The sequence below is a fragment of the Petromyzon marinus genome, chromosome 5 (assembly GCF_048934315.1).
Source record: "Petromyzon marinus isolate PM22_M1 ecotype Great Lakes invasive population chromosome 5, UKy_Petmar_22M1.pri1.0, whole genome shotgun sequence".
In the NCBI taxonomy this organism is placed as follows: domain Eukaryota; kingdom Metazoa; phylum Chordata; class Hyperoartia; order Petromyzontiformes; family Petromyzontidae; genus Petromyzon; species Petromyzon marinus.
The window spans coordinates 4661779-5238494 of record NC_133671.1 but is presented as its reverse complement, the minus strand read 5'-3'; the positions used below and the strand labels follow the sequence as shown (position 1 = coordinate 5238494).

Sequence of the window (576716 nt, the reverse complement as noted above, 5' to 3'; positions counted from 1 at the left end):
TTAATTTGTTCAACCTTACTATTTTACAAAGTATATTTTGTAAATAATGTCCATGTTTTTTTCGTACGTGTGTGTGTGAATATATTTGAATTTGTTCACTTGGAAACCCCAGGAAACTCTGTAGGGAGATGCAGTCTTGAGAGTGACTGATGAGGGGGTTCTTAGGAGGTATCTCTTCCACTCATTTCTTACAAGGTGAACGCAGGGGTACGGAGCTGTATGCTTGTAATTTAAGACTCTACAACCTTCACAGAGCCCTCTACCTATGCCTGGAGTCTCTGTACCTGAGTCTGGAGTCTCTGTACCTGAGTCTGGAGTCTCTGTACCTGAATCTGGAGTCTCTGTACCTGAGTCTGGAGTCTCTGTACCTGAGTCTGGAGTCTCTGTACCTGAGTCTTGAGTCTCTGTACCTGAATCTGGAGTCTCTGTACCTGAGTCTTGAGTCTCTGTACCTGAGTCTTGAGTCTCTGTACCTGGGTCTGGAGTCCCTGTACCTGAATCTGGAGTCTCTGTACCTGAGTCTGGAGTCCCTGTACCTGAGTCTTGAGTCTCTGTACCTGAATCTGGAGTCTCTGTACCTGAGTCTGGAGTCCCTGTACCTGAGTCTGGAGTCTCTGTACCTGCGTCTGGAGTCCCTGTACCTGAGTCTTGAGTCTCTGTACCTGAGTCTTGAGTCTCTATACCTGAGCCTGGAGTCTCTGTACCTGCGTCTTGAGTCTCTGTACCTGAGTCTTGAGTCCCTGTACCTGAGTCTTGAGTCTCTGTACCTGAGTCTGGAGTCTCTGTACCTGAGTCTGGAGTCCCTGTACCTGAGTCTTGAGTCTTTGTACCTGAGCCTTGAGTCTCTGTACCTGAGTCTGGAGTCTCTGTACCTGAGTCTGGAGTCTCTGTACCTGAGCCTGGAGTCTCTGTACCTGAGTCTTGAGTCTCTGTACCTGAGTCTTGAGTCCCTGTACCTGAGTCTGGAGTCTCTGTACCTGAATCTGGAGTCTCTGTACCTGAGTCTGGAGTCTCTGTACCTGAGTCTGGAGTCTCTGTACCTGAGTCTGGAGTCTCTGTACCTGAGTCTGGAGTCTCTGTACCTGAATCTGGAGTCTCTGTACCTGAGTCTGGAGTCTCTGTACCTGCGTCTGGAGTCCCTGTACCTGAGTCTTGAGTCTCTGTACCTGAGTCTTGAGTCTCTATACCTGAGCCTGGAGTCTCTGTACCTGAGTCTTGAGTCTCTGTACCTGAGTCTTGAGTCCCTGTACCTGAGTCTTGAGTCTCTGTACCTGAATCTGGAGTCTCTGTACCTGAGTCTTGAGTCTCTGTACCTGAGTCTTGAGTCTCTGTACCTGAATCTGGAGTCTCTGTACCTGAGTCTTGAGTCTCTGTACCTGAGTCTGGAATCTCTGTACCTGAGTCTGGAATCTCTGTACCTGAGTCTTGAGTCTCTGTACCTGAGTCTTGAGTCTCTGTACCTGGGTCTGGAGTCCCTGTACCTGAATCTGGAGTCTCTGTACCTGAGTCTGGAGTCCCTGTACCTGAGTCTTGAGTCTCTGTACCTGAATCTGGAGTCTCTGTACCTGAGTCTGGAGTCCCTGTACCTGAGTCTGGAGTCTCTGTACCTGCGTCTGGAGTCCCTGTACCTGAGTCTTGAGTCTCTGTACCTGAGTCTTGAGTCTCTATACCTGAGCCTTGAGTCTCTGTACCTGAGTCTTGAGTCTCTGTACCTGAGTCTTGAGTCTCTGTACCTGAGTCTTGAGTCTCTGTACCTGAGTCTGGAGTCTCTGTACCTGAGTCTGGAGTCCCTGTACCTGAGTCTTGAGTCTTTGTACCTGAGCCTTGAGTCTCTGTACCTGAGTCTGGAGTCTCTGTACCTGAGTCTGGAGTCTCTGTACCTGAGCCTGGAGTCTCTGTACCTGAGTCTTGAGTCTCTGTACCTGAGTCTTGAGTCCCTGTACCTGAGTCTTGAGTCTCTGTACCTGAGTCTGGAGTCTCTGTACCTGAGTCTGGAGTCTCTGTACCTGAGCCTGGAGTCTCTGTACCTGAGTCTTGAGTCTCTGTACCTGAATCTGGAGTCTCTGTACCTGAGTCTTGAGTCTCTGTACCTGAGTCTGGAATCTCTGTACCTGAGTCTGGAATCTCTGTACCTGAGTCTGGAGTCTCTGTACCTGAGTCTGGAGTCTCTGTACCTGAGTCTTGAGTCTCTGTACCTGAGTCTTGAGTCTCTGTACCTGAGTCTTGAGTCCCTGTACCTGAATCTGGAGTCTCTGTACCTGAGTCTGGAGTCTCTGTATCTGAGTCTGGAGTCCCTGTACCTGAGTCTTGAGTCTCTGTTCCTGAGTCTGGAGTCTCTGTACCTGAATCTGGAGTCTCTGTACCTGAATCTGGAGTCTCTGTACCTGAGTCTGGAGTCTCTGTACCTGAATCTGGAGTCTCTGTACCTGAGTCTTGAGTCTCTGTACCTGAATCTTGAGTCTCTGTACCTGAATCTGGAGTCTCTGTACCTGAATCTGGAGTCTCTGTACCTGAATCTGGAGTCTCTGTACCTGAGTCTTGAGTCTCTGTACCTGAATCTTGAGTCTCTGTACCTGAATCTGGAGTCTCTGTACCTGAATCTGGAGTCTCTGTACCTGAGTCTTGAGTCTCTGTACCTGAATCTTGAGTCTCTGTACCTGAATCTGGAGTCTCTGTACCTGAATCTGGAGTCTCTGTACCTGAATCTGGAGTCTCTGTACCTGAATCTGGAGTCTCTGTACCTGAGTCTGGAGTCTCTGTACCTGAGTCTTGAGTCTCTGTACCTGAGTCTGGAGTCTCTGTACCTGAATCTGGAGTCTCTGTACCTGAATCTGGAGTCTCTGTACCTGAGTCTGGAGTCTCTGTACCTGCGTCTGGAGTCCCTGTACCTGAGCCTGGAGTCTCTGTACCTGAGTCTTGAGTCTCTGTACCTGAGTCTTGAGTCCCTGTACCTGAGTCTTGAGTCTCTGTACCTGAGTCTGGAGTCTCTGTACCTGAGTCTGGAGTCTCTGTACCTGAGCCTGGAGTCTCTGTACCTGAGTCTTGAGTCTCTGTACCTGAATCTGGAGTCTCTGTACCTGAGTCTTGAGTCTCTGTACCTGAGTCTGGAATCTCTGTACCTGAGTCTGGAATCTCTGTACCTGAGTCTGGAGTCTCTGTACCTGAGTCTGGAGTCTCTGTACCTGAGTCTTGAGTCTCTGTACCTGAGTCTGGAGTCTCTGTACCTGAGTCTGGAGTCTCTGTACCTGAGCCTGGAGTCTCTGTACCTGAGTCTTGAGTCTCTGTACCTGAATCTGGAGTCTCTGTACCTGAGTCTTGAGTCTCTGTACCTGAGTCTGGAATCTCTGTACCTGAGTCTGGAATCTCTGTACCTGAGTCTGGAGTCTCTGTACCTGAGTCTGGAGTCTCTGTACCTGAGTCTTGAGTCTCTGTACCTGAGTCTTGAGTCTCTGTACCTGAGTCTTGAGTCCCTGTACCTGAATCTGGAGTCTCTGTACCTGAGTCTGGAGTCTCTGTATCTGAGTCTGGAGTCCCTGTACCTGAGTCTTGAGTCTCTGTTCCTGAGTCTGGAGTCTCTGTACCTGAATCTGGAGTCTCTGTACCTGAATCTGGAGTCTCTGTACCTGAGTCTGGAGTCTCTGTACCTGAATCTGGAGTCTCTGTACCTGAGTCTTGAGTCTCTGTACCTGAATCTTGAGTCTCTGTACCTGAATCTGGAGTCTCTGTACCTGAATCTGGAGTCTCTGTACCTGAATCTGGAGTCTCTGTACCTGAGTCTTGAGTCTCTGTACCTGAATCTTGAGTCTCTGTACCTGAATCTGGAGTCTCTGTACCTGAATCTGGAGTCTCTGTACCTGAGTCTTGAGTCTCTGTACCTGAATCTTGAGTCTCTGTACCTGAATCTGGAGTCTCTGTACCTGAATCTGGAGTCTCTGTACCTGAGTTTGGAGTCTCTGTACCTGAGTCTTGAGTCTCTGTACCTGAGTCTGGAGTCTCTGTACCTGAATCTGGAGTCTCTGTACCTGAATCTGGAGTCTCTGTACCTGAGTCTGGAGTCTCTGTACCTGCGTCTGGAGTCCCTGTACCTGAGTCTTGAGTCTCTGTACCTGAGTCTTGAGTCTCTATACCTGAGCCTGGAGTCTCTGTACCTGAGTCTTGAGTCTCTGTACCTGAGTCTTGAGTCCCTGTACCTGAGTCTTGAGTCTCTGTACCTGAGTCTGGAGTCTCTGTACCTGAGTCTGGAGTCCCTGTACCTGAGTCTTGAGTCTTTGTACCTGAGCCTTGAGTCTCTGTACCTGAGTCTGGAGTCTCTGTACCTGAGTCTGGAGTCTCTGTACCTGAGCCTGGAGTCTCTGTACCTGAGTCTTGAGTCTCTGTACCTGAGTCTTGAGTCCCTGTACCTGAGTCTTGAGTCTCTGTACCTGAGTCTGGAGTCTCTGTACCTGAGTCTGGAGTCTCTGTACCTGAGCCTGGAGTCTCTGTACCTGAGTCTTGAGTCTCTGTACCTGAATCTGGAGTCTCTGTACCTGAGTCTTGAGTCTCTGTACCTGAGTCTGGAATCTCTGTACCTGAGTCTTGAGTCTCTGTACCTGAGTCTTGAGTCCCTGTACCTGAATCTGGAGTCTCTGTACCTGAGTCTGGAGTCTCTGTACCTGAGTCTGGAGTCTCTGTACCTGAGTCTTGAGTCTCTGTACCTGAGTCTTGAGTCTCTGTACCTGAGTCTTGAGTCCCTGTACCTGAATCTGGAGTCTCTGTACCTGAGTCTGGAGTCTCTGTATCTGAGTCTGGAGTCCCTGTACCTGAGTCTTGAGTCTCTGTTCCTGAGTCTGGAGTCTCTGTACCTGAATCTGGAGTCTCTGTACCTGAATCTGGAGTCTCTGTACCTGAGTCTGGAGTCTCTGTACCTGAATCTGGAGTCTCTGTACCTGAGTCTTGAGTCTCTGTACCTGAATCTTGAGTCTCTGTACCTGAATCTGGAGTCTCTGTACCTGAATCTGGAGTCTCTGTACCTGAATCTGGAGTCTCTGTACCTGAATCTGGAGTCTCTGTACCTGAGTCTGGAGTCTCTGTACCTGAGTCTTGAGTCTCTGTACCTGAGTCTGGAGTCTCTGTACCTGAATCTGGAGTCTCTGTACCTGAGTCTGGAGTCTCTGTACCTGAGTCTGGAGTCTCTGTACCTGAGTCTGGAGTCTCTGTACCTGAGTCTGGAGTCTCTGTACCTGAATCTGGAGTCTCTGTACCTGAGTCTGGAGTCTCTGTACCTGCGTCTGGAGTCCCTGTACCTGAGTCTTGAGTCTCTGTACCTGAGTCTTGAGTCTCTATACCTGAGCCTGGAGTCTCTGTACCTGAGTCTTGAGTCTCTGTACCTGAGTCTTGAGTCCCTGTACCTGAGTCTTGAGTCTCTGTACCTGAGTCTGGAGTCTCTGTACCTGAGTCTGGAGTCCCTGTACCTGAGTCTTGAGTCTTTGTACCTGAGCCTTGAGTCTCTGTACCTGAGTCTGGAGTCTCTGTACCTGAGTCTGGAGTCTCTGTACCTGAGCCTGGAGTCTCTGTACCTGAGTCTTGAGTCTCTGTACCTGAGTCTTGAGTCCCTGTACCTGAGTCTTGAGTCTCTGTACCTGAGTCTGGAGTCTCTGTACCTGAGTCTGGAGTCTCTGTACCTGAGCCTGGAGTCTCTGTACCTGAGTCTTGAGTCTCTGTACCTGAATCTGGAGTCTCTGTACCTGAGTCTTGAGTCTCTGTACCTGAGTCTGGAATCTCTGTACCTGAGTCTGGAATCTCTGTACCTGAGTCTGGAGTCTCTGTACCTGAGTCTGGAGTCTCTGTACCTGAGTCTTGAGTCTCTGTACCTGAGTCTTGAGTCCCTGTACCTGAATCTGGAGTCTCTGTACCTGAGTCTGGAGTCTCTGTACCTGAGTCTGGAGTCCCTGTACCTGAGTCTTGAGTCTCTGTTCCTGAGTCTGGAGTCTCTGTACCTGAATCTGGAGTCTCTGTACCTGAATCTGGAGTCTCTGTACCTGAGTCTGGAGTCTCTGTACCTGAATCTGGAGTCTCTGTACCTGAGTCTTGAGTCTCTGTACCTGAATCTTGAGTCTCTGTACCTGAATCTGGAGTCTCTGTACCTGAATCTGGAGTCTCTGTACCTGAATCTGGAGTCTCTGTACCTGAATCTGGAGTCTCTGTACCTGAGTCTGGAGTCTCTGTACCTGAGTCTTGAGTCTCTGTACCTGAGTCTGGAGTCTCTGTACCTGAATCTGGAGTCTCTGTACCTGAGTCTGGAGTCTCTGTACCTGAGTCTGGAGTCTCTATACCTGAGTCTGGAGTCTCTGTACCTGAGTCTGGAGTCTCTGTACCTGAATCTGGAGTCTCTGTACCCGAGTCTGGAGTCTCTGTACCCGAGTCTGGAGTCTCTGTACCTGAGTCTGGAGTCTCTGTACCTGAATCTGGAGTCTCTGTACCTGAGCCTGGAGCCCTGTACCTGAGTCTTGAGTCTCTGTACCTGAGTCTGGAGTCTCTGTACCCGAGTCTGGAGTCTCTGTACCTGAGTCTGGAGTCTCTGTACCTGAATCTGGAGTCTCTGTACCTGAGCCTGGAGCCCTGTACCTGAGTCTGGAGTCTCTGTACCTGAGTCTTGAGTCTCTGTACCTGAATCTGGAGTCTCTGTACCTGAGTCTTGAGTCTCTGTACCTGAATCTTGAGTCTCTGTACCTGAATCTGGAGTCTCTGTACCTGAATCTGGAGTCTCTGTACCTGAATCTGGAGTCTCTGTACCTGAATCTGGAGTCTCTGTACCTGAGTCTGGAGTCTCTGTACCTGAGTCTTGAGTCTCTGTACCTGAGTCTGGAGTCTCTGTACCTGAATCTGGAATCTCTGTACCTGAGTCTGGAGTCTCTGTACCTGAGTCTGGAGTCTCTGTACCTGAGTCTGGAGTCTCTGTACCTGAGTCTGGAGTCTCTGTACCTGAATCTGGAGTCTCTGTACCCGAGTCTGGAGTCTCTGTACCCGAGTCTGGAGTCTCTGTACCTGAGTCTGGAGTCTCTGTACCTGAATCTGGAGTCTCTGTACCTGAGCCTGGAGCCCTGTACCTGAGTCTGGAGTCTCTGTACCTGAGTCTTGAGTCTCTGTACCTGAGTCTGGAGTCTCTGTACCCGAGTCTGGAGTCTCTGTACCTGAGTCTGGAGTCTCTGTACCTGAATCTGGAGTCTCTGTACCTGAGCCTGGAGCCCTGTACCTGAGTCTGGAGTCTCTGTACCTGAGTCTTGAGTCTCTGTACCTGAATCTGGAGTCTCTGTACCTGAGCCTGGAGCCCTGTACCTGAGTCTTGAGTCTCTGTACCTGAGTCTGGAGTCTTTGTACCTGAGTCTGGAGTCTCTGTACCTGAATCTGGAGTCTCTGTACCCGAGTCTGGAGTCTCTGTACCCGAGTCTGGAGTCTCTGTACCTGAGTCTGGAGTCTCTGTACCTGAATCTGGAGTCTCTGTACCTGAGCCTGGAGCCCTGTACCTGAGTCTGGAGTCTCTGTACCTGAGTCTTGAGTCTCTGTACCTGAGTCTGGAGTCTCTGTACCCGAGTCTGGAGTCTCTGTACCTGAGTCTGGAGTCTCTGTACCTGAATCTGGAGTCTCTGTACCTGAGCCTGGAGCCCTGTACCTGAGTCTGGATTCTCTGTATCTGAATCTTGAGTCCCTGTACCTGAGTCTGGAGTCTCTGTACCTGAATCTGGAGTCTCTGTACCTGAGCCTGGAGCCCATGTCTCTGGCCGGGGTCTCCCCTCACGTCTCCAGCGCCATGCTGCTGCGGCGGCATGGCGCTGGAGACGTGAGGGGTCAAATACTTATTTCCCTCATTAAAATGCAAATCAATTTCTAACATTTTTAACATGCGTTCTTCTGGATTTTTGTTGTTGTTATTCTGTCTCTCACTGTTAAAATAAACCTACCATTAAAATTATAGACTGATCGTTTTTTTGTCAGTGGGCAAACGTACAAAATCAGCAGGGGATGAAATACTTTTTTCCCTCACTGTACATCCTACATGCGCCTAATTAGGCCACGACAACTTCGACATCACCCCTGTGGACACTTCTATCACCGTGTGCCCCTGGACACCGCAGCACCACAGAGCAGCCACCACACACCAGACCATCCGCCTGCCAGTAGCCCTGGTGAAGATGACTGCAATCCGCAATCTTCCAGTCGTCATGTGTAGAAGTAGCCGTTGTAGGTGCTCTTCTTGTGCCGGTCCTTGACATTCACCTGCTCAAAGGGGCACTGGGACGGCAGGGGAGACGCCGCTTCAGCGTGTGCGGCCGTGTGCCAGTGTCAACGTGAGGGTAACCACATCCCTGTGTCCGCGTACATCGTACACGTACACTTAGACACGGTTGGTACTCAAACACCAGCACACATCGGCTCGGGAAATAAGAGGGAATAAGAGGGAACGGAGGGAAAAGGAGTGGAGAAATGGGAGAGACGAGGGAGACAGATGCTGCATCAGGCCATTTATGGACTCAGTCTATTGTCCTATCATCTCATAGCGTCCCTGGCACGTAGTCATATGTTACACAGTGGCAGTGGGGGTCGCAAAATGCCGATTTATTACTAATAAACCCCAATGATCAGATCTAAATCCCTAATTTCGATCGGATCATGGGGGGGGGGGCACGTGCCACCCCCCCCCCCCCCACTGGCTCCGCCAGTGCATACAGTGGTTCGTCAACTGGGGTGCGCGCACCCCCTGGGGGTGCGAGACACGGCCAGATTTGTTTAGAAGGTAAATCATCGTAAACACAAATAAAGCATGGGCACGTAAGTACCACTACTTTGTTTCATCAAGCCCCATGCATGTATTAACACTACAAAAGTTTTAACCATCGAGAACCAAAGAAGTTGAAGACTGCAGTAATGGTGAAGAACCACTGCTCGAATAGAATGGTGATGACACAGCAACTTGGTCGCCACGTGCGTTACTTTTCGCGCGCGTTCCTACTGCTGCCGTGATCATTGGATAAATCAATGGTGTGCGCGAATACAGGACAGTGTGAAAAAGAGCTTCATAGCTCATCGGATTTTTTTTCCCATGAATAAATAAACATTCTGATTCTGTGCCCAACCGGGGGTATGTGAGAGTCGCCTCTGGCCCTCGGAGAGGAGACGCATGTTGAACGTCATTCACGCACCGTACGTAGCCAACCGTGCTCATCGGAGGTGCGGGGGAAGGACAACAAACTAAACACAACAAGCAGTTTTAAAGAGCCATTAAGAGTTTTTTTTGGGGTTAGATCGTGTAAATATAAACGTGTCCTTGAACCCGCCGCCACCTGACACAGCCAATTAGTAAAGGTTTGTCACGTAAACAAAACATGCCAATTAGTTACTAGTTCAGCACACCGGTGTGTTGGAGTATAGCCACAACATCTACAATTCGAGTACTGTGACGTTTCACCGGTAATTACAACCAGCCTCACCAGGCGACAGCCAGAAATGTGGAGAAATCCTCCTGTTTCGCGGTCTTAAATAGAGGGATCAGTTTTAAAGACATGCATTTTCAATCTAGATTTGAAAGTGCATAGCTCCAGTGCCTTCCTCATATTGGAAGAGCGTTCCAGACGGTTCTCCACCCGCGCCGTGGGACCGTGTGCGTGTGCTGTGCGACTGGCCGCTGCGTGCGTACGTACGTGCCTGCAGGCCGAGCCGCAGCACTTCCCACGCAGCAAGTGAGAGCGGCTCGTGAACACGGAGTAGCCGGACACGGGGTCCACGTACGTGTCCTTGCCTGCCTGCACGCACGCACGCAGCGTTTCCATTCCACAAGGTCCCGCGCGTGTCAGTTACTGCGCTGCGATGGTATATCACAGTTCATTGAGTCATCGATGGTGGACGGCAGGATGGGGGTGGTGCAGTGGTGACACTTGTACATCACAGCAAGAAAAGGGCTGACTTCGATTCCAATTTCGGGTGCCTTTGTGTGGAGTTTGTACGCTCTCCGCCTGTTCTGAAGTTTGTGCGTATGTGGAGTTTGTATGTTCCCCCCCCCCCCCACTGTTAATTCTCCCCGCTCTGAAGAGTGTGAGGAGGAGTTTGTATGTTCTCCCTCTGTTCCACACAGGTTTCCTCTGGGCTCTCTGGTTTCCTCTTAAATCAACAAAACAAAAGGCACACGATGAAACAGGTGTCGGCCAAGACATCCCCAATGCTGAAAAATTACCTGAACAATTACTCAACTGCGCTCACATACAGCAACATCACCCCCTTACGTCGTCCCGACATCACAATCTTGAGGCCAGATGGATGGCGAAGCCTTACTGGCAAGACCTTACTGACAGAGCGCCACAGGACAGACACATAGCTCTTGTGGGTTAGGGGCCGTCCATAAATGACGTCACGCGATTTTGGACGATTTTTGACCCCCCCCCTTCGTCACACGGCGTCACAAAAAGTCAGACCACCCCCCTCAAATATGACGTCACAAAGCTCTGCCCCCCCCCCCAAAATATATAAAACATGCTTCAAATCGCTTTAAACTATTGTCATTGTAGTGCGTACTTAATGTGGCGCTGCATTTTGATGTTGTAGGAGACAACATTTATTAATAAATTTTGATTTAAAGCTTTCGTGACTGCAGTAATTCATATTCTTAGCTCTTTCGGTAGAGTCACGTTGAAGGGAAACAATAAAATAATAAAATATATATAAAACAATAAAAATTCTCACGACGTTTCGACCATAACGCAAACGGTCATCATGGCAGCATCAGGTGATGACCGTTTGTGTTATGGTCGAAACGTCGTGATAATTTTTATTGTTTTATATATATCTTATTGTTTCCCTTCAACGTGACTTTACCGAAAGAGCTAAGAATATTTATTAATAAGTCTATTTAATTAAGTAGAACGGTTTGTCTGTATTTATTTAAAGTTGCGCAATTTGATGTCACGTCACATTTCTTACACCCCCCCCCCAGGTGTGTGACGTCATTTATGGACGGGCCCCTTAGCAGGGTCGAGTGACTGCTGGCTGTGGGTGTTACCCGTGTTAAAACTACTCAAATCTACTCAGCGCTCTGCTCACTTCTCAAGGAGAAATTTCCATGCACAATACTCCCGGCACCTCTGCTCATAACGCACGTTTATGGATAAAGATGCAGCCCCTGCAATTGCACTATCACACCAATGCTGCCAGGACTTCCACTACGTATGTCGAACTTCTTTCGCACCGTACGTAGCCAACTGTGCTCATCGATAGCTCGAGAGAACCCCTTCACAGGGTGTTTGGCCTACTCTTCCACGCTGGCCAGACATCTTAGAAGAGGTGGAAGTGCCCACACTATACCCCCGCCATATCAGACGTGTTGATCGACAAACTATCGTCTACCCATTCACACTGCTGGGTGGACAGACGCAGAGCATTTAACACAAAAAAAACTTGCACAATGGTTTCAAATGCTGCGCCAGGAGTTCGAACTGACGACATCTGGATTGCAAGTGCAGCGTGCTGCTATTACACCACAGTGGCAGCATTCAATTTCTGTTCGTCTAGGAATAAAGTGTAGAGGAATGCTTCCTTAAGAGTTCCAAGGAAACGTGTAGGACCCTATTATGCCTGCAACTGCTGGGTCACAAGTCGGTGTGCAGGGCTGTGTTTTCACCAACGCAACAGGGGCGGCTGTATCATTGTGATATTATTATGCTTGTTTACCCAAGGTAAGCCTCAAGGAGTCTCTCTTTTTTAGAAGGTTCATGCTAAGTATAATTCCAATTGAGTCATTTGTGGTGCCATTTTTAGAACTTGGCACATTTGGACCGTGACAGCGGCATAAGGCTTGACCTGCTCTTGAAAATCCTGTCACAGGGTCTTTTAACATCCACTGCGAAGCAGACGCCAGGTATATTTGGTGGTTAAACACCGGGAGTAATAACCAGGGCGGCCGATTGGAATCAGACCGTGAACATCTGCAACAAGCGGTGAACGCGCTACCACGTCACAGGGTAATGGATGGTGGGGGGGAGGCGCTTAGGGTGATATGCGAGGGATCATCGAACATCTAGGGCAGTGTTCTTCATTGCGGGCCATTGGCGGCCCTGGAGTGCGGCCCATGACATGCGGCCACCCGACAATCCTAATATATAAACACCTAGGTCTGTGATTTTGTCATTGTGACTAACGTGGCACGGATTGGTTTAAGTGCCTCAAGTGACCGGGACCAAGCAGCCAACCAACGCTTGGCGGGGCTATAGAGGGGCGGGTGAAAGTCCGCATCGAACCAAACCCCCAGCAAGGCCATCTACTTAACGACGAGAGGAAATTCACACGAAATGCCGTTTTCAATTTAGTTATTCCAGATGTAAAATGATATAAGCTTTTAATGAAGAAATACAATTATCTAATTCAAAACATAATACAATTCAAAGATGTTTCATTTTAAAGCTTCAAAACGGAGCATCGGGTGCTTGCGCAAATCTGTCGTTCGTGTGCAATTTTTTTCGTGACATTCCTGGCCGAAGGCCGTAAATGGTTGTGAGGGGTGCCACAGGCACCCCCGAACAACCCCTAGGTACACAAATGTGAAAACACCCCCCTTGCAGGCAGTGCGGTGGCCCTCACACTTGTCGGCGAAAGTGCATCCCCTGACTCTGCAAATGAGTCAACACTGATCTAGGGCCTCATGACCATGGAACTGTAGCACCACTCCTGACAAACGGGCGACACCGACCGTGTCATCACCCCTCCCGTGTTTCGTGCTGAATTAGCAAAGCCAAGCACCTGCTCCAGGCCAGCGTTAAAAGCCACCCGACTGCAGCGTTCTGGCCGGATGTGAATAAACCAGGCGGCCCATTCTCACAGACTGTGACATCATCCCACTGCCTGCGCACGAGAAGGATTCTCAGACACTTGACAACGAGGTGGGGGGCGGCAGCTTAGCAACACTATTGAGGAAGTGCGTCGGCTTTGCTTCTCCACTCCACTACCGACAGTGACACGTTGTACACGTACAGTCCTTTTGTCAACACCCTGCTGGACGAGGGCCCGTGTCCACCCCTGTGTGGTTCAGTGGCGTTGTTTCACCGTGCTTCACCACGCTGCACAGTGCGGGTCGGTGACGTTGGGGAGCGCAGGCAGCGGAGTGTAGCACGGTACAATGAACTTTGTTGCACTGCCCTTTGCCAAAAATGTCGGAATCAATGGATGTATTCATACTGGAGGAATCTGATGAGCTATGGAAGCTATTTTTCACAGATGTCCAGTCGGGGTGGGTCAGAACGTTACAAAAAAATAATTCGAAAACACGATGAGAGTGAAAATGAGTGTATAGGAAAGGTAAAGAAATTACTTTAAAAAAAATATGCAGTCCTCAGCAGCCTGTAGCACCTATTGTATGCACGGTGGTCACCCATCCAAGCAATATCCATGCCCAGCCCAGCTTAGCGCCTCGCAATATTGGGGCGAATTCCTCGGTGGTTTGGTCGTACGAGTTGACGCGATGCATTGTGCTTAACCAGCTGGGACTGGGAGAGGCCCAAGCCAGGTCCAGATGCCAAATGATCAGAAGTGGTAATGTGTGTAAGGAGAATATGTAACAAGACATTGGGATATTGTAGTGCAGCAGTGCCTACATACCTACGCCAAAGATGCCCCGTATAGCCTGAACACACTGTTGGGGCAAGTGCTGTTAGTGAGCACCTATGAAGGCCCGGAACGGTACACGAGGGCGTGGGTGGTCAGCACCACGCCCGGCCACCTTTGTCTCCCCCAGTGGCGATGTTTACACACAGCCCATCGGGTCCTCATTTGAGGCTGAGTCGACCGAGGGGAGGCCCAGGACCAATTCAGATAATCATCACTGGTGTTGGCCGTGAGCGCGGATCGAACTCGGGTCGCCGGAGTCGTAGTGCAGCACGCAAACTACTACACTACCATTCCCCATGCGGAGGAGACGCACGCACACAGGATGAGACACATACACAGGGATTCCATAATAAATGTTTTTGGGTTAGATCGCGTTATTTATAAATGTGTCGTAACCCTCCACCACCCGACACGGCCGATCAGTAAAAAAGTGTCACGTTTACAAAGGACAAATAATTCACTACTTTAGCCCACCGGTGTGTTGAAAAGTGAACCAACATCATTAAAAATTTGAGTACGACGTTTCGCTGGTAATTACATGCAGCATCATCGGGCAATTTGCCAGAATGGTGAGGCCTTCCACTTGCTCCCGGTCTTAAATAGAGCAGCAGCAGGGTGACGTCATCATTTAATTCATTCAGGTGCAGTGATTTGAGGCGGAGAGGGGTATTGTAATTATATAATCGATTGGTAATCACCAAAGTTCCTGTACCTGACACCATCGCAATCATTGAAGACTTGGTTCATCAAGGACTAAACACTGAGGTACCCCCCCTGGTGAAACACTGCTTAACCAATACATACTTCACTTGGAATGGAACTTTCTACAAACAAACTGAGGGCACCCCAATGGGCTCCCCCCTATCTCTGGTTATAGCCAACATTTTCATGGATAAATTTGAGACTGACGCCATCCAGACTGCCACTCTGCGCCCAACCTTATGGAAGAGGTACGTGGATGACACTTTTGTCATCTGGCCACATGGCCGGCCTGTTCTAGACCAATTCTTCGACCACATCAATTCCATACACCCAGCCATCAGATTTACCATGGAAGTCGAAAAAGATGGCAAGCTACCTTTTTTTTTCGATGTTCTAATAAAAAAGAGACCTGATGGTTCAATGAGCCACTCTGTCTACAGGAAAGCTACCCATACGGATGCTTATCTGAAACCGGATTCCCACCACCATCCATCACAAAATAATTCTCTCATCGAGACTCTGCACCATAGAGCCCAATGCATATCCGACCAGGAACACATAGGCAGTGAACTCAAGCACGTACACCAAGCTCTTAAGGCTAATGGTTACTCTGACTATACAATCCGCAAAGCTATCACTCAAACCATGAAGAAGGACCCTCTTGAGGCGCCTTTCAAAACCATCACTTTACCCTACATTGCGGGGATCACAAAAAAGATCTCCAAAATCTTGAATAAACACAAGATCCAGGTCCGTTTCAACACATTACATAAAATCCGTGATCTGGTTCCGTCTGGAAAAGATGTGATTCCGGACTTACAGTACCCTGGTGTCTACAAACTAAGTTGCCTCTGTGGTAGTAGTTACATTGGAGAAACCAATCGACATGTCTCGGACCGCATTCGTGAACACAAAGCAGACCTTAAACACGGCAGGACCAACAGCTCGGCCGTGGCAGATCACTGTTATAATTCATTAGGCTTCCATGACATTGACTTCTCCAAGACAGAGGTTCTTTGCAAGCGATCGGGCTACCATGAGAGATTCGTTCATGAGGCTATCCACATATGCAAACACAGAAACAATTTCAACCGAGAAGATGGATTCTGGCTTAGCAATCATTGGAAGGATTTGATAAACCATTTCGGGTCTTAATTGATTGTTCACGCTTACGGTGGCTTTTAGACAGCATACATTAATTTTTCGTCTCCCCCCTCCTCTTTTCCGAACATAGATGGACTCGTCCTTCTAAACAAACTGTCAAATCGCTCTCCGTGGTGCTAACGTTTAAAAATAAATAAATACAAAACGCCACTTCTTTCAAATGTTTCTTGCCGTTGGTTTTCACACCTGATGATGACTGTTTGTGTTACAGTCGAAACGTCGTGAGAATTTTATTGATTTATATATATTTAATTGTTTCCCTTCAACGTGACTTTACCGAAAGAACCAAGAATATGTTTTAGTTGTTTGGGGGGGGGCAGAGCTTTGTGACGTCATATTTGAGGAGGGGGGGTCTGACTTTTTGTAACACCGTGTGACTTGGGGGGGGGGGTCAAAAATCAGCAAAAATCGCGCGTGACGTCATTCATGGACGGCCCCTAAGATCACTGCTACATTGTTTTTATAACTTTATATTGGTCATTTCGAATACGTTTTGGTTTCGCCATATTTATTTGTTGTAGTATAGAGTTAGACTGATCACTTTAATCTAAATTGCCAGAGATAACCGGGCTAGCAGCAGATAGAGCCCGGGTCCCTATGAAGGACCCAGTGTAAGGGGCACTTACCTCTTGTGCTGTAATTGCTCCCTTGTGTTAATAAACCGGCGGAAGCCCTTACCTGGAAACCTGCCTCCGAGTCGTCATTCACCACACAACATATTCATAATGGGCCCCAAGCGTGGTGATAGTGTTTATTTATTTAAGTTTTGTTTACTTATTCTTACGTTTATTTTTGTTTTTTATTTCTGTTTAGTTAGGTTTCGCACGTACGTGTTATATATTTACTGTCGTTATTTGCATGTGCATTTCTCGCCAGCCAAAATAAATGTGCAAGCTAAATATAAAGGCTCTCTATTTTTACATTCGTCCATGTTCTGGTCCCTCACCAGACGAAAGTGCAAGGTGTTCCTGTACCTGGTGGGCTGCGTAAACACCGCCACTAGGGGGAGACAAAGGCGGCCGGGCGTGGTGCTGACCACCCACTCCCTTCGTGTGCTGTGCCGGCCTTCATCGGCGGTGCTTGCGAGCAGCACTTGCCACAACAGCCTGTTTTGGGGATACGTGGGATCGTCGTTGTGTGCGTGTCTGTGTCTGTGTGCGTGTCTGTGTTTGTGTGCAATTGGGAGGTGGTCCCCCTTCCGACAAGCAAATCAATGTCAGGGACTTAATGTTTTATTTACTTTTCAGTATTATTAAAGTATTGAGTTTCACAATGCTTACCTTTTGGTGAACTTTGACATATTTTGTAAAACTGTCCTATATGTACATTTAAATATTGTAGGTACATGATTGCGTTACAACTTACGAACAGTTCCGAATGCGAACGGGTCTGAGGAACGGAACCAGTACATGTCGATAACCGTCCCGTGCAGTAATTTAGCACTTAATTAGCTAGTAGTCACATCACAAATTAAATGTCAAAATCAAACTAAGAATGGGGGAAAAAATGTCAAAAAGAGCAATGTAAAAATATGTTATGAGTTAACATAGCAGAATCACAAAAATAAACAATGCCAATAATTTACTATCAGATGCCTATACAGAGTGCTTCGCTACGTGAACAAAAATGGCACCCTACCATCTAAATACGTAAAGCAAGACAGCGGGCAAGCAGGGTCACAGGTAGCGATTGTGGGGCGCGAAGCCCACCCTGACGTCCACCCTGCCACTCTCGCTGGACAGGTGGGGCACGATGTCCACCCTGACGTCCACCCTGCCACCCTCGCCGGGCAGGTGGGGCACGATGTCCACTCGTTGCGCTCCTTCCTCCACCGCATCGGTCAACTCCCGCCAGGCCCCCGCTGAGCGAGTGACGGGGGCCCCCGATGCTCGCGCTGCTGGCCTCGGAGCCACACGGGGCTAAAATACACGCCCGTGCACACCACAGCTGCCACTATTAGAGGGGCCGCGGAGCGCGCTATTACCTGAAAGCGCGCTCACACCCGAGCGATTACCTCACTCGCGCAAGACATGGTGACGATCCAGCGGTCACCACCCCGCGTTCACTCTCGCCGCATGTTCCCCCACCGCCACCGAGGACTCAGCTTGCACACGCAGTCGCTCCACACAGAAATTGCAGACACCACACCATCGACGGTCTGTGCTAACTTTTATTCTCGGCGCAAACCACAATCCCTTAAAGCTGCCCAGTCGGCACTACCGGGGGGAGTATCTTGCGAGAAAAGCCTAGGCCTACTGCCGTCTGCGGTCCTGCTCACCCAAGCGTCCTACCATGTACCTCGTAGCCGTACTCGCGGCGTCACACGGACGCTGTGAGAGGCGGAGGGAAGAGGACGAGAAGGCCTTGCCTAACACGGCCTCGTAGTGGCGAATGAGTGGCGAATACACACTGCCTTTCTCGCTTTTTCCACCCCGGCTTCCCAGATGTCGTGAATGACTCATCGCGGCTGGCCCGGTAATCTTTTTGCGCCCATACACTATTAAGCCAACTCAGGGGCACCGCGATGTGACTTGTCCTGCGAGGGTCGGCCAATCCACTGGCACCGGGAAACCGTGGGACTTTCCTCATAGGAACCCTTCGGATTAAAACCCGTTGTGCCAAGCAATCCCACGCCAGGACACTACGTGTGTGCGCTGTGTGTGTGTGTATTCAGTGTGTGGTCGCGGAGTTTGCAGAGTGGTTTCGAGGCCGTGGCACCACACAATCCCTGCAAACTCCAGCATATGTGTGTGTGTGTGTGAAAGTGAGTGTGCGCGCATGTGTTTATCTGTCTTTATTTGTGAACCCGAACAGTTTGACTTTTGAACAGGCCTCAGGAATAAGGAACCCGTTCGTAAGTCGGGGGACTGCCCGCACTTTCATTTGCGTGGCCTTTCTTTCTTTGGTCCATTGCGGGATGATTTGTGCGCGCCGGCTTTTTTGGCTTGATTTTCCCGGGCAGGCTTCGTTGGATGCCCAGGCATCCTCACATTGGGGTCCTGTCGTTTCTGCTCTTCCGCAGCGTCCAATCCCTTTTCCATGTCGGGGGCAGATGTTGATTTTTTATTTCGCGTGAAGCACATTACTGAACATAAAAGGGGACAAGGGAGTAAACGGGTTAATGTGAGCCACTAAATGCACATGCATGTAAGTATCTGTAGTTATCTATTTGTGCATGTGTGGGTTTTTCTCCAGGTCAATCTCTGCCTGCATCTTTCCGCGTGTATCTTTGTACGGGTCTGACACTGTCCGTGTCTATAGCTGTCTGTGTCCTTCGTGTCTCTCAAAGTGTTTGTAAACGTGTCTCTTGTGTCTCTCTAGATCTTAAGAGATTGAAAACTAATTTCTTTAAGAAACTGCTCGTTGTTGTGTTTAGTTTGGTGTCCTTTACCCCGCCCCTCCGATTAGCACTGTTGGCTACGGAAATGTGTGAAAGAAATTCAACATATACACATCTCCTACGATGATCTGCAGAGGACTCTACTTGTTGTTAAAAACGGCTCTGCTATCTGGAGGAACAAGCTAAAGGCTCACCGATGCAGAAGACGATTAAGCATAGCATGGCTGGCACGATCACGATCAGTGCAATCACGCTGGTCTTCGTGGGCTCAAACTCAGGGTCGTAGTCTGGCTCTGGGATGACGTCGGGATCGACGTCGTCCAGAACCTCCAAAGGTGCTCGCCGTTGCTTTTCCAAAATAGTTCCTGTAACACAAAGACAAAGATAAAGGTCCCCCGTGTAGCCTTAACAGACTGTCGGGGCAAGTGCTGTTAGCGAGCACCTATGAAGGCCGGTAACGGTACACGAGGGGGTGGGTGGCCAGCACCACGCCCGACCGCCTTCGTCTCCCTAGTGGCAATGTTTACACACCGCACTAGGTACTCATTTGAGGCTGAGTCGATCTAGAGGAGGCCCGGGACCGGTTCAGATAATCGTCACAGGTTTTGGCCGTGAGCGGGAATAGAACTCGGGTCGTCGGGTTCATAGCGCAGCGCGCTAACCGCTACACTACCGCTCCCCACTTCCTGTAACACATACATGCATACACGCGCAGGTGAGTTAGTGACGTTTACAGACTTTAAAAAAAATCCTCGAACATTTTTACATCATTGCTTTTTGTAAAAACCTAGCAGAGTGAATTTAGACGTATCCCTGGCAGCAATGTGCAATGGCTGTATCTACGTTGAACTTCTTTCACACTGTAATGTAGCCACCGTGCTAATCGGAGGTGCGGCGGGCAGGGGGGGGGAAGGACAACAAACTAAACACAAACATCAGCAATGTTTAAGAAGGCAGAAGCGTCGGGTGATACGAGCTGGCAGCAGCACTCTGGACAGCCCTGCTTGAAGGGCTCCATGCAGAAGTTGTGAGCAAATCTTTTTTGGCCATTCTCACACTCGTGAGGTTACTCTGCTGTGACATTTTTGAAGGGTTTCTCTGCCTCCTGACAATAATGGCCAGAGTGCACCAGGAAAACAATTCAGAAGACAACGAAGTGCCTGTAAAGTGTATTGTCTTTTTTACTCGGCTTGATATGGAGACTTAGTAATGACATGGTGACACTTTTTTTGAATGTTACTGCGCTGACGTCACCACAGTGTGAGCGAAATTCATTGTTCCTACAATTTTGATTTGAAGCTTTCGTGACTGCAGGGATTCAGATTCTTGGTTCTTTCGGTAAAGTCACGTAGAAGGGAAACAATAAAATAAAAAATATATAACATATTTAATTATTATTTTGTTTCCCTTCTACGTGACTTTAACGAAAGAACCAAGAATATTTTTGATATATATATTTTATTATTTTATTGTTTCCCTTCAACGTGACTTTACCGAAAGAACCAAGAATATGAACCAAGAATATGTTCCTACAATGTTTCTGCTTGTTGCTCTACCCCTGCCTAGTTATGCAAATTGAGCATCTCAAGGCATTGCACATGCATGGAACGATGCATCGATGTTAATGAGTAAAATGAATACTTCGATTCATCATACTTGGATTGCAAGGACAACGCGACAGATTTTACGAGAGTCATATTTTAGGAGTGATATAAATTGCACGCAGTGAGGCATTCCTGACGTTATAACTCCAGGATGACGTACGTTCGCAATAAGACAGGCAGACTTCCTTATTCTCTTTCTGGCAGGATTCGCAGCGCAGGGCAGATACATACGTGGGTTCTGCGGACAAAAAAAACACATGGACGGAGTTAAAAGGCTGTTGATGTCTGCAGATTGCAGGGAATATTTGGGTCACGAAAGTTCACGTGATGGAACCAGATGTCACGTGCATTTTCAGTAGGGGCAAATGTAAACGCTACGAAGTTCCATTTATCACCTTTTTGATTGACTTTATTCGCTTTTTTTCTCAAATAGAGATAAAAATATGAAACCAATTTGTACGCATGTTGAACTGCTTTCGCACCGTACATAGCCAACCGTGCTAATCGGGAGGTGCAGGAAGAAGGACAACGAACTAGACACGTACATTTCCTGCAGGAATGTCGGTCACGTGGTTTGACCATTTACTCGTCACACCGTTCAATGCGAGTTGGTGACCGTGGGGAGGATTAGGTTTCGGTCGTGGCATCAGGATCGGTTTGGATGTCACCCACCGGTGACGTTACGCATGACCAGCGATCAAACTCAGACCGCCGCGACACCCACACGATAAGAATGATAAGCGTTTACTTGCCCAGTCAAGTGTGTCAAGCAATTGCATTTAGAACACGGTGAGCGAGTTTAAGGTCGAAATAAGCGACATGTGATGACTCCAAGCAGTCTGGTACGTTCAGGATAAGACTAAAAACAAAACTGTTGTTGAGCAGGGCCCTACATTTAGACGTTTGGCCAATTCCACGCAAGACCGTTTGGCAGGAAACAAGCACACTTGGAGACTGTGCCTGCACGTGAGTTGAGAACACTCAAGAGCTCAACACGAGTTGACTCCTCGATACGTTGCTGTGCTGCCGTCATGCCACGACTTCGTTAAAATTGGGCTTTACTTTCAGGTAATCCTTCATTATATTATTCAGTTAGAATATTACAGTAGATCATCGATTGTCCGGTGGCTTCGGGGGGCAGGGGGCGCCGGGTTTTCAAAAACGCCGGATAATCAAATCACTTTAAAATTGCTTATTTTTGCACGCTGTGTTTTTCGGTGTTGTGCATGTGCTTTTGCGTTTAAAATTTGTTTACTACATAACATTTGCATAAATATCCTACTCTAAAATAAAAATCCTAATAAAAAAGTGACTATTTACTGTACCGTACTTACCACTCTAATCTCGAAGACTGGAGTATACACATGAAGCATTTTCATTGTTTAAGTTGTATGTATGTAATGTATAATGTACAGTATATGATATTTCACAATGAAATCAAACATAGCTACCTTTTTTGTCACGCCAAACGGTGCCTCTGGAGGGATTTTGCCAAATCGGCCCGGGACTGCTTGATAATGTGGGAAGCTGCCGGATAATCGAGGATCAACTGTATTTGGTCAATTGTCAGCAGGTTTAGCCTGTACATGTGAAGTTGGTGCAGGTTTTCCAGATAAAAGCCGGGGGGAAAGTGTTGCATTCAAAAGTAAACATTTGTCATGACAATGTTAGAATGTTGGGCAAGCGCCATTATCAAGCGCATGGTGACGTCGTCGTTGACGTGCTTGAACGAGCGTGATGCTGAAGCCGACAGTCGGTAGCGCTCGCTCACATTTCCGGAATAACGCTCGGACCTTTTTGGCCTCATAAATTGTCCACGCACACGGGCACATGCACACATGCGCACACGCACATACACAAATACAAAGTTCGAGCACCTATGAAGGCCGGCACGGCACACAAGGGGGAGTCGACCTAGGGGAGGCCCAGGACTGGTTCAGATCATCATCACTGGTGTTGGCCGTGAGCGAGAATCGAACTCGGATCGCCAGGTTCGCAGCGCAGTGCGCTAACCACTAAGCTACCGCACCCCAGACACATACACACACGCACACACGCGCACACACGTATGCATACTGTCTCATGTGATAAGCTGATAAAGACGCAGTCATGGCACCCATACCGTCTTACAGAATCGCCAAAATATATACAGGTGTACACAATCTTACCACAGACAGGGCATGACGGTTCCTTCGAAGCTGAAAAACAAAAAGGAAAGGACAAAACGTAACGGTAAGTTAAATTATATTCGCATTAGTTGCTTAACAACACAGTCACAAATCCCATACATCACCACCACACACAGCAGGGAGTGTAACCAGGTAAGGGTGAAAGTGTCCTGCTCATGCCACTGCTGGCTAAAGGGCCTTCACTCGAGGTACAGAGATCCCGTCTACAGAGTATTTGGTCTACTCTTCCAAGGTGGCCAGAGACAGGAATATCCACACTTTGCCACACCGTATTGGACGTGCTGATCGACTGATTATGGTGTGTCCCCATGCCTACCGCTCGGTGGACAGAGGAAGAAAGATTTGACAAACTTGCATTAGGGTCACAAGGAAGCGAGCATGGATACATTAAGTTTAATATGTGGGCTTTCGCGACCAATATACATAAGAGGTTTTCTGGGTTAGATCGTGTGAATATAAATGTGTCGTTACTCCCACCACCAGCACCACCCAACACAGCTAATTAGTAAGGTTTGTCACGTAAACAAACGTGTCAGTTACTAGTTCAGCAATAACCGGTGTGTTGAAGAGTAAACCCACAACATCTACAATTCGAGTACGACGTTTCGCCGGTAATTACAACTAGCCTCATCAGGCGACAGCTAATTATACCGCTGTATTAATAATAATGATCCTATACCAAACGAAAACCTCTTATGGATGGACACATAAAGAGTTAAAGTTACAAATCTGTACCGCGCACAAGAGCAAGTGGGAGGGGACAGGTGTTAGCTTGATGCAGGTTCGTGAAGCATCAACAATGCCGTACTATGGTTAGTCTCGTCCCCACCACGGTAACGTGTTAGACACCGGTATTCTCAACACTGCTCATGTGAGCAGGAGGGAGGAGGAAGACAACGATTGATGTTTGCGTCGCGCTGGGTGTGAGGGTGCAATGGGCAGGACTTACTCTTCAAAGCTTCCTGAAAATCCTTCCATAACTTGATGAGTTCTCTCCAGTAGACTGCCATGAGAGAGAGAGAGAAAAAAACGAGTGAACAATTTGTAAATACAGTAAAACCTTGGATTGCGAGTCACTTGGTCTGCGAGTGTTTTGCAATACGAGCAAAAACTTTAAATAAATATTAATTCGATAAACGAGCGAGGTCTTGCAATACGAGTAGTGTACGTATACGCTTTGTCTGCCGAGCGTCACGTGATCACTACTGAGCCGATGGTTCTTCTCTCTCTTTCGCTGTGGGATTGTGGGTAATCGTCTCCCATGCTCGGTCTCAGTCGGCGTGCCTCACTCGTATAGTCAAAATCCGTGCGAGCGTATACTGTTTACTATAGTACTATAGTGTTTACTACACTATAGTGTTGTGACCACGTGTGTACTGATTACTACAGTACTATAGTGTTGTGACCACGTGTATACTGCTTACTATAGTACTATAATGTTGTGATCACGTGTATACTGTTTACTACAGTACTATAGTGTTGTGACCACGTGTGTACTGTTTACTACAGTACTATAGTGTTGTGACCACGTGTATACTGTTTACTATAGTACTATAGTGTTGTGATCACGTGTATACTGTTTACTATAGTACTATAGTGTTGTGACCACGTGTATACTGTTTACTACAGTACTATAGTGTTGTGACCACGTGTATACTGTTTACTACAGTACTATAGTGTTGTGACCACGTGTATACTGTTTACTACAGTACTATAGTTGTGACCACGTGTATACTGTTTACTACAGTACTATAGTGTTTACTACAGTATAGTGTTGTGACCACGTGTGTGTGCGTAAAGCATTTTTGTTATTTTTGTCCAAGTGTAGTGACTGTTCTTTAGTAACTGTACTGCAACAATGCCCCCATGAAATCCTCAAAAGGAGGCAAAAGCAAATGTCATTGGATAGGTTCCTTGTTAAAGTCGCAGAAAAATAAAAAGATTCCAGTGAGCCAACAGATGCCAGTGATTCCGTTAGTGACGGTGAAAGTCGTCCTACACAATAACCCTCCTCCTCTCCTCTCTCTCGTCTCCCTCACACCAGCCATGATTAAATTACATTAATAAATTTGATTACTTTATATGAAATTAAAATAATAAAAATAAAAAAAGGTTTTTTGCATTAATAATTTTTACTTTAATATTCTTGGGGTTGTGGAACGAATCATCTGAGTTTCCATTATTTCCTTTTTGGGAAATTCGCTTTGATATACGAGTGCTTTGGATTACGAGCACGTTTCTGGAACGAATTATGCTCGCAATCCAAGGTATTACTGTATAGTGCAAAGACTTTTAAAATATTGCTTCATGATTGCCCCTGTACATGTCTGTCCATTGTACTTGCATTAATTTTTTACAGATGACAGCTTTCAGCTCCAGGAACTGGTCACACTTCTGTGACGGTGGCCCACATTTGCATTCATCACGACAGTTTCCAAAACGTCATAAATATTGCAAGCCATTAAAAGGATGCCAGCAATGTCTTTATAGTTACATGCAACCTGTTTCATTTTGCTTATTCGTGTCTCGACGATAAATCATCAGGGCCATATTATCCAATCGGAACAGTAGGTACAGTAGGCACTGTGCCCAGTGCCTACAAATACTTAAGGGCCTACAAAAACTAAAGGGCTTACGAAGACACATTCTTACTACGTTTTTGTTTGTATGTATTATAAAAAATAAAATGTAACCAGGATATCTTCTTGAATAAATATATTTGTATAGCAAGGATAGGCACAGTGTACAAAGAGGCAACTTCACGTCAATGTTATCCGTGGCGGGCAGCACGCTCCCATCAATTTAGGGCACATCCTAAATAATACGTGTATCAGTAATGACGTCTGTACAGCACCTGGACGAAGTACCGTGCGAAACAAGCGGAGTGACAGCGGCGGTAGCAGTAACATGGGGCAGCAGCAGTAGCAACTGTAGAAAGTTGTCACTGAAGGCCTACGAAACAGAAGTGCCCAGGGCCTACAAGAACCTCAATCTGGCCCTGTAAATCATTGATTTTGTTACATCATTCAATCATCCCTTTAAAACATTTTGCAGAACACCTTCCGAACCAGGCAGGTGTGTGTTTCTGGCTCCTGATCACAGCCTGTAGAGTTCTCTGGTGTCCTCTCACATGAATCCCAAACTCTCATTAGTGAAAAAATTAACATCGCCAAAACATCCTCATGCAGCGGGACCCTCCTGAAGAGGAGTTTTGAGACTCAGTCGGGATTTCTTTGGTAAATAATGAACATTATTGTACAAGGTGGTCTAAATTAGTTTAGTGAGAAATTAATTCTGTATTTATAATTCGGGAAATTAACTATTGGGCCATCCTGTAGATCTGCCAGCAATATTTGGCTCATCATACAAATCCTGTTGCATTAATCAAAATGATTAATAATAAACGTGTTTTTTTTGGGGTTAAATCACGTAAGTATTAATCGCCCGATTAAGCTGATTGTAATTACCAGCGAAACGTCGTACTCAAATTGTAAATGTTGTGCCTTTACTCTCCAACACACCGGTGTGCTGAAGTAGTAACTAATTGGCACGTTTTGTTTACGTGACAAACCTTACTAATTGGCTGTGTCAGATGGTGATGGCTTAACAACACATGCAATGTACAGATTGAAAAGGTGGAGTCCATGTTTTTCTTGTCGCGATTTCTCCTGGCAAGCCAGGGTATAGCAGCACCTCGACGCCCACAGTCAGGGAGTTCCGTAACATCTGTGTGCGGTCCACCAACCCTTGCTGCCTCCACAGTGCTGGAATACAGCAATGTATGGCCACCATCGGCAGGCTAATTTCTTGGATTACGAGAATTTCATAACCAATTATACCACTATTGTGCTTTTTGAGGCACACACAATATTTTCGGTAGACATTTAAATGTCTACCCAAAATATTGTACCTTTATTAAGTAAAAATAACTTTAATATATATTTATTTTCCAGTTTTGCCCCAGAATGATATAATTCTGGGTTTTGGTATTGATAACAGCTGGGTGGTTAGTTTTCTTTTTGGGGGTTATCTTTTGAATAGTTTTTGTGAAAATATTACAAGAGTCTACGGCGCACTGAGAGATGAAATATTCCCAAGCATAGCAAAAAGCAACCAGTCGGATCTCTCAAAACAAATCAAAACTGAATTTCCCACAGTCAGGCTCAATGTTTGTCCCCACACTTACTGGCATAGTGTGTTTGACTCAGCTGACCGGAAACTGTGAATGACAGAACCAATACATAGTTAACAAGGCAGGAGTGATCAAGCACGTAAAAAAACGGCAGTGTTTGTGTTTATGCTGATACGGAGTTGTACGAAGCGCACATTATAAACAAACCGAGACAGCATTGAAGGTGCGACCAACAGACATCACGTGTTTAGATACCAGGGGTGGAATGGTTAACCGTTGAGTCTTAAGCTCACAATACGTGCAACGAATCACTCGTGTAAGAGCCGATGGTGTATCCCTTTTGATTTACATTGAGTCACGGGTTCACGTGACTCTTGAAACCACGACCACGAACATGACTGCCAGGAAATCCTCAACAATGTCAAGACTTTTCTGGAGAGTTATGCCATATTTTTACGGAAGAGGGTGATCTTGCTTTGAGAAATCCAAATTGTTTATTTTGCAGATAATTGCTCAGCATTCGGGTGTTTGGCCAATACCAGTAATACTGTATTGTTTTTCTGTTGCTATGGGAGGACATTAGGGATCTGGGTGGAAACCCATGCAGAACAGGCGTAGAACAAACTGCACGCTGAAAGGTGCACATGTTGGGAATCAAACTCAGGTCTTGCTGTAATGCTCAACTAAACTACTAAAACTATGTTTTATTTCACCAGGTAAAGCCCACCGAGCTATGTCGCTCTTTTTCAGAAGCGACCTGACCACAAGTGATGGCCCAATGAAGTGGCGTATCACGTGGACATTTATAGCAGCCGAATACTCTAAACGCGTGATGTTGATTCTAAATGTGAAGGGGAAAACTGGAGGACCTGGGGAAAATCCGCACGACCGCAGGACGAGACATGCAAACTCCAAATATAAAAGCATTCGGGTCGGGATCGAACTCTCGACCTCCTGTATACCCGGCGAGGTAGTTAACATCTCGCCACCAATTGTGTCATTGAATCGTTCCACATTGTCATGGAGGGTGGGGAGGTATTCAAATGTATTAATGGCATTACTGTATTTGTATTAAATCAACCGATTTTCTATCCACGATGTTCGCCGTCATTACTTTGAATGCTGCTTTAATTCGTAGCAATCTAGGCCCTGATTACTTTCATGTAGTCAAACTTTTCGTTCAAGTTAACCGTCACAACACCCACTATATGCGTGCAATTTTCAGTCTTTAGCGCGAGTAGCAACACTCACGGCTGACCGTCTCTTCTCTCACACAAATACAGTAGGCCTGTATATTTCAGAGTTCAACGTTGTCGATGTTAGGATTTGTAAAACAAATTGATGATCTTTTTGTTTACTTTCAGATCATTGATTTCAGGTAATTACGTAGTACCTTTGTGCTTACAAAAGTGACGTCACACGATGCAGGTTTCTTTTACAGGCCCGTAAATGACACAAACATTTCATTTCCACTTACGTATTTATCAACTAAAAGTGTCAAAAAAGAGTAAGATCATCCAAAATATAGCTAGGGCCGTTTTTAGATATTCAAATCAATCTGACAATGGACAACAAAGACAAAGATCCCCCGCATAGCCTTAACAGACTGTTCCGGCAAGCGCTGTTAGCGAGTAGCACCTTTGAAGGCCGGCACGGCACATCAGATGGTGTGTCGCCAGCACCACGCCCGACCACCTTTGTCTTCCCAGTGGCGATGTTTACACACCCAAGGTCGACTCATCTGAGGCTGAGTCGACCTAGGGGAGACCCAGGACCAGTTCAGATAACCGCCACTGGTGTTGGCTGTGAGCTAGAATCAAACTCTGGTCGCCGGGTTCGTAGCGCAGTGCGCTATCCGCTACGCTACCGCTCCCCACACAATGGGCAACACCGATAGCAACACCCGCCATTCGCCACTAAGTGACGGTGACATCACCAGGGCGCCTGTGCCAGGCCAGGTGCACTGAGGCCACGTGACGTGTCGAAGGCTCGCCGACAAGAGGTCTCGAGACAGACCCAGGTGCCATGGGCTGGCTGACTGAGACGACTGGTAGATGCACCAGCTGTACTCCCTGCTGTGCCAATGGTCAATACACCCACTAGCACACACACATTATACCCCTTTGTTCGGTACACTGTCTTCATATGCTCTTGCATTGCTACACGTAGATCGCTTTTTTGTCTCAATCCACTGATGGATGAGGGTTTCCCCATGCCGTACTAGTCATGGCGGTTATTTCACCATGCTAGTCGTTGTGGGTTGGAGTCAGTGGTGGGGGCTGGACATTGGAGCATAGGAGATCAGTACAACGATGGATTTTTGCGGTGCTGCGTTTGGCTAACAACAGCCTGGTTGAATTTAGATGCTCATGAATATGAAATTGCAAATTGCAAGGTATATATTTCAGAAACTTGCACGGATGTTTTAACTGCAATGACGGAGAACGATATTTTTATTTTACTATTTTTTTTACCAGGTAAGGCCCACTGAGCTAAATAGCTATTTTTCAGAAGCGACCTGGCCACAAATGATAGCTCAACGAAGCAGCTTACCAAATGGAAATGTATAGCAGCCAAATACTCTCAACGCATGTCTCTAAATATGGAGGGAAAAACCGGAGGACCCGGAGAAAAATCCATGCGACTACGGGGAGAGAGAGAGAGACATGCGAACTCCAAATATACACGTAGGCTTTCGCGACAATTATATACAGTCGTTAGGGTCAGGATCGAACCCACAACCTCCTTCATACCAGGCGAGGGAGTTAAAAGGGGACCACGAGATTGCAAGTTATATAGTGTACAAACCATTACACCGTGGCATCACGCTGCTCATTTGTTAGACAACATATTCAGGTGTTGGATTTGTTTTCTCTCCAAAAATCCTGGAAAACCGTGGAGCAAAGTATCGGTTTGTTTGCGTTCTCTTGAGCTAGGCTGCTGAAACGACTTCTGCCGAGAGCGTGCGAGGCAGCCCGCTGACATGCCCCTCGAGTCCGAACGCACGTACCATCTCCGATTCTGTTGTTCATCTCCACAAACTTGGAGCCCATGGTTTGCTCCACCTGCTCGTACAAATCTACAAGACGGTGAACAACACGCACGCACGGACACAGAGCGTTCCAGTTAACACGGCCAGCCTTTTCCAAATCCACAAGACGGTGAACAACACAGACGCACCGACAAAGAGCGCGCACTCACAGAGAGACAGTTATAGAGAAACAGAATGACGGGCTCATAGAGACACAGAGAGACACGGAGACAGAAAGACAAGAGACTCACAGAGAGACAGTTACAGAGAGACATGGAGAGACAGACACGCACAGCGACTGACAGAGAGACAGTTATGAAGACACACAAACAGATGGGCTCATAGAGACACAGAGAGAGAGAGACATGGAGATACAGACACACACACAGACACTCAAGCAGAAACAGTTATAGAGAAAGACACACAAACAGATGGGCTCATAGAGACACAGAGAGACATGGATACACACAGATAAGTGTACATACATAGAGACAGGCACAGAGATAGAAACGCATGATGTACGCAGGATGAGACAATCAAATACAAAGAGACAAAGGACGAATGCATCGTAATTATACCTCTGTGCATTTATATTGAATGCCTCTCACCTACGTCTTATATTTCTCTAATTACCGTATTTTCCCGCATATAGCCCGCAGACACATATACCCCGCAGACGCATATACCCCGCAAAAATAACGTTTCGTGTAAAACAAATTTCAGATAGCCCGCACCTCCATATACCCCGCAGGGTCTTGTTTTGTTTGTAAAAAGTGGTATACCCCGCGGGTTATATGCGGGAAAATACGGTACTGCCTCTAATTCCTATCGTTCTTTCATACCTCGCTACAAATGTAAATAATCTTATAACTCTCTTGATGACTGTATCTCTCTTCTCTTCGAAATTAACATCTCTCCAAATTTTCTCATAATATATAAATGTAATCACCCAAGCGAGTCGGCGCATGGAACATCTAAGAGACCGGGGTGTGGAGCCAGCAGAGGGCAGGAGTAGAGGCACGGTGACTGTGCATCTGTAAAAAAGAGCTTCATAGCTCATCGGATTCCTCCAGTATAAATAAATATTCCGATCCTGTATGCAGGAAATAGCAGGGGAGGGACGAGGTCACTCGAGGCCGTGAGCGGTCGAGCCGAGCTAAACGATCTCCGGCGGACAGTCGGTGGATGAGAGGGGAATGGAAAGCCCTTGGGGAGGGGGGGGAATGGCCAGAGGGGGCCGGTGGATGTGCAGACGACAGGGGGCAGCGTGATGGGTGTTAGCGCGAGGACACGGCCAGTGTAGGAATACAACAGGGGGAAGGGACGGGGGGAGTGGCGTGGAGGCGAGAGGGCGGTGCGAGGGAAGAGAAGAGGCAGGACCAACGGAGGGGGGAGAGCGAGCGGGGAGAAGGAAAGGGGCCGTCCATAAATGACGTCACGCGATTTTGGACGATTGACCCCCCCCACCACCCCCCCGTCATCACACGACGTCTCAAAAAGTCAGACCCCCCCCCTCAAATATGACGTCACAAAGCTCTGCCCCCCCCCAAAATAAAACATGCTTCAAATCGCTTTAAACTATTGCCATTGTAGTGCGTATTTAATGTGGCGCTGCACTCTGATGTTGTAGGAGAAAACATAAAAAACGTCTATTTAATTAAGTAGAACGTGTTGTCTATATTTATTTAAAGTTGCGCATTTTGATATGACGTCACATTTCTCAACCCCCCCCCCCCCCTCTTCGTCACAAATGTCTGACCCCTCCCCCCAGGTGCATGACGTCATTTATGGACGGCCCCAAATGTAAAACTATTTTTTATTTTGTCAGGCAAGGCCCAATGAGCTACGCAGCTTATCTTCAGAAGCGGACCTGGCCACAAGTGATAGCTCAACGGAGTGTACTTATCGCGTGGACACTTCTCTCAGCCAAATACTCGGAAGCACGTTTCTCAACGTGGAGGTAAAAAGAGAAAAATCCACGCGGCCACAGGGAGCGAGAGAGAGAGACGCAAACTCCAAATATACAGCAGACGTTAGAGTCGGGATCGAATCCCCGACCTCCTGCATGAGCCGCCCGGGCAGCGGGCGGCGTTTACAGGGGAGGCCTCCTGGGGCGAAGGGGGAGGGCAGGGGGACAGCCACACGGCCGAGAGGCCACGTGGACGGAGAGGAGAGTTGGTGGCAGTGACTGGGCGGTGTGTGCGGAGTTTAATGTTCAGTGTTAGGCTCCACAGTGATGGTGGTGATGCACGCCACTCATTCACGAATCGTTGTGGAGTTGTCACGAAAGCCACGCCGAGTTGAAAGATAAGTCTTTGGGTCGTCCCCGATTGTTGCGGTGGGCATTGCATATATTCTGAAACGCATCTTAATCCTCCAATGTCTTCTGAATACTTCTCGTCTCTATTCTGTTTCACTTCTGAATACATCTTACATTCCTCTTTTGTCTAACACATGCATTGCAATAAACAGATCTGGACTAAATTACATTTTTAACACATCCACTATCTCGAGCATACATTTCCATCATCTCTCAGATACGTGTCTTACAGCTCTATTGCAGACACATCTCAGACACGTGTGTATATATATACTCATAATAGAGGGTTTGGGGTATATCGCGTAAATATACATACGTCGTTCAAACCCGCCACCACCCGATACAGCCAATTAGTAAGGGGTTGTCAAGTAAACAGAACGTGGCCAATTCGTCACTAGTATAGCACACCGGTGTGTTGGAGAGTAAACCCACAACATTGACAAACCTTGATAATTGGCTGTGTCGGGTGGTGGCGGGTTTAACGACACATTTATATTCACACGATCTAACCCAAAAACCTCCACGATAGATGATATTGGTCGCAAAAGCCTCCTACGTGTTAAACTGATGAAATATTTACTCTTTGCACCGCATGCCTCTCGGCCTGTCAGTTGATGTGACGTGCCGAGACACAGGCTGCCTTCGTACTGCACCTCGGTGAGGAAACGAGCGTGTTGCGGTGGCTAGGAGATGTTAACTCCCTCGCCTGGTATGCAGGAGGTTGTCAGTTCAATCCCGAACCCTGACACCTGTATATTTGGAGCATACGTGACGCTCTCCCTGTGGTCGCGTGGATTTTTCTCCGGATCCTCCGGTTTTTCCCTCCACATTTAGAATCAACATCACGCGCTTAAAATATTTGGCTGCTATAAATTTCCCCGTGATAAGGCACTGTGTTGAGCTATCACTTGTGCTAGCCAGGTTGCTTCTGAAAAATAACTATATAGCTCAGTGGTCCTCAGTTGGTAAATATAAAGAGTAAAAAAGATGAAATGAAAGTAAAAAGGGTGACTCACAGATCAAGTGCTTGGAATGTTCTCCCAGCAGCTTGGAGATAATATTCTGCACGCCCTTGTACGTCTTCGTGCGAATGAAGGGCCTGTCGATCTCCATCCTGTTCAGCAGCGCTTTCAGGGGCACCGCGATGGCTTCCGTGCACTTGAAGCACGGCTCGCACGGGCGGGCGACGAGCAGCAGTAGCAGCAGCGTTGGCACCACTGCGGTCACGAGGCACGAGGAGCGCTGGGGAGCCATGGCCTGGGGAGCGAGAGAAGGGGTCACGTTTAGCGACTCGACCTTTACTCGTTGTGCCAGTGAAGCAGGCCATTTTGGAAATACAGGGGCTCCTTTACTTACGAACGAGTCAGAATCCAGAGGTGTGTTCGTAAGTTGAATTGTTCGTAAGTCCAACTTACTCCTGTCGGTTCCGAATATTTTGTACGACATGTACACTAAATAAGTTCTTCAAGTTCTGCAGATGTAGATGCCACCAATGCCATCTATTGCGCGGCGACTTTCGGTCCGAACAGGCAAACTGGACGCACAGACAGGTTTGTTCGTATCTCTAAGTCGAATTTTCCTCATTAGAGGAGTCCCTGTAGAACGTTATGGTCATAAAAGATGTAAAACGCTTGCGTTACGGTAAACAAGATTGCTAAATTTGGTAATCAAAGCCAAAACATCACCAAATAGGGTTACGTGGCGTGTTTACATTTTCGCGCTACGATTCCTAGTTCACGTAAAAAGACTAGAACCAATACGACCAGCTATAAATAACAGTGGAGCGTTGGCATTGGGCAAGGGACCGTGGTGGTGGTGGTATTAAACCAGTTTAGGGAAGGAGATGAATCTTAGAAAGAGGGTGGGCACTCAAAACAATAGCAGCGTGCACGCCCCCATCAAACCAAATCCGTCACTGGCAGCAAGGCGAGGAATGGAATTGTACTCTTTGGTTTTATTCGGTAAAGTCACGTAGGTAAAACAAATTAAAATAAAATAAACAATAAAAACACGACGTTTCGGAGGCAGCGCAAGCTTCATTTTATTTTAATTTGTTTTACCTACGTGACTTTACCGAATAAAACCAAAGAGTATGAATCCTTGCAGTCACGAAAGCTTCAAATCTAGAATGGAAATGTCTCAGGGAGGAGAACGACTCCCCAATGAGAGGCCTTGCAGCAGCCAAACCGTGCAGCAGCAGCAACAGCAGAAGTAGCAGCAGAAGCAGCAGCAGCAGCAACAGCAGAAGTAGCAGCAGAAGCAGCAGCAGCAGGAACAGCATCAGCATGAGCAGCAGCAGGAGCAGCAGCAGCAGCAGGGGCAGCAGCAGCATGAACAGCAGCAGGAGCAGCAGGAGCAGCAGCAGCAGCAGGTGGAGCAGCAGCAGCAGCAGAAGTAGGGGCAGCAGCAGCATGAACAGCAGCAGGAGCAGCAGCAGCAGGTGGAGCAGCAGCAACAGCAGGAGGCGGAGCAGTAGGAGTAACAGCAGCAGTAATAGCAGCAGCAGATAGAGTGCTTCCATGCTCACGGCCCTGAACTCCTCCTCTGTGCAGGCGCGAGGCGTGCCGCACATTCCACATTCCCCAGCCTCTCTGCCCGTTACCACCGCTATCGATGTCCAAATGACGAGCCACTTTGTTGAGCTATCATTTGTGCTAGCCATGGCGCTTCTGAAAAATAAGTTAATAGCTTCGTGGGCTTTGCCTGGTAGGATGGGGATGGTTTAGTTTCATTTGTATGATTTGGGTGATTGTTTGCTTTACCTGTACTTTGCCCCTGCTGGACATCTGTGGAAAAGAGCTTCATAGCTTATCGGATATCTCCAGTAAAAAGAAAGATTCTGACTTTAGTTATGAATAAGGTTACCAGGATAGCATTTTTCACGATACGATGCGAGAATTTTCACGATCTTATTGACTATCGCGATAATTTTCCCGTAACTTTGCATTTTTATTTCCCACATTCTATCATGATTGTGCTTTGCTGGACTTACACTCCGAATAAGGTGCTTTGGCAGTTGTTCAAAGGCAGCTCACCCAAGACAAAGCAGCCACGCCTCTTATAATCGTTGCACCTTCAAATTACAGTCTATCGTTGTCACAACGCGCTTGTCTCTCCAATCAGTTCGCATGTCAACCACGAACGGGACCAGAGTGAGCCCTGCCTCGAGATCGTCGTCGTAAACGCGAGGGTGGTGACGTCATGGGGCAGTGACGTAAGAGTTAGGCACCTTCTTTGGTTCTTTCGGTAAAGTCACGTAGAATGAGAATAAAATAATAAATTGATAAAATAAAATAACACAATAATGTTCTCACGACGTTTCGGCCACAACACAAGCGGCCTTCATCAGGTGAAGGCACAGAGACTCCAGCGCTGTCCTACCAGACAGTCTCGTCCCTTCACCTGATGAAGGCCGCTTGTGTGCCGAAACGTCGTGAGAATATTATTGTGTTATTTTATTTTATCAATTTATTATTTTAATCTTATTCTACGTGACTTTACCGAAAGAACCAAAGAAGATGAATCATTGCAGTCACGAAAGCTTTAAATCGAGAGTTAGGCACGCCCAGTATCGGGTCACGTGACCCCCGTTCTCTGCGCGCCACCCAACCAGCGATGATTATTCTATGTGCTATGATTATGCTATGTGCTATGAATACTCTACGTGCTATGATTATTCTACGTGTTATGATGTGCTATGATTACTTTGTGCCCTATAATGATTTAATGTGCTATGATTATTGTACGTGCTATGATTACTCTACGTGCTATTATTATTTATACACTATTATTATTCTACGTTTTGTAGATTACTCTACGTGCTATTATTAGCCTATTATGATTATTCTATGTGCTATGATTACTCTACGTGATATTATTTATACACTATGATTACGCTGCGTGCTATAGATTACTCTACATGCTATGATTACTCTACTATGATTATTCTATGTGCTATGATTACTCTAGGTGCTATGATTAGTCTATAATGATTATTCTATGTGCTATGATTACTCTACTATGATTATTCTATATGCTATGATTACTCTAGGTGCTATGATTATGTCTGTAATATCAAGGAGGCTCTTTCCCCGAGTCACTCACTACAAGCCCAGTGTAGTAGTAGTAGTACAAGTAGGGTCGCTTACCGCTTTTTCTTTCCAAAACGGGACTTCTCTCCAACAGTGGTGACGAGGTATTGTTGTTGTATCCCTCCCGTCGTGTTCTAACACCAATTAAGTTTTGCCTCTCCAATCAATTCGCACGTCAACCACGAACGGGACCAGAGTTGAGGCCTGCCTGGACACAGCCTGGAGATCCGTCGTCGTGAGCGCGCGAGTTGGTTGTCGTGACGACGGGTGACGTAACTGAGTCACGTGGCCCGTTCTCCCAGTTCCGGGTCACGTGGCTCGTTCTCCGAGTCCCGGGTCACGTGGCTCGTGTTCCGTGTGCTCGTGCGAACCATCCAACCAGCAACGCTGCCGCGTGCACCTCGTGCTCGGCTGTGATTTGAATTCGTTAGAGACCCCCACCGGTGCCCTATATAGGCGTGCGATGATGGTGCATGCGTGATGTTGGTCGTATTGGCGGTTGTTGCTGTAGTCGGTGGTAGTTGACGATGAAAGATACTGTTATCGGTTTGTGGTGGTTGTTTTATTGGTGGTGGTTGTTGGTGTTGACTGGTGGTTGTCATTGTGTTGGATGTGGTTGTTTTATTGGTGGTGGCTGAAAGTTTTGGTTGTTTTATTGGTGGTAGATGGTTGTGGTTGTTGTGTTGATGGTGGTTGTTTTATTGGTGGTTGTTGGTGTTTTGTTATTGTTCGTGGTAGTGGTTGACGTTATAGGTAGCGGTGGTTGCTATCTGTTGGTGGTGATGGTTATAGATGTAATTGTTGTTGGCGACCATTGATGGTTGTTGTGGTTAGTGGTGGTTGTTGACATTGGTAGTGGTTGTTGGTAATGATTACAGTTGTTGGTGATTAAAAGCGGCTTTGCTTTATAGCTGGTGGTTGTTAGTGCTGTTGTGGTAGTTTGTGCTGATGGTGGTTGCTGATCGCGTGCTGCTGGTGGTGGTTGCTGTTGAGGTGGTTGTTGTTGATGGTCATTGATAGTTGTTGTGTTTACTGTCGACTCAGTCTCAAACGAGTTTCTGGTGCAGTGTGTAAACATCGTCACTAGAAAGACAAAGGCGTCCGGGCGTGGTGCTTGCCACACCCGCCCCCTCGCGTGCCGTGCCGGCCTTCATAGGTGCTCGCTTGTAGCACTTGCCTCTAAAGTATGTTAAGGCTACACGGGGGAACTTTGTCTTTGACAGACCAGGTGAGTGCGGCGGAACACACGCAATGCCGCACATGAGGCCACAGGACAACTTGTCATCATCATTGTTGTTGTTGTAACAAGGCGAGAGTTTCCCAAACGTTGAACGCAGAATGTCTCATCATTCATTGGTCTTTGTGATCAATCGCACGTGCCACTCTCATGCTGACATGGCCAGCTTGTGTGATGGCTCACCTGAATTATAGGAATATACGTGAACACACACTTGGGGATCGCCTAAGAAATAATTAACTTATTGTTTTTTAAACCGAAACAAAATCGAGTTGTGTCATTTGAGTAATCCGATAGATTCCCCGGGGTCCTTCCACTGCGCTGTTGTGGCTGTCTGCCGTTAGTGATAAACAGAATACATTAGTAACGTCTGCTTTTTACAGCTGCGTAGCACACTGTAAAAGTAATGTTTAAAAAAAACTTTTTTTTAAACACGCTTTAATAAAATGTGCCGTACTAGTATTGAAAGAACTCCACGACTCCAGGAAGTGGAATTGAAGCTCGCCACAACGTAAGGGGACCGTGGTGCTTTACAGCCAACATCAGTTTAGCGTAGACAATTAGACCCAAGCAAAAAAGATAACATTGAAAATAATTTGTAAAAATATCTATACTTTTTATTTTAATGATAGAATACAGTATTGTTATCAGTATGACATAAGCATACCAAGTTTGCAGTCGATACCACATTGGGAAGTGGGTAAAAATTGAGTTGCAAGATTTGAGGATACAACAATAGGCAGAGTTAATAAAAAGCGTGTAATTATAATAAAAAAAAACTTACATTATTTATTACACAACGCAACGACGGCACCCACCGCCGCCTGGCGGTTCAAAACTGCGGCGGCACTGATTGTGTAAGCGCATTGAATGAACTCTGCTGAAAGTATGCGCTCCCCCAGAAGGTCCGTGTGGCTGATGGGATGTGTCAAACACACTTCAAACCGGTAGATGGAGGGAGCGATGTATGGACAAGGTTGGCGTATTGCCTGCTGAGTTATGTTGTAACGTTACACGCAAAGAAGACGATGCCTCTCTGACTGACAGCGGAATTTGCTTCGAAGCGATCTCTGTGCGCGCGTGAACTCCGCACCGTGTAACCACGACGCGTAAACACAACGTGGAAACAAAGATCAAATATTTTTTTTTATTTAAAGCTTTCGTGACTGCAGGGATTCATATTCTTGGTTCTTTCGGTAAAGTCACGTAGAAAGGAAACAATAAAATTATAAAAATATTTAAGAAAAATATAATTCTCATGACGTTTCGACTGCAACACAAGCAATCATCATCAGGTGTGAAAACCTTCACACGTCGTGAGAATTTTTTTTATATTTTTATTATTTTATTGTTTCCCTTCTACGTGACTTTACAGAAAGAACCAAGAATATAAAGATAAAAGATCCCCCGTGTAGCCTTAACAGATTGTAGGGGCAAGTGCTATTAGCGAGCACCTATGAAGGCCGGCACGGCACACGAGGGGAGGGGGGGGGGTGGAAAGCACCACGCCCGGCCGCCTTTGACTCCCCGGTAGCGATGTTTACACACCGCACCAGGTACTCATTTGAGGCTGCGTCGACCGAGGTGAGTCCCAGGACCGGTTCAAGTAATCGTCACTGGTGTTGGCCGTGAGCGGGAATCAAAGCGCAGCGTGCTAACCGCTACACTTACCCCTCGCCCCACGTGGAAACACACACATGTCAACGCATACACGTGTAAACACGTAAACAGGAAAAACAGCAGCCATTCGCCACTAAGTGCAGGTGAGGTCACCACGGCGCTTGTGCCAGGCTAGCTGCACTTTGAGGCCACGTGAAGTGTCGAAGGCTCACTGACAGGTCTCGGGACAGACCCAGTTGCCATGGCTTTGACTGATTGAGATCACTGGCAGATGAATCGTCACCCGTGCCTCCCCACTGCGCCAACCTAGCCGTTTTCATTTCAACAAGTTGGGGCCTCTGTGCAAACAGCACAGTATACAACGCATCACTCGGTAATGTCGGCATGAACAAACGAATCATGTTGAAGCAAGTCTGAAAGACCCGTTATGCTGTTAATTCAAAGCTATTCTATGGAGTCACAGTTGTGTCCTTCATGAGCATTCTGAAAACAACCTCCTCCCTTCCCCCAGGACAGGTGCCGGCAAACCAAAAAAGTAACAAGCAGAGCCACTTGTTTTAGAATTCGATAACAAAAAACTCAATATTTCAAGAGCCGAAATGCACTGTGTGGTGAATACGAGACGGTGGGTCCTTAATAAACAACGTCACGAAACAGCAGTCCTTAAAGGGCCACATATTTGTCAACCCATGCCCTAGGCCCTGCCCTTTAAAACAACCAGTCGCTCTGCCTCCGCCAGCCCATCGGATTCCTCCAGTCGAAATAAATATTCTGATCAAAGTGGTCTTATATCACGAAAACATTGTTTAAACTGTAATGGTACAATATTCCAAAACAAATGCTACACATTTGACAGAATACGTGATATCAGCCAACCTCTAAAAAACTCACATTTGAGATGTCCATACTTTGTTAATTTGTTCAACCTTACTATTTTACAAAGTATATTTTGTAAATAATATACATGGTTTTTTTGTACATGTGTGCGCGTGAATATATTTGAATTTGTTCACTTGGAAAGCCCAGGAAACTCTGTAGGGAGATGCAGTCTTGAGAGTGACTAATGAAGGGGTTCTTAGGAGGTATCTCTTCCACTCATTTCTTACAAGGTGAACGCAGGGATACGGAGCTGTATGCTTGTAATTTAAGACTCTACAACCTTCACAGAGCCCTCTACCTATGCCTGGAGTCTCTGTACCTGAGTCTTGAGTCTCTGTACCTGAATCTGGAGTCTCTGTACCTGAATCTTGAGTCTCTGTACCTGAATCTGGAGTCTCTGTACCTGAATCTTGAGTCTCTGTACCTGAGTCTGGAGTCTCTGTACCTGAGTCTGGAGTCTCTGTACCTGAATCTGGAGTCTCTGTATCTGAGTCTGGAGTCTCTGTACCTGAATCTGGAGTCTCTGTACCTGAGCCTGGAGTCTCTGTACCTGTACAAGGTGTTCCTGTACCTGGTGGGCTGCGTAAACACCGCCACTAGGGGGAGACAAAGGCGGCCGGGCGTGGTGCTGACCACCCACTCCCTTCGTGTGCTGTGCCGGCCTTCATCGGCGGTGCTTGCGAGCAGCACTTGCCACAACAGCCTGTTTTGGGGATACGTGGGATCGTCGTTGTGTGCGTGTCTGTGTCTGTGTGCGTGTCTGTGTTTGTGTGCAATTGGGAGGTGGTCCCCCTTCCGACAAGCAAATCAATGTCAGGGACTTAATGTTTTATTTACTTTTCAGTATTATTATTGAGTTTCACAATGCTTACCTTTTGGTGAACTTTAACATATTTTGAAAACTGTCCTATATGTGCTTTAAATATTGTAGGTACATGATTACAACTTAGGAACAGTTCCGGATGCGAACGGGTCTGACGAACGGAACCAGTACATGTCAATAACCGTCCCGTGCAGTAATTTAGCACTTAAATAGCTAGTAGTCACATCACAAATTCAATGTCAAATTCAAACTAAGACTGGGGGAAAAAAATGTCAAAAAGAGCAATGTAAAAATGTTATGAGTTAACATAGCAGAATCACAAAAATAAACAATGCCAATAATTTACTATCAGATGCCTATACAGAGTGCTTCGCTACGTGAACAAAAATGGCACCATACCATCTAAACACATAAAGCAAGACAGCGGGCAAGCAGGGTCACAGGTAGCGATTGTGGGGCCCGACGTCCACCCTGACATCCACCCTGACGTCCACCCTGAGGTCCACCCTGACGTCCACCCTGCCACCCTCGCCGGGCAGGTGGGGCACGACGTCCGCCTGTTGCGCTCCTTCCTCCACCGCGTCGGTCAACTCCCGCCAGGCCCCCGCTGAGCGAGTTACGGGGGCCCCCGATGCTCGCGCTGCTGGCCTCGGAGCCACACGGGGCTAAAATACACGCCCGTGCACACCACAGCTGCCACTATTAGAGGGGCCGTGGAGCGCGCTATTACCTGCGAGCGCGCTCACACCTGAGCGATTACCTGACTCGCGCAAGACATGGCGACGATCCCGCGGTCACCACCCCGCGTTCACTCTCGCCGCATGTTCCCCCACCGCCACCGAGGACTCGGCTTGCACACGCAGTCGCTCCACACAGAAATTGCAGACACCACACCATCGACGGTCTGTGCTAACTTTTTATTCTCGGCGCAAACCACAATCCCTTAAAGCTGCCCAGTCGGCACTACCGGGGGGCGTATCTTGTGAGAAAAGCCTAGGCCTACTGCCGTCTGCGCTCCTGCTCACCCAAGCGTCCTACCATGTACCTCGTAGCCGTACTCGCGGCGTCACACGGATGCTGTGAGAGGCGGAGGGAAGAGGACGGGAAAGCCTTGCCTAACACGGCCTCGTAGTGGTGAATGAGTGGCGAATACACACTGCCTTTCTCGCTTTTTCCACCCCGGCTTCCCAGATGTCGTGAATGACTCATCGCGGCTGGCCCGGTAATCTTTTTGCGCCCATACACTATTAAGTCAACTCAGGGGCACCGCGATGTAACTTGTCCTGCGAAGGTCGGCCAATCCCCTGGCACCGGGAAACCGTGGGACTTTCCTCATAGGAACCCTTCGGATTAAAACCCGTTGTGCCAAGCAATCCCACGCCAGGACACTACGTGTGTGCGCTGTGTGTGTGTGTATTCAGTGTGTGGTCGCGGAGTTTGCAGAGTGGCTTCGAGGCCGTGGCACCACACAATCCCTGCAAACTCAGCATATGTGTGTGTGTGTAAAAGTGTGTGTGCGCGCATGTGTGTATCTGTCTTTATTTGTGAACCCGAAAAGTTTGACTTTTGAACAGGCCTCAGGAATAAGGAACCCGTTCGTAAGTCGGGGGACTGCCCGCACTTTCATTTGCGTGGCCTTTCTTTCTTTGGTCCATTGCGGGATGATTTGTGCGCGCCGGCTTTTTTGGTTCTATTTTCCCGGGCAGGCTTCGTTGGATGCCCAGGCATCTTCACATCGGGCTCCTGTCGTTTCTGCTCTTCCGCAGCGTCCAATCCCTTTTCCATGTCGGGGGCAGTCGTTGATTTTTTATTTCGCGTGAAGCACATTACTGTACATAAAAGGGGACAAGGGAGTAAACGGGTTAGTGTGAGTCACTAAATGCACATGCATGTAAGTATCTGTAGTTATCTATTTGTGCATGTGTGGCTTTTTCTCCGGGTCAATCTCTGCCTGCATCTTTCCGCGTGTATCTTTGTACGGGTCTGACACTGTCTGTGTCTATAGCTGTCTGTATCCTTCGTGTCTCTCAAAGTGTTTGTAAACGTGTCTCTGTGTCTCTCTAGATTCTAAGAGATTGAAAACTAATTTCTTTAAGAAACTGCTCGTTGTTGTGTTTCGTTTGGTGTCCTTTACCCCGCCCCTCCGATTAGCACTGTTGGCTACGGAAATGTGTGAAAGAAATTCAACATATACACATCTCCTACGATGATCTGCAGAGGACTCTACTTGTTGTTAAAAACGGCTCTGCTATCTGGAGGAACAAGCTAAAGACTCACCGATGCAGAAGACGATTAAGCATAGCACGGCTGGCACGATCACGATCAGTGCAATCACGCTGGTCTTCGTGGGCTCAAACTCAGGGTCGTAGTCTGGCTCTGGGATGACGTCGGGATCGACGTCGTCCAAAACCTCCAAAGGTGCTCGCCGTTGCTTTTCCAAAATAGTTCCTGTAACACAAAGACAAAGATAAAGGTCCCCCGTGTAGCCTTAACAGACTGTCGGGGCAAGTGCTGTTAGCGAGCACCTATGAAGGCCGGTAACGGTACACGAGGGGGTGGGTGGCCAGCACCACGCCCGACCGCCTTCGTCTCCCTAGTGGCAATGTTTACACACCGCACCAGGTACTCATTTGAGGCTGAGTCGATCTAGAGGAGGCCCGGGACCGGTTCAGATAATCGTCACAGGTTTTGGCCGTGAGCGGGAATAGAACTCGGGTCGCCGGGTTCATAGCGCAGCGCGCTAACCGCTACACTACCGCTCCCCACTTCCTGTAACACATACATGCATACACGCGCAGGTGAGTTAGTGACGTTTACAGACTTTAAAAAAAATCCTCGAACATTTTTACATCATTGCTTTTTGTAAAAACCTAGCAGAGTGAATTTAGACGTATCCCTGGCAGCAATGTGCAATGGCTGTATCTACGTTGAACTTCTTTCACACCGTAATGTAGCCACCGTGCTAATCAGAGGTGCGGCGGGCAGGGGGGGGAAGGACAACAAACTAAACACAAACATCAGCAATGTTTAAGAAGGCAGAAGCGTCGGGTGATACGAGCCGGCAGCAGCACTCTGGACAGCGCTGCTTGAAGGGCTCCATGCAGAAGTTGTGAGCAAATCTTTTTTGGCCATTCTCACACTCGTGAGGTTACTCTGCTGTGACATTTTTGAAGGGTTTCTCTGCCTCCTGACAATAATGCCCAGAGTGCACCAGGAAAACAATTCAGAAGACAACGAAGTGCCTGTAAAGTGTATTGTCTTTTTTACTCGGCTTGATATGGAGACTTAGTAATGACATGGTGACACTTTTTTTGAATGTTACTGCGCTGACGTCACCACAGTGTGAGCGAAATTCATTGTTCCTACAATTTTGATTTGAAGCTTTCGTGACTGCAGGGATTCATATTCTTGGTTCTTTCGGTAAAGTCACGTAGAAGGGAAACAATAAAATAATAAAAATATAACATATTTAATTATTAATTTGTTTCCCTTCTACGTGACTTTAACGAAAGAACCAATCATTTTTTTGATATATATTTTATTATTTTATTGTTTCCCTTCAACGTGACTTTACCAAAAGAACCAAGAATATGAACCAAGAATATGTTCCTACAATGTTTCTGCTTGTTGCTCTACCCCTGCCTAGTTATGCAAATTGAGCATCTCAAGGCATTGCACATGCATGGAACGATGCATCGATGTTAATGAGTAAAATGAATACTTCGATTCATCGTACTTGGATTGCAAGGACAACGCGACAGATTTTACGAGAGTCATATTTTAGGAGTGATATAAATTGCACGCAGTGAGGCATTCCTGACGTTATAACTCCAGGATGACGTACGTTCGCAATAAGACAGGCAGACTTCCTTATTCTCTTTCTGGCAGGATTCGCAGCGCAGGGCAGATACATACGTGGGTTCTGCGGACAAAAAAACACATGGACGGAGTTAAAAGGCTGTTGATGTCTGCAGATTGCAGGGAATATTGGGGTCACGAAAGTTCACGTGATGGAACCAGATGTCACGTGCATTTTCAGTAGGGGCAAATGTAAACGCTACGAAGTTCCATTTATCACCTTTTTGATTGACTTTATTCGCTTTTTTTCTCAAATAGAGATAAAAATATGAAACCAATTTGTACGCATGTTGAACTGCTTTCGCACCGTACATAGCCAACCGTGCTAATCGGGAGGTGCAGGAAGAAGGACAACGAACTAGACACGTAAATTTCCTGCAGGAATGTCGGTCACGTGGTTTGACCATTTACTCGTCACACCGTTCAATGCGAGTTGGTGACCGTGGGGAGGATTAGGTTTCGGTCGTGGCATCAGGATCGGTTTGGATGTCACCCACCTGTGACGTTACGCATGACCAGCGATCAAACTCAGACCGCCGCGACACCCACACGATAAGAATGATAAGCGTTTACTTGCCCAGTCGAGTGTGTCAAGCAATTGCATTTAGAACACGGTGAGCGAGTTTAAGGTCGAAATAAGCGACATGTGATGACTCCAAGCAGTCTGGTACGTTCAGGATAAGACTAAAAACAAAACTGTTGTTGAGCAGGGCCCTACATTTAGACGTTTGGCCAATTCCACGCAAGACCGTTTGGCAGGAAACAAGCGCACTTGGAGACTGTGCCTGCACGTGAGTTGAGAACACTCAAGAGCTCAACACGAGTTGACTCCTCGATACATTGCTGTGCTGCCGTCATGCCACGACTTGGTTAAAATTGGGCTTTACTTTCAGGTAATCCTTCATTATATTATTCAGTTAGAATATTACAGTAGATGATCGATTATCCGGTGGCTTCGGGGGGCAGGGGGCGCCGGGTTTTCAAAAACGCCGGATAATCAAATCACTATTTAAAATTGCTTATTTTTGCACGCTGTGTTTTTCGGTGTTGTACATGTGCTTTTGCGTTTAAAATTTGTTTACTACATAACATTTGCATAAATATCCTACTCTAAAATAAAAATCCTAATAAAAAAGTGACTATTTACTGTACCGTACTTACCACTCTAATCTCGAAGACTGGAGTATACACATGAAGCATTTTCATTGTTTAAGTTGTATATATGTACTGTATCATGTACAGTATATGATATTTCACAATGAAATCAAGCATAGCTACCTTTTTTGTCACGCCAAACGGTGCCTCTGGAGGGATTTTGCCAAATCGGCCCGGGACTGCCGGATAATGTGGGAAGCTGCCGGATAATCGAGGATCAACTGTATTTGGTCAATTGTCAGCAGGTTTAGCCTGTACATGTGAAGTTGGTGCAGGTTTTCCGGATAAAAGCCGGGGGGGAAAGTGTTGCATTCAAAAGTAAACATTTGTCATGACAATGTTAGAATGTTGGGCAAGCGCCATTATCAAGCGCATGGTGACGTCGTCGTTGACGTGCTTGAACGAGCGTGATGCTGAAGCCGACAGTCGGTAGCGCTCGCTCACATTTCCGGAATAACGCTCGGACCTTTTTGGCCTCATAAATTGTCCACGCACACGGGCACATGCACACATGCGCACACGCACATACACAAATACAAAGTTCGAGCACCTATGAAGGCCGGCACGGCACACAAGGGGGAGTCGACCTAGGGGAGGCCCAGGACTGGTTCAGATCATCATCACTGGTGTTGGCCGTGAGCGAGAATCGAACTCGGATCGCCAGGTTCGCAGCGCAGTGCGCTAACCACTAAGCTACCACACCCCAGACACATACACACACGCACACACGCGCACACACGTATGCATACTGTCCCATGTGATAAGCTGATAAAGACGCAGTCATGGCACCCATACCGTCTTACAGAATCGCCAACATATATACAGGTGTACACAATCTTACCACAGACAGGGCATGACGGTTCCTTCGAAGCTGAAAAACAAAAAGGAAAGGACAAAACGTAACGGTAAGTTAAATTATATTCGCATTAGTTGCTTAACAACACAGTCACAAATCCCATACATCACCACCACACACAGCAGGGAGTGTAACCAGGTAAGGGTGAAAGTGTCCTGCTCATGCCACTGCTGGCTAAAGGGCCTCCACTCGAGGTACAGAGATCCCGTCTACAGAGTATTTGGCCTACTCTTCCAAGGTGGCCAGAGACAGGAATATCCACACTTTGCCACACCGTATTGGACGTGCTGATCGACTGATTATGGTGTGTCCCCATGCCTACCGCTCGGTGGACAGAGGAAGAAAGATTTGACAAACTTGCATTAGGGTCACAAGGAAGCGAGCATGGATACATTAAGTTTAATATGTGGGCTTTCGCGACCAATATACATAAGAGGTTTTCTGGGTTAGATCGTGTGAATATAAATGTGTCGTTACTCCCACCACCAGCACCACCCAACACAGCTAATTAGTAAGGTTTGTCACGTAAACAAACGTGTCAGTTACTAGTTCAGCAATAACCGGTGTGTTGAAGAGTAAACCCACAACATCTACAATTCGAGTACGACGTTTCGCCGGTAATTACAACTAGCCTCATCAGGCGACAGCTAATTATACCGCTGTATTAATAATAATGATCCTATACCAAACGAAAACCTCTTATGGATGGACGCATTAAGAGTTAAAGTTACAACAAATCTGTACCGCGCACAAGAGCAAGTGGGAGGGGACAGGTGTTAGCTTGATGCAGGTTCGTGAAGCATCAACAATGCCGTACTATGGTTAGTCTCGTCCCCACCACGGTAACGTGTTAGACACCGGTATTCTCAACACTGCTCATGTGAGCAGGAGGGAGGAGGAGGAAGACAACGATTGATGTTTGCGTCGCGCTGGGTGTGAGGGTGCAATGGGCAGGACTTACTCTTCAAAGCTTCCTGAAAATCCTTCCATAACTTGATGAGTTCTCTCCAGTAGACTGCCATGAGAGAGAGAGAGAGAAAAAAACGAGTGAACAATTTGTAAATACAGTAAAACCTTGGATTGCGAGTCACTTGGTCTGCGAGTGTTTTGCAATACGAGCAAAAACTTTAAATAAATATTAATTCGATAAACGAGCGAGGTCTTGCAATACGAGTAGTGTACGTATACGCTTTGTCTGCCGAGCGTCACGTGATCACTACTGAGCCGATGGTTCTTCTCTCTCTTTCGCTGTGGGATTGTGGGTAATCGTCTCCCATGCTCGGTCTCAAGTCGGCGTGCCTCACTCGTATAGTCAACATCCGTGCGAGCGTATACTGTTTACTATAGTACTATAGTGTTTACTACAGTATAGTGTTGTGACCACATGTGTACTGATTACTACAGTACTATAGTGTTGTGACCACGTGTATACTATTTACTACAGTACTATAGTGTTGTGACCACGTGTGTACTGTTTACTATAGTACTATAGTGTTGTGATCACGTGTATACTGTTTACTATAGTACTATAGTGTTGTGACCACGTGTATACTGTTTACTACAGTACTATAGTGTTGTGACCACGTGTATACTGTTTACTACAGTACTATAGTTGTGACCACGTGTATACTGTTTACTACAGTACTATAGTGTTTACTACAGTATAGTGTTGTGACCACGTGTGTGTGCGTAAAGCATTTTTGTTATTTTTGTCCAAGTGTAGTGACTGTTCTTTAGTAACTGTACTGCAACAATGCCCCCATGAAATCCTCAAAAGGAGGCAAAAGCAAATGTCATTGGATAGGTTCCTTGTTAAAGTCGCAGAAAAATAAAAAGATTCCAGTGAGCCAACAGATGCCAGTGATTCCGTTAGTGACGGTGAAAGTCGTCCTACACAATAACCCTCCTCCTCTCCTCTCTCTCGTCTCCCTCACACCAGCCATGATTAAATTAAATTAATAAATTTGATTACTTTATATGAAATAAAAATAAGAAAAATATAAAAAGGTTTTTTGCATTAATAATTTTTACTTGAATATTCTTGGGGTTGTGGAACGAATCATCTGAGTTTCCATTATTTCCTTTTGGGGAAATTCGCTTTGATATACGAGTGCTTTGGATTACGAGCACGTTTCTGGAACGAATTATGCTCGCAATCCAAGGTATTACTGTATAGTGCAAAGACTTTTAAAATATTGCTTCATGATTGCCCCTGTACATGTCTGTCCATTGTACTTGCATTAATTTTTTACAGATGACAGCTTTCAGCTCCAGGAACTGGTCACACTTCTGTGACGGTGGCCCACATTTGCATTCATCACGACAGTTTCCAAAACGTCATAAATATTGCAAGCCATTAAAAGGATGCCAGCAATGTCTTTATAGTTACATGCAACCTGTTTCATTTTGCTTATTCGTGTCTCGACGATAAATCATCAGGGCCATATTATCCAATCGGAACAGTAGGTACAGTAGGCACTGTGCCCAGTGCCTACAAATACTTAAGGGCCTACAAAAACTAAAGGGCTTACGAAGACACATTCTTACCACGTTTTTTGTTTGTATGTATTATAAAAAATAAAATGTAACCAGGATATCTTCTTGAATAAATATATTTGTATAGCAAGGATAGGCACAGTGTACAAAGAGGCAACGTCACGTCAATGTTATCTGTGGCACGCAGCACGCTCCCATCAATTTAGGGCACATACTAAATAATACGCGTATCAGTAATGACGTCTGTACAGCACCTGGACGAAGTACCGTGCGAAACAAGCGGAGTGACAGCGGCGGTAGCAGTAACATGGGGCAGCAGCAGTAGCAACTGTAGAAAGTTGTCACTGAAGGCCTACGAAACAGAAGTGCCCAGGGCCTACAAGAACCTTAATCTGGCCCTGTAAATCATTGATTTTGTTATATCATTCAATTATCCCTTTAAAACATTTTGCAGAACACCTTCCGAACCAGGCAGGTGTGTGTTTCTGGCTCCTGATCACAGCCTGTAGAGTTCTCTGGTGTCCTCTCACATGAATCCCAAACTCTCATTCGTGAAAAAAATAACATCGCCAAAACATCCTCATGCAGCGGGACCCTCCTGAAGAGGAGTTTTGAGACTCAGTCAGGATTTCTTTGGTAAATAATGAACATTATTGTACAAGGTGGTCTAAATTAGTTTAGTGAGAAATTAATTTCGTATTTATATTTCGGGAAATTAACTATTGGGCCATCCTGTAGATCTGCCAGCATTATTTGGCTCATCATACAAATCCTGTTGCATTAATGAAAATGATTAATAATAAACGTGTTTTTTGGGGGGGGTTAAATCACGTAAATATTAATCGCCCGATTAAGCTGGTTGTAATTACCAGCGAAACGTCGTACTCAAATTGTAAATGGTGTGCCTTTACTCTCCAATACACCGGTGTGCTGAAGTAGTAACTAATTGGCACGTTTTGTTTACGTGACAAACTTTACTAATTGTCTGTGTCAGATGGTGTTGGCTTAACAACACATGCAATGTACAGGTGGAAAAGGTGGAGAACATATTTTTCTTGCCGCGCCTTCTCCTGGCAAGCCAGGGTATAGCAGCACCTCGACGCCCACAGTCAGGGAGTTCCGTAACATGTGTGTGCGGTCCACCAACCCTCGCTGCCTCCACAGTGCTGGAATACAGCAATGTATGGCCACCATCGGCAGGCTAATTTCTTGGATTACGAGAATTTCATAACCAATTATACCACTATTGTGCTTTTTGAGGCACACACAATATTTTTTGTAGACATATTTAAATGTCTACCCAAAATAGTGTACCTTTATTAAGTAAAAATTACTTTAATATACATTTATTTTCCAGTTTTGCCCCAGAATGATATAATTCTGGGTTTTGGTATTGATAACAGCTGGGTGGTTAGTTTTCTTTTTGGGGTTATCTTTTGAATAGTTTTTGTGAAAATATTACAAGAGTCTACGGCGCACTGAGAGATGAAATATTCCCAAGCATAGCAAAAAGCAACCAGTCGGATCTCTCAAAACAAATCAAAACTGAATTTCCCACAGTCAGGCTCAATGTTTGTCCCCACACTTACTGGCATAGTGTTTTTGACTCAGCTGACCGGAAACTGTGAATGACAGAACCAATACATAGTTAACAAGGCAGGAGTGATCAAGCACATAAAAAACGGCAGTGTTTGTGTTTATGCTGATACGGAGTTGTGCGAAGCGCACATCAAAAACAAACCGAGACAGCATTGAAGGTGCGACCAACAGACATCACGTGTTTAGATACCAGGGGTGGAATGATTAACCGTTGGGTCTTAAGCTCACGATATGTGCAACGAATCACTCGTGTATGAGCCCATGGTGTATCCCTTTCGATTTACATTGAGTCACGGGTTCACGTGACTCTTGAAACCACGAGTTGCCACGAACATGACTGCAATTATCAAATAAATATTTAATAAATATTTGATAATCATTATTCTCGTTCGGCCAGGAAATCCTCAACAATGTTAAGACTTTTCCGGAGAGTTATGCCATATTTTTACGGAAGAGGGTGATCTTGCTTTGAGAAATCCAAATTGTTTATTTTGCAGATAATTGATCAGCATTCGGGTGTTTGGCCAATACCAGTAATGTTTTTTTTTGCTATGGGAGGACATTAGGGACCTGGGCAGAAACCCATGCAGAACAGGCGTAGAACAAACTGCGCGCAGAGAGGTGCACATGTTGGGAATCAAACTCAGGTCTTGCTGTAATGCTCAACTAAACTACTAAAACTATGTTTTATTTCACCAGGTAAAGCCCACCGACCTATGTCGCTCTTTTTCAGAAGCGACCTGACCACAAGTGATGGCCCAATGAAGTGGTGTATCACGTGGACATTTATAGCAGCCGAATACTCTAAACGCGTGATGTTGATTCTAAATGTGAAGGGGAAAACTGGAGGACCTGGAGAAAATCCGCACGACCGCAGGAAGAGACATGCAAACTCCAAATATAAAAGCATTAGGGTCGGGATCGAACCCTCGACCTCCTGTAAACCCGGCGAGGTAGTTAACATCTCGCCACCAATTGTGTCATTGAATCGTTCCACATTGTCATGGAGGGTGGGGAGGTATTCAAATGTATTAATGGCATTACAGTATTTGTATTAAATTAACCGATTTGCTATCCACGATGTTCGCCGTCATTACTTTGAATGCAGTTTTAATTCGTAGCGATCTAGGCCCTGGTTACTTTCATGTAGTCAAACTTTTCGTTCAAGTTAACCGTCACAACACCCACTATATGCGTGCAATTTTCAGTCTTTAGCGTGAGTAGCAACACTCACGGCTAACCGTCTCTTCTCTCACACAAATACAGTAGGCCTGTATATTTCAGAGTTCAACGTTGTCGATGTTAGGATTTGTAAAACAAATTGACGATCTTTTTTTTACTTTCAGATCATTGATTTGAGGTAATTACGTAGTACCTTTGTGCTTACAAAAGTGACGTCAAACGATGCAGGTTTCTTTTACAGGCCAGTAAATGACACAAACATTTCATTTCCACTTACGTATTTATCAACTAAAAGTGTCAAAAAAAGAGTAAGATCATCCAAAATATAGCTAGGGCCGTTTTTGGATATTCAAATCAATCTGACAATGGGCAACAAAGACAAAGATCCCCCGCATAGCCTTAACAGACTGTTCGGGCAAGCGCTGTTAGCGAGTAGCACCTATGAAGGCCGGCACGGCACATCGGATGGTGTGTTGCCAGCACCACGCCCAACCACCTTTGTCTTCCCAGTAGCGATGTTTACACACCCAAGGTCGACTCATCTGAGGCTGAGTCGACCTAGGGGAGACCCAGGACCAGTTCAGATAACCGCCACTGATGTTGGCTGTGAGCTAGAATCAAACTCTGGTCGCCGGGTTCGTAGCGCAGTGCGCTATCCGCTACGCTACCGCTCCCCACACAATGGGCAACACCGATAGCAACACCCGCCATTCGCCACTAAGTGGCGGTGACGTCACCAGGGCGCCTGTGCCAGGCCAGGTGCACTGAGGCCACGTGACGTGTCGAAGGCCCGCCGACAAGAGGTCTCGGGACAGACCCAGGTGCCATGGGCTGGCTGACTGAGACGACTGGTAGATGCACCAGCTGTACTCCCTGCTGTGCCAATGGTCAATACACCCACGAGCACACACACATTATACCCCTTTGTTGGGTACACTGTCTTCATATGCTCTTGCATTGCTACACATAGATCGCTTTTTTGTCTCAATCCACTGATGGATGAGGGTTTCCCCATGCTGTACTCGTCATGGAGGTTATTTCACCATGCTGGTCGTTGTGGGTTGGAGTCAGTGGTGGGGGCTGGACATTGGAGCATAGGAGATCAGTACAACGATGGATTTTGCGGTGCTGCGTTTGGCTAACAACAGCCTGGTTGAATTTAGATGCTCATGAATATGAAATTGCAAGGTATATATATCAGAAACTTGCACGGATGTTTCAACTGCCATGACGGAGAACGATGTTTTTTATTTTACTATTTTTTTTACCAGGTAAGGCCCACTGAGCTAAATAGCTATTTTTCAGAAGCGACCTGGCCACAAATGATAGCCCAACGAAGCAGTTTACCAAGTGGAAATGTATAGCAGCCAAATACTCTCAACGCATGTCTCTAAATATGGAGGGAAAAACCGGAGGACCCGGAGAAAAATCCATGCGACTACGGGGAGAGAGAGAGAGACATGCGAACTCCAAATATACACGTAGGCTTTCGCGACCATTATATACAGTCGTTAGGGTCAGGATCGAACCCACAACCTCCTTCATACCAGGCGAGGGAGTTAACAGGGGACCATGAGATTGCAAGTTATATAGTGTACAAACCATTACACCGTGGCATCACGCTGCTCATTCGTTAGACAACATATTCAGGTGTTGGATTTGTTTTCTCTCCAAAAATCCTGGAAAACTGTGGAGCAAAGTATCGGTTTGTTTGCGTTCTCTTGAGCTAGGCTGCTGAAACGACTTCTGCCGAGAGCGTGCGAGTCAGCCCGCTGACATGCCCCTCGAGTCCGAACGCACGTACCGTCTCCAATTCTGTTGTTCATCTCCACAAACTTGGAGCCCATGGTTTGCTCCACCTGCTCGTACAAATCTACAAGATGGTGAACAACACGCACGCACGCACGGACACAGAGCGTTCCAGTTAACACGGCCAGCCTTTTCCAAATCCACAAGACGGTGAACAACACAGACGCACCGACAAAGAGCGCGCACTCACAGAGAGACAGTTATAGAGAAACAGAATGACGGGCTCATAGAGACACAGAGAGACACGGAGACAGAAAGACAAGAGACTCACAGAGAGACTGTTACAGAGAGACATGGAGAGACAGACACGCACAGCGACTGACAGAGAGACAGTTATAAAGACACACAAACAGATGCGCTCATAGAGACACAGAGAGAGAGGGACAGACACACACAGAGACTCACTGAACGACAGTTATAGAGAGACGGGCTCATAGAGACACAGAAAGAGAGACATGGAGATACAGACACACACACAGACACTCAAGCAGAAACAGTTATAGAGAGACACACAAACAGATGGGCTCATAGAGACACAGAGAGAGACACATGGATACATTTAGATAAGTGTACATACATAGAGACAGGCACAGAGATAGAGACGCATAATGTACGCCAGATGAGACAATCAAATGCAAAGAGACAAAGGACGAATGCATCATAATTATACCTCTGTGCATTTATATTGAATGCCTCTCACCTACATCTTATATTTCTCTAATTACCGTATTTTCCCGCATATAGCCCACATACGCATATAACCCGCAGACGCGTATACCCCGCAAAAATAACTTTTTGTGTAAAACAAATTTCAGATAGCCCGCACCTCCATATACCCCGCAGGGTCTTGTTTTGTTCGTAAAAAGTGGTATACCCCGCGGGTTATATGCGGGAAAATACGGCACTGCCTCTAATTCCTATCGTTCTTTCATACCTCGCTACAAATGTAAATAATCTTATAACTCTCTTGATGACTGTATCTCTCTTCTCTTCGAAATTAACATCTCTCCTAATTTTCTCATAGTATATAAATGTAATCACCCAAGCGAGTCGGCGCATGGAACATCTAAGAGACCGGGGTGTGGAGCCAGCAGAGGGTAGGAGTAGGGGCACGGTGACTGTGCATCTGTGAAAAAGAGCTTCATAGCTCATCGGATTCCTCCAGTATAAATAAATATTCCGATCCTGTATGCAGGAAATAGCAGGGGAGGGACGAGGTCACTCGAGGCCGTGAGCGGTCGAGCCGAGCTAAACGATCTCCGGCGGACAGTCGGTGGATGAGAGGGGAATGGAAAGCCCTGGGGGGGGGGGGTGAATGGCCAGAGGGGGGCGGTGGATGTGCAGACGACAGGGGGCAGCGTGATGGGTGTTAGCGCGAGGACACGGCCAGTGTAGGAATACAACAGGGGGAAGGGACGGGGGGAGTGGTGTGGAGGCGAGAGGGCGGTGCGAGGGGAGAGAAGAGGCAGGACCAACGCAGGGGGGAGAGCGAGCAGGGAGAAGGAAAGGGGCCGTCCATAAATGACGTCACGAGATTTTGGACGATTGACCCCCCACCACCCCCCCCGTCGTCACACGACGTCTCAAAAAGTCAGACCCCCCCCCAAATATGACGTCACAAAGCTCTGCCCCCCCCCAAAATAAAACATGCTTCAAATCGCTTTGAACTATTGTCATTGTAGTGCGTATTTAATGTGGCGCTGCACTCTGATGTTGTAGGAGAAAACATTTATTAAAAAAGTCTATTTAATTAAGTAGAACGTGTTGCCTATATTTATTTAAAGTTGCGCAATTTGATGTGACGTCACATTTCTCAACCCCCCCCTCTTCGTCACAAATGTCTGACCCCCCCCCACCCCAGGTGCGTGACGTCATTTATGGATGGGCCCAAATGTAAAACTAAACTATATTTTATTTTGTCAGGCAAGGCCCAATGAGCTACGCAGCTTATCTTCAGAAGCGGACCTGGCCACAAGTGATAGCTCAACGGAGTGTACTTATCGCGTGGACACTTCTCTCAGCCAAATACTCGGAAGCACGTTTCTCAACGTGGAGGTAAAAAGAGAAAAATCCACGCGGCCACAGGGAGCGAGAGAGAGAGAGAAGAGACGCAAACTCCAAATATACAGCAGACGTTAGAGTCGGGATCGAACACCCGACCTCCTGCATGAGCCGCCCAGGCGGCAGGCGGCGTTTACAGGGGAGGCCTCCTGGGGCGAAGGGGGAGGGCAGGGGGACAGCCACACGGCCGAGAGGCCACGTGGACGGAGAGAAGAGTTGGTGGCAGTGACTGGGCGGTGTGTGCGGAGTTTAATGTTCAGTGTTAGGCTCCACAGTGATGGTGGTGATGCACGCCACTCATTCACGAATCGTTGTGGAGTTGTCACGAAAGCCGCGCCGAGTTGAAAGATAAGTCTTCGAGTCGTCCCTGATTGTTGCGGTGGGCATTGCATATATTCTGAAACGCATCTTCATCCTCCAATGTCTTCTGAATACCTCTCATCTCTATTCTGTTTCACGTCCAGCTCATCTGAATACATCTTACATTCCTGTTCTGTCTAACACATGCATTGCATACAGATCTGGACTAAATTACATTTTTAACACATCCACTATCTCGAGCATACATTTCCATCATCTCTCAGATACGTGTCTTACAGCTCTATTGCAGACACAAATGAAATGAAAGTAAAAAGGGTGACTCACAGATCAAGCGCTTGGAATGTTCTCCCAGCAGCTTGGAGATAATATTCTGCACGCCCTTGTACGTCTTCGTGCGAATGAAGGGCCTGTCGATCTCCATCCTGTTCAGCAGCGCTTTCAGGGGCACCGCGATGGCTTCCGTGCACTTGAAGCACGGCTCGCACGGGCGGGCGACGAGCAGCAGTAGCAGCAGCGTTGGCAGCACTGCGGTCACGAGGCACGAGGAGCGCTGGGGAGCCATGGCCTGGGGAGCGAGAGAAGGGGTCACGTTTAGCGACTCGACCTTTACTCGTTGTGCCAGTGAAGCAGGCACCCATTAACGTGGGCCATTTTGGAAATACAGGGGCTCCTCTACTTACGAACGAGTCAGAATCCAGAGGTGTGTCCGTAAGTTGATTTGTTCCTAAGTCCAACTTACTCCTGTCGGTTCCGAACATTTTATACATGTACACTAAATAACAGAATGGCTTTAAAAGTTGTATAATCTCCTATAAACATAGATGCCACTGGTTCTTCAATTTCTGCAGATGCCACCAATGCCATCTATTGCGCGGCGACTTTCGGTACGAACAGGCAAACTGGACGTACAGACAGGTTTGTTCGTATCTCTAAGTCGAATTTCCTCATTAGAGGAGTCCCTGTAGAACTTTATGGTCATAAAAGATGTAAAACGCTTGCGTTACGGTAAACAAGATTGCTAAATTTGGTAATCAAAGCCAAAACATCACCAAATGCAGTTACGTGGCGTGTTTACGTTTATCGCGCCACGATTCGTAGTTCACGTAAAAAGACTAGAACCGATACGACCAGTTATAAATAACAGTGGAGCGTTGGCATTGGGCAAGGGTCCGTGGTGGTGGTATTAAACCAGTATAGGGAAGGAGATGAATCTTAGAAAGAGGGTGGGCACTCAAAACAATAGCAGCGTGCACGCCCCCATCAAACCAAATCCGTCACTGGCAGCAAGGCGAGGAATGGAAATGTATTCTTTGGTTTTATTCGGTAAAGTCACGTAGGTAAAACAAATTAAAATTAAATAAAATAAACTAAACAATAAAAACACGACGTTTCGGAGGCAGCACAAGCTTCATTTTATTTTAATTTGTTTTACCTACATGACTTTACCGAATAAAACCAAAGAGTATGAATCCTTGCAGTCACGAAAGCTTCAAATCTAGAATGTAAATGTCTCAGTGAGGAGAACGACTCCCCAATGAGCGGCCTTGCAGCAGCCAAACCGTGCAGCAGGAGCAGCATCAGCAGAAGTAGCAGCAGAAGCAGCAGCAGCAGGAACAGCATCAGCATGAGCAGCAGTAGAAGCAGGGGCAGCAGCAGCACAAACAGCAGCAGTAACAGCAGCAGCATGAGCAGCAGCAGGAACAGCAGAAGCAGGGGCAGCAGCAGCATGAACAGCAGCAGGAGCAGCAGGAGCAGCAGCAGCAGGTGGAGCAGCAGCAACAGCAGGAGGCGGAGCAGCAGCAGCAGTAACAGCAGCAGCAGGTGGAGCAGCAGCAGGAGGCGGAGCAGCAGCAGTAACAGCAGTAGCAGTAACAGCAGCAGCAGGAGCAGCAGCAGGAACAGCAGCAGGAACAGCAGAAGCAGAGGCAGCAGCAGCATGAACAGCAGCAGGAGCAGCAGTAGCAGCAGGAGCAGCAGCAGGTGGAGCAGCAGCAACAGCAGGAGGCAGAGCAGCAGGAGTAACAGCAGGAGTAACAGCAGGAGTAACAGCAGCAGTAACAGCAGCAGCAGGAGCAGATAGAGTGATTCCATGCTCACGGCCCTGAACTCCTCCTCTGTGCAGGCGTGAGGCGTGCCGCACATTCCACATTCCCCAGCCTCTCTGCCCGTTACCACCGCTATCGATGTCCAAATGACGAGCCACTTTGTTGAGCTATCATTTGTGCTAGCCATGGCGCTTCTGAAAAATAAGTTAATAGCTTCGTGGGCTTTGCCTGGTAGGATGGGGATGGTTTAGTTTCATTTGTATGATTTGGGTGATTGTTTGCTTTACCCGTACTTTGCCCCTGCTGGACATCTGTGGAAAAGAGCTTCATAGCTTATCGGATTTCTCCAGTAAAAAGAAAAATTCTGACTTTAGTTATGAATAAGGTTACCAGGATCGCATTTTTCACGATACGATGCGAGAATTTTCACGATGTTATTGACTATTGCGATAATTTTCCCGTAACTTTGCATTTGTATTTCCCACATTCTATCATGATTGTGCTTGGCTGGACTTACACTCTGAATAAGGTGCTTTGGCAGTTGTTCAAAGGCAGCTCCCCCAAGACAAAGCAGCCACGCCTCTTATAATCGTTGCACCTTCAAATTACAGCAAATCGTTGTCACAACGCGCTTGTCTCTCCAATCAGTTCGCATGTCAACCACGAACGGGACCAGAGTGAGCCCTGCCTCGAGATCGTCGTCGTAAGCACGAGGGTGGTGACGTCATGGGGCCGGACGTAAGAGAGTTAGGCACCTTCTTTGGTTCTTTCGGTAAAGTCACGTAGAATGAGAATAAAATAATAAATTGATATAATAAAATAACACAATAATATTCTCACGACGTTTCGGCCACAACACAAGCGGCCTTCATCAGGTGAAGGGACGAGACTGTCTGGTAGACTGTCTGGTAGGACAGCGCTGGAGTGCTGTCCTACCAGACAGTCTCGTCCCTTCACCTGATGAAGGCCGCTTGTGTTGTGGCCGAAACGTCGTGAGAATATTGTGTTATTTTATTTTATCAATTTATTATTTTATTCTTATTCTACGTGACTTTACCGAAAGAACCAAAGAAGATGAATCATTGCAGTCACGAAAGCTTTAAATCGAGAGTTAGGCACGCCCAGTATCGGGTCACGTGACCCCCGTTCTCTGTGCGCCACCCAACCAGCGATGATTATTCTGTGCTATGATTATGCTATGTGCTATGAATACTCTACGTGCTATGATTATTCTACGTGTTATGATGTGCTATGATTACTTTGCGCCCTATAATGATTTAATGTGCTATGATTATTGTACGTGCTATGATTACTCTACGTGCTATTATTTATACACTATGATTACTCTGCGTGCTATAGATTACTCTACATGCTATGATTACTCTACTATGATTATTCTATGTGCTATGATTACTCTAGGTGCTATGATTATGTCTGTAATATCAAGGAGGCTCTTTCCCCGAGTCACTCACTACAAGCCCAGTGTAGTAGTAGTAGTACAAGTAGGGTCGCTTACCGCTTTTTCTTTCCAAAACGGGACTTCTCTCCAACAGTGGTGACGAGGTAATGTTGTTGTATCCCTCCCGTTGTGTTCTAACACCAATTAAGTTTTGCTTCTCCAATCAATTCGCACGTCAACCACGAACGGGACCAGAGTTGAGGCCTGCCTGGACACAGCCTGGAGATCCGTCGTCGTGAGCGCGCGAGTTGGTTGTCGTGACGACGCGGTGACGTAACTGAGTCACGTGGCCCGTTCTCTCAGTTCCGGGTCACGTGGCTCGTTCTCCGAGTTCCGGGTCACGTGGCTCGTGTTCCGTGCGCTCGTGCGAGCCATCCAACCAGCGACGCTACCGCGTGCACCTCGTGCTCGGCTGTGATTTGAATACGTTAGAGACCCCCACCGGTGCCCTATATAGGCGTGCGATGATGGTGCATGCGTGATGTTGGTCGTATTGGCGGTTGTTGCTGTAGTTGGTGGTAGTTGATGATGAAAGATACTGCTATCGGTTTGTGGTGGTTGTTTTATTGGTAGTGGTTGTTGGTGTTGACTGGTGGTTGTCATTGTGTTGGATGTGGTTGTTTTATTGGTGGTGGCTGAAAGTGTTGGTTGTTTTATTGGTGGTAGATGGTGGTGGTTGTGTTGATGGTGGTTGTTTTATTGGTGGTAGATGGTGGTGGTTGTTGTGTTGATAGTTTTATTGGTGGATGTTGGTGTTTTGTTATTGTTCGTGGTAGTGGTTGTTATAGGTAGCGGTGGTTGCTATCTGTTGGTGGTGATGGTTATAGATGTAATTGTTGTTGGCGACCATTGATGATTGTTGTGGTTAGTGGTGGTTGTTGACATTGGTAGTGGTTAAATTTCGATTTAAAGCTTTCGTGACTGCAATGATTCATCTTCTTTGGTTCTTTCGGTAAAGTCACGTAGAATGAGAATAAAATAATAAATTGATAAAATAAAATAACACAATAATATTCTCACGACGTTTCGGCCACAACACAAGCGGCCTTCATCAGGTGAAGGGAGCGAGACTGTCTGGTAGGACAGCGCTGGAGTGAGAGAGCCACGTTCAGATCACGGCTTTTAAGCTGTGTGAGAGGAACAAAGAGCCTTGACGAAGGAATTAGCATAAAATTTAGCATTGAAAGGCTGAATGATTAGCTTGTGACTGGTCACAGAAATAGCTATGTTAAAAGTTAAAGCATACACATCCGCAGAGGCACCCATTGTTAAAAGGACTTAGCATAGAATTTAGCATTGAAATAGCTAAATTAAGGCATTCGCTTGTAACTGCTACAGAAATAGTTACGTTGAAGTCAGAGCATACACATTCACCGAGGCACTTAGTACAAATCAAAACAGGAGAATTTAGCATTGAAATAACTAGGCGAATTTAGCATTGAAATAACTGGGTGATTTGCTAGTGACTGGTCACAGAAATGACTACACATCTGAGCTATTCACAGTACTATATAGTGAACCAATAAAAACTAAAATATAAATTACCTTCATGTTATCAATAAACTCTATATTCTCCAATCAGCTAAGCTACCAACCATAAGTCGTTATATATCACAATGCTATATGGTGAAAAAATGGGTGGATTCTTACCCTCAAATTTCCGTACCACGGATAGCTACGGGCCCCGTTCAGACGGACGAGTTCGTCCATGGTCGGAACAGAGGAGGGGGAGAGAGACAGCTGCGAAGCCCTAGTATACTCCATGTTGTAAACCATACCATTAACCGTGGTGTGAGAGGTATTAAGAGGCAATGCTGGCGAAAGAGCTGCGGTCTGAAGGTCATCGTAAAATTACAATTAATTAAGAACAGAAATGATTTAACACATCTTTCCAGTGGTTACTAAGCCTGAATCCATCTTCTCGGTTGAAATTGTCTCTGTGCTTGTATATGTGAATGGTCTCATGAACGAATCTCTCATGGTAGCCAGTTGGTTTGCAAAGAACCTCCGTCTTGGAGAAGTCAATGTCATGTGAGCCCACTGAATTGTAACAGTGATCTGCCACGGCAGAGGAGTTCGTCTTACCGTGTTTCAAGTCTGCTTTATGTTCGCGGATGCGGTCCGAGATATGTCTTTTGGTTTCTCCAATGTAGCTACTACCACAGAGGCACTTTAGTTTGTAAACGCCCGGGTACTGTATGTCTGGAAGAGCATCTTTTACAGATGGAACTAAATCACGGATTTTGTGTACTGTGTTGAATCGGACCTGGATCTTGTGTTTATTCAGGATTTTGGAGATCTTTTTAGTGACCCCTGCAATGTAGGGTAAGGTGATGGTTTTGAGTGGCTCCACAAGAGGATCCTTCATGACTGGAGTGATGGCTTTGCGGATTGTGTAGTTGGAGTAGCCATTAGCCCTGAGAGCCTGGTGTACGTGCTTGAGTTCACTGGTAATGTGTTCCTGGTCGGAAATGCATTGGGCTCTATGGTATAGAGTCTTGATGAGGCAGTTCTTCTGGGATGGATGGTGGTGGGAATCCGGTTTCAAGTAAGCATCTGTATGGGTAGCTTTCCTGTAGACAGAGTGGCTCATTGAACCATCATGTCTCCTTTTAATTAAGACATCCAGAAAGGGTAGTTTGCCATCTTTTTCGACCTCCATGGTAAATCTGATGGCTGGGTGTATGGGATTGATGTGGTCGCGGAATTGGTCTAGAGCAGGCTGGCCATGTGGCCAGATGACAAAGGTGTCATCAACGTACCTCTTCCATAAGGTCGGGCGTAGAGTGGCAGTCTGGATGGCGTCAGTTTCAAATTTTTCCATGAATACGTTGGCTACAACCGGAGATAGGGGGGAGCCCATTGGGGTGCCCTCAGTTTGTTTGTAGAAAGTTCCATTCCAGGTGAAGTATGTGTTGGTTAAGCAATGTCTGGCTACCATGAGAGATTCGTTCATGAGGCCATTCACATATACAAGCACAGAGACAATTTCAACCGAGAAGATGGATTCAGGCTTAGTAACCACTGGAAAGATGTGTTAAATCATTTCTGTTCTTAATTAATTGTAATTTTACGATGACCTTCAGACCGCAGCTCTTTCGCCAGCATTGCCTCTTAATACCTTTCAAACCACGGTTAATGGTATGGTTTACAACATGGAGTATAGTAGGGCTTCTAAGCTGTCTCTCTCCCCCTCCTCTGTTCCGACCATGGACGAACTCGTCCGTCTGAACGGGGCCCGTAGCTATCCGTGGTACGGAAATTTGAGGGTAAGAATCCACCCATTTTTTCACCATATAGCATTGTGATATATAACGACTTATGGTTGGTAGCTTAGCTGATTGGAGAATATAGAGTTTATTGATAACATGAAGGTAATTTATACTTTAGTTTTTATTGGTTCACTATATAGTACTGTGAATAGCTCAGATGTGTAGTCATTTCTGTGACCAGTCACTAGCAAATCACCCAGTTATTTCAATGCTAAATTCGCCTAGTTATTTCAATGCTAAATTCTCCTGTTTTGATTTGTACTAAGTGCCTCGGTGAATGTGTATGCTCTGACTTCAACGTAACTATTTCTGTAGCAGTTACAAGCGAATGCCTTAATTTAGCTATTTCAATGCTAAATTCTATGCTAATTCCTTTTAACAATGGGTGCCTCTGCGGATGTGTATGCTTTAACTTTTAACATAGCTATTTCTGTGACCAGTCACAAGCTAATCATTCAGCCTTTCAATGCTAAATTTTATGCTAATTCCTTCGTCAAGGCTCTTTGTTCCTCTCACACAGCTTAAAAGCCGTGATCTGAACGTGGCTCTCTCACTCCAGCGCTGTCCTACCAGACAGTCTCGCTCCCTTCACCTGATGAAGGCCGCTTGTGTTGTGGCCGAAACGTCGTGAGAATATTATTGTGTTATTTTATTTTATCAATTTATTATTTTATTCTCATTCTACGTGACTTTACCGAAAGAACCAAAGAAGATGAATCATTGCAGTCACGAAAGCTTTAAATCGAAATTTAACCGCCTCTACGGGGAGGGATTCCACACATCCTTAAGATCATTCAACAGACTTCGGGATAAGAAGGCTCAACTAATCGAGTCTCTCACCTTTCTGAAGAGATGCCGCGACTCTAAGGTAATACCAACCGCATTTACACTAACCTCTGCTGTTGCAACTTCTCTCAATGCAAAACGAATTCTAGCTAGAACTAGCTTCGCTCTTATCTCGGAAAAAATCAGACTTACACGCACCGAACTCGATCAGTTAGACAAGACACTCTACAAATCACACTTAAAATTGACAGGAACAATGTCTACATCGGATTGGGAACATGTAGACAATATGACTACCTCTTCGGCTGCCACTATGTCGAACAAATGTAGGGACAATTTGATTTCCAAATTCAATCACCTCTCCAGCAAAAAATCGGATCCACACACCGAAAAGATAGACGTCAACAAAGTCGTAATTAATCGCAGTAACAGTTCCATTTCTGATGGTCTGAAATCCGTTTTAGCTAAAGGTCTAAACTTTGCTGTCACACCGAGACACTTACCGGTTAATGATATCATTGCCCATGTCGACGTTGCACTCAAGGGCCTGAGTCACATCTCTGCAGACGTAGCAAGATCTGAAATCGCTGCAACCCTCAAAAACGCTAAGTTGCCACCTAGCAACATCAGCAAAGACGAACGAATTGAATTATCTCAATTAAAAAAGAGGGATGATATTGTCGTTCTCTCAGCCGACAAAGGCAATGCCACTGTCATCATGGACAAAACAGAATATAACAACAAAATTCAAGAACTACTTAACGATGGCAGCTATACAAAAATAAAAATAGATCCCACCAACAGCCTGGTCACCAAAACGAACAAAATTATCTCTGATTCAACAGCATTAATTGATGAGAACAAACAGTTCTTGTTGAAACCCTCTGCTGCCAGACCACCAAGATTATATGGCCTTCCAAAGATACACAAAGAAGATACACCCCTTCGTCCCATCGTCTCTACTATCAGCTCCCCCACCTACAAACTGGCACGTTTTCTGGCTGATATACTGCGACCTTTCACTGGAAAAACCACCTCTGCGGTACTAAATTCTACTTACCTGGTATCGACAATCAAAGACATTTCCCTGTCCCCAAACGACCTGCTTGTCAGTTTTGATGTGGTGTCCTTGTTCACCAAAGTCCCGGTACCTGACACCATCGCTATCATTGAAGACCTGGTTCATCAAGGACTGCATACTGATGTACCCCCCCTGGTGAGACATTGCTTAACCAACACATACTTCACCTGGAATGGAACTTTCTACAAACAAACTGAGGGCACCCCAATGGGCTCCCCCCTATCTCCGGTTGTAGCCAACGTATTCATGGAAAAATTTGAAACTGACGCCATCCAGACTGCCACTCTACGCCCGACCTTATGGAAGAGGTACGTTGATGACACCTTTGTCATCTGGCCACATGGCCAGCCTGCTCTAGACCAATTCCGCGACCACATCAATTCCATACACCCAGCCATCAGATTTACCATGGAGGTCGAAAAAGATGGCAAACTACCCTTTCTGGATGTCTTAATTAAAAGGAGACATGATGGTTCAATGAGCCACTCTGTCTACAGGAAAGCTACCCATACAGATGCTTACTTGAAACCGGATTCCCACCACCATCCATCCCAGAAGAACTGCCTCATCAAGACTCTATACCATAGAGCCCAATGCATTTCCGACCAGGAACACATTACCAGTGAACTCAAGCACGTACACCAGGCTCTCAGGGCTAATGGCTACTCCGACTACACAATCCGCAAAGCCATCACTCCAGTCATGAAGAAAGATCCTCTTGTGGAGCCACTCAAAACCATCACCTTACCCTACATTGCAGGGGTCACTAAAAAGATCTCCAAAATCCTGAATAAACACAAGATCCAGGTCCGATTCAACACAGTACACAAAATCCGTGATTTAGTTCCATCTGTAAAAGATGCTCTTCCAGACATACAGTACCCGGGCGTTTACAAACTAAAGTGCCTCTGTGGTAGTAGCTACATTGGAGAAACCAAAAGACATATCTCGGACCGCATTCGCGAACATAAAGCAGACTTGAAACACGGTAAGACGAACTCCTCTGCCGTGGCAGATCACTGTTACAATTCAGTGGGCTCACATGACATTGACTTCTCCAAGACGGAGGTTCTTTGCAAACCAACTGGCTACCATGAGAGATTCGTTCATGAGGCCATTCACATATACAAGCACAGAGACAATTTCAACCGAGAAGATGGATTCAGGCTTAGTAACCACTGGAAAGATGTGTTAAATCATTTCTGTTCTTAATTAATTGTAATTTTACGATGACCTTCAGACCGCAGCTCTTTCGCCAGCATTGCCTCTTAATACCTCTCACACCACGGTTAATGGTATGGTTTACAACATGGAGTATACTAGGGCTTCGCAGCTGTCTCTCTCCCCCTCCTCTGTTCCGACCATGGACGAACTCGTCCGTCTGAACGGGGCCCGTAGCTATCCGTGGTACGGAAATTTGAGGGTAAGAATCCACCCATTTTTTCACCATATAGCATTGTGATATATAACGACTTATGGTTGGTAGCTTAGCTGATTGGAGAATATAGAGTTTATTGATAACATGAAGGTAATTTATATTTTATTTTTTATTGGTTCACTATATAGTACTGTGAATAGCTCAGATGTGTAGTCATTTCTGTGACCAGTCACTAGCAAATCACCCAGTTATTTCAATGCTAAATTCGCCTAGTTATTTCAATGCTAAATTCTCCTGTTTTGATTTGTACTAAGTGCCTCGGTGAATGTGTATGCTCTGACTTCAACGTAACTATTTCTGTAGCAGTTACAAGCGAATGCCTTAATTTAGCTATTTCAATGCTAAATTCTATGCTAATTCCTTTTAACAATGGGTGCCTCTGCGGATGTGTATGCTTTAACTTTTAACATAGCTATTTCTGTGACCAGTCACAAGCTAATCATTCAGCCTTTCAATGCTAAATTTTATGCTAATTCCTTCGTCAAGGCTCTTTGTTCCTCTCACACAGCTTAAAAGCCGTGATCTGAACGTGGCTCTCTCACTCCAGCGCTGTCCTACCAGACAGTCTCGCTCCCTTCACCTGATGAAGGCCGCTTGTGTTGTGGCCGAAACGTCGTGAGAATATTATTGTGTTATTTTATTTTATCAATTTATTATTTTATTCTCATTCTACGTGACTTTACCGAAAGAACCAAAGAAGATTGGTAGTGGCTGTTGGTAATGATTACAGTTGTTGGTGATTAAAAGCGGCTTTGGTTTATAGCTGGTGGTTGTTAGTGCTGTTGTGGTAGTTTGTGCTGATGGTGGTTGCTGATCGCGTGCTGCTGGTGGTGGTTGCTGTTGAGGTGGTTGTTGTTCATGGTCATTGATAGTTGTTGTGTTTACTGTCGACTCAGTCTCAAACGAGTTCCTGGTGTAGTGTGTAAACATCGTCACTGGAAAGACAAAGGCGTCCGGGCGTGGTGCTTGCCACACCCACCCCCTCGTGTGCCGTGCCGGCCTTCATAGGTGCTCGCTTGTAGCACTTGCCTCTAAAGTATGTTAAGGCTACACGGGGGAACTTTGTCTTTGACAGACCAGGTGAGAGCGGCGGAACACACGCAATGCCGCACATGAGGCCACAGGACAACTTGTCATCATCATCATCGTTGTTGTTGTTGTAACAAGGCGAGAGTTTCCCAAACGTTGAACGCAGAATGTCGCATCATTCATTGGTCTTTGTGATCAATCGCACGTGCCACTCTCATGCTGACATGGCCAGCTTGTGTGATGGCTCACTTGAATTATAGGAATATACGTGAACACACACTTGGGGATCGCCTAAGAAATAATTAACTTATTGGGTTTTTTTTTTAAACCGAAACAAAATCGAGTTGTGTCATTTGAGTAATCCGATAGATTCCCCGGGGTCCTGCCACTGCGCTGTTGTGGCTGTCTGCCGTTAGTGATAAACAGAATACATTAGTAATGTCTCCTTTTTACAGCTGCGTACCACACTGTAAAAGTAATGTTTAAAAAAAAACTTTTATTTTTTAAACACGCTTTAATAAAATGTACCGTACTAGTATCGAAAGAACTCCACGACTCCAGGGAGTGGAATCGAAGCTCGCCACAACGTAAGGGGACCGTGGTGCTTTACAGCCAACGTCAGTTGAGCGTGGACAATTAGACCCAAGCAAAAAAAGAACATTAAAAAGAATTAGTAAAAATATATATACTTTTTATTTTAATGATAGAATACAGTATTGTCATCAGTATGACATAAGCATACCAAGTTTGCAGTCGATACAACATTGGAAAGTGGGTAAAAATTGAGTTACAAGATTTGAGGATACAACAATAGACACGGTTAATAAAAAGCGTGTAATAATAATAACAATAAAAAACTTAAATTATTTATTACACAACGCAACGACCGCGCAACCGCCGCCTGGCGGTTCAAAACTGCGGCGGCACTGATTGTGTACGCGCATTGAATTAACTGCTGAAAGTATGCGCTACCCTAGAAGGTCCGTGTGGCTGATGGGATGTGTCAAACACACTTCAAACCGGTATATGGAGGGAGCGATGTATGGACAAGGTTGGCGTATTGCCTGCTGAGTTATGTTGTAACGTTACACGCAAAGAAGACGATGCCTCTCTGACTGACAGCGGAATTTGCTTCGAAGCGATCTCTGTGCGCGCGTGAACTCCGCACCGTGTAACCACGACGCGTAAACACGCGCACACAACGTGGAAACAAAGATCAAATATTTTTATTTATTTAATGCTTTCGTGACTGCAGGGATTCATATTCTTGGTTATTTCGGTAAAGTCACGTAGAAGGGAAACAATAAAAAAATAAAAATATATATTTTTTAAAAATTATCACGTTTCGACTGCAACACAAGCAATCATCATCAGGTGTGAAACCTTCACACGTCGTGAGAATTTAATTTTTTATATTTGTATTATTTTATTGCTTCCCTTCTACGTGACTTTACAGAAAGAATCAAGAATATAAGGATAAAAGATCCCCCGTGTAGCCTTAACAGATTGTAGGGGCAAGTGCTAATAGCGAGCACCTATGAAGGCCGGCACGGCACACGAGGGGGTGAGTGGCCAGCACCACGCCCGGCCGCCTTTGTCTCCCCAGTGGCGATGTTTACACACCGCACCAGGTACTCATTTGAGGCTGCGTCGACCGAGGTGAGTCCCAGGACCGGTTCAAGTAATCGTCACTGGTGTTGGCCGTGAGCGGAAATCAAAGCGCAGCGTGCTAACCGCTACACTTACCCCTCGCCCCACGTGGAAACACACACACACGTCAACGCACACACGTGTAAACACGTAAACAGGAAAAACAGCAGCCATTCGCCACTAAGTGCAGGTGAGGTCACCACAGCGCTTGTGCCAGACTAGCTGCACTTTGAGGCCACGTGAAGTGTCGAAGGCTCACTGACAGGTCACGGGGCAGACCCAGGTGCCATGGCTTTGACTGATTGAGATCACTGGCAGATGAATCGTCACCCGTGCCTCCCCACTGTGCCAACCTAGCCGTTTTCATTTCAACAAGTTGGGGCCTCTGTGCAAACACCCACAGTATACAACGCATCACTCAGTAATGTCGGCATGAACAAACGAATCATGTTGAAGCAAGTCTGAAAGACCCGTTATGCTGTTAATTCAAAGCTATTCTATGGAGTCACAGTTGTTGTGTCCTTCATGAGCATACTGAAAACAACCTCCTCCCCCCAGGACAGGTGCCGGCAAACCAAAAAAGTAACAAGTAGAGCCACTTGTTTTAGAATTCGATAACAAAAAACTCAATATTTCAAGAGCCGAAATGCACTGTGTGGTGAATACGAGACGGTGGGTCCTTAATAAACAAAGTCACGAAACAGCAGTCCTTAAAGAGCCACATATTTGTCAACCCATGCCCTAGGCCCTGCCCTTTAAAACAACCAGTCGCTCTGCCTCCGCCAGCCCATCGGATTCCTCCAGTGGAAATAAATATTCTGATCAAAGTGGTCTTATATCACGAAAACATTGTTTAAACTGTAATGGTACAATATTCCAAAACAAATGCTACACATTTGACAGAATACGTGATATCAACCAACCTCTAAAAAACTCACATTTCCGATGTCCATACTTTGTTAATTTGTTCAACCTTACTATTTTACAAAGTATATTTTGTAAATAATGTCCATGTTTTTTTCGTACGTGTGTGTGTGAATATATTTGAATTTGTTCACTTGGAAACCCCAGGAAACTCTGTAGGGAGATGCAGTCTTGAGAGTGACTGATGAGGGGGTTCTTAGGAGGTATCTCTTCCACTCATTTCTTACAAGGTGAACGCAGGGGTACGGAGCTGTATGCTTGTAATTTAAGACTCTACAACCTTCACAGAGCCTTCTACCTATGCCTGGAGTCTCTGTACCTGAGTCTGGAACCCTGTACCTGAGTCTGGAACCCTGTACCTGAGCCTGGAGTCTCTGTACCTGAGTCTGGAATCTCTGTACCTGAGTCTGGAATCTCTGTACCTGAGTCTGGAGTCTCTGTACCTGAGTCTGGAGTCTCTGTACCTGAATCTGGAGTCTCTGTACCTGAGTCTGGAGTCCCTGTACCTGAGTCTTGAGTCTCTGTACCTGAGTCTGGAGTCTCTGTACCTGAATCTGGAGTCTCTGTACCTGAATCTGGAGTCTCTGTACCTGAATCTGGAGTCTCTGTACCTGAGCCTGGAGCCCATGTACCTGAGTCTGGAGTCCCTGTACCTGAGTCTGGAGTCTCTGTACCTGAATCTGGAGTCTCTGTACCTGAGTCTGGAGTCTCTGTACCTGAGTCTGGAGTCTCTGTACCTGAATCTGGAGTCTCTGTACCTGAATCTGGAGTCCCTGTACCTGAGTCTGGAGTCTCTGTACCTGAATCTGGAGTCTCTGTACCTGAGTCTGGAGTCTCTGTACCTGAGTCTGGAGTCTCTGTACCTGAGTCTTGAGTCTCTGTACCTGAGTCTGGAGTCTCTGTACCTGAATCTGGAGTCTCTGTACCTGAGCCTGGAGCTCATGTCTCTGGCCGGGGTCTCCCCTCACGTCTCCAGCGCCATGCTGCTGCGGCGGCATGGCGCTGGAGACGTGAGGGGGTCAAATACTTATTTCCCTCATTAAAATGCGAATCAATTTATAACATTTTTGACATGCGTTTTTCTGGGTTTTTGTTGTTGTTATTCTGTCTCTCACTGTTAAAATAAACCTACCATTAAAATTATAGACTGATCGTTTTTTTGTCAGTGGGCAAACGTACAAACACAGCAGGGGATGAAATACTTTTTTCCCTCACTGTACATCCTACATGCGCCTAATTAGGCCACGACAACTTCGACATCACCCCTGTGGACACTTCTATCACCGTGTGCCCCTGGACACCGCAGCACCACAGAGCAGCCGTCACACACCAGACCATCCGCCTGCCAGTAGCCCTGGTGAAGATGACTGCAATCCGCAATCTTCCAGTCGTCATGTGTAGAAGTAGCCGTTGTAGGTGCTCTTCTTGTGCCGGTCCTTGACATTCACCTGCTCAAAGGGGCACTGGGACGGCAGGGGAGACGCCGCTTCAGCGTGTGCGGCCGTGTGCCAGTGTCAACGTGAGGGTAACCACATCCCTGTGTCCACGTACATCGTACACGTACACTTAGACACGGTTGGTACTCAAACACCAGCATACATCGGCTCGGGAAATAAGAGGGAATAAGAGGGAACGGAGGGAAAAGGAGTGGAGAAATGGGAGAGACGAGAGAGACAGATGCTGCATCAGGCCATTTATGGACTCAAGTCTATTGTACTATCATCTTATAGCATCCCTGGCACGTAATCATATGTTACACAGTGGCAATGGGGGTCGCAAAATGCCGATTTATTACTAATGAACCCCAAGAATCAGATCGAAATCCCTAATTTCGATCGGATCATTGGCGGGGGGGGGGGGGCACGTGCCACCCCACCCCCCCCCCCACTGGCTCCGCCAGTGCATACAGTGGTTCGTCAACTGGGGTGCGCGCACCCCCTGGGGGTGCGAGACACGGCCAGATTTGTTTAGAAGGTGAATCATCGTAAACACAAATAAAGCATGGCCACGTAAGTACAACTACTTTGTTTCATCAAGCCCCATGCATTTATTAACACTACAAAAGTTTTAACCATCGAGAACCAAAGAAGTAGAAGACTGCAGTAATGGTGAAGAACCACTGCTCGAATAGAATGGTGATGACACAGCAACTCGGTCGCCACGTGCGTTACTTTTCGCGCGCGTTCCTACTGCTGCCGTGATCATTGGATAAATCAATGGTGTGCGCGAATACAGGACAGTGTGAAAAAGAGCTTCATAGCTCATCGGATTTTTTCCCATGAATAAATAAAGATTCTGATTCTGTGCCCAACCGGGGGTATGTGAGAGTCGCCTCTGGCCCTCGGAGAGGAGACGCATGTTGAACGTCATTCACGCACCGTACGTAGCCAACCGTGCTCATCGGCGGTGCGGGGGAAGGACAACAAACTAAACACAACAAGCAGTTCTCAAGAGCCATTCAGAGGTTTTTTTGGGTTAGATCGTGTAAATATAAACGTGTCCTTGAACCCACCGCCACCTGACACAGCCAATTAGTAAAGGTTTGTCACGGAAACAAAACGTGCCAATTAGTTACTAGTTCAGCACACCGGTGTGTTGGAGTATAGCCACAACATCTACAATTCGAGTACTGTGACGTTTCACCGGTAATTACAACCAGCCTCACCAGGCGACAGCCAGAAATGTGGAAAAATCCTCGTGTTTCGCGGTCTTAAATAGAGGGATCAGTTTTAAAGACATGCATTTTCAATCTAGATTTGAAAGTGCATAGCTCCAGTGCCTTCCTCATATTGGAAGAGCGTTCCAGACGGTTCCCCACCCGCGCCGTGGGACCGTGTGCGTGTGCTGTGCGACTGGCCGCTGCGTGCGTGCGTACGTACGTGCCTGCAGGCCGAGCCGCAGCACTTCCCACGCAGCAAGTGAGAGCGGCTCGTGAACACGGAGTAGCCGGACACGGGGTCCACGTACGTGTCCTTGCCTGCCTGCACGCACGCACGCACGCAGCGTTTCCATTCCACAAGGTCCCGCGCGTGTCAGTTACTGCGCTGCGACGGTATATCACAGTTCATTGAGTCATCGATGGTGGACGGCAGGATGGGGGTGGTGCAGTGGTGACACTTGTACATCACAGCAAGAAAAGGGCTGACTTCGATTCCAATTTCGGGTGCCTTTGTGTGGAGTTTGTATGTCCCCCCCTCCCTGTTAATTCTCCCCGCTCTGAAGAGTGTGAGTGTGAGTTTGTATGTTCTCCCTCTGTTCCACACAGGTTTCCTCCGGGCTCTCTGGTTTCCTCTTAAATCAACAAAACAAAAGGCACACGAAAAAACAGGTGTCGGCCAAGACATCCCCAATGCTAAAAAATTACCTGAACAATTACTCAACTGCGATCACATACAGCAACATCACCCCCTTACGTCGTCCCAACATCACAATCTTGAGGCCAGATGGATGGCGAAGCCTTACTGGCAAGACCTTACTGACAGAGCGCCACAGGACACATAGCTCTTGTGGGTTAGGGGCCGTCCATAAATGACGTCACGCGATTTTGGACGATTTTTGACTCCCCCCCCCCCCTTCGTCACACGGCGTCACAAAAAGTCAGACCCCCCCTCAAATATGACGTCACAAAGCTCTGCCCCCCCCCCAAAAGATATAAAACATGCTTCAAATCGCTGTAAACTATTGTCATTGTCGTGCGTATTTAATGTGGCGCTGCACTCTGATGTTGTAGGAGAAAACATTTATTAATAAATTTTGATTTAAAGCTTTCATGACTGCAGTAATTCAAATTCTTAGCTCTTTCGGTAAAGTCACGTTGAAGGGAAACAATAAAATAATAAAAATATAAAACAATAAAAATTCTCACGACGTTTCGACCATAACGCAAACGGTCATCATGGCAGCATCAGGTGATGACCGTTTGCGTTATGGTCGAAACGTCGTGAGAATTTTTATTGTTTTATATATATTTTATTATTTTATTGTTTCCCTTCAGGTGATGACCTTTTGCGTTATGGTGGAAACATCGTGAGAATTTTTATTGTTTTATATATATTTTATTGTTTCCCTTCAACGTGACTTTACCGAAAGAGCTAAGAAAATGTATTAATAAGTCTATTTACTTAAGTAGAACGTGTTGTCTATATTTATTTAAAGTTGCGCAATTTGATGTCACGTCACATTTCTTAAACCCCCCCCCCCAGGTGCGTGACGTCATTTATGGATGGGCCCCTTAGCAGGGTCGAGTGACTGCTGGCTGTGGGTGTTACCCGTGTTAAAACTACTCAAATCTACTCAGCGCTCTGCTCACTTCTCAAGGAGAAATTTCCATGCACAATACTCCCGGCACCTCTGCTCATAACGCACGTTTATGGATAAAGATGCAGCCCCTGCAATTGCACTATCACACCAATGCTGCCAGGACTTCCACTACGTATGTCGAACTTCTTTCGCACCGTACGTAGCCAACTGTGCTCATCGATAGCTCGAGAGAACCCCTTCACAGGGTGTTTGGCCTACTCTTCCACGCTGGCCAGACATCTTAGAAGAGGTGGAAGTGCCCACACTATACCCCCGCCATATCAGACGTGTTGATCGACAAACTATCGTCTACCCATTCACACTGCTGGGTGGACAGACGCAGAGCATTTAACACAAAAAAACTTGCACAATGGTTTCAAATGCCGCAACAGGAGTTCGAACTGACGACATCTGGATTGCAAGTGCAGCGTGCTGCTATTACACCACAGTGGCAGCATTCAATTTCTGTTCGTCTAGGAATAAAGTGTAGAGGAACGCTTCCTTAAGAGTTCCAAGGAAACGTGTAGGACCCTATTATGCCTGCAACTGCTGGGTCACAAGTCGGTGTGCACGGCTGTGTTTTCACCAACGCAACAGGGGCGGCTGTATTATTGTGATATTATTATGCTTGTTTACCCAAGGTAAGCCTCAAGGAGTCTCTCTTTTTTAGAAGGTTCATGCTAAGTATAATTCCAATTGAGTGATTTGTGGTGCCATTTTTAGAACTTGGCAAATTTGGACCGTGACGGCGGCATAACGCTTGACCTGCTCTTGCAAATCCTGTCACAGGGTCTTTTAACACCCACTGTGAAGCAGACGCCAGGTATTTTTGGTGGTTAAACACCGGCAGTAATAACCAGGGCGGCCGATTGGAATCAGACCGTGAACATCTGCAACAAGCGGTGAACGCGCTACCCCGTCACAGGGTAATGGATGGGGGGGGGGGGGGAGGCGCTTAGGGTGATATGCGCGGGATCATCGAACATCTAGGGCAGTGTTCTTCACTGCGAGGCCATTGCGGGCCATTGGCGGCCCTGGAGTGCGGCCCATGACATGCGGCCACCCGACAATCCTAATATATAAACACCCAGGTCTGTGATTGTCATTGTGACTAACGCGGCACGGATTGGTTTAAGTGCCTCACGTGACCGGGACCAAGCAGCCAACCAACGCTTGGCGGGTCTATAGAGGGGCGGGTGAAAGTCCGCATCGAACCAAACCCCCAGCAAGGCCATCTACTTAACGACGAGAGGAAATTCACACGAAATGCCGTTTTCAATTTAGTTATTCCAGATGTAAAATTATATAAGCTTATAATGAAGAAATCAAATTATCTAATTCAAAACATAATACAATTCAAAGATGTTTCATTTTAAAGCTTCAAAACGGAGCATCGGGTGCTTGCGCAAATCTGTCGTTCGTGTGCAATTTTTTTCGTGACATTCCTGGCCGAAGGTCGTAAATGGTTGTGAGGGGTGCCACAAGCGCCCCCGAACAACCCCTAGGTACACAAATGTGAAAACACCCCCCTTGCAGGCAGTGCGGCGGCCCTCACACTTGTCGGCGAAAGTGCATCCCCTGACTCTGAAAATGAGTCAACACTGATCTAGGGCCTTATGACCATGGAACTGTAGCACCACTCCTGACAAACGGGCGACACCGACCGTGTCATCACCCCTCCCGTGTTTCGTGCTGAATTAGCAAAGCCAAGCACCTGCTCCGGGCCAGCGTTAAAAGCCACCCGACTGCAGCGTTCTGGCCGGATGTCAATAAACCAGGCGGCCCATTCTCACAGACTGTGGCATCATCCCACTGCCTGCGCACGAGAAGGATTCTCAGACACTTGACAACGAGGTGGGGGGGGGGCAGCTTAGCAACACTATTGAGGAAGTGCGTCGGCTTTGCTTCTCCACTCCACTACCGACAGTGACACGTTGTACACGTACAGTCCTTTTGTCAACACACTGCTGGACGAGGGCCCGTGTCCACCCCTGTGTGGTTCAGTGGAGTTGTTTCACCGTGTTTCACCACGCTGCACAGTGCGGGTCGGTGACGTTGGGGAGCGCAGGCAGCGGAGTGTAGCACGGTACAATGAACTTTGTTGCACTGCCCTTTGCCAAAAATGTTGGAATCAATGAATGTATTCATACTGGAGGAATCTGATGAGCTATGGAAGCTATTTTTCACAGATGTCCAGTCGGTGTGGGTCAGAACATTACAAAAAAAAATACGAAAACACGATGAGAGTGAAAATTAGTGTATAGGAAAGGTAAAGAAATATATTTTTAAAAAATATGCAGTCCTCAGCAGCCTGTAGCACCTATTGTATGCACGGTGGTCACCCATCCAAGCAATATCCATGCCCAGCCCAGCTCAGCGCCTCGCAATATTGGGGCGAATTCCTCGGTGGTTTGGTCGTACGAGTTGACGCGATGCATTGTGCTTAACCAACTGGGACTGGGAGAGGCCCAAGCCAGGTCCAGATGCCAAATGATCAGAAGTGGTAATGTGTGTAAGGAGAATATGTAACAAGACATTAGGATATTGTAGTGCAGCAGTGCCTACATACCTACGCCAAAGACAAAGATGCCCCGTATAGCCTGAACACACTGTTGGGGCAAGTGCTGTTAGCGAGAACCTATGAAGGCCCGGAGCGGTACACGAGGGCGTGGGTGGTCAGCACCACGCCCGGCCACCTTTGTCTCCCCCAGTGGCGGTGTTTACACACATCCCATCAGGTCCTCATTTGAGGCTGAGTCGACCGAGGGGAGGCCCAGGACCAATTCAGATAATCATCACTGGTGTTGGCCGTGAGCGCGGATCGAACTCGGGTCGCCGGATTCGTAGTGCAGCACGCAAACTACTACACTACCATTCCCCATGCGGAGGAGACGCACACACACAGGATGAGACACATACACAGGGATTCCATAATAAAGGTTTTTGGGTTAGATCGCGTTATTTCTAAATGTGTCGTAACCCTCCACCACCCGACACGGCCAATCAGTAAAAAAGTGTCACGTTTACAAAGGACAAATAATTCACTATTTTAGCCCACCGGTGTGTTGAAGAGTGAATCAACATCATTTAAAATTTAAGTACGACGTTTCGCTGGTAATGACATCCAGCATCATCGGGCAATTTGCCAGAATGGTAAGGCCTTCCACTTGCTCCCGGTCTTAAATAGAGCAGCAGCAGGGTGACGTCATCATTTAATTAATTCAGGTGCAGTGATTTGAGGCGGAGAGGGGTATTGCAATTATATAATCGATTGGTAATCATTCAATTGTTATTCATTGGTATTTGTTTCCCTTAAAAAGAATTGTGATTGTATTACATGAATATTTTTCTTTATTTAATAATACGCTTCCAGGCCGCACTAAGCCTGTAGCTGTCAAACCGACAGAGATTCCACTCTGTTCCTGCACATAAACAGAATCACACGCGAGCACAACGGAGACGCACCAGACAGGCCTCTGTGTGGTTTCTCAGAATTTTCTTCTCCTCCACTGTCAGATTGTTGCCTTCCATTGCAGCCGCAATGTTTTTATCTTTGGATTTCACTTCTGTCACCTGCACACTCCACACACACGCGCGCACACACACGCACGCAACTTTCGTTCGAATGCAATTGGAAAGAATTCGGGTGAGAGCCTGCGGAGATTCACAATGCATTTTACAAGGTCATAAGCATGTTTGTCATGACGACAAAAGTGGTAAGGCCATTTATGCTTCCCCTCCAATGAATGCTGCTCACGACGAGCGGTTGATTGTGAGCGACCGGCAAGGAGGAATCAAGCACAAATCAGCAGCAATGTGGACAGTTGAAATATGAATTTCCGAAAACCATATCCCACATTGAATGCCAAAAATAATAACGAGATGCCATACATCAAACAGGCTGTGTGTATGTCATGTCTCATCAGCCACATTCCCATATCAGGGCAATGCATTGTTGTTTCGATGTAGCCGTTTCCACCCAATTGTAAACGTCGCAAAAATTCAAACCTAACTTGTTTTTCCTCCCCCAAAATATAACAAACAAAAACTAGGAGCAGTTTACCTGCTCTTCTAATGTGCAGTTGCACAAGGGTGCCACCACCTTTGATGGCAGTACGTTTCATCTCGTCGCAACATCTGGGAAAAAAAAATTCTGCACAAGCGCCAGGCTCACGCCCCATTCATTGTGCAATTTTTTCCGACTGAAATCCGACTGGGGCCTCATTATTTTAGCTGTGAAGGCCGACTGAGCAGAGCAGCTCACTTTACAAGGACAACCACAGCTGAAGACCCTCGGCAGTGGCCGCAACAGAACTTTCTGCAAACAGGGCAAACAATAAACAGTGCTTACGTACAAATCAAAAACAGTGGCAACAAATCCTGTCACAGATATATGAAAAAGAAGTGAATACCTCAGTGGGCTTTGCCTGGTAGGATGGGGATGGTTTAGTTTTATTTGTTTGTGTTTGGTTTATTTATTTGCCTTTCATGTACTATTAACTACTATCACGTGTCTTTGAACTGTTTGTTGCTGTAACGTCTTTACCCGCCCCTACTGGACATCTGTAAAAAAGAGCTTCATAGCTCATCGGATTTCTACATTATAAATGAATATTTTCATTTTTTATTAAACAGACTCAGATATAATGCAGCTGAGTGACAGCATTCAGCAATTGCCGAAGACATCCTGCAGCATGGCCAGAAAATGTTACGAAATGATCACAAGTCTCTCTACTCTTTGGTCAGAGTGCACCAAGTAATAAATCCGAGTGACGTTGAGCAGCTTGAGCTGGATCGAGGAGGAAGGCAGGTTACTGTAACAGACACTGAAGTTGTCACCCAGAGGTGAGCGATGAAGGGGGAGACCCACGCCCAGTTGGTGGCATAATATTGTAAATAAGACTTGGAGGGTCAGGCATTGACTGTGCTGCAGGATCTGGCAGAAGGAAGAATGGTGAGATACAGAATAAACAGCATTGACCGTGACAGTGGGTTTGTGAGATGTGGTGGTAGCAACGGCATTGACTGTTTGTAAAAGGTTTATGGGTTTATTTTTCTAATTATTTAAAAATACAGTAAAACCTTGGATTGCGAGCATAATTCGTTCCGGAAACGTGTTTGTAATCCAAAGCACTCGTATATCAAAGCACTCATATATCAGTTGTGATCACGTGACGCTCGGCAGTACAAAGCGTACACGTGCACTACTCGTATTGCAAGACTCGCTCGTTTATCAAATGAATATTTATTTAAATTTTTTGCTCGTCTTGCAAAACGCTCGCAGACCAATTTACTCGCAATCCAAGGTTTTTACTGTATTGCATTTCACCTATGACATTACGCACACAGCCGTATGATGATTGGACTTCATCAGTGAGATGCGGGAGATGAGGGGACCCCAAGTTTTTCTAACAGAGTACCCAAAAGGAAATGTCTCATGACTTGGTGCCGGTTGCAGAGAGATTAAGAACGTTTTTTTTCACACATTGAAACAACACCAAATGTTATATTTTAAATGATGTCACCTTTTCTGCTGGCTCCACCGCTTTGGCTGCATGCTCAATACCTATTGGGCGGCCACAGCACCTCACCCGTGACATCACCACAGCCAGGAGTCTCATGCGCCAGTCACTTGAGGGCCAGGGGCTGCAGAAGAAAATATTGTTCCTCTGCGTCGCCTCCACCCCCAAAGGAAGGCAAACGACACGGTCTGCGAAGACAAAAATAAAACCAAATTAAACTCGCACGCACGGCAACGGTAGACTTCAACTGAAGAGATGGGATATTACCAAAACAAATAGGTCGCTTTTGTAAGTTAAGATTCATCCTGGTATCTTGTTTGAGTTATAAACCTGGTGAAAGAAAATAACACTTGAAACTGGTGACACGGCTCCTTGAAACGGCACAAAGGAGGGTGAGAGGTGGCTTCGGGTCTAAAGCAATGCCCTGTGTATGAGAGATAAGCGAGCGATGGTGAGGTCCCGAATTAAAATCACAGTTCCCAGCTGGAGACCAAAAAAACCCGTGTTCTCAAGCACAGCGTTTGATAGTCACAAACTGCATACACCAAACCATGCGAACAGTCCAACCCATTTCCTTCGGCACTCACTGCTGTCACGACAAATTCTGAGGGCCCATTTGACTTTGCACAACTTTAAACTGATACGAGTTGCTTCAAGTAAGAAGCGTGACAGGCTTTATACTTGAAGACACAAACCTGCACTCTGTGTTCTGGGCTTTCTGACCTTTGCCACGCTTGAACATTTGCTAATGAGGAACACAACCAAATTATCCGTGCCATGATAGCACTATAGTTACGTTTAACACGAAGGCTTTCGTGACCAATATCCACATATTTAAGAACGAAACAGGATTTCTCCACGTATCTGGCTGTCGCCTGATGAGGCTGGTGGTAATTACTGGCGAAACGTCGTACTGCAATGGCAAATGTTGTGGGTTTACTCACCAACGAGTCGCCCGCGAGGTGAGTGGTGAGTCGCTCGCGAGGTGAGTGAGGGGTGAGTCGCTCGCGAGGTGAGTGAGGGGTGAGTCGCTCGTGAGGTGAGGGTGAGGGGTGAGTCGCTCGTGAGGTGAGGGTGAGGGGTGAGTCGCTCGCGAGGTGAGGGTGAGGGGTGAGTCGCCCGCGAGGTGAGTGAGGGGTGAGTCGCCCGCGAGGTGAGTGAGGGGTGAGTCGCCCGCGAGGTGAGTGAGGGGTGAGTTGCCCGCGAGGTGAGGGTGAGGGGTGAGTCGCTCGCGAGGTGAGTGAGGGGTGAGTCACCCGCGAGGTGAGGGTGAGGGGTGAGTCGCTCGCGAGGTGAGTGAGGGGTGAGTCGCCCGCGAGGTGAGTGAGTGGTGAGTCGCTCGCGAGGTGAGTGAGGGGTGAGTCGCCCGCGTTTCACTCACCCCGCGCCGGCCCCACTTGATAGGGAACATCTGCGCGATTACGTCATCGTTGCAGCATAACATGACGTCATTTGCCGACAGTTAAACAGGCGTGACGTCGTGGGGGTACGTGCAGTCTCTCCCATCTCGTTCGTTATAGTTTAAGTTTCTATTTACATTGTTACACGGATGGTCTCGTTTAGCCTATCGCCCGACTATTTTACGTAGGAAGATCCGTGGTGTGTGGGCGCTGGGGTGGCTAGGAGATGTTAACTACCTCGCCTGGAATGGGGCCGTCCATAAATGACGTCACGCACCTCTGGGGGGGAGGGGTGGGGGTCAGACATTTGTGACGATTCTCGATTTGAAGCTTTCGTGACTGCAATAATTCATACTCTTTGGTTTTATCGGTTAAGTCACGTAGGTAAACAAACAAATTAAATAAAAGAAACAATTAAAACACAACACAAACTTCCGTCTTCAGGTTCAGCGATTTTTTGCTGTGACTGTTTCCACCTGAAGACAGAAGCTTGTGTTGCCTCCGAAACGTCGTGTTTTAATTTTTTCTTTTATTTAATTTTAATTTGTTTTTTACCTACGTGACTTAACCGAATAAAACCAAAGACTATTTGTGACGATGTGTGACGGGGGGGGGGTGAGAAATGTGGCGTCATATAAAAATGCGCAACTTTAAATAAATATAGACAAAACGTTCTACTTAATTAAATAGACTGTTTAATAAATGTTTTCTCCTACAACAACAGAGTGCAGCGCCACATTAAATACGCACTACAATGACAATAACTCATTGTTTTTTTCGGTAAAGTCACGTATGTAGAAATACAATAAAATTTTATTTTAAAAAAATCACGACATTTTATTGTATTTCTTCATACGTGACTTTACCGAAAAAACCAATGAGTAATTTTATGCAGTCACGAAAGCTTTAATACTTTATTACAATGACAATAGTTTTAAGCGATTTTAAGCATGTTTTAGTTTTGAATTACAGCTTTCGTGACTGCAGTGATTCATATTCTTGGTTCTTTCGGTAAAGTCACGTTGAAGGGAAACAATAAAATATATATAAAACAATAAAATTCTCACGACGTTTCGACTGTAACAGAAACAGTCATCATCAGGTGTGAAAACCAATGGCAGGAACATTTGAAAGAAGTGGCGGTTTGTATTTTTTTTAAACGTTAGCACCACGGAGAGCGATTTGACAGTTTGTTTAGAAGGACGAGTCCATCTATGTTCGGAAAAGAGGAGGGGGGAGACGAAAAATTAATGTATGCTGTCTGAAAGCCACCGTAAGCGTGAACAATCAATTAAGAGTCGAAATGGTTTATCAAATTCTTCCAATGATTGCTAAACCAGAATCCATCTTCTCGGTTGAAATTGTCTCTGTGTTTGTATATGTGGATAGCCTCATGAACGAATCTCTCATGGTAGCCAGATGGCTTGCAAAGAACCTCTGTCTTGGAGAAGTCAATGTCATGTGAGCCTACTGCATTATAACATTGATCTGTCACGGCCGAGGTGTTGCTCCTACCGTGTTCAAGGTCTGCTTTGTGTCACGAATGTGGTCCGAGACATGTCGTTTGGTTTCTCCAATGTAACTACTACCACAGAGGCAACTTAGTTTGTAGACACCAGGTTACTGTATGTCCGGAATCACATCTTTTACAGACGGAACCAGATCACGGATTTTATGTAATGTGTTGAAACGGACCTGGATCTTGTGTTTATTCAAGATTTTGGAGATCTTTTTTGTGATCCCCGCAATGTAGGGTAAAGTGATGGTTTTGAAAGGCTCCTCAAGAGGGTTCTTCATGGTTTGAGTGATAGCTTTGCGGATTGTATAGTCGGAGTAACCATTAGCCCTAAGAGCTTGGTGTACGTGCTTGAGTTCACTGCGTATGTGTTCCTGGTCGGATATGCATTGGGCTCTATGATACAGAGTCTTGATGAGAGAATTCTTCTGTGATGGATGGTGGTGGGAATCCGGTTTCAGATAAGCATCCGTATGGGTAGCTTTCCTGTAGACAGAGTGGCTCATTGAACCATCAGGTCTCTTTTTAATTAGGACATCCAAAAAAGGTATCTTGCCATCTATTTCGACTTCCATGGTAAATCTGATGGCTGGGTGTATGGAATTGATGTGGTCGAAGAATTGGTCTAGAGCAGGCCGGCCATGTGGCCAGATGACAAAAGTGTCATCCACGTACCTCTTCCATAAGGTTGGGCGCAGAGTGGCAGTCTGGATGGCGTCAGTCTCAAATTTCTCCATGAAAATGTTAGCTATAACTGGAGAAAGGGGGGAGCCCATTGAGGTGCCCTCAGTTTGTTTGTAGAAAGTTCCATTCCAAGTGAAGTATGTATTGGTTAAACAGTGTCTCACCAGGGGGGTACCTCAGTGTTTAGTCCTTGATGAACCAAGTCTTCAATGATTGCAATGGTGTCAGGTACAGGAACCTTGGTGAATAAGGAAACTACATCAAAACTGACAAGCAGGTCGTCTGGGGACAGGGAAATACCCTTGATTGTCGATACCAGGTGAGTAGAATTTTGTACCGCAGAGATGGTCTTTCCAGTGAAAGGACGCAGGATTTCAGACAAAAAACGAGCTAGTTTGTAGGTGGGGGAGCTGATAGTAGAGACTATGGGACGAAGAGGTGTATCTACTTTATGTATTTTTGGTAAGCCGTATAATCTTGGTGGCCTGGCAGCAGAAGGTTTCAACGAAAACTGTTTAGATTGATCAATTAATGCGGTTGAATCAGAAATTATTTTGTTGGTTTGTGTGACGAGGCTGTTGGTGGGATCTCTTTTTATTTTTGTATAACTACCATCGTCGAGTAATTCTTTAATTTTGTTGTTGTATTCTATTTTATCCATGATGACAGTAGCATTGCCTTTGTCAGCTGAGAGGACTACAATATAATTCCTCTTTTTTAATTTATATAATTCAAAACGCTCATCTTTGCTGAGGTTGCTAGCTGGCATCTTAGCGTTTTTGAGGGTTGCAGCGATTTCAGATCTTGCTACGTCTGCAGCGATGTGACCCAGGCCCCTGAGAGCAACGTCTACTTGGGCAATTATATCATTAACTGGTATGTGTTTAGGTGTGACTGCAAAGTTTAGACCTTTAGCTAACACGGATTTCAGACCATCGGAAATAGAACTGTTACTGCGATTAATTACGACTTTATTAAAGTCTAACTTTTTGGTGTGTGGGTCCGGTCTTTTGTTGAAGAGGAGGTTAAATTTGGAAATCAGGCTTTCTTTACATTTGGTCGACATAGTAGCAGCTGAAGAGGCAGTCATATTGTCTACATGTTCCCAATCCGATGTGGACATTATTGCCGTCAATGATAAGTGTGATTTGTAGAGTGTCTTGTCTAACTGATCTAGTTCTGTGCGTATAAGTCTGATTTTTTCTGAGATAAGAGCTAAGCTAGTTTTGAAAAGAATTCGTTTCGCATTAGAAGAAGTTACAGCAGCAGAGGTCAGTGTAAATGCGATTGGTATTACCCCAGAGTCGCGGCATCTCTTCAGGAAGGTGAGAGACTCGATCAGCTGAGCTTTCTTATCCCGGAGTTTGTTGAAGGATCTTAAAGTTATGTGAAAACCCTCCCCGTAGAGGCGATTAAATTTTGATTTAAAGCTTTCGTGACTGCAGTAATTCATATTCTTAGTTTTTTCGGTAAAGTCACGTTGAAGAGAAACAACAAAATAATAAAATATATATATATAAAACAATAAAAAATTCTCACGACGTTTCGACCATAACTCAAACGGTCATCTTCAGGTGTGTTGGTTTGCATAAATTTATTTTTAAACGGCGCATTTATTTATTTATAAAAAAAACGTTAGCGCCACGCGCAGCGATTTGGCAGTTTACCCAGGACTAGTCCATCTATATTCTGAAAAGAGGAGGGGGGAGACGAAATTTTTTATAATGTATGCTGTCTGAAAGCCACTGTAAGCGTGAACAATCAATTAAGAACTGAAATGGTTTATCAAATCTTTCCAATGATTGCTAAGATAGAATCCATCTTCTCGGTTGAAATTGTCTCTGTGCTTGTATATGTGGATAGCCTCATGAACGAATCTCTCATGGAAGCCAGATGGCTTACAAAGAACCTCTGTCTTGGAAAAGTCAATGGCATGTGAGCCTACTGAATTAGAACAATGATCTGCTACGGCCGAGGTGTTGGTCCTACCGTGTTTAAGGTCTGCACTGTGTTCACGAATGCGGTCCGAGACATGGCGTTTGGTTTCTCCAATGTAACTACTACCACAGAGGCAACTTAGTTTGTAGACACCAGGGTATTGTATGTCCGGAATCACATATTTTACAGACGGAACCAGATCACGGATTTTATGTAATGTGTTGAAACGGACCTGGATCTTGTGTTTATTCAAGATTTTGGAGATCTTTTTTGTGATCCCAGCAATGTAGGGTAAAGTGATGGTTTTGAAAGGCTCCTCAAGAGGGTTCTTCTTCATGGTGTATGTGCTTGAGTTCACTGCCTATGTGTTCTTGGTCGGATATGCATTGGGCTCTATGGTGCAGAATCTTGATGAGAGAATTCTTCTGTGATGGATGGTGGTGGGAATCCGGTTTCAGATAAGCATCCGTATGGGTAGCTTTCCTGTAGACAGAGTGGCTCATTGAACCATCAGGTCTCTTTTTTATTAGGACATCCATAAAAGGTAGCTTGCCATCTTTTTCGACTTCCATGGTAAATCTGATGGCTGGGTGTATGGAATTGATGTGGTCGAAGAATTGGTCTAGAGCAGGCCGGCCATGTGGCCAGATGACAAAAGTGTCATCCACGTACCTCTTCCATAAGGTTGGGCGCAGAGTGGCAGTCTGGATGGCGTCAGTCTCAAATTTCTCCATGAAAATGTTGGCTATAACCGGAGATAGGGGGGAGCCCATTGGGGTGCCCTCAGTTTGTTTGTAGAAAGTTCCATTCCAAGTGAAGTATGTATTGGTTAAGCAGTGTCTCACCAGGGGGGATACCTCAGTGTTTAGTCCTTGATGAACCAAGTCTTCAATGATTGCCATGGTGTCAGGTACAGGAACTTTGGTGAATAATGAAAAAAGAGGGATGACATTGTAATCCTCTCAGCCGACAAGGGCAATGCTACTGTCATCATGGATAACATAGAATATAACAACAAAATTTAAGAATTACTCGACGATGGCAGCTATACAAAAATAAAAAGAGATCCCACCAACAGCCTCGTCACACAAACCAACAAAATAATGTCTGATTCAACCGCATTAATTGATCAAACTAAACAGTTTTCGTTGAAACCTTCTGCTGCCCGGCCACTAAGATTATACGGCTTACCAAAAATGCATAAAGTAGATACACCCCTCGTCCCATCGTCTCTACTATCAACTCCACTACCTACAAACTGGCTCGTTTTCTGTCTGAAATCTTGCGGCCTTTCACTGGAAAAACCACCTCTGCGGTACAAAATTCTACTCACCTGGTATCGACAATCAAGGGTATTTCCCTGTCCCCAGACGACCTGCTTGTCAGTTTTGATTAGTTTCCTTATTCACCAAGGTTCCTGTACCTGACACCATTGCAATCATTGAAGACTTGGTTCATCAAGGACTAAACACTGAGGTACCCCCCCTGGTGAGACACTGCTTAACCAATACATAGTTCCATTCCAAGTGAAGTTTCTACAAACAAACTGAGGGCACCCCAATGGGCTCCCCCCTATCTCCGGTTATAGTCAACATTTTCATGGAGAAATTTGAGATTGACGCCATCCAGACTGCCACTCTGCGCCCAACCTTATGGAAGAGGTACGTGGATGACACTTTTGTCATCTGGCCACATGGCCGGCCTGCTCTAGACCAATTCTTCGACCACATCAATTCTATACACCCAGCCATCAGATTTACCATGGAAGTCGAAATAGATGGCAAGCTACCTTTTTTTTGGATGTCCTAATAAAAAAGAGACCTGATGGTTCAATGAGCCACTCTGTCTACAGGAAAGCTACCCATACGAATGCTTATCTGAAACCGGATTCCCACCACCATCCATCACAGAAGAATTATCTCATCAAGACTCTGCACCATAGAGCCCAATGCATATCCGACCAGCAACACATAGGCAGTGAACTCAAGCACGTACACCAGAGCTCTTAAGGCTAATGGTTACTCCGACTATACAATCCGCAAAGCTATCACTCAAACCATGAAGAAGGACCCTCTTGAGGAGCCTTTCAAAACCATCACTTTACCCTACATTGCGGGGATCACAAAAAGGATCTCCAAAATCTTGAATAAACACAAGATCCAGGTCTGTTTCAACACATTACATAAAATCCGTGATCTAGTTCCGTCTGTGAAAGATGTGATTCCGGACATAGTACCCTGGTGTCTACAAACTAAGTTGCCTCTGTGGTAGTAGTTACATTGGAGAAACCAAACGACATGTCTCGGACCGCATTCGTGAACACAAAGCAGACCTTAAACACGGTAGGACCAACACCTCGGCCGTGGCAGATCACTGTTATAATTCAGTAGGCTCACATGACATTGACTTCTCCAAGACAGAGGTTCTTTGCAAGCCATCGGGCTACCATGAGAGATTCGTTCATGAGGCTATCCACATATGCAAACACAGAGACAATTTCAACCGAGAAGATGGATTTTGGCTTAGCAATCATTGGAAGGATTTGATAAACCATTTCGGGTCTTAATTGATTGTTCACGCTTACGGTGGCTTTCAGACAGCATACATTAATTTTTCGTCTCCCCCCTCCTCTTTTCCGAACATAGATGGACTCGTCCTTCTAAACAAACTGTCAAATCGCTCTCCGTGGTGCTAACGTTTAAAAATAAATAAATACAAACCGCCACTTCTTTCAAATGTTTCTTGCCGTTGGTTTTCACACCTGATGATGACTGATTGTGTTACAGTCAAAACGTCGTGAGAATTTTATTGATTTATATATATTTTATTATTGTATTGTTTCCCTTCAACGTGACTTTACCGAAAGAACCAAGAATATGTTTTAGTTGTTTGGGGGGGGGGGGGGCAGAGCTTTGTGACGTCATATTTGAGGGGGGGGGGTCTGACTTTTTGTAACACCGTGTGACTTGGGGGGGGGGGTCAAAAATCACCCAAAATCGTGTGACGTCATTCATGGACGGCCCCTAAGATCACTGCTACATTGTTTTTATAACTTTATGTTGGTGATTTCGAATACTTTTTGGTTTCGCCATATTTATTTGTTGTAGTACAGAGTTAGACTGATCACTTTAATCTAAATAGCCAGAGATAGCCGGGCTAGCAGCAGATAGAGCCCGGGGTCCCTATGAAGGACCCAGTGTAAGGGGCACTTACCTCTTGTGCTGTAATTGCTCCCTTGTGTTAATAAACCGGCGGAAGCCCTGACCTGGAAACCTGCCTCCGAGTCGTCATTCACCACACAACATATTCATAATGGGCCCCAAGCGTGGTGATAGTGTTTATTTATTTAAGTTTTGTTTACTTATTCTTACGTTTATTTTTGTTTCTTTTATTTGTTTAGTTAGGTATCGCACGTACATGTTATAGTTTTACCATCGTTATATGCATGTGCGTTTCTCGCCGGCCAAAATAAATGTGCAAGCTAAATATAAAGCTCTCTGTTTTTACATTCGTCCATGTTCTGGTCCCTCACCAGACGAAAGTGCAAGGTGTTCCTGTACCTGGTGGGCTGCGTAAACACCGCCACTAGGGGGAGACAAAGGCGGCCGGGCGTGGTGCTGACCACCCACTCCCTTCGTGTGCTTTGCCGGCCTTCATCGGCGGTGCTTGCGAGCAGCACTTGCCACAACAGCCTGTTTTGGGGATACGTGGGATCGTCGTTGTGTGCGTGTCTGTGTCTGTGTGCGTGTCTGTGTCTGTGTGTGCGTCTGTGTTTGTGTGCGTGTCTGTCTGTGTGCGTGTCTGTGTGCAATTGGGAGGTGGTCCCCCTTCCGACAAGCAAGTCAACGTCAGGACTTAATGTTTAATTTACTTTTCAGTATTATTATTGAGTTTCACATTGCTTACCTTTTGGTGAACTTTAACATATTTTGTAAAACTGTCCTATATGTACTTTAAATATTGTAGGTACATGATTACAACTTACGAACAGTTCCGGATGCGTACGGGTCTGAGGAACGGAACCAGTACATAAGTGGATAACGGTCCCGTGCAGTAATTTAGCACTTAATTAGCTAGTAGTCACATCACAAATTCAATGTCAAATTCAAACTAAGACTGGGGGAAAAAATGTCAAAAAGAGCAATGTAAAAATGTTATGAGTTAACATAGCAAAATCACAAAAATAAACAATGCCAATAATTTACTATCAGATGCCTATACAGAGTGCTTCGCTACGTGAACAAAAATGGCACCCTACCATCTAAACACATAAATCAAGACAGCGGGCAAGCAGGGTCACAGGTAGCGATTGTGGGGCGCGACGTCCACCCTGACGTCCACCCTGCCACCCTCGCTGGGCAGGTGGGGCACGACGTCCACCCTGACGTCCACCCTGCCACCCTCGCCGGGCAGGTGGGGCGCGACGTCCACCCGTTGCGCTCCTTCCTCCACCTTGTCGGTCAACTCCCGCCAGGCCCCCGCTGAGCGAGTGACGGGGGCCCCCGATGCTCGTGCTGCTGGCCTCGGAGCCACACGGGGCTAAAATACACGCCCGTGCACACCACAGCTGCCACTATTAGAGGGGCCGTGGAGCGCGCTATTACCTGCGAGCGCGCTCACACCTGAGCGATTACCTCACTCGCGCAAGACATGGTGACGATCCCGCGGTCACCACCCCGCGTTCACTCTCGCCGCATGTTCCCCCACCGCCACCGAGGACTCGGCTTGCACACGCAGTCGCTCCACACAGAAATTGCGGACACCACACCATCGACGGTCTGTGCTAACTTTTTATTCTCGGTGCAAACCACAATCCCTTAAAGCTGCCCAGTCGGCACTACCGGGGGGAGTATATTGCGAGAAAAGCCTAGGCCTACTGCCGTCTGCGCTCCTGCTCACCCAAGCGTCCTACCATGTACCTCGTAGCCGTACTCGCGGCGTCACACGGACGCTGTGAGAGGCGGAGGGAAGAGGACGAGAAAGACTTGCCTAACACGGCCTCGTAGTGGCGAATGAGTAGTGAATACACACTGCCTTTCTCGCTTTTTCCACCCCGGCTTCCCAGATGTCGTGAATGACTCATCGCGGCTGGCCCGGTAATCTTTTTGCGCCCATACACTATTAAGCCAACTCAGGGGCACCGCGATGTAACTTGTCCTGCGAGGGTCAGCCAATCCCCTGGCACCGGGAAACCGTGGGACTTTCCTCATAGGAACCCTTCGGATTAAAACCCGTTGTGCCAAGCAATCCCACGCCAGGACACTACGTGTGTGCGCTGTGTGTGTGTGTATTCAGTGTGTGGTCGCGGAGTTTGCAGAGTGGCTTCGAGGCCGTGGCACCACACAATCCCTGCAAACTCCAGCATATGTGTGTGTGTGTGAAAGTGCATGTGCGTGCATGTGTGTATCTGTCTTTCTTTGTGAACCCAAACAGTTTGACTTTTGAACAGGCCTCAGGAATAAGGAACCCGTTCGTAAGTCGGGGGACTGCCCGCTCTTTCATTTGCGTGGCCTTTCTTTCTTTGGTCCATTGCGGGATGATTTGTGTGCGCCGGCTTTTTTGGTTTGATTTTCCCGGGCAGGCTTCGTTGGATGCCCAGGCATCTTCACATCGGGCTTCTGTCGTTTCTGCTCTTCCGCAGCGTCCAATCCCTTTTCCATGTCGGGGGCAGATGTTGATTTTTTATTTCGCGTGAAGCACATTACTGAACATAAAAGGGGACAAGGGAGTAAACGGGTTAGTGTGAGCCACTAAATGCACATGCATGTAAGTATCTGTAGTTATCTATTTGTGCATGTGTGGGTTTTCTCCGGGTCAATTTCTGCCTGCATCTTTCCGCGTGTATCTTTGTACGTGTCTGACACTGTCCGTGTCTATAGCTGTCTGTATCCTTCGTGTCTCTCAAAGTGTTTGTAAACGTGTCTCTGTGTCTCTCTAGATCTTAAGAGATTGAAAACTAATTTCTTCAAGAAACTGCTCGTTGTTGTGTTTAGTTTGCTGTCCTTAACTCTGCCCCTCCGATTAGCACTGTTGGCTACGGAAATGTGTGAAAGAAATTCAACATACACACATCTCCCACGATGATCTGCAGAGGACTCTACTTGTTGTTAAAAACGGCTCTGCTATCTGAAGGAACAAGCTAAAGGCTCACCGATGCAGAAGACGATTAAGCATAGCATGGCTGGCACGATCACGATCAGTGCAATCACGCTGGTCTTCGTGGGCTCAAACTCAGGGTCGTAGTCTGGCTCTGGGATGACGTCGGGATCGACGTCGTCCAGAACCTCCAAAGGTGCTCGCCGTTGCTTTTCCAAAATAGTTCCTGTAACACAAAGACAAAGATAAAGGTCCCCCGTGTAGCCATAACAGACTGTCGGGGCAAGTGCTATTAGCGAGCACCTATGAAGGCCGGTAACGGTACACGAGGGGGTGGGTGGCCAGCACCACGCCCGACCGCCTTCGTCTCCCTAGTGGCAATGTTTACACACCGCACCAGGTACTTATTTGAGGCTGAGTCGATCTAGAGGAGGCCCGGGACCGGTTCAGATAATCGTCACAGGTTTTGGCCGTGAGCGGGAATAGAACTCGGGTCGCCGGGTTCATAGCGCAGCGCGCTAACCGCTACACTACCGCTCCCCACTTCCTGTAACACATACATGCATACACGCGCAGGTGAGTTAGTGACGTTTAGACACTTTTTAAAAAATCCTCGAACATTTTTACATCATTGCTTTTTGTAAAAACCTAGCAGAGTGAATTTAGACGTATCCCTGGCAGCAATGTGCAATGGCTGTATCTACGTTGAACTTCTTTCACACCGTAACGTAGCCACCGTGCTAATCGGAGGTGCGGCGGGCGGGGGGGGGAAGGACAACAAACTAAACACAAACATCAGCAATGTTTAAGAAGGCAGAAGCGTCGGGTGATACGAGCCGGCAGCAGCACTCTGGACAGCGCTGCTTGAAGGGCTCCATGCAGAAGTTGTGAGCAAATCTTTTTTGGCCATTCTCACACTCGTGAGGTTGCTCTGCTGTGACATTTTTGAAGGGTTTCTCTGCCTCCTGACAATAATGCCCAGAGTGCACCAGGAAAACAATTCAGAAGACAACGAAGTGCCCGTAAAGTGTATTGTCTTTTTTACTCGGCTTGATATGGAGACTTAGTAATGACATGGTGACACTTTTTTGTTTTAAATGTTACTGCGCTGACGTCACCACAGTGCGAGCGAAATTCATTGTTCCTACAATTTTGATTTGAAGCTTTCGTGACTGCAGGGATTCATATTCTTGGTTCTTTCGGTAAAGTCACGTAGAAGGGAAAAATAAAATAAATAAATATTTTTTCCCCTTCTACGTGACTTTACCGAAAGAACCAAGAAATTTTTTATTTATATATTTATTATTTTATTGTTTCCCTTCAACGTGACTTTACCGAAAGAACCAAGAATATGAACCAAGAATGTGTTCCTACAATGTTTCTGCTTGTTGCTCTACCCCTGCCTAGTTATGCAAATTGAGCATCTCAAGGCATTGCACATGCATGGAACGATGCATCGATGTTAATGAATAAAATGAATACTTCGATTCATCGTACTTGGATTGCAAAGACAACGCGACAGATTTTACGAGAGTCATATTTTAGGAGTGATATAAATTGCACGCAGTGAGGCATTCCTGACGTTATAACTCCAGGATGACGTACGTTCACAATAAGACAGGCAGACTTCCTTATTCTCTTTCTGGCAGGATTCGCAGCGCAGGGCAGATACATACGTGGGTTCTGCGGACAAAAAAAACACATGGACGGAGTTAAAAGGCTGTTGATGTCTGCAGATTGCAGGGAAGATTGGGGTCACGAAAGTTCACGTGATGGAACCAGATGTCACGTGCATTTTCAGTAGGGGCAAATGTAAACGCTACGAAGTTCCATTTATCACCTTTTTGATTGACTTCATGAGCTTTTTTTTCTCAAATAGAGATAAAAATTTGAAACCAATTTGTACGCATGTTGAACTGCTTTCGCACCGTACATAGCCAACCGTGCTAATCGGGAGGTGCAGGAAGAAGGACAACGAACTAGACTGACTCCAAGCAGTCTGTTACGTTCAGGATAAGACTAAAAACAAAACTGTTGTTGAGCAGGGCCCTACATTTAGATGTTTGGCCAATTCCACGCAAGACTGTTTGGCAGGAAACAAGCGCACTTGGAGACTGTGCCTGCACGTGAGTTGAGAACACTCAAGAGCTCAACACGAGTTGACTCCTCGATACGTTGCTGTGCTGCCGTCACGCCACGACTTCGTTAAAATTGGGCTTTACTTTCAGGTAATCCTTCATTATATTATTCAGTTAGAATATTACAGTAGATCATCGATTATCCGGTGGCTTCGGGGGGCAGGGGGCGCTGGGTTTTCAAAAACGCCGGATAATCAAATCACTATTTAAAATTGCTTATTTTTTGCACGCTGTGTTTTTCGGTGTTGTGCATGTGCTTTTGCGTTTTAAATTTGTTTACTACATAACATTTGCATAAATATCCTACTCTAAAGTAAAAATCCTAATAAAAAAAAGTGACTATTTACTGTACCGTACTTACCACTCTAATCTCGAAGACTGGAGAATACACATGAAGCATTTTCATTGTTTAAATTGTATGTATGTAGTGTATAATGTACCGTATATGATATTTCACAATGAAATCAAGCATAGCTACCTTTTTTGTCACGCCAAACGGTTCCTCTGGAGGGGTTTTGCCAAATCGGCCTGGGACTGCCGGATAATGTGGGAAGCTGCCAGATAATCGAAGATCAACTGTATTTGGTCAATTGTCAGCAGGTTTAGCCTGTACATGTGAAGTTGGTGCAGGTTTTCCGGATAAAAGCCGGGGGGAAAGTGTTGCATTCAAAGGCAAACATTTGTCATGACAATGTTAGAATGTTGGGCAAGCGCCATTATCAAGCGCATGGTGACGTCGTCGTTGACGTGCTTGAACGAGCGTGATGCTGAAGCCGACAGTCGGTAGCGCTCGCTCACATTTCCGGAATAACGCTCGGACCTTTTTGGCCTCATAAATTGTCCACGCACACGGGCACATGCACACATGCGCGCACGCACATACACAAATACAAAGTTCGAGCACCTATGAAGGCCGGCACGGCACACAAGGGGGAGTCGACCTAGAGGAGGCCAAGGACTGGTTCAGATCATCATCACTGGTGTTGGCCGTGAGCGAGAATCGAACTCGGGTCGCCAGGTTCGCAGCGCAGTGCGCTAACCGCTAAGCTACCGCTCCCCTGACACACACACACATGCGCACACACGTATGCATACTGTCTCATGTGATAAGGTGATAAAGACGCAGTCACGGCACCCATACCGTCTTACAGAATCGCCTACATATATGTAGAGTAGTAGTTAGTGACGTCATGTCACGCACGCCCTCCGGTACACGTATGGTGACGTCATGGACAGGGGGCGGGACAGTGACATGTCCCCCTGGGATATTTAGGTTGGGACCCGTGACGTGTTCGTGGTCGTTGCGGGGAGCCAGGAACGTGTGAAGTTGGAAGTTGGGACCCAGGGTAGGGGGAAATTGGCACCAGGCTAGCGTAGCCTGCGGATGCTAGGGAATCCCCAGTACCCTTCCCCTGGGGGAGCGATAAGTGAGCGTGCAGTACACGGAGTCGTGAATGAAGAAAAGTCCTTAATAAAACAACTGGCGCAAGCCCCTACATGAAGATCTGCCTCCGAGTCGTCATTTACGCCTCAACATATATACAGGTGTACACAATCTTACCACAGACAGGGCATGACGGTTCCTTCGAAGCTGAAAAACAAAAAGGAAAGGGCAAAACGTAACGGTTAGTTAAATTATATTCGCATTAGTTGCTTAACAACAGTCACAAATCCCATACATCACCACCACACACAGCAGGGAGTGTAACCAGGTAAGGGTGAAAGTGTCCTGCTCATGCCACTGCTGGCTAAAGGGACTCCACTCGAGGTACAGAGATTCCGTCTACAGAGTATTTGGCCTACTCTTCCATGGTGGCCAGAGACAGGAATATCCACACTTTGCCACACCGTATTGGACGTGCTGATCGACTGATTATGGTGTGTCCCCATGCCTACCGCTCGGTGGACAGAGGAAGAAAGATTTGACAAACTTGCATTAGGGTCACAAGGAAGCGAGCATGGATACATTAAGTTTAATATGTGGGCTTTCGCGACCAATATACATAAGAGGTTTTCTGGGTTAGATCGTGTGAATATAAATGTGTCGTTACTCCCACCACCATCACCACCCAACACAGCTAATTAGTAAGGTTTGCCACGTAAACAAACGTGTCAGTTACTAGTTCAGCAATAACCGGTGTGTTGAAGAGTAAACCCACAACATCTACAATTCGAGTACGACGTTTCGCCGGTAATTACAACTAGCCTCATCAGGCGACAGCTAATTATACTGCTGTATTAATAATAGTGATCCTATACCAAACGAAAACCTCTTATGGATGGACACATTAAGAGTTAAAGTTACAAATCTGTACCGCGCACAAGAGCAAGTGGGAGGGGACAGGTGTTAGCTTGATGCAGGTTCGTGAAGCATCAACAATGCCGTACTATGGTTAGTCTCGTCCCCACCACGGTAACGTGTTAGACACCGGTATTCTCAACATTGCTCATGTGAGCAGGAGGGAGGAGGAGGAAGACAACGATTGATGTTTGCGTCTCGCTGGGTGTGAGGGTGCAATGGGCAGGACTTACTCTTCAAAGCTTCCTGAAAATCCTTCCATAACTTGACGAGTTCTCTCCAGTAGACTGCCATGTGAGAGAGAGAGAAAAAAACGAGTGAACAATTTGTAAATACAGTAAAACCTTGGATTGAGAGTCACTTGGTCTGCGAGTGTTTTGCAAGACGAGCAAAAACTTTAAATAAATATTAATTTGATAAACGAGGTCTTGCAATACGAGTAGTGTACGTGTACGTGTACGCTTTGTCTGCCGAGCGTCACGTGATCACAACTGAGCCGATGGTTCTTCTCTCTGTCTCGCTGCGGGATTGTGGGTAATCATCTCCCATGCTCGGTCTCAGTCGGCGTGTCTCACTCGTATAGTCAACATGCGTGCGAGCGTATACTGTTTACTATAGTACTATAGTGTTGTGACCACGTGTATAATGTTTACTACAGTACTATAGAGTTGTGACCACGTGTATACTGTTTACTACAGTACTATAGTGTTGTGACCACGTGTATACTGTTTACTACAGTACTATAGTGTTGTGACCACGTGTATACTGCTTACTATAGTACTATAGTGTTGTGACCACGTGTATACTGTTTACTACAGTACTATAGTGTTGTGACCACGTGTGTAATGTTTACTACAGTACTATAGTGTTGTGATCACGTGTATAATGTTTACTACAGTACTATAGTGTTGTGACCACGTGTATACTGTTTACTACAGTACTATATATTGTTGTGACCACGTTTATACTGTTTACTACAGTACTATAGTGTTGTGACCACGTGTATACTGTTTATTACAGTACTATAGTGTTGTGACCACGTGTATACTGTTTACTACAGTACTATAGTGTTGTGACCACGTGTATACTGTTTACTACAGTACTATAGTGTTGTGACCACGTGTATACTGTTTACTACAGTACTATAGTGTTTACTACAGTATAGTGTTGTGACCACGTGTGTGTGCGTAAAGCATTTTTGTTTTGTTTGTCCAAGTGTAGTGACTGTTCTTTAGTAACTGTACTGCAACAATGTCCCCCATGAAATCCTCAAAAGGAGGCAAAAGCAAGTGTCATTGGATAGGTTTCTTGTTAAAGTCGCACAAAAATAAAAAGATTCCAGTGAGCCAACAGATGCCAGTGATTCTGTTAGTGACAGTGAAAGTCGTCCTACACAATAACCCTCCTCCTCCTCTCTCTCGTCTCCCTCACACCAGCCACGATTAAATTAAATTAATACATTTGATTACTTTATATTAAATTTAAATAAGAAAAATATAAAAAGGTATTTTGCATTAATAATTTTTACGTGGATATTTTTAGGGTTGTGGAACGAATCATCGGAGTTTCCATTATTTCCTATGGGGAAATTCGCTTTGATATACGAGTGCTTTGGATTACGAGCACGTTTCCGGAACGAATCATGCTCGCAATCCAAGGTATTACTGTATAGTGCAAAGACTTTTAAAATATTGCTTCATGATTGCCCCTGTACATGTCTGTCCATTGTACTTGCATTTATTTTTTTACAGATGACAGCTTTCAGCTCCAGGAACTGGTCACACTTCTGTGAAGGTGGCCCACATTTGCATTCATCACGACAGTTTCCAAAACGTCATAAATATTGCAAGCCATTAAAAGGATGCCAGCAATGTCTTTATAGTTACATGCAACCTGTTACAATTTGCTTATTCGTGTCTCGACGATAAATCATCAGGGCCATATTATCCAATCGGTACAGTGGGTACAGTAGGCACTGTGCCCAGTGCCTACACATACTTAAGGGCCTACAAAAACTAAAGTGCTTACGAAGACACATTTTTACCACGTTTTTTGTTTGTATGTATGATAAGAAATAAAATGTAACCAGGAAATCTTCTTGAATAGATCTATTTGTATAGCAAGGATAGGCACAGTGTACAAAGAAGCAAAGTCACGTCAATGTTATCTGTGGCGCGCAGCACGCTCCCATCAATTTAGGGCACATCCTAAATAATACGTGTATCAGTAATGACGTCTGTACAGCACCTGGACGAAGTACCGTGTGAAACAAGCGGAGTGACAGCGGCGGTAGCAGTAACATGGGGCAGCAGCAGTAGCAACTGTAGAAAGTTGTCACTGAAGGCCTACGAAACAGAAGTGCCCAGGGCCTACAAGAACCTTAATCTGGCCCTGTAAATCATTGATTTTGTTACATCATTCAATCATCCCTTCAAAATATTTTGCAGAACACCTTCCGAACCAGGCAGGTGTGTGTTTCTCGCTCCTGATCACAGGCTGTAGAGTTCCCTGGTGTCCTCTCACATGAATCCCAAACTCTCATTTGTGAAAAAATTAACATCGCCAAAACATCCTCAAGGAGTTTTGAGACTCAGTCAGGATTTCTTAGGTAAATAATGAACATTATTGTACAAGGTGGTCTAAATTAGTTAAGTGAGAAATTAATTCCGTATTTATATTTCGGGAAATTAACTATTGGGCCATCCTGTAGATCTGCCAGCATTATTTGGCTCATCATACAAATCCTGTTGCATTAATGAAAATTATTAATAATAAACGTGTTTTTTTGTGGTTAAATCACGTAAATATTAATCGCCCGATTAAGCTGGTTGTAATTACAAGCGAAACGTCGTACTCAAATTGTAAATGTTGTGCCTTTACTCTCCAACACACCGGTGTGCTGAAGTAGTAACTAATTGGCACGTTTTGTTTACGTGACAAACCTTACTAATTGTCTGTGTCAGATGGTGTTGGCTTAACAACACATGCAATGTACAGATGGAAAAGGTGGAGTCCATGTTTTTCTTGTCGCGCCTTCTCCTGGCAAGCCAGGGTATAGCAGCACCTCGACGCCCACAGTCAGGGAGTTCTGTAACATCTGTGTGCGGTCCACCAACCCTCGCTGCCTCCACAGTGCTGGAATACAGCAATGTATGGCCACCATCGGCAGGCTAATTTCTTGGATTACGAGAATTTCATAACCAATTATACCACTATTGTGCTTTTTGAGGCACACACAATATTTTGGGTAGACATATTGAAATGTCTACCCAAAATATTGTACCTTTATTAAGTAAAAATTTAATATATATTTATTTTCCAGTTTTGCTCCAGAATGATATAATTCTGAGTTTTGGTATTGATAACAGCTGGGTGGTTAGTTTTCTTTTGGGGGTTATCTTTTGAAATAGTTTTTGTGAAAATATTACAAGAGTCTACGGCGCACTGAGAGATGAAATATTCCCAAGCATAGCAAAAAGCAACCAGTCGGATCTCTCAAAACAAATCAAAACTAAATTTCCCACAGTCAGGCACATTGTTTTTCCCCACACTTACTGGCATAGTGTTTTTCACTCAGCTGACCGGAAACTGTGAATGACAAAACCAATACATAGTCAACAAGGCAGGAGTGATCAAGCACGTAAAAAAACGGCAGTGTTTGTGTTTATGCTGATACGGAGTTGTACGAAGCGCACATCATAAACAAACCGAGACAGCATTGAAGGTGCGACCAACAGACATCACGTGTTTAGATACCAGGGGTGGAATGATTAACCGTTGAGTCTTAAGCTCACGATACGTGCAACGAATCACTCGTGTATGAGCCCATGGTGTATCCCTTTTGATTTACATTGAGTCACGGGTTCACGTGACTCTTGAAACCACGAGTTGCCACAAACATTACTGCAATTATCAAATAAATATTTAATAAATATTTGATAATCATTATTCTCGTTGGGCCAGGAAACCCTCAACAATGTCAAGACTTTTTCGGAGAGTTATGCCACATCTTTGCGGAAGAGGGTGATCTTGCTTTGAGAAATCCAAATTGTTTATTTTGCAGATAACTGATCAGCATTCGGGTGTTTGGCCAATACCAGTAATACTGTATTGTTTTGTTGTTGCTATGGGAGGACATTAGGGACCTGGGCAGAAACCCATGCAGAACAGGCGTAGAACAAACTGCACGCAGAGAGGTGCACATGTTGGGAATCAAACTCAGGTCTTGCTGTAATGCTAAACTAAACTACTAAAACTATGTTTTATTTCACCAGGTAAAGCCCACCGAGCTATGTCGCTCTTTTTCAGAAGCGACCTGACCACAAGTGATGGCCCAATTAAGTGGCGTCTCACGTGGACATTTATAGCAGCCGAATACTCTAAACGCGTGATGTTGATACTAAATGTGAAGGGGAAAACTGGAGGACCTGGAGAAAATCCACACGACCGCAGGAAGAGACATGCAAACTCCAAATATAAAAGCATTCGGGTCGGGATCGAACCCTCCACCTCCTGTATACCCGGCGAGGTAGTTAACATCTCGCCACCAATTGTGTCATTGAATCGTTCCACATTGTCATGGAGGGTGGGGAGGTATTCAAATGTATTAATGGGATTACTGTATTTGTATTAAATCAACCGATTTGCTATCCACGATGTTCGGCGTCATTACTTTGAATGCTGTTTTAATTCGTAGGAATCTAGGCCCTGATTACTTTCATGTAGTCAAACTTTTCGTTCAAGTTAACTGTCACAACACCCACTACATGCGTGCAATTTTCAGTCTTTAGCGTGAGTAGCAACACTCACGGCTGACCGTCTCTTCTCTCACACAAATACAGTAGGCCTGTATATTTCAGAGTTCAACGTTGTCGATGTTAGGATTTGTAAACCAAATTGACGATCTTTCTTTTACTTTCAGATCATTGATTTGAGGTAATTACGTAGTACCTTTGTGCTTACAAAAGTGACGTCACACGATGCAGGTTTCTTTTACAGGCCCGTAAATGACACAAACATTTCATTTCCACTTACGTATTTATCAACTAAAAGTGTCAAAAAAAGAGTAAGATCATCCAACATATAGCTAGGGCCGTTTTTGGATATTCAAATCAATCTGACAATGGGCAACAAAGATCCCCCGCATAGCCTTAACAGACTGTTCGGGCAAGCGCTGTTAGCGAGTAGCACCTATGAAGACCGGCACGGCACATCAAATGGTGTGTCGCCGGCACCACGCCCGACCACCTTTGTCTTCCCAGTGGCGATGTTTACACACCCAAGGTCGACTCATCTGAGGCTGAGTCGACCTAGGGGAGACCCAGGACCAGTTCAGATAACTGCCACTGGTGTTGGCTGTGAGCTAGATCAAACTCTGGTCGCCGGGTTCGTAGCGCAGTGCGCTATCCGCTACGCTACCGCTCCCCACACAATGGGCAACACCGATAGCAACACCTGCCATTCGTCACTAAGTGACGGTGACGTCACCAGGGCGCCTGTGCCAGGCCAGGTGCACTGAGGCCACGTGAAGTGTCGAAGGCTCGCCGACAAGAGGTCTCGGGACAGACCCAGGTGCCATGGGCTGGCTGACTGAGACGACTGGTAGATGCACCAGCTGTACTCCCTGCTGTGCCAATGGTCAATACACCCACTAGCACACACACATTATACCCCTTTGTTCGGTGCACTGTCTTCATATGCTCTTGCATTGCTACACGTAGATCGCTTTTTTTGTCTCAATCCACTGATGGATGAGGGTTTCCCTATGCCGTACTCGTCATGGCGGTTATTTCACCATGCTGGTCGTTGTGGGTTGGAGTCAGTGGTGGGGGCTGGACATTGGAGCATAGGAGATCAGTACAACGATGGATTTTTGCGGTGCTGCGTTTGGCTAACAACAGCCTGGTTGAATTTAGATGCTCATGAATATGAAAATGCAAATTGCAAGGTATATATTTCAGAAACATGCACGGATGTTTCAACTGCCATGACGGAGAACGATATTTTTTATTTTACTATTTTTTACCAGGTAAGGCCCACTGAGCTAAATAACTATTTTTCAAAAGCGACCTGGCCACAAATGATAGCTCAACGAAGCAGCTTACCAAGTGGAAATGTATAGCAGCCAAATACTCTCAACGCATGTCTCTAAATATGGAGGGAAAAACCGGAGGACCCGGAGAGAGAGAGAGACATGCGAACTCCAAATATACACGTAGGCTTTCGCGACCATTATATACAGTCGTTAGGGTCAGGATCGAACCCACAACCTCCTTCATACCAAGCGAGGGAGTTAACAGGGGACCATGAGATTGCAAGTTATATAGTGTACAAACCATTACACCGTGGCATCACGCTGCTCATTTGTTAGACAACATATTCAGGTGTTGGATTTGTTTTCTCTCCAAAAATCCTGGAAAACTGTGGAGCAAAGTATCGGTTTGTTTGCGTTCTCTTGAGCTAGGCTGCTGAAACGACTTCTGCCGAGAGCGTGCGAGTCAGCCCGCTGACATGCCCCTCGAGTCCGAACGCACGTACCGTCTCCAATTCTGTTGTTCATCTCCACAAACTTGGAGCCCATGGTTTGCTCCACCTGCTCGTACAAATCTACAAGACGGTGAACAACACGCACGCACGGACACAGAGCGTTCCAGCTAACACGGCCAGCCTTTTCCAAATCCACAAGACGGTGAACAACACAGACGCGCCGACAAAGAGCGTGAACTCACAGAGAGACAGTTATAGAGAAACAGAATGACGGGCTCATAGAGACACAGAGAGACACGGAGACAGAAAGACAAGAGACTCACAGAGAGACAGTTACAGAAAGACATGGAGAGACAGACACTCACAGCGACTGACAGAGAGACAGTTATAAAGACACACAAACAGATGAGCTCATAAAGACACAGAGAGAGAGACATGGAAATACAGACACACACACACAGACACTCACAGAGAGACAGTTATAGAGAGACACACAAACAGATGGGCTCATAGAGACACAGAGAGAGAGAGTGAGACATGGAGATACAGACACACACACACAGACTCTCACAGAGAGACAGTTATAGAGAGACACACAAACAGATGGGCTCATAGAGACACAGAGAGAGAGAGACATGGATACACGCAGATAAGTGTACATACAGGCACAGAGATAGAGACGCATGATGTACGCCGGATGAGACAATCACATGCAAAGAGACAAAGGACGAATGCATCGTAATTATACCTCTGTGCATTTATATTGAATGCCTCTCACCTACGTCTTATATTTCTCTAATGATCGTATTTTCCCGCATATAGCCCACATACGCATATAACCCGCAAAAATAACGTTTTGTGTAAAACAAATTTCAGATAGCCCAAACCTCCATATACCCCGCAGGGTCTTGTTTTGTTTGTAAAAAGTGGTATACCCCGCGGGTGAGATGCGGGAAAATACGGTACTGCCTCTAATTCCTATCGTTCTTTCATACCTCGCTACAAATGTAAATAATCTTATAACTCTCTTGATGACTGTATCTCTCTTCTCTTCGAAATTAACATCTCTCCAAATTTTCTCATAATATATAAATGTAATCACCCAAGCGAGTCGGCGCATGGAACACCTAAGAGACCGGGGTGTGGAGCCAGCAGAGGGCAGGAGTAGGGGCACGGTGACTGTGCATCTGTGAAAAAGAGCTTCATAGCTCATCGGATTCCTCCAGTATAAATAAATATTCCGATTCTGTATGCAGGACATAGCAGGGGAGGGACGAGGTCACTCGACCTGGCCACAAGTGATAGCTCAACGGAGTGTACTTATCGCGTGGACACTTCTCTCAGCCAAATACTCGGAAGCACGTTTCTCAATGTGGAGGTAAAAAGAGAAAAATCCACGCGGCCACAGGGAGCGAGAGAGAGAGACGCAAACTCCAAATATACAGCAGACGTTAGAGTCGGGATCGAACCCCCGACCTCCTGCATGAGCCGCCCGAGCGGCGGGCGGCGTTTACAGGGGAGGCCTCCTGGGGCGAAGGGGGAGGGCAGGGGGACAGCCACACGGCCGAGAGGCCACGTGGACGGAGAGGAGAGTTGGTGGCAGTGACTGGGCGGTGTGTGCGGAGTTTAATGTTCAGTGTTAGGCTCCACAGTGATGGTGGTGATGCACGCCACTCATTCACGAATCGTTGTGGAGTTGTCACGAAAGCCGCGTCGAGTTGAAAGATAAGTCTTTGAGTCGTCCCTGATTGTTGCGGTGGGCATTGCATATATTCTGAAACGCATCTTCATCCTCCAATGTCTTCTGAATACCTCTCATCTCTATTCTGTTTCACGTCCAGCTCATTTGAATACATCTTACATTCCTCTTCTGTCTAACACATGCATTGCACTAAACAGATCTGGACTAAATTACATTTTTAACACATCCACTATCTCGAGCATACATTTCCATCATCTCTCAGATACGTGTCTTACAGCTCTATTGCAGACACATCTCAGACACGTGTGTGTGTATATATATACTCATAATAGAGGTTTTGGGGTATATCACGTAAATATAAATACGTCGTTCAACCCGCCACCACCCGATACAGCCAATTAGTAAAGGTTTGTCACGTAAACAGAACGTGGCCAATTCGTGACTAGTATAGCACACCGGTGTGTTGGAGAGTAAACCCACAACATTGACAAACCTTGATAATTGGCTGTCAGGTGGTGGCGAGTTTAACGACACATTTATATTCACACGATCTAACCCAATAACCTCTACTATGGATGATATTGGTCGCAAAGGCCTCCTACGTGTTAAACTGATGATATATTTACTCTTTGCACCGCATGCCTCTCGGCCTGTCAGTTGATGTGACGTGCCGAGACACAGGCTGCCCTCGTACTGCACCTCGGTGAGGAAACGAGCGCGTTGCGGGGGCTAGGAGATGTTAACTCCCTCGCCTGGTATGCAGGAGGTTGTCAGTTCAATCCCGAACCCTGACACCTGTATATTTGGAGCATACGTGACGCTCTCCCCGTGGTCGCGTGGATTTTTCTCTGGATCCTCCGGTTTTTCCCTCCACATTTAGAATCAACATCACGCGCTTAGAATATTTGGCTGCCATAAATTTCCCCGTGATAAGGCACTGTGTTGAACTATCACTTGTGCTAGCCAGGTTGCTTCTGAAAAATAACTATATAGCTCAGTGGTCCTCAGTTGGTAAATATAAAGAGTAAAAAAATGAAATGAAAGTAAAAAGGGTGACTCACAGATCAAGCGCTTGGAATGTTCTCCCAGCAGCTTGGAGATGATATTCTGCACGCCCTTGTACGTCTTCGTGCGAATGAAGGGCCTGTCGATCTCCATCCTGTTCAGCAGCGCTTTCAGGGGCACCGCGATGGCTTCCGTGCACTTGAAGCACGGCTCGCACGGGCGGGCGACGAGCAGCAGTAGCAGCAGCGTTGGCAGCACTGCGGTCACGAGGCACGAGGAGCGCTGGGGAGCCATGGCCTGGGGAGCGAGAGAAGGGGTCACGTTTAGCGACTCGACCTTTACTCGTTGTGCCAGTGAAGCAGGCACCCATTAACGTGGGCCATTTTGGAAATACAGGGGCTCCTCTACTTACGAACGAGTCAGAATCCAGAGGTGTGTTCGTAAGTTGATTTGTTCGTAAGTCCAACTTACTCCTGTCGGTTCCGAACATTTTGTATGACATGTACACTAAATAAGAGAATAGCTCTAAAAGTTGTATAATCTCCTATAAACATAGATGCCACTGGTTCTTCAAGTTCTGCCGATGCCACCAATGACATCTATTGCGCGGCGGTTTAACTTACGACTTTCGGTCCGAACAGGCAAACTGGACGCACAGACAGGTTTGTTCGTATCTCTAAGTCGAATTTTCCTCAGTAGAGGAGTGTCTGTAGAACTTTATGGTCATAAAATATGTAAAACGATTGCGTTACGGTAAACAAGATTGCTAAATTTGGTCATCAAAGCCAAAACATCACCAAATGCAGTTACGTGGCGTGTTTACGTTTTCGCGCTACGATTCGTAGTTCACGTAAAAAGACTAGAACCAATACGACCAGTTATAAATAACAGTGGAGCGTTGGCATTGGGCAACGGACCGTGGTGGTGGTGGTATTAAACCAGTATAGGGAAGGAGATGAATCTTAGAAAGCGGGTGGGCACTCAAAACAATAGCAGCGTGCACGCCCCCATTAAACCAAATCCGTCACTGGCAGCAAGGCGAGGAATGGAAATGTACTCTTTGGTTTTATTCGGTAAAGTCACGTAGGTAAAACAAATTAAAATAAAATAAACAATAAAAACACGACGTTTCGGAGGCAGCGCAAGCTTCATTTTATTTTAATTTGTTTTACCTACGTGACTTTACCGAATAAAACCAAAGAGTATGAATCCTTGCAGTCACGAAAGCTTCAAATCTAGAATGGAAATGTCTCAGTGAGGAGAACGACTCCCTAATGAGAGGCCTTGCAGCAGCCAAACCGTGCAGCAGGAGCAGCAACAGCAGAAGTAGCAGCAGAAGCAGCAGCAGGAACAGCATCAGCAGGTACAGCATCAGCAGAAGCAGCAGCAGTAACAGCAGCAGCATGAGCAGCAGCAGGAACAGCAGAAGCAGGGGCAGCAGCAGCATGAACAGCACCAGGAGCAGGAGCAGCAGCAGCAGGTGGAGCAGCAGCAAGAGCAGGAGGCGGAGCAGCAGCAGGACCAGCAGCAGGTGGAGCAGCAGCAAGAGCAGCAGGAGTAACAGCAGCAGTAACAGCAGCAGAAGCAGATAGAGTGCTTCCATGCTCATGGCCCTGAACTCCTCTGTGCAGGCGTGAGGCGTGCCGCACATTCCACATTCCCCAGCCTCTCTGCCCGTTGCCACCGCTATCGATGTCCAAATGACGAGCCACTTTGTTGAGCTATCATTTGTGCTAGCCATGGCGCTTCTGAAAAATAAGTTAATAGCTTCGTGGGCTTTGCCTGGTAGGATGGGGATGGTTTAGTTTCATTTGTATGATTTGGGTGATTGTTTGCTTTACCTGTACTTTGCCCCTGCTGAACATCTGTGGAAGAGAGCTTCATAGCTCATCGGATTCCTCCAGTAAAAAGAAAGATTCTGACTTTAGTTATGAATTATAAGGTTGCCAGGATAGCATTTTTCACGATACGATGCGATAATTTTCACGATCTTATTGACTATCGCAATAATTTTCCCTTAACTTTGCATTTGTATTTCCCACATTCTATCATGATTGTGCTTGGCTGGACTTAACACTCCGAATAAGGTGCTTTGGCAGTTGTTCAAAGGCAGCTCACCCAAGACAAAGCAGCCACGCCTCTTATAATCGTTGCACCTTCAAATTACAGTATATCGTTGTCACAACGCGCTTGTCTCTCCAATCAGTTCGCATGTCAACCACGAACGGGACCAGAGTGAGCCCTGCCTCGAGATCGTCGTCCTAAGCGCGGGTCACGTGACCCCCGTTCTCTGTGCGCCACCCAACCAGCGATGATTATTCTACGTGCTATGATTACGCTATGTGCTATGAATACTGTACGTGCTATGATTATTCTACGTGTTATGATGTGCTATGATTACTTTGCGCCCTATAATGATTTAATGTGCTATGATTATTGTACGTGCTATGATTACTCTAATTGCTATTATTCATACACTATGATTACGCTGCGTGCTATAGATTACTCTACATGCTATGATTACTCTACTATGATTATTCTATGTGCTATGATTACTCTAGGTGCTATGATTAGTCTATTATGATTATTCTATGTGCTATGATTACTCTACGTGCTATGATTATGTCTGTAATATCAAGGAGGCTCTTTCCCCGAGTCACTCACTACAAGCCCAGTGTAGTAGTAGTAGTACAAGTAGGGTCGCTTACCGCTTTTTCTTTCCAAAACGGGACTTCTCTCCAACAGTGGTGACGAGGTAATGTTGTTGTATCCCTCCCGTTGTGTTCTAACACCAATTAAGTTTTGCCTCTCCAATCAATTCGAACGTCAACCACGAACGGGACCAGAGTTGAGGCCTGCCTGGACACAGCCTGGAGATCCGTCGTCGTGAGCGCGCGAGTTGGTTGTCGTGACGACGCAGTGACGTAACAGAGTCACGTGGCCCGTTCTACTTCCGGGTCACGTGGCTCGATCTCCCAGTTCCGGGTCACGTGGCTCGTGTTCCGTGTGCTCGTGCGAGCCATCCAACCAGCGACGCTGCCGCGTGCACCTCGTGCTCGGCTGTGATTTGAATTCCTTAGAGACCCACCGGTGCCCTAAATAGGCGTGCGATGATGGTGCATGCGTGATGTTGGTCGTATTGGCGGTTGTTGCTGTAGTCGGTGGTAGTTGATGAAAGATACTGTTATCGGTTTGTGGTGGTTGTTTTATTGGTAGTGGTTGTTGGTGTTGACTGGTGGTTGTCATTGTGTTGGATGTGGTTGTTTTATTGGTGGTGGCTGAAAGTGTTGGTTGTTTTATTGGTGGTATATGGTGGTGGTTGTTGTGTTGATGGTGGTTGTTTTATTGGTGGTGGATGGTGGTGGTTGTTGTGTTGATAGTTGTTTTATTGGTGGTTGTTGGTGTTTTGTTATTGTTCGTGGTAGTGGTTGACGTTATAGGTAGCGGTGGTTGCTATCTGTTGGTGGTGATGGTTATAGATGTAATTGTTGTTGGCGACCATTGATGGTTGTGGTTAGTGGTGGTTGTTGACATTGGTAGTGGTTGTTGGTAATGATTACAGTTGTTGGTGATTAAAAGCGGCTTTGGTTTATAGCTGGTGGTTGTTAGTGCTGTTGTGGTAGTTTGTGCTGATGGTGGTTGCTGATCGCGTGCTGCTGGTGGTGGTTGCTGTTGAGGTGGTTGTTGTTGATGGTCATTGATAGTTGTTGTTGTGGTTACTGTCGACTCAGTCTCAAACGAGTTCCTGGTGCAGTGTGTAAACATCGTCGCTGGAGAGACAAAGGCGTCCGGGCGTGGTGCTTGCCACACCCACCCCCTCGTGTGCCGTGCCGGCCTTCATCGGTGCTCGCTTGTAGCACTTGCCTCTAAAGTGTGTTAAGGCTACACGGGGAACTTTGTCTTTGACAGACCAGGTGAGTGCGGCGGAACACATGCAATGCCGCACATGAGGCCACAGGACAATTTGTCATCATCATCATCGTTGTTGTTGTAACAAGGCGAGAGTTTCCCAAACGTTGAACGCAGAATGTCTCATCATTCATTCGTCTTTGTGATCAATCGCACGTGCCACTCTCATGCTGACATGGACAGCTTGTGTGATGGCTCACCTGAATTATAGGAATATACGTGAACACACACTTGGGGATCGCCTAAGAAATAATTAACTTATTGGTTTTTTTTTAACCGAAACAAAATCGAGTAATCCGATAGATTCCCCGGGGTCCTGCCACTGCGCTGTTGTGGCTGTCTGCCGTTAGTGATAAACAAAATACATTAGTAACGTCTCCTTTTTACAGATGCGTTCCACACTGTAAAAGTAATGTTTAAAAAAAAAACCTTTTTTAAAAACACGCTTTAATAAAATGTACCGTACTAGTGTTGAAAGAACTCCACGACTCCAGGGAGTGGAATCGAAGCTCGCCACAACGTAAGGGGACCGTGGTGCTTTACAGCCAACATCAGTTTAGCGTGGACAATTAGACCCAAGCAAAAAAATAACATAAAAAATAATTTGTAAAAATATATATTTTATTTTAATGATAGAATACAGTATTGTCATCAGTATGACATAAGCATACCAAGTTTGCAGTCGATACCACATTGGGAAGTGGGTAAAAATTGAGTTACAAGATTTGAGGATACAACAATAGACAGCGTTAATAAACAGCGTGTAATAATAATAAACTTAAATGATTTATTACACAACGCAACGACCGCACCCACCGCCGCCTGGCGGTTCAAAACTGCGGCGGCACTGATTGTGTACGCGCATTGAATGAACTCTGCTGAAAGTATGCGCTCCCCCAGAAGGTCCGTGTGGCTGATGGGATATGTCAAACACACTTCAAACCGGTAGATGGAGGGAGCGATGTATGGACAAGGTTGGCGTATTGCCTGCTGAGTTATGTTGTAACGTTACACGCAAAGAAGACGATGCCTCTCTGACAGCGGAATTTGCTTCGAAGCGATCTGTGCGCGCGTGAACTCCGCACCGTGTAACCACGACGCGTAAACACGCGCACACAACGTGGAAACGAAGATCAAATATATTTTTTTATTTAATGCTTTCGTGACTGCAGGGATTCATATTCTTGGTTCTTTCGGTAAAGTCACGTAGAAGGGAAACAATAAAATAATAAAAATATAAAAAAATCTCACGACGTTTCGACTGCAACACAAGCAATCATCATCAGGTGTGAAAACCTTCACACGTCGTGAGATTTTTTTTTATATTTTTATTATTTTATTGTTTCCCTTCTACGTGACTTTACAGAAAGAATCAAGAATATAAGGATAAAAGATCCCCCGTGTAGCCTTAACAGATTGTAGGGGCAAGTGCTATTAGCGAGCACCTATGAAGGCCGGCACGGCACACGAGGGGAGGGGGGGTGAGTGGAAAACACTACGCCCGGCCGCCTTTGTCTCCCCAGTGGCGATGTTTACACACCGCACCAGGTACTCATTTGAGGCTGCGTCGACCGAGGTGAGTCCCAGGACCGGTTCAAGTAATCGTCACTGGTGTTGGCCGTGAGCGGGAATCAAAGCGCAGCGTGCTAACCGCTACACTTACCCCTCGCCCCACGTGGAAACACACAAACATGTCAACGCACACACGTGTAAACACGTAAACAGGAAAAACAGCAGCCATTCGCCACTAAGTGCAGGTGAGGTCACCACGGCGCTTGCGCCAGGCTAGCTGCACTTTGAGGCCACGTGAAGCGTCGAAGGCTCACTGACAGGTCACGGGACAGACCCAGGTGCCATAGCTTTGACTGATTGAGATCACTGACAGATGAATCGTCACCCGTGCCTCCCCACTGTGCCAACCTAGCCGTTTTCATTTCAACAAGTTGGGGCCTCTGTGCAAACAGCACAGTATACAACGCATCACTCGGTAATGTCGGCATGAACAAACGAATCATGTTGAAGCAAGTCTGAAAGACCCGTTATGCTGTTAATTCAAAGCTATTCTATGGAGTCACAGTTGTTGTGTCCTTCATGAGCATTCTGAAAACAACCTCCTCCCTTCCCCCAGGTCAGGTGCCGGCAAACCAAAAAAGTAACAAGCAGAGCCACTTGTTTTAGAATTCGATAACAAAAAAATCAATATTTCAAGAGCCGAAATGCACTGTGTGGTGAATACGAGACGGTGGGTCCTTAATAAACAACGTCACGAAACAGCAGGCCTTAAAGAACCACATTTGCCAACCCATGCCCTAGGCCCTGCCCTTTAAAACAACCAGTCGCTCTGCCTCCGCCAGCCCATCGGATTCCTCCAGTCGAAATAAATATTCTGATCAAATTGGTCTTATATCACGAAAACATTGTTTAAACTGTAATGGTACAATATTCCGAAACAAATGCTACACATTTGACAGAATACGTGATATCAACCAACCTCTAAAAAACTCACATTTCAGATGTCCATACTTTGTTAATTTGTTCAACCTTACTATTTTACAAAGTATATTTTGTAAATAATGTCCCTGTTTTTTTGTACGTGTGTGCGCGTGAATATATTTGAATTTGGTTTAACACGTAGGCTTTTGCGACCAATATTATTCATAATAAAGGTTTTTGGGTTAGATCGCGTTTATTTATAAATGTGTCGTAACCCTCCACCACCCGACACGGCCAATCAGCAAAAAAAAAGTGTCACGTTGACAAAAGACATAATTCACTACTTCAGCCCACCGGTGTGTTGAAGAGTTAATCCACATTTACAGTTTGAGTACGACGTTTTGCTGATTGGCCGTGTCGGGTGGTGGAGGGTTACGACACATTTATAAATAAACGCGATCTAACCCAAAAACCTTTATTATGAATATTTGAATTTGTTCACTTGGAAAACCCAGGAAACTCTGTAGGGAGATGCAGTCTTGAGAGTGCCTGATGAGGGGGTTCTTAGGGGGTATCTCTTCCACTCATTTCTTACAAGGTGAACGCAGGGGTACGGAGCTGTATGCTTGTAATTTAAGACTCTACAGTCTACAACCTTCACAGAGCCCTCTACCTATGCCTGGAGTCTCTGTACCTGAGTCTGGAGTCTCTGTACCTGAGTCTGGAACCCTGCACCTGAGCCTGGAGTCTCTGTACCTGAGTCTGGAGTCTCTGTACCTGAGCCTGGAGTCTCTGTACCTGAGTCTTGAGTCTCTGTACCTGAGTCTGGAGTCTCTGTACCTGAGTCTGGAGTCTCTGTACCTGAATCTGGAGTCTCTGTACCTGAGTCTGGAACCCTGCACCTGAGTCTGGAGTCTCTGTACCTGAATCTTGAGTCTCTGTACCTGAGTCTGGAGTCTCTGTACCTGAGTCTGGAGTCTCTGTACCTGAATCTTGAGTCTCTGTACCTGAATCTGGAGTCTCTGTACCTGAGTCTTGAGTCTCTGTACCTGAGCCTGGAGCCCTGTACCGAAAGAGCTAAGATTATAATTTTCAATGGTACAGTATATTTTTCAAGTAATGGTACCCCAAACTTTCGCAGCTCTTAAAAAATCCCTTTTCACACCATCAATAAGTAAACTCCCCCCCCCCCCCCCCCGCGCCAAACGGCAAGTCCACCCGCACGTACACCACCTCTATGCTAAGTCGGCCAATCAAATGCTATTTTTTTATGCTAATTCCTTTGTCATGGCACCTTGTTTCCTCGCACACAGCTTAAAGGTCCGCGGTCTGAGCGTGGCTGTGTTTCACTCCAGCGCTGTCCTCGAGACAGCCTGATCCCTTCACCTGATGAAGGCCGCTTGTGTTGTGGCCGAAACGTCGTGATTTTTGTTGTTTTATTTTTTATCTACGTGACTTTACCGAATAGAACCAAAGAGTACGTTCTGCTTAATTAAATACACTTTTCATTAAAAATTGTATCCTACAACATCAGTGCAGCGCCACATTAAATACGTACTACAATGACAATAGTTTAAAGTGATTTGAAGCATATGCTTAGCTCTTTCGGTAAAGTCACGTTGAAGGAAAACAACAAAACAAAAAATATATATAGAACAATATATTTTATTGTTTTGTTGTTTCCCTTCAACGTGACTTTACCGAAAGCGCTAAGGATATGAATTACTGCAGTCACGAAAGCTTTAAATCAAATTTGAAGCAGGTTTTTTTTTGGGGGGGGGGGGGGGGGGCAGAGCTTTGTGACGTCATATTTGAGGAGGTGTCTGACTTTTTGTGACGCCGTGTGAAGAGGGGGCGGGGGGGTCAAAAATCGTCCAAAATCGCTTAACGTAATTTATGGACGGCCCCTTATACCCATCTTCTCGGTTGAAATTGTCTGTGTTTATACATTTGGATGGCTTCATGAACAAATCTTTGATGGTAGCCCGAAGGTTTGCAGAGTACCTTGGTCTCGGAAAAAAAACAATATCGTGCGAGCCCACAGCGTTATAACAATGATCAGCCACTGCAGAGGTATTGGTTCTGCCGTGTTTTAAAACTGCCTTGTGTTCGCGAACACGGTCCGAGACATGTCGTTTCGTTTCCCCAATGTAACTGCTGCCGCAGACACAACTTAGCTTGTAGACACCAGGGTATTGCATGTCTGGATGACATCCTTTACAGATGGGATAAAATCACGGATTTTGTGTACTGTATTGAATCGGACCTGGATCTTATGTTTGTTAAAGATTTTGGAAATCTTTTTGGTAACACATGCCATGTATGGCAAGGTGATGGTTTTGATTGGGTCCTCAGATGGTTGTCTCCCCGTGGTTGGGACTACAGCTTTGGGGATTGTGCGGTCTGAGTATCCATTCATCTTGAGGGCTTGGTGTACGTGCTCCAGTTCACTGGCTAGGTGGCGCTGGTCGGAGATGCAGCGGGCCCTATGGTGTGGTTTTGATGAGGGAGTCAGACTTTCAATAGGAATCCGTGTGGGTGGCTTTCCTGTAGACGGAATGTCCCAAAGAGCCATCAGGCCTCTTCTCGATCAAAACATCCAGGAATGGTAGCTTGCCATCATTTTCCACTTCCATGGTGAATTTGATAGATGGGTGTATGGAATTTATGTGGTTGAAAAACTGGTTTAGTGCTGACTGGCCATGTGGCCAGATGACGAAAGTGTCATCTACGTATCTCTTCCACAGGGAAGGACGTAGGGTGGATGTCAGGATGGCATCTGTTTCAAATTTCTCCATGAAGACATTCGCTACCACTGGTGATAAGGGAGAGCCCATATGGGTGCCTTCATTTCGTTTGTAGAATGTACCATTCCAGATGAAGTAAGTGTTGGTAAGACAGCGCCTCACCAAAGTTGGTACATCAGGATTCAGTCCCTGTTGGACCAAGTCTTCAATGATTGCTATCGTGTCAGGTACAGGTACCTTGGTGAACAGAGACTACATCGAAGCTGACAAGCAAATCATCTCAACAACTCCACAACCAACAATCACCTCAACAACTCCACAACCAACAACAATCACCTCAACGACAACTACACAACCAACAACAATTACCTCAAAAAGAACTCCACAACCAACAGCAACCACCATTTACAACCACCACCACACGAACGAAGCCACCAACAATCAACAGAAATAAACCACCGCTACTACCACAACACCAACAGACACCGCTAAAACAAACAACCAACAATACCCCCGACAACAAACTACCACCACCAGCACACGACTAGCACAAAACACCACGACAACAACAAGCCCAATTCCAGAACGAACAATAATCACCACCAGCCACCAGCTAAACCTAAGGCACTTACAATGACGACTAACAACCACTACTACCATCAACAACAACCATCACCACCAACAACTAACACCACGACCTATAACGTCAACCAAAGACAAAGATCCCCCGTATGGCTTTTACAGACTGTTTGGGCAAGTGCTGTTAGCGAGCACCAATGAAGGCCGGCACGGTACACGAAGGGGTCGGTGGCCAACAACCACGCCCGATCGCCTTTGTCTTAATTTGAGGCTGAGTCGACCTAGGGGAGGCCGGTCTAGATTATCATCACCGGTGTTGGCCGTGAACGGGAATAGAACTCGGGTCGCCGGGTTTGTAGCGCGGCACACTAACTGCTACATTACCGCTGCCCACTAACGTCAACCACCACCATGATCAATATTAAAGTATTACCACCAACAGCCACCACTAACATCAACCACAATTACCACCAACAAACCGACACCACTACAATAACAACACTAGCCACAACCAACAGCAAGCGTACACAATACAGGTTTTTGTTTGGGTTAGATCATATAATTATGTCGTCAAACCCACCCGACACAACCAATTAGTAAGGTTAGTCACGTAAACAAAACATGGCAATTCGTTACTAATTCAGCACACCGGTTGTGTGTTGGAGAGTAATCCCACACTTACAATAATAGTACAAGGCTTGGCTATGGCTCGCTCACGACACTGCCGACTTCTGGCGCATGGCGGGGTAAACCATGGATACTTCCAACTCATTCTGGCTTTATTGACCTGGTCAAGGCACTATAATACCATCAAGAGGCCTCTCGGCTCTGGGTTGTTCTTCATGCTTTCGGAGTCCCTGACACTCGGCTCACAATCATTAAGGACCTTCATGATGGTGAGCGGGCCCGGGTAAAACGACGAGGCCTGAAGTCAGAGCCATTCCCTGTTCACCTTGGGGTGCGACATTATTATCCTCTGGCCCCTACATTATTTAAACACCTTTTTCGACCACGTAGTTTAAGCTTTCCATGGATGTACCGGAGTAATTTCCATCTGGTACAGATACAAAGGGATGCTGATCGATGCTCCGGTGCGGTCGAGAGATGGTTCCCTATTGGTCAACCATATTATGTATGCTGATGATCTAGTCATTGCTTTTCACCGAGGAGTTGGAGACGCTGCCGCTGAATCTGGAACGTGCTATCCAGAGGCGAGGCCTTACCATCAGCCGCTCCAAAACTAAGCACCTGACTGGGTATTGTGTCATCAAACACTCCACCATACCTGGGCAGTGTGCAAAAACCAGCTCCAGTTTGACAGCAGAGGTGTCGCTCCGAATCAGCCGAGCGGCATTACCTTTTCATCGGCAATGTAACGCTGTATGGAAGCTACCCGGTCATGCAAAGCTTCAGGTTCTGTCGGCCACAGTCATGTCCTCCCTTCTCTATGCTTGCGAAATGTAGACCCTCTAATCTTCGCCAGTTAGAAACATTCAGGCTGCCATGCTTACGATCAACCTGGGTTTAACCAGGCTGGATTTGTGAGTTCACAAATCCTCTAAAGATCTGGACAGTCCCATCGGTGAGCTCTTCCAGGAGTCAAGGCTGCGTTGGCTGGGTCATGGAGCACACATGCCCATACAGCTTTTGTTTGGTTGGATAAAGGGGGCTAAACAGACACAGCACGGGCTCGAAAAGAGATGGAATTATGTGGTGCAAGAGGATATGGACTTTCCAATAACTGGTACCAGCAGTGTTAAGATTGGCCTCTGTGGAGGAGAATCGTGAAGGATGCTACGGGGCAGTTGGAGGCAACCGCCCTCCGGCAACAAAGGAGGGCAGAGGAGTGACGCTCACAACAATGAGTGGAGCGCCAGGCGGCTAAAACACAGCAATTTGGCATTGTAGGGGGCACAGATTGTGCATCGGCCAGTCAACCCATGGCACCTGGGTCTCTCCATGACCTGCCAGCAGGCGTTTGACACTTCACGTAGCCTTAAAGTGCATATAGGCTGGCACAGGTGCTGTGGTGACGTCACCGCCACTTCGTAGCAAATGGCAGTTGTTCTTGTTGCCTGTGTGTGGACATTCAAAGCAGACAATTTATCAAGCAAAAAGGTCCTAGCAATGTTCCGATTCAATAGGAAATGGTAGCAAGCCCGAGCTACTGGTCGGCTTCATCATTCCGCTCGTTCAAAAACGTAAATGACAGTGTCAGCATGTGCTTGATAATAGCGCTTGTCCAACACTAACATTTTAATGACAAATGTTTGCCTTTGAATGCAAAACTTTCCCCCGTCTCTTTTGCTGGAACACCTGCAGTAGTTTAGTGATGGAAACACGGCAATGTATCGAGGAGTCAATTTGGGTTGAGCTCCGAGTGTTCTTAACGCGCATGCATGCACATTCTCCAAGTGCTCTGGTTTCCTGCCAAACGGCCTTGCATGGAATTGGCCAAACATCCCAACATAGGACCCTGCTCAACAATAGTCTTGTTTTTAAGTCTCATCTTGAACGTAACGAACGTCACAGAGTTTCTCAACACGCGCGATCCACCAACCGTCGCTGCCTCCGCACTGCCGGACTAAAAACGCACGCCCCACGACCGTTCTCGGCTTGAATTTACACAAGCGGCCTAGGCAGAAGACGCATTGAGCAACACGCTCTCCCCGAACAAGCGACGGTGAAGACAGAAGGCGTGAAAGTAAAGGCAACAATGCAGTAGGAACGCTCCTGCTGAAAACTTCCAGGACCGCTGCCAGAAGCTGCGTGAACGCTCCGATTGATGTATCGGAGAGAGGGGAAACTCACTGAACGGGGGACTGCCATTGGCATCTCAACTTGGCCTTTGTGGATATTTCGCAAACGTTGACTTGCACGTCACTTAGATGTAATGCAGAGGGAAGCCAACGCATTTGGGGTGGCACCACTCCATCGGGTCACTCAAGCGAGATGCCTGCACAAGAAACACGTGGGGGTTTTTTTACCCCATAGATTTCTGTTAATTTGTGGGTTTTCATTTATTACTTTTTTACATACATACGTACACACCCCCATGTGTCTACAGGCATGCGTGCGCCAGTCTCTTAGTGCTTGTTCAGCGAACGGTTCGTGACTAATCACCTAGTAAACGGTAAGCATGTGACAATTTACCCTCCCCCTACGTGCGATTTCATCGATCGTCACGAATGAGTGTTAAGCTTTTACTGTTTGTCATGTTTAGACCATCCTACCGGTGCTCAATATCTAGGCACCCGTGTCGTCTGTACTTGCTCGACTGCACGCTATTGTTTCGCCGAGTCTTGCTTCACGAGAGACACTTGCGTGTATTGAGTGAACGTCACACACTTGCCTCACACCGATGGGCTGCTTTGCAATTATCCGACGGTTAAATTCCCTACGGGTAATTTGCAAACGATCGCGTCGAGCTGCGCTGCACGAGAAAACCACCACCGTGCGGACCGTCACGTCCTGGTCAGACTTTCGAAAGCTATCACTAACCAAATTAACAAAAACAACTCGGCATCACGCAGCCGCTGCGCGTCTTCCGCCCAGTTCCCTCGCGCACAATGATGGCATCGCAGTCTAGTCGTCTGTGATGTCATCATCGTCGTCCTCGTCGATGACGTATTCGGTCCCCGAGGACTCGCCGGGGCTGTCTGCGGTGGAGCTGCGCTGGGCCTGCTCGGCGGCGCGCTGGATCTGCAGCCAGTCGCGCTGAGCCACCTCTGTCTGCTCTTGCCGGACCTGCGTGCACACACACACACAGATAGACATACAACAAAGACACTGGCACACACGCAAACACACATACGAACACGCACACACAGAGACACAGAGACAAAGACACACACACACGCAGACACTCAGACACGCAAACACACGCACGAACACGCACGCAAACACACAAAGACACTCACACACGCAGACAGGCAGGAGTCCGTAGCTTGCACACACGCAGGCACGCACGTGTCCATGGTTTGCGTGCACACAAAGATAAAGATCCCCCATTTAGCCTTAACAGACTGTAGGGGCAAGTGCTGTTAGCGAGCACCTATGAAGGCCGGCACGGCACACGAGGGGGTGGGTGGCCAACACCACGCCCGGCCGCCTTTGTCTCCCCAGTGGCGATGTTTACACACCGCACCAGGTACTCATTTGAGGCTGAGTCGACCTAGGGGAGGCCCGGGACCGGTTCAGATAATCGTCACTGGTGTTGGCCGTGAGCGGGAATCGAACCCGGGTCGCCAGGTTCATAGCGCAGCGCGCTAACCGCTACACTATCGCTCCCCACACACACACACACAAGTTCCCTGCACCTCCAATTAGCACGGTTGGCTATGTACGGTGCGAAAGAAGTTCAACATACACACGAGTCCATGGCATGAGCACACTCAGGCACGCACAAGTCCATGGCCTGCATTGGATTAACTGACCTTGCTCAAACAATTATCATTATGCATGGTCAACTTGAAGGTCAATGCACTTGTTGCATCAATGTTCCAGGGATTATAAATCAATGTTCCAAGGATTATTTAAAAAAAAAACCTTCAAAACACGTCTGTACACAGCTCATCCAACTCATTGGCAGTCCTGAGCTGGCAGGGAAAATGTCATTCACCCAGTAAATATTAACGTTGGGCAAACATTGGCATGTGGTTGGAACTGTTGGACAAACGATCGCCAAACGTCAGCCTAATGTTCCATGTTTACCAGGTATACGGTATGGACCAGCCCGCTGGATAACAACCACCTTGAATTCTCACGAAAAAACACGAAGAATCACTGAATGTATTAACTCCCAGAGGGATGATTGGCTGAATTTACCCTCAGCTGAGATTTAAACTCATGCCGTTCTAATTGTGAATAGGGTGCCAAGACGCAACGCCACCCAGCCAGAATCGCCCAGTACCCGAGTGCAGGCTTCCCTCGCTTCATCCGGTAAATGCCTTCCAATAAAACGGCGCACAAAGCGAAACCGCACGATGACCGCTGCGTGCAGAGTAGTAGAATATGGTACACACAGTACATAGAGCACACAATGTTGTCCCACATCCAACCGCATAGCCTGCTGGGTAGCACATTCAGTCCACACAATGTTGTACCACGTCCAACCGCACAGCCTGCTGGGTAGCACATTCAGTCCACACAATGTTGTACCACGTCCAACCGCACAGCCTGCTGGGTAGCACATTCAGTCCACACAATGTTGTACCACGTCAGACCGCATAGCCTGCTGGGTAGCACATTCAGTCCACACAATGTTGTACCACGTCTGACCGCATAGCCTGCTGGGTAGCACATTCAGTCCAGACAATGTTGTACCACGTCAGACCGCATAGCCGCATATGAGTAAATTCAAACTGCATACGGCGAATTTTGAGTAGACAAATATGAGCTCCATATAAATCGCTCACACAAACCTTACCCAATTGGTTAATAATGAGAACACTCCAGCCCACGACAGGTTAACGACTGATCATTTGAATGCGGAGCATTTTCCCCATCGCCCGCTGTCACGGACAGGGGCTTGCGAAGCGCCAGGTTTACACGAGCTTGCAACGAGCGTTTGCCCGATTTGCGTAGTGCGAGGCCGCTCACCTTTTGATTTGCCAGGGAAGGTGAAGAGTACAAAACCCTGGGGAAATTAAATTGGTAAAACTGGGGTCCGCTAAAACAAAACCCCTTGGGGAGATTCAAGTGGCATTGGTCAGGAGAGAGGAATGGGTTGAGAACTCTTAGGTCCGAGGACTAAATGTGCCTTTGCGATTCTGCTTGCTCGAAGCGTCGTGGTGTGGGTTGGCTTCATAAAGAGCACGGTTCCACTTTGCCGTGTACTCCTTTACACCGTTAACGTTTGCTGTTTTGATCACAACATTCTGAAACATGAGCGTTTGCGGCTAAAGGAGAGTTCTGTGCTCCTGGTGCTGTGATAACGGCGTCAGCCGCTTGCCCATTCCGATGGCGTACAAGTACGTCATCATGTACGTAACCAGAAGAAAAACGAAGATGAAGAACTTTTATCGGTATCGAAGCTTCCACAAGGCCATGCGGGAGGGCGTGTGGCACAGTTTGGCGCCAGCGATTGTAGAGTGCGGTCGTGTCGCTACAGTTCTCTACGGTGACAATGTCTTGAAAAACAACGGCGCTACGCCGCCTCTCCAAATAAAACCAACCGCTTACGCGTTCCGAGATTTACCAGTGAACGAGACATCCCAGCCTGCAACCTGCAGTCGCCTCGGAACGGGAAAGGGTTAGCACACACACTCGTGTTGCACATGCAGCTCCATGCTAACACGACCGCATTCACGCCAACGTGAGCGCCATGACGCAGCTAATAAAACAGAGGAGGTTGCTTCTCGTTTGCTTTATTAGTGTACCTCCTCGCACAGTAGCATCACGCGCATTGTGCACGCGACCGAGTGCCACTCGGCACAACGTGCTAAATACTCGAGCGTAAACGACGGTGATGGGACTGCACGCGCGTTGCGGGGGAAAGGGTCCGGGGGGGAGGGGGTGTGGGGGGTAACAGCTCGCGCCTCGCCTGCTCAATGAGCGCCTGCTGCTGGCGCAGCAGCTCCGGCTCCGGCACGCCAAGCGCCTCGAGGCGACGGGTGGCGCGGCGGCGGCGAGACAGCGCCAGCGCACGGAACTCGGCGTGACACGCGCGCAGCTCGCCCATGCTGCCTGCCAGACCCAGGCGCTCCAGTGCTAGACGGACGCACGCGCACACGCCGCTCTCGCGTCAAGACAGAGACTCGACCCCGTGCAGCCTCAACAGACTGGTCGGGGCAAGCGCTGTTTGCGAGCAGCTATTGAGACCGGCGTGGCACCCGAGAGGTCGAGTGGACAACAACATTTCCGCCGTTTTTTTCCTCCCCAATGCCGATTTAAGGCCGAGTTGACCTAGGGAAGGATGAGGACCGGTTCAGATATCCGGGTCGGGGGATTCGTACCGGAGTGCGCTAACCACTGCACTGCCGCTCCCCAGTGTTACACACACAGTGCTCCAGTGTTACACACACACAGTGCTCCAGTGTTACACACACACACAGTGCCCAGTCAGTGTTACACACACACACTGTGCTCCAGTGTTTTACACACACACAGTGCTCCAGTGTTACACTCACACACACACAGTGCTCCAGTGTTACATACACACACACAGTGCTCCAGTGTTACACACACACACAGTGCTCCAGTGTTACACACACACAGTGCTCCAGTGTTACACACACACACAGTGCTCCAGTGTTACACACACACACAGTGCTCCAGTGTTACACACACACACACAGTGCTCCAGTGTTACACACACACAGTGTTCCAGTGTTACACACACACAGTGCTCCAGTGTTACACACACACAGTGCTCCAGTGTTACACACACACACAGTGCTCCAGTGTTACACACACACACAGTGCTCCAGTGTTACACACACACACAGTGCTCCAGTGTTACACACACACACAGTGCTCCAGTGTTACACACACACACACACAGTGCCCCAGTGTTACACTCACACACACAGTGCTCCAATGTTACACACACACAGTGCCCCAGTGTTACACTCACACACACAGTGCTCCAGTGTTACACACACACACAGTGCTCCAGTGTTACACACACACACAATGCTCCAGTGTTATACACACACACAGTGCTCCAGTGTTATACACACACACAGTGCTCCAGTGTTACACACACACACAGTGCTCCAGTGTTACACACACACACAGTGCTCCAGTGTTACACACACACACACACAGTGCTCCAGTGTTACACACACACACTGTGCTCCAGTGTTACACACACACACTGTGCTCCAGTGTTACACACACACAGTGCTCCAGTGTTACACACACACACACACAGTGCTCCAGTGTTACACTCACACACACACAGTGCTCCAGTGTCACACACACACACAGTGCTCCAGTGTTACACACACACACAGTGCTCCAGTGTTACAATCACACACACAGTGCTCCAGTGCTGGAGACGTGTGTACCCTGGATGACGTGCTCAGGGGAGATGGTCTTGCGCTGCGCATGCGCGCACGCCGTGTTCGCCTCGCTGGACACGTGGCGCACGAAGCGCGTGCACGCCATGCGCAGCAGGTCTCGTGCGCCCGCCGTCAGGCGCAGGCACGGCACCAGCTCGCCCACGAGGCGCTGCACGGATGCGTAGGGCAGCGTCACCTGGTCGGCTTCGTGCGCCGGACCCCCGACCCCCAGCGGAGACGCCATTGCCTCCTTCTCACCGATCTTACAAAAGTGCCGCAACGACGCACAGATCAGAACGCTGGGCTACGTACGGTGCGAAAGAAGTTCAACAGGCAACAACGTTCATCGCTGCCTCCCCTCCACCCCGTAGGGCCTCTTGACTAGACTGTTGGGGGCCCAGTGCTGTGCGCGGGTACCAATGAAGGCTGGCACGGCGCCCGAGGCGGGTGGGTGGGTGATTAACACCACGCCCGGTCGGCTTTGCCTCCCTAGTGCTGATGCTTACTAGCCGCACCAGGTACTCATTTAAGGTCGAGATGACCTAAGGCCCTGGGACCGGTGCAGACATTCGTCACCGGTGTTGGGCAGTAGTGGCAATCGAACTCGGGTTGCCGGGTTCGTAACGCAGCGAGCGCCAACCACTACACCACTGAGGATGCGCATCGAATTCATCGACTGAACGTATTCAACCTGCACTGGCCAGCCTGGTGAAGTATGGTCAAACTGCCTTCATCCAGCAACAATTGACAAAAGCGCCTAAAGGAAAAAAGATATACTTTATAGCATTCCTTCTCTCTCGCCTCCTCAATTAGCTCGAGTGTAAGAACTCCGCACAACTTTCACCGATTTCAAAGTCTACTGTTGAAAACCTTGAGTTCGACGCGTAATGGAAAATATAAATCCATAGATCGACGATGCATTGACAGGAGGCTAATGGCGAGCCATTAGTCAGCATTCTTCAAAAGGCCATGCAGCAAACAGCTGACGCCTTACTCATTGTTTTTTTCGGTAAAGTCTCGTATGTAGAAATACAATAAAATTATATTAAAACAAAACAATTACGACGTTTCGATCACAACACAAGCGATCTTCATCAGGTGTCAAGAACAAATCATGGAAGTAAATACAACAAGAAGATGAGAGACGAGAATTCAACAAACCAAAGAAACATTATGTGAAGCACAACCAGTCAGGCCAACAACACAGTTAGACACTTCCTGGCGGACAACGAATTTCAGAAGAGTGTTAAATTTCGTGTTCAACCTCTGGATTGCACCTACCAGCATAGAGTGAACAAATACGAGGTACAAAGTCAGCAGAAATACATATACAGGCCCACCAAGAGGCAAGGAGGGAGGAAAGACGCCTTCCCTTCCTCCGGGCATGGAGAGCGAAGCAGAGCTTTACAGAGAATCCAAACTTTTTTTTTTACCAGGTAAGGCCCACTGAACTATATGGCTCTTTTTCAGAAGCACCCTGGCCACAAATCATAGCTCAACGAAGTGGCTTATCATGTGGAAATGTATAGCAGCCAAATACTCGAAACGTGTGTTGATTCTAAACGTTTAGGGGGAAAACCAGAAGACCCGGGAGAAAACTCCACACGACCAGGGGGAGAGACGCGCACGTTCCAAATATACAACAGGCGTCAGGGTCGGCGTCTAACCCACGACCTTCTTGCATACGAGGCGAGGGAGTTCATACAAATAAAACACGTGTGGTTAATACAGACTTGATTCTTTGCAAAAGAAATGTATTTGTCGTCAACATCTTAAAACCTCCTGGTTTTTTTGCCAGAAAGGGTAAAACCCATCAATATTTTTTATAATCTATTTGTGAGGCATTTGGATGACGTGTACATCGGAAATGTTTTTGCATATTTGTTGCATACGCAATTTTTTTTTATATCTCATCTTGCCCGATTTTGTGATCGCTTTGTAATCACGAAGATGTGAAATGTCAGTGCTGCTGCCGCCGCACAGTAGGGAATAGGTTCTACCTTATAAAACTGTAAATGTGCTCGAAATGTACACCCACTAGTAAACAAGTAACGTTGGGAAAACGTTTGGCACGTGGTTTGAACTGTTGGACCAACGATGGCCGAACGTTCCACGTTTACCGGGCAGTCCCTTAGTAAAATGTCCTTTCAATTGTGATGGAGATGGCAGATTGGCTCAGCCGGCTCGTTCAAATGAATCTCTTTAGGGGGGACTTTTGTCGACACTGGAGCACGTGCTCAAATCGATGAACAAACAATATCGGCAACAATTACAGTGCAGGCTACACGGCGAGTGGACACAAGTCCCCTCCTGCCACGAGCAAGGCTCATTGCCGTACAGTACCGGTGTCAGAAGGTCACGGACGGGAAGGTCACGGACGGGAAGGCCCTGCCGATATCTCTTTCGTTGTTACAATTCTGTGATGACAACCACGGGCGGTGGTGGTGGCCGCTTGTGGGTTAAGTGAGCCCGATGGTCTTGGCCTGCTCACGCGATGGCTTACACACACACACAAAGCCGTCGAGCATCGTCATTATCACCACCACCAACCACCACGTGCTAGTTCATGCCATGGCGGTCACCGTTCACTCGTACAGTGCGTATGGTGGGTGGGTGGGGGGTCACAGATGGTTGACAAACACCACAAAAAAATATTCCACCGCGGGATGTGTGCAGCGAGTGCAGCAGCGTGGAGACTGCTGGGACCGGAAGGGCGAGAGGTTCTCATCTCAGTCTCTTTTGAACAGTGCCACATCCCACCCCACTCGTTCAACACCCGAGAACACGGATGTAATTCTCACGGTCCTTAGTGCCCCAATGATTGAGGCACATTGCTGGGCATCCGTGATAAAGAGCTTCACAGCACTTGGTCGGATTTCCCGCAATCTATCCGATTCTGACATTGCAATTCATAACCCTTGCAACATTAATGATCATTATCAGAATGCTAAACTTTCGAAACCACAATGAAAACCACCATTATCATCAAGCACAGTGTAAGCTGCCAATATACCGGATTCATATAGCGTGCATCACAATACAAATTCGCGTCATTGTAGATTACATGACGGTAACACAAAAATACACACAGTACGAGTCCCTCGCATATCTGTACACCCTCCACGTAAAAAAAAGTCCTACAACATCCCATCGGTCACACGGCCTTCCTCCTGGGAGTGGGGAACTTCAGCAGGCACGAGTTCCAACCCACAAAGCAGAAGTGGGCTGACTTGTTCGAGATATCCACTGCTGGTGGAGTGCCCAACGTGAACGCACAAACACCGTGACGGGCGTGGTGCAGGAGTGTCGTGAGTTGGAGCAGTGTAGTGTGTAGTGTGTAGGAGCAGTGTAGTGTGTAGGAGCAGTGTAGGGTGTAGGAGCAGTGTAGTGTGTAGGAGCAGTGTAGTGTGTAGGAGTGTCGCGTGTAGTGTGTAGGAGCAGTGTCGTGTGTAGGAGCAGTGTAGTGTGTAGGAGGAGTGTTGTGTGTAGGAGTGTCGTGTGCAGGAGGAGTGTTGTGTGTAGTAAGTGCACTTCACTATCGTAACGCACGGTATGCGAGTGCAGCTGTTGGACGCCGGCACGTGGCGTATCGCCCTTTAAATACAGTAGCGTCACGTGACGTCTGAGGTTGTCAGAGTTGCGGGGGAGGGATGGGGGTTGGGGGGGTGAGGGGTTGGGGGGGTGAAGGGTTGGGGGGGTGAGGGGTGGGGGGTTGTTGGAGACTCTCACTTCTCCTTGTCGTATGGCTGCTGATGTTCGATGCAGGGCAACAACTACAATTTCACATTCAGGTGGTGGTCAAGCCAGCAGACAACCGCGTCAGGAGCCAGCTGAGTGGAGTATCGCGGTGATGTATCTTTGTGGATCGGGCCATTACGTCGTTACAGGTTGTACTACGGTGTGTTCAGGATGACAACAGCCGAATTTCCATTTGTGCATCAGGGCATCCACATCTACTGCCGTGGTTTGTTAAGTGGATGCGGTTTAGGGTGGACCGTGAGCAGTTTCGTGGAAGATGAAACCCAGCGACCTTCTTCGTTGGGCTCTTTCACAACAAGCTGTGACTTCTTTTGAACTCCCATTCCGCTCTCAAAGACTCTTCACTCAAGAGGCGGAGCAGATGCTCTGTCGTTCAAGCGCGCACCCACACGGATGGTTTGCGTTGTCCTCGGATCACAATACCTCTGGGTGAGGGCCACCCCACAGTCGTCACCATGCACCACGGTCCCCCGTGATGGCAACAATCCCTCTAAGCGGCTGACCTCACCGCTCCATCTCCACGAAGGTCGCCTGCTCCGTGCGTCTTCTCTCCCTTGGGCTGCCATTCTTGTCACTCGTCTCGTCCATCGACAAAATAAATATAATCGGCGACATTTCGAGGAATGGCCCTTCAGAGCACATGGTAATACCACGGGGCTTGATGTGAAAGGTTTTTATATTTGTTAAATAGGTATATGAAGTTATCTAATAGTATGTAGTAAGTACTTTCATTTTAACACGTAGGCTTTCGCGACCAATATTCATAAGTTTTTTTGGGTTAGATCGCGTAAATATCGTTAAAACCCGCCACCACACGACAGCAAACTAGTAAGGGTTGTCACGTAAACAGAACATGCCAATTCGTCACCAGTACAGCACACCGGTGTGTTGGAGAGCCAAGCCACATTTAAAATCTGAGTATCATGTTTCGTCAGTAATTACAACTAGCTCCATCAGGCGACAGCAAAACGTCGTAGTCAGGTTGTAAATGTCGTGGCTTTACTCTCCAACACACAAACGGTGTGCTGTACTAGTGACGAATTGGCCACGTTCTGTTTACGTGACAACCCTTACTCGTTGGTTGTGTCGGGTGGTGGCGGGTTTAACGACACATTTATATATTTACGCAATCTAACCCAAAAAAACTCTATTATGGAAGGACCTTCATATAAACAAAAGGATGAATGAATAAACGCATTTATGTTAAAAGTACAATTATTAAAATGTTGCCGGCACAATGCATTATGGGAAGGTTTGTGCTTGCAGGGCGGTGTTCTTCACTGCAAGGCCCGCGGGCCACTGGCGGCCCCTAGTAGCCTTTTGTCCTGCCCCTGCCGTGCGGCCCTCCGACAATACACAAAGGGCGAAAACACCCCCCAGCATCATCATCGCGCTGCTGTCAAACCCCTAATGGTTTCAAATGTGGCGAAAATGTTTTTTTTGGTTTTGGCCATGTTTTTGTTTATTGTAGTACGGAGTTAGATGGCCTTAATTTTAGTTGTCTTGTGGTTGTTGTTGTTTGACTTGCATCCCACTGGGATTTTTGCACACAGCGTTGGTGTATGGTGCTATTTCAGGAATATTTTGATGTTTTTTCCTGGATTATCTGTTTGCACAGTCACCTAGTCACTTTAAGATGTTTTCTTGTTCATGTTTTTGTTTGTTGCAGTTGCACCCGATTCAAGAGCCGAATGGCTCACAGGGCTATACCAAATAAATGAACTATGAACTGCTGATGTCTCCTTCGGTGAAAGTGGCCTCTGAAAATTAGTGAAGGACCCACCGGTGGAGGGCAAGGTGCGGCCCCACTGGCAGGACATTCCTCATCAGCGTTGTTGAGTGCACTACTGGACAGCAGGGGAGGTCCAAACCCCACCTCGACATGGTACTTGAGATGAAGGCCCACACAGCATCACACAAACCACGTTGGTTTCCATCAGAGCCGTTTTGACATTTTTCCTTGATTATCTAAATCACAAAAACGCACGAATAGTTTAGCAATGTTTAATCACCAAAGCAGTACACGTACGTACTCAATACACACATTTTTCGATTTTATAATAATAGGCTCACACCGTCGTAATAATTCTGTTCTATATAGGATCTACATAGCACACTTTCCACGAGGTAGGGAATCACACAACTCGCACTCCTCACCACTGAGTGTGGACCTCCCACCAGCAGCCAGAGGAGAGACATCACCAACGCAAGCTTTCTTACGCACCGCTCTCAATCGCTTCTGTTACGCAGTTATCTTGGCCGTAGTTATTTACTCTAATTCATATTTGCTTGATCTTCGCCGACTTCTATTTGCTTGAGTTCGCCATGACATCGATTGGTGTCACTGTTGTCCTCTGCTCTTTAATTTGTTCTGCTTTTGCCACTTTGGCCATCCAGCTGACTCTTGCAAAATGAAAGTCGCTCCAGGCCTCGAGTTCTCACCCTGGTTAAACAAAACCATCTTGAACCTGAGTCACTCCCTTAGGACAACTTACGCAATACCAGATGGTACAGTGAAGGAAAAAAGTATTTGATCCCCTGCTGATTTTGTACGTTTGCCCACTGACAAAGAAATGATCAGTTTATAATTTTAATGGTAGGTTTATTTTAACAGTGAGAGACAGAATAACAACAACAAAATCCAGAAAAACGCATGTCAAAAATGTTATAAATTGATTTGCATTTTAATGAGGGAAATAAGTATTTGACCCCCTCTCAATCAGAAAGATTTCTGGCTCCCAGGTGTCTTTTATAAAGGTAACGAGCTGAGATTAGGAGCACACTCTTAAAGGGAGTGCTCCTAATCCCAGCTTGTTACCTGTTTAAAAGGAACCTGTCCACAGAAGCAATCAATCAATCAGATTCCAAACTCTCCACCATGGTCAAGACCAAAGACCTCTCCAAGGATGTCAGGGACAAGATTGTAGACCTACACAAGGCTGGAATGGGCTACTCGACCATTGCAAAGCAGCTTGATGAGGTGACAACAGTTGGTGTGATTATTCGCAAATGGAAGAAACACAAAAGAACTGTCAATCTCCCTCGGCCTGGGGCTCCATGCAAGATCTCACCTCGTGGAGTTGCAATGATCATGAGAACGGTGAGGAATCAGCCCAGAACCACACGGGAGGATCTTGTCAATGATCTCAAGGCAGCTGGGACCAAAGTCACCAAGAAAACAATTGGTAACACACTACGCCGTGAAGGACTGAAATCCTGCAGCGCCCGCAAGGTCCCCCTGCTCAAGAAAGCACATATATATGCCCGTCTGAAGTTTGCCAATGAACATCTTAATGATTCAGAGGACAACTGGGTGAAAGTGTTGTGGTCAGATGAGACCAAAATGGAGGTGGAAACATGCTTTGGGGGTGTTTTTCTGCTAAGGAGACAGGACAACTTCACCGCATCAAAGGGACGATGGACGGGGCCATGTACCTTCAAATCTTTGGTAAGAACATCATTCCCTCAGCCAGGGCATTGAAAATGGGTCGTGGATGGGTATTCCAGCATGACAATGACCCAAAACACACGGCCAAGGCAACAAAGGAGTGGCTCAAGAAGAAGCACATTAAGGTCCTGGAGTGGCCTAGCCAGTCTCCAGACCTTAATCCCATAGAAAATCTGTGGAGGGAGCTGAAGGTTCGAGTTGCCAAACGTCAGCCTCGAAACCTTAATGACTTGGAGAAGATCTGCAAAGAGAAGTGGGACAAAATCCCTCCTGAGATGTGTGCAAACCTGGTGGCCAACTACAAGAAACGTCTGACCTCTGTGATTGCCAACAAGGGTTTTGCCACCAAGTACTAAGTCATGTTTTGCAGAGGGGTCAAATACTTATTTCCCTCATTAAAATGCAAATCAATTTATAACATTTTTGACATGCGTTTTTCTGGATTTTTTTGTTGTTATTCTGTCTCACTGTTCAAATAAACCTACCATTAAAATTATAGACTGATCGTTTCTTTGTCAGTGGGCAAACGTACAAAATCAGCAGGGGATCAAATACTTTTTTCCCTCACTGTACATCCTACATGCGCCTAATTAGGCCACGACAACTTCGACATCACCCCTGTGGACACTTCTATCACCGTGTGCCCCTGGACACCGCAGCACCACAGAGCAGCCGCCACACACCAGACCATCCGCCTGCCAGTAGCCCTGGTGAAGATGACTGCAATCCGCAATATTCCAGTCGTCATGTGTAGAAGTAGCCGTTGTAGGTGCTCTTCTTGTGCCGGTCCTTGACATTCACCTGCTCAAAGGGGCACTGGGACGGCAGGGGAGACGCCGCTTCAGCGTGTGCGGCCGTGTGCCAGTGTCAACGTGAGGGTAACCACATCCCTGTGTCCGCGTACATCGTACAGGTTGGTACTCAAACACCAGCATACATCGGCTCGGGAAATAAGAGGGAATAAGAGGGAACGGAGGGAAAAAGGAGTGGAGAAATGGGAGAGACGAGGGAGACAGATGCTGCATCAGGCCATTTATGGACTCAGTCTATTGTCCTATCATCTCATAGCGTCACTGGCACGTAGTCATATGTTACACAGTGGCAGTGGGGGTCGCAAAATGCCGATTTATTACTAATAAACCCCAAGGATCAGATCGAAATCTCTAATTTCGATCGGATCATTGGGGAGGGGGGGGCACGTGCCACCCCCCCCGCCCCCCCCACTGGCTCCGCCAGTGCATACAGTGGTTCGTCAACTGGGGTGCGCGCACCCCCTGGGGGTGCGAGACACGGCCAGATTTGTTTAGAAGGTAAATCATCGTAAACACAAATAAAGCATGGGCACGTAAGTACCACTACTTTGTTTCATCAAGCCCCATGCATGTATTAACACTACAAAAGTTTTAACCATCGAGAACCAAAGAAGTTGAAGACTGCAGTAATGGTGAAGAACCACTGCTCGAATAGAATGGTGATGACACAGCAACTTGGTCGCCACGTGCGTTACTTTTCGCGCGCGTTCCTACTGCTGCCGTGATCATTGGATAAATCAATGGTGTGCGCGAATACAGGACAGTGTGAAAAAGAGCTTCATAGCTCATCGGATTTTTTTTCCCATGAATAAATAAACATTCTGATTCTGTGCCCAACCGGGGGTATGTGAGAGTCGCCTCTGGCCCTCGGAGAGGAGACGCATGTTGAACGTCATTCACGCACCGTACGTAGCCAACCGTGCTCATCGGAGGTGCGGGGGAAGGACAACAAACTAAACACAACAAGCAGTTTTAAAGAGCCATTAAGAGGTTTTTTTTGGGTTAGATCGTGTAAATATAAACGTGTCCTTGAACCCGCCGCCACCTGACACAGCCATTTAGTAAAGGTTTGTCACGTAAACAAAACATGCCAATTAGTTACTAGTTCAGCACACCGGTGTGTTGGAGTATAGCCACAACATCTACAATTCGAGTACTGTGACGTTTCACCGGTAATTACAACCAGCCTCACCAGGCGACAGCCAGAATTGTGGAGAAATCCTCCTGTTTCGCGGTCTTAAATAAAGGGATCAGTTTTAAAGACATGCATTTTCAATCAAGATTTGAAAGTGCATAGCTCCAGTGCCTTCCTCATATTGGAAGAGCGTTCCAGACGGTTCCCCACCCACGCCGTGGGACCGTGTGCGTGTGCTGTGCGACTGCCCGCTGCGTGCGTGCGTACGTACGTGCCTGCAGGCCGAGCCGCAGCACTTCCCGCGCAGCAAGTGAGAGCGGCTCGTGAACACGGAGTAGCCGGACACGGGGTCCACGTACGTGTCCTTGCCTGCCTGCACGCACGCACGCAGCGTTTCCATTCCACAAGGTCCCGCGCGTGTCAGTTACTGCGCTGCGATGGTATATCACAGTTCATTGAGTCATCGATGGTGGACGGCAGGATGGGGGTGGTGCAGTGGTGACACTTGTACATCACAGCAAGAAAAGGGCTGACTTCGATTCCAATTTCGGGTGCCTTTGTGTGGAGTTTGTACGCTCTCCCCCTGTTCTGAAGTTTGTGCGTATGTGGAGTTTGTATGTTCCCCCCCCCCCCCTGTTAATTCTCCCCGCTCTGAAGAGTGTGAGTGTGAGTTTGTATGTTCTCCCTCTGTTCCACACAGGTTTCCTCTGGGCTCTCTGGTTTCCTCTTAAATCAACAAAACAAAAGGCACACGATAAAACAGGTGTCGGCCAAGACATCCCCAATGCTGAAAAATTATCTGAAAAATTACTCAACTGCGATCATATACAGCAACATCACCCCCTTACGTCGTCCCAACATCACAATCTTGAGGCCAGATGGATGGCGAAGCCTTACTGGCAAGACCTTACTGACAGAGCGCCACAGGACACATAGCTCTTGTGGGTTAGGGGTCGTCCATAAATGACGTCACGCGATTTTGGACGATTTTTGACCCCCCCCCCGCTTCGTCAGACGGCGTAACAATAAGTCAGACCCCCCCCTCAAATATGATGTCACAAAGCTCTGCCCCCCCCCCCCAAATAAAACATGCTTCAAATCGCTTTAAACTATTGTCATTGTAGTGCGTATTTAATGTGGCGCTGCACCATGATGTTGTAGGAGAAAACATTTATTAATAAATTTTGATTTAAAGCTTTCGTGACTGCAGTAATTCATATTCTTAGCTCTTTCGGTAAAGTCACGTTGAAGGGAAACAATAAAATAATAAAATATATAAAACAATAAAAATTCTCACAACGTTTCGACCATAACGCAAACGGTCATCATGGCAGCATCAGGTGATGACCGTTTGCGTTATGGTCGAAACGTCGTGAGAATTTTTATTGTTTTATATATATTTTATTATTTTATTGTTTCCCTTCAACGTGACTTTACCGAAAGAGCTAAGATTATTTATTAATAAGTCTATTTAATTAAATAGAACGTGTTGTCTATATTTATTTAAAGTTGCGCAATTTGATGTGACGTCACATTTCTTAACCCCCCCCCGGTGCGTGACGTCATTTATGGACGGGCCCCTTAGCAGGGTCGAGTGACTGCTGGCTGTGGGTGTTACCCGTGTTAAAACTACTCAAATCTACTCAGCGCTCTGCTCACTTCTCAAGGAGAAATTTCCATGCACAATACTCCCGGCACCTCTGCTCAAAACGCACGTTTATGGATAAACATCTCTTAATGTTCGACGGCTTGTGCACCAGATCTTATTTATTCACGATGTACTTACAAAAAATTCCGCAGACTACCTACTGGATCTCCTCTGTTTCAAAGAACAAATTTGACCTCAGGTCTTCGCTCATTTACCAGCTTCACATTCCCTATTGCCGTACAAAAACTGGAGGAAGAGCTTTTGCTATTGATGCCCCCAGGGTCTGGAATGCTATTGCCAATAAACTGCAACTTAAATCACTACCTATGAGATCTTCACTCAAAACTGCTCTAGAGGAGTTGTACAACCCTAGCTGCCACTGCTATTCAGTGGCCTAAATTATGGCCCTAGATTTTGGTGTTATAATTTCTTTATGTAGTTTATTGTTAAAAATTCGGTCACAGTCCCTATGATCACTGTTACATTGCATTTATGCCTTTTATTTTGGTGATTTCGAAAAGTTTTTTTGTTTTGGCCATGTTTTTGTTTGTTGTAGTACGGAGTTAGACTGATGGCCTTAATGTTAGTTGTCTTGTGGTTGTTGTTGTTGTTTGACTTGCATCCCACTGGGATTTTTGCACACAGCGTTGGTGTACGGTGCTATTTCAGGAATATTTTGATGTTTTTTCCTGGATTATCTGTTTGCACAGTCACCTAGTCACTTTAAGATGTTTTCTTGTTCATGTTTTTTGTTGTTGCGGTTGCACCCGATTCAAGAGCCGAATGGCTCACAGGGCTATACCAAATAAATGAACTATGAACTATGAACTAACTAAAGATGCAGCCCCTGCAATTGCACTCACACACCAATGCTGCCAGGACTTCCACTACGTATGTCGAACTTCTTTCGCACCGTACGTAGCCAACTGTGCTCATCGATAGCTCGAGAGAACCCCTTCACAGGGTGTTTGGCCTACTCTTCCACGCTGGCCAGACATCTTAGAAGAGGTGGAAGTGCCCACACTATACCCCCGCCATATCAGACGTGTTGATCGACAAACTATCGTCTACCCATTCACACTGCTGGGTGGACAGACGCAGAGCATTTAACACAAAAAAAACTTGCACAATGGTTTCAAATGACGCGCCAGGAGTTCGAACTGACGACATCTGGATTGCAAGTGCAGCGTGCTGCTATTACACCACAGTGGCAGCATTCAATTTCGGTTCGTCTAGGAATAAAGTGTGGAGGAACGCTTCCTTAAGAGTTCCAAGGAAACGTGTAGGACCCTATTATGCCTGCAACTGCTGGGTCACAAGTCGGTGTGCAGGGCTGTGTTTTCACCAACGCAACAGGGGCGGCTGTATCATTGTGATATTATTATGCTTGTTTACCCAAGGTAAGCCTCAAGGAGTCTCTCTTTTTAGAAGGTTCATGCTAAGTATAATTCCAATTGAGTGATTTCTGGTGCCATTTTTAGAACTTGGCAAATTTGGACTGTGACGGCGGCATAACGCTTGACCTGCTCTTGCAAATCGTGTCACAGGGTCTTTTAACACCCACTGTGAAGCAGACGCCAGGTATTTTTGGTGGTTAAACACCGGCAGTAATAACCAGGGCGGCCGATTGGAATCAGACCGTGAACATCTGCAACAAGCGGCGAACGCGCTACCACGTCACAGGGTAATGGATGGTGGGGGGGAGGCGCTTAGGGTGATATGCGAGGGATCATCGAACATCTAGGGCAGTGTTCTTCATTGCGAGGCCATTGCGGGCCATTGACAGCCCTGGAGTGCGGCCCATGACATGCGGCCACCCGACAATCCTAATATATAAACACCTAGGTCTGTGATTTTGTCATTGTGACTAACGCGGCACGGATTGGTTTAAGTGCCTCACGTGACCGAGACCAAGCAGCCAACCAACGCTTGGCGGGGCTATAGAGGGGCGGGTGAAAGTCCGCATCGAACCAAACCCCCAGCAAGGCCATCTACTTAACGACGAGAGGAAATTCACACGAAATTTCGTTTTCAATTAAGTATTCCAGATGTAAAATGATATAAGCTTTTAATGAAGAAATAAAATTATCTAATTCAAAACATAATACAATTCAAAGATGTTTCATTTTAAAGCTTCAAAACGGAGCATCGGGTGCTTGCGCAAATCTGTCGTTCGTGTGCAATTTTTTTCGTGACATTCCTGGCCGAAGGCCGTAAATGGTTGTGAGGGGTGCCACAGGCGCCCCCGAACAACCCCTAGGTACACAAATGTGAAAACACCCCCCTTGCAGGCAGTGCGGCGGCCCGCACACTTGTCGGCGAAAGTGCATCCCCTGACTCTGCAAATGAGTCAACACTGATCTAGGGCCTCATGACCATGGAACTGTAGCACCACTCCTGACAAACGGGCGACACCGACCGTGTCATCACCCCCCCCCGTGTTTCGTGCTGAATTAGCAAAGCCAAGCACCTGCTCCAGGCCAGCGTTAAAAGCCACCCGACTGCAGCGTTCTGGCCGGATGTGAATAAACCAGGCGGCCCATTCTCACAGACTGTGGCATCATCCCACTGCCTGCGCACGAGAAGGATTCTCAGACACTTGACAACGAGGTGGGGGGGGGGCAGCTTAGCAACACTATTGAGGAAGTGCGTCGGCTTTGCTTCTCCACTACCGACAGTGACACGTTGTACACGTACAGTCCTTTTGTCAACACACTGCTGGACGAGGGCCCGTGTCCACCCCTGTGTGGTTCAGTGGAGTTGTTTCACCGTGCTTCACCACGCTGCACAGTGGGGGTCGGTGACGTTGGGGAGCGCAGGCAGCGGAGTGTAGCACGGTACAATGAACTTTGTTGCACTGCCCTTTGCCAAAAATGTCAGAATCAATGGATGTATTTATACTGGAGGAATCTGATGACTTATTGAAGCTATTTTTGACAGATGTTCAGTCGGGGTGGGTCAAAACGTTACAAAAAAATTACGAAAACACGATGAGAGTGAAAATGAGTGTATAGGAAAGGTAAAGAAATTACTTTTAAAAAAATATGCAGTCCTCAGCAGCCTGTAGCACCTATTGTATGCACGGTGGTCACCCATCCAAGCAATATCCATGCCCAGCCCAGCTCAGCGCCTCGCAATATTGGGGCGAATTCCTCGGTGGTTTGGTCGTACGAGTTGACGCGATGCATCGTGCTTAACCAACTGGGACTGGGAGAGGCCCAAGCCAGGTCCAGATGCCAAATGATCAGAAGTGGTAATGTGTGTAAGGAGAATAAGTAACAAGACATTAGGATATTGTAGTGCAGCAGTGCCTAAATACCTATGCCAAAGATGCCCCGTATAGTCTGAACACACTGTAGGGGCAAGTGCTGCTAGTGAACACCTATGAAGGCCCGGAACGGTACACGAGGGCGTGGGTGGTCAGCACCACGCCCGGCCACCTTTGTCTCCCCCAGTGGCGGTGTTTACACACAGCCCATCAGGTCCTCATTTGAGGCCGAGTCGACCGAGGGGAGGCCCAGGACCAATTCAGATAATCATCACTGGTGTTGGCCATGAGCGCGGATCGAACTCGGGTCGCCGGATTCGTAGTGCAGCACGCAAACTACTACACTACCATTCCCCATGCGGAGGAGACGCACGCACACAGGATGAGACACATACACAGGGATTCCATAATAAAGGTTTTTGGGTTAGATCGCGTTATTTATAAATGTGTCGTAACCCTCCACCACCCGACACGGCCAATCAGTAAAAAAGTGTCACATTTACAAAGGACAAATAATTCACTACTTTAGCCCACCGGTCTTAAATAGAGCAGCAGCAGGGTGACGTCATCATTTCATTCATTCAGGTGCAGTGATTTGAGGCGGAGAGGGGTATTGTAATTATATAATCGATTGGTAATCATTCAATTGTTATTCATTGGTATTTGTTTCCCTTATAAAGAATTGTGATTGTATTACATGAATATTTTTCTTTATTTAATAATACGCTTCCAGGCCGCACTAAGCCTGTAGCTGTCAAACTGACAGTGATTCCACTCTGTTCCTGCACATAAACAGAATCACACACGAGCACAACGGAGACGCACCAGACAGGCCTCTGTGTGGTTTCTCAGAATTTTCTTCTCCTCCACTGTCAGATTGTTGCCTTCCATTGCAGCCGCAATGTTTTTATCTTTGGATTTCACTTCCGTCACCTGCACACTCCACACACACGCGCGCACACGCACGCACGCAACTTTCGTTCGAATGCAATTTGAACGAATTCGGGTGAGAGCCTGCGGAGATTCACAATGCATTTTACAAGGTCATAAGCATGTTTGTCATGACGACAAAAGTGGTAAGGCCATTTATGCTTCCCCTCCAATGAATGCTGCTCGCGACGAGCGGTTGATTGTGAGCGACTGGCAAGGAGGAATCGAGCACACATCAGCAGCAATGTGGACAGTTGAAAAATGAATTTCCGAAAACCATATCCCACATTGAATGCCAAAAATAATAACGAGATGCCATACATCAAACAGGCTGTGTGTATGTCATGTCTTATCAGCCACATTCCCATATCAGGGCAATGTATTGTTGTTTCGATGTAGCCGTTTCCACCCAATTGTAAGCGTCGCAAAAATTCAAACGTAACTTGTTTTTCCTCCCCCCAAAAAATAACGAACAAAAACTAGTAGCAGTTTCGCTGCTCTTCTAATGTGCAGTTGCACAAGGGTGCCACCACCTTTGATCGCGGTACGTTTCATCTCGTCGCAACATCTGGGAAAAAAAAAATCTGCACCAGCGCCAGGCTCACGCCCCATTCATTGTGCAATTTTTTTCCGACTGAAATCCGACTGGGGCCTCATTATTTTAGCTGTGAAGGCCGACTGAGCAGAGCAGCTCACTTTACAAGGACAACCACAGCTGAAGACCCTCGGCAGTGGCGCCAGTTAGAGGACATTCGACAAACTAACACGGGCAACATTTTTATTTTATGTTACATGAAACCCACAACAGAACTTTCTGCAAACAGGGCAAACAATAAACAGTGCTTACGTACAAATCAAAAACAGTGTCAACAAATCCTGTCACAGATATATGAAAAATAAGTGAATACCTCAGTGGGCTTTGCCTGGTAGGATGGGGATGGTTTAGTTTTATTTGTTTGTGTTTTGGTTATTTATTTACCTTTCTTGTACTATGAACTACTATCACGTGTCTTTGTACTGTTTGTTGCTGTAACGTCTTTACCCGCCCCTACTGGACATCTGTAAAAAAAGAGCTTCATAGCTCATCGGATTTCTCCATTATAAATGAATATTTTCATTTTTTAGTAAACAGACTCAGATATAATGCAGCTGAGTGACAGCAATCAGCAATTGCCGAAGACATCCTGCAGCATGGCCAGAAAATGTTACGAAATGATCACAAGTCTCTCTACTCTTTGGTCAGAGTGCACCAAGTAATAATCCGAGTGACGTTGAGCAGCTTGAGCTGGATCGAGGAGGAAGGCAGGTTACTGTAACAGACACTGACGTTGTCACCCAGAGGTGAGCGATGAAGGGGGAGACCCACGCCCAGTTGGTGGGATAATATTATAAATAAGACTTGGAGGGTCAGGCATTGACTGTGCTGCAGGATCTGGCAGAATGAAGAATGGTGAGATACAGAATCAACAGCATTGACCGTGACAGTGGGTTTGTGAGATGTGGTGGTAGCAACGGCATTGACTGTTTGTAAAAGGTTTATGGGGTTTTTTCTTCTAATTATTTTAAAATACAGTAAAACCTTGGATTGCGAGCATAATTCGTTCTGGAAACGTGTTTGTAATCCAAAGCACTCGTATATCAGTTGTGATCACGTAACGCTCGGCAGTACAAAGCGTACACGTGCAGTACTCGCATTGCAAGACCTCGCTCATTTATCAAATTAATATTTATTTAAAAATTTTGCTCGTCTTGCAAAACGCTCGCAGACCAATTTACTCGCAATCCAAGGTTTTCACTGTATTGCATTTTACCTATGACATTACGCACACAGCCGTATGATGACTGGGCTTCATCAGTGAGATGCGGGAGATGAGGGGACCCCAAGTTTTTCTAATAGAGTACCCAAAAGAAAATGTCTCATGACTTGGTGCCGGTTGCAGAGAGATTAAGAAAAAAATGTTCAGACATTGAAACAACACCAAATGTTATATTTTAAATGATGTCACCTTTTCTGCTGGCTCCACCGCTTTGGCTGCATGCTCAATACCTATTGGGCGGCCACAGCACCTCACCCGTGACATCACCACAGCCAGGAGTCTCATGCGCCAGTCACTTGAGGGCCAGGGGCTGCAGAATAAAATATTGTTCCTCCGCGTCACCTCCACCCCCAAAGGAAGGCAAACGACACGGTCTGCGAAGACAAAAATAAAACCAAATTAAACTCGCACGCACGGCAACGGTAGACTTCAACTGAAGAGACGGGATATTACCAAAACAAATAGGTCGCTTTTGTAAGTTAAGATTCATCCTGGTATCTTGTTTGAGTTCTAAACCTGGTGAAAGAAAATAACACTTGAAACTGGTGACACGGCTCCTTGAAACGGCACAAAGGAGGGTGAGAGGTGGCTTCGGGTCTAAAGCAATGCCCTGTGTATGAGAGATAAGCGAGCGATGGTGAGGTCCCGAATTAAAATCACAGTTCCCAGCTGGAGACCAAAAAAACCCGTGTTCTCAAGCACAGCGTTTGATAGTCAAAAACTGCACACACCAAAGCATGCGTACAGTCCAACCCATTTCCTTCGGCACTCACTGCTGTCACGACAAATTCTGAGGGCCCATTTGACTTGGCACAACTTTAAACTGATACGAGTTGCTTCAAGGAAGAAGCGTGACAGGCTTTATACTTGAAGACACAAACCTGCACTCTGTGTTCTGGGCTTTCTGACCTTTGCCACGCTTGAACCTTTGCTAATGAGGAACACAACCAAATTATCCGTGCCATGATAGCACTATAGTTACGTTTAACACGAAGGCTTTCGTGACCAATATTATCCACATATTTAAGAACGAAACAGGATTTCTCCACGTATCTGGCTGTCGCCTGATGAGGCTGGTGGAAATTACTGGCGAAACGTCGTACTGCAATTGCAAATGTTGTGGGTTTACTCAGCAACGAGTCACCCGCGAGGTGAGGGTGAGGGGTGAGTCGCCCGCGAGGTGAGTGAGGGGTGAGTCGCCCGCGAGGTGAGTGAGGGGTGAGTCACCCGCGAGGTGAGGGTGAGGGGTGAGTCGCCCGCGAGGTGAGTGAGGGGTGAGTCGCCCGCGAGGTGAGTGAGGGGTGAGTCGCTCACGAGGTGAGTGTGAGGGGTGAGTCGCCCGCGAGGTGAGTGTGAGGGGTGAGTCGCTCGCGAGGTGAGGGTGAGTCGCCCGCGAGGTGAGTGAGGGGTGAGTCGCCCGCGAGGTGAGTGAGTGGTGAGTCGCCCGCGAGGTGAGTGAGTCGCCCGCGAGATGAGGGTGAGGGGTGAGTCGCCCGCGAGGTGAGGGTGAGGGGTGAGTCGCCCGCGAGGTGAGGGGTGAGTCGCTCGCGAGGTGAGTGAGGGGTGAGTCGCTCGCGAGGTGAGGGTGAGGGGTGAGTCGCTCGCGAGGTGAGTGAGTGGTGAGTCGCCCGCGAGATGAGGGTGAGGGGTGAGTCGCCCGCGAGGTGAGGGGTGAGTCGCCCGCGAGATCAGGGTGAGGGGTGAGTCGCCGGCGAGGTGAGGGTGAGGGGTGAGTCGCTCGCGAGGTGAGTGAGGGGTGAGTCGCCCGCGAGGTGAGGGTGAGTGGTGAGTCGCTCGCGAGGTGAGTGAGGGGTGAGTCGCTCGCGTTTCACTCACCCCGCGCCGGCCCAACTTAATGGATAACATCTGCGCGATGACGTCATCGTTGCAGCATAACATGATGTCATTTGCCGACAGTTAACCGCAGGCGTGACGTCAGCGGGGGTACGTGCCGTCTCTCCCATCTCGTTCGTTATAGTTTAAGTTTCTATTTAAATTGTTACACGGATGGTCCCGTTTAGCCTATCGCCCGACTATTTTACGTAGGAAGATCCGTGGTGTGTGGGCGCTGGGGTGGCTAGGAGATGTTAACTACCTCGCCTGGTATGGGGCCGTCCATAAATGACGTCACGCACCTGGGGGGGGGGGGGTCAGACATTTGTGACGATTGGGACGAGGGGGGGGGGTGAGAAATGTGACGTCACATAAAAATGCGCAACTTTAAATACATATAGACAACACGTTCTACTTTATTACATATACTTTTTAATAAATGTTTTCTCCTACAACATCAGAGTGCAGCGCCACATTAAATACGCACTACAATGACAATAGTTTAAAGCGATTTGAAGCATGTTTTAGTTGTTGGGGGGGGCGGGCAGAGCTTTGTGACGTCATATTTGAGGGGGGGGTCTGACTTTTTGTAACACCGTGGTGCTAGGGGGGGTCAAAAATCACCCAAAATCGTGTGACGTCATTCATGGACGGCCCCTAAGATCACTGCTACATTGTTTTTATAACTTTATTTGGAAACCTGCCTCCGAGTCGTCATTCACCACACAACATATTCATAATGGGCCCCAAGCGTGGTGATAGTGTTTATTTATTTAAGTTTTGTTAACGTATTCTTACGTTTATTTTTGTTTCTTTTATTTCTGTTTAGTTAGGTTTCGCACGTACGTGTTATATATTTACTGTCGTTATTTGCACGTGCGTTTCTCGCCGGCCAAAATTAAATGTGCAAGCTAGATATAAAGGCTCTCTATTTTTACAGTCGTCCATGGTTCTGGTCTCTCACCAGACGAAAGTGCAAGGTGTTCCTGTACCTGGTGGGCTGTGTAAACACCGCCACTAGGGGGAGACAAAGGCGGCCGGGCGTGGTGCTGACCACCCACTCCCTTTGTGTGCCGTGCCGGCCTTCATCGGCGGTGCTTGCGAGCAGCACTTGCCACAACAGCCTGTCTTGGGGATACGTGGGATCGTCGTTGTGTGCGTGTCTGTGTCTGTGTGCGTGTCTGTGTTTGTGTGCAATTGGGAGGTGGTCCCCCTTCCGACAAGCAAGTCAACGTCAGGACTTAATGTTTCATTTACTTTTCAGTATTATTATTGAGTTTCACAATGCTTACCTTTTGGTGAACTTTAACATATTTTGTAAAACTGTCCTATATGTACTTTCAATATTGTAGGTACCTGATTACAACTTACGAACAGTTCCGGATGCGAACGGGTCTGAGGAACGGAACCAGTACATAAGTCGATAACCGTCCCGTGCAGTAATTTAGCACTTAATTAGCTAGTAGTCACATCACAAATTCAATGTCAAATTCAAACTAAGACTGAGGGAAGAAATGTCAAAAATAGCAACGTAAAAATGTTATGAGTTAACATAGCAGAATCACAAAAATAAACAATGCCAATAATTTACTATCAGATGCCTATACAGAGTGCTTCGCTACGTGAACAAAAATGGCACCGTACCATCTAAACACATAAAGCAAGACAGCGGGCAAGCAGGGTCACAGGTAGCGATTGTGGGGCGCGACGTCCACCCTGACGTCCACCCTGCCACCCTCGCTGGGCAGGTGGGGCACGACATCCACCCTGACGTCCACCCTGACGTCCACCCTGCCACCCTCGCCGGGCAGGTGGGGCGCGAAGTCCGCCCGTGCGCTCCTTCCTCCACCGCGTCGGTCAACTCCCGCCAGGCCCCCGCTGAGCGAGTGACGGGGGCCCCCGATGCTCACGCTGCTGGCCTCAGAGCCACACGGGGTTAAAATACACGCCCGTGCACACCACAGCTGCCACTATTAGAGGGGCCGTGGAGCGCGCTATTACCTGCGAGCGCGCTCACACCTGAGCGATTACCTCACTCGCGCAAGACATGGTGACGATCCCGCGGTCACCACCCCGCGTTCACTCTCGCCGCATGTTCCCCCACCGCCACCGAGGACTCGGCTTGCACACGCAGTCGCTCCACACAGAAATTGCAGACACCACACCATCGACGGTCTGTGCTAATTTTTTATTCTCGGCGCAAACCACAATCCCTTAAAGCTGCCCAGTCGGCACTACCGGGGGGAGTATCTTGCGAGAAAAGCCTAGGCCTACTGCCATCTGCGCTCCTGCTCACCCAAGCGTCCTACCATGTACCTCGTAGCCGTACTCGCGGCATCACACGGACGCTGTGAGAGGCGGAGGGAAGAGGACGAGAAAGCCTTGCCTAACACGGCCTCGTAGTGGCGAATGAGTGGCGAATACACACTGCCTTTCTCGCTTTTTCCACCCCGGCTTCCCAGATGTCGTGTATGACTCATCGCGGCTGGCCCGGTAATCTTTTTGCACCCATACACTATTAAGCCAACTCAGGGGCACCGCGATGTGACTTGTCCTGCGAGGGTCGGCCAATCCCCTGGCACCGGGAAACCGTGGGACTTTCCTCATAGGAACCCTTCGGATTAAAACCCGTTGTGCCAAGCAATCCCACGCCAGGACACTACGTGTGTGCGCTGTGTATTCAGTGTGTGGCCGCGGAGTTTGCAGAGTGGCTTCGAGGCCGTGGCACCACACAATCCCTGCAAACTCCAGCATATGTGTGTGTGTGAAAGTGAGTGTGCGCGCATGTGTGTATCTGTCTTTATTTGTGAACCCGAACAGTTTGACTTTTGAACAGGCCTCAGGAATAAGGAACCCGTTCGTAAGTCGGGGGACTGCCCGCACTTTCATTTGCGTGGCCTTTCTTTCTTTGGTCCATCGCGGGATGCTTTGTGCGCGCTGGCTTTTTTGGTGTGATTTTCCCGGGCAGGCTTCGTTGGATGCCCAGGCATCTTCACATCGGGCTCCTGTCGGTTCTGCTCTTCCGCAGCGTCCAATCCCTTTTCCATGTCGGGGGCAGTCGTTGATTTTTTATTTCGCGTGAAGCACATTACTGAACATAAAAGGGGACAAGGGAGTAAACGGGTTAGTGTGAGCCACTAAATGCACATGCATGTAAGTATCTGTAGTTATCTATTTGTGCATGTGTGGGTTTTTCTCCGGGTCAATCTCTGCCTGCATCTTTCCACGTGTATCTTTGTACGTGTCTGACACTGTCCGTGTCTATAGCTGTCTGTGTCCTTCGTGTCTCTCAAAGTGTTTGTAAACGTGTCTCTGTGTCTCTCTAGATCTTAAGAGATTGAAAACTAATTTCTTTAAGAAACTGCTCGTTGTTGTGTTTAGTTTGGTGTCCTTTACCCCGCCCCTCCGATTAGCACTGTTGGCTACGGAAATGTGTGAAAGAAATTCAACATATACACATCTCCTACGATGATCTGCAGAGGACTCTACTTGTTGTTAAAAACGGCTCTGCTATCTGGAGGAACAAGCTAAAGGCTCACCGATGCAGAAGACGATTAAGCATAGCATGGCTGGCACGATCACGATCAGTGCAATCACGCTGGTCTTCGTGGGCTCAAACTCAGGGTCGTAGTCCGGCTCTGGGATGACGTCGGGATCGACGTCGTCCAGAACCTCCAAAGGTGCTCGCCGTTGCTTTTCCAAAATAGTTCCTGTAACACAAAGACAAAGATAAAGGTCCCCTGTGTAGCCTTAACAGACTGTCGGGGCAAGTGCTGTTAGCGAGCACCTATGAAGGCCGGTAACGGTACACGAGGGGGTGGGTGGCCAGCACCACGCCCGACCGCCTTCGTCTCCCTAGTGGCAATGTTTACACACCGCACCAGGTACTCATTTGAGGCTGAGTCGATCTAGAGGAGGCCCGGGACCGGTTCAGATAATCGTCACAGGTTTTGGCCGTGAGCGGGAATCGAACTCGGGTCGCCGGGTTCATAGCGCAGCACGCTAACCGCTACACTACCGCTCCCCACTTCCTGTAACACATACACGCATACACGCGCAGGTGAGTTAGTGACGTTTAGAGACTTTTAAAACAATCCTCGAACATTTTTACATCATTGCTTTTTGTAAAAACCTATCAGAGTGAATTTAGACGTATCCCTGGCAGCAATGTGCAATGGCTGTATCTACGTTGAACTTCTTTCACACCGTAACGTAGCCACCGTGCTAATCGGAGGTGCGGCGGGCGGGGGGGGAAGGACAACAAACTAAACACAAACATCAGCAATGTTTAAGGCAGAAGCGTCGGGTGATACGAGCCGGCAGCAGCACTCTGGACAGCGCTGCTTGAAGGGCTCCATGCAGAAGTTGTGAGCAAATCTTTTTTGGCCATTCTCACACTCGTGAGGTTGCTCTGCTGTGACATTTTTGAAGGGTTTCTCTGCCTCCTGACAATAATGCCCAGAGTGCACCAGGAAAACAATTCAGAAGACAACGAAGTGCCTGTAAAGTGTATTGTCTTTTTTACTCGGCTTGATATGGAGACTTAGTAATGACATGGTGACACTTTTTTTTTTTAAATGTTACTGCGCTGACGTCACCACAGTGCGAGCGAAATTCATTGTTCCTACAATTTTGATTTAAAGCTTTCGTGACTGCAGGGATTCATATTCTTGGTTCTTTCGGTAAAGTCACGTAAAAGGGAAAAAGAAAATAATAAAAAAATATATTATATGTTTTATTATTTTATTGTTTCCCTTCTACGTGACTTTACCGAAAGAACCAAGAATATTTTTGATTTATATATATTTTATTATTTTATTGTTTCCCTTCAACGTGACTTTACCGAAAGAACCAAGAATATTTTTATTTATATGTATTATTATTTTATTGTTTCCCTTCAACGTGACTTTACCGAAAAAACCAAGAATATGAACCAAGAATATGTTCCTACAATGTTTCTGCTTGTTGCACTACCCCTGCCTGGTTATGCAAATTGAGCATCTCAAGGCATTGCACATGCATGGAACGATGCATAGATTTTAATGAGTAAAATTAATACTTCGATTCATCGTACTTGGATTGCAAGGACAACGCGACAGATTTTACGAGAGTCATATTTTAGGAGTGATATAAATTGCACGCAGTGAGGCATTCCTGACGTTATAACTCCAGGATGACGTACGTTCACAATAAGACAGGCAGACTTCCTTATTCTCTTTCTGGCAGGATTCGCAGCGCAGGGCAGATACATACGTGGGTTCTGCGGACAAAAAAAAACACATGGACGGAGTTAAAAGGCTGTTGATGTCTGCAGATTGCAGGGAAGATTGGGGTCACGAAAGTTCACGTGATGGAACCAGATGTCACGTGCATTTTCAGTAGGGGCAAATGTAAACGCTACGAAGTTCCATTTATCACCTTTTTGATTGATTTTTTATTCGCTTTTTTTCTCAAATGGAGATAGAAATATGAAACCAATTTGTACGCATGTTGAACTGCTTTCGCACCGTACATAGCCAACCGTGCTAATCGGGAGGTGCAGGAAGAAGGACAACGAACGAGACACGTACATTTCCTGCAGGAATGTCGGTCACGTGGTTTGACCATTTACTCGTCACACCGTTCAATGCGAGTTGGTGACCGTGGGGGGGATTAGGTTTCGGTCGTGGCATCAGGATAGGTTTGGATGTCACCCACCGGTGACGTTACGCATGACCAGCGATCAAACTCAGGCAGTGGGGTTCGTGGCACTGCCCGAACCGCCGTGACACCCACACGATAAGAATGATAAACGTTTACTTGCCCAGTCGAGTGTGTCAAGCAATTGCATTTAGAACACGGTGAGCGAGTTTAAGGTCGAAATAAGCGACATGTGATGACTCCAAGCAGTCTGTTACGTTCAGGATAAGACTAAAAACAAAACTGTTGTTGAGCAGGGCCCTACATTTAGATGTTTGGCCAATTCCATGCAAGACCATTTGGCAGGAAACAAGCGCACTTGGAGACTGTGCCTGCACGTGAGTTGAGAAAACTCATGAGCTCAACACGAGGTGACTCCTCGATACGTTGCTGTACTGCCGTCACGCCACGACTTCGTTAAAATTGGGCTTTACTTTCAGGTAAGCCTTCATTATATTATTCAGTTAGAATATTACAGTAGATCATCGATTATCCGGTGGCTTCGGGGGGCAGGGGGCGCCGGGTTTTCAAAAATGCCGGATAATCAAATGACTATTTAAAATTGCTTATTTTTGCACGCCGTGTTTTTCGGTGTTGTGCATGTGCTTTTACGTTTTAAATTTGTTTACTACATAACATTTGCATAAATATCCTACTCTAGAATAAAAATCCTAATAAAAAAGTGACTATTTACTGTACCGTACTTACCACTCTAATCTCGAAGACTGGAGTATACACATGAAGCATTTTCATTGCTTAAGTTGTATGTATGTAGTGTATAATGTACCGTATATGATATTTCACAATGAAATCAAGCATAACTACCTTTTTTGTCACGCCAAACGGTGCCTCTGGAGGGGTTTTGCCAAATCGGCCCAGGACTGCCGGATAATGTGGGAAGCTGCCGGATAATCGAGGATCAACTGTATTTGGTCAATTGTCAGCAGGGAGTCGACCTAGAGAAGGCCCAGGACTGGTTCAGATCATCATCACTGGTGTTGGCCGTGAGCGAGAATCGAACTCGGGTCGCCAGGTTCGCAGCGTAGTGCGCTAACCGCTAAGCTACCGCTCCCCTGACACATACACACACACACGCACACATGCGCACACACGTATGCATACTGTCTCATGTGATAAGGTGATAACGACGCAGTCACGGCACCCATACCGTCTTACAGAATCGCCTACATATATGTATAGTAGTAGTTAGTGACGTCATGTCACGCTCGCCCTCCGGTACGATGACATCACGTACGGTGACGTCATGGACAGGGGGCGGGACGGTGACATGTCCCCCTGGGATATTTAGGTTGGGACCCGTGACGTGTTCGTGGTCGTTGCGGGGAGCCAGGAACGTGTGAAGTTGGAAGTTGGGACCCAGGGTAGGGGGAAATTGGCACCAGGCTAGCGTAGCCTGCGGATGCTAGGGAATCCCCAGTACCCTTCCCCTGGGGGAGCGATGAGTGAGCGTGCAGTACACGGAGTCGTGAATGAAGAAAAGTCCTTAATAAAACAACTGGCGCAAGCCCCTGCATGAAGATCTGCCTCCGAGTCGTCATTTACGCCGCAACATATATACAGGTGTACACAATCTTACCACAGACAGGGCATGACGGTTCCTTCGAAGCTGAAAAACAAAAAGGAAAGGACAAAACGTAACGGTTAGTTAAATTATATTCGCATTAGTTGCTTAACAACACAGTCACAAATCCCATACATCACCACCACACACAGCAGGGAGTGTAACCAGGTAAGGGTGAAAGTGTCCTGCTCATGCCACTGCTGGCTAAAGGGCCTCCACTCGAGGTACAGAGATCCCGTCTACAGAGTATTTGGCCTACTTTTCCAAGGTGGCCAGAGACAGGAATATCCACACTTTGCCACACCGTATTGGACGTGCTGATCGACTGATTATGGTGTGTCCCCATGCCTACCGCTCGGTGGACAGAGGAAGAAAGATTTGGCAAACTTGCATTAGGGTCACAAGGAAGCGAGCATGGATACATTAAGTTTAATATGTCGGCTTTCGCGACCAATATACATAAGAGGTTTTCTGGGTTAGATCGTGTGAATATAAATGTGTCGTTACTCCCACCACCAGCACCACCCAACACAGCTAATTAGTAAGGTTTGTCACGTAAACAAACGTGTCAGTTACTAGTTCAGCAATAACCGGTGTGTTGAAGAGTAAACCCACAACATCTACAATTCGAGTACGACGTTTCGCCGGTAATTACAACTAGCCTCATCAGGCGACAGCTAATTATACCGCTGTATTAATAATAATGATCCTATACCAAACGAAAACCTCTTATGGATGGACGCATTAAGAGTTAAAGTTACAAATCTGTACCGCGCACAAGAGCAAGTGGGAGGGGACAGGTGTTAGCTTGATGCAGGTTCGTGAAGCATCAACAATGCCGTACTATGGTTAGTCTCGTCCCCACCACGGTAACGTGTTAGACACCGGTATTCTCAACACTGCTCATGTGAGCAGGAGGGAGGAGGAGGAAGACAACGATTGATGTTTGCGTCGCGCTGGGTGTGAGGGTGCAATGGGCAGGACTTACTCTTCAAAGCTTCCTGAAAATCCTTCCATAACTTGACGAGTTCTCTCCAGTAGACTGCCATGAGAGAGAGAAAAAAACGAGTGAACAATTTGTAAATACAGTAAAACCTTGGATTGAGAGTCACTTGGTCTGCGAGTGTTTTGCAAGACTAGCAAAAACTTTAAATAAATATTAACTTGATAAAACGAGCGAGGTCTTGCAACACGAGTAGTGTACGTGTACGCTTTGTCTGCCGAGCGTCACGTGATCACAACTGAGCCGATGGTTCTTCTCTCTCTCTCGCTGCGGGATTGTGGGTAATCGTCTCCCATGCTCGGTCTCAGTCAGCGTGCCTCACTCGTATAGTCAACATCCATGCGAGCGTATACTGTTTACTATAGTTATATAGTGTTGTGACCACGTGTATACTGTTTACTACAGTACTATAGTGTTTACTACAGTATAGTGTTGTGACCACGTGTGTGTGCGTAAAGCATTTTTGTTATTTTTGTGCAAGTGTAGTGACTGTTCTTTAGTAACTGTACTGCAACAATGCCGCCCAATGAAATCCTCAAAAGGAGGCAAAAGCAAGTGTCATTGGATAGGTTCCTTGTTAAAGTCGCACGAAAAAAAAGATTCCAGTGAGCCAACATATGGCAGTGATTCCGTTAGTGACAGTGAAAGTCGTCCTACACAATAACCCTCCTCCTTTCCTCTCTTTCGTCTCCCTCACACCAGCCACGATTAAATTAAATTAATAAATTTGATTACTTTATATTAAATTTAAATAAAAAAAATATAAAAAGGTTTTTTGCATTAATGATTTTTACTTGAATATTTTTGGGGTTGTGGAACGAATCATCTGAGTTTCCATTATTTCCTTTTGAGGAAATTCGCTTTGATATACGAGTGCTTTGGATTACGAGCACGTTTCTGGAACGAATTATGCTCGCAATCCAAGGTATTACTGTATAGTGCAAAGACTTTTAAAATATTGCTTCATGATTGCCCCTGTACATATCTGTCCATTGTACTTGCATTGATTTTTTGACAGACGACAGCTTTCAGCTCCAGGAACTGGTCACACTTCTGTGACGGTGGCCCACATTTGCATTCATCACGACAGTTTCCAAAACGTCATAAATATTTCAAGCCATTAAAAGGATGCCAGCAATGTCTTTATAGTTACATGCAACCTGTTTCAATTTGCTTATTCGTGTCTCGACGATAAATCATCAGGGCCATATTATCCAATCGGCACATTAGGTACAGTAGGCACTGTGCCTAGTCCCTACAAATACTAAAGGGCCTACAAATACTTAAGGGCCTACAAAAACTAAAGGGCTTACGAAGACACATTTTTACCACGTTTTTTGTTTGTACGTATTATAAAAAATAAAATGTAACCAGGATATCTTCTTGAATAAATATATTTGTATAGCAAGGATAGGCACAGTGTACAAAGAGGCAAAGTCACGTCAATGTTATCTGTGGCGCGCAGCACGCTCCCATCAATTTAGGGCACATCCTAAATAATACGTGTATCAGTAATGACGTCTGTACAGCACCTGGACGAAGTACCGTGCGAAACAAGCGGAGTGACAGCGGCGGTAGCAGTAACATGGGGCAGCAGCAGTAGCAACTGTAGAAAGTTGTCACTGAAGGCCTACGAAACAGAAGTGCCCAGGACCTACAAGAACCTTAATCTGGCCCGGTAAATCATTGATTTTGTTACGTCATTCAATCATCCCTTTAAAACATTTTGCATAACACATTCCGAACCAGGCAGGTGTGTGTTTCTGGCTCCTGATCACAGCCTGTAGAGTTCCCTGGTGTCCTCTCACATGAATCCCAAACTCTCATTCGTGAAAAAATTAACATCGCCAAAACATCCTCATGCAGCGGGACCCTCCTGAAGAGGAGTTTTTAGACTCAGTCAGGATTTCTTTGGTAAATAATGAACATTATTGTACAAGGTGGTCTAAATTAGTTTAGTGAGAAATTAATTCCGTATTTATAATTCGGGAAATTAACTATTGGGCCATCCTGTAGATCTGCCAGCATTATTTGGCTCATCATACAAATCCTGTTGCATTAATAAAAGTTATTAATAATAAACGTGTTTTTTTGGGGTTAAATCACGTAAATATTAATCGCCCGATTAAGCTGGTTGTAATTACCAGCGAAACGTCGTACTCAAATTGTAAATGTTGTGCCTTTACTCTCCAACACACCGGTGTGCTGAAGTAGTAACTAATTGGCACGTTTTGTTTACGTGACAAACCTTACTAATTGTCTGTGTCAGATGGTGTTGGCTTAACAACACATGCAATGTACAGATGGAAAAGGTGGAGTCCATGTTTTTCTTGTCGCGCCTTCTCCTGGCAAGCCAGGGTATAGCAGCACCTCGACGCCCACAGTCAGGGAGTTCTGTAACATCTGTGTGCGGTCCACCAACCCTCGCTGCCTCCACAGTGCTGGAATACAGCAATGTATGGCCACCATCGGCAGGCTAATTTCTTGGATTACGAGAATTTCATAACCAATTATACCACTATTGTGCTTTTTGAGGCACACACAATATTTAGTGTAGACATATTTAAATGTCTACCCAAAATATTGTACCTTTATTAAGTAAAAATAACTTTAATATATATTTATTTTCCAGTTTTGCTCCAGAATGATATAATTCTGGGTTTTGGTATTGATAACACCTGGGTGGTTAGTTTTCTTTTGGGGGTTATCTTTTGAATATTTTTTGTGAAAATATTACAAGAGTCTACGGTGCACTGAGAGATGAAATATTCCCAAGCATAGCAAAAAGCAACCAGTCGGATCTCTCAAAACAAATCAAAACTGAATTTCCCACAGTCAGGCTCAATCTTTTTCCCCACACTTACTGGCATAGTGTTTTTCACTCAGCTGACCGGAAACTGTGAATGACAAAACCAATACATAATTAACAAGGCAGGAGTGATCAAGCACGTAAAAAACCGACAGTGTTTGTGTTTATGCTGATACGGAGTTGTACGAAGCGCACATTATAAACAAACCGAGACAGCATTGAAGGTGCGACCAACATGCATCACGTGTTTAGATACCAGGGGTGGAATGATCAACCGTTGAGTCTTAAGCTCACGATACGTGCAACGAATCACTCGTGTATGAGCCCATGGTGTATCCCTTTGGATTTACATTGAGTCACGGGTTCACGTGACTCTTGAAACCACGAGTTGCCACGAACATGACTGCAATTATCAAATACATATTTAATAAATATTTGTAAATCATTATTCTTGTTGGGCCAGGAAACCCTCAACAATGTCAAGACTTTTCCGGAGAGTTATGCCACATCTTTGCAGAAGAGGGTGATCTTGCTTTGAGAAATCCAAATTGTTTATTTTGCAGATAATTGATCAGCATTCGGGTGTTTGGCCAATACCAGTAATGCTGTATTGTTTTTTTTTTGTTGCTATGGGAGGACATTAGGGACCTGGGTGGAAACACATGCAGAACAGGCGTAGAACAAACTGCACGCAGAGAGGTGCACATGTTGGGAATCAAACTCAGGTCTTGCTGTAATGCTCAACTAAACTACTAAAACGATGTTTTATTTCACCAGGTAAAGCCCACCGAGCTATGTCGCTCTTTTTCAGAAGCGACCTGACGACAAGTGATGACCCAATGAAGTGGCGTATCACGTGGACATTTATAGCAGCCGAATACTCTAAACGCGTGATGTTGATTCTAAATGTGAAGGGGAAAACTGGAGGACCTGGGGAAAATCCGCACGACCGCAGGAAGAAACATGCAAACTCCAAATATAAATGCATTACTGACGGGATCGAACCCTCGACCTCCTGTATACCTGGCGAGGTAGTTAACATCTCGCCACCAATTGCGTCATTGAATCGTTCCACATTGTAATGGAGGGTGGGGAGGTATTCAAATGTATTATTGGCATTTCTCTATTTGTATTAAATTAACCGATTTGCTATCCACGATATTCGCCGTCATTACTTTGAATGCTGTTTTAATGCGTAGCGATCTAGGCCCTGATTACTTTCATGTAGTCAAACTTTTCGTTCAAGTTAACCGTCACAACACCCACTATATGCGTGCAATTTTCAGTCTTTAGCGTGAGTAGCAACACTCACGGCTGACCGTCTCTTCTCTCACACAAATACAGTAGGCCTGTATATTTCAGAGTTCAACGTTGTTGATGTTAGGATTTGTAAAACAAATTGACGATCTTTTTTTTACTTTCAGATCATTGATTTGAGGTAATTACGAAGTACCTTTGTGCTTACAAAAGTGACGTCACACGATGCAGGTTTCTTTTACAGGCCCGTAAATGACACAAACATTTAATTTCCACTTACGTATTTATCAACTAAAGTGTCAAAAAAAAGAGTAAGATCATTCTAAATATAGGTAGGGCCGTTTTTGGATATTCAAATCAATCTGACAATGGGCAACAAAGACAAAGATCCCCCGCATAGCCTTAACAGACTGTTCCGGCAAGCGCTGTTAGCGAGTAGCACCTATGAAGGCCGGCATGGCACATCAGATGGTGTGTCGCCAGCACCACGCCCGACCACCTTTGTCTTCCCAGTGGCGATGTTTACACACCCAAGGTCGACTCATCTGAGGCTGAGTCGACCTAGGGGAGACCCAGGACCAGTTCAGATAACCGCCACTGGTGTTGGCTGTGAGCTAGAATCAAACTCTGATCGCCGGGTTCGTAGCGCAGTGCGCTATCCGCTACGCTAACGCTCCCCACACAATGGGCAACACCGATAGCAACACCCGCCATTCGCCACTAAGTGACGGTGACGTCACCAGGGCGCCTGTGCCAGGCCAGGTGCACTGAGGCCACGTGAAGTGTCGAAGGCTCGCCGACAAGAGGTCTCGGGACAGACCCAGGTGCCATGGGCTGGCTGACTGAGACGACTGGTAGATGCACCAGTTGTACTCCCTGCTGTGCCAATGGTCAATACACCCACGAGCACACACACATTATACCCCTTTGTTCGGTACACTGTCTTCATATGCTCTTGCATTGCTACACGTAGATCGCTTTTTTGTCTCAATCCACTGATGGATGAGGGTTTCCCCATGCCGTACTCGTCATGGCGGTTATTTCACCATGCTGGTCGTTGTGGGTTGGAGTCAGTGGTGGGGGCTGGACATTGAAGCATAGGAGATCAGTACAACGATGGATTTTTGCGGTGCTGCGTTTGGCTAACAACAGCCTGGTTGAATTTAGATGCTCATGAAGATGAAAATGCAAATTGCAAGGTATATATTTCAGAAACTTGCACGGATGTTTCAACTGCCATGACGGAGAACGATATTTTTTATTTTACTATTTTTTTACCAGGTAAGGCCCACTGAGCTAAATAGCTATTTTTCAGAAGCGACCTGGCCACAAATGATAGCTCAACGAAGCAGCTTACCAAGTGGAAATGTATAGCAGCCAAAAATACTCTCAACGCATGTTTCTAAATATGGAGGGAAAAACCAGAGGACCCGGAGAAAAATCCATGCGACTACGGGGAGAGAGAGAGAGACATGCGAACTCCAAATATACACGTAGGCTTTCGCGACCATTATATACAGTCGTTAGGGTCAGGATCGAACCCACAACCTCCTTCATATCAGGCGAGGGAGTTAACAGGGGGCCACGAGATTGCAAGTTATATAGTGTACAAACCATTACACCGTGGCATCACGCTGCTCATTTGTTAGACAACATATTTAGGTGTTGGATTTGTTTTCTCTCCAAAAATACTGGAAAACGGTGGAGCAAAGTATCGGTTTGTTTGCGTTCTCTTGAGCTAGGCTGCTGAAACGACTTCTGCCGAGAGCGTGCGAGTCAGCCCGCTGACATGCCCCTCGAGTCCGAACGCACGTACCGTCTCCAATTCTGTTGTTCATCTCCACAAACTTGGAGCCCATGGTTTGCTCCACCTGCTCGTACAAATCTACAAGATGGTGAACAACACGCACGCACGCACGGACACAGAGCGTTCCAGTTAACACGGCCAGCCTTTTCCGAATCCACAAGACGGTGAACAACACAGACGCACCGACAAAGAGCGCGTACTCACAGAGAGACAGTTATAGAGAAACAGAATGACGGGCTCATAGAGACACAGAGAGACACGGAGACAGAAAGACAAGAGACTCACAGAGAGACAGTTACAGAGAGACATGGAGAGACAGACACGCACAGCGACTGACAGAGAGACAGTTATAAAGACACACAAACAGATGCGCTCATAGAGACACAGAGAGAGAGGGACAGACACACACAGAGACTCACTGAACGACAGTTATAGAGAGACGGGCTCATAGAGACACAGAAAGAGAGACATGGAGATACAGACACACACACAGACACTCAAGCAGAAACAGTTATAGAGAGACACACAAACAGATGGGCTCATAGAGACACAGAGAGAGACACATGGATACATTTAGATAAGTGTACATACATAGAGACAGGCACAGAGATAGAGACGCATAATGTACGCCAGATGAGACAATCAAATGCAAAGAGACAAAGGACGAATGCATCATAATTATACCTCTGTGCATTTATATTGAATGCCTCTCACCTACATCTTATATTTCTCTAATTACCGTATTTTCCCGCATATAGCCCGCATACGCATATACCCCGCAGACGCGTATACCCCGCAAAAATAACTTTTTGTGTAAAACAAATTTCAGATAGCCCGCACCTCCATATACCCCGCAGGGTCTTGTTTTGTTCGTAAAAAGTGGTATACCCCGCGGGTTATATGCGGGAAAATACGGCACTGCCTCTAATTCCTATCGTTCTTTCATACCTCGCTACAAATGTAAATAATCTTATAACTCTCTTGATGACTGTATCTCTCTTCTCTTCGAAATTAACATCTCTCCTAATTTTCTCATAGTATATAAATGTAATCACCCAAGCGAGTCGGCGCATGGAACATCTAAGAGACCGGGGTGTGGAGCCAGCAGAGGGTAGGAGTAGGGGCACGGTGACTGTGCATCTGTGAAAAAGAGCTTCATAGCTCATCGGATTCCTCCAGTATAAATAAATATTCCGATCCTGTATGCAGGAAATAGCAGGGGAGGGACGAGGTCACTCGAGGCCGTGAGCGGTCGAGCCGAGCTAAACGATCTCCGGCGGACAGTCGGTGGATGAGAGGGGAATGGAAAGCCCTGGGGGGGGGGGGGTGAATGGCCAGAGGGGGGCGGTGGATGTGCAGACGACAGGGGGCAGCGTGATGGGTGTTAGCGCGAGGACACGGCCAGTGTAGGAATACAACAGGGGGAAGGGACGGGGGGAGTGGTGTGGAGGCGAGAGGGCGGTGCGAGGGGAGAGAAGAGGCAGGACCAACGCAGGGGGGAGAGCGAGCGGGGAGAAGGAAAGGGGCCGTCCATAAATGACGTCACGAGATTTTGGACGATTGACCCCCCACCACCCCCCCCGTCGTCACACGACGTCTCAAAAAGTCAGACCCCCCCCCAAATATGACGTCACAAAGCTCTGCCCCCCCCCCCAAAATAAAACATGCTTCAAATCGCTTTGAACTATTGTCATTGTAGTGCGTATTTAATGTGGCGCTGCACTCTGATGTTGTAGGAGAAAACATTTATTAAAAAAGTCTATTTAATTAAGTAGAACGTGTTGCCTATATTTATTTAAAGTTGCGCAATTTGATGTGACGTCACATTTCTCAACCCCCCCCTCTTCGTCACAAATGTCTGACCCCCCCCCACCCCAGGTGCGTGACGTCATTTATGGATGGGCCCAAATGTAAAACTAAACTATATTTTATTTTGTCAGGCAAGGCCCAATGAGCTACGCAGCTTATCTTCAGAAGCGGACCTGGCCACAAGTGATAGCTCAACGGAGTGTACTTATCGCGTGGACACTTCTCTCAGCCAAATACTCGGAAGCACGTTTCTCAACGTGGAGGTAAAAAGAGAAAAATCCACGCGGCCACAGGGAGCGAGAGAGAGAGAGAAGAGACGCAAACTCCAAATATACAGCAGACGTTAGAGTCGGGATCGAACCCCCGACCTCCTGCATGAGCCGCCCAGGCGGCAGGCGGCGTTTACAGGGGAGGCCTCCTGGGGCGAAGGGGGAGGGCAGGGGGACAGCCACACGGCCGAGAGGCCACGTGGACGGAGAGAAGAGTTGGTGGCAGTGACTGGGCGGTGTGTGCGGAGTTTAATGTTCAGTGTTAGGCTCCACAGTGATGGTGGTGATGCACGCCACTCATTCACGAATCGTTGTGGAGTTGTCACGAAAGCCGCGCCGAGTTGAAAGATAAGTCTTCGAGTCGTCCCTGATTGTTGCGGTGGGCATTGCATATATTCTGAAACGCATCTTCATCCTCCAATGTCTTCTGAATACCTCTCATCTCTATTCTGTTTCACGTCCAGCTCATCTGAATACATCTTACATTCCTGTTCTGTCTAACACATGCATTGCATACAGATCTGGACTAAATTACATTTTTAACACATCCACTATCTCGAGCATACATTTCCATCATCTCTCAGATACGTGTCTTACAGCTCTATTGCAGACACAAATGAAATGAAAGTAAAAAGGGTGACTCACAGATCAAGCGCTTGGAATGTTCTCCCAGCAGCTTGGAGATAATATTCTGCACGCCCTTGTACGTCTTCGTGCGAATGAAGGGCCTGTCGATCTCCATCCTGTTCAGCAGCGCTTTCAGGGGCACCGCGATGGCTTCCGTGCACTTGAAGCACGGCTCGCACGGGCGGGCGACGAGCAGCAGTAGCAGCAGCGTTGGCAGCACTGCGGTCACGAGGCACGAGGAGCGCTGGGGAGCCATGGCCTGGGGAGCGAGAGAAGGGGTCACGTTTAGCGACTCGACCTTTACTCGTTGTGCCAGTGAAGCAGGCACCCATTAACGTGGGCCATTTTGGAAATACAGGGGCTCCTCTACTTACGAACGAGTCAGAATCCAGAGGTGTGTCCGTAAGTTGATTTGTTCCTAAGTCCAACTTACTCCTGTCGGTTCCGAACATTTTATACATGTACACTAAATAACAGAATGGCTTTAAAAGTTGTATAATCTCCTATAAACATAGATGCCACTGGTTCTTCACGTTCTGCAGATGCCACCAATGCCATCTATTGCGCGGCGACTTTCGGTACGAACAGGCAAACTGGACGTACAGACAGGTTTGTTCGTATCTCTAAGTCGAATTTCCTCATTAGAGGAGTCCCTGTAGAACTTTATGGTCATAAAAGATGTAAAACGCTTGCGTTACGGTAAACAAGATTGCTAAATTTGGTAATCAAAGCCAAAACATCACCAAATGCAGTTACGTGGCGTGTTTACGTTTATCGCGCCACGATTCGTAGTTCACGTAAAAAGACTAGAACCGATACGACCAGTTATAAATAACAGTGGAGCGTTGGCATTGGGCAAGGGTCCGTGGTGGTGGTATTAAACCAGTATAGGGAAGGAGATGAATCTTAGAAAGAGGGTGGGCACTCAAAACAATAGCAGCGTGCACGCCCCCATCAAACCAAATCCGTCACTGGCAGCAAGGCGAGGAATGGAAATGTATTCTTTGGTTTTATTCGGTAAAGTCACGTAGGTAAAACAAATTAAAATTAAATAAAATAAACTAAACAATAAAAACACGACGTTTCGGAGGCAGCACAAGCTTCATTTTATTTTAATTTGTTTTACCTACATGACTTTACCGAATAAAACCAAAGAGTATGAATCCTTGCAGTCACGAAAGCTTCAAATCTAGAATGTAAATGTCTCAGTGAGGAGAACGACTCCCCAATGAGCGGCCTTGCAGCAGCCAAACCGTGCAGCAGGAGCAGCATCAGCAGAAGTAGCAGCAGAAGCAGCAGCAGCAGGAACAGCATCAGCATGAGCAGCAGCAGAAGCAGGGGCAGCAGCAGCACAAACAGCAGCAGTAACAGCAGCAGCATGAGCAGCAGCAGGAACAGCAGAAGCAGGGGCAGCAGCAGCATGAACAGCAGCAGGAGCAGCAGGAGCAGCAGCAGCAGGTGGAGCAGCAGCAACAGCAGGAGGCGGAGCAGCAGCAGCAGTAACAGCAGCAGCAGGTGGAGCAGCAGCAGGAGGCGGAGCAGCAGCAGTAACAGCAGTAGCAGTAACAGCAGCAGCAGGAGCAGCAGCAGGAACAGCAGCAGGAACAGCAGAAGCAGAGGCAGCAGCAGCATGAACAGCAGCAGGAGCAGCAGTAGCAGCAGGAGCAGCAGCAGGTGGAGCAGCAGCAACAGCAGGAGGCAGAGCAGCAGGAGTAACAGCAGGAGTAACAGCAGGAGTAACAGCAGCAGTAACAGCAGCAGCAGGAGCAGATAGAGTGATTCCATGCTCACGGCCCTGAACTCCTCCTCTGTGCAGGCGTGAGGCGTGCCGCACATTCCACATTCCCCAGCCTCTCTGCCCGTTACCACCGCTATCGATGTCCAAATGACGAGCCACTTTGTTGAGCTATCATTTGTGCTAGCCATGGCGCTTCTGAAAAATAAGTTAATAGCTTCGTGGGCTTTGCCTGGTAGGATGGGGATGGTTTAGTTTCATTTGTATGATTTGGGTGATTGTTTGCTTTACCCGTACTTTGCCCCTGCTGGACATCTGTGGAAAAGAGCTTCATAGCTTATCGGATTTCTCCAGTAAAAATAAAAATTCTGACTTTAGTTATGAATAAGGTTACCAGGATCGCATTTTTCACGATACGATGCGAGAATTTTCACGATGTTATTGACTATTGCGATAATTTTCCCGTAACTTTGCATTTGTATTTCCCACATTCTATCATGATTGTGCTTGGCTGGACTTACACTCTGAATAAGGTGCTTTGGCAGTTGTTCAAAGGCAGCTCCCCCAAGACAAAGCAGCCACGCCTCTTATAATCGTTGCACCTTCAAATTACAGCAAATCGTTGTCACAACGCGCTTGTCTCTCCAATCAGTTCGCATGTCAACCACGAACGGGACCAGAGTGAGCCCTGCCTCGAGATCGTCGTCGTAAGCACGAGGGTGGTGACGTCATGGGGCCGGACGTAAGAGAGTTAGGCACCTTCTTTGGTTCTTTCGGTAAAGTCACGTAGAATGAGAATAAAATAATAAATTGATATAATAAAATAACACAATAATATTCTCACGACGTTTCGGCCACAACACAAGCGGCCTTCATCAGGTGAAGGGACGAGACTGTCTGGTAGACTGTCTGGTAGGACAGCGCTGGAGTGCTGTCCTACCAGACAGTCTCGTCCCTTCACCTGATGAAGGCCGCTTGTGTTGTGGCCGAAACGTCATGAGAATATTGTGTTATTTTATTTTATCAATTTATTATTTTATTCTTATTCTACGTGACTTTACCGAAAGAACCAAAGAAGATGAATCATTGCAGTCACGAAAGCTTTAAATCGAGAGTTAGGCACGCCCAGTATCGGGTCACGTGACCCCCGTTCTCTGTGCGCCACCCAACCAGCGATGATTATTCTGTGCTATGATTATGCTATGTGCTATGAATACTCTACGTGCTATGATTATTCTACGTGTTATGATGTGCTATGATTACTTTGCGCCCTATAATGATTTAATGTGCTATGATTATTGTACGTGCTATGATTACTCTACGTGCTATTATTTATACACTATGATTACTCTGCGTGCTATAGATTACTCTACATGCTATGATTACTCTACTATGATTATTCTATGTGCTATGATTACTCTAGGTGCTATGATTATGTCTGTAATATCAAGGAGGCTCTTTCCCCGAGTCACTCACTACAAGCCCAGTGTAGTAGTAGTAGTACAAGTAGGGTCGCTTACCGCTTTTTCTTTCCAAAACGGGACTTCTCTCCAACAGTGGTGACGAGGTAATGTTGTTGTATCCCTCCCGTTGTGTTCTAACACCAATTAAGTTTTGCTTCTCCAATCAATTCGCACGTCAACCACGAACGGGACCAGAGTTGAGGCCTGCCTGGACACAGCCTGGAGATCCGTCGTCGTGAGCGCGCGAGTTGGTTGTCGTGACGACGCGGTGACGTAACTGAGTCACGTGGCCCGTTCTCTCAGTTCCGGGTCACGTGGCTCGTTCTCCGAGTTCCGGGTCACGTGGCTCGTGTTCCGTGCGCTCGTGCGAGCCATCCAACCAGCGACGCTACCGCGTGCACCTCGTGCTCGGCTGTGATTTGAATACGTTAGAGACCCCCACCGGTGCCCTATATAGGCGTGCGATGATGGTGCATGCGTGATGTTGGTCGTATTGGCGGTTGTTGCTGTAGTTGGTGGTAGTTGATGATGAAAGATACTGCTATCGGTTTGTGGTGGTTGTTTTATTGGTAGTGGTTGTTGGTGTTGACTGGTGGTTGTCATTGTGTTGGATGTGGTTGTTTTATTGGTGGTGGCTGAAAGTGTTGGTTGTTTTATTGGTGGTAGATGGTGGTGGTTGTGTTGATGGTGGTTGTTTTATTGGTGGTAGATGGTGGTGGTTGTTGTGTTGATAGTTTTATTGGTGGATGTTGGTGTTTTGTTATTGTTCGTGGTAGTGGTTGTTATAGGTAGCGGTGGTTGCTATCTGTTGGTGGTGATGGTTATAGATGTAATTGTTGTTGGCGACCATTGATGATTGTTGTGGTTAGTGGTGGTTGTTGACATTGGTAGTGGTTAAATTTCGATTTAAAGCTTTCGTGACTGCAATGATTCATCTTCTTTGGTTCTTTCGGTAAAGTCACGTAGAATGAGAATAAAATAATAAATTGATAAAATAAAATAACACAATATTCTCACGACGTTTCGGCCACAACACAAGCGGCCTTCATCAGGTGAAGGGAGCGAGACTGTCTGGTAGGACAGCGCTGGAGTGAGAGAGCCACGTTCAGATCACGGCTTTTAAGCTGTGTGAGAGGAACAAAGAGCCTTGACGAAGGAATTAGCATAAAATTTAGCATTGAAAGGCTGAATGATTAGCTTGTGACTGGTCACAGAAATAGCTATGTTAAAAGTTAAAGCATACACATCCGCAGAGGCACCCATTGTTAAAAGGACTTAGCATAGAATTTAGCATTGAAATAGCTAAATTAAGGCATTCGCTTGTAACTGCTACAGAAATAGTTACGTTGAAGTCAGAGCATACACATTCACCGAGGCACTTAGTACAAATCAAAACAGGAGAATTTAGCATTGAAATAACTAGGCGAATTTAGCATTGAAATAACTGGGTGATTTGCTAGTGACTGGTCACAGAAATGACTACACATCTGAGCTATTCACAGTACTATATAGTGAACCAATAAAAACTAAAATATAAATTACCTTCATGTTATCAATAAACTCTATATTCTCCAATCAGCTAAGCTACCAACCATAAGTCGTTATATATCACAATGCTATATGGTGAAAAAATGGGTGGATTCTTACCCTCAAATTTCCGTACCACGGATAGCTACGGGCCCCGTTCAGACGGACGAGTTCGTCCATGGTCGGAACAGAGGAGGGGGAGAGAGGCAGCTGCGAAGCCCTAGTATACTCCATGTTGTAAACCATACCATTAACCGTGGTGTGAGAGGTATTAAGAGGCAATGCTGGCGAAAGAGCTGCGGTCTGAAGGTCATCGTAAAATTACAATTAATTAAGAACAGAAATGATTTAACACATCTTTCCAGTGGTTACTAAGCCTGAATCCATCTTCTCGGTTGAAATTGTCTCTGTGCTTGTATATGTGAATGGTCTCATGAACGAATCTCTCATGGTAGCCAGTTGGTTTGCAAAGAACCTCCGTCTTGGAGAAGTCAATGTCATGTGAGCCCACTGAATTGTAACAGTGATCTGCCACGGCAGAGGAGTTCGTCTTACCGTGTTTCAAGTCTGCTTTATGTTCGCGGATGCGGTCCGAGATATGTCTTTTGGTTTCTCCAATGTAGCTACTACCACAGAGGCACTTTAGTTTGTAAACGCCCGGGTACTGTATGTCTGGAAGAGCATCTTTTACAGATGGAACTAAATCACGGATTTTGTGTACTGTGTTGAATCGGACCTGGATCTTGTGTTTATTCAGGATTTTGGAGATCTTTTTAGTGACCCCTGCAATGTAGGGTAAGGTGATGGTTTTGAGTGGCTCCACAAGAGGATCCTTCATGACTGGAGTGATGGCTTTGCGGATTGTGTAGTTGGAGTAGCCATTAGCCCTGAGAGCCTGGTGTACGTGCTTGAGTTCACTGGTAATGTGTTCCTGGTCGGAAATGCATTGGGCTCTATGGTATAGGGTCTTGATGAGGCAGTTCTTCTGGGATGGATGGTGGTGGGAATCCGGTTTCAAGTAAGCATCTGTATGGGTAGCTTTCCTGTAGACAGAGTGGCTCATTGAACCATCATGTCTCCTTTTAATTAAGACATCCAGAAAGGGTAGTTTGCCATCTTTTTCGACCTCCATGGTAAATCTGATGGCTGGGTGTATGGGATTGATGTGGTCGCGGAATTGGTCTAGAGCAGGCTGGCCATGTGGCCAGATGACAAAGGTGTCATCAACGTACCTCTTCCATAAGGTCGGGCGTAGAGTGGCAGTCTGGATGGCGTCAGTTTCAAATTTTTCCATGAATACGTTGGCTACAACCGGAGATAGGGGGGAGCCCATTGGGGTGCCCTCAGTTTGTTTGTAGAAAGTTCCATTCCAGGTGAAGTATGTGTTGGTTAAGCAATGTCTCACCAGGGGGGGTACATCAGTATGCAGTCCTTGATGAACCAGGTCTTCAATGATAGCGATGGTGTCAGGTACCGGGACTTTGGTGAACAAGGACACCACATCAAAACTGACAAGCAGGTCGTTTGGGGACAGGGAAATGTCTTTGATTGTCGATACCAGGTGAGTAGAATTTAGTACCGCAGAGGTGGTTTTTCCAGTGAAAGGTCGCAGTATATCAGCCAGAAAACGTGCCAGTTTGTAGGTGGGGGAGCTGATAGTAGAGACGATGGGACGAAGGGGTGTATCTTCTTTGTGTATCTTTGGAAGGTCATATAATCTTGGTGGTCTGGCAGCAGAGGGTTTCAACAAGAACTGTTTGTTCTCATCAATTAGTGCTGTTGAATCAGAGATAATTTTGTTCGTTTTGGTGACCAGGCTGTTGGTGGGATCTCTTTTTATTTTTGTATAGCTGCCATCGTTAAGTAGTTCTTGAATTTTGTTGTTATATTCTGTTTTGTCCATGATGACAGTGGCATTGCCTTTGTCGGCTGAGAGAACGACAATATCATCCCTCTTTTTTAATTGAGATAATTCAAAACGTTCGTCTTTGCTGATGTTGCTAGGTGGCAACTTAGCGTTTTTGAGGGTTGCAGCGATTTCAGATCTTGCTACGTCTGCAGAGATGTGACTCAAGCCCTTGAGTGCAACGTCGACATGGGCAATGATATAATTAACCGGTAAGTGTCTCGGTGTGACAGCAAAGTTTAGACCTTTAGCTAAAACGGATTTCAGACCATCAGAAATGGAACTGTTACTGCGATTAATTACGACTTTGTTGACGTCTATCTTTTCGGTGTGTGGATCGGATTTTTTGCTTGGAGAGGTGATTGAATTTGGAAATCAAATTGTCCCTACATTTGTTCGACATAGTGGCAGCCGAAGAGGTACCTGACACCATCGCTATCATTGAAGACCTGGTTCATCAAGGACTGCATACTGATGTACCCCCCCTGGTGAGACATTGCTTAACCAACACATACTTCACCTGGAATGGAACTTTCTACAAACAAACTGAGGGCACCCCAATGGGCTCCCCCCTATCTCCGGTTGTAGCCAACGTATTCATGGAAAAATTTGAAACTGACGCCATCCAGACTGCCACTCTACGCCCAACCTTATGGAAGAGGTACGTTGATGACACCTTTGTCATCTGGCCACATGGCCAGCCTGCTCTAGACCAATTCCGCGACCACATCAATTCCATACACCCAGCCATCAGATTTACCATGGAGGTCGAAAAAGATGGCAAACTACCCTTTCTGGATGTCTTAATTAAAAGGAGACATGATGGTTCAATGAGCCACTCTGTCTACAGGAAAGCTACCCATACAGATGCTTACTTGAAACCGGATTCCCACCACCATCCATCCCAGAAGAACTGCCTCATCAAGACTCTATACCATAGAGCCCAATGCATTTCCGACCAGGAACACATTACCAGTGAACTCAAGCACGTACACCAGGCTCTCAGGGCTAATGGCTACTCCGACTACACAATCCGCAAAGCCATCACTCCAGTCATGAAGAAAGATCCTCTTGTGGAGCCACTCAAAACCATCACCTTACCCTACATTGCAGGGGTCACTAAAAAGATCTCCAAAATCCTGAATAAACACAAGATCCAGGTCCGATTCAACACAGTACACAAAATCCGTGATTTAGTTCCATCTGTAAAAGATGCTCTTCCAGACATACAGTACCCGGGCGTTTACAAACTAAAGTGCCTCTGTGGTAGTAGCTACATTGGAGAAACCAAAAGACATATCTCGGACCGCATCCGCGAACATAAAGCAGACTTGAAACACGGTAAGACGAACTCCTCTGCCGTGGCAGATCACTGTTACAATTCAGTGGGCTCACATGACATTGACTTCTCCAAGACGGAGGTTCTTTGCAAACCAACTGGCTACCATGAGAGATTCGTTCATGAGGCCATTCACATATACAAGCACAGAGACAATTTCAACCGAGAAGATGGATTCAGGCTTAGTAACCACTGGAAAGATGTGTTAAATCATTTCTGTTCTTAATTAATTGTAATTTTACGATGACCTTCAGACCGCAGCTCTTTCGCCAGCATTGCCTCTTAATACCTTTCAAACCACGGTTAATGGTATGGTTTACAACATGGAGTATAGTAGGGCTTCTAAGCTGTCTCTCTCCCCCTCCTCTGTTCCGACCATGGACGAACTCGTCCGTCTGAACGGGGCCCGTAGCTATCCGTGGTACGGAAATTTGAGGGTAAGAATCCACCCATTTTTTCACCATATAGCATTGTGATATATAACGACTTATGGTTGGTAGCTTAGCTGATTGGAGAATATAGAGTTTATTGATAACATGAAGGTAATTTATACTTTAGTTTTTATTGGTTCACTATATAGTACTGTGAATAGCTCAGATGTGTAGTCATTTCTGTGACCAGTCACTAGCAAATCACCCAGTTATTTCAATGCTAAATTCGCCTAGTTATTTCAATGCTAAATTCTCCTGTTTTGATTTGTACTAAGTGCCTCGGTGAATGTGTATGCTCTGACTTCAACGTAACTATTTCTGTAGCAGTTACAAGCGAATGCCTTAATTTAGCTATTTCAATGCTAAATTCTATGCTAATTCCTTTTAACAATGGGTGCCTCTGCGGATGTGTATGCTTTAACTTTTAACATAGCTATTTCTGTGACCAGTCACAAGCTAATCATTCAGCCTTTCAATGCTAAATTTTATGCTAATTCCTTCGTCAAGGCTCTTTGTTCCTCTCACACAGCTTAAAAGCCGTGATCTGAACGTGGCTCTCTCACTCCAGCGCTGTCCTACCAGACAGTCTCGCTCCCTTCACCTGATGAAGGCCGCTTGTGTTGTGGCCGAAACGTCGTGAGAATATTATTGTTATTTTATTTTATCAATTTATTATTTTATTCTCATTCTACGTGACTTTACCGAAAGAACCAAAGAAGATGAATCATTGCAGTCACGAAAGCTTTAAATCGAAATTTAACCGCCTCTACGGGGAGGGATTCCACACATCCTTAAGATCATTCAACAGACTTCGGGATAAGAAGGCTCAACTAATCGAGTCTCTCACCTTTCTGAAGAGATGCCGCGACTCTAAGGTAATACCAACCGCATTTACACTAACCTCTGCTGTTGCAACTTCTCTCAATGCAAAACGAATTCTAGCTAGAACTAGCTTCGCTCTTATCTCGGAAAAAATCAGACTTACACGCACCGAACTCGATCAGTTAGACAAGACACTCTACAAATCACACTTAAAATTGACAGCAACAATGTCTACATCGGATTGGGAACATGTAGACAATATGACTACCTCTTCGGCTGCCACTATGTCGAACAAATGTAGGGACAATTTGATTTCCAAATTCAATCACCTCTCCAGCAAAAAATCGGATCCACACACCAAAAAGATAGACGTCAACAAAGTCGTAATTAATCGCAGTAACAGTTCCATTTCTGATGGTCTGAAATCCGTTTTAGCTAAAGGTCTAAACTTTGCTGTCACACCGAGACACTTACCGGTTAATGATATCATTGCCCATGTCGACGTTGCACTCAAGGGCCTGAGTCACATCTCTGCAGACGTAGCAAGATCTGAAATCGCTGCAACCCTCAAAAACGCTAAGTTGCCACCTAGCAACATCAGCAAAGACGAACGAATTGAATTATCTCAATTAAAAAAGAGGGATGATATTGTCGTTCTCTCAGCCGACAAAGGCAATGCCACTGTCATCATGGACAAAACAGAATATAACAACAAAATTCAAGAACTACTTAACGATGGCAGCTATACAAAAATAAAAAGAGATCCCACCAACAGCCTGGTCACCAAAACGAACAAAATTATCTCTGATTCAACAGCATTAATTGATGAGAACAAACAGTTCTTGTTGAAACCCTCTGCTGCCAGACCACCAAGATTATATGGCCTTCCAAAGATACACAAAGAAGATACACCCCTTCGTCCCATCGTCTCTACTATCAGCTCCCCCACCTACAAACTGGCACGTTTTCTGGCTGATATACTGCGACCTTTCACTGGAAAAACCACCTCTGCGGTACTAAATTCTACTCACCTGGTATCGACAATCAAAGACATTTCCCTGTCCCCAAACGACCTGCTTGTCAGTTTTGATGTGGTGTCCTTGTTCACCAAAGTCCCGGTACCTGACACCATCGCTATCATTGAAGACCTGGTTCATCAAGGACTGCATACTGATGTACCCCCCCTGGTGAGACATTGCTTAACCAACACATACTTCACCTGGAATGGAACTTTCTACAAACAAACTGAGGGCACCCCAATGGGCTCCCCCCTATCTCCGGTTGTAGCCAACGTATTCATGGAAAAATTTGAAACTGACGCCATCCAGACTGCCACTCTACGCCCGACCTTATGGAAGAGGTACGTTGATGACACCTTTGTCATCTGGCCACATGGCCAGCCTGCTCTAGACCAATTCCGCGACCACATCAATTCCATACACCCAGCCATCAGATTTACCATGGAGGTCGAAAAAGATGGCAAACTACCCTTTCTGGATGTCTTAATTAAAAGGAGACATGATGGTTCAATGAGCCACTCTGTCTACAGGAAAGCTACCCATACAGATGCTTACTTGAAACCGGATTCCCACCACCATCCATCCCAGAAGAACTGCCTCATCAAGACTCTATACCATAGAGCCCAATGCATTTCCGACCAGGAACACATTACCAGTGAACTCAAGCACGTACACCAGGCTCTCAGGGCTAATGGCTACTCCGACTACACAATCCGCAAAGCCATCACTCCAGTCATGAAGAAAGATCCTCTTGTGGAGCCACTCAAAACCATCACCTTACCCTACATTGCAGGGGTCACTAAAAATATCTCCAAAATCCTGAATAAACACAAGATCCAGGTCCGATTCAACACAGTACACAAAATCCGTGATTTAGTTCCATCTGTAAAAGATGCTCTTCCAGACATACAGTACCCGGGCGTTTACAAACTAAAGTGCCTCTGTGGTAGTAGCTACATTGGAGAAACCAAAAGACATATCTCGGACCGCATTCGCGAACATAAAGCAGACTTGAAACACGGTAAGACGAACTCCTCTGCCGTGGCAGATCACTGTTACAATTCAGTGGGCTCACATGACATTGACTTCTCCAAGACGGAGGTTCTTTGCAAACCAACTGGCTACCATGAGAGATTCGTTCATGAGGCCATTCACATATACAAGCACAGAGACAATTTCAACCGAGAAGATGGATTCAGGCTTAGTAACCACTGGAAAGATGTGTTAAATCATTTCTGTTCTTAATTAATTGTAATTTTACGATGACCTTCAGACCGCAGCTCTTTCGCCAGCATTGCCTCTTAATACCTCTCACACCACGGTTAATGGTATGGTTTACAACATGGAGTATACTAGGGCTTCGCAGCTGTCTCTCTCCCCCTCCTCTGTTCCGACCATGGACGAACTCGTCCGTCTGAACGGGGCCCGTAGCTATCCGTGGTACGGAAATTTGAGGGTAAGAATCCACCCATTTTTTCACCATATAGCATTGTGATATATAACGACTTATGGTTGGTAGCTTAGCTGATTGGAGAATATAGAGTTTATTGATAACATGAAGGTAATTTATATTTTATTTTTTATTGGTTCACTATATAGTACTGTGAATAGCTCAGATGTGTAGTCATTTCTGTGACCAGTCACTAGCAAATCACCCAGTTATTTCAATGCTAAATTCGCCTAGTTATTTCAATGCTAAATTCTCCTGTTTTGATTTGTACTAAGTGCCTCGGTGAATGTGTATGCTCTGACTTCAACGTAACTATTTCTGTAGCAGTTACAAGCGAATGCCTTAATTTAGCTATTTCAATGCTAAATTCTATGCTAATTCCTTTTAACAATGGGTGCCTCTGCGGATGTGTATGCTTTAACTTTTAACATAGCTATTTCTGTGACCAGTCACAAGCTAATCATTCAGCCTTTCAATGCTAAATTTTATGCTAATTCCTTCGTCAAGGCTCTTTGTTCCTCTCACACAGCTTAAAAGCCGTGATCTGAACGTGGCTCTCTCACTCCAGCGCTGTCCTACCAGACAGTCTCGCTCCCTTCACCTGATGAAGGCCGCTTGTGTTGTGGCCGAAACGTCGTGAGAATATTATTGTGTTATTTTATTTTATCAATTTATTATTTTATTCTCATTCTACGTGACTTTACCGAAAGAACCAAAGAAGATTGGTAGTGGTTGTTGGTTATGATTACAGTTGTTGGTGATTAAAAGCGGCTTTGGTTTATAGCTGGTGGTTGTTAGTGCTGTTGTGGTAGTTTGTGCTGATGGTGGTTGCTGATCGCGTGCTGCTGGTGGTGGTTGCTGTTGAGGTGGTTGTTGTTCATGGTCATTGATAGTTGTTGTGTTTACTGTCGACTCAGTCTCAAACGAGTTCCTGGTGTAGTGTGTAAACATCGTCACTGGAAAGACAAAGGCGTCCGGGCGTGGTGCTTGCCACACCCACCCCCTCGTGTGCCGTGCCGGCCTTCATAGGTGCTCGCTTGTAGCACTTGCCTCTAAAGTATGTTAAGGCTACACGGGGGAACTTTGTCTTTGACAGACCAGGTGAGAGCGGCGGAACACACGCAATGCCGCACGAGGCCACAGGACAACTTGTCATCATCATCATCGTTGTTGTTGTTGTAACAAGGCGAGAGTTTCCCAAACGTTGAACGCAGAATGTCGCATCATTCATTGGTCTTTGTGATCAATCGCACGTGCCACTCTCATGCTGACATGGCCAGCTTGTGTGATGGCTCACTTGAATTATAGGAATATACGTGAACACACACTTGGGGATCGCCTAAGAAATAATTAACTTATTGGGTTTTTTTTTTAAACCGAAACAAAATCGAGTTGTGTCATTTGAGTAATCCGATAGATTCCCCGGGGTCCTGCCACTGCGCTGTTGTGGCTGTCTGCCGTTAGTGATAAACAGAATACATTAGTAATGTCTCCTTTTTACAGCTGCGTACCACACTGTAAAAGTAATGTTTTAAAAAAAACTTTTATTTTTTAAACACGCTTTAATAAAATGTACCGTACTAGTATCGAAAGAACTCCACGACTCCAGGGAGTGGAATCGAAGCTCGCCACAACGTAAGGGGACCGTGGTGCTTTACAGCCAACGTCAGTTGAGCGTGGACAATTAGACCCAAGCAAAAAAAGAACATTAAAAAGAATTAGTAAAAATATATATACTTTTTATTTTAATGATAGAATACAGTATTGTCATCAGTATGACATAAGCATACCAAGTTTGCAGTCGATACAACATTGGGAAGTGGGTAAAAATTGAGTTACAAGATTTGAGGATACAACAATAGACACGGTTAATAAAAAGCGTGTAATAATAATAACAATAAAAAACTTAAATTATTTATTACACAACGCAACGACCGCGCAACCGCCGCCTGGCGGTTCAAAACTGCGGCGGCACTGATTGTGTACGCGCATTGAATTAACTGCTGAAAGTATGCGCTACCCCAGAAGGTCCGTGTGGCTGATGGGATGTGTCAAACACACTTCAAACCGGTATATGGAGGGAGCGATGTATGGACAAGGTTGGCGTATTGCCTGCTGAGTTATGTTGTAACGTTACACGCAAAGAAGACGATGCCTCTCTGACTGACAGCGGAATTTGCTTCGAAGCGATCTCTGTGCGCGCGTGAACTCCGCACCGTGTAACCACGACGCGTAAACACGCGCACACAACGTGGAAACAAAGATCAAATATTTTTATTTATTTAATGCTTTCGTGACTGCAGGGATTCATATTCTTGGTTATTTCGGTAAAGTCACGTAGAAGGGAAACAATAAAAAAATAAAAATATATATTTTTTAAAAATTATCACGTTTCGACTGCAACACAAGCAATCATCATCAGGTGTGAAACCTTCACACGTCGTGAGAATTTAATTTTTTATATTTGTATTATTTTATTGCTTCCCTTCTACGTGACTTTACAGAAAGAATCAAGAATATAAGGATAAAAGATCCCCCGTGTAGCCTTAACAGATTGTAGGGGCAAGTGCTAATAGCGAGCACCTATGAAGGCCGGCACGGCACACGAGGGGGTGAGTGGCCAGCACCACGCCCGGCCGCCTTTGTCTCCCCAGTGGCGATGTTTACACACCGCACCAGGTACTCATTTGAGGCTGCGTCGACCGAGGTGAGTCCCAGGACCGGTTCAAGTAATCGTCACTGGTGTTGGCCGTGAGCGGAAATCAAAGCGCAGCGTGCTAACCGCTACACTTACCCCTCGCCCCACGTGGAAACACACACACATGTCAACGCACACACGTGTAAACACGTAAACAGGAAAAACAGCAGCCATTCGCCACTAAGTGCAGGTGAGGTCACCACAGCGCTTGTGCCAGACTAGCTGCACTTTGAGGCCACGTGAAGTGTCGAAGGCTCACTGACAGGTCACGGGGCAGACCCAGGTGCCATGGCTTTGACTGATTGAGATCACTGGCAGATGAATCGTCACCCGTGCCTCCCCACTGTGCCAACCTAGCCGTTTTCATTTCAACAAGTTGGGGCCTCTGTGCAAACACCCACAGTATACAACGCATCACTCAGTAATGTCGGCATGAACAAACGAATCATGTTGAAGCAAGTCTGAAAGACCCGTTATGCTGTTAATTCAAAGCTATTCTATGGAGTCACAGTTGTTGTGTCCTTCATGAGCATACTGAAAACAACCTCCTCCCCCCAGGACAGGTGCCGGCAAACCAAAAAAGTAACAAGTAGAGCCACTTGTTTTAGAATTCGATAACAAAAAACTCAATATTTCAAGAGCCGAAATGCACTGTGTGGTGAATACGAGACGGTGGGTCCTTAATAAACAAAGTCACGAAACAGCAGTCCTTAAAGAGCCACATATTTGTCAACCCATGCCCTAGGCCCTGCCCTTTAAAACAACCAGTCGCTCTGCCTCCGCCAGCCCATCGGATTCCTCCAGTGGAAATAAATATTCTGATCAAAGTGGTCTTATATCACGAAAACATTGTTTAAACTGTAATGGTACAATATTCCAAAACAAATGCTACACATTTGACAGAATACGTGATATCAACCAACCTCTAAAAAACTCACATTTCCGATGTCCATACTTTGTTAATTTGTTCAACTTTACTATTTTACAAAGTATATTTTGTAAATAATGTCCATGTTTTTTTCGTACGTGTGTGTGTGAATATATTTGAATTTGTTCACTTGGAAACCCCAGGAAACTCTGTAGGGAGATGCAGTCTTGAGAGTGACTGATGAGGGGGTTCTTAGGAGGTATCTCTTCCACTCATTTCTTACAAGGTGAACGCAGGGGTACGGAGCTGTATGCTTGTAATTTAAGACTCTACAACCTTCACAGAGCCTTCTACCTATGCCTGGAGTCTCTGTACCTGAGTCTGGAACCCTGTACCTGAGTCTGGAACCCTGTACCTGAGCCTGGAGTCTCTGTACCTGAGTCTGGAATCTCTGTACCTGAGTCTGGAATCTCTGTACCTGAGTCTGGAGTCTCTGTACCTGAGTCTGGAGTCTCTGTACCTGAATCTGGAGTCTCTGTACCTGAGTCTGGAGTCCCTGTACCTGAGTCTTGAGTCTCTGTACCTGAGTCTGGAGTCTCTGTACCTGAATCTGGAGTCTCTGTACCTGAATCTGGAGTCTCTGTACCTGAATCTGGAGTCTCTGTACCTGAGCCTGGAGCCCATGTACCTGAGTCTGGAGTCCCTGTACCTGAGTCTGGAGTCTCTGTACCTGAATCTGGAGTCTCTGTACCTGAGTCTGGAGTCTCTGTACCTGAGTCTGGAGTCTCTGTACCTGAATCTGGAGTCTCTGTACCTGAATCTGGAGTCCCTGTACCTGAGTCTGGAGTCTCTGTACCTGAATCTGGAGTCTCTGTACCTGAGTCTGGAGTCTCTGTACCTGAGTCTGGAGTCTCTGTACCTGAGTCTTGAGTCTCTGTACCTGAGTCTGGAGTCTCTGTACCTGAATCTGGAGTCTCTGTACCTGAGCCTGGAGCTCATGTCTCTGGCCGGGGTCTCCCCTCACGTCTCCAGCGCCATGCTGCTGCGGCGGCATGGCGGTGGAGACGTGAGGGGGTCAAATACTTATTTCCCTCATTAAAATGCGAATCAATTTATAACATTTTTGACATGCGTTTTTCTGGGTTTTTGTTGTTGTTATTCTGTCTCTCACTGTTAAAATAAACCTACCATTAAAATTATAGACTGATCGTTTTTTTGTCAGTGGGCAAACGTACAAACACAGCAGGGGATGAAATACTTTTTTCCCTCACTGTACATCCTACATGCGCCTAATTAGGCCACGACAACTTCGACATCACCCCTGTGGACACTTCTATCACCGTGTGCCCCTGGACACCGCAGCACCACAGAGCAGCCGTCACACACCAGACCATCCGCCTGCCAGTAGCCCTGGTGAAGATGACTGCAATCCGCAATCTTCCAGTCGTCATGTGTAGAAGTAGCCGTTGTAGGTGCTCTTCTTGTGCCGGTCCTTGACATTCACCTGCTCAAAGGGGCACTGGGACGGCAGGGGAGACGCCGCTTCAGCGTGTGCGGCCGTGTGCCAGTGTCAACGTGAGGGTAACCACATCCCTGTGTCCACGTACATCGTACACGTACACTTAGACACGGTTGGTACTCAAACACCAGCATACATCGGCTCGGGAAATAAGAGGGAATAAGAGGGAACGGAGGGAAAAGGAGTGGAGAAATGGGAGAGACGAGAGAGACAGATGCTGCATCAGGCCATTTATGGACTCAGTCTATTGTACTATCATCTTATAGCATCCCTGGCACGTAATCATATGTTACACAGTGGCAATGGGGGTCGCAAAATGCCGATTTATTACTAATGAACCCCAAGAATCAGATCGAAATCCCTAATTTCGATCGGATCATTGGCGGGGGGGGGGGGGGCACGTGCCACCCCACCCCCCCTCCCACTGGCTCCGCCAGTGCATACAGTGGTTCGTCAACTGGGGTGCGCGCACCCCCTGGGGGTGCGAGACACGGCCAGATTTGTTTAGGTGAATCATCGTAAACACAAATAAAGCATGGCCACGTAAGTACAACTACTTTGTTTCATCAAGCCCCATGCATTTATTAACACTACAAAAGTTTTAACCATCGAGAACCAAAGAAGTAGAAGACTGCAGTAATGGTGAAGAACCACTGCTCGAATAGAATGGTGATGACACAGCAACTCGGTCGCCACGTGCGTTACTTTTCGCGCGCGTTCCTACTGCTGCCGTGATCATTGGATAAATCAATGGTGTGCGCGAATACAGGACAGTGTGAAAAAGAGCTTCATAGCTCATCGGATTTTTTCCCATGAATAAATAAAGATTCTGATTCTGTGCCCAACCGGGGGTATGTGAGAGTCGCCTCTGGCCCTCGGAGAGGAGACGCATGTTGAACGTCATTCACGCACCGTACGTAGCCAACCGTGCTCATCGGCGGTGCGGGGGAAGGACAACAAACTAAACACAACAAGCAGTTCTCAAGAGCCATTCAGAGGTTTTTTTGGGTTAGATCGTGTAAATATAAACGTGTCCTTGAACCCGCCGCCACCTGACACAGCCAATTAGTAAAGGTTTGTCACGGAAACAAAACGTGCCAATTAGGTACTAGTTCAGCACACCGGTGTGTTGGAGTATAGCCACAACATCTACAATTCGAGTACTGTGACGTTTCACCGGTAATTACAACCAGCCTCACCAGGCGACAGCCAGAAATGTGGAGAAATCCTCGTGTTTCGCGGTCTTAAATAGAGGGATCAGTTTTAAAGACATGCATTTTCAATCTAGATTTGAAAGTGCATAGCTCCAGTGCCTTCCTCATATTGGAAGACCGTTCCAGACGGTTCTCCACCCGCGCCGTGGGACCGTGTGCGTGTGCTGTGCGACTGGCCGCTGCGTGCGTGCGTACGTGCGTGCCTGCAGGCCGAGCCGCAGCACTTCCCACGCAGCAAGTGAGAGCGGCTCGTGAACACGGAGTAGCCGGACACGGGGTCCACGTACGTGTCCTTGCCTGCCTGCACGCACGCACGCACGCAGCGTTTTCATTCCACAAGGTCCCGCGCGTGTCAGTTACTGCGCTGCGATGGTATATCACAGTTCATTGAGTCATCGATGGTGGACGGCAGGATGGGGGTGGTGCAGTGGTGACACTTGCACATCACAGCAAGAAAAGGGCTGACTTCGATTCCAATTTCGGGTGCCTTTGTGTGGAGTTTGTACGCTCTCCGCCTGTTCTGAAGTTTGTGCGTATGTGGAGTTTGTATGTTCCCCCCCCTGTTAATTCTCCCCGCTCTGAAGAGTGTGAGTGTGAGTTTGTATGTTCTCCCTCTGTTCCACACAGGTTTCCTCCGGGCTCTCTGGTTTCCTCTTAAATCTAAAAAACAAAAGGCACACGATAAAACATGTGTCGGCCAAGACATCCCCAATGCTGAAAAATTACCTGAAAAATTACTCAACTGCGATCACATACAGCAACATCACCCCCTTACGTCGTCCCAACATCACAATCTTGAGGCCAGATGGATGGCGAAGCCTTACTGGCAAGACCTTACTGACAGAGCGCCACAGGACACATAGCTCTTGTGGGTTAGGGGTCGTCCATAAATGACGTCACGCGATTTTGGACGATTTTTGACCCCCCCCCCTAGTCAAACGGCGTTACAAAAAGTCAGACCCCACCCCTCAAAAATGACGTCACAAAGCTCTGCCCCCCCCCCCCCAAAGATATAAACCATGCTTCAAATCGCTTTAAACTATTGTCATTGTAGTGCGTATTTAATGTGGCGCTGCACTCTGATGTTGTAGGAGAAAACATTTATTAATAAGTCTATTTAATTAAGTAGAACGTGTTGTCTATATTTATTTAAAGTTGCGCAATTTGATGTCACGTCACATTTCTTAAACGCCCCCCCCCTCCCAGGTGCGTGACGTCATTTATGGACGGGCCCCTTAGCAGGGTCGAGTGACTGCTGGCTGTGGGTGTTACCCGTGTTAAAACTAAATCTACTCAGCGCTCTGCTCACTTCTCAAGGAGAAATTTCCATGCACAATACTCCCGGCACCTCTGCTCATAACGCACGTTTATGGATAAAGATGCAGCCCCTGCAATTGCACTATCACACCAATGCTGCCAGGACTTCCACTACGCATGTCGAACTTCTTTCGCACCGTACGTAGCCAACTGTGCTCATCGATAGCTCGAGAGAACCCCTTCACAGGGTGTTTGGCCTACTCTTCCACGCTGGCCAGACATCTTAGAAGAGGTGGAAGTGCCCACACTATACCCCCGCCATATCAGACGTGTTGATCGACAAACTATCGTCTACACATTCACACTGCTGGGTGGACAGACGCAGAGCATTTAACACAAAAAAAACTTGCACAATGGTTTCAAATGCCGCGCCAGGAGTTCGAACTGACGACATCTGGATTGCAAGTGCAGCGTGCTGCTATTACACCACAGTGGCAGCATTCAATTTCTGTTCGTCTAGGAATAAAGTGTAGAGGAATGCTTCCTTAAGAGTTCCAAGGAAACGTGTAGGACCCTATTATGCCTGCAACTGCTGGGTCACAAGTCGGTGTGCAGGGCTGTGTTTTCTCCAACACAACAGGGGCGGCTGTATCATTGTGATATTATTATGCCTGTTTACCCAAGGTAAGCCTCAAGGAGTCTCTCTTTTTTAGAAGGTTCATGCTAAGTATAATTCCAATTGAGTGATTTGTGGTGCCATTTTTAGAACTTGGCAAATTTGGACCGTGACGGTGGCATCATCGAACATCTAGGGCAGTGTTCTTCATTGTGAGGCCATTGTGGGCCATTTGGCAGCCCTGGAGTGCGGCCCATGACATGCGGTCACCCAACAATCCTAATATATAAACACCTAGGTCTGTGATTTTGTCATTGTGACTAACGCGGCACGGATTGGTTTAAGTGCCTCACGTGACCGGGACCAAGCAGCCAACCAACGCTTGGCGGGGCTATAGAGGGGCGGGTGAAAGTCCGCATCGAACCAAACCCCCAGCAAGGTCATCTACTTAACGACGAGAGGAAATTCACACGAAATGTCGTTTTCAATTGAGTTATTCCAGATGTAAAATGATATAAGCTTTTAATGAAGAAATAAAATTATCTAATTCAAAACAGAATACAATTCAAAGATGTTTCATTTTAAAGCTTCAAAACGGAGCATCGGGTGCTTGCGCGAATCTGTCGTTCGTGTGCAATTTTTTTCGTGACATTCCTGGCCGAAGGCCGTAAATGGTTGTGAGGGGTGCCACAGGCGCCCCCGAACAACCCCTAGGTACACAAATGTGAAAACACCCCCCTTGCAGGCAGTGCGGCAGCCCTCACACTTGTCGGCGAAAGTGCATCCCCTGACTCTGAAAATGAGTCAACACTGATCTAGGGCCTCATGGCCATGGAACTGTAGCACCACTCCTGACAAACGGGCGACACCGACCGTGTCATCACCCCTCCCGTGTTTCGTGCTGAATTAGCAAAGCCAAGCACCTGCTCCAGGCCAGCGTTAAAAGCCACCCGACTGCAGCGTTCTGGCCGGATGTGAATAAACCAGGCGGCCCATTCTCACAGACTGTGGCATCATCCCACTGCCTGCCCACGAGAAGGATTCTCAGACACTTGACAACGAGGTGGGGGGGGGGGCAGCTTAGCAACACTATTGAGGAAGTGCGTCGGCTTTGCTTCTCCACTCCACTACCGACAGTGACACGTTGTACACGTACAGTCCTTTTGTCAACACACTGCTGGACGAGGGCCCGTGTACACCCCTGTGTGGTTCAGTGGAGTTGTTTCACCGTGCTTCACCACGCTGCACAGTGCGGGTCGGTGACATTGGGGAGCGCAGGCAGCGGAGTGTAGCACAGTACAATGAACTTTGTTGCACTGCCCTTTGCCAAAAATGTCGGAATCAATGGATGTATTCATACTGGAGGAATCTGATGAGCTATGGAAGCTATTTTTCACAGATGTCCAGTCGGGGTGGGTCAGAACGTTACAAAAAAAAAATACGAAAACACGATGAGAGTGAAAATGAGTGTATAGGAAAGGTAAAGAAATTACTTTTAAAAAAATATGCAGTCCTCAGCAGCCTGTAGCACCTATTGTATGCACGGTGGTCACCCATCCAAGCAATATCCATGCCCAGCCCAGCTTAGCGCCTCGCAATATTGGGGCGAATTCCTCGGTGGTTTGGTCGTACGAGTTGACGCGATGCATTGTGCTTAACCAACTGGGACTGGGAGAGGCCCAAGCCAGGTCCAGATGCCAAATGATCAGAAGTGGTAATGTGTGTAAGGAGAATATGTAACAAGACAATAGGATATTGTAGTGCAGCAGTGCCTACATACCTACGCCAAAGATGCCCCATATAGCCTCAACACACTGTTGGGGCAAGTGCTGTTAGCGAGAACCTATGAAGGCCCAGAACGGTACACGAGGGCGTGGGTGGTCAGCACCACGCCCGGCCACCTTTGTCTCCCCCAGTGGCGGTGTTTACACACATCCCATCAGGTCCTCATTTGAGGCTGAGTCGACCGAGGGGAGGCACAGGACCAATTCAGATAATCATCACCGGTGTTGGCCGTGAGCGCGGATCGAACTCGGGTCGCCGGATTCGTAGTGCAGCACGCAAACTACTACACTACCATTCCCCATGCGGAGGAGACGCACGCACACAGGATGAGACACATACACAGGGATTCCATAATAAAGGTTTTTGGGTTAGATCGCGTTATTTATAAATGTGTCGTAACCCTCCACCACCCGACACGGCCAATCAGTAAAAAAGTGTCACGTTTACAAAGGACAAATAATTCACTACTTTAGCCCACCGGTGTGTTGAAGAGTGAATCAACATCATTTAAAATTTGAGTACGACGTTTCGCTGGTAATTACATGCAGCATCATCGGGCAATTTGCCAGAATGGTGAGGCCTTCCACTTGCTCCCGGTCTTAAATAGAGCAGCAGCAGGATGACGTCATCATTTAATTCATTCAGGTGCAGTGATTTGAGGCGGAGAGGGGTATTGTAATTATATAATCGATTGGTAATCATTCAATTGTTATTCATTGGTATTTGTTTCCCTTATAAAGAATTGTGATTGTATTACATTAATATTTTTCTTTATTTAATAATACGCTTCCAGGCCGCACTAAGCCTGTAGCTGTCAAACTGACAGTGATTCCACTCTGTTCCTGCACGTAAACAGAATCACACGCGAGCACAACGGAGACGCACCAGACAGGCCTCTGTGTGGTTTCTCAGAATTTTCTTCTCCTCCACTGTCAGATTGTTGCCTTCCATTGCAGCCGCAATGTTATCTTTGGATTTCACTTCCGTCACCTGCACACTCCACACACACGCGCGCACACGCACGCACACAACTTTCGTTCGAATGCAATTGTAAAGAATTCGGGTGAGAGCCTGCGGAGATTCACAATGCATTTTACAAGGTCATAAGCATGTTTGTCATGACGACAAAAGTGGCAAGGCCATTTATGCTTCCCCTCCAATGAATGCTTCTCGCGACGAGCGGTTGATTGTGGGCGACCGGCAAGGAGGAATGAAGCACACATCAGCAGCAATGTGGACAGTTGAAATATGAATTTCCGAAAACCATATCCACACCTTGAATGCCAAAAATCATAACGAGATCCCATACATCAAACAGGCTGTGTGTATGTCATGTCTCATCAGCCACATTCCCATATCAGGGCAATGCATTGTTGTTTCGATGTAGCCGTTTCCACCCAATTGTAAACGTCGCAAAAATTCAAACCTAACTTGTTTTTCCTCCCCCAAAATATAACAAACAAAACTAGGAGCAGTTTCGCTGCTCTTCTAATGTGCATTTGCACAAGGGTGCCACCACCTTTGATCGCGGTACGTTTCATCTCGTCGCAACATCTGGGAAAAAAAAATTCTGCACAAGCGCCAGGCTCACGCCCCATTCATTGTGCAATTTTTTTCCGACTTAAATCCGACTGGGGCCTCATTATTTTAGCTGTGAAGGCCGACTGAGCAGAGCAGCTCACTTTACAAGGACAACCACAGCTGAAGACCATCGGCAGTGGCCGCAACAGAAATTTCTGCAAACAGAGCAAACAACAAACAGTGCTTACGTACAAATCAAAAACAGTGTCAACAAATCCTGTCACAGATATATGAAAAAGAAGTGAATACCTCAGTGGGCTTTGCCTGGTAGGATGGGGATGGTTTAGTTTTATTTGTTTGTATTTGGGCTATTTATTTACCTTTCTTGTACGATGAACTACTATCACGTGTCTTTGTACTGTTTGTTGCTGTAACGTCTTTACCCGCCCCTACTGGACATCTGTAAAAGAAAAGAGCTTCATAGCTCATCGGATTTCTCCATTATAAATATTTTCATTAAACAGACTCAGATATAATGCAGCTGAGTGACAGCATTCAGCAATTGCCGAAGACATCCTGCAGCATGGCCAGAAAATGTTACGAAATGATCACAAGTCTCTCTACTCTTTGGTCAGAGTGCACCAAGTAATAATCCAAGTGACGTTGAGCAGCTTGAGCTGGATCGAGGAGGAAGGCAGGTTACTGTAACAGACACTAAAGTTGTCACCCAGAGGTGAGCGATGAACGGGGAGACCCACGCCCAGTTGGTGGCATAATATTGTAAATAAGACTTGGAGGGTCAGGCATTGACTGTGTTGCAGGATCTGGCAGAATGGTGAGATACAGAATCAACAGCATTGACCGTGACAGTGGGTTTGTGAGATGTGGTGGTAGCAACGGCATTGACTGTTTGTAAAAGGTTTATGGGGGGTTTTTTTGTAATTATTTTAAAATACAGTAAAACCTTGGATTGCGAGCATAATTCGTTCCGGAAACGTGTTTGTAATCCAAAGCACTCGTATATCAAAGCACTCGTAATATCAGTTGTGATCACGTGACGCTGGGCAGTACAAAGCGTATACGTGCACTACTCGTATTGCAAGACCTCGCTCGTTTATCAAGTTAATATTCATTTAAAAAATTTTGCTCGTCTTGCAAAACACTCGCAGACCAATTTACTCGCAATCCAAGGTTTTTACTGTATTGCATTTCACCTATGACATTACGCACACAGCCGTATGATGACTGGGCTTCATCAGTGAGAAGCGGGAGATGAGGGGACCCCATGTTTTTCTAACAGAGTACCCAAAAGGAAATGTCTCATGACTTGGTGCCGGTTGCAGAGAGATTAAGAAAAAAATATTCAGACATTGAAACAACACCAAATGTTATATTTTAAATGATGTCACCTTTTCTGCTGGCTCCACCGCTTTGGCTGCATGCTCAATACCTATTGGGCGGCCACAGCACCTCACCCGTAACATCACCACAGCCAGGAGTCTCATGCGCCAGTCACTTGAGGGCCAGGGGCTGCATAAGAAAATATTGTTCCTCTGCGTCGCCTCCACCCCCAAAGGAAGGCAAACGACACGGTCTGCGAAGACAAAAATAAAACCAAATTAAACTCGCACGCACGGCAACGGTAGACTTCAACTGAAGAGACGGGATATTACCAAAACAAATAGGTCGCTTTTGTAAGTTAAGATTCATCCTGGTATCTTGTTTGAGTTCTAAACCTGGTGAAAGAAAATAACACTTGAAACTGGTGACACGGCTCCTTGAAACGGCACAAAAGAGGGTGAGAGGTGGCTTCGGGTCTAAAGCAATGTCCTGTGTATGAGAGATAAGCGAGCGATGGTGAGGTCCCGAATTAAAATCACAGTTCCCAGCTGGAGACCAAAAAAACCCGTGTTCTCAAGCACAGCGTTTGATAGTCACAAACTGCACACACCAAAGCATGCGAACAGTCCAACCCATTTCCTTCGGCACTCACTGCTGTCACGACAAATTCTGAGGGCCCATTTGACTTTGCACAACTTTAAACTGATACGAGTTGCTTCAAGGAAGAAGCGTGACAGGCTTTATACTTGAAGACACAAACCTGCACTCTGTGTTCTGGGCTTTCTGACCTTTGCCACGTTTGAACCTTTGCTAATGAGGAACACAACCAAATTATCCGTGCCATGATAGCCCTATAGTTACGTTTAACACGAAGGCTTTCGTGACCAATATTATCCACATATTTAAGAACGAAAGAGGAGGATGTCTCCACGTATCTGGCTGTCGCCTGATGAGGCTGGTGGTAATTACTGGCGAAACGTCGTACTGCAATGGCAAATGTTGTGGGTTTACTCACCAACGAGTCGCCCGCGAGGTGAGTGGTGAGTCGCTCGCGAGGTGAGTGAGGGGTGAGTCGCTCGCGAGGTGAGTGAGGGGTGAGTCGCCCGCGAGGTGAGGGTGAGGGGTGAGTCGCTCGCGAGGTGAGTGAGGGGTGAGTCGCCCGCGAGGTGAGTGAGTGGTGAGTCGCTCGCGAGGTGAGTGAGGGGTGAGTCGCCCGCGTTTCACTCACCCCGCGCCGGCCCCACTTGATAGGGAACATCTGCGCGATTACGTCATCGTTGCAGCATAACATGACGTCATTTGCCGACAGTTAAACAGGCGTGACGTCGTGGGGGTACGTGCAGTCTCTCCCATCTCGTTCGTTATAGTTTAAGTTTCTATTTACATTGTTACACGGATGGTCTCGTTTAGCCTATCGCCCGACTATTTTACGTAGGAAGATCCGTGGTGTGTGGGCGCTGGGGTGGCTAGGAGATGTTAACTACCTCGCCTGGAATGGGGCCGTCCATAAATGACGTCACGCACCTCTGGGGGGGAGGGGTGGGGGTCAGACATTTGTGACGATTCTCGATTTGAAGCTTTCGTGACTGCAATAATTCATACTCTTTGGTTTTATCGGTTAAGTCACGTAGGTAAACAAACAAATTAAATAAAAGAAACAATTAAAACACAACACAAACTTCCGTCTTCAGGTTCAGCGATTTTTTGCTGTGACTGTTTCCACCTGAAGACAGAAGCTTGTGTTGCCTCCGAAACGTCGTGTTTTAATTTTTTCTTTTATTTAATTTTAATTTGTTTTTTACCTACGTGACTTAACCGAATAAAACCAAAGACTATTTGTGACGATGTGTGACGGGGGGGGTGAGAAATGTGGCGTCATATAAAAATGCGCAACTTTAAATAAATATAGACAAAACGTTCTACTTAATTAAATAGACTGTTTAATAAATGTTTTCTCCTACAACAACAGAGTGCAGCGCCACATTAAATACGCACTACAATGACAATAACTCATTGTTTTTTTCGGTAAAGTCACGTATGTAGAAATACAATAACATTTTATTTTTAAAAAATCACGACATTTTATTGTATTTCTTCATACGTGACTTTACCGAAAAAACCAATGAGTAATTTTATGCAGTCACGAAAGCTTTAATACTTTATTACAATGACAATAGTTTTAAGCGATTTTAAGCATGTTTTAGTTTTGAATTACAGCTTTCGTGACTGCAGTGATTCATATTCTTGGTTCTTTCGGTAAAGTCACGTTGAAGGGAAACAATAAAATATATATAAAACAATAAAATTCTCACGACGTTTCGACTGTAACAGAAACAGTCATCATCAGGTGTGAAAACCAATGGCAAGAACATTTTAAAGAAGTGGCGGTTTGTATTTTTTTTAAACGTTAGCACCACGGAGAGCGATTTGACAGTTTGTTTAGAAGGACGAGTCCATCTATGTTCGGAAAAGAGGAGGGGGGAGACGAAAAATTAATGTATGCTGTCTGAAAGCCACCGTAAGCGTGAACAATCAATTAAGAGTCGAAATGGTTTATCAAATTCTTCCAATGATTGCTAAACCAGAATCCATCTTCTCGGTTGAAATTGTCTCTGTGTTTGTATATGTGGATAGCCTCATGAACGAATCTCTCACGGTAGCCCGATGGCTTGCAAAGAACCTCTGTCTTGGAGAAGTCAATGTCATGTGAGCCTACTGCATTATAACATTGATCTGTCACGGCCGAGGTGTTGCTCCTACCGTGTTTAAGGTCTGCTTTGTGTCACGAATGTGGTCCGAGACATGTCGTTTGGTTTCTCCAATGTAACTACTACCACAGAGGCAACTTAGTTTGTAGACACGAGGGTACTGTATGTCCGGAATCACATCTTTTACAGACGGAACCAGATCACGGATTTTATGTAATGTGTTGAAACGGACCTGGATCTTGTGTTTATTCAAGATTTTGGAGATCTTTTTTGTGATCCCCGCAATGTAGGGTAAAGTGATGGTTTTGAAAGGCTCCTCAAGAGGGTTCTTCTTCATGGTTTGAGTGATAGCTTTGCGGATTGTATAGTCGGAGTAACCATTAGCCCTAAGAGCTTGGTGTACGTGCTTGAGTTCACTGCGTATGTGTTCCTGGTCGGATATGCATTGGGCTCTATGATACAGAGTCTTGATGAGAGAATTCTTCTGTGATGGATGGTGGTGGGAATCCGGTTTCAGATAAGCATCCGTATGGGTAGCTTTCCTGTAGACAGAGTGGCTCATTGAACCATCAGGTCTCTTTTTAATTAGGACATCCAAAAAAGGTATCTTGCCATCTATTTCGACTTCCATGGTAAATCTGATGGCTGGGTGTATGGAATTGATGTGGTCGAAGAATTGGTCTAGAGCAGGCCGGCCATGTGGCCAGATGACAAAAGTGTCATCCACGTACCTCTTCCATAAGGTTGGGCGCAGAGTGGCAGTCTGGATGGCGTCAGTCTCAAATTTCTCCATGAAAATGTTAGCTATAACTGGAGAAAGGGGGGAGCCCATTGAGGTGCCCTCAGTTTGTTTGTAGAAAGTTCCATTCCAAGTGAAGTATGTATTGGTTAAACAGTGTCTCACCAGGGGGGTACCTCAGTGTTTAGTCCTTGATGAACCAAGTCTTCAATGATTGCAATGGTGTCAGGTACAGGAACCTTGGTGAATAAGGAAACTACATCAAAACTGGCAAGCAGGTCGTCTGGGGACAGGGAAATACCCTTGATTGTCGATACCAGGTGAGTAGAATTTTGTACCGCAGAGGTGGTCTTTCCAGTGAAAGGACGCAGGATTTCAGACAAAAAACGAGCTAGTTTTTAGGTGGGGGAGCTGATAGTAGAGACTATGGGACGAAGAGGTGTATCTACTTTATGTATTTTTGGTAAGCCGTATAATCTTGGTGGCCTGGCAGCAGAAGGTTTCAACGAAAACTGTTTAGATTGATCAATTAATGTGGTTGAATCAGAAATTATTTTGTTGGTTTGTGTGACGAGGCTGTTGGTGGGATCTCTTTATTTTTGTATAACTACCATCGTCGAGTAATTCTTTAATTTTGTTGTTGTATTCTATTTTATCCATGATGACAGTAGCATTGCCTTTGTCAGCTGAGAGGACTACAATATAATTCCTCTTTTTTAATTTATATAATTCAAAACGCTCATCTTTGCTGAGGTTGCTAGCTGGCATCTTAGCGTTTTTGAGGGTTGCAGCGATTTCAGATCTTGCTACGTCTGCAGCGATGTGACCCAGGCCCCTGAGAGCAACGTCTACTTGGGCAATTATATCATTAACTGGTATGTGTTTAGGTGTGACTGCAAAGTTTAGACCTTTAGCTAGCACGGATTTCAGACCATCGGAAATAGAACTGTTACTGCGATTAATTACGACTTTATTAAAGTCTAACTTTTTGGTGTGTGGGTCCGGTCTTTTGTTGAAGAGGAGGTTAAATTTGGAAATCAGGCTTTCCTTACATTTGGTCGACATAGTAGCAGCTGAAGAGGCAGTCATATTGTCTACATGTTCCCAATCCGATGTGGACATTATTGCCGTCAATGATAAGTGTGATTTGTAGAGTGTCTTGTCTAACTGATCTAGTTCTGTGCGTATAAGTCTGATTTTTTCTGAGATAAGAGCTAAGCTAGTTTTGAAAAGAATTCGTTTCGCATTAGAAGAAGTTACAGCAGCAGAGGTCAGTGTAAATGCGATTGGTATTACCCCAGAGTCGCGGCATCTCTTCAGGAAGGTGAGAGACTCGATCAGCTGAGCTTTCTTATCCCGGAGTTTGTTGAAGGATCTTAAAGTTATGTGAAAACCCTCCCCGTAGAGGCGATTAAATTTTGATTTAAAGCTTTCGTGACTGCAGTAATTCATATTCTTAGTTTTTTCGGTAAAGTCACGTTGAAGAGAAACAACAAAATAATAAAATATATATAAAACAATAAAAAATTCTCACGACGTTTCGACCATAACTCAAACGGTCATCTTCAGGTGTGTTGGTTTGCATAAATTTATTTTTAAACGGCGCATTTATTTATTTATAAAAAAACGTTAGCGCCACGCGCAGCGATTTGGCAGTTTACCCAGGACTAGTCCATCTATATTCTGAAAAGAGGAGGGGGGAGACGAAATTTTTTATAATGTATGCTGTCTGAAAGCCACTGTAAGCGTGAACAATCAATTAAGAACTGAAATGGTTTATCAAATCTTTCCAATGATTGCTAAGATAGAATCCATCTTCTCGGTTGAAATTGTCTCTGTGCTTGTATATGTGGATAGCCTCATGAACGAATCTCTCATGGAAGCCAGATGGCTTACAAAGAACCTCTGTCTTGGAAAAGTCAATGGCATGTGAGCCTACTGAATTAGAACAATGATCTGCTACGGCCGAGGTGTTGGTCCTACCGTGTTTAAGGTCTGCACTGTGTTCACGAATGCGGTCCGAGACATGGCGTTTGGTTTCTCCAATGTAACTACTACCACAGAGGCAACTTAGTTTGTAGACACCAGGGTATTGTATGTCCGGAATCACATCTTTTACAGACGAAACCAGACCACGGATTTTATGTAATGTGTTGAAACGGACCTGGATCTTGTGTTTATTCAAGATTTTGTAGATCTTTTTTGTGATCCCAGCAATGTAGGGTAAAGTGATGGTTTTGAAAGGCTCCTCAAGAGGGTTCTTCTTCATGGTGTATGTGCTTGAGTTCACTGCCTATGTGTTCTTGGTCGGATATGCATTGGGCTCTATGGTGCAGAATCTTGATGAGAGAATTCTTTTGTGATGGATGGTGGTGGGAATCCGGTTTCAGATAAGCATCCGTATGGGTAGCTTTCCTGTAGACAGAGTGGCTCATTGAACCATCAGGTCTCTTTTTTATTAGGACATCCATAAAAGGTAGCTTGCCATCTTTTTCGACTTCCATGGTAAATCTGATGGCTGGGTGTATGGAATTGATGTGGTCGAAGAATTGGTCTAGAGCAGGCCGGCCATGTGGCCAGATGACAAAAGTGTCATCCACGTACCTCTTCCATAAGGTTGGGCGCAGAGTGGCAGTCTGGATGGCGTCAGTCTCAAATTTCTCCATGAAAATGTTGGCTATAACCGGAGATAGGGGGGAGCCCATTGGGGTGCCCTCAGTTTGTTTGTAGAAAGTTCCATTCCAAGTGAAGTATGTATTGGTTAAGCAGTGTCTCACCAGGAGGGGGTACCTCAGTGTTTAGTCCTTGATGAACCAAGTCTTCAATGATTGCCATGGTGTCAGGTACAGGAACTTTGGTGAATAATGAAAAAAGAGGGATGACATTGTAATCCTCTCAGCCGACAAGGGCAATGCTACTGTCATCATGGATAACATAGAATATAACAACAAAATTTAAGAATTACTCGACGATGGCAGCTATACAAAAATAAAAAGAGATCCCACCAACAGCCTCGTCACACAAACCAACAAAATAATGTCTGATTCAACCGCATTAATTGATCAAACTAAACAGTTTTCGTTGAAACCTTCTGCTGCCCGGCCACTAAGATTATACGGCTTACCAAAAATGCATAAAGTAGATACACCCCTCGTCCCATCGTCTCTACTATCAACTCCACTACCTACAAACTGGCTCGTTTTCTGTCTGAAATCTTGCGGCCTTTCACTGGAAAAACCACCTCTGCGGTACAAAATTCTACTCACCTGGTATCGACAATCAAGGGTATTTCCCTGTCCCCAGACGACCTGCTTGTCAGTTTTAACGTAGTTTCCTTATTCACCAAGGTTCCTGTACCTGACACCATTGCAATCATTGAAGACTTGGTTCATCAAGGACTAAACACTGAGGTACCCCCCCTGGTGAGACACTGCTTAACCAATACATAGTTCCATTCCAAGTGAAGTTTCTACAAACAAACTGAGGGCACCCCAATGGGCTCCCCCCTATCTCCGGTTATAGTCAACATTTTCATGGAGAAATTTGAGATTGACGCCATCCAGACTGCCACTCTGCGCCCAACCTTATGGAAGAGGTACGTGGATGACACTTTTGTCATCTGGCCACATGGCCGGCCTGCTCTAGACCAATTCTTCGACCACATCAATTCTATACACCCAGCCATCAGATTTACCATGGAAGTCGAAATAGATGGCAAGCTACCTTTTTTTTGGATGTCCTAATAAAAAAGAGACCTGATGGTTCAATGAGCCACTCTGTCTACAGGAAAGCTACCCATACGAATGCTTATCTGAAACCGGATTCCCACCACCATCCATCACAGAAGAATTATCTCATCAAGACTCTGCACCATAGAGCCCAATGCATATCCGACCAGCAACACATAGGCAGTGAACTCAAGCACGTACACCAGAGCTCTTAAGGCTAATGGTTACTCCGACTATACAATCCGCTCAGCTATCACTCAAACCATGAAGAAGGACCCTCTTGAGGAGCCTTTCAAAACCATCACTTTACCCTACATTGCGGGGATCACAAAAAGGATCTCCAAAATCTTGAATAAACACAAGATCCAGGTCTGTTTCAACACATTACATAAAATCCGTGATCTAGTTCCGTCTGTGAAAGATGTGATTCCGGACATAGTACCCTGGTGTCTACAAACTAAGTTGCCTCTGTGGTAGTAGTTACATTGGAGAAACCAAACGACATGTCTCGGACCGCATTCGTGAACACAAAGCAGACCTTAAACACGGTAGGACCAACACCTCGGCCGTGGCAGATCACTGTTATAATTCAGTAGGCTCACATGACATTGACTTCTCCAAGACAGAGGTTCTTTGCAAGCCATCGGGCTACCATGAGAGATTCGTTCATGAGGCTATCCACATATGCAAACACAGAGACAATTTCAACCGAGAAGATGGATTTTGGCTTAGCAATCATTGGAGGGATTTGATAAACCATTTCGGGTCTTAATTGATTGTTCACGCTTACGGTGGCTTTCAGACAGCATACATTAATTTTTCGTCTCCCCCCTCCTCTTTTCCGAACATAGATGGACTCGTCCTTCTAAACAAACTGTCAAATCGCTCTCCGTGGTGCTAACGTTTAAAAATAAATAAATACAAACCGCCACTTCTTTCAAATGTTTCTTGCCGTTGGTTTTCACACCTGATGATGACTGATTGTGTTACAGTCCAAACGTCGTGAGAATTTTATTGATTTATATATATTTTATTATTGTATTGTTTCCCTTCAACGTGACTTTACCGAAAGAACCAAGAATATGTTTTAGTTGTTTGGGGGGGGGCAGAGCTTTGTGACGTCATATTTGAGGGGGGGGGTCTGACTTTTTGTAACACCGTGTGACTTGGGGGGGGGGGGGGTCAAAAATCACCCAAAATCGTGTGACGTCATTCATGGACGGCCCCTAAGATCACTGCTACATTGTTTTTATAACTTTATGTTGGTGATTTCGAATACTTTTTGGTTTCGCCATATTTATTTGTTGTAGTACAGAGTTAGACTGATCACTTTAATCTAAATGGCCAGAGATAGCCGGGCTAGCAGCAGATAGAGCCCGGGGTCCCTATGAAGGACCCAGTGTAAGGGGCACTTACCTCTTGTGCTGTAATTGCTCCCTTGTGTTAATAAACCAGCGGAAGCCCTGACCTGGAAACCTGCCTCCGAGTCGTCATTCACCACACAACATATTCATAATGGGCCCCAAGCGTGGTGATAGTGTTTATTTATTTAAGTTTTGTTTACTTATTCTTACGTTTATTTTTGTTTCTTTTATTTGTTTAGTTAGGTATCGCACGTACATGTTATAGTTTTACCATCGTTATATGCATGTGCGTTTCTCACCGGCCAAAATAAATGTGCAAGCTAAATATAAAGCTCTCTGTTTTTACATTCGTCCATGTTCTGGTCCCTCACCAGACGAAAGTGCAAGGTGTTCCTGTACCTGGTGGGCTGCGTAAACACCGCCACTAGGGGGAGACAAAGGCGGCCGGGCGTGGTGCTGACCACCCACTCCCTTCGTGTGCTTTGCCAGCCTTCATCGGCGGTGCTTTCGAGCAGCACTTGCCACAACAGCCTGTTTTGGGGATACGAGGGATCGTCGTTGTGTGCGTGTCTGTGTCTGTGTGCGTCTGTGTTTGTGTGTGTGTCTGTGTCTGTGTGCGTGTCTGTGTGCAATTGGGAGGTGGTCCCCCTTCCGACAAGCAAGTCAACGTCAGGACTTAATGTTTAATTTACTTTTCAGTATTATTATTGAGTTTCACATTGCTTACCTTTTGGTGAACTTTAACATATTTTGTAAAACTGTCCTATATGTACTTTAAATATTGTAGGTACATGATTACAACTTACGAACAGTTCCGGATGCGTACTGGTCTGAGGAACGGAACCAGTACATAAGTGGATAACGGTCCCGTGCAGTAATTTAGCACTTAATTAGCTAGTAGTCACATCACAAATTCAATGTCAAATTCAAACTAAGACTGGGGGAAAAAATGTCAAAAAGAGCAATGTAAAAATGTTATGAGTTAACATAGCAAAATCACAAAAATAAACAATGCCAATAATTTACTATCAGATGCCTATACAGAGTGCTTCGCTACGTGAACAAAAATGGCACCCTACCATCTAAACACATAAATCAAGACAGCGGGCAAGCAGGGTCACAGGTAGCGATTGTGGGGCGCGACGTCCACCCTGACGTCCACCCTGCCACCCTCCCTGGGCAGGTGGGGCACGACGTCCACCCTGACGTCCACCCTGCCACCCTCGCCGGGCAGGTGGGGCGCGACGTCCACCCGTTGCGCTCCTTCCTCCACCTTGTCGGTCAACTCCCGCCAGGCCCCCGCTGAGCGAGTGACGGGGGCCCCCGATGCTCGTGCTGCTGGCCTCGGAGCCACACGGGGCTAAAATACACGCCCGTGCACACCACAGCTGCCACTATTAGAGGGGCCGTGGAGCGCGCTATTACCTGCAAGCGCGCTCACACCTGAGCGATTACCTCACTCGCGCAAGACATGGTGACGATCCCGCGGTCACCACCCCGCGTTCACTCTCGCCGCATGTTCCCCCACCGCCACCGAGGACTCGGCTTGCACACGCAGTCGCTCCACACAGAAATTGCGGACACCACACCATCGACGGTCTGTGCTAACTTTTTATTCTCGGTGCAAACCACAATCCCTTAAAGCTGCCCAGTCGGCACTACCGGGGGGAGTATATTGCGAGAAAAGCCTAGGCCTACTGCCGTCTGCGCTCCTGCTCACCCAAGCGTCCTACCATGTACCTCGTAGCCGTACTCGCGGCGTCACACGGACGCTGTGAGAGGCGGAGGGAAGAGGACGAGAAAGACTTGCCTAACACGGCCTCGTAGTGGCGAATGAGTAGTGAATACACACTGCCTTTCTCGCTTTTTCCACCCCGGCTTCCCAGATGTCGTGAATGACTCATCGCGGCTGGCCCGGTAATCTTTTTGCGCCCATACACTATTAAGCCAACTCAGGGGCACCGCGATGTAACTTGTCCTGCGAGGATCAGCCAATCCCCTGGCACCGGGAAACCGTGGGACTTTCCTCATAGGAACCCTTCGGATTAAAACCCGTTGTGCCAAGCAATCCCACGCCAGGACACTACGTGTGTGCGCTGTGTGTGTGTGTATTCAGTGTGTGGTCGCGGAGTTTGCAGAGTGGCTTCGAGGCCGTGGCACCACACAATCCCTGCAAACTCCAGCATATGTGTGTGTGTGTGAAAGTGCGTGTGCGTGCATGTGTGTATCTGTCTTTCTTTGTGAACCCAAACAGTTTGACTTTTGAACAGGCCTCAGGAATAAGGAACCCGTTCGTAAGTCGGGGGACTGCCCGCTCTTTCATTTGCGTGGCCTTTCTTTCTTTGGTCCATTGCGGGATGATTTGTGTGCGCCGGCTTTTTTGGTTTGATTTTCCCGGGCAGGCTTCGTTGGATGCCCAGGCATCTTCACATCGGGCTTCTGTCGTTTCTGCTCTTCCGCAGCGTCCAATCCCTTTTCCATGTCGGGGGCAGATGTTGATTTTTTATTTCGCGTGAAGCACATTACTGAACATAAAAGGGGACAAGGGAGTAAACGGGTTAGTGTGAGCCACTAAATGCACATGCATGTAAGTATCTGTAGTTATCTATTTGTGCATGTGTGGGTTTTTCTCCGGGTCAATTTCTGCCTGCATCTTTCCGCATGTATCTTTGTACGTGTCTGACACTGTCCGTGTCTATAGCTGTCTGTATCCTTCGTGTCTCTCAAAGTGTTTGTAAACGTGTCTCTGTGTCTCTCTAGATCTTAAGAGATTGAAAACTAATTTCTTCAAGAAACTGCTCGTTGTTGTGTTTAGTTTGCTGTCCTTAACTCCGCCCCTCCGATTAGCACTGTTGGCTACGGAAATGTGTGAAAGAAATTCAACATACACACATCTCCCACGATGATCTGCAGAGGACTCTACTTGTTGTTAAAAACGGCTCTGCTATCTGAAGGAACAAGCTAAAGGCTCACCGATGCAGAAGACGATTAAGCATAGCATGGCTGGCACGATCACGATCAGTGCAATCACGCTGGTCTTCGTGGGCTCAAACTCAGGGTCGTAGTCTGGCTCTGGGATGACGTCGGGATCGACGTCGTCCAGAACCTCCAAAGGTGCTCGCCGTTGCTTTTCCAAAATAGTTCCTGTAACACAAAGACAAAGATCCCCCGTGTAGCCTTAACAGACTGTCGGGGCAAGTGCTATTAGCGAGCACCTATGAAGGCCGGTAACGGTACGCGAGGGGGTGGGTGGCCAGCACCACGCCCGACCGCCTTCGTCTCCCTAGTGGCAATGTTTACACACCGCACCAGGTACTTATTTGAGGCTGAGTCGATCTAGAGGAGGCCTGGGACCGGTTCAGATAATCGTCACAGGTTTTGGCCGTGAGCGGGAATAGAACTTGGGTCGCCGGGTTCATAGCGCAGCGCGCTAACCGCTACACTACCGCTCCCCACTTCCTGTAACACATACATGCATACACGCGCAGGTGAGTTAGTGACGTTTAGACACTTTTTAAAAAATCCTCGAACATTTTTACATCATTGCTTTTTGTAAAAACCTAGCAGAGTGAATTTAGACGTATCCCTGGCAGCAATGTGCAATGGCTGTATCTACGTTGAACTTCTTTCACACCGTAACGTAGCCACCGTGCTAATCGGAGGTGCGGCGGGCGGGGGGGGGAAGGACAACAAACTAAATACAAACATCAGCAATGTTTAAGAAGGCAGAAGCGTCGGGTGATACGAGCCGGCAGCAGCACTCTGGACAGTGCTGCTTGAAGGGCTCCATGCAGAAGTTGTGAGCAAATCTTTTTTGGCCATTCTCACACTCGTGAGGTTGCTCTGCTGTGACATTTTTGAAGGGTTTCTCTGCCTCCTGACAATAATGCCCAGAGTGCACCAGGAAAACAATTCAGAAGACAACGAAGTGCCCGTAAAGTGTATTGTCTTTTTTACTCGGCTTGATATGGAGACTTAGTAATGACATGGTGACACTTTTTTGTTTTAAATGTTACTGCGCTGACGTCACCACAGTGCGAGCGAAATTCATTGTTCCTACAATTTTGATTTGAAGCTTTCGTGACTGCAGGGATTCATATTCTTGGTTCTTTCGGTAAAGTCACGTAGAAGGGAAAAATAAAATAAATAAATATTTATTTTTTCCCCCCTTCTACGTGACTTTACTGAAAGAACCAAGAATATTTTCGATTTATATATTTATTATTTTATTGTTTCCCTTCAACGTGACTTTACCGAAAGAACCAAGAATATGAACCAAGAATGTGTTCCTACAATGTTTCTGCTTGTTGCTCTACCCCTGCCTAGTTATGCAAATTGAGCATCTCAAGGCATTGCACATGCATTGAACGATGCATCGATGTTAATGAATAAAATGAATACTTCGATTCATCGCACTTGGATTGCAAAGACAACGCGACAGATTTTACGAGAGTCATATTTTAGGAGTGATATAAATTGCACGCAGTGAGGCATTCCTGACGTTATAACTCCAGGATGACGTACGTTCACAATAAGACAGGCAGACTTCCTTATTCTCTTTCTGGCAGGATTCGCAGCGCAGGGCAGATACATACGTGGGTTCTGCGGACAAAAAAAACACATGGACGGAGTTAAAAGGCTGTTGATGTCTGCAGATTGCAGGGAAGATTGGGGTCATGAAAGTTCACGTGATGGAACCAGATGTCACGTGCATTTTCAGTAGGGGCAAATGTAAACGCTACGAAGTTCCATTTATCACCTTTTTGATTGACTTCATGAGCTTTTTTTTCTCAAATAGAGATAAAAATTTGAAACCAATTTGTACGCATGTTGAACTGCTTTCGCACCGTACATAGCCACCCGTGCTAATCGGGAGGTGCAGGAAGAAGGACAACGAACTAGACTGACTCCAAGCAGTCTGTTACGTTCAGGATAAGACTAAAAACAAAACTGTTGTTGAGCAGGGCCCTACATTTAGATGTTTGGCCAATTCCACGCAAGACCGTTTGGCAGGAAACAAGCGCACTTGGAGACTGTGCCTGCACGTGAGTTGAGAACACTCAAGAGCTCAACACGAGTTGACTCCTCGATACGTTGCTGTGCTGCCGTCACGCCACGACTTCGTTAAAATTGGGCTTTACTTTCAGGTAATCCTTCATTATATTATTCAGTTAGAATATTACAGTAGATCATCGATTATCCGGTGGCTTCGGGGGGCAGGGGGCGCTGGGTTTTCAAAAACGCCGGATAATCAAATCACTATTTAAAATTGCTTATTTTTTGCACGCTGTGTTTTTCGGTGTTGTGCATGTGCTTTTGCGTTTTAAATTTGTTTACTACATAACATTTGCATAAATATCCTACTCTAAAGTAAAAATCCTAATAAAAAAAAGTGACTATTTACTGTACCGTACTTACCACTCTAATCTCGAAGACTGGAGAATACACATGAAGCATTTTCATTGTTTAAGTTGTATGTATGTAGTGTATAATGTACCGTATATGATATTTCACAATGAAATCAAGCATAGCTACCTTTTTTGTCACGCCAAACGGTTCCTCTGGAGGGGTTTTGCCAAATCGGCCTGGGACTGCCGGATAATGTGGGAAGCTGCCAGATAATCGAAGATCAACTGTATTTGGTCAATTGTCAGCAGGTTTAGCCTGTACATGTGAAGTTGGTGCAGGTTTTCCGGATAAAAGCCGGGGGGAAAGTGTTGCATTCAAAGGCAAACATTTGTCATGACAATGTTAGAATGTTGGGCAAGCGCCATTATCAAGCGCATGGTGACGTCGTCGTTGACGTGCTTGAACGAGCGTGATGCTGAAGCCGACAGTCGGTAGCGCTCGGTCACATTTCCGGAATAACGCTCGGACCTTTTTGGCCTCATAAATTGTCCACGCACACGGGCACATGCACACATGCGCGCACGCACATACACAAATACAAAGTTCGAGCACCTATGAAGGCCGGCACGGCACACAAGGGGGAGTCGACCTAGAGGAGGCCAAGGACTGGTTCAGATCATCATCACTGGTGTTGGCCGTGAGCGAGAATCGAACTCGGGTGGCCAGGTTCGCAGCGCAGTGCGCTAACCGCTAAGCTACCGCTCCCCTGACACACACACACACATGCGCACACACGTATGCATACTGTCTCATGTGATAAGGTGATAAAGACGCAGTCACGGCACCCATACCGTCTTACAGAATCGCCTACATATATGTAGAGTAGTAGTTAGTGACGTCATGTCACGCACGCCCTCCGGTACACGTATGGTGACGTCATGGACAGGGGGCGGGACGGTGACATGTCCCCCTGGGATATTTAGGTTGGGACCCATGACGTGTTCGTGGTCGTTGCGGGGAGCCAGGAACGTGTGAAGTTGGAAGTTGGGACCCAGGGTAGGGGGAAATTGGCACCAGGCTAGCGTAGCCTGCGGATGCTAGGGAATCCCCAGTACCCTTCCCCTGGAGGAGCGATAAGTGAGCGTGCAGTACACGGAGTCGTGAATGAAGAAAAGTCCTTAATAAAACAACTGGCGCAAGCCCCTACATGAAGATCTGCCTCCGAGTCGTCATTTACGCCTCAACATATATACAGGTGTACACAATCTTACCACAGACAGGGCATGACGGTTCCTTCGAAGCTGAAAAACAAAAAGGAAAGGGCAAAACGTAACGGTTAGTTAAATTATATTCGCATTAGTTGCTTAACAACACAGTCACAAATCCCATACATCACCACCACACACAGCAGGGAGTGTAACCAGGTAAGGGTGAAAGTGTCCTGCTCATGCCACTGCTGGCTAAAGGGACTCCACTCGAGGTACAGAGATTCCGTCTACAGAGTATTTGGCCTACTCTTCCATGGTGGCCAGAGACAGGAATATCCACACTTTGCCACACCGTATTGGACGTGCTGATCGACTGATTATGGTGTGTCCCCATGCCTACCGCTCGGTGGACAGAGGAAGAAAGATTTGACAAACTTGCATTAGGGTCACAAGGAAGCGAGCATGGATACATTAAGTTTAATATGTGGGCTTTCGCGACCAATATACATAAGAGGTTTTCTGGGTTAGATCGTGTGAATATAAATGTGTCGTTACTCCCACCACCATCACCACCCAACACAGCTAATTAGTAAGGTTTGCCACGTAAACAAACGTGTCAGTTACTAGTTCAGCAATAACCGGTGTGTTGAAGAGTAAACCCACAACATCTACAATTCGAGTACGACGTTTCGCCGGTAATTACAACTAGCCTCATCAGGCGACAGCTAATTATACCGCTGTATTAATAATAGTGATCCTATACCAAACGAAAACCTCTTATGGATGGACACATTAAGAGTTAAAGTTACAAATCTGTACCGCGCACAAGAGCAAGTGGGAGGGGACAGGTGTTAGCTTGATGCAGGTTCGTGAAGCATCAACAATGCCGTACTATGGTTAGTCTCGTCCCCACCACGGTAACGTGTTAGACACCGGTATTCTCAACATTGCTCATGTGAGCAGGAGGGAGGAGGAGGAAGACAACGATTGATGTTTGCGTCTCGCTGGGTGTGAGGGTGCAATGGGCAGGACTTACTCTTCAAAGCTTCCTGAAAATCCTTCCATAACTTGACGAGTTCTCTCCAGTAGACTGCCATGTGAGAGAGAGAGAAAAAAACGAGTGAACAATTTGTAAATACAGTAAAACCTTGGATTGAGAGTCACTTGGTCTGCGAGTGTTTTGCAAGACGAGCAAAAACTTTAAATAAATATTAATTTGATAAACGAGGTCTTGCAATACGAGTAGTGTACGTGTACGTGTACGCTTTGTCTGCCGAGCGTCACGTGATCACAACTGAGCCGATGGTTCTTCTCTCTGTCTCGCTGCGGGATTGTGGGTAATCATCTCCCATGCTCGGTCTCAGTCGGCGTGTCTCACTCGTATAGTCAACATGCGTGCGAGCGTATACTGTTTACTATAGTACTATAGTGTTGTGACCACGTGTATAATGTTTACTACAGTACTATAGTGTTGTGACCACGTGTATACTGTTTACTACAGTACTATAGTGTTGTGACCACGTGTATACTGTTTACTACAGTACTATAGTGTTGTGACCACGTGTATACTGCTTACTATAGTACTATAGTGTTGTGACCACGTGTATACTGTTTACTACAGTACTATAGTGTTGTGACCACGTGTGTAATGTTTACTACAGTACTATAGTGTTGTGATCACGTGTATAATGTTTACTACAGTACTATAGTGTTGTGACCACGTGTATACTGTTTACTACAGTACTATATATTGTTGTGACCACGTTTATACTGTTTACTACAGTACTATAGTGTTGTGACCACGTGTATACTGTTTATTACAGTACTATAGTGTTGTGACCACGTGTATACTGTTTACTACAGTACTATAGTGTTGTGACCACGTGTATACTGTTTACTACAGTACTATAGTGTTGTGACCACGTGTATACTGTTTACTACAGTACTATAGTGTTGTGACCACGTGTATACTGTTTACTACAGTACTATAGTGTTTACTACAGTATAGTGTTGTGACCACGTGTGTGTGCGTAAAGCATTTTTGTTATTTTTGTCCAAGTGTAATGACTGTTCTTTAGTAACTGTACTGCAACAATGTCCCCCATGAAATCCTCAAAAGGAGGCAAAAGCAAGTGTCATTGGATAGGTTCCTTGTTAAAGTCGCACAAAAATAAAAAGATTCCAGTGAGCCAACAGATGCCAGTGATTCTGTTAGTGACAGTGAAAGTCGTCCTACACAATAACCCTCCTCCTCCTCTCTTTCGTCTCCCTCACACCAGCCACGATTAAATTAAATTAATACATTTGATTACTTTATATTAAATTTAAATAAGAAAAATATAAAAAGGTATTTTGCATTAATAATTTTTACGTGGATATTTTTAGGGTTGTGGAACGAATCATCGGAGTTTCCATTATTTCCTATGGGGAAATTCGCTTTGATATACGAGTGCTTTGGATTACGAGCACGTTTCCGGAACGAATCATGCTCGCAATCCAAGGTATTACTGTATAGTGCAAAGACTTTTAAAATATTGCTTCATGATTGCCCCTGTACATGTCTGTCCATTGTACTTGCATTTATTTTTTTACAGATGACAGCTTTCAGCTCCAGGAACTGGTCACACTTCTGTGAAGGTGGCCCACATTTGCATTCATCACGACAGTTTCCAAAACGTCATAAATATTGCAAGCCATTAAAAGGATGCCAGCAATGTCTTTATAGTTACATGCAACCTGTTACAATTTGCTTATTCGTGTCTCGACGATAAATCATCAGGGCCATATTATCCAATCGGTACAGTGGGCACAGTAGGCACTGTGCCCAGTGCCTACACATACTTAAGGGCCTACAAAAACTAAAGGGCTTACGAAGACACATTTTTACCACGTTTTTTGTTTGTATGTATGATAAGAAATAAAATGTAACCAGGAAATCTTCTTGAATAGATATATTTGTATAGCAAGGATAGGCACAGTGTACAAAGAAGCAAAGTCACGTCAATGTTATCTGTGGCGCGCAGCACGCTCCCATCAATTTAGGGCACATCCTAAATAATACGTGTATCAGTAATGACGTCTGTACAGCACCTGGACGAAGTACCGTGTGAAACAAGCGGAGTGACAGCGGCGGTAGCAGTAACATGGGGCAGCAGCAGTAGCAACTGTAGAAAGTTGTCACTGAAGGCCTACGAAACAGAAGTGCCCAGGGCCTACAAGAACCTTAATCTGGCCCTGTAAATCATTGATTTTGTTACATCATTCAATCATCCCTTCAAAATATTTTGCAGAACACCTTCCGAACCAGGCAGGTGTGTGTTTCTCGCTCCTGATCACAGGCTGTAGAGTTCCCTGGTGTCCTCTCACATGAATCCCAAACTCTCATTTGTGAAAAAATTAACATCGCCAAAACATCCTCAAGGAGTTTTGAGACTCAGTCAGGATTTCTTAGGTAAATAATGAACATTATTGTACAAGGTGGTCTAAATTAGTTAAGTGAGAAATTAATTCCGTATTTATATTTCGGGAAATTAACTATTGGGCCATCCTGTAGATCTGCCAGCATTATTTGGCTCATCATACAAATCCTGTTGCATTAATGAAAATTATTAATAATAAACGTGTTTTTTTGGGGTTAAATCACGTAAATATTAATCGCCCGATTAAGCTGGTTGTAATTACAAGCGAAACGTCGTACTCAAATTGTAAATGTTGTGCCTTTACTCTCCAACACACCGGTGTGCTGAAGTAGTAACTAATTGGCACGTTTTGTTTACGTGACAAACCTTACTAATTGTCTGTGTCAGATGGTGTTGGCTTAACAACACATGCAATGTACAGATGGAAAAGGTGGAGTCCATGTTTTTCTTGTCGCGCCTTCTCCTGGCAAGCCAGGGTATAGCAGCACCTCGACGCCCACAGTCAGGGAGTTCTGTAACATCTGTGTGCGGTCCACCAACCCTCGCTGCCTCCACAGTGCTGGAATACAGCAATGTATGGCCACCATCGGCAGGCTAATTTCTTGGATTACGAGAATTTCATAACCAATTATACCACTATTGTGCTTTTTGAGGCACACACAATATTTTGGGTAGACATATTTAAATGTCTACCCAAAATATTGTACCTTTATTAAGTAAAATTTTAATATATATTTATTTTCCAGTTTTGCTCCAGAATGATATAATTCTGAGTTTTGGTATTGATAACAGCTGGGTGGTTAGTTTTCTTTTGGGGGTTATCTTTTGAAATAGTTTTTGTGAAAATATTACAAGAGTCTACGGCGCACTGAGAGATGAAATATTCCCAAGCATAGCAAAAAGCAACCAGTCGGATCTCTCAAAACAAATCAAAACTAAATTTCCCACAGTCAGGCACATTGTTTTTCCCCACACTTACTGGCATAGTGTTTTTCACTCAGCTGACCGGAAACTGTGAATGACAAAACCAATACATAGTCAACAAGGCAGGAGTGATCAAGCACGTAAAAAAACGGCAGTGTTTGTGTTTATGCTGATACGGAGTTGTACGAAGCGCACATCATAAACAAACCGAGACAGCATTGAAGGTGCGACCAACAGACATCACGTGTTTAGATACCAGGGGTGGAATGATTAACCGTTGAGTCTTAAGCTCACGATACGTGCAACGAATCACTCGTGTATGAGCCCATGGTGTATCCCTTTTGATTTACATTGAGTCACGGGTTCACGTGACTCTTGAAACCACGAGTTGCCACAAACATTACTGCAATTATCAAATAAATATTTAATAAATATTTGATAATCATTATTCTCGTTGGGCCAGGAAACCCTCAACAATGTCAAGACTTTTTCGGAGAGTTATGCCACATCTTTGCGGAAGAGGGTGATCTTGCTTTGAGAAATCCAAATTGTTTATTTTGCAGATAACTGATCAGCATTCGGGTGTTTGGCCAATACCAGTAATACTGTATTGTTTTGTTGTTGCTATGGGAGGACATTTGGCACCTGGGCAGGAAACCATGCAGAACAGGCGTAGAACAAACTGCATGCAGAGAGGTGCACATGTTGGGAATCAAACTCAGGTCTTGCTGTAATGCTAAACTAAACTACTAAAACTATGTTTTATTTCACCAGGTAAAGCCCACCGAGCTATGTCGCTCTTTTTCAGAAGCGACCTGACCACAAGTGATGGCCCAATTAAGGGCGTCTCACGTGGACATTTATAGCAGCCGAATACTCTAAACGCGTGATGTTGATACTAAATGTGAAGGGGAAAACTGGAGGACCTGGAGAAAATCCACACGACCGCAGGAAGAGACATGCAAACTCCAAATATAAAAGCATTCGGGTCGGGATCGAACCCTCCACCTCCTGTATACCCGGCGAGGTAGTTAACATCTCGCCACCAATTGTGTCATTGAATCGTTCCACATTGTCATGGAGGGTGGGGAGGTATTCAAATGTATTAATGGGATTACTGTATTTGTATTAAATCAACCGATTTGCTATCCACGATGTTCGGCGTCATTACTTTGAATGCTGTTTTAATTCGTAGGAATCTAGGCCCTGATTACTTTCATGTAGTCAAACTTTTCGTTCAAGTTAACCGTCACAACACCCACTACATGCGTGCAATTTTCAGTCTTTAGCGTGAGTAGCAACACTCACGGCTGACCGTCTCGTCTCTCACACAAATACAGTAGGCCTGTATATTTCAGAGTTCAACGTTGTCGATGTTAGGATTTGTAAACCAAATTGACGATCTTTCTTTTACTTTCAGATCATTGATTTGAGGTAATTACGTAGTACCTTTGTGCTTACAAAAGTGACGTCACACGATGCAGGTTTCTTTTACAGGCCCGTAAATGACACAAACATTTCATTTCCACTTACGTATTTATCAACTAAAAGTGTCAAAAAAAGAGTAAGATCATCCAACATATAGCTAGGGCCGTTTTTGGATATTCAAATCAATCTGACAATGGGCAACAAAGATCCCCCGCATAGCCTTAACAGACTGTTCGGGCAAGCGCTGTTAGCGAGTAGCACCTATGAAGACCGGCACGGCACATCAAATGGTGTGTCGCCGGCACCACGCCCGACCACCTTTGTCTTCCCAGTGGCGATGTTTACACACCCAAGGTCGACTCATCTGAGGCTGAGTCGACCTAGGGGAGACCCAGGACCAGTTCAGATAACCGCCACTGGTGTTGGCTGTGAGCTAGAATCAAACTCTGGTCGCCGGGTTCGTAGCGCAGTGCGCTATCCGCTACGCTACCGCTCCCCACACAATGGGCAACACCGATAGCAACACCCGCCATTCGTCACTAAGTGACGGTGACGTCACCAGGGCGCCTGTGCCAGGCCAGGTGCACTGAGGCCACGTGAAGTGTCGAAGGCTCGCCGACAAGAGGTCTCGGGACAGACCCAGGTGCCATGGGCTGGCTGACTGAGACGACTGGTAGATGCACCAGCTGTACTCCCTGCTGTGCCAATGGTCAATACACCCACTAGCACACACACATTATACCCCTTTGTTCGGTGCACTGTCTTCATATGCTCTTGCATTGCTACACGTAGATCGCTTTTTTTGTCTCAATCCACTGATGGATGAGGGTTTCCCTATGCCGTACTCGTCATGGCGGTTATTTCACCATGCTGGTCGTTGTGGGTTGGAGTCAGTGGTGGGGGCTGGACATTGGAGCATAGGAGATCAGTACAACGATGGATTTTTGCGGTGCTGCGTTTGGCTAACAACAGCCTGGTTGAATTTAGATGCTCATGAATATGAAAATGCAAATTGCAAGGTATATATTTCAGAAACATGCACGGATGTTTCAACTGCCATGACGGAGAACGATATTTTTTATTTTACTATTTTTTACCAGGTAAGGCCCACTGAGCTAAATAACTATTTTTCAAAAGCGACCTGGCCACAAATGATAGCTCAACGAAGCAGCTTACCAAGTGGAAATGTATAGCAGCCAAATACTCTCAACGCATGTGTCTAAATATGGAGGGAAAAACCGGAGGACCCGGAGAAAAATCCATGCGACTACGGGGAGAGAGAGAGAGACATGCGAACTCCAAATATACACGTAGGCTTTCGCGACCATTATATACAGTCGTTAGGGTCAGGATCGAACCCACAACCTCCTTCATACCAGGCGAGGGAGTTAACAGGGGACCATGAGATTGCAAGTTATATAGTGTACAAACCATTACACCGTGGCATCACGCTGCTCATTTGTTAGACAACATATTCAGGTGTTGGATTTGTTTTCTCTCCAAAAATCCTGGAAAACTGTGGAGCAAAGTATCGGTTTGTTTGCGTTCTCTTGAGCTAGACTGCTGAAACGACTTCTGCCGAGAGCGTGCGAGTCAGCCCGCTGACATGCCCCTCGAGTCCGAACGCACGTACCGTCTCCAATTCTGTTGTTCATCTCCACAAACTTGGAGCCCATGGTTTGCTCCACCTGCTCGTACAAATCTACAAGACGGTGAACAACACGCACGCACGGACACAGAGCGTTCCAGTTAACACGGCCAGCCTTTTCAGAATCCACAAGACGGTGAACAACAAAGACGCGCCGACAAAGAGCGCGAACTCACAGAGAGACAGTTATAGAGAAACAGAATGACGGGCTCATAGAGACACAGAGAGACACGGAGACAGAAAGACAAGAGACTCACAGAGAGACAGTTACAGAAAGACATGGAGAGACAGACACTCACAGCGACTGACAGAGAGACAGTTATAAAGACACACAAACAGATGAGCTCATAAAGACACAGAGAGAGAGACATGGAGATACAGACACACACACACAGACACTCACAGAGAGACAGTTATAGAGAGACACACAAACAGATGGGCTCATAGAGACACAGAGAGAGAGAGTGAGACATGGAGATACAGACACACACACACAGACTCTCACAGAGAGACAGTTATAGAGAGACACACAAACAGATGGGCTCATAGAGACACAGAGAGAGAGAGACATGGATACACGCAGATAAGTGTACATACAGGCACAGAGATAGAGACGCATGATGTACGCCGGATGAGACAATCAAATGCAAAGAGACAAAGGACGAATGCATTGTAATTATACCTCTGTGCATTTATATTGAATGCCTCTCACCTACGTCTTATATTTCTCTAATGATCGTATTTTCCCGCATATAGCCCACATACGCATATAACCCGCAAAAATAACGTTTTGTGTAAAACAAATTTCAGATAGCCCAAACCTCCATATACCCCGCAGGGTCTTGTTTTGTTTGTAAAAAGTGGTATACCCTGCGGGTGAGATGCGGGAAAATACGGTACTGCCTCTAATTCCTTTCGTTCTTTCATACCTCGCTACAAATGTAAATAATCTTATAACTCTCTTGATGACTGTATCTCTCTTCTCTTCGAAATTAACATCTCTCCAAATTTTCTCATAATATATAAATGTAATCACCCAAGCGAGTCGGCGCATGGAACACCTAAGAGACCGGGGTGTGGAGCCAGCAAAGGGCAGGAGTAGGGGCACGGTGACTGTGCATCTGTGAAAAAGAGCTTCATAGCTCATCGGATTCCTCCAGTATAAATAAATATTCCGATTCTGTATGCAGGACATAGCAGGGGAGGGACGAGGTCACTCGACCTGGCCACAAGTGATAGCTCAACGGAGTGTACTTATCGCGTGGACACTTCTCTCAGCCAAATACTCGGAAGCACGTTTCTCAATGTGGAGGTAAAAAGAGAAAAATCCACGCGGCCACAGGGAGCGAGAGAGAGAGACGCAAACTCCAAATATACAGCAGACGTTAGAGTCGGGATCGAACCCCCGACCTCCTGCATGAGCCGCCCGAGCGGCGGGCGGCGTTTACAGGGGAGGCCTCCTGGGGCGAAGGGGGAGGGCAGGGGGACAGCCACACGGCCGAGAGGCCACGTGGACGGAGAGGAGAGTTGGTGGCAGTGACTGGGCGGTGTGTGCGGAGTTTAATGTTCAGTGTTAGGCTCCACAGTGATGGTGGTGATGCACGCCACTCATTCACGAATCGTTGTGGAGTTGTCACGAAAGCCGCGTCGAGTTGAAAGATAAGTCTTTGAGTCGTCCCTGATTGTTGCGGTGGGCATTGCATATATTCTGAAACGCATCTTCATCCTCCAATGTCTTCTGAATACCTCTCATCTCTATTCTGTTTAACGTCCAGCTCATTTGAATACATCTTACATTCCTCTTCTGTCTAACACATGCATTGCACTAAACAGATCTGGACTAAATTACATTTTTAACACATCCACTATCTCGAGCATACATTTCCATCATCTCTCAGATACGTGTCTTACAGCTCTATTGCAGACACATCTCAGACACGTGTGTGTGTATATATATACTCATAATAGAGGTTTTGGGGTATATCACGTAAATATAAATACGTCGTTCAACCCGCCACCACCCGATACAGCCAATTAGTAAAGGTTTGTCACGTAAACAGAACGTGGCCAATTCATGACTAGTATAGCACACCGGTGTGTTGGAGAGTAAACCCACAACATTGACAAACCTTGATAATTGGCTGTCAGGTGGTGGCGAGTTTAACGACACATTTATATTCACACGATCTAACCCAATAACCTCTACTATGGATGATATTGGTCGCAAAAGCCTCCTACGTGTTAAACTGATGATCTTTTTTACTCTTTGCACCGCATGCCTCTCGGCCTGTCAGTTGATGTGACGTGCCGAGACACAGGCTGCCCTCGTACTGCACCTCGGTGAGGAAACGAGCGCGTTGCGGGGGCTAGGAGATGTTAACTCCCTCGCCTGGTATGCAGGAGGTTGTCAGTTCAATCCCGAACCCTGACACCTGTATATTTGGAGCATACGTGACGCTCTCCCCGTGGTCGCGTGGATTTTTCTCCGGATCCTCCGGTTTTTCCCTCCACATTTAGAATCAACATCACGCGCTTAGAATATTTGGCTGCCATAAATTTCCCCGTGATAAGGCACTGTGTTGAACTATCACTTGTGCTAGCCAGGTTGCTTCTGAAAAATAACTATATAGCTCAGTGGTCCTCAGTTGGTAAATATAAAGAGTAAAAAAATGAAATGAAAGTAAAAAGGGTGACTCACAGATCAAGCGCTTGGAATGTTCTCCCAGCAGCTTGGAGATGATATTCTGCACGCCCTTGTACGTCTTCGTGCGAATGAAGGGCCTGTCGATCTCCATCCTGTTCAGCAGCGCTTTCAGGGGCACCGCGATGGCTTCCGTGCACTTGAAGCACGGCTCGCACGGGCGGGCGACGAGCAGCAGTAGCAGCAGCGTTGGCAGCACTGCGGTCACGAGGCACGAGGAGCGCTGGGGAGCCATGGCCTGGGGAGCGAGAGAAGGGGTCACGTTTAGCGACTCGACCTTTACTCGTTGTGCCAGTGAAGCAGGCACCCATTGACGTGGGCCATTTTGGAAATACAGGGGCTCCTCTACTTACGAACGAGTCAGAATCCAGAGGTGTGTTCGTAAGTTGATTTGTTCGTATGTCCAACTTACTCCTGTCGGTTCCGAACATTTTGTATGACATGTACACTAAATAAGAGAATAGCTCTAAAAGTTGTATAATCTCCTATAAACATAGATGCCACTGGTTCTTCAAGTTCTGCCGATGCCACCAATGACATCTATTGCGCGGCGGTTTAACTTACGACTTTCGGTCCGAACAGGCAAACTGGACGCACAGACAGGTTTGTTCGTATCTCTAAGTCGAATTTTCCTCAGTAGAGGAGTGTCTGTAGAACTTTATGGTCATAAAATATGTAAAACGATTGCGTTACGGTAAACAAGATTGCTAAATTTGGTCATCAAAGCCAAAACATCACCAAATGCAGTTACGTGGCGTGTTTACGTTTTCGCGCTACGATTCGTAGTTCACGTAAAAAGGCTAGAACCAATACGACCAGTTATAAATAACAGTGGAGCGTTGGCATTGGGCAACGGACCGTGGTGGTGGTGGTATTAAACCAGTATAGGGAAGGAGATGAATCTTAGAAAGCGGGTGGGCACTCAAAACAATAGCAGCGTGCACGCCCCCATTAAACCAAATCCGTCACTGGCAGCAAGGCGAGGAATGGAAATGTACTCTTTGGTTTTATTCGGTAAAGTCACGTAGGTAAAACAAATTAAAATAAAATAAACAATAAAAACACGACGTTTCGGAGGCAGCGCAAGCTTCATTTTATTTTAATTTGTTTTACCTACGTGACTTTACCGAATAAAACCAAAGAGTATGAATCCTTGCAGTCACGAAAGCTTCAAATCTAGAATGGAAATGTCTCAGTGAGGAGAACGACTCCCTAATGAGAGGCCTTGCAGCAGCCAAACCGTGCAGCAGGAGCAGCAACAGCAGAAGTAGCAGCAGAAGCAGCAGCAGGAACAGCATCAGCAGGTACAGCATCAGCAGAAGCAGCAGCAGTAACAGCAGCAGCATGAGCAGCAGCAGGAACAGCAGAAGCAGGGGCAGCAGCAGCATGAACAGCACCAGGAGCAGGAGCAGCAGCAGCAGGTGGAGCAGCAGCAAGAGCAGGAGGCGGAGCAGCAGCAGGAGCAGCAGCAGGTGGAGCAGCAGCAAGAGCAGCAGGAGTAACAGCAGCAGTAACAGCAGCAGAAGCAGATAGAGTGCTTCCATGCTCATGGCCCTGAACTCCTCTGTGCAGGCGTGAGGCGTGCCGCACATTCTACATTCCCCAGCCTCTCTGCCCGTTGCCACCGCTATCGATGTCCAAATGACGAGCCACTTTGTTGAGCTATCATTTGTGCTAGCCATGGCGCTTCTGAAAAATAAGTTAATAGCTTCGTGGGCTTTGCCTGGTAGGATGGGGATGGTTTAGTTTCATTTGTATGATTTGGGTGATTGTTTGCTTTACCTGTACTTTGCCCCTGCTGAACATCTGTGGAAAAGAGCTTCATAGCTCATCGGATTCCTCCAGTAAAAAGAAAGATTCTGACTTTAGTTATGAATTATAAGGTTGCCAGGATAGCATTTTTCACGATACGATGCGATAATTTTCACGATGTTATTGACTATCGCAATAATTTTCCCTTAACTTTGCATTTGTATTTCCCACATCCTATCATGATTGTGCTTGGCTGGACTTAACACTCCGAATAAGGTGCTTTGGCAGTTGTTCAAAGGCAGCTCACCCAAGACAAAGCAGCCACGCCTCTTATAATCGTTGCACCTTCAAATTACAGTATATCGTTGTCACAACGCGCTTGTCTCTCCAATCAGTTCGCATGTCAACCACGAACGGGACCAGAGTGAGCCCTGCCTCGAGATCGTCATCCTAAGCGCGGGTCACGTGACCCCCGTTCTCTGTGCGCCACCCAACCAGCGATGATTATTCTACGTGCTATGATTACGCTATGTGCTATGAATACTCTACGTGCTATGATTATTCTACGTGTTATGATGTGCTATGATTACTTTGCGCCCTATAATGATTTAATGTGCTATGATTATTGTACGTGCTATGATTACTCTACGTGCTATTATTCATACACTATGATTACGCTGCGTGCTATAGATTACTCTACATGCTATGATTACTCTACTATGATTATTCTATGTGCTATGATTACTCTACGTGCTATGATTAGTCTATTATGATTATTCTATGTGCTATGATTACTCTACGTGCTATGATTATGTCTGTAATATCAAGGAGGCTCTTTCCCCGAGTCACTCACTACAAGCCCAGTGTAGTAGTAGTAGTACAAGTAGGGTCGCTTACCGCTTTTTCTTTCCAAAACGGGACTTCTCTCCAACAGTGGTGACGAGGTAATGTTGTTGTATCCCTCCCGTTGTGTTCTAACACCAATTAAGTTTTGCCTCTCCAATCAATTCGAACGTCAACCACGAACGGGACCAGAGTTGAGGCCTGCCTGGACACAGCCTGGAGATCCGTCGTCGTGAGCGCGCGAGTTGGTTGTCGTGACGACGCAGTGACGTAACAGAGTCACGTGGCCCGTTCTACTTCCGGGTCACGTGGCTCGATCTCCCAGTTCCGGGTCACGTGGCTCGTGTTCCGTGTGCTCGTGCGAGCCATCCAACCAGCGACGCTGCCGCGTGCACCTCGTGCTCGGCTGTGATTTGAATTCCTTAGAGACCCCCACCGGTGCCCTAAATAGGCGTGCGATGATGGTGCATGCGTGATGTTGGTCGTATTGGCGGTTGTTGCTGTAGTCGGTGGTAGTTGACGATGAAAGATACTGTTATCGGTTTGTGGTGGTTGTTTTATTGGTAGTGGTTGTTGGTGTTGACTGGTGGTTGTTATTGTGTTGGATGTGGTTGTTTTATTGGTGGTGGCTGAAAGTGTTGGTTGTTTTATTGGTGGTATATGGTGGTGGTTGTTGTGTTGATGGTGGTTGTTTTATTGGTGGTGGATGGTGGTGGTTGTTGTGTTGATAGTTGTTTTATTGGTGGTTGTTGGTGTTTTGTTATTGTTCGTGGTAGTGGTTGACGTTATAGGTAGCGGTGGTTGCTATCTGTTGGTGGTGATGGTTATAGATGTAATTGTTGTTGGCGACCATTGATGGTTGTGGTTAGTGGTGGTTGTTGACATTGGTAGTGGTTGTTGGTAATGATTACAGTTGTTGGTGATTAAAAGCGGCTTTGGTTTATAGCTGGTGGTTGTTAGTGCTGTTGTGGTAGTTTGTGCTGATGGTGGTTGCTGATCGCGTGCTGCTGGTGGTGGTTGCTGTTGAGGTGGTTGTTGTTGATGGTCATTGATAGTTGTTGTTGTGGTTACTGTCGACTCAGTCTCAAACGAGTTCCTGGTGCAGTGTGTAAACATCGTCGCTGGAGAGACAAAGGCGTCCGGGCGTGGTGCTTGCCACACCCACCCCCTCGTGTGCCGTGCCGGCCTTCATCGGTGCTCGCTTGTAGCACTTGCCTCTAAAGTGTGTTTTAAGGCTACACGGGGAACTTTGTCTTTGACAGACCAGGTGAGTGCGGCGGAACACATGCAATGCCGCACATGAGGCCACAGGACAATTTGTCATCATCATCATCGTTGTTGTAACAAGGCGAGAGTTTCCCAAACGTTGAACGCAGAATGTCTCATCATTCATTGGTCTTTGTGATCCATCGCACGTGCCACTCTCATGCTGACATGGACAGCTTGTGTGATGGCTCACCTGAATTATAGGAATATACGTGAACACACACTTGGGGATCGCCTAAGAAATAATTAACTTATTGGTTTTTTTTTAACCGAAACAAAATCGAGTAATCCGATAGATTCCCCGGGGTCCTGCCACTGCGCTGTTGTGGCTGTCTGCCGTTAGTGATAAACAAAATACATTAGTAACGTCTCCTTTTTACAGATGCGTTCCACACTGTAAAAGTAATGTTTAAAAAAAAACCTTTTTTTAAAAACACGCTTTAATAAAATGTACCGTACTAGTGTTGAAAGAACTCCACGACTCCAGGGAGTGTAATCGAAGCTCGCCACAACGTAAGGGGACCGTGGTGCTTTACAGCCAACATCAGTTTAGCGTGGACAATTAGACCCAAGCAAAAAAATAACATAAAAAATAATTTGTAAAAATATATATTTTATTTTAATGATAGAATACAGTATTGTCATCAGTATGACATAAGCATACCAAGTTTGCAGTCGATACCACATTGGGAAGTGGGTAAAAATTGAGTTACAAGATTTGAGGATACAACAATAGACAGCGTTAATAAAAAGCGTGTAATAATAATAAAACTTAAATGATTTATTACACAACGCAACGACCGCACCCACCGCCGCCTGGCGGTTCAAAACTGCGGCGGCACTGATTGTGTACGCGCATTGAATGAACTCTGCTGAAAGTATGCGCTCCCCCAGAAGGTCCGTGTGGCTGATGGGATGTGTCAAACACACTTCAAACCGGTAGATGGAGGGAGCGATGTATGGACAAGGTTGGCGTATTGCCTGCTGAGTTATGTTGTAACGTTACACGCAAAGAAGACGATGCCTCTCTGACAGCGGAATTTGCTTCGAAGCGATCTGTGCGCGCGTGAACTCCGCACCGTGTAACCACGACGCGTAAACACGCGCACACAACGTGGAAACGAAGATCAAATATATTTTTATTTAATGCTTTCGTGACTGCAGGGATTCATATTCTTGGTTCTTTCGGTAAAGTCACGTAGAAGGGAAACAATAAAATAATAAAAATATAAAAAAAATCTCACGACGTTTCGACTGCAACACAAGCAATCATCATCAGGTGTGAAAACCTTCACACGTCGTGAGAGTTTTTTTTATATTTTTATTATTTTATTGTTTCCCTTCTACGTGACTTTACAGAAAGAATCAAGAATATAAGGATAAAAGATCCCCCGTGTAGCCTTAACAGATTGTAGGGGCAAGTGCTATTAGCGAGCACCTATGAAGGCCGGCACGGCACACGAGGGGAGGGGGGGTGAGTGGAAAACACTACGCCCGGCCGCCTTTGTCTCCCCAGTGGCGATGTTTACACACCGCACCAGGTACTCATTTGAGGCTGCGTCGACCGAGGTGAGTCCCAGGACCGGTTCAAGTAATCGTCACTGGTGTTGGCCGTGAGCGGGAATCAAAGCGCAGCGTGCTAACCGCTACACTTACCCCTCGCCCCACGTGGAAACACACACACATGTCAACGCACACACGTGTAAACACGTAAACAGGAAAAACAGCAGCCATTCGCCACTAAGTGCAGGTGAGGTCACCACGGCGCTTGTGCCAGGCTAGTTGCACTTTGAGGCCACGTGAAGTGTCGAAGGCTCACTGACAGGTCACGGGACAGACGCAGGTGCCATAGCTTTGACTGATTGAGATCACTGACAGATGAATCGTCACCCGTGCCTCCCCACTGTGCCAACCTAGCCGTTTTCATTTCAACAAGTTGGGGCCTCTGTGCAAACACAGCACAGTATACAACGCATCACTCGGTAATGTCGGCATGAACAAACGAATCATGTTGAAGCAAGTCTGAAAGACCCGTTATGCTGTTAATTCAAAGCTATTCTATGGAGTCACAGTTGTTGTGTCCTTCATGAGCATTATGAAAACAACCTCCTCCCTTCCCCCAGGTCAGGTGCCGGCAAACCAAAAAAGTAACAAGCAGAGCCACTTGTTTTAGAATTCGATAACAAAAAAATCAATATTTCAAGAGCCGAAATGCACTGTGTGGTGAATACGAGACGGTGGGTCCTTAATAAACAACGTCACGAAACAGCAGGCCTTAAAGAACCACATATTTGCCAACCCATGCCCTAGGCCCTGCCCTTTAAAACAACCAGTCGCTCTGCCTCCGCCAGCCCATCGGATTCCTCCAGTCGAAATAAATATTCTGATCAAATTGGTCTTATATCACGAAAACATTGTTTAAACTGTAATGGTACAATATTCCAAAACAAATGCTACACATTTGACAGAATACGTGATATCAACCAACCTCTAAAAAACTCACATTTCAGATGTCCATACTTTGTTAATTTGTTCAACCTTACTATTTTACAAAGTATATTTTGTAAATAATGTCCCTGTTTTTTTGTACGTGTGTGCGCGTGAATATATTTGAATTTGGTTTAACACGTAGGCTTTCGCGACCAATATTATTCATAATAAAGGTTTTTGGGTTAGATCGCGTTTATTTATAAATGTGTCGTAACCCTCCACCACCCGACACGGCCAATCAGCAAAAAAAAGTGTCACGTTGACAAAAGACATAATTTACTACTTCAGCCCACCGGTGTGTTGAAGAGTTAATCCACATTTACAGTTTGAGTACGACGTTTTGCTGATTGGCCGTGTCGGGTGGTGGAGGGTTACGACACATTTATAAATAAACGCGATCTAACCCAAAAACCTTTATTATGAATATTTGAATTTGTTCACTTGGAAAACCCAGGACACTCTGTAGGGAGATGCAGTCTTGAGAGTGCCTGATGAGGGGGTTCTTAGGAGGTATCTCTTCCACTCATTTCTTACAAGGTGAACGCAGGGGTACGGAGCTGTATGCTTGTAATTTAAGACTCTACAGTCTACAACCTTCACAGAGCCCTCTACCTATGCCTGGAGTCTCTGTACCTGAGTCTGGAGTCTCTGTACCTGAGTCTGGAACCCTGCACCTGAGCCTGGAGTCTCTGTACCTGAGTCTGGAGTCTCTGTACCTGAGCCTGGAGTCTCTGTACCTGAGTCTTGAGTCTCTGTACCTGAGTCTGGAGTCTCTGTACCTGAGTCTGGAGTCTCTGTACCTGAATCTGGAGTCTCTGTACCTGAGTCTGGAACCCTGCACCTGAGTCTGGAGTCTCTGTACCTGAATCTTGAGTCTCTGTACCTGAGTCTGGAGTCTCTGTACCTGAGTCTGGAGTCTCTGTACCTGAATCTTGAGTCTCTGTACCTGAATCTGGAGTCTCTGTACCTGAGTCTTGAGTCTCTGTACCTGAGCCTGGAGCCCTGTACCGAAAGAGCTAAGATTATAATTTTCAATGGTACAGTATATTTTTCAAGTAATGGTACCCCAAACTTTCGCAGCTCTTAAAAAATCCCTTTTCACACCATCAATAAGTAAACTCCCCCCCCCCCCCGCGCCAAACGGCAAGTCCACCCGCACGTACACCACCTCTATGCTAAGTCGGCCAATCAAATGCTATTTTTTTATGCTAATTCCTTTGTCATGGCACCTTGTTTCCTCGCACACAGCTTAAAGGTCCACGGTCTGAGCGTGGCTGTGTTTCACTCCAGCGCTGTCCTCGAGACAGCCTGATCCCTTCACCTGATGAAGGCCGCTTGTGTTGTGGCCGAAACGTCGTGATTTTTGTTTTATTTTTTATCTACGTGACTTTACCGAATAGAACCAAAGAGTACGTTCTGCTTAATTAAATACACTTTTCATTAAAAATTGTATCCTACAACATCAGTGCAGCGCCACATTAAATACGTACTACAATGACAATAGTTTAAAGTGATTTGAAGCATATGCTTAGCTCTTTCGGTAAAGTCACGTTGAAGGGAAACAACAAAACAAAAAATATATATAGAACAATATATTTTATTGTTTTGTTGTTTCCCTTCAACGTGACTTTACCGAAAGCGCTAAGGATATGAATTACTGCAGTCACGAAAGCTTTAAATCAAATTTGATTTGAAGCAGGTTTTTTTTTGGGGGGGGGGGGCAGAGCTTTGTGACGTCATATTTGAGGGGGTGTCTGACTTTTTGTGACGCCGTGTGAAGAGGGGGCGGGGGGGTCAAAAATCGTCCAAAATCGCTTAACGTAATTTATGGACGGCCCCTTATACCCATCTTCTCGGTTGAAATTGTCTGTGTTTATACATTTGGATGGCTTCATGAACAAATCTTTGATGGTAGCCCGAAGGTTTGCAGAGTACCTTGGTCTCGGAAAAAAACAATATCGTGCGAGCCCACAGCGTTATAACAATGATCAGCCACTGCAGAGGTATTGGTTCTGCCGTGTTTTAAAACTGCCTTGTGTTCGCGAACACGGTCCGAGACATGTCGTTTCGTTTCCCCAATGTAACTGCTGCCGCAGACACAACTTAGCTTGTAGACACCAGGGTATTGCATGTCTGGATGACATCCTTTACAGATGGGATAAAATCACGGATTTTGTGTACTGTATTGAATCGGACCTGGATCTTATGTTTGTTAAAGATTTTGGAAATCTTTTTGGTAACACATGCCATGTATGGCAAGGTGATGGTTTTGATTGGGTCCTCAGATGGTTGTCTCCCCGTGGTTGGGACTACAGCTTTGGGGATTGTGCGGTCTGAGTATCCATTCATCTTGAGGGCTTGGTGTATGTGCTCCAGTTCACTGGCTAGGTGGCGCTGGTCGGAGATGCAGCGGGCCCTATGGTGTGGTTTTGATGAGGGAGTCAGACTTTCAATAGGAATCCGTGTGGGTGGCTTTCCTGTAGACGGAATGTCCCAAAGAGCCATCAGGCCTCTTCTCGATCAAAACATCCAGGAATGGTAGCTTGCCATCATTTTCCACTTCCATGGTGAATTTGATAGATGGGTGTATGGAATTTATGTGGTTGAAAAACTGGTTCAGTGCTGACTGGCCATGTGGCCAGATGACGAAAGTGTCATCTATGTATCTCTTCCACAGGGAAGGACGTAGGGTGGATGTCAGGATGGCATCTGTTTCAAATTTCTCCATGAAGACATTCGCTACCACTGGTGATAAGGGAGAGCCCATAAGGGTGCCTTCATTTCGTTTGTAGAATGTACCATTCCAGATGAAGTAAGTGTTGGTAAGACAGCACCTCACCAAAGTTGGTACATCAGGATTCAGTCCCTGTTGGACCAAGTCTTCAATGATTGCTATCGTGTCAGGTACAGGTACCTTGGTGAACAGAGACTACATCGAAGCTGACAAGCAAATCATCTCAACAACTCCACAACCAACAATCACCTCAACAACTCCACAACCAACAACAATCACCTCAACGACAACTACACAACCAACAACAATTACCTCAAAAAGAACTCCACAACCAACAGCAACCACCATTTACAACCACCACCACACGAACGAAGCCACCAACAATCAACAGAAATAAACCACCGCTACTACCACAACACCAACAGACACCACTAAAACAAACAACCAACAATACCCCCGACAACAAACTACCACCACCAGCACACGACTAGCACAAAACACCACGACAACAACAAGCCCAATTCCAGAACGAACAATAATCACCACCAGCTAAACCCAAGGCACTTACAATGACGACTAACAACCACTACTACCATCAACAACAACCATCACCACCAACAACTAACACCACGACCTATAACGTCAACCAAAGACAAAGATCCCCCGTATGGCTTTTACAGACTGTTTGGGCAAGTGCTGTTAGCGAGCACCAATGAAGACCGGCACGGTACACGAAGGGGTCGGTGGCCAACAACCACGCCCGATCGCCTTTGTCTTAATTTGAGGCTGAGTCGACCTAGGGGAGGCCGGTCTAGATTATCATCACCGGTGTTGGCCGTGAACGGGAATAGAACTCGGGTCGCCGGGTTTGTAGCGCGGCACACTAACTGCTACATTACCGCTGCCCACTAACGTCAACCACCACCATGATCAATATTAAAGTATTACCACCAACAGCCACCACTAACATCAACCACAATTACCACCAACAAACCGACACCACTACAATAACAACACTAGCCACAACCAACAGCAAGCGTACACAATACAGGTTTTTGTTTGGGTTAGATCATATAATTATGTCGTCAAACCCACCCGACACAACCAATTAGTAAGGTTAGTCACGTAAACAAAACATGGCAATTCGTTACTAATTCAGCACACCGGTTGTGTGTTGGAGAGTAATCCCACACTTACAATAATAGTACAAGGCTTGGCTATGGCTCGCTCACGACACTGCCGACTTCTGGCGCATGGCGGGGTAAACCATGGATACTTCCAACTCATTCTGGCTTTATTGACCTGGTCAAGGCACTATAATACCATCAAGAGGCCTCTCGGCTCTGGGTTGTTCTTCATGCTTTCGGAGTCCCTGACACTCGGCTCACAATCATTAAGGACCTTCATGATGGTGAGCGGGCCCGGGTAAAACGACGAGGCCTGAAGTCAGAGCCATTCCCTGTTCACCTTGGGGTGCGACATTATTATCCTCTGGCCCCTACATTATTTAAACACCTTTTTCGACCACGTAGTTTAAGCTTTCCATGGATGTACCGGAGTAATTTCCATCTGGTACAGATACAAAGGGATGCTGATCGATGCTCCGGTGCGGTCGAGAGATGGTTCCCTATTGGTCAACCATATTATGTATGCTGATGATCTAGTCATTGCTTTTCACCGAGGAGTTGGAGACGCTGCCGCTGAATCTGGAACGTGCTATCCAGAGGCGAGGCCTTACCATCAGCCGCTCCAAAACTAAGCACCTGACTGGGTATTGTGTCATCAAACACTCCACCATACCTGGGCAGTGTGCAAAAACCAGCTCCAGTTTGACAGCAGAGGTGTCGCTCCGAATCAGCCGAGCGGCATTACCTTTTCATCGGCAATGTAACGCTGTATGGAAGCTACCCGGTCATGCAAAGCTTCAGGTTCTGTCGGCCACAGTCATGTCCTCCCTTCTCTATGCTTGCGAAATGTAGACCCTATAATCTTCGCCAGTTAGAAACATTCAGGCTGCCATGCTTACGATCAACCTGGGTTTAACCAGGCTGGATTTGTGAGTTCACAAATCCTCTAAAGATCTGGACAGTCCCATCGTTGAGCTCTTCCAGGAGTCAAGGCTGCGTTGGCTGGGTCATGGAGCACACATGCCCATACAGCTTTTGTTTGGTTGGATAAAGGGGGCTAAACAGACACAGCACGGGCTCGAAAAGAGATGGAATTATGTGGTGCAAGAGGATATGGACTTTCCAATAACTGGTACCAGCAGTGTTAAGATTGGCCTCTGTGGAGGAGAATCGTGAAGGATGCTACGGGGCAGTTGGAGGCAACCGCCCTCCGGCAACAAAGGAGGGCAGAGGAGTGACGCTCACAACAATGAGTGGAGCGCCAGGCGGCTAAAACACAGCAAGTTGGCATTGTAGGGGGCACAGATTGTGCATCGGCCAGTCAACCCATGGCACCTGGGTCTCTCCATGACCTGCCAGCAGGCGTTTGACACTTCACGTAGCCTTAAAGTGCATATAGGCTGGCACAGGTGCTGTGGTGACGTCACCGCCACTTCGTAGCAAATGGCAGTTGTTCTTGTTGCCTGTGTGTGGACATTCAAAGCAGACAATTTATCAAGCAAAAAGGTCCTAGCAATGTTCCGATTCAATAGGAAATGGTAGCAAGCCCGAGCTACTGGTCGGCTTCATCATTCCGCTCGTTCAAAAACGTAAATGACAGTGTCAGCATGTGCTTGATAATAGCGCTTGTCCAACACTAACATTTTAATGACAAATGTTTGCCTTTGAATGCAAAACTTTCCCCCGTCTCTTTTGCTGGAACACCTGCAGTAGTTTAGTGATGGAAACACGGCAATGTATCGAGGAGTCAATTTGGGTTGAGCTCCGAGTGTTCTCAACGCGCATGCATGCACATTCTCCAAGTGCTCTGGTTTCCTGCCAAACGGCCTTGCATGGAATTGGCCAAACATCCCAACATAGGACCCTGCTCAACAATAGTCTTGTTTTTAAGTCTCATCTTGAACGTAACGAACGTCACAGAGTTTCTCAACACGCGCGATCCACCAACCGTCGCTGCCTCCGCACTGCCGGACTAAAAACGCACGCCCCACGACCGTTCTCGGCTTGAATTTACACAAGCGGCCTAGGCAGAAGACGCATTGAGCAACACGCTCTCCCCGAACAAGCGACGGTGAAGACAGAAGGCGTGAAAGTAAAGGCAACAATGCAGTAGGAACGCTCCTGCTGAAAACTTCCAGGACCGCTGCCAGAAGCTGCGTGAACGCTCCGATTGATGTATCGGAGGGGAAACTCACTGAACGGGGGACTGCCATTGGAATCTCAACTTGGCCTTTGTGGATATTTCACAAACGTTGACTTGCACGTCACTTAGATGTAATGCAGAGGGAAGCCAACGCATTTGGGGTGGCACCACTCCATCGGGTCACTCAAGCGAGATGCCTGCACAAGAAACACGTGGGGGTTTTTTTACCCCATAGATTTCTGTTAATTTGTGGGTTTTCATTTATTACTTTTTTACATACATACGTACACACCCCCATGTGTCTACAGGCATGCGTGCGCCAGTCTCTTAGTGCTTGTTCAGCGAACGGTTCGTGACTAATCACCTAGTAAACGGTAAGCATGTGACAATTTACCCTCCCCCTACGTGCGATTTCATCGATCGTCACGAATGAGTGTTAAGCTTTTACTGTTTGTCATGTTTAGACCATCCTACCGGTGCTCAATATCTAGGCACCCGTGTCGTCTGTACTTGCTCGACTGCACGCTATTGTTTCGCCGAGTCTTGCTTCACGAGAGACACTTGCGTGTATTGAGTGAACGTCACACACTTGCCTCACACCGATGGGCTGCTTTGCAATTATCCGACGGTTAAATTCCCTACGGGTAATTTGCAAACGATCGCGTCGAGCTGCGCTGCACGAGAAAACCACCACCGTGCGGACCGTCACGTCCTGGTCAGACTTTCGAAAGCTATCACTAACCAAATTAACAAAAACGACTCGGCATCACGCAGCCGCTGCGCGTCTTCCGCCCAGTTCCCTCGCGCACAATGGTGGCATCGCAGTCTAGTCGTCTGTGATGTCATCATCGTCGTCCTCGTCGATGACGTATTCGGTCCCCGAGGACTCGCCGGGGCTGTCTGCGGTGGAGCTGCGCTGGGCCTGCTCGGCGGCGCGCTGGATCTGCAGCCAGTCGCGCTGAGCCACCTCTGTCTGCTCTTGCCGGACCTGCGTGCACACACACACACACACAGATAGACACACAACAAAGACACTGGCACACACGCAAACACACATACGAACACGCACACACAGAGACACAGAGACAAAGACACACACACACGCAGACACTCAGACACGCAAACACACGCAGGCACGCACGTGTCCGTGGTTTGCGCGCACACAAAGATAAAGATCCCCCATTTAGCCTTAACAGACTGTAGGGGCAAGTGCTGTTAGCGAGCACCTATGAAGGCCGGCACGGCACACGAGGGGGTGGGTGGCCAACACCACGCCCGGCCGCCTTTGTCTCCCCAGTGGCGATGTTTACACACCGCACCAGGTACTCATTTGAGGCTGAGTCGACCTAGGGGAGGCCCGGGACCGGTTCAGATAATCGTCACTGGTGTTGGCCGTGAGCGGGAATCGAACCCGGGTCGCCAGGTTCATAGCGCAGCGCGCTAACCGCTACACTATCGCTCCCCACACACACACACACACAAGTTCCCTGCACCTCCAATTAGCACGGTTGGCTATGTACGGTGCGAAAGAAGTTCAACATACACACGAGTCCATGGCATGAGCACACTCAGGCACGCACAAGTCCATGGCCTGCATTGGATTAACTGACCTTGCTCAAACAATTATCATTATGCATGGTCAACTTGAAGGTCAATGCACTTGTTGCATCAATGTTCCAGGGATTATAAATCAATGTTCCAAGGATTATTTTTTAAAAAAACCTTCAAAACACGTCTGTACACAGCTCATCCAACTCATTGGCAGTCCTGAGCTGGCAGGGAAAATGTCATTCACCCAGTAAATATTAACGTTGGGCAAACATTGGCATGTGGTTGGAACTGTTGGACAAACGATCGCCAAACGTCAGCCTAATGTTCCATGTTTACCAGGTATACGGTATGGACCAGCCCGCTGGATAACAACCACCTTGAATTCTCACGAAAAAACACGAAGAATCACTGAATGTATTAACTCCCAGAGGGATGATTGGCTGAATTTACCCTCAGCTGAGATTTAAACTCATGCCGTTCTAATTGTGAATAGGGTGCCAAGACGCAACGCCACCCAGCCAGAATCGCCCAGTACCCGAGTGCAGGCTTCCCTCGCTTCATCCGGTAAATGCCTTCCAATAAAACGGCGCACAAAGCGAAACCGCACGATGACCGCTGCGTGCAGAGTAGTAGAATATGGTACACACAGTACATAGAGCACACAATGTTGTCCCACATCCAACCGCATAGCCTGCTGGGTAGCACATTCAGTCCACACAATGTTGTACCACGTCCAACCGCACAGCCTGCTGGGTAGCACATTCAGTCCACACAATGTTGTACCACGTCCAACCGCACAGCCTGCTGGGTAGCACATTCAGTCCACACAATGTTGTACCACGTCAGACCGCATAGCCTGCTGGGTAGCACATTCAGTCCACACAATGTTGTACCACGTCTGACCGCATAGCCTGCTGGGTAGCACATTCAGTCCAGACAATGTTGTACCACGTCAGACCGCATAGCCGCATATGAGTAAATTCAAACTGCATACGGCGAATTTTGAGTAGACAAATATGAGCTCCATATAAATCGCTCACACAAACCTTACCCAATTGGTTAATAATGAGAACACTCCAGCCCACGACAGGTTAATGACTGATCATTTGAATGCGGAGCATTTTCCCCATCGCCCGCTGTCACGGACAGGGGCTTGCGAAGCACCAGGTTTACACGAGCTTGCAACGAGCGTTTGCCCGATTTGCGTAGTGCGAGGCCGCTCACCTTTTGATTTGCCAGGGAAGGTGAAGAGTACAAAACCCTGGGGAAATTAAATTGGTAAAACTGGGGTCCGCTAAAACAAAACCCCTTGGGGAGATTCAAGTGGCATTGGTCAGGAGAGAGGAATGGGTTGAGAACTCTTAGGTCCGAGGACTAAATGTGCCTTTGCGATTCTGCTTGCTCGAAGCGTCGTGGTGTGGGTTGGCTTCATAAAGAGCACGGTTCCACTTTGCCGTGTACTCCTTTACACCGTTAACGTTTGCTGTTTTGATCACAACATTCTGAAACATGAGCGTTTGCGGCTAAAGGAGAGTTCTGTGCTCCTGGTGCTGTGATAACGGCGTCAGCCGCTTGCCCATTCTGATGGCGTACAAGTACGTCATCATGTACGTAACCAGAAGAAAAACGAAGATGAAAGAACTTTTATCGGTATCGAAGCTTCCACAAGGCCATGCGGGAGGGCGTGTGGCACAGTTTGGCGCCAGCGATTGTAGAGTGCGGTCGTGTCGCTACAGTTCTCTACGGTGACTACAATGTCTTGAAAAACAACGGCGCTACGCCGCCTCTCCAAATAAAACCAACCGCTTACGCGTTCCGAGATTTACCAGTGAACGGGACATCCCAGCCTGCAACCTGCAGTCGCCTCGGAACGGGAAAGGGTTAGCACACACACTCGTGTTGCACATGCAGCTCCATGCTAACACGACCGCATTCACGCCAACGTGAGCGCCATGACGCTGCTAATAAAACAGAGGAGGTTGCTTCTCGTTTGCTTTATTAGTGTACCTCCTCGCACAGTAGCATCACGCGCATTGTGCACGCGACCGAGTGCCACTCGGCACAACGTGCTAAATACTCTAGCGTAAACGACGGTGATGGGACTGCACGCGCGTTGCGGGGGAAAGGGTCCGGGGGGGAGGGGGTGTGGGGGGTAACAGCTCGCGCCTCGCCTGCTCAATGAGCGCCTGCTGCTGGCGCAGCAGCTCCGGCTCCGGCACGCCAAGCGCCTCGAGGCGACGGGTGGCGCGGCGGCGGCGAGACAGCGCCAGCGCACGGAACTCGGCGTGACACGCGCGCAGCTCGCCCATGCTGCCCGCCAGACCCAGGCGCTCCAGTGCTAGACGGACGCACGTGCACACGCCGCTCTCGCGTCAAGACAGAGACTCGACCCCGTGCAGCCTCAACAGACTGCTCGGGGCAAGCGCTGTTTGCGAGCAGCTATTGAGACCGGCGTGGCACCCGAGAGGGCGAGTGGACAACAACATTTCCGCCGTTTTTTTCCTCCCCAGTGCCGATTTAAGGCTGAGTTGACCTAGGGAAGGATGAGGACCGGTTCAGATATCCGGGTCGGGGGATTCGTACCGGAGTGCGCTAACCACTGCACCGCCGCTCCCCAGTGTTACACACACACACAGTGCTCCAGTGTTAAACACACACACACAGTGCTCCAGTGTTACACACACACACAGTGCTCCAGTGTTACACACACACACACACACAGTGCTCCAGTGTTACACACACACACAGTCCTCCAGTGTTACACACACAAACAGTGCTCCAGTGTTACACACACAGTGCTCCAGTGTTACACACACAGTGCTGCAGTGTTACACACACACACAGTGCTCCAGTGTTACACACACAGTGCTCCAGTGTTACACACACACACAGTGCTCCAGTGTTACACACACACACAGTGCTCCAGTGTTACACACACACACACAGTGCTCCAGTGTTACACACACACACAGTGCTCCAGTGTTACACACACACACAGTGCTCCAGTGTTACACACACACAGTGCTCCAGTGTTACACACACACAGTGCTCCAGTGTTACACACACACACACAGTGCTCCAGTGTTACACACACACACAGTGCTCCAGTGTTACACACACACACAGTGCTCCAGTGTTACACACACACAGTGCTCCAGTGTTACACACACACAGTGCTCCAGTGTTACACACACACAGTGCTCCAGTGTTACACACACACACACAGTGCTCCAGTGTTACACACACACACAGTGCTCCAGTGTTACACACACACACAGTGCTCCAGTGTTACACACACACAGTGCTCCAGTGTTACACACACACAGTGCTCCAGTGTTACACACGCACACAGTGCTCCAGTGTTACACACACACACAGTGCTCCAGTGTTACACACACAGTGCTCCAGTGTTACACACACACACAGTGCTCCAGTGTTACACACACACACAGTGCTCCAGTGTTACACACACACACAGTGCTCCAGTGTTACACACACACACAGTGCTCCAGTGTTACACACACACAGTGCTCCAGTGTTACACACACACAGTGCTCCAGTGTTACACACACACACACAGTGCTCCAGTGTTACACACATACACAGTGCTCCAGTGTTACACACACACACACAGTGCTCCAGTGTTACACACACACAGTGCTCCAGTGTTACACACACACAGTGCTCCAGTGTTACACACGCACACAGTGCTCCAGTGTTACACACACACACAGTGCTCCAGTGTTACACACACACACAGTGCTACAGTGTTACACACACACACAGTGCTCCAGTGTTACACACACACACAGTGCTCCAGTGTTACACACACACACAGTGCTCCAGTGTTACACACACACACAGTGCTCCAGTGTTACACACACACACACACAGTGCTCCAGTGTTACACACACACAGTGCTCCAGTGTTACACACACACACAGTGCTCCAGTGTTACACACACACAGTGCTCCAGTGTTACACACACACACACACAGTGCTCCAGTGTTACACACAGTGCTCCAGTGTTACAACAACAACCGCCATTCGCCACTAATTGGCGGTGACGTCACCACGACGCTTGTGCCAGGCTATGTGCACCGTGAGGCCACGTGAAGTGTCGAACGCCCGCTGGCAGGAGGTCACTGGGCAGACCCAGGTGCCACGGGTCGACTGACTGAGATGACTGGCTGATGCACCACCTGTGCCCCCTACTGTGCCAACCTGCTGTGCTTTAGCCACCCGGCGTTCCGCTCGTTGTTGTGAGCGTCGCTCCTCCGCCCTCCGTTGTTGTTGGAGGGCGACTGCCTCCAACTGCCCAGTAGCATCCTTCACGAGCCTCCTCCACAGAGGCCGTTCTTGACACCGCTGGTACCAGTCATCGGCAAGTCCACTCAGCTCCACGTCCTCCTGTACCACATCACTCCATCTCTTCTCTAGCCCGTGCCGCGCCCGCTTAGCCCCCTCAATCCGGCCAAACAAAAGCTGTTTCGGCATGCGGTGGCTGGGCATGCGGGCTACATGACCCAGCCATCGCAGCCTTGCCTGCCGGAGGAGCTCACCGATGGGACCCTGCCCAGATCTTTCAAGGATTTGTGAGCTCCTCACACAATCCAGTCTGGTTAAACCCAGGATGGATCGTAGGCAGGCCAGCCTAAATGTTTCTAACCGGCGAAGATGTTCCACCAGGGGGGTCCACGTTTCGCAGGCGTAGAGAAGGGAGGGAATGACCGTGGCCGAGAAGACCTGAAGCTTAGTGCGGAGCGACAGACCAGGTAGCTTCCACACAGCGTTACGCAACCGATGAAAAGATATTGCCGCTCGACTGATTCGGAGTGAGACCTCTGCTGTTAAACTGGAGCCAATCATAAGCACACTGCCCAGGTATGGGAAACTCTCCACTCTCTCCACAACTGCCCCATCACCGATTGGGAGTTGTGGGGGTGGAGTGTCCGATGGTACAAAATACCCAGGCAGGTGCTTAGTTTTGGTGGGGCTGATGGTAAGGCCCCACCTCTTAGTGGCACGCTCCAGTCTCAGCAGCAGCGTCTCCAACTCCTCCTCTGACTGAGCAGCTATTACCAAATCATCAGCATACATAACGTGGTTGAGCAATAGGGAGCCATCCCTTGACCGCACCCGGGCATCGATTAGCCTCCCATTATATCTGTACCATATGGAGATTCCCCCGGTACAGCTATTGAAGGCTTCACGAACTACGTGGTCAAAATAGATGTTAAATAATGTGGGAGCCAGAGGACATCCCTGTCGCACCCCAAGGTGTACAGGGAATGGCTCTGACTCCCGGCCACGTAGTTTTACCCGGGCCCGCTCACCATCATGAAGGTCCTTAATGATCGTGAGCAGAGGGTCAGGTACTCCAAAAGCACGAAGAACGACCCAGAGCCCAGGCCTACTGATGGTATTATAGGCCTTGACCAGGTCAATAAAGCAGAGATGTAGGTCTTGTTGGAATTCCCTACACCTCTGCTGTAGCAGACGGACAGAAAATATGGCATCTGTGCAGGACCGCCCTTTCCTGAAACCGCATTGGGGCTCCGCAAGCCTCTCCTCAGCGTGCCTGGCAAGGCGATGCTGAATAATCCTTTCCAGGACCTTTCCTGGCACACTGAGGAGTGAGATGCCCCTGTAGTTGTTACAGTCTGTGCGGTCCCCCTTCTTAAAAAGGGGGACCACCAGGGCATCCTTCCAATCCTGCGGAACCCGTCCAGTGGTCCAGACTGTTGTTATGATGTCATATAGGGCAGTCTGTGCACAAACGCCACCCTCCCTCAGCATTTCGCTTGGGAGATCATCTCTGCCCGCTGCCTTTCCTGGTCTCAGACTCCGGATCGCCTTCAATACTTCCTCAGCAGATGGAACCTCAGCCAGCCACTCACAGGGGGTGACTTCATCCAATATTTGAGGCACCGCAGCCTCAGCAGGGTCATCCTCACTTTGTGCCACGATGTTTTCCTGGCTGAGGGATTTTCCCTCCCCCAGGACCTCACAGAAATGCTCAGCAAATCTGCGAACCTGTTCCTGGGGGTCGGAAATTGGATCACCGTTTTTTCCCCTAATGATGGTAATAGGTGTGGTGCTGCAGGTTACTTTTTTGATGGAGTTAAATAGAGATTTGTGATCACGGGCCACTGAGGCAGACTCCATCTCCTCAGCAACCCGCGACCACCACCCATCCTTGCAGCGCCTCACGGCTCTCCGAACCTCCGAGCGAAGGCTGCGGTAAGCCTCCTCATTCTCTGACGTGGGATTCTGTAGCCGATGACAGTGGACCTGTCGCTTTTTCTCAACCATCCTGAACAACTCCTCTGTCAGCCAGGGTGTCTGGGGAGGTCTGGACCGCGTACCCAAAGCAGCCATTGCAGCTGCATGAGTCACAGTCCTAAACCTCACCCATTTACCCTCGACATCAGGAGGAGTCGGGGACGATGCCAATCCCAGCCGCAAGCGATGATGAAATTCTCGCTTGCAACTTTCATCAGATAACTGAGACCAGGCCACTTTAGATTGGAATGGGGTCCTGGGTGTACACCCACCACCGGAGTGGAAGAATGGCAGGCGCATCTTACAGATGACTAGTCGATGGTCAGAGGGCAGATCAGCTCCACGGTAGGTCCTGGTGTCAAGGACATGGGCTCGCATTCGCTGGTCCGTCACTATGTAGTCCAGCAGATGTTCTTGCTTGGACCCGGCATGCATCCATGATGTTGTGTGGATGCGCCGATGCCGGAACAGCGTGTTGGTAATTACAAGCCCATGGGCTGCACAAAAATCTAGCAGCCTCCTACCATTGTTATTGAGCTGATCTGGCCCATGCCCTCCAATCACTCCAGACCAGGTGCCAGCATCATGACCAACTCGGGCATTGAAGTCACCCAACATGATGACTCTATCCCGAGGGGCCACTTTAGCCAGCACCTGTGACAGGAGGTCATAGAAGGCATCTGACTCATCGGCTTTGCCTGCATCCCTCCACGGATGTTCATCTTCGGTGGGGGCATAAGTAACCACGACCACCATTCCTCGCCTCCAGTTGATGGGAAGGCGAGCCCAAAGTAGCCTGGGGCTTACAGCTTCCCACACCTCACCGCCACGCTCCCACGCCCCCTTCATTCTTTTGTTCAAAAGAAGACCCGCACCCTGTTGTTTGGCAGTCTGCTGCCCCGAGTAGAGGACTGTCCACCCCTCATGGTGGCAGGAGCCAGAGCCGGTCCACCGGACCTCCTGAATGCCGCATAGATCCAGGCGGTACCGGTCCAGCTCCCGACAGAGGAGTGGCAGCCTCTCCTCTGCAGTGAGCGTTCGAACATTCCACGTGGCCACCCGTAGTGGCTTTTCGTTGTTTCTGGAGTAGCCCCGAGGGTAGGTATTCAATCTCCTGGCTCCGCCAATTGGGGTTTGGCCAGGAGACGTCATAGACGCCTGGCCCCCCGGGGCCTCCGGCACAAGCTTAGTTGTTACATATTTCAGTTTAATTCGTGGTTTCGTGGTAATTAATTGAAGGTGAAGGGGTTACCAGCCCCTCGCACCCGTTCAGAGCCCCCGTTTAGCCCCTGTGGTGGACACATATGCCATGAGGGGAGGAGCCAATCAAAATTGGATCTCCCCCCACAGCGCTGTCCACGACAGAGTTGCCCGTCCGTGTTACACACACACACAGTGCTCCAGTGTTACACACACACACACACACAGTGCTCTAGTGTTACACACACACACACAGTGCTCCAGTGTTACACACATACACACAGTGCTCCAGTGTTACACACACACACAGTGCTCCAGTGTTACACACACACAGTGCTCCAGTGTTACACACACACACACACACAGTGCTCCAGTGTTACACACACACACAGTGCTCCAGTGTTACACACACACACACAGTGCTCCAGTGTTACAATCACAGTGCTCCAGTGTTACAATCACAGTGCTCCAGTGTTACAATCACAGTGCTCCAGTGTTACACACACACACACAGTGCCCCAGTGTTACACACACACAGTGCCCCAGTGTTACACACACACAGTGCCCCAGTGTTACACACACACACAGTGCTCCAGTGTTACACACACACACACAGTGCTCCAGTGTTACACACACACACACAGTGCTCCAGTGTTACACACACACACAGTGCTCCAGTGTTACACACACACAGTGCTCCAGTGTTACACACACACAGTGCTCCAGTGTTACACACACACACACAGTGCTCCAGTGTTACACACACAGTGCTCCAGTGGTACACACACACACAGTGCCCCAGTGTTACATACACACAGTGCTCCAGTGTTACACACACACAGTGCTCCAGTGTTACACACACACAGTGCTCCAGGGTTACACACACAGTTCCCCAGTGTTACATCAACACAGTGCTCCAGTGTTACACACACACAGTGCTTCAGTGTTACACACACAGTGCTCCAGTGTTACACACACACAAACAGTGCTCCAGTGTTACACACACACACAGTGATCCATTGTGACACACACACACAGTGATCCATTGTCACACACACACACACAGTGATCCAGTGTTACACACACACAGTGCTCCAGTGTTACACACACACAGTGCTCCAGTGTTACACACACACACACAGTGCTCCAGTGTTACAAACACACACAGTGCTCCAGTGTTACACACACACACAGTGCCCCAGTGTTACACACACACACAGTGCTCCAGTGTTACACACACACAGTGCTCCAGTGTTACACACACACACAGAGTGCTCCAGTGTTACACACACACACAGTGCCCCAGTGTTACACACACAGAGTGCCCCAGTGTTACACTCACACACACACACAGAGTGCCCCAGTGTTATACTCACATACACACAGTGCTCCAGTGTTATACTCACACACACAGAGTGCTCCAGTGTTACACACACAGTGCTCCAGTGTTACACACACACACAGTGTTCCAGTGTTACACACACACAGTGCCCCAGTGTTACACACACAGTGCTCTAGTGTTACACTCACACACAGTGCCCCAGTGTTACACACACACAGTGCCCCAGTGTTACACTCACACACAGAGTGCTCCAGTGTTACACTCACACACAGAGTGCTCCAGTGTTACACACACATTGATCCAGTGTTACACACACACAGTGATCCAGTGTTACACACACAGTACTCCAGTGTTACACACACACACAGAGTGCCCCAGTGTTACACTCACACACACACAGAGTGCCCCAGTGTTATACTCACACACACACACAGTGCTCCAGTCTTACACACACAGTGCTCCAGTGTTACACACACAGTGCTCCAGTGTTACACACACACACACACAGTGCTCCAGTGTTACACACACACAGTGCCCCAGTGTTACACTCACACATACAGTGCTCCAGTGTTACACACACACACAGTGATCCAGTGTTACACACACACACACACAGTGATCCAGTGTTACACACACACAGTGCTCCAGTGTTACACACACAAACACAGTGCCCCAGTGTTACACTCACACAAACAGTGCTCCAGTGTTACACACACACACAGTGATCCAGTGTTACACACACACACAGTGATCCAGTGTTACACACATACACACAGTGCTCCAGTGTTACACACACACAGTGCTCCAGTGTTACACACACACAGTGCTCCAGTGTTACACACACACAGTGCTCCAGTGTTACACACACACAGTGCTCCAGTGTTACACACACACACAGTGCTCCAGTGTTACACACACACAGTGCTCCAGTGTTACACACACACACAGTGCCCCAGTGTTACACACACACACAGAGTGCTCCAGTGTTACACACACACACACAGTGCTCCAGTGTTACACACACAGACAGTGCTCCAGTGTTACACACACACAGTGCCCCAGTGTTACACACACAGTGCTCCAGTGTTACACACACACACACAGAGTGCCCCAGTGTTACACTCACACACACAGTGCTCCAGTGTTGCACACACACAGTGCTCCAGTGTTACACACACACACACAGTGCTCCAGTGTTACACACACACACCCAGTGCTCCAGTGTTACACACACAGTGCCCCAGTGTTACACACACACACAGTGCTCCAGTGTTACACTCACACACACACAGAGTGCCCCAGTGTTACACTCACACACACACAGAGTGCCCCAGTGTTATACTCACACACACACAGTGCTCCAGTGTTACACACACACACAGTGCTCCAGTGTTACACACACACACAGTGCTCCAGTGTTACACACACACACACAGTGCGCCAGTGTTACACACACACACACAGTGCTCCAGTGTTGCACACACACACACAGTGCCCCAGTGTTACACACACACAGTGCTCCAGTGTTACACTCACACACAGTGCCCCAGTGTTACACTCACACACACAGTGCTCCAGTGTTACACACACACAGTGCTCCAGTGTTACACACACACAGTGCTCCAGTGTTACACACACACACCCAGTGCTCCAGTGTTACACACACAGTGCCCCAGTGTTACACACACACACAGTGCCCCTGTGTTACACACACACAGTGTGCTCCAGTGTTACACTCACACAGAGTGTGCTCCAGTGTTACACACACACAGTGCCCCAGTGTTACACTCACACAGAGTGTGCTCCAGTGTTACACACACACAGTGATCCAGTGTTACACACACACAGTGCTCCAGTGTTACACACACAGTGCTCCAGTGTTACACACACAGTGCTCCAGTGTTACACTCACACACACACACAGTGCCCCAGTGTTACACTCACACACACACAGAGTGCCCCAGTGTTACACTCACACACACACAGTGCTCCAGTGTTACACACACAGTGCTCCAGTGTTACACACACACACACACAGTGCTCCAGTGTTACACACACACACAGTGCCCCAGTGTTACACTCACACACACAGTGCTCCAGTGTTACACACACACACAGTGCTCCAGTGTTACACACACAGTGCCCCAGTGTTACACACACACAGTGCCCCAGTGTTACACTCACACACACACACAGTGCTCCAGTGTTACACACACACAGTGCTCCAGTGTTACACTCACACACACATAGGGCCCCAGTGTTACACACACACAGAGTGCCCCAGTGTTACACACACACAGAGTGCCCCAGTGTTACACACACACACACACAGTGCTCCAGTGTTACACACACACACAGTGCTCCAGTGTTACACACACACACAGTGCCCCAGTGTTACACACACACACAGTGCTCCAGTGTTACACTCACACACACAGTGCTCCAGTGTTACACACACACAGTGCTCCAGTGTTACACACACACACAGTGCCCCAGTGTTAAACACACACACAGTGCCCCAGTGTTAAACACACACACAGTGCCCCAGTGTTACACACACACACACACAGTGCTCCAGTGCTGGAGCCGTGTGTACCCTGGATGACGTGCTCAGGGGAGATGGTCTTGCGCTGCGCATGGGCGCACGCCGTGTTCGCCTCGCTGGACACGTGGCGCACGAAGCGCGTGCACGCCACGCGCAGCAGGTCTCGTGCGCCCGCCGTCAGGCGCAGGCACGGCACCAGCTCGCCCACGAGGTGGCGCTGCACGGACGCGTAGGGCAGCGTCACCTGGTCGGCTTCGTGCGCCGGACCCCCGACCCCCAGCGGAGACGGCATTGCCTCCTTCTCACCGATCTTACAAAAGTACCGCAACGACGCACAGATCAGAACGCTGGGCTACGTACGGTGCGAAAGAAGTTCAACAGGCAACAACGTTCATCGCTGCCTCCCCTCCACCCCGTAGGGCCTCTTGAATAGACTGTTGGGGGCCCAGTGCTGTGCGCGGGTACCAATGAAGGCTGGCACGGCGCCCGAGGCGGGTGGGTGGGTGATTAACACCACGCCCGGTCGTCTTTGCCTCCCTAGTGCTGATGCTTACTAGCCGCACCAGGTACTCATTTAAGGTCGAGATGACCTAAGGCCCTGGGACCGGTGCAGACATTCGTCACCGGTGTTGGGCAGTAAGTGGCAATCGAACTCGGGTTGCCGGGTTCGTAACGCAGCGAGCGCCAACCACTACACCACTGAGGATGCGCTTCGAATTCATCGACTGAACGTATTCAACCTGCACTGGCCAGCCTGGTGAAGTATGGTCAAACTGCCTTCATCCAGCAACAATTGACAAAAGCGCCTAAAGGAAAAAAGATATACTTTATAGCATTCCTTCTCTCTCGCCTCCTCAATTAGCTCGAGTGTAAGAACTCCGCACAACTTTCACCGATTTCAAAGTCTACTGTTGAAAACCTTGAGTTCGACGCGTAATGGAAGATATAAATCCATAGATCGACGATGCATTGACAGGAGGCTAATGGCGAGCCATTAGTCAGCATTCTTCAAAAGGCCATGCAGCAAACAGCTGATGGCTTACTCATTGTTTTTTTCGGTAAAGTCTCGTATGTAGAAATACAATAAAATTATATTAAAACAAAACAATTACGACGTTTCGATCACAACACAAGCGATCTTCATCAGGTGTCAATAACAAATCATAGAGGTAAATACAAGAAGATGAGAGACGAGAATTCAACAAACCTAAGAAACATTATGTGAAGCACAACCAGTCAGGCCAACAACACAGTTAGACACTTCCTGGCGGACCACGAATTTCAGAAGAATGTTAAATTTCGTGTTCAACCTCTGGATTGCACCTACCAGCATAGAGTGAACAAATACGAGGTACAAAGTCAGCAGAAACACATATACAGGCCCACCAAGAGGCAAGGAGGGAGGAAAGACGCCTTCCCTTCCTCCAGGCATGGAGAGCGAAGCAGAGCTTTACAGAGAATCCAAACTTTTTTTTTTACCAGGTAAGGCCCACTGAACTATATGGCTCTTTTTCAGAAGCACCCTGGCCACAAATCATAGCTCAACGAAGTGGCTTATCATGTGGAAATGTATAGCAGCCAAATACTCGAAACGTGTGTTGATTCTAAACGTTTAGGGGGAAAACCAAAGGAGCCGGGAGAAAACTCCACACGACCAGGGGGAGAGACGCGCACGTTCCAAATATACAACAGGCGTCAGGGTCAGCATCTAACCCACGACCTTCTTGCATACGAGGCGAGGGAGTTCATACAAATAAAACACGTGTGGTTAATACAGACTTGATTCTTTGCAAAAGGAATGTATTTGTCGTCAACATCTTAACACCTCCTGTTTTTTTGCCACAAAGGGTAAAACCCATAAATATTTTTTATAATCTATTTGTGAGACATTTGGATGACGTGTACATCGGAAATGTTTTTGCATATTTGTTGCATACGTAATTTTTTTTGTATCTCATCTTGCCCGATTTTGCGATCGCTTTGTAATCACGAAGATGTTAAATGTCAGTGCTGCTGCCGCCGCACAGTAGGAAATAGATTCTACCTTATAAAACTGTAAATGTGGCCGAAATGTACACCCACTAGTAAACGATGAAGGTTGGGAAAACATTTGGCACGTGGTTTGAACTGTTGGACCAACGATGGCCGAACGTTCCACGTTTACCGGGCAGTCCCTTAGTAAAATGTCCTTTCAATTGTGATGGAGACGGCAGATTGGCTCAGCCGGCTCGTTCAAATGAATCTCTTTAGGGGGGACTTTTGTCGACACTGGAGCACGTGCTCAAATCGATGAACAAACAATATCGGCAACAATTACAGTGCAGGCTACACGGCGAGTGGACACAAGTCCCCTCCTGCCACGAGCAAGGCTCATTGCCGTACAGTACCGGTGTCAGAAGGTCACGGACGGGAAGGTCACGGACGGGAAGGCCCTGCCGATATCTCTTTCGTTGTTACAATTCTGTGATGACAACCACGGGCGGTGGTGGTGGCCGCTTGTGGGTTAAGTGAACCCGATGGTCTTGGCCTGCTCACGCGATGGCTTACACACACACACAAAGCCGTCGAGCATCGTCATTATCACCACCACCAACCACCACGTGCTAGTTCATGCCATGGCGGTCACCGTTCACTCGTGCCGTGCGTAGGGTGGGTGGGTGGGGGGGGTCACAGATGGTTGACAAACACCACAAAAAAATATTCCACTGTGGAATGTGTGCAGCGAGTACAGCAGCGTGAAGACTGGTGGGACCGGAAGGGCGAGAGGTTCTCATCTCAGTCTCTTTTGAACAGTGCCACATCCCACCCCACTCGTTCAACACCCGAGAGCACGGATGTAATTCTCACGGTCCTTAGTGCCCCAATGATTGAGGCACATTGCTGGGCATCCGTGATAAAGAGCTTCATAGCACTTGGTCGGATTTTCCGCAGTCTATACGATTCTGACATTGCAATTCATAACCCTTGCAACATTAATGATCATTATCAGAATGCTAAACTTTCGAAACCACAATGAAAACCACCATTATCATCAAGCACAGTGTAAGCTGCCAATGTACCAGATTCATATAGCGTGCATCACAATACAAATTCGCGTCATTGTAGATTACATGACGGTAACACAAAAACACACAGTACGAGTCCCTCGCATATCTGTACCCCTCCACATTAAAAAAGTCCTACAACATCCCATCGGTCACGCGGCCTTCCTCCTGGGAGTGGGGAACTTCAGCAGGCACGAGTTCCAACCCACAAAGCACAAGTGGGCTGACTTGTTCGAGATATCCACTGCTGGTGGAGTGCCCAACGTGAACGCACAAACACCGTGACGGGCGTGGTGCAGGAGTGTAGGAGTGTCGTGTGTAGGAGCGGAGCGTTGTAGTGTGTAGGAGCAGTGTAGTGTGTAGGAGTGTAGTGTGTAGGAGCAGTGTCACGTGTAGGAGCAGTGTCGTGTGTAGGAGCAGTGTCGTGTGTAGGAGCAGTGTCGCGTGTAGGAGCAGTGTAGTGTGTAGGGGGAGTGTTGTGTGTGGGAGGCGTGTTGTGTGTAGTAAGTGCACTTCACTATCGTAACGCACGGTATGCGAGTGCAGCTGTTGGACGCCGGCACGTGGCTTCACACGTGGCGTCGTATCGCCCTTTAAATACAGTAGCGTCACGTGACGTCTGCGGTTGTCGGAGTTGCGGGGGGAGGGATGGGGGTTGGGGAGGTGAGGGGTTGGGGGGGGTGAGTGGTTGGGGGGGTGAGGGGTTGGGGGGGGTGGGGGGGTGAGGGGGTGAGGGGTTGGGGGGTGAGGGGTTGGGGGGTGAGGGGGTGGAGGGTTGTTGGAGACTCTCACTTCTCCTTGTCGTATGGCTGCTGATGTTCGATGCAGGGCAACAACTACAATTTCACATTCAGGTGGTGGTCAAGCCAGCAGACAACCGCGTCAGGAGCCAGCTGAGTGGAGTATCGCAGTGATGTATTTTTGTGGATCGGGCCATTGCGTCGTTACACGTTGTACTACGGTGTGTTCAGGATGATCACAGCCGTATTTGCATTTGTGCATCAGGGCATCCGCATCTACTGCCGTGGTTTGTTAAGTGGATGCGGTTTAGGGTGGACCGTGAGCAGCTTCGTGGAAGATTAAACCCAGCGACCTTCTTCGTTGGGCTCTTTCACAACAAGCTGTGACTTCTTTTGAACTCCCATTCCGCTCTCAAAGACTCTTCACTCAAGAGGCGGAGTAGATGCTCTGTCGTTCAAGCGCGCACCCACACGGATGGTTTGCGTTGTCCTCGGATCACAATACCTCTGGGTGAGGGCCACCCCACAGTCGTCACCATGCACCACGGTCCCCCGTGATGGCAACAATCCCTCTAAGCGGCTGACCTCACCGCTCCATCTCCACGAAGGTCGCCTGCTCCGTGCGTCTTCTCTACCTTGGGCTGCCATTCTTGTCACTCGTCTCGTCCATCGACCAAATAAATATAATCGGCGACATTTCGAGGAATGGCCCTTCAGAGCACATGGTAATACCACGGGGCTTGATGTAAAAGGTTTTTATATTTGTTAAATAGGTATATGAAGTTATCTAATAGTATCTATTAAGTACTTTCATTTTAACACGTAGGCTTTCGCGACCAATATCATCCATAAGTTTTTTTTGTTAGATCGCGTAAATGTGTCGTTAAAACCCGCCACACACGACAGCAAACTAGTAAGGGTTGTCACGTAAACAGGACATGCACAAAGAAGATACACCCCTTTGTCCCATCGTCTCTACTATCAACTCCCCCACCTACAAACTGGCACGTTTTCTTGCTGATATACTGCGACCTTTCACCGGAAAAACCACCTCTGCGGTACTAAATTCTACTCACCTGGTATCGACAATCAAAGGCATTTCCCTGTCCCCAGACGACCTGCTTGTCAGTTTTGATGTGGTGTCCTTGTTCACCAAAGTCCCGGTACCTGACACCATCGCTATCATTGAAGACCTGGTTCATCAAGGACTGCATACTGATGTACCCCCCCTGGTGAGACATTGCTTAACCAACACATACTTCACCTGGAATGGAACTTCCTACAAACAAACTGAGGGCACCCCAATGGGCTCCCCCCTATCTCCGGTTGTAGCCAATGTATTCATGGAAAATTTTGAAACTGACGCCATCCAGACTGCCACTCTACGCCCGAACTTATGGAAGAGGTACGTTGATGACACCTTTGTCATCTGGCCACATGGCCAGCCTGCTCTAGACCAATTCCGCGACCACATCAATTCCATACACCCAGCCATCAGATTTACCATGGAGGTCGAAAAAGATGGCAAACTACCCTTTTTGGATGTCTTAATTAAAAGGAGACATGATGGTTCAATGAGCCACTCTGTCTACAGGAAAGCTACCCATACAGATGCTTACTTGAAACCGGATTCCCACCACCATCCATCCCAGAAGAACTCCCTCATCAAGACTCTATACCATAGAGCCCAATGCATTTCCGACCAGGAACACATTACCAGTGAACTCAAGCACGTACACCAGGCTCTCAGGGCTAATGGTTACTCCGACTACACAATCCGCAAAGCCATCACTCCAGTCATGAAGAAGGATTCTCTTGTGGAGCCACTCAAAACCATCACCTTACCCTACATTGCAGGGGTCACTAAAAAGATCTCCAAAATCCTGAATAAACAAGATCCAGGTCCGATTCAACACAGTACATAAAATCCGTGATTTAGTTCCATCTGTAAAAGATGCTGTTCCAGACATACAGTACCCGGGCGTTTACAAACTAAAGTGCCTCTGTGGGAGTAGCTACATTGGAGAAACCAAACGACATATCTCGGACCGCATCCGCGAACATAAAGCAGACTTGAAACACGGTAGGACGAACTCCTCTGCCGTGGCAGATCACTGTTATAATTCAGTGGGCTCACATGACATTGACTTCTCCAAGACGGAGGTTCTTTGCAAACCAACCGGCTACCATGAGAGATTCGTTCATGAGGCCATTCACATATACAAGCACAGAGACAATTTCAACCGAGAAGATGGATTCTGGCTTAGTAACCACTGGAAAGATGTTTAAAACCATTTCTGTTCTTAATTAATTGTATTTTTACGATGACCTTCAGACCGCAGCTCTTTCGCCAGCATTGACTCTTAATACCTCTCACACCACGGTTAATGGTATGGTTTACAACATGGAGTATAATAGCGCCTCGCAGCTGTCTCTCTCCCCCTCCTCGGTTCCGACCATGGATGAACTCGTCCGTCTCAACGGGGCCCGTAGCTATCCGTGGTGCTAAAGTTGAGGGTAAGAATCCACCCATTTTTTCGCCATATAGCATTGTGATATATAACGACTTATTGTTGGTAGCTTAGCTGATTGGAGAATATAGAGTTTATTGATAACATTAAGGTAATTTATATTTTAGTTTTTTATTGGTTCACTATATAGTACTGTGAATAGCTCAGATGTGTAGGCCTTGACTTCAACATAGTCATTTCTGTGACCAGTTACTAGCTAATCACTCAGTTATTTCAATGCTAAATTCGCCTAGTTATTTCAATGCTAAATTCTCCTGTTTGATTTGTACTAAGTGCCTCGGTGAATGTGTATGCTCTGACTTTAACGTAGCTATTTCTGTGACCAGTTACAAGCTAATCACTCAGCTATTTCAATGCTAAATTCTATGCTAATTCCTTTGTCAAGGGGTGCCTCTGCGGATGTGTATGCTTTAACTTAGCTATTTCAATGCTAAATGCTATGCTAATTCCTTTATCAAGGGGTGCCTCTGCGGATGTGTATGCTTTAACTTTTAACATAGCTATTTGTGACCAGTCACAAGCTAATCATTCAGCCATTTCAATGCTAAATTATATGCTAATTCCTTTGTCAAGGCGCTTTGTTCCTCTCACACAGCTTAAAGGCCGTGATCTGAACGTGGCTCTTTCACTCCAGCGCTGTCCTACCAGACAGTCTCGTCCCTTCACCTGATGAAGGCCGCTTGTGTTGTGGCCGAAACGTCGTGAGAATATTATTGTGTTATTTTATTTTATCAATTTATTATTTTATTCTCATTCTACGTGACTTTACCGAAAGAACCAAAGAAGAGGACATGCCAATTCGTCACTAGTACAGCACACCGGTGTGTTGGAGAGCCAAGCCACATTTAAAATCGGAGTATCATGTTTCGTCTAGCTCCACCAGGCGACAGCAAAACGTCGTACTCAGATTGTAAATGTTGTGGCTTGGCTCTCCAACAACCGGTGTTGCTGTACTAGTGACGAATTGGCCACGTTCTGTTTACGTGACAACCCTTACTCGTTGGCTGTGTCGGGTGGTGGCGGGTTTAACGACACATTTATATATTTACGCGATCTAACCAAAAAAAAAACCTCTATAATGGAAGTACCTTCATATAAACAAAAGGATGAGTGAATAAACGCATTTATGTTAAAAGTAAAATTATTAAAATGTTGCCGGCACAATGCATTATGGGAAGGTTTGTGCTTGCAGGGCGGTGTTCTTCACTGCAAGGCCCGCGGGCCACTGGCGGCCCCTAGTAGCCTTTCGTCCTGCCCCTGCCGTGCGGCCCTCCGACAATACACAAAGGGCGAAAACACCCCCCAGCATCATCATCGCGCTGCTGTCAAACCCCCAATGGTTTCAAATGTGGCGAAAACGTGTTTTGGTTTTGGCCATGTTTTTATTTATTGTAGTACGGAGTTAGACTGATGGCCTTAATCTTAGTTGTCTTGTGGTTGTTGTTGTTAGACTTGCATCCCACTGGGATTTTTGCACACAGCGTTGGTGTACGGTGCTATTTCAGGAATATTTTGATGTTTTTTTCCTGGATTTTCTGTTTGCACAGTCACATAATCACTTTAAGATGTTTTCTTGTTCATGTTTTTGTTTGTTGCGGTTGCACCCGATTCAAGAGCCGAATGGCTCACAGGGCTATACCAAATAAATGAACTATGAACTGCTGATGTCTCCTTCGGTGAAAGTGGCCTCTGAAAATTAGTGAAGGACCCACCGGTAGAGGGCAAGGCGCGGCCCCACTGGCAGGACATTCCTCATCAGCGTTGTTGAGTGCACTACTGGACAGCAGGCGAGGTCCAAACCCCACCTCGACATGGTACTTGAGATGAAGGGCCACACAGCATCACACCAACCACGTTGGTTTCCATCAGAGCCGTTTTGACATTTTTCCGGGATTATCTAAATCACAAAAACGCACGAATAGTTTAGCAATGTTTAATCACCAAAGCAGTACACGTACGTACTCAATACACACATTTTTAGATTTTATAATAATAGGCTCACACCGTCGTAATAATTCTGTTCTATATAGGATCTACATTGCACCCTTTCCACGAGGTAGGGAATCACACTACTCGCACTCCTCACCACTGTGTGTGGACCTCCCACCAGCAGCCAGAGGAGAGACATCACCAACGCATGCTTTCATACGCACCGCTCTCAATCGCTTCTGTTACGCAGTTATCTTGCCCGTAGTTATTTACTCTAATTCATATTTGCTTAATCTTCGCCGACTTCTATTTGCTTGAGTTCGCCATGACATCGATTGGTTTCACTGTTGTACTCTGCTCTTTAATTTTTTCTGCTTTTGCCACTTTGGCCACCCAGCTGACTCTTGCAAAATGAAAGTTGCTCCAGGCCTCGAGTTCTCACCCTGGTTAAACAAAACCATCTTGAACCTGAGTCACTCCCTTAGGACAACTTACGCAATACCAGATGGTACAGTGAGGGGAAAAAAGTATTTGATCCCCTGCTGATTTTGTACGTTTGCCCACTGACAAAGAAATGATCAGTCTATAATTTTAATGGTAGGTTTATTTTAACAGTGAGAGACAGAATAACAACAACAAAATCCAGAAAAACGCATGTCAAAAATGTTATAAATTGATTTGCATTTTAATGAGGGAAATAAGTATTTGACCCCCTCTCAATCAGAAAGATTTCTGGCTCCCAGGTGTCTTTTATACAGGTAAGGAGCTAAGATTAGGAGCACACTCTTAAAGGGAGTGCTCCTAATCTCAGCCTGTTACCTGTATAAAAGGCACCTGTCCACAGAAGCAATCAATCAATCAGATTCCAAACTCTCCACCATGGCCAAGACCAAAGAGCTCTCCAAGGATGTCAGGGACAAGATTGTAGACCTACACAAGGCTGGAATGGGCTACACGACCATTGCAAAGCAGCTTGGTGAGAAGGTGACAACAGTTGGTGCGATTATTCGCAAATGGAAGAAACACAAAAGAACTGTCAATCTCCCTCGGCCTGGGGCTCCATGCAAGATCTCACCTCGTGGAGTTGCAATGATCATGAGAACGGTGAGGAATCAGACCAGAACCACACGGGAGGATCTTGTCAATGATCTCAAGGCAGCTGGGACCATAGTCACCAAGAAAACAATTGGTAACACTACGCCGTGAAGGACTGAAATCCTGCAGCGCCCGCAAGGTCCCCCTGCTCAAGAAAGCACATATATATGCCCGTCTGAAGTTTACCAATGAATATCTTAATGATTCAGAGGACAACTGGGTGAAAGTGTTGTGGTCAGATGAGACCAAAATGGAGGTGGAAACATTATGCTTTGGGCTTTGGGGGGGGGTTTCTGCTAAGGGGACAGGACAACTTCACCGCATCAAAGGGATGATGGACGGGGCCATGTACCATCAAATCTTGGGTGAGAACATCATTCCCTCAGCCAGGGCATTGAAAATGGATCGTGCATGGGTATTCCAGCATGACAATGACCCAAAACACACGGCCAAGGCAACAAAGGAGTGGCTCAAGAAGAAGCACATTAAGGTCCTGGAGTGGCCTAGCCAGTCTCCAGACCTTAATCCCATAGAAAATCTGTGGAGGGAGCTGAAGGTTCGAGTTGCCAAACGTCAGCCTCGAAACCTTAATGACTTGGGAGAAGATCTGCAAAGAGGAGTGGGACAAAATCCCTCCTGAGACGTGTGCAAACCTGGTGGCCAACTACAAGAAACGTCTGACCTCTGTGATTGCCAACAAGGGTTTTGCCACCAATTACTAAGTTATGTTTTGCAGAGGGGTCAAATACTTATTTCCCTCATTAAAATGCCAATCAATTTATAACATTTTTGACATGCGTTTTTCTGGATTTTTTTTATTGTTATTCTGTCTCTCACTGTTCAAGTAAACCTACCATTAAAATTATAGACTGATCATTTCTTTGTCAGTGGGCAAACGTACAAAATCAGCAGGGGATCAAATACTTTTTTCCCTCACTGTACATCCTACATGCGCCTAATTAGGCCACGACAACTTCGACATCACCCCTGTGGACACTTCTATCACCGTGTGCCCCTGGACACCGCAGCACCACAGAGCAGCCGCCACACACCAGACCATCCACCTGCCAGTAGCCCTGGTGAAGATGACTGCAATCCACAATCTTCCAGTCGTCATGTGTAGAAGTAGCCGTTGTAGGTGCTCTTCTTGTGCCGGTCCTTGACATTCACCTGCTCAAAGGGGCACTGGGACGGCAGGGGAGACGCCGCTTCAGCGTGTGCGGCCGTGTGCCAGTGTCAACGTGAGGGTAACCACATCCCTGTGTCCGCGTACATCATACACGTACACTTAGACACGGTTGGTACTCAAACACCAGCATACATCGGCTCGAGAAATAGGAGGGAATAAGAGGGAACGGAGGGAAAAGGAGTGGAGAAATGGGAGAGACGAGGGAGACAGATGCTGCATCAGGCCATTTATGGACTCAGTCTATTGTCCTATCATCTCATAGCGTCCCTGGCACGTAATCATATGTTACACAGTGGCAGTGGGGGGTTCCAAAATGCCGATTTATTACTAATAAACCCCAAGGATCAGATCGAAATCCCTAATTTCGATCGGATCATTGGGGGGGCGGGGGCACGTGCCACCCCCCCCCCACTGGCTCCGCCAGTGCATACAGTAGAACGTCAACTGGGGTGCGCGCACCCCCTGGAGGTGCGAGACACGGCCAGATTTGTTTAGAAGGTAAATCATTGAAAACACAAATAAAGCATGGCCACGTAAGTACAACTACTTTGTTTCATCAAGCCCCATGCATTTATTAACATTACAAAAGTTGTAACCATCGAGAACCAAAGAAGTAGAAGACTGCAGTAATGGTGAAGAACCACTGCTCGAATAGAATGGTGATGAGACAGCAACTCGGTCGCCACGTGCGTTACTTTTCGCGCGCGTTCCTACTGCTGTCGTGATCATTGGATAAATCAATGGTGTGCGCGAATACAGGACAGTGTGAAAAAGAGCTTCATAGCTCATCGGATTTGTTTTCCCATGAATAAATAAAGATTCTGATTCTGTGCCCAACCGGGGGTATGTGAGAGTCGCCTCTGGCCCTCGGAGAGGAGACGCATGTTGAACGTCATTCACGCACCGTTTGTAGCCAACTGTGCTCATCGGAGGTGCGGGGGAAGGACAACAAACTAAACACAACAAGCAGTTTTAAAGAGCCATTAAGAGGTTTTTTTGGGTTAGATCGTGTAAATATAAACGTGTCCTTGAACCCGCCACCACCTGACACAGCCAATTAGTAAAGGTTTGTCACGTAAACAAAACATGCCAATTAGTTACTAGTTCCGCACACCGGTGTGTTGGAGTATAGCCACAACATCTACAATTCGAGTACTGTGACGTTTCACCGGTAATTACAACCAGCCTCACCAGGCGACAGCCAGAAATGTGGAAAAATCCTCCTGTTTCGCGGTCTTAAATAGAGGGATCAGTTTTAAAGACATGCATTTTCAATCTAGATTTGAAAGTGCATAGCTCCAGTGCCTTCCTCATATTGGAAGAGCGTTCCAGACGGTTCTCCACCCGCGCCATGGGACCGTGTGCGTGTGCTGTGCGACTGGCCGCTGCGTGCGTACGTACGTACGTCCCTGCAGGCCAAGCCGCAGCACTTCCCACGCAGCAAGTGAGAGCGGCTCGTGAACACGGAGTAGCCGGACACGGGGTCCACGTACGTGTCCTTGCCTGCCTGCACGCACGCACGCAGCGTTTCCATTCCACAAGGTCCCGCGCGTGTCAGTTACTGCGCTGCGATGGTATATCACAGTTCATCGATTCATCGATGGCGGATGGGGGTGGTGCAGTGGTGACACTTGTACATCACAGCAAGAAAAGGGCTGACTTCGATTCCAATTTCGGGTGCCTTTGTGTGGAGTTTGTACGCTCTCCCCCTGTTCTGAAGTTTGTGCGTATGTGGAGATGTTCCCCCCACTGTTAATTCTCCCCGCTCTGAAGAGTGTGAGGAGTTTGTATGTTCTCCCTCTGTTCCACACAGGTTTCCTCCGGGCTCTCTGGTTTCCTCTTAAATCAACAAAACAAAAGGCACACGATAAAACAGGTGTTGGCCAAGACATCCCCAATGCTAAAAAATTACCTGAACAATTACTCAACTGCGATCACATACAGCAACATCACCCCCTTACGTCGTCCCAACATCACAATCTTGAGGCCAGATGGATGGCGAAGCCTTACTGGCAAGACCTTACTGACAGAGCGCCACAGGACACATAGCTCTTGTGGGTTAGGGGCCGTCCATAAATGACGTCACGCGATTTTGGACGATTTCCCCCCCCCCTTCGTAACACGGCGTCACAAAAAGTCAGACCCCCCCCTCAAATATGACGTCACAAAGCTCTGCCCCCCCCCCCCAAAATAAAACATGCTTCAAATCGCTTTAAACTATTGTCATTGTAGTGCGTATTTAATGTGGCGCTGCACTCTGATGTTGTAGGAGAAAACATTTATTAATAAGTCTATTTAATTAAGTAGAACGTGTTGTCTATATTTATTTAAAGTTGCGCAATTTGATGTCACGTCACATTTCTTAAACGCCCCCCCCCCCTCCCAGATGCGTGACGTCATTTATGGACGGGCCCCTTAGCAGGGTCGAGTGACTGCTGGCTGTGGGTGTCACCTGTGTTAAAACTACTCAAATCTACTCAGCGCTCTGCTCACTTCTCAAGGAGAAATTTCCATGCACAATACTCCCGGCACCTCTGCTCATAACGCACGTTTATGGATAAAGATGCAGCCCCTGCAATTGCACTATCACACCAATGCTGCCAGGACTTCCACTACGTATGTCGAACTTCTTTCGCACCGTACGTAGCCAACTGTGCTCATCGATAGCTCGAGAGAACCCCTTCACAGAGTGTTTGGCCTACTCTTCCACGCTGGCCAGACATCTTAGAAGAGGTGGAAGTGCCCACACTATACCCCCGCCATATCACACGTGTTGATCGACAAACTATCGTCTACCCATTCACACTGCTGGGTGGACACACGCAGAGCATTTAACACAAAAAAAACTTGCACAATGGTTTCAAATGCCGCGCCAGGAGTTCGAACTGACGACATCTGGATTGCAAGTGCAGCGTGCTGCTATTACACCACAGTGGCAGCATTCAATTTCTGTTCGTCTAGGAACAAAGTGTAGAGGAACGCTTCCTTAAGAGTTCCAAGGAAACGTGTAGGACCCTATTATGCCTGCAACTGCTGGGTCACAAGTCGGTGTGCAGGGCTGTGTTTTCACCAACCCAACAGGGGCGGCTGTATTATTGTGATATTATTATGCTTGTTTACCCAAGGTAAGCCTCAAGGAGTCTCTATTTTTTAGAAGGTTCATGCTAAGTATAATTCCAATTGAGTGATTTGTGGTGCCATTTTTAGAACTTGGCAAATTTGGACCGTTACGGCAGCATAAGGCTTGACCTGCTCTTGCAAATCCTGTCACAGGGTCTTTTAACACCCACTGTGAAGCAGACGCCAGGTATTTTTGGTGGTTAAACACCGGCAGTAATAACCAGGGAGGCCGATTGGAATCCGACCGTGAACATCTGCAACAAGCGGCGAACGCGCTACCACGTCACAGGGTAATGGATGGTGGGGAGGAGGCGCTTAGGGTGATATGCGAGGGATCATCGAACATCTAGGGCAGCGTTCTTCATTACGAGGCCATTGCGGGCCATTGGCGGCCCTGGAGTGCGGCCCATGACATGCGGCCACCCGACAATCCTAATATATAAACACCTAGGTCTGTGATTGTCATTGTGACTAACGCGGCATGGATTGGTTGAAGTGCCTCACGTGACCGGGACCAAGCAGCCAACCAACGCTTGGCGGGGCTATAGAGGGGCGGGTGAAAGTCCGCATTGAACCAAACCCCCAGCAAGGCCATCTACTTAACGACGAGAGGAAATTCACAGGAAATGCCGTTTTCAATTTAGTTATTCCAGATGTAAAATGATATAAGCTTTTAATGAAGAAATAAAATTATCTAATTCAAAACATAATACAATTCAAAGATGTTTCATTTTAAAGCTTCAAAACGGAGCATCGGGTGCTTGCGCGAATCTGTTGTTCGTGTGCAATTTTTTTCGTGACATTCCTGGCCGAAGGCCGTAAATGGTTGTGAGGGGTGCCACAGGCACCCCCGAACAACCCCTAGATACACAAATGTGAAAACACCCCCCTTGCAAGCAGTGCGGCGGCCCTCACACTTGTCGGCGAAAGTGCATCCCCTGACTCTGCAAATGAGTCAACACTGATCTAGGGCCTCATGACCATGGAACTGTAGCACCACTCCTGACAAACAGGCGACACCGACCGTGTCATCACCCCTCCCATGTTTCGTGCTGAATTAGCAAAGCCAAGCACCTGCTCCAGGCCAGCGTTAAAAGCCACCCGACTGCAGTGTTCTGGCCGGATGTGAATAAACCAGGCGGCCCATTCTCACAGACTGTGGCATCATCCCACTGCCTGCGCACGAGAAGGATTCTCAGACACTTGACAACGAGGTGGGGGGGGGGGGCAGCTTAGCAACACTATTGAGGAAGTGCGTCGGCTTTGCTTCTCCACTCCACTACCGACAGTGACACGTTGTACACGTACAGTCCTTTTGTCAACACACTGCTGGACGAGGGCCCATGTCCACCCCTGTGTGGTTCAGTGGAGTTGTTTCACCGTGCTTCACCACGCTGCACAGTGCGGGTCGGTGACGTTGGGGAGCGGAGGCAGCGGAGTGTAGCACAGTACAATGAACTTTGTTGCACTGCCCTTTGCCAAAAATGTCGGAATCAATGGATGTATTCATACTGGAGGAATCTGATGAGCTATAGAAGCTATTTTTCACAGATGTCCAGTCGGGGTGGGTCAGAACGTTACAAAAAATAATACGAAAACACGATGAGAGTGAAAAGGAGTGTATAGGAAAGGTAAAGAAATAACTTTTAAAAAAATATGCAGTCCTCAGCAGCCTGTAGCACCTATTGTATGCACGGTGGTCACCCATCCAAGCAATATCCATGCCCAGCCCAGCTTAGCGCCTCGCAATATTGGGGCGAATTCCTCGGTGGTTTGGTCGTACGAGTTGACGCGATGCATTGTGCTTAACCAACTGGGACTGGGAGAAGCCCAAGCCAGGTCCAGATGCCAAATGATCAGAAGTGGTAATGTGTGTAAGGAGAATATGTAACAAGACATTAGGATATTGTAGTGCAGCAGTGCCTACATACCTACGCCAAAGATGCCCCGTATAGCCTGAATACACTGTTGGGGCAAGTGCTGTTAGCGAGCACCTATGAAGGCCCGGAACGGTACACGAGGGCGTGGGTGGTTAGCACCACGCCCGGCCACCTTTGTCTCCCCCAGTGGAGGTGTTTACACACAGCCCATTAGGTCCTCATTTGAGGCTGAGTCGACCGAGGGGAGGCCCAGGACAAATTCAGATAATCATCACTGGTGTTGGCCGTGAGCGCGGATCGAACTCGGGTCGCCGGATTCGTAGTGTAGCACGCAAACTACTACACTACCATTCCCCATGCGGAGGAGACGCATGTACACAGGATGAGACACATACACAGGGATTCCATAATAAAGGTTTTTGGGTTAGATCGCGTTATTTCTAAATGTGTCGTAACCCTCCACCACCCGACACGGCCAATCAGTAAAAAAGTGTCACGTTTACAAAGGACAAATAATTCACTACTTTAGCCCACCGGTGTGTTGAAGAGTGAATCAACATCATTTAAAATTTGAGTACGACGTTTCGCTGGTAATTACATGCAGCATCATCGGGCAATTTGCCAGAATGGTGAGGCCTTCCACTTGCTCCCGGTCTTAAATAGAGCAGCAGCAGGGTGACGTCATCATTTAATTCATTCAGGTGCAGTGATTTGAGGCGGAGAGGGGTATTGTAATTATATAATCGATTGGTAATCATTCAATTGTTATTCATTGGTATTTGTTTCCCTTATAAAGAATTGTGATTGTATTACATGAATATTTTTCTTTATTTAATAATACGCTTCCAGGCCGCACTAAGCCTGTAGCTGTCAAACCGACAGTGGTTCCACTCTGTTCCTGTACATAAACAGAATCACACGCGAGCACAACGGAGACGCACCAGACAGGCCTCTGTGTGGTTTCCCAGAATTTTCTTCTCCTCCATTGTCAGATTGTTGCCTTCTATTGCAGCCGCAATGTTTTTATCTTTGGATTTTACTTCCGTCACCTGCACACTCCACACACACGCATGCACATGCACGCACGGAACTTTCGTTCGAATGCAATTGGAAAGAATTCGGGTGAGAGCCTGCGGAGATTCACAATGCATTTTACAAGGTCATAAGCATGTTTGTCATGACGACAAAAGTGGTAAGACCATTTATGCTTCCCCTCCAATGAATGCTTCTCGTGACGATGAGTTGATTGTGAGCGACCGGCAAGGAGGAATCGAGCACACATCAGCAGCAATGTGGACAGTTGAAATATGAATTTCCGAAAACCATATCCTCACATTGAATGCCAAAAATAATAACGAGATGCCATACATCAAACAGGCTGTGTGTATTTCATGTCTCATCAGCCACATTCCCATATCAGGGCAATGCATTGTTGTTTCGATGTAGCCGTTTCCACCCAATTGTAAACGTCGCAAAAATTCAAACCTAACTTGTTTTTCCTCCCCCCAAAAAATAACGAACAAAAACTAGGAGCAGTTTCGCTGCTCTTCTAATGTGCAGTTGCACAAGGGTGCCACCACCTTTGATCGCGGCACATTTCATCTCGTCGCAACATCTGGGAAAAAAAAATTCTGCACAAGCGCCAGGCTCACGCCCCATTCATTGTGCAATTTTTTTTCCGACTGAAATCCGACTGGGGCCTCACTATTTTAGCTGTGAAGCCCGACTGAGCAGAGCAGCTCACTTTACAAGGACAACCACAGCTGAAGACCCTCGGCAGTGGCCGCAACAGAACTTTCTACAAACAGGGCAAACAATAAACAGTGCTTACGTACAAATCAAAAACAGTGTCAACAAATCCTGTCACAGATATATGAAAAAGAAGTGAATACCTCAGTGGGCTTTGCCTGGTAGGATGAGGATGGTTTAGTTTTATTTGTTTGTATTTGGGTTATTTATTTACCTTTCTTGTACTATGAACTACTATCACGTGTCTTTGTACTGTTTGTTGTTGTAACGTCTTTACCCGCCCCTACTGGACATCTGTAAAAAAAGAGCTTCAAAGCTCATCGGATTTCTCCATTATAAACGAATATTTTCATTTTTTATTAAACAGACTCATATATAATGCAGCTGAGTGACAGCATTCAGCAATTGCCGAAGACATCCTGCAGCATGGCCAGAAAATGTTACGAAATGATCACAAGTCTCTCTACTCTTTGGTCAGAGTGCACCAAGTAATAATCCGAGTGACGTTGAGCAGCTTGAGCTGGATCGAGGAGGAAGGCAGGTTACTGTAACAGACACTGAAGTTGTCACCCAGAGGTGAGCGATGAAGGGGCAGACCCACGCCCAGTTGGTGGCATAATATTGTAAATAAGACTTGGAGGGTCAGGCATTGACTGTGCTGCAGGATCTGGCAGAATGAAGAATGGTGAGATACAGAATAAACAGCATTGACCGTGACAGTGGGTTTGTGAGATGTGGTGGTAGCAACGGCATTGACTGTTTGTAAAAGGTTTATGGGGTTTTTTTCTTCTAATTATTTTAAAATACAGTAAAACCTTGGATTGCGAGCATAATTCGTTCCGGAAACGTGTTTGTAATCCAAAGCACTCGTATATCAAAGCACTCGTAATATCAGTTGTGATCACGTGACGCTCGGCAGTACAAAGCGTACACGTGCACTACTCGTATTGCAAGACCTCGCTCGTTTATCAAGTTAATATTTATTTAAAATGTTTGCTCGTCTTGCAAAACGCTCGCAGACCAATTTACTCGCAATCCAAGGTTTTTACTGTATTGCATTTTACCTATGACATCATGCACACAGCCGTATGATGACTGGGCTTCATCAGTGAGATGTGGGAGATGAGGGGACCCCAAGTTTTTCTAACCGAGTACCCAAAAGGAAATGTCTCATGACTTGGTGCCGGTTGCAGAGAGATTAAGAACGTTTTTTTTCACACATTGAAACAACACCAAATGTTATATTTTAAATGATGTCACCTTTTCTGCTGGCTCCACCCCTTTGGCTGCATGCTCAATACCTATTGGGCGGCCACAGCACCTCACCCGTGACATCACCACAGCCAGGAGTCTCATGCGCCAGTCACCTGAGGGCCAGGGGCTGCAGAAGAAAATATTGTTCCTCTGCGTCGCCTCCACCCCCAAAGGAAGGCAAACGACACGGTCTGCGAAGACAAAAATAAAACCAAAACCAAAACAAATAAGTCGCTTTTGTAAGTTAAGATTCATCCTGGTATCTTGTTTGAGTTCTAAACCTGGTGAAAGAAAATAACACTTGAAACTGGTGACACGGCTCCTTGAAACGGCACAAAGGAGGGTGAGAGGTGGCTTCGGGTCTAAAGCAATGCCCTGTGTATGAGAGATAAGCGAGCGATGGTGAGGTCCCGAATTAAAATCACAGTTCCCAGCTGGAGACCAAAAAAGCCCGTGTTCTCAAGCACAGCGTTTGATAGTCACAAACTGCATACACCAAAGCATGCGTACAGTCCAACCCATTTCCTTCGGCACTCACTGCTGTCACGACAAATTCTGAGGGCCCATTTGACTTTGCACAACTTTAAACTGATACGAGTTGCTTCAAGGAAGAAGCGCGACAGGCTTTATACTTGAAGACACAAACCTGCACTCTGTGTTCTGGGCTTTCTGACCGTTGCCACGTTTGAACCTTTGCTAATGAGGAACACAACCAAATTATCCGTGCCATGATAGCACTATAGTTAGGTTTAACACGAAGGCTTTCGTGACCAATATTATCCACATATTTAAGAACGAAACAGGAGGATTTATCCACATATTTGGCTGTCGCCTGATGAGGCTGGTGGTAATTACTGGGAGCTGGTAGGAACGTTGGGTTGCTTGGTCAATGGCCAGGGTTAACGGCGGCACCACGTGGTGTATTCCGCAAATATGCTCCGACTGTGAGGGCGGGCACAAGCCGGCGTGAGTAGGTTAAACGTTGAGTTTTATAAGGGCACCACGGGGTGACCAGCCCCTTCCCCCCCACCCAGCCCCTTCCCACCCTCCCCACCCAGCCCCTCCCCACCCAGCCCCACCCCTCCCATGTTTGGATGCACGACGGACGGACACAATAATCCCCCGTGGGCTGGTGTAACCAGGAGGTTCCTACCAGTACCACGCCTACTTGTGAACATGCAAACAAGAAGGCTGTCTCTTCAAACAAGAAGGCTGTCGTCTCTGGTGTAGGCCAATCAGTTTCAAAGACGACGCCACATTTTTTCAGAGCATATTTGTTTGCATGTCCACCACAAGTACCGTGTCGTTAATGCTGACTTGATGTTTCTACTTGGTGTTTGAACATCTTAACACCTCCTGCCAAAAAGGGTAACAGCTATTCTTGTTTTTCATCAGAGTTATCGTGGCACAATTGTAACACAACACAACAACGTGAAAAAACGAAATGTTTCAGTCGTGAATATGATCGAGACGGAATCCGTCACTCCACGTGAGCAGAAGTCGGTAGTCCATCGCCGTCATCGCCTACAGGAGACACAGCGTGGTCACCGTGCCGCTCGTGTGAGGAGCGAGTGAGGAGTCGCCCTCGTGGTGAGGGTGAGGGGTGAGTTCACCCTCGTGGTGTGTGGGGAGTGAGTCGCTCGCGAGGTGAGTGAGGGGTGAGTCGCTCGCGAGGTGAGTGAGGGGTGAGTCGCTCGCGAGGTGAGTGAGGGGTGAGTCGCTCGCGAGGTGAGGGGTGAGTCGCTCGCGAGGTGAGGGTGAGGGGTGAGTCGCTGTCGAGGTGAGTGAGGGGTGAGTCGCTGGCGAGGTGAGTGAGGGGTGAGTCGCTGGCGAGGTGAGTGAGGGGTGAGTCGCTCGCGAGGTGAGGGTGAGTCGCTCGCGAGGTGAGCGTGAGTCGCTCGCGAGGTGAGGGTGAGTCGCTTGCGAGGTGAGTGAGGGGTGAGTCGCTCGCGAGGTGAGTGAGGGGTGAGTCACTCGCGAGGTGAGGGTGAGGGGTGAGTCGCTCGTGAGGTGAGTGAGGGGTGAGTCGCTCGCGAGGTGAGTGAGGGGTGAGTCGCTCGTGAGGTGAGTGAGGGGTGAGTCGCCCGCGTTTCACTCACCCCGCGCCGGCCCCACTTGATGGGAAACATCTGCGCAATGACGTCATCGTTTCAGCATAACATGACGTCATTTGCCGACAGTTAACCGCGGGCGTGACGTCAGCGGGGGTACGTGCAGTCTCTCCCATCTCGTTCGTTATAGTTTAAGTGTCTATTAAAATTGTTACACGGATGGTCTCGTTTAGCCTATCGCCCGACTATTTTACGTAGGAAGATCCGTGGTGTGTGGGCGCTGGGGTGGCTAGGAGATGTTAACTACATCGCCGGGTATGGGGCCGTCCATAAATGACGTCACGCACCTGGGGGGGGGGTCAGACATTTGTGACGATGTGTGACGAGGGGGGGTGACAAATGTGACGTCACGTAAAAATGCGCAACTTTAAATAAATACAGACAACACGTTCTACTTAATTACATATACTTTTTAATAAATGTTTTCTCCTACAACATCAGAGTGCAGCGCCACATTAAATACGCACTACAATGACAATAGTTTAAAGCGATTTGAAGCATGTTTTAGTTGTTGGGGGGGGGGGGGCAGAGATATGTGACGTCATATTTGAGGGTGGGGGTCAAAAAGCACCCAAAATCGCGTGACGTCATTCATGGACGGCCCCTAAGATCACTGCTACATTGTTTTTATAACTTTATTTGGAAACCTGCCTCCGAGTCGTCATTCACCACAACATATTCATAATGGGCCCCAAGCGTGGTGATAGTGTTTATTTATTTAAGTTTTGTTTACGTATTCTTACGTTTATTTTTGTTTATTTTATTTCTGTTTAGTTAGGTTTTGCACGTACGTGTTATAGTTTTACCGTCGTTATTTGCATGTGCGTTTCTCGCCGGCCAAAATTAAATGTGCAAGCTAAATATAAAGGCTCTCTGTTTTTACATTCGTCCATGTTCTGGTCCCTCACCAGACGAAAGTGCAAGGTGTTCCTGTACCTGGTGGGCTGTGTAAACACCGCCACTAGGGGGAGACAAAGGCGGCCGGGCGTGGTGCTGACCACCCACTCCCTTCGTGTGCCGTGCCGGCCTTCATCGGCGGTTTGCTAGCAGCACTTGCCACAACAGCCTGTTTTGGGGATACGTGGGATCGTCGTTGTGTGCGTGTCTGTGTCTGTGTGCGTGTCTGTGTTTGTGTGCAATTGGGAGGTGGTCCCCCTTCCGACAAGCAAGTCAACGTCAGGGACTTAATGTTTCATTTACTTTTCAGTATTATTAAAGTATTGAGTTTCACAATGCTTACCTTTTGGTGAACTTTAACATATTTTGTAAAACAGTCCTATATGTACATTTAAATATTGTAGGTACATGATTGCGTTACAACTTACGAACAGTTCCGGATACGAACGGGTCTGAGGAACGGAACCAGTACATGTCGATAACCGTCCCGTGCAGTAATTTAGCACTTAATTAGCTAGTAGTCACATCACAAATTCAATGTCAAATTCAAACTAAGACGGGGCGAAAAAATGTCAAAAAGAGCAATGTAAAAATATGTTACGAGTTAACATAGCAGAATCACAAAAATAAACTGCCAATAATTTACTATCAGATGCCTATACAGAGTGCTTCGCTACGTGAACAAAAATGGCACCCTACCATCTAAACACATAAAGCAAGACAGCGGGCAAGCAGGGTCACAGGTAGCAATTGTGGGGCGCGAAGTCCACCCTGATGTCCACCCTGACGTCCACCCTGCCACCCTCGCCGGGCAGGTGGGGCGCGACGTCCACCCTGACGTCCACGCTGACGTCCACCCTGCCACCCTCACTGGGCAGGTTGGGGCACGACGTCCACCCTGACGTCCACCCTGACGTCCACCCTGCCACCCTCGCTGGGCAGGTGGGGCACGACGTCCGCCCGTTGCGCTCCTTCCTCCACCGCGTCGGTCAACTCCCGCCAGGCCCTCGCTGAGCAAGTGACGGGGGGCCCCCGATGCTCACGCTGCTGGCCTCGGAGCCACACGGGGTTAAAATACACGCCCGTGCACACCACAGCTGCCACTATTAGAGGGGCCGCGGAGCGCGCTATTACCTGCGAGCGCGCTCACACCTGAGCGATTACCTCACTCGCGCAAGACATGGTGACGATCCCGCGGTCACCACCCCGCGTTCACTCTCGCTGCATGTTCCCCCACCGCCACCGAGGACTCGGCTTGCACACGCAGTCGCTCCACACAGAAATTGCAGACACCACACCATCGATGGTCTGTGCTAACTTTTATTCTCGGCGCAAACCACAATCCCTTAAAGCTGACCAGTCGGCACTACCGGGGGGAGTATCTTGTGAGAAAAGCCTAGGCCTACTGCCGTCTGCGCTCCTGCTCACCCAAGCGTCCTACCATGTACCTCGTAGCCGTACTCGCGGCGTCACACGGACGCTGTGAGAGGCGGAGGGAAGAGGACAAGAAAGCCTTGCCTAACACGGCCTCGTAGTGGCGAATGAGTGGCGAATACACACTGCCTTTCTCGCTTTTTCCACCCCGGCTTCCCAGACGTCGTGAATGACTCATCGCGGCTGGCCCGGTAATCTTTTTGCGCCCATACACTATTAAGCCAACTCAGGGGCACCGCGATGTAACTTGTCCTGCGAGGGTCGGCCAATCCCCTGGCACCGGGAAACCGTGGGACTTTCCTCATAGGAACCCTTCGGATTAAAACCCGTTGTGCCAAGCAATCCCACGCCAGGACACTACGTGTGTGCGCTGTGTGTGTGTGTATTCAGTGTGTGGTCGCGGAGTTTGCAGAGTGGTTTCGAGGCCGTGGCACCACACAATCCCTGCAAAGTCCAGCATATGTGTGTGTGTGTGAAGGTGCGTGTGCGCGCATGTGTTTATCTGTCTTTATTTGTGAACCCGAACAGTTTGACTTTTGAACAGGCCTCAGGAATAAGGAACCCGTTCGTAAGTCGGGGGACTGCCCGCACTTTCATTTGCGTGGCCTTTCTTTCTTTGGTCCATTGCGGGATGATTTGTGCGCGCCGGCTTTTTTGGTTTGATTTTCCCGGGCAGGCTTCGTTGGATGCCCAGGCATCTTCACATCGGGGTCCTGTAGGTTCTGCTCTTCCGCAGTGTCCAATCCCTTTTCCATGTCGGGGGCAGATGTTGATTTTTTATTTTGCGTGAAGCACATTACTGAACATAAAAGGGGACAAGGGAGTAAACGGGTTAATGTGAGCCACTAAATGCACATGCATGTTAGTTTGCTGTCCTTAACCCCGCCCCTCCGATTAGCACTGTTGGCTACGGAAATGTGTGAAAGAAATTGAACATACACACATTTCCCACGATGATCTGCAGAGGACTCTACTTGTTGTTAAAAACGGCTCTGCTATCTGGAGGAACAAGCTAAAGGCTCACCGATGCAGAAGACGATTAAGCATAGCATGGCTGGCACGATCACGATCAGTGCAATCACGCTGGTCTTCGTGGGCTCAAACTCAGGGTCGTAGTCTGGCTCTGGGATGACGTCGGGATCGACGTCGTCCAGAACCTCCAAAGGTGCTCGCCGTTGCTTTTCCAAAATAGTTCCTGTAACACAAAGACAAAGATAAAGGTCCCCCGTGTAGCCTTAACAGACTGTCGGGGCAAGTGCTGTTAGCGAGCACCTATGAAGGCCGGTAACGGTACACGAGGGGGTGGGTGGCCAGCACCACGCCCGACCGCCTTCGTTTCCCTAGTGGCAATGTTTACACACCGCACCAGGTACTCATTTGAGGCTGAGTCGATCTAGAGGAGGCCCGGGACCGGTTTAGATAATCGTCACAGGTTTTGGCCATGAGCGGGAATCGAACTCGGGTCGCCGGATTCATAGCGCAGCGCACTAACCACTACACTACCGCTCCCCACTTCCTGTAACACATACATGCATACATGCGCGCAGGTGAGTTAGTGACGTTTAGAGACTTTAAAAAAAAATCCTCGAACATTTTTACATCATTGCTTTTTGTAAAAACCTAGCAGAGTGAATTTAGACGTATCCCTGGCAGAAATGTGCAATGGCTGTATCTACGTTGAACTTCTTTCACACCGTAACGTAGCCACCGTGCTAATCGGAGGTGCGGCGGGAGGGGGGGGGAAGGACAACAAACTAAACACAAACATCAGCAATGTTTAAGAAGGCAGAAGCGTCGGGTGATACGAGCCGGCAGCAGCACTCTGGACAGCGCTGCTTGAAGGGCTCCATGCAGAAGTTGTGAGCAAATCTTTTTTGGCCATTCTCACACTCGTGAGGTTGCTCTGCTGTGACATTTTTGAAGGGTTTCTCTGCCTCCTGACAATAATGCCCAGAGTGCACCAGGAAAACAATTCAGAAGACAACGAAGTGCCTGTAAAGTGTATTGTCTTTTTTACTCGGCTTGATATGGAGACTTAGTAATGACATGGTTACACTTTTTTTTTTAAATGTTACTGCGCTGACGTCACCACAGTGCGAGCGAAATTCATTGTTCCTACAATTTTGATTTAAAGCTTTCGTGACTGCAGGGATTCATATTCTTGGTTCTTTCGGTAAAGTCACGTAGAGGAAAAAGAAAATAATAATAAAATGCTTTATATTTTATTATTTTTATTATTTTAAAAAAATAAAAATATAACATATATTTGTATTATTTTCTTTTTCCCTTCTACGTGACTTTACCGAAAGAACCAAGAATATTTTTGATTTATATATATTTTATTATTTTATTGTTTCCCTTCAACGTGACTTTACCGAAAGAACCAAGAATATGAACAAAGAATATGTTCCTACAATGTTTCTGCTTGTTGCTCTACCCCTGCCTAGTTATGCAAATTGAGCATCTCAAGGCATTGCACATGCATGGAACGATGCATCGATGTTAATGAATAAAATGAATACTTCGATTCATCGCACTTGGATTGCAAGGACAACGCGACAGATTTTACGAGAGTCATATTTTAGGAGTGATATAAATTGCACGCAGTGAGGCATTCCTGACGTTATAACTCCAGGATGACGTACGTTCACAATAAGACAGGCAGACTTCCTTATTCTCTTTCTGGCAGGATTCACAGCGCAGGGCAGATATATACGTGGGTTCTGCGGAGAAAAAAAACACATGGACGGAGTTAAAAGGCTGTTGATGTCTGCAGATTGCAGGGAAGATTGGGATCACGAAAGTTCACGTGATGGAACCAGATGTCACGTGCATTTTCAGTAGGGGCAAATGTAAACGCTACGAAGTTCCATTTATCACCTTTTTGATTGATTTTTTATTCGCTTTTTTTTATCAAATAGAGATAAAAATATGAAACCAATTTGTACGCATGTTGAACTGCTTTCGCACCGTACATAGCCAACCGTGCTAATCGGGAGGTGCAGGAAGAAGGACAACGAACTAGACACGTACATTTCCTGCAGGAATGTCGGTCACGTGGTTTGACCATTTACTCGTCACACCGTTCAATGCAAGTTGGTGACCGTGGGGGGGATTAGGTTTCGGTCGTGGCATCAGGATCGGTTTGGATGTCACCCACCGGTGACGTTACGCATGACCAGCGATCAAACTCAGGCAGTGGGGTTCGTGGCACTGCCCGAACCGCCGCGACACCCACACGATAAGAATGATAAACGTTTACTTGCCCAGTCGAGTGTGTCAAGCAATTGCATTTAGAACACGGTGAGCGAGTTTAAGGTCGAAATAAGCGACATGTGATGACTCCAAGCAGTCTGTTACGTTCAGGATAAGACTAAAAACAAAACTGTTGTTGAGCAGAGCCCTACATTTAGATGTTTGGCCAATTCCACGCAAGACCGTTTGGCAGGAAACAAGCGCACTTGGAGACTGTGCCTGCACGTGAGTTGAGAACACTCAAGAGCTCAACACGAGTTGACTCCTCGATACGTTGCTGTGCTGCCGTCACGCCACGACTTCGTTAAAATTGGGCTTTACTTTCAGGTAATCCTTCATTATATTATTCAGTTAGAATATTACAGTAGATCATCGATTATCCGGTGGCTTCGGGGGGCAGGGGGCGTCGGGTTTTCAAAAACGCCGGATAATCAAATCACTATTTAAAATTGCTTATTTTTGCACGCTGTGTTTTTCGGTGTTGTGCATGTGCTTTTACGTTTTAAATTTGTTTACTACATAACATTTGCATAAATAGCCTACTCTAAAATAAAAAATCCTAATAAAAAAAGTGACTATTTACTGTACCGTACTTACCACTCTAATCTCGAAGACTGGAGTATACACATGAAGCATTTTCATTGTTTAAGTTGTATGTATGTAGTGTATCATGTACCGTATATGATATTTCACAATTAAATCCAGCATAGCTACCTTTTTTGTCACGCCAAACGGTGCCTCTGGAGGGGTTTTGCCATATCGGCCCGGGACTGCCGGATAATGTGGGAAGCTGCCGGATAATCGAGGATCAACTGTATTTGGTCAATTGTCAGCAGGTTTTGCCTGTACATGTGAAGTTGGTGCAGGTTTTCCAGATAAAAGCCGGGGGGAAAGTGTTGCATTCAAAGGCAAACATTTGTCATGACAATGTTAGAATGTTGGGCAAGCGCCATTATCAAGCGCATGGTGACGTCGTCGTTGACGTGCTTGAACGAGCGTGATGCTGAAGCCGACAGTCGGTAGCGCTCGCTCACATTTCCGGAATAACGCTCGGACCTTTATTGGCCTCATAAATTGTCCACGCACACGGGCACATGCACACATGCGCGCACGCACATACACAAATACAAAGTTCGAGCACCTATGAAGGCCGGCATGGCACACAAGGGGGAGTCGACCTAAGGGAGGCCCAGGACTGGTTCAGATCATCATCACTGGTGTTGGCCGTGAGCGAGAATCGAACTCGGGTCGCCAGGTTCGCAGCGCAGTGCGCTAACCGCTAAGCTACCGCTCCCCTGACACATACATACACACACGCACACATGCGCACACACGTATGCATACTGTCTCATCTGATAAGGTGATAAAGACGCAGTCACGGCACCCATACGGTCTTACAGAATCGCCTACATATATGTAGAGTAGTAGTTAGTGACGTCATGTCACGCTCGCCCTCCAATACGATGACGTTCGGTGACGTCATGGACAGGTGCGGGACGGTGACATGTCCCCCTGGGATATTTAGGTTGGGACCCGTGACGTGGTCGTGGTCGTTGCGGGGAGCCAGGAACGTGTGAAGTTGGAAGTTGGGACCCAGGGTAGGGGGAAATTGGCACCAGGCTAGCGTAGCCTGCGGATGCTAGGGAATCCCCAGTACCCTTCCCCTGGGGGAGCGATGAGTGAGCGTGCAGGACACGGAGTCGTGTATGAAGAAAAGTCCTTAATAAAACAACTGGCGCAAGCCCCTACATGAAGATCTGCTTCCGAGTCGTCATTTACGCCGCAACATATATACAGGAGTACACAATCTTACCACAGACAGGGCATGACGGTTCCTTCGAAGCTGAAAAACAAAGAGGAAAGGACAAAACGTAACGGTTAGTTAAATTATATTCGCATTAGTTGCTTAACAACAGTCACAAATCCCATACATCACCACCACACACAGCAGGGAGTGTAACCAGGTAAGGGTGAAAGTGTCCTGCTCATGCCACTGCTGGCTAAATGGCCTCCACTCGAGGTACAGAGATCCCGTCTACAGAGTATTTGGTCTACTCTTCCAAGGTGGCCAGAGACAGGAATATCCACACTTTGCCACACCGTATTGGACGTGCTGATCGACTGATTATGGTGTGTCCCCATGCCTACCGCTCGGTGGACAGAGAAAGACAGATTTGACAAACTTGCATTAGGGTCACAAGGAAGCGAGCATGGATACATTAAGTTTAACATGTGGGCTTTCGCGACCAATATACGTAAGAGGTTTTCTGGGTTAGATCGTGTGAATATAAATGTGTCGTTACACCCACCACCAGCACCACCCAACACAGCTAATTAGTAAGGTTTGCCACGTAAACAAACGTGTCAGTTACTAGTTCAGCAACAACCGGTGTGTTGAAGAGTAAACCCACAACATCTACAATTCGAGTACGACGTTTCGCCGGTAATTACAACTAGCCTCATCAGGTGACAGCTAATTATACCGCTGTATTCATAATAATGATCCTATACCAAACGAAAACCTCTTATGGATGGACACATTAAGAGTTAAAGTTACAAATCTGTACCGCGCACAAGAGCAAGTGGGAGGGGACAGGTGTTAGCTTGATGCAGGTTCGTGAAGCATCAACAATGCCGTACTATGGTTAGTCTCGTCCCCACCACGGTAACGTGTTAGACACCGGTATTCTCAACACTTCTCATGTGAGCAGGAGGGAGGAGGAGGAAGACAACTATTGATGTTTGCGTCGCGCTGGGTGTGAGGGTGCAATGGGCAGGACTTACTCTTCAAAGCTTCCTGAAAATCCTTCCATAACTTGACGAGTTCTCTCCAGTAGACTGCCATGAGAGAGAGAGAGAAAAAAACGAGTGAACAATTTGTAAATACAGTAAAACCTTGGATTGAGAGTCACTTGGTCTGCGAGTGTTTTGCAAGACGAGCAAAAACTTTAAATAAATATTAATTTGATAAACGAGCGAGGTCTTGCAATACGAGTAGTGTACGTATACGCTTTGTCTGCCGAGCGTCACGTGATCACAACTGAGCCGATGGTTCTTCTCTCTCTCTCGCTGTGGGATTGTGGGTAATCATCTCCCATGCTCGGCCTCAGTCGGCGTGCCTCACTCGTATAGTCAACATCCGTGCAAGCGTATACTGTTTACTATAGTGTTGTGACCACGTGTATACTGTTTACTACAGTACTATAGTGTTGTGACCACGTGTATACTGTTTACTACAGTACTATAGTGTTTACTACAGTATAGTGTTGTGACCACGTGTGTGTGCATAAAGCATTTTTGTTATTTTGTGTCCAAGTGTAGTGACTGTTCTTTAGTAACTGTACTGCAACAATGGCCCCCATGAAATCGTCAAAAGGAGGCAAAAGCAAGTTTCATTGGATAGGTTCCTTGTTAAAGTCGCACAAAAATAAAAAGATTCCAGTGAGCCAACAGATGCCAGTGATTCAGTTAGTGACAGTGAAAATTGTCCTACACAATAACCCTCCTCTCTCTCGTCTCACTCACAACAGCCACGATTAAATTGAATTAATAAATTGGATTACTTAATATTAAATATAAATAAGAAAAATATAAAAAGGTATTTTGCATTAATAATTTTTACATGAATATTTTTGGGGTTGTGGAACGAATCATCTGAGTTTCCATTATTTCTTTTGGGGAAATTCGCTTTGATATACGAGTGCTTTGGATTACGAGCATGTTTCCGGAACGAATTATGCTCGCAATCCAAGGGATTACTGTAGAGTGCAAAGACTTTTAAAATATTGCTTCATGATTGCCCCTGTACATCTGTCCATTGTACTTGCATTATTTTTTTTACAGATGACAGCTTTCAGCTCCAGGAACTGGTCACACTTCTGTGACGGTGGCCCACATTTGCATTCATCACGACAGTTTCCAAAACGTCATAAATATTGCAAGCCATTAAAAGGATGCCAGCAATGTCTTTATAGTTACATGCAACCTGTTACAATTTGCTTATTCGTGTCTCGACGATAAATCATCAGGGCCATATTATCCAATCGGTACAGTGGGTACAGTAGGCACTGTGCCCAGTGCCTACATATACTTAAGGGCCTACAAAAACTAAAGGGCTTACGAAGACACATTTTTAGCACGTTTTTTGTTTGTATGTATGATAAAAAATAAAATGTAACCAGGATATCTTCTTGAATAGATATATTTGTATAGCAAGGATAGGCACAGTGTACAAAGAAGCAAAGTCACGCCAATGTTATCTGTGGCGCGCAGCACGCTCCCATCAATTTAGGGCACATCCTAAATAATACGTTTATCAGTAATGACGTCTGTACAGCACCTGGACGAAGTACCGTGCGAAACAAGCGGAGTGACAGCGGCGGTAGCAGTAACATGGGGCAGCAGCAGTAGCAACTGTAGAAAGTTGTCACTGAAGGCCTACGAAACAGAAGTGCCCAGGGCCTACAAGAACCTTAATCTGGCCCTGTAAATCATTGATTTTGTTACATCATTCAATCATCCCTTCAAAATATTTTGCAGAACACCTTCCGAACCAGGCAGGTGTGTGTTTCTCGCTCCTGATCACAGGCTGTAGAGTTCCCTGGTGTCCTCTCACATGAATCCCAAACTCTCATTTGTGAAAAAATTAACATCGCCAAAACATCCTCAAGGAGTTTTGAGACTCAGTCAGGATTTCTTAGGTAAATAATGAACATTATTGTACAAGGTGGTCTAAATTAGTTTAGTGAGAAATTAATTCCGTATTTATATTTCGGGAAATTAACTATTGGGCCATCCTGTAGATCTGCCAGCATTATTTGGCTCATCATACAAATCCTGTTGTATTAATGAAAATTATTAATAATAAACTTGTTTTTTTGGGGTTAAATCACGTAAATATTAATCGCCCGATTAAGCTGGTTGTAATTACCAGCGAAACGTCGTACTCAAATTGTAAATGTTGTGCCTTTACTCTCCAACACACCGGTGTGCTGAAGTAGTAACTAATTGGCACGTTTTGTTTACGTGACAAACCTTACTAATTGTCTGTGTCAGATGGTGTTGGCTTAACAACACATGCAATGTACAGATGGAAAAGGTGGAGTCCATGTTTTTCTTGTCGCGCCTTCTTCTGGCAAGCCAGGGTATAGCAGCACCTCGACGCCCACAGTCAGGGAGTTCTGTAACATCTGTGTGCGGTCCACCAACCCTCGCTGCCTCCACAGTGCTGGAATACAGCAATGTATGGCCACCATCGGCAGGCTAATTTCTTGGATTACGAGAATTTCATAACCAATTATACCACTATTGTGCTTTTTGAGGCACACACAATATTTTGGGTAGACATATTTAAATGTCTACCCAAAATATTGTACCTTTATTAAGTAAAAATTTAATATATATTTATTTTCCAGTTTTGCTCCAGAATGATATAATTCTGAGTTTTGGTATTGATAACAGCTGGGTGGTTAGTTTTCTTTTGGGGGTTATCTTTTGAAATAGTTTTTGTGAAAATATTACAAGAGTCTACGGCGCACTGAGAAATGAAATATTCCCAAGCATAGCAAAAAGCAACCAGTCGGATCTCTCAAAACAAATCAAAACTAAATTTCCCACAGTCAGGCACAATGTTTTTCCCCACACTTACTGGCATAGTGTTTTTCACTCAGCTGACCGGAAACTGTGAATGACAAAACCAATACATAGTTAACAAGGCAGGAGTGATCAAGCACGTAAAAAAACGGCAGTGTTTGTGTTTATGCTGATACGGAGTTGTACGAAGCGCACATTACAAACAAACCGAGACAGCATTGAAGGTGTGACCAACAGACATCACGTGTTTAGATACCAGGGGTGGAATGATTAACCGTTGAGTCTTAAGCTCACGGGACGTGCAACGAATCACTCGTGTATGAGCCCATGGTGTATCCCTTTTGATTTACATTGAGTCACGGGTTCACGTGACTCTTGAAACCACGAGTTGCCACGAACATTACTGCAATTATCAAATAAATATTTAATAAATATTTGATAATCATTATTCTCGTTGGGCCAGGAAACCCTCAACAATGTCAATACTTTTCCGGAGAGTTATGCCACATCTTTGCGGAAGAGGGTGATCTTGCTTTGAGAATCCCAAATTGTTTATTTTGCAGATAATTGATCAGCATTCGGGTGTTTGGCCAATACCAGTAATACTGTATTGTTTTGTTGTTGCTATGGGAGGACATTAGGGACCTGGGCAGAAACCCATGCAGAACAGGCGTAGAACAAACTGCACGCAGAGAGGTGCACATGTTGGGAATCAAACTCAGGTCTTGCTGTAATGCTAAACTAAACTACTAAAACTATGTTTTATTTCACCAGGTAAAGCCCACCGAGCTATGTCACTCTTTTTCAGAAGCGACCTGACCACAAGTGATGGCCCAATGAAGTGGCGTCTCACGTGGACATTTATAGCAGCCGAATACTCTAAACGCATGATGTTGATACTAAATGTGAAGGGGAAAACTGGAGGACCTGGAGAAAATCCGCACGACCGCAGGAAGAGACATGCAAACTCCAAATATAAAAGCATTCGGGTCGGGATCGAACCCTCCACCTCCTGTATACCCGGCGAGGTAGTTAACATCTCACCACCAATTGTGTCATTGAATCGTTCCACATTGTCATGGAGGGTGGGGAGGTATTCAAATGTATTAATGGGATTACTGTATTTGTATTAAATTAACCGATTTGCTATCCACGATGTTCGCCGTCATTACTTTGAATGCTGTTTTAATTCGTAGCAATCTAGGCCCTGATTACTTTCATGTAGTCAAACTTTTCGTTCAAGTTAACCGTCACAACACCCACTACATGCGTGCAATTTTCAGTCTTTAGCGTGAGTAGCAACACTCACGGCTGACCGTCTCTTCTCTCACACAAATACAGTAGGCCTGTATATTTCAGAGTTCAACGTTGTCGATGTTAGGATTTGTAAACCAAATTGACGATCTTTTTTTTACTTTCAGATCATTGATTTGAGGTAATTACGTAGTACCTTTGTGCTTACAAAAGTGACGTCACACGATGCAGGTTTCTTTTACAGGCCCGTAAATGACACAAACATTTCATTTCCACTTACGTATTTATCAACTAAAAGTGTCAAAAAAAGAGTAAGATCATCCAAAATATAGCTGGGGCCGTTTTTGGATATTCAAATCAATCTGACAATGGGCAACAAAGATCCCCCGCATAGCCTTAACATACTGTTCGGGCAAGCGCTGTTAGCGAGTAGCACCTATGAAGACCGGCACGGCACATCAAATGGTGTGTCGCCGGCACCACGCCCGACCACCTTTGTCTTCCCAGTGGCGATGTTTACACACCCAAGGTCGACTCATCTGAGGCTGAGTCGACCTAGGGGAGACCCAGGACCAGTTCAAATAACCGCCAATGGTGTTGGCTGTGAGCTAGAATCAAACTCTGGTCGCCGGGTTCGTAGCGCAGTGCGCTATCCGCTACGCTACCGCTCCCCACACAATGGGCAACACCGATAGCAACACCCGCCATTCGCCACTAAGTGACGGTGACGTCACCAGGGTGCCTGTGCCAGGCAAGGTGCACTGAGGCCACGTGACGTGTCGAAGGCTCGCCGACAAGAGGTCTCGGGACAGACCCAGGTGCCATGGGCTGGCTGACTGAGACGACTGGTAGATGCACCAGCTGTACTCCCTGCTGTGCCAATGGTCAATACACCCACGAGCACACACACATTATACCCCTTTGTTCGGTGCACTGTCTTCATATGCTCTTGCATTGCTACACGTAGATCGCTTTTCTTGTCTCAATCCACTGATGGATGAGGGTTTCCCCATGCCGTACTCGTCATGGCGGTTATTTCACCATGCTGGTCGTTGTGGGTTGGAGTCAGTGGTGGGGGCTGGACATTGGAGCATAGGAGATCAGTACAACGATGGATTTTTGCGGTGCTGCGTTTGGCTAACAACAGCCTGGTTGAATTTAGATGCTCATGAATATGAAAATGCAAATTGCAAGGTATATATTTCAGAAACATGCACGGATGTTTCAACTGCCATGACGGAGAACGATATTTTTTATTTTACTATTTTTTACCAGGTAAGGCCCACTGAGCTAAATAGTTATTTTTCAAAAGCGACCTGGCCACAAATGATAGCTCAACGAAGCAGCTTACCAAGTGGAAATGTATAGCAGCCAAATACTCTCAACGCATGTCTCTAAATATGGAGGGAAAAACCAGAAGACCCAGAGAAAAATCCATGTGACTACGGGGAGAGAGAGAGAGACATGCGAACTCCAAATATACACGTAGGCTTTCGCGACCATTATATACAGTCGTTAGGGTCAGGATCGAACCCACAACCTCCTTCATACCAGGCGAGGGAGTTAACAGGGGACCATGAGATTGCAAGTTATATAGTGTACAAACCATTACACCGTGGCATCACGCTGCTCATTTGTTAGACAACATATTCAGGTGTTGGATTTGTTTTCTCTCCAAAAATCCTGGAAAACTGTGGAGCAAAGTATCGGTTTGTTTGCGTTCTCTTGAGCTAGGCTGCTGAAACGACTTCTGCCGAGAGCGTGCGAGTCAGCCCGCTGACATGCCCCTCGAGTCCGAACGCACGTACCGTCTCCAATTCTGTTGTTCATCTCCACAAAGTTGGAGCCCATGGTTTGCTCCACCTGCTCGTACAAATCTACAAGACGGTGAACAACACGCACGCACGCACGGACACAGAGCGTTCCAGTTAACACGGCCAGCCTTTTCCGAATCCACAAGACGGTGAACAACACAGACGCACCGACAAAGAGCGCGTACTCACAGAGAGACAGTTATAGAGAAACAGAATGACGGGCTCATAGAGACACAGAGAGACACGGAGACAGAAAGACAAGAGACTCACAGAGAGACAGTTACAGAAAGACATGGAGAGACAGACACGCACAGCGACTGACAGAGAGACAGTTATAAAGACACACAAACAGATGGGCTCATAAAGACACAGAGAGAGAGACATGGAGATACAGACACACACACAGACACTCACAGAGAGACAGTTATAGAGAGACACACAAACAGATGGGCTCATAGAGACACAGAGAGAGAGAGTGAGACATGGAGATACAGACACACACACAGACTCTCACAGAGAGACAGTTATAGAGAGACACACAAACAGATGGGCTCATAGAGACACAGAGAGAGAGAGACATGGATACACGCAGATAAGTGTACATACAGGCACAGAGATAGAGACGCATGATGTACGCCGGATGAGACAATCAAATGCAAAGAGACAAAGGACGAATGCATCGTAATTATACCTCTGTGCATTTATATTGAATGCCTCTCACCTACGTCTTATATTTCTCTAATGATCGTATTTTCCCGCATATAGCCCACATACGCATATAACCCGCAAAAATAACGTTTCGTGTAAAACAAATTTCAGATAGCCCAAACCTCCATATACCCCGCAGGGTCTTGTTTTGTTTGTAAAAAGTGGTATAACCCGCGGGTGAGATGCGGGAAAATACGGTACTGCCTCTAATTCCTATCGTTCTTTCATACCTCGCTACAAATGTAAATAATCTTATAACTCTCTTGATGACTGTATCTCTCTTCTCTTCGAAATTCACATCTCTCCAAATTTTCTCATAATATATAAATGTAATCACCCAAGCGAGTCGGCGCATGGAACACCTAAGAGACCGGGGTGTGGAGCCAGCAGAGGGCAGGAGTAGGGGCACGGTGACTGTGCATCTGTGAAAAAGAGCTTCATAGCTCATCGGATTCCTCCAGTATAAATAAATATTCCGATTCTGTATGCAGGACATAGCAGGGAAGGGACGAGGTCACTCGACCTGGCCACAAGTGATAGCTCAACGGAGTGTACTTATCGCGTGGACACTTCTCTCAGCCAAATACTCGGAAGCACGTTTCTCAACGTGGAGGTAAAAAGAGAAAAATCCACGCGGCCACAGGGAGCGAGAGAGAGAGACGCAAACTCCAAATATACAGCAGACGTTAGAGTCGGGATCGAACCCCCGACCTCCTGCATGAGCCGCCCGAGCGGCAGGCGGCGTTTACAGGGGAGGCCTCCTGGGGCGAAGGGGGAGGGCAGGGGGACAGCCACACGGCCGAGAGGCCACGTGGACGGAGAGGAGAGTTGGTGGCAGTGACTGGGCGGTGTGTGCGGAGTTTAATGTTCAGTGTTAGGCTCCACAGTGATGGTGGTGATGCACGCCACTCATTCACGAATTGTTGTGGAGTTGTCACGAAAGCCGCGTCGAGTTGAAAGATAAGTCTTCGAGTCGTCCCTGATTGTTGCGGTGGGCATTGCATATATTCTGAAACGCATCTTCATCCTCCAATGTCTTCTGAATACCTCTCATCTCTATTCTGTTTCACGTCCAGCTCATCTGAATACATCTTACATTCCTCTTCTGTCTAACACATGCATTGCACTAAACAGATCTGGACTAAATTACATTTTTAACACATCCACTATCTCGAGCATACATTTCCATCATCTCTCAGATACGTGTCTTACAGCTCTATTGCAGACACATCTCAGACACGTGTGTGTGTATATATATACTCATAATAGAGGTTTTGGGGTATATCACGTAACTATAAACACGTCGTTCAACCCGCCACCACCCGATACAGCCAATTAGTAAAGGTTTGTCACGTAAACAGAATGTGGCCAATTCGTGACTAGTATAGCACACCGGTGTGTTGGAGAGTAAACCCACAACATTGACAAACCTTGATAATTGGCTGTGTCAGGTGGTGGCGAGTTTAACGACGCATTTATATTCACACGATCTAACCCAATAACCTCTACTATGGATGATATTGGTAGCAAAAGCCTCCTACGTGTTAAACTGATGAAATATTTACTCTTTGCACCGCATGCCTCTCGGCCTGTCAGTTGATGTGACGTGCCGAGACACAGGCTGCCCTCGTACTGCACCTCGGTGAGGAAACGAGCGTGTTGCGGTGGCTAGGAGATGTTAACTCCCTCGCCTGGTATGCAGGAGGTTGTCAGTTCAATCCCGAACCCTGACACCTGTATATTTGGAGCATACATGACGCTCTCCCCGTGGTCGCGTGGATTTTTCTCCGGATCCTCCGGTTTTTCCCTCCACATTTAGAATCAACATCACGCGCTGAGAATATTTGGCTGCCATAAATTTCCCCGTGATAAGGCACTGTGTTGAGCTATCACTTGTGCTAGCCAGGTTGCTTCTGAAAAATAACTATATAGCTCAGTGGTCCTCAGTTGGTAAATATAAAGAGTAAAAAAGATGAAATGAAAGTAAAAAGGGTGACTCACAGATCAAGCGCTTGGAATGTTCTCCCAGCAGCTTGGAGATAATATTCTGCACGCCCTTGTACGTCTTCGTGCGAATGAAGGGCCTGTCGATCTCCATCCTGTTCAGCAGCGCTTTCAGGGGCACCGCGATGGCTTCCGTGCACTTGAAGCACGGCTCGCACGGGCGGGCGACGAGCAGCAGTAGCAGCAGCGTTGGCAGCACTGCGGTCACGAGGCACGAGGAGCGCTGGGGAGCCATGGCCTGGGGAGCGAGAGAAGGGGTCACGTTTAGCGACTCCACCTTTACTCGTTGTGCCAGTGAAGCAGGCACCCATTAACGTGGGCCATTTTGGAAATACAGGGGCTCCTCTACTTACAAACGAGCCAGAATCCAGAGGTGTGTTCGTAAGTTGATTTGTTCGTAAGTCCAACTTGCTCCTGTCGGTTCTGAACATTTTGTACAACATGTACACTAAATAAGAGAATGGCTTTAAAAGTTGTATAATCTCCTATAAACATAGATGCCACTGGTTCTTCACGTTCTGCAGATGCCACCAATGCCATCTATTGCGCGGCGGTTTAACTTACGACTTTCGGTCCGAACAGGCAAACTGGACGTACAGACAGGTTTGTTCGTATCTCTAAGTCGAATTTTCCTCATTAGAGGAGTCCCTGTAGAACTTTATGGTCATAAAAGATGTAAAACGCTTGCGTTACGGTAAACAAGATTGCTAAATTTGGTAATCAAAGCCAAAACATCACCAAATGCAGTTACGTGGCGTGTTTACGTTTATCGCGCTACGATTCGTAGTTCACGTAAAAAGACTAGAACCAATACGACCAGTTATAAATAACAGTGGAGCGTTGGCATTGGGCAAGGGTCCGTGGTGGTGGTATTAAACCAGTATAGGGAAGGAGATGAATCTTAGAAAGAGGGTGGGCACTCAAAACAATAGCAGCGTGTACGCCCCCATCAAACCAAATCCGTCACTGGCAGCAAGGCGAGGAATGGAAATGTACTCTTTGGTTTCATTCGGTAAAGTCACGTTGGTAAAACAAATTAAAATAAAATAAACAATTAAAACACGACGTTTCGGAGGCAGCGCAAGCTTCATTTTATTTTAATTTGTTTTACCTACGTGACTTTACTGAATAAAACCAAAGAGTATGAATCCTTGCAGTCACGAAAGCTTCAAATCTAGAATGGAAATGTCTCAGTGAGGAGAACGACTCCCTAATGAGAGGCCTTGCAGCAGCCAAACCGTGCAGCAGGAGCAGCAATAGCAGAAGTAGCAGCAGAAGCAGCAGCAGCAGGAACAGCATCAGCATGAGTAGCAGCAGGAACAGCAGAAGCAGGGGCAGCAGCAGCATGAACATCAGCAGGAGCAGCAGCAGGAGCAGCAGCAGCAGGTGGAGCAGCAGCAACAGCAGGAGGCGGAGCAGCAGCAGTAACAGCAGCAGCAGGTGGAGCAGCAGCAACAACAGGAGGCGGAGCAGCAGCATGAACAGCAGCAGGAGCAGCAGTAGCAGCAGGAGCAGCAGTAGGTGGAGCAGCAGCAGTAACAGCAGCAGCAGATAGAGTGCTTCCATGCTCACGGCCCTGAACTCCTCCTCTGTGCAGGCGTGAGGTGTGCCGCACATTCCACATTCCCCAGCCTCTCTGCCCGTTGCCACCGCTATCGATGTCCAAATGACTAGCCACTTTGTTGACCTATCATTTGTGCTAGCCATGGCGCTTCTAAAAAATAAGTTAATAGCTTCGTGGGCTTTGCCTGGTAGGATGGGGATGGTTTAGTTTCATTTGTATGATTTGGGTGATTGTTTGCTTTACCTGTACTTTGCCCCTGCTGGACATCTGTGGAAAAGAGCTTCATAGCTCATCGGATTCCTCCAGTAAAAAGAAAGATTCTGACTTTAGTTATGAATTATAAGGTTACCAGGATAGCATTTTTCACGATACGATGCGAGAATTTTCACGATGTTATTGACTATCGCGATAATTTTCCCGTAACTTTGCATTTGTATTTCCCACATTCTATCATGATTGTGCTTGGCTGGACTTACATTTCGAATAAGGTGCTTTGGCAGTTGTTCAAAGGCAGCTCACCCAAGACAAAGCAGCCACGCCTCTTATAATCGTTGCACCTTCAAATTACAGTATATCGTTGTCACAACGCGCTTGTCTCTCCAATCAGTTCGCATGTCAACCACGAACGGGACCAGAGTGAGCCCTGCCTCGAGATCGTCGTCGAAAGCGCGAGGGTGGTGACGTCATGGGGCAGTGACGTAAGAGAGTTAGGCACCTTCTTTGGTTCTTTCGGTAAAGTCACGTAGAATGAGAATAAAATAATAAATGGATAAAATAAAATAACACAATAATATTCTCACGACGTTTCGGCCACAACACAAGCGGCCTTCATCAGGTGAAGGGACGAGACTGTCTGGTAGGACAGCACTAAAATAATAAATTGATAAAATAAAATAACACAATATTCTCACGACGTTTCGGCCACAACACAAGCGGCCTTCATCAGGTGAAGGACCGAGACTGTCTGGTAGGACAGCACTCCAGCGCTGTCCTACCAGACAGTCTCGTCCCTTCACCTGATGAAGGCCGCTTGTGTGCCGAAACGTCGTGAGAATATTATTGTGTTATTTTATTTTATCAATTTATTATTTTATTCTTATTCTACGTGACTTTACCGAAGGAAGCAAAGAAGATGAATCATTGCAGTCACGAAAGCTTTAAATCGAGAGTTAGGCACGCCCAGTATCGGGTCACGTGACCCCCGTTCTCTGTGCGCCACCCAACCAGCGATGCTTATTCTACGTGCTATGATTATGCTATGTGCTATGAATACTCCACGTGCTATGATTATTCTACGTGTTATGATGTGCTATGATTACTTTGCGCCCTATAATGATTTAATGTGCTATGATTATTGTACGTGCTATGATTACTCTACGTGCTATTATTTATACACTATGATTACGCTGCATGCTATAGATTACTCTACATGCTATGATTACTCTACTATGATTATTCTATGTGCTATGATTACTCTAGGTGCTATGATTATGTCTGTAATATCAAGGAGGCTCTTTCCCCGAGTCACTCACTACAAGCCCAGTGTAGTAGTAGTACAAGTAGGGTCGCTTACCGCTTTTTCTTTCCAAAACGGGACTTCTCTCCAACAGTGGTGACGAGGTATTGTTGTTCTATCCCTCCCGTTGTGTTCTAACACCAATTAAGTTTTGCCTCTCCAATCAATTCGCACGTCAACCACGAACGGGACCAGAGTTGAGGCCTGCCTGGACACAGCCTGGAGATCCGTCGTCGTGAGCGCGCGAGTTGGTTGTCGTGACGACGCAGTGACGTAACAGAGTCACGTGGCCCGTTCTAGTTCCGGGTCACGTGGCTCGTTTTCCGAGTCCCGGGTCACGTGTTCCGTGTGCTCGTGCGAGCCATCCAACCAGTAACGCTACCGCGTGCACCTCGTGCTCGGCTGTGATTTGAATTCGTTAGAGACCCCCACCGGTGCCCTATATAGGCGTGCGATGATGGTGCATGCGTGATGTTGGTCGTATTGGCGGTTGTTGCTGTAGTCGGTGGTAGTTGACGATGAAAGATACTGTTATCGGTTTGTGGTGGTTGTTTTATTGGTAGTGGTTGTTGGTGTTTACTTGTGGTTGTCATTGTGTTGGATGTGGTTTTATTGGTGGTGGCTGAAAGTGTTGGTTGTTTTATTGGTGGTAGATGGTGGTGGTTGTTGTGTTGATGGTGGTTGTTTTATTGGTGGTTGTTGTGTTGATGGTGGTTGTTTTATTGGTGGTTGTTGGTGTTTTGTTATTGTTCGTGGTAGTGGTTGACGTGATAGGTAGCGGTGGTTGCTATCTGTTGGTGGTGATGGTTATAGATGTAATTATTGTTGTCGACCATTGATGGTTGTTGTGGTTAGTGGTGGTTGTTGACATTGGTAGTGGTTGTTGGTAATGATTACAGTTGTTGGTGATTAAAAGCGGCTTTGGTTTATAGCTGGTGGTTGTTAGTGCTGTTGTGGTAGTTTGTGCTGATGGTGGTTGCTGATCGCGTGCTGCTGGTGGTGGTTGCTGTTGAGGTGGTTGTTGTTGATGGTCATTGATAGTTGTTGTTGTGGTTACTGTCGACTCAGTCTCAAACGAGTTCCTGGTGCAGTGTGTAAACATCGTCACTGGGGAGACAAAGGCGGCCGGGTGTAGTGTTTTCCACTCACCCCCCCCTCCCCTCGCGTGCCGTGCCGGCCTTCATAGGTGCTCGCTTGTAGCACTTGCCTCTAACGTGTGTTAAGGCTACACGGGGGAACTTTGTCTTTGACAGACCAGGTGAGAGCGGCAGAACACACGCAATGCCGCACATGAAGCCACAGGACAACTTGTCATCATCATCATCGTTGTTGTTGTAACAAGGCGAGAGTTTCCCAAACGTTGAACGCAGAATGCCTCATCATTCATTGGTCTTTGTGATCAATCGCACGTGCCACTCTCATGCTGACATGGCCAGCTTGTGTGATGGCTCACCTGAATTATAGGAATATACGTGAACACACACTTGGGGATCGCCTAAGAAATAATTAACTTATTGTTTTTTTAAACCGAAACAAAATCGAGTTGTGTCATTTGAGTAATCCGATAGATTCCCCGGGGTCCTGCCACTGCGCTGTTGTGGCTGTCTGCCGTTAGTGATAAAAGAATACATTAGTAACGTCTCCTTTTTACAGCTGCGTACCACACTGTAAAAGTAATGTTTAAAAAACGTTTTTTTTAAAACACGATTTAATAAAATGTACCGTACTAGTATTGAAAGAACTCCACGACTCCAGGGAGTGGAATCGAAGCTCGCCACAACGTAAGGGACCGTGGTGCTTTACAGCCAACATCAGTTTAGTGTGGACAATTAGACCCAAGCAAAAAAATAACATTAAAAAGAATTTGTAAAAATATACTTTTTATTTTAATGATAGAATACAGTATTGTCATCAGTATGACATAAGCATACCAAGTTTGCAGTCGATACCACATGGGAAAGTGGGTAAAAATTGAGTTGCAATATTTGAGGATACAACAATAGACAGAGTTAATAAAAAGCGTATAATAATAAAAAAACTTAAATTATTTATTACACAGCGCAACGACTGCACCCACCGCCGCCTGGCGGTTCAAAACTGCGGCGGCACTGATTGTGTACGCGCATTGAATGAACTCTGCTGAAAGTATGCGCTCCCCCAGAAGGTCCGTGTGGCTGATGGGATGTGTCAAACACACTTCAAACCGGTAGATGGAGGGAGCGATGTATGGACAAGGTTGGCGTATTGCCTGCTGAGTTAAGTTGTAACGTTACACGCAAAGAAGACGATGCCTCTCTGACTGACAGCGGAATTTGCTTCGAAGCGATCTCTGTGCGCGCGTGAACTCCGCACCGTGTAACCACGACGCGTAAACACGCGCACACAACGTGGAAACAAAGATCAAATGATTTATTTATTTAAAGCTTTCGTGACTGCAGGGATTCATATTCTTGGTTCTTTCGGTAAAGTCACGTAGAAGGGAAACGATAAAATATTTAAAAAAATCTCACGACGTTTCGACTGCAACACAAGCAATCTTCACCAGATGTGAAAACCTTCACACGTCGTGAGAATTTTATTTTTAATATTTTTATTATTTAATTGTTTCCCTTCTACATGACTTTACAGAAAGAACCAAGAATATAAAGATAAAAGATCCCCCGTGTAGCCTTAACAGATTGTAGGGGCAAGTGCTATTAGCGAGCACCTATGAAGGCCGGCACGGCACACGAGGGGGGGGGGGTGGTGGAAAACACTACGCCCGGCCGCCTTTGTCTCCCCAGTAGCGATGTTTACACACCGCACCAGGTACTCATTTGAGGCTGCATCGACCGAGGTGAGTCCCAGGACCGGTTCAAGTAATCGTCACTGGTGTTGGCCGTGAGCGGGAATCAAAGTGCAGCGTGCTAACCGCTACACTTACCCCTCGTCCCAAGTGGAAACACACACACACATGTCAACGCACACACGTGTAAACACGTAAACAGGAAAAACAGCAGCCATTCGCCACTAAGTGCAGGTGAGGTCACCACGGCGCTTATGCCAGGCTAGCTGCACTTTGAGGCCACGTGAAGTGTCGAAGGCTCACTGACAGGTCACGGGACAAACCCAGGTGCCATGGCTTTGACTGATTAAGATCACTGGCAGATGAATCGTCACCCGTGCCTCCCCACTGTGCCAACCTAGCCGTTTTAATTTCAACAAGTTGGGGCCTCTGTGCTAACACAGCACAGTATACAACGCATCACTCGGTAATGTCGGCATGAACAAACGAATCATGTTGAAGCAAGTCTGAAAGACCCGTTATGCTGTTAATTCAAAGCTATTCTATGGAGTCACAGTTGTTGTGCCCTTCATGAGCATTCTGAAACCAACCTCCTCCCTTCCCCCAGGACAGGTGCCGGCAAACCAAAAAAGTAACAAGCAGAGACACTTGTTTTAGAATTCGATAACAAAAAACTCAATATTTCAAGAGCCGAAATGCACTGTGTGGTGAAAACGAGACGGTGGGTCCTTAATAAACAACGTCACGAAACAGCAGTCCTTAAAGAGCCACATATTTGCCAACCCATGCCCTAGGCCCTGCCCTTTAAAACAACCAGTCGCTCTGCCTCCGCCAGCCCATCGGATTCCTCCCGTCGAAATAAATATTCTGATCAAAGTGGTCTTATATCAAGAACACATTGTTTAAACTGTAATGGTACAATATTCCAAAACAAATGCTACACATTTGACAGAATACGTGATATCAACCAACCTCTAAAAAACTCACATTTGAGATGTCCATACTTTGTTAATTTGTTCAACCTTACTATTTTACAAAGTATATTTTGTAAATAATGTCCATGTTTTTTTCGTACGTGTGTGCGTGTGAATATATTTGAATTTGTTCACTTGGAAACCCCAGGAAACTCTGTAGGGAGATGCAGTCTTGAGAGTGACTGATGAGGGGGTTCTTAGGAGGTATCTCTTCCACTCATTTCTTACAAGGTGAACGCAGGGGTACGGAGCTGTATGCTTGTAATTTAAGACTCTACAACCTTCACAGAGCCTTCTACCTATGCCTGGAGTCTCTGTACCTGAGTCTGGAACCCTGTACCTGAGTCTGGAACCCTGTACCTGAGCCTGGAGTCTCTGTATCTGAGTCTGGAATCTCTGTACCTGAGTCTGGAATCTCTGTACCTGAGTCTGGAGTCTCTGTACCTGAGTCTGGAGTCTCTGTACCTGAGTCTGGAGTCTCTGTACCTGAGTCTGGAGTCTCTGTACCTGAGTCTTGAGTCCCTGTACCTGAGTCTTGAGTCTCTGTACCTGAGTCTGGAGTCTCTGTACCTGAATCTGGAGTCTCTGTGCCTGAATCTGGAGTCTCTGTACCTGAGTCTGGAGTCTCTGTACCTGAGTCTGGAGTCTCTGTACCTGAGTCTGGAGTCTCTGTACCTGAGTCTTGAGTCTCTGTACCTGAGTCTTGAGTCTCTGTACCTGAATCTGGAGTCTCTGTACCTGAATCTGGAGTCGCTGTACCTGAATCTGGAGTCTCTGTACCTGAGCCTGGAGCCCATGTCTCTGGCCGGGGTCTCCCCTCACGTCTCCAGCGCCATGCTGCTGCGGCGGCATGGCGCTGGAGACGTGAGGGGGTCAAATACTTATTTCCCTCATTAAAATGCGAATCAATTTATAACATTTTTGACATGCGTTTTTCTGGATTTTTGTTGTTGTTATTCTGTCTCTCACTGCTAAAATAAACCTACCATTAAAATTATAGACTGATCGTTTCTTTGTCAGTGGGCAAACGTACAAAATCAGCAGGGGATCAAATACTTTTTTTCCCTCACTGTACATCCTACATGCGCCTAATTAGGCCACGACAACTTCGACATTACCCCTGTGGACACTTCTATCACCGTGTGCCCCTGGACACCGCAGCACCACAGAGCAGCCGCCACACACCAGACCATCCGCCTGCCAGTAGCCCTGGTGAAGATGACTGCAATCCGCAATCTTCCAGTCGTCATGTGTAGAAGTAGCCGTTGTAGGTGCTCTTCTTGTGTCGGTCTTTGACATTCACCTGCTCAAAGGGGCACTGGGACGGCAGGGGAGACGCCGCTTCAGCGTGTGCGGCCGTGTGCCAGTGTCAACGTGAGGGTAACCACATCCCTGTGTCCGCGTACATCGTACACGTACACTTAGACACGGTTGGTACTCAAACACCAGCATACATCGGCTCGGGAAATAAGAGGGAATAAGAGGGAACGAAGGGAAAAGGAGTGGAGAAATGGGAGAGACAAGGGAGAAAAATGCTGCATCAGGCCATTTATGGACTCAGTCTATTGTCCTATCATCTCATAGCGTCCCTGACACGTAGTCATATGTTACACAGTGGCAGTGGGGGGTCGCAAGATGCCGATTTATTACTAATAAACCCCAAGGATCAGATCGAAATCCCTAATTTCGATCGGATCATTGGGGGGGGAGGGGGCACGTGCGACCCCCCCCCCCACTGGCTCCGCCAGTGCATACAGTGGGGGTGGTGCAGTGGTGACACTTGTACATCACAGCAAGAAAAGGGCCGACTTCGATTCCAATTTCAGGTGCCTTTGTGTGGAGTTTGTACGCTCTCCCCCTGTTCTGAAGTTTGTGCGTATGTGGAGTTTGTATGTTCCCTCCCCCTGTTAATTCTCCCCGCTCTGAAGAGTGTGAGTGTGAGTTTGTATGTTCTCCCTCTGTTCCACACAGGTTTCCTCCGGGCTCTCTGGTTTCCTCTTAAATCAACAACACAAAAGGCACACGATAAAACAGGTGTCGGCCAAGACATCCCCAATGCTGAAAAATTACCTGAACAATTACTCAACTGCGATCACATACAGCAACATCACCCCCTTACATCGTCCCAACATCACAATCTTGAGGCCAGATGGATGGCGAAGCCTTACTGGCAAGACCTTACTGACAGAGCGCCACAGGACAGACACATAGCTCTTGTGGGTTAGGGGCCGTCCATAAATGACATCACGCGATTTTGGACGATTTTTGACCCCCCCCCCCCCCTTCGTCACACGGCGTCACAAAAAGTCAGACCCCCCCCTCAAATATGACGTCACAAAGCTCTGCCCCCCCCCAAAAGATATAAAACATGCTTCAAATCGCTTTAAACTATTGTCATTGTCGTGCGTATTTAATGTGGCGCTGCACTCTGATGTTGTAGGAGAAAACATTTATTAATAAATTTTGATTTAAAGCTTTCGTGACTGCAGTAATTCATATTCTTAGCTCTTTCGGTAAAGTCACGTTGAAGGCAAACAATAAAATAATAAAATATATAAAACAATAAAAATTCTCACGACGTTTCGACCATAACGCAAACGGTCATCATGGCAGCATCAGGTGATGACCGTTGGCATTATGGTCGAAACGTCGTGAGAATTTTTGTTTAATATATATTTTATTATTTTATTGTTTCCCTTCAACGTGACTTTACCGAAAGAGCTAAGAAGATTTATTAATGTCTATTTAATTAAGTAGAACGTGTTGTCTATATTTATTTAAAGTTGCACAATTTGATGTCACGTCACATTTCTTAAACGCCCCCCTACCCCCCAGGTGCGTGACGTCATTTATGGACGGGCCCCTTAGCAGGGTCGAGTGACTGCTGGCTGTGGGTGTTACCCGTGTTAAAACTACTCAAATCTACTCAGCGCTCTGCTCACTTCTCAAGAAGAAATTTCCATGCACAATACTCCCGGCACCTCTGCTCATAACGCACGTTTATGGATAAAGATGCAGCCCCTGCAATTGCACTATCACACCAATGCTGCCAGGACTTCCACTACGCATGTCGAACTTCTTTCGCACCGTACGTAGCCAACTGTGCTCATCGATAGCTCGAGAGAACCCCTTCACAGGGTGTTTGGCCTACTCTTCCACGCTGGCCAGACATCTTAGAAGAGGTGGAAGTGCCCACACTATACCCCCGCCATATCAGACGTGTTGATCGACAAACTATCGTCTACCCATTCACACTGCTGGGTGGACAGACGCAGAGCATTTAACACAAAAAAAACTTGCACAATGGTTTCAAATGCCGCGCCAGGAGTTCAAACTGACGACATCTGGATTGCAAGTGCAGCGTGCTGCTATTACACCACAGTGGCAGCATTCAATTTCTGTTCGTCTAGGAATAAAGTGTAGAGGAATGCTTCCTTAAGAGTTCCAAGGAAACGTGTAGGACCCTATTATGCCTGCAACTGCTGGGTCACAAGTCGGTGTGCAGGGCTGTGTTTTCACCAACGCAACAGGGGCGGCTGTATTATTGTGATATTATTATTATACTTGTTTACCCAAGGTAAGCCTCAAGGAGTCTCTCTTTTTTAGAAGGTTCATGCTAAGTATAATTCCAATTGAGTGATTTGTGGTGCCATTTTTAGAACTTGGCAAATTTGGACCGTGACGGCGGCATAACGCTTGACCTGCTCTTGCAAATCCTGCCACAGGGTCTTTTAACACCCACTGCGAAGCAGACGCCAGGTATTTTTGGTGGATAAACACCGGCAGTAATAACCAGGGCGGCCGATTGGAATCAGACCGTGAACATCTGCAACAAGCGGCGAACGCGCTACCACGTCACAGGGTAATGGATGGTGGGGGGGAGGCGCTTAGGGTGATATGTGAGGGATCATCGAACATCTAGGGCAGTGTTCTTCATTACGAGGCCATTGCGGGCCATTGGCGGCCCTGGAGTGCGGCCCATGACATGCGGCCACCCGACAATCCTAATATATAAACACCTAGGTCTGTGATTTTGTCATTGTAACTGACGCGGCACGGATTGGTTTAAGTGCCTCACGTGACCGGGACTAAGCAGCCAACCAACGCTTGGCGGGGCTATAGAGGGGCGGGTGAAAGTCCGCATCGAACCAAACCCCCAGCAAGGCCATCTACTTAACGACGAGAGGAAATTCACACGAAATGTCGTTGGCAATTTAGTTATTCCAGACGTAAAATGATATAAGCTTTTAATGAAGAAATAAAATTATCTAATTCAAAACATAATACAATTCAAAGATGTTTCATTTTAAAGCTTCAAAACGGAGAATCGGGTGCTTGCGCGAATCTGTCGTTCGTGTGCAAATTTTTTCGTGACATTCCTGGCCGAAGGCCGTAAATGCTTGTGAGGGGTGCCACAGGCGCCCCCGAACAACCCCTAGGTACACAAATGTGAAAACACCCCCCTTGCAGGCAGTGCGGCGGCCCTCACACTTGTCGGCGAAAGTGCATCCCCTGACTCTGCAAATGAGTCAACACTGATCTAGGGCCTCATGACCATGGAACTGTAGCACCACTCCTGACAAACGGGCGACACCGACCGTGTCATCACCCCCGCCGTGTTTCGTGCTGAATTAGCAAAGCCAAGCACCTGCTCCAGGCCAGCGTTAAAAGCCACCCGACTGCAGCGTTCTGGCCGGATGTGAATAAACCAGGCGGCCCATTCTCACAGACTGTGGCATCATCCCACTGCCTGCGCACGAGAAGGATTCTCAGACACTTGATAACGAGGTGGGGGGGGGGCAGCTTAGCAACACTATTGAGGAAGTGCGTCGGCTTTGCTTCTCCACTCCACTACCGACAGTGACACGTTGTACACGTACAGTCCTTTTGTCAACACACTGCTGGACGAGGGCCCGTGTCCACCCCTGTGTGGTTCAGTGGAGTTGTTTCACCGTGCTTCACCACGCTGCACAGTGCGGGTCGGTGACGTTGGGGAGCGCAGGCAGCGGAGTGTAGCACGGTACAATGAACTTTGTTGCACTGCCCTTTGCCAAAAATGTCGGAATCAATGGATGTATTCATACTGGAGGAATCTGATGACTTATTGAAGCTATTTTTCACAGATGTTCAGTCGGAGTGGGTCAGAACGTTACAAAGAAAAATTAGAAAACACGATCAGAGTGAAAATGAGTGTATAGGAAAGGTAAAGAAATTACTTTAAAAAAAATATGCAGTCCTCAGCAGCCTGTAGCACCTATTGTATGCACGGTGGTCACCCATCCAAGCAATATCCATGCCCAGCCCAGCTTAGCGACTCGCAATATTGGGGCGAATTCCTCGTTGGTTTGGTCGTACGAGTTGACGCGATGCATTGTGCTTAACCAACTGGGACTGGGAGAGGCCCAAGCCAGGTCCAGATGCCAAATGGTCAGAAGTGGTAATGTGTGTAAGGAGAATATGTAACAAGACATTAGGATAATGTAGTGCAGCAGTGCCTACATACCTACGCCAAAGATGCCCGGTATAGCCTGAACACACTGTTGGGGCAAGTGCTGTGAGCGAGCACCTATGAAGGCCCGGAACGGTACACGAGGGCGTGGGTGGTCAGCACCACGCCCGGCCACCTTTGTCTCCCCCAGTGGCGGTGTTTACACACAGCCCATCAGGTCCTCATTTGAGGCTGAGTCAACCGAGGGGAGGCCCAGGACCAATTCAGATAATCATCACTGGTGTTGGCCGTGAGCATGGATCGAACTCGGGTCGCCGGATTCGTAGTGCAGCACGCAAACTACTACACTACCATTCCCCATGCGGAGGAGACGCACGCACACAGGATGAGACACATACACAGGGATTCCATAATAAAGGTTTTTGGGTTAGATCGCGCTATTTATAAATGTGTCGTAACCCTCCACCATCCGACACGGCCAATCAGTAAAAAAAGTGTCACGTTTACAAAGGACAAATAATTCACTACTTTAGCCCAAAAGGTGCGTTGAAGAGTGAATCAACATCATTTAAAATTTGAGTACGACGTTTCGCTGGTAATTACATGCAGCATCATCGGGCAATTTGCCAGAATGGTGAGGCCTTCCACTTGCTCCCGGTCTTAAATAGAGCAGCAGCAGGGTGACGTCATCATTTAATTCATTCAGGTGCAGTGATTTGAGGCGGAGAGGGGTACTGTAATTATATAATCGATTGGTAATCATTCAATTGTTATTCATTGGTATTTGTTTCCCTTATAAAGAATTGTGATTGTATTACATGAATATTTTTCTTTATTTAATAATACGCTTCCAGGCCGCACTAAGCCTGTAGCTGTCAAACCGACAGTGATTCTACTCTGTTCCTGCACATAAACAGAATCACATGCGAGCACAACGGAGACGCACCAGACAGGCCTCTGTGTGGTTTCTCAGAATTTTCTTCTCCTCCACTGTCAGATTGTTGCCTTCCATTGCAGCCGCAATGTTTTTATCTTTGGATTTCACTTCCGTCACCTGCACACTCCACACACACGCACACGCACGCACGCAACTTTCGTTCGAATGCAATTGGAAAGAATTCGGGTGAGAGCCTGCAGAGATTCACAATGCATTTAACAAGGTCATAAGCATGTTTGTCATGACGACAAAAGTGGTAAGGCCATTTATGCTTCCCCTCCAATGAATGCTGCTCGCGACGAGTGGTTGATTGTGGGCGACCGGCCAGGAGGAATCAAGCACACATCAGCAGCAATGTGGACAGTTGAAATATGAATTTCCGAAAACCATTTCCCACATTGAATGCCAAAAATAATAATGAGATGCCATACATCAAACAGGCTGTGTGTATGTCATGTCTCATCAGCCACATTCCCATATCAGGGCAATGTATTGTTGTTTCGGTGTAGCCGTTTCCACCCAATTGTAAACGTCGCAAAAATTCAAACCTAACTTGTTTTTCCTCCCCCCAAAAAATAACGAACAAAAACTAGTAGCAGTTTCGCTGCTCTTCTAATGTGCAGTTGCACAAGGGTGCCACCACCTTTGATAGCGGTACGTTTCATCTCGTCGCAACATCTGGGAAAAAAAAATTCTGCACAAGCGCCAGGCTCACGCCCCATTCATTGTGCAATTTTTTTTCCGATTGAAATCCGACTGGGGCCTCATTATTTTAGCTGTGAAGGCCGACTGAGCAGAGCAGCTCACTTTACAAGGACAACCACAGCTGAAGACCCTCGGCAGTGGCCGCAACAGAACTTTCTACAAACAGGGCAAACAATAAACAGTGCTTACGTACAAATCAAAAACAGTGTCAACAAATCCTGTCACAGATATATGAAAAAGAAGTGAATACCTCAGTGGGCTTTGCCTGGTAGGATGGGGATGGTTTAGTTTTATTTGTTAGTGTTTTGGTTATTTATTTACCTTTCTTGTACGATGAACTACTATCACGTGTCTTTGTACTGTTTGTTGCTGTAACGTCTTTACCCGCCCCTACTGGACATCTGTAAAAAAAGAGCTTCATAGCTCATCGGATTTCTCCAATGTAAATGAATATTTTCATTTTTTATTAAACAGACTCAGATATAATGCAGCTGAGTGACAGCATTCAGCAATTGCCGAAGACATCCTGCAGCATGGCCAGAAAATGTTACGAAATGATCACAAGTCTCTCTACTCTTTGGTCAGAGTGCACCAAGTAATAATCCGAGTGACGTTGAGCAGCTTGAGCTGGATCGAGGAGGAAGGCAGGTTACTGTAACAGACACTGAAGTTGTCACCCAGAGGTGAGCGATGAAGGGGCAGACCCACGCCCAGTTAGTGGCATAATATTGTAAATAAGACTTGGAGGGTCAGGCATTGACTGTGCTGCAGGATCTGGCAGAATGAAGAATGGTGAGATAGAGAATCAACAGCATTGACCGTGACAGTGGATTTGTGAGATGTGGTGGTAGCAACGGCATTGACTGTTTGTAAAAGGTTTATGGGTTTTTTTTTTTCTAATTATTTTAAAATACAGTAAAACCTTGGATTGCGAGCATAATTCGTTCCGGAAAAGTGTTTGTAATCCAAAGCACTCGTATATCAAAGCACTCGTAATATCAGTTGTGATCACGTGATGCTCGGCAGTACAAAGCGTACACGTGCACTACTCGCATTGCAAGACCTCGCTCGTTTATCAAGTTAATATTTATTTAAAATTTTTGCTCGTCTTGCAAAACGCTCGCAGACCAAGTTACTCGCAATCCAAGGTTTTTACTGTATTGCATTTTACCTATGACATTACGCACACAGCCGTATGATGACTGGGCTTCATCAGTGAGATGCGGGAGATGAGGGGACCCCAAGTTTTTCTAACAGAGTACCGAAAAGGAAATGTCTCATGACTTGGTGCCGGTTGCAGAGAGATTAAGAACATTTTTTTTCAGACATTGAAACAACACCAAATGTTATATTTTAAATGATGTCACCTTTTCTGCTGGCTCCACCGCTTTGGCTGCATGCTCAATACCTATTGGGCAGCCACAGCACCTCACCCGTGACATCACCACAGCCAGGAGTCTCATGCGCCAGTCACTTGAGGGCCAGGGGCTGCAGAAGAAAATATTGTTCCTCTGCGTCGCCTCCACCCCCAAAGGAAGGCAAACGACACGGTCTGCGAAGACAAAAATAAAACCAAATTAAACTCGCACGCACGGCAACGGTAGACTTCAACTGAAGAGACGGGATATTACCAAAACAAATAGGTCGCTTTTGTAAGTTAAGATTCATCCTGGTATCTTGTTTGAGTTCTAAACCTGGTGAAAGAAAATAACACTTGAAACTGGTGACACGGCTCCTTGAAACGGCACAAAGGAGGGTGAGAGGTGGCTTCGGGTCTAAAGCAATGCCCTGTGTATGAGAGATAAGCGAGCGATGGTGAGGTCCCGAATTAAAATCACAGTTCCCAGCTGGAGACCAAAAAAACCCGTGTTCTCAAGCACAGCGTTTGATAGTCACTAACTGCATACACCAAAGCATGCGTACAGTCCAACCCATTTCCTTCGGCACTCACTGCTGTCACGACAAATTCTGAGGGCCCATTTGACTTTGCACAACTTTAAACTGATACGAGTTGCTTCAAGGAAGAAGTGTGACAGGCTTTATACTTGAAGACACAAACCTGCACTCTGTGTTCTGGGCTTTCTGACCTTTGCCACGTTTGAACCTTTGCTAATGAGGAACAGAACCAAATTATCCGTGCCATGATAGCACTATAGTTACGTTTAACAGGAAGGCTTTCGTGACCAATATTATCCACATATTTAAGAACGAAACAGGAGGATTTCTCCACATATTTGGCTGTCGCCTGATGAGGCTGGTGGTAATTACTGGCGAAACGTCGTACTGCAATTGCAAATGTTGTGGGTTTACTCACCAACACACCGGTGTGCTGTACTCGTAACGCATTGGCATGTTTTGTTGACGTGACAAACCTTACTAAATGGCTGTGTCGGGTGGTGGCGGGTTTAACGACACATTTATATTTACGTGACCTAACCCAAAAAAAACCTCTATTATGGATTATCGTTGCATCATGTCAAAGTTACTACCCATACATTGCAACGCATGCACCTTACAACCCTAGTGTACACAAGCAGCGTTCTTAGCTGTAACTTTAAAATAAATAAAAATCCCATTACCAAACCTTCAAACTCACATCTGACAGGACCCAAGACACTGCCTAGGCACACAGCTGCAGAGGTACGAGACAACGGTGATAATGTGACTCAGGGAATTCATAATGGCTGCGTCAAACAATCACAATGTGAGAAAAAATTAAATAGGTTTTATCCTTTCTGGCAATACAACAGATGTTAAGATATTCTTGGTTCTTTCGGTGAAGTCACGTAGAAGGGAAACAATAAAATAATATTTTATTGTTTCCCTTCTACGTGACTTTACAATAACAATATTGTTTCCCTTCTACGTGACTTTACCGAAAGAACCAAGAATATGAATCCCCACAGTTCCGAAAGCTTTAAATCAAGATGTTAAGATGTTCAAACACCAAATATAAACCTTTTGCAAGAAACCATGTCTGCATTAAACACATTCTTGCAGCGGGAGCTGGTAGGAACGTTGGGTTGCTCGGTCAATGGCCAGGGTTAACGGCGGCACCACGTGGTGTATTCCGCAAATATGCTCCGACTGTGAGGGCGGGCACAAGCCGGCGTGAGTAGGTTAAACGTTGAGTTTTATAAGGGCACCACGGGGTGACCAGCCCCTTCCCCCCCACCCAGCCCCTCCCCACCCTCCCCACCCAGCCCCACCCCTCCTGTGGGCTGGTGTAACCAGGAGGTTCCTACCAGTAGCACGCCTACTTGTGAACATGCAAACAAGAAGGCTGTCTCTTCAAACAAGAAGGCTGTCGTCTCTGGTGTAGACCAATCAGTTTCAAAGACGACGCCACATTTTTTCAGAGCATATTTGTTTGCATGTCCACCACAAGTACCGTGTCGTTAATGCTGACTTGATGTTTCCATGTGGTGTTTGAACATCTTAATACCTCCTGCCAAAAAGGGTAACAGCTATTCTTGTTTTTCATCAGAGTTATCGTGGCACAATTGTAACACAACACAACAACGTGAAAAAACGAAATGTTTCAGTCGTGAATATGATCGAGACGGAATCCGTCACTCCACGTGAGCAGAAGTCGGTAGTCCATCGCCGTCATCGCCTACAGGAGACACAGCGTGGTCACCGTGCCGCTCGTGTGAGGAGCGAGTGAGGAGTCACCCTCGTGGTGAGGGTGAGGGGTGAGTTCACCCTCGTGGTGTGTGGGGAGTGAGGGGTGAGTCGCCCGCGAGGTGAGGGGTGAGTCGCTCGCGAGGTGAGTGAGGGGTGAGTCGCCCACGAGGTGAGGGGTGAGTCGCTCGCGAGGTGAGTGAGGGGTGAGTCGCCCACGAGGTGAGGGTGAGGGGTGAGTCGCTCGCGAGGTGAGTGAGGGGTGAGTCGCTCGCGAGGTGAGGGTGAGGGGTGAGTTCACCCTCGTGGTGTGTGGGGAGTGAGTCGCCCGCGAGGTGAGGGTGAGGGGTGAGTCGCCCGCGAGGTGAGGGTGAGGGGTGAGTTACCCGCGAGGTGAGGGTGAGGGGTGAGTCGCCCGCGAGGTGAGGGTGAGTGGTGAGTCGCCCGCGAGGTGGGTGAGGAGTCACCCGCGAGGTGAGGGTGAGGGGTGAGTCGCCCGCGAGGTGAGGGTGAGTGGTGAGTCGCCCGCGAGGTGAGTGAGGGGTGAGTCGTTCGCGAGGTGAGTGAGGGGTGAGTCACCCGCGTTTCACTCACCCCGCGCCGGCCCTACTTGATAGGGAACATCTGCGCGATGACGTCATCCTTGCAGCATAACATGACGTCATTTGCCGACAGTTAACCGCAGGCGTGACGTCAGCGAGGGTACGTGCAGTCTCTCCCATCTCGTTCGTTATAATAAAGTATGAAAGCTTTCGTGACTGCATAAAATTACTCGTTGTTTTTTTCGGTAAAGTCACGTATATAGAAATACAATAAAATTATATTAAAACAAAAAACAATCACGACATTTCGATCACAACGCAAGCGATCTTCATCAGGTGTCAAGAACAAATCACGAAGGTAAATACAACACAAAGATGACAGACGAGAATTCAACAAACCTGAAAGAACATTATGTAAAGCACAACCAGTCAGGCCAACAACACAGACACTTCTTGGCGGACCACGAATTTCAGAAGAGTGAACACGAAATTTAACACTCTACATAAAAACTACATAAAAACTGACAAGCAGGTCGTCTGGGGACAAGGAAATACCCTTGATTGTCGATACCAGGTGAGTAGAATTTTGTACCACAGAGGTGTTTTTTCCAGTGAAAGGCCGCAGGATTTCAGACAGAAAGCGAGCCAGTTTGTAGGTAGGGGAGTTGATAGTAGAGACGATGGGACGAAGGGGTGTATCTACTTTACGTATTTTTGGTAAGCCGTATAATCTTGGTGGCCTGGCAGCAGAAGGTTTCAATGAAAACTGGTTAGTTTGATCAATTAATGCGGTTGAATCAGACATTATTTTGTTGGTTTGTGTGACGAGGCTGTTGGTGGGATCTCTTTTTATTTTTGTATAGCTGCCATCGTCGAGTAATTCTTTAATTTTGTTGTTATATTCTATTTTATCCATGATGACAGTAGCATTGCCCTTGTCGGCTGAGAGGATTACAATGTCATCCCTCTTTTTTAATTATTCACCAAAGCTCCTGTACCTGACACCATCGCAATCATTGAAGACTTGTTTCATCAAGGACTAAACACTGAGGTACCCCCCTGGTGAGACACTGCTTAACCAATACATACTTCACTTGGAATGGAACTTTCTACAATCAAACTGAGGGCACCCCAATGGGCTCCCCCCTATCTCCGGTTATAGCCAACATTTTCATGGAGAAATTTGAGACTGACGCCATCCAGACTGCCACTCTGCGCCCAACCTTATGGAAGAGGTACGTGGATGACACTTTTGTCATCTGGCCACATGGCCGGCCTGCTCTAGACCAATTCTTCGACCACATCAATTCCATACACCCAGCCATCAGATTTACCATGTAAGTCGAAAAAGATGGCAAGCTACCTTTTTTTTGGATGTCCTAATAAAAAAGAGACCTGATGGTTCAATGAGCCACTCTGTCTACAGGAAAGCTACCCATACGGATGCTTATCTGAAACCGGCTTCCCACCACCATCCATCACAGAAGAATTCTCTCATCAAGACTCTGCACCATAGAGCCCAATGCATATCCGACCAGGAACACATAGGCAGTGAACTCAAGCACGTACACCAAGCTCTTAAGGCTAATGGTTACTCCGACTATACAATCCGCAAAGCTATCACTCAAACCATGAAGAAGGACCCTCTTGAGGAGCCTTTAAAAACCATCACTTTTCCCTACATTGCGGGGATCACAAAAAAGATCTCCAAAATCTTGAATAAACACAAGATCCAGGTCCGTTTCAACACATTACATAAAATCCGTGATCTGGTTCCGTCTGTAAAAGATATGATTCCGGACATACAGTACCCTGGTATCTACAAACTAAGTTGCCTCTGTGGTAGTAGTTACGTTGGAGAAACCAAACGACATGTCTCGGACCGCATTCGTGAACACAAAGCAGACCTTAAACACGGTAGAACCAACACATCGGCCGTAGCAGATCACTGTTATAATTCAGTAGGCTCACATGACATTGACTTCTCCAAGACAGAGGTTCTTTGCAAGCCATCGGGCTACCATGAGAGATTCGTTCATGAGGCTATCTACATATGCAAACACAGAGACAATTTCAATTGAGAAGATAGATTCTGGCTTAGCAATCATTGGAAGGATTTGATAAACCATTTCGGGTCTTAATTGATTGTTCACGCTTACGGTGGCTTTCAGACAGCATACATTAATTTTTCGTCTCCCCCCTCCTCTTTTCCGAACATAGATGGACTCGTCCTTCTAAACAAACTGTCAAATCACTCTCTGTGGTGCTAACGTTTAAAAATAAATAATTACAAACCGCCACTTCTTTCAAATGTTTCTTGCCGTTGGTTTTCACACCTGATGATGACTGTTTGTGTTACAGTCGAAACGTCGTGAGAATTTTATTGATTTATATATATTTTATTGTTTCCCTTCAACGTGACTTTACCGAAAGAACCAAAAATGTTTTAGTTGTTTGGGGGGGGGCAGAGCTTTGTGACGTCATATTTGAGGGGGGGGGGTCTGACTTTTTGTAACACCGTGTGACTTGGGGGGGGTCAAAAATCACCCAAAATCGTGTGACGTCATTCATGGACGGCCCCTAAGATCACTGCTACATTGTTTTTATAACTTTATATTGGTGATTTCGAATACAAAATTTGATTTAAAGCTTTCGTGACTGCAGTAATTCATATTCTTAGCTCTTTCGGTAAAGTCACGTTGAAGGGAAACAATAAAATAATAAAATATATATAAAACAATAAAAAAATTCTCACGTTTCGACCATAACACAAACGGTCGTCATCAGGTGTGTCGGTTTGCATAATTTTTTAAAATAAATTTTAAAATAAATTTAAAAAACATTTTATGCAAATCGACACACCTGATGACGACCGTTTGTGTCATGGTCGAAACGTCGTGAGAATTTTGTATTGTTTGATATATATTTTATTATTTTATTGTTTCCCTTCAACGTGACTTTACCGAAAGAGCTAAGAATGATTTCGAATACGTTTTGGTTTCGCCATAATTATTTGTTGTAGTACAGAGTTAGACTGATCACTTTAATCTAAATTGCCAGAGATAGCCGGGCTAGCAGCAGATAGAGCCCGGGGTCCCTATGAAGGACCCAGTGTAAGGGGCACTTACCTCTTGTGCTGTAATTGCTCCCTTGTGTTAATAAACCGACGGAAGCCCTTACCTGGAAACCTGCCTCCGAGTCGTCATTCACCACAAAACATATTCATAATGGGCCCCAAGCGTGGTGATAGTGTTTATTTATTTAAGTTTTGTTTACTTATTCTTACGTTTATTTTTGTTTCTTTTATTTCTGTTTAGTTAGGTTTCGCACGTACGTGTTATATATTTACTGTCGTTATTTGCACGTGCGTTTTTCGCCGGCCAAAATTAAATGTGCAAGCTACATATAAAGGCTCTCTGTTTTTACATTCGTCCATGTTCTGGTCCCTCACCAGACGAAAGTGCAAGGTGTTCCTGTACCTGGTGGGCTGTGTAAACACCGCCACTAGGGGGAGACAAAGGCGTCCGGGCATGGTGCTGACCACCCACTCCCTTCGTGTGCCGTGCCGGCCTTCATCGGCGGTGCTTGCTAGCAGCACTTGCCACAACAGCCTGTCTTGGGGATACGTGGGATCGTCGTTGTGTGCGTGTCTGTGTCTGTGTGCGTGTCTGTGTTTGTGTGCAATTGGGAGGTGGTCCCCCTTCCGACAAGCAAGTCAACGTCAGGGACTTAATGTTTCAATTACTTTTCAGTATGATTAAAGTATTGAGTTTCACAATGCTTACCTTTTGGTGAACTTTAACGTATTTTGTAAAACTGTCCTATATGTACATTTAAATATTGTAGGTACATGATTCCGTTACAACTTACGAACAGTTCCGGATGCGAACGGGTCTGAGGAACGGAACCAGTACATGTCGATAACCGTCCCGTGCAGTAATTTAGCACTTAATTAGCTAGTAGTCACATCACAAATTCAATGTCAAAATCAAACTAAGACTGGGGGGAAAAAATGTCAAAAAGAACAATGATTCTGCTATGAGTTAACATAGCAGAATCACAAAAATGAACAATGCCAATAATTTACAGAGATGCTTATACAGAGTGCTTCGCTACGTGAACAAAAATGGCACCCTACCATCTAAACACATAAAGCAAGACAGCGGGCAAGCAGGGTCACAGGCAGCGATTGTGGGGCACGACGTCCACCCTGACGTCCATCCTGCCACCCTCGCCGGGCAGGTGGGGCACGACGTCCACCCGTTGCGCTCCTTCCTCCACCGCGTCGGTCAACTCCCGCCAGGCCCCCGCTGAGCGAGTGACGGGGGCCCCCGATGCTCGCGCTGCTGGCCTCGGAGCCACACGGGGCTAAAATACACGCCCGTGCACACCACAGCTGCCACTATTAGAGGGGCCGCGGAGCGCGCTATTACCTGCGAGCGCGCTCACATCTGATCGATTACCTCACTCGCGCAAGACATGGTGACGATCCCGCGGTCACCACCCCGCGTTCACTCTCGCCGCATGTTCCCCCACCGCCACCGAGGACTCGGCTTGCACACGCAGTCGCTCCACACAGAAATTGCAGACACCACACCATCGATGATCTGTGCTAACTTTTATTCTCGGCGCAAACCACAATCCCTTAAAGCTGCCCAGTCGGCACTACCGGGGGGAGTATCTTGCGAGAAAAGCCTAGGCCTACTGCCGTCTGCGCTCCTGCTCACCCAAGCGTCCTACCATGTACCTCGTAGCCGTACTCGCGGCGTCACACGGACGCTGTGAGAGGCGGAGGGAAGAGGACGAGAAAGCCTTGCCTAACACGGCCTCGTAGTGGCGAATGAGTGGCGAATACACACTGCCTTTCTCGCTTTTTCCACCCCGGCTTCCCAGATATCGTGAATGACTCATCGCGGCTGGCCCGGTAATCTTTTTGCGCCCATACACTATTAAGCCAACTCAGGGGCACCGCGATGTAATTTGTCCTGCGAGGGTCGGCCAATCCCCTGGCACCGGGAAACCGTGGGACTTTCCTCATAGGAACCCTTCGGATTAAAACCCGTTGTGCCAAGCAATCCCACGCCAGGACACTACGTGTGTGCGCTGTGTGTGTGTGTATTCAGTGTGTGGTCGCGGAGTTTGCAGAGTGGTTTCGAGGCCGTGGCACCACACAATCCCTGCAAACTCCAGCATATGTGTGTGTGTGTGAAAGTGAGTGTGCGCGCATGTGTTTATCTGTCTTTATTTGTGAACCCGAACAGTTTGACTTTTGAACAGGCCTCAGGAATAAGGAACCCGTTCGTAAGTCGGGGGACTGCCCGCACTTTCATTTGCGTGGCCTTTCTTTCTTTGGTCCATCGCGGGATGCTTTGTGTGTGCCGGCTTTTTTGGTGTGATTATCCCGGGCAGGCTTCGTTGGATGCCCAGGCATCTTCACATCGGGGTCCTGTCGTTTCTGCTCTTCCGCAGCGTCCAATCCCTTTTCCATGTCGGGGGCAGTCGTTGATTTTTTATTTCGCGTGAAGCACATTACTGAACATAAAAGGGGACAAGGGAGTAAACGGGTTAGTGTGAGCCACTAAATGCACATGCATGTAAGTATCTGTAGTTATCTATTCGTGCATGTGTGGGTTTTTCTCCGGGTCACTCTCTGCCTGCATCTTTCCGCGTGTATCTTTGTACGTGTCTGACACTATCCGTGCCTATAGCTGTCTGTGTCCTTCGTGTCTCTCAAAGTGTTTGTAAACGTGTCTCTGTGTCTCTCTAGATCTTAAGAGATTGAAAACGAATTTCTTTAAGAAACTGCTCGTTGTTGTGTTTAGTTTGCTGTCCTTAACCCCGCCCCTCCGATTAGCACTGTTGGCTACGGAAATGTGTGAAAGAAATTCAACATACACACATCTCCCACGATGATCTGCAGAGGACTCTACTTGTTGTTAAAAACGGCTCTGCTATCTGGAGGAACAAGCTAAAGGCTCACCGATGCAGAAGACGATTAAGCATAGCATGGCTGGCACGATCACGATCAGTGCAATCACGCTGGTCTTCGTGGGCTCAAACTCAGGGTCGTAGTCTGGCTCTGGGATGACGTCGGGATCGACGTCATCCAGAACCTCCAAAGGTGCTCGCCGTTGCTTTTCCAAAATGTTTCCTGTAACACAAAGACAAAGATAAAGGTCCCCCGTGTAGCCTTAACAGACTGTCGGGGCAAGTGCTGTTAGCGAGCACCTATGAAGGCCGGTAACGGTACACGAAGGGGTGGGTGGCCAGCACCACGCCCGACCGCCTTCATCTCCCTAGTGGCAATGTTTACACACCGCACCAGGTACTCATTTGAGGCTGAGTCGATCTAGAGGAGGCCCGGGACCGGTTCAGATAATCGTCACAGGTTTTGGCCATGAGCGGGAATCGAACTCGTGTCGCCGGGTTCATAGCGCAGTGCGCTAACCGCTACACTACCGCTCCCCACTTCCTGTAACACATACATGCATACACGCGCAGGTGAGTTAGTGACGTTTAGAGACTTAAAAAAAAATCCTCGAACATTTTTACATCATTGCTTTTTGTAAAAACCTAGCAGAGTGAATTTAGACGTATCCCTGGCAGCAATGTGCAATGGCTGTATCTACGTTGAACTTCTTTCACACCGTAACGTAGTAACCGTGCTAATCGGAGGTGCGGCGGGCGGGGGGGGGGAAGGACAACAAACTAAACACAAACATCAGCAATGTTTAAGAAGGCAGAAGCGTCGGGTGATACGAGCCGGCAGCAGCACTCTGGACAGCGCTGCTTGAAGGGCCCCAAGCAGAAGTTGTGAGCAAATCTTTTTTGGCCATTCTCACACTCGTGAGGTTGCTCTGCTGTGACATTTTTGGAGGGTTTCTCTGCCTCCTGACAATAATGCCCAGAGTGCACCAGGAAAACAATTCACAAGACAACGAAGTGCCTGTAAAGTGTATTGTTTTTTTTACTCGGCTTGATATGGAGACTTAGTAATGACACGGTGACACTTTTTTTTTTATAAAATGTTACTGCGCTGACGTCACCACAGTGCGAGCGAAATTCATTGTTCCTACAATTTTGATTTAAAGCTTTCGTGACTGCAGGGATTCATATTCTTGGTTCTTTCGGTAAAGTCACGTAGAAGGGAAACAATAAAATAATTAAAAAATATATATTTTTTATAATTTTCTTTTTCCCTTCTACGTGGATTTACCGAAAGAACCAAGAATATTTTTGATTTATATATATTTTATTGTTTCCCTTCTATGTGACTTTACCGAAAGAACCAAGAATATTTTTTATTTATATATATTTTATTATTTTATTGTTTCCCTTCAACGTGACTTTACCGAAAAAAACAAGAATATGTTCCTACAATGTTTGTGCTTGTTGCTCTACCCCTGCCTAGTTATGCAAATTGGGCATCTCAAGGCATTGCACATGCATGGAACGATGCATCGATTTTAATGAGTAAAATTAATACTTCGATTCATCGTACTTGGATTGCAAGGACAACACGACAGATTTTACGAGAGTCATATTTTAGGAGTGATATAAATTGCACGCAGTGAGGCATTCCTGACGTTATAACTCCAGGATGACGTACGTTCACAATAAGACAGGCAGACTTCCTTATTCTCTTTCTGGCAGGATTCGCAGCGCAGGGCAGATATATACGTGGGTTCTGCGGACAAAAAAACACATGGACGGAGTTAAAAGGATGCTGATGTCTGCAGATTGCAGGGAATATTGGGGTCACGAAAGTTCACGTGATGGAACCAGATGTCACGTGCATTTTCAATAGGGGCAAATGTAAACGCTACGAAGTTCCATTCATCACCTTTTTGATTGATTTTTCATTCGCTTTTTTTCTCAAATAGAGATAAAAATATGAAACCAATTTGTATGCATGTTGAACTGCTTTCGCACCGTACATAGCCAACCGTGATAATCGGGAGGTGCAGGAAGAAGGACAACGAACTAGACACGTACATTTCCTGCAGGAATGTCGGTCACGTGGTTTGACCATTTACTCGTCACACCGTTCAATGCGAGTTGGTGACCGTGGGGGGGATTAGGTTTCGGTCGTGGCATCAGGATCGGTTTGGATGTCACCCACCGGTGACGTTACGCATGACCAGCGATCAAACTCAGGCAGTGGGGTTCGTGGCACTGCCCGAACCGCCGCGACACCCACACGATAAGAATGATAAACGTTTACTTGCCCAGTCGAGTGTGTCAAGCAATTGCATTTAGAACACGGTGAGCGAGTTTAAGGTCGAAATAAGCGACATGTGATGACTCCAAGCAGTCTGTTACGTTCAGGATAAGACTAAAAACAAAACTGTTGTTGAGCAGGGCCCTACATTTAGATGTTTGGCCAATTCCACTCAAGACCGTTTGGCAGGAAACAAGCGCACCTGGAGACTGTGCCTGCACGTGAGTTGAGAACACTCAAGAGCTCAACACGAGTTCACTCCTCGATACGTTGCTGTGCTGCCGTCACGCCACGACTTGGTTAAAATTGGGCTTTACTTTCAGGTAATCCTTCATTATATTATTCAGTTAGAATATTACAGTAGATCATCGATGGTCCGGTGGCTTCGGGGGGCAGGGGGCGCCGGGTTTTCAAAAACGCCGGATAATCAAATCACTATTTAAAATTGCTTATTTTTGCACGCTGTGTTTTTCGGTGTTGTGCATGTGCTTTTACGTTTTAAATTTGTTTACTACATAACATTTGCATAAATATCCTACTCTAAAATAAAAATCCTAATAAAAAAGTGACTATTTACTGTACCGTACTTACCACTCTAATCTCGAAGACTGGAGTATACACATGAAGCATTTTCATTGCTTAAGTTGTATGTATGTAGTGTATAATGTACCGTATATGATATTTCACAATGAAATCAAGCATAGCTACCTTTTTTGTCACGCCAAACGGTGCCTCTGGAGGGGTTTTGCCAAATCGGCCCAGGACTGCCGGATAATGTGGGAAGCTGCCGGATAATCGAGGATCAACTGTATTTGGTCAATTGTCAGCAGGTTTTGCCTGTACATGTGAAGTTGGTGCAGGTTTTCCAGATAAAAGCCGGGGGGAAAGTGTTGCATTCAAAGGCAAACATTTGTCATGACAATGTTAGAATGTTGGGCAAGCGCCATTATCAAGCGCATGGTGACGTCGTCGTTGACGTGCTTGAACGAGCGTGATGCTGAAGCCGACAGTCGGTAGCGCTCGCTCACATTTCCGGAATAACGCTCGGACCTTTTTGGCCTCATAAATTGTCCACGCACACGGGCACATGCACACATGCGCACACGCACATACACAAATACAAAGTTCGAGCACCTAGGAAGGCCGGCACGGCACACAAGGGGGAGTCGACCTAGGGGAGGCCCAGGACTGGTTCAGATCATCATCACTGGTGTTGGCCGTGAGCGAGAATCGAACTCGGGTCGCCAGGTTCGCAGCGTAGTGCGCTAACCGCTAAGCTACCGCTCCCCTGACACATACACACACACGCACACATGCGCACACACGTATGCATACTGTCTCATGTGATAAGGTGATAAAGACGCAGTCACGGCACCCATACCGTCTTACAGAATCGCCTACATATATGTATAGTAGTAGTTAGTGACGTCATGTCACGCTCGCCCTCCGGTACGATGACGTCACGTACGGTGACGTCATGGACAGGGGGCGGGACGGTGACATGTCCCCCTGGGATATTTAGGTTGGGACCCGTGACGTGTTCGTGGTCGTTGCGGGGAGCCAGGAACGTGTGAAGTTGGAAGTTGGGACCCAGGGTAGGGGGAAATTGGCACCAGGCTAGCGTAGCCTGCGGATGCTAGGGAATCCCCAGTACCCTTCCCCTGGGGGAGCGATGAGTGAGCGTGCAGTACACGGAGTCGTGAATGAAGAAAAGTCCTTAATAAAACAACTGGCGCAAGCCCCTACATGAAGATCTGCCTCCGAGTCGTCATTTACGCCGCAACATATATACAGGTGTACACAATCTTACCACAGACAGGGCATGACGGTTCCTTCGAAGCTGAAAAACAAAAAAGAAAGGACAAAACGTAACGGTTAGTTAAATTATATTCGCATTAGTTGCTTAACAACACAGTCACAAATTCCATACATCACCACCACACACAGCAGGGAGTGTAACCAGGTAAGGGTGAAAGTGTCCTGCTCATGCCACTGCTGGCTAAAGGGCCTCCACTCGAGGTACAGAGATCCCGTCTACAGAGTATTTGGCCTACTCTTCCAAGGTGGCCAGAGACAGGAATATCCACACTTTGCCACACCGTATTGGACGTGCTGATCGACTGATTATGGTGTGTCCCCATGCCTACCGCTCGGTGGACAGAGGAAGAAAGATTTGGCAAACTTGCATTAGGGTCACAAGGAAGCGAGCATGGATACATTAAGTTTAATATGTGGGCTTTCGCGACCAATATACATCAGAGGTGTTCTGGGTTAGATCGTGTGAATATAAATGTGTCGTTACTCCCACCACCATCACCACCCAACACAGCTAATTAGTAAGGTTTGCCACGTAAACAAACGTGGCATTTACTAGTTCAGCAATAACCGGTGTGTTGAAGAGTAAACCCACAACATCTACAATTCGAGTACGACGTTTCGCCGGTAATTACAACTAGCCCCATCAGGCAACAGCTAATTATACCGCTGTATTAATAATAATGATCCTATACCAAATGAAAACCTCTTATGGATGGACGCATTAAGAGTTAAAGTTACAAATCTGTACCGCGCACAAGAGCAAGTGGGAGGGGACAGGTGTTAGCTTGATGCAGGTTCGTGAAGCATCAACAATGCCGTACTATGGTTAGTCTCGTCCCCACCACGGTAACGTGTTAGACACCGGTATTCTCAACACTGCTCATGTGAGCAGGAGGGAGGAGGAGGAAGACAACGATTGATGTTTGTGTCGCGCTGGGTGTGAGGGTGCAATGGGCAGGACTTACTCTTCAAAGCTTCCTGAAAATCCTTCCATAACTTGACGAGTTCTCTCCAGTAGACTGCCATGAGAGAGAGAAAAAAACGAGTGAACAATTTGTAAATACAGTAAAACCTTGGATTGAGAGTCACTTGGTCTGCGAGTGTTTTGCAAGACGAGCAAAAACTTTAAATAAATATTAACTTGACAAAACGAGCGAGGTCTTGCAACACGAGTAGTGTACGTGTACGCTTTGTCTGCCGAGCGTCACGTGATCACAACTGAGCCGATGGTTCTTCTCTCTCTCTCGCTGCGGGATTGTGGGTAATCGTCTCCCATGCTCGGTCTCAGTCAGCGTGCCTCACTCGTATAGTCAACATCCATGCGAGCGTATACTGTTTACTATAGTTATATAGTGTTGTGACCACGTGTATACTGTTTACTACAGTACTATAGTGTTTACTACAGTATAGTGTTGTGACCACGTGTGTGTGCATAAAGCATTTTTGTTATTTTTGTCCAAGTGTAGTGACTGTTCTTTAGTAACTGTACTGCAACAATGCCCCCAATGAAATCCTCAAAAGGAGGCAAAAGCAAGTGTCATTGGATAGGTTCCTTGTTTAAGTCGCACAAAAATAAAAAGATTCCAGTGAGCCAACATATGGCAGTGATTCCGTTAGTGACAGTGAAAGTCGTCCTACACAATAACCCTCCTCCTCTCCTCTCTTTCGTCTCCCTCACACCAGCCACGATTAAATTAAATTAATAAATTTGATTACTTTATATTAAATTTAAATAAAAAAAATATAAAAAGGTTTTTTGCATTAATAATTTTTACTTGAATATTTTTGGGGTTGTGGAACGAATCATCTGAGTTTCCATTATTTCCTTTTGGGGAAATTCGCTTTGATATACGAGTGCTTTGGATTACGAGCACGTTTCCGGAACGAATTATGCTCGCAATCCAAGGTATTACTGTATAGTGCAAAGACTTTTAAAATATTGCTTCATGATTGCCCCTGTACATGTCTGTCCATTGTACTTGCATTGATTTTTTGACAGACGACAGCTTTCAGCTCCAGGAACTGGTCACACTTCTGTGACGGTGGCCCACATTTGCATTCATCACGACAGTTTCCAAAACGTCATAAATATTTCAAGCCATTAAAAGGATGCCAGCAATGTCTTTATAGTTACATGTAACCTGTTTCAATTTGCTTATTCGTGTCTCGACGATAAATCATCAGGGCCATATTATCCAATCGGCACATTAGGTACAGTAGGCACTGTGCCTAGTCCCTACAAATACTAAAGGGCCTACAAATACTTAAGGGCCTACAAAAACTAAAGGGCTTACGAAGACACATTTTTACCACGTTTTTTGTTTGTACGTATTATAAAAAATAAAATGTAACCAGGATATCTTCTTGAATAAATATATTTGTATAGCAAGGATAGGCACAGTGTACAAAGAGGCAAAGTCACGTCAATGTTATCTGTGGCGCGCAGCACGCTCCCATCAATTTAGGGCACATCCTAAATAATACGTGTATCAGTAATGACGTCTGTACAGCACCTGGACGAAGTACCGTGCGAAACAAGCGGAGTGACAGCGGCGGTAGCAGTAACATGGGGCAGCAGCAGTAGCAACTGTAGAAAGTTGTCACTGAAGGCCTACGAAACAGAAGTGCCCAGGGCCTACAAGAACCTTAATCTGGCCTGGTAAATCATTGATTTTGTTACGTCATTCAATCATCCCTTTAAAACATTTTGCAGAACACATTCCGAACCAGGCAGGTGTGTGTTTCTGGCTCCTGATCACAGCCTGTAGAGTTCCCTGGTGTCCTCTCACATGAATCCCAAACTCTCATTCGTGAAAAAATTAACATCGCCAAAACATCCTCATGCAGCGGGACCCTCCTGAAGAGGAGTTTTTAGACTCAGTCAGGATTTCTTTGGTAAATAATGAACATTATTGTACAAGGTGGTCTAAATTAGTTTAGTGAGAAATTAATTCCGTATTTATAATTCGGGAAATTAACTATTGGGCCATCCTGTAGATCTGCCAGCATTATTTGGCTCATCATACAAATCCTGTTGCATTAATAAAAGTTATTAATAATAAACGTGTTTTTTTGGGGTTAAATCACGTAAATATTAATCGCCCGATTAAGCTGGTTGTAATTACCAGCGAAACGTCGTACTCAAATTGTAAATGTTGTGCCTTTACTCTCCAACACACCGGTGTGCTGAAGTAGTAACTAATTGGCACGTTTTGTTTACGTGACAAACCTTACTAATTGTCTGTGTCAGATGGTGTTGGCTTAACAACACATGCAATGTAGATGGAAAAGGTGGAGTCCATGTTTTTCTTGTCGCGCCTTCTCCTGGCAAGCCAGGGTATAGCAGCACCTCGACGCCCACAGTCAGGGAGTTCCGTAACATCTGTGTGCGGTCCACCAACCCTCGCTGCCTCCACAGTGCTGGAATACAGCAATGTATGGCCACCATCGGCAGGCTAATTTCTTGGATTACGAGAATTTCATAACCAATTATACCACTATTGTGCTTTTTGAGGCACACACAATATTTAGTGTAGACATATTTAAATGTCTACCCAAAATATTGTACCTTTATTAAGTAAAAATAACTTTAATATATATTTATTTTCCAGTTTTGCTCCAGAATGATATAATTCTGGGTTTTGGTATTGATAACACCTGGGTGGTTAGTTTTCTTTTGGGGGTTATCTTTTGAATAGTTTTTGTGAAAATATTACAAGAGTCTACGGCGCACTGAGAGATGAAATATTCCCAAGCATAGCAAAAAACAACCAGTCGGATCTCTCAAAACAAATCAACACTGAATTTCCCACAGTCAGGCTCAATCTTTTTCCCCACACTTACTGGCATAGTGTTTTTCACTCAGCTGACCGGAAACTGTGAATGACAAAACCAATACATAGTTAACAAGGCAGGAGTGATCAAGCACGTAAAAAACCGACAGTGTTTGTGTTTATGCTGATACGGAGTTGTACGAAGCGCACATTATAAACAAACCGAGACAGCATTGAAGGTGCGACCAACATGCATCACGTGTTTAGATACCAGTGGTGGAATGATCAACCGTTGAGTCTTAAGCTCACGATACGTGCAACGAATCACTCGTGTATGAGCCCATGGTGTATCCCTTTGGATTTACATTGAGTCACGGGTTCACGTGACTCTTGAAACCACGAGTTGCCACGAACATGACTGCAATTATCAAATACATATTTAATAAATATTTGTAAATCATTATTCTTGTTGGGCCAGGAAACCCTCAACAATGCAATGTCAAGACTTTTCCGGAGAGTTATGCCACATCTTTGCAGAAGAGGGTGATCTTGCTTTGAGAAACCCAAATTGTTTATTTTGCAGATAATTGATCAGCATTCGGGTGTTTGGCCAATACCAGTAATGCTGTATTGTTTTTTTTGTTGTTGCTATGGGAGGACATTAGGGACCTGGGTGGAAACACATGCAGAACAGGCGTAGAACAAACTGCACGCAGAGAGGTGCACATGTTGGGAATCAAACTCAGGTCTTGCTGTAATGCTCAACTAAACTACTAAAACTATGTTTTATTTCACCAGGTAAAGCCCACCGAGCTATGTCGCTCTTTTTCAGAAGCGACCTGACCACAAGTGATGACCCAATGAAGTGGCGTATCACGTGGACATTTATAGCAGCCGAATACTCTAAACGCGTGATGTTGATTCTAAATGTGAAGGGGAAAACTGGAGGACCTGGGGAAAATCTGCACGACCGCAGGAAGAAACATGCAAACTCCAAATATAAATGCATTACTGACGGGATCGAACCCTCGACCTCCTGTATACCTGGCGAGGTAGTTAACATCTCGCCACCAATTGCGTCATTGAATCGTTCCACATTGTAATGGAGGGTGGGGAGGTATTCAAATGTATTATTGGCATTTCTCTATTTGTATTAAATTAACCGATTTGCTATCCACGATATTCGCCGTCATTACTTTGAATGCTGTTTTAATTCGTAGCGATCTAGGCCCTGATTACTTTCATGTAGTCAAACTTTTCGTTCAAGTTAACCGTCACAACACCCACTATATGCGTGCAATTTTCAGTCTTTAGCGTGAGTAGCAACACTCACGGCTGACCGTCTCTTCTCTCACACAAATACAGTAGGCCTGTATATTTCAGAGTTCAACGTTGTTGATGTTAGGATTTGTAAAACAAATTTACGATCTTTTTTTTACTTTCAGATCATTGATTTGAGGTAATTACGAAGTACCTTTGTGCTTACAAAAGTGACGTCACACGATGCAGGTTTCTTTTACAGGCCCGTAAATGACACAAACATTTAATTTCCACTTACGTATTTATCAACTAAAGTGTCAAAAAAAAGAGTAAGATCATTCTAAATATAGGTAGGGCCGTTTTTGGATATTCAAATCAATCTGACAATGGGCAACAAAGACAAAGATCCCCCGCATAGCCTTAACAGACTGTTCCGGCAAGCGCTGTTAGCGAGTAGCACCTATGAAGGCCGGCACGGCACATCAGATGGTGTGTCGCCAGCACCACGCCCGACCACCTTTGTCTTCCCAGTGGCGATGTTTACACACCCAAGGTCGACTCATCTGAGGCTGAGTCGACCTAGGGGAGACCCAGGACCAGTTCAGATAACCGCCACTGGTGTTGGCTGTGAGCTAGAATCAAACTCTGATCGCCGGGTTCGTAGCGCAGTGCGCTATCCGCTACGCTAACGCTCCCCACACAATGGGCAACACCGATAGCAACACCCGCCATTCGCCACTAAGTGACGGTGACGTCACCAGGGCGCCTGTGCCAGGCCAGGTGCACTGAGGCCACGTGAAGTGTCGAAGGCTCGCCGACAAAAGGTCTCGGGACAGACCCAGGTGCCATGGGCTGGCTGACTGAGACGACTGGTAGATGCACCAGTTGTACTCCCTGCTGTGCCAATGGTCAATACACCCACGAGCACACACACATTATACCCCTTTGTTCGGTACACTGTCTTCATATGCTCTTGCATTGCTACACGTAGATCGCTTTTTTGTCTCAATCCACTGATGGATGAGGGTTTCCCCATGCCGTACTCGTCATGGCGGTTATTTCACCATGCTGGTCGTTGTGGGTTGGAGTCAGTGGTGGGGGCTGGACATTGAAGCATAGGAGATCAGTACAACGATGGATTTTTGCGGTGCTGCGTTTGGCTAACAACAGCCTGGTTGAATTTAGATGCTCATGAAGATGAAAATGCAAATTGCAAGGTATATATTTCAGAAACTTGCACGGATGTTTCAACTGCCATGACGGAGAATGATATTTTTTATTTTACTATTTTTTTTACCAGGTAAGGCCCACTGAGCTAAATAGCTATTTTTCAGAAGCGACCTGGCCACAAATGATAGCAACAACGAAGCAGCTTACCAAGTGGAAATGTATAGCAGCCAAAAATACTCTCAACGCATGTTTCTAAATATGGAGGGAAAAACCGGAGGACCCGGAGAAAAATCCATGCGACTACGGGGAGAGAGAGAGAGAGACATGCGAACTCCAAATATACACGTAGGCTTTCGCGACCATTATATACAGTCGTTAGGGTCAGGATCGAACCCACAACCTCCTTCATATCAGGCGAGGGAGTTAACAGGGGGCCACGAGATTGCAAGTTATATAGTGTACAAACCATTACACCGTGGCATCACGCTGCTCATTTGTTAGACAACATATTTAGGTGTTGGATTTGTTTTCTCTCCAAAAATCCTGGAAAACGGTGGAGCAAAGTATCGGTTTGTTTGCGTTCTCTTGAGCTAGGCTGCTGAAACGACTTCTGCCGAGAACGTGCGAGTCAGCCCGCTGACATGCCCCTCGAGTCCGAACGCACGTACCGTCTCCAATTCTGTTGTTCATCTCCACAAACTTGGAGCCCATGGTTTGCTCCACCTGCTCGTACAAATCTACAAGACGGTGAACAACACGCACGCACGGACACAGAGCGTTCCAGTTAACACGGCCAGCCTTTTCCGAATCCACAAGACGGTGAACAACACTGAAGCACCGACAAAGAGCGCGCACTCACAGAGAGACAGTTATAGAGAAACAGAATGACGGGCTCATAGAGACACAGAGAGACACGGAGACAGAAAGACAAGAGACTCACAGAGAGACAGTTACAGAGAGACATGGAGAGACAGACACGCACAGCGACTGACAGAGAGACAGTTATAAAAAACACACAAACAGATGGGCTCATAGAGACACAGAGAGAGAGAGAGATATGGAGATACAGACACACACAGAGAGACAGTTATAGGGAGACACAAACAGATGGGCTCAGAGACACAGAGAGAGACATGGAGATTCAGACACATACACAGACACTCGAGCATAAACAGTTATAGAGAGACACACAAACAGATGGGCTCATAGAGACACAGAGAGAGAGAGACAGACACACAGAGACTCACTGAACGACAGTTATAGAGAGACGGGCTCATAGAGACACAGAAAGAGATACATGGAGATACAGACACACACACAGACACTCACAGAGAGACAGTTATAGAGAGACACACAAACAGATGGGCTCATGGAGACACAGAGAGAGAGAGACACATGGAGATACAGACACACACACAGACACTCAAGCAGAAACAGTTATAGAGAGACACACAAACAGATGGGCTCATAGAGACACAGAGAGAGAGACATGGAGATACAGACACACACACAGACACTCACAGAGAGACAGTTATAGAGAGACGGGCTCATAGAGACACAGAGAGACACATGGATACACGCAGATAAGTGTACATACATAGAGATAGGCACAGAGATAAAGACGCATGCTGTACGCAGGATGAGACAATCAAATGCAAAGAGACAAAGGACGAATGCATCGTAATTATACCTCTGTGCATTTATATTGAATGCCTCTCACCTACGTCTTATATTTCTCTAATTACCGTATTTTCCCGCATATAGCCCGCATACGCATATACCCCGCAGACGCATATACCCCGCAAAAATAACGATTTGTGTAAAATAAATTTCAGATAGCCCGCACCTCCATATACCCCGCAGGGTCTTGTTTTGTTTGTAAAAAGTGGTATACCCCGCGTTTTATATGCGGGACAATACGGCACTGCCTCTAATTCCTATCGTTCTTTCATACCTCGCTACAAATGTAAATAATCTTATAACTCTCTTGATGACTGTATCTCTCTTCTCTTCGAAATTAACATCTCTCCTAATTTTCTCATAATATATAAATGTAATCACCCAAGCGAGTCGGCGCATGGAACATCTAAGAGACCGGGGTGTGGAGCCAGCAGAGGGCAGGAGTAGGGGCACGGTGACTGTGCATCTGTGAAATAGAGCTTCATAGCTCATCGGATTCCTCCAGTATAAATAAATATTCCGATCCTGTATGCAGGAAATAGCAGGGGAGGGACGAGGTCACTCGAGGCCGTGAGCGGTCGAGCCGAGCGAAACGATCTCCAGCGGACAGTCGGTGGATGAGAGGGGATTGGAAAGCCCTGGGGGGGGGGGGTGCGAATGGCCAGAGGGGGCCGGTGGATGTGCAGACGACAGGGGGCAGCGTGATGGGTGTTAGCGCGAGGACACGGCCAGTGTAGGAATACAACAGGGGGAAGGGACGGGGGGAGTGGTGTGGAGGCGAGAGGGCGGTGCGAGGGGAGAGAAGAGGCAGGACCAACGGAGGGGGGGAGGAGAAGGCAAGGGGCCGTCCATAATGACGTCACGCGATTTTTGACCCCCCACCCCCCCTCGTCACACGACGTCTCAAAAAGTCAGACCCCCACCAAATATGACGTCACAAAGCTCTGCCCCCCCCCCCCACCCAAAATAAAACATGCTTCAAATCGCTTTGAACTATTGTCATTGTAGTTCGTATTTAATGTGGCGCTGCACTCTGATGTTGTAGGAGAAAACATTCATTAAAGTCTATTTATATTCTTAGTTTTTTCGGTAAAGTCACGTTGAAGAGAAGCAACAAAATAATAAAATATATATAAAACAATAAAAAATTCTCACGACGTTTCGACCATAACTCAAACGGCCGTCTTCAGGTGTGTTGGTTCGCATAAATTTATTTTTAAACGGCGCATTTATTTATTTATAGAAAACGTTAGTGCCACGCACAACGATTTGGCAGTTTACCCAGGACTAGTCCATCTATATTCTGAAAAGAGGAGGGGGGAGACGAATTTTTTTTATAATGTATGCTGTCTGAAAGCCACTGTAAGCGTGAACAATCAATTAAGACCTGAAATGGTTTATCAAATCTTTCCAATGATTGCTAAGATAGAATCCATCTTCTCGGTTGAAATTGTCTCTGTGCTTGTATATGTGGATAGCCTCATGAACGAATCTCTCATGGAAGCCAGATGGCTTACAAAGAACCTCTGTCTTGGCTTCCATGAGAGATTCGTTCATGAGGCTATCCACATATACAAGCACAGAGACAATTTCAACCGAGAAGATGGATTCTATCTTAGCAATCATTGGAAAGATTTGATAAACCATTTCAGGTCTTAATTGATTGTTCACGCTTACAGTGGCTTTCAGACAGCATACATTATAAAAAATTATTTCGTCTCCCCCCTCCTCTTTTCAGAATATAGATGGACTAGTCCTGGGTAAACTGCCAAATCGTTGCGCGTGGCGCTAACGTTTTTTTATAAATAAATAAATGCGCCGTTTAAAAATACATTTATGCGAACCAACACACCTGAAGACGACCGTTTGAGTTATGGTCGAAACGTCGTGAGATTTTTTTTATTGTTTTATATATATTTTATTATTTTGTTGTTTCTCTTCAACGTGACTTTACCGAAAAAACTAAGAATATGAATTACTGCAGTCACGAAAGCTTTAAATCAAAATTTAAAGTCTATTTAATTAAGTAGAACGTGTTGTCTATATTTATTTAAAGTTGCGCAAGGCCCAATGAGCTACGCAGCTTATCTTCAGAAGCGGACCTGGCCACAAGTGATAGCTCAACGGAGTGTACTTATCGCGTGGACACTTCTCTCAGCCAAATACTCGGAAGCACGTTTCTCAACGTGGAGGTAAAAAGAGAAAAATCCACGCGGCCACAGGGAGCGAGAGAGAGAGAGAGACGCAAACTCCAAATATACAGCAGACGTTAGAGTCGGGATCGAACCCACGACCTCCTGCATGAGCCGCCCGGGCGGCGGGCGGCGTTTACAGGGGAGGCCTCCTGGGGCGAAGGGGGAGGGCAGGGGGACAGCCACACGGCCGAGAGGCCACGTGGACGGAGAGGAGAGTTGGTGGCAGTGACTGGGCGGTGTGTGCGGAGTTTAATGTTCAGTGTTAGGCTCCACAGTGATGGTGGTGATGCACGCCACTCATTCACGAATCGTTGTGGAGTTGTCACGAAAGCCGCGCCGAGTTGAAAGATAAGTCTTCGAGTCGTCCCTGATTGTTGCGGTGGGCATTGCATATATTCTGAAACGCATCTTTATCCTCCAATGTCTTCTGAATACCTCTCATCTCTATTCTGTTTCACGTCCAGCTCATCTGAATACATCTTACATTCCTGTTCTGTCTAACACATGCATTACATACAGATCTGGACTAAATTACATTTTTAACACATCCACTATCTCGAGCATACATTTCCATCATCTCTCAGATACGTGTCTTACAGCTCTATTGCAGACGCAAATTAAATGAAAGTAAAAAGGGTGACTCACAGATCAAGCGCTTGGAATGTTCTCCCAGCAGCTTGGAGATAATATTCTGCACGCCCTTGTACGTCTTCGTGCGAATGAAGGGCCTGTCGATCTCCATCCTGTTCAGCAGCGCTTTCAGGGGCACCGCGATGGCTTCCGTGCACTTGAAGCACGGCTCGCACGGGCGGGCGACGAGCAGCAGTAGCAGCAGCGTTGGCAGCACTGCGGTCACGAGGCACGAGGAGCGCTGGGGAGCCATGGCCTGGGGAGCGAGAGAAGGGGTCACGTTTAGCGACTCGACCTTTACTCGTTGTGCCAGTGAAGCAGGCACCCATTAACGTGGGCCATTTTGGAAATACAGGGGCTCCTCTACTTACGAACGAGTCAGAATCCAGAGGTGTGTTCGTAAGTTGATTTGTTCGTAAGTCCAACTTACTCCTGTCGGTTCCGAACATTTTGTACGACCTGTACACTAAATAAAAGAATGGCTTTAAAAGTTGTATAATCTCCTATAAACATAGATGCCACTGGTTCTTCAAGTTCTGCAGATGCCACCAATGCCATCTATTGCGCAGCGACTTTCGGTCCGAACAGGCAAACTGGACGTACAGACAGGTTTGTTCGTATCTCTAAGTCGAATTTTCCTCAATAGAGGAGTCCCTGTAGAACTTCATGGTCATAAAAGATGTAAAACGCTTGCGTTACGGTAAACAAGATTGCTAAATTTGGTAATCAAAGCCAAAACATCACCAAATGCAGTTACGTGGCGTGTTTACATTTTCACGCCACGATTCGTAGTTCACGTAAAAAGACTAGAACCGATACGACCAGTTATAAATAACAGTGGAGCGTTGGCATTGGGCAAGGGTCCGTGGTGGTGGTGGTATTAAACCAGTATAGGGAAGGAGATGAATCTTAGAAAGAGGGTGGGCACTCAAAACAATAGCAGCGTGCACGCCCCCATCAAACCAAATCCGTCACTGGCAGCAAGGCGAGGAATGGAAATGTACTCTTTGGTTTTATTCGGTAAAGTCACGTAGGTAAAACAAATTAAAATAAAATAAACAATTAAAACACGACGTTTCGGAGGCAACGCAAGCCTCGCAGCAGCCAAACCGTGCAGCAGGAGCAGCAACAGCAGAAGTAGCAGCAGAAGCAGCAGCAGCAGGAACACCATCAGCATGAGCAGCAGCAGGAGCAGCAGCAGCAGTAGCAGGAGCAGCACCAGGAGCAGCAGTAGTAGCAGCAGCAGCAGGTGGAGCAGCAGAAACAGCAGGAGGCAGAGCAGCAGTAGCAGCAGCAGCAGCAGCAGGAGCAGCAGGAGGCGGAGCAGCAGCAGTAACAGCAGCAGCAGGCGGAGCAGCAGCAGCATCAGTATGAGCAGCAGCAGGAGCAGTAGCAGCAGGTGGAGAAGCAGCAATAGCAGCAGGCAGAGCAGCAGGAGTAACAGCAGCAGTAACAGCAGCAGAAGCAGATAGAGTGCTTCCATGCTCACGGCCCTGAACTCCTCCTCTGTGCAAGCGTGAGGCGTGCCGCACATTCCACATTCCCCAGCCTCTCTGCCGGTTACCACCGCTATCGATGTCCAAATGACGAGCCACTTTGTTGAGCTATCATTTGTGCTAGCCATGGCGCTTCTGAAAAATAAGTTAATAGTTTCGTGGGCTTTGCCTGGTAGGATGGGGATGGTTTAGTTTCATTTGTATGATTTGGGTGAGTGTTTGCTTTACCTGTACTTTTCCCCTGCTGAACATCTGTGGAAAAGAGCTTCATAGCTCATCGGATTTCTCCAGTAAAAAGAAAGATTCTGACTTTAGTTATTAATTATAAGGTTACCAGGATCGCATTTTTCACGATACGATGCGAGAATTTTCACGATGTTATTGACTATCGCGATAATTTTCCCGTAACTTTGCATTTGTATTTCCCACATTCTATCATGATTGTGCTTGGCTGGACTTACACTCTGAATAAGGTGCTTTGGCAGTTGTTCAAAGGCAGCTCCCCCAAGACAAAGCAGTCACGCCTCTTATAATCGTTGCACCTTCAAATTACAGCATATCGTTGTCACAACGCGCTTGTCTCTCCAATCAGTTCGCATGTCAACCACGAACGGGACCAGAGTGAGCCCTGCCTCGAGATCGTCGTCGTAAGCGCGGGTCACGTGACCCCCGTTCTCTGTGCGCCACCCAACCAGCGATGATTATTCTATGTGCTATGATTATGCTATGTGCTATGAATACTCTACGTGCTATGATTATTCTACGTGTTATGATGTGCTATGACTACTTTGCGCCCTATAATGATTTAATGTGCTATGATTATTGTACGTACTATGATTGCTCTACATGCTATTATTATATTCTTAGTTTTTTCGGTAAAGTCACGTTGAAGAGAAACAACAAAATAACAAAATATATATATTTTGTTATTTTGTTGTTTCTCTTCAACGTGACTTTACCGAAAAAACTAAGAATATGAATTACTGCAGTCACGAAAGCTTTAAATCAAAATTTAATGCTATTATTATTTATACACTATGATTATTCTACGTGTTGTAGATTACTCTACATGCTATTATTAGCCTATTATGATTATTCTATGTGCTATGATTACTCTACGTGCTATGATTACTCTGCTATGATTATTCTATGTGCTATGATTACTCTAGGTGCTATGATTATGTCTGTAATATCAAGGAGGCTCTTTCCCCGAGTCACTCACTACAAGCCCAGTGTAGTAGTAGTACAAGTAGGGTCGCTTACCGCTTTTTCTTTCCAAAACGGGACTTCTCTCCAACAGTGGTGACGAGGTAATGTTGTTGTATCCCTCCCGTTGTGTTCTAACAACAATTAAGTTTTGCCTCTCCAATCAATTCGCACGTCAACCACGAACGGGACCAGAGTTGAGGCCTGCCTGGACACAGCCTGGAGATCCGTCGTCGTGAGCGCGCGAGTTGGTTGTCGTGACGACGCGGTGACGTACAAGTCACGTGGCCCGTTCTCCTAGTTCCGGGTCACGTGGCTCGTTCTCACAGTTCCGGGTCACGTGGCTCGTTCTCCGAGTCCCGGGTCACGTGGCTCGTGTTCCGTGTGTTCGTGCGAGCCATCCAACCAGCGACGCTGCCGCGTGCACCTCGTGCTCGGCTGTGATTTGAATTCGATAGAGACCCCCACCGGTGCCCTATATAGGCGTGCGATGATGGTGCATGCGTGATGTTGGTCGTATTGGCGGTTGTTGCTGTAGTTGGTGGTAGTTGACGATGAAAGATACTGTTATCGGTTTGTGGTTGTTGTTTTATTGGTAGTGGTTGTTGGTGTTGACTGGTGGTTGTCATTGTGTTGGATGTGGTTGTTTTATTGGTGGTGGCTGAAAGTTTCGGTTGTTTTATTGGTGGTAGATAGTGGTGGTTGTTGTGTTGATGGTGGTTGTTTTATTGGTGGTAGATGGTGGTGGTTGTTGTGTTGATGGTGGTTGTTTTATTGGTGGTTGTTGGTGTTTTGTTATTGTTCGTGGTAGTGGTTGACGTTATAGGTAGCGGTGGTTGCTATCTGTTGGTGGTGATGGTTATAGATGTAATTGTTGTTGGCGACCATTGATGGTTGTTTGTGGTTAGTGGTGGTTGTTGACATTGGTAGTGGTTGTTGGTAATGATTACAGTTGTTGGTGATTAAAAGCGGCTTTGGTTTATAGCTGGTGGTTGTTAGTGCTGTTGTGGTAGTTTGTGCTGATGGTGGTTGCTGATCGCGTGCTGCTGGTGGTGGTTGCTGTTGAGGTGGTTGTTGTTGATGGTCATTGATAGTTGTTGTTGTGTTTACTGTCGACTCAGTCTCAAAAGAGTTCCTGGTGCAGTGTGTAAACATCGTCGCTGGAGAGACAAAGGCGTCCGGGCGTGGTGCTTGCCACACCCACCCTCTCGTGTGCCGTGCCGGCCTTCATAGGTGCTCGCTTGTAGCACTTGTCTCTAAAGTGTGTTAAGTCTACACGGGGGAACTTTGTCTTTGACAGACCAGGTGAGAGCGGCGGAACACACGCAATGCCGCACATGAGGCCACAGGACAACTTGTCATCATCATCATCGTTGTTGTTGTAACAAGGCGAGAGTTTCCCAAACGTTGAACGCAGAATGTCTCATCATTCATTGGACTTTGTGATCAATCGCACGTGCCACTCTCATGCTGACATGGCCAGCTTGTGTGATGGCTCACTTGAATTATAGGAATATACGTGAACACACTTGGGGATCGCCTAAGAAATAATTAACTTATTGGGTTTTAAACCGAAGCAAAATCGAGTTGTGTCATTTGAGTAATCCGATAGATTCCCCGGGGTCCTGCCACTGCGTTGTTGTGGCTGTCTGCCGTTAGTGATAAACAGAATACATTAGTAACGTCTCCTTTTTACAGCTGCGTACCACACTGTAAAAGTAATGTTTAAAAAAAACTTTTTTTAAACACGCTTTAATAAAATGTACCGTACTAGTATTGAAAGAACTCCACGACTCCAGGAAGTGGAATCGAAGCTCGCCACAACGTAAGGGGACTGTGGTGCTTTACAGCCAACGTAAGTTGAGCGTGGACAATTAGACCCAAGCAAAAAAATAACATTAAAAATAATTTGTAAAAAATATATTTTTTATTTTAATGATAGAATACAGTATTGTCATCAGTATGACACAAGCATACCAAGTTTGCAGTCGATACCACATTGGGAAGTGGGTAAAAATTGAGTTACAAGATTACAAAAGTTTTAACCATCGAGAACCAAAGAAGTGAAAGACTGCAGTAATGGTGAAGAACCACTGCTGGAATAGAATGGTGATGACACAGCAACTCGGTCGCCACGTGCGTTACTTTTCGCGCGCGTTCCTACTGCTGCCGTGATCATTGGATAAATCAATGGTGTGCGCGAATACAGGACAGTGTGACAAAGAGCTTCATAGCTCCTCGGATTTTTTTTCCCATGAATAAATAAACATTCTGAATCTGTGCCCAACCGGGGGTATGTGAGAGTCGCCTCTGGCCCTCGGAGAGGAGACGCATGTTGAACGTCATTCACGCACCGTACGTAGCCAACCGTGCTCATCGGAGGTGCTGGGGAAGGACAACAAACTAAACACAACAAGCAGTTCTAAAGAGCCATTCAGAGGTTTTTTTGGGGTTAGATCGTGTAAATATAAACGTGTCCTTGAACCCGCCGCCACCTGACACAGCCAATTAGTAAAGGTTTGTCACATAAACAAAACGTGCCAATTAGTTACTAGTTCAGCACACCGGTGTGTTGGAGTATAGCCACAACATCTACAATTCGAGTACTGTGACGTTTCACCGGTAATTACAACCAGCCTCACCAGGCGACAACCAGAAATGTGGAGAAATCCTCCTGTTTCGCGGTCTTAAATAGAGGGATCAGTTTTAAAGACATGCATTTTCAATCTAGATTTGAAAGTGCATAGCTCCAGTGCCTTCCTCATATTGGAAGACCGTTCCAGACGGTTCTCCACCCGCGCCGTGGGACCGTGTGCGTGTGCTGTGCGACTGGCCGCTGCGTGCGTGCGTACGTACGTGCCTGCAGGCCGAGCCGCAGCACTTCCCACGCAGCAAGTGAGAGCGGCTCGTGAACACGGAGTAGCCGGACACGGGGTCCACGTACGTGTCCTTGCCTGCCTGCACGCACGCACGCAGCGTTTCCATTCCACAAGGTCCCGCGCGTGTCAGTTACTGCGCTGCGATGGTATATCACAGTTCATTGAGTCATCGATGGTGGACGGCAGGATGGGGGTGGTGCAGTGGTGACACTTGCACATCACAGCAAGAAAAGGGCTGACTTCGATTCCAATTTCGCGTGCCTTTGTGTGGAGTTTGTACGCTCTCCGCCTGTTCTGAAGTTTGTGCGTATGTGGAGTTTGTATGTTCCCCCCCCTGTTAATTCTCCCCGCTCTGAAGAGTGTGAGTGTGAGTTTGTATGTTCTCCCTCTGTTCCACACAGGTTTCCTCCGGGCTCTCTGGTTTCCTCTTAAATCTAAAAAACAAAAGGCACACGATAAAACATGTGTCGGCCAAGACATCCCCAATGCTGAAAAATTACCTGAAAAATTACTCAACTGCGATCACATACAGCAACATCACCCCCTTACGTCGTCCCAACATCACAATCTTGAGGCCAGATGGATGGCGAAGCCTTACTGGCAAGACCTTACTGACAGAGCGCCACAGGACACATAGCTCTTGTGGGTTAGGGGTCGTCCATAAATGACGTCACGCGATTTTGGACGATTTTTGACCCCCCCCCCTAGTCACACGGCGTTACAAAAAGTCAGACCCCCCCCTCAAAAATGACGTCACAAAGCTCTGCCCCCCCCCCCCAAAGATATAAACCATGCTTCAAATCGCTTTAAACTATTGTCATTGTAGTGCGTATTTAATGTGGCGCTGCACTCTGATGTTGTAGGAGAAAACATTTATTAATAAGTCTATTTAATTAAGTAGAACGTGTTGTCTATATTTATTTAAAGTTGCGCAATTTGATGTCACGTCACATTTCTTAAACGCCCCCCCCTCCCAGGTGCGTGACGTCATTTATGGACGGGCCCCTTAGCAGGGTCGAGTGACTGCTGGCTGTGGGTGTTACCCGTGTTAAAACTAAATCTACTCAGCGCTCTGCTCACTTCTCAAGGAGAAATTTCCATGCACAATACTCCCGGCACCTCTGCTCATAACGCACGTTTATGGATAAAGATGCAGCCCCTGCAATTGCACTATCACACCAATGCTGCCAGGACTTCCACTACGCATGTCGAACTTCTTTCGCACCGTACGTAGCCAACTGTGCTCATCGATAGCTCGAGAGAACCCCTTCACAGGGTGTTTGGCCTACTCTTCCACGCTGGCCAGACATCTTAGAAGAGGTGGAAGTGCCCACACTATACCCCCGCCATATCAGACGTGTTGATCGACAAACTATCGTCTACACATTCACACTGCTGGGTGGACAGACGCAGAGCATTTAACACAAAAAAAACTTGCACAATGGTTTCAAATGCCGCGCCAGGAGTTCGAACTGACGACATCTGGATTGCAAGTGCAGCGTGCTGCTATTACACCACAGTGGCAGCATTCAATTTCTGTTCGTCTAGGAATAAAGTGTAGAGGAATGCTTCCTTAAGAGTTCCAAGGAAACGTGTAGGACCCTATTATGCCTGCAACTGCTGGGTCACAAGTCGGTGTGCAGGGCTGTGTTTTCTCCAAAACAACAGGGGCGGCTGTATCATTGTGATATTATTATGCCTGTTTACCCAAGGTAAGCCTCAAGGAGTCTCTCTTTTTTAGAAGGTTCATGCTAAGTATAATTCCAATTGAGTGATTTGTGGTGCCATTTTTAGAATTTGGCAAATTTGGACCGTGACGGTGGCATCATCGAACATCTAGGGCAGTGTTCTTCATTGCGAGGCCATTGTGGGCCATTTGGCAGCCCTGGAGTGCGGCCCATGACATGCGGTCACCCAACAATCCTAATATATAAACACCTAGGTCTGTGATTTTGTCATTGTGACTAACGCGGCACGGATTGGTTTAAGTGCCTCACGTGACCGGGACCAAGCAGCCAACCAACGCTTGGCGGGGCTAAAGAGGGGCGGGTGAAAGTCCGCATCGAACCAAACCCCCAGCAAGGTCATCTACTTAACGACGAGAGGAAATTCACACGAAATGTCGTTTTCAATTGAGTTATTCCAGATGTAAAATGATATAAGCTTTTAATGAAGAAATAAAATTATCTAATTCAAAACAGAATACAATTCAAAGATGTTTCATTTTAAAGCTTCAAAACGGAGCATCGGGTGCTTGCGCGAATCTGTCGTTCGTGTGCAATTTTTTTCGTGACATTCCTGGCCGAAGGCCGTAAATGGTTGTGAGGGGTGCCACAGGCGCCCCCGAACAACCCCTAGGTACACAAATGTGAAAACACCCCCCTTGCAGGCAGTGCGGCAGCCCTCACACTTGTCGGCGAAAGTGCATCCCCTGACTCTGAAAATGAGTCAACACTGATCTAGGGCCTCATGGCCATGGAACTGTAGCACCACTCCTGACAAACGGGCGACACCGACCGTGTCATCACCCCTCCCGTGTTTCGTGCTGAATTAGCAAAGCCAAGCACCTGCTCCAGGCCAGCGTTAAAAGCCACCCGACTGCAGCGTTCTGGCCGGATGTGAATAAACCAGGCGGCCCATTCTCACAGACTGTGGCATCATCCCACTGCCTGCCCACGAGAAGGATTCTCAGACACTTGACAACGAGGTGGGGGAGGGGGCAGCTTAGCAACACTATTGAGGAAGTGCGTCGGCTTTGCTTCTCCACTCCACTACCGACAGTGACACGTTGTACACGTACAGTCCTTTTGTCAACACACTGCTGGACGAGGGCCCGTGTACACCCCTGTGTGGTTCAGTGGAGTTGTTTCACCGTGCTTCACCACGCTGCACAGTGCGGGTCGGTGACATTGGGGAGCGCAGGCAGCGGAGTGTAGCACAGTACAATTAACTTTGTTGCACTGCCCTTTGCCAAAAATGTCTGAATCAATGGATGTATTCATACTGGAGGAATCTGATGAGCTATGGAAGCTATTTTTCACAGATGTCCAGTCGGGGTGGGTCAGAACGTTACAAAAAAAAAATACGAAAACACGATGAGAGTGAAAATGAGTGTATAGGAAAGGTAAAGAAATTACTTTTAAAAAAATATGCAGTCCTCAGCAGCCTGTAGCACCTATTGTATGCACGGTGGTCACCCATCCAAGCAATATCCATGCCCAGCCCAGCTTAGCGCCTCGCAATATTGGGGCGAATTCCTCGGTGGTTTGGTCGTACGAGTTGACGCGATGCATTGTGCTTAACCAACTGGGACTGGGAGAGGCCCAAGCCAGGTCCAGATGCCAAATGATCAGAAGTGGTAATGTGTGTAAGGAGAATATGTAACAAGACAATAGGATATTGTAGTGCAGCAGTGCCTACATACCTACGCCAAAGATGCCCCATATAGCCTCAACACACTGTTGGGGCAAGTGCTGTTAGCGAGAACCTATGAAGGCCCAGAACGGTACACGAGGGCGTGGGTGGTCAGCACCACGCCCGGCCACCTTTGTCTCCCCCAGTGGCGGTGTTTACACACATCCCATCAGGTCCTCATTTGAGGCTGAGTCGACCGAGGGGAGGCACAGGACCAATTCAGATAATCATCACCGGTGTTGGCCGTGAGCGCGGATCGAACTCGGGTCGCCGGATTCGTAGTGCAGCACACAAACTACTACACTACCATTCCCCATGCGGAGGAGACGCACGCACACAGGATGAGACACATACACAGGGATTCCATAATAAAGGTTTTTGGGTTAGATCGCGTTCTTTATAAATGTGTCGTAACCCTCCACCACCCGACACGGCCAATCAGTAAAAAAGTGTCACGTTTACAAAGGACAAATAATTCACTACTTTAGCCCACCGGTGTGTTGAAGAGTGAATCAACATCATTTAAAATTTGAGTACGACGTTTCGCTGGTAATTACATGCAGCATCATCGGGCAATTTGCCAGAATGGTGAGGCCTTCCACTTGCTCCCGGTCTTAAATAGAGCAGCAGCAGGATGACGTCATCATTTAATTCATTCAGGTGCAGTGATTTGAGGCGGAGAGGGGTATTGTAATTATATAATCGATTGGTAATCATTCAATTGTTATTCATTGGTATTTGTTTCTCTTATAAAGAATTGTGATTGTATTACATTAATATTTTTCTTTATTTAATAATACGCTTCCAGGCCGCACTAAGCCTGTAGCTGTCAAACTGACAGTGATTCCACTCTGTTCCTGCACGTAAACAGAATCACACGCGAGCACAACGGAGACGCACCAGACAGGCCTCTGTGTGGTTTCTCAGAATTTTCTTCTCCTCCACTGTCAGATTGTTGCCTTCCATTGCAGCCGCAATGTTTTTATCTTTGGATTTCACTTCCGTCACCTGCACACTCCACACACACGCGCGCACACGCACGCACACAACTTTCGTTTGAATGCAATTGTAAAGAATTCGGGTGAGAGCCTGCGGAGATTCACAATGCATTTTACAAGGTCATAAGCATGTTTGTCATGACGACAAAAGTGGTAAGGCCATTTATGCTTCCCCTCCAATGAATGCTTCTCGCGACGAGCGGTTGATTGTGGGCGACCGGCAAGGAGGAATGAAGCACACATCAGCAGCAATGTGGACAGTTGAAATATGAATTTCCGAAAACCATATCCTCACCTTGAATGCCAAAAATCATAACGAGATCCCATACATCAAACAGGCTGTGTGTATGTCATGTCTCATCAGCCACATTCCCATATCAGGGCAATGCATTGTTGTTTCGATGTAGCCGTTTCCACCCAATTGTAAACGTCGCAAAAATTCAAACCTAACTTGTTTTTCCTCCCCCAAAATATAACAAACTAAACTAGGAGCAGTTTCGCTGCTCTTCTAATGTGCATTTGCACAAGGGTGCCACCACCTTTGATCGCGGTACGTTTCATCTCGTCGCAACATCTGGGAAAAAAAAATTCTGCACAAGTGCCAGGCTCACGCCCCATTCATTGTGCAATTTTTTTCCGACTTAAATCCGACTGGGGCCTCATTATTTTAGCTGTGAAGGCCGACTGAGCAGAGCAGCTCACTTTACAAGGACAACCAAAGCTGAAGACCATCGGCAGTGGCCGCAACAGAAATTTCTGCAAACAGAGCAAACAACAAACAGTGCTTACGTACAAATCAAAAACAGTGTCAACAAATCCTGTAACAGATATATGAAAAAGAAGTGAATACCTCAGTGGGCTTTGCCTGGTAGGATGGGGATGGTTTAGTTTTATTTGTTTGTATTTGGGCTATTTATTTACCTTTCTTGTACGATGAACTACTATCACGTGTCTTTGTACTGTTTGTTGCTGTAACGTCTTTACCCGCCCCTACTGGACATCTGTAAAAGAAAAGAGCTTCATAGCTCATCGGATTTCTCCATTATAAATATTTTCATTTTTCATTAAACAGACTCAGATATAATGCAGCTGAGTGACAGCATTCAGCAATTGCCGAAGACATCCTGCAGCATGGCCAGAAAATGTTACGAAATGATCACAAGTCTCTCTACTCTTTGGTCAGAGTGCACCAAGTAATAATCCGAGTGACGTTGAGCAGCTTGAGCTGGATCGAGGAGGAAGGCAGGTTACTGTAACAGACACTAAAGTTGTCACCCAGAGGTGAGCGATGAACGGGGAGACCCACGCCCAGTTGGTGGCATAATATTGTAAATAAGACTTGGAGGGTCAGGCATTGACTGTGTTGCAGGATCTGGCAGAATGAAGAATGGTGAGATACAGAATCAACAGCATTGACCGTGACAGTGGGTTTGTGAGATGTGGTGGTAGCAACGGCATTGACTGTTTGTAAAAGGTCTATGGGGGTTTTTTTTCTAATTATTTTAAAATACAGTAAAACCTTGGATTGCGAGCATAATTCGTTCCGGAAACGTGTTTGTAATCCAAAGCACTCGTATATCAAAGCACTCGTAATATCAGTTGTGATCACGTGACGCTGGGCAGTACAAAGCGTATACGTGCACTACTCGTATTGCAAGACCTCGCTCGTTTATCAAGTTAATATTTAATTAAAAAATTTTGCTCGTCTTGCAAAACACTCGCAGACCAATTTACTCGCAATCCAAGGTTTTTACTGTATTGCATTTCACCTATGACATTACGCACACAGCCGTATGATGACTGGGCTTCATCAGTGAGAAGCGGGAGATGAGGGGACCCCAAGTTTTTCTAACAGAGTACCCAAAAGGAAATGTCTCATGACTTGGTGCCGGTTGCAGAGAGATTAAGAAAAAAATATTCAGACATTGAAACAACACCAAATGTTATATTTTAAATGATGTCACCTTTTCTGCTGGCTCCACCGCTTTGGCTGCATGCTCAATACCTATTGGGCGGCCACAGCACCTCACCCGTAACATCACCACAGCCAGGAGTCTCATGCGCCAGTCACTTGAGGGCCAGGGGCTGCATAAGAAAATATTGTTCCTCTGCGTCGCCTCCACCCCCAAAGGAAGGCAAACGACACGGTCTGCGAAGACAAAAATAAAACCAAATTAAACTCGCACGCACGGCAACGGTAGACTTCAACTGAAGAGACGGGATATTACCAAAACAAATAGGTCGCTTTTGTAAGTTAAGATTCATCCTGGTATCTTGTTTGAGTTCTAAACCTGGTGAAAGAAAATAACACTTGAAACTGGTGACACGGCTCCTTGAAACGGCACAAAAGAGGGTGAGAGGTGGCTTCGGGTCTAAAGCAATGCCCTGTGTATGAGAGATAAGCGAGCGATGGTGAGGTCCCGAATTAAAATCACAGTTCCCAGCTGGAGACCAAAAAAACCCGTGTTCTCAAGCACAGCGTTTGATAGTCACAAACTGCACACACCAAAGCATGCGTACAGTCCAACCCATTTCCTTCGGCACTCACTGCTGTCACGACAAATTCTGAGGGCCCATTTGACTTTGCACAACTTTAAACTGATACGAGTTGCTTCAAGGAAGAAGCGTGACAGGCTTTATACTTGAAGACACAAACCTGCACTCTGTGTTCTGGGCTTTCTGACCTTTGCCACGCTTGAACATTTGCTAATGAGGAACACAACCAAATTATCCGTGCCATGATAGCACTATAGTTACGTTTAACACGAAGGCTTTCGTGACCAATATTATCCACATATTTAAGAACGAAAGAGGAGGATGTCTCCACGTATCTGGCTGTCGCCTGATGAGGCTGGTGGTAATTACTGGCGAAACGTCGTACTGCAATTGCAAATGTTGTGGGTTTACTCACCAACGAGTCGCTCGCGAGGTGAGGGGTGAGTCGCTCGCGAGGTGAGGGTGAGGTGAGTCGCTCGCGAGGTGAGTGAGTGGTGAGTCACCCGCGAGGCGAGGGTGAGGGGTGAGTCGCCCGCGAGGTGAGTGAGGGGTGAGTCGCTCGCGAGGTGAGGGGTGAGTCGCCCGCGAGGTGAGGGTGAGGGGTGAGTCGCTCGCGAGGTGAGTGAGGGGTGAGTCGCCCGCGAGGTGAGGGGTGAGTCGCCCGCGAGGTGAGTGAGGGGTGAGTCGCTCGCGAGGTGAGGGTGAGGGGTGAGTCGCTCGCGAGGTGAGTGAGGGGTGAGTCACCCGCGAGGTGAGGGTGAGGGGTGAGTCGCTCGCGAGGTGGAGGTGAGGGGTGAGTCGCCCGCGAGGTGAGGGTGAGGGGTGAGTCGCCCGCGTTTCACTCACCCCGCGCCGGCCCCACTTGATAGGGAACATCTGCGCGATGACGTCTTCGTTGCAGCATAACATGACGTCATTTGCCGACAGGTAACCGCAGGCGTGACGTCAGCGGGGGTACGTGCAGTCTCTCCCATCTCGTTCGTTATAGTTTAAGTTTCTATTTAAATTGTTACACGGATGGTCCCGTTTAGCCTATCGCCCGACTATTTTACGTAGGAAGATCCGTGGTGTGTGGGCGCTGGGGTGGCTAGGAGATGTTAACTACCTCGCCTGGAATGGGGCCGTCCATAAATGACGTCACGCACCTAGGGGGGGTTCAGACATTTGTGACGATTGGGACGAGGGGGGGGGTGAGAAATGTGACGTCACATAAAAATGCACAACTTTAAATACATATGGACAACACGTTCTACTTTATTACATATACTTTTTAATAAATGTTTTCTCCTACAACATCAGAGTTCAACGCCACATTAAATACGCACTACAATGACAATAGTTTAAACCGATTTGAAGCATGTTTTAGTTGTTGGGGGGGGGGGGCAGAGCTTTGTGACGTCATATTTGAGCGGGGGGGTCTGACTTTTTGTAACACCGTGGTGCTAGGGGGGGTCAAAAATCACCCAAAATCGCGTGACGTCATTCATGGACGGCCCCTAAGATCACTGCTACATTGTTATAACTTTATTTGGAAACGTGCCTCCGAGTCGTCATTCACCACACAACATATTCATAATGGGCCCCAAGCGTGGTGATAGTGTTTATTTATTTAAGTTTTGTTAACTTATTCTTACGTTTATTTTTGTTTATTTTATTTCTGTTTAGTTAGGTTTCGCACGTACGTGTTATATATTTACTGTCGTTATATGCACGTGCGTTTCTCGCCGGCCAAAATTAAATGTGCAAGCTAACTATAAAGGCTCTCTGTTTTTACATTCGTCCATGTTCTGGTCCCTCACCAGACGAAAGTGTAAGGTGTTCCTGTACCTAGTGGGCTGTGTAAACACTGCCACTAGGGGAAGACAAAGGCGGCCGGGCGTGGTGCTGATCACCCACTCCCTTCGTGTGCCGTGCCGGCCTTCATCGGCGGTGCTTGCGAGCAGCACTTGCCACAACAGCCTGTTTAGGGGATACGTGGGATCATCTTCTTTGGTTCTTTCGGTAAAGTCACATAGAATGAGAATAAAATAATAAAATAAACAATAAAATTCTCACGACGTTTCGGCCACAACACAAGTGGCCTTCTTCAGGTGAAAGGAGCAAACCTGTCGGGACTACAGAGCTCATTCTACTTGACTTTACCGAAAGAACCAAAGAAGATGATTCCTTGCAGTCACGAAAGCTTTAAATCGAAATTTAAATACGTGGGATCGTCGTTGTGTGCATGTCTGTGTCTGTGTGCAATTGGGAGGTGGTCCCCCTTCCGACAAGCAAGTCAACGTCAGGGACTTAATGTTTCATTTACTTTTCAGTATTATTAAAGTATTGAGTTTCACAATGCTTACCTTTTGGTGAACTTTGACATATTTTGTAAAACTGTCCTATATGTACATTTAAATATTGTAGGTACATGATTGCGTTACAACTTACGAACAGTTTCGGATGCGAACGGGTCTGAGGAACGGAACCAGTACATAAGTCGATAACCGTCCCGTGCAGTAATTTAGCACTTAATTAGCTAGTAGTCACATCACAAATTCAATGTCAAATTCAAACTAAGACTGGGGGAAAAAATGTCAAAAAGAGCAATGTAAAAATATGTTATGAGTTAACATAGCAGAATCACAAAAATAAACAATGCCAATAATTTACTATCAGATGCCTATACAGAGTGCTTCGCTACGTGAACAAAAATGGCACCCTACCATCTAAACACATAAAGCAAGACAGCGGGCAAGCAGGGTCACAGGTAGCGATTGTGGGGCCCGACGTCCACCCTGACGTCCACCCTGCCACCCTCGCTGGGCAGGTGGGGCACGACGTCCACCCGTTGTGCTCCTTCCTCCACTGTGTCGGTCAACTCCCGCCAGGCCCCCGCTGAGCGAGTGACGGGGGCCCCCGATGCTCACGCTGCTGGCCTCGGAGCCACACGGGGTTAAAATACACGCCCGTGCACACCACAGCTGCCACTATTAGAGGGGCCGCGGAGCGCGCTATTACCTGCGAGCGCGCTCAAACCTGAGCGATTACCTCACTCGCACAAGACATGGTGACGATCCCGCGGTCACCACCCCGCGTTCACTCTCGCCGCATGTTCCCCCACTGCCACCGAGGACTCGGCTTGCACACGCAGTCGCTCCACACAGAAATTGCAGACACCACACCATCGACGGTCTGTGCTAACTTTTATTCTCGGCGCAAACCACAATCCCTTAAAGCTGCCCAGTCGGCACTACCGGGGGGAGTATCTTGCGAGAAAAGCCTAGGCCTACTGCGCTCCTGCTCACCCAAGCGTCCTACCATGTACCTCATAGCCGTACTCGCGGCGTCACACGGACGCTGTGAGAGGCGGAGGGAAGAGGACGAGAAAGCCTTGCCTAACACGGCCTCGTAGTGGCGAATGAGTGGCGAATACACACTGCCTTTCTCGCTTTTTCCACCCCGGCTTCCCAGATGTCGTGAATGACTCATCGCGGCTGGCCCGGTAATCTTTTTGCGCCCATACATTATTAAGCCAACTCAGGGGCACCGCGATGTAACTTGTCCTGCGAGGGTCGGCCAATCCCCTGGCACCGGGAAACCGTGGGACTTTCCTCATAGGAACCCTTCGGATTAAAACCCGTTGTGCCAAGCAATCCCACGCCAGGACACTACGTGTGTGCGCTGTGTGTGTATTCAGTGTGTGGTCGCGGAGTTTGCAGAGTGGTTTCGAGGCCGTGGCACCACACAATCCCTGCAAACTCCAGCATATGTGTGTGTGTGTGAAAGTGAGTGTGCGTGCATGTGTGTATCTGTCTTTCTTGTGAACCCGAAGTTTGACTTTTGAACAGGCCTCAGGAATAAGGAACCCGTTCGTAAGTCGGGGGACTGCCCGCACTTTCATTTGCGTGGCCTTTCTTTCTTTGGTCCATCGCGGGATGCTTTGTGCGCGCCGGCTTTTTTGGTTTGATTTTCCCGGGCAGGCTTCGTTGGATGCCCAGGCATCTTCACATCGGGCTCCTGTCGGTTCTGCTCTTCCGCAGCGTCCAATCCCTTTTCCAGGTCGGGGGCAGTCGTTGATTTTTTATTTCGCGTGAAGCACATTACTGAACATAAAAGGGGACAAGGGAGTAAACGGGTTAGTGTGAGCCACTAAATGCACATGCATGTAAGTATCTGTAGTTATCTATTTGTGCATGTGTGGGTTTTTCTCCGGGTCAATCTCTGCCTGCATCTTTCCACGTGTATCTTTGTACATGTCTGACACTATCCGTGTCTATAGCTGTCTGTGTCCTTCGTGTCTCTCAAAGTGTTTGTAAACGTGTCTCTGTGTCTCTCTAAATCTTAAGAGATTGAAAACTAATTTCTTTAAGAAACTGCTCGTTGTTGTGTTTAGTTTGGTGTCCTTTACCCCGCCCCTCCGATTAGCACTGTTGGCTACGGAAATGTGTGAAAGAAATTCAACATATACACATCTCCTACGATGATCTGCAGAGGACTCTACTTGTTGTTAAAAACGGCTCTGCTATCTGGAGGAACAAGCTAAAGGCTCACCGATGCAGAAGACGATTAAGCATAGCATGGCTGGCACGATCACGATCAGGGCAATCACGCTGGTCTTCGTGGGCTCAAACTCAGGGTCGTAGTCTGGCTCTGGGATGACGTCAGGATCGACGTCGTCCAGAACCTCCAAAGGTGCTCGCCGTTGCTTTTCCAAAATAGTTCCTGTAACACAAAGACAAAGATAAAGGTCCCCCGTGTAGCCTTAACAGACTGTCGGGGCAAGTGCTGTTAGCGAGCACCTATGAAGGCCGGTAACGGTACACGAGGGGGTGGGTGGCCAGCACCACGCCCGACCGCCTTCGTCTCCCTAGTGGCAATGTTTACACACCGCACCAGGTACTCATTTGAGGCTGAGTCGATCTAGAGGAGGCCTGGGACCGGTTCAGATAATCGTCACAGGTTTTGGCCGTGAGCGGGAATCGAACTCGGGTCGCCGGGTTCATAGCGCAGCGCGCTAACTGCTACACTACCGCTCCCCACTTCCTGTAACACATACATGCATACACGCGCAGGTGAGTTAGTGACGTTTAGAGACTTTAAAAAAAATCCTCGAACATTTTTACATCATTGCTTTTTGTAAAAACCTAGCAGAGTGAATTTAGACGTATCCCTGGCAGCAATGTGCAATGGCTGTATCTACGTTGAACTTCTTTCACACCGTAACGTAGCCACCGTGCTAATCGGAGGTGCGGCGGGCGGGGGGGGGATAACAAACTAAACACAAACATCAGCAATGTTTAAGAAGGCAGAAGCGTCGGGTGATACGAGCCGGCAGCAGCACTCTGGACAGCGCTGCTTGAAGGGCTCCATGCAGAAGTTGTGAGCAAATCTTTTTTGGCCATTCTCACACTCGTGAGGTTGCTCTGCTGTGACATTTTTGAAGGGTTTCTCTGCCTCCTGACAATAATGCCCAGAGTGCACCAGGAAAACAATTCAGAAGACAACGAAGTGCCTGTAAAGTGTATTGTCTTTTTAGTAGGCTTGATATGGAGACTTAGTAATGACATGGTGACACTTTTTTTTTTAAATGTTACTGCGCTGACGTCACCACAGTGCGAGCGAAATTCATTGTTCCTACAATTTTGATTTGAAGCTTTCGTGACTGCAGGGATTCATATTCTTGGTTCTTTCAGTAAAGTCACGTAGAAGGGAAAATGTGTTTTTATTATTATTTTATTATTTTATTGTTTCCCTTCTACGTGACTTTACCGAAAGAACCAAGAATATTTTAGATTTATATATTTATTATTTTATTGTTTCCCTTCAACGTGACTTTACCGAAAGAACCAAGAATATGAACCAAGAATGTGTTCCTACAATGTTTGTGCTTGTTGCTCTACCCCTGCCTAGTTATGCAAATTGAGCATCTCAAGGCATTGCACATGCATGGAACGATGCATCGATGTTAATGAATAAGATGAATACTTCGATTCATCGTACTTGGATTGCAAGGACAACGCAACAGATTTTACGAGAGTCATATTTTAGGAGTGATATAAATTGCACGCAGTGAGGCATTCCTGACGTTATAACTCCAGGATGACGTACGTTCACAATAAGACAGGCAGACTTCCTTATTCTCTTTCTGGCAGGATTCGCAGCGCAGGGCAGATACATACGTGGGTTCTGCGGACAAAAAAAAACACATGGACGGAGTTAAAAGGCTGTTGATGTCTGCAGATTGCAGGGAAGATTGGGGTCACGAAAGTTCACGTGATGGAACCAGATGTCACGTGCATTTTCAGTAGGGGCAAATGTAAACGCTACGAAGTTCCATTTATCACCTTTTTGATTGATTTTTTATTCGCTTTTTTTCTCAAATAGAGATAAAAAATATTAAACCAATTTGTACGCATGTTGAACTGCTTTCGCACCGTACATAGCCAACCGTGCTAATCGTGAGATGCAGGAAGAAGGACAACGAACTAGACACGTACATTTCCTGCAGGAATGTCGGTCACGTGGTTTGACCATTTACTCGTCACACCGTTCAATGCGAGTTGGTGACCGTGGGGGGGATTAGGTTTCGGTCGTGGCATCGGGATCGGTTTGGATGTCACCCACCGGTGACGTTACGCATGACCAGCGATCAAACTCAGGCAGTGGGGTTCGTGGCACTGCCCGAACCGCCGCGACACCCACACGATAAGAATGATAAACGTTTACTTGCCCAGTCGAGTGTGTCAAGCAATTGCATTTAGAACACGGTGAGCGAGTTTAAGGTCGAAATAAGCGACATGTGATGACTCCAAGCAGTCTGTTACGTTCAGGATAAGACTAAAAACAAAACTGTTGTTGAGCAGGGCCCTACATTTAGATGTTTGGCCAATTCCATGCAAGACCATTTGGCAGGAAACAAGCGCACTTGGAGACTGTGCCTGCACGTGAGTTGAGAACACTCAAGAGCTCAACACGAGTTGACTCCTCGATACGTTGCTGTGCTGCCGTCACGCCACGACTTCGTTAAAATTGGGCTGTACTTTCAGGTAATCCTTCATTATATTATTCAGTTAGAATATTACAGTAGATCATCGATTGTCCGGTGGCTTCGGGGGGCAGGGGGCGCCGGGTTTTCAAAAACGCCGGATAATCAAATGACTATTTAAAATTGCTTATTTTTGCACGCTGTGTTTTTCGGTGTTGTGCATGTGCTTTTGCGTTTTAAATTTGTTTACTACATAACATTTGCATAAATATCCTACTCTAAAATAAAAAATCCTAATAAAAAAAAGTGACTATTTACTGTACCGTACTTACCACTCTAATATTGAAGACTCGAGTATACACATGAAGCATTTTCATTGTTTAAGTTGTATGTATGTAGTGTATAATGTACCGTATATGATATTTCACAATGAAATCAAGCATAGCTACCTTTTTTGTCACGCCACACGGTGCCTCTATGAGGGGTTTTGCCAAATCGGCCCGGGACTGCCGGATAATGTGGGAAGCTGCCGGATAATCGAGGATCAACTGTATTTGGTCAATTGTCAGCCTGTACATGTAAAGTTGGTGCAGGTTTTCCGAATAAAAGCCGGGGGGAAAGTGTTGCATTCATAGGCAAACATTTGTCATGACAATGTTAGAATGTTGGGCAGGCGCCATTATCAAGCGCATGGTGACGTCGTTGACGTGCTTGAACGAGCGTGATGCTGAAGCCGACAGTCGGTAGCGCTCGCTCACATTTCCGGAATAACGCTCGGACCTTTTTGGCCTCATAAATTGTCCACGCACACGGGCACATGCACACATGCGCGCACGCACATACACAAATACACAAATACAAAGTTCGAGCACCTATGAAGGCCAGCACGGCACACAAGGGGGAGTCGACCTAGGGGAGGCCCAGGACTGGTTCAGATCATCATCACTGGTGTTGGCCGTGAGCGAGAATCGAACTCGGGTCGCCAGGTTCGCAACGCAGTGCGCTAACCGCTAAGCTACCGCACCCCTGACACACACACGCACACACGCACACATGCGCACACACGTATGCATACTGTCTCATGTGATAAGCTGATGAAGACGCAGTCACGGCACCCATACCGTCTTACAGAATCGCCAACATATATACAGGTGTACACAATCTTACCACAGACAGGGCATGACGGTTCCTTCGAAGCTGAAAAACAAAAAGGAAAGGACAAAACGTGACGGTTAGTTAAATTATATTCGCATTAGTTGCTTAACAACACAGTCACAAATCCCATACATCACCACCACACACAGCAGGGAGTGTAACAGGTAAGGGTGAAAGTGTCCTGCTCATGCCTCTGCTGGCTAAAGGGCCTCCACTCGAGGTATAGAGATCCCGTCTACAGAGTATTTGGCCTACTCTTCCATGGTGGCCAGAGACAGGAATATCCACACTTTGCCACACCGTATTGGACGTGCTGATCGACTGATTATGGTGTGTCCCCATGCCTACCGCTCGGTAGACAGAGGAAGAAAGATTTGACAAACTTGCATTAGGGTCACAAGGAAGCGAGCATGGATACATTAAGTTTAATATGTGGGCTTTCGCGACCAATATACATAAGAGGTTTTCTGGGTTAGATCGTGTGAATATAAATGTGTCGTTACTCCCACCACCAGCACCACCCAACACAGCTAATTAGTAAGGTTTGCCACGTAAACAAACGTGTCAGTTACTAGTTCAGCAATAACCGGTGTGTTGAAGAGTAAACCCACAACATCTACAATTCGAGTACGACGTTTCGCCGGTAATTACAACTAGCCTCATCAGGCGACAGCTAATTATATCGCTGTATTAATAATAATGATCCTATACCAAACGAAAACCTCTTATGGATGGACGCATTAAGAGTTAAAGTTACAAATCTGTATCGCGCACAAGAGCAAGTGGAAGGGGACAGGTGTTAGCTTGATGCAGGTTCGTGAAGCATCAACAATGCCGTACTATGGTTAGTCTCGTCCCCACCACGGTAACGTGTTAGACACCGGTATTCTCAACACTGCTCATGTGAGCAGGAGGGAGGAGGAAGACAACGATTGATGTTTGCGTCGCGCTGGGTGTGAGGGTGCAATGGGCAGGACTTACTCTTCAAAGCTTCCTGAAAATCCTTCCATAACTTGACGAGTTCTCTCCAGTAGACTGCCATGAGAGAGAGAGAGAGAACAAAACGAGTGAACAATTTGTAAATACAGTAAAACCTTGGATTGCGAGTCACTTGGTCTGCGAGTGTTTTGCAAGACTAGCAAAAACTTTAAATAAATATTAATTTGATAAACGAGCGAGGTCTTGCAATACGAGTAGTGTACGTATATGCTTTGTCTGCCGAGTGTCACGTGATCACAACTGAGCCGATGGTTCTTCTCTATCTCTGTCTCGCTGCGGGATTGTGGGTAATCGTCTCCCATGCTCGGTCTCAGTCGGCGTGCTTCACTCGTATAGTCAACATCCGTGCGAGCGTATACTGTTTACTACAGTACTATAGTGTTGTGACCACGTGTATACTGTTTACTATGGTACTATAGTGTTGTGACCACGTGTATACTGTTTACTATAGTACTATAGTGTTGTGATCACGTGTATACTGTTTACTCTAGTACTATAGTGTTGTGACCACGTGTATACTGTTTACTACAGTACTATAGTGTTGTGACCACGTGTATACTGTTTACTACAGTACTATAGTGTTGTGACCGCGTGTATACTGTTTACTATAGTACTATAGTGTTGTGATCACGTGTATACTGTTTACTACAGTACTATAGTGTTTACTACAGTATAGTGTTGTGACCACGTGTGTGTGCGTAAAGCATTTTTGTTATTTTTGTCCAAGTGTAGTGACTGTTCTTTAGTAACTGTACTGCAACAATGCCCCCCATGAAATCCTCAAAAGGAGGCAAAAGCAAGTGTCATTGGATAGGTTCCTTGTTAAAGTCGCACAAAAATAAAAAGATTCCAGTGAGCCAACAGATGCCAGTGATTCCGTTAGTGACAGTGAAAGTCGTCCTACACAATAACCCTCCTCCTCTCCTCTCTCTCGTCTCCCTCACACCAGCCACGATTAAATTAAATTAATACATTTGATTACTTTATATTAAATTTAAATAAGAAAAATATAAAAAAGTTATTTTGCATTAATAATTTTTACATGAATATTTTTTGGGGTTGTGGAACGAATCATCTGAGTTTCCATTATTTCTTATGGGGAAATTCGCTTTGATATACGAGTGCTTTGGATTACGAGCACGTTTCCGGAACGAATTATGCTCGCAATCCAAGGAATTACTGTATAGTGCAAAGACTTTTAAAATATTGCTTCATGATTGCCCCTGTACATGTCTGTCCATTGTACTTGCATTATTTTTTTACAGATGACAGCTTTCAGCTCCAGGAACTGGTCACACTTCTGTGACGGTGGCCCACATTTGCATTCATCACGACAGTTTCCAAAACGTCATAAATATTGCAAGCCATTAAAAGTATGCCAGCAATGTCTTTATAGTTACATGCAACCTGTTTCAATTTGCTTATTCGTGTCTCGACGATAAATCATCAGGGCCATATTATCCAATCGGCACAGTAGGTACAGTAGGCACTGTGCCCAGTGCCTACAAATACTTAAGGGCCTACAAAAACTAAAGGGCTTACGAAGACACATTTTTAGCACGTTTTTTGTTTGTATGTATTATAAAAAATAAAATGTAACCAGGATATCTTCTTGAATAAATATATTTGCATAGCAAGGATAGCCACAATGTACAAAGAGGCAACGTCACGTCAATGTTATCTGTGGCGCGCAGCACGCTCCCATCAATTTAGGGCACATGCTAAATAATACGTGTATCAGTAATGCCGTCTGTACAGCACCTGGACGAAGTACCGTGCGAAACAAGCGGAGTGACAGCGGCGGTAGCAGTAACATGGGGCAGCAGCAGTAGCAACTTTAGAAAGTTGTAACTGAAGGCCTACAAAACAGAAGTGCCCAGGGCCTACAAGAACCTTAATCTGGCCCTGTAAATCATTGATTTTGTTATATCATTCAATCATCCCTTTAAAACATTTTGCAGAACACCTTCCGAACCAGGCAGGTGTGTGTTTCTGGCTCCTGATCACAGCCTGTAGAGTTATCTGGTGTCCTCTCACATGAATCCCAAACTCTCATTCGTGAAAAAATTAACATCGCCAAAACATCCTCATGCAGCGGGACCCTCCTGAAGAGGAGTTTTGAGACTCAGTCAGGATTTCTTTGGTAAATAATGAACATTATTGTACAAGGTGGTCTAAATTAGTTTAGTGAGAAATTAATTCCGTATTTATAATTCGGGAAATTAACTATTGGACCATCCTGTAGATCTGCCAGCATTATTTGGCTCATCATACAAATCCTGTTGCATTAATGAAAATGATTAATAATAAACGTGTTTTTTTTGGGGTTAAATCACGTAAATATTAAGTGCCCGATTAAGCTGGTTGTAATTACCAGCGAAACGTCGTACTCAAATTGTAAATGTTGTGCCTTTACTCTCCAACACACCGGTGTGCTGAAGTAGTAACTAATTGGCACGTTTTGTTTACGTGACAAACCTTACTAATTGTCTGTGTCAGATGGTGTTGGCTTAACAACACATGCAATGTACAGATGGAAAAGGTGGAGTCCATGTTTTTCTTGTCGCGCCTTCTCCTGGCAAGCCAGGGTATAGCAGCACCTCGACGCCCACAGTCAGGGAGTTCCGTAACATCTGTGTGCGGTCCACCAACCCTCGCTGCCTCCACAGTGCTGGAATACAGCAATGTATGGCCACCATCGGCAGGCTAATTTCTTGGATTACGAGAATTTCATAACCAATTATACCACTATTGTGCTTTTTGAGGCACACACAATATTTAGTGTAGACATATTTAAATGTCTACCCAAAATATTGTACCTTTATTAAGTAAAAAGTAACTTTAATATATATTTATTTTCCAGTTTTGCTCCAGAATGATATAATTCTGGGTTTTGGTATTGATAACACCTGGGTGGTTAGTTTTCTTTTGGGGGTTATCTTTTGAATAGTTTTTGTGAAAATATTACAAGAGTCTACGGCGCACTGAGAGATGAAATATTCCCAAGCATAGCAAAAAGCAACCAGTCGGATCTCTCAAAACAAATCAAAACTGAATTTCCCACAGTCAGGCTCAATCTTTTTCCCCACACTTACTGGCATAGTGTTTTTCACTCAGCTGACCGGAAACTGTGAATGACAAAACCAATACATAGTTAACAAGGCAGGAGTGATCAAGCACGTAAAAAACCGACAGTGTTTGTGTTTATGCTGATACGGAGTTGTACGAAGCGCACATTATAAACAAACCGAGACAGCATTGAAGGTGCGACCAACATGCATCACGTGTTTAGATACCAGGGGTGGAATGATCAACAGTTGAGTCTTAAGCTCACGATACGTGCAACGAATCACTCGTGTATGAGCCCATGGTGTATCCCTTTGGATTTACATTGAGTCACGGGTTCACGTGACTCTTGAAACCACGAGTTGCCACGAACATGACTGCAATTATTAAATACATATTTAATAAATATTTGTAAATCATTATTCTTGTTGGGCCAGGAAACCCTCAACAATGTCAAGACTTTTCCGGAGAGTTATGCCACATCTTTGCAGAAGAGGGTGATCTTGCTTTGAGAAATCCAAATTGTTTATTTTGCAGATAATTGATCAGCATTCGGGTGTTTGGCCAATACCAGTAATGCTGTATTGTTTTTTTTGTTGTTGCTATGGGAGGACATTAGGGACCTGGGTGGAAACACATGCAGAACAGGCGTAGAACAAACTGCACACAGAGAGGTGCACATGTTGGGAATCAAACTCAGGTCTTGCTGTAATGCTCAACTAAACTACTAAAACTATGTTTTATTTCACCAGGTAAAGCCCACCGAGCTATGTCCCTCTTTTTCAGAAGCGACCTGACCACAAGTGATGACCCAATGAAGTGGCGTATCACGTGGACATTTATAGCAGCCGAATACTCTAAACGCGTGATGTTGATTCTAAATGTGAAGGGGGGAAAACTGGAGGACCTGGGGAAAATCCGCACGACCGCAGGAAGAAACATGCAAACTCCAAATATAAATGCATTACTGACGGGATCGAACCCTCGACCTCCTGTATACCTGGCGAGGTAGTTAACATCTCGCCACCAATTGCGTCATTGAATCGTTCCACATTGTAATGGAGGGTGGGGAGGTATTCAAATGTATTATTGGCATTTCTCTATTTGTATTAAATTAACCGATTTGCTATCCACGATATTCGCCGTCATTACTTTGAATGCTGTTTTAATTCGTAGCGATCTAGGCCCTGATTACTTTCATGTAGTCAAACTTTTCGTTCAAGTTAACCGTCACAACACCCACTATATGCGTGCAATTTTCAGTCTTTAGCGTGAGTAGCAACACTCACGGCTGACCGTCTCTTCTCTCACACAAATACAGTAGGCCTGTATATTTCAGAGTTCAACGTTGTTGATGTTAGGATTTGTAAAACAAATTGACGATCTTTTTTTTTACTTTCAGATCATTGATTTGAGGTAATTACGAAGTACCTTTGTGCTTACAAAAGTGACGTCACACGATGCAGGTTTCTTTTACAGGCCCGTAAATGACACAAACATTTAATTTCCACTTACGTATTTATCAACTAAAGTGTCAAAAAAAAGAGTAAGATCATTCTAAATATAGGTAGGGCCGTTTTTGGATATTCAAATCAATCTGCCAATGGGCAACAAAGACAAAGATCCCCCGCATAGCCTTAACAGACTGTTCCGGCAAGCGCTGTTAGCGAGTAGCACCTATGAAGGCCGGCACGGCACATCAGATGGTGTGTCGCCAGCACCACGCCCGACCACCTTTGTCTTCCCAGTGGCGATGTTTACACACCCAAGGTCGACTCATCTGAGGCTGAGTCGACCTAGGGGAGACCCAGGACCAGTTCAGATAACCGCCACTGGTGTTGGCTGTGAGCTAGAATCAAACTCTGATCGCCGGGTTCGTAGCGCAGTGCGCTATCCGCTACGCTAACGCTCCCCACACAATGGGCAACACCGATAGCAACACCCGCCATTCGCCACTAAGTGACGGTGACGTCACCAGGGCGCCTGTACCAGGCCAGGTGCACTGAGGCCACGTGAAGTGTCGAAGGCTCGCCGACAAGAGGTCTCGGGACAGACCCAGGTGCCATGGGCTGGCTGACTGAGACGACTGGTAGATGCACCAGTTGTACTCCCTGCTGTGCCAATGGTCAATACACCCACGAGCACACACACATTATACCCCTTTGTTCGGTACACTGTCTTCATATGCTCTTGCATTGCTACACGTAGATCGCTTTTTTGTCTCAATCCACTGATGGATGAGGGTTTCCCCATGCCGTACTCGTCATGGCGGTTATTTCACCATGCTGGTCGTTGTGGGTTGGAGTCAGTGGTGGGGGCTGGACATTGAAGCATAGGAGATCAGTACAACGATGGATTTTTGCGGTGCTGCGTTTGGCTAACAACAGCCTGGTTGAATTTAGATGCTCATGAAGATGAAAATGCAAATTGCAAGGTATATATTTCAGAAACTTGCACGGATGTTTCAACTGCCATGACGGAGAACGATATTTTTTATTTTACTATTTTTTTTACCAGGTAAGGCCCACTGAGCTAAATAGCTATTTTTCAGAAGCGACCTGGCCACAAATGATAGCTCAACGAAGCAGCTTACCAAGTGGAAATGTATAGCAGCCAAAAATACTCTCAACGCATGTTTCTAAATATGGAGGGAAAAACCGAAGGACCCGGAGAAAAATCCATGCGACTACGGGGAGAGAGAGAGAGAGACATGCGAACTCCAAATATACACGTAGGCTTTCACGACCATTATATACAGTCGTTAGGGTCAGGATTGAACCCACAACCTCCTTCATATCAGGCGAGGGAGTTAACAGGGGACCACGAGATTGCAAGTTATATAGTGTACAAACCATTACACCGTGGCATCACGCTGCTCATTTGTTAGACAACATATTTAGGTGTTGGATTTGTTTTCTCTCCAAAAATCCTGGAAAACGGTGGAGCAAAGTATCGGTTTGTTTGCGTTCTCTTGAGCTAGGCTGCTGAAACGACTTCTGCCGAGAACGTGCGAGTCAGCCCGCTGACATGCCCCTCGAGTCCGAACGCACGTACCGTCTCCAATTCTGTTGTTCATCTCCACAAACTTGGAGCCCATGGTTTGCTCCACCTGCTCGTACAAATCTACAAGACGGTGAACAACACGCACGCACGCACGGACACAGAGCGTTCCAGTTAACACGGCCAGCCTTTTCCGAATCCACAAGACGGTGAACAACACTGAAGCACCGACAAAGAGCGCGCACTCACAGAGAGACAGTTATAGAGAAACAGAATGACGGGCTCATAGAGACACAGAGAGACACGGAGACAGAAAGACAAGAGACTCACAGAGAGACAGTTACAGAGAGACATGGAGAGACAGACACGCACAGCGACTGACAGAGAGACAGTTATAAAAAAACACACAAACAGATGGGCTCATAGAGACACAGAGAGAGAGAGATATGGAGATACAGACACACACAGAGAGACAGTTATAGGGAGACACAAACAGATGGGCTCAGAGACACAGAGAGAGACATGGAGATTCAGACACATACACAGACACTCGAGCATAAACAGTTATAGAGAGACACACAAACAGATGGGCTCATAGAGACACAGAGAGAGAGAGACAGACACACAGAGACTCACTGAACGACAGTTATAGAGAGACGGGCTCATAGAGACACAGAAAGAGATACATGGAGATACAGACACACACACAGACACTCACAGAGAGACAGTTATAGAGAGACACACAAACAGATGGGCTCATGGAGACACAGAGCGAGAGAGACACATGGAGATACAGACACACACACAGACACTCAAGCAGAAACAGTTATAGAGAGACACACAAACAGATGGGCTCATAGAGACACAGAGAGAGAGACATGGAGATACAGACACACACACAGACACTCACAGAGAGACAGTTATAGAGAGACGGGCTCATAGAGACACAGAGAGACACATGGATACACGCAGATAAGTGTACATACATAGAGATAGGCACAGAGATAAAGACGCATGATGTACGCAGGATGAGACAATCAAATGCAAAGAGACAAAGGACGAATGCATCGTAATTATACCTCTGTGCATTTATATTGAATGCCTCTCACCTACGTCTTATATTTCTCTAATTACCGTATTTTCCCGCATATAGCCCGCATACGCATATACCCCGCAGACGCATATACCCCGCAAAAATAACGATTTGTGTAAAACAAATTTCAGATAGCCCGCACCTCCATATACCCCGCAGGGTCTTGTTTTGTTTGTAAAAAGTGGTATACCCCGCGGGTTATATGCGGGACAATACGGCACTGCCTCTAATTCCTATCGTTCTTTCATACCTCGCTACAAATGTAAATAATCTTATAACTCTCTTGATGACTGTATCTCTCTTCTCTTTGAAATTAACATCTCTCCTAATTTTCTCATAATATATAAATGTAATCACCCAAGCGAGTCGGCGCATGGAACATCTAAGAGACCGGGGTGTGGAGCCAGCAGAGGGCAGGAGTAGGGGCACGGTGACTGTGCATCTGTGAAATAGAGCTTCATAGCTCATCGGATTCCTCCAGTATAAATAAATATTCCGATCCTGTATGCAGGAAATAGCAGGGGAGGGACGAGGTCACTCGAGGCCGTGAGCGGACGAGCCGAGCGAAACGATCTCCAGCGGACAGTCGGTGGATGAGAGGGGAATGGAAAGCCCTGGGGGGGGGGGTGCGAATGGCCACAGGGGGCCGGTGGATGTGCAGACGACAGGGGGCAGCGTGATGGGTGTTAGCGCGAGGACACGGCCAGTGTAGGAATACAACAGGGGGAAGGGACGGGGGGAGTGGCGTGGAGGCGAGAGGGCGGTGCGAGGGGAGAGAAGAGGCAGGACCAACGGAGGGGGGGAGGAGAAGGCAAGGGGCCGTCCATAATGACGTCACGCGATTTTTGACCCCCCACCCCCCCTCGTCACACGACGTCTCAAAAAGTCAGACCCCCCCAAATATGACGTCACAAAGCTCTGCCCCCCCCCCACCCAAAATAAAACATGCTTCAAATCGCTTTGAACTATTGTCATTGTAGTTCGTATTTAATGTGGCGCTGCACTCTGATGTTGTAGGAGAAAACATTCATTAAAGTCTATTTATATTCTTAGTTTTTTCGGTAAAGTCACGTTGAAGAGAAGCAACAAAATAATAAAATATATATAAAACAATAAAAAATTCTCACGACGTTTCGACCATAACTCAAACGGTCGTCTTCAGGTGTGTTGGTTCGCATAAATTTATTTTTAAACGGCGCATTTATTTATTTATAGAAAACGTTAGTGCCACGCACAACGATTTGGCAGTTTACCCAGGACTAGTCCATCTATATTCTGAAAAGAGGAGGGGGGAGACGAATTTTTTTTATAATGTATGCTGTCTGAAAGCCACTGTAAGCGTGAACAATCAATTAAGACCTGAAATGGTTTATCAAATCTTTCCAATGATTGCTAAGATAGAATCCATCTTCTCGGTTGAAATTGTCTCTGTGCTTGTATATGTGGATAGCCTCATGAACGAATCTCTCATGGAAGCCAGATGGCTTACAAAGAACCTCTGTCTTGGCTTCCAGAAGCGGACCTGGCCACAAGTGATAGCTCAACGGAGTGTACTTATCGCGTGGACACTTCTCTCAGCCAAATACTCGGAAGCACGTTTCTCAACGTGGAGGTAAAAAGAGAAAAATCCACGCGGCCACAGGGAGCGAGAGAGAGAGAGAGACGCAAACTCCAAATATACAGCAGACGTTAGAGTCTGGATCGAACCCACGACCTCCTGCATGAGCCGCCCGGGCGGCGGGCGGCGTTTACAGGGGAGGCCTCCTGGGGCGAAGGGGGAGGGCAGGGGGACAGCCACACGGCCGAGAGGCCACGTGGACGGAGAGGAGAGTTGGTGGCAGTGACTGGGCGGTGTGTGCGGAGTTTAATGTTCAGTGTTGGGCTCCACAGTGATGGTGGTGATGCACGCCACTCATTCACGAATCGTTGTGGAGTTGTCACGAAAGCCGCGCCGAGTTGAAAGATAAGTCTTCGAGTCGTCCCTGATTGTTGCGGTGGGCATTGCATATATTCTGAAACGCATCTTCATCCTCCAATGTCTTCTGAATACCTCTCATCTCTATTCTGTTTCACGTCCAGCTCATCTGAATACATCTTACATTCCTGTTCTGTCTAACACATGCATTATATACAGAACTGGACTAAATTACATTTTTAACACATCCACTATCTCGAGCATACATTTCCATCATCTCTCAGATACGTGTCTTACAGCTCTATTGCAGACACAAATTAAATGAAAGTAAAAAGGGTGACTCACAGATCAAGCGCTTGGAATGTTCTCCCAGCAGCTTGGAGATAATATTCTGCACGCCCTTGTACGTCTTCGTGCGAATGAAGGGCCTGTCGATCTCCATCCTGTTCAGCAGCGCTTTCAGGGGCACCGCGATGGCTTCCGTGCACTTGAAGCACGGCTCGCACGGGCGGGCGACGAGCAGCAGTAGCAGCAGCGTTGGCAGCACTGCGGTCACGAGGCACGAGGAGCGCTGGGGAGCCATGGCCTGGGGAGCGAGAGAAGGGGTCACGTTTAGCGACTCGACCTTTACTCGTTGTGCCAGTGAAGCAAGCACCCATTAACGTGGGCCATTTTGGAAATACAGGGGCTCCTCTACTTACGAACGAGTCAGAATCCAGAGGTGTGTTCGTAAGTTGATTTGTTCGTAAGTCCAACTTACTCCTGTCGGTTCCGAACATTTTGTACGACATGTACACTAAATAAGAGAATGGCTTTAAAAGTTGTATAATCTCATATAAACATAGATGCCACTGGTTCTTCAAGCTCTGCAGATGCCACCAATGCCATCTATTGCGCGGCGGTTAACTTACGACTTACGGTCCAAACAGGCAAACTGGACGTACAGACAGGTTTGTTCGTATCTCTAAGTCGAATTTTCCTCAGTAGAGGAGTCCCTGTAGAACTTTATGGTCATAAAAGATGTAAAGTGCTTGCGTTACGGTAAACAAGATTGCTAAATTTGGTAATCAAAGCCAAAACATCACCAAATGCAGTTACGTGGCATGTTTACGTTTTCGCGCCACGATTCGTAGTTCACGTAAAAAGACTAGAACCGATACGACCAGTTATAAATAACAGTGGAGCGTTGGCATTGGGCAAGGGTCCGTGGTGGTGGTATTAAACCAGTATAGGGAAGGAGATGAATCTTAGAAAGAGGGTGGGCACTCAAAACAATAGCAACGTGCACGCCCCCATCAAACCAAATCCGTCACTGGCAGCAAGGCGAGGAATGGAAATGTACTCTTTGGTTTTATTCGGTAAAGTCACGTAGGTAAAACAAATTAAAATAAGATAAACAATAAAAACACGACGTTTCGGAGGCAGCGCAAGCTTCATTTTATTTTAATTTGTTTTACCTACGTGACTTTACCGAATAAAACCAAAGAGTATGAATCCTTGCAGTCACGAAAGCTTCAAATCTAGAATGGAAATGTCTCAGTGAGGAGAACGACTCCCCAATGAGAGGCCTTGCAGCAGCCAAACCGTGCAGCAGCAGCAGCAACAGCAGAAGTAGCAGCAGAAGCAGCAGCAGCAGGAACACCATCAGCATGAGCAGCAGCAGGAGCAGCAGCAGAAGCAGGGGCAACAGCAGCATGAACAGCAGCAGGAGCAGCAGGAGCAGCAGCAGCAGGTGGAGCAGCAGCAGCAGAAGCAGGGGCAGCAGCAGCATGAACAGTAGCAGGAGCAGTAACAGCAGCAGTAACAGCAGCAGCAGCAGGAGCAGATAGAGTGCTTCCATGCTCACGGCCCTGAACTCCTCCTCTGTGCAGGCGCGAGGCGTGCCGCACATTCCACATTCCCCAGCCTCTCTGCCCATTGCCACCGCTATCGATGTCCAAATGATGAGCCACTTTGTTGAGCTATCATTTGTGCTAGCCATGGCGCTTCTGAAAAATAAGTTAATAGCTTCGTAGGCTTTGCCTGGTAGGATGGGGATGGTTTAGTTTCATTTGTATGATTTGGGTGATTGTTTGCTTTACCTGTACTTTGCCCCTGCTGGACATCTGTGGAAGAGCTTCATAGCTCATCGGATTCCTCCAGTAAAAAGAAAGATTCTGATTTTAGTTATGAATTATAAGGTTACCAGGATCGCATTTTTCACGATACGATGCGAGAATTTTCACGATGTTATTGACTATCGCGATCATTTTCCCGTAACTCTGCATTTGTATTTCCCACATTCTATCATGATTGTGCTTGGCTGGACTTACACTTCGAATAAGGTGCTTTGGCAGTTGTTCAAAGGCAGCTCACCCAAGACAAAGCAGCCACGCCTCTAATAATCGTTGCACCTTCAAATTACAGTCTATCGTTGTCACAACGCGCTTGTCTCTCCAATCAGTTCGCATGTCAACCACGAACGGGACCAGAGTGAGCCCTGCCTCGAGATCGTCGTCGTAAGCGGGAGGGTGGTGACGTCATGGGGCAGTGACGTAAGAGAGTTAGGCATCTTCTTTGGTTCTTTCGGTAAAGTCACGTAGAATGAGAATAAAATAATAAATTGATAAAATAAAATAACACAATAATATTCTCACGACGTTTCGGCCACAACACAAGCGGCCTTCATCAGGTGAAGGGACGAGACGAAACGTCGTGAGAATATTATTGTGTTATTTTATTTTATCAATTTATTATTTTAATCTTATTCTACGTGACTTTACCGAAAGAACCAAAGAAGATGAATCATTGCAGTCACGAAAGCTTTAAATCGAGTTAGGCACGCCCAGTATCGGGTCACGTGACCCCCGTTCTCTGTGCGCCACCCAACCAGCGATGATTATTCTACGTGCTATGATTATGCTATGTGCTACGAATACTCTACGTGCTATGATTATTCTACGTGTTATGATGTGCTATGATTACTTTGCGCCCTATAATGATTTAATGTGCTATGATTATTGTACGTACTATGATTGCTCTACATGCTATTATTATTTATACACTATGATTATTCTACGTGTTGTAGATTACTCTACGTGCTATTATTAGCCTATTATGATTATTATATGTGCTATGATTACTCTACGTGCTATGATTACTCTACTATGATTATACTATGTGCTATGATTACTCTACGTGCTATGATTGTCTGTAATATCAAGGAGGCTCTTTCCCCGAGTCACTCACTACAAGCCCAGTGTAGTAGTAGTAGTACAAGTAGGGTCGCTTACCGCTTTTTCTTTCCAAAACGGGACTTCTCTCCAACAGTGGTGACGAGGTATTGTTGTTGTATCCCTCCCGTTGTGTTCTAACACCAATTAAGTTTTGCCTCTCCAATCAATTCGCACGTCAACCACGAATGGGACCAGAGTTGAGGCCTGCCTGGACACAGCCTGGAGATCCGTCGTCGTGAGCGCGCGAGTTGGTTGTCGTGACGACGCGGTGACGTAACAGTCACGTGGCCCGTTCTCCTAGTTCCGGGTCACGTGGCTCGTTCTCCCAGTTCCGGGTCACATGGCTCGTTCTCCGAGTCCCGGGTCACGTGGCTCGTGTTCCGTGTGCTCGTGCGAGCCATCCAACCAGCGACGCTACCGCGTGCACCTCGTGCTCGGCTGTGATTTGAATACGTTAGAGACCCCCACCGGTGCCCTATATAGGCGTGCGATGATGGTGCATGCGTGATGTTGGTCGTATTGGCGTTTGTTGCTGTAGTTGGTGGTAGTTGACGATGAAAGATACTGTTATCGGTTTGTGGTGGTTGTTTTATTGGTAGTGGTTGTTGGTGTTGACTGGTGGTTGTCATTGTGTTGGATGTGGTTGTTTTATTGGTGGTGGCTGAAAGTTTTGGTTGTTTTATTGGTGGTAGATGGTGGTGGTTGTTGTGTTGATGGTGGTTGTTTTATTGGTAGTGGTTGTTGGTGTTGTCTGGTGGTTGTCATTGTGTTGGATATTGTTGTTTTATTGGTGGTGGCTGAAAGTGTTGGTTGTTTTATTGGTGGTAGATGGTGGTGGTTGTTGTGTTGATGGTGGTTGTTTTATTGGTGGTAGATGGTGGTGGTTGTTGTGTTGATGGTTGTTTTATTGGTGGTTGCTGGTGTTTTGTTATTGTTCGTGGTAGTGGTTGATGTTATAGGTAGCGGTGGTTGCTATCTGTTGGTGGTGATGGTTATAGATGTAATTGTTGTTGGCGACCATTGATGGTTGTTGTGGTTAGTGGTAGTTGTTGACATTGGTAGTGGTTGTTGGTAATGATTACAGTTGTTGGTGATTAAAAGCGGCTTTGGTTTATAGCTGGTGGTTGTTAGTGCTGTTGTGGTAGTTTGTGCTGATGGTGGTTGCTGATCGCGTGCTGCTGGTGGTGGTTGCTGTTGAGGTGGTTGTTGTTGATGGTCATTGATAGTTGTTGTTGTGTTTACTGTCGACTCAGTCTCAAACGAGTTCCTGGTGCAGTCTGTAAACATCGTCGCTGGAGAGACAAAGGCGTCCGGGCGTGGTGCTTGCCACACCCACCCCCTCGTGTGCCGTACCGGCCTTCATAGTTGCTCGCTTGTAGCACTTGCCTCTAAAGAATGTTAAGGCTACACGGGGGAACTTTGTCTTTGACAGACCAGGTGAGAGCGGCGGAACACACGCAATACCGCACATGAGGCCACAGGACAACTTGTCATCATCATTGTTGTTGTTGTTGTAACAAGGCGAGAGTTTCCCAAACGTTGAACGCAGAATGTCTCATCATTCATTGGTCTTTGTGATCAATCGCACGTGCCACTCTCATGCTGACATGGCCAGCTTGTGTGATGGCTCACCTGAATTATAGGAATATACGTGAACACACACTTGGGGATCGCCTAAGAAATAATTAACTTATTGTTTTTTTAAACCGAAACAAAATCGAGTTGTGTCATTGAGTAATCCGATAGATTCCCCGGGGTCCTTCCACTGCGCTGTTGTGGCTGTCTGCCGTTAGTGAAAAACATAATACATTAGTAACGTCTCCTTTTTACAGCTGCGTACCACACTGTAAAAGGAATGTTTAAAAAAACCTTTTTTTTTAAAACACGCTTTAATAAAATGTACCGTACTAGTATTGAAAGAACTCCACGACTCCAGGAAGTGGAATCGAAGCTCGCCACAACATAAGGGGACCGTGGTGCTTTACAGCCAACATCAGTTGAGCGTGGACAATTAGACCCAAGCAAAAAAATAACATTAAAAATAATTTGTAAAAATATATATATTTTTATTTGAATGATAGAATACAGTATTGTCATCAGTATGACATAAGTATACCAAGTTTGCAGTCGATACCACATTGGGAAGTGGGTAAAAATTGAGTTACAAGATTTGAGGATACAACAATAGACAGAGTTAATAAAAAGCGTGTAATAATAATAATTAAAAAACCTAAATTATTTATTACACAACGCAAAGACCGCACCCACCGCCGCCTGGCGGTTCAAAACTGCGGCGGCACTGATTGTGTACGCGCATTGAATGAACTCTGCTGAAAGTATGCGCTCCCCCAAAAGGTCCGTGTGGCTGATGGGATGTGTCAAACACACTTCAAACCGGTAGATGGAGGGAGCGATGTATGGACAAGGTTGGCCTATTGCTTGCTGAGTTATGTTGTAACGTTACACGCAAAGAAGACGATGCCTCTCTGACTGACAGCGGAATTTGCTTCGAAGCGATCTCTGTGCGCGCGTGAACTCCGCACCGTGTAGCCACGACGCGTAAACACGCGCACACAACGTGGAAACAAAGATCAAATATATATTTTTTATTTATTTAAAGCTTTCGTGACTGCAGGGATTCATATTCTTGTTTTTTTTCGGTAAAGTCACGTAGAAGGGAAACAATAAAATAATAAAAATATTTTTTAAAAATTCTCACGACGTTTCGACTGCAACACAAGCAATCATCATCAGGTGTGAAAACCTTCACACGTCGTGAGAATTTTACTTTTTATATTTTTATTATTGTATTGTTTCCCTTCTACGTGCTTTACAGAAAGAACCAAGAATATAAAGATAAAAGATCCCCCGTGTAGCCTTAACAGATTGTAGGGGCAAGTGCTATTAGCGAGCACCTATGTAGGCCGGCACGGCACACGAGGGGAGGGGTGGGTGGAAAACACTACGCCCGGCCGCCTTTGTCTCCCTAGTGGCGATGTTTACACACCGCACCAGGTACTCATTTGAGGCTGCGTCGACCGAGGTGAGTCCCAGGACCGGTTCAAGTAATCGTCACTGGTGTTGGCCGTGAGCGGGAATCAAAGCGCAGCGTGCTAACCCCTACACTTACCCCTCCCCCCACGTGGAAACACACACATGTCAACGCACACACGTGTAAACACGTTAACAGGAAAAACAGCAGCCATTCGCCACTAAGTGCAGGTGAGGTCACCACGGCGCTTGTGCCAGGCTAGCTGCACTTTGAGGCCACGTGAAGTGTCGAAGGCTCACTGACAGGTCACGGGACAGACCCAGGTGCCATGGCTTTGACTGATTGAGATCACTGGCAGATGAATCGTCACCCGTGCCTCCCCACTGTGCCAACCTAGCCGTTTTCATTTCAACAATTTGGGGCCTCTGTGCAAGCAGCACAGTATACAACGCATCACTCGGTAATGTCGGCATGAACAAACGAATCATGTTGAAGCAAGTCTGAAAGACCCGTTATGCTGTTAATTCAAAGCTATTCTATGGAGTCACAGTTGTTGTGTCCTTCATGAGCATTCTGAAAACAACCTCCTCCCTTCCCCCAGGACAGGTGCCGGCAAACCAAAAAAGTAACATGTCGAGCCATTTGTTTTAGAATTCGATAACAAAAAACTCAATATTTCAAGAGCCGAAATGCACTGTGTGGTGAATACGAGACGGTGGGTCCTTAATAAACAACGTCACGAAACAGCAGTCCTTAAAGAGCCACATATTTGCCAACCCATGCCCTAGGCCCTGCCCTTTAAAACAACCAGTCGCTCTGCCTCCGCCAGCCCATCGGATTCCTCCAGTCGAAATAAATATTCTGATCAAAGTGGTCTTATATCACGAAAACATTGTTTCAACTGTAATGGTACAATATTCCAAAACAAATGCTACACATTTGACAGAATACTTGATATCAACCAACATCTAAAAAACTCACATTTGAGATGTCCGTACTTTGTTAATTTGTTCAACCTTACTATTTTACAAAGTATATTTTGTAAATAATGTCCATGTTTTTTTGTACGTGTGTCCGCGTGAATATATTTGAATTTGTTCACTTGGAAAGCCCAGGAAACTCTGTAGGGAGATGCAGTCTTGAGAGTGACTGATGAGGGGGTTCTTAGGAGGTATCTCTTCCACTCATTTCTTACAAGGTGAACGCAGGGGTACGGAGCTGTATGCTTGTAATTTAAGACTCTACAACCTTCACAGAGCCCTCTACCTATGCCTGGAGTCTCTGTACCTGAGTCTTGAGTCTCTGTACCTGAGTCTGGTGTCTCTGTACCTGAGTCTGGAACCCTGTACCTGAGCCTTGAGCCCTGTACCTGAGCCTTGAGCCCCGTACCTGAATCTTGAGTCTCTGTACCTGAAACTTGAGTCTCTGTACCTGAATCTGGAGTCTCTGTACCTGCATCTTGAGTATCTGTACCTGAATCTGGAGTTTCTGTACCTGAATCTTGAGTCTCTGTACCTGAGTCTGGAGTCTCTGTACCTGAGTCTGGAGTCTCTGTACCTGAATCTGGAGTCTCTGTACCTGAGTCTGGAGTCTCTGTACCTGAATCTGGAGTCTCTGTACCTGAGTCTGGAGTCTCTGTACCTGAGTCTGGAGTCTCTGTACCTGAATCTGGAGTCTCTGTACCTGAGTTTGGAGTCTCTGTACCTGAATCTGGAGTCTCTGTACCTGAATCTGGAGTCTCTGTACCTGAGCCTGGAGTCTCTGTACCTGAGTCTTGAGTCTCTGTACCTGAGTCTTGAGTCTCTGTACCTAAGCCTGGAGTCTCTGTACTTGAATCTGGAGTCTCTGTACCTGAATCTGGAGTTTCTGTACCTAAGTCTGGAGTCTCTGTACCTGAATCTGGAGTCTCTGTACCTGAATCTGGAGTCTCTGTACCTGAGTCTGGAGTCTCTGTACCTGAGTCTGGAGTCTCTGTACTTGAGCCTTGAGTCTCTGTACCTGAGTCTGGAGTCCCTGTACCTGAGTCTTGAGTCTCTGTACCTGAGTCTGGAGTCTCTGTACCTGAATCTCGAGTCTCTGTATCTGAGTCTGGAGTCTCTGTACCTGAGTCTCGAGTCTCTGTACCTGAGTCTTTAGCCTCTGTACCTGAGTCTGGAATCCCTGTACCTGAGACTGGAGTCTCTGTACCTGAATCTGGAGTCTCTGTACCTGAATCTGGAGTCTCTGTACCTGAGTCTGGAGTCTCTGTACCTGAGCCTTGAGTCTCTGTACCTGAGTCTGGAGTCCCTGTACCTGAGTCTTGAGTCTCTGTACCTGAGTCTGGAGTCTCTGTACCTGAATCTGGAGTCTCTGTACCTGAGTCTGGAGTCTCTGTACCTGAGTCTTGAGTCTCTGTACCTAAGCCTGGAGTCTCTGTACTTGAATCTGGAGTCTCTGTACCTGAATCTGGAGTTTCTGTACCTAAGTCTGGAGTCTCTGTACCTGAATCTGGAGTCTCTGTACCTGAGTCTGGAGTCCCTGTACCTGAGTCTGGAGTCTCTGTACCTGAGTCTGGAGTCTCTGTACTTGAGCCTTGAGTCTCTGTACCTGAGTCTGGAGTCCCTGTACCTGAGTCTTGAGTCTCTGTACCTGAGTCTGGAGTCTCTGTACCTGAATCTCGAGTCTCTGTATCTGAGTCTGGAGTCTCTGTACCTGAGTCTCGAGTCTCTGTACCTGAGTCTTTAGTCTCTGTACCTGAGTCTGGAATCCCTGTACCTGAGACTGGAGTCTCTGTACCTGAATCTGGAGTCTCTGTACCTGAATCTGGAGTCTCTGTACCTGAGTCTGGAGTCTCTGTACCTGAGCCTTGAGTCTCTGTACGTGAATCTGGAGTCTCTGTACCTGAGTCTGGAGTCTCTGTACCTGAATCTGGAGTCTCTGTACCTGAGTCTGGAGTCTCTGTACCTGAGCCTGGAGCCCTGTACCTGAGTCTTGAGTCTCTGTACCTGAGTCTGGAGTCTCTGTACCTGAGCTTGGAGTCTCTGTACCTGAGCCTGGAGTCTCTGTACCTGAGTCTGGAGTCTCTGTACCTGAGCCTGGAGTCTCTGTACCTGAGTCTGGAGTCTCTGTACCTGAGCCTGGAGTCTCTGTACCTGAGTCTGGAGTCTCTGTACCTGAATCTGGAGTCTCTGTACCTGAGTCTGGAGTCTCTGTACCTGAATCTGGAGTCTCTGTACCTGAGTCTGGAGTCTCTGTACCTGAGCCTGGAGCCCTGTACCTGAGTCTTGAGTCTCCGTACCTGAGTCTGGAGTCTCTGTACCTGAGCTTGGAGTCTCTGTACCTGAGCCTGGAGTCTCTGTACCTGAGTCTTGAGTCTCTGTACCTGAGTCTTGAGTCTCTGTACCTAAGCCTGGAGTCTCTGTACTTGAATCTGGAGTCTCTGTACCTGAATCTGGAGTTTCTGTACCTAAGTCTGGAGTCTCTGTACCTGAATCTGGAGTCTCTGTACCTGAGTCTGGAGTCCCTGTACCTGAGTCTGGAGTCTCTGTACCTGAGTCTGGAGTCTCTGTACTTGAGCCTTGAGTCTCTGTACCTGAGTCTGGAGTCCCTGTACCTGAGTCTTGAGTCTCTGTACCTGAGTCTGGAGTCTCTGTACTTGAATCTCGAGTCTCTGTATCTGAGTCTGGAGTCTCTGTACCTGAGTCTCGAGTCTCTGTACCTGAGTCTTTAGTCTCTGTACCTGAGTCTGGAATCCCTGTACCTGAGACTGGAGTCTCTGTACCTGAATCTGGAGTCTCTGTACCTGAATCTGGAGTCTCTGTACCTGAGTCTGGAGTCTCTGTACCTGAGCCTTGAGTCTCTGTACCTGAGTCTGGAGTCCCTGTACCTGAGTCTTGAGTCTCTGTACGTGAATCTGGAGTCTCTGTACCTGAGTTTGGAGTCTCTGTACCTGAATCTGGAGTCTCTGTACCTGAGTCTGGAGTCTCTGTACCTGAGCCTGGAGCCCTGTACCTGAGTCTTGAGTCTCTGTACCTGAGTCTGGAGTCTCTGTACCTGAGCTTGGAGTCTCTGTACCTGAGCCTGGAGTCTCTGTACCTGAGTCTGGAGTCTCTGTACCTGAGCCTGGAGCCCTGTACCTGAGTCTTGAGTCTCCGTACCTGAGTCTGGAGTCTCTGTACCTGAGCTTGGAGTCTCTGTACCTGAGCCTGGAGTCTCTGTACCTGAGTCTTGAGTCTCTGTACCTGAGTCTTGAGTCTCTGTACCTAAGCCTGGAGTCTCTGTACTTGAATCTGGAGTCTCTGTACCTGAATCTGGAGTTTCTGTACCTAAGTCTGGAGTCTCTGTACCTGAATCTGGAGTCTCTGTACCTGAGTCTGCAGTCCCTGTACCTGAGTCTGGAGTCTCTGTACCTGAGTCTGGAGTCTCTGTACTTGAGCCTTGAGTCACTGTACCTGAGTCTGGAGTCCCTGTACCTGAGTCTTGAGTCTCTGTACCTGAGTCTGGAGTCTCTGTACCTGAATCTCGAGTCTCTGTATCTGAGTCTGGAGTCTCTGTACCTGAGTCTCGAGTCTCTGTACCTGAGCCTTGAGTCTCTGTACCTGAGTCTGGAGTCCCTGTACCTGAGTCTTGAGTCTCTGTACCTGAGTCTGGAGTCTCTGTACCTGAATCTGGAGTCTCTGTACCTGAGTCTGGAGTCTCTGTACCTGAGTCTGGAGTCTCTGTACCTGAGCCTGGAGTCTCTGTACCTGAGTCTGGAGTCTCTGTACCTGAGCCTGGAGTCTCTGTACCTGAGTCTGGAGTCTCTGTACCTGAATCTGGAGTCTCTGTACCTGAGTCTGGAGTCTCTGTACCTGAATCTGGAGTCTCTGTACCTGAGTTTGGAGTCTCTGTACCTGAGCCTGGAGCCCTGTACCTGAGTCTTGAGTCTCCGTACCTGAGTCTGGAGTCTCTGTACCTGAGCTTGGAGTCTCTGTACCTGAGCCTGGAGTCTCTGTACCTGAGTCTGGAGTCTCTGTACCTGAGCCTGGAGTCTCTGTACCTGAATCTGGAGTCTCTGTACCTGAGTCTGTAGTCTCTGTACCTGAGTCTGGAGTCTCTGTACCTGAGTCTGGAGCCCTGTAGCTGATCCTAGAGTCTCTTTACCTGAGTCTGGAGTCTCTGTACCTGAATCTGGAGTCTCTGTACCTGAGTCTGGAGTCTCTGTACCTGAATCTGGAGTCTCTGTACCTGAGTCTGGAGTCTCTGTACCTGAGCCTGGAGCCCTGTACCTGAATCTTGAGTCTCTGTACCTGAGTCTGGAGTCTCTGTACCTGAGCTTGGAGTCTCTGTATCTGAGCCTGGAGTCTCTGTACCTGAGTCTGGAGTCTTTGTACCTGAATCTGGAGTCTCTGTACCTGAATCCGGAGTCTCTGTACCTGAGTCTGGAGCCCTGTAGCTGATCCTGGAGTCTCTGTACCTGAGTCTGGAGTCTCTGTACCTGAGCCTGGCGTCTCTGTACCTGAGTCTGGAGTTTCTGTACCTGAGCCTGGAGTATCTGTACCTGAATTTGGAGTCTCTGTATCTGAGTCTGGAGTCTCTGTACCTGAGCTTGGAGTCTCTGTACCTGAGCCTGGAGTCTCTGTACCTGAGTCTGGAGTCTCTGTACCTGAGCCTGGAGTCTCTGTACCTGAATCTGGAGTCTCTGTACCTGAGTCTGGAGTCTCTGTACCTGAGTCTGGAGTCTCTGTACCTGAGTCTGGAGCCCTGTAGCTGATCCTAGAGTCTCTTTACCTGAGTCTGGAGTCTCTGTACCTGAATCTGGAGTCTCTGTACCTGAGTCTGGAGTCTCTGTACCTGAATCTGGAGTCTCTGTACCTGAGTCTGGAGTCTCTGTACCTGAGCCTGGAGCCCTGTACCTGAATCTTGAGTCTCTGTACCTGAGTCTGGAGTCTCTGTACCTGAGCTTGGAGTCTCTGTATCTGAGCCTGGAGTCTCTGTACCTGAGTCTGGAGTCTTTGTACCTGAATCTGGAGTCTCTGTACCTGAATCCGGAGTCTCTGTACCTGAGTCTGGAGCCCTGTAGCTGATCCTGGAGTCTCTGTACCTGAGTCTGGAGTCTCTCTACCTGAGCCTGGCGTCTCTGTACCTGAGTCTGGAGTTTCTGTACCTGAGCCTGGAGTCTCTGTACCTGAGTCTGGAGTCTCTGTACCTGAATCTGGAGTCTCTGTACCTGAGTTTGGAGTCTCTGTACCTGAATCTGGAGTCTCTGTACCTGAATCTGGAGTATCTGTACCTGAGTTTGGAGTCTCTGTACCTGAATCTGGAGTCTCTGTACCTGAATCTGGAGTCTCTGTACCTGAGCCTGGAGTCTCTGTACCTGAGTCTTGAGTCTCTGTACCTGAGTCTTGAGTCTCTGTACCTAAGCCTGGAGTCTCTGTACTTGAATCTGGAGTCTCTGTACCTGAATCTGGAGTTTCTGTACTTAAGTCTGGAGTCTCTGTACCTGAATCTGGAGTCTCTGTACCTGAATCTGGAGTCTCTGTACCTGAGTCTGGAGTCTCTGTACCTGAGTCTTGAGTCTCTGTACCTGAGTCTTGAGTCTCTGTACCTAAGCCTGGAGTCTCTGTACTTGAATCTGGAGTCTCTGTACCTGAATCTGGAGTTTCTGTACCTAAGTCTGGAGTCTCTGTACCTGAATCTGGAGTCTCTGTACCTGAATCTGGAGTCTCTGTACCTGAATCTGGAGTTTCTGTACCTAAGTCTAGAGTCTCTGTACCTGAATCTGGAGTCTCTGTACCTGAATCTGGAGTCTCTGTACCTGAGTCTGGAGTCTCTGTACCTGAGTCTGGAGTCTCTGTACTTGAGCCTTGAGTCTCTGTACCTGAGTCTGGAGTCTCTGTACCTGAATCTCGAGTCTCTGTATCTGAGTCTGGAGTCTCTGTACCTGAGTCTCGAGTCTCTGTACCTGAGTCTTTAGTCTCTGTACCTGAGTCTGGAATCCCTGTACCTGAGACTGGAGTCTCTGTACCTGAATCTGGAGTCTCTGTACCTGAATCTGGAGTCTCTGTACCTGAGTCTGGAGTCTCTGTACCTGAGCCTTGAGTCTCTGTACCTGAGTCTGGAGTCCCTGTACCTGAGTCTTGAGTCTCTGTACCTGAGTCTGGAGTCTCTGTACCTGAATCTGGAGTCTCTGTACCTGAGTCTGGAGTCTCTGTACCTGAGTCTGGAGTCTCTGTACCTGAGCCTGGAGTCTCTGTGCCTGAGTCTGGAGTCTCTGTACCTGAGCCTGGAGTCTCTGTACCTGAGTCTGGAGTCTCTGTACCTGAATCTGGAGTCTCTGTACCTGAGTCTGGAGTCTCTGTACCTGAATCTGGAGTCTCTGTACCTGAGTCTGGAGTCTCTGTACCTGAGCCTGGAGCCCTGTACCTGAGTCTTGAGTCTCCGTACCTGAGACTGGAGTCTCTGTACCTGAGCTTGGAGTCTCTGTACCTGAGCCTGGAGTCTCTGTACCTGAGTCTTGAGTCTCTGTACCTGAGCCTGGAGTCTCTGTACCTGAGTCTGGAGTCTCTGTACCTGAATCTGGAGTCTCTGTACCTGAGTCTGGAGTCTCTGTACCTGAATCTGGAGTCTCTGTACCTGAGTCTGGAGTCTCTGTACCTGAGCCTGGAGCCCTGTACCTGAGTCTTGAGTCTCCGTACCTGAGTCTGGAGTCTCTGTACCTGAGCTTGGAGTCTCTGTACCTGAGCCTGGAGTCTCTGTACCTGAGTCTGGAGTCTCTGTACCTGAGCCTGGAGTCTCTGTACCTGAATCTGGAGTCTCTGTACCTGAGTCTGGAGTCTCTGTACCTGAGTCTGGAGTCTCTGTACCTGAGTCTGGAGCCCTGTAGCTGATCCTAGAGTCTCTTTACCTGAGTCTGGAGTCTCTGTACCTGAATCTGGAGTCTCTGTACCTGAGTCTGGAGTCTCTGTACCTGAATCTGGAGTCTCTGTACCTGAGTCTGGAGTCTCTGTACCTGAGCCTGGAGCCCTGTACCTGAATCTTGAGTCTCTGTACCTGAGTCTGGAGTCTCTGTACCTGAGCTTGGAGTCTCTGTATCTGAGCCTGGAGTCTCTGTACCTGAGTCTGGAGTCTTTGTACCTGAATCTGGAGTCTCTGTACCTGAATTCGGAGTCTCTGTACCTGAGTCTGGAGCCCTGTAGCTGATCCTGGAGTCTCTGTACCTGAGTCTGGAGTCTCTGTACCTGAGCCTGGCGTCTCTGTACCTGAGTCTGGAGTTTCTGTACCTGAGCCTGGAGTATCTGTACCTGAATCTGGAGTCTCTGTATCTGAGTCTGGAGTCTCTGTACCTGAGCTTGGAGTCTCTGTACCTGAGCCTGGAGTCTCTGTACCTGAGTCTGGAGTCTCTGTACCTGAGCCTGGAGTCTCTGTACCTGAATCTGGAGTCTCTGTACCTGAGTCTGGAGTCTCTGTACCTGAGTCTGGAGTCTCTGTACCTGAGTCTGGAGCCCTGTAGCTGATCCTAGAGTCTCTTTACCTGAGTCTGGAGTCTCTGTACCTGAATCTGGAGTCTCTGTACCTGAGTCTGGAGTCTCTGTACCTGAATCTGGAGTCTCTGTACCTGAGTCTGGAGTCTCTGTACCTGAGCCTGGAGCCCTGTACCTGAATCTTGAGTCTCTGTACCTGAGTCTGGAGTCTCTGTACCTGAGCCTTGAGTCTCTGTACCTGAGTCTGGAGTCCCTGTACCTGAGTCTTGAGTCTCTGTACCTGAGTCTGGAGTCTCTGTACCTGAATCTGGAGTCTCTGTACCTGAGTCTGGAGTCTCTGTACCTGAGTCTGGAGTCTCTGTACCTGATACTGGAGTCTCTGTACCTGAGTCTGGAGTCTCTGTACCTGAGCCTGGAGTCTCTGTACCTGAGTCTGGAGTCTCTGTACCTGAATCTGGAGTCTCTGTACCTGAGTCTGGAGTCTCTGTACCTGAATCTGGAGTCTCTGTACCTGAGTTTGGAGTCTCTGTACCTGAGCCTGGAGCCCTGTACCTGAGTCTTGAGTCTCCGTACCTGAGTCTGGAGTCTCTGTACCTGAGCTTGGAGTCTCTGTACCTGAGCCTGGAGTCTCTGTACCTGAGTCTGGAGTCTCTGTACCTGAGCCTGGAGTCTCTGTACCTGAATCTGGAGTCTCTGTACCTGAGTCTGTAGTCTCTGTACCTGAGTCTGGAGTCTCTGTACCTGAGTCTGGAGCCCTGTAGCTGATCCTAGAGTCTCTTTACCTGAGTCTGGAGTCTCTGTACCTGAATCTGGAGTCTCTGTACCTGAGTCTGGAGTCTCTTTACCTGAATCTGGAGTCTCTGTACCTGAGTCTGGAGTCTCTGTACCTGAGCCTGGAGCCCTGTACCTGAATCTTGAGTCTCTGTACCTGAGTCTGGAGTCTCTGTACCTGAGCTTGGAGTCTCTGTATCTGAGCCTGGAGTCTCTGTACCTGAGTCTGGAGTCTTTGTACCTGAATCTGGAGTCTCTGTACCTGAATCCGGAGTCTCTGTACCTGAGTCTGGAGCCCTGTAGCTGATCCTGGAGTCTCTGTACCTGAGTCTGGAGTCTCTGTACCTGAGCCTGGCGTCTCTGTACCTGAGTCTGGAGTTTCTGTACCTGAGCCTGGAGTATCTGTACCTGAATTTGGAGTCTCTGTATCTGAGTCTGGAGTCTCTGTACCTGAGCTTGGAGTCTCTGTACCTGAGCCTGGAGTCTCTGTACCTGAGTCTGGAGTCTCTGTATCTGAGCCTGGAGTCTCTGTACCTGAATCTGGAGTCTCTGTACCTGAGTCTGGAGTCTCTGTACCTGAGTCTGGAGTCTCTGTACCTGAGTCTGGAGCCCTGTAGCTGATCCTAGAGTCTCTTTACCTGAGTATGGAGTCTCTGTACCTGAATCTGGAGTCTCTGTACCTGAGTCTGGAGTCTCTGTACCTGAATCTGGAGTCTCTGTACCTGAGTCTGGAGTCTCTGTACCTGAGCCTGGAGCCCTGTACCTGAATCTTGAGTCTCTGTACCTGAGTCTGGAGTCTCTGTACCTGAGCTTGGAGTCTCTGTATCTGAGCCTGGAGTCTCTGTACCTGAGTCTGGAGTCTTTGTACCTGAATCTGGAGTCTCTGTACCTGAATCTGGAGTCTCTGTACCTGAGTCTGGAGTCTCTGTACCTGAGTCTGGAGTCTCTCTACCTGAGCCTGGCGTCTCTGTACCTGAGTCTGGAGTTTCTGTACCTGAGCCTGGAGTCTCTGTACCTGAGTCTGGAGTCTCTGTACCTGAATCTGGAGTCTCTGTACCTGAGTTTGGAGTCTCTGTACCTGAATCTGGAGTCTCTGTACCTGAATCTGGAGTATCTGTACCTGAGTTTGGAGTCTCTGTACCTGAATCTGGAGTCTCTGTACCTGAATCTGGAGTCTCTGTACCTGAGCCTGGAGTCTCTGTACCTGAGTCTTGAGTCTCTGTACCTGAGTCTTGAGTCTCTGTACCTAAGCCTGGAGTCTCTGTACTTGAATCTGGAGTCTCTGTACCTGAATCTGGAGTTTCTGTACTTAAGTCTGGAGTCTCTGTACCTGAATCTGGAGTCTCTGTACCTGAATCTGGAGTCTCTGTACCTGAGTCTGGAGTCTCTGTACCTGAGTCTTGAGTCTCTGTACCTGAGTCTTGAGTCTCTGTACCTAAGCCTGGAGTCTCTGTACTTGAATCTGGAGTCTCTGTACCTGAATCTGGAGTTTCTGTACCTAAGTCTGGAGTCTCTGTACCTGAATCTGGAGTCTCTGTACCTGAATCTGGAGTCTCTGTACCTGAATCTGGAGTTTCTGTACCTAAGTCTAGAGTCTCTGTACCTGAATCTGGAGTCTCTGTACCTGAATCTGGAGTCTCTGTACCTGAGTCTGGAGTCTCTGTACCTGAGTCTGGAGTCTCTGTACTTGAGCCTTGAGTCTCTGTACCTGAGTCTGGAGTCTCTGTACCTGAATCTCGAGTCTCTGTATCTGAGTCTGGAGTCTCTGTACCTGAGTCTCGAGTCTCTGTACCTGAGTCTTTAGTCTCTGTACCTGAGTCTGGAATCCCTGTACCTGAGACTGGAGTCTCTGTACCTGAATCTGGAGTCTCTGTACCTGAATCTGGAGTCTCTGTACCTGAGTCTGGAGTCTCTGTACCTGAGCCTTGAGTCTCTGTACCTGAGTCTGGAGTCCCTGTACCTGAGTCTTGAGTCTCTGTACCTGAGTCTGGAGTCTCTGTACCTGAATCTGGAGTCTCTGTACCTGAGTCTGGAGTCTCTGTACCTGAGTCTGGAGTCTCTGTACCTGAGCCTGGAGTCTCTGTGCCTGAGTCTGGAGTCTCTGTACCTGAGCCTGGAGTCTCTGTACCTGAGTCTGGAGTCTCTGTACCTGAATCTGGAGTCTCTGTACCTGAGTCTGGAGTCTCTGTACCTGAATCTGGAGTCTCTGTACCTGAGTCTGGAGTCTCTGTACCTGAGCCTGGAGCCCTGTACCTGAGTCTTGAGTCTCCGTACCTGAGACTGGAGTCTCTGTACCTGAGCTTGGAGTCTCTGTACCTGAGCCTGGAGTCTCTGTACCTGAGTCTTGAGTCTCTGTACCTGAGCCTGGAGTCTCTGTACCTGAGTCTGGAGTCTCTGTACCTGAATCTGGAGTCTCTGTACCTGAGTCTGGAGTCTCTGTACCTGAATCTGGAGTCTCTGTACCTGAGTCTGGAGTCTCTGTACCTGAGCCTGGAGCCCTGTACCTGAGTCTTGAGTCTCCGTACCTGAGTCTGGAGTCTCTGTACCTGAGCTTGGAGTCTCTGTACTTGAGCCTGGAGTCTCTGTACCTGAGTCTGGAGTCTCTGTACCTGAGCCTGGAGTCTCTGTACCTGAATCTGGAGTCTCTGTACCTGAGTCTGGAGTCTCTGTACCTGAGTCTGGAGTCTCTGTACCTGAGTCTGGAGCCCTGTAGCTGATCCTAGAGTCTCTTTACCTGAGTCTGGAGTCTCTGTACCTGAATCTGGAGTCTCTGTACCTGAGTCTGGAGTCTCTGTACCTGAATCTGGAGTCTCTGTACCTGAGTCTGGAGTCTCTGTACCTGAGCCTGGAGCCCTGTACCTGAATCTTGAGTCTCTGTACCTGAGTCTGGAGTCTCTGTACCTGAGCTTGGAGTCTCTGTATCTGAGCCTGGAGTCTCTGTACCTGAGTCTGGAGTCTTTGTACCTGAATCTGGAGTCTCTGTACCTGAATTCGGAGTCTCTGTACCTGAGTCTGGAGCCCTGTAGCTGATCCTGGAGTCTCTGTACCTGAGTCTGGAGTCTCTGTACCTGAGCCTGGCGTCTCTGTACCTGAGTCTGGAGTTTCTGTACCTGAGCCTGGAGTATCTGTACCTGAATCTGGAGTCTCTGTATCTGAGTCTGGAGTCTCTGTACCTGAGCTTGGAGTCTCTGTACCTGAGCCTGGAGTCTCTGTACCTGAGTCTGGAGTCTCTGTACCTGAGCCTGGAGTCTCTGTACCTGAATCTGGAGTCTCTGTACCTGAGTCTGGAGTCTCTGTACCTGAGTCTGGAGTCTCTGTACCTGAGTCTGGAGCCCTGTAGCTGATCCTAGAGTCTCTTTACCTGAGTCTGGAGTCTCTGTACCTGAATCTGGAGTCTCTGTACCTGAGTCTGGAGTCTCTGTACCTGAATCTGGAGTCTCTGTACCTGAGTCTGGAGTCTCTGTACCTGAGCCTGGAGCCCTGTACCTGAATCTTGAGTCTCTGTACCTGAGTCTGGAGTCTCTGTACCTGAGCTTGGAGTCTCTGTATCTGAGCCTGGAGTCTCTGTACCTGAGTCTGGAGTCTTTGTACCTGAATCTGGAGTCTCTGTACCTGAATCCGGAGTCTCTGTACCTGAGTCTGGAGCCCTGTAGCTGATCCTGGAGTCTCTGTACCTGAGTCTGGAGTCTCTCTACCTGAGCCTGGCGTCTCTGTACCTGAGTCTGGAGTTTCTGTACCTGAGCCTGGAGTCTCTGTACCTGAGTCTGGAGTCTCTGTACCTGAGTCTGGAGTCTCTGTACCTGAATCTGGAGTCTCTGTACCTGAGTCTGGAGTCTCTGTACCTGAGCCTGGAGCCCTGTACCTGAGTCTTGAGTCTCCGTACCTGAGACTGGAGTCTCTGTACCTGAGCTTGGAGTCTCTGTACCTGAGCCTGGAGTCTCTGTACCTGAGTCTTGAGTCTCTGTACCTGAGCCTGGAGTCTCTGTACCTGAGTCTGGAGTCTCTGTACCTGAATCTGGAGTCTCTGTACCTGAGTCTGGAGTCTCTGTACCTGAATCTGGAGTCTCTGTACCTGAGTCTGGAGTCTCTGTACCTGAGCCTGGAGCCCTGTACCTGAGTCTTGAGTCTCCGTACCTGAGTCTGGAGTCTCTGTACCTGAGCTTGGAGTCTCTGTACCTGAGCCTGGAGTCTCTGTACCTGAGTCTGGAGTCTCTGTACCTGAGCCTGGAGTCTCTGTACCTGAATCTGGAGTCTCTGTACCTGAGTCTGGAGTCTCTGTACCTGAGTCTGGAGTCTCTGTACCTGAGTCTGGAGCCCTGTAGCTGATCCTAGAGTCTCTTTACCTGAGTCTGGAGTCTCTGTACCTGAATCTGGAGTCTCTGTACCTGAGTCTGGAGTCTCTGTACCTGAATCTGGAGTCTCTGTACCTGAGTCTGGAGTCTCTGTACCTGAGCCTGGAGCCCTGTACCTGAATCTTGAGTCTCTGTACCTGAGTCTGGAGTCTCTGTACCTGAGCTTGGAGTCTCTGTATCTGAGCCTGGAGTCTCTGTACCTGAGTCTGGAGTCTTTGTACCTGAATCTGGAGTCTCTGTACCTGAATTCGGAGTCTCTGTACCTGAGTCTGGAGCCCTGTAGCTGATCCTGGAGTCTCTGTACCTGAGTCTGGAGTCTCTGTACCTGAGCCTGGCGTCTCTGTACCTGAGTCTGGAGTTTCTGTACCTGAGCCTGGAGTATCTGTACCTGAATCTGGAGTCTCTGTATCTGAGTCTGGAGTCTCTGTACCTGAGCTTGGAGTCTCTGTACCTGAGCCTGGAGTCTCTGTACCTGAGTCTGGAGTCTCTGTACCTGAGCCTGGAGTCTCTGTACCTGAATCTGGAGTCTCTGTACCTGAGTCTGGAGTCTCTGTACCTGAGTCTGGAGTCTCTGTACCTGAGTCTGGAGCCCTGTAGCTGATCCTAGAGTCTCTTTACCTGAGTCTGGAGTCTCTGTACCTGAATCTGGAGTCTCTGTACCTGAGTCTGGAGTCTCTGTACCTGAATCTGGAGTCTCTGTACCTGAGTCTGGAGTCTCTGTACCTGAGCCTGGAGCCCTGTACCTGAATCTTGAGTCTCTGTACCTGAGTCTGGAGTCTCTGTACCTGAGCTTGGAGTCTCTGTATCTGAGCCTGGAGTCTCTGTACCTGAGTCTGGAGTCTTTGTACCTGAATCTGGAGTCTCTGTACCTGAATCCGGAGTCTCTGTACCTGAGTCTGGAGCCCTGTAGCTGATCCTGGAGTCTCTGTACCTGAGTCTGGAGTCTCTCTACCTGAGCCTGGCGTCTCTGTACCTGAGTCTGGAGTTTCTGTACCTGAGCCTGGAGTCTCTGTACCTGAGTCTGGAGTCTCTGTACCTGAATCTGGAGTCTCTGTACCTGAGTTTGGAGTCTCTGTACCTGAATCTGGAGTCTCTGTACCTGAATCTGGAGTCTCTGTACCTGAGTTTGGAGTCTCTGTACCTGAATCTGGAGTCTCTGTACCTGAATCTGGAGTCTCTGTACCTGAGCCTGGAGTCTCTGTACCTGAGTCTTGAGTCTCTGTACCTGAGTCTTGAGTCTCTGTACCTAAGCCTGGAGTCTCTGTACTTGAATCTGGAGTCTCTGTACCTGAATCTGGAGTTTCTGTACCTAAGTCTGGAGTCTCTGTGCCTGAATCTGGAGTCTCTGTACCTGAATCTGGAGTCTCTGTACCTGAGCCTGGAGCCCTGTACCTGAGTCTTGAGTCTCCGTACCTGAGACTGGAGTCTCTGTACCTGAGCTTGGAGTCTCTGTACCTGAGCCTGGAGTCTCTGTACCTGAGTCTTGAGTCTCTGTACCTGAGCCTGGAGTCTCTGTACCTGAGTCTGGAGTCTCTGTACCTGAATCTGGAGTCTCTGTACCTGAGTCTGGAGTCTCTGTACCTGAATCTGGAGTCTCTGTACCTGAGTCTGGAGTCTCTGTACCTGAGCCTGGAGCCCTGTACCTGAGTCTTGAGTCTCCGTACCTGAGTCTGGAGTCTCTGTACCTGAGCTTGGAGTCTCTGTACTTGAGCCTGGAGTCTCTGTACCTGAGTCTGGAGTCTCTGTACCTGAGCCTGGAGTCTCTGTACCTGAATCTGGAGTCTCTGTACCTGAGTCTGGAGTCTCTGTACCTGAGTCTGGAGTCTCTGTACCTGAGTCTGGAGCCCTGTAGCTGATCCTAGAGTCTCTTTACCTGAGTCTGGAGTCTCTGTACCTGAATCTGGAGTCTCTGTACCTGAGTCTGGAGTCTCTGTACCTGAATCTGGAGTCTCTGTACCTGAGTCTGGAGTCTCTGTACCTGAGCCTGGAGCCCTGTACCTGAATCTTGAGTCTCTGTACCTGAGTCTGGAGTCTCTGTACCTGAGCTTGGAGTCTCTGTATCTGAGCCTGGAGTCTCTGTACCTGAGTCTGGAGTCTTTGTACCTGAATCTGGAGTCTCTGTACCTGAATTCGGAGTCTCTGTACCTGAGTCTGGAGCCCTGTAGCTGATCCTGGAGTCTCTGTACCTGAGTCTGGAGTCTCTGTACCTGAGCCTGGCGTCTCTGTACCTGAGTCTGGAGTTTCTGTACCTGAGCCTGGAGTATCTGTACCTGAATCTGGAGTCTCTGTATCTGAGTCTGGAGTCTCTGTACCTGAGCTTGGAGTCTCTGTACCTGAGCCTGGAGTCTCTGTACCTGAGTCTGGAGTCTCTGTACCTGAGCCTGGAGTCTCTGTACCTGAATCTGGAGTCTCTGTACCTGAGTCTGGAGTCTCTGTACCTGAGTCTGGAGTCTCTGTACCTGAGTCTGGAGCCCTGTAGCTGATCCTAGAGTCTCTTTACCTGAGTCTGGAGTCTCTGTACCTGAATCTGGAGTCTCTGTACCTGAGTCTGGAGTCTCTGTACCTGAATCTGGAGTCTCTGTACCTGAGTCTGGAGTCTCTGTACCTGAGCCTGGAGCCCTGTACCTGAATCTTGAGTCTCTGTACCTGAGTCTGGAGTCTCTGTACCTGAGCTTGGAGTCTCTGTATCTGAGCCTGGAGTCTCTGTACCTGAGTCTGGAGTCTTTGTACCTGAATCTGGAGTCTCTGTACCTGAATCCGGAGTCTCTGTACCTGAGTCTGGAGCCCTGTAGCTGATCCTGGAGTCTCTGTACCTGAGTCTGGAGTCTCTCTACCTGAGCCTGGCGTCTCTGTACCTGAGTCTGGAGTTTCTGTACCTGAGCCTGGAGTCTCTGTACCTGAGTCTGGAGTCTCTGTACCTGAGTCTGGAGTCTCTGTACCTGAATCTGGAGTCTCTGTACCTGAGTCTGGAGTCTCTGTACCTGAGCCTGGAGCCCTGTACCTGAGTCTTGAGTCTCCGTACCTGAGACTGGAGTCTCTGTACCTGAGCTTGGAGTCTCTGTACCTGAGCCTGGAGTCTCTGTACCTGAGTCTTGAGTCTCTGTACCTGAGCCTGGAGTCTCTGTACCTGAGTCTGGAGTCTCTGTACCTGAATCTGGAGTCTCTGTACCTGAGTCTGGAGTCTCTGTACCTGAATCTGGAGTCTCTGTACCTGAGTCTGGAGTCTCTGTACCTGAGCCTGGAGCCCTGTACCTGAGTCTTGAGTCTCCGTACCTGAGTCTGGAGTCTCTGTACCTGAGCTTGGAGTCTCTGTACCTGAGCCTGGAGTCTCTGTACCTGAGTCTGGAGTCTCTGTACCTGAGCCTGGAGTCTTTGTACCTGAATCTGGAGTCTCTGTACCTGAGTCTGGAGTCTCTGTACCTGAGTCTGGAGTCTCTGTACCTGAGTCTGGAGCCCTGTAGCTGATCCTAGAGTCTCTTTACCTGAGTCTGGAGTCTCTGTACCTGAATCTGGAGTCTCTGTACCTGAGTCTGGAGTCTCTGTACCTGAATCTGGAGTCTCTGTACCTGAGTCTGGAGTCTCTGTACCTGAGCCTGGAGCCCTGTACCTGAATCTTGAGTCTCTGTACCTGAGTCTGGAGTCTCTGTACCTGAGCTTGGAGTCTCTGTATCTGAGCCTGGAGTCTCTGTACCTGAGTCTGGAGTCTTTGTACCTGAATCTGGAGTCTCTGTACCTGAATTCGGAGTCTCTGTACCTGAGTCTGGAGCCCTGTAGCTGATCCTGGAGTCTCTGTACCTGAGTCTGGAGTCTCTGTACCTGAGCCTGGCGTCTCTGTACCTGAGTCTGGAGTTTCTGTACCTGAGCCTGGAGTATCTGTACCTGAATCTGGAGTCTCTGTATCTGAGTCTGGAGTCTCTGTACCTGAGCTTGGAGTCTCTGTACCTGAGCCTGGAGTCTCTGTACCTGAGTCTGGAGTCTCTGTACCTGAGCCTGGAGTCTCTGTACCTGAATCTGGAGTCTCTGTACCTGAGTCTGGAGTCTCTGTACCTGAGTCTGGAGTCTCTGTACCTGAGTCTGGAGCCCTGTAGCTGATCCTAGAGTCTCTTTACCTGAGTCTGGAGTCTCTGTACCTGAATCTGGAGTCTCTGTACCTGAGTCTGGAGTCTCTGTACCTGAATCTGGAGTCTCTGTACCTGAGTCTGGAGTCTCTGTACCTGAGCCTGGAGCCCTGTACCTGAATCTTGAGTCTCTGTACCTGAGTCTGGAGTCTCTGTACCTGAGCTTGGAGTCTCTGTATCTGAGCCTGGAGTCTCTGTACCTGAGTCTGGAGTCTTTGTACCTGAATCTGGAGTCTCTGTACCTGAATCCGGAGTCTCTGTACCTGAGTCTGGAGCCCTGTAGCTGATCCTGGAGTCTCTGTACCTGAGTCTGGAGTCTCTCTACCTGAGCCTGGCGTCTCTGTACCTGAGTCTGGAGTTTCTGTACCTGAGCCTGGAGTCTCTGTACCTGAGTCTGGAGTCTCTGTACCTGAATCTGGAGTCTCTGTACCTGAGTTTGGAGTCTCTGTACCTGAATCTGGAGTCTCTGTACCTGAATCTGGAGTCTCTGTACCTGAGTTTGGAGTCTCTGTACCTGAATCTGGAGTCTCTGTACCTGAATCTGGAGTCTCTGTACCTGAGCCTGGAGTCTCTGTACCTGAGTCTTGAGTCTCTGTACCTGAGTCTTGAGTCTCTGTACCTAAGCCTGGAGTCTCTGTACTTGAATCTGGAGTCTCTGTACCTGAATCTGGAGTTTCTGTACCTAAGTCTGGAGTCTCTGTGCCTGAATCTGGAGTCTCTGTACCTGAATCTGGAGTCTCTGTACCTGAGTCTGGAGTCTCTGTACCTGAGTCTTGAGTCTCTGTACCTGAGTCTTGAGTCTCTGTACCTAAGCCTGGAGTCTCTGTACTTGAATCTGGAGTCTCTGTACCTGAATCTGGAGTTTCTGTACCTAAGTCTGGAGTCTCTGTACCTGAATCTGGAGTCTCTGTACCTGAATCTGGAGTCTCTGTACCTGAATCTGGAGTTTCTGTACCTAAGTCTGGAGTCTCTGTACCTGAATCTGGAGTCTCTGTACCTGAATCTGGAGTCTCTGTACCTGAGTCTGGAGTCTCTGTACCTGAGTCTGGAGTCTCTGTACTTGAGCCTTGAGTCTCTGTACCTGAGTCTGGAGTCTCTGTACCTGAATCTCGAGTCTCTGTATCTGAGTCTGGAGTCTCTGTACCTGAGTCTCGAGTCTCTGTACCTGAGTCTTTAGTCTCTGTACCTGAGTCTGGAATCCCTGTACCTGAGACTGGAGTCTCTGTACCTGAATCTGGAGTCTCTGTACCTGAATCTGGAGTCTCTGTACCTGAGTCTGGAGTCTCTGTACCTGAGCCTTGAGTCTCTGTACCTGAGTCTGGAGTCCCTGTACCTGAGTCTTGAGTCTCTGTACCTGAGTCTGGAGTCTCTGTACCTGAATCTGGAGTCTCTGTACCTGAGTCTGGAGTCTCTGTACCTGAGTCTGGAGTCTCTGTACCTGAGCCTGGAGTCTCTGTACCTGAGTCTGGAGTCTCTGTACCTGAGTCTTGAGTCTCTGTACCTGAGTCTTGAGTCTCTGTACCTAAGCCTGGAGTCTCTGTACTTGAATCTGGAGTCTCTGTTCCTGAATCTGGAGTTTCTGTACCTAAGTCTGGAGTCTCTGTACCTGAATCTGGAGTCTCTGTACCTGAATCTGGAGTCTCTGTACCTGAATCTGGAGTTTCTGTACCTAAGTCTGGAGTCTCTGTACCTGAATCTGGAGTCTCTGTACCTGAATCTGGAGTCTCTGTACCTGAGTCTGGAGTCTCTGTACCTGAGTCTGGAGTCTCTGTACTTGAGCCTTGAGTCTCTGTACCTGAGTCTGGAGTCTCTGTACCTGAATCTCGAGTCTCTGTATCTGAGTCTGGAGTCTCTGTACCTGAGTCTCGAGTCTCTGTACCTGAGTCTTTAGTCTCTGTACCTGAGTCTGGAATCCCTGTACCTGAGACTGGAGTCTCTGTACCTGAATCTGGAGTCTCTGTACCTGAATCTGGAGTCTCTGTACCTGAGTCTGGAGTCTCTGTACCTGAGCCTTGAGTCTCTGTACCTGAGTCTGGAGTCCCTGTACCTGAGTCTTGAGTCTCTGTACCTGAGTCTGGAGTCTCTGTACCTGAATCTGGAGTCTCTGTACCTGAGTCTGGAGTCTCTGTACCTGAGTCTGGAGTCTCTGTACCTGAGCCTGGAGTCTCTGTACCTGAGTCTGGAGTCTCTGTACCTGAGTCTGGAGTCTCTGTACTTGAGCCTTGAGTCTCTGTACCTGAGTCTGGAGTCTCTGTACCTGAATCTCGAGTCTCTGTATCTGAGTCTGGAGTCTCTGTACCTGAGTCTCGAGTCTCTGTACCTGAGTCTTTAGTCTCTGTACCTGAGTCTGGAATCCCTGTACCTGAGACTGGAGTCTCTGTACCTGAATCTGAAGTCTCTGTACCTGAATCTGGAGTCTCTGTACCTGAGTCTGGAGTCTCTGTACCTGAGCCTTGAGTCTCTGTACCTGAGTCTGGAGTCCCTGTACCTGAGTCTTGAGTCTCTGTACCTGAGTCTGGAGTCTCTGTACCTGAATCTGGAGTCTCTGTACCTGAGTCTGGAGTCTCTGTACCTGAGTCTGGAGTCTCTGTACCTGAGCCTGGAGTCTCTGTACCTGAGTCTGGAGTCTCTGTACCTGAGTCTTGAGTCTCTGTACCTGAGTCTTGAGTCTCTGTACCTAAGCCTGGAGTCTCTGTACTTGAATCTGGAGTCTCTGTACCTGAATCTGGAGTTTCTGTACCTAAGTCTGGAGTCTCTGTACCTGAATCTGGAGTCTCTGTACCTGAATCTGGAGTCTCTGTACCTGAATCTGGAGTTTCTGTACCTAAGTCTGGAGTCTCTGTACCTGAATCTGGAGTCTCTGTACCTGAATCTGGAGTCTCTGTACCTGAGTCTGGAGTCTCTGTACCTGAGTCTGGAGTCTCTGTACTTGAGCCTTGAGTCTCTGTACCTGAGTCTGGAGTCTCTGTACCTGAATCTCGAGTCTCTGTATCTGAGTCTGGAGTCTCTGTACCTGAGTCTCGAGTCTCTGTACCTGAGTCTTTAGTCTCTGTACCTGAGTCTGGAATCCCTGTACATGAGACTGGAGTCTCTGTACCTGAATCTGGAGTCTCTGTACCTGAATCTGGAGTCTCTGTACCTGAGTCTGGAGTCTCTGTACCTGAGCCTTGAGTCTCTGTACCTGAGCCTGGAGTCTCTGTACCTGAGTCTGGAGTCTCTGTACCTGAGCCTGGAGTCTCTGTACCTGAATCTGGAGTCTCTGTACCTGAGTCTGTAGTCTCTGTACCTGAGTCTGGAGTCTCTGTACCTGAGTCTGGAGCCCTGTAGCTGATCCTAGAGTCTCTTTACCTGAGTCTGGAGTCTCTGTACCTGAATCTGGAGTCTCTGTACCTGAGTCTGGAGTCTCTTTACCTGAATCTGGAGTCTCTGTACCTGAGTCTGGAGTCTCTGTACCTGAGCCTGGAGCCCTGTACCTGAATCTTGAGTCTCTGTACCTGAGTCTGGAGTCTCTGTACCTGAGCTTGGAGTCTCTGTATCTGAGCCTGGAGTCTCTGTACCTGAGTCTGGAGTCTTTGTACCTGAATCTGGAGTCTCTGTACCTGAATCCGGAGTCTCTGTACCTGAGTCTGGAGCCCTGTAGCTGATCCTGGAGTCTCTGTACCTGAGTCTGGAGTCTCTGTACCTGAGCCTGGCGTCTCTGTACCTGAGTCTGGAGTTTCTGTACCTGAGCCTGGAGTATCTGTACCTGAATTTGGAGTCTCTGTATCTGAGTCTGGAGTCTCTGTACCTGAGCTTGGAGTCTCTGTACCTGAGCCTGGAGTCTCTGTACCTGAGTCTGGAGTCTCTGTACCTGAGCCTGGAGTCTCTGTACCTGAATCTGGAGTCTCTGTACCTGAGTCTGGAGTCTCTGTACCTGAATCTGGAGTCTCTGTACCTGAGTCTGGAGTCTCTGTACCTGAGCCTGGAGCCCTGTACCTGAATCTTGAGTCTCTGTACCTGAGTCTGGAGTCTCTGTACCTGAGCTTGGAGTCTCTGTATCTGAGCCTGGAGTCTCTGTACCTGAGTCTGGAGTCTTTGTACCTGAATCTGGAGTCTCTGTACCTGAATCTGGAGTCTCTGTACCTGAGTCTGGAGTCTCTGTACCTGAGTCTGGAGTCTCTCTACCTGAGCCTGGCGTCTCTGTACCTGAGTCTGGAGTTTCTGTACCTGAGCCTGGAGTCTCTGTACCTGAGTCTGGAGTCTCTGTACCTGAATCTGGAGTCTCTGTACCTGAGTTTGGAGTCTCTGTACCTGAATCTGGAGTCTCTGTACCTGAATCTGGAGTATCTGTACCTGAGTTTGGAGTCTCTGTACCTGAATCTGGAGTCTCTGTACCTGAATCTGGAGTCTCTGTACCTGAGCCTGGAGTCTCTGTACCTGAGTCTTGAGTCTCTGTACCTGAGTCTTGAGTCTCTGTACCTAAGCCTGGAGTCTCTGTACTTGAATCTGGAGTCTCTGTACCTGAATCTGGAGTTTCTGTACTTAAGTCTGGAGTCTCTGTACCTGAATCTGGAGTCTCTGTACCTGAATCTGGAGTCTCTGTACCTGAGACTGGAGTCTCTGTACCTGAGTCTTGAGTCTCTGTACCTGAGTCTTGAGTCTCTGTACCTAAGCCTGGAGTCTCTGTACTTGAATCTGGAGTCTCTGTACCTGAATCTGGAGTTTCTGTACCTAAGTCTGGAGTCTCTGTACCTGAATCTGGAGTCTCTGTACCTGAATCTGGAGTCTCTGTACCTGAATCTGGAGTTTCTGTACCTAAGTCTAGAGTCTCTGTACCTGAATCTGGAGTCTCTGTACCTGAATCTGGAGTCTCTGTACCTGAGTCTGGAGTCTCTGTACCTGAGTCTGGAGTCTCTGTACTTGAGCCTTGAGTCTCTGTACCTGAGTCTGGAGTCTCTGTACCTGAATCTCGAGTCTCTGTATCTGAGTCTGGAGTCTCTGTACCTGAGTCTCGAGTCTCTGTACCTGAGTCTTTAGTCTCTGTACCTGAGTCTGGAATCCCTGTACCTGAGACTGGAGTCTCTGTACCTGAATCTGGAGTCTCTGTACCTGAATCTGGAGTCTCTGTACCTGAGTCTGGAGTCTCTGTACCTGAGCCTTGAGTCTCTGTACCTGAGTCTGGAGTCCCTGTACCTGAGTCTTGAGTCTCTGTACCTGAGTCTGGAGTCTCTGTACCTGAATCTGGAGTCTCTGTACCTGAGTCTGGAGTCTCTGTACCTGAGTCTGGAGTCTCTGTACCTGAGCCTGGAGTCTCTGTGCCTGAGTCTGGAGTCTCTGTACCTGAGCCTGGAGTCTCTGTACCTGAGTCTGGAGTCTCTGTACCTGAATCTGGAGTCTCTGTACCTGAGTCTGGAGTCTCTGTACCTGAATCTGGAGTCTCTGTACCTGAGTCTGGAGTCTCTGTACCTGAGCCTGGAGCCCTGTACCTGAGTCTTGAGTCTCCGTACCTGAGACTGGAGTCTCTGTACCTGAGCTTGGAGTCTCTGTACCTGAGCCTGGAGTCTCTGTACCTGAGTCTTGAGTCTCTGTACCTGAGCCTGGAGTCTCTGTACCTGAGTCTGGAGTCTCTGTACCTGAATCTGGAGTCTCTGTACCTGAGTCTGGAGTCTCTGTACCTGAATCTGGAGTCTCTGTACCTGAGTCTGGAGTCTCTGTACCTGAGCCTGGAGCCCTGTACCTGAGTCTTGAGTCTCCGTACCTGAGTCTGGAGTCTCTGTACCTGAGCTTGGAGTCTCTGTACTTGAGCCTGGAGTCTCTGTACCTGAGTCTGGAGTCTCTGTACCTGAGCCTGGAGTCTCTGTACCTGAATCTGGAGTCTCTGTACCTGAGTCTGGAGTCTCTGTACCTGAGTCTGGAGTCTCTGTACCTGAGTCTGGAGCCCTGTAGCTGATCCTAGAGTCTCTTTACCTGAGTCTGGAGTCTCTGTACCTGAATCTGGAGTCTCTGTACCTGAGTCTGGAGTCTCTGTACCTGAATCTGGAGTCTCTGTACCTGAGTCTGGAGTCTCTGTACCTGAGCCTGGAGCCCTGTACCTGAATCTTGAGTCTCTGTACCTGAGTCTGGAGTCTCTGTACCTGAGCTTGGAGTCTCTGTATCTGAGCCTGGAGTCTCTGTACCTGAGTCTGGAGTTTTTGTACCTGAATCTGGAGTCTCTGTACCTGAATTCGGAGTCTCTGTACCTGAGTCTGGAGCCCTGTAGCTGATCCTGGAGTCTCTGTACCTGAGTCTGGAGTCTCTGTACCTGAGCCTGGAGTCTCTGTACCTGAGTCTGGAGTCTTTGTACCTGAATCTGGAGTCTCTGTACCTGAATCCGGAGTCTCTGTACCTGAGTCTGGAGCCCTGTAGCTGATCCTGGAGTCTCTGTACCTGAGTCTGGAGTCTCTCTACCTGAGCCTGGCGTCTCTGTACCTGAGTCTGGAGTTTCTGTACCTGAGCCTGGAGTCTCTGTACCTGAGTCTGGAGTCTCTGTACCTGAGTCTGGAGTCTCTGTACCTGAATCTGGAGTCTCTGTACCTGAGTCTGGAGTCTCTGTACCTGAGCCTGGAGCCCTGTACCTGAATCTTGAGTCTCTGTACCTGAGTCTGGAGTCTCTGTACCTGAGCTTGGAGTCTCTGTATCTGAGCCTGGAGTCTCTGTACCTGAGTCTGGAGTTTTTGTACCTGAATCTGGAGTCTCTGTACCTGAATTCGGAGTCTCTGTACCTGAGTCTGGAGCCCTGTAGCTGATCCTGGAGTCTCTGTACCTGAGTCTGGAGTCTCTGTACCTGAGCCTGGCGTCTCTGTACCTGAGTCTGGAGTTTCTGTACCTGAGCCTGGAGTATCTGTACCTGAATCTGGAGTCTCTGTATCTGAGTCTGGAGTCTCTGTACCTGAGCTTGGAGTCTCTGTACCTGAGCCTGGAGTCTCTGTACCTGAGTCTGGAGTCTCTGTACCTGAGCCTGGAGTCTCTGTACCTGAATCTGGAGTCTCTGTACCTGAGTCTGGAGTCTCTGTACCTGAGTCTGGAGTCTCTGTACCTGAGTCTGGAGCCCTGTAGCTGATCCTAGAGTCTCTTTACCTGAGTCTGGAGTCTCTGTACCTGAATCTGGAGTCTCTGTACCTGAGTCTGGAGTCTCTGTACCTGAATCTGGAGTCTCTGTACCTGAGTCTGGAGTCTCTGTACCTGAGCCTGGAGCCCTGTACCTGAATCTTGAGTCTCTGTACCTGAGTCTGGAGTCTCTGTACCTGAGCTTGGAGTCTCTGTATCTGAGCCTGGAGTCTCTGTACCTGAGTCTGGAGTCTTTGTACCTGAATCTGGAGTCTCTGTACCTGAATCCGGAGTCTCTGTACCTGAGTCTGGAGCCCTGTAGCTGATCCTGGAGTCTCTGTACCTGAGTCTGGAGTCTCTCTACCTGAGCCTGGCGTCTCTGTACCTGAGTCTGGAGTTTCTGTACCTGAGCCTGGAGTCTCTGTACCTGAGTCTGGAGTCTCTGTACCTGAGTCTGGAGTCTCTGTACCTGAATCTGGAGTCTCTGTACCTGAGTCTGGAGTCTCTGTACCTGAGCCTGGAGCCCTGTACCTGAGTCTTGAGTCTCCGTACCTGAGACTGGAGTCTCTGTACCTGAGCTTGGAGTCTCTGTACCTGAGCCTGGAGTCTCTGTACCTGAGTCTTGAGTCTCTGTACCTGAGCCTGGAGTCTCTGTACCTGAGTCTGGAGTCTCTGTACCTGAATCTGGAGTCTCTGTACCTGAGTCTGGAGTCTCTGTACCTGAATCTGGAGTCTCTGTACCTGAGTCTGGAGTCTCTGTACCTGAGCCTGGAGCCCTGTACCTGAGTCTTGAGTCTCCGTACCTGAGTCTGGAGTCTCTGTACCTGAGCTTGGAGTCTCTGTACCTGAGCCTGGAGTCTCTGTACCTGAGTCTGGAGTCTCTGTACCTGAGCCTGGAGTCTCTGTACCTGAATCTGGAGTCTCTGTACCTGAGTCTGGAGTCTCTGTACCTGAGTCTGGAGTCTCTGTACCTGAGTCTGGAGCCCTGTAGCTGATCCTAGAGTCTCTTTACCTGAGTCTGGAGTCTCTGTACCTGAATCTGGAGTCTCTGTACCTGAGTCTGGAGTCTCTGTACCTGAATCTGGAGTCTCTGTACCTGAGTCTGGAGTCTCTGTACCTGAGCCTGGAGCCCTGTACCTGAATCTTGAGTCTCTGTACCTGAGTCTGGAGTCTCTGTACCTGAGCTTGGAGTCTCTGTATCTGAGCCTGGAGTCTCTGTACCTGAGTCTGGAGTCTTTGTACCTGAATCTGGAGTCTCTGTACCTGAATTCGGAGTCTCTGTACCTGAGTCTGGAGCCCTGTAGCTGATCCTGGAGTCTCTGTACCTGAGTCTGGAGTCTCTGTACCTGAGCCTGGCGTCTCTGTACCTGAGTCTGGAGTTTCTGTACCTGAGCCTGGAGTATCTGTACCTGAATCTGGAGTCTCTGTATCTGAGTCTGGAGTCTCTGTACCTGAGCTTGGAGTCTCTGTACCTGAGCCTGGAGTCTCTGTACCTGAGTCTGGAGTCTCTGTACCTGAGCCTGGAGTCTCTGTACCTGAATCTGGAGTCTCTGTACCTGAGTCTGGAGTCTCTGTACCTGAGTCTGGAGTCTCTGTACCTGAGTCTGGAGCCCTGTAGCTGATCCTAGAGTCTCTTTACCTGAGTCTGGAGTCTCTGTACCTGAATCTGGAGTCTCTGTACCTGAGTCTGGAGTCTCTGTACCTGAATCTGGAGTCTCTGTACCTGAGTCTGGAGTCTCTGTACCTGAGCCTGGAGCCCTGTACCTGAATCTTGAGTCTCTGTACCTGAGTCTGGAGTCTCTGTACCTGAGCTTGGAGTCTCTGTATCTGAGCCTGGAGTCTCTGTACCTGAGTCTGGAGTCTTTGTACCTGAATCTGGAGTCTCTGTACCTGAATCCGGAGTCTCTGTACCTGAGTCTGGAGCCCTGTAGCTGATCCTGGAGTCTCTGTACCTGAGTCTGGAGTCTCTCTACCTGAGCCTGGCGTCTCTGTACCTGAGTCTGGAGTTTCTGTACCTGAGCCTGGAGTCTCTGTACCTGAGTCTGGAGTCTCTGTACCTGAATCTGGAGTCTCTGTACCTGAGTTTGGAGTCTCTGTACCTGAATCTGGAGTCTCTGTACCTGAATCTGGAGTCTCTGTACCTGAGTTTGGAGTCTCTGTACCTGAATCTGGAGTCTCTGTACCTGAATCTGGAGTCTCTGTACCTGAGCCTGGAGTCTCTGTACCTGAGTCTTGAGTCTCTGTACCTGAGTCTTGAGTCTCTGTACCTAAGCCTGGAGTCTCTGTACTTGAATCTGGAGTCTCTGTACCTGAATCTGGAGTTTCTGTACCTAAGTCTGGAGTCTCTGTACCTGCATCTGGAGTCTCTGTACCTGAATCTGGAGTCTCTGTACCTGAGTCTGGAGTCTCTGTACCTGAGTCTTGAGTCTCTGTACCTGAGTCTTGAGTCTCTGTACCTAAGCCTGGAGTCTCTGTACTTGAATCTGGAGTCTCTGTACCTGAATCTGGAGTTTCTGTACCTAAGTCTGGAGTCTCTGTACCTGAATCTGGAGTCTCTGTACCTGAATCTGGAGTCTCTGTACCTGAATCTGGAGTTTCTGTACCTAAGTCTGGAGTCTCTGTACCTGAATCTGGAGTCTCTGTACCTGAATCTGGAGTCTCTGTACCTGAGTCTGGAGTCTCTGTACCTGAGTCTGGAGTCTCTGTACTTGAGCCTTGAGTCTCTGTACCTGAGTCTGGAGTCTCTGTACCTGAATCTCGAGTCTCTGTATCTGAGTCTGGAGTCTCTGTACCTGAGTCTCGAGTCTCTGTACCTGAGTCTTTAGTCTCTGTACCTGAGTCTGGAATCCCTGTACCTGAGACTGGAGTCTCTGTACCTGAATCTGGAGTCTCTGTACCTGAATCTGGAGTCTCTGTACCTGAGTCTGGAGTCTCTGTACCTGAGCCTTGAGTCTCTGTACCTGAGTCTGGAGTCCCTGTACCTGAATCTGGAGTCTCTGTACCTGAATCTGGAGTCTCTGTACCTGAGTTTGGAGTCTCTGTACCTGAATCTGGAGTCTCTGTACCTGAATCTGGAGTCTCTGTACCTGAGCCTGGAGTCTCTGTACCTGAGTCTTGAGTCTCTGTACCTGAGTCTTGAGTCTCTGTACCTAAGCCTGGAGTCTCTGTACTTGAATCTGGAGTCTCTGTACCTGAATCTGGAGTTTCTGTACCTAAGTCTGGAGTCTCTGTACCTGAATCTGGAGTCTCTGTACCTGAATCTGGAGTCTCTGTACCTGAGTCTGGAGTCTCTGTACCTGAGTCTTGAGTCTCTGTACCTGAGTCTTGAGTCTCTGTACCTAAGCCTGGAGTCTCTGTACTTGAATCTGGAGTCTCTGTACCTGAATCTGGAGTTTCTGTACCTAAGTCTGGAGTCTCTGTACCTGAATCTGGAGTCTCTGTACCTGAATCTGGAGTCTCTGTACCTGAATCTGGAGTTTCTGTACCTAAGTCTGGAGTCTCTGTACCTGAATCTGGAGTCTCTGTACCTGAATCTGGAGTCTCTGTACCTGAGTCTGGAGTCTCTGTACCTGAGTCTGGAGTCTCTGTACTTGAGCCTTGAGTCTCTGTACCTGAGTCTGGAGTCTCTGTACCTGAATCTCGAGTCTCTGTATCTGAGTCTGGAGTCTCTGTACCTGAGTCTCGAGTCTCTGTACCTGAGTCTTTAGTCTCTGTACCTGAGTCTGGAATCCCTGTACCTGAGACTGGAGTCTCTGTACCTGAATCTGGAGTCTCTGTACCTGAATCTGGAGTCTCTGTACCTGAGTCTGGAGTCTCTGTACCTGAGCCTTGAGTCTCTGTACCTGAGTCTGGAGTCCCTGTACCTGAGTCTTGAGTCTCTGTACCTGAGTCTGGAGTCTCTGTACCTGAATCTGGAGTCTCTGTACCTGAGTCTGGAGTCTCTGTACCTGAGTCTGGAGTCTCTGTACCTGAGCCTGGAGTCTCTGTACCTGAGTCTGGAGTCTCTGTACCTGAGTCTTGAGTCTCTGTACCTGAGTCTTGAGTCTCTGTACCTAAGCCTGGAGTCTCTGTACTTGAATCTGGAGTCTCTGTACCTGAATCTGGAGTTTCTGTACCTAAGTCTGGAGTCTCTGTACCTGAATCTGGAGTCTCTGTACCTGAATCTGGAGTCTCTGTACCTGAATCTGGAGTTTCTGTACCTAAGTCTGGAGTCTCTGTACCTGAATCTGGAGTCTCTGTACCTGAATCTGGAGTCTCTGTACCTGAGTCTGGAGTCTCTGTACCTGAGTCTGGAGTCTCTGTACTTGAGCCTTGAGTCTCTGTACCTGAGTCTGGAGTCTCTGTACCTGAATCTCGAGTCTCTGTATCTGAGTCTGGAGTCTCTGTACCTGAGTCTCGAGTCTCTGTACCTGAGTCTTTAGTCTCTGTACCTGAGTCTGGAATCCCTGTACCTGAGACTGGAGTCTCTGTACCTGAATCTGGAGTCTCTGTACCTGAATCTGGAGTCTCTGTACCTGAGTCTGGAGTCTCTGTACCTGAGCCTTGAGTCTCTGTACCTGAGTCTGGAGTCCCTGTACCTGAGTCTTGAGTCTCTGTACCTGAGTCTGGAGTCTCTGTACCTGAATCTGGAGTCTCTGTACCTGAGTCTGGAGTCTCTGTACCTGAGTCTGGAGTCTCTGTACCTGAGCCTGGAGTCTCTGTACCTGAGTCTGGAGTCTCTGTACCTGAGTCTGGAGTCTCTGTACTTGAGCCTTGAGTCTCTGTACCTGAGTCTGGAGTCTCTGTACCTGAATCTCGAGTCTCTGTATCTGAGTCTGGAGTCTCTGTACCTGAGTCTCGAGTCTCTGTACCTGAGTCTTTAGTCTCTGTACCTGAGTCTGGAATCCCTGTACCTGAGACTGGAGTCTCTGTACCTGAATCTGGAGTCTCTGTACCTGAATCTGGAGTCTCTGTACCTGAGTCTGGAGTCTCTGTACCTGAGCCTTGAGTCTCTGTACCTGAGTCTGGAGTCCCTGTACCTGAGTCTTGAGTCTCTGTACCTGAGTCTGGAGTCTCTGTACCTGAATCTGGAGTCTCTGTACCTGAGTCTGGAGTCTCTGTACCTGAGTCTGGAGTCTCTGTACCTGAGCCTGGAGTCTCTGTACCTGAGTCTGGAGTCTCTGTACCTGAGTCTTGAGTCTCTGTACCTGAGTCTTGAGTCTCTGTACCTAAGCCTGGAGTCTCTGTACTTGAATCTGGAGTCTCTGTACCTGAATCTGGAGTTTCTGTACCTAAGTCTGGAGTCTCTGTACCTGAATCTGGAGTCTCTGTACCTGAATCTGGAGTCTCTGTACCTGAATCTGGAGTTTCTGTACCTAAGTCTGGAGTCTCTGTACCTGAATCTGGAGTCTCTGTACCTGAATCTGGAGTCTCTGTACCTGAGTCTGGAGTCTCTGTACCTGAGTCTGGAGTCTCTGTACTTGAGCCTTGAGTCTCTGTACCTGAGTCTGGAGTCTCTGTACCTGAATCTCGAGTCTCTGTATCTGAGTCTGGAGTCTCTGTACCTGAGTCTCGAGTCTCTGTACCTGAGTCTTTAGTCTCTGTACCTGAGTCTGGAATCCCTGTACATGAGACTGGAGTCTCTGTACCTGAATCTGGAGTCTCTGTACCTGAATCTGGAGTCTCTGTACCTGAGTCTGGAGTCTCTGTACCTGAGCCTTGAGTCTCTGTACCTGAGTCTGGAGTCCCTGTACCTGAGTCTTGAGTCTCTGTACCTGAGTCTGGAGTCTCTGTACCTGAGTCTGGAGTCTCTGTACCTGAGCCTGGAGTCTCTGTACCTGAGTCTGGAGTCTCTGTACCTGAATCTGGAGTCTCTGTACCTGAGTCTGGAGTCTCTGTACCTGAATCTGGAGTCTCTGTACCTGAGTCTGGAGTCTCTGTACCTGAGCCTGGAGCCCTGTACCTGAGTCTTGAGTCTCCGTACCTGAGACTGGAGTCTCTGTACCTGAGCTTGGAGTCTCTGTACCTGAGCCTGGAGTCTCTGTACCTGAGTCTTGAGTCTCTGTACCTGAGTCTTGAGTCTCTGTACCTAAGCCTGGAGTCTCTGTACTTGAATCTGGAGTCTCTGTACCTGAATCTGGAGTTTCTGTACCTAAGTCTGGAGTCTCTGTACCTGAATCTGGAGTCTCTGTACCTGAGTCTGGAGTCCCTGTACCTGAGTCTGGAGTCTCTGTACCTGAGTCTGGAGTCTCTGTACTTGAGCCTTGAGTCTCTGTACCTGAGTCTGGAGTCCCTGTACCTGAGTCTTGAGTCTCTGTACCTGAGTCTGGAGTCTCTGTACCTGAATCTCGAGTCTCTGTATCTGAGTCTGGAGTCTCTGTACCTGAGTCTCGAGTCTCTGTACCTGAGTCTTTAGTCTCTGTACCTGAGTCTGGAATCCCTGTACCTGAGACTGGAGTCTCTGTACCTGAATCTGGAGTCTCTGTACCTGAATCTGGAGTCTCTGTACCTGAGTCTGGAGTCTCTGTACCTGAGCCTTGAGTCTCTGTACCTGAGTCTGGAGTCCCTGTACCTGAGTCTTGAGTCTCTGTACCTGAGTCTGGAGTCTCTGTACCTGAATCTGGAGTCTCTGTACCTGAGTCTGGAGTCTCTGTACCTGAGTCTGGAGTCTCTGTACCTGAGCCTGGAGTCTCTGTACCTGAGTCTGGAGTCTCTGTACCTGAGCCTGGAGTCTCTGTACCTGAGTCTGGAGTCTCTGTACCTGAATATGGAGTCTCTGTACCTGAGTCTGGAGTCTCTGTACCTGAATCTGGAGTCTCTGTACCTGAGTCTGGAGTCTCTGTACCTGAGCCTGGAGCCCTGTACCTGAGTCTTGAGTCTCTGTACCTGAGTCTGGAGTCTCTGTACCTGAGCTTGGAGTCTCTGTACCTGAGCCTGGAGTCTCTGTACCTGAGTCTGGAGTCTCTGTACCTGAGCCTGGAGTCTCTGTACCTGAATCTGGAGTCTCTGTACCTGAGTCTGGAGTCTCTGTACCTGAGTCTGGAGTCTCTGTACCTGAGTCTGGAGCCCTGTAGCTGATCCTAGAGTCTCTTTACCTGAGTCTGGAGTCTCTGTACCTGAATCTGGAGTCTCTGTACCTGAGTCTGGAGTCTCTGTACCTGAATCTGGAGTCTCTGTACCTGAGTCTGGAGTCTCTGTACCTGAGCCTGGAGCCCTGTACCTGAATCTTGAGTCTCTGTACCTGAGTCTGGAGTCTCTGTACCTGAGCTTGGAGTCTCTGTATCTGAGCCTGGAGTCTCTGTACCTGAGCCTGGAGCCCTGTACCTGAATCTTGAGTCTCTGTACCTGAGTCTGGAGTCCCTGTACCTGAGTCTTGAGTCTCTGTACCTGAGTCTGGAGTCTCTGTACCTGAATCTCGAGTCTCTGTATCTGAGTCTGGAGTCTCTGTACCTGAGTCTCGAGTCTCTGTACCTGAGTCTTTAGTCTCTGTACCTGAGTCTGGAATCCCTGTACCTGAGACTGGAGTCTCTGTACCTGAATCTGGAGTCTCTGTACCTGAATCTGGAGTCTCTGTACCTGAGTCTGGAGTCTCTGTACCTGAGCCTTGAGTCTCTGTACCTGAGTCTGGAGTCCCTGTACCTGAGTCTTGAGTCTCTGTACCTGAGTCTGGAGTCTCTGTACCTGAATCTGGAGTCTCTGTACCTGAGTCTGGAGTCTCTGTACCTGAGTCTGGAGTCTCTGTACCTGAGCCTGGAGTCTCTGTACCTGAGTCTGGAGTCTCTGTACCTGAGCCTGGAGTCTCTGTACCTGAGTCTGGAGTCTCTGTACCTGAATCTGGAGTCTCTGTACCTGAGTCTGGAGTCTCTGTACCTGAATCTGGAGTCTCTGTACCTGAGTCTGGAGTCTCTGTACCTGAGCCTGGAGCCCTGTACCTGAGTCTTGAGTCTCCGTACCTGAGTCTGGAGTCTCTGTACCTGAGCTTGGAGTCTCTGTACCTGAGCCTGGAGTCTCTGTACCTGAGTCTGGAGTCTCTGTACCTGAGCCTGGAGTCTCTGTACCTGAATCTGGAGTCTCTGTACCTGAGTCTGGAGTCTCTGTACCTGAGTCTGGAGTCTCTGTACCTGAGTCTGGAGCCCTGTAGCTGATCCTAGAGTCTCTTTACCTGAGTCTGGAGTCTCTGTACCTGAATCTGGAGTCTCTGTACCTGAGTCTGGAGTCTCTGTACCTGAATCTGGAGTCTCTTTACCTGAGTCTGGAGTCTCTGTACCTGAGCCTGGAGCCCTGTACCTGAATCTTGAGTCTCTGTACCTGAGTCTGGAGTCTCTGTACCTGAGCTTGGAGTCTCTGTATCTGAGCCTGGAGTCTCTGTACCTGAGTCTGGAGTCTTTGTACCTGAATCTGGAGTCTCTGTACCTGAATCCGGAGTCTCTGTACCTGAGTCTGGAGCCCTGTAGCTGATCCTGGAGTCTCTGTACCTGAGTCTGGAGTCTCTGTACCTGAGCCTGGCGTCTCTGTACCTGAGTCTGGAGTTTCTGTACCTGAGCCTGGAGTCTCTGTACCTGAATCTGGAGTCTCTGTATCTGAGTCTGGAGTCTCTGTACCTGAGCTTGGAGTCTCTGTACCTGAGCCTGGAGTCTCTGTACCTGAGTCTGGAGTCTCTGTACCTGAGCCTGGAGTCTCTGTACCTGAATCTGGAGTCTCTGTACCTGAGTCTGGAGTCTCTGTACCTGAGTCTGGAGTCTCTGTACCTGAGTCTGGAGCCCTGTAGCTGATCCTAGAGTCTCTTTACCTGAGTCTGGAGTCTCTGTACCTGAATCTGGAGTCTCTGTACCTGAGTCTGGAGTCTCTGTACCTGAATCTGGAGTCTCTGTACCTGAGTCTGGAGTCTCTGTACCTGAGCCTGGAGCCCTGTACCTGAATCTTGAGTCTCTGTACCTGAGTCTGGAGTCTCTGTACCTGAGCTTGGAGTCTCTGTATCTGAGCCTGGAGTCTCTGTACCTGAGTCTGGAGTCTTTGTACCTGAATCTGGAGTCTCTGTACCTGAATCCGGAGTCTCTGTACCTGAGTCTGGAGCCCTGTAGCTGATCCTGGAGTATCTGTACCTGAGTCTGGAGTCTCTGTACCTGAGCCTGGCGTCTCTGTACCTGAGTCTGGAGTTTCTGTACCTGAGCCTGGAGTCTCTGTACCTGAATCTGGAGTCTCTGTATCTGAGTCTGGAGTCTCTGTACCTGAGTCTGGAGTCTCTGTACCTGAGTCTGGAGCCCTTTAGCTGATCCTAGAGTCTCTGTACCTGAGTCTGGAGTCTCTGTACCTGAATCTGGAGTCTCTGTACCTGAGTCTGGATTCTCTGTACCTGATTCTGGAGTCTCTGTACCTGAGTCTGGAGTCTCTGTACCTGAATCTGGAGTCTCTGTACCTGAATCTAGAGTATCTGTACCTGAGTCTGGAGTCTCTGTACCTGAGCCTTGAGTCTCTGTACCTGAGTCTGGAGTCCCTGTACCTGAGTCTTGAGTCTCTGTACCTGAGTCTGGAGTCTCTGTACCTGAATCTGGAGTCTCTGTACCTGAGTCTGGAGTCTCTGTACCTGAGTCTGGAGTCTCTGTACCTGAGCCTGAAGTCTCTGTACCTGAATCTGGAGTCTCTGTACCTGAGTCTGGAGTCTCTGTACCTGAATCTGGAGTCTCTGTACCTGAGTCTGGAGTCTCTGTACCTGAGCCTGGAGCCCTGTACCTGAATCTTGAGTCTCTGTACCTGAGTCTGGAGTCTCTGTACCTGAGCTTGGAGTCTCTGTATCTGAGCCTGGAGTCTCTGTACCTGAGCCTGGAGCCCTGTACCTGAATCTTGAGTCTCTGTACCTGAGTCTGGAGTCCCTGTACCTGAGTCTTGAGTCTCTGTACCTGAGTCTGGAGTCTCTGTACCTGAATCTCGAGTCTCTGTATCTGAGTCTGGAGTCTCTGTACCTGAGTCTCGAGTCTCTGTACCTGAGTCTTTAGTCTCTGTACCTGAGTCTGGAATCCCTGTACCTGAGTCTGGAGTCTCTGTACCTGAATCTGCAGTCTCTGTACCTGAGTCTGGAGTCTCTGTACCTGAGCCTGGAGCCCTGTACCTGAGTCTTGAGTCTCCGTACCTGAGTCTGGAGTCTCTGTACCTGAGCTTGGAGTCTCTGTACCTGAGCCTGGAGTCTCTGTACCTGAGTCTGGAGTCTCTGTACCTGAGCCTGGAGTCTCTGTACCTGAATCTGGAGTCTCTGTACCTGAGTCTGGAGTCTCTGTACCTGAATCTGGAGTCTCTGTACCTGAGTCTGGAGCCCTGTAGCTGATCCTAGAGTCTCTGTACCTGAGTCTGGAGTCTCTGTACCTGAATCTGGAGTCTCTGTACCTGAGTCTGGAGTCTCTGTACCTGAATCTGGAGTCTCTTTACCTGAGTCTGGAGTCTCTGTACCTGAGCCTGGAGCCCTGTACCTGAATCTTGAGTCTCTGTACCTGAGTCTGGAGTCTCTGTACCTGAGCTTGGAGTCTCTGTATCTGAGCCTGGAGTCTCTGTACCTGAGTCTGGAGTCTTTGTACCTGAATCTGGAGTCTCTGTACCTGAATCCGGAGTCTCTGTACCTGAGTCTGGAGCCCTGTAGCTGATCCTGGAGTCTCTGTACCTGAGTCTGGAGTCTCTGTACCTGAGCCTGGCGTCTCTGTACCTGAGTCTGGAGTTTCTGTACCTGAGCCTGGAGTCTCTGTACCTGAATCTGGAGTCTCTGTATCTGAGTCTGGAGTCTCTGTACCTGAGCTTGGAGTCTCTGTACCTGAGCCTGGAGTCTCTGTACCTGAGTCTGGAGTCTCTGTACCTGAGCCTGGAGTCTCTGTACCTGAATCTGGAGTCTCTGTACCTGAGTCTGGAGTCTCTGTACCTGAGTCTGGAGTCTCTGTACCTGAGTCTGGAGCCCTGTAGCTGATCCTAGAGTCTCTTTACCTGAGTCTGGAGTCTCTGTACCTGAATCTGGAGTCTCTGTACCTGAGTCTGGAGTCTCTGTACCTGAATCTGGAGTCTCTGTACCTGAGTCTGGAGTCTCTGTACCTGAGCCTGGAGCCCTGTACCTGAATCTTGAGTCTCTGTACCTGAGTCTGGAGTCTCTGTACCTGAGCTTGGAGTCTCTGTATCTGAGCCTGGAGTCTCTGTACCTGAGTCTGGAGTCTTTGTACCTGAATCTGGAGTCTCTGTACCTGAATCCGGAGTCTCTGTACCTGAGTCTGGAGCCCTGTAGCTGATCCTGGAGTATCTGTACCTGAGTCTGGAGTCTCTGTACCTGAGCCTGGCGTCTCTGTACCTGAGTCTGGAGTTTCTGTACCTGAGCCTGGAGTCTCTGTACCTGAATCTGGAGTCTCTGTATCTGAGTCTGGAGTCTCTGTACCTGAGTCTGGAGTCTCTGTACCTGAGTCTGGAGCCCTTTAGCTGATCCTAGAGTCTCTGTACCTGAGTCTGGAGTCTCTGTACCTGAATCTGGAGTCTCTGTACCTGAGTCTGGATTCTCTGTACCTGATTCTGGAGTCTCTGTACCTGAGTCTGGAGTCTCTGTACCTGAATCTGGAGTCTCTGTACCTGAATCTAGAGTATCTGTACCTGAGTCTGGAGTCTCTGTACCTGAGCCTTGAGTCTCTGTACCTGAGTCTGGAGTCCCTGTACCTGAGTCTTGAGTCTCTGTACCTGAGTCTGGAGTCTCTGTACCTGAATCTGGAGTCTCTGTACCTGAGTCTGGAGTCTCTGTACCTGAGTCTGGAGTCTCTGTACCTGAGCCTGAAGTCTCTGTACCTGAATCTGGAGTCTCTGTACCTGAGTCTGGAGTCTCTGTACCTGAATCTGGAGTCTCTGTACCTGAGTCTGGAGTCTCTGTACCTGAGCCTGGAGCCCTGTACCTGAATCTTGAGTCTCTGTACCTGAGTCTGGAGTCTCTGTACCTGAGCTTGGAGTCTCTGTATCTGAGCCTGGAGTCTCTGTACCTGAGCCTGGAGCCCTGTACCTGAATCTTGAGTCTCTGTACCTGAGTCTGGAGTCCCTGTACCTGAGTCTTGAGTCTCTGTACCTGAGTCTGGAGTCTCTGTACCTGAATCTCGAGTCTCTGTATCTGAGTCTGGAGTCTCTGTACCTGAGTCTCGAGTCTCTGTACCTGAGTCTTTAGTCTCTGTACCTGAGTCTGGAATCCCTGTACCTGAGACTGGAGTCTCTGTACCTGAATCTGGAGTCTCTGTACCTGAATCTGGAGTCTCTGTACCTGAGTCTGGAGTCTCTGTACCTGAGCCTTGAGTCTCTGTACCTGAGTCTGGAGTCCCTGTACCTGAGTCTTGAGTCTCTGTACCTGAGTCTGGAGTCTCTGTACCTGAATCTGGAGTCTCTGTACCTGAGTCTGGAGTCTCTGTACCTGAGTCTGGAGTCTCTGTACCTGAGCCTGGAGTCTCTGTACCTGAGTCTGGAGTCTCTGTACCTGAGCCTGGAGTCTCTGTACCTGAGTCTGGAGTCTCTGTACCTGAATCTGGAGTCTCTGTACCTGAGTCTGGAGTCTCTGTACCTGAATCTGGAGTCTCTGTACCTGAGTCTGGAGTCTCTGTACCTGAGCCTGGAGCCCTGTACCTGAGTCTTGAGTCTCCGTACCTGAGTCTGGAGTCTCTGTACCTGAGCTTGGAGTCTCTGTATCTGAGCCTGGAGTCTCTGTACCTGAGCCTGGAGCCCTGTACCTGAATCTTGAGTCTCTGTACCTGAGTCTGGAGTCCCTGTACCTGAGTCTTGAGTCTCTGTACCTGAGTCTGGAGTCTCTGTACCTGAATCTCGAGTCTCTGTATCTGAGTCTGGAGTCTCTGTACCTGAGTCTCGAGTCTCTGTACCTGAGTCTTTAGTCTCTGTACCTGAGTCTGGAATCCCTGTACCTGAGACTGTAGTCTCTGTACCTGAATCTGGAGTCTCTGTACCTGAATCTGGAGTCTCTGTACCTGAGTCTGGAGTCTCTGTACCTGAGCCTTGAGTCTCTGTACCTGAGTCTGGAGTCCCTGTACCTGAGTCTTGAGTCTCTGTACCTGAGTCTGGAGTCTCTGTACCTGAATCTGGAGTCTCTGTACCTGAGTCTGGAGTCTCTGTACCTGAGTCTGGAGTCTCTGTACCTGAGCCTGGAGTCTCTGTACCTGAGTCTGGAGTCTCTGTACCTGAGCCTGGAGTCTCTGTACCTGAGTCTGGAGTCTCTGTACCTGAATCTGGAGTCTCTGTACCTGAGTCTGGAGTCTCTGTACCTGAATCTGGAGTCTCTGTACCTGAGTCTGGAGTCTCTGTACCTGAGCCTGGAGCCCTGTACCTGAGTCTTGAGTCTCCGTACCTGAGTCTGGAGTCTCTGTACCTGAGCTTGGAGTCTCTGTACCTGAGCCTGGAGTCTCTGTACCTGAGTCTGGAGTCTCTGTACCTGAGCCTGGAGTCTCTGTACCTGAATCTGGAGTCTCTGTACCTGAGTCTGGAGTCTCTGTACCTGAGTCTGGAGTCTCTGTACCTGAGTCTGGAGCCCTGTAGCTGATCCTAGAGTCTCTTTACCTGAGTCTGGAGTCTCTGTACCTGAATCTGGAGTCTCTGTACCTGAGTCTGGAGTCTCTGTACCTGAATCTGGAGTCTCTTTACCTGAGTCTGGAGTCTCTGTACCTGAGCCTGGAGCCCTGTACCTGAATCTTGAGTCTCTGTACCTGAGTCTGGAGTCTCTGTACCTGAGCTTGGAGTCTCTGTATCTGAGCCTGGAGTCTCTGTACCTGAGTCTGGAGTCTTTGTACCTGAATCTGGAGTCTCTGTACCTGAATCCGGAGTCTCTGTACCTGAGTCTGGAGCCCTGTAGCTGATCCTGGAGTCTCTGTACCTGAGTCTGGAGTCTCTGTACCTGAGCCTGGCGTCTCTGTACCTGAGTCTGGAGTTTCTGTACCTGAGCCTGGAGTCTCTGTACCTGAATCTGGAGTCTCTGTATCTGAGTCTGGAGTCTCTGTACCTGAGCTTGGAGTCTCTGTACCTGAGCCTGGAGTCTCTGTACCTGAGTCTGGAGTCTCTGTACCTGAGCCTGGAGTCTCTGTACCTGAATCTGGAGTCTCTGTACCTGAGTCTGGAGTCTCTGTACCTGAGTCTGGAGTCTCTGTACCTGAGTCTGGAGCCCTGTAGCTGATCCTAGAGTCTCTTTACCTGAGTCTGGAGTCTCTGTACCTGAATCTGGAGTCTCTGTACCTGAGTCTGGAGTCTCTGTACCTGAATCTGGAGTCTCTGTACCTGAGTCTGGAGTCTCTGTACCTGAGCCTGGAGCCCTGTACCTGAATCTTGAGTCTCTGTACCTGAGTCTGGAGTCTCTGTACCTGAGCTTGGAGTCTCTGTATCTGAGCCTGGAGTCTCTGTACCTGAGTCTGGAGTCTTTGTACCTGAATCTGGAGTCTCTGTACCTGAATCCGGAGTCTCTGTACCTGAGTCTGGAGCCCTGTAGCTGATCCTGGAGTATCTGTACCTGAGTCTGGAGTCTCTGTACCTGAGCCTGGCGTCTCTGTACCTGAGTCTGGAGTTTCTGTACCTGAGCCTGGAGTCTCTGTACCTGAATCTGGAGTCTCTGTATCTGAGTCTGGAGTCTCTGTACCTGAGTCTGGAGTCTCTGTACCTGAATCTGGAGTCTCTGTACCTGAGTCTGGATTCTCTGTACCTGATTCTGGAGTCTCTGTACCTGAGTCTGGAGTCTCTGTACCTGAATCTGGAGTCTCTGTACCTGAATCTAGAGTATCTGTACCTGAGTCTGGAGTCTCTGTACCTGAGCCTTGAGTCTCTGTACCTGAGTCTGGAGTCCCTGTACCTGAGTCTTGAGTCTCTGTACCTGAGTCTGGAGTCTCTGTACCTGAATCTGGAGTCTCTGTACCTGAGTCTGGAGTCTCTGTACCTGAGTCTGGAGTCTCTGTACCTGAGCCTGAAGTCTCTGTACCTGAATCTGGAGTCTCTGTACCTGAGTCTGGAGTCTCTGTACCTGAATCTGGAGTCTCTGTACCTGAGTCTGAAGTCTCTGTACCTGAGCCTGGAGCCCTGTACCTGAATCTTGAGTCTCGGTACCTGAGTCTGGAGTCTCTGTACCTGAGCTTGGAGTCTCTGTATCTGAGCCTGGAGTCTCTGTACCTGAGTCTGGAGTCTTTGTACCTGAATCTGGAGTCTCTGTACCTGAATCCGGAGTCTCTGTACCTGAGTCTGGAGCCCTGTAGCTGATCCTGGAGTCTCTGTACCTGAGTCTGGAGTCTCTGTACCTGAGCCTGGCGTCTCTGTACCTGAGTCTGGAGTTTCTGTACCTGAGCCTGGAGTCTCTGTACCTGAGTCTGGAGTCTCTGTACCTGAATCTGGAGTCTCTGTACCTGAGTTTGGAGTCTCTGTACCTGAATCTGGAGTCTCTGTACCTGAATCTGGAGTCTCTGTACCTGAGCCTTGAGTCTCTGTACCTGAGTCTTGAGTCTCTGTACCTGAGTCTTGAGTCTCTGCACCTAAGCCTGGAGTCTCTGTACTTGAATCTGGAGTCTCTGTACCTGAATCTGGAGTTTCTGTACCTAAGTCTGGAGTCTCTGTACCTGAATCTGGAGTCTCTGTACCTGAATCTGGAGTCTCTGTACCTGAGTCTGGAGTCTCTGTACCTGAGTCTGGAGTCTCTGTACTTGAGCCTTGAGTCTCTGTACCTGAGTCTGGAGTCCCTGTACCTGAGTCTTGAGTCTCTGTACCTGAGTCTGGAATCCCTGTACCTGAGACTGGAGTCTCTGTACCTGAATTTGGAGTCTCTGTACCTGAGTCTGGAGTCTCTGTACCTGAGTCTGGAGTCTCTGTACCTGAGTCTGGAGCCCTGTAGCTGATCCTAGAGTCTCTTTACCTGAGTCTGGAGTCTCTGTACCTGAATCTGGAGTCTCTGTACCTGAGTCTGGAGTCTCTGTACCTGAATCTGGAGTCTCTGTACCTGAGTCTGGAGTCTCTGTACCTGAGCCTGGAGCCCTGTACCTGAATCTTGAGTCTCTGTACCTGAGTCTGGAGTCTCTGTACCTGAGCTTGGAGTCTCTGTATCTGAGCCTGGAGTCTCTGTACCTGAGTCTGGAGTCTTTGTACCTGAATCTGGAGTCTCTGTACCTGAATCCGGAGTCTCTGTACCTGAGTCTGGAGCCCTGTAGCTGATCCTAGAGTCTCTTTACCTGAGTCTGGAGTCTCTGTACCTGAATCTGGAGTCTCTGTACCTGAGTCTGGAGTCTCTGTACCTGAATCTGGAGTCTCTGTACCTGAGTCTGGAGTCTCTGTACCTGAGCCTGGAGCCCTGTACCTGAATCTTGAGTCTCTGTACCTGAGTCTGGAGTCTCTGTACCTGAGCTTGGAGTCTCTGTATCTGAGCCTGGAGTCTCTGTACCTGAGTCTGGAGTCTTTGTACCTGAATCTGGAGTCTCTGTACCTGAATCCGGAGTCTCTGTACCTGAGTCTGGAGCCCTGTAGCTGATCCTGGAGTCTCTGTACCTGAGTCTGGAGTCTCTGTACCTGAGCCTGGCGTCTCTGTACCTGAGTCTGGAGTTTCTGTACCTGAGCCTGGAGTATCTGTACCTGAATCTGGAGTCTCTGTATCTGAGTCTGGAGTCTCTGTACCTGAGCTTGGAGTCTCTGTACCTGAGCCTGGAGTCTCTGTACCTGAGTCTGGAGTCTCTGTACCTGAGCCTGGAGTCTCTGTACCTGAATCTGGAGTCTCTGTACCTGAGTCTGGAGTCTCTGTACCTGAGTCTGGAGTCTCTGTACCTGAGTCTGGAGCCCTGTAGCTGATCCTAGAGTCTCTTTACCTGAGTCTGGAGTCTCTGTACCTGAATCTGGAGTCTCTGTACCTGAGTCTGGAGTCTCTGTACCTGAATCTGGAGTCTCTGTACCTGAGTCTGGAGTCTCTGTACCTGAGCCTGGAGCCCTGTACCTGAATCTTGAGTCTCTGTACCTGAGTCTGGAGTCTCTGTACCTGAGCTTGGAGTCTCTGTATCTGAGCCTGGAGTCTCTGTACCTGAGTCTGGAGTCTTTGTACCTGAATCTGGAGTCTCTGTACCTGAATCCGGAGTCTCTGTACCTGAGTCTGGAGCCCTGTAGCTGATCCTGGAGTCTCTGTACCTGAGTCTGGAGTCTCTCTACCTGAGCCTGGCATCTCTGTACATGAGTCTGGAGTTTCTGTACCTGAGCCTGGAGTCTCTGTACCTGAGTCTGGAGTCTCTGTACCTGAATCTGGAGTCTCTGTACCTGAGTTTGGAGTCTCTGTACCTGAATCTGGAGTCTCTGTACCTGAATCTGGAGTCTCTGTACCTGAGTTTGGAGTCTCTGTACCTGAATTTGGAGTCTCTGTACCTGAATCTGGAGTCTCTGTACCTGAGCCTGGAGTCTCTGTACCTGAGTCTTGAGTCTCTGTACCTGAGTCTTGAGTCTCTGTACCTAAGCCTGGAGTCTCTGTACTTGAATCTGGAGTCTCTGTACCTGAATCTGGAGTTTCTGTACCTAAGTCTGGAGTCTCTGTACCTGAATCTGGAGTCTCTGTACCTGAATCTGGAGTCTCTGTACCTGAGTCTGGAGTCTCTGTACCTGAATCTGGAGTCTCTGTACCTGAGTCTGGAGTCTCTGTACCTGAGCCTGGAGCCCTGTACCTGAATCTTGAGTCTCTGTACCTGAGTCTGGAGTCTCTGTACCTGAGCTTGGAGTCTCTGTATCTGAGCCTGGAGTCTCTGTACCTGAGTCTGGAGTCTTTGTACCTGAATCTGTAGTTTCTGTACCTGAATCCGGAGTCTCTGTACCTGAGTCTGGAGCCCTGTAGCTGATCCTGGAGTCTCTGTACCTGAGTCTGGAGTCTCTCTACCTGAGCCTGGCGTCTCTGTACCTGAGTCTGGAGTTTCTGTACCTGAGCCTGGAGTCTCTGTACCTGAGTCTGGAGTCTCTGTACCTGAATCTGGAGTCTCTGTACATGAGTTTGGAGTCTCTGTACCTGAATCTGGAGTCTCTGTACCTGAATCTGGAGTCTCTGTACCTGAGTTTGGAGTCTCTGTACCTGAATCTGGAGTCTCTGTACCTGAATCTGGAGTCTCTGTACCTGAGCCTGGAGTCTCTGTACCTGAGTCTTGAGTCTCTGTACCTGAGTCTTGAGTCTCTGTACCTAAGCCTGGAGTCTCTGTACTTGAATCTGGAGTCTCTGTACCTGAATCTGGAGTTTCTGTACCTAAGTCTGGAGTCTCTGTACCTGAATCTGGAGTCTCTGTACCTGAATCTGGAGTCTCTGTACCTGGGTCTGGAGTCTCTGTACCTGAGTCTTGAGTCTCTGTACCTGAGTCTTGAGGCTCTGTACCTAAGCCTGGAGTCTCTGTACTTGAATCTGGAGTCTCTGTACCTGAATCTGGAGTTTCTGTACCTAAGTCTGGAGTCTCTGTACCTGAATCTGGAGTCTCTGTACCTGAATCTGGAGTCTCTGTACCTGAATCTGGAGTTTCTGTACCTAAGTCTGGAGTCTCTGTACCTGAATCTGGAGTCTCTGTACCTGAATCTGGAGTCTCTGTACCTGAGTCTGGAGTCTCTGTACCTGAGTCTGGAGTCTCTGTACTTGAGCCTTGAGTCTCTGTACCTGAGTCTGGAGTCTCTGTACCTGAATCTCGAGTCTCTGTATCTGAGTCTGGAGTCTCTGTACCTGAGTCTCGAGTCTCTGTACCTGAGTCTTTAGTCTCTGTACCTGAGTCTGGAATCCCTGTACCTGAGACTGGAGTCTCTGTACCTGAATCTGGAGTCTCTGTACCTGAATCTGGAGTCTCTGTACCTGAGTCTGGAGTCTCTGTACCTGAGCCTTGAGTCTCTGTACCTGAGTCTGGAGTCCCTGTACCTGAGTCTTGAGTCTCTGTACCTGAGTCTGGAGTCTCTGTACCTGAATCTGGAGTCTCTGTACCTGAGTCTGGAGTCTCTGTACCTGAGTCTGGAGTCTCTGTACCTGAGCCTGGAGTCTCTGTGCCTGAGTCTGGAGTCTCTGTACCTGAGCCTGGAGTCTCTGTACCTGAGTCTGGAGTCTCTGTACCTGAATCTGGAGTCTCTGTACCTGAGTCTGGAGTCTCTGTACCTGAATCTGGAGTCTCTGTACCTGAGTCTGGAGTCTCTGTACCTGAGCCTGGAGCCCTGTACCTGAGTCTTGAGTCTCCGTACCTGAGACTGGAGTCTCTGTACCTGAGCTTGGAGTCTCTGTACCTGAGCCTGGAGTCTCTGTACCTGAGTCTTGAGTCTCTGTACCTGAGTCTTGAGTCTCTGTACCTAAGCCTGGAGTCTCTGTACTTGAATCTGGAGTCTCTGTACCTGAATCTGGAGTTTCTGTACCTAAGTCTGGAGTCTCTGTACCTGAATCTGGAGTCTCTGTACCTGAGTCTGGAGTCTCTGTACCTGAATCTGGAGTCTCTGTACCTGAGTCTGGAGTCTCTGTACCTGAGCCTGGAGCCCTGTACCTGAATCTTGAGTCTCTGTACCTGAGTCTGGAGTCTCTGTACCTGAGCTTGGAGTCTCTGTATCTGAGCCTGGAGTCTCTGTACCTGAGTCTGGAGTCTTTGTACCTGAATCTGGAGTCTCTGTACCTGAATCCGGAGTCTCTGTACCTGAGTCTGGAGCCCTGTAGCTGATCCTGGAGTCTCTGTACCTGAGTCTGGAGTCTCTCTACCTGAGCCTGGCATCTCTGTACCTGAGTCTGGAGTTTCTGTACCTGAGCCTGGAGTCTCTGTACCTGAGTCTGGAGTCTCTGTACCTGAATCTGGAGTCTCTGTACCTGAGTTTGGAGTCTCTGTACCTGAATCTGGAGTCTCTGTACCTGAATCTGGAGTCTCTGTACCTGAGTTTGGAGTCTCTGTACCTGAATTTGGAGTCTCTGTACCTGAATCTGGAGTCTCTGTACCTGAGCCTGGAGTCTCTGTACCTGAGTCTTGAGTCTCTGTACCTGAGTCTTGAGTCTCTGTACCTAAGCCTGGAGTCTCTGTACTTGAATCTGGAGTCTCTGTACCTGAATCTGGAGTTTCTGTACCTAAGTCTGGAGTCTCTGTACCTGAATCTGGAGTCTCTGTACCTGAATCTGGAGTCTCTGTACCTGAGTCTGGAGTCTCTGTACCTGAATCTGGAGTCTCTGTACCTGAGTCTGGAGTCTCTGTACCTGAGCCTGGAGCCCTGTACCTGAATCTTGAGTCTCTGTACCTGAGTCTGGAGTCTCTGTACCTGAGCTTGGAGTCTCTGTATCTGAGCCTGGAGTCTCTGTACCTGAGTCTGGAGTCTTTGTACCTGAATCTGTAGTCTCTGTACCTGAATCCGGAGTCTCTGTACCTGAGTCTGGAGCCCTGTAGCTGATCCTGGAGTCTCTGTACCTGAGTCTGGAGTCTCTCTACCTGAGCCTGGCGTCTCTGTACCTGAGTCTGGAGTTTCTGTACCTGAGCCTGGAGTCTCTGTACCTGAGTCTGGAGTCTCTGTACCTGAATCTGGAGTCTCTGTACATGAGTTTGGAGTCTCTGTACCTGAATCTGGAGTCTCTGTACCTGAATCTGGAGTCTCTGTACCTGAGTTTGGAGTCTCTGTACCTGAATCTGGAGTCTCTGTACCTGAATCTGGAGTCTCTGTACCTGAGCCTGGAGTCTCTGTACCTGAGTCTTGAGTCTCTGTACCTGAGTCTTGAGTCTCTGTACCTAAGCCTGGAGTCTCTGTACTTGAATCTGGAGTCTCTGTACCTGAATCTGGAGTTTCTGTACCTAAGTCTGGAGTCTCTGTACCTGAATCTGGAGTCTCTGTACCTGAATCTGGAGTCTCTGTACCTGGGTCTGGAGTCTCTGTACCTGAGTCTTGAGTCTCTGTACCTGAGTCTTGAGGCTCTGTACCTAAGCCTGGAGTCTCTGTACTTGAATCTGGAGTCTCTGTACCTGAATCTGGAGTTTCTGTACCTAAGTCTGGAGTCTCTGTACCTGAATCTGGAGTCTCTGTACCTGAATCTGGAGTCTCTGTACCTGAATCTGGAGTTTCTGTACCTAAGTCTGGAGTCTCTGTACCTGAATCTGGAGTCTCTGTACCTGAATCTGGAGTCTCTGTACCTGAGTCTGGAGTCTCTGTACCTGAGTCTGGAGTCTCTGTACTTGAGCCTTGAGTCTCTGTACCTGAGTCTGGAGTCTCTGTACCTGAATCTCGAGTCTCTGTATCTGAGTCTGGAGTCTCTGTACCTGAGTCTCGAGTCTCTGTACCTGAGTCTTTAGTCTCTGTACCTGAGTCTGGAATCCCTGTACCTGAGACTGGAGTCTCTGTACCTGAATCTGGAGTCTCTGTACCTGAATCTGGAGTCTCTGTACCTGAGTCTGGAGTCTCTGTACCTGAGCCTTGAGTCTCTGTACCTGAGTCTGGAGTCCCTGTACCTGAGTCTTGAGTCTCTGTACCTGAGTCTGGAGTCTCTGTACCTGAATCTGGAGTCTCTGTACCTGAGTCTGGAGTCTCTGTACCTGAGTCTGGAGTCTCTGTACCTGAGCCTGGAGTCTCTGTGCCTGAGTCTGGAGTCTCTGTACCTGAGCCTGGAGTCTCTGTACCTGAGTCTGGAGTCTCTGTACCTGAATCTGGAGTCTCTGTACCTGAGTCTGGAGTCTCTGTACCTGAATCTGGAGTCTCTGTACCTGAGTCTGGAGTCTCTGTACCTGAGCCTGGAGCCCTGTACCTGAGTCTTGAGTCTCCGTACCTGAGACTGGAGTCTCTGTACCTGAGCTTGGAGTCTCTGTACCTGAGCCTGGAGTCTCTGTACCTGAGTCTTGAGTCTCTGTACCTGAGTCTTGAGTCTCTGTACCTAAGCCTGGAGTCTCTGTACTTGAATCTGGAGTCTCTGTACCTGAATCTGGAGTTTCTGTACCTAAGTCTGGAGTCTCTGTACCTGAATCTGGAGTCTCTGTACCTGAGTCTGGAGTCCCTGTACCTGAGTCTGGAGTCTCTGTACCTGAGTCTGGAGTCTCTGTACTTGAGCCTTGAGTCTCTGTACCTGAGTCTGGAGTCCCTGTACCTGAATCTCGAGTCTCTGTATCTGAGTCTGGAGTCTCTGTACCTGAGTCTCGAGTCTCTGTACCTGAGTCTTTAGTCTCTGTACCTGAGTCTGGAATCCCTGTACCTGAGACTGGAGTCTCTGTACCTGAATCTGGAGTCTCTGTACCTGAATCTGGAGTCTCTGTACCTGAGTCTGGAGTCTCTGTACCTGAGCCTTGAGTCTCTGTACCTGAGTCTGGAGTCCCTGTACCTGAGTCTTGAGTCTCTGTACCTGAGTCTGGAGTCTCTGTACCTGAATCTGGAGTCTCTGTACCTGAGTCTGGAGTCTCTGTACCTGAGTCTGGAGTCTCTGTACCTGAGCCTGGAGTCTCTGTACCTGAGTCTGGAGTCTCTGTACCTGAGCCTGGAGTCTCTGTACCTGAGGCTGGAGTCTCTGTACCTGAATCTGGAGTCTCTGTACCTGAGTCTGGAGTCTCTGTACCTGAATCTGGAGTCTCTGTACCTGAGTCTGGAGTCTCTGTACCTGAGCCTGGAGCCCTGTACCTGAGTCTTGAGTCTCTGTACCTGAGTCTGGAGTCTCTGTACCTGAGCTTGGAGTCTCTGTACCTGAGCCTGGAGTCTCTGTACCTGAGTCTGGAGTCTCTGTACCTGAGCCTGGAGTCTCTGTACCTGAATCTGGAGTCTCTGTACCTGAGTCTGGAGTCTCTGTACCTGAGTCTGGAGTCTCTGTACCTGAGTCTGGAGCCCTGTAGCTGATCCTAGAGTCTCTTTACCTGAGTCTGGAGTCTCTGTACCTGAATCTGGAGTCTCTGTACCTGAGTCTGGAGTCTCTGTACCTGAATCTGGAGTCTCTGTACCTGAGTCTGGAGTCTCTGTACCTGAGCCTGGAGCCCTGTACCTGAATCTTGAGTCTCTGTACCTGAGTCTGGAGTCTCTGTACCTGAGCTTGGAGTCTCTGTATCTGAGCCTGGAGTCTCTGTACCTGAGCCTGGAGCCCTGTACCTGAATCTTGAGTCTCTGTACCTGAGTCTGGAGTCCCTGTACCTGAGTCTTGAGTCTCTGTACCTGAGTCTGGAGTCTCTGTACCTGAATCTCGAGTCTCTGTATCTGAGTCTGGAGTCTCTGTACCTGAGTCTCGAGTCTCTGTACCTGAGTCTTTAGTCTCTGTACCTGAGTCTGGAATCCCTGTACCTGAGACTGGAGTCTCTGTACCTGAATCTGGAGTCTCTGTACCTGAATCTGGAGTCTCTGTACCTGAGTCTGGAGTCTCTGTACCTGAGCCTTGAGTCTCTGTACCTGAGTCTGGAGTCCCTGTACCTGAGTCTTGAGTCTCTGTACCTGAGTCTGGAGTCTCTGTACCTGAATCTGGAGTCTCTGTACCTGAGTCTGGAGTCTCTGTACCTGAGTCTGGAGTCTCTGTACCTGAGCCTGGAGTCTCTGTACCTGAGTCTGGAGTCTCTGTACCTGAGCCTGGAGTCTCTGTACCTGAGTCTGGAGTCTCTGTACCTGAATCTGGAGTCTCTGTACCTGTGTCTGGAGTCTCTGTACCTGAATCTGGAGTCTCTGTACCTGAGTCTGGAGTCTCTGTACCTGAGCCTGGAGCCCTGTACCTGAGTCTTGAGTCTCCGTACCTGAGTCTGGAGTCTCTGTACCTGAGCTTGGAGTCTCTGTACCTGAGCCTGGAGTCTCTGTACCTGAGTCTGGAGTCTCTGTACCTGAGCCTGGAGTCTCTGTACCTGAATCTGGAGTCTCTGTACCTGAGTCTGGAGTCTCTGTACCTGAGTCTGGAGTCTCTGTACCTGAGTCTGGAGCCCTGTAGCTGATCCTAGAGTCTCTTTACCTGAGTCTGGAGTCTCTGTACCTGAATCTGGAGTCTCTGTACCTGAGTCTGGAGTCTCTGTACCTGAATCTGGAGTCTCTTTACCTGAGTCTGGAGTCTCTGTACCTGAGCCTGGAGCCCTGTACCTGAATCTTGAGTCTCTGTACCTGAGTCTGGAGTCTCTGTACCTGAGCTTGGAGTCTCTGTATCTGAGCCTGGAGTCTCTGTACCTGAGTCTGGAGTCTTTGTACCTGAATCTGGAGTCTCTGTACCTGAATCCGGAGTCTCTGTACCTGAGTCTGGAGCCCTGTAGCTGATCCTGGAGTCTCTGTACCTGAGTCTGGAGTCTCTGTACCTGAGCCTGGCGTCTCTGTACCTGAGCTTGGAGTCTCTGTACCTGAGCCTGGAGTCTCTGTACCTGAGTCTGGAGTCTCTGTACCTGAGCCTGGAGTCTCTGTACCTGAATCTGGAGTCTCTGTACCTGAGTCTGGAGTCTCTGTACCTGAGTCTGGAGTCTCTGTACTTGAGTCTGGAGCCCTGTAGCTGATCCTAGAGTCTCTTTACCTGAGTCTGGAGTCTCTGTACCTGAATCTGGAGTCTCTGTACCTGAGTCTGGAGTCTCTGTACCTGAATCTGGAGTCTCTGTACCTGAGTCTGGAGTCTCTGTACCTGAGCCTGGAGCCCTGTACCTGAATCTTGAGTCTCTGTACCTGAGTCTGGAGTCTCTGTACCTGAGCTTGGAGTCTCTGTATCTGAGCCTGGAGTCTCTGTACCTGAGTCTGGAGTCTTTGTACCTGAATCTGGAGTCTCTGTACCTGAATCCGGAGTCTCTGTACCTGAGTGTGGAGCCCTGTAGCTGATCCTGGAGTATCTGTACCTGAGTCTGGAGTCTCTGTACCTGAGCCTGGCGTCTCTGTACCTGAGTCTGGAGTTTCTGTACCTGAGCCTGGAGTCTCTGTACCTGAATCTGGAGTCTCTGTATCTGAGTCTGGAGTCTCTGTACCTGAGTCTGGAGTCTCTGTATCTGAGTCTGGAGCCCTTTAGCTGATCCTAGAGTCTCTGTACCTTAGTCTGGAGTCTCTGTACCTGAATCTGGAGTCTCTGTACCTGAGTCTGGATTCTCTGTACCTGATTCTGGAGTCTCTGTACCTGAGTCTGGAGTCTCTGTACCTGAATCTGGAGTCTCTGTACCTGAATCTAGAGTATCTGTACCTGAGTCTGGAGTCTCTGTACCTGAGCCTTGAGTCTCTGTACCTGAGTCTGGAGTCCCTGTACCTGAGTCTTGAGTCTCTGTACCTGAGTCTGGAGTCTCTGTACCTGAATCTGGAGTCTCTGTACCTGAGTCTGGAGTCTCTGTACCTGAGTCTGGAGTCTCTGTACCTGAGCCTGAAGTCTCTGTACCTGAATCTGGAGTCTCTGTACCTGAGTCTGGAGTCTCTGTACCTGAATCTGGAGTCTCTGTACCTGAGTCTGAAGTCTCTGTACCTGAGCCTGGAGCCCTGTACCTGAATCTTGAGTCTCTGTACCTGAGTCTGGAGTCTCTGTACCTGAGCTTGGAGTCTCTGTATCTGAGCCTGGAGTCTCTGTACCTGAGTCTGGAGTCTTTGTACCTGAATCTGGAGTCTCTGTACCTGAATCCGGAGTCTCTGTACCTGAGTCTGGAGCCCTGTAGCTGATCCTGGAGTCTCTGTACCTGAGTCTGGAGTCTCTGTACCTGAGCCTGGCGTCTCTGTACCTGAGTCTGGAGTTTCTGTACCTGAGCCTGGAGTCTCTGTACCTGAGTCTGGAGTCTCTGTACCTGAATCTGTAGTCTCTGTACCTGAGTTTGGAGTCTCTGTACCTGAATCTGGAGTCTCTGTACCTGAATCTGGAGTCTCTGTACCTGAGCCTGGAGTCTCTGTACCTGAATCTGGAGTCTCTGTACCTGAATCTGGAGTTTCTGTACCTAAGTCTGGAGTCTCTGTACCTGAATCTGGAGTCTCTGTACCTGAATCTGGAGTCTCTGTACCTGAGTCTGGAGTCTCTGTACCTGAGTCTGGAGTCTCTGTACCTGAGCTTGGAGTCTCTGTATCTGAGCCTGGAGTCTCTGTACCTGAGTCTGGAGTCTTTGTACCTGAATCTGGAGTCTCTGTACCTGAATCCGGAGTCTCTGTACCTGAGTCTGGAGCCCTGTAGCTGATCCTGGAGTATCTGTACCTGAGTCTGGAGTCTCTGTACCTGAGCCTGGCGTCTCTGTACCTGAGTCTGGAGTTTCTGTACCTGAGCCTGGAGTCTCTGTACCTGAATCTGGAGTCTCTGTATCTGAGTCTGGAGTCTCTGTACCTGAGTCTGGAGTCTCTGTACCTGAGTCTGGAGCCCTTTAGCTGATCCTAGAGTCTCTGTACCTGAGTCTGGAGTCTCTGTACCTGAATCTGGAGTCTCTGTACCTGAGTCTGGATTCTCTGTACCTGATTCTGGAGTCTCTGTACCTGAGTCTGGAGTCTCTGTACCTGAATCTGGAGTCTCTGTACCTGAATCTAGAGTATCTGTACCTGAGTCTGGAGTCTCTGTACCTGAATCTGGAGTCTCTGTACCTGAGTTTGGAGTCTCTGTACCTGAATCTGGAGTCTCTGTACCTGAATCTGGAGTCTCTGTACCTGAGCCTGGAGTCTCTGTACCTGAGTCTTGAGTCTCTGTACCTGAGTCTTGAGTCTCTGTACCTAAGCCTGGAGTCTCTGTACTTGAATCTGGAGTCTCTGTACCTGAATCTGGAGTTTCTGTACCTAAGTCTGGAGTCTCTGTACCTGAATCTGGAGTCTCTGTACCTGAATCTGGAGTCTCTGTACCTGAGTCTGGAGTCTCTGTACCTGAGTCTGGAGTCTCTGTACTTGAGCCTTGAGTCTCTGTACCTGAGTCTGGAGTCCCTGTACCTGAGTCTTGAGTCTCTGTACCTGAGTCTGGAGTCTCTGTACCTGAATCTCGAGTCTCTGTATCTGAGTCTGGAGTCTCTGTACCTGAGTCTCGAGTCTCTGTACCTGAGTCTTTAGTCTCTGTACCTGAGTCTGGAATCCCTGTACCTGAGACTGGAGTCTCTGTACCTGAATTTGGAGTCACTGTACCTGAATCTGGAGTCTCTGTACCTGAGTCTGGAGTCTCTGTACCTGAGCCTTGAGTCTCTGTACCTGAGTCTGGAGTCCCTGTACCTGAGTCTTGAGTCTCTGTACCTGAGTCTGGAGTCTCTGTACCTGAATCTGGAGTCTCTGTACCTGAGTCTGGAGTCTCTGTACCTGAGTCTGGAGTCTCTGTACCTGAGCCTGGAGTCTCTGTACCTGAGTCTGGAGTCTCTGTACCTGAGCCTGGAGTCTCTGTACCTGAGTCTGGAGTCTCTGTACCTGAATCTGGAGTCTCTGTACCTGAGTCTGGAGTCTCTGTACCTGAATCTGGAGTCTCTGTACCTGAGTCTGGAGTCTTTGTACCTGAGCCTGGAGCCCTGTACCTGAGTCTTGAGTCTCCATACCTGAGTCTGGAGTCTCTGTACCTGAGCTTGGAGTCTCTGTACCTGAGCCTGGAGTCTCTGTACCTGAGTCTGGAGTCTCTGTACCTGAGCCTGTAGTCTCTGTACCTGAATCTGGAGTCTCTGTACCTGAGTCTGGAGTCTCTGTACCTGAGTCTGGAGTCTCTGTACCTGAGTCTGGAGCCCTGTAGCTGATCCTAGAGTCTCTTTACCTGAGTCTGGAGTCTCTGTACCTGAATCTGGAGTCTCTGTACCTGAGTCTGGAGTCTCTGTACCTGAATCTGGAGTCTCTGTACCTGAGTCTGGAGTCTCTGTACCTGAGCCTGGAGCCCTGTACCTGAATCTTGAGTCTCTGTACCTGAGTCTGGAGTCTCTGTACCTGAGCTTGGAGTCTCTGTATCTGAGCCTGGAGTCTCTGTACCTGAGTCTGGAGTCTTTGTACCTGAATCTGGAGTCTCTGTACCTGAATCCGGAGTCTCTGTACCTGAGTCTGGAGCCCTGTAGCTGATCCTGGAGTCTCTGTACCTGAGTCTGGAGTCTCTGTACCTGAGCCTGGCGTCTCTGTACCTGAGTCTGGAGTTTCTGTACCTGAGCCTGGAGTCTCTGTACCTGAATCTGGAGTCTCTGTATCTGAGTCTGGAGTCTCTGTACCTGAGCTTGGAGTCTCTGTACCTGAGCCTGGAGTCTCTGTACCTGAGTCTGGAGTCTCTGTACCTGAGCATGGAGTCTCTGTACCTGAATCTGGAGTCTCTGTACCTGAGTCTGGAGTCTCTGTACCTGAGTCTGGAGTCTCTGTACCTGAGTCTGGAGCCCTGTAGCTGATCCTAGAGTCTCTTTACCTGAGTCTGGAGTCTCTGTACCTGAATCTGGAGTCTCTGTACCTGAGTCTGGAGTCTCTGTACCTGAATCTGGAGTCTCTGTACCTGAGTCTGGAGTCTCTGTACCTGAGCCTGGAGCCCTGTACCTGAATCTTGAGTCTCTGTACCTGAGTCTGGAGTCTCTGTACCTGAGCTTGGAGTCTCTGTATCTGAGCCTGGAGTCTCTGTACCTGAGTCTGGAGTCTTTGTACCTGAATCTGGAGTCTCTGTACCTGAATCCGGAGTCTCTGTACCTGAGTCTGGAGCCCTGTAGCTGATCCTGGAGTCTCTGTACCTGAGTCTGGAGTCTCTGTACCTGAGTCTGGAGTCTCTGTACCTGAGTCTGGAGCCCTTTAGCTGATCCTAGAGTCTCTGTACCTGAGTCTGGAGTCTCTGTACCTGAATCTGGAGTCTCTGTACCTGAGTCTGGATTCTCTGTACCTGAATCTGGAGTCTCTGTACCTGAGTCTGGAGTCTCTGTACCTGAATCTGGAGTCTCTGTACCTGAGTCTGGAGTCTCTGTACCTGAGTCTGGAGTCTCTGTACCTGAGCCTGGAGTCTCTGTACCTGAGTCTGGAGTCTCTGTACCTGTGCCTGGAGTCTCTGTACCTGAGTCTGGAGTCTCTGTACCTGAGTCTGGAGTCTCTGTACCTGAGTCTGGAGTCTCTGTACCTGAATCTGGAGTCTCTGTACCTGAGTCTGGAGTCTCTGTACCTGAGCCTGGTGCCCTGTACCTGAGTCTTGAGTCTCTGTACCTGAGTCTGGAGTCTCTGTACCTGAGCTTGGAGTCTCTGTACCTGAGCCTGGAGTCTCTGTACTTGAGTCTGGAGTCTCTGTACCTGAGCCTGGAGTCTCTGTACCTGAATCTGGAGTCTCTGTACCTGAGTCTGGAGTCTCTGTACCTGAGTCTGGAGTCTCTGTACCTGAGTCTGGAGCCTTGTAGCTGATCCTAGAGTCTCTGTACCTGAGTCTGGAGTCTCTGTACCTGAATCTGGAGTCTCTGTACCTGAATCTGGAGTCTCTGTACCTGAATCTGGAGTCTCTTTACCCGAGTCTGGAGTTTCTTTACCTGAGCCTGGAGCCCTGTACCTGAGTCTTGAGTCTCTGTACCTGAGTCTGGAGTCTCTGTACCTGAGCTTGGAGTCTCTGTACCTGAGCCTGGAGTCTCTGTACCTGAGTCTGGAGTCTCTGTACCTGAATCTGGAGTCGCTGTACCTGAATCTGGAGTCTCTGTACCTGAGTCTGGAGTCTCTGTACCTGAGTCTGGAGTCTCTGTACCTGAGTCTGGAGCCCCGTAGCTGATCCTGGAGTCTCTGTACCTGAGTCTGGAGTCTCTGTACCTGAGCCTGGCGTATCTGTACCTGAGTCTGGAGTCTCTGTACCTGAGCCTGGAGTCTCTGTACCTGAATCTGGAGTCTCTGTACCTGAGTCTGGAGTCTCTGTACCTGAGTCTGGAGTCTCTGTACCTGAGTCTGGAGCCCTGTAGCTGATCCTAGAGTCTCTGTACCTGAGTCTGGAGTCTCTGTACCTGAATCTGGAGTCTCTGTACCAGAGTCTGGAGTCTCTGTACCTGAATCTGGCGTCTCTGTACCTGAGTCTGGAGTCTCTGTACCTGAGCCTGGAGCCCTGTACCTGAGTCTTGAGTCTCTGTACCTGAGTCTGGAGTCTCTGTACCTGAGCTTGGAGTCTCTGTACCTGAGCCTGGAGTCTCTGTACCTGAGTCTGGAGTCTCTGTACCTGAGCCTGGCGTCTCTGTACCTGAGCCTGGAGTCTCTGTACCTGAGTCTGGAGTCTCTGTACCTGAGCCTGGCGTCTCTGTACCTGAGCCTGGAGTCTCTGTACCTGAGTCTGGAGTCTCTGTACCTGAGTCTGGTGTCTCTGTACCTGAGTCTGGAACCCTGTACCTGAGCCTTGAGCCCTGTACCTGAGCCTTGAGCCCCGTACCTGAATCTTGAGTCTCTGTACCTGAAACTTGAGTCTCTGTACCTGAATCTGGAGTCTCTGTACCTGCATCTTGAGTATCTGTACCTGAATCTGGAGTTTCTGTACCTGAATCTTGAGTCTCTGTACCTGAGTCTGGAGTCTCTGTACCTGAGTCTGGAGTCTCTGTACCTGAATCTGGAGTCTCTGTACCTGAGTCTGGAGTCTCTGTACCTGAATCTGGAGTCTCTGTACCTGAGTCTGGAGTCTCTGTACCTGAGTCTGGAGTCTCTGTACCTGAATCTGGAGTCTCTGTACCTGAGTTTGGAGTATCTGTACCTGAATCTGGAGTCTCTGTACCTGAATCTGGAGTCTCTGTACCTGAGCCTGGAGTCTCTGTACCTGAGTCTTGAGTCTCTGTACCTGAGTCTTGAGTCTCTGTACCTAAGCCTGGAGTCTCTGTACTTGAATCTGGAGTCTCTGTACCTGAATCTGGAGTTTCTGTACCTAAGTCTGGAGTCTCTGTACCTGAATCTGGAGTCTCTGTACCTGAATCTGGAGTCTCTGTACCTGAGTCTGGAGTCTCTGTACCTGAGTCTGGAGTCTCTGTACTTGAGCCTTGAGTCTCTGTACCTGAGTCTGGAGTCCCTGTACCTGAGTCTTGAGTCTCTGTACCTGAGTCTGGAGTCTCTGTACCTGAATCTCGAGTCTCTGTATCTGAGTCTGGAGTCTCTGTACCTGAGTCTCGAGTCTCTGTACCTGAGTCTTTAGTCTCTGTACCTGAGTCTGGAATCCCTGTACCTGAGACTGGAGTCTCTGTACCTGAATCTGGAGTCTCTGTACCTGAATCTGGAGTCTCTGTACCTGAGTCTGGAGTCTCTGTACCTGAGCCTTGAGTCTCTGTACCTGAGTCTGGAGTCCCTGTACCTGAGTCTTGAGTCTCTGTACCTGAGTCTGGAGTCTCTGTTCCTGAAACTGGAGTCTCTGTACCTGAGTCTGGAGTCTCTGTACCTGAGTCTGGAGTCTCTGTACCTGAGCCTGGAGTCTCTGTACCTGAGTCTGGAGTCTCTGTACCTGAGCCTGGAGTCTCTGTACCTGAGTCTGGAGTCTCTGTACCTGAATCTGGAGTCTTTGTACCTGAGTCTGGAGTCTCTGTACCTGAATCTGGAGTCTCTGTACCTGAGTCTGGAGTCTCTGTACCTGAGCCTGGAGCCCTGTACCTGAGTCTTGAGTCTCCGTACCTGAGTCTGGAGTCTCTGTACCTGAGCCTGGAGTCTCTGTACCTGAATCTGGAGTCTCTGTACCTGAGTCTGGAGTCTCTGTACCTGAGTCTGGAGTCTCTGTACCTGAGTCTGGAGCCCTGTAGCTGATCCTAGAGTCTCTTTACCTGAGTCTGGAGTCTCTGTACCTGAATCTGGAGTCTCTGTACCTGAGTCTGGAGTCTCTGTACCTGAATCTGGAGTCTCTGTACCTGAGTCTGGAGTCTCTGTACCTGAGCCTGGAGCCCTGTACCTGAATCTTGAGTCTCTGTACCTGAGTCTGGAGTCTCTGTACCTGAGCTTGGAGTCTCTGTATCTGAGCCTGGAGTCTCTGTACCTGAGTCTGGAGTCTTTGTACCTGAATCTGGAGTCTCTGTACCTGAATCCGGAGTCTCTGTACCTGAGTCTGGAGCCCTGTAGCTGATCCTGGAGTCTCTGTACCTGAGTCTGGAGTCTCTGTACCTGAGTCTGGAGTCTCTGTACCTGAGTCTGGAGCCCTTTAGCTGATCCTAGAGTCTCTGTACCTGAGTCTGGAGTCTCTGTACCTGAATCTGGAGTCTCTGTACCTGAGTCTGGATTCTCTGTACCTGAATCTGGAGTCTCTGTACCTGAGTCTGGAGTCTCTGTACCTGAATCTGGAGTCTCTGTACCTGAGTCTGGAGTCTCTGTACCTGAGTCTGGAGTCTCTGTACCTGAGCCTGGAGTCTCTGTACCTGAGTCTGGAGTCTCTGTACCTGTGCCTGGAGTCTCTGTACCTGAGTCTGGAGTCTCTGTACCTGAGTCTGGAGTCTCTGTACCTGAGTCTGGAGTCTCTGTACCTGAATCTGGAGTCTCTGTACCTGAGTCTGGAGTCTCTGTACCTGAGCCTGGTGCCCTGTACCTGAGTCTTGAGTCTCTGTACCTGAGTCTGGAGTCTCTGTACCTGAGCTTGGAGTCTCTGTACCTGAGCCTGGAGTCTCTGTACTTGAGTCTGGAGTCTCTGTACCTGAGCCTGGAGTCTCTGTACCTGAATCTGGAGTCTCTGTACCTGAGTCTGGAGTCTCTGTACCTGAGTCTGGAGTCTCTGTACCTGAGTCTGGAGCCTTGTAGCTGATCCTAGAGTCTCTGTACCTGAGTCTGGAGTCTCTGTACCTGAATCTGGAGTCTCTGTACCTGAATCTGGAGTCTCTGTACCTGAATCTGGAGTCTCTTTACCCGAGTCTGGAGTTTCTTTACCTGAGCCTGGAGCCCTGTACCTGAGTCTTGAGTCTCTGTACCTGAGTCTGGAGTCTCTGTACCTGAGCTTGGAGTCTCTGTACCTGAGCCTGGAGTCTCTGTACCTGAGTCTGGAGTCTCTGTACCTGAATCTGGAGTCTCTGTACCTGAATCTGGAGTCTCTGTACCTGAGTCTGGAGTCTCTGTACCTGAGTCTGGAGTCTCTGTACCTGAGTCTGGAGCCCCGTAGCTGATCCTGGAGTCTCTGTACCTGAGTCTGGAGTCTCTGTACCTGAGCCTGGCGTATCTGTACCTGAGTCTGGAGTCTCTGTACCTGAGCCTGGAGTCTCTGTACCTGAATCTGGAGTCTCTGTACCTGAGTCTGGAGTCTCTGTACCTGAGTCTGGAGTCTCTGTACCTGAGTCTGGAGCCCTGTAGCTGATCCTAGAGTCTCTGTACCTGAGTCTGGAGTCTCTGTACCTGAATCTGGAGTCTCTGTACCAGAGTCTGGAGTCTCTGTACCTGAATCTGGCGTCTCTGTACCTGAGTCTGGAGTCTCTGTACCTGAGCCTGGAGTCTCTGTACCTGAATCTGGAGTCTCTGTACCTGAGTCTGGAGTCTCTGTACCTGAGTCTGGAGTCTCTGTACCTGAGTCTGGAGCCCTGTAGCTGATCCTAGAGTCTTTGTACCTGAGTCTGGAGTCTCTGTACCTGAATCTGGAGTCTCTGTACCAGAGTCTGGAGTCTCTGTACCTGAATCTGGCGTCTCTGTACCTGAGTCTGGAGTCTCTGTACCTGAGCCTGGAGCCCTGTACCTGAGTCTTGAGTCTCTGTACCTGAGTCTGGAGTCTCTGTACCTGAGCTTGGAGTCTCTGTACCTGAGTCTGGAGTCTCTGTACCTGAATCTGGAGTCTCTGTACCTGAATCTGGAGTCTCTGTACCTGAGTCTGGAGTCTCTGTACCTGAGTCTGGAGTCTCTGTACCTGAGTCTGGAGCCCCGTAGCTGATCCTGGAGTCTCTGTACCTGAGTCTGGAGTCTCTGTACCTGAGCCTGGCGTATCTGTACCTGAGTCTGGAGTCTCTGTACCTGAGTCTGGAGTCTCTGTACCTGAGTCTGGAGTCTCTGTACCTGAATCTGGAGTCTCTGTACCAGAGTCTGGAGTCTCTGTACCTGAATCTGGCGTCTCTGTACCTGAGTCTGGAGTCTCTGTACCTGAGCCTGGAGCCCTGTACCTGAGTCTTGAGTCTCTGTACCTGAGTCTGGAGTCTCTGTACCTGAGCTTGGAGTCTCTGTACCTGAGCCTGGAGTCTCTGTACCTGAATCTGGAGTCTCTGTACCTAAATCTGGAGTCTCTGTACCTTAGTCTGGAGTCTCTGTACCTGAGTCTGGAGTCTCTGTACCTGAGTCTGGAGCCATGTAGCTGATCCTAGAGTCTCTGTACCTGAGTCTGGAGTCTCTGTACCTGAGCCTGGCGTCTCTGTACCTGAGCCTGGAGTCTCTGTACCTGAGTCTGGAGTCTCTGTACCTGAGTCTGGAGTCTCTGTACCTGAGTCTGGAGCCCCGTAGCTGATCCTGGAGTCTCTGTACCTGAGTCTGGAGTCTCTGTACCTGAGCCTGGCGTATCTGTACCTGAGTCTGGAGTCTCTGTACCTGAGTCTGGAGTCTCTGTACCTGAGTCTGGAGTCTCTGTACCTGAGTCTGGAGCCCTGTAGCTGATCCTAGAGTCTCTGTACCTGAGTCTGGAGTCTCTGTACCTGAATCTGGAGTCTCTGTACCAGAGTCTGGAGTCTCTGTACCTGAATCTGGCGTCTCTGTACCTGAGTCTGGAGTCTCTGTACCTGAGCCTGGAGCCCTGTACCTGAGTCTTGAGTCTCTGTACCTGAGTCTGGAGTCTCTGTACCTGAGCTTGGAGTCTCTGTACCTGAGCCTGGAGTCTCTGTACCTGAATCTGGAGTCTCTGTACCTAAATCTGGAGTCTCTGTACCTTAGTCTGGAGTCTCTGTACCTGAGTCTGGAGTCTCTGTACCTGAGTCTGGAGCCATGTAGCTGATCCTAGAGTCTCTGTACCTGAGTCTGGAGTCTCTGTACCTGAGCCTGGCGTCTCTGTACCTGAGCCTGGAGTCTCTGTACCTGAGTCTGGAGTCTCTGTACCTGAGTCTGGTGTCTCTGTACCTGAGTCTGGAACCCTGTACCTGAGCCTTGAGCCCTGTACCTGAGCCTTGAGCCCCGTACCTGAATCTTGAGTCTCTGTACCTGAAACTTGAGTCTCTGTACCTGAATCTGGAGTCTCTGTACCTGCATCTTGAGTATCTGTACCTGAATCTGGAGTTTCTGTACCTGAATCTTGAGTCTCTGTACCTGAGTCTGGAGTCTCTGTACCTGAGTCTGGAGTCTCTGTACCTGAATCTGGAGTCTCTGTACCTGAGTCTGGAGTCTCTGTACCTGAATCTGGAGTCTCTGTACCTGAGTCTGGAGTCTCTGTACCTGAGTCTGGAGTCTCTGTACCTGAATCTGGAGTCTCTGTACCTGAGTTTGGAGTCTCTGTACCTGAATCTGGAGTCTCTGTACCTGAATCTGGAGTCTCTGTACCTGAGCCTGGAGTCTCTGTACCTGAGTCTTGAGTCTCTGTACCTGAGTCTTGAGTCTCTGTACCTAAGCCTGGAGTCTCTGTACTTGAATCTGGAGTCTCTGTACCTGAATCTGGAGTTTCTGTACCTAAGTCTGGAGTCTCTGTACCTGAATCTGGAGTCTCTGTACCTGAATCTGGAGTCTCTGTACCTGAGTCTGGAGTCTCTGTACCTGAGTCTGGAGTCTCTGTACTTGAGCCTTGAGTCTCTGTACCTGAGTCTGGAGTCCCTGTACCTGAGTCTTGAGTCTCTGTACCTGAGTCTGGAGTCTCTGTACCTGAATCTCGAGTCTCTGTATCTGAGTCTGGAGTCTCTGTACCTGAGTCTCGAGTCTCTGTACCTGAGTCTTTAGTCTCTGTACCTGAGTCTGGAATCCCTGTACCTGAGACTGGAGTCTCTGTACCTGAATCTGGAGTCTCTGTACCTGAATCTGGAGTCTCTGTACCTGAGTCTGGAGTCTCTGTACCTGAGCCTTGAGTCTCTGTACCTGAGTCTGGAGTCCCTGTACCTGAGTCTTGAGTCTCTGTACCTGAGTCTGGAGTCTCTGTTCCTGAAACTGGAGTCTCTGTACCTGAGCCTGGAGTCTCTGTACCTGAGTCTGGAGTCTCTGTACCTGAGCCTGGAGTCTCTGTACCTGAGTCTGGAGTCTCTGTACCTGAATCTGGAGTCTTTGTACCTGAGTCTGGAGTCTCTGTACCTGAATCTGGAGTCTCTGTACCTGAGTCTGGAGTCTCTGTACCTGAGCCTGCAGCCCTGTACCTGAGTCTTGAGTCTCCGTACCTGAGTATGGAGTCTCTGTACCTGAGCTTGGAGTCTCTGTACCTGAGCCTGGAGTCTCTGTACCTGAGTCTTGAGTCTCTGTACCTAAGCATGGAGTCTCTGTACTTGAATCTGGAGTCTCTGTACCTGAATCTGGAGTTTCTGTACCTAAGTCTGGAGTCCCTGTACCTGAGTCTGGAGTCTCTGTACCTGAGTCTGGAGTCTCTGTACTTGAGCCTTGAGTCTCTGTACCTGAGTCTGGAGTCCCTGTACCTGAGTCTTGAGTCTCTGTACCTGAGTCTGGAGTCTCTGTACCTGAATCTCGAGTCTCTGTATCTGAGTCTGGAGTCTCTGTACCTGAGTCTCGAGTCTCTGTACCTGAGTCTTTAGTCTCTGTACCTGAGTCTGGAATCCCTGTACCTGAGACTGGAGTCTCTGTACCTGAATCTGGAGTCTCTGTACCTGAATCTGGAGTCTCTGTACCTGAGTCTGGAGTCTCTGTACCTGAGCCTTGAGTCTCTGTACCTGAGTCTGGAGTCCCTGTACCTGAGTCTTGAGTCTCTGTACCTGAGCCTGGAGTCTCTGTACCTGAGTCTGGAGTCTCTGTACCTGAGCCTGGAGTCTCTGTACCTGAGTCTGGAGTCTCTGTACCTGAATCTGGAGTCTCTGTACCTGAGTCTGGAGTCTCTGTACCTGAATCTGGAGTCTCTGTACCTGAGTCTGGAGTCTCTGTACCTGAGCCTGGAGACCTGTACCTAAGTCTTGAGTCTCCGTACCTGAGTCTGGAGTCTCTGTACCTGAGCTTGGAGTCTCTGTACCTGAGCCTGGAGTCTCTGTACCTGAGTCTGGAGTCTCTGTACCTGAGCCTGGAGTCTCTGTACCTGAATCTGGAGTCTCTGTACCTGAGTCTGGAGTCTCTGTACCTGAGTCTGGAGTCTCTGTACCTGAGTCTGGAGCCCTGTAGCTGATCCTAGAGTCTCTTTACCTGAGTCTGGAGTCTCTGTACCTGAATCTGGAGTCTCTGTACCTGAGTCTGGAGTCTCTGTACCTGAATCTGGAGTCTCTGTACCTGAGTCTGGAGTCTCTGTACCTGAGCCTGGAGCCCTGTACCTGAATCTTGAGTCTCTGTACCTGAGTCTGGAGTCTCTGTACCTGAGCTTGGAGTCTCTGTATCTGAGCCTGGAGTCTCTGTACCTGAGTCTGGAGACTTTGTACCTGAATCTGGAGTCTCTGTACCTGAATCCGGAGTCTCTGTACCTGAGTCTGGAGCCCTGTAGCTGATCCTGGAGTCTCTGTACCTGAGTCTGGAGTCTCTGCACCTGAGCCTGGCGTCTCTGTACCTGAGTCTGGAGTTTCTGTACCTGAGCCTGGAGTCTCTGTACCTGAATCTGGAGTCTCTGTATCTGAGTCTGGAGTCTCTGTACCTGAGTCTGGAGTCTCTGTACCTGAGTCTGGAGCCCTTTAGCTGATCCTAGAGTCTCTGTACCTGAGTCTGGAGTCTCTGTACCTGAATCTGGAGTCTCTGTACCTGAGTCTGGAGTCTCTGTACCTGAATCTGGAGTCTCTGTACCTGAGTCTGGAGTCTCTGTACCTGAATCTGGAGTCTCTGTACCTGAATCTAGAGTATCTGTACCTGAGTCTGGATTCTCTGTACCTGAGCCTTGAGTGTCTGTACCTGAGTCTGGAGTCCCTGTACCTGAGTCTTGAGTTTCTGTACCTGAGTCTGGAGCCTCTGTACCTGAATCTGGAGTCTCTGTACCTGAGTCTGGAGTCTCTGTACCTGAGTCTGGAGTCTCTGTACCTGAGCCTGGAGTCTCTGTACCTGAGTCTGGAGTCTCTGTACCTGAATCTGGAGTCTCTGTACCTGAGTTTGGAGTCTTTGTACCTGAATCTGGAGTCTCTGTACCTGAATCCGGAGTCTCTGTACCTGAGTCTGGAGCCCTGTAGCTGATCCTGGAGTCTCTGTACCTGAGTCTGGAGTCTCTGTACCTGAGCCTGGCGTCTCTGTACCTGAGTCTGGAGTTTCTGTACCTGAGCCTGGAGTCTCTGTACCTGAGTCTGGAGTCTCTGTACCTGAATCTGGAGTCTCTGTACCTGAGTTTGGAGTCTCTGTACCTGAATCTGGAGTCTCTGTACCTGAATCTGGAGTCTCTGTACCTGAGCCTGGAGTCTCTGTACCTGAGTCTTGAGTCTCTGTACCTGAGTCTTGAGTCTCTGTACCTAAGCCTGGAGTCTCTGTACTTGAATCTGGAGTCTCTGTACCTGAATCTGGAGTTTCTGTACCTAAGTCTGGAGTCTCTGTACCTGAATCTGGAGTCTCTGTACCTGAATCTGGAGTCTCTGTACCTGAGTCTGGAGTCTCTGTACCTGAGTCTGGAGTCTCTGTACTTGAGCCTTGAGTCTCTGTACCTGAGTCTGGAGTCCCTGTACCTGAGTCTTGAGTCTCTGTACCTGAGTCTGGAGTCTCTGTACCTGAATCTCGAGTCTCTGTATCTGAGTCTGGAGTCTCTGTACCTGAGTCTCGAGTCTCTGTACCTGAGTCTTTAGTCTCTGTACCTGAGTCTGGAATCCCTGTACCTGAGACTGGAGTCTCTGTACCTGAATTTGGAGTCTCTGTACCTGAATCTGGAGTCTCTGTACCTGAGTCTGGAGTCTCTGTACCTGAGCCTTGAGTCTCCGTACCTGAGTCTGGAGTCCCTGTACCTGAGTCTTGAGTCTCTGTACCTGAGTCTGGAGTCTCTGTACCTGAATCTGGAGTCTCTGTACCTGAGTCTGGAGTCTCTGTACCTGAGTCTGGAGTCTCTGTACCTGAGCCTGGAGTCTCTATACCTGAGTCTGGAGTCTCTGTACCTGAGCCTGGAGTCTCTGTACCTGAGTCTGGAGTCTCTGTACCTGAATCTGGAGTCTCTGTACCTGAGTCTGGAGTCTCTGTACCTGAATCTGGAGTCTCTGTACCTGAGTCTGGAGTCTTTGTACCTGAGCCTGGAGCCCTGTACCTGAGTCTTGAGTCTCCATACCTGAGTCTGGAGTCTCTGTACCTGAGCTTGGAGTCTCTGTACCTGAGCCTGGAGTCTCTGTACCTGAGTCTGGAGTCTCTGTACCTGAGCCTGGAGTCTCTGTACCTGAATCTGGAGTCTCTGTACCTGAGTCTGGAGTCTCTGTACCTGAGTCTGGAGTCTCTGTACCTGAGTCTGGAGCCCTGTAGCTGATCCTAGAGTCTCTTTACCTGAGTCTGGAGTCTCTGTACCTGAATCTGGAGTCTCTGTACCTGAGTCTGGAGTCTCTGTACCTGAATCTGGAGTCTCTGTACCAGAGTCTGGAGTCTCTGTACCTGAATCTGGCGTCTCTGTACCTGAGTCTGGAGTCTCTGTACCTGAGCCTGGAGCCCTGTACCTGAGTCTTGAGTCTCTGTACCTGAGTCTGGAGTCTCTGTACCTGAGCTTGGAGTCTCTGTACCTGAGCCTGGAGTCTCTGTACCTGAATCTGGAGTCTCTGTACCTAAATCTGGAGTCTCTGTACCTTAGTCTGGAGTCTCTGTACCTGAGTCTGGAGTCTCTGTACCTGAGTCTGGAGCCATGTAGCTGATCCTAGAGTCTCTGTACCTGAGTCTGGAGTCTCTGTACCTGAGCCTGGCGTCTCTGTACCTGAGCCTGGAGTCTCTGTACCTGAGTCTGGAGTCTCTGTACCTGAGTCTGGTGTCTCTGTACCTGAGTCTGGAACCCTGTACCTGAGCCTTGAGCCCTGTACCTGAGCCTTGAGCCCCGTACCTGAATCTTGAGTCTCTGTACCTGAAACTTGAGTCTCTGTACCTGAATCTGGAGTCTCTGTACCTGCATCTTGAGTATCTGTACCTGAATCTGGAGTTTCTGTACCTGAATCTTGAGTCTCTGTACCTGAGTCTGGAGTCTCTGTACCTGAGTCTGGAGTCTCTGTACCTGAATCTGGAGTCTCTGTACCTGAGTCTGGAGTCTCTGTACCTGAATCTGGAGTCTCTGTACCTGAGTCTGGAGTCTCTGTACCTGAGTCTGGAGTCTCTGTACCTGAATCTGGAGTCTCTGTACCTGAGTTTGGAGTCCTGTACCTGAATCTGGAGTCTCTGTACCTGAATCTGGTGTCTCTGTACCTGAGCCTGGAGTCTCTGTACCTGAGTCTTGAGTCTCTGTACCTGAGTCTTGAGTCTCTGTACCTAAGCCTGGAGTCTCTGTACTTGAATCTGGAGTCTCTGTACCTGAATCTGGAGTTTCTGTACCTAAGTCTGGAGTCTCTGTACCTGAATCTGGAGTCTCTGTACCTGAATCTGGAGTCTCTGTACCTGAGTCTGGAGTCTCTGTACCTGAGTCTGGAGTCTCTGTACTTGAGCCTTGAGTCTCTGTACCTGAGTCTGGCGTCCCTGTACCTGAGTCTTGAGTCTCTGTACCTGAGTCTGGAGTCTCTGTACCTGAATCTCGAGTCTCTGTATCTGAGTCTGGAGTCTCTGTACCTGAGTCTCGAGTCTCTGTACCTGAGTCTTTAGTCTCTGTACCTGAGTCTGGAATCCCTGTACCTGAGACTGGAGTCTCTGTACCTGAATCTGGAGTCTCTGTACCTGAATCTGGAGTCTCTGTACCTGAGTCTGGAGTCTCTGTACCTGAGCCTTGAGTCTCTGTACCTGAGTCTGGAGTCCCTGTACCTGAGTCTTGAGTCTCTGTACCTGAGTCTGGAGTCTCTGTTCCTGAAACTGGAGTCTCTGTACCTGAGTCTGGAGTCTCTGTACCTGAATCTGGAGTCTCTGTACCTGAGCCTGGAGTCTCTGTACCTGAGTCTGGAGTCTCTGTACCTGAGCCTGGAGTCTCTGTACCTGAGTCTGGAGTCTCTGTACCTGAATCTGGAGTCTTTGTACCTGAGTCTGGAGTCTCTGTACCTGAATCTGGAGTCTCTGTACCTGAGTCTGGAGTCTCTGTACCTGAGCCTGGAGCCCTGTACCTGAGTCTTGAGTCTCCGTACCTGAGTATGGAGTCTCTGTACCTGAGCTTGGAGTCTCTGTACCTGAGCCTGGAGTCTCTGTACCTGAGTCTTGAGTCTCTGTACCTAAGCATGGAGTCTCTGTACTTGAATCTGGAGTCTCTGTACCTGAATCTGGAGTTTCTGTACCTAAGTCTGGAGTCCCTGTACCTGAGTCTGGAGTCTCTGTACCTGAGTCTGGAGTCTCTGTACTTGAGCCTTGAGTCTCTGTACCTGAGTCTGGAGTCCCTGTACCTGAGTCTTGAGTCTCTGTACCTGAGTCTGGAGTCTCTGTACCTGAATCTCGAGTCTCTGTATCTGAGTCTGGAGTCTCTGTACCTGAGTCTCGAGTCTCTGTACCTGAGTCTTTAGTCTCTGTACCTGAGTCTGGAATCCCTGTACCTGAGACTGGAGTCTCTGTACCTGAATCTGGAGTCTCTGTACCTGAATCTGGAGTCTCTGTACCTGAGTCTGGAGTCTCTGTACCTGAGCCTTGAGTCTCTGTACCTGAGTCTGGAGTCCCTGTACCTGAGTCTTGAGTCTCTGTACCTGAGCCTGGAGTCTCTGTACCTGAGTCTGGAGTCTCTGTACCTGAGCCTGGAGTCTCTGTACCTGAGTCTGGAGTCTCTGTACCTGAATCTGGAGTCTCTGTACCTGAGTCTGGAGTCTCTGTACCTGAATCTGGAGTCTCTGTACCTGAGTCTGGAGTCTCTGTACCTGAGCCTGGAGACCTGTACCTAAGTCTTGAGTCTCCGTACCTGAGTCTGGAGTCTCTGTACCTGAGCTTGGAGTCTCTGTACCTGAGCCTGGAGTCTCTGTACCTGAGTCTGGAGTCTCTGTACCTGAGCCTGGAGTCTCTGTACCTGAATCTGGAGTCTCTGTACCTGAGTCTGGAGTCTCTGTACCTGAGTCTGGAGTCTCTGTACCTGAGTCTGGAGCCCTGTAGCTGATCCTAGAGTCTCTTTACCTGAGTCTGGAGTCTCTGTACCTGAATCTGGAGTCTCTGTACCTGAGTCTGGAGTCTCTGTACCTGAATCTGGAGTCTCTGTACCTGAGTCTGGAGTCTCTGTACCTGAGCCTGGAGCCCTGTACCTGAATCTTGAGTCTCTGTACCTGAGTCTGGAGTCTCTGTACCTGAGCTTGGAGTCTCTGTATCTGAGCCTGGAGTCTCTGTACCTGAGTCTGGAGACTTTGTACCTGAATCTGGAGTCTCTGTACCTGAATCCGGAGTCTCTGTACCTGAGTCTGGAGCCCTGTAGCTGATCCTGGAGTCTCTGTACCTGAGTCTGGAGTCTCTGCACCTGAGCCTGGCGTCTCTGTACCTGAGTCTGGAGTTTCTGTACCTGAGCCTGGAGTCTCTGTACCTGAATCTGGAGTCTCTGTATCTGAGTCTGGAGTCTCTGTACCTGAGTCTGGAGTCTCTGTACCTGAGTCTGGAGCCCTTTAGCTGATCCTAGAGTCTCTGTACCTGAGTCTGGAGTCTCTGTACCTGAATCTGGAGTCTCTGTACCTGAGTCTGGAGTCTCTGTACCTGAATCTGGAGTCTCTGTACCTGAGTCTGGAGTCTCTGTACCTGAATCTGGAGTCTCTGTACCTGAGTCTTGAGTCTCTGTACCTGAGTCTTGAGTCTCTGTACCTAAGCCTGGAGTCTCTGTACTTGAATCTGGAGTCTCTATACCTGAATCTGGAGTTTCTGTACCTAAGTCTGGAGTCTCTGTACCTGAATCTGGAGTCTCTGTACCTGAATCTGGAGTCTCTGTACCTGAGTCTGGAGTCTCTGTACCTGAGTCTGGAGTCTCTGTACTTGAGCCTTGAGTCTCTGTACCTGAGTCTGGAGTCCCTGTACCTGAGTCTTGAGTCTCTGTACCTGAGTCTGGAGTCTCTGTACCTGAATCTCGAGTCTCTGTATCTGAGTCTGGAGTCTCTGTACCTGAGTCTCGAGTCTCTGTACCTGAGTCTTTAGTCTCTGTACCTGAGTCTGGAATCCCTGTACCTGAGACTGGAGTCTCTGTACCTGAATCTGGAGTCTCTGTACCTGAATCTGGAGTCTCTGTACCTGAGTCTGGAGTCTCTGTACCTGAGCCTTGAGTCTCTGTACCTGAGTCTGGAGTCCCTGTACCTGAGTCTTGAGTCTCTGTACCTGAGTCTGGAGTCTCTGTTCCTGAAACTGGAGTCTCTGTACCTGAGTCTGGAGTCTCTGTACCTGAGTCTGGAGTCTCTGTACCTGAGCCTGGAGTCTCTGTACCTGAGTCTGGAGTCTCTGTACCTGAGCCTGGAGTCTCTGTACCTGAGTCTGGAGTCTCTGTACCTGAATCTGGAGTCTTTGTACCTGAGTCTGGAGTCTCTGTACCTGAATCTGGAGTCTCTGTACCTGAGTCTGGAGTCTCTGTACCTGAGCCTGCAGCCCTGTACCTGAGTCTTGAGTCTCCGTACCTGAGTATGGAGTCTCTGTACCTGAGCTTGGAGTCTCTGTACCTGAGCCTGGAGTCTCTGTACCTGAGTCTTGAGTCTCTGTACCTAAGCATGGAGTCTCTGTACTTGAATCTGGAGTCTCTGTACCTGAATCTGGAGTTTCTGTACCTAAGTCTGGAGTCCCTGTACCTGAGTCTGGAGTCTCTGTACCTGAGTCTGGAGTCTCTGTACTTGAGCCTTGAGTCTCTGTACCTGAGTCTGGAGTCCCTGTACCTGAGTCTTGAGTCTCTGTACCTGAGTCTGGAGTCTCTGTACCTGAACCTCGAGTCTCTGTATCTGAGTCTGGAGTCTCTGTACCTGAGTCTCGAGTCTCTGTACCTGAGTCTTTAGTCTCTGTACCTGAGTCTGGAATCCCTGTACCTGAGACTGGAGTCTCTGTACCTGAATCTGGAGTCTCTGTACCTGAATCTGGAGTCTCTGTACCTGAGTCTGGAGTCTCTGTACCTGAGCCTTGAGTCTCTGTACCTGAGTCTGGAGTCCCTGTACCTGAGTCTTGAGTCTCTGTACCTGAGCCTGGAGTCTCTGTACCTGAATCTGGAGACCTGTACCTAAGTCTTGAGTCTCCGTACCTGAGTCTGGAGTCTCTGTACCTGAGCTTGGAGTCTCTGTACCTGAGCCTGGAGTCTCTGTACCTGAGTCTGGAGTCTCTGTACCTGAGCCTGGAGTCTCTGTACCTGAATCTGGAGTCTCTGTACCTGAGTCTGGAGTCTCTGTACCTGAGTCTGGAGTCTCTGTACCTGAGTCTGGAGCCCTGTAGCTGATCCTAGAGTCTCTTTACCTGAGTCTGGAGTCTCTGTACCTGAATCTGGAGTCTCTGTACCTGAGTCTGGAGTCTCTGTACCTGAATCTGGAGTCTCTGTACCTGAGTCTGGAGTCTCTGTACCTGAGCCTGGAGCCCTGTACCTGAATCTTGAGTCTCTGTACCTGAGTCTGGAGTCTCTGTACCTGAGCTTGGAGTCTCTGTATCTGAGCCTGGAGTCTCTGTACCTGAGTCTGGAGACTTTGTACCTGAATCTGGAGTCTCTGTACCTGAATCCGGAGTCTCTGTACCTGAGTCTGGAGCCCTGTAGCTGATCCTGGAGTCTCTGTACCTGAGTCTGGAGTCTCTGCACCTGAGCCTGGCGTCTCTGTACCTGAGTCTGGAGTTTCTGTACCTGAGCCTGGAGTCTCTGTACCTGAATCTGGAGTCTCTGTATCTGAGTCTGGAGTCTCTGTACCTGAGTCTGGAGTCTCTGTACCTGAGTCTGGAGCCCTTTAGCTGATCCTAGAGTCTCTGTACCTGAGTCTGGAGTCTCTGTACCTGAATCTGGAGTCTCTGTACCTGAGTCTGGAGTCTCTGTACCTGAATCTGGAGTCTCTGTACCTGAGTCTGGAGTCTCTGTACCTGAATCTGGAGTCTCTGTACCTGAATCTAGAGTATCTGTACCTGAGTCTGGATTCTCTGTACCTGAGCCTTGAGTCTCTGTACCTGAGTCTGGAGTCCCTGTACCTGAGTCTTGAGTTTCTGTACCTGAGTCTGGAGCCTCTGTACCTGAATCTGGAGTCTCTGTACCTGAGTCTGGAGTCTCTGTACCTGAGTCTGGAGTCTCTGTACCTGAGCCTGGAGTCTCTGTACCTGAGTCTGGAGTCTCTGTACCTGAATCTGGAGTCTCTGTACCTGAGTTTGGAGTCTTTGTACCTGAATCTGGAGTCTCTGTACCTGAATCCGGAGTCTCTGTACCTGAGTCTGGAGCCCTGTAGCTGATCCTGGAGTCTCTGTACCTGAGTCTGGAGTCTCTGTACCTGAGCCTGGCGTCTCTGTACCTGAGTCTGGAGTTTCTGTACCTGAGCCTGGAGTCTCTGTACCTGAGTCTGGAGTCTCTGTACCTGAATCTGGAGTCTCTGTACCTGAGTTTGGAGTCTCTGTACCTGAATCTGGAGTCTCTGTACCTGAATCTGGAGTCTCTGTACCTGAGCCTGGAGTCTCTGTACCTGAGTCTTGAGTCTCTGTACCTGAGTCTTGAGTCTCTGTACCTAAGCCTGGAGTCTCTGTACTTGAATCTGGAGTCTCTGTACCTGAATCTGGAGTTTCTGTACCTAAGTCTGGAGTCTCTGTACCTGAATCTGGAGTCTCTGTACCTGAATCTGGAGTCTCTGTACCTGAGTCTGGAGTCTCTGTACCTGAGTCTGGAGTCTCTGTACTTGAGCCTTGAGTCTCTGTACCTGAGTCTGGAGTCCCTGTACCTGAGTCTTGAGTCTCTGTACCTGAGTCTGGAGTCTCTGTACCTGAATCTCGAGTCTCTGTATCTGAGTCTGGAGTCTCTGTACCTGAGTCTCGAGTCTCTGTACCTGAGTCTTTAGTCTCTGTACCTGAGTCTGGAATCCCTGTACCTGAGACTGGAGTCTCTGTACCTGAATTTGGAGTCTCTGTACCTGAATCTGGAGTCTCTGTACCTGAGTCTGGAGTCTCTGTACCTGAGCCTTGAGTCTCCGTACCTGAGTCTGGAGTCCCTGTACCTGAGTCTTGAGTCTCTGTACCTGAGTCTGGAGTCTCTGTACCTGAATCTGGAGTCTCTGTACCTGAGTCTGGAGTCTCTGTACCTGAGTCTGGAGTCTCTGTACCTGAGCCTGGAGTCTCTATACCTGAGTCTGGAGTCTCTGTACCTGAGCCTGGAGTCTCTGTACCTGAGTCTGGAGTCTCTGTACCTGAATCTGGAGTCTCTGTACCTGAGTCTGGAGTCTCTGTACCTGAATCTGGAGTCTCTGTACCTGAGTCTGGAGTCTTTGTACCTGAGCCTGGAGCCCTGTACCTGAGTCTTGAGTCTCCATACCTGAGTCTGGAGTCTCTGTACCTGAGCTTGAAGTCTCTGTACCTGAGCCTGGAGTCTCTGTACCTGAGTCTGGAGTCTCTGTACCTGAGCCTGGAGTCTCTGTACCTGAATCTGGAGTCTCTGTACCTGAGTCTGGAGTCTCTGTACCTGAGTCTGGAGTCTCTGTACCTGAGTCTGGAGCCCTGTAGCTGATCCTAGAGTCTCTTTACCTGAGTCTGGAGTCTCTGTACCTGAATCTGGAGTCTCTGTACCTGAGTCTGGAGTCTCTGTACCTGAATCTGGAGTCTCTGTACCAGAGTCTGGAGTCTCTGTACCTGAATCTGGCGTCTCTGTACCTGAGTCTGGAGTCTCTGTACCTGAGCCTGGAGCCCTGTACCTGAGTCTTGAGTCTCTGTACCTGAGTCTGGAGTCTCTGTACCTGAGCTTGGAGTCTCTGTACCTGAGCCTGGAGTCTCTGTACCTGAATCTGGAGTCTCTGTACCTAAATCTGGAGTCTCTGTACCTTAGTCTGGAGTCTCTGTACCTGAGTCTGGAGTCTCTGTACCTGAGTCTGGAGCCATGTAGCTGATCCTAGAGTCTCTGTACCTGAGTCTGGAGTCTCTGTACCTGAGCCTGGCGTCTCTGTACCTGAGCCTGGAGTCTCTGTACCTGAGTCTGGAGTCTCTGTACCTGAGTCTGGTGTCTCTGTACCTGAGTCTGGAACCCTGTACCTGAGCCTTGAGCCCTGTACCTGAGCCTTGAGCCCCGTACCTGAATCTTGAGTCTCTGTACCTGAAACTTGAGTCTCTGTACCTGAATCTGGAGTCTCTGTACCTGCATCTTGAGTATCTGTACCTGAATCTGGAGTTTCTGTACCTGAATCTTGAGTCTCTGTACCTGAGTCTGGAGTCTCTGTACCTGAGTCTGGAGTCTCTGTACCTGAATCTGGAGTCTCTGTACCTGAGTCTGGAGTCTCTGTACCTGAATCTGGAGTCTCTGTACCTGAGTCTGGAGTCTCTGTACCTGAGTCTGGAGTCTCTGTACCTGAATCTGGAGTCTCTGTACCTGAGTTTGGAGTCCTGTACCTGAATCTGGAGTCTCTGTACCTGAATCTGGAGTCTCTGTACCTGAGCCTGGAGTCTCTGTACCTGAGTCTTGAGTCTCTGTACCTGAGTCTTGAGTCTCTGTACCTAAGCCTGGAGTCTCTGTACTTGAATCTGGAGTCTCTGTACCTGAATCTGGAGTTTCTGTACCTAAGTCTGGAGTCTCTGTACCTGAATCTGGAGTCTCTGTACCTGAATCTGGAGTCTCTGTACCTGAGTCTGGAGTCTCTGTACCTGAGTCTGGAGTCTCTGTACTTGAGCCTTGAGTCTCTGTACCTGAGTCTGGCGTCCCTGTACCTGAGTCTTGAGTCTCTGTACCTGAGTCTGGAGTCTCTGTACCTGAATCTCGAGTCTCTGTATCTGAGTCTGGAGTCTCTGTACCTGAGTCTCGAGTCTCTGTACCTGAGTCTTTAGTCTCTGTACCTGAGTCTGGAATCCCTGTACCTGAGACTGGAGTCTCTGTACCTGAATCTGGAGTCTCTGTACCTGAATCTGGAGTCTCTGTACCTGAGTCTGGAGTCTCTGTACCTGAGCCTTGAGTCTCTGTACCTGAGTCTGGAGTCCCTGTACCTGAGTCTTGAGTCTCTGTACCTGAGTCTGGAGTCTCTGTTCCTGAAACTGGAGTCTCTGTACCTGAGTCTGGAGTCTCTGTACCTGAATCTGGAGTCTCTGTACCTGAGCCTGGAGTCTCTGTACCTGAGTCTGGAGTCTCTGTACCTGAGCCTGGAGTCTCTGTACCTGAGTCTGGAGTCTCTGTACCTGAATCTGGAGTCTTTGTACCTGAGTCTGGAGTCTCTGCACCTGAATCTGGAGTCTCTGTACCTGAGTCTGGAGTCTCTGTACCTGAGCCTGGAGCCCTGTACCTGAGTCTTGAGTCTCCGTACCTGAGTATGGAGTCTCTGTACCTGAGCTTGGAGTCTCTGTACCTGAGCCTGGAGTCTCTGTACCTGAGTCTTGAGTCTCTGTACCTAAGCATGGAGTCTCTGTACTTGAATCTGGAGTCTCTGTACCTGAATCTGGAGTTTCTGTACCTAAGTCTGGAGTCCCTGTACCTGAGTCTGGAGTCTCTGTACCTGAGTCTGGAGTCTCTGTACTTGAGCCTTGAGTCTCTGTACCTGAGTCTGGAGTCCCTGTACCTGAGTCTTGAGTCTCTGTACCTGAGTCTGGAGTCTCTGTACCTGAATCTCGAGTCTCTGTATCTGAGTCTGGAGTCTCTGTACCTGAGTCTCGAGTCTCTGTACCTGAGTCTTTAGTCTCTGTACCTGAGTCTGGAATCCCTGTACCTGAGACTGGAGTCTCTGTACCTGAATCTGGAGTCTCTGTACCTGAATCTGGAGTCTCTGTACCTGAGTCTGGAGTCTCTGTACCTGAGCCTTGAGTCTCTGTACCTGAGTCTGGAGTCCCTGTACCTGAGTCTTGAGTCTCTGTACCTGAGCCTGGAGTCTCTGTACCTGAGTCTGGAGTCTCTGTACCTGAGCCTGGAGTCTCTGTACCTGAGTCTGGAGTCTCTGTACCTGAATCTGGAGTCTCTGTACCTGAGTCTGGAGTCTCTGTACCTGAATCTGGAGTCTCTGTACCTGAGTCTGGAGTCTCTGTACCTGAGCCTGGAGACCTGTACCTAAGTCTTGAGTCTCCGTACCTGAGTCTGGAGTCTCTGTACCTGAGCTTGGAGTCTCTGTACCTGAGCCTGGAGTCTCTGTACCTGAGTCTGGAGTCTCTGTACCTGAGCCTGGAGTCTCTGTACCTGAATCTGGAGTCTCTGTACCTGAGTCTGGAGTCTCTGTACCTGAATCTGGAGTCTCTGTACCTGAGTCTGGAGTCTCTGTACCTGAGCCTTGAGTCTCTGTACCTGAGTCTGGAGTCCCTGTACCTGAGTCTTGAGTCTCTGTACCTGAGTCTGGAGTCTCTGTTCCTGAAACTGGAGTCTCTGTACCTGAGTCTGGAGTCTCTGTACCTGAATCTGGAGTCTCTGTACCTGAGCCTGGAGTCTCTGTACCTGAGTCTGGAGTCTCTGTACCTGAGCCTGGAGTCTCTGTACCTGAGTCTGGAGTCTCTGTACCTGAATCTGGAGTCTTTGTACCTGAGTCTGGAGTCTCTGTACCTGAATCTGGAGTCTCTGTACCTGAGTCTGGAGTCTCTGTACCTGAGCCTGGAGCCCTGTACCTGAGTCTTGAGTCTCCGTACCTGAGTATGGAGTCTCTGTACCTGAGCTTGGAGTCTCTGTACCTGAGCCTGGAGTCTCTGTACCTGAGTCTTGAGTCTCTGTACCTAAGCATGGAGTCTCTGTACTTGAATCTGGAGTCTCTGTACCTGAATCTGGAGTTTCTGTACCTAAGTCTGGAGTCCCTGTACCTGAGTCTGGAGTCTCTGTACCTGAGTCTGGAGTCTCTGTACTTGAGCCTTGAGTCTCTGTACCTGAGTCTGGAGTCCCTGTACCTGAGTCTTGAGTCTCTGTACCTGAGTCTGGAGTCTCTGTACCTGAATCTCGAGTCTCTGTATCTGAGTCTGGAGTCTCTGTACCTGAGTCTCGAGTCTCTGTACCTGAGTCTTTAGTCTCTGTACCTGAGTCTGGAATCCCTGTACCTGAGACTGGAGTCTCTGTACCTGAATCTGGAGTCTCTGTACCTGAATCTGGAGTCTCTGTACCTGAGTCTGGAGTCTCTGTACCTGAGCCTTGAGTCTCTGTACCTGAGTCTGGAGTCCCTGTACCTGAGTCTTGAGTCTCTGTACCTGAGCCTGGAGTCTCTGTACCTGAGTCTGGAGTCTCTGTACCTGAGCCTGGAGTCTCTGTACCTGAGTCTGGAGTCTCTGTACCTGAATCTGGAGTCTCTGTACCTGAGTCTGGAGTCTCTGTACCTGAATCTGGAGTCTCTGTACCTGAGTCTGGAGTCTCTGTACCTGAGCCTGGAGACCTGTACCTAAGTCTTGAGTCTCCGTACCTGAGTCTGGAGTCTCTGTACCTGAGCTTGGAGTCTCTGTACCTGAGCCTGGAGTCTCTGTACCTGAGTCTGGAGTCTCTGTACCTGAGCCTGGAGTCTCTGTACCTGAATCTGGAGTCTCTGTACCTGAGTCTGGAGTCTCTGTACCTGAGTCTGGAGTCTCTGTACCTGAGTCTGGAGCCCTGTAGCTGATCCTAGAGTCTCTTTACCTGAGTCTGGAGTCTCTGTACCTGAATCTGGAGTCTCTGTACCTGAGTCTGGAGTCTCTGTACCTGAATCTGGAGTCTCTGTACCTGAGTCTGGAGTCTCTGTACCTGAGCCTGGAGCCCTGTACCTGAATCTTGAGTCTCTGTACCTGAGTCTGGAGTCTCTGTACCTGAGCTTGGAGTCTCTGTATCTGAGCCTGGAGTCTCTGTACCTGAGTCTGGAGACTTTGTACCTGAATCTGGAGTCTCTGTACCTGAATCCGGAGTCTCTGTACCTGAGTCTGGAGCCCTGTAGCTGATCCTGGAGTCTCTGTACCTGAGTCTGGAGTCTCTGCACCTGAGCCTGGCGTCTCTGTACCTGAGTCTGGAGTTTCTGTACCTGAGCCTGGAGTCTCTGTACCTGAATCTGGAGTCTCTGTATCTGAGTCTGGAGTCTCTGTACCTGAGTCTGGAGTCTCTGTACCTGAGTCTGGAGCCCTTTAGCTGATCCTAGAGTCTCTGTACCTGAGTCTGGAGTCTCTGTACCTGAATCTGGAGTCTCTGTACCTGAGTCTGGAGTCTCTGTACCTGAATCTGGAGTCTCTGTACCTGAGTCTGGAGTCTCTGTACCTGAATCTGGAGTCTCTGTACCTGAATCTAGAGTATCTGTACCTGAGTCTGGAGTCTCTGTACCTGAGCCTTGAGTCTCTGTACCTGAGTCTGGAGTCCCTGTACCTGAGTCTTGAGTTTCTGTACCTGAGTCTGGAGCATCTGTACCTGAATCTGGAGTCTCTGTACCTGAGTCTGGAGTCTCTGTACCTGAGTCTGGAGTCTCTGTACCTGAGCCTGGAGTCTCTGTACCTGAGTCTGGAGTCTCTGTACCTGAATCTGGAGTCTCTGTACCTGAGTTTGGAGTCTTTGTACCTGAATCTGGAGTCTCTGTACCTGAATCCGGAGTCTCTGTACCTGAGTCTGGAGCCCTGTAGCTGATCCTGGAGTCTCTGTACCTGAGTCTGGAGTCTCTGTACCTGAGCCTGGCGTCTCTGTACCTGAGTCTGGAGTTTCTGTACCTGAGCCTGGAGTCTCTGTACCTGAGTCTGGAGTCTCTGTACCTGAATCTGGAGTCTCTGTACCTGAGTTTGGAGTCTCTGTACCTGAATCTGGAGTCTCTGTACCTGAATCTGGAGTCTCTGTACCTGAGCCTGGAGTCTCTGTACCTGAGTCTTGAGTCTCTGTACCTGAGTCTTGAGTCTCTGTACCTAAGCCTGGAGTCTCTGTACTTGAATCTGGAGTCTCTGTACCTGAATCTGGAGTTTCTGTACCTAAGTCTGGAGTCTCTGTACCTGAATCTGGAGTCTCTGTACCTGAATCTGGAGTCTCTGTACCTGAGTCTGGAGTCTCTGTACCTGAGTCTGGAGTCTCTGTACTTGAGCCTTGAGTCTCTGTACCTGAGTCTGGAGTCCCTGTACCTGAGTCTTGAGTCTCTGTACCTGAGTCTGGAGTCTCTGTACCTGAATCTCGAGTCTCTGTATCTGAGTCTGGAGTCTCTGTACCTGAGTCTCGAGTCTCTGTACCTGAGTCTTTAGTCTCTGTACCTGAGTCTGGAATCCCTGTACCTGAGACTGGAGTCTCTGTACCTGAATTTGGAGTCTCTGTACCTGAATCTGGAGTCTCTGTACCTGAGTCTGGAGTCTCTGTACCTGAGCCTTGAGTCTCCGTACCTGAGTCTGGAGTCCCTGTACCTGAGTCTTGAGTCTCTGTACCTGAGTCTGGAGTCTCTGTACCTGAATCTGGAGTCTCTGTACCTGAGTCTGGAGTCTCTGTACCTGAGTCTGGAGTCTCTGTACCTGAGCCTGGAGTCTCTATACCTGAGTCTGGAGTCTCTGTACCTGAGCCTGGAGTCTCTGTACCTGAGTCTGGAGTCTCTGTACCTGAATCTGGAGTCTCTGTACCTGAGTCTGGAGTCTCTGTACCTGAATCTGGAGTCTCTGTACCTGAGTCTGGAGTCTTTGTACCTGAGCCTGGAGCCCTGTACCTGAGTCTTGAGTCTCCATACCTGAGTCTGGAGTCTCTGTACCTGAGCTTGGAGTCTCTGTACCTGAGCCTGGAGTCTCTGTACCTGAGTCTGGAGTCTCTGTACCTGAGCCTGGAGTCTCTGTACCTGAATCTGGAGTCTCTGTACCTGAGTCTGGAGTCTCTGTACCTGAGTCTGGAGTCTCTGTACCTGAGTCTGGAGCCCTGTAGCTGATCCTAGAGTCTCTTTACCTGAGTCTGGAGTCTCTGTACCTGAATCTGGAGTCTCTGTACCTGAGTCTGGAGTCTCTGTACCTGAATCTGGAGTCTCTGTACCTGAGTCTGGAGTCTCTGTACCTGAGCCTGGAGCCCTGTACCTGAATCTTGAGTCTCTGTACCTGAGTCTGGAGTCTCTGTACCTGAGCTTGGAGTCTCTGTATCTGAGCCTGGAGTCTCTGTACCTGAGTCTGGAGTCTTTGTACCTGAATCTGGAGTCTCTGTACCTGAATCCGGAGTCTCTGTACCTGAGTCTGGAGCCCTGTAGCTGATCCTGGAGTCTCTGTACCTGAGTCTGGAGTCTCTGTACCTGAGCCTGGCGTCTCTGTACCTGAGTCTGGAGTTTCTGTACCTGAGCCTGGAGTCTCTGTACCTGAATCTGGAGTCTCTGTGTCTGAGTCTGGAGTCTCTGTACCTGAGCTTGGAGTCTCTGTACCTGAGCCTGGAGTCTCTGTACCTGAGTCTGGAGTCTCTGTACCTGAGCCTGGAGTCTCTGTACCTGAATCTGGAGTCTCTGTACCTGAGTCTGGAGTCTCTGTACCTGAGTCTGGAGTCTCTGTACCTGAGTCTGGAGCCCTGTAGCTGATCCTAGAGTCTCTTTACCTGAGTCTGGAGTCTCTGTACCTGAATCTGGAGTCTCTGTACCTGAGTCTGGAGTCTCTGTACCTGAATCTGGAGTCTCTGTACCTGAGTCTGGAGTCTCTGTACCTGAGCCTGGAGCCCTGTACCTGAATCTTGAGTCTCTGTACCTGAGTCTGGAGTCTCTGTACCTGAGCTTGGAGTCTCTGTATCTGAGCCTGGAGTCTCTGTACCTGAGTCTGGAGTCTTTGTACCTGAATCTGGAGTCTCTGTACCTGAATCCGGAGTCTCTGTACCTGAGTCTGGAACCCTGTAGCTGATCCTGGAGTCTCTGTACCTGAGTCTGGAGTCTCTGTACCTGAGTCTGGAGTCTCTGTACCTGAGTCTGGAGCCCTTTAGCTGATCCTAGAGTCTCTGTACATGAGTCTGGAGTCTCTGTACCTGAATCTGGAGTCTCTGTACCTGAGTCCGGATTCTCTGTACCTGAATCTGGAGTCTCTGTACCTGAGTCTGGAGTCTCTGTACCTGAATCTGGAGTCTCTGTACCTGAGTCTGGAGTCTCTGTACCTGAGTCTGGAGTCTCTGTACCTGAGCCTGGAGTCTCTGTACCTGAGTCTGGAGTCTCTGTACCTGTGCCTGGAGTCTCTGTACCTGAGTCTGGAGTCTCTGTACCTGAGTCTGGAGTCTCTGTACCTGAGTCTGGAGTCTCTGTACCTGAATCTGGAGTCTCTGTACCTGAGTCTGGAGTCTCTGTACCTGAGCCTGGTGCCCTGTACCTGAGTCTTGAGTCTCTGTACCTGAGTCTGGAGTCTCTGTACCTGAGCTTGGAGTCTCTGTACCTGAGCCTGGAGTCTCTGTACTTGAGTCTGGAGTCTCTGTACCTGAGCCTGGAGTCTCTGTACCTGAATCTGGAGTCTCTGTACCTGAGTCTGGAGTCTCTGTACCTGAGTCTGCAGTCTCTGTACCTGAGTCTGGAGCCTTGTAGCTGATCCTAGAGTCTCTGTACCTGAGTCTGGAGTCTCTGTACCTGAATCTGGAGTCTCTGTACCTGAATCTGGAGTCTCTGTACCTGAATCTGGAGTCTCTTTACCCGAGTCTGGAGTCTCTTTACCTGAGCCTGGAGCCCTGTACCTGAGTCTTGAGTCTCTGTACCTGAGTCTGGAGTCTCTGTACCTGAGCTTGGAGTCTCTGTACCTGAGCCTGGAGTCTCTGTACCTGAGTCTGGAGTCTCTGTACCTGAATCTGGAGTCTCTGTACCTGAATCTGGAGTCTCTGTACCTGAGTCTGGAGTCTCTGTACCTGAGTCTGGAGTCTCTGTACCTGAGTCTGGAGCCCCGTAGCTGATCCTGGAGTCTCTGTACCTGAGTCTGGAGTCTCTGTACCTGAGCCTGGCGTATCTGTACCTGAGTCTGGAGTCTCTGTACCTGAGCCTGGAGTCTCTGTACCTGAATCTGGAGTCTCTGTACCTGAGTCTGGAGTCTCTGTACCTGAGTCTGGAGTCTCTGTACCTGAGTCTGGAGCCCTGTAGCTGATCCTAGAGTCTCTGTACCTGAGTCTGGAGTCTCTGTACCTGAATCTGGAGTCTCTGTACCAGAGTCTGGAGTCTCTGTACCTGAATCTGGCGTCTCTGTACCTGAGTCTGGAGTCTCTGTACCTGAGCCTGGAGCCCTGTACCTGAGTCTTGAGTCTCTGTACCTGAGTCTGGAGTCTCTATACCTGAGCTTGGAGTCTCTGTACCTGAGCCTGGAGTCTCTGTACCTGAATCTGGAGTCTCTGTACCTAAATCTGGAGTCTCTGTACCTGAGTCTGGAGTCTCTGTACCTGAGTTTGGAGTCTCTGTACCTGAGTCTGGAGCCATGTAGCTGATCCTAGAGTCTCTGTACCTGAGTCTGGAGTCTCTGTACCTGAGCCTGGCGTCTCTGTACCTGAGCCTGGAGTCTCTGTACCTGAGTCTGGAGTCTCTGTACCTGAGTCTGGTGTCTCTGTACCTGAGTCTGGAACCCTGTACCTGAGCCTTGAGCCCTGTACCTGAGCCTTGAGCCCCGTACCTGAATCTTGAGTCTCTGTACCTGAAACTTGAGTCTCTGTACCTGAATCTGAAGTCTCTGTACCTGCATCTTGAGTATCTGTACCTGAATCTGGAGTTTCTGTACCTGAATCTTGAGTCTCTGTACCTGAGTCTGGAGTCTCTGTACCTGAGTCTGGAGTCTCTGTACCTGAATCTGGAGTCTCTGTACCTGAGTCTGGAGTCTCTGTACCTGAATCTGGAGTCTCTGTACCTGAGTCTGGAGTCTCTGTACCTGAGTCTGGAGTCTCTGTACCTGAATCTGGAGTCTCTGTACCTGAGTTTGGAGTCTCTGTACCTGAATCTGGAGTCTCTGTACCTGAATCTGGAGTCTCTGTACCTGAGCCTGGAGTCTCTGTACCTGAGTCTTGAGTCTCTGTACCTGAGTCTTGAGTCTCTGTACCTAAGCCTGGAGTCTCTGTACTTGAATCTGGAGTCTCTGTACCTGAATCTGGAGTTTCTGTACCTAAGTCTGGAGTCTCTGTACCTGAATCTGGAGTCTCTGTACCTGAATCTGGAGTCTCTGTACCTGAGTCTGGAGTCTCTGTACCTGAGTCTGGAGTCTCTGTACTTGAGCCTTGAGTCTCTGTACCTGAGTCTGGAGTCCCTGTACCTGAGTCTTGAGTCTCTGTACCTGAATCTGGAGTCTCTGTACCTGAATCTCGAGTCTCTGTATCTGAGTCTGGAGTCTCTGTACCTGAGTCTCGAGTCTCTGTACCTGAGTCTTTAGTCTCTGTACCTGAGTCTGGAATCCCTGTACCTGAGACTGGAGTCTCTGTACCTGAATCTGGAGTCTCTGTACCTGAATCTGGAGTCTCTGTACCTGAGTCTGGAGTCTCTGTACCTGAGCCTTGAGTCTCTGTACCTGAGTCTGGAGTCCCTGTACCTGAGTCTTGAGTCTCTGTACCTGAGTCTGGAGTCTCTGTACCTGAAACTGGAGTCTCTGTACCTGAGTCTGGAGTCTCTGTACCTGAGTCTGGAGTCTCTGTACCTGAGCCTGGAGTCTCTGTACCTGAGTCTGGAGTCTCTGTACCTGAGCCTGGAGTCTCTGTACCTGAGTCTGGAGTCTCTGTACCTGAATCTGGAGTCTTTGTACCTGAGTCTGGAGTCTCTGTACCTGAATCTGGAGTCTCTGTACCTGAGTCTGGAGTCTCTGTACCTGAGCCTGGAGCCCTGTACCTGAGTCTTGAGTCTCCGTACCTGAGTATGGAGTCTCTGTACCTGAGCTTGGAGTCTCTGTACCTGAGCCTGGAGTCTCTGTACCTGAGTCTTGAGTCTCTGTACCTAAGCCTGGAGTCTCTGTACTTGAATCTGGAGTCTCTGTACCTGAATCTGGAGTTTCTGTACCTAAGTCTGGAGTCTCTGTACCTGAATCTGGAGTCTCTGTACCTGAGTCTGGAGTCCCTGTACCTGAGTCTGGAGTCTCTGTACCTGAGTCTGGAGTCTCTGTACCTGAGCCTTGAGTCTCTGTACCTGAGTCTGGAGTCCCTGTACCTGAGTCTTGAGTCTCTGTACCTGAGCCTGGAGTCTCTGTACCTGAGTCTGGAGTCTCTGTACCTGAGCCTGGAGTCTCTGTACCTGAGTCTGGAGTCTCTGTACCTGAATCTGGAGTCTCTGTACCTGAGTCTGGAGTCTCTGTACCTGAATCTGGAGTCTCTGTACCTGAGTCTGGAGTCTCTGTACCTGAGCCTGGAGACCTGTACCTAAGTCTTGAGTCTCCGTACCTGAGTCTGGAGTCTCTGTACCTGAGCTTGGAGTCTCTGTACCTGAGCCTGGAGTCTCTGTACCTGAGTCTGGAGTCTCTGTACCTGAGCCTGGAGTCTCTGTACCTGAATCTGGAGTCTCTGTACCTGAGTCTGGAGTCTCTGTACCTGAGTCTGGAGTCTCTGTACCTGAGTCTGGAGCCCTGTAGCTGATCCTAGAGTCTCTTTACCTGAGTCTGGAGTCTCTGTACCTGAATCTGGAGTCTCTGTACCTGAGTCTGGAGTCTCTGTACCTGAATCTGGAGTCTCTGTACCTGAGTCTGGAGTCTCTGTACCTGAGCCTGGAGTCTCTGTACCTGAGTCTGGAGACTTTGTACCTGAATCTGGAGTCTCTGTACCTGAATCTGGAGTCTCTGTACCTGAGTCTGGAGTCTCTGTACCTGAGCCTGGAGCCCTGTACCTGAATCTTGAGTCTCTGTACCTGAGTCTGGAGTCTCTGTACCTGAGCTTGGAGTCTCTGTATCTGAGCCTGGAGTCTCTGTACCTGAGTCTGGAGACTTTGTACCTGAATCTGGAGTCTCTGTACCTGAATCCGGAGTCTCTGTACCTGAGTCTGGAGCCCTGTAGCTGATCCTGGAGTCTCTGTACCTGAGTCTGGAGTCTCTGCACCTGAGCCTGGCGTCTCTGTACCTGAGTCTGGAGTTTCTGTACCTGAGCCTGGAGTCTCTGTACCTGAATCTGGAGTCTCTGTATCTGAGTCTGGAGTCTCTGTACCTGAGTCTGGAGTCTCTGTACCTGAGTCTGGAGCCCTTTAGCTGATCCTAGAGTCTCTGTACCTGAGTCTGGAGTCTCTGTACCTGAATCTGGAGTCTCTGTACCTGAGTCTGGAGTCTCTGTACCTGAATCTGGAGTCTCTGTACCTGAGTCTGGAGTCTCTGTACCTGAATCTGGAGTCTCTGTACCTGAATCTAGAGTATCTGTACCTGAGTCTGGAGTCTCTGTACCTGAGCCTTGAGTCTCTGTACCTGAGTCTGGAGTCCCTGTACCTGAGTCTTGAGTTTCTGTACCTGAGTCTGGAGTCTCTGTACCTGAATCTGGTGTCTCTGTACCTGAGTCTGGAGTCTCTGTACCTGAGTCTGGAGTCTCTGTACCTGAGCCTGGAGTCTCTGTACCTGAGTCTGGAGTCTCTGTACCTGTGCCTGGAGTCTCTGTACCTGAGTCTGGAGTCTCTGTACGTGAATCTGGAGTCTCTGTACCTGAGTCTGGAGTCTGTACCTGAATCTGGAGTCTCTGTACCTGAGTCTGGAGTCTCTGTACCTGAGCCTGGAGCCCTGTACCTGAGTCTTGAGTCTCTGTACCTGAGTCTGGAGTCTCTGTACCTGAGCTTGGAGTCTCTGTACCTGAGCCTGGAGTCTCTGTACTTGAGTCTGGAGTCTCTGTACCTGAGCCTGGAGTCTCTGTACCTGAATCTGGAGTCTCTGTACCTGAGTCTGGAGTCTCTGTACCTGAGTCTGGAGTCTCTGTACCTGAGTCTGGAGCCTTGTAGCTGATCCTAGAGTCTCTGTACCTGAGTCTGGAGTCTCTGTACCTGAATCTGGAGTCTCTGTACCTGAATCTGGAGTCTCTGTACCTGAATCTGGAGTCTCTGTACCTGAGTCTGGAGTCTCTTTACCTGAGCCTGGAGCCCTGTACCTGAGTCTTGAGTCTCTGTACCTGAGTCTGGAGTCTCTGTACCTGAGCTTGGAGTCTCTGTACCTGAGCCTGGAGTCTCTGTACCTGAGTCTGGAGTCTCTGTACCTGAATCTGGAGTCTCTGTACCTGAATCTGGAGTCTCTGTACCTGAGTCTGGAGTCTCTGTACCTGAGTCTGGAGTCTCTGTACCTGAGTCTGGAGCCCCGTAGCTGATCCTGGAGTCTCTGTACCTGAGTCTGGAGTCTCTGTACCTGAGCCTGGCGTATCTGTACCTGAGTCTGGAGTCTCTGTACCTGAGCCTGGAGTCTCTGTACCTGAATCTGGAGTCTCTGTACCTGAGTCTGGAGTCTCTGTACCTGAATCTGGAGTCTCTGTACCAGAGTCTGGAGTCTCTGTACCTGAATCTGGCGTCTCTGTACCTGAGTCTTGAGTCTCTGTACCTGAGCCTGGAGCCCTGTACCTGAGTCTTGAGTCTCTGTACCTGAGTCTGGAGTCTCTGTACCTGAGCTTGGAGTCTCTGTACCTGAGCCTGGAGTCTCTGTACCTGAATCTGGAGTCTCTGTACCTAAATCTGGAGTCTCTGTACCTGAGTCTGGAGTCTCTGTACCTGAGTCTGGAGTCTCTGTTCCTGAGTCTGGAGCCCTGTAGCTGATCCTAGAGTCTCTGTACCTGAGTCTGGAGTCTCTGTACGTGAGCCTGGCGTCTCTGTACCTGAGCCTGGAGTCTCTGTACCTGAATCTGGCGTCTCTGTACCTGAGTCTGGAGTCTCTGTACCTGAGCCTGGAGCCCTGTACCTGAGTCTTGAGTCTCTGTACCTGAGTCTGGAGTCTCTGTACCTGAGCTTGGAGTCTCTGTACCTGAGCCTGGAGTCTCTGTACCTGAATCTGGAGTCTCTGTACCTAAATCTGGAGTCTCTGTACCTGAGTCTGGAGTCTCTGTACCTGAGTCTGGAGTCTCTGTACCTGAGTCTGGAGCCCTGTAGCTGATCTTAGAGTCTCTGTACCTGAGTCTGGAGTCTCTGTACCTGAGCCTGGCGTCTCTGTACCTGAGCCTGGAGTCTCTGTACCTGAGTCTGGAGTCTCTGTACCTAAATCTGGAGTCTCTGTACCTGAGCTTGGAGTCTCTGTACCTGAGCCTGGAGTCTCTGTACCTGAGCCTGGAGTCTCTGTACCTGAGTCTTGAGTCTCTGTACCTGAGTCTGGAGTCTCTGTACCTGAATCTGGAGTCTCTGTACCTGAGTCTGGAGTCTCTGTACCTGAGTCTGGAGTCTCTGTACCTGAATCTGGAGTCTCTGTACCTGAGTCTGGAGTCTCTGTACCTGAGTCTGGAGTCTCTGTACTTGAGCCTTGAGTCTCTGTACCTGAGTCTGGAGTCCCTGTACCTGAGTCTTGAGTCTCTGTACCTGAGTCTGGAGTCTCTGTACCTGAATCTCGAGTCTCTGTATCTGAGTCTGGAGTCTCTGTACCTGAGTCTCGAGTCTCTGTACCTGAGTCTTTAGTCTCTGTACCTGAGTCTGGAATCCCTGTACCTGAGACTGGAGTCTCTGTACCTGAATCTGGAGTCTCTGTACCTGAATCTGGAGTCTCTGTACCTGAGTCTGGAGTCTCTGTACCTGAGCCTTGAGTCTCTGTACCTGAGTCTGGAGTCCCTGTACCTGAGTCTTGAGTCTCTGTACCTGAGTCTGGAGTCTCTGTACCTGAAACTGGAGTCTCTGTACCTGAGTCTGGAGTCTCTGTACCTGAGTCTGGAGTCTCTGTACCTGAGCCTGGAGTCTCTGTACCTGAGTCTGGAGTCTCTGTACCTGAGCCTGGAGTCTCTGTACCTGAGTCTGGAGTCTCTGTACCTGAATCTGGAGTCTTTGTACCTGAGTCTGGAGTCTCTGTACCTGAATCTGGAGTCTCTGTACCTGAGTCTGGAGTCTCTGTACCTGAGCCTGGAGTCTCTGTACCTGAGTCTGGAGTCTCTGTACCTGAGCCTGGAGTCTCTGTACCTGAGTCTGGAGTCTCTGTACCTGAATCTGGAGTCTTTGTACCTGAGTCTGGAGTCTCTGTACCTGAATCTGGAGTCTCTGTACCTGAGTCTGGAGTCTCTGTACCTGAGCCTGGAGCCCTGTACCTGAGTCTTGAGTCTCCGTACCTGAGTATGGAGTCTCTGTACCTGAGCTTGGAGTCTCTGTACCTGAGCCTGGAGTCTCTGTACCTGAGTCTTGAGTCTCTGTACCTAAGCCTGGAGTCTCTGTACTTGAATCTGGAGTCTCTGTACCTGAATCTGGAGTTTCTGTACCTAAGTCTGGAGTCCCTGTACCTGAGTCTGGAGTCTCTGTACCTGAGTCTGGAGTCTCTGTACTTGAGCCTTGAGTCTCTGTACCTGAGTCTGGAGTCCCTGTACCTGAGTCTTGAGTCTCTGTACCTGAGTCTGGAGTCTCTGTACCTGAATCTCGAGTCTCTGTATCTGAGTCTGGAGTCTCTGTACCTGAGTCTCGAGTCTCTGTACCTGAGTCTTTAGTCTCTGTACCTGAGTCTGGAATCCCTGTACCTGAGACTGGAGTCTCTGTACCTGAATCTGGAGTCTCTGTACCTGAATCTGGAGTCTCTGTACCTGAGTCTGGAGTCTCTGTACCTGAGCCTTGAGTCTCTGTACCTGAGTCTGGAGTCCCTGTACCTGAGTCTTGAGTCTCTGTACCTGAGCCTGGAGTCTCTGTACCTGAGTCTGGAGTCTCTGTACCTGAGCCTGGAGTCTCTGTACCTGAGTCTGGAGTCTCTGTACCTGAATCTGGAGTCTCTGTACCTGAGTCTGGAGTCTCTGTACCTGAATCTGGAGTCTCTGTACCTGAGTCTGGAGTCTCTGTACCTGAGCCTGGAGACCTGTACCTAAGTCTTGAGTCTCCGTACCTGAGTCTGGAGTCTCTGTACCTGAGCTTGGAGTCTCTGTACCTGAGCCTGGAGTCTCTGTACCTGAGTCTGGAGTCTCTGTACCTGAGCCTGGAGTCTCTGTACCTGAATCTGGAGTCTCTGTACCTGAGTCTGGAGTCTCTGTACCTGAGTCTGGAGTCTCTGTACCTGAGTCTGGAGCCCTGTAGCTGATCCTAGAGTCTCTTTACCTGAGTCTGGAGTCTCTGTACCTGAATCTGGAGTCTCTGTACCTGAGTCTGGAGTCTCTGTACCTGAATCTGGAGTCTCTGTACCTGAGTCTGGAGTCTCTGTACCTGAGCCTGGAGCCCTGTACCTGAATCTTGAGTCTCTGTACCTGAGTCTGGAGTCTCTGTACCTGAGCTTGGAGTCTCTGTATCTGAGCCTGGAGTCTCTGTACCTGAGTCTGGAGACTTTGTACCTGAATCTGGAGTCTCTGTACCTGAATCCGGAGTCTCTGTACCTGAGTCTGGAGCCCTGTAGCTGATCCTGGAGTCTCTGTACCTGAGTCTGGAGTCTCTGCACCTGAGCCTGGCGTCTCTGTACCTGAGTCTGGAGTTTCTGTACCTGAGCCTGGAGTCTCTGTACCTGAATCTGGAGTCTCTGTATCTGAGTCTGGAGTCTCTGTACCTGAGTCTGGAGTCTCTGTACCTGAGTCTGGAGCCCTTTAGCTGATCCTAGAGTCTCTGTACCTGAGTCTGGAGTCTCTGTACCTGAATCTGGAGTCTCTGTACCTGAGTCTGGAGTCTCTGTACCTGAATCTGGAGTCTCTGTACCTGAGTCTGGAGTCTCTGTACCTGAATCTGGAGTCTCTGTACCTGAATCTAGAGTATCTGTACCTGAGTCTGGAGTCTCTGTACCTGAGCCTTGAGTTTCTGTACCTGAGTCTGGAGTCTCTGTACCTGAATCTGGAGTCTCTGTACCTGAGTCTGGAGTCTCTGTACCTGAGTCTGGAGTCTCTGTACCTGAGTCTGGAGTCTCTGTACCTGAGTCTGGAGTCTCTGTACCTGTGCCTGGAGTCTCTGTACCTGAGTCTGGAGTCTCTGTACGTGAATCTGGAGTCTCTGTACCTGAGTCTGGAGTCTGTACCTGAATCTGGAGTCTCTGTACCTGAGTCTGGAGTCTCTGTACCTGAGCCTGGAGCCCTGTGCCTGAGTCTTGAGTCTCTATACCTGAGTCTGGAGTCTCTGTACCTGAGCTTGGAGTCTCTGTACCTGAGCCTGGAGTCTCTGTACTTGAGTCTGGAGTCTCTGTACCTGAGCCTGGAGTCTCTGTACCTGAATCTGGAGTCTCTGTACCTGAGTCTGGAGTCTCTGTACCTGAGTCTGGAGTCTCTGTACCTGAGTCTGGAGCCTTGTAGCTGATCCTAGAGTCTCTGTACCTGAGTCTGGAGTCTCTGTACCTGAATCTGGAGTCTCTGTACCTGAATCTGGAGTCTCTGTACCTGAATCTGGAGTCTCTGTACCTGAGTCTGGAGTCTCTTTACCTGAGCCTGGAGCCCTGTACCTGAGTCTTGAGTCTCTTTACCTGAGTCTGGAGTCTCTGTACCTGAGCTTGGAGTCTCTGTACCTGAGCCTGGAGTCTCTGTACCTGAGTCTGGAGTCTCTGTACCTGAATCTGGAGTCTCTGTACCTGAATCTGGAGTCTCTGTACCTGAGTCTGGAGTCTCTGTACCTGAGTCTGGAGTCTCTGTACCTGAGTCTGGAGCCCCGTAGCTGATCCTGGAGTCTCTGTACCTGAGTCTGGAGTCTCTGTACCTGAGCCTGGCGTATCTGTACCTGAGTCTGGAGTCTCTGTACCTGAGCCTGGAGTCTCTGTACCTGAATCTGGAGTCTCTGTACCTGAGTCTGGAGTCTCTGTACCTGAATCTGGAGTCTCTGTACCAGAGTCTGGAGTCTCTGTACCTGAATCTGGCGTCTCTGTACCTGAGTCTTGAGTCTCTGTACCTGAGCCTGCAGCCCTGTACCTGAGTCTTGAGTCTCTGTACCTGAGTCTGGAGTCTCTGTACCTGAGCTTGGAGTCTCTGTACCTGAGCCTGGAGTCTCTGTACCTGAATCTGGAGTCTCTGTACCTAAATCTGGAGTCTCTGTACCTGAGTCTGGAGTCTCTGTACCTGAGTCTGGAGTCTCTGTTCCTGAGTCTGGAGCCCTGTAGCTGATCCTAGAGTCTCTGTACCTGAGTCTGGAGTCTCTGTACGTGAGCCTGGCGTCTCTGTACCTGAGCCTGGAGTCTCTGTACCTGAATCTGGCGTCTCTGTACCTGAGTCTGGAGTCTCTGTACCTGAGCCTGGAGCCCTGTACCTGAGTCTTGAGTCTCTGTACCTGAGTCTGGAGTCTCTGTACCTGAGCTTGGAGTCTCTGTACCTGAGCCTGGAGTCTCTGTACCTGAATCTGGAGTCTCTGTACCTAAATCTGGAGTCTCTGTACCTGAGTCTGGAGTCTCTGTACCTGAGTCTGGAGTCTCTGTACCTGAGTCTGGAGCCCTGTAGCTGATCCTAGAGTCTCTGTACCTGAGTCTGGAGTCTCTGTACCTGAGCCTGGCGTCTCTGTACCTGAGCCTGGAGTCTCTGTACCTGAGTCTGGAGTCTCTGTACCTAAATCTGGAGTCTCTGTACCTGAGCTTGGAGTCTCTGTACCTGAGCCTGGAGTCTCTGTACCTGAGCCTGGAGTCTCTGTACCTGAGTCTTGAGTCTCTGTACCTGAGTCTGGAGTCTCTGTACCTGAGCTTGGAGTCTCTGTACCTGAGCCTAGAGTCTCTGTACCTGAGTCTGGAGTCTCTGTACCTGAATCTGGAGTCTCTGTACCTGAGTCTGGAGTCTCTGTACCTGTGCCTGGAGTCTCTGTACCTGAGTCTGGAGTCTCTGTACGTGAATCTGGAGTCACTGTACCTGAGTCTGGAGTCTCTGTACTTGAGCCTGGAGCTCTGTACGTGAATCTGGAGTCACTGTACCTGAGTCTGGAGTCTCTGTACCTGAGCCTGGAGCCCTGTACCTGAGTCTTGAGTCTCTGTACCTGAGTCTGGAGTCTCTGTACCTGAGCTTGGAGTCTCTGTACCTGAGCCTGGAGTCTCTGTACTTGAGTCTGGAGTCTCTGTACCTGAGCCTGGAGTCTCTGTACCTGAATCTGGAGTCTCTGTACCTGAGTCTGGAGTCTCTGTACCTGAGTCTGGAGTCTCTGTACCTGAGCCTGGAGTCTCTGTACCTGAATCTGGAGTCTCTGTACCTGAGTCTGGAGTCTCTGTACCTGAGTCTGGAGTCTCTGTACCTGAGCCTGGAGTCTCTGTACCTGAGTCTGGAGTCTCTGTACCTGAGCCTGGAGTCTCTGTACCTGAGTCTGGAGTCTCTGTACCTGAATCTGGAGTCTCTGTACCTGAGTCTGGAGTCTCTGTACCTGAATCTGGAGTCTCTGTACCTGAGTCTGGAGTCTCTGTACCTGAGCCTGGAGCCCTGTACCTGAGTCTGGAGTCTCTGTACCTGAGCTTGGAGTCTCTGTACCTGAGCCTGGAGTCTCTGTACCTGAGTCTGGAGTCTCTGTACCTGAGCCTGGAGTCTCTGTACCTGAATCTGGAGTCTCAGTACCTGAGTCTGGAGTCTCTGTACCTGAGTCTGGAGTCTCTGTACCTGAGTCTGGAGCCCTGTAGCTGATCCTAGAGTCTCTTTACCTGAGTCTGGAGTCTCTGTACCTGAATCTGGAGTCTCTGTACCTGAGTCTGGAGTCTCTGTACCTGAATCTGGAGTCTCTGTACCTGAGTCTGGAGTCTCTGTACCTGAGCCTGGAGCCCTGTACCTGAATCTTGAGTCTCTGTACCTGAGTCTGGAGTCTCTGTACCTGAGCTTGGAGTCTCTGTATCTGAGCCTGGAGTCTCTGTACGTGAGTCTGGAGTCTTTGTACCTGAATCTGGAGTCTCTGTACCTGAATCCGGAGTCTCTGTACCTGAGTCTGGAGCCCTGTAGCTGATCCTAGAGTCTCTGTACCTGAGTCTGGAGTCTCTGTACCTGAATCTGGAGTCTCTGTACCTGAGTCTGGAGTCTCTGTACCTGAATCTGGAGTCTCTGTACCTGAATCTAGAGTATCTGTACCTGAGTCTGGAGTCTCTGTACCTGAGTCTTGAGTCTCTGTACCTGAGTCTGGAGTCTCTGTACCTGAATCTGGAGTCTCTGTACCTGAGTCTGGAGTCTCTGTACCTGAGCCTGGAGCCCTGTACCTGAGTCTTGAGTCTCCGTACCTGAGTCTGGAGTCTCTGTACCTGAGCTTGGAGTCCCTGTACCTGAGCCTGGAGTCTCTGTACCTGAGTCTGGAGTCTCTGTACCTGAGCCTGGAGTCTCTGTACCTGAATCTGGAGTCTCAGTACCTGAGTCTGGAGTCTCTGTACCTGAGTCTGGAGTCTCTGTACCTGAGTCTGGAGCCCTGTAGCTGATCCTAGAGTCTCTTTACCTGAGTCTGGAGTCTGTGTACCTGAATCTGGAGTCTCTGTACCTGAGTCTGGAGTCTCTGTACCTGAGCCTGGAGCCCTGTACCTGAGTCTTGAGTCTCCGTACCTGAGTATGGAGTCTCTGTACCTGAGCTTGGAGTCTCTGTACCTGAGCCTGGAGTCTCTGTACCTGAGTCTTGAGTCTCTGTACCTAAGCCTGGAGTCTCTGTACTTGAATCTGGAGTCTCTGTACCTGAATCTGGAGTTTCTGTACCTAAGTCTGGAGTCTCTGTACCTGAATCTGGAGTCTCTGTACCTGAGTCTGGAGTCCCTGTACCTGAGTCTGGAGTCTCTGTACCTGAGTCTGGAGTCTCTGTACTTGAGCCTTGAGTCTCTGTACCTGAGTCTGGAGTCCCTGTACCTGAGTCTTGAGTCTCTGTACCTGAGTCTGGAGTCTCTGTACCTGAATCTCGAGTCTCTGTATCTGAGTCTGGAGTCTCTGTACCTGAGTCTCGAGTCTCTGTACCTGAGTCTTTAGTCTCTGTACCTGAGTCTGGAATCCCTGTACCTGAGACTGGAGTCTCTGTACCTGAATCTGGAGTCTCTGTACCTGAATCTGGAGTCTCTGTACCTGAGTCTGGAGTCTCTGTACCTGAGCCTTGAGTCTCTGTACCTGAGTCTGGAGTCCCTGTACCTGAGTCTTGAGTCTCTGTACCTGAGCCTGGAGTCTCTGTACCTGAGTCTGGAGTCTCTGTACCTGAGCCTGGAGTCTCTGTACCTGAGTCTGGAGTCTCTGTACCTGAATCTGGAGTCTCTGTACCTGAGTCTGGAGTCTCTGTACCTGAATCTGGAGTCTCTGTACCTGAGTCTGGAGTCTCTGTACCTGAGCCTGGAGACCTGTACCTAAGTCTTGAGTCTCCGTACCTGAGTCTGGAGTCTCTGTACCTGAGCTTGGAGTCTCTGTACCTGAGCCTGGAGTCTCTGTACCTGAGTCTGGAGTCTCTGTACCTGAGCCTGGAGTCTCTGTACCTGAATCTGGAGTCTCTGTACCTGAGTCTGGAGTCTCTGTACCTGAGTCTGGAGTCTCTGTACCTGAGTCTGGAGCCCTGTAGCTGATCCTAGAGTCTCTTTACCTGAGTCTGGAGTCTCTGTACCTGAATCTGGAGTCTCTGTACCTGAGTCTGGAGTCTCTGTACCTGAATCTGGAGTCTCTGTACCTGAGTCTGGAGTCTCTGTACCTGAGCCTGGAGCCCTGTACCTGAATCTTGAGTCTCTGTACCTGAGTCTGGAGTCTCTGTACCTGAGCTTGGAGTCTCTGTATCTGAGCCTGGAGTCTCTGTACCTGAGTCTGGAGACTTTGTACCTGAATCTGGAGTCTCTGTACCTGAATCCGGAGTCTCTGTACCTGAGTCTGGAGCCCTGTAGCTGATCCTGGAGTCTCTGTACCTGAGTCTGGAGTCTCTGCACCTGAGCCTGGCGTCTCTGTACCTGAGTCTGGAGTTTCTGTACCTGAGCCTGGAGTCTCTGTACCTGAATCTGGAGTCTCTGTATCTGAGTCTGGAGTCTCTGTACCTGAGTCTGGAGTCTCTGTACCTGAGTCTGGAGCCCTTTAGCTGATCCTAGAGTCTCTGTACCTGAGTCTGGAGTCTCTGTACCTGAATCTGGAGTCTCTGTACCTGAGTCTGGAGTCTCTGTACCTGAATCTGGAGTCTCTGTACCTGAGTCTGGAGTCTCTGTACCTGAATCTGGAGTCTCTGTACCTGAATCTAGAGTATCTGTACCTGAGTCTGGAGTCTCTGTACCTGAGCCTTGAGTTTCTGTACCTGAGTCTGGAGTCTCTGTACCTGAATCTGGAGTCTCTGTACCTGAGTCTGGAGTCTCTGTACCTGAGTCTGGAGTCTCTGTACCTGAGCCTGGAGTCTCTGTACCTGAGTCTGGAGTCTCTGTACCTGTGCCTGGAGTCTCTGTACCTGAGTCTGGAGTCTCTGTACGTGAATCTGGAGTCTCGGTACCTGAGTCTGGAGTCTGTACCTGAATCTGGAGTCTCTGTACCTGAGTCTGGAGTCTCTGTACCTGAGCCTGGAGCCCTGTACCTGAGTCTTGAGTCTCTGTACCTGAGTCTGGAGTCTCTGTACCTGAGCTTGGAGTCTCTGTACCTGAGCCTGGAGTCTCTGTACTTGAGTCTGGAGTCTCTGTACCTGAGCCTGGAGTCTCTGTACCTGAATCTGGAGTCTCTGTACCTGAGTCTGGAGTCTCTGTACCTGAGTCTGGAGTCTCTGTACCTGAGTCTGGAGCCTTGTAGCTGATCCTAGAGTCTCTGTACCTGAGTCTGGAGTCTCTGTACCTGAATCTGGAGTCTCTGTACCTGAATCTGGAGTCTCTGTACCTGAATCTGGAGTCTCTGTACCTGAGTCTGGAGTCTCTTTACCTGAGCCTGGAGCCCTGTACCTGAGTCTTGAGTCTCTGTACCTGAGTCTGGAGTCTCTGTACCTGAGCTTGGAGTCTCTGTACCTGAGCCTGGAGTCTCTGTACCTGAGTCTGGAGTCTCTGTACCTGAATCTGGAGTCTCTGTACCTGAATCTGGAGTCTCTGTACCTGAGTCTGGAGTCTCTGTACCTGAGTCTGGAGTCTCTGTACCTGAGTCTGGAGCCCCGTAGCTGATCCTGGAGTCTCTGTACCTGAGTCTGGAGTCTCTGTACCTGAGCCTGGCGTATCTGTACCTGAGTCTGGAGTCTCTGTACCTGAGCCTGGAGTCTCTGTACCTGAATCTGGAGTCTCTGTACCTGAGTCTGGAGTCTCTGTACCTGAATCTGGAGTCTCTGTACCAGAGTCTGGAGTCTCTGTACCTGAATCTGGCGTCTCTGTACCTGAGTCTTGAGTCTCTGTACCTGAGCCTGGGGCCCTGTACCTGAGTCTTGAGTCTCTGTACCTGAGTCTGGAGTCTCTGTACCTGAGCTTGGAGTCTCTGTACCTGAGCCTGGAGTCTCTGTACCTGAATCTGGAGTCTCTGTACCTAAATCTGGAGTCTCTGTACCTGAGTCTGGAGTCTCTGTACCTGAGTCTGGAGTCTCTGTTCCTGAGTCTGGAGCCCTGTAGCTGATCCTAGAGTCTCTGTACCTGAGTCTGGAGTCTCTGTACGTGAGCCTGGCGTCTCTGTACCTGAGCCTGGAGTCTCTGTACCTGAATCTGGCGTCTCTGTACCTGAGTCTGGAGTCTCTGTACCTGAGCCTGGAGCCCTGTACCTGAGTCTTGAGTCTCTGTACCTGAGTCTGGAGTCTCTGTACCTGAGCTTGGAGTCTCTGTACCTGAGCCTGGAGTCTCTGTACCTGAATCTGGAGTCTCTGTACCTAAATCTGGAGTCTCTGTACCTGAGTCTGGAGTCTCTGTACCTGAGTCTGGAGTCTCTGTACCTGAGTCTGGAGCCCTGTAGCTGATCCTAGAGTCTCTGTACCTGAGTCTGGAGTCTCTGTACCTGAGCCTGGCGTCTCTGTACCTGAGCCTGGAGTCTCTGTACCTGAGTCTGGAGTCTCTGTACCTAAATCTGGAGTCTCTGTACCTGAGCTTGGAGTCTCTGTACCTGAGCCTGGAGTCTCTGTACCTGAGCCTGGAGTCTCTGTACCTGAGTCTTGAGTCTCTGTACCTGAGTCTGGAGTCTCTGTACCTGAGCTTGGAGTCTCTGTACCTGAGCCTAGAGTCTCTGTACCTGAGTCTGGAGTCTCTGTACCTGAATCTGGAGTCTCTGTACCTGAGTCTGGAGTCTCTGTACCTGTGCCTGGAGTCTCTGTACCTGAGTCTGGAGTCTCTGTACGTGAATTTGGAGTCACTGTACCTGAGTCTGGAGTCTCTGTACTTGAGCCTGGAGCTCTGTACGTGAATCTGGAGTCACTGTACCTGAGTCTGGAGTCTCTGTACCTGAGCCTGGAGCCCTGTACCTGAGTCTTGAGTCTCTGTACCTGAGTCTGGAGTCTCTGTACCTGAGCTTGGAGTCTCTGTACCTGAGCCTGGAGTCTCTGTACTTGAGTCTGGAGTCTCTGTACCTGAGCCTGGAGTCTCTGTACCTGAATCTGGAGTCTCTGTACCTGAGTCTGGAGTCTCTGTACCTGAGTCTGGAGTCTCTGTACCTGAGCCTGGAGTCTCTGTACCTGAGTCTGGAGTCTCTGTACCTGAGCCTGGAGTCTCTGTACCTGAGTCTGGAGTCTCTGTACCTGAATCTGGAGTCTCTGTACCTGAGTCTGGAGTCTCTGTACCTGAATCTGGAGTCTCTGTACCTGAGTCTGGAGTCTCTGTACCTGAGCCTGGAGCCCTGTACCTGAGTCTGGAGTCTCTGTACCTGAGCTTGGAGTCTCTGTACCTGAGCCTGGAGTCTCTGTACCTGAGTCTGGAGTCTCTGTACCTGAGCCTGGAGTCTCTGTACCTGAATCTGGAGTCTCAGTACCTGAGTCTGGAGTCTCTGTACCTGAGTCTGGAGTCTCTGTACCTGAGTCTGGAGCCCTGTAGCTGATCCTAGAGTCTCTTTACCTGAGTCTGGAGTCTCTGTACCTGAATCTGGAGTCTCTGTACCTGAGTCTGGAGTCTCTGTACCTGAATCTGGAGTCTCTGTACCTGAGTCTGGAGTCTCTGTACCTGAATCTGGAGTCTCTGTACCTGAGTCTGGAGTCTCTGTACCTGAGCCTGGAGCCCTGTACCTGAATCTTGAGTCTCTGTACCTGAGTCTGGAGTCTCTGTACCTGAGCCTGGAGTCTCTGTACCTGAGTCTGGAGTCTCTGTACCTGAATCTGGAGTCTTTGTACCTGAGTCTGGAGTCTCTGTACCTGAATCTGGAGTCTCTGTACCTGAGTCTGGAGTCTCTGTACCTGAGCCTGCAGCCCTGTACCTGAGTCTTGAGTCTCCGTACCTGAGTATGGAGTCTCTGTACCTGAGCTTGGAGTCTCTGTACCTGAGCCTGGAGTCTCTGTACCTGAGTCTTGAGTCTCTGTACCTAAGCATGGAGTCTCTGTACTTGAATCTGGAGTCTCTGTACCTGAATCTGGAGTTTCTGTACCTAAGTCTGGAGTCCCTGTACCTGAGTCTGGAGTCTCTGTACCTGAGTCTGGAGTCTCTGTACTTGAGCCTTGAGTCTCTGTACCTGAGTCTGGAGTCCCTGTACCTGAGTATTGAGTCTCTGTACCTGAGTCTGGAGTCTCTGTACCTGAATCTCGAGTCTCTGTATCTGAGTCTGGAGTCTCTGTACCTGAGTCTCGAGTCTCTGTACCTGAGTCTTTAGTCTCTGTACCTGAGTCTGGAATCCCTGTACCTGAGACTGGAGTCTCTGTACCTGAATCTGGAGTCTCTGTACCTGAATCTGGAGTCTCTGTACCTGAGTCTGGAGTCTCTGTACCTGAGCCTTGAGTCTCTGTACCTGAGTCTGGAGTCCCTGTACCTGAGTCTTGAGTCTCTGTACCTGAGCCTGGAGTCTCTGTACCTGAGTCTGGAGTCTCTGTACCTGAGCCTGGAGTCTCTGTACCTGAGTCTGGAGTCTCTGTACCTGAATCTGGAGTCTCTGTACCTGAGTCTGGAGTCTCTGTACCTGAATCTGGAGTCTCTGTACCTGAGTCTGGAGTCTCTGTACCTGAGCCTGGAGACCTGTACCTAAGTCTTGAGTCTCCGTACCTGAGTCTGGAGTCTCTGTACCTGAGCTTGGAGTCTCTGTACCTGAGCCTGGAGTCTCTGTACCTGAGTCTGGAGTCTCTGTACCTGAGCCTGGAGTCTCTGTACCTGAATCTGGAGTCTCTGTACCTGAGTCTGGAGTCTCTGTACCTGAGTCTGGAGTCTCTGTACCTGAGTCTGGAGCCCTGTAGCTGATCCTAGAGTCTCTTTACCTGAGTCTGGAGTCTCTGTACCTGAATCTGTAGTCTCTGTACCTGAGTCTGGAGTCTCTGTACCTGAATCTGGAGTCTCTGTACCTGAGTCTGGAGTCTCTGTACCTGAGCCTGGAGCCCTGTACCTGAATCTTGAGTCTCTGTACCTGAGTCTGGAGTCTCTGTACCTGAGCTTGGAGTCTCTGTATCTGAGCCTGGAGTCTCTGTACCTGAGTCTGGAGACTTTGTACCTGAATCTGGAGTCTCTGTACCTGAATCCGGAGTCTCTGTACCTGAGTCTGGAGCCCTGTAGCTGATCCTGGAGTCTCTGTACCTGAGTCTGGAGTCTCTGCACCTGAGCCTGGCGTCTCTGTACCTGAGTCTGGAGTTTCTGTACCTGAGCCTGGAGTCTCTGTACCTGAATCTGGAGTCTCTGTATCTGAGTCTGGAGTCTCTGTACCTGAGTCTGGAGTCTCTGTACCTGAGTCTGGAGCCCTTTAGCTGATCCTAGAGTCTCTGTACCTGAGTCTGGAGTCTCTGTACCTGAATCTGGAGTCTCTGTACCTGAGTCTGGAGTCTCTGTACCTGAATCTGGAGTCTCTGTACCTGAGTCTGGAGTCTCTGTACCTGAATCTGGAGTCTCTGTACCTGAATCTAGAGTATCTGTACCTGAGTCTGGATTCTCTGTACCTGAGCCTTGAGTGTCTGTACCTGAGTCTGGAGTCCCTGTACCTGAGTCTTGAGTTTCTGTACCTGAGTCTGGAGCCTCTGTACCTGAATCTGGAGTCTCTGTACCTGAGTCTGGAGTCTCTGTACCTGAGTCTGGAGTCTCTGTACCTGAGCCTGGAGTCTCTGTACCTGAGTCTGGAGTCTCTGTACCTGAATCTGGAGTCTCTGTACCTGAGTTTGGAGTCTTTGTACCTGAATCTGGAGTCTCTGTACCTGAATCCGGAGTCTCTGTACCTGAGTCTGGAGCCCTGTAGCTGATCCTGGAGTCTCTGTACCTGAGTCTGGAGTCTCTGTACCTGAGCCTGGCGTCTCTGTACCTGAGTCTGGAGTTTCTGTACCTGAGCCTGGAGTCTCTGTACCTGAGTCTGGAGTCTCTGTACCTGAATCTGGAGTCTCTGTACCTGAGTTTGGAGTCTCTGTACCTGAATCTGGAGTCTCTGTACCTGAATCTGGAGTCTCTGTACCTGAGCCTGGAGTCTCTGTACCTGAGTCTTGAGTCTCTGTACCTGAGTCTTGAGTCTCTGTACCTAAGCCTGGAGTCTCTGTACTTGAATCTGGAGTCTCTGTACCTGAATCTGGAGTTTCTGTACCTAAGTCTGGAGTCTCTGTACCTGAATCTGGAGTCTCTGTACCTGAATCTGGAGTCTCTGTACCTGAGTCTGGAGTCTCTGTACCTGAGTCTGGAGTCTCTGTACTTGAGCCTTGAGTCTCTGTACCTGAGTCTGGAGTCCCTGTACCTGAGTCTTGAGTCTCTGTACCTGAGTCTGGAGTCTCTGTACCTGAATCTCGAGTCTCTGTATCTGAGTCTGGAGTCTCTGTACCTGAGTCTCGAGTCTCTGTACCTGAGTCTTTAGTCTCTGTACCTGAGTCTGGAATCCCTGTACCTGAGACTGGAGTCTCTGTACCTGAATTTGGAGTCTCTGTACCTGAATCTGGAGTCTCTGTACCTGAGTCTGGAGTCTCTGTACCTGAGCCTTGAGTCTCCGTACCTGAGTCTGGAGTCCCTGTACCTGAGTCTTGAGTCTCTGTACCTGAGTCTGGAGTCTCTGTACCTGAATCTGGAGTCTCTGTACCTGAGTCTGGAGTCTCTGTACCTGAGTCTGGAGTCTCTGTACCTGAGCCTGGAGTCTCTATACCTGAGTCTGGAGTCTCTGTACCTGAGCCTGGAGTCTCTGTACCTGAGTCTGGAGTCTCTGTACCTGAATCTGGAGTCTCTGTACCTGAGTCTGGAGTCTCTGTACCTGAATCTGGAGTCTCTGTACCTGAGTCTGGAGTCTTTGTACCTGAGCCTGGAGCCCTGTACCTGAGTCTTGAGTCTCCATACCTGAGTCTGGAGTCTCTGTACCTGAGCTTGGAGTCTCTGTACCTGAGCCTGGAGTCTCTGTACCTGAGTCTGGAGTCTCTGTACCTGAGCCTGGAGTCTCTGTACCTGAATCTGGAGTCTCTGTACCTGAGTCTGGAGTCTCTGTACCTGAGTCTGGAGTCTCTGTACCTGAGTCTGGAGCCCTGTAGCTGATCCTAGAGTCTCTTTACCTGAGTCTGGAGTCTCTGTACCTGAATCTGGAGTCTCTGTACCTGAGTCTGGAGTCTCTGTACCTGAATCTGGAGTCTCTGTACCAGAGTCTGGAGTCTCTGTACCTGAATCTGGCGTCTCTGTACCTGAGTCTGGAGTCTCTGTACCTGAGCCTGGAGCCCTGTACCTGAGTCTTGAGTCTCTGTACCTGAGTCTGGAGTCTCTGTACCTGAGCTTGGAGTCTCTGTACCTGAGCCTGGAGTCTCTGTACCTGAATCTGGAGTCTCTGTACCTAAATCTGGAGTCTCTGTACCTTAGTCTGGAGTCTCTGTACCTGAGTCTGGAGTCTCTGTACCTGAGTCTGGAGCCATGTAGCTGATCCTAGAGTCTCTGTACCTGAGTCTGGAGTCTCTGTACCTGAGCCTGGCGTCTCTGTACCTGAGCCTGGAGTCTCTGTACCTGAGTCTGGAGTCTCTGTACCTGAGTCTGGTGTCTCTGTACCTGAGTCTGGAACCCTGTACCTGAGCCTTGAGCCCTGTACCTGAGCCTTGAGCCCCGTACCTGAATCTTGAGTCTCTGTACCTGAAACTTGAGTCTCTGTACCTGAATCTGGAGTCTCTGTACCTGCATCTTGAGTATCTGTACCTGAATCTGGAGTTTCTGTACCTGAATCTTGAGTCTCTGTACCTGAGTCTGGAGTCTCTGTACCTGAGTCTGGAGTCTCTGTACCTGAATCTGGAGTCTCTGTACCTGAGCCTGGAGTCTCTGTACCTGAATCTGGAGTCTCTGTACCTGAGTCTGGAGTCTCTGTACCTGAGTCTGGAGTCTCTGTACCTGAATCTGGAGTCTCTGTACCTGAGTTTGGAGTCCTGTACCTGAATCTGGAGTCTCTGTACCTGAATCTGGTGTCTCTGTACCTGAGCCTGGAGTCTCTGTACCTGAGTCTTGAGTCTCTGTACCTGAGTCTTGAGTCTCTGTACCTAAGCCTGGAGTCTCTGTACTTGAATCTGGAGTCTCTGTACCTGAATCTGGAGTTTCTGTACCTAAGTCTGGAGTCTCTGTACCTGAATCTGGAGTCTCTGTACCTGAATCTGGAGTCTCTGTACCTGAGTCTGGAGTCTCTGTACCTGAGTCTGGAGTCTCTGTACTTGAGCCTTGAGTCTCTGTACCTGAGTCTGGCGTCCCTGTACCTGAGTCTTGAGTCTCTGTACCTGAGTCTGGAGTCTCTGTACCTGAATCTCGAGTCTCTGTATCTGAGTCTGGAGTCTCTGTACCTGAGTCTCGAGTCTCTGTACCTGAGTCTTTAGTCTCTGTACCTGAGTCTGGAATCCCTGTACCTGAGACTGGAGTCTCTGTACCTGAATCTGGAGTCTCTGTACCTGAATCTGGAGTCTCTGTACCTGAGTCTGGAGTCTCTGTACCTGAGCCTTGAGTCTCTGTACCTGAGTCTGGAGTCCCTGTACCTGAGTCTTGAGTCTCTGTACCTGAGTCTGGAGTCTCTGTTCCTGAAACTGGAGTCTCTGTACCTGAGTCTGGAGTCTCTGTACCTGAATCTGGAGTCTCTGTACCTGAGCCTGGAGTCTCTGTACCTGAGTCTGGAGTCTCTGTACCTGAGCCTGGAGTCTCTGTACCTGAGTCTGGAGTCTCTGTACCTGAATCTGGAGTCTTTGTACCTGAGTCTGGAGTCTCTGTACCTGAATCTGGAGTCTCTGTACCTGAGTCTGGAGTCTCTGTACCTGAGCCTGGAGCCCTGTACCTGAGTCTTGAGTCTCCGTACCTGAGTATGGAGTCTCTGTACCTGAGCTTGGAGTCTCTGTACCTGAGCCTGGAGTCTCTGTACCTGAGTCTTGAGTCTCTGTACCTAAGCATGGAGTCTCTGTACTTGAATCTGGAGTCTCTGTACCTGAATCTGGAGTTTCTGTACCTAAGTCTGGAGTCCCTGTACCTGAGTCTGGAGTCTCTGTACCTGAGTCTGGAGTCTCTGTACTTGAGCCTTGAGTCTCTGTACCTGAGTCTGGAGTCCCTGTACCTGAGTCTTGAGTCTCTGTACCTGAGTCTGGAGTCTCTGTACCTGAATCTCGAGTCTCTGTATCTGAGTCTGGAGTCTCTGTACCTGAGTCTCGAGTCTCTGTACCTGAGTCTTTAGTCTCTGTACCTGAGTCTGGAATCCCTGTACCTGAGACTGGAGTCTCTGTACCTGAATCTGGAGTCTCTGTACCTGAATCTGGAGTCTCTGTACCTGAGTCTGGAGTCTCTGTACCTGAGCCTTGAGTCTCTGTACCTGAGTCTGGAGTCCCTGTACCTGAGTCTTGAGTCTCTGTACCTGAGCCTGGAGTCTCTGTACCTGAGTCTGGAGTCTCTGTACCTGAGCCTGGAGTCTCTGTACCTGAGTCTGGAGTCTCTGTACCTGAATCTGGAGTCTCTGTACCTGAGTCTGGAGTCTCTGTACCTGAATCTGGAGTCTCTGTACCTGAGTCTGGAGTCTCTGTACCTGAGCCTGGAGACCTGTACCTAAGTCTTGAGTCTCCGTACCTGAGTCTGGAGTCTCTGTACCTGAGCTTGGAGTCTCTGTACCTGAGCCTGGAGTCTCTGTACCTGAGTCTGGAGTCTCTGTACCTGAGCCTGGAGTCTCTGTACCTGAATCTGGAGTCTCTGTACCTGAGTCTGGAGTCTCTGTACCTGAGTCTGGAGTCTCTGTACCTGAGTCTGGAGCCCTGTAGCTGATCCTAGAGTCTCTTTACCTGAGTCTGGAGTCTCTGTACCTGAATCTGGAGTCTCTGTACCTGAGTCTGGAGTCTCTGTACCTGAATCTGGAGTCTCTGTACCTGAGTCTGGAGTCTCTGTACCTGAGCCTGGAGCCCTGTACCTGAATCTTGAGTCTCTGTACCTGAGTCTGGAGTCTCTGTACCTGAGCTTGGAGTCTCTGTATCTGAGCCTGGAGTCTCTGTACCTGAGTCTGGAGACTTTGTACCTGAATCTGGAGTCTCTGTACCTGAATCCGGAGTCTCTGTACCTGAGTCTGGAGCCCTGTAGCTGATCCTGGAGTCTCTGTACCTGAGTCTGGAGTCTCTGCACCTGAGCCTGGCGTCTCTGTACCTGAGTCTGGAGTTTCTGTACCTGAGCCTGGAGTCTCTGTACCTGAATCTGGAGTCTCTGTATCTGAGTCTGGAGTCTCTGTACCTGAGTCTGGAGTCTCTGTACCTGAGTCTGGAGCCCTTTAGCTGATCCTAGAGTCTCTGTACCTGAGTCTGGAGTCTCTGTACCTGAATCTGGAGTCTCTGTACCTGAGTCTGGAGTCTCTGTACCTGAATCTGGAGTCTCTGTACCTGAGTCTGGAGTCTCTGTACCTGAATCTGGAGTCTCTGTACCTGAGTCTTGAGTCTCTGTACCTGAGTCTTGAGTCTCTGTACCTAAGCCTGGAGTCTCTGTACTTGAATCTGGAGTCTCTATACCTGAATCTGGAGTTTCTGTACCTAAGTCTGGAGTCTCTGTACCTGAATCTGGAGTCTCTGTACCTGAATCTGGAGTCTCTGTACCTGAGTCTGGAGTCTCTGTACCTGAGTCTGGAGTCTCTGTACTTGAGCCTTGAGTCTCTGTACCTGAGTCTGGAGTCCCTGTACCTGAGTCTTGAGTCTCTGTACCTGAGTCTGGAGTCTCTGTACCTGAATCTCGAGTCTCTGTATCTGAGTCTGGAGTCTCTGTACCTGAGTCTCGAGTCTCTGTACCTGAGTCTTTAGTCTCTGTACCTGAGTCTGGAATCCCTGTACCTGAGACTGGAGTCTCTGTACCTGAATCTGGAGTCTCTGTACCTGAATCTGGAGTCTCTGTACCTGAGTCTGGAGTCTCTGTACCTGAGCCTTGAGTCTCTGTACCTGAGTCTGGAGTCCCTGTACCTGAGTCTTGAGTCTCTGTACCTGAGTCTGGAGTCTCTGTTCCTGAAACTGGAGTCTCTGTACCTGAGTCTGGAGTCTCTGTACCTGAGTCTGGAGTCTCTGTACCTGAGCCTGGAGTCTCTGTACCTGAGTCTGGAGTCTCTGTACCTGAGCCTGGAGTCTCTGTACCTGAGTCTGGAGTCTCTGTACCTGAATCTGGAGTCTTTGTACCTGAGTCTGGAGTCTCTGTACCTGAATCTGGAGTCTCTGTACCTGAGTCTGGAGTCTCTGTACCTGAGCCTGCAGCCCTGTACCTGAGTCTTGAGTCTCCGTACCTGAGTATGGAGTCTCTGTACCTGAGCTTGGAGTCTCTGTACCTGAGCCTGGAGTCTCTGTACCTGAGTCTTGAGTCTCTGTACCTAAGCATGGAGTCTCTGTACTTGAATCTGGAGTCTCTGTACCTGAATCTGGAGTTTCTGTACCTAAGTCTGGAGTCCCTGTACCTGAGTCTGGAGTCTCTGTACCTGAGTCTGGAGTCTCTGTACTTGAGCCTTGAGTCTCTGTACCTGAGTCTGGAGTCCCTGTACCTGAGTCTTGAGTCTCTGTACCTGAGTCTGGAGTCTCTGTACCTGAATCTCGAGTCTCTGTATCTGAGTCTGGAGTCTCTGTACCTGAGTCTCGAGTCTCTGTACCTGAGTCTTTAGTCTCTGTACCTGAGTCTGGAATCCCTGTACCTGAGACTGGAGTCTCTGTACCTGAATCTGGAGTCTCTGTACCTGAATCTGGAGTCTCTGTACCTGAGTCTGGAGTCTCTGTACCTGAGCCTTGAGTCTCTGTACCTGAGTCTGGAGTCCCTGTACCTGAGTCTTGAGTCTCTGTACCTGAGCCTGGAGTCTCTGTACCTGAGTCTGGAGTCTCTGTACCTGAGCCTGGAGTCTCTGTACCTGAGTCTGGAGTCTCTGTACCTGAATCTGGAGTCTCTGTACCTGAGTCTGGAGTCTCTGTACCTGAATCTGGAGTCTCTGTACCTGAGTCTGGAGTCTCTGTACCTGAGCCTGGAGACCTGTACCTAAGTCTTGAGTCTCCGTACCTGAGTCTGGAGTCTCTGTACCTGAGCTTGGAGTCTCTGTACCTGAGCCTGGAGTCTCTGTACCTGAGTCTGGAGTCTCTGTACCTGAGCCTGGAGTCTCTGTACCTGAATCTGGAGTCTCTGTACCTGAGTCTGGAGTCTCTGTACCTGAGTCTGGAGTCTCTGTACCTGAGTCTGGAGCCCTGTAGCTGATCCTAGAGTCTCTTTACCTGAGTCTGGAGTCTCTGTACCTGAATCTGGAGTCTCTGTACCTGAGTCTGGAGTCTCTGTACCTGAATCTGGAGTCTCTGTACCTGAGTCTGGAGTCTCTGTACCTGAGCCTGGAGCCCTGTACCTGAATCTTGAGTCTCTGTACCTGAGTCTGGAGTCTCTGTACCTGAGCTTGGAGTCTCTGTATCTGAGCCTGGAGTCTCTGTACCTGAGTCTGGAGACTTTGTACCTGAATCTGGAGTCTCTGTACCTGAATCCGGAGTCTCTGTACCTGAGTCTGGAGCCCTGTAGCTGATCCTGGAGTCTCTGTACCTGAGTCTGGAGTCTCTGCACCTGAGCCTGGCGTCTCTGTACCTGAGTCTGGAGTTTCTGTACCTGAGCCTGGAGTCTCTGTACCTGAATCTGGAGTCTCTGTATCTGAGTCTGGAGTCTCTGTACCTGAGTCTGGAGTCTCTGTACCTGAGTCTGGAGCCCTTTAGCTGATCCTAGAGTCTCTGTACCTGAGTCTGGAGTCTCTGTACCTGAATCTGGAGTCTCTGTACCTGAGTCTGGAGTCTCTGTACCTGAATCTGGAGTCTCTGTACCTGAGTCTGGAGTCTCTGTACCTGAATCTGGAGTCTCTGTACCTGAATCTAGAGTATCTGTACCTGAGTCTGGATTCTCTGTACCTGAGCCTTGAGTCTCTGTACCTGAGTCTGGAGTCCCTGTACCTGAGTCTTGAGTTTCTGTACCTGAGTCTGGAGCCTCTGTACCTGAATCTGGAGTCTCTGTACCTGAGTCTGGAGTCTCTGTACCTGAGTCTGGAGTCTCTGTACCTGAGCCTGGAGTCTCTGTACCTGAGTCTGGAGTCTCTGTACCTGAATCTGGAGTCTCTGTACCTGAGTTTGGAGTCTTTGTACCTGAATCTGGAGTCTCTGTACCTGAATCCGGAGTCTCTGTACCTGAGTCTGGAGCCCTGTAGCTGATCCTGGAGTCTCTGTACCTGAGTCTGGAGTCTCTGTACCTGAGCCTGGCGTCTCTGTACCTGAGTCTGGAGTTTCTGTACCTGAGCCTGGAGTCTCTGTACCTGAGTCTGGAGTCTCTGTACCTGAATCTGGAGTCTCTGTACCTGAGTTTGGAGTCTCTGTACCTGAATCTGGAGTCTCTGTACCTGAATCTGGAGTCTCTGTACCTGAGCCTGGAGTCTCTGTACCTGAGTCTTGAGTCTCTGTACCTGAGTCTTGAGTCTCTGTACCTAAGCCTGGAGTCTCTGTACTTGAATCTGGAGTCTCTGTACCTGAATCTGGAGTTTCTGTACCTAAGTCTGGAGTCTCTGTACCTGAATCTGGAGTCTCTGTACCTGAATCTGGAGTCTCTGTACCTGAGTCTGGAGTCTCTGTACCTGAGTCTGGAGTCTCTGTACTTGAGCCTTGAGTCTCTGTACCTGAGTCTGGAGTCCCTGTACCTGAGTCTTGAGTCTCTGTACCTGAGTCTGGAGTCTCTGTACCTGAATCTCGAGTCTCTGTATCTGAGTCTGGAGTCTCTGTACCTGAGTCTCGAGTCTCTGTACCTGAGTCTTTAGTCTCTGTACCTGAGTCTGGAATCCCTGTACCTGAGACTGGAGTCTCTGTACCTGAATTTGGAGTCTCTGTACCTGAATCTGGAGTCTCTGTACCTGAGTCTGGAGTCTCTGTACCTGAGCCTTGAGTCTCCGTACCTGAGTCTGGAGTCCCTGTACCTGAGTCTTGAGTCTCTGTACCTGAGTCTGGAGTCTCTGTACCTGAATCTGGAGTCTCTGTACCTGAGTCTGGAGTCTCTGTACCTGAGTCTGGAGTCTCTGTACCTGAGCCTGGAGTCTCTATACCTGAGTCTGGAGTCTCTGTACCTGAGCCTGGAGTCTCTGTACCTGAGTCTGGAGTCTCTGTACCTGAATCTGGAGTCTCTGTACCTGAGTCTGGAGTCTCTGTACCTGAATCTGGAGTCTCTGTACCTGAGTCTGGAGTCTTTGTACCTGAGCCTGGAGCCCTGTACCTGAGTCTTGAGTCTCCATACCTGAGTCTGGAGTCTCTGTACCTGAGCTTGGAGTCTCTGTACCTGAGCCTGGAGTCTCTGTACCTGAGTCTGGAGTCTCTGTACCTGAGCCTGGAGTCTCTGTACCTGAATCTGGAGTCTCTGTACCTGAGTCTGGAGTCTCTGTACCTGAGTCTGGAGTCTCTGTACCTGAGTCTGGAGCCCTGTAGCTGATCCTAGAGTCTCTTTACCTGAGTCTGGAGTCTCTGTACCTGAATCTGGAGTCTCTGTACCTGAGTCTGGAGTCTCTGTACCTGAATCTGGAGTCTCTGTACCAGAGTCTGGAGTCTCTGTACCTGAATCTGGCGTCTCTGTACCTGAGTCTGGAGTCTCTGTACCTGAGCCTGGAGCCCTGTACCTGAGTCTTGAGTCTCTGTACCTGAGTCTGGAGTCTCTGTACCTGAGCTTGGAGTCTCTGTACCTGAGCCTGGAGTCTCTGTACCTGAATCTGGAGTCTCTGTACCTAAATCTGGAGTCTCTGTACCTTAGTCTGGAGTCTCTGTACCTGAGTCTGGAGTCTCTGTACCTGAGTCTGGAGCCATGTAGCTGATCCTAGAGTCTCTGTACCTGAGTCTGGAGTCTCTGTACCTGAGCCTGGCGTCTCTGTACCTGAGCCTGGAGTCTCTGTACCTGAGTCTGGAGTCTCTGTACCTGAGTCTGGTGTCTCTGTACCTGAGTCTGGAACCCTGTACCTGAGCCTTGAGCCCTGTACCTGAGCCTTGAGCCCCGTACCTGAATCTTGAGTCTCTGTACCTGAAACTTGAGTCTCTGTACCTGAATCTGGAGTCTCTGTACCTGCATCTTGAGTATCTGTACCTGAATCTGGAGTTTCTGTACCTGAATCTTGAGTCTCTGTACCTGAGTCTGGAGTCTCTGTACCTGAGTCTGGAGTCTCTGTACCTGAATCTGGAGTCTCTGTACCTGAGTCTGGAGTCTCTGTACCTGAATCTGGAGTCTCTGTACCTGAGTCTGGAGTCTCTGTACCTGAGTCTGGAGTCTCTGTACCTGAATCTGGAGTCTCTGTACCTGAGTTTGGAGTCCTGTACCTGAATCTGGAGTCTCTGTACCTGAATCTGGAGTCTCTGTACCTGAGCCTGGAGTCTCTGTACCTGAGTCTTGAGTCTCTGTACCTGAGTCTTGAGTCTCTGTACCTAAGCCTGGAGTCTCTGTACTTGAATCTGGAGTCTCTGTACCTGAATCTGGAGTTTCTGTACCTAAGTCTGGAGTCTCTGTACCTGAATCTGGAGTCTCTGTACCTGAATCTGGAGTCTCTGTACCTGAGTCTGGAGTCTCTGTACCTGAGTCTGGAGTCTCTGTACTTGAGCCTTGAGTCTCTGTACCTGAGTCTGGCGTCCCTGTACCTGAGTCTTGAGTCTCTGTACCTGAGTCTGGAGTCTCTGTACCTGAATCTCGAGTCTCTGTATCTGAGTCTGGAGTCTCTGTACCTGAGTCTCGAGTCTCTGTACCTGAGTCTTTAGTCTCTGTACCTGAGTCTGGAATCCCTGTACCTGAGACTGGAGTCTCTGTACCTGAATCTGGAGTCTCTGTACCTGAATCTGGAGTCTCTGTACCTGAGTCTGGAGTCTCTGTACCTGAGCCTTGAGTCTCTGTACCTGAGTCTGGAGTCCCTGTACCTGAGTCTTGAGTCTCTGTACCTGAGTCTGGAGTCTCTGTTCCTGAAACTGGAGTCTCTGTACCTGAGTCTGGAGTCTCTGTACCTGAATCTGGAGTCTCTGTACCTGAGCCTGGAGTCTCTGTACCTGAGTCTGGAGTCTCTGTACCTGAGCCTGGAGTCTCTGTACCTGAGTCTGGAGTCTCTGTACCTGAATCTGGAGTCTTTGTACCTGAGTCTGGAGTCTCTGTACCTGAATCTGGAGTCTCTGTACCTGAGTCTGGAGTCTCTGTACCTGAGCCTGGAGCCCTGTACCTGAGTCTTGAGTCTCCGTACCTGAGTATGGAGTCTCTGTACCTGAGCTTGGAGTCTCTGTACCTGAGCCTGGAGTCTCTGTACCTGAGTCTTGAGTCTCTGTACCTAAGCATGGAGTCTCTGTACTTGAATCTGGAGTCTCTGTACCTGAATCTGGAGTTTCTGTACCTAAGTCTGGAGTCCCTGTACCTGAGTCTGGAGTCTCTGTACCTGAGTCTGGAGTCTCTGTACTTGAGCCTTGAGTCTCTGTACCTGAGTCTGGAGTCCCTGTACCTGAGTCTTGAGTCTCTGTACCTGAGTCTGGAGTCTCTGTACCTGAATCTCGAGTCTCTGTATCTGAGTCTGGAGTCTCTGTACCTGAGTCTCGAGTCTCTGTACCTGAGTCTTTAGTCTCTGTACCTGAGTCTGGAATCCCTGTACCTGAGACTGGAGTCTCTGTACCTGAATCTGGAGTCTCTGTACCTGAATCTGGAGTCTCTGTACCTGAGTCTGGAGTCTCTGTACCTGAGCCTTGAGTCTCTGTACCTGAGTCTGGAGTCCCTGTACCTGAGTCTTGAGTCTCTGTACCTGAGCCTGGAGTCTCTGTACCTGAGTCTGGAGTCTCTGTACCTGAGCCTGGAGTCTCTGTACCTGAGTCTGGAGTCTCTGTACCTGAATCTGGAGTCTCTGTACCTGAGTCTGGAGTCTCTGTACCTGAATCTGGAGTCTCTGTACCTGAGTCTGGAGTCTCTGTACCTGAGCCTGGAGACCTGTACCTAAGTCTTGAGTCTCCGTACCTGAGTCTGGAGTCTCTGTACCTGAGCTTGGAGTCTCTGTACCTGAGCCTGGAGTCTCTGTACCTGAGTCTGGAGTCTCTGTACCTGAGCCTGGAGTCTCTGTACCTGAATCTGGAGTCTCTGTACCTGAGTCTGGAGACTCTGTACCTGAATCTGGAGTCTCTGTACCTGAGTCTGGAGTCTCTGTACCTGAGCCTTGAGTCTCTGTACCTGAGTCTGGAGTCCCTGTACCTGAGTCTTGAGTCTCTGTACCTGAGTCTGGAGTCTCTGTTCCTGAAACTGGAGTCTCTGTACCTGAGTCTGGAGTCTCTGTACCTGAATCTGGAGTCTCTGTACCTGAGCCTGGAGTCTCTGTACCTGAGTCTGGAGTCTCTGTACCTGAGCCTGGAGTCTCTGTACCTGAGTCTGGAGTCTCTGTACCTGAATCTGGAGTCTTTGTACCTGAGTCTGGAGTCTCTGTACCTGAATCTGGAGTCTCTGTACCTGAGTCTGGAGTCTCTGTACCTGAGCCTGGAGCCCTGTACCTGAGTCTTGAGTCTCCGTACCTGAGTATGGAGTCTCTGTACCTGAGCTTGGAGTCTCTGTACCTGAGCCTGGAGTCTCTGTACCTGAGTCTTGAGTCTCTGTACCTAAGCATGGAGTCTCTGTACTTGAATCTGGAGTCTCTGTACCTGAATCTGGAGTTTCTGTACCTAAGTCTGGAGTCCCTGTACCTGAGTCTGGAGTCTCTGTACCTGAGTCTGGAGTCTCTGTACTTGAGCCTTGAGTCTCTGTACCTGAGTCTGGAGTCCCTGTACCTGAGTCTTGAGTCTCTGTACCTGAGTCTGGAGTCTCTGTACCTGAATCTCGAGTCTCTGTATCTGAGTCTGGAGTCTCTGTACCTGAGTCTCGAGTCTCTGTACCTGAGTCTTTAGTCTCTGTACCTGAGTCTGGAATCCCTGTACCTGAGACTGGAGTCTCTGTACCTGAATCTGGAGTCTCTGTACCTGAATCTGGAGTCTCTGTACCTGAGTCTGGAGTCTCTGTACCTGAGCCTTGAGTCTCTGTACCTGAGTCTGGAGTCCCTGTACCTGAGTCTTGAGTCTCTGTACCTGAGCCTGGAGTCTCTGTACCTGAGTCTGGAGTCTCTGTACCTGAGCCTGGAGTCTCTGTACCTGAGTCTGGAGTCTCTGTACCTGAATCTGGAGTCTCTGTACCTGAGTCTGGAGTCTCTGTACCTGAATCTGGAGTCTCTGTACCTGAGTCTGGAGTCTCTGTACCTGAGCCTGGAGACCTGTACCTAAGTCTTGAGTCTCCGTACCTGAGTCTGGAGTCTCTGTACCTGAGCTTGGAGTCTCTGTACCTGAGCCTGGAGTCTCTGTACCTGAGTCTGGAGTCTCTGTACCTGAGCCTGGAGTCTCTGTACCTGAATCTGGAGTCTCTGTACCTGAGTCTGGAGTCTCTGTACCTGAGTCTGGAGTCTCTGTACCTGAGTCTGGAGCCCTGTAGCTGATCCTAGAGTCTCTTTACCTGAGTCTGGAGTCTCTGTACCTGAATCTGGAGTCTCTGTACCTGAGTCTGGAGTCTCTGTACCTGAATCTGGAGTCTCTGTACCTGAGTCTGGAGTCTCTGTACCTGAGCCTGGAGCCCTGTACCTGAATCTTGAGTCTCTGTACCTGAGTCTGGAGTCTCTGTACCTGAGCTTGGAGTCTCTGTATCTGAGCCTGGAGTCTCTGTACCTGAGTCTGGAGACTTTGTACCTGAATCTGGAGTCTCTGTACCTGAATCCGGAGTCTCTGTACCTGAGTCTGGAGCCCTGTAGCTGATCCTGGAGTCTCTGTACCTGAGTCTGGAGTCTCTGCACCTGAGCCTGGCGTCTCTGTACCTGAGTCTGGAGTTTCTGTACCTGAGCCTGGAGTCTCTGTACCTGAATCTGGAGTCTCTGTATCTGAGTCTGGAGTCTCTGTACCTGAGTCTGGAGTCTCTGTACCTGAGTCTGGAGCCCTTTAGCTGATCCTAGAGTCTCTGTACCTGAGTCTGGAGTCTCTGTACCTGAATCTGGAGTCTCTGTACCTGAGTCTGGAGTCTCTGTACCTGAATCTGGAGTCTCTGTACCTGAGTCTGGAGTCTCTGTACCTGAATCTGGAGTCTCTGTACCTGAATCTAGAGTATCTGTACCTGAGTCTGGAGTCTCTGTACCTGAGCCTTGAGTCTCTGTACCTGAGTCTGGAGTCCCTGTACCTGAGTCTTGAGTTTCTGTACCTGAGTCTGGAGCATCTGTACCTGAATCTGGAGTCTCTGTACCTGAGTCTGGAGTCTCTGTACCTGAGTCTGGAGTCTCTGTACCTGAGCCTGGAGTCTCTGTACCTGAGTCTGGAGTCTCTGTACCTGAATCTGGAGTCTCTGTACCTGAGTTTGGAGTCTTTGTACCTGAATCTGGAGTCTCTGTACCTGAATCCGGAGTCTCTGTACCTGAGTCTGGAGCCCTGTAGCTGATCCTGGAGTCTCTGTACCTGAGTCTGGAGTCTCTGTACCTGAGCCTGGCGTCTCTGTACCTGAGTCTGGAGTTTCTGTACCTGAGCCTGGAGTCTCTGTACCTGAGTCTGGAGTCTCTGTACCTGAATCTGGAGTCTCTGTACCTGAGTTTGGAGTCTCTGTACCTGAATCTGGAGTCTCTGTACCTGAATCTGGAGTCTCTGTACCTGAGCCTGGAGTCTCTGTACCTGAGTCTTGAGTCTCTGTACCTGAGTCTTGAGTCTCTGTACCTAAGCCTGGAGTCTCTGTACTTGAATCTGGAGTCTCTGTACCTGAATCTGGAGTTTCTGTACCTAAGTCTGGAGTCTCTGTACCTGAATCTGGAGTCTCTGTACCTGAATCTGGAGTCTCTGTACCTGAGTCTGGAGTCTCTGTACCTGAGTCTGGAGTCTCTGTACTTGAGCCTTGAGTCTCTGTACCTGAGTCTGGAGTCCCTGTACCTGAGTCTTGAGTCTCTGTACCTGAGTCTGGAGTCTCTGTACCTGAATCTCGAGTCTCTGTATCTGAGTCTGGAGTCTCTGTACCTGAGTCTCGAGTCTCTGTACCTGAGTCTTTAGTCTCTGTACCTGAGTCTGGAATCCCTGTACCTGAGACTGGAGTCTCTGTACCTGAATTTGGAGTCTCTGTACCTGAATCTGGAGTCTCTGTACCTGAGTCTGGAGTCTCTGTACCTGAGCCTTGAGTCTCCGTACCTGAGTCTGGAGTCCCTGTACCTGAGTCTTGAGTCTCTGTACCTGAGTCTGGAGTCTCTGTACCTGAATCTGGAGTCTCTGTACCTGAGTCTGGAGTCTCTGTACCTGAGTCTGGAGTCTCTGTACCTGAGCCTGGAGTCTCTATACCTGAGTCTGGAGTCTCTGTACCTGAGCCTGGAGTCTCTGTACCTGAGTCTGGAGTCTCTGTACCTGAATCTGGAGTCTCTGTACCTGAGTCTGGAGTCTCTGTACCTGAATCTGGAGTCTCTGTACCTGAGTCTGGAGTCTTTGTACCTGAGCCTGGAGCCCTGTACCTGAGTCTTGAGTCTCCATACCTGAGTCTGGAGTCTCTGTACCTGAGCTTGGAGTCTCTGTACCTGAGCCTGGAGTCTCTGTACCTGAGTCTGGAGTCTCTGTACCTGAGCCTGGAGTCTCTGTACCTGAATCTGGAGTCTCTGTACCTGAGTCTGGAGTCTCTGTACCTGAGTCTGGAGTCTCTGTACCTGAGTCTGGAGCCCTGTAGCTGATCCTAGAGTCTCTTTACCTGAGTCTGGAGTCTCTGTACCTGAATCTGGAGTCTCTGTACCTGAGTCTGGAGTCTCTGTACCTGAATCTGGAGTCTCTGTACCTGAGTCTGGAGTCTCTGTACCTGAGCCTGGAGCCCTGTACCTGAATCTTGAGTCTCTGTACCTGAGTCTGGAGTCTCTGTACCTGAGCTTGGAGTCTCTGTATCTGAGCCTGGAGTCTCTGTACCTGAGTCTGGAGTCTTTGTACCTGAATCTGGAGTCTCTGTACCTGAATCCGGAGTCTCTGTACCTGAGTCTGGAGCCCTGTAGCTGATCCTGGAGTCTCTGTACCTGAGTCTGGAGTCTCTGTACCTGAGCCTGGCGTCTCTGTACCTGAGTCTGGAGTTTCTGTACCTGAGCCTGGAGTCTCTGTACCTGAATCTGGAGTCTCTGTATCTGAGTCTGGAGTCTCTGTACCTGAGCTTGGAGTCTCTGTACCTGAGCCTGGAGTCTCTGTACCTGAGTCTGGAGTCTCTGTACCTGAGCCTGGAGTCTCTGTACCTGAATCTGGAGTCTCTGTACCTGAGTCTGGAGTCTCTGTACCTGAGTCTGGAGTCTCTGTACCTGAGTCTGGAGCCCTGTAGCTGATCCTAGAGTCTCTTTACCTGAGTCTGGAGTCTCTGTACCTGAATCTGGAGTCTCTGTACCTGAGTCTGGAGTCTCTGTACCTGAATCTGGAGTCTCTGTACCTGAGTCTGGAGTCTCTGTACCTGAGCCTGGAGCCCTGTACCTGAATCTTGAGTCTCTGTACCTGAGTCTGGAGTCTCTGTACCTGAGCTTGGAGTCTCTGTATCTGAGCCTGGAGTCTCTGTACCTGAGTCTGGAGTCTTTGTACCTGAATCTGGAGTCTCTGTACCTGAATCCGGAGTCTCTGTACCTGAGTCTGGAACCCTGTAGCTGATCCTGGAGTCTCTGTACCTGAGTCTGGAGTCTCTGTACCTGAGTCTGGAGTCTCTGTACCTGAGTCTGGAGCCCTTTAGCTGATCCTAGAGTCTCTGTACATGAGTCTGGAGTCTCTGTACCTGAATCTGGAGTCTCTGTACCTGAGTCCGGATTCTCTGTACCTGAATCTGGAGTCTCTGTACCTGAGTCTGGAGTCTCTGTACCTGAATCTGGAGTCTCTGTACCTGAGTCTGGAGTCTCTGTACCTGAGTCTGGAGTCTCTGTACCTGAGCCTGGAGTCTCTGTACCTGAGTCTGGAGTCTCTGTACCTGTGCCTGGAGTCTCTGTACCTGAGTCTGGAGTCTCTGTACCTGAGTCTGGAGTCTCTGTACCTGAGTCTGGAGTCTCTGTACCTGAATCTGGAGTCTCTGTACCTGAGTCTGGAGTCTCTGTACCTGAGCCTGGTGCCCTGTACCTGAGTCTTGAGTCTCTGTACCTGAGTCTGGAGTCTCTGTACCTGAGCTTGGAGTCTCTGTACCTGAGCCTGGAGTCTCTGTACTTGAGTCTGGAGTCTCTGTACCTGAGCCTGGAGTCTCTGTACCTGAATCTGGAGTCTCTGTACCTGAGTCTGGAGTCTCTGTACCTGAGTCTGCAGTCTCTGTACCTGAGTCTGGAGCCTTGTAGCTGATCCTAGAGTCTCTGTACCTGAGTCTGGAGTCTCTGTACCTGAATCTGGAGTCTCTGTACCTGAATCTGGAGTCTCTGTACCTGAATCTGGAGTCTCTTTACCCGAGTCTGGAGTCTCTTTACCTGAGCCTGGAGCCCTGTACCTGAGTCTTGAGTCTCTGTACCTGAGTCTGGAGTCTCTGTACCTGAGCTTGGAGTCTCTGTACCTGAGCCTGGAGTCTCTGTACCTGAGTCTGGAGTCTCTGTACCTGAATCTGGAGTCTCTGTACCTGAATCTGGAGTCTCTGTACCTGAGTCTGGAGTCTCTGTACCTGAGTCTGGAGTCTCTGTACCTGAGTCTGGAGCCCCGTAGCTGATCCTGGAGTCTCTGTACCTGAGTCTGGAGTCTCTGTACCTGAGCCTGGCGTATCTGTACCTGAGTCTGGAGTCTCTGTACCTGAGCCTGGAGTCTCTGTACCTGAATCTGGAGTCTCTGTACCTGAGTCTGGAGTCTCTGTACCTGAGTCTGGAGTCTCTGTACCTGAGTCTGGAGCCCTGTAGCTGATCCTAGAGTCTCTGTACCTGAGTCTGGAGTCTCTGTACCTGAATCTGGAGTCTCTGTACCAGAGTCTGGAGTCTCTGTACCTGAATCTGGCGTCTCTGTACCTGAGTCTGGAGTCTCTGTACCTGAGCCTGGAGCCCTGTACCTGAGTCTTGAGTCTCTGTACCTGAGTCTGGAGTCTCTATACCTGAGCTTGGAGTCTCTGTACCTGAGCCTGGAGTCTCTGTACCTGAATCTGGAGTCTCTGTACCTAAATCTGGAGTCTCTGTACCTGAGTCTGGAGTCTCTGTACCTGAGTTTGGAGTCTCTGTACCTGAGTCTGGAGCCATGTAGCTGATCCTAGAGTCTCTGTACCTGAGTCTGGAGTCTCTGTACCTGAGCCTGGCGTCTCTGTACCTGAGCCTGGAGTCTCTGTACCTGAGTCTGGAGTCTCTGTACCTGAGTCTGGTGTCTCTGTACCTGAGTCTGGAACCCTGTACCTGAGCCTTGAGCCCTGTACCTGAGCCTTGAGCCCCGTACCTGAATCTTGAGTCTCTGTACCTGAAACTTGAGTCTCTGTACCTGAATCTGGAGTCTCTGTACCTGCATCTTGAGTATCTGTACCTGAATCTGGAGTTTCTGTACCTGAATCTTGAGTCTCTGTACCTGAGTCTGGAGTCTCTGTACCTGAGTCTGGAGTCTCTGTACCTGAATCTGGAGTCTCTGTACCTGAGTCTGGAGTCTCTGTACCTGAATCTGGAGTCTCTGTACCTGAGTCTGGAGTCTCTGTACCTGAGTCTGGAGTCTCTGTACCTGAATCTGGAGTCTCTGTACCTGAGTTTGGAGTCTCTGTACCTGAATCTGGAGTCTCTGTACCTGAATCTGGAGTCTCTGTACCTGAGCCTGGAGTCTCTGTACCTGAGTCTTGAGTCTCTGTACCTGAGTCTTGAGTCTCTGTACCTAAGCCTGGAGTCTCTGTACTTGAATCTGGAGTCTCTGTACCTGAATCTGGAGTTTCTGTACCTAAGTCTGGAGTCTCTGTACCTGAATCTGGAGTCTCTGTACCTGAATCTGGAGTCTCTGTACCTGAGTCTGGAGTCTCTGTACCTGAGTCTGGAGTCTCTGTACTTGAGCCTTGAGTCTCTGTACCTGAGTCTGGAGTCCCTGTACCTGAGTCTTGAGTCTCTGTACCTGAATCTGGAGTCTCTGTACCTGAATCTCGAGTCTCTGTATCTGAGTCTGGAGTCTCTGTACCTGAGTCTCGAGTCTCTGTACCTGAGTCTTTAGTCTCTGTACCTGAGTCTGGAATCCCTGTACCTGAGACTGGAGTCTCTGTACCTGAATCTGGAGTCTCTGTACCTGAATCTGGAGTCTCTGTACCTGAGTCTGGAGTCTCTGTACCTGAGCCTTGAGTCTCTGTACCTGAGTCTGGAGTCCCTGTACCTGAGTCTTGAGTCTCTGTACCTGAGTCTGGAGTCTCTGTACCTGAAACTGGAGTCTCTGTACCTGAGTCTGGAGTCTCTGTACCTGAGTCTGGAGTCTCTGTACCTGAGCCTGGAGTCTCTGTACCTGAGTCTGGAGTCTCTGTACCTGAGCCTGGAGTCTCTGTACCTGAGTCTGGAGTCTCTGTACCTGAATCTGGAGTCTTTGTACCTGAGTCTGGAGTCTCTGTACCTGAATCTGGAGTCTCTGTACCTGAGTCTGGAGTCTCTGTACCTGAGCCTGGAGCCCTGTACCTGAGTCTTGAGTCTCCGTACCTGAGTATGGAGTCTCTGTACCTGAGCTTGGAGTCTCTGTACCTGAGCCTGGAGTCTCTGTACCTGAGTCTTGAGTCTCTGTACCTAAGCCTGGAGTCTCTGTACTTGAATCTGGAGTCTCTGTACCTGAATCTGGAGTTTCTGTACCTAAGTCTGGAGTCTCTGTACCTGAATCTGGAGTCTCTGTACCTGAGTCTGGAGTCCCTGTACCTGAGTCTGGAGTCTCTGTACCTGAGTCTGGAGTCTCTGTACTTGAGCCTTGAGTCTCTGTACCTGAGTCTGGAGTCCCTGTACCTGAGTCTTGAGTCTCTGTACCTGAGTCTGGAGTCTCTGTACCTGAATCTCGAGTCTCTGTATCTGAGTCTGGAGTCTCTGTACCTGAGTCTCGAGTCTCTGTACCTGAGTCTTTAGTCTCTGTACCTGAGTCTGGAATCCCTGCACCTGAGACTGGAGTCTCTGTACCTGAATCTGGAGTCTCTGTACCTGAATCTGGAGTCTCTGTACCTGAGTCTGGAGTCTCTGTACCTGAGCCTTGAGTCTCTGTACCTGAGTCTGGAGTCCCTGTACCTGAGTCTTGAGTCTCTGTACCTGAGCCTGGAGTCTCTGTACCTGAGTCTGGAGTCTCTGTACCTGAGCCTGGAGTCTCTGTACCTGAGTCTGGAGTCTCTGTACCTGAATCTGGAGTCTCTGTACCTGAGTCTGGAGTCTCTGTACCTGAATCTGGAGTCTCTGTACCTGAGTCTGGAGTCTCTGTACCTGAGCCTGGAGACCTGTACCTAAGTCTTGAGTCTCCGTACCTGAGTCTGGAGTCTCTGTACCTGAGCTTGGAGTCTCTGTACCTGAGCCTGGAGTCTCTGTACCTGAGTCTGGAGTCTCTGTACCTGAGCCTGGAGTCTCTGTACCTGAATCTGGAGTCTCTGTACCTGAGTCTGGAGTCTCTGTACCTGAGTCTGGAGTCTCTGTACCTGAGTCTGGAGCCCTGTAGCTGATCCTAGAGTCTCTTTACCTGAGTCTGGAGTCTCTGTACCTGAATCTGGAGTCTCTGTACCTGAGTCTGGAGTCTCTGTACCTGAATCTGGAGTCTCTGTACCTGAGTCTGGAGTCTCTGTACCTGAGTCTGGAGCCCTGTAGCTGATCCTGGAGTCTCTGTACCTGAGTCTGGAGTCTCTGCACCTGAGCCTGGCGTCTCTGTACCTGAGTCTGGAGTTTCTGTACCTGAGCCTGGAGTCTCTGTACCTGAATCTGGAGTCTCTGTATCTGAGTCTGGAGTCTCTGTACCTGAGTCTGGAGTCTCTGTACCTGAGTCTGGAGCCCTTTAGCTGATCCTAGAGTCTCTGTACCTGAGTCTGGAGTCTCTGTACCTGAATCTGGAGTCTCTGTACCTGAGTCTGGAGTCTCTGTACCTGAATCTGGAGTCTCTGTACCTGAGTCTGGAGTCTCTGTACCTGAATCTGGAGTCTCTGTACCTGAATCTAGAGTATCTGTACCTGAGTCTGGAGTCTCTGTACCTGAGCCTTGAGTCTCTGTACCTGAGTCTGGAGTCCCTGTACCTGAGTCTTGAGTTTCTGTACCTGAGTCTGGAGTCTCTGTACCTGAATCTGGTGTCTCTGTACCTGAGTCTGGAGTCTCTGTACCTGAGTCTGGAGTCTCTGTACCTGAGCCTGGAGTCTCTGTACCTGAGTCTGGAGTCTCTGTACCTGTGCCTGGAGTCTCTGTACCTGAGTCTGGAGTCTCTGTACGTGAATCTGGAGTCTCTGTACCTGAGTCTGGAGTCTGTACCTGAATCTGGAGTCTCTGTACCTGAGTCTGGAGTCTCTGTACCTGAGCCTGGAGCCCTGTACCTGAGTCTTGAGTCTCTGTACCTGAGTCTGGAGTCTCTGTACCTGAGCTTGGAGTCTCTGTACCTGAGCCTGGAGTCTCTGTACTTGAGTCTGGAGTCTCTGTACCTGAGCCTGGAGTCTCTGTACCTGAATCTGGAGTCTCTGTACCTGAGTCTGGAGTCTCTGTACCTGAGTCTGGAGTCTCTGTACCTGAGTCTGGAGCCTTGTAGCTGATCCTAGAGTCTCTGTACCTGAGTCTGGAGTCTCTGTACCTGAATCTGGAGTCTCTGTACCTGAATCTGGAGTCTCTGTACCTGAATCTGGAGTCTCTGTACCTGAGTCTGGAGTCTCTTTACCTGAGCCTGGAGCCCTGTACCTGAGTCTTGAGTCTCTGTACCTGAGTCTGGAGTCTCTGTACCTGAGCTTGGAGTCTCTGTACCTGAGCCTGGAGTCTCTGTACCTGAGTCTGGAGTCTCTGTACCTGAATCTGGAGTCTCTGTACCTGAATCTGGAGTCTCTGTACCTGAGTCTGGAGTCTCTGTACCTGAGTCTGGAGTCTCTGTACCTGAGTCTGGAGCCCCGTAGCTGATCCTGGAGTCTCTGTACCTGAGTCTGGAGTCTCTGTACCTGAGCCTGGCGTATCTGTACCTGAGTCTGGAGTCTCTGTACCTGAGCCTGGAGTCTCTGTACCTGAATCTGGAGTCTCTGTACCTGAGTCTGGAGTCTCTGTACCTGAATCTGGAGTCTCTGTACCAGAGTCTGGAGTCTCTGTACCTGAATCTGGCGTCTCTGTACCTGAGTCTTGAGTCTCTGTACCTGAGCCTGGAGCCCTGTACCTGAGTCTTGAGTCTCTGTACCTGAGTCTGGAGTCTCTGTACCTGAGCTTGGAGTCTCTGTACCTGAGCCTGGAGTCTCTGTACCTGAATCTGGAGTCTCTGTACCTAAATCTGGAGTCTCTGTACCTGAGTCTGGAGTCTCTGTACCTGAGTCTGGAGTCTCTGTTCCTGAGTCTGGAGCCCTGTAGCTGATCCTAGAGTCTCTGTACCTGAGTCTGGAGTCTCTGTACGTGAGCCTGGCGTCTCTGTACCTGAGCCTGGAGTCTCTGTACCTGAATCTGGCGTCTCTGTACCTGAGTCTGGAGTCTCTGTACCTGAGCCTGGAGCCCTGTACCTGAGTCTTGAGTCTCTGTACCTGAGTCTGGAGTCTCTGTACCTGAGCTTGGAGTCTCTGTACCTGAGCCTGGAGTCTCTGTACCTGAATCTGGAGTCTCTGTACCTAAATCTGGAGTCTCTGTACCTGAGTCTGGAGTCTCTGTACCTGAGTCTGGAGTCTCTGTACCTGAGTCTGGAGCCCTGTAGCTGATCTTAGAGTCTCTGTACCTGAGTCTGGAGTCTCTGTACCTGAGCCTGGCGTCTCTGTACCTGAGCCTGGAGTCTCTGTACCTGAGTCTGGAGTCTCTGTACCTAAATCTGGAGTCTCTGTACCTGAGCTTGGAGTCTCTGTACCTGAGCCTGGAGTCTCTGTACCTGAGCCTGGAGTCTCTGTACCTGAGTCTTGAGTCTCTGTACCTGAGTCTGGAGTCTCTGTACCTGAATCTGGAGTCTCTGTACCTGAGTCTGGAGTCTCTGTACCTGAGTCTGGAGTCTCTGTACCTGAATCTGGAGTCTCTGTACCTGAGTCTGGAGTCTCTGTACCTGAGTCTGGAGTCTCTGTACTTGAGCCTTGAGTCTCTGTACCTGAGTCTGGAGTCCCTGTACCTGAGTCTTGAGTCTCTGTACCTGAGTCTGGAGTCTCTGTACCTGAATCTCGAGTCTCTGTATCTGAGTCTGGAGTCTCTGTACCTGAGTCTCGAGTCTCTGTACCTGAGTCTTTAGTCTCTGTACCTGAGTCTGGAATCCCTGTACCTGAGACTGGAGTCTCTGTACCTGAATCTGGAGTCTCTGTACCTGAATCTGGAGTCTCTGTACCTGAGTCTGGAGTCTCTGTACCTGAGCCTTGAGTCTCTGTACCTGAGTCTGGAGTCCCTGTACCTGAGTCTTGAGTCTCTGTACCTGAGTCTGGAGTCTCTGTACCTGAAACTGGAGTCTCTGTACCTGAGCCTGGAGTCTCTGTACCTGAGTCTTGAGTCTCTGTACCTGAGTCTGGAGTCTCTGTACCTGAATCTGGAGTCTCTGTACCTGAGTCTGGAGTCTCTGTACCTGAGTCTGGAGTCTCTGTACCTGAATCTGGAGTCTCTGTACCTGAGTCTGGAGTCTCTGTACCTGAGTCTGGAGTCTCTGTACTTGAGCCTTGAGTCTCTGTACCTGAGTCTGGAGTCCCTGTACCTGAGTCTTGAGTCTCTGTACCTGAGTCTGGAGTCTCTGTACCTGAATCTCGAGTCTCTGTATCTGAGTCTGGAGTCTCTGTACCTGAGTCTCGAGTCTCTGTACCTGAGTCTTTAGTCTCTGTACCTGAGTCTGGAATCCCTGTACCTGAGACTGGAGTCTCTGTACCTGAATCTGGAGTCTCTGTACCTGAATCTGGAGTCTCTGTACCTGAGTCTGGAGTCTCTGTACCTGAGCCTTGAGTCTCTGTACCTGAGTCTGGAGTCCCTGTACCTGAGTCTTGAGTCTCTGTACCTGAGTCTGGAGTCTCTGTACCTGAAACTGGAGTCTCTGTACCTGAGTCTGGAGTCTCTGTACCTGAGTCTGGAGTCTCTGTACCTGAGCCTGGAGTCTCTGTACCTGAGTCTGGAGTCTCTGTACCTGAGCCTGGAGTCTCTGTACCTGAGTCTGGAGTCTCTGTACCTGAATCTGGAGTCTCTGTACCTGAGTCTGGAGTCTCTGTACCTGAGCCTTGAGTCTCTGTACCTGAGTCTGGAGTCCCTGTACCTGAGTCTTGAGTCTCTGTACCTGAGTCTGGAGTCTCTGTACCTGAAACTGGAGTCTCTGTACCTGAGTCTGGAGTCTCTGTACCTGAGTCTGGAGTCTCTGTACCTGAGCCTGGAGTCTCTGTACCTGAGTCTGGAGTCTCTGTACCTGAGCCTGGAGTCTCTGTACCTGAGTCTGGAGTCTCTGTACCTGAATCTGGAGTCTTTGTACCTGAGTCTGGAGTCTCTGTACCTGAATCTGGAGTCTCTGTACCTGAGTCTGGAGTCTCTGTACCTGAGCCTGGAGTCTCTGTACCTGAGTCTGGAGTCTCTGTACCTGAGCCTGGAGTCTCTGTACCTGAGTCTGGAGTCTCTGTACCTGAATCTGGAGTCTTTGTACCTGAGTCTGGAGTCTCTGTACCTGAATCTGGAGTCTCTGTACCTGAGTCTGGAGTCTCTGTACCTGAGCCTGGAGCCCTGTACCTGAGTCTTGAGTCTCCGTACCTGAGTATGGAGTCTCTGTACCTGAGCTTGGAGTCTCTGTACCTGAGCCTGGAGTCTCTGTACCTGAGTCTTGAGTCTCTGTACCTAAGCCTGGAGTCTCTGTACTTGAATCTGGAGTCTCTGTACCTGAATCTGGAGTTTCTGTACCTAAGTCTGGAGTCCCTGTACCTGAGTCTGGAGTCTCTGTACCTGAGTCTGGAGTCTCTGTACTTGAGCCTTGAGTCTCTGTACCTGAGTCTGGAGTCCCTGTACCTGAGTCTTGAGTCTCTGTACCTGAGTCTGGAGTCTCTGTACCTGAATCTCGAGTCTCTGTATCTGAGTCTGGAGTCTCTGTACCTGAGTCTCGAGTCTCTGTACCTGAGTCTTTAGTCTCTGTACCTGAGTCTGGAATCCCTGTACCTGAGACTGGAGTCTCTGTACCTGAATCTGGAGTCTCTGTACCTGAATCTGGAGTCTCTGTACCTGAGTCTGGAGTCTCTGTACCTGAGCCTTGAGTCTCTGTACCTGAGTCTGGAGTCCCTGTACCTGAGTCTTGAGTCTCTGTACCTGAGCCTGGAGTCTCTGTACCTGAGTCTGGAGTCTCTGTACCTGAGCCTGGAGTCTCTGTACCTGAGTCTGGAGTCTCTGTACCTGAATCTGGAGTCTCTGTACCTGAGTCTGGAGTCTCTGTACCTGAATCTGGAGTCTCTGTACCTGAGTCTGGAGTCTCTGTACCTGAGCCTGGAGACCTGTACCTAAGTCTTGAGTCTCCGTACCTGAGTCTGGAGTCTCTGTACCTGAGCTTGGAGTCTCTGTACCTGAGCCTGGAGTCTCTGTACCTGAGTCTGGAGTCTCTGTACCTGAGCCTGGAGTCTCTGTACCTGAATCTGGAGTCTCTGTACCTGAGTCTGGAGTCTCTGTACCTGAGTCTGGAGTCTCTGTACCTGAGTCTGGAGCCCTGTAGCTGATCCTAGAGTCTCTTTACCTGAGTCTGGAGTCTCTGTACCTGAATCTGGAGTCTCTGTACCTGAGTCTGGAGTCTCTGTACCTGAATCTGGAGTCTCTGTACCTGAGTCTGGAGTCTCTGTACCTGAGCCTGGAGCCCTGTACCTGAATCTTGAGTCTCTGTACCTGAGTCTGGAGTCTCTGTACCTGAGCTTGGAGTCTCTGTATCTGAGCCTGGAGTCTCTGTACCTGAGTCTGGAGACTTTGTACCTGAATCTGGAGTCTCTGTACCTGAATCCGGAGTCTCTGTACCTGAGTCTGGAGCCCTGTAGCTGATCCTGGAGTCTCTGTACCTGAGTCTGGAGTCTCTGCACCTGAGCCTGGCGTCTCTGTACCTGAGTCTGGAGTTTCTGTACCTGAGCCTGGAGTCTCTGTACCTGAATCTGGAGTCTCTGTATCTGAGTCTGGAGTCTCTGTACCTGAGTCTGGAGTCTCTGTACCTGAGTCTGGAGCCCTTTAGCTGATCCTAGAGTCTCTGTACCTGAGTCTGGAGTCTCTGTACCTGAATCTGGAGTCTCTGTACCTGAGTCTGGAGTCTCTGTACCTGAATCTGGAGTCTCTGTACCTGAGTCTGGAGTCTCTGTACCTGAATCTGGAGTCTCTGTACCTGAATCTAGAGTATCTGTACCTGAGTCTGGAGTCTCTGTACCTGAGCCTTGAGTTTCTGTACCTGAGTCTGGAGTCTCTGTACCTGAATCTGGAGTCTCTGTACCTGAGTCTGGAGTCTCTGTACCTGAGTCTGGAGTCTCTGTACCTGAGTCTGGAGTCTCTGTACCTGAGTCTGGAGTCTCTGTACCTGTGCCTGGAGTCTCTGTACCTGAGTCTGGAGTCTCTGTACGTGAATCTGGAGTCTCTGTACCTGAGTCTGGAGTCTGTACCTGAATCTGGAGTCTCTGTACCTGAGTCTGGAGTCTCTGTACCTGAGCCTGGAGCCCTGTGCCTGAGTCTTGAGTCTCTGTACCTGAGTCTGGAGTCTCTGTACCTGAGCTTGGAGTCTCTGTACCTGAGCCTGGAGTCTCTGTACTTGAGTCTGGAGTCTCTGTACCTGAGCCTGGAGTCTCTGTACCTGAATCTGGAGTCTCTGTACCTGAGTCTGGAGTCTCTGTACCTGAGTCTGGAGTCTCTGTACCTGAGTCTGGAGCCTTGTAGCTGATCCTAGAGTCTCTGTACCTGAGTCTGGAGTCTCTGTACCTGAATCTGGAGTCTCTGTACCTGAATCTGGAGTCTCTGTACCTGAATCTGGAGTCTCTGTACCTGAGTCTGGAGTCTCTTTACCTGAGCCTGGAGCCCTGTACCTGAGTCTTGAGTCTCTGTACCTGAGTCTGGAGTCTCTGTACCTGAGCTTGGAGTCTCTGTACCTGAGCCTGGAGTCTCTGTACCTGAGTCTGGAGTCTCTGTACCTGAATCTGGAGTCTCTGTACCTGAATCTGGAGTCTCTGTACCTGAGTCTGGAGTCTCTGTACCTGAGTCTGGAGTCTCTGTACCTGAGTCTGGAGCCCCGTAGCTGATCCTGGAGTCTCTGTACCTGAGTCTGGAGTCTCTGTACCTGAGCCTGGCGTATCTGTACCTGAGTCTGGAGTCTCTGTACCTGAGCCTGGAGTCTCTGTACCTGAATCTGGAGTCTCTGTACCTGAGTCTGGAGTCTCTGTACCTGAATCTGGAGTCTCTGTACCAGAGTCTGGAGTCTCTGTACCTGAATCTGGCGTCTCTGTACCTGAGTCTTGAGTCTCTGTACCTGAGCCTGCAGCCCTGTACCTGAGTCTTGAGTCTCTGTACCTGAGTCTGGAGTCTCTGTACCTGAGCTTGGAGTCTCTGTACCTGAGCCTGGAGTCTCTGTACCTGAATCTGGAGTCTCTGTACCTAAATCTGGAGTCTCTGTACCTGAGTCTGGAGTCTCTGTACCTGAGTCTGGAGTCTCTGTTCCTGAGTCTGGAGCCCTGTAGCTGATCCTAGAGTCTCTGTACCTGAGTCTGGAGTCTCTGTACGTGAGCCTGGCGTCTCTGTACCTGAGCCTGGAGTCTCTGTACCTGAATCTGGCGTCTCTGTACCTGAGTCTGGAGTCTCTGTACCTGAGCCTGGAGCCCTGTACCTGAGTCTTGAGTCTCTGTACCTGAGTCTGGAGTCTCTGTACCTGAGCTTGGAGTCTCTGTACCTGAGCCTGGAGTCTCTGTACCTGAATCTGGAGTCTCTGTACCTAAATCTGGAGTCTCTGTACCTGAGTCTGGAGTCTCTGTACCTGAGTCTGGAGTCTCTGTACCTGAGTCTGGAGCCCTGTAGCTGATCCTAGAGTCTCTGTACCTGAGTCTGGAGTCTCTGTACCTGAGCCTGGCGTTTCTGTACCTGAGCCTGGAGTCTCTGTACCTGAGTCTGGAGTCTCTGTACCTAAATCTGGAGTCTCTGTACCTGAGCTTGGAGTCTCTGTACCTGAGCCTGGAGTCTCTGTACCTGAGCCTGGAGTCTCTGTACCTGAGTCTTGAGTCTCTGTACCTGAGTCTGGAGTCTCTGTACCTGAGCTTGGAGTCTCTGTACCTGAGCCTAGAGTCTCTGTACCTGAGTCTGGAGTCTCTGTACCTGAATCTGGAGTCTCTGTACCTGAGTCTGGAGTCTCTGTACCTGTGCCTGGAGTCTCTGTACCTGAGTCTGGAGTCTCTGTACGTGAATCTGGAGTCACTGTACCTGAGTCTGGAGTCTCTGTACTTGAGCCTGGAGCTCTGTACGTGAATCTGGAGTCACTGTACCTGAGTCTGGAGTCTCTGTACCTGAGCCTGGAGCCCTGTACCTGAGTCTTGAGTCTCTGTACCTGAGTCTGGAGTCTCTGTACCTGAGCTTGGAGTCTCTGTACCTGAGCCTGGAGTCTCTGTACTTGAGTCTGGAGTCTCTGTACCTGAGCCTGGAGTCTCTGTACCTGAATCTGGAGTCTCTGTACCTGAGTCTGGAGTCTCTGTACCTGAGTCTGGAGTCTCTGTACCTGAGCCTGGAGTCTCTGTACCTGAATCTGGAGTCTCTGTACCTGAGTCTGGAGTCTCTGTACCTGAGTCTGGAGTCTCTGTACCTGAGCCTGGAGTCTCTGTACCTGAGTCTGGAGTCTCTGTACCTGAGCCTGGAGTCTCTGTACCTGAGTCTGGAGTCTCTGTACCTGAATCTGGAGTCTCTGTACCTGAGTCTGGAGTCTCTGTACCTGAATCTGGAGTCTCTGTACCTGAGTCTGGAGTCTCTGTACCTGAGCCTGGAGCCCTGTACCTGAGTCTGGAGTCTCTGTACCTGAGCTTGGAGTCTCTGTACCTGAGCCTGGAGTCTCTGTACCTGAGTCTGGAGTCTCTGTACCTGAGCCTGGAGTCTCTGTACCTGAATCTGGAGTCTCAGTACCTGAGTCTGGAGTCTCTGTACCTGAGTCTGGAGTCTCTGTACCTGAGTCTGGAGCCCTGTAGCTGATCCTAGAGTCTCTTTACCTGAGTCTGGAGTCTCTGTACCTGAATCTGGAGTCTCTGTACCTGAGTCTGGAGTCTCTGTACCTGAATCTGGAGTCTCTGTACCTGAGTCTGGAGTCTCTGTACCTGAGCCTGGAGCCCTGTACCTGAATCTTGAGTCTCTGTACCTGAGTCTGGAGTCTCTGTACCTGAGCTTGGAGTCTCTGTATCTGAGCCTGGAGTCTCTGTACGTGAGTCTGGAGTCTTTGTACCTGAATCTGGAGTCTCTGTACCTGAATCCGGAGTCTCTGTACCTGAGTCTGGAGCCCTGTAGCTGATCCTAGAGTCTCTGTACCTGAGTCTGGAGTCTCTGTACCTGAATCTGGAGTCTCTGTACCTGAGTCTGGAGTCTCTGTACCTGAATCTGGAGTCTCTGTACCTGAATCTAGAGTATCTGTACCTGAGTCTGGAGTCTCTGTACCTGAGTCTTGAGTCTCTGTACCTGAGTCTGGAGTCTCTGTACCTGAATCTGGAGTCTCTGTACCTGAGTCTGGAGTCTCTGTACCTGAGCCTGGAGCCCTGTACCTGAGTCTTGAGTCTCCGTACCTGAGTCTGGAGTCTCTGTACCTGAGCTTGGAGTCCCTGTACCTGAGCCTGGAGTCTCTGTACCTGAGTCTGGAGTCTCTGTACCTGAGCCTGGAGTCTCTGTACCTGAATCTGGAGTCTCAGTACCTGAGTCTGGAGTCTCTGTACCTGAGTCTGGAGTCTCTGTACCTGAGTCTGGAGCCCTGTAGCTGATCCTAGAGTCTCTTTACCTGAGTCTGGAGTCTGTGTACCTGAATCTGGAGTCTCTGTACCTGAGTCTGGAGTCTCTGTACCTGAGCCTGGAGCCCTGTACCTGAGTCTTGAGTCTCCGTACCTGAGTATGGAGTCTCTGTACCTGAGCTTGGAGTCTCTGTACCTGAGCCTGGAGTCTCTGTACCTGAGTCTTGAGTCTCTGTACCTAAGCCTGGAGTCTCTGTACTTGAATCTGGAGTCTCTGTACCTGAATCTGGAGTTTCTGTACCTAAGTCTGGAGTCTCTGTACCTGAATCTGGAGTCTCTGTACCTGAGTCTGGAGTCCCTGTACCTGAGTCTGGAGTCTCTGTACCTGAGTCTGGAGTCTCTGTACTTGAGCCTTGAGTCTCTGTACCTGAGTCTGGAGTCCCTGTACCTGAGTCTTGAGTCTCTGTACCTGAGTCTGGAGTCTCTGTACCTGAATCTCGAGTCTCTGTATCTGAGTCTGGAGTCTCTGTACCTGAGTCTCGAGTCTCTGTACCTGAGTCTTTAGTCTCTGTACCTGAGTCTGGAATCCCTGTACCTGAGACTGGAGTCTCTGTACCTGAATCTGGAGTCTCTGTACCTGAATCTGGAGTCTCTGTACCTGAGTCTGGAGTCTCTGTACCTGAGCCTTGAGTCTCTGTACCTGAGTCTGGAGTCCCTGTACCTGAGTCTTGAGTCTCTGTACCTGAGCCTGGAGTCTCTGTACCTGAGTCTGGAGTCTCTGTACCTGAGCCTGGAGTCTCTGTACCTGAGTCTGGAGTCTCTGTACCTGAATCTGGAGTCTCTGTACCTGAGTCTGGAGTCTCTGTACCTGAATCTGGAGTCTCTGTACCTGAGTCTGGAGTCTCTGTACCTGAGCCTGGAGACCTGTACCTAAGTCTTGAGTCTCCGTACCTGAGTCTGGAGTCTCTGTACCTGAGCTTGGAGTCTCTGTACCTGAGCCTGGAGTCTCTGTACCTGAGTCTGGAGTCTCTGTACCTGAGCCTGGAGTCTCTGTACCTGAATCTGGAGTCTCTGTACCTGAGTCTGGAGTCTCTGTACCTGAGTCTGGAGTCTCTGTACCTGAGTCTGGAGCCCTGTAGCTGATCCTAGAGTCTCTTTACCTGAGTCTGGAGTCTCTGTACCTGAATCTGGAGTCTCTGTACCTGAGTCTGGAGTCTCTGTACCTGAATCTGGAGTCTCTGTACCTGAGTCTGGAGTCTCTGTACCTGAGCCTGGAGCCCTGTACCTGAATCTTGAGTCTCTGTACCTGAGTCTGGAGTCTCTGTACCTGAGCTTGGAGTCTCTGTATCTGAGCCTGGAGTCTCTGTACCTGAGTCTGGAGACTTTGTACCTGAATCTGGAGTCTCTGTACCTGAATCCGGAGTCTCTGTACCTGAGTCTGGAGCCCTGTAGCTGATCCTGGAGTCTCTGTACCTGAGTCTGGAGTCTCTGCACCTGAGCCTGGCGTCTCTGTACCTGAGTCTGGAGTTTCTGTACCTGAGCCTGGAGTCTCTGTACCTGAATCTGGAGTCTCTGTATCTGAGTCTGGAGTCTCTGTACCTGAGTCTGGAGTCTCTGTACCTGAGTCTGGAGCCCTTTAGCTGATCCTAGAGTCTCTGTACCTGAGTCTGGAGTCTCTGTACCTGAATCTGGAGTCTCTGTACCTGAGTCTGGAGTCTCTGTACCTGAATCTGGAGTCTCTGTACCTGAGTCTGGAGTCTCTGTACCTGAATCTGGAGTCTCTGTACCTGAATCTAGAGTATCTGTACCTGAGTCTGGAGTCTCTGTACCTGAGCCTTGAGTTTCTGTACCTGAGTCTGGAGTCTCTGTACCTGAATCTGGAGTCTCTGTACCTGAGTCTGGAGTCTCTGTACCTGAGTCTGGAGTCTCTGTACCTGAGCCTGGAGTCTCTGTACCTGAGTCTGGAGTCTCTGTACCTGTGCCTGGAGTCTCTGTACCTGAGTCTGGAGTCTCTGTACGTGAATCTGGAGTCTCGGTACCTGAGTCTGGAGTCTGTACCTGAATCTGGAGTCTCTGTACCTGAGTCTGGAGTCTCTGTACCTGAGCCTGGAGCCCTGTACCTGAGTCTTGAGTCTCTGTACCTGAGTCTGGAGTCTCTGTACCTGAGCTTGGAGTCTCTGTACCTGAGCCTGGAGTCTCTGTACTTGAGTCTGGAGTCTCTGTACCTGAGCCTGGAGTCTCTGTACCTGAATCTGGAGTCTCTGTACCTGAGTCTGGAGTCTCTGTACCTGAGTCTGGAGTCTCTGTACCTGAGTCTGGAGCCTTGTAGCTGATCCTAGAGTCTCTGTACCTGAGTCTGGAGTCTCTGTACCTGAATCTGGAGTCTCTGTACCTGAATCTGGAGTCTCTGTACCTGAATCTGGAGTCTCTGTACCTGAGTCTGGAGTCTCTTTACCTGAGCCTGGAGCCCTGTACCTGAGTCTTGAGTCTCTGTACCTGAGTCTGGAGTCTCTGTACCTGAGCTTGGAGTCTCTGTACCTGAGCCTGGAGTCTCTGTACCTGAGTCTGGAGTCTCTGTACCTGAATCTGGAGTCTCTGTACCTGAATCTGGAGTCTCTGTACCTGAGTCTGGAGTCTCTGTACCTGAGTCTGGAGTCTCTGTACCTGAGTCTGGAGCCCCGTAGCTGATCCTGGAGTCTCTGTACCTGAGTCTGGAGTCTCTGTACCTGAGCCTGGCGTATCTGTACCTGAGTCTGGAGTCTCTGTACCTGAGCCTGGAGTCTCTGTACCTGAATCTGGAGTCTCTGTACCTGAGTCTGGAGTCTCTGTACCTGAATCTGGAGTCTCTGTACCAGAGTCTGGAGTCTCTGTACCTGAATCTGGCGTCTCTGTACCTGAGTCTTGAGTCTCTGTACCTGAGCCTGGGGCCCTGTACCTGAGTCTTGAGTCTCTGTACCTGAGTCTGGAGTCTCTGTACCTGAGCTTGGAGTCTCTGTACCTGAGCCTGGAGTCTCTGTACCTGAATCTGGAGTCTCTGTACCTAAATCTGGAGTCTCTGTACCTGAGTCTGGAGTCTCTGTACCTGAGTCTGGAGTCTCTGTTCCTGAGTCTGGAGCCCTGTAGCTGATCCTAGAGTCTCTGTACCTGAGTCTGGAGTCTCTGTACGTGAGCCTGGCGTCTCTGTACCTGAGCCTGGAGTCTCTGTACCTGAATCTGGCGTCTCTGTACCTGAGTCTGGAGTCTCTGTACCTGAGCCTGGAGCCCTGTACCTGAGTCTTGAGTCTCTGTACCTGAGTCTGGAGTCTCTGTACCTGAGCTTGGAGTCTCTGTACCTGAGCCTGGAGTCTCTGTACCTGAATCTGGAGTCTGTGTACCTAAATCTGGAGTCTCTGTACCTGAGTCTGGAGTCTCTGTACCTGAGTCTGGAGTCTCTGTACCTGAGTCTGGAGCCCTGTAGCTGATCCTAGAGTCTCTGTACCTGAGTCTGGAGTCTCTGTACCTGAGCCTGGCGTCTCTGTACCTGAGCCTGGAGTCTCTGTACCTGAGTCTGGAGTCTCTGTACCTAAATCTGGAGTCTCTGTACCTGAGCTTGGAGTCTCTGTACCTGAGCCTGGAGTCTCTGTACCTGAGCCTGGAGTCTCTGTACCTGAGTCTTGAGTCTCTGTACCTGAGTCTGGAGTCTCTGTACCTGAGCTTGGAGTCTCTGTACCTGAGCCTAGAGTCTCTGTACCTGAGTCTGGAGTCTCTGTACCTGAATCTGGAGTCTCTGTACCTGAGTCTGGAGTCTCTGTACCTGTGCCTGGAGTCTCTGTACCTGAGTCTGGAGTCTCTGTACGTGAATTTGGAGTCACTGTACCTGAGTCTGGAGTCTCTGTACTTGAGCCTGGAGCTCTGTACGTGAATCTGGAGTCACTGTACCTGAGTCTGGAGTCTCTGTACCTGAGCCTGGAGCCCTGTACCTGAGTCTTGAGTCTCTGTACCTGAGTCTGGAGTCTCTGTACCTGAGCTTGGAGTCTCTGTACCTGAGCCTGGAGTCTCTGTACTTGAGTCTGGAGTCTCTGTACCTGAGCCTGGAGTCTCTGTACCTGAATCTGGAGTCTCTGTACCTGAGTCTGGAGTCTCTGTACCTGAGTCTGGAGTCTCTGTACCTGAGCCTGGAGTCTCTGTACCTGAGTCTGGAGTCTCTGTACCTGAGCCTGGAGTCTCTGTACCTGAGTCTGGAGTCTCTGTACCTGAATCTGGAGTCTCTGTACCTGAGTCTGGAGTCTCTGTACCTGAATCTGGAGTCTCTGTACCTGAGTCTGGAGTCTCTGTACCTGAGCCTGGAGCCCTGTACCTGAGTCTGGAGTCTCTGTACCTGAGCTTGGAGTCTCTGTACCTGAGCCTGGAGTCTCTGTACCTGAGTCTGGAGTCTCTGTACCTGAGCCTGGAGTCTCTGTACCTGAATCTGGAGTCTCAGTACCTGAGTCTGGAGTCTCTGTACCTGAGTCTGGAGTCTCTGTACCTGAGTCTGGAGCCCTGTAGCTGATCCTAGAGTCTCTTTACCTGAGTCTGGAGTCTCTGTACCTGAATCTGGAGTCTCTGTACCTGAGTCTGGAGTCTCTGTACCTGAATCTGGAGTCTCTGTACCTGAGTCTGGAGTCTCTGTACCTGAGCCTGGAGCCCTGTACCTGAATCTTGAGTCTCTGTACCTGAGTCTGGAGTCTCTGTACCTGAGCTTGGAGTCTCTGTATCTGAGCCTGGAGTCTCTGTACCTGAGTCTGGAGTCTTTGTACCTGAATCTGGAGTCTCTGTACCTGAATCCGGAGTCTCTGTACCTGAGTCTGGAGCCCTGTAGCTGATCCTAGAGTCTCTGTACCTGAGTCTGGAGTCTCTGTACCTGAATCTGGAGTCTCTGTACCTGAGTCTGGAGTCTCTGTACCTGAATCTGGAGTCTCTGTACCTGAATCTAGAGTATCTGTACCTGAGTCTGGAGTCTCTGTACCTGAGTCTTGAGTCTCTGTACCTGAGTCTGGAGTCTCTGTACCTGAATCTGGAGTCTCTGTACCTGAGTCTGGAGTCTCTGTACCTGAGCCTGGAGCCCTGTACCTGAGTCTTGAGTCTCCGTACCTGAGTCTGGAGTCTCTGTACCTGAGCTTGGAGTCCCTGTACCTGAGCCTGGAGTCTCTGTACCTGAGTCTGGAGTCTCTGTACCTGAGCCTGGAGTCTCTGTACCTGAATCTGGAGTCTCAGTACCTGAGTCTGGAGTCTCTGTACCTGAGTCTGGAGTCTCTGTACCTGAGTCTGGAGCCCTGTAGCTGATCCTAGAGTCTCTTTACCTGAGTCTGGAGTCTGTGTACCTGAATCTGGAGTCTCTGTACCTGAGTCTGGAGTCTCTGTACCTGAATCTGGAGTCTCTGTACCTGAGTCTGGAGTCTCTGTACCTGAGCCTGGAGCCCTGTACCTGAATCTTGAGTCTCTGTACCTGAGTCTGCAGTCTCTGTACCTGAGCTTGGAGTCTCTGTATCTGAGCCTGGAGTCTCTGTACCTGAGTCTGGAGTCTTTGTACCTGAATCTGGAGTCTCTGTACCTGAATCCGGAGTCTCTGTACCTGAGTCTGGAGCCCTGTAGCTGATCCTAGAGTCTCTGTACCTGAGTCTGGAGTCTCTGTACCTGAATCTGGAGTCTCTGTACCTGAGTCTGGAGTCTCTGTACCTGAATCTGGAGTCTCTGTACCTGAATCTAGAGTATCTGTACCTGAGTCTGGAGTCTCTGTACCTGAGCCTTGAGTCTCTGTACCTGAGTCTGGAGTCCCTGTACCTGAGTCTTGAGTCTCTGTACCTGAGTCTGGAGTCTCTGTACCTGAATCTGGAGTCTCTGTACCTGAGTCTGGAGTCTCTGTACCTGAGTCTGGAGTCTCTGTACCTGAGCCTGGAGTCTCTGTACCTGAGTCTGGAGTCTCTGTACCTGTGCCTGGAGTCTCTGTACCTGATCCTGGAGTCTCTGTACCTGAGTCTGGAGTCTCTGTACCTGAGCCTGGCGTCTCTGTACCTGAGTCTGGAGTTTCTGTACCTGAGCCTGGAGTCTCTGTACCTGAATCTGGAGTCTCTGTATCTGAGTCTGGAGTCTCTGTACCTGAGTCTGGAGTCTCTGTACCTGAGTCTGGAGCCCTTTAGCTGATCCTAGAGTCTCTGTACCTGAGTCTGGAGTCTCTGTACCTGAATCTGGAGTCTCTGTACCTGAGTCTGGAGTCTCTGTACCTGCATCTGGAGTCTCTGTACCTGAGTCTGGAGTCTCTGTACCTGAATCTGGAGTCTCTGTACCTGAATCTAGAGTATCTGTACCTGAGTCTGGAGTCTCTGTACCTGAATCTGGAGTCTCTGTACCTGAGTCTGGAGTCTCTGTACCTGAGTCTGGAGTCTCTGTACCTGAGCCTGGAGTCTCTGTACCTGAGTCTGGAGTCTCTGTACCTGTGCCTGGAGTCTCTGTACCTGAGTCTGGAGTCTCTGTACGTGAATCTGGAGTCTCTGTACCTGAGTCTGGAGTCTGTACCTGAATCTGGAGTCTCTGTACCTGAGTCTGGAGTCTCTGTACCTGAGCCTGGAGCCCTGTACCTGAGTCTTGAGTCTCTGTACCTGAGTCTGGAGTCTCTGTACCTGAGCTTGGAGTCTCTGTACCTGAGCCTGGAGTCTCTGTACTTGAGTCTGGAGTCTCTGTACCTGAGCCTGGAGTCTCTGTACCTGAATCTGGAGTCTCTGTACCTGAGTCTGGAGTCTCTGTACCTGAGTCTGGAGTCTCTGTACCTGAGTCTGGAGCCTTGTAGCTGATCCTAGAGTCTCTGTACCTGAGTCTGGAGTCTCTGTACCTGAATCTGGAGTCTCTGTACCTGAATCTGGAGTCTCTGTACCTGAATCTGGAGTCTCTGTACCTGAGTCTGGAGTCTCTTTACCTGAGCCTGGAGCCCTGTACCTGAGTCTTGAGTCTCTGTACCTGAGTCTGGAGTCTCTGTACCTGAGCTTGGAGTCTCTGTACCTGAGCCTGGAGTCTCTGTACCTGAGTCTGGAGTCTCTGTACCTGAATCTGGAGTCTCTGTACCTGAATCTGGAGTCTCTGTACCTGAGTCTGGAGTCTCTGTACCTGAGTCTGGAGTCTCTGTACCTGAGTCTGGAGCCCCGTAGCTGATCCTGGAGTCTCTGTACCTGAGTCTGGAGTCTCTGTACCTGAGCCTGGCGTATCTGTACCTGAGTCTGGAGTCTCTGTACCTGAGCCTGGAGTCTCTGTACCTGAATCTGGAGTCTCTGTACCTGAGTCTGGAGTCTCTGTACCTGAATCTGGAGTCTCTGTACCAGAGTCTGGAGTCTCTGTACCTGAATCTGGCGTCTCTGTACCTGAGTCTTGAGTCTCTGTACCTGAGCCTGGAGCCCTGTACCTGAGTCTTGAGTCTCTGTACCTGAGTCTGGAGTCTCTGTACCTGAGCTTGGAGTCTCTGTACCTGAGCCTGGAGTCTCTGTACCTGAATCTGGAGTCTCTGTACCTAAATCTGGAGTCTCTGTACCTGAGTCTGGAGTCTCTGTACCTGAGTCTGGAGTCTCTGTTCCTGAGTCTGGAGCCCTGTAGCTGATCCTAGAGTCTCTGTACCTGAGTCTGGAGTCTCTGTTCGTGAGCCTGGCGTCTCTGTACCTGAGCCTGGAGTCTCTGTACCTGAATCTGGCGTCTCTGTACCTGAGTCTGGAGTCTCTGTACCTGAGCCTGGAGCCCTGTACCTGAGTCTTGAGTCTCTGTACCTGAGTCTGGAGTCTCTGTACCTGAGCTTGGAGTCTCTGTACCTGAGCCTGGAGTCTCTGTACCTGAATCTGGAGTCTCTGTACCTAAATCTGGAGTCTCTGTACCTGAGTCTGGAGTCTCTGTACCTGAGTCTGGAGTCTCTGTACCTGAGTCTGGAGCCCTGTAGCTGATCCTAGAGTCTCTGTACCTGAGTCTGGAGTCTCTGTACCTGAGCCTGGCGTCTCTGTACCTGAGCCTGGAGTCTCTGTACCTGAGTCTGGAGTCTCTGTACCTAAATCTGGAGTCTCTGTACCTGAGCTTGGAGTCTCTGTACCTGAGCCTGGAGTCTCTGTACCTGAGCCTGGAGTCTCTGTACCTGAGTCTTGAGTCTCTGTACCTGAGTCTGGAGTCTCTGTACCTGAGCTTGGAGTCTCTGTACCTGAGCCTAGAGTCTCTGTACCTGAGTCTGGAGTCTCTGTACCTGAATCTGGAGTCTCTGTACCTGAGTCTGGAGTCTCTGTACCTGTGCCTGGAGTCTCTGTACCTGAGTCTGGAGTCTCTGTACGTGAATCTGGAGTCACTGTACCTGAGTCTGGAGTCTCTGTACTTGAGCCTGGAGCTCTGTACGTGAATCTGGAGTCACTGTACCTGAGTCTGGAGTCTCTGTACCTGAGCCTGGAGCCCTGTACCTGAGTCTTGAGTCTCTGTACCTGAGTCTGGAGTCTCTGTACCTGAGCTTGGAGTCTCTGTACCTGAGCCTGGAGTCTCTGTACTTGAGTCTGGAGTCTCTGTACCTGAGCCTGGAGTCTCTGTACCTGAATCTGGAGTCTCTGTACCTGAGTCTGGAGTCTCTGTACCTGAGTCTGGAGTCTCTGTACCTGAGCCTGGAGTCTCTGTACCTGAGTCTGGAGTCTCTGTACCTGAGCCTGGAGTCTCTGTACCTGAGTCTGGAGTCTCTGTACCTGAATCTGGAGTCTCTGTACCTGAGTCTGGAGTCTCTGTACCTGAATCTGGAGTCTCTGTACCTGAGTCTGGAGTCTCTGTACCTGAGCCTGGAGCCCTGTACCTGAGTCTGGAGTCTCTGTACCTGAGCTTGGAGTCTCTGTACCTGAGCCTGGAGTCTCTGTACCTGAGTCTGGAGTCTCTGTACCTGATCCTGGAGTCTCTGTACCTGAATCTGGAGTCTCAGTACCTGAGTCTGGAGTCTCTGTACCTGAGTCCGGAGTCTCTGTACCTGAGTCTGGAGCCCTGTAGCTGATCCTAGAGTCTCTTTACCTGAGTCTGGAGTCTCTGTACCTGAATCTGGAGTCTCTGTACCTGAGTCTGGAGTCTCTGTACCTGAATCTGGAGTCTCTGTACCTGAGTCTGGAGTCTCTGTACCTGAGCCTGGAGCCCTGTACCTGAATCTTGAGTCTCTGTACCTGAGTCTGGAGTCTCTGTACCTGAGCTTGGAGTCTCTGTATCTGAGCCTGGAGTCTCTGTACCTGAGTCTGGAGTCTTTGTACCTGAATCTGGAGTCTCTGTACCTGAATCCGGAGTCTCTGTACCTGAGTCTGGAGCCCTGTAGCTGATCCTAGAGTCTCTGTACCTGAGTCTGGAGTCTCTGTACCTGAATCTGGAGTCTCTGTACCTGAGTCTGGAGTCTCTGTACCTGAATCTGGAGTCTCTGTACCTGAATCTAGAGTATCTGTACCTGAGTCTGGAGTCTCTGTACCTGAGTCTTGAGTCTCTGTACCTGAGTCTGGAGTCTCTGTACCTGAATCTGGAGTCTCTGTACCTGAGTCTGGAGTCTCTGTACCTGAGCCTGGAGCCCTGTACCTGAGTCTTGAGTCTCCGTACCTGAGTCTGGAGTCTCTGTACCTGAGCTTGGAGTCCCTGTACCTGAGCCTGGAGTCTCTGTACCTGAGTCTGGAGTCTCTGTACCTGAGCCTGGAGTCTCTGTACCTGAATCTGGAGTCTCAGTACCTGAGTCTGGAGTCTCTGTACCTGAGTCTGGAGTCTCTGTACCTGAGTCTGGAGCCCTGTAGCTGATCCTAGAGTCTCTTTACCTGAGTCTGGAGTCTGTGTACCTGAATCTGGAGTCTCTGTACCTGAGTCTGGAGTCTCTGTACCTGAATCTGGAGTCTCTGTACCTGAGTCTGGAGTCTCTGTACCTGAGCCTGGAGCCCTGTACCTGAATCTTGAGTCTCTGTACCTGAGTCTGGAGTCTCTGTACCTGAGCTTGGAGTCTCTGTATCTGAGCCTGGAGTCTCTGTACCTGAGTCTGGAGTCTTTGTACCTGAATCTGGAGTCTCTGTACCTGAATCCGGAGTCTCTGTACCTGAGTCTGGAGCCCTGTAGCTGATCCTAGAGTCTCTGTACCTGAGTCTGGAGTCTCTGTACCTGAATCTGGAGTCTCTGTACCTGAGTCTGGAGTCTCTGTACCTGAATCTGGAGTCTCTGTACCTGAATCTAGAGTATCTGTACCTGAGTCTGGAGTCTCTGTACCTGAGCCTTGAGTCTCTGTACCTGAGTCTGGAGTCCCTGTACCTGAGTCTTGAGTCTCTGTACCTGAGTCTGGAGTCTCTGTACCTGAATCTGGAGTCTCTGTACCTGAGTCTGGAGTCTCTGTACCTGAGTCTGGAGTCTCTGTACCTGAGCCTGGAGTCTCTGTACCTGAGTCTGGAGTCTCTGTACCTGTGCCTGGAGTCTCTGTACCTGATCCTGGAGTCTCTGTACCTGAGTCTGGAGTCTCTGTACCTGAGCCTGGCGTCTCTGTACCTGAGTCTGGAGTTTCTGTACCTGAGCCTGGAGTCTCTGTACCTGAATCTGGAGTCTCTGTATCTGAGTCTGGAGTCTCTGTACCTGAGTCTGGAGTCTCTGTACCTGAGTCTGGAGCCCTTTAGCTGATCCTAGAGTCTCTGTACCTGAGTCTGGAGTCTCTGTACCTGAATCTGGAGTCTCTGTACCTGAGTCTGGAGTCTCTGTACCTGAATCTGGAGTCTCTGTACCTGAATCTAGAGTATCTGTACCTGAGTCTGGAGTCTGAATACCTGAGCCTTGAGTCTCTGTACCTGAGTCTGGAGTCCCTGTACCTGAGTCTTGAGTCTCTGTACCTGAGTCTGGAGTCTCTGTACCTGAATCTGGAGTCTCTGTACCTGAGTCTGGAGTCTCTGTACCTGAGTCTGGAGTCTCTGTACCTGAGCCTGGAGTCTCTGTACCTGAGTCTGGAGTCTCTGTACCTGTGCCTGGAGTCTCTGTACCTGAGTCTGGAGTCTCTGTACGTGAATCTGGAGTCTCTGTACCTGAGTCTGGAGTCTCTGTACCTGAATCTGGAGTCTCTGTACCTGAGTCTGGAGTCTTTGTACCTGAGCCTGGAGCCCTGTACCTGAGTCTTGAGTCTCTGTACCTGAGTCTGGAGTCTCTGTACCTGAGCTTGGAGTCTCTGTACCTGAGCCTGGAGTCTCTGTACTTGAGTCTGGAGTCTCTGTACCTGAGCCTGGAGTCTCTGTACCTGAATCTGGAGTCTCTGTACCTGAGTCTGGAGTCTCTGTACTTGAGTCTGGAGTCTCTGTACCTGAATCTGGAGTCTCTGTACCTGAATCTGGAGTCTCTGTACCTGAATCTGGAGTCTCTGTACCTGAGTCTGGAGTCTCTTTACCTGAGCCTGGAGCCCTGTACCTGAGTCTTGAGTCTCTGTACCTGAGTCTGGAGTCTCTGTACCTGAGCTTGGAGTCTCTGTACCTGAGCCTGGAGTCTCTGTACCTGAGTCTGGAGTCTCTGTACCTGAATCTGGAATCTCTGTACCTGAATCTGGAGTCTCTGTACCTGAGTCTGGAGTCTCTGTACCTGAGTCTGGAGCCCCGTAGCTGATCCTGTAGTCTCTGTACCTGAGTCTGGAGTCTCTGTACCTGAGCCTGGCGTATCTGTACCTGAGTCTGGAGTCTCTGTACCTGAGCCTGGAGTCTCTGTACCTGAATCTGGAGTCTCTGTACCTGAGTCTGGAGTCTCTGTACCTGAGTCTGGAGTCTCTGTACCTGAGTCTGGAGCCCTGTAGCTGATCCTAGAGTCTCTGTACCTGAGTCTGGAGTCTCTGTACCTGAGCCTGGCGTCTCTGTACCTGAGCCTGGAGTCTCTGTACCTGAGTCTGGAGTCTCTGTACCTAAATCTGGAGTCTCTGTACCTGAGCTTTGAGTCTCTGTACCTGAGCCTGGAGTCTCTGTACCTGAGCCTGGAGTCTCTGTACCTGAGTCTTGAGTCTCTGTACCTGAGTCTGGAGTCTCTGTACCTGAGCTTGGAGTCTCTGTACCTGAGCCTAGAGTCTCTGTACCTGAGTCTGGAGTCTTTGTACCTGAATCTGGAGTCTCTGTACCTAAGTCTGGAGTCTCTGTACCTGTGCCTGGAGTCTCTGTACCTGAGTCTGGAGTCTCTGTACGTGAATCTGGAGTCACTGTACCTGAGTCTGGAGTCTCTGTACCTGAATCTGGAGTCTCTGTACCTGAGTCTGGAGTCTCTGTACCTGAGCCTGGAGCCCTGTACCTGAGTCTTGAGTCTCTGTACCTGAGTCTGGAGTCTCTGTACCTGAGCTTGGAGTCTCTGTACCTGAGCCTGGAGTCTCTGTACTTGAGTCTGGAGTCTCTGTACCTGAGCCTGGAGTCTCTGTACCTGAATCTGGAGTCTCTGTACCTGAGTCTGGAGTCTCTGTACCTGAGTCTGGAGTCTCTGTACCTGAGTCTGGAGCCTTGTAGCTGATCCTAGTGTCTCTGTACCTGAGTCTGGAGTCTCTGTACCTGAATCTGGAGTCTCTGTACCTGAATCTGGAGTCTCTGTACCTGAGTCTGGAGTCTCTGTACCTGAGTCTGGAGTCTCTGTACCTGAGTCTGGAGCCCCGTAGCTGATCCTGGAGTCTCTGTACCTGAGTCTGGAGTCTCTGTACCTGAGCCTGGCGTATCTGTACCTGAGTCTGGAGTCTCTGTACCTGAGTCTGGAGTCTCTGTACCTGAGTCTGGAGTCTCTGTACCTGAGTCTGGAGCCCTGTAGCTGATCCTAGAGTCTCTGTACCTGAGTCTGGAGTCTCTGTACCTGAGCCTGGCGTCTCTGTACCTGAGCCTGGAGTCTCTGTACCTGAGTCTGGAGTCTCTGTACCTAAATCTGGAGTCTCTGTACCTGAGCTTTGAGTCTCTGTACCTGAGCCTGGAGTCTCTGTACCTGAGCCTGGAGTCTCTGTACCTGAGTCTTGAGTCTCTGTACCTGAGTCTGGAGTCTCTGTACCTGAGCCTAGAGTCTCTGTACCTGAGTCTGGAGTCTTTGTACCTGAATCTGGAGTCTCTGTACCTGAGTCTGGAGTCTCTGTACCTGTGCCTGGAGTCTCTGTACCTGAGTCTGGAGTGTCTGTACGTGAATCTGGAGTCACTGTACCTGAGTCTGGAGTCTCTGTACCTGAATCTGGAGTCTCTGTACCTGAGTCTGGAGTCTCTGTACCTGAGCCTGGAGCCCTGTACCTGAGTCTTGAGTCTCTGTACCTGAGTCTGGAGTCTCTGTACCTGAGCTTGGAGTCTCTGTACCTGAGCCTGGAGTCTCTGTACTTGAGTCTGGAGTCTCTGTACCTGAGCCTGGAGTCTCTGTACCTGAATCTGGAGTCTCTGTACCTGAGTCTGGAGTCTCTGTACCTGAGCCTGGAGTCTCTGTACCTGAGTCTGGAGTCTCTGTACCTGTGCCTGGAGTCTCTGTACCTGAGTCTGGAGTCTCTGTACGTGAATCTGGAGTCTCTGTACCTGAGTCTGGAGTCTCTGTACCTGAATCTGGAGTCTCTGTACCTGAGTCTGGAGTCTCTGTACCTGAGCCTGGAGCCCTGTACCTGAGCCTGGAGTCTCTGTACCTGAGCCTGGAGTCTCTGTACCTGAGTCTTGAGTCTCTGTACCTGAGTCTGGAGTCTCTGTACCTGAGCTTGGAGTCTCTGTACCTGAGCCTAGAGTCTCTGTACCTGAGTCTGGAGTCTCTGTACCTGAATCTGGAGTCTCTGTACCTGAGTCTGGAGTCTCTGTACCTGTGCCTGGAGTCTCTGTACCTGAGTCTGGAGTCTCTGTACGTGAATCTGGAGTCACTGTACCTGAGTCTGGAGTCTCTGTACTTGAGCCTGGAGCTCTGTACGTGAATCTGGAGTCACTGTACCTGAGTCTGGAGTCTCTGTACCTGAGCCTGGAGCCCTGTACCTGAGTCTTGAGTCTCTGTACCTGAGTCTGGAGTCTCTGTACCTGAGCTTGGAGTCTCTGTACCTGAGCCTGGAGTCTCTGTACTTGAGTCTGGAGTCTCTGTACCTGAGCCTGGAGTCTCTGTACCTGAATCTGGAGTCTCTGTACCTGAGTCTGGAGTCTCTGTACCTGAGTCTGGAGTCTCTGTACCTGAGCCTGGAGTCTCTGTACCTGAGTCTGGAGTCTCTGTACCTGAGCCTGGAGTCTCTGTACCTGAGTCTGGAGTCTCTGTACCTGAATCTGGAGTCTCTGTACCTGAGTCTGGAGTCTCTGTACCTGAATCTGGAGTCTCTGTACCTGAGTCTGGAGTCTCTGTACCTGAGCCTGGAGCCCTGTACCTGAGTCTGGAGTCTCTGTACCTGAGCTTGGAGTCTCTGTACCTGAGCCTGGAGTCTCTGTACCTGAGTCTGGAGTCTCTGTACCTGAGCCTGGAGTCTCTGTACCTGAATCTGGAGTCTCAGTACCTGAGTCTGGAGTCTCTGTACCTGAGTCTGGAGTCTCTGTACCTGAGTCTGGAGCCCTGTAGCTGATCCTAGAGTCTCTTTACCTGAGTCTGGAGTCTCTGTACCTGAATCTGGAGTCTCTGTACCTGAGTCTGGAGTCTCTGTACCTGAATCTGGAGTCTCTGTACCTGAGTCTGGAGTCTCTGTACCTGAGCCTGGAGCCCTGTACCTGAATCTTGAGTCTCTGTACCTGAGTCTGGAGTCTCTGTACCTGAGCTTGGAGTCTCTGTATCTGAGCCTGGAGTCTCTGTACCTGAGTCTGGAGTCTTTGTACCTGAATCTGGAGTCTCTGTACCTGAATCCGGAGTCTCTGTACCTGAGTCTGGAGCCCTGTAGCTGATCCTAGAGTCTCTGTACCTGAGTCTGGAGTCTCTGTACCTGAATCTGGAGTCTCTGTACCTGAGTCTGGAGTCTCTGTACCTGAGCCTGGAGCCCTGTACCTGAATCTTGAGTCTCTGTACCTGAGTCTGGAGTCTCTGTACCTGAGCTTGGAGTCTCTGTATCTGAGCCTGGAGTCTCTGTACCTGAGTCTGGAGTCTTTGTACCTGAATCTGGAGTCTCTGTACCTGAATCCGGAGTCTCTGTACCTGAGTCTGGAGCCCTGTAGCTGATCCTAGAGTCTCTGTACCTGAGTCTGGAGTCTCTGTACCTGAATCTGGAGTCTCTGTACCTGAGTCTGGAGTCTCTGTACCTGAATCTGGAGTCTCTGTACCTGAATCTAGAGTATCTGTACCTGAGTCTGGAGTCTCTGTACCTGAGTCTTGAGTCTCTGTACCTGAGTCTGGAGTCTCTGTACCTGAATCTGGAGTCTCTGTACCTGAGTCTGGAGTCTCTGTACCTGAGCCTGGAGCCCTGTACCTGAGTCTGGAGTCTCTGTACCTGAGCCTGGAGTCTCTGTACCTGAATCTGGAGTCTCAGTACCTGAGTCTGGAGTCTCTGTACCTGAGTCTGGAGTCTCTGTACCTGAGTCTGGAGCCCTGTAGCTGATCCTAGAGTCTCTTTACCTGAGTCTGGAGTCTGTGTACCTGAATCTGGAGTCTCTGTACCTGAGTCTGGAGTCTCTGTACCTGAATCTGGAGTCTCTGTACCTGAGTCTGGAGTCTCTGTACCTGAGCCTGGAGCCCTGTACCTGAATCTTGAGTCTCTGTACCTGAGTCTGGAGTCTCTGTACCTGAGCTTGGAGTCTCTGTATCTGAGCCTGGAGTCTCTGTACCTGAGTCTGGAGTCTTTGTACCTGAATCTGGAGTCTCTGTACCTGAATCCGGAGTCTCTGTACCTGAGTCTGGAGCCCTGTAGCTGATCCTAGAGTCTCTGTACCTGAGTCTGGAGTCTCTGTACCTGAATCTGGAGTCTCTGTACCTGAGTCTGGAGTCTCTGTACCTGAATCTGGAGTCTCTGTACCTGAATCTAGAGTATCTGTACCTGAGTCTGGAGTCTCTGTACCTGAGCCTTGAGTCTCTGTACCTGTGCCTGGAGTCTCTGTACCTGAGTCTGGAGTGTCTGTACGTGAATCTGGAGTCACTGTACCTGAGTCTGGAGTCTCTGTACCTGAATCTGGAGTCTCTGTACCTGAGTTTGGAGTCTCTGTACCTGAGCCTGGAGCCCTGTACCTGAGTCTTGAGTCTCTGTACCTGAGTCTGGAGTCTCTGTACCTGAGCTTGGAGTCTCTGTACCTGAGCCTGGAGTCTCTGTACTTGAGTCTGGAGTCTCTGTACCTGAGCCTGGAGTCTCTGTACCTGAATCTGGAGTCTCTGTACCTGAGTCTGGAGTCTCTGTACCTGAGCCTGGAGTCTCTGTACCTGAGTCTGGAGTCTCTGTACCTGTGCCTGGAGTCTCTGTACCTGAGTCTGGAGTCTCTGTACGTGAATCTGGAGTCTCTGTACCTGAGTCTGGAGTCTCTGTACCTGAATCTGGAGTCTCTGTACCTGAGTCTGGAGTCTCTGTACCTGAGCCTGGAGCCCTGTACCTGAGCCTGGAGTCTCTGTACCTGAGCCTGGAGTCTCTGTACCTGAGTCTTGAGTCTCTGTACCTGAGTCTGGAGTCTCTGTACCTGAGCTTGGAGTCTCTGTACCTGAGCCTAGAGTCTCTGTACCTGAGTCTGGAGTCTCTGTACCTGAATCTGGAGTCTCTGTACCTGAGTCTGGAGTCTCTGTACCTGTGCCTGGAGTCTCTGTACCTGAGTCTGGAGTCTCTGTACGTGAATCTGGAGTCACTGTACCTGAGTCTGGAGTCTCTGTACTTGAGCCTGGAGCTCTGTACGTGAATCTGGAGTCACTGTACCTGAGTCTGGAGTCTCTGTACCTGAGCCTGGAGCCCTGTACCTGAGTCTTGAGTCTCTGTACCTGAGTCTGGAGTCTCTGTACCTGAGCTTGGAGTCTCTGTACCTGAGCCTGGAGTCTCTGTACTTGAGTCTGGAGTCTCTGTACCTGAGCCTGGAGTCTCTGTACCTGAATCTGGAGTCTCTGTACCTGAGTCTGGAGTCTCTGTACCTGAGTCTGGAGTCTCTGTACCTGAGCCTGGAGTCTCTGTACCTGAGTCTGGAGTCTCTGTACCTGAGCCTGGAGTCTCTGTACCTGAGTCTGGAGTCTCTGTACCTGAATCTGGAGTCTCTGTACCTGAGTCTGGAGTCTCTGTACCTGAATCTGGAGTCTCTGTACCTGAGTCTGGAGTCTCTGTACCTGAGCCTGGAGCCCTGTACCTGAGTCTGGAGTCTCTGTACCTGAGCTTGGAGTCTCTGTACCTGAGCCTGGAGTCTCTGTACCTGAGTCTGGAGTCTCTGTACCTGAGCCTGGAGTCTCTGTACCTGAATCTGGAGTCTCAGTACCTGAGTCTGGAGTCTCTGTACCTGAGTCTGGAGTCTCTGTACCTGAGTCTGGAGCCCTGTAGCTGATCCTAGAGTCTCTTTACCTGAGTCTGGAGTCTCTGTACCTGAATCTGGAGTCTCTGTACCTGAGTCTGGAGTCTCTGTACCTGAATCTGGAGTCTCTGTACCTGAGTCTGGAGTCTCTGTACCTGAGCCTGGAGCCCTGTACCTGAATCTTGAGTCTCTGTACCTGAGTCTGGAGTCTCTGTACCTGAGCTTGGAGTCTCTGTATCTGAGCCTGGAGTCTCTGTACCTGAGTCTGGAGTCTTTGTACCTGAATCTGGAGTCTCTGTACCTGAATCCGGAGTCTCTGTACCTGAGTCTGGAGCCCTGTAGCTGATCCTAGAGTCTCTGTACCTGAGTCTGGAGTCTCTGTACCTGAATCTGGAGTCTCTGTACCTGAGTCTGGAGTCTCTGTACCTGAGCCTGGAGCCCTGTACCTGAATCTTGAGTCTCTGTACCTGAGTCTGGAGTCTCTGTACCTGAGCTTGGAGTCTCTGTATCTGAGCCTGGAGTCTCTGTACCTGAGTCTGGAGTCTTTGTACCTGAATCTGGAGTCTCTGTACCTGAATCCGGAGTCTCTGTACCTGAGTCTGGAGCCCTGTAGCTGATCCTAGAGTCTCTGTACCTGAGTCTGGAGTCTCTGTACCTGAATCTGGAGTCTCTGTACCTGAGTCTGGAGTCTCTGTACCTGAATCTGGAGTCTCTGTACCTGAATCTAGAGTATCTGTACCTGAGTCTGGAGTCTCTGTACCTGAGTCTTGAGTCTCTGTACCTGAGTCTGGAGTCTCTGTACCTGAATCTGGAGTCTCTGTACCTGAGTCTGGAGTCTCTGTACCTGAGCCTGGAGCCCTGTACCTGAGTCTTGAGTCTCCGTACCTGAGTCTGGAGTCTCTGTACCTGAGCTTGGAGTCCCTGTACCTGAGCCTGGAGTCTCTGTACCTGAGTCTGGAGTCTCTGTACCTGAGCCTGGAGTCTCTGTACCTGAATCTGGAGTCTCAGTACCTGAGTCTGGAGTCTCTGTACCTGAGTCTGGAGTCTCTGTACCTGAGTCTGGAGCCCTGTAGCTGATCCTAGAGTCTCTTTACCTGAGTCTGGAGTCTGTGTACCTGAATCTGGAGTCTCTGTACCTGAGTCTGGAGTCTCTGTACCTGAATCTGGAGTCTCTGTACCTGAGTCTGGAGTCTCTGTACCTGAGCCTGGAGCCCTGTACCTGAATCTTGAGTCTCTGTACCTGAGTCTGGAGTCTCTGTACCTGAGCTTGGAGTCTCTGTATCTGAGCCTGGAGTCTCTGTACCTGAGTCTGGAGTCTTTGTACCTGAATCTGGAGTCTCTGTACCTGAATCCGGAGTCTCTGTACCTGAGTCTGGAGCCCTGTAGCTGATCCTAGAGTCTCTGTACCTGAGTCTGGAGTCTCTGTACCTGAATCTGGAGTCTCTGTACCTGAGTCTGGAGTCTCTGTACCTGAATCTGGAGTCTCTGTACCTGAATCTAGAGTATCTGTACCTGAGTCTGGAGTCTCTGTACCTGAGCCTTGAGTCTCTGTACCTGAGTCTGGAGTCCCTGTACCTGAGTCTTGAGTCTCTGTACCTGAGTCTGGAGTCTCTGTACCTGAATCTGGAGTCTCTGTACCTGAGTCTGGAGTCTCTGTACCTGAGTCTGGAGTCTCTGTACCTGAGCCTGGAGTCTCTGTACCTGAGTCTGGAGTCTCTGTACCTGTGCCTGGAGTCTCTGTACCTGATCCTGGAGTCTCTGTACCTGAGTCTGGAGTCTCTGTACCTGAGCCTGGCGTCTCTGTACCTGAGTCTGGAGTTTCTGTACCTGAGCCTGGAGTCTCTGTACCTGAATCTGGAGTCTCTGTATCTGAGTCTGGAGTCTCTGTACCTGAGTCTGGAGCCCTTTAGCTGATCCTAGAGTCTCTGTACCTGAGTCTGGAGTCTCTGTACCTGAATCTGGAGTCTCTGTACCTGAGTCTGGAGTCTCTGTACCTGAATCTGGAGTCTCTGTACCTGAATCTAGAGTATCTGTACCTGAGTCTGGAGTCTGAATACCTGAGCCTTGAGTCTCTGTACCTGAGTCTGGAGTCCCTGTACCTGAGTCTTGAGTCTCTGTACCTGAGTCTGGAGTCTCTGTACCTGAATCTGGAGTCTCTGTACCTGAGTCTGGAGTCTCTGTACCTGAGTCTGGAGTCTCTGTACCTGAGCCTGGAGTCTCTGTACCTGAGTCTGGAGTCTCTGTACCTGTGCCTGGAGTCTCTGTACCTGAGTCTGGAGTCTCTGTACGTGAATCTGGAGTCTCTGTACCTGAGTCTGGAGTCTCTGTACCTGAATCTGGAGTCTCTGTACCTGAGTCTGGAGTCTTTGTACCTGAGCCTGGAGCCCTGTACCTGAGTCTTGAGTCTCTGTACCTGAGTCTGGAGTCTCTGTACCTGAGCTTGGAGTCTCTGTACCTGAGCCTGGAGTCTCTGTACTTGAGTCTGGAGTCTCTGTACCTGAGCCTGGAGTCTCTGTACCTGAATCTGGAGTCTCTGTACCTGAGTCTGGAGTCTCTGTACTTGAGTCTGGAGTCTCTGTACCTGAATCTGGAGTCTCTGTACCTGAATCTGGAGTCTCTGTACCTGAATCTGGAGTCTCTGTACCTGAGTCTGGAGTCTCTTTACCTGAGCCTGGAGCCCTGTACCTGAGTCTTGAGTCTCTGTACCTGAGTCTGGAGTCTCTGTACCTGAGCTTGGAGTCTCTGTACCTGAGCCTGGAGTCTCTGTACCTGAGTCTGGAGTCTCTGTACCTGAATCTGGAATCTCTGTACCTGAATCTGGAGTCTCTGTACCTGAGTCTGGAGTCTCTGTACCTGAGTCTGGAGCCCCGTAGCTGATCCTGTAGTCTCTGTACCTGAGTCTGGAGTCTCTGTACCTGAGCCTGGCGTATCTGTACCTGAGTCTGGAGTCTCTGTACCTGAGCCTGGAGTCTCTGTACCTGAATCTGGAGTCTCTGTACCTGAGTCTGGAGTCTCTGTACCTGAGTCTGGAGTCTCTGTACCTGAGTCTGGAGCCCTGTAGCTGATCCTAGAGTCTCTGTACCTGAGTCTGGAGTCTCTGTACCTGAGCCTGGCGTCTCTGTACCTGAGCCTGGAGTCTCTGTACCTGAGTCTGGAGTCTCTGTACCTAAATCTGGAGTCTCTGTACCTGAGCTTTGAGTCTCTGTACCTGAGCCTGGAGTCTCTGTACCTGAGCCTGGAGTCTCTGTACCTGAGTCTTGAGTCTCTGTACCTGAGTCTGGAGTCTCTGTACCTGAGCTTGGAGTCTCTGTACCTGAGCCTAGAGTCTCTGTACCTGAGTCTGGAGTCTTTGTACCTGAATCTGGAGTCTCTGTACCTAAGTCTGGAGTCTCTGTACCTGTGCCTGGAGTCTCTGTACCTGAGTCTGGAGTCTCTGTACGTGAATCTGGAGTCACTGTACCTGAGTCTGGAGTCTCTGTACCTGAATCTGGAGTCTCTGTACCTGAGTCTGGAGTCTCTGTACCTGAGCCTGGAGCCCTGTACCTGAGTCTTGAGTCTCTGTACCTGAGTCTGGAGTCTCTGTACCTGAGCTTGGAGTCTCTGTACCTGAGCCTGGAGTCTCTGTACTTGAGTCTGGAGTCTCTGTACCTGAGCCTGGAGTCTCTGTACCTGAATCTGGAGTCTCTGTACCTGAGTCTGGAGTCTCTGTACCTGAGTCTGGAGTCTCTGTACCTGAGTCTGGAGCCTTGTAGCTGATCCTAGTGTCTCTGTACCTGAGTCTGGAGTCTCTGTACCTGAATCTGGAGTCTCTGTACCTGAATCTGGAGTCTCTGTACCTGAGTCTGGAGTCTCTGTACCTGAGTCTGGAGTCTCTGTACCTGAGTCTGGAGCCCCGTAGCTGATCCTGGAGTCTCTGTACCTGAGTCTGGAGTCTCTGTACCTGAGCCTGGCGTATCTGTACCTGAGTCTGGAGTCTCTGTACCTGAGTCTGGAATCTCTGTACCTGAGTCTGGAGTCTCTGCACCTGAGTCTGGAGCCCTGTAGCTGATCCTAGAGTCTCTGTACCTGAGTCTGGAGTATCTGTACCTGAGCCTGGCGTCTCTGTACCTGAGCCTGGAGTCTCTGTACCTGAGTCTGGAGTCTCTGTACCTAAATCTGGAGTCTCTGTACCTGAGCTTTGAGTCTCTGTACCTGAGCCTGGAGTCTCTGTACCTGAGCCTGGAGTCTCTGTACCTGAGTCTTGAGTCTCTGTACCTGAGTCTGGAGTCTCTGTACCTGAGCCTAGAGTCTCTGTACCTGAGTCTGGAGTCTTTGTACCTGAATCTGGAGTCTCTGTACCTGAGTCTGGAGTCTCTGTACCTGTGCCTGGAGTCTCTGTACCTGAGTCTGGAGTGTCTGTACGTGAATCTGGAGTCACTGTACCTGAGTCTGGAGTCTCTGTACCTGAATCTGGAGTCTCTGTACCTGAGTCTGGAGTCTCTGTACCTGAGCCTGGAGCCCTGTACCTGAGTCTTGAGTCTCTGTACCTGAGTCTGGAGTCTCTGTACCTGAGCTTGGAGTCTCTGTACCTGAGCCTGGAGTCTCTGTACTTGAGTCTGGAGTCTCTGTACCTGAGCCTGGAGTCTCTGTACCTGAATCTGGAGTCTCTGTACCTGAGTCTGGAGTCTCTGTACCTGAGCCTGGAGTCTCTGTACCTGAGTCTGGAGTCTCTGTACCTGTGCCTGGAGTCTCTGTACCTGAGTCTGGAGTCTCTGTACGTGAATCTGGAGTCTCTGTACCTGAGTCTGGAGTCTCTGTACCTGAATCTGGAGTCTCTGTACCTGAGTCTGGAGTCTCTGTACCTGAGCCTGGAGCCCTGTACCTGAGTCTTGAGTCTCTGTACCTGAGTCTGGAGTCTCTGTACCTGAGCTTGGAGTCTCTGTTCCTGAGCCTGGAGTCTCTGTACTTGAGTCTGGAGTCTCTGTACCTGAGCCTGGAGTCTCTGTACCTGAATCTGGAGTCTCTGTACCTGAGTCTGGAGTCTCTGTGCTTGAGTCTGGAGTCTCTGTACCTGAATCTGGAGTCTCTGTACCTGAATCTGGAGTCTCTGTACCTGAATCTGGAGTCTCTGTACCTGAGTCTGGAGTCTCTTTACCTGAGCCTGGAGCCCTGTACCTGAGTCTTGAGTCTCTGTACCTGAGTCTGGAGTCTCTGTACCTGAGCTTGGAGTCTCTGTACCTGAGCCTGGAGTCTCTGTACTTGAGTCTGGAGTCTCTGTACCTGAGCTTGGAGTCTCCGTACCTGAGTCTGGAGTCTCTGTACCTGAGCTTGGAGTCTCTGTACCTGAGCCTGGAGTCTCTGTACCTGAGTCTGGAGTCTCTGTACCTGAGCCTGGAGTCTCTGTACCTGAATCTGGAGTCTCAGTACCTGAGTCTGGAGTCTCTGTACCTGAGTCTGGAGTCTCTGTACCTGAGTCTGGAGCCCTGTAGCTGATCCTAGAGTCTCTTTACCTGAGTCTGGAGTCTGTGTACCTGAATCTGGAGTCTCTGTACCTGAGTCTGGAGTCTCTGTACCTGAATCTGGAGTCTCTGTACCTGAGTCTGGAGTCTCTGTACCTGAGCCTGGAGCCCTGTACCTGAATCTTGAGTCTCTGTACCTGAGTCTGGAGTCTCTGTACCTGAGCTTGGAGTCTCTGTATCTGAGCCTGGAGTCTCTGTACCTGAGTCTGGAGTCTCTGTACCTGAGTCTGGAGCCCTGTAGCTGATCCTAGAGTCTCTATACCTGAGTCTGGAGTCTGTGTACCTGAATCTGGAGTCTCTGTACCTGAGTCTGGAGTCTCTGTACCTGAATCTGGAGTCTCTGTACCTGAGTCTGGAGTCTCTGTACCTGAGCCTGGAGCCCTGTACCTGAATCTTGAGTCTCTGTACCTGAGTCTGGAGTCTCTGTACCTGAGCTTGGAGTCTCTGTATCTGAGCCTGGAGTCTCTGTACCTGAGTCTGGAGTCTTTGTACCTGAATCTGGAGTCTCTGTACCTGAATCCGGAGTCTCTGTACCTGAGTCTGGAGCCCTGTAGCTGATCCTAGAGTCTCTGTACCTGAGTCTGGAGTCTCTGTACCTGAATCTGGAGTCTCTGTACCTGAGTCTGGAGTCTCTGTACCTGAATCTGGAGTCTCTGTACCTGAATCTAGAGTATCTGTACCTGAGTCTGGAGTCTCTGTACCTGAGCCTTGAGTCTCTGTACCTGAGTCTGGAGTCCCTGTACCTGAGTCTTGAGTCTCTGTACCTGAGTCTGGAGTCTCTGTACCTGAATCTGGAGTCTCTGTACCTGAGTCTGGAGTCTCTGTACCTGAGTCTGGAGTCTCTGTACCTGAGCCTGGAGTCTCTGTACCTGAGTCTGGAGTCTCTGTACCTGTGCCTGGAGTCTCTGTACCTGATCCTGGAGTCTCTGTACCTGAGTCTGGAGTCTCTGTACCTGAGCCTGGCGTCTCTGTACCTGAGTCTGGAGTTTCTGTACCTGAGCCTGGAGTCTCTGTACCTGAATCTGGAGTCTCTGTATCTGAGTCTGGAGTCTCTGTACCTGAGTCTGGAGTCTCTGTACCTGAGTCTGGAGCCCTTTAGCTGATCCTAGAGTCTCTGTACCTGAGTCTGGAGTCTCTGTACCTGAATCTGGAGTCTCTGTACCTGAGTCTGGAGTCTCTGTACCTGAATCTGGAGTCTCTGTACCTGAATCTAGAGTATCTGTACCTGAGTCTGGAGTCTGAATACCTGAGCCTGGAGTCTCTGTACCTGAGTCTGGAGTCTCTGTACCTGTGCCTGGAGTCTCTGTACCTGAGTCTGGAGTCTCTGTACGTGAATCTGGAGTCTCTGTACCTGAGTCTGGAGTCTCTGTACCTGAATCTGGAGTCTCTGTACCTGAGTCTGGAGTCTTTGTACCTGAGCCTGGAGCCCTGTACCTGAGTCTTGAGTCTCTGTACCTGAGTCTGGAGTCTCTGTACCTGAGCCTGGAGTCTCTGTACCTGAATCTGGAGTCTCTGTACCTGAGTCTGGAGTCTCTGTACTTGAGTCTGGAGTCTCTGTACCTGAATCTGGAGTCTCTGTACCTGAATCTGGAGTCTCTGTACCTGAATCTGGAGTCTCTGTACCTGAGTCTGGAGTCTCTTTACCTGAGCCTGGAGCCCTGTACCTGAGTCTTGAGTCTCTGTACCTGAGTCTGGAGTCTCTGTACCTGAGCTTGGAGTCTCTGTACCTGAGCCTGGAGTCTCTGTACCTGAGTCTGGAGTCTCTGTACCTGAATCTGGAATCTCTGTACCTGAATCTGGAGTCTCTGTACCTGAGTCTGGAGTCTCTGTACCTGAGTCTGGAGCCCCGTAGCTGATCCTGTAGTCTCTGTACCTGAGTCTGGAGTCTCTGTACCTGAGCCTGGCGTATCTGTACCTGAGTCTGGAGTCTCTGTACCTGAGCCTGGAGTCTCTGTACCTGAATCTGGAGTCTCTGTACCTGAGTCTGGAGTCTCTGTACCTGAGTCTGGAGTCTCTGTACCTGAGTCTGGAGCCCTGTAGCTGATCCTAGAGTCTCTGTACCTGAGTCTGGAGTCTCTGTACCTGAATCTGGAGTCTCTGTACCTGAGTCTGGAGTCTCTGTACCTGAATCTGGAGTCTCTGTACCTGAATCTAGAGTATCTGTACCTGAGTCTGGAGTCTGAATACCTGAGCCTTGAGTCTCTGTACCTGAGTCTGGAGTCCCTGTACCTGAGTCTTGAGTCTCTGTACCTGAGTCTGGAGTCTCTGTACCTGAATCTGGAGTCTCTGTACCTGAGTCTGGAGTCTCTGTACCTGAGTCTGGAGTCTCTGTACCTGAGCCTGGAGTCTCTGTACCTGAGTCTGGAGTCTCTGTACCTGTGCCTGGAGTCTCTGTACCTGAGTCTGGAGTCTATGTACGTGAATCTGGAGTCTCTGTACCTGAGTCTGGAGTCTCTGTACCTGAATCTGGAGTCTCTGTACCTGAGTCTGGAGTCTTTGTACCTGAGCCTGGAGCCCTGTACCTGAGTCTTGAGTCTCTGTACCTGAGTCTGGAGTCTCTGTACCTGAGCTTGGAGTCTCTGTACCTGAGCCTGGAGTCTCTGTACTTGAGTCTGGAGTCTCTGTACCTGAGCCTGGAGTCTCTGTACCTGAATCTGGAGTCTCTGTACCTGAGTCTGGAGTCTCTGTACTTGAGTCTGGAGTCTCTGTACCTGAATCTGGAGTCTCTGTACCTGAATCTGGAGTCTCTGTACCTGAATCTGGAGTCTCTGTACCTGAGTCTGGAGTCTCTTTACCTGAGCCTGGAGCCCTGTACCTGAGTCTTGAGTCTCTGTACCTGAGTCTGGAGTCTCTGTACCTGAGCTTGGAGTCTCTGTACCTGAGCCTGGAGTCTCTGTACCTGAGTCTGGAGTCTCTGTACCTGAATCTGGAATCTCTGTACCTGAATCTGGAGTCTCTGTACCTGAGTCTGGAGTCTCTGTACCTGAGTCTGGAGCCCCGTAGCTGATCCTGTAGTCTCTGTACCTGAGTCTGGAGTCTCTGTACCTGAGCCTGGCGTATCTGTACCTGAGTCTGGAGTCTCTGTACCTGAGCCTGGAGTCTCTGTACCTGAATCTGGAGTCTCTGTACCTGAGTCTGGAGTCTCTGTACCTGAGTCTGGAGTCTCTGTACCTGAGTCTGGAGCCCTGTAGCTGATCCTAGAGTCTCTGTACCTGAGTCTGGAGTCTCTGTACCTGAGCCTGGCGTCTCTGTACCTGAGCCTGGAGTCTCTGTACCTGAGTCTGGAGTCTCTGTACCTAAATCTGGAGTCTCTGTACCTGAGCTTTGAGTCTCTGTACCTGAGCCTGGAGTCTCTGTACCTGAGCCTGGAGTCTCTGTACCTGAGTCTTGAGTCTCTGTACCTGAGTCTGGAGTCTCTGTACCTGAATCTGGAGTCTCTGTACCTGAATCTAGAGTATCTGTACCTGAGTCTGGAGTCTCTGTACCTGAGCCTTGAGTCTCTGTACCTGAGTCTGGAGTCCCTGTACCTGAGTCTTGAGTCTCTGTACCTGAGTCTGGAGTCTCTGTACCTGAATCTGGAGTCTCTGTACCTGAGTCTGGAGTCTCTGTACCTGAGTCTGGAGTCTCTGTACCTGAGCCTGGAGTCTCTGTACCTGAGTCTGGAGTCTCTGTACCTGTGCCTGGAGTCTCTGTACCTGATCCTGGAGTCTCTGTACCTGAGTCTGGAGTCTCTGTACCTGAGCCTGGGGTCTCTGTACCTGAGTCTGGAGTTTCTGTACCTGAGCCTGGAGTCTCTGTACCTGAATCTGGAGTCTCTGTATCTGAGTCTGGAGTCTCTGTACCTGAGTCTGGAGTCTCTGTACCTGAGTCTGGAGCCCTTTAGCTGATCCTAGAGTCTCTGTACCTGAGTCTGGAGTCTCTGTACCTGAATCTGGAGTCTCTGTACCTGAGTCTGGAGTCTCTGTACCTGAATCTGGAGTCTCTGTACCTGAATCTAGAGTATCTGTACCTGAGTCTGGAGTCTGAATACCTGAGCCTTGAGTCTCTGTACCTGAGTCTGGAGTCCCTGTACCTGAGTCTTGAGTCTCTGTACCTGAGTCTGGAGTCTCTGTACCTGAATCTGGAGTCTCTGTACCTGAGTCTGGAGTCTCTGTACCTGAGTCTGGAGTCTCTGTACCTGAGCCTGGAGTCTCTGTACCTGAGTCTGGAGTCTCTGTACCTGTGCCTGGAGTCTCTGTACCTGAGTCTGGAGTCTCTGTACGTGAATCTGGAGTCTCTGTACCTGAGTCTGGAGTCTCTGTACCTGAATCTGGAGTCTCTGTACCTGAGTCTGGAGTCTTTGTACCTGAGCCTGGAGCCCTGTACCTGAGTCTTGAGTCTCTGTACCTGAGTCTGGAGTCTCTGTACCTGAGCTTGGAGTCTCTGTACCTGAGCCTGGAGTCTCTGTACTTGAGTCTGGAGTCTCTGTACCTGAGCCTGGAGTCTCTGTACCTGAATCTGGAGTCTCTGTACCTGAGTCTGGAGTCTCTGTACTTGAGTCTGGAGTCTCTGTACCTGAATCTGGAGTCTCTGTACCTGAATCTGGAGTCTCTGTACCTGAATCTGGAGTCTCTGTACCTGAGTCTGGAGTCTCTTTACCTGAGCCTGGAGCCCTGTACCTGAGTCTTGAGTCTCTGTACCTGAGTCTGGAGTCTCTGTACCTGAGCTTGGAGTCTCTGTACCTGAGCCTGGAGTCTCTGTACCTGAGTCTGGAGTCTCTGTACCTGAATCTGGAATCTCTGTACCTGAATCTGGAGTCTCTGTACCTGAGTCTGGAGTCTCTGTACCTGAGTCTGGAGCCCCGTAGCTGATCCTGTAGTCTCTGTACCTGAGTCTGGAGTCTCTGTACCTGAGCCTGGCGTATCTGTACCTGAGTCTGGAGTCTCTGTACCTGAGCCTGGAGTCTCTGTACCTGAATCTGGAGTCTCTGTACCTGAGTCTGGAGTCTCTGTACCTGAGTCTGGAGTCTCTGTACCTGAGTCTGGAGCCCTGTAGCTGATCCTAGAGTCTCTGTACCTGAGTCTGGAGTCTCTGTACCTGAGCCTGGCGTCTCTGTACCTGAGCCTGGAGTCTCTGTACCTGAGTCTGGAGTCTCTGTACCTAAATCTGGAGTCTCTGTACCTGAGCTTTGAGTCTCTGTACCTGAGCCTGGAGTCTCTGTACCTGAGCCTGGAGTCTCTGTACCTGAGTCTTGAGTCTCTGTACCTGAGTCTGGAGTCTCTGTACCTGAGCTTGGAGTCTCTGTACCTGAGCCTAGAGTCTCTGTACCTGAGTCTGGAGTCTTTGTACCTGAATCTGGAGTCTCTGTACCTAAGTCTGGAGTCTCTGTACCTGTGCCTGGAGTCTCTGTACCTGAGTCTGGAGCCTTGTAGCTGATCCTAGTGTCTCTGTACCTGAGTCTGGAGTCTCTGTACCTGAATCTGGAGTCTCTGTACCTGAATCTGGAGTCTCTGTACCTGAGTCTGGAGTCTCTGTACCTGAGTCTGGAGTCTCTGTACCTGAGTCTGGAGCCCCGTAGCTGATCCTGGAGTCTCTGTACCTGAGTCTGGAGTCTCTGTACCTGAGCCTGGCGTATCTGTACCTGAGTCTTGAGTCTCTGTACCTGAGTCTGGAGTCTCTGTACCTGAGTCTGGAGTCTCTGTACCTGAGTCTGGAGCCCTGTAGCTGATCCTAGAGTCTCTGTACCTGAGTCTGGAGTCTCTGTACCTGAGCCTGGCGTCTCTGTACCTGAGCCTGGAGTCTCTGTACCTGAGTCTGGAGTCTCTGTACCTAAATCTGGAGTCTCTGTACCTGAGCTTTGAGTCTCTGTACCTGAGCCTGGAGTCTCTGTACCTGAGCCTGGAGTCTCTGTACCTGAGTCTTGAGTCTCTGTACCTGAGTCTGGAGTCTCTGTACCTGAGCCTAGAGTCTCTGTACCTGAGTCTGGAGTCTTTGTACCTGAATCTGGAGTCTCTGTACCTGAGTCTGGAGTCTCTGTACCTGTGCCTGGAGTCTCTGTACCTGAGTCTGGAGTGTCTGTACGTGAATCTGGAGTCACTGTACCTGAGTCTGGAGTCTCTGTACCTGAATCTGGAGTCTCTGTACCTGAGTCTGGAGTCTCTGTACCTGAGCCTGGAGCCCTGTACCTGAGTCTTGAGTCTCTGTACCTGAGTCTGGAGTCTCTGTACCTGAGCTTGGAGTCTCTGTACCTGAGCCTGGAGTCTCTGTACTTGAGTCTGGATTCTCTGTACCTGAGCCTGGAGTCTCTGTACCTGAATCTGGAGTCTCTGTACCTGAGTCTGGAGTCTCTGTACCTGAGCCTGGAGTCTCTGTACCTGAGTCTGGAGTCTCTGTACCTGTGCCTGGAGTCTCTGTACCTGAGTCTGGAGTCTCTGTACGTGAATCTGGAGTCTCTGTACCTGAGTCTGGAGTCTCTGTACCTGAATCTGGAGTCTCTGTACCTGAGTCTGGAGTCTCTGTACCTGAGCCTGGTGCCCTGTACCTGAGTCTTGAGTCTCTGTACCTGAGTCTGGAGTCTCTGTACCTGAGCTTGGAGTCTCTGTTCCTGAGCCTGGAGTCTCTGTACTTCAGTCTGGAGTCTCTGTACCTGAGCCTGGAGTCTCTGTACCTGAATCTGGAGTCTCTGTACCTGAGTCTGGAGTCTCTGTGCTTGAGTCTGGAGTCTCTGTACCTGAATCTGGAGTCTCTGTACCTGAATCTGGAGTCTCTGTACCTGAATCTGGAGTCTCTGTACCTGAGTCTGGAGTCTCTTTACCTGAGCCTGGAGCCCTGTACCTGAGTCTTGAGTCTCTGTGCCTGAGTCTGGAGTCTCTGTACCTGAGCTTGGAGTCTCTGTACCTGAGTCTGGAGTCTCTGTACCTGAGCTTGGAGTCTCTGTACCTGAGCCTGGAGTCTCTGTACCTGAGTCTGGAGTCTCTGTACCTGAGTCTGGAGCCCCGTAGCTGATCCTGGAGTCTCTGTACCTGAGTCTGGAGTCTCTGTACCTGAATCTGGAGTCTCTGTACCTGAGTCTGGAGTCTCTGTACCTGAATCTGGAGTCTCTGTACCTGAATCTAGAGTATCTGTACCTGAGTCTGGAGTCTCTGTACCTGAGCCTTGAGTCTCTGTACCTGAGTCTGGAGTCCCTGTACCTGAGTCTTGAGTCTCTGTACCTGAGTCTGGAGTCTCTGTACCTGAATCTGGAGTCTCTGTACCTGAGTCTGGAGTCTCTGTACCTGAGTCTGGAGTCTCTGTACCTGAGCCTGGAGTCTCTGTACCTGAGTCTGGAGTCTCTGTACCTGTGCCTGGAGTCTCTGTACCTGATCCTGGAGTCTCTGTACCTGAGTCTGGAGTCTCTGTACCTGAGCCTGGCGTCTCTGTACCTGAGTCTGGAGTTTCTGTACCTGAGCCTGGAGTCTCTGTACCTGAATCTGGAGTCTCTGTATTTGAGTCTGGAGTCTCTGTACCTGAGTCTGGAGTCTCTGTACCTGAGTCTGGAGCCCTTTAGCTGATCCTAGAGTCTCTGTACCTGAGTCTGGAGTCTCTGTACCTGAATCTGGAGTCTCTGTACCTGAGTCTGGAGTCTCTGTACCTGAATCTGGAGTCTCTGTACCTGAATCTAGAGTATCTGTACCTGAGTCTGGAGTCTCTGTACCTGAGCCTTGAGTCTCTGTACCTGAGTCTGGAGTCCCTGTACCTGAGTCTTGAGTCTCTGTACCTGAGTCTGGAGTCTCTGTACCTGAATCTGGAGTCTCTGTACCTTAGTCTGGAGTCTCTGTACCTGAGTCTGGAGTCTCTGTACCTGTGCCTGGAGTCTCTGTACCTGAGTCTGGAGTCTCTGTACGTGAATCTGGAGTCTCTGTACCTGAGTCTGGAGTCTCTGTACCTGAATCTGGAGTCTCTGTACCTGAGTCTGGAGTCTTTGTACCTGAGCCTGGAGCCCTGTACCTGAGTCTTGAATCTCTGTACCTGAGTCTGGAGTCTCTGTACCTGAGCTTGGAGTCTCTGTACCTGAGCCTGGAGTCTCTGTACTTGAGCCTGGAGTCTCTGTACCTGAGTCTGGAGTCTCTGTACCTAAATCTGGAGTCTCTGTACCTGAGCTTTGAGTCTCTGTACCTGAGCCTGGAGTCTCTGTACCTGAGCCTGGAGTCTCTGTACCTGAGTCTTGAGTCTCTGTACCTGAGTCTGGAGTCTCTGTACCTGAGCCTAGAGTCTCTGTACCTGAGTCTGGAGTCTTTGTACCTGAATCTGGAGTCTCTGTACCTGAGTCTGGAGTCTCTGTACCTGTGCCTGGAGTCTCTGTACCTGAGTCTGGAGTGTCTGTACGTGAATCTGGAGTCACTGTACCTGAGTCTGGAGTCTCTGTACCTGAATCTGGAGTCTCTGTACCTGAGTCTGGAGTCTCTGTACCTGAGCCTGGAGCCCTGTACCTGAGTCTTGAGTCTCTGTACCTGAGTCTGGAGTCTCTGTACCTGAGCTTGGAGTCTCTGTACCTGAGCCTGGAGTCTCTGTACTTGAGTCTGGATTCTCTGTACCTGAGCCTGGAGTCTCTGTACCTGAATCTGGAGTCTCTGTACCTGAGTCTGGAGTCTCTGTACCTGAGCCTGGAGTCTCTGTACCTGAGTCTGGAGTCTCTGTACCTGTGCCTGGAGTCTCTGTACCTGAGTCTGGAGTCTCTGTACGTGAATCTGGAGTCTCTGTACCTGAGTCTGGAGTCTCTGTACCTGAATCTGGAGTCTCTGTACCTGAGTCTGGAGTCTCTGTACCTGAGCCTGGAGCCCTGTACCTGAGTCTTGAGTCTCTGTACCTGAGTCTGGAGTCTCTGTACCTGAGCTTGGAGTCTCTGTTCCTGAGCCTGGAGTCTCTGTACTTCAGTCTGGAGTCTCTGTACCTGAGCCTGGAGTCTCTGTACCTGAATCTGGAGTCTCTGTACCTGAGTCTGGAGTCTCTGTGCTTGAGTCTGGAGTCTCTGTACCTGAATCTGGAGTCTCTGTACCTGAATCTGGAGTCTCTGTACCTGAATCTGGAGTCTCTGTACCTGAGTCTGGAGTCTCTTTACCTGAGCCTGGAGCCCTGTACCTGAGTCTTGAGTCTCTGTGCCTGAGTCTGGAGTCTCTGTACCTGAGCTTGGAGTCTCTGTACCTGAGCCTGGAGTCTCTGTACCTGAGTCTGGAGTCTCTTTACCTGAGCCTGGAGCCCTGTACCTGAGTCTTGAGTCTCTGTGCCTGAGTCTGGAGTCTCTGTACCTGAGCTTGGAGTCTCTGTACCTGAGCCTGGAGTCTCTGTACCTGAGTCTGGAGTCTCTGTACCTGAGTCTGGAGCCCCGTAGCTGATCCTGGAGTCTCTGTACCTGAGTCTGGAGTCTCTGTACCTGAATCTGGAGTCTCTGTACCTGAGTCTGGAGTCTCTGTACCTGAATCTGGAGTCTCTGTACCTGAATCTAGAGTATCTGTACCTGAGTCTGGAGTCTCTGTACCTGAGCCTTGAGTCTCTGTACCTGAGTCTGGAGTCCCTGTACCTGAGTCTTGAGTCTCTGTACCTGAGTCTGGAGTCTCTGTACCTGAATCTGGAGTCTCTGTACCTGAGTCTGGAGTCTCTGTACCTGAGTCTGGAGTCTCTGTACCTGAGCCTGGAGTCTCTGTACCTGAGTCTGGAGTCTCTGTACCTGTGCCTGGAGTCTCTGTACCTGATCCTGGAGTCTCTGTACCTGAGTCTGGAGTCTCTGTACCTGAGCCTGGCGTCTCTGTACCTGAGTCTGGAGTTTCTGTACCTGAGCCTGGAGTCTCTGTACCTGAATCTGGAGTCTCTGTATTTGAGTCTGGAGTCTCTGTACCTGAGTCTGGAGTCTCTGTACCTGAGTCTGGAGCCCTTTAGCTGATCCTAGAGTCTCTGTACCTGAGTCTGGAGTCTCTGTACCTGAATCTGGAGTCTCTGTACCTGAGTCTGGAGTCTCTGTACCTGAATCTGGAGTCTCTGTACCTGAATCTAGAGTATCTGTACCTGAGTCTGGAGTCTCTGTACCTGAGCCTTGAGTCTCTGTACCTGAGTCTGGAGTCCCTGTACCTGAGTCTTGAGTCTCTGTACCTGAGTCTGGAGTCTCTGTACCTGAATCTGGAGTCTCTGTACCTTAGTCTGGAGTCTCTGTACCTGAGTCTGGAGTCTCTGTACCTGAGCCTGGAGTCTCTGTACCTGAGTCTGGAGTCTCTGTACCTGTGCCTGGAGTCTCTGTACCTGAGTCTGGAGTCTCTGTACGTGAATCTGGAGTCTCTGTACCTGAGTCTGGAGTCTCTGTACCTGAATCTGGAGTCTCTGTACCTGAGTCTGGAGTCTTTGTACCTGAGCCTGGAGCCCTGTACCTGAGTCTTGAATCTCTGTACCTGAGTCTGGAGTCTCTGTACCTGAGCTTGGAGTCTCTGTACCTGAGCCTGGAGTCTCTGTACTTGAGTCTGGAGTCTCTGTACCTGAGCCTGGAGTCTCTGTACCTGAATCTGGAGTCTCTGTACCTGAGTCTGGAGTCTCTGTACTTGAGTCTGGAGTCTCTGTACCTGAATCTGGAGTCTCTGTACCTGAATCTGGAGTCTCTGTACCTGAATCTGGAGTCTCTGTACCTGAGTCTGGAGTCTCTTTACCTGAGCCTGGAGCCCTGTACCTGAGTCTTGAGTCTCTGTACCTGAGTCTGGAGTCTCTGTACCTGAGCTTGGAGTCTCTGTACCTGAGCCTGGAGTCTCTGTACCTGAGTCTGGAGTCTCTGTACCTGAATCTGGAATCTCTGTACCTGAATCTGGAGTCTCTGTACCTGAGTCTGGAGTCTCTGTACCTGAGTCTGGAGTCTCTGAACCTGAGTCTGGAGCCCCGTAGCTGATCCTGTAGTCTCTTTACCTGAGTCTGGAGTCTCTGTACCTGAGCCTGGCGTATCTGTACCTGAGTCTGGAGTCTCTGTACCTGAGCCTGGAGTCTCTGTACCTGAATCTGGAGTCTCTGTACCTGAGTCTGGAGTCTCTGTACCTGAGTCTGGAGTCTCTGTACCTGAGTCTGGAGCCCTGTAGCTGATCCTAGAGTCTCTGTACCTGAGTCTGGAGTCTCTGTACCTGAGCCTGGCGTCTCTGTACCTGAGCCTGGAGTCTCTGTACCTGAGTCTGGAGTCTCTGTACCTAAATCTGGAGTCTCTGTACCTGAGCTTTGAGTCTCTGTACCTGAGCCTGGAGTCTCTGTACCTGAGCCTGGAGTCTCTGTACCTGAGTCTTGAGTCTCTGTACCTGAGTCTGGAGTCTCTGTACCTGAGCTTGGAGTCTCTGTACCTGAGCCTAGAGTCTCTGTACCTGAGTCTGGAGTCTTTGTACCTGAATCTGGAGTCTCTGTACCTAAGTCTGGAGTCTCTGTACCTGTGCCTGGAGTCTCTGTACCTGAGTCTGGAGTCTCTGTACGTGAATCTGGAGTCACTGTACCTGAGTCTGGAGTCTCTGTACCTGAATCTGGAGTCTCTGTACCTGAGTCTGGAGTCTCTGTACCTGAGCCTGGAGCCCTGTACCTGAGTCTTGAGTCTCTGTACCTGAGTCTGGAGTCTCTGTACCTGAGCTTGGAGTCTCTGTACCTGAGCCTGGAGTCTCTGTACTTGAGTCTGGAGTCTCTGTACCTGAGCCTGGAGTCTCTGTACCTGAATCTGGAGTCTCTGTACCTGAGTCTGGAGTCTCTGTACCTGAGTCTGGAGTCTCTGTACCTGAGTCTGGAGCCTTGTAGCTGATCCTAGAGTCTCTGTACCTGAGTCTGGAGTCTCTGTACCTGAATCTGGAGTCTCTGTACCTGAATCTGGAGTCTCTGTACCTGAGTCTGGAGTCTCTGTACCTGAGTCTGGAGTCTCTGTACCTGAGTCTGGAGCCCCGTAGCTGATCCTGGAGTCTCTGTACCTGAGTCTGGAGTCTCTATACCTGAGCCTGGCGTATCTGTACCTGAGTCTGGAGTCTCTGTACCTGAGCCTGGAGTCTCTGTACCTGAATCTGGAGTCTCTGTACCTGAGTCTGGAGTCTCTGTACCTGAGTCTGGAGTCTCTGTACCTGAGTCTGGAGCCCTGTAGCTGATCCTAGAGTCTCTGTACCTGAGTCTGGAGTCTCTGTACATGAGCCTGGCGTCTCTGTACCTGAGCCTGGAGTCTCTGTACCTGAGTCTGGAGTCTCTGTACCTAAATCTGGAGTCTCTGTACCTGAGCTTTGAGTCTCTGTACCTGAGCCTGGAGTCTCTGTACCTGAGCCTGGAGTCTCTGTACCTGAGTCTTGAGTCTCTGTACCTGAGTCTGGAGTCTCTGTACCTGAGCCTAGAGTCTCTGTACCTGAGTCTGGAGTCTTTGTACCTGAATCTGGAGTCTCTGTACCTGAGTCTGGAGTCTCTGTACCTGTGCCTGGAGTCTCTGTACCTGAGTCTGGAGTGTCTGTACGTGAATCTGGAGTCACTGTACCTGAGTCTGGAGTCTCTGTACCTGAATCTGGAGTCTCTGTACCTGAGTCTGGAGTCTCTGTACCTGAGCCTGGAGCCCTGTACCTGAGTCTTGAGTCTCTGTACCTGAGTCTGGAGTCTCTGTACCTGAGCTTGGAGTCTCTGTACCTGAGCCTGGAGTCTCTGTACTTGAGTCTGGAGTCTCTGTACCTGAGCCTGGAGTCTCTGTACCTGAATCTGGAGTCTCTGTACCTGAGTCTGGAGTCTCTGTACCTGAGCCTGGAGTCTCTGTACCTGAGTCTGGAGTCTCTGTACCTGTGCCTGGAGTCTCTGTACCTGAGTCTGGAGTCTCTGTACGTGAATCTGGAGTCTCTGTACCTGAGTCTGGAGTCTCTGTACCTGAATCTGGAGTCTCTGTACCTGAGTCTGGAGTCTCTGTACCTGAGCCTGGAGCCCTGTACCTGAGTCTTGAGTCTCTGTACCTGAGTCTGGAGTCTCTGTACCTGAGCTTGGAGTCTCTGTTCCTGAGCCTGGAGTCTCTGTACTTGAGTCTGGAGTCTCTGTACCTGAGCCTGGAGTCTCTGTACCTGAATCTGGAGTCTCTGTACCTGAGTCTGGAGTCTCTGTGCTTGAGTCTGGAGTCTCTGTACCTGAATCTGGAGTCTCTGTACCTGAATCTGGAGTCTCTGTACCTGAATCTGGAGTCTCTGTACCTGAGTCTGGAGTCTCTTTACCTGAGCCTGGAGCCCTGTACCTGAGTCTTGAGTCTCTGTACCTGAGTCTGGAGTCTCTGTACCTGAGCTTGGAGTCTCTGTACCTGAGCCTGGAGTCTCTGTACTTGAGTCTGGAGTCTCTGTACCTGAATCTGGAGTCTCTGTACCTGAATCTGGAGTCTCTGTACCTGAGTCTGGAGTCTCTGTACCTGAGTCTGGAGTCTCTGTACCTGAGTCTGGAGCCCCGTAGCTGATCCTGGAGTCTCTGTACCTGAGTCTGGAGTCTCTGTACCTGAGCCTGGCGTATCTGTACCTGAGTCTGGAGTCTCTGTACCTGAGCCTGGAGTCTCTGTACCTGAATCTGGAGTCTCTGTACCTGAGTCTGGAGTCTCTGTACCTGAGTCTGGAGTCTCTGTACCTGAGTCTGGAGCCCTGTAGCTGATCCTATAGTCTCTGTACCTGAGTCTGGAGTCTCTGTACCTGAGCCTGGCGTCTCTGTACCTGAGCCTGGAGTCTCTGTACCTGAGTCTGGAGTCTCTGTACCTAAATCTGGAGTCTCTGTACCTGAGCTTTGAGTCTCTGTACCTGAGCCTGGAGTCTCTGTACCTGAGCCTGGAGTCTCTGTACCTGAGTCTTGAGTCTCTGTACCTGAGTCTGGAGTCTCTGTACCTGAGCTTGGAGTCTCTGTACCTGAGCCTAGAGTCTCTGTACCTGAGTCTGGAGTCTTTGTACCTGAATCTGGAGTCTCTGTACCTGAGTCTGGAGTCTCTGTACCTGTGCCTGGAGTCTCTGTACCTGAGTCTGGAGTCTCTGTACGTGAATCTGGAGTCACTGTACCTGAGTCTGGAGTCTCTGTACCTGAATCTGGAGTCTCTGTACCTGAGTCTGGAGTCTCTGTACCTGAGCCTGGAGCCCTGTACCTGAGTCTTGAGTCTCTGTACCTGAGTCTGGAGTCTCTGTACCTGAGCTTGGAGTCTCTGTACCTGAGCCTGGAGTCTCTGTACTTGAGTCTGGAGTCTCTGTACCTGAGCCTGGAGTCTCTGTACCTGAATCTGGAGTCTCTGTACCTGAGTCTGGAGTCTCTGTACCTGAGTCTGGAGTCTCTGTACCTGAGTCTGGAGCCTTGTAGCTGATCCTAGAGTCTCTATACCTGAGTCTGGAGTCTCTGTACCTGAATCTGGAGTGTCTGTACCTGAATCTGGAGTCTCTGTACCTGAATCTGGAGTCTCTGTACCTGAGTCTGGAGTCTCTTTACCTGAGCCTGGAGCCCTGTACCTGAGTCTTGAGTCTCTGTACCTGAGCCTGGCGTCTCTGTACCTGAGTCTGGAGTCTCTGTACCTGAGCCTGGAGTCTCTGTACCTGAATCTGGAGTCTCTGTACCTGAGTCTGGAGTCTCTGTACCTGAGTCTGGAGTCTCTGTACCTGAGTCTGGAGCCCTGTAGCTGATCCTAGAGTCTCTGTACCTGAGTCTGGAGTCTCTGTACCTGAATCTGGAGTCTCTGTACCAGAGTCTGGAGTCTCTGTACCTGAATCTGGAGTCTCTGTACCTGAGTCTGGAGTCTCTGTACCTGAGCCTGGAGCCCTGTACCTGAGTCTTGAGTCTCTGTACCTGAGTCTGGAGTCTCTGTACCTGAGCCTGGAGTCTCTGTACCTGAGTCTGGAGTCTCTGTACCTGTGCCTGGAGTCTCTGTACCTGAGTCTGGAGTCTCTGTACGTGAATCTGGAGTCTCTGTACCTGAGTCTGGAGTCTCTGTACCTGAATCTGGAGTCTCTGTACCTGAGTCTAGAGTCTCTGTACCTGAGCCTGGAGCCCTGTACCTGAGTCTTGAGTATCTGTACCTGAGTCTGGAGTCTCTGTACCTGAGCTTGGAGTCTCTGTACCTGAGCCTGAAGTCTCTGTACTTGAGTCTGGAGTCTCTGTACCTGAGCCTGGAGTCTCTGTACCTGAATCTGGAGTCTCTGTAACTGAGTCTGGAGTCTCTGTACTTGAGTCTGGAGTCTCTGTACCTGAATCTGGAGTCTCTGTACCTGAATCTGGAGTCTCTGTACCTGAATTTGGAGTCTCTGTACCTGAGTCTGGAGTCTCTTTACCTGAGCCTGGAGCCCTGTACCTGAGTCTTGAGTCTCTGTACCTGAGTCTGGAGTCTCTGTACCTGAATCTGGAGTCTCTGTACCTGAGTCTGGAGTCTCTGTACCTGAGTCTGGAGTCTCTGTACCTGAATCTGGAGTCTCTGTACCTGAATCTGGAGTCTCTGTACCTGAGTCTGGAGTCTCTGTACCTGAGTCTGGAGTCTCTGTACCTGAGTCTGGAGCCCCGTAGCTGATCCTGGAGTCTCTGTACCTGAGTCTGGAGTCTCTGTACCTGAGCCTGGCGTATCTGTACCTGAGTCTGGAGTCTCTGTACCTGAGCCTGGAGTCTCTGTACCTGAATCTGGAGTCTCTGTACCTGAGTCTGGAGTCTCTGTACCTGAGTCTGGAGTCTCTGTACCTGAGTCTGGAGTCTCTGTACCTGAGTCTGGAGCCCCGTAGCTGATCCTGGAGTCTCTGTACCTGAGTCTGGAGTCTCTGTACCTGAGCCTGGCGTATCTGTACCTGAGTCTGGAGTCTCTGTACCTGAGCCTGGAGTCTCTGTACCTGAATCTGGAGTCTCTGTACCTGAGTCTGGAGTCTCTGTACCTGAATCTGGAGTCTCTGTACCAGAGTCTGGAGTCTCTGTACCTGAATCTGGCGTCTCTGTACCTGAGTCTGGAGTCTCTGTACCTGAGCCTGGAGCCCTGTACCTGAGTCTTGAGTCTCTGTACCTGAGTCTGGAGTCTCTGTACCTGAGCTTGCAGTCTCTGTACCTGAGCCTGGAGTCTCTGTACCTGAATCTGGAGTCTCTGTACCTAAATCTGGAGTCTCTGTACCTGAGTCTGGAGTCTCTGTACCTGAGTCTGGAGTCTCTGTACCTGAGTCTGGAGCCCTGTAGCTGATCCTAGAGTCTCTGTACCTGAGTCTGGAGTCTCTGTACCTGAGCCTGGCGTCTCTGTACCTGAGCCTGGAGTCTCTGTACCTGAGTCTGGAGTCTCTGTACCTAAATCTGGAGTCTCTGTACCTGAGCTTGGAGTCTCTGTACCTGAGCCTGGAGTCTCTGTACCTGAGCCTGGAGTCTCTGTACCTGAGTCTTGAGTCTCTGTACCTGAGTCTGTAGTCTCTGTACCTGAGCTTGGAGTCTCTGTACCTGAGCCTAGAGTCTCTGTACCTGAGTCTGGAGTCTCTGTACCTGAGCCTGGAGCCCTGTACCTGAGTCTTGAGTCTCTGTACCTGAGTCTGGAGTCTCTGTACCTGAGTCTGGAGTCTCTGTACCTGAGTCTGGAGTCTCTGTACGTGAATCTGGAGTCACTGTACCTGAGTCTGGAGTCTCTGTACCTGAATCTGGAGTCTCTGTACCTGAGTCTGGAGTCTCTGTACCTGAGCCTGGAGCCCTGTACCTGAGTCTTGAGTCTCTGTACCTGAGTCTGGAGTCTCTGTACCTGAGCTTGGAGTCTCTGTACCTGAGCCTGCAGTCTCTGTACTTGAGTCTGGAGTCTCTGTACCTGAATCTGGAGTCTCTGTACCTGAGTCTGGAGTCTCTTTACCTGAGCCTGGAGCCCTGTACCTGAGTCTTGAGTCTCTGTACCTGAGTCTGGAGTCTCTGTACCTGAGCTTGGAGTCTCTGTACCTGAGCCTGGAGTCTCTGTACCTGAGTCTGGAGTCTCTGTACCTGAATCTGGAGTCTCTGTACCTGAATCTGGAGTCTCTGTACCTGAGTCTGGAGTCTCTATACCTGAGTCTGGAGTCTCTGTACCTGAGTCTGGAGCCCCGTAGCTGATCCTGGAGTCTCTGTACCTGAGTCTGGAGTCTCTGTACCTGAGCCTGGAGTCTCTGTACCTGAGTCTGGAGTCTCTGTACCTGAATCTGGAGTCTCTGTACCTGAATCTGGAGTCTCTGTACCTGAGTCTGGAGTCTCTATACCTGAGTCTGGAGTCTCTGTACCTGAGTCTGGAGCCCCGTAGCTGATCCTGGAGTCTCTGTACCTGAGTCTGGAGTCTCTGTACCTGAGCCTGGCGTCTCTGTACCTGAGTCTGGAGTCTCTGTACCTGAGCCTGGAGTCTCTGTACCTGAATCTGGAGTCTCTGTACCTGAGCTTGGAGTCTCTGTACCTGAGCCTAGAGTCTCTGTACCTGAGTCTGGAGTCTCTGTACCTGAATCTGGAGTCTCTGTACCTGAGTCTGGAGTCTCTGTACCTGTGCCTGGAGTCTCTGTACCTGAGTCTGGAGTCTCTGTACGTGAATCTGGAGTCACTGTACCTGAGTCTGGAGTCTCTGTACCTGAATCTGGAGTCTCTGTACCTGAGTCTTTAGTCTCTGTACCTGAGTCTGGAATCCCTGTACCTGAGTCTGGAGTCTCTGTACCTGAGCCTGGAGCCCTGTACCTGAGTCTTGAGTCTCTGTACCTGAGTCTGGAGTCTCTGTACCTGAGCTTGGAGTCTCTGTACCTGAGCCTGGAGTCTCTGTACTTGAGTCTGGAGTCTCTGTACCTGAATCTGGAGTCTCTGTACCTGAGTCTGGAGTCTCTTTACCTGAGCCTGGAGCCCTGTACCTGAGTCTTGAGTCTCTGTACCTGAGTCTGGAGTCTCTGTACCTGAATCTCGAGTCTCTGTATCTGAGTCTGGAGTCTCTGTACCTGAGTCTCGAGTCTCTGTACCTGAGTCTTTAGTCTCTGTACCTGAGTCTGGAATCCCTGTACCTGAGACTGGAGTCTCTGTACCTGAATCTGGAGTCTCTGTACCTGAGTCTGGAGTCTCTATACCTGAGTCTGGAGTCTCTGTACCTGAGTCTGGAGCCCCGTAGCTGATCCTGGAGTCTCTGTACCTGAGTCTGGAGTCTCTGTACCTGAGCCTGGCGTCTCTGTACCTGAGTCTGGAGTCTCTGTACCTGAGCCTGGAGTCTCGGTACCTGAATCTGGAGTCTCTGTACCTGAGCTTGGAGTCTCTGTACCTGAGCCTAGAGTCTCTGTACCTGAGTCTGGAGTCTCTGTACCTGAATCTGGAGTCTCTGTACCTGAGTCTGGAGTCTCTGTACCTGTGCCTGGAGTCTCTGTACCTGAGTCTGGAGTCTCTGTACGTGAATCTGGAGTCACTGTACCTGAGTCTGGAGTCTCTGTACCTGAATCTGGAGTCTCTGTACCTGAGTCTTTAGTCTCTGTACCTGAGTCTGGAATCCCTGTACCTGAGTCTGGAGTCTCTGTACCTGAGCCTGGAGCCCTGTACCTGAGTCTTGAGTCTCTGTACCTGAGTCTGGAGTCTCTGTACCTGAGCTTGGAGTCTCTGTACCTGAGCCTGGAGTCTCTGTACTTGAGTCTGGAGTCTCTGTACCTGAATCTGGAGTCTCTGTACCTGAGTCTGGAGTCTCTTTACCTGAGCCTGGAGCCCTGTACCTGAGTCTTGAGTCTCTGTACCTGAGTCTGGAGTCTCTGTACCTGAGCTTGGAGTCTCTGTACCTGAGCCTGGAGTCTCTGTACCTGAGTCTGGAGTCTCTGTACCTGAATCTGGAGTCTCTGTACCTGAATCTGGAGTCTCTGTACCTGAGTCTGGAGTCTCTATACCTGAGTCTGGAGTCTCTGTACCTGAGTCTGGAGCCCCGTAGCTGATCCTGGAGTCTCTGTACCTGAGTCTGGAGTCTCTGTACCTGAGCCTGGCGTCTCTGTACCTGAGTCTGGAGTCTCTGTACCTGAGCCTGGAGTCTCTGTACCTGAGTCTGGAGTCTCTGTACCTGAGCCTGGCGTCTCTGTACCTGAGTCTGGAGTCTCTGTACCTGAATCTGGAGTCTCTGTACCTGAGTCTGGAGTCTCTGTACCTGAGCCTGGAGCCCTGTACCTGAGTCTTGAGTCTCTGTACCTGAGTCTGGAGTCTCTGTACCTGAGCTTGGAGTCTCTGTACCTGAGCCTGGAGTCTCTGTACTTGAGTCTGGAGTCTCTGTACCTGAGCCTGGAGTCTCTGTACCTGAATCTGGAGTCTCTGTACCTGAGTCTGGAGTCTCTGTACCTGAGCCTGGAGTCTCTGTACCTGAGTCTGGAGTCTCTGTACCTGTGCCTGGAGTCTCTGTACCTGAGTCTGGAGTCTCTGTACGTGAATCTGGAGTCTCTGTACCTGAGTCTGGAGTCTCTGTACCTGAATCTGGAGTCTCTGTACCTGAGTCTGGAGTCTCTGTACCTGAGCCTGGAGCCCTGTACCTGAGTCTTGAGTCTCTGTACCTGAGTCTGGAGTCTCTGTACCTGAGCTTGGAGTCTCTGTTCCTGAGCCTGGAGTCTCTGTACTTGAGTCTGGAGTCTCTGTACCTGAGCCTGGAGTCTCTGTACCTGAATCTGGAGTCTCTGTACCTGAGTCTGGAGTCTCTGTGCTTGAGTCTGGAGTCTCTGTACCTGAATATGGAGTCTCTGTACCTGAATCTGGAGTCTCTGTACCTGAATCTGGAGTCTCTGTACCTGAGTCTGGAGTCTCTTTACCTGAGCCTGGAGCCCTGTACCTGAGTCTTGAGTCTCTGTACCTGAGTCTGGAGTCTCTGTACCTGAGCTTGGAATCTCTGTACCTGAGCCTGGAGTCTCTGTACTTGAGTCTGGAGTCTCTGTACCTGAATCTGGAGTCTCTGTACCTGAATCTGGAGTCTCTGTACCTGAGTCTGGAGTCTCTGTACCTGAGTCTGGAGTCTCTGTACCTGAGTCTGGAGCCCCGTAGCTGATCCTGGAGTCTCTGTACCTGAGTCTGGAGTCTCTGTACCTGAGCCTGGAGTATCTGTACCTGAGTCTGGAGTCTCTGTACCTGAGCCTGGAGTCTCTGTACCTGAATCTGGAGTCTCTGTACCTGAGTCTGGAGTCTCTGTACCTGAGTCTGGAGTCTCTGTACCTGAGTCTGGAGCCCTGTAGCTGATCCTAGAGTCTCTGTACCTGAGTCTGGAGTCTCTGTACCTGAGCCTGGCGTCTCTGTACCTGAGCCTGGAGTCTCTGTACCTGAGTCTGGAGTCTCTGTACCTAAATCTGGAGTCTCTGTACCTGAGCTTTGAGTCTCTGTACCTGAGCCTGGAGTCTCTGTACCTGAGCCTGGAGTCTCTGTACCTGAGTCTTGAGTCTCTGTACCTGAGTCTGGAGTCTCTGTACCTGAGCTTGGAGTCTCTGTACCTGAGCCTAGAGTCTCTGTACCTGAGTCTGGAGTCTTTGTACCTGAATCTGGAGTCTCTGTACCTGAGTCTGGAGTCTCTGTACCTGTGCCTGGAGTCTCTGTACCTGAGTCTGGAGTCTCTGTACGTGAATCTGGAGTCACTGTACCTGAGTCTGGAGTCTCTGTACCTGAATCTGGAGTATCTGTACCTGAGTCTGGAGTCTCTGTACCTGAGCCTGGAGCCCTGTACCTGAGTCTTGAGTCTCTGTACCTGAGTCTGGAGTCTCTGTACCTGAGCTTGGAGTCTCTGTACCTGAGCCTGGAGTCTCTGTACTTGAGTCTGGAGTCTCTGTACCTGAGCCTGGAGTCTCTGTACCTGAATCTGGAGTCTCTGTACCTGAGTCTGGAGTCTCTGTACCTGAGTCTGGAGTCTCTGTACCTGAGTCTGGAGCCTTGTAGCTGATCCTAGAGTCTCTGTACCTGAGTCTGGAGTCTCTGTACCTGAATCTGGAGTGTCTGTACCTGAATCTGGAGTCTCTGTACCTGAATCTGGAGTCTCTGTACCTGAGTCTGGAGTCTCTTTACCTGAGCCTGGAGCCCTGTACCTGAGTCTTGAGTCTCTGTACCTGAGCCTGGCGTCTCTGTACCTGAGTCTGGAGTCTCTGTACCTGAGCCTGGAGTCTCTGTACCTGAATCTGGAGTCTCTGTACCTGAGTCTGGAGTCTCTGTACCTGAGTCTGGAGTCTCTGTACCTGAGTCTGGAGCCCTGTAGCTGATCCTAGAGTCTCTGTACCTGAGTCTGGAGTCTCTGTACCTGAATCTGGAGTCTCTGTACCAGAGTCTGGAGTCTCTGTACCTGAATCTGGAGTCTCTGTACCTGAGTCTGGAGTCTCTGTACCTGAGCCTGGAGCCCTGTACCTGAGTCTTGAGTCTCTGTACCTGAGTCTGGAGTCTCTGTACCTGAGCCTGGAGTCTCTGTACCTGAGTCTGGAGTCTCTGTACCTGTGCCTGGAGTCTCTGTACCTGAGTCTGGAGTCTCTGTACGTGAATCTGGAGTCTCTGTACCTGAGTCTGGAGTCTCTGTACCTGAATCTGGAGTCTCTGTACCTGAGTCTGGAGTCTCTGTACCTGAGCCTGGAGCCCTGTACCTGAGTCTTGAGTATCTGTACCTGAGTCTGGAGTCTCTGTACCTGAGCTTGGAGTCTCTGTACCTGAGCCTGAAGTCTCTGTACTTGAGTCTGGAGTCTCTGTACCTGAGCCTGGAGTCTCTGTACCTGAATCTGGAGTCTCTGTAACTGAGTCTGGAGTCTCTGTACTTGAGTCTGGAGTCTCTGTACCTCAATCTGGAGTCTCTGTACCTGAATCTGGAGTCTCTGTACCTGAATTTGGAGTCTCTGTACCTGAGTCTGGAGTCTCTTTACCTGAGCCTGGAGCCCTGTACCTGAGTCTTGAGTCTCTGTACCTGAGTCTGGAGTCTCTGTACCTGAATCTGGAGTCTCTGTACCTGAGTCTGGAGTCTCTGTACCTGAGTCTGGAGTCTCTGTACCTGAATCTGGAGTCTCTGTACCTGAATCTGGAGTCTCTGTACCTGAGTCTGGAGTCTCTGTACCTGAGTCTGGAGTCTCTGTACCTGAGTCTGGAGCCCCGTAGCTGATCCTGGAGTCTCTGTACCTGAGTCTGGAGTCTCTGTACCTGAGCCTGGCGTATCTGTACCTGAGTCTGGAGTCTCTGTACCTGAGCCTGGAGTCTCTGTACCTGAATCTGGAGTCTCTGTACCTGAGTCTGGAGTCTCTGTACCTGAGTCTGGAGTCTCTGTACCTGAGTCTGGAGTCTCTGTACCTGAGTCTGGAGCCCCGTAGCTGATCCTGGAGTCTCTGTACCTGAGTCTGGAGTCTCTGTACCTGAGCCTGGCGTATCTGTACCTGAGTCTGGAGTCTCTGTACCTGAGCCTGGAGTCTCTGTACCTGAATCTGGAGTCTCTGTACCTGAGTCTGGAGTCTCTGTACCTGAATCTGGAGTCTCTGTACCAGAGTCTGGAGTCTCTGTACCTGAATCTGGCGTCTCTGTACCTGAGTCTGGAGTCTCTGTACCTGAGCCTGGAGCCCTGTACCTGAGTCTTGAGTCTCTGTACCTGAGTCTGGAGTCTCTGTACCTGAGCTTGCAGTCTCTGTACCTGAGCCTGGAGTCTCTGTACCTGAATCTGGAGTCTCTGTACCTAAATCTGGAGTCTCTGTACCTGAGTCTGGAGTCTCTGTACCTGAGTCTGGAGTCTCTGTACCTGAGTCTGGAGCCCTGTAGCTGATCCTAGAGTCTCTGTACCTGAGTCTGGAGTCTCTGTACCTGAGCCTGGCGTCTCTGTACCTGAGCCTGGAGTCTCTGTACCTGAGTCTGGAGTCTCTGTACCTGAGCCTGGAGCCCTGTACCTGAGTCTTGAGTCTCTGTACCTGAGTCTGGAGTCTCTGTACCTGAGCTTGCAGTCTCTGTACCTGAGCCTGGAGTCTCTGTACCTGAATCTGGAGTCTCTGTACCTAAATCTGGAGTCTCTGTACCTGAGTCTGGAGTCTCTGTACCTGAGTCTGGAGTCTCTGTACCTGAGTCTGGAGCCCTGTAGCTGATCCTAGAGTCTCTGTACCTGAGTCTGGAGTCTCTGTACCTGAGCCTGGCGTCTCTGTACCTGAGCCTAGAGTCTCTGTACCTGAGTCTGGAGTCTCTGTACGTGAATCTGGAGTCACTGTACCTGAGTCTGGAGTCTCTGTACCTGAATCTGGAGTCTCTGTACCTGAGTCTGGAGTCTCTGTACCTGAGCCTGGAGCCCTGTACCTGAGTCTTGAGTCTCTGTACCTGAGTCTGGAGTCTCTGTACCTGAGCTTGGAGTCTCTGTACCTGAGCCTGCAGTCTCTGTACTTGAGTCTGGAGTCTCTGTACCTGAATCTGGAGTCTCTGTACCTGAGTCTGGAGTCTCTTTACCTGAGCCTGGAGCCCTGTACCTGAGTCTTGAGTCTCTGTACCTGAGTCTGGAGTCTCTGTACCTGAGCTTGGAGTCTCTGTACCTGAGCCTGGAGTCTCTGTACCTGAGTCTGGAGTCTCTGTACCTGAATCTGGAGTCTCTGTACCTGAATCTGGAGTCTCTGTACCTGAGTCTGGAGTCTCTATACCTGAGTCTGGAGTCTCTGTACCTGAGCTTGGAGTCTCTGTACCTGAGCCTGCAGTCTCTGTACTTGAGTCTGGAGTCTCTGTACCTGAATCTGGAGTCTCTGTACCTGAGTCTGGAGTCTCTTTACCTGAGCCTGGAGCCCTGTACCTGAGTCTTGAGTCTCTGTACCTGAGTCTGGAGTCTCTGTACCTGAGCTTGGAGTCTCTGTACCTGAGCCTGGAGTCTCTGTACCTGAGTCTGGAGTCTCTGTACCTGAATCTGGAGTCTCTGTACCTGAATCTGGAGTCTCTGTACCTGAGTCTGGAGTCTCTATACCTGAGTCTGGAGTCTCTGTACCTGAGTCTGGAGCCCCGTAGCTGATCCTGGAGTCTCTGTACCTGAGTCTGGAGTCTCTGTACCTGAGCCTGGAGTCTCTGTACCTGAGTCTGGAGTCTCTGTACCTGAATCTGGAGTCTCTGTACCTGAATCTGGAGTCTCTGTACCTGAGTCTGGAGTCTCTATACCTGAGTCTGGAGTCTCTGTACCTGAGTCTGGAGCCCCGTAGCTGATCCTGGAGTCTCTGTACCTGAGTCTGGAGTCTCTGTACCTGAGCCTGGCGTCTCTGTACCTGAGTCTGGAGTCTCTGTACCTGAGCCTGGAGTCTCTGTACCTGAATCTGGAGTCTCTGTACCTGAGCTTGGAGTCTCTGTACCTGAGCCTAGAGTCTCTGTACCTGAGTCTGGAGTCTCTGTACCTGAATCTGGAGTCTCTGTACCTGAGTCTGGAGTCTCTGTACCTGTGCCTGGAGTCTCTGTACCTGAGTCTGGAGTCTCTGTACGTGAATCTGGAGTCACTGTACCTGAGTCTGGAGTCTCTGTACCTGAATCTGGAGTCTCTGTACCTGAGTCTGGAGTCTCTGTACCTGAGCCTGGAGCCCTGTACCTGAGTCTTGAGTCTCTGTACCTGAGTCTGGAGTCTCTGTACCTGAGCTTGGAGTCTCTGTACCTGAGCCTGGAGTCTCTGTACTTGAGTCTGGAGTCTCTGTACCTGAATCTGGAGTCTCTGTACCTGAGTCTGGAGTCTCTTTACCTGAGCCTGGAGCCCTGTACCTGAGTCTTGAGTCTCTGTACCTGAGTCTGGAGTCTCTGTACCTGAGCTTGGAGTCTCTGTACCTGAGCCTGGAGTCTCTGTACCTGAGTCTGGAGTCTCTGTACCTGAATCTGGAGTCTCTGTACCTGAATCTGGAGTCTCTGTACCTGAGTCTGGAGTCTCTATACCTGAGTCTGGAGTCTCTGTACCTGAGTCTGGAGCCCCGTAGCTGATCCTGGAGTCTCTGTACCTGAGTCTGGAGTCTCTGTACCTGAGCCTGGCGTCTCTGTACCTGAGTCTGGAGTCTCTGTACCTGAGCCTGGAGTCTCTGTACCTGAGTCTGGAGTCTCTGTACCTGAGCCTGGCGTCTCTGTACCTGAGTCTGGAGTCTCTGTACCTGAATCTGGAGTCTCTGTACCTGAGTCTGGAGTCTCTGTACCTGAGCCTGGAGCCCTGTACCTGAGTCTTGAGTCGCTGTACCTGAGTCTGGAGTCTCTGTACCTGAGCTTGGAGTCTCTGTACCTGAGCCTGGAGTCTCTGTACTTGAGTCTGGAGTCTCTGTACCTGAGCCTGGAGTCTCTGTACCTGAATCTGGAGTTTCTGTACCTGAGTCTGGAGTCTCTGTACCTGAGCCTGGAGTCTCTGTACCTGAGTCTGGAGTCTCTGTACCTGTGCCTGGAGTCTCTGTACCTGAGTCTGGAGTCTCTGTACGTGAATCTGGAGTCTCTGTACCTGAGTCTGGAGTCTCTGTACCTGAATCTGGAGTCTCTGTACCTGAGTCTGGAGTCTCTGTACCTGAGCCTGGAGCCCTGTACCTGAGTCTTGAGTCTCTGTACCTGAGTCTGGAGTCTCTGTACCTGAGCTTGGAGTCTCTGTTCCTGAGCCTGGAGTCTCTGTACTTGAGTCTGGAGTCTCTGTACCTGAGCCTGGAGTCTCTGTACCTGAATCTGGAGTCTCTGTACCTGAGTCTGGAGTCTCTGTGCTTGAGTCTGGAGTCTCTGTACCTGAATCTGGAGTCTCTGTACCTGAATCTGGAGTCTCTGTACCTGAATCTGGAGTCTCTGTACCTGAGTCTGGAGTCTCTTTACCTGAGCCTGGAGCCCTGTACCTGAGTCTTGAGTCTCTGTACCTGAGTCTGGAGTCTCTGTACCTGAGCTTGGAGTCTCTGTACCTGAGCCTGGAGTCTCTGTACTTGAGTCTGGAGTCTCTGTACCTGAATCTGGAGTCTCTGTACCTGAATCTGGAGTCTCTGTACCTGAGTCTGGAGTCTCTGTACCTGAGTCTGGAGTCTCTGTACCTGAGCCTGGAGTATCTGTACCTGAGTCTGGAGTCTCTGTACCTGAGCCTGGAGTCTCTGTACCTGAATCTGGAGTCTCTGTACCTGAGTCTGGAGTCTCTGTACCTGAGTCTGGAGTCTCTGTACCTGAGTCTGGAGCCCTGTAGCTGATCCTAGAGTCTCTGTACCTGAGTCTGGAGTCTCTGTACCTGAGCCTGGCGTCTCTGTACCTGAGCCTGGAGTCTCTGTACCTGAGCCTAGAGTCTCTGTACCTGAGTCTGGAGTCTCTGTACCTAAATCTGGAGTCTCTGTACCTGAGCTTTGAGTCTCTGTACCTGAGCCTGGAGTCTCTGTACCTGAGCCTGGAGTCTCTGTACCTGAGTCTTGAGTCTCTGTACCTGAGTCTGGAGTCTCTGTACCTGAGCTTGGAGTCTCTGTACCTGAGCCTAGAGTCTCTGTACCTGAGTCTGGAGTCTTTGTACCTGAATCTGGAGTCTCTGTACCTGAGTCTGGAGTCTCTGTACCTGTGCCTGGAGTCTCTGTACCTGAGTCTGGAGTCTCTGTACGTGAATCTGGAGTCACTGTACCTGAGTCTGGAGTCTCTGTACCTGAATCTGGAGTCTCTGTACCTGAGTCTGGAGTCTCTGTACCTGAGCCTGGAGCCCTGTACCTGAGTCTTGAGTCTCTGTACCTGAGTCTGGAGTCTCTGTACCTGAGCTTGGAGTCTCTGTACCTGAGCCTGGAGTCTCTGTACTTGAGTCTGGAGTCTCTGTACCTGAGCCTGGAGTCTCTGTACCTGAATCTGGAGTCTCTGTACCTGAGTCTGGAGTCTCTGTACCTGAGTCTGGAGTCTCTGTACCTGAGTCTGGAGCCTTGTAGCTGATCCTAGAGTCTCTGTACCTGAGTCTGGAGTCTCTGTACCTGAATCTGGAGTGTCTGTACCTGAATCTGGAGTCTCTGTACCTGAATCTGGAGTCTCTGTACCTGAGTCTGGAGTCTCTTTACCTGAGCCTGGAGCCCTGTACCTGAGTCTTGAGTCTCTGTACCTGAGCCTGGCGTCTCTGTACCTGAGTCTGGAGTCTCTGTACCTGAGCCTGGAGTCTCTGTACCTGAATCTGGAGTCTCTGTACCTGAGTCTGGAGTCTCTGTACCTGAGTCTGGAGTCTCTGTACCTGAGTCTGGAGCCCTGTAGCTGATCCTAGAGTCTCTGTACCTGAGTCTGGAGTCTCTGTACCTGAATCTGGAGTCTCTGTACCAGAGTCTGGAGTCTCTGTACCTGAATCTGGAGTCTCTGTAACTGAGTCTGGAGTCTCTGTACTTGAGTCTGGAGTCTCTGTACCTCAATCTGGAGTCTCTGTACCTGAATCTGGAGTCTCTGTACCTGAATTTGGAGTCTCTGTACCTGAGTCTGGAGTCTCTTTACCTGAGCCTGGAGCCCTGTACCTGAGTCTTGAGTCTCTGTACCTGAGTCTGGAGTCTCTGTACCTGAATCTGGAGTCTCTGTACCTGAGTCTGGAGTCTCTGTACCTGAGTCTGGAGTCTCTGTACCTGAATCTGGAGTCTCTGTACCTGAATCTGGAGTCTCTGTACCTGAGTCTGGAGTCTCTGTACCTGAGTCTGGAGTCTCTGTACCTGAGTCTGGAGCCCCGTAGCTGATCCTGGAGTCTCTGTACCTGAGTCTGGAGTCTCTGTACCTGAGCCTGGCGTATCTGTACCTGAGTCTGGAGTCTCTGTACCTGAGCCTGGAGTCTCTGTACCTGAATCTGGAGTCTCTGTACCTGAGTCTGGAGTCTCTGTACCTGAGTCTGGAGTCTCTGTACCTGAGTCTGGAGTCTCTGTACCTGAGTCTGGAGCCCCGTAGCTGATCCTGGAGTCTCTGTACCTGAGTCTGGAGTCTCTGTACCTGAGCCTGGCGTATCTGTACCTGAGTCTGGAGTCTCTGTACCTGAGCCTGGAGTCTCTGTACCTGAATCTGGAGTCTCTGTACCTGAGTCTGGAGTCTCTGTACCTGAATCTGGAGTCTCTGTACCAGAGTCTGGAGTCTCTGTACCTGAATCTGGCGTCTCTGTACCTGAGTCTGGAGTCTCTGTACCTGAGCCTGGAGCCCTGTACCTGAGTCTTGAGTCTCTGTACCTGAGTCTGGAGTCTCTGTACCTGAGCTTGCAGTCTCTGTACCTGAGCCTGGAGTCTCTGTACCTGAATCTGGAGTCTCTGTACCTAAATCTGGAGTCTCTGTACCTGAGTCTGGAGTCTCTGTACCTGAGTCTGGAGTCTCTGTACCTGAGTCTGGAGCCCTGTAGCTGATCCTAGAGTCTCTGTACCTGAGTCTGGAGTCTCTGTACCTGAGCCTGGCGTCTCTGTACCTGAGCCTGGAGTCTCTGTACCTGAGTCTGGAGTCTCTGTACCTGAGCCTGGAGCCCTGTACCTGAGTCTTGAGTCTCTGTACCTGAGTCTGGAGTCTCTGTACCTGAGCTTGCAGTCTCTGTACCTGAGCCTGGAGTCTCTGTACCTGAATCTGGAGTCTCTGTACCTAAATCTGGAGTCTCTGTACCTGAGTCTGGAGTCTCTGTACCTGAGTCTGGAGTCTCTGTACCTGAGTCTGGAGCCCTGTAGCTGATCCTAGAGTCTCTGTACCTGAGTCTAGAGTCTCTGTACCTGAGCCTGGCGTCTCTGTACCTGAGCCTGGAGTCTCTGTACCTGAGTCTGGAGTCTCTGTACGTGAATCTGGAGTCACTGTACCTGAGTCTGGAGTCTCTGTACCTGAATCTGGAGTCTCTGTACCTGAGTCTGGAGTCTCTGTACCTGAGCCTGGAGCCCTGTACCTGAGTCTTGAGTCTCTGTACCTGAGTCTGGAGTCTCTGTACCTGAGCTTGGAGTCTCTGTACCTGAGCCTGCAGTCTCTGTACTTGAGTCTGGAGTCTCTGTACCTGAATCTGGAGTCTCTGTACCTGAGTCTGGAGTCTCTTTACCTGAGCCTGGAGCCCTGTACCTGAGTCTTGAGTCTCTGTACCTGAGTCTGGAGTCTCTGTACCTGAGCTTGGAGTCTCTGTACCTGAGCCTGGAGTCTCTGTACCTGAGTCTGGAGTCTCTGTACCTGAATCTGGAGTCTCTGTACCTGAATCTGGAGTCTCTGTACCTGAGTCTGGAGTCTCTATACCTGAGTCTGGAGTCTCTGTACCTGAGCTTGGAGTCTCTGTACCTGAGCCTGCAGTCTCTGTACTTGAGTCTGGAGTCTCTGTACCTGAATCTGGAGTCTCTGTCCCTGAGTCTGGAGTCTCTTTACCTGAGCCTGGAGCCCTGTACCTGAGTCTTGAGTCTCTGTACCTGAGTCTGGAGTCTCTGTACCTGAGCTTGGAGTCTCTGTACCTGAGCCTGGAGTCTCTGTACCTGAGTCTGGAGTCTCTGTACCTGAATCTGGAGTCTCTGTACCTGAATCTGGAGTCTCTGTACCTGAGTCTGGAGTCTCTATACCTGAGTCTGGAGTCTCTGTACCTGAGTCTGGAGCCCCGTAGCTGATCCTGGAGTCTCTGTACCTGAGTCTGGAGTCTCTGTACCTGAGCCTGGAGTCTCTGTACCTGAGTCTGGAGTCTCTGTACCTGAATCTGGAGTCTCTGTACCTGAATCTGGAGTCTCTGTACCTGAGTCTGGAGTCTCTATACCTGAGTCTGGAGTCTCTGTACCTGAGTCTGGAGCCCCGTAGCTGATCCTGGAGTCTCTGTACCTGAGTCTGGAGTCTCTGTACCTGAGCCTGGCGTCTCTGTACCTGAGTCTGGAGTCTCTGTACCTGAGCCTGGAGTCTCTGTACCTGAATCTGGAGTCTCTGTACCTGAGCTTGGAGTCTCTGTACCTGAGCCTAGAGTCTCTGTACCTGAGTCTGGAGTCTCTGTACCTGAATCTGGAGTCTCTGTACCTGAGTCTGGAGTCTCTGTACCTGTGCCTGGAGTCTCTGTACCTGAGTCTGGAGTCTCTGTACGTGAATCTGGAGTCACTGTACCTGAGTCTGGAGTCTCTGTACCTGAATCTGGAGTCTCTGTACCTGAGTCTGGAGTCTCTGTACCTGAGCCTGGAGCCCTGTACCTGAGTCTTGAGTCTCTGTACCTGAGTCTGGAGTCTCTGTACCTGAGCTTGGAGTCTCTGTACCTGAGCCTGGAGTCTCTGTACTTGAGTCTGGAGTCTCTGTACCTGAATCTGGAGTCTCTGTACCTGAGTCTGGAGTCTCTTTACCTGAGCCTGGAGCCCTGTACCTGAGTCTTGAGTCTCTGTACCTGAGTCTGGAGTCTCTGTACCTGAGCTTGGAGTCTCTGTACCTGAGCCTGGAGTCTCTGTACCTGAGTCTGGAGTCTCTGTACCTGAATCTGGAGTCTCTGTACCTGAATCTGGAGTCTCTGTACCTGAGTCTGGAGTCTCTATACCTGAGTCTGGAGTCTCTGTACCTGAGTCTGGAGCCCCGTAGCTGATCCTGGAGTCTCTGTACCTGAGTCTGGAGTCTCTGTACCTGAGCCTGGCGTCTCTGTACCTGAGTCTGGAGTCTCTGTACCTGAGCCTGGAGTCTCTGTACCTGAGTCTGGAGTCTCTGTACCTGAGCCTGGCGTCTCTGTACCTGAGTCTGGAGTCTCTGTACCTGAATCTGGAGTCTCTGTACCTGAGTCTGGAGTCTCTGTACCTGAGCCTGGAGCCCTGTACCTGAGTCTTGAGTCGCTGTACCTGAGTCTGGAGTCTCTGTACCTGAGCTTGGAGTCTCTGTACCTGAGCCTGGAGTCTCTGTACTTGAGTCTGGAGTCTCTGTACCTGAGCCTGGAGTCTCTGTACCTGAATCTGGAGTTTCTGTACCTGAGTCTGGAGTCTCTGTACCTGAGCCTGGAGTCTCTGTACCTGAGTCTGGAGTCTCTGTACCTGTGCCTGGAGTCTCTGTACCTGAGTCTGGAGTCTCTGTACGTGAATCTGGAGTCTCTGTACCTGAGTCTGGAGTCTCTGTACCTGAATCTGGAGTCTCTGTACCTGAGTCTGGAGTCTCTGTACCTGAGCCTGGAGCCCTGTACCTGAGTCTTGAGTCTCTGTACCTGAGTCTGGAGTCTCTGTACCTGAGCTTGGAGTCTCTGTTCCTGAGCCTGGAGTCTCTGTACTTGAGTCTGGAGTCTCTGTACCTGAGCCTGGAGTCTCTGTACCTGAATCTGGAGTCTCTGTACCTGAGTCTGGAGTCTCTGTGCTTGAGTCTGGAGTCTCTGTACCTGAATCTGGAGTCTCTGTACCTGAATCTGGAGTCTCTGTACCTGAATCTGGAGTCTCTGTACCTGAGTCTGGAGTCTCTTTACCTGAGCCTGGAGCCCTGTACCTGAGTCTTGAGTCTCTGTACCTGAGTCTGGAGTCTCTGTACCTGAGCTTGGAGTCTCTGTACCTGAGCCTGGAGTCTCTGTACTTGAGTCTGGAGTCTCTGTACCTGAATCTGGAGTCTCTGTACCTGAATCTGGAGTCTCTGTACCTGAGTCTGGAGTCTCTGTACCTGAGTCTGGAGTCTCTGTACCTGAGCCTGGAGTATCTGTACCTGAGTCTGGAGTCTCTGTACCTGAGCCTGGAGTCTCTGTACCTGAATCTGGAGTCTCTGTACCTGAGTCTGGAGTCTCTGTACCTGAGTCTGGAGTCTCTGTACCTGAGTCTGGAGCCCTGTAGCTGATCCTAGAGTCTCTGTACCTGAGTCTGGAGTCTCTGTACCTGAGCCTGGCGTCTCTGTACCTGAGCCTGGAGTCTCTGTACCTGAGTCTGGAGTCTCTGTACCTAAATCTGGAGTCTCTGTACCTGAGCTTTGAGTCTCTGTACCTGAGCCTGGAGTCTCTGTACCTGAGCCTGGAGTCTCTGTACCTGAGTCTTGAGTCTCTGTACCTGAGTCTGGAGTCTCTGTACCTGAGCTTGGAGTCTCTGTACCTGAGCCTAGAGTCTCTGTACCTGAGTCTGGAGTCTTTGTACCTGAATCTGGAGTCTCTGTACCTGAGTCTGGAGTCTCTGTACCTGTGCCTGGAGTCTCTGTACCTGAGTCTGGAGTCTCTGTACGTGAATCTGGAGTCACTGTACCTGAGTCTGGAGTCTCTGTACCTGAATCTGGAGTCTCTGTACCTGAGTCTGGAGTCTCTGTACCTGAGCCTGGAGCCCTGTACCTGAGTCTTGAGTCTCTGTACCTGAGTCTGGAGTCTCTGTACCTGAGCTTGGAGTCTCTGTACCTGAGCCTGGAGTCTCTGTACTTGAGTCTGGAGTCTCTGTACCTGAGCCTGGAGTCTCTGTACCTGAATCTGGAGTCTCTGTACCTGAGTCTGGAGTCTCTGTACCTGAGTCTGGAGTCTCTGTACCTGAGTCTGGAGCCTTGTAGCTGATCCTAGAGTCTCTGTACCTGAGTCTGGAGTCTCTGTACCTGAATCTGGAGTGTCTGTACCTGAATCTGGAGTCTCTGTACCTGAATCTGGAGTCTCTGTACCTGAGTCTGGAGTCTCTTTACCTGAGCCTGGAGCCCTGTACCTGAGTCTTGAGTCTCTGTACCTGAGCCTGGCGTCTCTGTACCTGAGTCTGGAGTCTCTGTACCTGAGCCTGGAGTCTCTGTACCTGAATCTGGAGTCTCTGTACCTGAGTCTGGAGTCTCTGTACCTGAGTCTGGAGTCTCTGTACCTGAGTCTGGAGCCCTGTAGCTGATCCTAGAGTCTCTGTACCTGAGTCTGGAGTCTCTGTACCTGAATCTGGAGTCTCTGTACCAGAGTCTGGAGTCTCTGTACCTGAATCTGGAGTCTCTGTACCTGAGTCTGGAGTCTCTGTACCTGAGCCTGGAGCCCTGTACCTGAGTCTTGAGTCTCTGTACCTGAGTCTGGAGTCTCTGTACCTGAGCCTGGAGTCTCTGTACCTGAGTCTGGAGTCTCTGTACCTGTGCCTGGAGTCTCTGTACCTGAGTCTGGAGTCTCTGTACGTGAATCTGGAGTCTCTGTACCTGAGTCTGGAGTCTCTGTACCTGAATCTGGAGTCTCTGTACCTGAATCTGGAGTCTCTGTACCTGAATCTGGAGTCTCTGTACCTGAATCTGGAGTCTCTGTACCTGAGTCTGGAGTCTCTTTACCTGAGCCTGGAGCCCTGTACCTGAGTCTTGAGTCTCTGTACCTGAGCCTGGCGTCTCTGTACCTGAGTCTGGAGTCTCTGTACCTGAGCCTGGAGTCTCTGTACCTGAATCTGGAGTCTCTGTACCTGAGTCTGGAGTCTCTGTACCTGAGTCTGGAGTCTCTGTACCTGAGTCTGGAGCCCTGTAGCTGATCCTAGAGTCTCTGTACCTGAGTCTGGAGTCTCTGTACCTGAATCTGGAGTCTCTGTACCAGAGTCTGGAGTCTCTGTACCTGAATCTGGAGTCTCTGTACCTGAGTCTGGAGTCTCTGTACCTGAGCCTGGAGCCCTGTACCTGAGTCTTGAGTCTCTGTACCTGAGTCTGGAGTCTCTGTACCTGAGCCTGGAGTCTCTGTACCTGAGTCTGGAGTCTCTGTACCTGTGCCTGGAGTCTCTGTACCTGAGTCTGGAGTCTCTGTACGTGAATCTGGAGTCTCTGTACCTGAGTCTGGAGTCTCTGTACCTGAATCTGGAGTCTCTGTACCTGAGTCTGGAGTCTCTGTACCTGAGCCTGGAGCCCTGTACCTGAGTCTTGAGTATCTGTACCTGAGTCTGGAGTCTCTGTACCTGAGCTTGGAGTCTCTGTACCTGAGCCTGAAGTCTCTGTACTTGAGTCTGGAGTCTCTGTACCTGAGCCTGGAGTCTCTGTACCTGAATCTGGAGTCTCTGTAACTGAGTCTGGAGTCTCTGTACTTGAGTCTGGAGTCTCTGTACCTCAATCTGGAGTCTCTGTACCTGAATCTGGAGTCTCTGTACCTGAATTTGGAGTCTCTGTACCTGAGTCTGGAGTCTCTTTACCTGAGCCTGGAGCCCTGTACCTGAGTCTTGAGTCTCTGTACCTGAGTCTGGAGTCTCTGTACCTGAATCTGGAGTCTCTGTACCTGAGTCTGGAGTCTCTGTACCTGAGTCTGGAGTCTCTGTACCTGAATCTGGAGTCTCTGTACCTGAATCTGGAGTCTCTGTACCTGAGTCTGGAGTCTCTGTACCTGAGTCTGGAGTCTCTGTACCTGAGTCTGGAGCCCCGTAGCTGATCCTGGAGTCTCTGTACCTGAGTCTGGAGTCTCTGTACCTGAGCCTGGCGTATCTGTACCTGAGTCTGGAGTCTCTGTACCTGAGCCTGGAGTCTCTGTACCTGAATCTGGAGTCTCTGTACCTGAGTCTGGAGTCTCTGTACCTGAGCCTGGCGTATCTGTACCTGAGTCTGGAGTCTCTGTACCTGAGCCTGGAGTCTCTGTACCTGAATCTGGAGTCTCTGTACCTGAGTCTGGAGTCTCTGTACCTGAATCTGGAGTCTCTGTACCAGAGTCTGGAGTCTCTGTACCTGAATCTGGCGTCTCTGTACCTGAGTCTGGAGTCTCTGTACCTGAGCCTGGAGCCCTGTACCTGAGTCTTGAGTCTCTGTACCTGAGTCTGGAGTCTCTGTACCTGAGCTTGCAGTCTCTGTACCTGAGCCTGGAGTCTCTGTACCTGAATCTGGAGTCTCTGTACCTAAATCTGGAGTCTCTGTACCTGAGTCTGGAGTCTCTGTACCTGAGTCTGGAGTCTCTGTACCTGAGTCTGGAGCCCTGTAGCTGATCCTAGAGTCTCTGTACCTGAGTCTGGAGTCTCTGTACCTGAGCAAGGCGTCTCTGTACCTGAGCCTGGAGTCTCTGTACCTGAGTCTGGAGTCTCTGTACCTAAATCTGGAGTCTCTGTACCTGAGCTTGGAGTCTCTGTACCTGAGCCTGGAGTCTCTGTACCTGAGCCTGGAGTCTCTGTACCTGAGTCTGGAGTCTCTGTACCTGTGCCTGGAGTCTCTGTACCTGAGTCTGGAGTCTCTTTACCTGAGCCTGGAGCCCTGTACCTGAGTCTTGAGTCTCTGTACCTGAGCCTGGCGTCTCTGTACCTGAGTCTGGAGTCTCTGTACCTGAGCCTGGAGTCTCTGTACCTGAATCTGGAGTCTCTGTACCTGAGTCTGGAGTCTCTGTACCTGAGTCTGGAGTCTCTGTACCTGAGTCTGGAGCCCTGTAGCTGATCCTAGAGTCTCTGTACCTGAGCCTGGAGTCTCTGTACCTGAATCTGGAGTCTCTGTACCAGAGTCTGGAGTCTCTGTACCTGAATCTGGAGTCTCTGTACCTGAGTCTGGAGTCTCTGTACCTGAGCCTGGAGCCCTGTACCTGAGTCTTGAGTCTCTGTACCTGAGTCTGGAGTCTCTGTACCTGAGCCTGGAGTCTCTGTACCTGAGTCTGGAGTCTCTGTACCTGTGCCTGGAGTCTCTGTACCTGAGTCTGGAGTCTCTGTACGTGAATCTGGAGTCTCTGTACCTGAGTCTGGAGTCTCTGTACCTGAATCTGGAGTCTCTGTACCTGAGTCTGGAGTCTCTGTACCTGAGCCTGGAGCCCTGTACCTGAGTCTTGAGTATCTGTACCTGAGTCTGGAGTCTCTGTACCTGAGCTTGGAGTCTCTGTACCTGAGCCTGAAGTCTCTGTACTTGAGTCTGGAGTCTCTGTACCTGAGCCTGGAGTCTCTGTACCTGAATCTGGAGTCTCTGTAACTGAGTCTGGAGTCTCTGTACTTGAGTCTGGAGTCTCTGTACCTGAATCTGGAGTCTCTGTACATGAATCTGGAGTCTATGTACCTGAATTAGGAATCTCTGTACCTGAGTCTGGAGTCTCTTTACCTGAGCCTAGAGCCCTGTACCTGAGTCTTGAGTCTCTGTACCTGAGTCTGGAGTCTCTGTACCTGAATCTGGAGTCTCTGTACCTGAGTCTGGAGTCTCTGTACCTGAGTCTGGAGTCTCTGTACCTGAATCTGGAGTCTCTGTACCTGAATCTGGAGTCTCTGTACCTGAGTCTGGAGTCTCTGTACCTGAGTCTGGAGTCTCTGTACCTGAGTCTGGAGCCCCGTAGCTGATCCTGGAGTCTCTGTACCTGAGTCTGGAGTCTCTGTACCTGAGCCTGGCGTATCTGTACCTGAGTCTGGAGTCTCTGTGCCTGAGCCTGGAGTCTCTGTACCTGAATCTGGAGTCTCTGTACCTGAGTCTGGAGTCTCTGTACCTGAGTCTGGAGTCTCTGTACCTGAGTCTGGAGTCTCTGTACCTGAGTCTGGAGCCCCGTAGCTGATCCTGGAGTCTCTGTACCTGAGTCTGGAGTCTATGTACCTGAGCCTGGCGTATCTGTACCTGAGTCTGGAGTCTCTGTACCTGAGCCTGGAGTCTCTGTACCTGAATCTGGAGTCTCTGTACCTGAGTCTGGAGTCTCTGTACCTGAATCTGGAGTCTCTGTACCAGAGTCTGGAGTCTCTGTACCTGAATCTGGCGTCTCTGTACCTGAGTCTGGAGTCTCTGTACCTGAGCCTGGAGCCCTGTACCTGAGTCTTGAGTCTCTGTACCTGAGTCTGGAGTCTCTGTACCTGAGCTTGCAGTCTCTGTACCTGAGCCTGGAGTCTCTGTACCTGAATCTGGAGTCTCTGTACCTAAATCTGGAGTCTCTGTACCTGAGTCTGGAGTCTCTGTACCTGAGTCTGGAGTCTCTGTACCTGAGTCTGGAGCCCTGTAGCTGATCCTAGAGTCTCTGTACCTGAGTCTGGAGTCTCTGTACCTGAGCCTGGCGTCTCTGTACCTGAGCCTGGAGTCTCTGTACCTGAGTCTGGAGTCTCTGTACCTAAATCTGGAGTCTCTGTACCTGAGCTTGGAGTCTCTGTACCTGAGCCTGGAGTCTCTGTACCTGAGCCTGGAGTCTCTGTACCTGAGTCTTGAGTCTCTGTACCTGAGTCTGGAGTCTCTGTACCTGAGCTTGGAGTCTCTGTACCTGAGCCTAGAGTCTCTGTACCTGAGTCTGGAGTCTGTACCTGAGCCTGGCGTATCTGTACCTGAGTCTGGAGTCTCTGTACCTGAGCCTGGAGTCTCTGTACCTGAATCTGGAGTCTCTGTACCTGAGTCTGGAGTCTCTGTACCTGAATCTGGAGTCTCTGTACCAGAGTCTGGAGTCTCTGTACCTGAATCTGGCGTCTCTGTACCTGAGTCTGGAGTCTCTGTACCTGAGCCTGGAGCCCTGTACCTGAGTCTTGAGTCTCTGTACCTGAGTCTGGAGTCTCTGTACCTGAGCTTGCAGTCTCTGTACCTGAGCCTGGAGTCTCTGTACCTGAATCTGGAGTCTCTGTACCTAAATCTGGAGTCTCTGTACCTGAGTCTGGAGTCTCTGTACCTGAGTCTGGAGTCTCTGTACCTGAGTCTGGAGCCCTGTAGCTGATCCTAGAGTCTCTGTACCTGAGTCTGGAGTCTCTGTACCTGAGCCTGGCGTCTCTGTACCTGAGCCTGGAGTCTCTGTACCTGAGTCTGGAGTCTCTGTACCTAAATCTGGAGTCTCTGTACCTGAGCTTGGAGTCTCTGTACCTGAGCCTGGAGTCTCTGTACCTGAGCCTGGAGTCTCTGTACCTGAGTCTGGAGTCTCTGTACCTGTGCCTGGAGTCTCTGTACCTGAGTCTGGAGTCTCTTTACCTGAGCCTGGAGCCCTGTACCTGAGTCTTGAGTCTCTGTACCTGAGCCTGGCGTCTCTGTACCTGAGTCTGGAGTCTCTGTACCTGAGCCTGGAGTCTCTGTACCTGAATCTGGAGTCTCTGTACCTGAGTCTGGAGTCTCTGTACCTGAGTCTGGAGTCTCTGTACCTGAGTCTGGAGCCCTGTAGCTGATCCTAGAGTCTCTGTACCTGAGTCTGGAGTCTCTGTACCTGAATCTGGAGTCTCTGTACCAGAGTCTGGAGTCTCTGTACCTGAATCTGGAGTCTCTGTACCTGAGTCTGGAGTCTCTGTACCTGAGCCTGGAGCCCTGTACCTGAGTCTTGAGTCTCTGTACCTGAGTCTGGAGTCTCTGTACCTGAGCCTGGAGTCTCTGTACCTGAGTCTGGAGTCTCTGTACCTGTGCCTGGAGTCTCTGTACCTGAGTCTGGAGTCTCTGTACGTGAATCTGGAGTCTCTGTACCTGAGTCTGGAGTCTCTGTACCTGAATCTGGAGTCTCTGTACCTGAGTCTGGAGTCTCTGTACCTGAGCCTGGAGCCCTGTACCTGAGTCTTGAGTATCTGTACCTGAGTCTGGAGTCTCTGTACCTGAGCTTGGAGTCTCTGTACCTGAGCCTGAAGTCTCTGTACTTGAGTCTGGAGTCTCTGTACCTGAGCCTGGAGTCTCTGTACCTGAATCTGGAGTCTCTGTAACTGAGTCTGGAGTCTCTGTACTTGAGTCTGGAGTCTCTGTACCTGAATCTGGAGTCTCTGTACATGAATCTGGAGTCTATGTACCTGAATTAGGAATCTCTGTACCTGAGTCTGGAGTCTCTTTACCTGAGCCTAGAGCCCTGTACCTGAGTCTTGAGTCTCTGTACCTGAGTCTGGAGTCTCTGTACCTGAATCTGGAGTCTCTGTTCCTGAGTCTGGAGTCTCTGTACCTGAGTCTGGAGTCTCTGTACCTGAATCTGGAGTCTCTGTACCTGAATCTGGAGTCTCTGTACCTGAGTCTGGAGTCTCTGTACCTGAGTCTGGAGTCTCTGTACCTGAGTCTGGAGCCCCGTAGCTGATCCTGGAGTCTCTGTACCTGAGTCTGGAGTCTCTGTACCTGAGCCTGGCGTATCTGTACCTGAGTCTGGAGTCTCTGTGCCTGAGCCTGGAGTCTCTGTACCTGAATCTGGAGTCTCTGTACCTGAGTCTGGAGTCTCTGTACCTGAGTCTGGAGTCTCTGTACCTGAGTCTGGAGTCTCTGTACCTGAGTCTGGAGCCCCGTAGCTGATCCTGGAGTCTCTGTACCTGAGTCTGGAGTCTCTGTACCTGAGCCTGGCGTATCTGTACCTGAGTCTGGAGTCTCTGTACCTGAGCCTGGAGTCTCTGTACCTGAATCTGGAGTCTCTGTACCTGAGTCTGGAGTCTCTGTACCTGAATCTGGAGTCTCTGTACCAGAGTCTGGAGTCTCTGTACCTGAATCTGGCGTCTCTGTACCTGAGTCTGGAGTCTCTGTACCTGAGCCTGGAGCCCTGTACCTGAGTCTTGAGTCTCTGTACCTGAGTCTGGAGTCTCTGTACCTGAGCTTGCAGTCTCTGTACCTGAGCCTGGAGTCTCTGTACCTGAATCTGGAGTCTCTGTACCTAAATCTGGAGTCTCTGTACCTGAGTCTGGAGTCTCTGTACCTGAGTCTGGAGTCTCTGTACCTGAGTCTGGAGCCCTGTAGCTGATCCTAGAGTCTCTGTACCTGAGTCTGGAGTCTCTGTACCTGAGCCTGGCGTCTCTGTACCTGAGCCTGGAGTCTCTGTACCTGAGTCTGGAGTCTCTGTACCTAAATCTGGAGTCTCTGTACCTGAGCTTGGAGTCTCTGTACCTGAGCCTGGAGTCTCTGTACCTGAGCCTGGAGTCTCTGTACCTGAGTCTTGAGTCTCTGTACCTGAGTCTGGAGTCTCTGTACCTGAGCTTGGAGTCTCTGTACCTGAGCCTAGAGTCTCTGTACCTGAGTCTGGAGTCTCTGTACCTGAATCTGGAGTCTCTGTACCTGAGTCTGGAGTCTCTGTACCTGTGCCTGGAGTCTCTGTACCTGAGTCTGGAGTCTCTGTACGTGAATCTGGAGTCACTGTACCTGAGTCTGGAGTCTCTGTACCTGAATCTGGAGTCTCTGTACCTGAGTCTGGAGTCTCTGTACCTGAGCCTGGAGCCCTGTACCTGAGTCTTGAGTCTCTGTACCTGAGTCTGGAGTCTCTGTACCTGAGCTTGGAGTCTCTGTACCTGAGCCTGGAGTCTCTGTACTTGAGTCTGGAGTCTCTGTACCTGAATCTGGAGTCTCTGTACCTGAGTCTGGAGTCTCTTTACCTGAGCCTGGAGCCCTGTACCTGAGTCTTGAGTCTCTGTACCTGAGTCTGGAGTCTCTGTACCTGAGCTTGGAGTCTCTGTACCTGAGCCTGGAGTCTCTGTACCTGAGTCTGGAGTCTCTGTACCTGAATCTGGAGTCTCTGTACCTGAATCTGGAGTCTCTGTACCTGAGTCTGGAGTCTCTATACCTGAGTCTGGAGTCTCTGTACCTGAGTCTGGAGCCCCGTAGCTGATCCTGGAGTCTCTGTACCTGAGTCTGGAGTCTCTGTACCTGAGCCTGGCGTCTCTGTACCTGAATCTGGAGTCTCTGTACCTGAGCTTGGAGTCTCTGTACCTGAGCCTAGAGTCTCTGTACCTGAGTCTGGAGTCTCTGTACCTGTGCCTGGAGTCTCTGTACCTGAGTCTGGAGTCTCTGTACGTGAATCTGGAGTCACTGTACCTGAGTCTGGAGTCTCTGTACCTGAATCTGGAGTCTCTGTACCTGAGTCTGGAGTCTCTGTACCTGAGCCTGGAGCCCTGTACCTGAGTCTTGAGTCTCTGTACCTGAGTCTGGAGTCTCTGTACCTGAGCTTGGAGTCTCTGTACCTGAGCCTGGAGTCTCTGTACTTGAGTCTGGAGTCTCTGTACCTGAATCTGGAGTCTCTGTACCTGAGTCTGGAGTCTCTTTACCTGAGCCTGGAGCCCTGTACCTGAGTCTTGAGTCTCTGTACCTGAGTCTGGAGTCTCTGTACCTGAGCTTGGAGTCTCTGTACCTGAGCCTGGAGTCTCTGTACCTGAGTCTGGAGTCTCTGTACCTGAATCTGGAGTCTCTGTACCTGAATCTGGAGTCTCTGTACCTGAGTCTGGAGTCTCTATACCTGAGTCTGGAGTCTCTGTACCTGAGTCTGGAGCCCCGTAGCTGATCCTGGAGTCTCTGTACCTGAGTCTGGAGTCTCTGTACCTGAGCCTGGCGTCTCTGTACCCGAGTCTGGAGTCTCTGTACCTGAGCCTGGAGTCTCTGTACCTGAATCTGGAGTCTCTGTACCTGAGTCTGGAGTCTCTGTACCTGAGTCTGGAGTCTCTGTACCTGAGTCTGGAGCCCTGTAGCTGATCTTAGAGTCTCTGTACCTGAGTCTGGAGTCTCTGTACCTGAATCTGGAGTCTCTGTACCAGAGTCTGGAGTCTCTGTACCTGAATCTGGAGTCTCTGTACCTGAGTCTGGAGTCTCTGTACCTGAGCCTGGAGCCCTGTACCTGAGTCTTGAGTCTCTGTACCTGAGTCTGGAGTCTCTGTACCTGAGCTTGGAGTCTCTGTACCTGAGCCTGGAGTCTCTGTACCTGAATCTGGAGTCTCTGTACCTAAATCTGGAGTCTCTGTACCTGAGTCTGGAGTCTCTGTACCTGAGTCTGGAGTCTCTGTACCTGAGTCTGGAGCCCTGTAGCTGATCCTGGAGTCTCTGTACCTGAGTCTGGAGTCTCTGTACCTGAGCCTGGCGTCTCTGTACCTGAGCCTGGAGTCTCTGTACCTGAGTCTGGAGTCTCTGTACCTGAATCTGGAGTCTCTGTACCTGAGCTTGGAGTCTCTGCACCTGAGCCTGGAGTCTCTGTACCTGAGCCTGGAGTGTCTGTATCTGAGTCTTGAGTCTCTTTACCTGAGTCTGGAGTCTCTGTACCTGAGCTTGGAGTCTCTGTACCTGAGCCTAGAGTCTCTGTACCTGAGTCTGGAGTCTCTGTACCTGAGTCTGGAGTCTCTGTACCTGAATCTGGAGTCTCTGTACCTGAGTCTGGAGCCCTGTAGCTGATCCTGGAGTCTCTGTACCTGAGTCTGGAGTCTCTGTACCTGAATCTGGAGTCTCTGTACCTGAGCCTGGAGTCTCTGTACCTGAGACTTGAGTCTCTGTACCTGAGCCTGGAGTCTCTGTACCTGAATCTGGAGTCTCTGTACCTGAGACTGGAGTCTCTGTACCTGATCCTGGAGCCCTGTACCTGAGCCTGGAGCCCTGTAGCTGATCCTGGAGTCTCTGTACCTGTGCCTGGAGCCCAGACGGTACCAGATCACGGATTTTTTGTAATGTGTTGAAACGGACCTGGATCTTGTGTTTATTCAAGATTTTGGAGATCTTTTTTGCGATCCCCGCAATGGAGGGTAAAGTGATGGTTTTGAAAGGCTCCTCAAGAAGGTCCTTCTTCATGGTTTGAGTGATAGCTTTGCGGATTGTATAGTCGGAGTAACCATTAGCCTTAAGAGCTTGGTGTACGTGCTTGAGTTCACTGCCTATGTGTTCCTGGTCGGATATGCATTGGGCTCTATGATACAGAGTCTTGATGAGAGAATTCTTCTGTGATAGATGGTGGTGGGAATCCGGTTTCAGATAAGCATCCATATGGGTAGCTTTCCTGTAGACAGTGTGGCTCATTGAACCATCAGGTCTCTTTTTTATTAGGACATCAAAGAAAGGTAGCTTGCCATCTTTTTCGACTTCCATGGTAAATCTGATGGCTGGGTGTATGGAATTGATGTGGTCGAAGAATTGGTCTAGAGCAGGCCGGCCATGTGGCCAGATGACAAAAGTGTCATCCACGTACCTCTTCCATAAGGTTGGGCGCAGAGTGGCAGTCTGGATGGCGTCAGTCTCAAATTTATCCATGAAAATGTTGGCTATAACCGGAGATAGGGGGGGAGCCCATTGGGGTGCCCTCAGTTTGTTTGTAGAAAGTTCCATTCCAAGTGAGGTATGTATTGCTTAAGCAGTGTCTCACCAGGGGGGGGTACCTCAGTGTTTAGTCCTTGATGAACCAAGTCTTCAATGATTGCGATTGAATAAACACAAGATCCAGGTCCGTTTCAACACATTACATAAAATCCGTGATCTGGTTCCGTCTGTAAAAGATGTGATTCCGGACATACAGTACCCTGGTGTCTACAAACTCAGTTGCCTCTGTGGTAGTAGTTACATTGGAGAAACCAATCGACATGTCTCGGACCGCATTCGTGAACACAAAGCAGACGTTAAACACGGTAGGACCAACACCTCGGCCGTGGCAGATCACTGTTATAATTCAGTAGGCTCACATGACATTGACTTCTCCAACACAGAGGTTCTTTGCAAGCCATCGGGCTACCATGAGAGATTCGTTCATGAGGCTATCCACATATGCAAACACAGAGACAATTTCAACCGAGAAGATGGATTCTGGCTTAGCAATCATTGGAAGGATTTTATAAACCATTTTGGGTCTTAATTGATTGTTCACGCTAACGGTGGCTTTCAGACAGCATACATTAATTTTTCGTCTCCCCCCTCCTTTTTTCTGAACATAGATGGACTCGTCCTTCTAAACAAACTGTCAAATCGCTCTCCATGGTGCTAACGTTTAAAAATAAATAAATACAAACCGCCACTTCTTTCAAATGTTTCTTGCCGTTGGTTTTCACACCTGATGATGACTGTTTGTGTTACAGTCGAAACGTCGTGAGAATTTTATTGATTTATATATTTTATTTTATTGTTTCCCTTCAACGTGACTTTACCGAAAGAACCAAGAATGTTTTTGTTGTTGGGGGGTGGGGGGGCAGAGTTTTGTGACGTCATATTTGAGGGGGAAGGGTCTGACTTTTTGTAACACCGTGTGAATTGGGGGGGGGTCAAAAATCACCCAAAATCGTGTGACGTCATTGGACGGCCCCTAAGATCACTGCTACATTGTTTTTATAGCTTTATCTTGGTGATTTCGAATGTTTTGGTTTCGCCATATTTATTTGTTGTAGTACAGAGTTAGACTGATCACTTTAATTTAAATTGCCAGAGATAGCCGGGCTAGCAGCAGATAGAGCCCGGGGTCCCTATGAAGGACCCAGTGTAAGGGGCACTTACCTCTTGTGCTGTAATTGCTCCCTTGTGTTAATAAACCGGCGGAAGCCCTTACCTGGAAACCTGCCTCCGAGTCGTCATTCACCACACAACATATTCATAATGGGCCCCAAGCGTGGTGATAGTGTTTATTTATTTAAGTTTTGTTTACTTATTCTTACGTTTATTTTTGTCGTTATTTGCATGTGTGTTTTTCGCCGGCCAAAATAAATGTGCAAGCTAAATATAAAGGCTCTCTGTTTTTACATTCGTCCATGTTCTGGTCCCTCACCAGACGATAGTGCAAGGTGTTCCTGTACCTGGTGGGCTGTGTAAACACTGCCACTAGGGGGAGACAAAGGCGGCCGGGCGTTGTGCTGACCACCCACTCCCTTCGTGTGCCGTGCCGGCCTTCATCGGCGGTGCTTGCTAGCAGCACTTGCCACAACAGCCTGTTTTGGGGATACGTGGGATCGTCGTTGTGTGCGTGTCTGTCTGTGTGCGTGTCTGTGTCTGTGTGCGTGTCTGTGTTTGTGTGCAATTGGGAGGTGGTCCCCCTTCGGACAAGCAAGTCAACGTCAGGACTTAATGTTTCATTTACTTTTCAGTATTATTATTGAGTTTCACAATGCTTACCTTTTTGTGAACTTTAACATATTTTGTAAAACTGTCCTATATGTACATTTAAATATTGTAGGTACATGATTACAACTTACGAACAGTTCCGGATGCGAACGGGTCTGACGAACGGAACCAGTACATGTCACATCACAAATTCAATGTCAAAATCAAACTAAGAATGGGGGAAAAAATGTCAAAAAGAGCAATGTAAAAATATGTTATGAGTTAACATAGCAGAATCACAAAAATAAACAATGCCAATAATTTACTATCAGATGCCTATACAGAGTGCTTCGCTACGTGAACAAAAATGGCACCCTACCATGTAAAGACATAAAGCAAGACAGCGGGCAAGCAGGGTCACAGGTAGCGATTGTGGGGCGCGAAGTCCACCCTGACGTCCACCCTGACGTCCACCCTACCACCCTCGCCGGGCAGGTGGGGCACCACGTCCGCCCGTTGCGCTCCTTCCTCCACCGCGTCGGTCAACTCCCGCCAGGCCCCCGCTGAGCGAGTGACGGGGGCCCCCGATGCTCGCGCTGCTGGCCTCGGAGCCACACGGGGCTAAAATACACGCCCGTGCACACCACAGCTGCCACTATTAGAGGGGCCGCGGAGCGCGCTATTACCTGCGAGCGCGCTCACACCTGAGCAATTACCTCACTCGCGCAAGACATGGTGACGATCCCGCGGTCACCACCCCGCGTTCACTCTCGCCGCATGTTCCCCCACCGCCACCGAGGACTCGGCTTGCACACGCAGTCGCTCCACACAGAAATTGCAGACACCACACCATCGACGGTCTGTGCTAACTTTTTATTCTCGGCGCAAACCACAATCCCTTAAAGCTGCCCAGTCGGCACTACCGGGGGGAGTATCTTGCGAGAAAAGCCTAGGCCTACTGCCGTCTGCGCTCCTGCTCACCCAAGCGTCCTACCATGTACCTCGTAGCCGTACTCGCGGCATCACACGGACGCTGTGAGAGGCGGAGGGAAGAGGACGAGAAAGCCTTGCCTAACACGGCCTCGTAGTGGCGAATGAGTGGCGAATACATACTGCCTTTCTCGCTTTTTCCACCCCGGCTTCCCAGATGTCGTGAATGACTCATCGCAGCTGGCCCGGTAATCTTTTTGCGCCCATACACTATTAAGCCAACTCAGGGGCACCGCGATGTAACTTGTCCTGCGAGGGTCGGCCAATCCCCTGGCACCGGGAAACCGTGGGACTTTCCTCATAGGAACCCTTCGGATTAAAACCCGTTGTGCCAAGCAATCCCACGCCAGGACACTACGTGTGTGTGCTGTGTGTGTGTGTGTGTATTCAGTGTGTGGTCACGGAGTTTGCAGAGTGGCTTCGAGGCCGTGGCACCACACAATCCCTGCAAACTCCAGAATATGTGTGTGTGTGTGTGAAAGTGCGTGTGTGTGCATGTGTGTATCTGTCTTTGTGAACCCGAAACAGTTTGACTTTTGAACAGGCCTCAGGAATAAGGAACCCGTTCGTAAGTCGGGGGACTGCCCGCACTTTCATTTGCGTGGCCTTTCTTTCTTTGGTCCATTGCGGGATGATTTGTGCGCGCCGGCTTTTTTGGTTTGATTTTCCCGGGCAGGCTTCGTTGGATGCCCAGGCATCTTCACATCGGGCTCCTGTCGGTTCTGCTCTCCTGCAGCGTCCAATCCCTTTTCCATGTCGGGGGCAGATGTTGATTTTTTATTTCGCGTGAAGCACATTACTGAACATAAAAGGGGACAAGGGAGTAAACGGGTTAATGTGAGCCACTAAATGCACATGCATGTAAGTATCTGTAGTTATCTATTTGTGCATGTGTGGGTTTTTCTCCGGGTCAATCTCTGCCTGCATCTTTCCGCGTGTATCTTTGTACGGGTCTGACACTGTCTGTGTCCATAGCTGTCTGTATCCTTCGTGTCTCTCAAAGTGTTTGTAAACGTGTCTCTGTGTCTCTCTAGATCTTAAGAGATTGAAAACTAATTTCTTCAAGAAACTGCTCGTTGTTGTGTTTAGTTTGCTGTCCTTAACCCCGCCCCTCCGATTAGCACTGTTGGCTACGGAAATGTGTGAAAGAAATTCAACATACACACATCTCCCACGATGATCTGCAGAGGACTCTACTTGTTGTTAAAAACGGCTCTGCTATTTGTAGGGACAAGCGAAAGGCTCACCGATGCAGAAGACGATTAAGCATAGCATGGCTGGCACGATCACGATCAGTGCAATCACGCTGGTCTTCGTGGGCTCAAACTCAGGGTCGTAGTCTGGCTCTGGGATGACGTCGGGATCGACGTCGTCCAGAACCTCCAAAGGTGCTCGCCGTTGCTTTTCCAAAATAGTTCCTGTAACACAAAGACAAAGGTCCCCCGTGTAGCCTTAACAGACTGTCGGGGCAAGTGCTGTTAGCGAGCACCTATGAAGGCCGGTAACGGTACACGAGGGGGTGGGTGGCCAGCACCACGCCCGACCGCCTTCGTCTCCCTAGTGGCAATGTTTACACACCGCACCAGGTACTCATTTGAGGCTGAGTCGTTCTAGAGGAGGCCCGGGACCGGTTCAGATAATCGTCACAGGTTTTGGCCGTGAGCGGGAATCGAACTCGGGTCGCCGGGTTCATAGCGCAGCGCGCTAACCGCTACACTACCGCTCCCCACTTCCTGTAACACATACATGCATACACGCGCAGGTGAGTTAGTGACGTTTACAGACTTAAAAAAAAATCCTCGAACATTTTTACATCATTGCTTTTTGTAAAAACCTAGCAGAGTGAATTTAGACGTATCCTTGGCAGCAATGTGCAATGGCTGTATCTACGTTGAACTTCTTTCACACCGTAACGTAGCCACCGTGCTAATCGGAGGTGTGGCGGGCGGGGGGCGGAAAGACAACAAACTAAACGCAAACATCAGCAATGTTTAAGAAGGCAGAAGCGTCGGGCGATACGAGCCGGGAGCAGCACTCTGGACAGCGCTGCTTGAAGGGCTCCATGCAGAAGTTGTGAGCAAATCTTTTTTGGCCATTCTCACACTCGTGAGGTTGCTCTGCTGTGACAGTTTTGAAGGGTTTCTCTGCCTCCTGACAATAATGCCCAGAGTGCACCAGGAAAATAATTCAGAAGACAATGAAGTGCCTGTAAAGTGTATTGTTTTTTTTACTCGGCTTGATATGGAGACTTAGTAATGACATGGTGACACTTTTTTTTTAAATGTTACTGCGCTGACGTCACTACAGTGCGAGCGAAATTCATTGTTCCTACAATTTTGATTTAAAGCTTTCGTGACTGCAGGGAATCATATTCTTGGTTCTTTCGGTAAAGTCACGTAAAAGGGAAAAAGAATATAATAAAAAAATATATTATATTTTTTATTATTTTATTGTTTCCCTTCTACGTGACTTTACCGAAAGAACCAAGAATATTTTTGATTTATATATATTATTATTTTATTGTTTCCCTTCAACGTGACTTTACCGAAAAAAACAAGAATATGAACCAAGAATATGTTCCTACAATGTTTCTGCTTGTTTCTCTACCCCTGCCTGGTTATGCAAATTGAGCATCTCAAGGCATTGCACATGCATGGAACGATGCATAGATTTTAATGAGTAAAATTAATACTTCGATTCATCGTACTTGGATTGCAAGGACAATGCGACAGATTTTACGAGAGTCATATTTTAGGAGTGATATAAATTGCACGCAGTGAGGCATTCCTGACGTTATAACTCCAGGATGACGTACGTTCACAATAAGACAGGCAGACTTCCTTATTCTCTTTCTGGCAGGATTCGCAGCGCAGGGCAGATACATACGTGGGTTCTGCGGACAAAAAAAACACATGGACGGAGTTAAAAGGCTGTTGATGTCTGCAGATTGCAGGGAAGATTGGGGTCACGAAAGTTCACGTGATGGAACCAGATGTCACGTGCATTTTCAGTAGGGGCAAATGTAAACGCTACGAAGTTCCATTTATCACCTTTTTGATTGACTTTATTCGCTTTTTTTCTCAAATAGAGATAAAAATATGAAACCAATTTGTACGCATGTTGAACTGCTTTCGCACCGTACATAGCCAACCGTGCTAATCGGGAGGTGCAGGAAGAAGGACAACGAACTAGACACGTACATTTCCTGCAGGAATGTCGGTCAAGTGGTTTGACCATTTACTCGTCACACCGTTCAATGCGAGTTGTTGACCGTGGGAGGGATTAGGTTTCGGTCGTGGCATCAGGATCGGTTTGGATGTCACCCACCGGTGACGTTACGCATGACCAGCGATCAAACTCAGGCAGTGGGGTTCGTGGCACTGCCCGAACCGCCGCGACACCCACACGATAAGAATGATAAACGTTTACTTGCCCAGTCGAGTGTGTCAAGCAATTGCATTTAGAACACGGTGAGCGAGTTTAAGGTCGAAATAAGCGACATGTGATGACTCCAAGCAGTCTGTTACGTTCAGGATAAGACTAAAAACAAAACTGTTGTTGAGCAGGGCCCTACATTTAGATGTTTGGCCAATTCCACGCAAGACCGTTTGGCAGGAAACAAGCGCACTTGGAGACTGTGCCTGCACGTGAGTTGAGAACACTCAAGAGCTCAACACGAGTTGACTCCTCGATACGTTGCTATGCTGCCGTCACGCCACGACTTCGTTAAAATTGGGCTTTATTTTCAGGTAATCCTTCATTATATTATTCAGTTAGAATATTACAGTAGATCATCGATTATCCGGTGGCTTCGGGGGGCAGGGGGCGCCGGGTTTTCAAAAACGCCGGATAGTCAAGTCACTTTAAAATTGCTTATTTTTGCACGCTGTGTTTTTCGGTGTTGTGCATGTGCTTTTGCGTTTTAAATTTGTTTACTAAGTAACATTTGCATAAATATCCTACTCTAAAATAAAAATCCTAATTAAAAAAAGTGACTATTTACTGTACCGTACTTACCACTCTAATCTCGAAGACTAGAGTATACACATGAAGCATTTTCATTGTTTAAGTTGTATGTATGTAGTGTATAATGTACCGTATATGATATTTCACAATGAAATCAAGCATAGCTACCTTTTTTGTCACGCCAAACGGTGCCTCTGGAGGGGTTTTGCCAAATCGGCCCGGGACTGCCGGATAATGTGGGAAGCTGCCGGATAATCGAGGATCAACTGTATTTGGTCAATTGTCAGCAGGTTTAGCCTGTACATGTGAAGTTGGTGCAGGTTTTCCAGATAAAAGCCGGGGGGAAAGTGTTGCATTCAAAGGCAAACATTTGTCATGACCATTATCAAGCGCATGGTGACGTCGTCGTTGACGTGCTTGAACGAGCGTGATGCTGAAGCCGACAGTCGGTAGCGCTCGCTCACATTTCCGGAATAACGCTCGGACCTTTTTGGCCTCATAAATTGTCCACGCACACGGGCACATGCACACATGCGCGCACGCACATACACAAATACAAAGTTCGAGCACCTATGAAGGCCGGCACGGCACACAAGGGGGAGTCGACCTAGAGAAGGCCCAGGACTGGTTCAGATCATCATCACTGGTGTTGGCCGTGAGCGAGAATCGAACTCGGGTCGCCAGGTTCGCAGCGCAGTGCGCTAACCGCTAAGCTACCGCACCCCTGACACACACACACACATGCGCACACACGTATGCATACTGTCTCATGTGATAAGCTTATGAAGACGCAGTCACGGCACCCATACCGTCTTACAGAATCGCCAACATATATACAGGTGTACACAATCTTACCACAGACAGGGCATGACGGTTCCTTCGAAGCTGAAAAACAAAAAGGAAAGGACAAAACGTAACGGTTAGTTAAATTATATTCGCATTAGTTGCTTAACAACACAGTCACAAATCCCATACATCACCACCACACACAGCAGGGAGTGTAACAGGTAAAGGTGAAAGTGTCCTGCTCATGCCACTGCTGGCTAAAGGGCCTCCACTCGAGGTACAGAGATCCCGTCTACAGAGTATTTGGCCTACTCTTCCAAGGTGGCCAGAGACAGGAATATCCACACTTTGCCACACCGTATTGGACGTGCTGATCGACTGATTATGGTGTGTCCCCATGCCTACCGCTCGGTGGACAGAGGAAGAAAGATTTGACAAACTTGCATTAGGGTCACAAGGAAGCGAGCATGATACATTAAGTTTAATATGTGGGCTTTCGCGACCAATATACATAAGAGGTTTTCTGGGTTAGATCGTGTGAATGTAAATGTGTCGTTACTCCCACCACCAGCACCACCCAACACAGCTAATTAGTAAGGTTTGCCACGTAAACAAACGTGTCAGTTACTAGTTCAGCAATAACCGGTGTGTTGAAGAGTAAACCCACAACATCTACAATTCGAGTACGACGTTTCGCCGGTAATTACAACTAGCCTCATCAGGCGACAGCTAATTATACCGCTGTATTAATAATAATGATCCTATACCAAACGAAAACCTCTTATGGATGGACGCATTAAGAGTTACAAATCTGTACCGCGCACAAGAGCAAGTGGGAGGGGACAGGTGTTAGCTTGATGCAGGTTCGTGAAGCATCAACAATGCCGTACTATGGTTAGTCTCGTCTCCACCACGGTAACGTGTTAGACACCGGTATTCTCAACACTGCTCATGTGAGCAGGAGGGAGGAGGAAGACAACGATTGATGTTTGCGTCACGCTGGGTGTGAGGGTGCAATGGGCAGGACTTACTCTTCAAAGCTTCCTGAAAATCCTTCCATAACTTGACGAGTTCTCTCCAGTAGACTGCCATGAGAGAGAGAGAGAGAAAAAACGAGTGAACAATTTGTAAATACAGTAAAACCTTGGATTGCGAGTCAATTGGTATGCGAGTGTTTTGCAAGACGAGCAAAAATTTTAAATAAATATTAATTTGATAAACGAGCGAGGTCTTGCAATACGAGTAGTGTACGTATATGCTTTGTCTGCCGAGCGTCACGTGATCACAACTGAGCCGATGGTTCTTCTCTTACTCTCACTGCGGGATTGTGGGTAATCGTCTCCCATGCTCGGTCTCAGTCGGCGTGCCTCACTCGTATAGTCAACATGCGAGCGTATACTGTTTACTATAGTACTATAGTGTTGTGACCACGTGTATACTGTTTACTATAGTACTATAGTGTTGTGACCACGTGTATACTGTTTACTACAGTACTATAGTGTTGTGACCACGTGTATACTGTTTACTACAGTACTCTAGTGTTGTGACCACGTGTATACTGTTTACTACAGTACTATAGTGTTGTGACAACGTGTATACTGTTTACTATAGTACTATAGTGTTGTGACCACGTGTGTACTGTTTACTATAGTACTATAGTGTTGTGACCACGTGTATACTGTTTACTACAGTACTATAGTGTTGTGACCACGTGTATACTGTTTACTATAGTACTATAGTGTTGTGACCACGTGTATACTGTTTACTACAATACTATAGTGTTTACTACAGTATAGTGTTGTGACCACGTGTGTGTGCATAAAGCATTTTTGTTATTTTGTGTCCAAGTGTAGTGACTGTTCTTTAATAACTGTACTGCAACAATGCCCCCCATGAAATCCTCAAAAGGAGGCAAAAGCAAGTGTCATTGGATAGGTTCCTTGTTAAAGTCGCACAAAAATAAAAATATTCCAGTGAGCCAACAGATGGCAGTGATTCCGTTAGTGACAGTGAAAGTCGTCCTACACAATAACGCTCCTCCTCTCCTCTCTCTCGTCTCCCTCACACCAGCCACGGTTAAATTTAATTAATACATTTGATTACTTTATATAAAAATTAAATAAGAAAAATATAAAAAGGTATTTTGCATTAAAAAATTTTACGTGAATATTTTTGAGGTTGTGGAACGAATCATTTGAGTTTCCATTATTTCTTATGGGGAAATTCGCTTGATATACGAGTGCTTTGGATTACGAGCACGATTCCGGAACGAATTATGCTCGCAATCCAAGGTATTACTGTATAGTGCAAAGACTTATAAAATATTGCTTCATGATTGCCCCTGTACATATCTGTCCATTGTACTTGCATTTATTTCTTTACAGATGACAGCTTTCAGCTCCAGGAACTGGTCACACTTCTGTGACAGTGGCCCACATTTGCATTCATCACGACAGTTTCCAAAACGTCATAAATATTGCAAGCCATTAAAAGGATGCCAGCAATGTCTTTATAGTTACATGCAACCTGTTTCAATTTGCTTATTCGTGTCTCGACGATAAATCATCAGGGCCATATTATCCAATCGGCACAGTAGGTACAGTAGGCACTGTGCCCAGTGCCTACAAATACTTAAGGGCCTACAAAAACTAAAGGGCTTACGAAGACACAATTTTACCACGTTTTTTGTTTGTATGTATGATAAAAAATTAAAATGTAACCAGGATATCTTCTTGAATAAATATATTTGTATAGCAAGGATAGGCACAGTGTACAAAGAGGCAACTTCACGGCAATGTTATCTGTGGCGCGCAGCACGCTCCCATCAATTTAGGGCACATCCTAAATAATACGCGTATCAGTAATGACGTCTGTACAGCACCTGGACGAAGTACCGTGCGAAACAAGCGGAGTGACAGTGGCGGTAGCAGTAACATGGGGCAGCAGCAGTAGCAACTGTAGAAAGTTGTCACTGAAGGCCTACGAAACAGAAGTACCCAGGGCCTACAAGAACCTTAATCTGGCCCTGTAAATCATTGATTTTGTTACGTCATTCAATCATCCCTTTAAAACATTTTGCAGAACACCTTCCGAACCAGGCAGGTGTGTTTCTGGCTCCTGATCACAGCCTGTAGAGTTCCCTGGTGTCCTCTCACATGAATCCCAAACTCTCATTTGTGAAAAAATTTACATCGCCAAAACATCCTCATGCAGCGGGACCCTCCTGAAGAGGAGTTTTGAGACTTAGTCAGGATTTCTTTGGTAAATAATGAACATTATTGTACAAGGTGGTCTAAATTAGTTTAGTGAGAAATTAATTCCGTATTTATATTTCGGGAAATTAACTATTGGGCCATCCTGTAGATCTGCCAGCATTATTTGGCTCATCATACAAATCCTGTTGCATTAATGAAAATTATTAATAATAAACGTGGTTTTTTGGGGTTAAATCACGTAAATATTAATCACCCGATTAAGCTGGTTGTAATTACCAGCGAAACGTTGTACTCAAATTGTAAATGTTGTGCCTTTAATCTCCAACACACCGGTGTGCTGAAGTAGTAACTAATTGGCACGTTTTGTTTACGTGACAAACCTTACTAATTGGCTGTCAGATGGTGTTGGCTTAACAACACATGCAATGTACAGATGGAAAAGGTGGAGTCCATGTTTTTCTTGTCGCGCCTTCTCCTGGAAAGCCAGGGTATAGCAGCACCTCGACGCCAACAGTCAGGGAGTTCCGTAACATCTGTGTGCGGTCCACCAACCCTCGCTGCCTCCACAGTGCTGGAATACAGCAATGTATGGCCACCATCGGCAGGCTAATTTCTTGGATTACGAGAATTTCATAACCAATTATACCACTATTGTGTTTTTTGAGGCACACACAATATTTTGGGTACCCAAAATATTGTACCTTTATTAAGTAAAATCAACTTTAATATATATTTATTTTCCAGTTTTGCTCCAGAATGATATAATTCTGGGTTTTGGTATTGATAACAGCTGGTTGGTTATTTTTCTTTTGGTGGTTATCTTTTGAATAGTTTTTGTGAAAATATTACAAGAGTCTACGGCGCACTGAGAGATGAAATATTCCCAAGCATAGCAAAAAGCAACCAGCCGGATCTCTCAAAACAAATCAAAACTGAATTTCCCACAGTCAGGCTCAATGTTTTTCCCCACACTTACTGGCATAGTGTTTTTGACTCAGCTGACCGGAAACTGTGAATGACAGAACCAATACATAGTTAACAAGGCAGGCGTGATCAAGCACGTAAAAAAACGGCAGTGTTTGTGTTTATGCTGATACGGAGTTGTACGAAGCGCACATTACAAACAAACCGAGACAGCATTGAAGGTGCGACCAACATAGATCACGTGTTTAGATACCAGGGATCGAATGATTAACCGTTGAGTCTTAAGCTCATGATACGTGCAACGAATCACTCGTGTATGAGCCCATGGTGTATCCCTTTGGATTTACATTGAGTCACGGGTTCACGTGACTCTTGAAACCACGAGTTGCCACGAACATGACTGCAATTATCAAATAAATATTTAATAAATATTTGTAAATCGTTATTCTTGTTGGGCCAGGAAACCCTCAACAATGTCAAAACTTTTCCAGAGAGTTATGCCACATCTTTGCAGAAGAGGGTGATCTTGCTTTGAGAAATCCAAATTGTTTATTTTGCAGATAATTGATCAGCATTCGGGTGTTTGGCCAATACCAGTAATGCTGTATTGTTTTTTTTTGTTGTTGCTATGGGAGGACATTAGGGACCTGGGTGGAAACACATGCAGAACAGGCGTAGAACAAACTGCACGCAGAGAGGTGCACATGTTGGGAATCAAACTCAGGTCTTGCTGTAATGCTCAACTAAACTACTAAAACTGTTTTATTTCACCAGGTAAAGCCCACCGAGCTATGTCGCTCTTTTTCAGAAGCGACCTGACCACAAGTGATGACCCAATGAAGTGGCGTATCACGTGGACATTTATAGCAGCTGAATACTCTAAATGCGTGATGTTGATTCTAAATGTGAAGGGGAAAACTGGAGGACCTGGGGAAAATCCGCACGACCGCAGGAAGAGACATGCAAACTCCAAATATAAAAGCATTTGGGTCGGGATCGAACCCTCGACCTCCTGTATACCCGGCGAGGTAGTTAACATCTCGCCACCAATTGCGTCATTGAATCGTTCCACATTGTAATGGAGGGTGGGGAGGTATTCAAATGCATTATTGGAATTTCTCTATTTGTATTAAATTAACCGATTTGCTATCCACGATATTCGCCGTCATTACTTTGAATGCTGTTTTAATTCGTAGCGATCTAGGCCCTGATTACTTTCATGTAGTCAAACTTTTCGTTCAAGTTAACCGTCACAACACCCACTATATGTGTGCAATTTTCAGTCTTTAGCGTGAGTAGCAACACTCACGGCTGACCGTCTCTTCTCTCACACAAATACAGTAGGCCTGTATATTTCAGAGTTCAACGTTGTCGATGTTAGGATTTGTAAAACAAATTGATGATCTTTTTTTTACTTTCAGATCATTGATTTGAGGTAATTACGAAGTACCTTTGTGCTTACAAAAGTGACGTCACACGATGCAGGTTTCTTTTACAGGCCCGTAAATGACACAAACATTTCATTTCCACTTACGTATTTATCAACTAAAGTGTCAAAAAAGAGTAAGATCATTCAAAATATAGCTAGGGCCGTTTTTGGATATTCAAATCAATTTGACAATGGGCAACAAAGACAAAGATCCCCCGCATAGCCTTAACAGACTGTTCCGGCAAGCGCTGTTAGCGAGTAGCACCTATGAAGGCCGGCACGGCACATCAGATGGTGTGTCGCCAGCACCACGCCCGACCACCTTTGTCTTCCCAGTGGCGATGTTTACACACCCAAGGTCGACTCATCTGAGGCTGAGTCGACCTAGGGGAGACCCAGGACCAGTTCAGATAACCACCACTGGTGTTGGCTGTGAGCTAGAATCAAACTCTGGTCGCCGGGTTCGTAGCGCAGTGCGCTATCCGCTACGCTACCGCTCCCCACACAATGGGCAACACCGATAGCAACACCCGCCATTCGCCACTAAGTAACGGTGACGTCACCACGGCGCTTGTGCCAGGCCAGGTGCACTGAGGCCACGTGAAGTGTCGAAGGCTCGCCGACAAGAGGTCTCGGGACAGACCCAGGTACCATGGGCTGGCTGAGACGACTGGTAGATGCACCAGTTGTACTCCCTGCTGTGCCAATGGTCAATACACCCACGAGCACACACACATTATACCCCTTTGTTCGGTACACTGTCTTCATATGCTCTTGCATTGCTACACGTAGATCGCTTTTTTGTCTCAATCCACTGATGGATGAGGGTTTCCCCATGCCGTACTCGTCATGGAGGTTATTTCACCATGCTGGTCGTTGTGGGTTGGAGTCAGTGGTGGGGGCTGGACATTGGAGCATAGGAGATCAGTACAACGATGGATTTTGCGGTGCTGCGTTTGAATTTAGATGCTCATGAATATGAAATTGCAAATTGCAAGGTATATATTTCAGAAACTTGCACGGATGTTTCAACTGCCATGACGGAGAACGATATTTTTTATTTTACTATTTTTTTTACCAGGTAAGGCCCACTGAGCTAAATAGCTATTTTTCAGAAGCGACCTGGCCACAAATGATAGCTCAACGAAGCAGCTTACCAAGTGGAAATGTATAGCAGCCAAATACTCTCAACGCATGTCTCTAAATATGGAGGGAAAAACTGGAGGACCCGGAGAAAAATCCATGCGACTACGGGGAGAGAGAGAGACATGCGAACTCCAAATATACACGTAGGCTTTCGCGACCATTATATACAGTCGTTAGGGTCAGGATCGAACCCACAACCTCCTTCATACCAGGCGAGGGAGTTAACAGGGGACCACGAGATTGCAAGTTATATAGTGTACAAACCATTACACCGTGGCATCACGCTGCTCATTTGTTAGACAACATATTCAGGTGTTGGATTTGTTTTCTCTCCAAAAATCCTGGAAAACTGTGGAGCAAAGTATCGGTTTGTTGCGTTCTCTTGAGCTAGGCTGCTGAAACAACTTCTGCCGAGAGCGTGCGAGTCAGCCCGCTGACATGCCCCTCGAGTCCGAACGCACGTACCGTCTCCAATTCTGTTGTTCATCTCCACAAACTTGGAGCCCATGGTTTGCTCCACCTGCTCGTACAAATCTACAAGACGGTGAACAACACGCACGCACGCACGGACACAGAGCGTTCCAGTTAACACGGCCAGCCTTTTCCGAATCCACAAGACGGTGAACAACACAGACGCACCGACAAAGAGCGCGCACTCTGGTGAACACGGCTAGTGGGGATGAGAGGCACGCACGAGATGGAGCTACAAACGTCCACGGCTATCTGTTTGGTTTGGGTCAAGGTGCGGTCCTGCAATGTCTTGCTCGTGTCACTGCTGCAGAAGGGAGATACAGACACACACACAGACACTCAAGCAGAAACAGTTATAGAGAGACACACAAACAGATGGGCTCATAGAGACAGAGAGACAGACACACACAGAGACTCACTGAACGACAGTTATAGAGAGACGGGCTCATAGAGACACAGAAAGAGAGACATGGAGATACAGACACACACACAGACACTCACAGAGAGACAGTTATAGAGAGACACAAACAGACGGGCTCATAGAGACACAGAGAGAGAGAGACAGACACACACAGAGACTCACTGAACGACAGTTATAGAGAGACGGGCTCATAGAGACACAGAGAGAGAGAGACATGGAAATACAGACACACACAGACACTCAAGCAGAAACAGTTATAGAGAGACACACAAACAGATGGGCTCATAGAGACACAGAGAGAGAGACATGGATACACGCAGATAAGTGTACATACATAGAGACAGGCACAGAGATAGAGACGCATGATGTACGCAGGATGAGACAATCAAATACAAAGAGACAAAGGACGAATGCATCGTAATTATACCTCTGTGCATTTATATTTAATGCCTCTCACCTACGTCTTATATTTCTCTATTTACCGTATTTTCCCGCATATACCCTGCAGACGCATATACCCCGCACAAATAACGTTTTGTGTAAAACAAATTTCAGATATCCCGCACCTCCATATACCCCGCAGGGTCTTGTTTTGTTTGTAAAAAGTGGTATACCCCGCGGGTTATATGCGGGAAAATACGGCACTGCCTCTGATTCCTATCGTTCTTTCATACCTCGCTACAAATGTAAATAATCTTATAACTCTCTTGATGACTGTATCTCTCTTCTCTTCGAAATTAACATCTCTCCTAATTTTCTCATAATATATAAATGTAATCACCCAAGCGAGTCGGCGCATGGAACATCTAAGAAACCGGGGTGTGGAGCCAGCAGAGGGCAGGAGTAGGGGCACGGTGACTGTGCATCTGTGAAAAAGTGCTTCATAGCTCATCGGATTCCTCCAGTATAAATAAATATTCCGATCCTGTATGCAGGAAATAGCAGGGGAGGGACGAGGTCACTCGAGGCCGTGAGCGGTCGAGCCGAGCTAAACGATCTCCGGCGGACAGTCGGTGGATGAGAGGGGAATGGAAAGCCCTGGGGGGGGGGGGGGTGCGAATGGCCGCAGGGGGCCGGTGGATGTGCAGACGACAGGGGGTAGCATGATGGGTGTTAGCGCGAGGACACGGCCAGTGTAGGAATACAACAGGGGGAAGGGACGGGGGGAGTGGTGTGGAGGTGAGAGGGCGGTGCGAGGGGAGAGAAGAGGCAGGACCAACGGAGGGTGGGGAGAAGGAAAGGGGCCGTCCATAAATGACGTCACGCGATTTTGGACGATTGACCCCCCACCACCCCCCCGTCGTCACACGACGTCTCAAAAAGTCAGACCCCCCCCTCAAATATGATGTCACAAAGCTCTGCCCCCCCCCCCAAAATAAAACATGCTTCAAATCGCTTTGAACTATTGTCATTGTAGTGCGTATTTAATGTGGCGCTGCACTCTGATGTTGTAGGAGAAAACGTTTATTAAAAAGTATATTTAATTAAGTAGAAAGTGTTGCCTATATTTATTTAAAGTTGCGCATTTTTTGATGTGACGTCACATTTCTCAACCCCCCCCCTCTTCGTCACAAATGTCTGATTCCCCCCCCCCCCCCCAGGTGCGTGACGTCATTTATGGACGGCCCCAAATGTAAAACTATTTTTTATTTTGTCAGGCAAGGCCCAATGAGCTACGCAGCTTATCTTCAGAAGCGGACCTGGCCACAAGTGATAGCTCAACGGAGTGTACTTATCGCGTGGACACTTCTCTCAGCCAAATACTCGAAAGCACGTTTCTCAACGTGGAGGTAAAAAGAGAAAAATCCACGCGGCCACAGGGAGCGAGAGAGAGAGAGACGCAAACTCCAAATATACAGCAGACGTTAGAGTCGGGATCGAACCCCCGACCTCCTGCATGAGCCGCCCGGGCGGCGGGCGGCGTTTACAGGGGAGGCCTCCTGGGGCGAAGGGGGAGGGCAGGGGGACAGCCACACGGCCGAGAGGCCACGTGGACGGAGAGGAGAGTTGGTGGCAGTGACTGGGCGGTGTGTGCGGAGTTTAATGTTCAGTGTTAGGCTCCACAGTGATGGTGGTGATGCACGCCACTCATTCACGAATCGTTGTGGAGTTGTCACGAAAGCCGCACCGAGTTGAAAGATAAGTCTTCGAGTCGTCCCTGATTGTTGCGGTGGGCATTGCATATATTCTGAAACGCATCTTCATCCTCCAATGTCTTCTGAATACCTCTCATCTCTATTCTGTTTCACGTCCAGCTCATCTGAATACATCTTACATTCCTCTTCTGTCTAACACATGCATTGCATACAGATCTGGACTAAATTACATTTTTAACACATCCACTATCTCGAGCATACATTTCCATCATCTCTCAGATACGTGTCTCACAGCTCTATTGCAGACACATCTCAGACACGTGTGTGTGTATATATATACTCATAATAGAGGTTTTGGGGTATATCGCGTAAATATAAATACGTCGTTCAACCCGCCACCAACCGATACAGCCAATTAGTAAGGGTTTGTCACGTAAACAGAACGTGGCCAATTCGTGACTAGTATAGCACACCGGTGTGTTGGAGAGTAAACCCACAACATTGACAAACCTTGATAATTGGCTGTGTCGGGTGGTGGCGGGTTTAACGACACATTTATATTCACACGATCTAACCCAATAACCTCTACTATGGATGATATTGGTCGCAAAAGCCTCCTACGTGTTAAACTGATGAAATATTTACTCTTTGCACCGCATGCCTCTCGGCCTGTCAGTTGATGTGACGTGCCAAGACACAGGCTGCCCTCGTACTGCACCTCGGTGAGGAAACGAGCGTGTTGCGGTGGCTAGGAGATGTTAACTCCCTCGCCTGGTATGCAGGAGGTTGTCAGTTCAATCCCGAACCCTGACACCTGTATATTTGGAGCATACGTGACGCTCTCCCCGTGGTCGCGTGGATTTTTCTCCGGATCCTCCGGTTTTTCCCTCCACATTTAGAATCAACATCACGCGCTGAGAATATTTGGATGCTATAAATGTCCCCGTGATAAGGCACTGTGTTGAGCTATCACTTGTGCTAGCCAGGTTGCTTCTGAAAAATAACTATATAGCTCAGTGGTCCTCAGTTGGTAAATATAAAGAGTAAAAAAATGAAATGAAAGTAAAAAGGGTGACTCACAGATCAAGCGCTTGGAATGTTCTCCCAGCAGCTTGGAGATAATATTCTGCACGCCCTTGTACGTCTTCGTGCGAATAAAGGGCCTGTCGATCTCCATCCTGTTCAGCAGCGCTTTCAGGGGCACCGCGATGGCTTCCGTGCACTTGAAGCAGGGCTCGCACGGGCGGGCGACGAGCAGCAGTAGCAGCAGCGTTGGCAGCACTGCGGTCACGAGGCACGAGGAGCGCTGGGGAGCCATGGCCTGGGGAGCGAGAGAAGGGGTCACGTTTAGCGACTCGACCTTTACTCGTTGTGCCAGTGAAGCAGGCACCCATTAACGTGGGCGATCTTGGAAATACAGGGGCTCCTCTACTTACGAACGAGTCAGAATCCAGAGGTGTGTTCGTAAGTTGATTTGTTCGTAAGTCCAACTTACTCCTGTCGGTTCCGAACATTTTGTACGACATGTACACTAAATAAGAGAATAGCTTTAAAAGTTGTATAATCTCCTATAAACATAGATGCCACTGGTTCTTCAAGTTCTGCAGATGCCACCAATGCCATCTATTGCGCGGCGGTTTAACTTACGACTTTCGGTCCGAACAGGCAAACTGGACGTACAGACAGGTTTGTTCGTATCTCTAAGTCGAATTTTCCTCAGTAGAGGAGTCCCTGTAGAACTTTACGGTCATAAAAGATGTAAAGCGCTTGCGTTACGGTAAACAAGATTGCTAAATTTGGTCATCAAAGCCAAAACATCACCAAATGCAGTTACGTGGCATGTTTACGTTTTCGCGCTACGATTCGTAGTTCACGTAAAAAGACTAGAACCAATACGACCAGTTATAAATAACAGTGGAGCGTTGGCATTGGGCAAGGGTCCGTGGTGGTGGTGGTATTAAACCAGTATAGGGAAGGAGATGAATCTTAGAAAGAGGGTGGGCACTCAAAACAATAGCAGCGTGCATGCCCCCATCAAACCAAATCCGTCACTGGCAGCAAGGCGAGGAATGGAAATGTACTCTTTGGTTTAATTCGGTAAAGTCACATAGGTAAAACATATTAAAATAAAATAAACAATTAAAACACGACGTTTCGGAGGCAACGCAAGCTTTATTTTATTTTAATTTGTTTTACCTACGTGACTTTACCGAATAAAACCAAAGAGTATGAATCCTTGCAGTCACGAAAGCTTCAAATCTAGAATGTAAATGTCTCAGTGAGGAGAACGACTCCCCAATGAGAGGCCTTGCAGCAGCCAAACCGTGCAGCAGCAGCAACAGCAGAAGTAGCCGCAGAAGCAGAAGCAGGAACAGCATCAGCATGAGCAGCAGCAGAAGCAGCAGCAGCAGGTGGAGCAGCAGCAGTAGCAGCAGGTGGAGCAGCAGCAGTAGCAGCAACAGCAAAAGCAGCAGGAACAGCATCAGCATGAGCAGCAGCAGCAGAAGCAGGGGCAGCAGCAGCATGAACAGCAGGAGCAGCAGGAGCAGCAGTAGCAGCAGCAGCAGGTGGAGCAGCAGCAACAGCAGGAGGCGGAGCAGCAGCAGTAACAGCAGCAGCAGGTGGAGCAGCAGCAGAAGCAGGGGCAGCATCAGCATGAGCAGCAGCAGGAGCAGTAACAGCAACAGCAGGTGGAGCAGCAGCAACAGCAGCAGGCGGAGCAGCAGGAGTAACAGCAGCAGTAACAGCAGCAGCAGGAGCAGATAGAGTGCTTCCATGCTCACGGCCCTGAACTCCTCCTCTGTGCAGGCGTGAGGCGTGCCGCACATTCCACATTCCCCAGCCTCTCTGCCCGTTACCACCGCTATCGATGTCCAAATGATGAGCCACTTTGTTAATAGCTTCGTGGGCTTTGCCTGGTAGGATGGGGATGGTTTAGTTTCATTTGTATGATTTGGGTGATTGTTTGCTTTACCTGTACTTTGCCCCTGCTGGACATATGTGGAAAAGAGCTTCATAGCTCATCGGATTCCTCCAGTAAAAAGAAAGATTCTGACTTTAGTTATGAATTATAAGGTTACCAGGATAGCATTTTTCAAGATACGATGCGAGAATTTTCACGATCTTATTGACAATCGCAATAATTTTCCCGTAACTTTGCATTTGTATTTCCCACATTCTATCATGATTGTGCTTTGCTGGACTTAACACTCCGAATAAGGTGCTTTGGCAGTTGTTCAAAGGCAGCTCACCCAGGACAAAGCAGCCACGCCTCTTATAATCGTTACACCTTCAAATTACAGTCTATCGTTGTCACAACGCGCTTGTCTCTCCAATCAGTTCGCATGTCAACCACGAACGGGACCAGAGTGAGCCCTGCCTCGAGATCGTCGTCGTAAGCGCGGGTCACGTGACCCCCGTTCTCTGTGCGCCACCCAACCAGCGATGATTATTCTATGTACTATGATTATGCTATGTGCTATGAATACTCTACGTGCTATGATTATTGTACGTACTATGATTGCTCTACATGCTATTATTATTTATACACTATGATTATTCTACGTGTTGTAGATTACTCTACGTGCTATTATTAGCCTATTATGATTATTCTATGTGCTATGATTACTCTACGTGCTATGATTACTCTACTATGGTTATTCTATGTGCTATGATTACTCTAGGTGCTATGATTGTGTCTGTAATATCAAGGAGGCTCTTTCCCCGAGTCACTCACTACAGGCCCAGTGTAGTAGTAGTAGTACAAGTAGGGTCGCTTACCGCTTTTTCTTTCCAAAACGGGACTTCTCTCCAACAGTGGTGACGAGGTAATGTTGTTGTATCCCTCCCGTTGTGTTCTAACACCAATTAAGTTTTGCCTCTCCAATCAATTCGCACGTCAACCACGAACGGGACCAGAGTTGAGGCCTGCCTGGACACAGCCTGGAGATCCGTCGTCGTGAGCGCGCGAGTTGGTTGTCGTGACGACGCGGTGACGTAACAGTCACGTGGCCCGTTCTCCTAGTTCCGGGTCACGTGGCTCGTTCTCCGAGTCCCGGGTCACGTGTTCCGTGTGCTGCCGCGTGCACCTCGTGCTCGGCTGTGATTTGAATTCGTTAGAGACCCCCACCGGTGCCCTAAATAGGCGTGCGATGATGGTGCATGCGTGATGTTGGTCGTATTGGCGGTTGTTGCTGTAGTTGGTGGTAGTTGACGATGAAAGATACTGTTATCGCTTTATGGTGGTTGTTTTATTGGTAGTGGTTGTTGGTGTTGACTGGTGGTTGTCATTGTGTTGGATGTGGTTGTTTTATTGGTGGTGGCTGAAAGTTTTGGTTGTTTTATTGGTGGTAGATGGTGTTTTGTTATTGTTCGTGGTTGTGGTTGACGTTATAGGTAGCGGTGGTTGCTATTTGTTGGTGGTGATGGTTATAGATTTAATTGTTGTTGGCGACCATTGATGGTTGTTGTGGTTAGTGGTGGTTGTTGACATTGGTAGTGGTTGTTGGTAATGATTGCAGTTGTTGGTGATTAAAAGCGGCTTTGGTTTATAGCTGGTGGTTGTTAGTGCTGTTGTGGTAGTTTGTGCTGATGGTGGTTGCTGATCGCGTGCTGCTGGTGGTGGTTGCTGTTGAGGTGGTTGTTGTTGATGGTCATTGACAGTTGTTGTTGTGTTTACTGTCGACTCAGTCTCAAACGAGTTTCTGGTGCAGTGTGTAAACATCGTCACTGGAGAGACAAAGGCGTCCGGGCGTGGTTCTTGCCACCCCCACCCCCTCGCGTGCCGTGCCGGCCTTCATAGGTGCTCGCTTGTAGCACTTGCCTCTAAAGTATGTTAAGGCTACACGGGGGAACTTTGTCTTTGACAGACCAGGTGAGAGCGGCGGAACACATGCAATGCCGCACATGAGGCCACAGGCCAACTTGTCATCATCATCATCGTTGTTGTTGTAACAAGGCGAGAGTTTCCCAAACGTTGAACGCAGAATGTCTCATCATTCATTGGTCTTTGTGATCAATCGCACGTGCCACTCTCATGCTCACATGGCCAGCTTGTATGATGGCTCACCTGAATTATAGGAATATACGTGAACACACACTTGGGGATCGCCTAAGAAATAATTAACTTATTGTTTTTTTTAAACCGAAACAAAATCGAGTTGTGTCATTTGAGCAATCCGATAGATTCCCCGGGGTCCTGCCACTGCGCTGTTGTGGCTGTCTGCCGTTAGTGATAAACAGAATACATTAGTAACGTCTCCTTTTTACAGCTGCGTACCACACTGTAAAAGTAGTGTTTAAAAAAAAACTTTTTTTAAAAAACACGATTTAATAAAATGTACCGTACTAGTATTGAAAGAAGTCCACGACTCCAGGGAGTGAAATCGAAGCTCGCTACAACGTAAGGGGACCGGGGTGCTTTACAGCCAACGTCAGTTGAGCGTGGACAATTAGACCCAAGCAAAAAAATAACATTAAAAAGAATTTGTAAAAATATATATACTTTTTTATTTTAATGATAGAATACAGTATTGTCATCAGTATGACATAAGCATACCAGGTTTGCAGTCGATACCACATTGGGAAGTGGGTAAAAATTGAGTTGCAAGATTTGAGGATACAACAATAGACAGAGTTAATAAAAAGCGTGTAATAATAATATTAAAAACTTAAATTATTTATTACACAACGCAACGACCGCACAACCGCCGCCTGGCGGTTCAAAACTGCGGCGGCACTGATTGTGTACGCGCATTGAATTAACTCTGCTGAAAGTATGCGCTCACCCAGAAGGTCCGTGTGGCTGATGGGATGTGTCAAACACACTTCAAACCGGTAGATGGAGGGAGCGATGTATGGACAAGGTTGGCGTATTGCCTGCTGAGTTATGTTGTAACGTTACACGCAACGAAGACGATGCCTCTCTGACTGACAGCGGAATTTGCTTCGAAGCGATCTCTGTGCGCGCGTGAACTCCGCACCGTGTAACCACGACGCGTAAACACGCGCACACAACGTGGAAACAAAGATCAAAGATTTTTATTTATTTATTTAAAGCTTTCGTGACTGCAGGGATTCATATTCTTGGTTCTTTCGGTAAAGTCACGTAGAAGGGAAACAATAAAATAATAAAAATATTAAAAAATAATAAAATTCTCACGACGTCTCGACTGTAACACAAGCAATCATCATCAGGTGTGAAAACCTTCACACGTCGTGAGAATTTTAGTTTTTATATTTTTATTATTTTATTGTTTCCCTTCTACGTGACTTTACAGAAAGAACCAAGAATATAAAGATAAAAGATCCCCCGTGTAGCCTTAACAGATTGTAGGGGCAAGTGCTATTAGAGAGCACCTATGAAGGCCGGCACGGCACACGAGGAGAGGGGTGGGTGAGTGGAAAACACTACGCCCGGCCGCCTTTGTCTCCCCAGTGGCGATGTTTACATACCGCACCAGGTACTCATTTGAGGCTGCGTCGACCGAGGTGAGTCCCAGGACCGGTTCAAGTAATCGTCACTGGTGTTGGCCGTGAGCGGGAATCAAAGCGCAGCGTGCGAACCGCTACACTTACCCCTCCCCCCACGTGGAAACACACACACATGTCAACGCACACACGTGTAAACACGTAAACAGGAAAAACAGCAGCCATTCGCCACTAAGTGCAGGTGAGGTCACCACGGCGCTTGTGCCAGGCTAGCTGCACTTTGAGGCCACGTGAAGTGTCGAAGGCTCACTGACAGGTCACGGCACAGACCCAGGTGCCATGGCTTTGACTGAGATCACTGGCAGATGAATCGTCACCCGTGCCTCCCCACTGTGCCAACCTAGCCGTTTTCATTTCAACAAGTTGGGGCCTCTGTGCAAACACAGCACAGTATACAACGCATCACTCGGTAATGTCAGCATGAACAAACGAATCATGTTGAAGAAAGTCTGAAAGACCCGTTATGCTGTTAATTCAAAGCTATTCTATGGAGTCACAGTTGTGTCCTTCATGAGCATTCTGAAAACAACCTCCTCCCTTCCCCCAGGACAGGTGCCGGCAAACCAAAAAAGTAACAAGCAGAGCCACTTGTTTTAGAATTCGATAACAAAAAACTCAATATTTCAAGAGCCGAAATGCACTGTGTGGTGAATACGAGACGGTGGGTCCTTAATAAACAACGTCACGAAACAGCAGTCCTTAAAGAGCCACATATTTGTCAACCCATGCCCTAGGCCCTGCCCTTTAAAACAACCAGTCGCTCTGCCTCCGCCAGCCCATCGGATTCCTCCAGTCGAAATAAATATTCTGATCAAAGTGGTCTTATATCACGAAAACATTGTTTAAACTGTAATGGTACAATATTCCAAAACAAATGCTACACATTTGACAGAATACGTGATATTAACCAACCTCTAAAAAACTCAAATTTGAGATGTCCATACTTTGTTAATTTGTTCAACCTTACTATTTTACAACGTATATTTTGTAAATAATGTCCATGTTTTTTTTGTACGTGTGTGCGCGTGAATATATTTGAATTTGTTCACTTGGAAAGCCAAGGAAACTCTGTAGGGAGATGCAGTCTTGAGAGTGACTGATGAGGGTGTTTTAGGAGGTATCTCTTCCACTCATTTCTTACAAGGTGAACGCAGGGGTACGGAGCTGTATGCTTGTAATTTAAGACTCTACAACCTTCACAGAGCCCTCTACCTATGCCTGGAGTCTCTGTACCTGAGTCTTGAGTCTCTGTACCTGAGTCTGGTGTCTCTGTACCTGAGTCTGGAACCCTGTACCTGAGCCTTGAGCCCTGTACTTGAACCTTGAGCCCTGTACCTGAATCTTGAGTCTCTGTACCTGAATCTTGAGTCTCTGTACCTGAATCTGGAGTCTCTGTACCTGAATCTTGAGTCTCTGTACCTGAATCTGGAGTCTCTGTACCTGAATCTTGAGTCTCTGTACCTGAGTCTGGAGTCTCTGTACCTGAGTCTGGAGTCTCTGTACCTGAATCTGGAGTCTCTGTACCTGAGTCTGGAGTCTCTGTACCTGAATCTGGAGTCTCTGTACCTGAGCCTGGAGTCTCTGTACCTGAGTCTTGAGTCTCTGCACCTGAGCCTGGAGTCTCTGTACCTGAGCCTGGAGTCTCTGTACCTGAGTCTTGAGTCTCTGTACCTGAGTCTTGAGTCTCTGTACCTGAGCCTGGAGTCTCTGTACCTGAATCTGGAGTCTCTGTACCTGAATCTGGAGTCTCTGTACCTGAGTCTGGAGTCTCTGTACCTGAGCCTGGAGCCCTGTACCTGAGTCTGGAGTCTCTGTACCTGAGCTTGGAGTCTCTGTACCTGAGCCTGGAGTCTCTGTACCTGAGTCTGGAGTCTCTGTACCTGAGCCTGGAGTCTCTGTACCTGAGTCTTGAGTCTCTGTACCTGAGCCTGGAGTCTCTGTACCTGAATCTGGAGTCTCTGTACCTGAGCCTGGAGCCCTGTACCTGAGTCTTGAGTCTCTGTACTTGAGTCTTGAGTCTCTGTACCTGATCCTGGAGTCTCTGTACCTGATCCTGGAGTCTCTGTACCTGAGTCTGGAGTCTCTGTACCTGATCCTGGAGTCTCTGTACCTGAGTCTTGAGTCTCTGTACCTGAGCCTGGAGTCTCTGTACCTGAATCTGGAGTCTCTGTACCTGAGTCTGGAGTCTCTGTACCTGATCCTGGAGCCCTGTACCTGAGCCTGGAGCCCTGTAGCTGATCCTGGAGTCTCTGTACCTGAGCCTGGAGCCCAGACGGTACCAGATCACGGATTTTATGTAATGTGTTGAAACGGACCTGGATCTTGTGTTTATTCAAGATTTTGGAGATCTTTTTTGCGATCCCCGCAATGTAGGGTCAAGTGATGGTTTTGAAAGGCTCCTCAAGAAGGTCCTTCTTCATGGTTTGAGTGATAGCTTTGCAGATTGTATAGTCGGAGTAACCATTAGCCTTAAGAGCTTGGTGTACGTGCTTGAGTTCACTGCCTATGTGTTCCTGGTCGGATATGCATTGGACTCTATGATACAGAGTCTTGATGAGAGAATTCTTCTGTGATGGATGGTGGTGGGAATCCGGTTTCAGATAAGCATCCGTATGGGTAGCTTTCCTGTATACAGAGTTGCTCATTGAACCATCAGGTCTCTTTTTTATTAGGAGATCGAAAAAAGGTAGCTTGCCATCTTTTTCGACTTCCATGGTAAATCTGATGGCTGGGTGTATGGAATTGATGTGGTCGAAGAATTGGTCTAGAGCAGGCCGGCCATGTGGCCAGATGACAAAAGTGTCATCCACGTACCTCTTCCATAAGGTTGGGCGCAGAGTGGCAGTCTGGATGGCGTCAGTCTCAAATTTCTCCATGAAAATGTTGGCTATAACCGGAGATAGGGGGGAGCCCATTGGGGTGCCCTCAGTTTGTGTGTAGAAAGTTCCATTCCAAGTGAAGTATGTATTGCTTAAGCAGTGTCTCACCAGGGGGGGGTACCTCAGTGTTTAGTCCTTGATGAACCACGTCTTCAATGATTGCGATTGAATAAACACAAGATCCAGGTCCGTTTCAACACATTACATAAAATCCGTGATCTGGTTCCGTCTGTAAAAGATGTGATTCCGGACATACAGTACCCTGGTGTCTACAAACTAAGTTGCCTCTGTGGTAGTAGTTACATTGGAGAAACCAAACGACATGTCTCGAACTGCATTCGTGAACACAAAGCAGACCTTAAACACGGTAGGACCAACACCTCGGCCGTGGCAGATCACTGTTATAATTCAGTAGGCTCACATGACATTGACTTCTCCAAGACAGAGGTTCTTTGCAAGCCATGGGGCTACCATGAGAGATTCGTTCATGAGGCTATCCACATATGCAAACACGGAGACAATTTCAACTGAGAAGATGGATTCTGGCTTAGCAATCATTGGAAGTATTTTATAAACCATTTCGGGTCTTAATTGATTGTTCACGCTTACGGTGGCTTTCAGACAGCATACATTAATTTTTTGTCTCCCCCCTCCTCTTTTCCGAACATAGATGGACTCGTCCTTCTAAACAAAATGTCAAATCGCTCTCCATGGTGCTAACGTTTAAAAATAAATAAATACAAACCGACACTTCTTTCAAATGTTTCTTGCCGTTGGTTTTCACACCTGATGATGACTGTTTGTGTTACAGTCAAAACGTCGTGAGAATTCTATTGATTTATATATATATTTTATTGTTTCCCTTCAACGTGACTTTACCGAAAGAACCAAGAATGTTTTAGTTGTATGGGGGGGGGGAGGCAGAGCTTTGTGACGTCATATTTGAGGGGGGGGTCTGACTTTTTGTAACACCGTGTGAATTAGGGGGGGGGGTCAAAATCACCCAAAATCGCGTGATGTCATTCATGGACGGCCCCTAAGATCACTGCTACATTGTTTTTATAGCTTTATATTGGTGATTTCGAATGTTTTGGTTTCGCCATATTTATTTGTTGTAGTACAAAGTTAGACTGATCACTTTCATTTAAATTGCCAGATAGCCGGGCTAGCAGCAGATAGAGCCCGGGGTCCCTATGAAGGACCCAGTGTAAGGGGCACTTACCTCTTGTGCTGTAATTGCTCCCTTGTGTTAATAAACCGGCGGAAGCCCTTACCTGGAAACCTGCCTCCGAGTCGTCATTCACCACACAACATATTCATAATGGGCCCCAAGCGTGGTGATAGTGTTTATTTATTTAAGTTTTGTTTACTTATTCTTACGTTTATTTTTGTTTCTTTTATTTCTGTTTAGTTAGGTTTCGCACGTACGTGTTATAGTTTTACCGTTGTTATTTGCATGTGCGTTTCTCGCCGGCCAAAATAAATGTGCAAGCTAAATATAAAGGCTCTCTGTTTTTACATTCGTCCATGTTCTGGTCCCTCACCAGACGAAAGTGCAAGGTGTTCCTGTACCTGGTGGGCTGTGTAAACACCGCCACTAGGGGGAGACAAAGGCGGCCGGGCGTGGTGCTGACCACCCACTCCCTTCGTGTGCTGTGCCGGCCTTCATCGGCGGTGCTTGCGAGCAGCACTTGCCACAACAGCCTGTTTTGGGGATACGTGGAATCGTCGTTGTGTGCGTGTCTGTGTTTGTGTGCAATTGGGAGGTGGTCCCCCTTCCGACAAGCAAGTCAACGTCAGGACTTAATGTTTCATTTACTTTTCAGTATTATTATTATTGAGTTTCACAATGCTTACCTTTTGGAGAACTTTAACATATTTTGTAAAACTGTCCTATATGTACTTTAAATATTGTAGGTACATGATTACAACTTACGAACAGTTCCGGATGCGAACGGGTCTGAGGAACGGAACCAGTACATAAGTCGATAACCGTCCCGTGCAGTAATTTAGCACTTAATTAGCCAGTAGTCACATCACAAATTCAATGTCAAATTGAAACTAAGACTGGGGGAAAAAATGTCAAAAAGAGCAATGTAAAAATGTTATGAGTTAACATAGCAGAATCACAAAAATAAACAATGCCAATAATTTACTATCAGATGCCTATACAGAGTGCTTCGCTACGTGAACAAAAATGGCACCCTACCATCTAAACACATAAAGCAAGACAGCGGGCAAGCAGGGTCACAGGTAGCGATTGTGGGGTCCGACGTCCACCCTGACGTCCACCCTGACATCCACCCTGCCACCCTCGCCGGGCAGGTGGGGCACGACGTCCACCCTGACGTCCACCCTGCCACCCTCGCTGGGCAGGTGGGGCACGACGTCCACCCTGACGTCCACCCTGCCACCCTCGCTGGGCAGGTGGGACAGGACGTCCACCCGTTGCGCTCCTTCCTCCACCGCGTCGGTCAACTCCCGCTAGGCCCCCGCTGAGCGAGTGATGGGGGCCCCCGATGCTCGCGCTGCTGGCCTCGGAGCCACACGGGGTTAAAATACACGCCCGTGCACACCACAGCTGCCACTATTAGAGGGGCCGCGGAGCGCGCTATTACCTGCGAGCGCGCTCACACCTGAGCGATTACCTCACTCGCGCAAGATATGGTGACGATCCCGCGTTCACTCTTGCCGCATGTTCCCCCACCATCACCGAGGACTCGGCTTGCACACGCAGTCGCTCCACACAGAAATTGCAGACACCACACCATCGACGGTCTGTGCTAACTTTTATTCTCGGCGCAAACCACAATCCCTTAAAGCTGCCCAGTCGGCACTACCGGGGGGAGTATCTTGCGAGAAAAGCCTAGGCCTACTGCCGTCTGCGCTCCTGCTCACCCAAGCGTCCTACCATGTACCTCGTAGCCGTACTCGCGGCGTCACACGGACGCTGTGAGAGGCGGAGGGAAGAGGACGAGAAAGCCTTGCCTAACACGGCCTCGTAGTGGCGAATGAGTGTCGAATACACACTGCCTTTCTCGCTTTTTCCACCCCGGCTTCCCAGATGTCGTGAATGACTCATCGTGGCTGGCCCGGTAATCATTTTGCGCCCATACACTATTAAGCCAACTCAGGGGCACCGCGATGTAACTTGTCCTGCGAGGGTCAGCCAATCCCCTGGCACCGGGAAACCGTGGGACTTTCCTCATAGGAACCCTTCGGATTAAAACCCGTTGTGCCAAGCAATCCCACGCCAGGACACTACGTGTGTGCGCTGTGTGTGTGTGTGTATTCAGTGTGTGGTCACGGAGTTTGCAGAGTGGCTTCGAGGCCGTGGCACCACACAATCCCTGCAAACTCCAGCATATGTGTGTGTGTGTGAAAGTGCATGTGCGTGCATGTGTGTATCTGTCTTTGTGAACCCGAAACAGTTTGACTTTTGAACAGGCCTCAGGAATAAGGAACCCGTTCGTAAGTCGGGGGACTGCCCGCTCTTTCATTTGCGTGGCCTTTCTTTCTTTGGTCCATCGCGGGATGCTTTGTGCGCGCCGGCTTTTTTGGTTTGATTTTCCCGGGCAGGCTTTGTTGGATGCCCAGGCATCTTCACATCGGGGTCCTGTCGGTTCTGCTCTTCCGCAGCGTCCAATCCCTTTTCCATGTCGGGGGCAGATGTTGATTTTTTATTTCGCGTGAAGCACATTACTGAACATAAAAGGGGACAAGGGAGTAAACGGGTTAGTGTGAGCCACTAAATGCACATGCATGTAAGTATCTGTAGTTATCTATTTGTGCATGTGTGGGTTTTTCTCCGGGTCAATCTCTGCCTGCATCTTTCCACGTGTATCTTTGTACGTGTCTGACACTGTCCGTGTCTATAGCTGTCTGTGTCCTTCGTGTCTCTCAAAGTGTTTGTAAACGTGTCTCTGTGTCTCTCTAGATCTAAAGAGATTGAAAACTAATTTCTTTAAGAAACTGCTCGTTGTTGTGTTTAGTTTGGTGTCCTTTACCCCGCCCCTCCGATTAGCACTGTTGTCTACGGAAATGTGTGAAAGAAATTGAACATACACACATCTCCCACGATGATCTGCAGAGGACTCTACTTGTTGTTAAAAACGGCGCTGCTATCTGGAGGAACAAGCTAAAGGCTCACCGATGCAGAAGACGATTAAGCATAGCATGGCTGGCACGATCACGATCAGTGCAATCACGCTGGTCTTCGTGGGCTCAAACTCAGGGTCGTAGTCTGGCTCTGGGATGACGTCGGGATCGACGTCGTCCAGAACCTCCAAAGGTGCTCGCCGTTGCTTTTCCAAAATAGTTCCTGTAACACAAAGACAAAGATAAAGGTCCCCCGTGTAGCCTTAACAGACTGTCGGGGCAAGTGCTATTAGCGAGCACCTATGAAGGCCGGTAACGGTACACGAGGGGGTGGGTGGCCAGCACCACGCCCGACCGCCTTCGTCTCCCTAGTGGCAATGTTTACACACCGCACCAGGTACTCATTTGAGGCTGAGTCGATCTAGAGGAGGCCCGGGACCGGTTCAGATAATCGTCACAGGTTTTGGCCGTGAGCGGGAATAGAACTCGGGTCGCCGGGTTCATAGCGCAGCGCGCTAACTGCTACACTACCGCTCCCCACTTCCTGTAACACATACATGCATACACGCGCAGGTGAGTTAGTGACGTTTAGAGACTTTTAAAAAAATCCTCGAACATTTTTACATCATTGCTTTTTGTAAAAACCTAGCAGAGTGAATTTAGACGTATCCCTGGCAGCAATGTGCAATGGCTGTATCTACGTTAAACTTCTTTCACACCGTAACGTAGCCACCGTGCTAATCGGAGGTACGGCGGGCAGGGGGGGGAAGGACAACAAACTAAACACAAACATCAGCAATGTTTAAGAAGGCAGAAGCGTCGGGTGATACGAGCCGGCAGCAGCACTCTGGACAGCGCTGCTTGAAGGGCTCCATGCAGAAGTTGTGAGGAAATCTTTTTTGGCCATTCTCACACTCGTGAGGTTGCTCTGCTGTGACATTTTTGAAGGGTTTCTCTGCCTCCTGACAATAATGCCCAGAGTGCACCAGGAAAACAATTCAGAAGACAACGAAGTGCCTGTAAAGTGTATTGTATTTTTTAGTAGGCTTGATATGGAGACTTAGTAATGACATGGTGACACTTTTTTTTTAAATGTTACTGCGCTGACGTCACCACAGTGCGAGCGAAATTCATTGTTCCTACAATTTTGATTTGAAGCTTTCGTGACTGCAGGGATTCATATTCTTGGTTCTTTCGGTAAAGTCACGTAGAAGGGAAAAATAAAATAAATAAAGAAAAGTATATTATATATTTTTTATTTTATTGTTTCCCTTCTACGTGACTTTACCGAAAGAACCAAGAATATTTTTGATTTATATATCTATTATTTTATTGTTTCCCTTCAACGTGACTTTACCGAAAGAACCAAGAATATGAACCAAGAATGTGTTCCTACAATGTTTCTGCTTGTTGCTCTACCCCTGCCTAGTTATGCAAATTGAGCATCTCAAGGCATTGCACATGCATGGAACGATGCATCGATGTTAATGAATAAAATGAATACTTCGATTAATCATACTTGGATTGCAAGGACAACGCGACAGATTTTACGAGAGTCATATTTTAGGAGTGATATAAATTGCACGCAGTGAAGCATTCCTGACGTTATAACTCCAGGATGACGTACGTTCACAATAAGACAGGCAGACTTCCTTATTCTCTTTCTTGCAGGATTCGCAGCGCAGGGCAGATACATACGTGGGTTCTGCGGACAAAAAAACACATGGACGGAGTTAAAAGGCTGTTGATGTCTGCAGATTGCAGGGAAGATTGGGGTCACGAAAGTTCACGTGATGGAACCAGATGTCACGTGCATTTTCAGTAGGGGCAAATGTAAACGCTACGAAGTTCCATTTATCACCTTTTTGATTGATTTTTTATTCGCTTTCTTTATCAAATAGAGATAAAAATATGAAACCAATTTGTACGCATGTTGAACTGCTTTCGCACTGTACATAGCCAACCGTGCTAATCGGGAGGTGCAGGAAGAAGGACAACGAACTAGACACGTACATTTCCTGCAGGAATGTCGGTCACGTGGTTTGACCATTTACTCGTCACACCGTTCAATGCGAGTTGGTGACCGTGGGGGGGATTAGGTTTCGGTCGTGGCATCAGGATCGGTTTGGATGTCACCCACCGGTGACGTTACGCATGACCAGCGATCAAACTCAGGCAGTGGGGTTCGTGGCACTGCCCGAACCGCCGCGACACCCACACGATAAGAATGATAAACGTTTACTTGCCCAGTCGAGTGTGTCAAGCAATTGCATTTAGAACACGGTGAGCGAGTTTAAGGTCGAAATAAGCGACATGTGATGACTCCAAGCAGTCTGTTACGTTCACGATAAGACTAAAAACAAAACTGTTGTTGAGCAGGGCCCTACATTTAGATGTTTGGCCAATTCCACGCAAGACCGTTTGGCAGGAAACAAGCGCACTTGGAGACTGTGCCTGCACGTGAGTTGAGAACATTCAAGAGCTCAACACGAGTTGACTCATCGATACGTTGCTGTGCTGCCGTCACGCCACGACTTCGTTAAAATTGGGCTTTACTTTCAGGTAATCCTTCATTATATTATCAGTTAGAATATTACAGTAGATCATCGATTATCCGGTGGCTTCTGGGGGCAGGGGGCGCCGGGTTTTCAAAAACGCCGGATAATCAAATCACTATTTAAAATTGCTTATTTTTGCACGCTGTGTTTTTCGGTGTTGTGCATGTGCTTTTGCGTTTTAAATTTGTTTACTACATAACATTTGCATAAATATCCTACTCTAAAATAAAAATCCTAATTAAAAAGTGACTATTTACTGTACCGTACTTACCACTCTAATCTCGAAGACTGGAGTATACACATGAAGCATTTTCATTGTTTAAGTTGTATGTATGTAGTGTATAATGTACCGTATATGATATTTCACAATGAAATCAAGCATAGCTACCTTTTTTGTCACGCCAAATGGTGCCTCTGGAGGGGTTTTGCCAAATCGGCCCGGGACTGCCGGATAATGTGGGAAGCTGCCGGATAATCGAGGATCAACTGTATTTGGTCAACTGTCAGCAGGTTTAGCCTGTACATGTGAACTTGGTGCAGGTTTTCCGGATAAAAGCCGGGGGGGAAAGTGTTGCATTCAAAAGTAAACATTTGTCATGACAATGTTAGAATGTTGGGCAAGCGCCATTATCAAGCGCATGGTGACGTCGTCGTTGACGTGCTTTAACGAGCGTGATGCTGAAGCCGACAGTCAGTAGCGCTCGCTCACATTTCCGGAATAACGCTCGGACCTCTTTGGCCTCATAAATTTTCCACGCACACGGGCACATGCACACATGCGCGCACGCACATACACAAATACAAAGTTCGAGCACCTATGAAGGCCGGCACGGCACATAAAGGGGAGTCGACCTAGGGGAGGCCCAGGACTGGTTCAGATCATCATCACTGGTGTTGGCCGTGAGCGAGAATCGAACTCGGGTCGCCAGGTTCGCAGCGCAGTGCGCTAACCGCTAAGCTACCGCTCCCCTGACACACACACGCACACATGCGCACACACGTATGCATACTGTCTCATGTGATAAGGTGATAAAGACGCAGTCACGGCACCCATACCGTCTTACAGAATCGCCAACATATATACAGGTGTACACAATCTTACCACAGACAGGGCATGACGGTTCCTTCGAAGCTGAAAAACAAAAAGGAAAGGACAAAACGTAACGGTTAGTTAAATTATATTCGCATTAGTTGCTTAACAACACAGTCACAAATCCCATACATCACCACCACACACAGCAGGGAGTGTAACCAGGTAAGGGTGAAAGTGTCCTGCTCATGCCACTGCTGGCTAACGGGCCTCCACTCGAGGTATAGAGATCCCGTCTACAGAGTATTTGGCCTACTCTTCCAAGGTGGCCAGAGACAGGAATATCCACACTTTGCCACACTGTATTGGACATGCTGATCGACTGATTATGGTGTGTCCCTATGCCTACCGCTCGGTGGACAGAGGAAGAAAGATTTGACAAACTTGCATTAGGGTCACAAGGAAGCGAGCATGGATACATTAAGTTTAATATGTGGGCTTTCGCGACCAATATACATAAGAGGTTTTCTGGGTTAGATCGTGTAAATATAAATGCGTCGTTACTCCCACCACCAGCACCACCCAACACAGCTAATTAGTAAGGTTTGCCACGTAAACAAACGTGTCAGTTACTAGTTCAGCAATAACCAGTGTGTTGAAGAGTAAACCCACAACATCTACAATTCGAGTACGACGTTTCGCCGGTAATTACAACTAGCCTCATCAGGCGACAGCTAATTATACCGCTGTATTAATAATAATGATCCTATACCAAACGAAAACCTCTTATGGATGGACGCATTAAGAGTTAAAGTTACAAATCTGTACCGCGCACAAGAGCAAGTGGGAGGGGACAGGTGTTAGCTTGATGCAGGTTCGTGAAGCATCAACAATGCCGTACTATGGTTAGTCTCGTCCCAACCACGGTAACGTGTTAGACACCGGTATTCTCAACACTGCTCATGTGAGCAGGAGGGAGGAGGAGGAAGACAACGATTGATGTTTGCGTCGCGCTGGGTGTGAGGGTGCAATGGGCAGGACTTACTCTTCAAAGCTTCCTGAAAATCCTTCCATAACTTGACGAGTTCTCTCCAGTAGACTGCCATGAGAGAGAGAGAGAGAAAAAAACGAGTGAACAATTTGTAAATACAGTAAAACCTTGGATTGAGAGTCACTTGGTCTGCGAGTGTTTTGCAAGACGAGCAAAAACTTTAAATAAATATTCATTTGATAAACGAGCGAGGTCTTGCAATACGAGTAGTGTACGTATACGCTTTGTCTGCCGAGCGTCACGTGATCACAACTGAGCCGATGGTTCTTCTCTCTCTCTCGCTGCGGGATTGTGGGTAATCATCTCCCATGCTCGGCCTCAGTCGGCATGCCTCACTCGTATAGTCAACATCCGTGCGAGCGTATACTGTTTACTATAGTGTTGTGACCACGTGTATATTGTTTACTATAGTACTATAGTATTGTGACCACGTGTATAGTTTACTATAGTACTATAGTGTTGTGACCACGTGTATACTGTTTACAGTACTGTAGTGTTGTGACCACGTGTATACTGTTTACGACAGTACTATAGTGTTGTGACCACGTGTATACTGTTTACTACAGTACTATAGTGTTGTGACCACGTGTATACTGTTTACTACAGTACTATAGTGTTGTGACCACGTGTATACTGTTTACTACAGTACTATAGTGTTGTGACCACGTGTATACTGTTTACTACAGTACTATAGTGTTTACTACAGTATAGTGTTGTGACCACGTGTGTGTGCATAAAGCATCTTTGTTATTTTGTGTCCAAGTGTAGTGACTGTTCTTTAGTAACTGTACTGCAACAATGGCCCCCATGAAATCCTCAAAAGGAGGCAAAAGCAAGTGTCATTGGATAGGTTCCTTGTTAAAGTCGCACAAAAATAAAAAGATTCCAGTGAGCCAACAGATGCCAGTGATTCCATTAGTGACAGTGAAAACTGTCCTACACAATAACCCTCCTCTCTCTCGTCTCCCTCACACCAGCCACGATTAAATTGAATTAATAAATTGGATTAATTAATATTAAATTTAAATAAGAAAAATATAAAAATGTATTTTGCATGAATAATTTTTACATGAATATTTTTGGGGTTGTGGAACGAATCATCTGAGTTTCCATTATTTCTTATGGGGAAATTCGCTTTGATATACGAGTGCTTTGGATTACGAGCACGTTTCCGGAACGAATTATGCTCGCAATCCAAGGTATTACTGTATAGTGCAAAGACTTTTAAAATATTGCTTCATGATTGCCCCTGTACATGTCTGTCCATTGTACTTGCATTTATTTTTTTACAGATGACAGCTTTCAGCTCCAGGAACTGGTCACACTTCTGTGACGGTGGCCCACATTTGCATTCATCACGACAGTTTCCAAAACGTCATAAATATTGCAAGCCATTAAAAGGATGCCAGCAATGTCTTTATAGTTACATGCAACCTGTTTCAATTTGCTTATTCGTGTCTCGACGATAAATCATCAGGGCCATATTATCCAATCGGCACAGTAGTTACAGTAGGCACTGTGCCTAGTCCCTACAAATACTTAAGGGCCTACAAAAACTAAAGGGCTTACGAAGACACATTTTTACCACGTTTTTTGTTTGTATGTATTATAAAAAATAAAATGTAACCAGGATATCTTGAATAAATATATTTGTATAGCAAGGATAGCCACTGTACAAAGAGGCAAAGTCACGTCAATGTTATCTGTGGCGCACAGCACGCTCCCATAAATTTAGGGCACATCCTAAATAATACGTGTATCAGTAATGACGTCTATACAGCACCTGGACGAAGTACCGTGCGAAACAAGCGGAGTGACAGCGGCGGTAGCAGTAACATGGGGCAGCAGCAGTAGCAACTGTAGAAAGTTGTCACTGAAGGCCTACGAAACAGAAGTGCCCAGGGCCTACAAGAACCTTAATCTGGCCCTGTAAATAATTGATTTTGTTACATCATTCAATCATCCCTTTAAAACATTTTGCAGAACACATTCCGAACCAGGCAGGTGTGTGTTTCTGGCTCCTGATCACAGCCTGTAGAGTTCCCTGGTGTCCTCTCACATGAATCCCAAACTCTCATTCGTGAAAAAATTAACATCGCCAAAACATCCTCATGCAGCGGGACACTCCTGAAGAGGAGTTTTGAGACTCAGTCAGGATTTCTTTGGTAAATAATGAACATTTTTGTACAAGGTGGTCTAAATTAGTTTAGTGAGAAATTAATTCCGTATTTATATTTCGGGAAATTAACTATTGGGCCATCCTGTAGATCTGCCAGCATTATTTGGCTCATCATACAAATCCTGTTGCATCAATGAAAATTATTAATAATCAACGTGTTTTTTTTGGGGTTAAATCATGTAAATATGAATCGCCCGATTAAGCTGGTTGTAATTACCAGCGAAACGTCGTACTCAAATTGTAAATGTTGTGCCTTTACTCTCCAACACACCGGTGTGCTGAAGTAGTAACTAATTGGCACGTTTTGTTTACGTGACAAACCTTACTAATTGGCTGTGTCAGATGGTGTTGGCTTAACAACACATGCAATGTACAGATGGAAAAGGTGGAGTCCATGTTTTTATTGTCGCGCCTTCTCCTGGCAAGCCAGGGTATAGCAGCACCTCGACGCCCACAGTCAGGGAGTTCCGTAACATCTGTGTGCGGTCCACCAACCCTCGCTGCCTCCACAGTGCTGGAATACAGCAATGTATGGCCACCATCGGCAGGCTAATTTCTTGGATTACGAGAATTTCATAACCAATTATACCACTATTGTGCTTTTTGAGGCACACACAATATTTTGGGTAGACATTTAAATGTCTACCCAAAATATTGTACCTTTATTAAGTAAAAATAACTTTAATATATATTTATTTCCAGTTTTGCCCCAGAATGATAAAATTCTGGGTTTTGGTATTGATAACAGCTGGGTGGTTAGTTTTCTTTTGGGGGTTATCTTTTGAATAGTTTTTGTGAAAATATTACAAGAGTCTACGCCGCACTGAGAGATGAAATATTCCCAAGCATAGCAAAAAGCAACCAGTCGGATCTCTCAAAACAAA

At 48.2% G+C, this 576716-nt stretch overlaps 2 protein-coding genes across 4 annotated transcripts; both read right to left on the bottom strand.

Moving 5' to 3' along the window:
* Positions 1–114339: 114339 nt before the first annotated feature.
* Positions 114340–126146, bottom strand: LOC142913862 (protein Dr1-like). Of its 3 annotated transcripts, none has more exons than XM_076061019.1 (5): positions 126085–126146; positions 124879–125018; positions 122542–122797; positions 121074–121240; positions 114340–118276 (listed from the first exon to the last, which is right to left on the bottom strand). In XM_076061019.1, exons 3-5 carry the CDS (start codon positions 122777–122779, stop codon positions 118115–118117), a joined length of 567 nt encoding a protein of 188 aa, XP_075917134.1. In that variant the 5' UTR covers positions 122780–122797; positions 124879–125018; positions 126085–126146; the 3' UTR covers positions 114340–118114. The 3 variants fall into 3 exon arrangements, with proteins under 3 accessions (XP_075917134.1, XP_075917135.1, XP_075917136.1); XM_076061020.1 differs by having other exon boundaries at positions 124879–125033; positions 126085–126130; XM_076061021.1 differs by lacking the exon at positions 126085–126146 and adding an exon at positions 125747–126078 and having other exon boundaries at positions 124879–125033.
* A 91025-nt stretch (positions 126147–217171) lies between these two features.
* Positions 217172–236708, bottom strand: LOC142913845 (protein Dr1-like). The gene is made up of 5 exons (XM_076061018.1): positions 236608–236708; positions 235420–235559; positions 233084–233342; positions 223832–223998; positions 217172–221097 (listed from the first exon to the last, which is right to left on the bottom strand). Exons 3-5 carry the CDS (start codon positions 233322–233324, stop codon positions 220936–220938), a joined length of 570 nt encoding a protein of 189 aa, XP_075917133.1. The 5' UTR covers positions 233325–233342; positions 235420–235559; positions 236608–236708; the 3' UTR covers positions 217172–220935.
* Positions 236709–576716: the final 340008 nt, after the last annotated feature.

Bases quoted from the DNA above. Each gene is read 5' to 3' on its own strand.
- LOC142913862 (XM_076061019.1), bottom strand. From the start codon at position 122,779: ATGGCGTCTCCGCTGGGGGTCGGGGGTCCGGCGCACGAAGCCGACCAG. The intron at 121,241-122,541 runs GTACACACGTCT...GCGTCCGTCTAG, and splicing joins CCCTGAGCACGTCATCCAGG to CACTGGAGCGCCTGGGTCTG. The intron at 118,277-121,073 runs GCGAGGCGCGAG...GTGTGCACGCAG, and splicing joins AGCAGGCGCTCATTGAGCAG to GTCCGGCAAGAGCAGACAGA.
- LOC142913845 (XM_076061018.1), bottom strand. From the start codon at position 233,324: ATGCCGTCTCCGCTGGGGGTCGGGGGTCCGGCGCACGAAGCCGACCAG. The intron at 223,999-233,083 runs GTACACACGGCT...GCGTCCGTCTAG, and splicing joins CCCTGAGCACGTCATCCAGG to CACTGGAGCGCCTGGGTCTG. The intron at 221,098-223,831 runs GCGAGGCGCGAG...GTGTGCACGCAG, and splicing joins AGCAGGCGCTCATTGAGCAG to GTCCGGCAAGAGCAGACAGA.